The 576,716-nt window shown below is 42.4% G+C and overlaps 3 protein-coding genes across 24 annotated transcripts; 1 reads left to right on the plus strand and 2 right to left on the minus strand.

Moving 5' to 3' along the window:
- Positions 1-7,905: 7,905 nt before the first annotated feature.
- On the plus strand, positions 7,906-106,073 carry NEURL1 (neuralized E3 ubiquitin protein ligase 1). Of its 3 annotated transcripts, XM_072621452.1 has the most exons (7): positions 9,723-9,800; positions 75,156-75,364; positions 79,513-79,754; positions 80,281-80,602; positions 97,953-98,642; positions 102,236-102,382; positions 102,972-106,073. In XM_072621452.1, the coding sequence occupies exons 2-7, from the start codon at positions 75,256-75,258 to the stop codon at positions 103,226-103,228; spliced, it is 1,767 nt and encodes a 588-aa protein (XP_072477553.1). In that variant the 5' UTR covers positions 9,723-9,800; positions 75,156-75,255; the 3' UTR covers positions 103,229-106,073. The 3 variants fall into 3 exon arrangements, with proteins under 3 accessions (XP_072477554.1, XP_072477553.1, XP_072477555.1); XM_072621453.1 differs by lacking the exon at positions 75,156-75,364 and having other exon boundaries at positions 7,906-9,800; XM_072621454.1 differs by lacking the exons at positions 9,723-9,800; positions 75,156-75,364 and adding an exon at positions 66,237-66,510.
- Positions 106,074-114,853: 8,780 nt separating this feature from the next.
- Positions 114,854-466,457, minus strand: SH3PXD2A (SH3 and PX domains 2A). Of its 5 annotated transcripts, XM_072621441.1 has the most exons (15): positions 465,945-466,455; positions 402,402-402,482; positions 349,024-349,099; positions 317,490-317,566; positions 296,475-296,566; positions 243,061-243,089; positions 217,910-217,954; positions 209,593-209,724; positions 160,302-160,415; positions 154,546-154,629; positions 147,782-147,899; positions 138,728-139,062; positions 136,195-136,244; positions 129,604-129,723; positions 114,854-126,056 (listed from the first exon to the last, which is right to left on the minus strand). In XM_072621441.1, exons 1-15 carry the CDS (start codon positions 466,014-466,016, stop codon positions 124,080-124,082), a joined length of 3,402 nt encoding a protein of 1,133 aa, XP_072477542.1. In that variant the 5' UTR covers positions 466,017-466,455; the 3' UTR covers positions 114,854-124,079. The 5 variants fall into 5 exon arrangements, with proteins under 5 accessions (XP_072477542.1, XP_072477545.1, XP_072477543.1 ...); XM_072621444.1 differs by lacking the exon at positions 154,546-154,629 and having other exon boundaries at positions 465,945-466,457; XM_072621442.1 differs by lacking the exon at positions 217,910-217,954.
- Positions 466,458-503,938: 37,481 nt separating this feature from the next.
- Positions 503,939-559,958, minus strand: STN1 (STN1 subunit of CST complex). Of its 16 annotated transcripts, none has more exons than XM_072621474.1 (11): positions 559,738-559,958; positions 558,114-558,319; positions 554,995-555,090; positions 544,913-544,981; positions 528,351-528,518; positions 526,849-526,972; positions 525,634-525,805; positions 520,866-520,988; positions 519,774-519,896; positions 514,489-514,561; positions 503,939-504,391 (listed from the first exon to the last, which is right to left on the minus strand). In XM_072621474.1, exons 2-11 carry the CDS (start codon positions 558,244-558,246, stop codon positions 504,234-504,236), a joined length of 1,239 nt encoding a protein of 412 aa, XP_072477575.1. In that variant the 5' UTR covers positions 558,247-558,319; positions 559,738-559,958; the 3' UTR covers positions 503,939-504,233. The 16 variants fall into 16 exon arrangements, with proteins under 16 accessions (XP_072477575.1, XP_072477580.1, XP_072477561.1 ...); XM_072621479.1 differs by having other exon boundaries at positions 559,484-559,744; XM_072621460.1 differs by lacking the exon at positions 559,738-559,958 and adding an exon at positions 559,065-559,186.
- Positions 559,959-576,716: the final 16,758 nt, after the last annotated feature.

Consider the following 576,716-nt stretch of genomic DNA (forward strand, 5'->3'; position numbering starts at 1 on the left):
GTGTGTTTGTGTGTGTGTATGCAGCTTTGCTCAGTGGAAGGAACCCTGAATGTGTAGTCAGAGGACCAGAATCCAGATCTCCAGTTCTGTCCCTTACTTAAGTGGCCTCGGGTTCTTCATCTGTAAAACTGAGAGGGTTAGATATGACTTCTAAATTCTCTCCCAACCTTAGGATTAAAAATCGCTGGGTCTGTGGAGTAGTAGATGTGGGGTGTATGTTTTGAAGCTGTAAAATGTATGACAATGGGTTTTTCCATCTAAGTATAAAAGTGTATGTGTGTGTCTGTCTAGGTAAGTAGGATGTATGTATGTGAGGTTCGGTGAGAATGGGTAGGAATACTGATTCTCCTGTCTCCACTCATTCCCCTCTCCAATCTGTCATCTACACAGCTGCCAAACTGAACATCCATGAAGCATAGGTCTAGCAACCCATTCCCTAATGAAAAGGCTAGTGGCTCCCCATTGCCTCAAGGACAAGACATAAACTTTCCCATTCACAGTCTGGCTCTAAACTAACTTTCCCTATGGCATCCCCTGTCTAGAATGCTTTCCTTCCTCAATTCATTTAGCCTCTTGGCATATTGTTTCATCAAAGGCCCAGATAAAGTCTTTCCCCAGTTGACAGTATTCGAATGAGAATATTTATAGAGTACTAGCATAGTGCCTGGCACACAGTAAGTGCTTAATAATGCTTTTAAAAGGCACCAAACCTTCACTACCACTCTCATTTTTTTTTTAGCCTTTATATTTGGCATAGGGACTGGATCTGTAATTTTACTGACCTGGGGAGCTCTGAGGTGAAAAAACTCTACCAAGACTGGTAGACATCTTCTCCAGGGTCTATACTTCTATAGAATGGCTTGGATCACTGTGAGGGACCCAGGGTGATACTGCAAGTGTCAGAGGTGGGATTTAAATTTAGGTCTTTCTAGCTTCTAGGCCAGCTCTCTATCCATTTCCCACAATGCCTCTTTGTTCATATTTTACACTTATTTACCTTCATGCATGCTGCTTTTTTCAGAGAAGGAAAGTTCTTTAAAAAAAGATTTATTTTCATTTTTTGTTTTTATCTCCCCAGCAGTTTAGTACAGTGTTTGGCATGTACTAGGTGCTTAATAGATGTTTGTTGACTTGACTTGAGTATGTGAGTATAAGTAGTATGTGTGGGTGAGTGTCAGAGTGTTCCCATTCAGAGCTCACAGATTTCTGAGGGGATGAGTCATGGGTTGGGAGTCTCATTAAGATACAGCCAGCAGATAAGGCCTGGCTGCCTTCTAACTCACCTCCTGGAAGGCTTTGGGACTCATCATAAGCTCATGTCAGAGGGAGGTATCTTCCTCTAGCCCAGAACTGAAATGACTGTCAGAAGTAGTTCTGGAATGAGGGAAGCCTAGGAATTTAAGAGTGTCAGAGCCAAGAACAGAGGTAGGGATAGGTGGAGTGTATGTGGGTCCAGCTGCCAGAATCCTTTCCCCCTAGGGAATCAACTGAGGGAAAGGCAGTAAGGTCTGATAGAAAGTGTTCCTGGCCTAGGAGCTGGAAAACCTGGGTCCTAGTTCCAACTTCACCCCTAACTCACCTTGTGACCTTGAGAAAATAACTTCCCTCTTTGGGCTGCTCCAGTTTCCTCTTCTATGAAATGAGTTTAGATTAGTGACCATTTTTTGTGTTCATTACTTTGGAAGTCTGGTGAAACCTATGGACCTCTTCTAAGAAAAATAAAGTGTTCAATGAATAAAATAAAATACATTGAAGTAGGAATATGGAAATACAATTATCAAAATATTTTTGAAAAACCTCAACCTCATGAACCTTAGGATAAGAACCCCTGTTTAGGTGCTCCTTAAAACTACTTGCTTGATCTAGCATTTTATGGAGCATTGCGCCTAAGCCAGGCTTCCCTTAGCAGCATTTAAAGCTCTGTTTGGGCTTGAATAGTTAAAATTAAGACACAGTCTTTGGGTCATCCATACAGGTCCCAAAGCTGGTGGCTGTTTTCCTGGATTGCACTAAGGGGGAGGGAAGGAAAGTGATGTGTAGTGATAAAGAATTTGTTCTCATTAATACCACTCCCCTATAAAACATGGGGGGCAGGTGGGGTTCTTGGGATGACATGGCTCTTAGATAGAAAGAGGAAAGCAGGGAAGAGGGAGTAACCTAGAAACCTGAGCCTCTGGACTCTCAGCCCTATGGCCTAATCCCTTAGGATAATCTGGGGATGGGGAGACAGGGAGAGTTGACTAGGAATGCTCTGTGCCCAGTCCTTTCAGAGATCCTTCCTGAAGAGGGGCCCATGCTCCATGCCTGTCCCCTAAACCCAAGGCCCATTGCCCACAGGATTGGCTCATAAAGGAAGCAGGACCTTTGGTGATTACAGCGTTTAACTTGCCCACTCAACCAGAGAGGAAGAAACCTGCAAGACTAGCTTAATGTTGGAAGCAAACTGGACTATTTCTAACTGGAGGCAGGTTGGATTGTGGAATCGTGACTGGGTTCTTAGGTTGTCCTAAGATCTGGTGGGGCACAAAATATTTGTGGCAAATTTTTTTTGGGGGGAATGATGTTAATTATCATTGCCATGGACATGGAACTGGAGTATCACAGGAATGGGAAGAGGGAAACACAACTTTTCTGTCCTTATTCCCCAGCAGATCCCCTGGTTCATCCAGGCCAGGTTCCTCTCCATCCCCTGGGTTTAGCAGATGTATTATATCACCATCTTCATTCACACAGTGCCCCCACTGCTAGGATATGCTCCTTCCCTTCCCCCTCCCCCATGTCCTACTTATCTTTCTTCAAGGTCGATGCTGACTCTAATTCTCCTTCCTCTGAGCTTCTGCAGGGCTGTGTGTCTACCAATCATTTTGGGGTTTAATTATATGGGGACTGGTATGTTAACTGTTTCCTGAGTATGTCTCATCTGCCCAATTGGATTATAAACTCTATTACTTCAATTCAATTCAGCAGATAATAGTATATAGGTAATGTGGTAGACAGTGTCAGACTTGGAATCAGGATGATATGGTTTCAACTCTGTTTCAGACATATTAGCTGTATTATCCTGTGCAAGTCACTTAACCAGTTTCGCTTTCCCTATCCTTAAACTAGGGATAACAATAGTACCTGCCCCTTGTAGTAAGGATAACATAGGTAACATATACAAAGTACTTTGCAAATCTTAAAGCATTATAGAAATGTAACCCTTGTCCCAAACCAAAGCCCATTGGCACGGGCCTATCTCCTTACTGGTGGAGATGAAGGCCCTTCAAGGGCAGAGTTGGCAGAGACAGAGGGCTTCAGGTCTCAAGAGTCCTCCTTTGGGGACTGTTCAAGTAAGAGTTCTGTTTGGGGATACCTCAAGGAGCTTCAGGCTTCTAAGTTCGAGAAGGAAGATGGAAGAAGCCACCTCCACTACAGGTTTCCGAAGGAAAAGACTCTGGGAAGAACCCACATGAGAGGAGCTGACTGTCTCCACCATGTCACTGTTCCCAGCTTGCTACTGCAGAAACTTCAGGGAGCTTCTCTTGGCTGAGATCTAGGACTCATCCTCCTTCTTGAGCAGTTATCTCACTCCCAATGGGACAGTTCCTTCCCTTGGTATTGTCTGATACATATTCTCCTATATAGATCTCTCTGATTCAGATAAATAGATTTCTTGGCTAGTTGCTATGTATGTTCATTGTGGAACTGATAATAGATGAGAAAGGGGATGAGCCTTGAATATGGTACTTAGGGCTCTCTAAAAGTGATCAAAAGTTAGCTTGAATCCAATCAAGGCCAACAACATTCAAGTGAGCGGATATACTTCCAGTCTGTTGCCCTGTCTTTTTGAAGAGAGCAGAGTGGCCTTGACTCCTGACTTCCTGCTTCCCCACCTGGCAGGATGAAAGTTTCCCATAGAGAAGCGTGAGGAGAGGAGTGGTTAGAGATGTCTGTTCTGCCTCCCTCCTTACCACACACTGTGATGACAAGCTCCTGCCACTGCGCATTGGAGGCCTCCCTATACAAAGGAGGCTTCCTCTAATTCTGCTTCATCAGTATTAGCTATTGTAGTTGTATCCAGGGCACTAGGTTTGGTCCTGAGGGGACAAGAATAAAACAACATGAGGTCCTTGCCCTCAAGGAGCTTAAAATCTAGTAGCTGAGGGCAAGGAACACTTAGTCTCCTGGAAACACAAACTAAGCACAGTACTGGGAACACATACATCATAGGATTGTAATTTTAGGTCTGGGAGGGAACTTAGAGACCGACTAGACCAATCCCCTCATTTTACAGATAAGGAAACTTGAGGGTCAAACAATTGAAATGCCTCCCCCAAAGTTATACAAGCCCTAAGTGACAGGGAAAGGATTTGAACCCAAATCCTCTTACTCCCAATACAAGATCTTCAGGGACAGACTTGCTGAGCTAGATTTTGGGTAGAATATTGTTACAGAACTGGGTTATTTGGTACTCACAGAACAGACTATGCATGGGGGCTCCAGCCAGGTCCCTTCCTCCTTTGGCTGCTTGGTTACCTCCATAATGAGAATAAGTAGCTCTGAAGGGATTGATGCAATAGTCAGTGGGCAAGGCCTTGAATCTTGGGAAGAAGTTTCTGGAAGAAACTGTCTCCTCAATCTCCCAAGGTGATATATGGATAGCTTGGGTTTTCTGAGTATCAGGACACAAGTAGACAGATGCCCTGTATGTTCATACATCATGTCTTGGGTATAGCCATCCATCTGTCAAATAGTTCACAAAGAGAAAGTATAGGAAAGGAGAGTAATTAGCATGAATGAATCCAATCCAAGAACTTCTGATGCCATCTCGAACAGCCATGGACTGTTCACCTCTGGAGACTCTATCTAGCTTGATGGCCAACTAGCTTGGATCCTTGGTTTCTTTCTCTGGCCCAGTTTACTTCCTTTTCATCTTGAGAGGATGCTCCCATATGCAGTGGGTTAATAGTGACAACTCAAAGAACTCTGGCTTCTGCAAGAATGGGATCTTGCAAGTGGTCCTGGTTACCAGGAATCTCACAGATACTGTTAACAAGAATGTGCAGGTAGTAAATTATTACACTGCTTAGAGGTGAAAAGCAGACATACTGAATCATCCTTCAAGTATTCAGGGCCACCTCCCTGTATTCCCAACATGTAGTCCCTTGTCCTATATAGAGTACGTAGGCACTTAGTAAAAGTTTATTATTTCATTGCTACAGGGTCTCAGGCCCTAGTCTCCAGGTTGAATGAATTCTTAACTTCTTAGTATATTCTCAAAAATAGCATCTGGACCCTGAAGGGTTTCTCTGTGCTTTCCCCCCACCCTCTCCCTGTCCCCAGCTACAATATTATGTTTAGCTTCCTCACTTTGGACACTATCAGTGAAATTATTCCTTCCCTCCCTCTTTCCTCTCTTTCTTTCCCTTCCCTTTCTTATCTTCCCTTTCCTCTCATTTAGACTAACAGCTTCCTTAATATAGTTAAATTCATCCCCTTTTCTCCTTCCCCTCCTTTCTCTTCCCTTCCCAAAATTCACTTAAAGAGTACAAGATCGATGTTATTGGGGGATATAAAAATAAATAAGACGTCCTCTCTGCCCTATAATCTAATGGGGAAAAGGGTGTGTGTATGGATAGAACATGCACAGAAAGTAGTACACAGGCATATCCACATAAAGTTAACTCCAAATGAAGAATTTCTCAAATGCCATTGAGTATGTAGAGTAGACTGAGTATGGATATGAGAACCAGACCTTATCATAAAGCTGTATAACCCTCCTGTAACATCATTCAAATGATCCCCTGCTTATAATATTGCTCCTATGGAAATAACTCATCCCCTCTAACTACATAGTTCACCTGAAATAGCCTATGAGAATTCAAAGCCAATGAGCAGCGCTAGATGAAGCTGGCCTGTATTATAGCAAAAAAAAAAAAAAATTGAATCAATATAGAGGAATGGCACAAGGTAATATAAATTCTTTATGACTGAAGTGTAGGGGGATCAGGGAAGGTTTCCGGGAGCTGACATTTGATATAGGTCTTGTGTCATGAGTAGGGTTTCTACAGAGATGAAAGGGAATTGTGTGGGCAAAGATGTTAGGATCTGAAAGCATAGATCATGATGAGGGAATGGCAAGTAGTCTGCTTTGGCTGGAGCACACAGTACGTGTGGGGGGGGGGGGTAGTAAGTACAGTAAGGGTTGAAGTGCGAGACAAGGCTAGAAAGGTCTCCTGAAGAAAAAAAATTGTAGAAGATCTTGAAAAGCAATGAGTTTGGACTCCTGAAATAAGCAGTTTTCAGACCTTCTGGTTTCAGCTTCCCTTTACATTCTTAAAAATTACTGAGGACCACCTCCCCCAGAAGATTTTTTTTTTAATGCTGGTAACTGTTTAACAATCAATTCCAGCCTACCCCCCCCACACCTTTCCATGTACATGATATACTTTTAAGCTTAATTTTAATTATTAATATTTTCTGTATCACTTTATTAAGTCTAGACAATCATCAAAACAATAAATCAAACCCTAATTTGTATCATTTACCAAATTCTGAGGTATAAATGATTACACTGAAAATGTAACAGTTGGCTCTTCTGAGATGGTTTGAGCTGGCTCCAGCACACCCCTGGTTATATCTGTGTGATATTTATTGTATTAGAAATGAACACATTTTAGCATTACTATGGAAATAGTTTTGAGCTTGTGGATCCCCTGAAAAGGTCTTCACATTGCTACTAGAGGCAATGAGTAGCCATTGAAGGACTTCATTTAGGAGTATGTGTGGGTAGGTGGAGGGATGGGTGGAGGAGAGAGAGTCATTGATTTGCCACTCTTGGATAAAACATGACATGTTTCTTGGATTGGAAAATACAATTTCAATCAAACTCCAAACCATATTTCCAGATTTGTTTCATATTACTCCCCCTCATGTGAACTCTATAGCATATCCAGGCAAACTGGACTACTTGCTCTCCTCTACCTCTTGCCTTGGTGACTTTCCTCAGGCTGTTCCAAGGCATCTTCTGTTCCTTTACTCCTATCTTTTGGAATCCCTGCCCTTATTCAAGGCTTAGCCTAAATGTCATGAGACCTTTCCTAATCTCTTACACTTCTCCCCACCAAATTACTTTATATACTTTAAATTGCTATGTAAAATTTTGCACAATTTTACATGAACATTTTACATAAAATTTACATATTTTTACATAAGCCGTATATATGTCATTCTCTCCAAGTAGAATATCAACTCCTTGGAATGGTTTTCATTTTTGTCATTGTATTTTTAGCACCTAACAGTGCTTGGCACAAAGTAAATGCTTAATAAATGCTTGTTGCTTTGAATTGAATCGAAAGATGAGAATGAGGGCACAACTTTATCTCATCTGAGTACCCCAAAATAAATAAGAGGGATTTGGGGAAAAAAACTGTAAGCAGGAAGAACTTCATGCCAGGAACTCCTCAAAAACAGGCATCCACAGATGAAAAGACATTGGCATCTGCTCACCCAATTGCATCCAGGAGAGAGTGGGCATTTAGAAGCAGAATCACTGAAAATCCGACTATCTTCAATGAGTATTCTGTGACAAAAGACATCCTTTGCATATATATCTGTATATATGTAAGCATGGGTGTCTGAATACATAGTATATACATGTATGTGTCACATGCATACACACCCAACCTTGGTTGGTAACAGTTTCTAAGATACTGAAAGCCTTAATGTCTGAAAGAAAACCAAGAATCAGACAAGTTGCTCCTTATTATTCTTGAGATCCTTGTTACAGCTATGCCTCAGTTGTCCCTGCTGCTCCCTCCACCCCCATTTGCCTGCACAAAGACCTCTGTCTTCCTGGCCCTTGACACTAGCTCCTTGTCCTCAGCAAATAGAAGGCTCTCATCTGCTCTTTTCCCCATTTTTCCTCCTGGCTCCTCTTCCTCTTAGCCAAGAACTCCACAATCTCCAGCCCTAGACAAAGGGAAACTTTCTCTTCTCTATTATTATCTCCTCCCACTTTACATCTACCTACCTACCATTCCATTTAACAGCTCCCCATTTCTCCGTGCCCCTTGTCCATCCTTCATATTATTCCCTATCTCCTCCATATTACCATTCCCATCTCTGTAGCCCCATCTCATATCCTTTCTTCATACCTAATCGTTACATCTCCTTATGGATCTACTTCATCTCCCAATTCCCCATCTCTCTATACCCAGCTCTACACTTTCATTTCCTTCTAAGATCAAAGATTTAGAAGCCACCTTAAAGGCCGTTTAGTCCAAGTGTGTTATGGATCAGAAAACCTGCCAAAGAGGTTAAGTGGCTGTGTTCATAACACAGTTAGTAAGTTTCAGAGATCAGATCTGAACCCAGGTCTTCTTGACTCCATGTCCAGTACTGGATCCACTTTACCACTGCTTCCATCTTCTACATCTTTTGTCTTCATTCCCATCTCTTCATTGTCCACATCTCATCCCATTTTCCCCATCTCCCATCTCTCCAGCTCCATGTCGTATACATGACCCTGACAGCCTTGCTCCTCGCCGGCGTCATACCCAAAGGTCCATTCCTGCCTTATTTTCCACTGTCCTTAGGCCCACTGCCCCAAAAGTCGTTCCCGCGAGAAAGAAGCTGTCTTATCTCTTTTCCAGGAGGGGGCCTAGTCAGCCCTGTGCCCTTGACCACGCACCGCCAGAGTCGCCAGGGCTGAAGGGCAGGTAGTGTCTCCCCTGCACTCAGCGCTGCAACGGTGCCACATCTGGCCGAACGTTGGACCACTTGTCGCTAAGTAGCTCATTCACCGGCGCAGCTGTCACCATAACAACGCGAGTGAGGGAACTGGGGGCCCGGGGTGGGGGTGGGGGTGGAGAAGGGAGGAAGGAAGGAGGGAAGAAAGGAGGGAAGGAGGGAAGAAAGGAGGGAAGGAGGGCGGCGGCTGGCAGGGGGGAGAAGATCTGACTCGGGAGTGACCAACAGCCCCAGCCCCGCCCCGAGGACCCCCTAAGGCTCAACACCAGCCGCCCCCACTCCACGCAGACCCTGTGGCTGGAGGGGGTCAAGGTAGACACAGCAGAAGCGAGCCGGGAGGGTGGAAATCATGGCCCGAGAGTGGCAGAGAAGGGACGGTGGCGAAGCTGAGCACCCCAGGCGAGGCCGGCGGCCCTAGACTATGGAAGGGGGAGCGTGCCCGAGTCGCCGCGCCGCGCAGCCGGAGCAGGAGCCCAAGCAGGAGCACGAGCAAAAGCTGGGGCAGGACCAAGGGCAGACACAGGAGCAGGAGCAGAAGAAGGCGGGGGGCTCTGCCGGGCCCGGCCCAGGGACCCCCAGAGCCAGCTAGGCGGCCACCGAGAAGCCCAAGCCCTTGACCACTAGCTGCCCGGCCCAGCCCTGGGGAATGGGAGGTGGCTAGACTATCCGAGCGTGGAGAACTGGAGCGGAGCGGGCGCTGTCCCAGGGGCAGTCCCGCTTCATCTGGACAGAGAAGCGCCTGAGCAGGAGGCAGGCAGCGAAGGACAGCGGTCTGGGAGCCAGCGCAGTCCGCCGGCGGCGCAGCGCAGCGCAGCCCCCTCCCTCCGCGGGCGCGCACCCTCGTTCACACGGACACGGACACGGACACGGACACGGGCACTCTCCCTCACACACGCACACGCGCCGAGCCCCAGCTCCTTCCTTTCGGCTGCGCCTGCTCCCCGGTTAGAACACCGTCGTTAACCCTCCGGTTTTGGATGTCATGGGGAACAGCTTCTCCAGTATTCCCGCCCTGCCCAGGGGCAGCCCCAACAGGGGCCCCCGCGTCCATCGCCAGCACCTGCAAGGTAAGGCAGAGCCATGGCCGGGAGGTGGGGGCACTGTGCACTGGGGACGAGGCGAAGCTCCGGGAGGGAGGGAAGAGGGGCTATGGGCATCGCTGGGGTCCGGGCACAGCTGGGGGCGGGGAGCGGAAGGGGCAGGGGCTCATTGCTGAGGTCTGGGCACGGCTTGGGAAGGGAAGGAGAAGGGAAATAGTCTACTAGGGATGGAAGGCGGTGGAGAGAAAGCTGCCACCTGTTGTACCACTTGAAGAAGAGGCTTTTCTCTTAGAACTGAGCTTCTGCTCCTGGAATGCACTGAAGGGCCCGAGGTGGTAGATCCCAGTGGCCCATCTCTCTGCATCTTTCTAATTCTGGTATCGGGCATGTTATCTGCAGAACAGAGAGAATAATGGGCCGGCACTTAAATCATCTCTGTATTATCCGTGTAGTCTAAACTGCCCTTCTCATGAGCCCTACTCATATCTCCATCCCTGTGCAATTGCTAACAACAATTCCTCTGGAATGGAACCTACAGCCTAGAGCCCACACGTAGTCCTCTAGGTCCTCAAGTGTGACCCCTTGAATTTACAGAACAAATCCCTTTAATAAAAGGATTTGTTCTATAAAACTTGGACTCAGTCAAAGGGCTGCACTTGAGGACCTAGAGGGCCACATGTGGCCTCCAGGCTGTAGGTTCCCCACCCCTGGTAGACCTTCCTTGGATTAGGGTTAAAGATCAGACCTCTGAACCTCCTAAACAGCCAGTTTCCCTGTACTTCCACTAGGTCAAGAAGGTTTCTTGTTCATCCAGAGATGAACAAGTCCAGTCCAGATTCAGCCAGGTTTTGGAAGCTGGAACTTTCAAAGGAAAAAGATTTTTCTCTCCCTCCTGAAATGTCACTTCCACCTCCCCACCAGCTCAGGATCCTGTTTCTGGTGGCCCCTGAGTTGGACCCAAGTATAGATGGAAGGAGATATGGCCAGTTAGACAATCCGTGTGAGAAAGATCTGGGAGTTTTAGTGGATTGCAAGCTCAATATATTAACAGTGAGTCATGGCAGCCAAAAAGCTAATGCTGCATTAAGTTATGCTCTGCCCTGCTCAGGCCCCATCTGAAATACTTTGTTCAATCCTGGGCCCCACATTTTAAGAAATTCATAGAGAAGCTGATGAGTGTCAAGAAAAGCATGACCAGGATGTTAAAAGAGACTGTAAAGTGAGCATCAGTGGGAAGAACCAAGAATGTTTAGCCTGTTGAAAAGAAATTTAGAGGAGGCATAATCGCTGCCTTCAGTACTTGAAGGGCTGTCATGTTCTGATGCAGAGGCAGGTCTCTGCTCCGTGTCAGGAAAAACCTCTTCAAAACTGGAGTTGTCCAAAACCGGAATGAGCTGCCTCAAGAGGTGGAGAGTTTCCTCTGATTAGAAGCCTTAGCCAGTAACCATTCAGTGGGGTCGCTGGAGAAGGGCCCCTTGTTCAGGTCTGGGTTCCACTCCATGCCTGGAGGTCTGCTCCTGCTCTAAGTCTCTCCTTCTGACCTTGTGAAGAAACCTGGACTTTCCCAGTTCCCTGTGAGGAGCTCTTATGGACTCCACCTTGAAGCAATGTATTTATTTAAATCCTCTGGAACCTGTTTGTTTTTCTGGTCTGTGCCATCTGGGAAGGAGTTCCATAAATACTTTCCCTACAGCACACAAGTGGGACAGCTTTTATTTGCCCCTTGCAAGTTTCTGGGTGGTATCTGACTCCTAGTCCTAGGATTCTGAGAGTGGGTGATCAAGTGCCTGCTTATCTGTCTGCTGCCCTCTTCCCGATGTCAACAGTGATAGTAACCTATATATATGTATATATATATACATATACAGACATATATGCATATATGTCAGTTAAATACATATATATGCATATATGCGGTGTGATGTTAAATCATTTTCAGTCCTCTCTGACTCTTTGTGACCCCATTTGGGGTTTTCTTGGCAAAGATTACTGGAGTGGTTTGCCATTTCTTGGTCTAACTCATTTTATAGATGAAGAAACTGAGACAAACAGGGCTGAGTGACTTGCCTAGCTACATGTACACATAGGGCCGCTAGGTGTCACAAAATGGACAGAGTGCTGGAGTCTAGAGGACCTGAGTTCAAATTCAGACTCAGATACTGACTAGTTGTTCACCTGCATCTGCTCTAGTCTCAAAATGATCAATACCTTTCATTCCCAGGAAAAACAAGTGAGTCATGTACCAGTCTCAGTGGCCAAGGAGGGTATAGGGACAAAGGGAACAACTACTTTGGAAGAAAAATTCCAGCTACAATTGAATCCCATGGCATTGGAATTTACTTGGACCACAGATAAAGAATCAATGAACCTGTGTTTCAGCTGTAACAAGATTCCCCAGCTACTTTCTTGCCTTCAGGGGATTGAGATTTCTGAGACACGGTACTCGGCCCATGGGAGAGTTGGAGAGAGGAGATACCTTCATATAAAGATAACTAACAGTATCAAGGAGTGTGGCTCAGCACCCAAAGAGTGTTCCAGATAGTAACTGTAGGATCACTGATGCTTAGAGTGGTCAAGAAGGCTTTTTGAAAAAATTGGGGGTTGAGGAGAGGAGAAGGGATTCTAGGAGGAAGAAACTGCATAGATCCAGAGACAAGATTTTACATGGCATAGAATCAAGGCATCTGGAGTGGGAAGGGACCTCATTGGTCATCTAGTCCAATTCTTCACATTTTATAGATGAGAAAACTGAAGCCCAAAGAGGTGGTGACATCCAAAATCCCACAGATAGTAAATGGTGGAGGCAGGATTTCTCTGACACTGATTCAGATGATAATGGTCCTCTGGTGCTAATTCCGAAGCTCTTTTCGTTGCATCATGTATATTTGATGATAGTGAGAAGACTGGTCTGGATGTAGTTAAGGGTCCATGGCAGTTGAGAAATGAACCCAGAAAGCAGTGTGATCTTCTGGATTTATTAAGCAGAGGACCTGGGTTTGAATTTAATGTATGATCTTGGGCAAATCACTTCCTGCTTTCTGAGTTTCAGTTTCCCAATATGCACAATGAAAGTTTTGAACTTGATCTCTAAGGTTCATTCCTGCTTTTAATCCTAAAATCTATCAAAGGTATTTTGGGGCTAGATAATGGAGGGCTTTGAATTCCAGGGTGGGAAACTTAGACTTTATTTTGTAGTCAGTCTGTGTGATGCCCTGGAGTTTCACATGGCATGAAGGTTTTTTTTTCTCCCCCAAAATTATTTCTTTATTTTTAACATTCTATTTTAAAAATTTGAATTCCAATTTTTCTCTCTCCCTTTCACTCTTCCCCCACACATTGAGCAGACAAGCAGTATGATATCAGTTAAACATGTAAAATTATGCAAAACATTTCCATATTAGCCATGTTGTTAAAAAAAAAAGCAAGACAAATAAAGTTTAAAAATATACTTCAATGAACATTCAGGGTTCATCGATTCTTTCTCTGGAAATGGACAACATTTTTCATCATGAATCCTCTGGAATTGTCTTGGATCATTATATTGCTGAGAATATAATCACAGGTGATCATCATTGCAGTATTGTAACTGACTACGTACAATGATCTCTTAGGTCTGCTCACTTCACTTTGCATCAGTTTATTTAAGTCTTCCCATGTTTTTCTGAAACCATCATCCTTGTCATTTTTTTTATAGCACCATAATATATCTATCACAATCATATGCCAAAACTTCTTCAGCCATTCCCCAATTGATGGGCATCCCCTCAATTTCCAATTCTTTGCCACCACAAAAAGAGCTATTATAGACATTTTTGATATATGGCTCATTTTCTTTTTTCTTTGAGCTCTTTGGGATATAGACCTAATAGTGGCATTGCTGGGTCAAAGGGTATGTACAGTTTTATAGCCTGTTGGGTATAGTTCCAAATTGTTCTCCAGAATAATCAGACTGCTTCACAACTTCACCAAGAGTGCATTCCTGTCCCAACTTTTCCACATCCCTTCTAACATTTGTCATTTGCCTTTCTATCACAATAACAATCTGATAGGCATAAGATGATACCTCAAGAGTTGTTTTAATTTGCATTTTTCTAATCAATAGTGATTTAAAGCATTTTTCATATGACTGTAGAGAGCTTTGATTACCTTTTCTGAAAACTGGGCAGGCAGGTTTCTTGAGGCTTAGAGGCCTCTGTTTTGGTCCTGATTTTTTCCTATTTTCTTCACAGGCCAGAGACTGTGAACTGGACAATTGCTGCTACTTCTAAATTCCTCATAACCTCCTGAACTTTTCCGTATCCTCAATGCTCCTCTGATGATTTCTACTTTGCAAAATTATTCGCATCTGTTATTTCAGGATGCAGAAGTGAAGTCTGGGTTTTTATAGGGAAAGTATTCCATCCTACCACCCCTGGATGGCTGGCATCTAATTTTATAATGATCATAGAATAATGGCCATTGTCATTTGTACAGTGCTTAATAGTTTTTGAGGTATAGGGAATCTCTAGGTGAAGATACTCCTTCTGCCAGTTCAAGTCAACACTTTTTCAGCATCTTCTAGTCTTAGAACACTGACAGGCTAAGTTATCACACCACCAACTGTCATGGGCAGTGCTTGAGCCCAGGTCTTCCCGGCTTTAAGGCCAACTCGCTAGTCACATGCTTGTCTCTCTATACTTTACCAGCCATGTTCATATTCACTCTCCTTTGGTCCCTCACAAGAGTCTTGAGGGAAACAGAGCATATATTGTGATCCCATTTTAATGAATGAGGAAAGCAAGTCCTAGAAGCAGGATCAAGAATCTAAGGCTCTTGATTCTTTGATCAAGTGCATTGTATTGCCGATAATGGTAGTAAGATGACTGATTGATACCTGGTCTGAGACAAGACAACCTTGCCTCTCCTGTCCTCACAAGACCCTTTTCCTGCCATCATTCAAACCAGGGATTGTTCTGTACAGAAGGGAAATGTGCTGCCTGGGGTGGCCCTGGACTCTGACTTGGTAATGATTCATCAAGGCCTGTGTTCTGCCAAGTATGGAAGGGGCACAGATACCTTTCTCCAGCCCTTCATCCCCAAGACCACTGGGGCTGAATATCACAAGGTTTTCTTTTCTCTTTGTCCCATGCTATTTCAAGGAATTAAATTCACTCACTGTTTAGAATTGGGCTCATATGTGGACAGTGAGGTCATAAGATGGACACTTTTACTTGATATAGTGGGAAGAACACACTGGCTCTGGAGTTGGAGGATCTGAGTTCAAGTTCTGCCTGTGTCACTACCTGTGTGACCTTGGGCAAGTCTCTTAACCTCGATGGGCCTCAGTTTTCTTGTCTGTAAGTTAAGGATTTAACTAGATGATCTCAAGTTCTTTCTCACACTAGAACTATGATTCTGTTTCTCTGATTCAGAAAATCTTCTGTGGAAGAGCTGGGACCATGGGGTACATGCAGGGCCAGGAAGGGAAGAGAGCAGGACAAGATCTAGGAGGTGGCAATCCATTCTTGTCTCCACCATGACCTGTTTTAGAGCTCCAACTCTCGCCCTGCCCTGCTCAGGGAAACTGTTCACTTTTTTGCTTGATTTGCAGTGACTGGTCATATGTCAGACTATGCTTTAGAAATCTATGACAACCTCCCCCGCTTCTTTCTCCCAATTACTCCCCCCAACTCTCCTTTGCCGAATTCTCTTGCAATAGCTATTTAGATGGAGGAAGCCTGGGTACTTTCTGTTCCTCTGTTCTCCAGAGCTGAGATGTAGGTGAAGGAGGGAAAGGGGGCTGGCTGTCTATCGACACAACCTAGCAGTCTTCCCTTTCCCTCTTCCAGCCTGGCACTTTTTGGTGATCCCCAGATCCCACCTGGGCACTTTCATTTAATTCAGGCTGTAATTGGATCAGGGCTGGCCCAGAATTCTGCTGCTGAATGATCTGCCTCCAGTCTCTCCTTCCTTCTTCTGTAATGACCATCTCTGGATTTCTCACTATTTTAACAAAAGCAAAATGGTGTGAGGGTGAAAACAGTGGCAGAAGGTGCATGTAGGCTGTTGCCTGACTGTGGATAATCAATCAATCAGCAAGCTTTATTAATGATATACCATGGACCAGGCACTGTGCTAAGTGCTGGGGATACAAAGAAAGGCAAAAATACAGAAATAATGTCTGCCCTCAAAGAGCTTACACACTAATAGAGGGGACAAACTATATTCATAATATATAGAGAGAGTTGAAGTAAGGTAATCTTAGAGGGGAAGGCTCTAATGGCCTGGGGAGGGGTTTGAGAGGAAGAGAAGTGGAGGTTCAGACCAGAAATCTTTCCCCTGTGTCCTCTATATCTTTAGGAAATCAATTATAGGTTCCAACTCTCCCATTCAGGATAGCCATGGATAGTTCAAGAGTTGATTACCCTCCAAGTATAATATAAGTTTTCCCCTAAGTATATTATTTTATACTTGTTTCTACTCAAACTGCCATTTTCCTCACCCCTCATACAATCTTCAGAGGTCTTCCTGCTATTAAGCTTTTCTGTGTAATAAAAAAGTCGTGATTATCTGAAAATCATGTTATCTGAAAGCCTACTGATTTAACTGTAGATTTAAGATGAATCCTAGTACCACATTAGGAAGAGGGTGTGTGAAAACAGATGGGGCAGGAATGTAGTGTTGTCATAGATTTGGAATCAATCAATTAACCAACAGGCATTCACTGGCCTTCAGTTCAGGGATGTTGTTGTCTTTCATTGTCACAGAGGACCAGTGAAGGAATTGATTCTGAGTGAGGCAGAGCTGGGCAGTCATCAGCCTCAGTTTCTCCTCCAGAGTCTATGAAGTCCAGCGGCTAGACAAAAGTCAAGAGAACTGGAGATGGCCCAAATCAGGGATGTACTGTGGGGGAGATAGAAGGAAAAAACATGGATGTTTCCTGCCCTTGGGGGGCTCTTTCTGATTGGCTAAGCTAATCATATTATAATAATAACAGATGCTAAGTTGTGTAGTATAGATTGGAAAGGCAAATGAAGGTGAGAGAAGGTTTCTTGGAGAAGCGGGCTTGAACTGAAATCTGAAGGCATATAAAGAGTAGGTGAGATGGCATTCTCCAAGAAGGGGAAAGAGGAGGATTCAGTTAAGGATTAGAGATAGGAACCTTCCAAGTCAACTATATATGCAGGTAGTATCATAGAGGGTTGGAATTGGAGGGGGTGGTGGTAGGGAAGGTTGATCTGGGACCTCAGAAAGGATGGACAATGAAGAAACTGACTTAGCAGGAGTAAAGGATTCATATTGAGAAGTAGTGAGAAATAAGGCTCATTCATTCATTCATTTATTCATTTCTCATTTATTTTCATTCATTCATAGAACCAATTGATAAGCAATTATTAAACACCTGTGTGCTAGGCTCTGTGCTAGATCCCAGGGATACAAATACAGTAAATGAAATAATCTCTAATAGCAAGCAGCTACATTCTAATTAGGAAGACAAATATAAAAATATACATAATAAGTATAAAGAGAGTAAATACAAATAAATATAATGAAATGCCAAGTAATTTAGGAGGAAAGCCATTAGCATTTGGGGGGGAATTAGGGAAGGCTTTATACAGAAGATGATGCTTGATCTGTGTCTGGAAGGAAGAGAAGGATTCTGGGAGGTGAAGTTGAAGAGGAAGTGAATTCCAGGCATGTAGGATGGCCAGTGCAAAAGCATGGAGGTGGGAGATGGGAAATGCCATGTCCTGTGTGCTGGTTTGGCTGAATCAAAGAGTATGGGAGGGGGAACAACGTTCAGTGAAGTTGGAAGGAGAGATTGAGGCCAGTTTCTGAAGGGCTTGAAAAGGAAAACAGAGGATTTTATATTTTATTCTAAAGGTAATAAGGAACCATAGAGTCAATTAAGCAAATGACATGGACAGATCTGTCCTTAAGAAAAACAGTGTTGGTTGCCATGTGAAGGCCAGATTAGAGTGGTTAGACTGAAGGTTCAGACACCAATCAGGAGACTGTTGTAATAATCCATGTGAGAGGGGTTGAGGACCTAAACTAAGCAGGGAGCTGTATGAATAGAGAGAAGAGATTGGATGAGAGATGCACAGTCTCAGGAAGTAGAAATAGCAAGATTTGGCAACCAATTGGATGTGTGGAGTGAGGTAGAAAGAAAAGTCAAGGATAATGCCAAGGTGATGAATGGGGGACGCCAAAAGGATGGGAGTGCTTTGGACAGAAATAGGGACATCTCTGTGCTTCGCACAATGCTAGGTGCCAATATGTGGGTTTGGAATTGAATGCCAGGTGGAATAGTTTGTGAGGGGGTGTCATTGAATGTCCTTGAGCAGGGGACAGACTGGAAGAAGGGAAGATTGTAGGCACAGCCTGGATAACTACCTTTTCTGGTACCCTATTAGTGATAATAGATAGCTAACATTTATATAGAATTTTCTACATGCTAAGTGCTTTACAAAAGTTATCTCATTTGATCCTCACAATTATCCTGGTGCTATTATTATCAAAGTCATTTTACATTGAGAAAATTGAGGCAGACAGAAGTCAAGTGACTTGCCCAGGGTGATACAGCTAGTGTTTGAGGCCAAATTTGAACAGGGTTCTTCCTGCTTCTAAGTCCTGTGCTCTATTCCTTGTACCATCTTGCTGTCTACTAATATCAAATGGAAAGAAAAACCAGAGTGCCTCCCCCTCCATCATTCCCAGATGACTCACTGTTTGTCCAAAGGTCTCTCATTTGTGGACTCAGGTTGTTGCCATCCAGATTATCTGGCCTATCAAAGGTTGTATCCATCTGACACCTGTTGTTTTCAGAGTCTCTCCCCAAGACAGCCAAAGCTCCTGTTTGAAATTATCTGCAGTTATTTTGATCTTTCATTGTGACCAAAAGCTAACAAAACCAGCCTGTCTATAATGACATATCATCCTCTGGGCTCTCCTGTGGAAGGTAACCATGTGGCACAGGGCTCTGGGCTTTTCTCTTTCCATACTAGGTCCTCTACCAAATCTGTCCTGGCCTGTTTATCACCTCCCATCTGGTCTATTTCAGTGGCTTTTTAAACTGGTCTCTGGAATTTTCTTTAGACCAGGGTTTCTTGATCTAGAGTGTGGGAGAGATTTCAGGGGGTCCATGAGTTTGGATGGGAAAAAACCTACATCTTTATTTTTACTTTATTTCAACTTCTAACTATAATTTAGCATTTCCTTCAATTATTTGAAAACATGATTCTGAATGAAGGTCTATATAGCCTTTACCAGACCACCAAAGGGACCATGGCACAAAAAAAATTAAGAACTCCTGCTACAAACTCTTCCTATCTTGGACATCAGAGGTGGCCAGCTGGGTATCAGAGTAAAATGTAACTGGGAAATATTTAACAAAATAAATAAAAATATGATAGAACATAGATAATGCTAATATGTGGTTTTCTAACTGACTGCAAGGATCCTTATGCATGGTTTCATGGCCTCTGTTTCTATTTGAGTTTGACTCCAGTGCTATATATGATTCTATACAAGCCTATTTCTGACTTTTGTCTCTGCCTTGTTCAAAACCCATTGCCTGTAGAAGTCTGTGTTCCTTAGGTTTGCTTTCAGTAACCTCCAAACCAGGCCTTAATCTGTAGGCACCCTCTATTCTAGTAGGACTAATTTCCTCAGGAGTCCCTGAATAGTTCATGCTCATTTTTGTAGCTCTCCCCATTTGGAATGCCAATCACTGATCCAAATCCTCCTCATTCTTCAAGATCCAGCTCAGGGCCTGCTGCCTGTCAGGTGCCCTTCCTGACCACTCCAGCTCACATTGATTTCCTCTGAACTCTCACCACTCTGGAAGTCTGAAGTTCACACTCTTAATATCCATTTATATGTTCATGAAATCACTTGCCCCTGTATTGTGTGCAAGTTATAGCAACAGAGACGTAGAGCTGCTCAGAACCTCAGAGATCAGCCAGTCCAGCCCCCTCCTTTTACAGATAGGGAAACTGAGGACCAGAGAGAGGTGAAATCACTTGCCCAACATCACATAGGGGATAATGTAAGGTTGGGATTTGAACCCAGGTCCTTTGCCTCTGAATCCAGATCTCTTTCTGCTCTGCCAGCTACCTCCACCTGGTTTTCTTCTTCCTCTCCAAGTGCACAGGATTCAGAAGAGACAGTGAAAGAGGGAGCTTTGTGATCATGCTAGGAATCCTAATTTAACCTGAGGCTTGGGGCTTTGGTCTCTCCAGCCCAGAGCACAGGGTAGTGGTTCTCTCCAAGGTACTTGGCCCCTCCTGAACCACTCAGAGCTCTTTGGCAACTTTGTGGATGAGGCATTAACTGCTTAGTATTTGTGCGGGCCATGTGGTGTGTGTGTGTGTGTGTGTGTGTGTGTGTGTGTGTGTGTGTGTGTATGTGAAAATACATGGTCCTCATCTTTGCAATACTCACAACTTTGCTGGGGAGGCATGTAAAAATAACAAACAACTCAATCAGGGCAAGAGAAGAAATAAGCGGCACCGTCAGTACTGTGGGAGGTCAGAGGATTCAGAGGATAGGGAGATCTCTAGGGGTCAGGAAAGGCTCCCTGGAGAAACTCCATGACACTGGAGCAGGGCCTTGAAAAAAAGGCACAATGGGGACTCCAATATAGAAGGAGGCAGGAAAAATGTGGACATCCATAAAGTCATAAGCATTAATGCCACAGGGGACCTTAGAGATCCCTTTGTTCAACTCCCTCCATATGTTTTAGAGCTATGTAAACTGAGGCTCACAGCAAGCGAGAGAGGTGAATAACTGATGCCAGGCCACGCAGATGATGGCAAGGATTTAAACCTAGTTCCTAAGATTCCCTATTTGTGACCATTTCTGTCATCCTGCACTTCTTCCAAGCATGGGCGATAGAATTTGCAAAAAGGACCACAGAAAACTCCAGGTGTTTGAGAATGTGAAGTAATGATTTTGACTGCGGGAGACAAGGCTGGGAGAGTGGGTGGGGGTCTCAAGTGCCAGGTTGAGAAGTTTGGGCTTGATTGGGTAGGCCACAAGGGGGGACCCCTGAAGGTGTTTGAGCAGGATTTTAGAGCCATTCAATTTAAAGAAAAACATTGAATGAGGAAGGTGAATATGACAGAGACCAGAGGAGGAGAAACTGGTTTGGAAGCTGCTTTAATCATTCTGGGGCAAAGAAACATGGGCCAGAAAACCCTTTGAGTATCAGAGACACTAGATAGGTTTCCATGCAAGATCAAGTTGTGTTCTACCTTGTATGACCTCTAAGGTCTCCTCCAGCTCTAAATCTGGGATCCTTGGCTTTTTGTTGGCCCTGAATGGTCAGAAATGGGCTTCAGTAACAGCAGGACAGATGTGGGCTAGATACAGGCCTGAACTTCTCTGAGGTTAAGGTCTCCAGAGGATTTAAAGAGTGGAATATTCATCCATCTTGCCCAGAGATGGGAGGGTAGACAAGATAACCTATCTGTGAGTCCCAGGGTGTCTCAGATTCCATTGGGTTAAGCTGGGGCTGTCTGGCTTCATCCACCTGACCCATTCTGAGCAGGAAATTAGGAGTTAAGGAAGAGCTTCCCTATGTTCTGCAAGAAGTTGACATAGAAGGTGGGAGGGAGTTGCGCTATAAGGTTCTGCATTTTGCTCAATCCTCTTTGTAGGCCTAATCCAATCAAGACCTAGTGGAACTTCCTTTCAGACTGCCAATACTCTGTACTTCCCCAAGGCCTGGAAATAAGCAGGGAGTTGCTTGGAGTCCCCAGTGCCTGTGGGAATGGGGAAGGGAATCCTTTGTATCTCCTCTGATGGAATATAAGCTCCTTGAGGTCAGAGATTGTTTTATTTTGTGTTCTTATCCCCCAAAACTAGTACAACCCCCATCTTAGCTGGCATTTCATAAATTCTTGTTAATTAATTGACTCATAGAGCTACCTGTCCCAAGCAGAAGAAATGGGTTATCAGGGGCTGCTGTTGCTTGGGGAAGGGGGGAGCTGATGGCAGTCATGAATTCCCTTTGAGCTGAGCTGCAAGCCTTTCCAGAGAGGAAGGACATGAGGGGCGGGTATGAGAGAAGGTTCAGGAAATGCCAGAGAATTGTCCTCATTGAGAATCTAGGTGGTATAGCACATAGAGAACCAGCCTTAAAGCCAAGGTAACAGGGGTCTGAGTCCCAGCTCGGACACATCCTGGAAATCTCTCACTTATTTAGGCCACTTTCTAAGACAATAAGGTGCTAGCCTGTGATGGTAGAGGGAGTTTCTTCATCTGGGAGTTCCCTATGTCCAAGATATTATTAGGTTCAGTTTTCTTACCTTGGAGGAGAGGAATGGGGAATCCAAAGTAGTACAAATGCCAGATTAATCTCCCTAATGCAAACAGAGGCAGAGTAATATAGTGGAAGAACCAGTGACCTGGCTTCAAACTCTACCTCTTACACTTACTGCCTGTGTGACCTTGAGCAAGTCACTCTGAACCTCAGTTTTCTCATGTGTAAAACGAGGAGGTTGTGTCAGATAGCATCTGAGGTCTCCTCTAGTACTTGATCTAGGAAGTCAGCTCTCTGATCAGGGTTACTCCTCTGCTCAAAAACCTTTAATAGCTCCTTATTTTGTATGGAATCAAGTCCAAACTCCTGAGGCCCTCTCCAATCTGCCTCTAAGCAACATTTCTAGATTCACTTACTTCCTTCTGCTCCCCCTCATATATTCTTTGCCTAAGTCAGACTGGAACACTACCTTTTCCATCTTGGCTCACTCTGAATGTTACATCGAGAATATTCCTTCCCCAGCCCCACCATCTCTGCTTATCAGTTTTCAAAACTTAATTTAAATGTCTCCTCCTCTGTAAAGTCTCTGCTGATTTCCCCTACCTAGAAGTGATCCCTCTTTCATCTGTTCCCATAGAATTTTGTATTCCACGAATGCCTACTTTCCTAATTTGTATGTATGATGTTTAGCTATGTACAAGAATGATCATTCCTTTTCAATTAGAATCTCCTGGAGGATGGAAGGGCTGTGTTTTTTATCTCTCATTCACCTTTGTATCTCCTTCAGTGTCTAGTCTAGTTCTTTGCATATAGTAAGAGCTTACTAAATGTTGAATAGTACTTGAGGTTCTGTGGATGATACAGGATGAGAGAAGAGAAGATAGAAGAAAAAAAAGAAGAATGGAAGAGAAGGAGGAAGGAAGAAGGATGGAGGAAAGGAGTTTAAGGGGGTGGCCTGTGGACTTCCAGGAAGGCCTTTATCAGGTATTCTGGCTCACTGTGGTCTGTGGCCTTATCTTTCCCTCCATCAGCGATGCTTTCAGTACCAGAACCCTGCACACACACAGAGGAGTGAGAGGCTGGGTGCTATGTCTGGCTGAGCTGGTTGCTGTGGCAACTCCGTGTAGGATGCACATGGTTTCCTTGGTAACACTTAAGAGCTGGGTTGGTGGGTGGTAGGAAGTCTGGGGGATGGATGTGTGCCAGTCAGGCTGCATGTCACACCAGCTGGGAGTGACGCTGAGCAAGGACAGAGTGAGGGAACCATAGTTAGGTTGAGGCTGGTGTTTGTGAGTCTTTGTTGTTGTCAAAAGCAAAAAAAGAAAAAGTCAATTTCCCAGAGGACCGGAACTGTGGTTTGATGTATCACTAGGTCAGCCTTGGTCCTTTTTCTTCAACAATCCATCCTTTCCTTCCCCTGAGCCCCAGCTCCTGAATCCTGGAGATGGACCTTGCTGACCCCTTCCCAAAAAAGACTTAGGAAGTAGGAGGAAGATGGGAGATACTGGAAGGCAGGAAGGCACTCCAGGCCAGGATGGTGGCCAAACCTTGGATCAGAAACTTTATCACTTAGGGTTTATTAAAAGATACTTATCATCAGTCATTACCCATATCCTCTTGCTCTATCTAAATGAGCAGGTAGTGAGTTGTGATGGAATAGAAAGGGAGAGATAGAAAGAAAGAGAGAGAAGGGAGGGATGGAGGGAAAGAAAAAGAAAAGAGGATAAAATATGGAGAAATAAGACTAGGAACCCTGTAGCCAAGGGTGAAACAAGGCTGGTTTCTAGTCTGAGGACTGGATCAGTTGGGCCAAGGAGAGCTGCAGTGTGTATTAGATGGCAGGCAGGATTCCAGATCCTTGTCCCCAGTTCAGTGATGTGGAGGAGAGCTCTGTGGACCTTAGGGTCTCTACCAAAATTTGAGGCTCTGAACATGGCATTAAGGGGTATGAGCTCTAGGGACCTCAGAGTCTCCTCTGAAAGGTGAAACTCTGGCCATGGTATTTGAGAGAGGAAGGAAGGCTTTGTGGATCATAGTGTTGAGAGGCAGTTTCTGGGTCCAAAGCTGGGGGCTGGCTAGGTTTTGGGTTTCATGTTTAATGACCAACCTTAGCCAGCCCACTCCAGATGCCAACTGGGCATTCATATCCAAGAAGATTTCAGCACAAAATCATTATGAGCCCACTGCTTTTCCATGCCTGGTGCTTTCTCCAGGGTGATGTTAATTCCTTAAATACCCCCCCCCCCCATTTTCTATTCTCCTTTGTAGAGAAGATATGAAATTTCTGGTCACAAAGTCATTGATGAGGTCTGTATAGGGGCTGGGGGTGGGAGGTAGGAGAGAAGCAGAGATACAGCTTGGGGCAGCAGACCCTTTACCTCCTAACATCTGACTACAAATTCTTTTTATAAGCTCAGTCTCCCTCATTTGAACAAAGTCTCCCTGTGGGTGCAGCCCTTTCTTTTCATGCCTCTGTCTGTTACATTGAGACAGGTGCCTGCCACACTCTAAAGTGATGTGCCCCACCAAAGAGGAGCTACCTCTGGCTTTTGGTGAAGTTGGCACGGTGGTGGCAGATTTTCCATTTTGTGTGAGGGTTTCAGCTGTTTCCAGGTCTCTCTCATACATGCCTCCTTCCCATCCCTTCTGTTGTGTTCACCAAGGTCCATAACTAGTTCCTATTGTCTCTAGAGCTGCTCTGACCTCCTCCTAACCATCCTGCTATCCCCACTGCCCCCCCTTTTTAAAAAAAAGTGTTTTATTCTTAGTTTATGGAATAAAACAAGCATTTCTATAGCAGTATAATTTTAAAAAGATGATTGTACATGAAACTGCAAACCTATTATATACACCTTGCTATTCCTTTTAAATATATAATAGAATTATCATGTAAATTTCTTTTTTTTCCTTCCCCTCCTTTAAATTTTCAGACCTTCTCACTGTCCTGACCAAGGTGCATAGGAAATTCCCTCTATGAATGCACTGTTTCTGTTGCCTACAACCCTGAGACAGGTAAAGGAACTTGGCCAGGGTCCCACAGCCAGATGGTAGATACGAGACTCAAACCCAGTTCTTTCTGGCTGGTTCTCTGTCCCTACTATGCTATGCTAAAGAAAATACAGGCAGTTTTTGAAAGAAGCTACGGTTTCAAGGAAACTCTAAGAAAGATGACAAAAGCCAAAAGCCTAGGTGTGGTGCGTTTAGTGAGTCCAGATCTGCAGTCTTGCCTCCAATGGGTTTGGCTAGTCCAGTTCACAGTTTCTCAGTTCCAATTCCTCATCTCCATTCCTTTTGGGAGATCTGCCTCCCATTCCCCTGGGGTTCCCCTCTTCTCAAGGGATGTCATCCCCATCCCTTCTGCCTTTTCCTACAAGGGGAAAAACGGATTGTGACTTGCTTGATAGGCACTGTGAAGAAACACAAGCTTATCAACCATGGTGCAGTGAAAAGATCACTAGTTGTCCTGTCAGAGGACCTGGTTCAAGTGTCACCTCTGGTACTTAACTAGCTCTGGGTCTTTGGGTGTGTCACTTAATCTTTAAAGGTCTGGGTTTCCTTATATGTAAAATAGAGGGATGGGGCAGTGAGGTTGTATAATGGATACAGCATTTGCTGGGCCTGGAGTCAAAAGACCTTGAGTTCAAATCTGGCCTCAGATACTTACTAGCTGTGTGACCCTGGGCAAGTCACTTTACTCTGTTTGCCTCAGTTTCTTCATCTGTAAAATGATCAGGAGAAGGAAATGGAAAACCATTCCAGTATCTTTGCCAAGAAGACTCCAAAAGGGGTCACAGAGATTTGGATGTGACTGAAAAAAAACTAACAGCAGTGATATTCCTAGCACTTAGCATAGAACTGAAATGACTGGATAACAGCAAAGAGTGAAGGGGTTGGATCCTATGGACCCATTCTAGAGACACAGGTCATACGGTGAGGCTTCCTTCCCCACTATGAAGGGTCTTTCTCCAAGAGTCATTTCTTCATAAGCTCCAAGGGCTTTAAAAATTTGTCCTTTCACACCTGATCTCCTGCCACCCCCTTCAATAATCACAAGGTAGGTTACTCTCTTCCAGTCAGTCCTTAACTCTTCCTCTCCTAGTCCAGGCCAAGTGAGGATTCCAGCCTCTGCCCTTCTTGGAATCCTGGCAACCTTTTGAGCATTTGGGGCAGCGAGTGTTTTCTAGTCAATATCTCTGAGGCACCTGAGTTTTTCAGGATTTGTGAAAGTATTTCAGCCCTCCTCTGAACTCCAGTAGCACTTTATTAGTATGCTGTTATAGACTTTAACGAGCTGCAAGGAACCCTAGAGACCATGTCAGCCGACCCCCTCATTTTACAGATGAGAGGGGCTCTGCCATACTCGTAGAGACAGGAAAATATTTCCAATTTTTGAAGAGTGAAGAGGGTGCATTCTACAAATAAAGGGCCGTGAGCTTGGCCGTGATCGCCATCAAAATTCTAGAAAGCATTTTTACAGGAATGTTTTAAGAGCATTTAGGAGAAGCAGCAGTGACTGCTCAGAGCCACTGGATTCATAAAAGACGGGATACACAGAACTTGCCTCATTTCCTTTCTGACAGGGTTGTCAGGTGGGTAGATAGGGAGAATGTCTAGAATAACTACATTCCAGCAAAACATTTGAAAAAAATTTCTGGTGAGAAATTGGTGGACAAGATGGAGAGAGATGGCTTAGATCAGTGGCTCCTGATGGGGGTTCCATAGACCCCTGGGGGGCCCTGAAGGTATTATAAAGGGTCATGAAATTTAATGTTTGAGAAGAGACATTTCTATACACGGACTAAATCATGTCTTCTACATATATGCATTACTCTTTTAAAATGCATCTTGATAACCTTTAGATGAATAAAACATAAATTCATTTAAAAGCCCTCCTAAATCCTTGGTAACATTTCAAGGTAGCAATAGTACAGGTACCAACCCTGTAGTAGCTAGGTAGCACAGTGGCTAGAGTCCTAGGCCTGGCATCAGGAAGACCAGAGTTCACATCTGGTCTTAGACACTTACTAGCCAGTTGTATGACTTTCTGTATGTATGATTAGGCAAGTCACCTAACCTCTAATAGCACCTACCTCTCAGAGTGGTTGTAGGCAATACTTCTAAAGCACTTAGCACAGTGCCTGGTATACAGTAAGTGCTTAATGCATGCACATTTCCTTCCTGCCTGCCATCATATGAGAATTTATGAAAAATAATACTGTAGAAAGGAATCCTCATTAATTGAAAAGTTTGGGAACTAGTAGACTAGATGATGCAAAGGTGGTTGAATGACTGAGTGACATCAATGTCAACCCAAAGGGAGGCCTTGAGTGCAGTGCCCCAGTCCTGGTCCCCTTGTTGTGCAAGAGCTTTATTAATGTTTTGGATGAAAGCACTGATGGCATGTATCAGTTTTGCAAATGACTCAGAGCAAATATGGCGAATGACAGAGTTAGAATCCAAAGAAACCTTGAAAGGCTAGAACCATGACCAGAACCATATGTAAATAGATGAGTTGGTTTTTTTTTTTCTTTTGGTGTTGAGGCAATGGGGTTAAGTGACTTGCCCAGGGCCACTCACACAGCAATTAAGTGTCAAATGCTTGAGGCTGGATTTGAACTCGGGTCTTCCTGACTCTAGGGCCCGGCTCGGGCTCTATCCACTGTGCCACCTAGCAGTCCCATAAATAGATGGGTTTTTAAAGGGATAAATGTAAATTCCTACAATTGGGTTAAAACATCAGGTATATAAATATAGGATGGGGGAAACATGGGTGGACAATAACTCACTTGCACAATATTGGGGGATGTGCTTTAATGAGCGTCAACCTCAAGATGAGCCAACAACATGATCCAGCTCCCCTCCCCCCAAAAAAATCCCTACCTTGATCTAAGACTGCATTAATAGAAGACTAATATTAATATAGCGTTCAGGATGAGGGAGATGGTTGCCCTGCTACTTATTGCTCCCCTGTGATCCAATCACATGCTGAGTATGGTGGCCAATTCTAGGTTATGTATTTTGGGGGGGAAGCTAGGTAGTGCAGTACAGTGGCTAGAGCACCAGTGCAGGGGTCAGGAGGACCTGAGTTCAAATCTCACCTCAGACACTTGACTCTTACTAGCTGTGTGACCTTGGGCAAGTCACTTAACCCCAATTGCCTCATCCTGAGTCATCTCCAGTCATCCTGATGAATATCTGGTCACTGGATTCAGATGGCTCTGGAGGGGAAGTGAGGCTGGTGACCTGCACAGCCCTCCCTCACTCAGAACAAAGTCAAGTGCAAGTCATGTCATCATTTCTCTGATGGCATGGTCTTCGGCAGCAACAGAGGATGAACACACACACACATACATGTATTTTAGGAAGTAGATGAATAACCTGGAGTGTGACTAGAATGGTGAGACTATGGTGTAGGAGGATTGGTCAAAGGACCTGGGATAGTTAGTCTGGAAAAACAAAATTTAGGGGAAGGAAGGAAATACACACTCATTAAACGCTTAAATACCCTGCACTGTGCTAAGCGATTTACAAATATTATCTCTTTTGCTTGAACTCATAACCCTGTCTACCCCAGTTTACAGTTCCTCATTTCCATTCTCTTTGAGGGACCTGTCTCCCTCTCCTCTGTGTTGAGGGAGGTGTTAATTTTATCCCCATTTTATAGAGGATGAAGCTAAGGTAGACAGAAGCTAACTGACTTGTATATGGGGACATCTCCACGTGTCCTGATCTATAACTTGCCACTGGACCCAGATGGCTCAGGAGGAGAAAGTAAGGCTGGTGACTTTGCACAGCCTTCCCTCACTGTAATCCATTTAAGTTGCAAGTCATGGCATCACCTTCCTAATGTCATGGTTCTCTTTGAGAAGGAAGGACAGACCACACACACACACACACACACACACACACACACACACACACACTCACACACAGGTAGACGTTGAATGACCTTTTCAGCAGCACTTGTTCTGGTATAGATTAGATGATCTATAAAATCTCTTCCAACTCTGAGATTCCAGGAAACTGAGACCCTGGGAGGGGTCAGGACTTTCCCAGAGTTCCATACCTCCTGTTCTCCATTTTATTGTCTTTATCTGTGTATTTATCTTCACTTTCCTAGTAGACAGTAAACTCCTTAAGCCTGGGAGCCATGCCTTGTTCTTCATCATGGTCTGACCAGACTATAGTGGGGTCACCAGACCTTTGCCCTAGGGCAGGACATCTGGAGGATATCTATGGCACTGTTCAGTGTTCCTCTGTCTTCAACACTCCCCTCCTTTCCCCCCAACTCTCCTCAGGTTCCAGGTGCAAAAATGGCTAGCTGCTTCTCTCTTCTTACTCATCTCTGTCCCCACTTTGGTGCAGAACACAGCCTGAACAAAAGAGGTATTAGTGAACGTTCCTTTGAATTTGAATGAAAATTCTGTGCCAGGGAACTCCCATGTGGGAGGAAGGGCCTTGACTAGAGGGAGCTGGTCTGATGCAGTCAGGCCGTGGGGCAGGTGTGTGGAGGCGGGGTTAGGGCTGAGGCTGGTGGGGCTTTGCTAGAAAGTCACAGGAGCAGAACACAGATGAGCCCAGCATCCGGCCCCAACCTGATTATCTCACTGCTGGCCTTGAGTGATATACACAGTGATAGACACTCCCTGCAATGTGGGTACGATCTCCAGCAATAAATATTTCATGCCCCCATCTGTCTGGCTACAGGTAGTTACTGGGCCTCCCTGTGCTGAGCAGGAGCATTACAGCCCCGATTCCCTCAAAATCCCCACAGGCTTCTAGGGGAGGAGCCACCAGTCCCTGCCTAGGCACCAAGTAGCTTAGCTTCTCTGGATAGAAAGGGCAGATGCAAGGTTTTTACTTGTGTGTTTTTCCCTTTGTTGTAAAAGCCTGGTTGTACATCAGCAGAGACAGAGGGCGGGGGAACCATGGCAGGCAGCCACCCAGCTCCCACCCTGAGGCTTAGGACTTACTCAATTATTAAACTGTCCAATAGAAGCAGAAAGGGCAGGATTGATGACTGTACCATGGAGGGGGGAGGGAGAGAACGAGAAAGAGAGGGAGAAAAAGAAAGAAGGGGAGGGAGAGAAGGGGGAGGAGGAGTAATAGAGAGACAGGGAAACAGAGAGAGAGAGAGAGGAAGGAGGGGGTAGAGAGAGAAATGGAGGGAGGGGGAGAAAAAGAATTAGAGGAGGGAGAGAAACAAGAGACAGAGAGATGAAGAAGGGGGAGGGAGAGAGAGAAGGAGGAGAGCAAGAGCAAGAAAGGGGAAAAGAAGGAGAAAAATGGGAGAGAGAGAAACAGAAAGAAAAAGAGTGAAGGAGGAGGGAGAGGACAGAAAGGGAGATGGAGAGACAGAAACAGAGACAAAGAGGAGGAGAGAAAGAGACAGAGAGGGAAGAGAGGGAGGGAGGGATAGGGGGAAGAGACACAGAGAGGACAGACAGACAGACAGAGAATGGGAATAAGAAAGACCTTCCTATAGTTTCCTAGGAACTCAGTTAACTATTCGCAGACATTGATGCACACAGTTGGTACTCAATACTTTGTGAGTTGAAAGTAATCCCTTACGCTGGTTTATTTTTTTTCTTTGTTTTGAAGTGTAATGATTAGTTATTCTCCACCCAACCATCGGTCTCAGAACACAGCAACCAGTCCAATCCAATCCAATCTAACAAGCATTGTTAATGTTTAATGTGCTATGTTCTAGGCACTGCCCTGGGTAACGCAATGCAAGCTAAGTTCTGCCCTCAAGCTCCTTACATTCTACTGGCAGATGAAGGGGTTTTCTCATGCATTCATTAGCTCTCCATGAAAGCCCAGTGAGAGAGGCAAGATGTGGATTATGATCTCGAAGAACGAAACAAAGGTCCAGGGAGTGACTGATCCAAAGTCACACACTTTTAGTCACAGTCAGGGCTGGAACCAGGTCTCCAGTCTCTAGTGTTTTGGGTTTTTGTTGTTTTTTTTTTTTTTTTTAACGTTGTCATGAATGGATCAAAACTGGTGATAAACAGGTTCAGGGAAAGGGACTAAGCGACTGGCAATATTCCCCAATTCTGACTCCCAGGACAACCCTATCCTACAACCATAGGTATTGAAGGTAAGAAAAGGACCTTAGCTCTGCTCCTTTGGGTTCTTTCAGTCCCTATAGAGGGACAGGGGTCAGACGCTCTACTTATCTCCTGATCCCTCTCCCTCTTCCAGAGGTCTTGACTTTGACGAAGGAGAGTATATTCTCTCACCAGATGCCAGGGCGGACACTGATCCCAATTGTGTGCCTGCTGCTGTCTGTGACTAGGAGAATTTGCCTGAACACACCCTGCCAGTGTCTCATAGAGGAAATCCCCAGAGCTCTTTTCAGTAATGAGAAAACTAGCCAGACACAAAGGAGGTTTGGAGAACACAGAAGGACTCCTCTTCCTCTTCCCCTCCCCACTTGTCCCTGGCAGGTGCTCTAGGGCTGGAAACAAGGATGGGGGGGGGGGGAGGGACTTTGGCAGAAGGCCAGGTGATGGAAGCCATTGGAAGGTATGAATCTTACGATGCCATGCTGAAAGAAAGTCCAGGACAGTGAAATCAATCATGCTGGGAAACTGGGAATCAGGGAAACTGGGATGGATAGAATCATTGAGAATGTCTTTTGTCTTTGATGCCCCCAATCAAGAACCCTCAGAAGCTCAGAGCTTTTATGTAGGGGCCTAACCTGAACTGGAAGCTTACATTTAAAAAACAACTTTGTCACAAGCTGATGTAAATCTTGGACTTGTCTGGTGCCTGGATCTGTGTCTTCATTGTGCTAAGGAAATAGATGAAATAAAGGGTGACCTGTGCCTCCCAGCCAAGCAAAGACCATCTTTTCTAGGTGCTGAGACTGCATTCCCCGAGTCAGTCATGTGTGGTCCAAGTCTAGGTTTTATATGTATTTGGGACTGGGTTTCCATTTCCAGCCTCAGTGGCCCCAAGGCCCTGACATTGGAGGCTGCATGGTGAGAATTTTAGTCATGGGGCCAAGACTAAGTTTCTATTCCCAGTGGTCATAGAATGACTGAATCATAGGATTTGGAGCTGGAAGGTATCTTCGGGATCATCTAGTCCAACCCTTTCATTCTTACCTAAGAGGAAACCATCGAGGGACTTAGCCAAGGTCACACAGTGACCAATGAGATGGCATTCATACTTAAGTCCTCTGATTCCTTCCCCCAACTGTACCATGGCCAGTCTAGAATCAGCTGTGCCCTTTCTGCTTCTATGGAAAGCTGCCTCGGCCAGGAATTAGGAGGCCTGGAGGGCAGCCCTTGCTTTACTGAATGACCCGACATAAGCTGCTTACATTCTCCAGGTTTCCATTTCTTCTCCTGCGAAATGGGGAGGATTATTGCAGCTCAGCTTATCTCACATTGGGTTGTAAAGGTGAATGACAGATACTTAGAAATACAGGAAATTGAAAACAAATAGGTCAGGTCTCTAGCCTTGGCGTATAATGTCCATACTTTCCTGGTGGAGAAAACAGGAAGCCTTGCCTCTTCTCCCCTCCCCCAGGAGATCTGGCCACAGACTCAATATCTCTCCTTTCCCTCTGGGGTGTCTGCTTCTGTCTTCTAGCCCCAAGGGGAGATCACTCCTTAAGTAAATAGGGAATCTAACTCTGTTGCCGAGCTTACCACCTACTATCCCCACTAAGGCCAAAGAGGCCTGTATTTCTTCTGTCTAGAAATCCCAGATCCAGGTGATAGTCAGATTCCTCCTCCATACAAAAGGTGAGCAAAGTACAGTGTACTTCCTCCATGTCTGGTGCCTTCAAGACTAGGGCTGGGGTTGAGGCTACAGCCAAGTTGTGGAATTGACCATGGGTCCTTGGTGCTCTTTCCCTGGGCCTCTGGATACTCATGTTCAACTCTCCTTCTGCATCTGTTCTCTGACAGACAGCTTCCAAATCAGATCATAGCGTCCTCAAGGGATGAATGGTCCATAAGGACTTAAATCTCTCTCCTGAGGAAGCATTACCATGCTCATGGAGCAATGACTTTACCCAAACCAGTCTATATCTGATGGTGGAATTTCAGGCACTGTAAGTCTAGGGGCAGGGATATTATTTGGGAGAAGTGTGTATGTAGTAGGAAGGTCTTCCTGGACCTCTCAAATCACCACTTTAAAGGAGACAGCAGTACAAAGAAAATTAGGAGTAAGAGAGGGGCTTCACCTTGCTCTGCAACTTGCTGGATAGCCTTGGACAAGTCATTTCCCTTCATTTTATTATCTGCTAAATGAGTGAACTGGATAAGATATACTGAGTATACCTTGATATATTGTGGTGTCTTTCACTGATGGGGCTTTGCTCTTTAAATGCTGATACCCCCTTGATAAGGTGTGAATTTCTTACTTAATCAATTCAGTTCCAATTTTACAAGGGGAAGAGAGAAGGAAATAAGCATTTCTGTAGCCAGGTACTGTGCTGAGCACTTTTTATAAATAATATTTTGTTTGATCCTCACAAGAACCCGGGGAGGTAGGTGCTATTCTCATCTCTATTTTACAATTGAAGTTAAGTGACTTGCCCAGGGTCATACAACTAATAGGAAGTACCTGAGGCAAGATTTGAACCCAGGTCTGATTGCCTTTGGTATATTTATCAAGTTTTTGCTATGTGAAAGGCATTGTGTTAGGTGCTATAGATTTAAAAAAACCCTGAAAAATGCCCTCATGATACTGACAGTCTTTTGGGGTGTATGACCTGTTTCACAGAAATAAGTATCAAGATGTTTGAAACTGGAGTCTTGAAAGGGCATTAAGGAGACCAGGAAAGTCTTTGAGCTGTGCAGGAAGCCAAGGATTCTAAAAGGGGGGAGGTAAGGAGAGGAGGCAGGCACAGCCTGTGCAAAGTCATGGCAGCAAGAGAAGGAAAGAAAGGAGAATTTGGGTAACAGTAAGTAGATTGGTTTGACTGGAACAGAGAATGTATAAAAGGTAAGAGACATCTGGAAAGCCAGGCTGGAGCCAAAGAGGGAGGGTCTGTAGACTCTGAGCCAAGCCTTTGTAATTTTGTCCTGGAGCTGTTAGGGAGCCAAAGAAGACTCCAGAGTGAGGGTCTGTAGACTCTGAGCAAAGCCTTTGTAATTGTGTCCTGGAGCTGTTAGGGAGCCAAAGAAGACTCCAGAGTGAGGGTCTGTAGACTCTGAGCCAAGCCTTTGTAATTTTGTCCTGGAGCTGTGAGGGAGCCAAAGAAGACTCCAGAGTGATACGACTAGAGCCAGGCTTGAGGAAGATGATTTTGGCAGCTGTATGGAGGGGTGGATGGATAGGGAAATTGAAAGATAAAGCATTTATTATGTGCCAGGCTAGGCAGATTGCTGTTCTTTTGTCATTTTCAGTCACGTCAGACTCTTCATGACCCATTTTGGGGTTTTCTTGGCAATGATCCTGGAGTAGTTTGCCATTTCCTTCTCCAGCTCATCTTACAGATGAGGAAACTGAGGCAAACAGGGTGACATGACTTTTCCAGCCACATCGTTAGTATCTGAGGCAGGATTTGAACTCAGGTCTTTCTGACTCCAGGCCCTGCTCTCTATCCATTGTGCCAAAGAAAGATAATCCCTGCCCTTAAGAAGTTTACCTTAAATTGGAGGAAGATGACACATGAGGGAGAGCTGAAAAGAGGTTGGGGTTGGGAAGGTAATGATAATTAATATTTACATGGTTCTTGCTGTGCCAAGCACTGTGCTAAGAGCTTTACAATTTTTATTTCATTTGATCTTAACAGTAACCCTGGGAGGTAGGTACTACTATTATCCCCATTTTACAGATGAAGAAACTGAGGCAAACAGAGGTTGAATGATTTGTCCATGGTCATACAGCTGGTAAACATCTGAAGCTGGATTTGAATTCAAGTTTTCCTGACCTCAGGCCCAGCGCTCTATCCACTGCCTCCTAACTACTGACATGGGGCAGAAGGGAAGGTAGAAAGGAGGTCTAGAACATTATGGGTTGTTCCAGATTTGAAGAGAACATGATGACTGGCAAGGGTGCTTCCTCAAATGGAGAAGAACTCAAATCAGAGGAAAAGATCATGGGATGGAAGCATTGGCAGCTTGAGAAGGTACCACCAGGGCAAAGGTAGAGTCCGTGTTTGGTGAGGGAGGAGACCAGAAGCAAGGAAATGAATTAGGAGGCTGGTGAAATAGTTCGTCCTAAACTAGACCCAAAAGGCTATAAAACTGTGCATACCCTTTGACCCAGCAATACCGCTATTATGTCTGTATCCCAAAGAGCTCAAAGGAAAAGGAAAAGAACCCATATGTTAAAAGTATTTATAGCAGTTCTTTTTGTAGTGGCTAAAAATTGGAAAAGGAAGACATGCCCATCAATTGTGAAATGGCTAAGCAGGTTGTAGTATAGGATTGTGATGAAATAGTGTTGTGCTATAAGAAGTGACAAGAAGGATGATTTCAGAAAAATGTGGAAAAACTTATATGAATAAAGGTGAAGTGAGCAGAACCAGGAGAACACTGTACACAGTAATGGCAATATTGTTTGATGTGAAGAACTGTGAATGACTTAGCTATTCTCAGCAAGACAGTGACCCAAGACAATCCCAAAGGACTAATGATGAGGCATACTATCTGCCTTCAGAGAAAGAACTGATGGTGTTTGAATACAGATGGAACTATGCTGTTTTTTTCACCTTTTTCTTTAATTTTTTTTATTTGAGTCTTATACAAAATGACTAATATAGAAATGTTTTATTTAATTGCACATGTATAACCTATATCTGATTTCTTACCAACTCAGGGAGGGAGGAAGGTAGGGGAAAGGATAGAATTTGGAACTCAAAACTTTAAATAAAATTGTTAAAAAAATTGGGGGAAGAAGAATAAACTAGTGGTAGCTGGTTTGTGAAAGATAACTAACCTTGAAGTCAGTTCTGGATTCAAGTCTTCTCTCTTACATACACTGGTTGTGAGACCCTGGACAAGTCATTTAACTTTTTTGAGGTTCTATGCCTTATCTATAAAATAAGAAGATTGGACTAAATGTCATCTATGGTTCCTGCCAGTTCTAAATCTATGATCCCATCATCCTAGTCTGCTGGATCACCCATTTGGATTCAAGGATGGGGCAAGGACTTTATTTTCTCCACCTCAGAATGGGGGACATTAAGTCCCAGAAAAGGGACTACCATGATAGCAGGAGTGAAGTAATGAGAACTCCTCAGACTTTCAGCCCTCCTATAGGCTAGCACATTATGAACCACCATAAGCATAGACACTTCCAGCTAATCTGGAAGTCTTGGATGGGAGGGGGGACCTCACCATCTCCCATGGATTTAATTATCTCTATGCAGATAACTCCAAGATCATATTCAACCTTAGTTTTTCCCCCAAGCTCCAGGCCTGTGTCACCAACTACCAACTGGACATTTTCAAGTAGGTGTCCCATTGGCATCTCAAATTCAGCATGTTCAAAGCACAACCCATTATCTTACCCCTCACCAATCCCTCACCCCTTGCTCAAACTCTCCCTTCTTATGAATTTTGCAATTTCTGCCAAGGGGACTTCTGGTTGCATAGGTTCCCAAGCTTGGAGCCATCTTAGACCCCACATTCTCTGTCCACATAGCCAGTCAATTGTCAAGTCTTGATTCTACCCACCTCTGCACCATCTCTTGTGTCTGTACCCCTGTGTCCTCTAATATGGCCACCAGTTCCTTATAGATTTTCACCTAGACTGCTGCAGGTGACTCCTGACTGGACTCCCTTCCTCTCATCTCTCCCCTCTGCAAGCCATTGTTAATACAGGCATTCTTAAAGCAAACATCTAATCGTACTCAGTAAACTACAGTGGTTCTTTATTAACTCTAGGATCAAACACAGTCTCTTTTGTTTGACATTTAAAGACCTTTACAGCTCAGCTCAAACTCATCTTCCCAGGCTTATATGTATAGACTAATATGGGTACATATTATCTCCCCTTCTAGGAATATAAGCTCCCTGAGGGCAGGGACTATTTCAATTATAGCTTTATGTCTCCAGCACCTAGTACAGTACCTAGATGCTTGCTGATTTATTGATTGAGGAGGGGTTAATTCTCCAAATTTACTGTGTGAGCCAGGCAGCACTAGGACCAAACAGGAAGTTGACTTCTCATGGGAGATGAGGAGCACTGGGGAGAGAGCCCAGGAATGTACACATGAACATGGCCCCAAAGAAAGGGAACCCCTCCCCTCTGGACAGGCAGTGACTATCAGTCATTTACTCAATATTTCATGAGCTTCCACCATGTACAAACTCCTTGGCTAGACCTGGAGGGGAATAGGAGGAGGAAATTCTCTCAAAGATGGATGGAGAGATTTTACAGGAGTGAAATGATTAGAAAATAGTTGTTGTTCAATCATGTCTAACTCTTCGTGGCCCCATTTGGTGTTTTCTTGGCAGAGTTACTGGAGTAGTTTGCTATTTCCTTCTCCAGCTCATTTTACAGATGAGGAAACCAAGGCAAACAGGGTGAAGTGACTTGCCCAGGGTCACACAGCTAGTGAGTGTCTGAGGCTGGATTTGAACTCACAAAGATGAGTCTTCCTGAGTCCAGACTGAGAGCTCTATCCCCTGCACCACCTAGAGAACACATTATATAATCATGAGCCAAATTGCGTGCTAGACTCTAAATCCTGGAGGAGCTGTGTTTAAAGAAAGAAGGGCTGGCTGTGTATAAGCAGTCGTACATAAGCCCCTAGCACAAGGCTTCACCTAAAGGAATGACACTCATGGCCAATGGCTGGAGGCAGGTTGGTGCAGTGGTGAGGGTGCTGAACTTTAGAGTCACTGGACCTGAGTTCATCTCCCAACTCTAGGTCTTTCTCTTCCTCTGGGCTTCTGTTTCCTCATCTGTAAAATGAAGGGGTACATTAGATGACTCCTAAAGTCCCTTCCAAGTCTAGATCTGTGATCTCCGCTCTTTCGGTGCATCCCGTCACCCTGGGGTGTGGTGGTCCAAACCAGGCATTGAAGGTGGAATCTGCAGGCAGCTACCAGGATTGTTTCATGAACCAGATGAACAGTGACATCAGCCGGGCTTCCCTGGGCCCTGTCAGTTCCATCTGATTAGCACCAATCAGACCTTAATTTGCACTGAGAGGCCTCTGGGAACAGGAGCATAAACTGAATGTGTCTTGTCTTATGGAATGGAAAGGGCAAAGGGGGGGGGGGGGCAGCCCAAGTTGGCCAGATTGCCTAGGGACAGGCTAGGAGCTGGCTGCCTGACAGCTGTTTGGATGAATCTCACACAAACTAGGCGTGGGGAGATAAGACATTTTAAACCATCGTGTGAGAGGGCCCTGCTGGCTCTACTTTCCTTCTATAGTGGTTCTGGGATTTAAATCTTTGTTGCATTTCCCTCTTCCCCCCATCCCCAATCCCCTAGCTCTTATTTAGATTGGAGCTTGGCTAAGTAATGTCTACTTCAATCAGAGTTGTAACGAAGAGTCCTTGTACCTGGGGCACGCGGAGCCTCAGAGAGGCTGTTGGAACTCACATATGGTCATAGGGAGAGAAGGGGTGACTTGTTCCTCCCTTGATTTCTCCTGAAGAGAGGACTGAGGGGCATGAGGCAGGTAGGACAGTCTCTAGACTCCAGGAAGGAGGAAACACCCCACCACATATTGGAACCTGAGGCAAAGCCCCATTCCCCTAGTCCTACTTAAAGCCCTGGTTTTAGTTCATAGATAGAGCTCCTTAGCCCTCAGCTCCAGAAAATGCTTGTTCCCTTTGACAAGGTCCATCTCCTTGGGTCAATACTGAAAAAAAAATAACAGAGGCCCTCTTCCATTTATGTGACATTTTCATAGACTCATGGAATGTCAGATCTGGGAGGGATCTTAGGAACTATATTTAGCTCAGCCCCCTCATTTTCTTGAGGTAGAAGTAAAGATACAGGCAAGGGAAATGACTGAGCCAGGCCTACACTAGTAGTCAATGGAAGAGTTAGATTGGAGAACCCAGGTCCAATCACGATTCATCCTGCTCTTTCCATAGCACCAGACTTCCTCCATACCTTAAAACTCTTTTGTATCTGTTCCCTTGTTGGAATAGCTCTCTCTTTGGCAGACCTAGTGCTATTAAGCCCCTTTTATAGAGAGGACACAGAGGCCAATAAAAAGGAAGTTACTTGCCCTAGGGCACTGAGTGATTCCAAGGTACATCTAATACCAGAATCCACACAGCCGGGTTCTCAGTCTTAGAGTCTTTCCACTACCCCTTTGTCCTCTCCTCTCACCATCACCTCAGGGCATTTCCCTTTTTCCAGTGACCTTCCTGTTTTTCATCCAAATGAGAAGCAGGCAGTAGTAAAGGATAATTTGCATGATCTGGGGGTGGGGTGGGGGGCACCTCTGACTGAACTATTTCCCAAACTTTTGCTTTCAAGCCTTCCAATCCCACCCACCCCTCACCCCCCAGTTCAGTGGGAAACCTGCATCTCTAGGAAGACTGAGAAGGAGGAAGATTCTTTAGAAGAAGGAAAGAGAGTGTTTTATTTTTGTGACCTCATCCTGGGAGTAGAGAGGACAGAAAGCTCCTTAAGGGAGAGGGGGTGTCAGCGAAGTCTCCCAGGAAGACACTGGGCTTAAACTGGACCTCGGAAGTAGGATTTGGAGCCTCAAAGAGGAGAGGCATTCTAGGGGAGGAAGACAGAAGTGGAAGGGAGCCTGGGGGATGGGATTTGGTGCCTAGCCCCCTAAGCTATTATCCTGTTTCTCCTCTCTCCTCCTTTTTGCTGCCAAGCTCTTAGAAATAGTGGCCCGCTCTGGATGTCAGTATTTCCTTCCCACCCACTCACTTCCCAGCCCCTTATAATCAGGCTTCTGATACCACTACTCTGTTGAAACAAGGACTCTCTCCAAGGTTACCAATGGTTTCTTAGCTGCTAAATCCGGTGGCCTTTTCTCAGCTTTTCTTCTTGATCTGTAGTTTTCAACACTGTCATCCCTCTCCCAGTTTCCCCCTCATGTGCCCTCCCCCTCCCTGGCTTTAGTGACGTTGCTTTCTGCACATCCTCCTAACCATCTGACAACCCCTCGACACTCACCATTGCTGCTTCACCCTCTGTCCTCCCCATCCTTCCAAGCATGAGCGACCCTCAGAGCTTGGCCTGGCTTCTCTTCTCTTTCTTTCTACCCTACACCCTCTCTTGGTGATATCAACATTCCCCTTACTCTCAAATCTATATATCCAACCTTAATCTTTCACTAGAATTCCAGGTCCTCATCACCAACCGCCTACTGGATATTTCTACCTGGATGTCTCATTGGCTTCTCAAACTCAATACATCCAAAAAAATAATTTGTCTTTCCTCCAAAACCTGCCCCTCCTCCAAACTTCTCTATTTCTGTTGAGGATACCACCATCCTCCTGGGAATCCAATTTTTAAACTTTGGAGTCATCCCTGACTTGTGTCTTCCTTTACCCTCAATATTTAATAAGTTGCCAAATCCTGTCAATTTACCTCGGTAACATCTTTTACACATGTCCCCTTCTCTCCACTCACACAGCCATGACCCTAGTCTTACCTGGACTATTGTAATAGCCTCCTAATTGGTCTCTCTGTTTCTTTTCTCTTCTCCTCCTTCCAATCTGTCTTTCACATAGTTGCCAAAATGTTTCTAAGGAACAAGTCTGACCATGTGATTCCCCTGCTCAAAAACCTTTAGTGGCTCCCTATTACTTCTAGGATATTCTGGAATTTATAGTCCTCCACAATCTTAGCCCAGACCATCTTTTCAGCCTTACCCCAGACTAGTCAAAACCTAACTCCTTTACCTGTTCCATATTTCAATCAAATTCAACTAGTAGCTTGCCCCCCACCCCTCAAATTCACTGTTCCAGTTCCTTCTTTCTTGTGTTATACAAATTGTCCTTCATGTACTTCCTCCTCAGCTCTTTCTCTTCCCTCAAAGCTCAGCTTGGGCAGCCCCTCCTCTAAAAGCCTTCCTCCCTATTGTTCTTTTACCTCATTAAAAATGTTTTTGATGACTGTTGTTTTCATATAACCTACAGTGTCTAGTATGTCCCTCCTCCCTCCTCTTCCCAGAGAGCCATTGCTTATAACAAAGAAGAAAAAGAAAGAGGAAAAGAAAGTTCAGCAAAACTAACAAACTTATTGAAAAAGGTTGAAATTGGAGCAGAACTAGGTGGTGCATTGGATAGAGCATTGGCCCTAGAGTCAGGAGAACCTGAGCTCAAATCCAGCCTCAGACACTTCCTAGCTGTGTGACCCTGGACAAGTCACTGAACTCCACTGCCTCTTTTAAAAAAGCCTGAAATTATGTGTAGTGTTCTATAGGTGCTTGCTTGTACTTTATACTCTTGGGGGCTAAACTTAGTTGTCATCCTTTCACAGCAATCAGTTAATGCTTTCTCCCCCCTCAAATTCCCTTTCATACGTACATATATATGTGTATATATGTATATATATATATACACATATATAGTGTGTGTATGTATACACACACATATATACACACATATATGTATATATATGGGTATATACATGTGTGTGTGTATATGTATGTATGTGTGTATATATAAAATATCCAATTCTCCTTCAATCCCAGTAGAATGTAATCTTTTTGAAGGAAGGGACAACATTTTTTTTGTCTGTATCACCAGTACCTACCACAGTGCCATGCATATGGTCAGTTGGTCAATAAGCATTTATTGAGCACCTACTGTGTGGCAAGTGCTGTGCCAAGCACTGGTACGCACTAAATAAATACCTTTTGATGATGACTGAACCAAATGAAGAGACCAGCTGAAGTGTAGCTAGAGTTGCCCCTAAAGATAGTTATGAGTAGGCAGCATAGGAAGTAGCTTGTGGAGAGCCTCGAATGTCATAGTGAAGATACTAGGATTTAGAGCTAGAAGTGACTGCATGATCAGCTAGCTAGTCCAATCTACTCATTTTACAGATTAAGAGGCTGAGGCCCTGAGAGGTTAAAAGTCTGGACTCTGACAATTAGTGTAGAGTTTAGAACTTCCATTTCATGGAGGACAAGGGCTGTTTCTCTTGGTATCCCAGGCACCCAGCACAGTACCTGGCATTCAGTGGGTGCTTAATAAATGCTTGTTAATGATGAGTACATCTATCAGGAAGTAGACAACGCTTAGGTTCTTGAACAAAGAAGTACCACAAATGAGGAGTCCTACAGTACTGGCTGTAGGGGAAAGGGGGAGTGATGGTTAAGACAGCTCCATAATTAGCGCTCATTATCTGTCTGGAGGGAAGGGAAGAGTGCTTGGAAGGCAAGCAGGTGGTGAGCAAAGATAGAACTGAACCTCCCCTGGTCTCCAGGTAACCTGGGAGAAGTTGCCTGGGAGGACGGGAAGAGATCTGATAAAAACAGGCAGGCCCAGGGGCCATGGGGGAGCATGGTGGGAACTCTCCCTCATCTCTGGGTTCTGTAGACAAACAATCGCTTTTTCATTTTTAGTGGTTAATATTGGAAATGTGAAGGTCTGTTTAGTCTTGTCCTGCTAACATAAACCAGCCGGAACAGGGCTGCTCTGGGGGAGTTTGCAGCAAGTTTCCTTATTTGGAATGACATTCATCGTTTCTCTCAGGGATTCAGTGGGGCTTCAGGGGGCAAGGCTGGATCTATGGTACTTATGGTTTGTCTTAGCCTAGACCATCCAAACAGGAATTAAGGTATTAGGGCCAATCCAGGTGACACCAAGGGATGCCCCTGGCGCTGCTCTCCAGGCTGGGTGTTCAGTCCACAGACTAGACAGCAGGAACTCAAAGCCTCTCTTAAATGGATCAGACAATTTTAGGCCTTATTTTACCGATGAGGAAACTGAGGCAAGGAATGACTTGTCCAAAGTCACACAGGCAAGTCAGTGGTCAAGTGAGGACTCTGACTTAGTACTTGAATAATCTGTTAAGTATTCCTTGCCCTCACTACCCTCTGGGCTGTGGTTTCCAGCCAGGGAGTCGCTGCATTGGGGCCACATGGGGGGAGATAAGGATCAAAGCTGTAACTAGAGCAGGGTAACTGGGGATTTTCCTCAGGGTGCTCTACTAGCACTTTCAGTCCTTTAACAGAGTAGAAACCACAGGACTTAGCACCTAGTTAGCAAGAATAATTAAAGTAGAAAGCTACCAAATTATTTGGCCTCAGCTTCCCACTGATGGGTATTTGCTGTCTCTGTGACTTGCCTTGCCTCTGTGGAGAATTCACAGGCTACATGATCCAGATGAAGTGTGTGGCATTTGTTTGGGGGGCAGGGAAATCCTGGTCATGGCTCTGCTGATAGGAAAATGACCTTTAGTTCTGGTAGGATTGAAGGTTCTTGGAAGGGCTGACTTGGGGTTGGATGGCTCCTAGCTGGTCTGAGTGGTGATAGGTGGGCATGGGGAGTAGAGGGAAGAAATGAGGAGAGAGAAAGGAAAGAAAAGGAAGCCAAGATGAGACCAGGCTCTAGGTGGACATTCTGGCTGAGCGTCTCACTTGCTGTTTACCCTCTTTCCCTAGGACTCAGTTTCCTCTTCCATATAATAGAGTTGACTTAGCCCTGTCTACTCCTTCACAGTGTTATTGGGAAGGTCAAATGACATAACATCAGTGGAAATGATTTGGGAAGCGTAAAGCACTTTACAGAAGTGAGGGTTATATATTAGAGAGGGTCCCTAAAAATGACCCTTGACAATGGCTCCTCCTGGACCTTCTAGGGCAATAGGTGGCCTTGCTCTGATACCAATGACCTATGTGACTTCCCCTTTCTGGGCCTCAATTTTCTCATCTGTAAAATGTGAGAGTTAGATTAGGTGATGCTGGGGGTTCCTTCCAGTTCTGACGTCCTGTGGTTTTGTGCCCCTGAACCAGGCTGTGTTGTATGTGCTCCACTTGGGTGCTATCCACAAGTGCCACTCTTGTACATGTTTATACATATCAGGGCACTGAGGCAGACCTAGGAGCATCAGTGGGGAGAAATGGTGTCTATGAGGTTTTCCAGAAGAGATTAAAGCCCAAGGGAATGAGTGTGGTGCCTCTCCCACCCCTCAAATGAAGTCTTCCATTGTCTTGGTGACTAAATTCATGCTCCAAGTGTGGCTCCCATTTTTGTAAGGGGTGTTTTTATGCCTCTGTCTTTGGTTCCATTGCAGTGAGTGAGTTGGAAGACTTTTTTTTCGAGTAAAGAAAATCTATCTTCCATTTTTAAAAGGGTTGATATTTTCTTTTAAAATTTTAAAAAATGAAATAATAGACTTCTGTTACCTAAAGATATTTTAAGTGTATATTAAATTTAACACAGTCATAATAAAATTGCTGAAATTCTTTTTTTTCTCTTTTTAAAATTTAAACATTTTTTATTTTCTGTTCTAAATCCTCTTCCCCGCTCTGTTCCTTTTCTCTACTCATCAAGAAGGCAAAAAGTGATCAACCCTTTCCAAAGCCCTTTTCTACCTCCTTCATTCTCATAGCATTCACATGAAGTAGGTAGGACTGGTACTGTTATCCCCATTTTACAGATGGGAAAAACTAAACTGAGCTTCTAAGACAGGAAGTGACTTAGTGGGTAAGGTTAAACATTAAATGAAGGTCAGATCTAGGACCAAAACTTGAGTCTCCTAGTCTAGAGCTCACTCTCTTCTAGAGAGCTGTTGTAGTCAGCTTTGGCTTTAAGTTTCCTTGGAAATGTTCATCATACTGACCTCTGAATTGAGTGAAGAATGCTAGTGCTGCCACTGAGGAATAGGAGGCCAAGAATTCATCTCTAGTCAGTAGCTTTGGTTTGCGATGATATCACATTCTTCTCAGCCCCTCTCCCTTATGATCTACCCTGAAAAGAAACAGAATGGGGTTTTTTTTTCCCCTTCAGAAATCCTTTCATTTATAAACACATTTTGTAAAGTTAAACACTCTCTGTGGTATTCAGGCAGCAGATTAAAGGCCCTATGTAGAGGCATGGGGTACTGAAAATCTTGGATTACTAACCTTTAACTCTCAGGCTAGAGTCAGGGTCCTGGTATATCAATAGGTCTCCTCTACAATTGAGACCTTCCGGCTGTGTTTATAATAGGCTGGGCTGGGTTGGGTTATTTGCTCCTGATCAGGCTTGACCATTCTTAGAGTGTGGTGTTGGGTTTCTCTAAACTGCAGATTAAGAACCACTGGGGCTGAGCTGGGAGGGGGGGAAGTATGGACCTTCTCCACTGCCAGCTGTGCTGTGAGGGATGTAAAGCTCCCACCCTTTTTTCTCCCTCCTCTCTCCTGCTTTTCTTCTTCTTCTCTCTCTTTTCCCCTCCCCTCCCCTCTCCTTTTCTCTTCTCCTTCTTCTTCCCCTCTTTCTTCCTCCCTTTCTCCTCCTTCCTCTTTCCTCCATTCCTCCCCTTTTCTCTCCAAAACCTTTCCCTCCTCTTTCTCTCCTTCCCTTCCTCTTCCTCTCCTCACTTCTCTCCCTCTCCCCTACTCTCCCTCTCTTCCATCTTGGGCCTGTTTTTCAACTCCTTCAGAGTTTCTGATAAAGCCTCTGAGAAGTGTCCTCTCCTAAAGGGGTAATTTGCCTTTTAAAAGAGGAGCCTGGGGGAAAGAGTGAGAAGTCAATGCCCTATTCCTAAAGGGTGAAACTCAAATTATGGTATTGGTACTATAAATTCTTTCACCAAGCCAAAAAAAGTTATTTGTGTCTGTTTGGGGTGTGTGGGAAGGAGAGGTCCGAAACAGAAGAGTTCCTACAGGTTCTGACCTTTGACTTCAAGGGGATGTGGGGCAAGACTAGGGGATCTGGAAGGAGTGGTCTTGTGGAGATTGTTCCACAGGGCATCAAAGACTGGGAAAGGATCATGGGTCAGTGTACAGAAGACTCATTGTCACAGGGATACACACACTCTCTCTCTTTTAATTTCTATGATTTTAATTAAACAAACAAGATTCCTTTTTGTTATTTTTCTTGGAATATCCAACTTACATCAGGGAAGAATTCTTAATCTGGGGTCTATGAACTTTTAAAAAAATATTTTTTGAAAAATGACACAGCATATGTGTCTTAGCATTACAATGATTTAAAAATACAAATGGTATCCACTTTAAATCCTATGCACTAAACACATTTTTTTTCAACAAGTAATCTTTTTGGTACCAGTAAACCTTTATTTAATGACTTAGTGATTTTTGAGAAATGTGCTCGTCCTTCATTGCTGAAAAAGACCGTGCCATCAGAGAAATGATGACATGACTTGCACTTGACTTTGTTTTGAGTGTGGGAGGGCTGTGCAGGTCACCAGTCTCACTTCTCCTCCAGAGCCATCTGAATCCAGTGACCAGATATTCATCAGGATGACTGGAGATGACCCAGGATGAGGCAATTGAGGTTAAGTGACTTGTCCAAGATCACACAGCTAGTGAGTGTCAAGTGTCTGAGATGAGGTTTGAACTCAGGTCCTCCTGACTCCTGCACTGGTGCTCTGTCCACTGCACCACATAGCTGGCCCTTTTGAGAAATGACTTCCCTCCTGAAGGCCATCAATGACTTACTTATTTTTTTTTCTTTAGGAAGTTGTAATCTTTTTATTAATTAATTTATTTTTAGTTTTCAACATTCACTATCACAAGATTTTGAGTTCCAAATTTTCTCCCCATCTCTCCCCTCCCACACCCCAAGATGGCATGCATTCTGATTACCCCTTCCCCCAAATTGTCCTCCCTTCTATCACAGCCCCCACCTCTTATCCCTTTCCCTTCTATTCTCCTGTAGGACAAGCTAAATTTCTTTGTCCCATTGCCTGTATATCTTATTTCCCAGTTGCATGTAAAAACAATTATTAACATTCATTTTTAAAACTTTGAGTTCCAAATTCTCTCCCTTCCTCCTTCCTCACCCACGTACCCTTATTGATATAGGTTATACATGTGTAGTCATGCAAAACACTTCCATAATAGTCATGTTGTGAAAGACTAACTATATTTCCCTCCATCCTATCCTGCCCCCCATTTATTCTATATTTTCCTTTGACCCTGTCCCTCCTCAAAAGTGTTTGTTTCTGATTACCCTCTCCCCCAATTTGCCCTCTCTTCTATCATTCCCCCCTCTCTTATCCCCTTCCTCCTACTTTCCCTATGGTGTAAGATATATTTCCATACCCAGTTGAATGTGTTATTCCCTCCTTAAGCCAAATCTGATGAGAGTAAGGTTTGCTCATTCCCTCTCTCCTTCCCCTTCTTCCTCTCCACTTTAAAAGCTTTTTCTTGCCTCTTTTTTGTGAGATAATTTACCCCATTCTACCTCTCCCTTTCTCCTTCTCCCAGTACATTCACTCCTTAATTTTATTTTTTATATATCATCCCTTTATATTGAACTCACCCTGTGCCATTTGTGTGTGTGTGTGTGTGTGTGTGTGTGTATGTATGTATGTACGTATATGTATTCCTTCCAACTACCCTAATACTGAGAAAGGTCTCATGAGTTACAAATATCATCCTTCCATGTAGAAATGCAAACAATTCAACTTTAATAAGTCCCTTATGATTTCTCTTTCCTGTCAACCTTTTCATGCTTCTTTTGAGTCTTTGTATTTGAAAGTCAAAATTTCTATTCATCTCTGGTCTTTTCATCAAGAATTCTTGAAAGTCCTCTACTTTATTGAACGTCCATTTTTTTCCTCTGAAGGATTATACTCAGTTTTGCTGGGTAGGTGATTCTTGGTTTTAATCCTAGCTCCTTTGACCTCTGGAATATCAAATTCCAAGCACTCTAATTCCATAAAGTAGAAGGTATTAAATTTTGCACTATCCTGGTTATGTTTCCATAATACTGGAATTGTTTCTTTCTGGCTACTTGCAATATTCTTGACCTGGGAACTCTGGAATTTGACTACAATATTCCTAGGAGTTTTCCTTTTGGATCTCTTTCAGGAGATGATCAGTGAATTCTTTCCATTTCTATTGTACCCTCTGGTTCTAGAATATCAGGTGGTTTTCCTTGATAATTTCTCGGAAGATGATGTCTAGGCTCTTTTTTTTTTATCATGGCTTTCAGGTAGTTCAATCATTTTTAAATTATTTCTCCTGGATCTATTTTCCAGGTCAGTTCTTTTTCCAATGAGATATTTGAGTTATCTTCTATTTTTTCATTCTTTTCTTTTGTTTTGTAATTTCTTGATTTCTCATACAGCCATTACCTTCTATTTGCTCCATTCTAATTTTTAAGGAATTATTTTTTTCAGTGAGCTTTAGGACTTCCTTTTCCATTTGACCAATTCTGCTTCTTAAGGCATTCTTCTCTCCGTTGGACCTCTTTTGCCATTTGGGTTAGTCTATTTTTAAAGGTGTTACTTTCTTTAGTATTTTTTGTCTCCTTTAGACCACTGTTGACTTGTTTTTTATGATTTTCTTGCATCATTCTCATTTCTCTTCCCAATTTTTCCTTTACTTCTCTTACTTGATTTTCAAAATCCTTTTTGAGCTCTTCTGTGGCCTGAGACCAATTCATATTTTTCTTGGAGGCTTTGGATGTAGGAGTTTTGGCTTTGCTATTTTCTTCTGGTTGCATGTTTTGATCTTCTTTGTTACCAAAGTAAGATTCTATAGTCTGAGTTTTTTTCCACTGTTTGCTTATTTTCCCAACCCATTATATGATTTTTTAAAATCTTTGTTAAGGTAGGACTTTGCTTCCAGTGTGGAGGGTGTACTGTCCCAAGCTTCAGGGGTTTTGTGCTGTTTTCAGAGATACTTCTAAAGACCTATAAATTTTCAGTTCTTCCAAGGTGGTATGTTCAAAGGACAGATGTTTTGTCCTCTCCTGGCCTGTGCTCCTGAGTGATCACAAGCACTCTTTTGTGCCTTGGAACTGTGAAGAAGATTCCCTCTCCTCCACCACCATAAGCTCTGTCATGTCAATGCTACTGCTTGCCCCAGGACCACCACCCAGGACTGTGACCCAGACAGAAGCACAGGCAAAGTAAGAAAATCCAGCCTAGGTACCAGCAAAGAGATTCCTGCAATTTATGTCTGATCAGCTGCTGGATCCCCCCTTGGTCTGTGGGCCAAGAGCTTTGGAAGCAGCCACTGCTACCACCACCTCCACTGCCACCACTGCCACCACCCTGGACTGGAGTCTGACCATGTTCCTCTTTCACCCAGGTCTGACAGACCTTTTCCACTGACATTCTAAGTTGTCTTTGGTCTTTGTGGGTTGAGAAGTCTGGAAACCACCAGAGCTGTCAGTGATTCAGTCCCACTGAGGCCTGCTTCAGGTTTGCTGGGGTCCAGTCTATGCTGGTGTGTTTCGCACTGGAATGCATTCCTCTCTCTGACTGGTGCAACAGACCTTTCCTGTCAACCTTCCAGGTTGTCTTGGGTTGGAAATCTATTTCACTCTGTCATTTTGTGAGTTCTGCTGCTCTTTGTTTATAGTCATTTTTACAGGGGCTTGTGCGAGAGCTCAAGCAAGTCCCTGCTTTTACTCCACTACCTACATCCACTCTTAAGAGGATGCCTAGTGCTCCAATTCACCTAGGACTGCTTATAATTCCAATTGTGAATTCAGGCATTGGAGGGGCAGAACCTTTCTCTTGTTTCTTGAAGTGAAGTATCCTGCTGTCCCACCTGTCAGTGGGGAGAAAGAATTAGAAACATCTCTGCAACATGATCTGGATTAGCAGAGCAGACCCAGTTGTCCCTTAGATACTAGTTCTGCCAGTCTGCCTTGGCTAGGACTCTTGGAGATGATGGAAAGGGACTGGGTCTGGTTCTACTGATCTCAGTGCTGAGGGTAAGGAATTTAAATCAGCTATTGAGTCATCCCTCAACTAATGGGGTTTGTGGAAATAAGGTAGTTAAAATCATTGTCTCCCCAAAATGAGATAGACACACAGATACAGAGAGACAGAGAGAGACAGGGATGGAGAGAGACTGACAGACACAGACAGACAGATAGAGAGAGAGAGAGAGAGAGAGAGAGAGAGAGAGAGAGAGAGAGAGAGAACATGAGTAACAGGGAAATGAAGAGATAGTATGGGAGTGAGAAAGATAGTGAAAGAGCATCTGAGAAACAAAAATAAAGACAGGTATAGACAGAGATATAGAGAGGGGAAGAAAAGAGTCATGGGGAGATAGAATGAGAGAAAAAACAGAGACTCAGTACCTGAGCACATGCAAGGGTGGCATCATCCTGGAGACTGTGCAGGGAGAAGGGCAGAGGAGGCAGATAAGCAAGTAGCTATGGTCCTGTGCAGGTGCAAACCCCAGGTGCAACTTTGTTAATATTTAATTAGCAGGCCAACTTTATACAACTGTTCCTTTTTGGGTAGAGGCACCACTTGTTTACCAAGGGCCATTGGGTGGATTGGTCTCAGCCTCTGCAACCCATTCAACAAGATAGAGGAAAAATGGAAGACTGGGGTAGAGTTAAGGCAGATTTGTTTCAGATCTCTGTAGCTTTATCTTTCATCATCACTATTATTATTCAAACCCCTAATATTTGCATTTAAGGACCTCCACAGTCTGGCCCAATCTACCTTTCCAGTTTTACTTCCTTTCATATATATATATGTGAATGTAGATGTAGGTGTATGTATACATATGTGTGTGTGTATGGGTTGCAGAGGCTGCAAGCAATTCATACATTGGCCCTTGGGAAGTACTTCCAAGTGACAAGCTGGACAAAGTTCTATTGATGGAGTGTAGACACACACATATGGATGGATATATTGATATATGTATACATATACACATATGTATGTGTGTGTAAAATATATATGTATATACACACATCCCTACCCTTCATTCCAGCCAGGTTAATTTCTTCACTGTCCCATAGATGCATCGTGTACTTCCCTATTTCTGTAACCTTGCTTTTGCTGTTTGCTTGTCGAAATATGACCCATCCCGTTCTTCCCGGCCCAGCTCAAAGTGGTCCCCCTCCATGTGACTGATTCGCTGCTGGTCCATTCTAGCCCACACTGATGATGACTCCTTTCTCACAACTTGCAGCATTTCAATCTCCATTGCTCATTGGGCCCTTAGCAAATTTTGCCTGGAGTTTGTCCTCTTTTTCACCTGTCTTGTCTCCCCAGGTGACTCATACATTCCTGAATGGGAGGCCTGTATCTTTCCCTTTTGGACTGGGCATATGGCAGGTGCTCAGTAGATAATTCTTGAATTAACCATGGAAACGATCTGGGGGTTTCAGTAGACTGCAAGATCCATATGAACCAAATAGTGTGCCACGGCAACTGAAAAAAGAAAAGGTGATTGTAGATTGCATAATGAGGCAGGTGGGAGCCCTGCTACCCTGCCCTTGTAGCCTATAGAGTGTTGAGTTCAGTTCTGGACTTCACATTTCAGGAAAGACATTTGCAAACTGGAAAATATTCAGAGGAGGGTGGACATTTCAAACTAAATGTCCCATAGGCATCTCAAACACAATATGTCCCAAACTAAACTCATTATCTTTTCTCCAAAACCTATTCTTCTTTCATAAATTCCTTTTTACCATTGAGGGAGCCATCATCTTTTCACAATGAGGATCATACCATATGTGGATTGTTTGAATGAACTGGGGTTTAGCCTAAAAAAGAGAAGACTTGAGTTGGGATGGAAGATAGGGGTATGAAAGTATAATGCTAAAGATCTTCCCTTCTCATTAAGGGAAGTTTGGTTAAGGGAGATTTGTAGGAAGGCCCACACCTTTTGTTCATGAGACTTCTCAAGGGTTGTGAGGCCCTCTGGCTCTAAAAAGTGTATATATACTTGGAGGTGGGGTTTTACTTTGGGGCTTACTCTTTGGAAGTGTTTGTTTGGCCCGAAGAGGACTCTGGGAAGCTGCTAAGGCACCTCCCCTTTCTTTGAAAACCCAGATGCTGGTGCTTCTCTCTCTGTAACTATGTATATGTGGTCAGACAGTTATCTGTCTGTTGATCTGTGATATGTGCATGTATGTATTATGTCCACTGTCTGCTGATCTTTATTTCTCTGTATTTTCTCTGAAGTTCAAGGTGCTGACTTTTTCCCTGAACTAAGTGAATGATCAGTGCGCTTGATTAAAGTGATTGTTGACCCCTCAAAAGTTGCCTTTCCTTTGAGAAAAGCAGATCTAAGAACCTGTGACAGCAGCCCCTCCTCTGTAGGCAGAGTAGGTAGCTTGCTTTTACAGAAAACTCTCTTGAAATATTTGAAGATATATCAAGGATTACATCTGTTCTATTTGGCCTAAGAGGTCAAAACAAGGAGAAATGGGCGGAAGCTCTAGACAGGAAGTTTTGACTCAATATAAAGGAAAACTTTCTGACAATCAGAGATGTCTAGAAGTTGAATGTTTTTTCTTGAAAGGCAGTGAATTCCCCTCCCTAAGGCTTTTCAAATAGAGGCTGGATTAATAATTGTTGAGGATATTAAAGGTGAGATTCTGGGTTGCTATAGGTTGTAACTGGCTTCTGCGTTCCCTTCCAAATCTGATGGTGATTCTGTGAGTGCCCACTTGGTGCCCAGCCCTAGGTTGAATAGAGGTCTCATCATCAATTTAATTTGACTCAATTTCACAAAGGTTAAGTACATGCCATGTGTAGAACCTTCTGTCTAGGCATGGGGAGGGGGGAGAGATGAAGATGAATAAGATATGGCCCCTAATCTCATGAAATTTATAGTTTTTCTCAGAGATTCTTCATTTGGGGGCCAAAGACCCCGAAGAGGTTCATGGATAGTTTCCAAGGGGATCTGGAAACTTGGATGATAAAACAAAATTACATCTTTATTTTCACTAACCTCTAATCAAAATTTAGCACTTTCTTTCAAAATGAAGTAGGCAGCAAACCATTATATTGAGAAGGGGTTCACCAGACTGCCAGAGGGGCCTGTGACACAAGAAAGATTAAGAGTCCATAATCTTCAAGATGTCTCATGTGAAACTATTATATAATGAGGAAAACAAAAATTGAAAATTTACTTTGTTCACATGCATTTTGTAACCCATGAGCCATTGTTGAAGCTCTGACCTCCCATGGACTGAATTCAGGAGGTTTCTTCCATAAATTTCTGTGTTTCATGTCCCCAAAGAGAGTTTCCTGTGGGAATAGCAGAACCTGGTGTATACCTAGATCTACACACACACACACACACACACACACACACACACACACACACACACACAAATGAAAAAGTGTCCTCAGCTCTCTTGCAAGGATTTAGGCTACCATGGACTATAGGACACACACACACGCACACACACATATACACACACACACACACACAAAACCCCAAAGGACTCATATCTGAACCATAAAGTTTCAGTATAACTCTCTTACTGTCTTCAATGACTTGCCATCTTTCCCAGATCTTTGAGGTGTTATAGCACCACTCTGGGGGTGGGGGGAAGGGAAGGGGATCCAAAAGAGAAAGGAACTAGGGATTTATATAATCCTTCAAATTTCCAATGCTATTCTGGGTATCCCCCACTACAAGGAGAAAGTATTGATAGAGAATATAGCAACCTTCTCTTCTGCTAGGTCCCATCCCACCGTCCATGGGGATCTGTAGAGTTATACAGCATGATTCTTAGTATTCACAAAGGGATGGTTCTGAGTTGTTCCTCCAATTTGTGGTTCTCTATCATCCCAATCTTTCTTCTCCTTCCAGTTTGATGACTGTTCCTTCTTTCCTTTGATGTCTTTGATTCCACATCAGTCTTTGTCTCTTAGTTGATCTCCATCTGGCCCTTGATGAACTTGGTTTCCCTGGTACCATTCACTTTCTTTAGTGGAACCAAATGGATGCACAAGCCCTAATCTCCAGGGAACTACATCTTTGTGTGTAGCCTCCTCTACTCCCCATAGGTCTTCTCTCTCACCAAATTTCCCAAGTTGTCCCCTTTTGAAGGTCATGTCCAAGTTTTTGCCCATGTGAGTGCACTTGGTAAACCTGAGTCATTGTTAGGACAATGCCATCCTTTTGGTCGCTTCACATCTGGGCAAGTCATTTAACCTGTCTCCATCTTGGGTTCCTGTCCCAGGCCCTGGGATGAGAGAAAAAAAGGGAAGGATGGATGTGAGAAAAGCTGTGGAAGTGGAAAAGGATAAGAGTTAGCAACTGAGTGGATATGGAGTGGGAGAGTGAGGAGTCAAGGATGACAAGGACAGAGTTTTAAACCCAGTTGACTGCAAGGATGGTGCTGCCTTCAGTGGTAAAAGAGACGTACGGGAAAGGGGGAGAAAGACAACGGATTTTGTTTTGGATGTGTCGAGTTTAAGATACCTGATGTTGGTCATTTTTGTTTTTGTATATTTATGTTCTGGGAAAATTATGGTGAACCTTGCTTAAGATTAACCTTTAACTTTGAAATAAAAATATGTTATGTTATTCATTCCATATGGATCCCTTTATATGAAAATGCAGTGATATCAAGAGATCATAAAATTGCCTGGAGGCAGGGGTGCCAGTTTGGAGGCTGTGGCAATAGTCCAGGAAAAGAGAGAGAGAGAGCTTCAACCACAGTGGGAACTCTGAGAATGAAGAGCTCACACAGGGTGGACGAATATAGACGTAGGTAGACAGACAGATAGATAGACAGATAGATGATACATGTATGTTATTGTTCAGTCATATCTGAGTCTTCATGACCCATGGACCATAGCACACCAGTGCTACCCATGGGTTTTCCTGGTAAAGACACTGGAGTGGTTTGCCATTTCCTTCTTCCATGGAATTAAGGTAAACAGAGGTTAAGTGACTTGCCCAGGGTCCCATAGATACTAAGTGTCTTGAGGCTGGATGTGAACTCAGGTCTTCCTGACTCCAGTGCTCCATCTGCTGAGCTACCCAGCTGTCTCCTAGATATAGATAGATAGATAGACAGATAGACAGATAGATAGATAGATAGATAGATAGATAGATAGAGGGATAGATGGATGGATGAATGGATAGATAGATATAGGTATGGATATATCTAGTTATATCATCTAGATATAGGTAGATATATATGTATATATATAGTCTTCTATCTATACCTATATCTATATATTATATATTTATCTCTAGCTGTATTTATATAGTGTATATCTATTAAATCCTTTAATATTTATATATTTTATATCTATCTACAGATATAGATAAAGGCAGATATATTGATAAAGGCCTACATCTACCTATATATCTATAGATAAATAGATATAAGCTTATATCTATCTATCATCTATCTATCTATCTATCTATCTATCTATCTATCTATCTATCTATCTATCTATCTAATTAGAAAAGGCATTTTTCCAAAGAGACAAACTCAGGAGCACTATCCCAAGGATTAGTGAGTTTTCCTTGTCTATCAAACTATCTCCCCCATCAACTCGTGTACAGGTGGGGCTTTTAAGGGGATTACTACCTCAAATACAAGGTTCTCTGAGGGGCAAAACTCCAAAAATTATAGACTACAAGCCCCCACTGATACACATGCCTTTAATAGTAAGCCAGAGGACACGGTTCCAAAAAAAAGGCATTTGTTGTAATAGCACAGTAAGAATAAAAAAGGGACAAGGCATTTCTCCCATAAACCTGAAATGCAAGGTCATTGGGAAGAGTATTTACATAGGCGGAGGTCGTAGAGAATCACCCTCCTAGAGAATGTGCATTCCCAAAGCACTGATGGTCCTTGGTGTCCCTTCTAAACTCACAGTGCCCTCCTGTTGCTCCCCCTGCCTCTGCTGGGCCTACTTTTTGCTGGGAGTGAGGTCTGCCAAGGGAGGGAGGGCCAAGAGAGAAAACTCTCAGCTTTCACTGCCCTCTAGGAAAAGACAATCTTTATCAAGAGCCGAGATCTCCCTAATAGCCTGTTCTTTTCTCCTGAGGTCAGCTCCCCAAAGCTGTATGCCTTGCCTACCCTGACTCCTTAGAAACACACAGGTGAGTCTTGCTTTTTTAACAGTCACCTGGAAAGGCAGCTAGGTAGTACATTGGATAGAGCACCAGGTCTGGAATTAGGAGGACCTGAGTTCAAATCCAGCTTTAGATACTTACTAATTGTGTGATCCTGGGCAAGTCACTTAACCCTGTTTGGTTCCAAAAAAAAAAAAAAACAAAACCAAAAGGAAATATCAAATACTGTTTCTGATACTGGCTGAGTAACCTTGGGCAATTCATTTAACCTGTCTCCCTTTTAGGTTCCTCATTTGTAAAAAGAGGGATTAAAAATAACACTACGTTCTTTCAGACCATGAAGTTTACATCATTTCCAGCCACTCTACCTCATTTAGAAAACTTAGAGCTCATCAAAGGGACCTAAGGGGCGTCCTGATCAACTAAACAAATAAGCCCTGTCTAAAGACCTTAATGAGGTTACCAAGGACCCAAGATTAAAGACTTATAGCTGAGCTGTGGGTGAACTTTCCTGAGGACCTGGAGCGGGGAGGGGGGCGGGGTGCGGCGGCAAACAGAAAAAGAGTGACTGAGCTGTGAGCTGACAGAGATGGTGCCATGGGCTATTTCCCCTCAGGTCCCATTCCTCTTCTAAAAGCTTGTCGAAGCTCCGTGTTCTAAGGTACACATGGCTGCTCTCACTGGTGGTGGTGCTGGGGGAATGGAGGGAAGGTCAGGGAGCTTGTATGCCTCCCAACAGATCTTGGGGAAGTGTCAGAGTCCGAGAGTAGGTAAGTGGGCATGCATTCTCCACTTACATAGTCACCACCCTCCTTCAGGCACCTATTACCACTTGCCTGGATCATTACAATAGATTTGGTATTTTTGGGGGGGAGGCAGTGGGGTTAAGTGACTTGCCTAGGATCACACAGCTAGTCAATGTCAGGGTTTGGATTTGAACTTAGGTGCTCCTGACTCCAGGGCCCATGCTCTATCCACTGCACCATCTAGCTGATCCAATTTGGCATTTTTTGGTAATGGATTGGTCTTTGTTTTGTGCATTCTCCACTTGGTTTCCAAAGTGATTTTCTTAAAGCACAAATCTGACCTTGTCACCCTCTTACTCAATAAACTCCAATGATTTCTTATCCCCTTAAGATAAAAGATAAGCTTTTCTGCTTCACTGTTAAAGCCTTTCACAGCCTGACCCCAACATGTCTTTCTAACCTTATTATACATTATTCCTCTTCAGAAACATTATGGTCTGGGGAATCCGACTTTATTATTATTCTTCATACATATAGCACTTCATCTTCTATCTTTGGATTTTTGCTTTGGCTGTGCCCTCTACCTGGTTTGCCCTCCCAACTTGCTTCTACCATCAAGTTCAGCTCAAGTACCACCTTCTATAGGATGCCTTTCCTGATTCCTCCAATTTCCAGTGCCTCCCCTTTCCCCAAATTATCTTGGATATATTTGGTATAGGCTATTTCACTTGTCTAGATTTTTTCAAGGACAGATGCCATCCACTTTTGTCTTTGGATCCTTATGTCTTAGCACAGTGCTGGGTAAATATTTGGTGTTTAATAAATGCTTTTATTTATTGATTGGTAGAGAACTACTTAATATGTATCGCTGGCCACCCAAACTGATGGCTCCTAGGTTGTTAGAAGCTCAGGTATCCAGATTTCTAGAGTAATATGGGGATCTCTATGTTCTCTGTCCTTGTTCCTGGTCTAGATGGCCAGCCCTGGTTAGGTGACCAGAGGGAAAGATGCCAGAGATGAGTCCAGGCCTGGCATCTTGGAACAGGAAGCTTGCGCCAAGGAGGGAAAAGCCTAGGGAGGGAGGAAGGAGGGAGTGGGGAGGGAGAAGAGGAGGGGGCAGAGACCAAGGAGTGAATGACTGAATATGTAAATAGGGAGATTGGGACAGCTGCAGGAAGCCATTCTGGAGGAAAATGTCTGGGAGTGGGAGCTGAAGTTTTATTTAGTTATTCTGTTGCTGCATTAACCCTTGGGGTGCCAACTCTCCCTATTCATTTAGGACCAGTTTGGGGGCAGAGATGAATCAACCTCTATATTGACATGGCCCTCACTAATCCTGGGGGAGGGTTCCTATAGGTAGAGGGGAAGGGTGAAGGACCAGCACTCTAGGCAGGGAGGCAAACATGAGCAAAGGTGGGAGGCAGGAAATCTAGGCAGGACCATCTTGGTTATTACTCCAGTAGATGGTGGTTTAGTTACTTAGTAGTTAAGAGCTTGGATCCTCTGAGACTGAGATCACATGTTCAGTCCCCCACATGCTCTGGTGTTTGTTTCTACTCTGACCAGTGCAGGACAAATCTGACTTCTACCTAGGTAACTCCCCAGGTCCAGGTGAGAAAAAGTGGAACAGGTAATGAAGGCAGGTCCTTTCTCTTGGTTTCCTTCATACCCCCCTCCTCCCCAGTCTTTCCTAGGATCCTTGTTTGTTTGTTTTCCCATTTGTGCCTCAGCATCTCATGGATTGGAGTCACTCCCATCCGCCTTCCGAATTTCCTCTCGGGAGACTCAGCCCTGGTCCCAGGACCCTACGCTAACAGTTTTGGCATCAGAGAGTATCAGGTCCTGCTTCCCGCCTTTCTACTTTCTACCTTTGCTGCTCATCTCCCAGGATGTGGTAGATCTTGGGCCCTGAAGCTGGAATCAGAAAGACCCGGGATCCAGTCTAGCACTTAGTAGCATGGTTACGTTACATTTCGTGAATGCGCCATGATTTCTTTAGCCATTCACCATTTGGATGGGCATCAGCTACTTTGTTTCCAATTCTTTGCTAACATAAAGAGTGGCAAGGCCCTTTCTGTGCATGTCTCTTTTGATCCTTATGACAACTCTGGGGGGTAGATGCTCTCATTCCTCCCCATTTTACAGATGAAAACATCGAGACTCAGGGAGGCCTCCTTAATAATGCCTGTAACGCCCCTCCCCCAAGATACCTGAGAAGCTCCAATGACATGATGTGGGTCAAGTGACCTGAAAACTTTTAAGTGCTATATAAATGCCATTTATGATTATTTCCTGGCAGTGTTCCTTCTCTCAGTGACTCTCTGTGTCTTGGTCTCCCTCCCCCCTCTCCCCTCTCCTGTTCTCCCTTTGCCTTCCCTCCCCTTCTCTCTCTCTCTCTCTCTCTTTTCTCTCCTCCCCCTCTCCCCACCATCTCCATCTCCCTATAACTTGGCCAGGAACAGAGTTCAGGAAAAACTTATTAAATTGTTGGATAAATTGGAGTCCTTGAAGTAATGGAAGTTAGAGTCCCATCAGTGTGAGTCTTTTGTTGGGGAGACAGGCTACAGGGTAGATTAGAGAGCAAAGCTGTGACGGTGCTGAGGGAGGCCACAGGAAGGGGCTGGAATGAGCTGCCTGCTCTGGCCTCACTTGTCCTCAGTTGCATTTACTCTAGAGGAGAACCTAAACTCCCATTGGGAAAGGGGGCAGAAGGGGGATGGAGATGGGAAGGAGGGATAGTTTATTTGCATGTGATTGCTCTCTGCCCACAGACCTTGGAGACAGCTAAGGAGAAAGGTCCTTGCCCCTCTTGGGTCCACCCTTTTCCACCAGAGCTTTGGAAGCACAAGAGAGGCTAAATGGGTTGGTGTAACCTGTCAAGGCAGTTGGAATGTGGTTTGGCTGGCCTGAGGGGGCTGGACAAGGGGAGTTAGGAGAAAAGCTGAGGTTGGAACGAGGGGACCCCTGGCTGCTTGGAGCTGGGCTGCAAGCACAAAGTCCCAAGTCTCCAGCCAATTCTGAGATCTGTAGCATGTACAGCCGGAATCCGTCATGCCTATGTTTACACATTTCTGGTGTGTGTCTTCTGTCTTGTATCAGTGTTTGTGTCTGTCTCCCTCAGACTAAGGATGGAAGCCATGTCTCTCCAGAGCCCCTCCCTACCAGGGGCTCCCCAAGGAGAATATGGCTCTTATTCCCTCTTCTTCTCATAAAGATAAGGATTTTCTTCTTCTCACTTTCCCTTTCTACTCCATGGGCTTATGTTATAGGTTCAAAACAGTCAAATTTAATTTATTAAAGACTTCAGTAATTTGGCCATTATGGAAACTGGGACAAGTTTATGTTTGTACTGTGAAAAAGTTCACGTTTGCTGAGTAAGCTATAGTATAGACTGGATTATTGTAAAAGAACCATCGTCCAGCATTTTAGGAGTTACCATTTCCAGACAAACTATTCTACTTTTCATTAAAGCAGTCTCCCTAAGCGTCTCTTCTTGGTCCTGTAGTAGTATGTGCTGTATATATAAAATGTATATATGTATATAACGGATAATCGTAGAATTACATTAAAATACATACTCTCTGCTTTAGAATACAGACTGAGTAGGGGAACATATCTTTGCATATCTTCTTTTTGGGGCCAATGTCTCCTCTGACCCTGCCCCCCACCCCCTTTCAGCTCGGCTTGTGAGCAAGATTGAGCCAGACTTATCCACCCCCCCCAAGAAGCTCTTAGGTCCCATCCGTGTTGGTGTTGTCACAAACAAAAGTGTACTATTACTAGAGGCTCTGAAGATGCCAGGATCCAAAGAGGTAGAAATGAAAATGTACACTAATCGATCCTGGTTCTGTTTTTTCCCCTGAGCTCACAGAGAGTGTGGCTGGGGTAGAAATTTCTCTGGGTAGTCACACTGTTTGCACCACTGTTGGACCCCTCACGAAGTATCATAAGAAGGCCTTCAGAATTCAAGTTGCTTCTTGCATTTCCATAGCCATTGACCGCCCCCCGCCCCCCCCCCCCCCCCCCCGTCTCTGTTTACCTGGGGAGTGGGAGTGGGGGGGGGGTGTTCATTGAGCTGGGTGGTGGCGGCTCTCACTGATGGGACTCCTGTCCCCAGGAAGAGAACATCCTTGGGCTCTGTCATCTCTACTTTGTCCTTGTCAGAGAAGCCACACTATCTTTGTAGATCTGGGCATTGGCTCTCGGCCTGACCTTGGGAGAGGCAAAACAGGGGGTTAGTAGTACTGGGCTCCGGCCCAGCAGAGATGAGAGGAAAGGCCTCAGCCTTTTCAGACGTCACTCATAGACAAAAACCATTTTTCTTTTGTTGCAGATTTTGAAAAGGAATAAATAAACAATTAAATCCCGAGCCCTATTCTAGTCTCCAGCAATTAATGGCCGTATTCTTCAGGGGATAGTATTACTACCTAGGCCTTCCTCCACCACTAGCCAAAACCCCATGTGTCTCTCTGCATGTTCACTCTGGGTATATCTTCTGTCTTCCCCCACTACTCCCCATGTTTAAGCTCCCTTCCCCATTCTGCTCCAGATGCACTGACTCTAACTGGAAGGGAGGAGCCCTCCGTTATAGTTCATCTTTCATTACTAACTAGCTGGAAAGATCACTTAACCCTGTTGTCCTCAGTTGTCTCATCTGTAGAATGGGACAATAATGCCGCAGCCGCCTACCCTCCTGGGGTCATCTCTGCCTCTGCAGGTGGGCCTCAGTGCTCTAAGATTTCTCCTTTCAGTCTTTCTTAAAGAGAGGGGTCCCTGCCAGGTACATTTTAGTTTCATTTTTCAGGATGCCGTTTCAAAAACCTCACTCTTTGCTCTCTTAGTGAGTTGGGATAATATCTTTTCCTAGCCACTTATTCCCTTTTGTGGCCTGCTTACAGTGTGGTTAGACAGATCTTGCTTCTTTGAGTGAAAGAGAGAAGGGTTCAGGGTGATAGGAGAAGCAACCCAACCCTGAGTTTCTGTTTCTTCTGAAGAATGGGTAGAAGGGTCTGGATGAGGGCCTGAGGCAATTTGGGACTGTGAGAATGGCCAAGGAGAGGCAAGCTTGGAGGAGAGAAGAGTGAGAAAGTGTCTCTGGGGGAAACCAAAGGTTTTCATCTGCTAAGCCTCAGAGCCTCTGACTGGAAGGAGGGAAGAGGTAGGTGACTCAGAAGCAGCGAGCGATGCCATTGGTAATGATGGTGCTACTTCCTGTCTCAGCTGCAGCAGGGAGATGCATTGGAGAGGGGGCTAGGTTTGCAGTTGGGTGAGATATCATAAGGGAAAGCCCCTTAGAAAATGTATAGAACTGCAGAAATATAGTGCCATTTATAAGGCTAGGCTCTGGAGCTCTGATTTCGTTGATATAGGCAATTTCCCAGGTGAGGAAACTCATATCCAGTCAGTCAATCAACAAACATTTATTAAATGCCTTCCATGAGCTGGGCACCTTGTTAAGTACTAGGGATATGAGAACACAAGGATGAGTGCATACACACACAGACATATATCAGAAGTGTTACATGAATGAATGAATGTAAACATATTAGTTAAATACAGGGTGGTTTGGGAGGGAGGGCACTAGTGCTTGGGAGAAATCAGTAAAGGTTTCATACAGAAGATAGTGCTTGAGCTATGTCTTGAAGACAGGGAAGAACTGTATGAAGTGGAAGTAAGGAAAGAATGCAGTCCAGGCATATAGGACACAGCCTGTGCAAAGCCTTGGAGGTGGGAGACGGAGTGCTATATGTATGAGGACAGAGAGAAGGTCAATTTACCTGGATCACAGAGTCTGGGAGGAGGGGGAATAATGTCCAATTAAACTGGAAACTTAGGTTAGAGTCTAGAGAATGGAGAAGTTAAGTGATTTTATTACTCAGGGTCACAGCTACTGTGTGTCATAACAATAATAGTTTATTATTATCAATCATTATTATTAATAATAATGAATGATAATAATATAACAACCAGAATCTGTAGCAAGTTGGATAGAGAGCCAGTCTTGGATAGAGAAGCCCTGGGTTCAAGTCTTGCTTTAGAGACATACTTGCTACGTGACCCTGGGTGAATCTCTTAGCCCCTTAATATTCATATTGGTGCCAAAGTCAAATACTGACTTTGCATACTGACTCAGAAAACCACAAGTTAACATTAACTAAGTCATGTTGTATTTTTAAAATTTTGTTAAAATTTTCCAATTACATTTCAATCTGATTCTAGCCCTTCTTTGTGGGGAGTTTGACACTTTCTGACTATAAATTGCAGAGAGGGTATTGGCTTACATCAATAAGAGGAAGTTTCCTTCCTTGGTGTTCCTTGTACCAAAGAAATAATCAATACAATCCTTGTTGATGATGCTGATGGTGAGAGTGTGGTTTAGTGGGCAGAGAAATAAGAAGCCCTCAGTTTAAGCCTTGCCTCAGGCTCATACTGTGCTCATACTGAGTAAGGCACACAACTTCTCAGTGCCTAAGGCAGCCCTCTAAGACTGTAAGGGGTAGATATGTATTTGTAGGGAGAGTTTTCTCACCAGGAACCCCTTACACCAATGGAATCCCAAGTCCAGGCAAAATAATAACAATATTCAGCAAATCTAGATTATAAACTTCTCAAGGGTTGTTACTATATTATTTATGTAAAATTTTCATCTCTCCTAGCCCCCTAGCACAGTGCTCTGCATGCAGTAAATGCTTAATAAGTGTATGTACTCAGGACTGGGCCCTGATTGAGGGTAGATCCAGAAACATAAGACAGAGTTCAGCCCTTATCTAATTGAGATGGGGGCAGCTGGGTGACACAGTAGATAGTGTCAGAAAGACTCCTTTCTCTGAGTTCAAATCTGGCCTCAAACACCTACTAGATGTGGGACCCTGGGCAAGTCACATAACTCTGTTTGCCTCAGTTTCCAAATCTGTAAAATGAGCTGGAGAAGGAAATGACAAACCACTGCAGTATCACTGCCAACAAAACCCCAGATGGGGTCATGAAGCGGTCAGATACAACTGAAATGACTGAACAGCATTAGCAGCAAAACTTAGGTAGATAGGATGAAAACACTTGAAACCATTTAAGATAAAAAAATAGAAAAGAAAAGTATGCGTGTATGTACACATCAATCAGGCAGTAAATCAACAAGCATTTATTAAATACCTACTATGTGCCAAGCTCTGGGGATACAAAATAAAAAATGACACAGTCGGTTTCTGCCATCAAAGAGCTTATATTCCATATTTGTGGGCATGTGTTCATGTGCGCTAGGTGGCTCCATGGATAGAGTGCTAGACTGGAGTCGAGAAGATCTAAGTTCAAATCCAGCTTCAGACACATTACCTATGTGACTCTGGGCAAGTCACTTAACTCTGCCTCCCTCAGTTTTCTTATCTGTAAAATGGGGATAATAGTAAAGTTATTGTGAGGATAAAACGAGCTAATATTTGTAAAGTGCTTTATAAACCTTAAAATTCTATATAAATATTACTAATGATGATGATGAAGATGTGTGTATGTATCTCTATCTCTCTATATCTATCTATCCATCTCTATATCTATCTCTGTCTCTATCTCTCTATCTCTATCTCTCTATTTTTATCTGTATCAATATCTATATCTCTGTCTGGACACAGTTGGTTTCTACTCAGTACCAGAGGGAATTTTCTTTCTTGGGTGAGGTTGGTGGATGAGGGGTGTTTGGTGAATGAGAACAGTAGCCATCCAAACCTCAGACGTAACTTGTGGTATGCTAGTAAATGTTTAACAATCAACTCTCCAAATAGATATGTAGATATATATTACCCTTGTAAATGTAATCTGCAGTATTAATTTTCCATCACTTTCTTAAGTCTAGACCAATCACAAAACAATAAATTAAGCCCTGATTTGTAACTTTTGTGGATTTCTGAGGTGCAAATATGTTCCCATTGAGAATTTAACAATGGGTTTGTTAAGCTTGCTCCTGCATAGACCCGGTACTGATAGATCACGAGGCTGAGGGGTCAGCGAGTGAATCAGGATGATGAATGAACTGGCTTCTTCCTCTCCTGCCTATCTCGACTTGGCTTACAATCCCTTTCCCAGGGATGGGCATCCAGTCCCCGATGCTTCCTCTTCACTAGCTTCCCTGGAAAAGGGAGGAGAACGCAGCCACAGGGACCTCCTTTGTCTCCTGTGTGGTGGCTGATTGATTTCTCCTCATCCCTTGAGAATGTTGACTCAGTTCCTTACCTTTGTCCTGTCTTGTTGGGCTGAGAGACCTGGACCATCTATCTGATAACATAGTCCTGCCCTTTCTGGCCCTCTGTTCCCCAGAGGCTCCCCATTTGTCACCCACTCAGCCTCTCCCAGAAACATTCTGGCCTCAGAGTTTGTTCTGGGACTGGGGAGGAGGTTGGGGCTGGATGGGGCCAGACCAGGTGTATGTGTGTGGGAAGCGAGCCCCAAGACTCCTCAGTGCCATCTGCCTGGGTATCTGACAGCTACTGGTTAAAACTGAGCCCTCCGGGTTATGGGGCAGCAGAGGTCACAGCCGTCTTAGAGAGCAGAAGAAAGGGAAGGTACCTAGGGACCCTAGGGTGCAGGTATGCTATTGCCTCAAGAGAAGGATCCCTCTCTTTCTCTTTCTTTCAGTATTGCCAGTGGGCATGGGAGCTAGACTCTCAGTCTCTCAATCCCATTTTGTCCCTGATGTGTGTCACCTTCTGCCAAGGTCTAGGGGGCTCTGTACCACCCTAAATAGTTTTCCCTCAACTCTATTTCCCACCTTATGGAGGCTGTTGTTTTGGGATACCCTGCCTTGTTCCTGGGGTGATTCTGTTGAGAATATAGTAGTGAAGATTTGGAAGCCCATATGTATATTTGTGTGTGTGTGTGTGTGTATGTGTGTGTAAAGAATGCAAGAGAGGGAAAGGGAAGGGAGACAGAAGAGAGAGGGGAAAAGATGGAGAGAGGGAGATAAAAAGAGAGGGAGGGAGGAAGGGAAGGAAAAAGTGAAGGGGAGAGTGAGAGAGAAACTGAGACTCCTTGTAAATGCATGCAGCGTGATGTGTGTATACACATATGGATGCAATGAATGTGTGTGTGAGACTATGTTTGTGTGTCACAGTAACACTGGTCTCTGAGGTCACTCCCAACCTGAATATGCTGTCATTCGGGATATTTGACGGTACAGAGTGACATGTATGTGAATATACATGCACATAGGAGTATGTGTCACCGTGTATGTGTGTGTGTGTGTGTGTAATTGTGTGCTTGCACACCCGTGAGCCTTGGTGTGGGGCAGGTGTGGATGTGTGTGTGTAATTGTGTGCTTGCACACCCGTGAGCCTTGGCGTGGGGCAGGTGTGGATGTGTGTCACGGTAGGTAGCATGGGATGTCCTTGTGCGTGTGAGTCCATGTGGAGGGGATAGGTGTGCAAGCATCTCCCACACTGGGTTTGGTGTGTGCACAGGGGCCACTGCATCAACAGAAGGCTCTGCGCTCCCGGGCTATTTCAGGAAGACTCCAGTCTCCTCCTCCTTATGTAAATAAACATGACAGCGCCTAGTGCCTGTACCAGGGGAGGGAGGGGAGGAAGGAGGGAGGGTCTGAAAGTGGGTGGAAGCTGCTGGAGACGGTGAGCAGGGCATTAGCTAGCGGGGGTGTGTGTGTGTGTGTGTGTGTGTGTGTGTGTGTGTGTGTGTGTGTGTGTGTGTGTGTGTGTGTGTGTGTGTGTTTGTGAGCAGGCACTAAGCTGTTTAGGAGGTGAGTCTGCGTGTGCGCGCGAGAGAGATGCCAGCTGCTGGTCATGCCTGCCCCTAGGGAGGTCCCCACCAGCACCAACCCTCTGTGACAGAGGCCCCGAGGTGGCAGTGCCTGCACCCTACCGGCCATGGGGGGACAGATCACTCGGAGCACCCTCTATGGTAAGGAGCAGACACCCCCCACCCCCATTAGCCCTTGTCCCCTAGCCTAGCCTAGTCTCCTGTAGCAAAGCACGGGACTCTGGGAGGGAGGGTGGCCCAGGGCAGCGTGTACTGTGCCCAGGGTTTGCTGTCATTGTCATGCTTTTTCTGTGCCCCAGAGTTGGTTGACTGTGTGCTGGGTCTCAGGGTCTGAGGGCAAGGGGGCAGGACCAGGGGTCAGACGGCTGAGGCATGGGTGGTGAGTTTCTGGGAAGAGCCCTGATTGATCTAGGGGCAAGAGGAAAAGCAGGGGCAGAGAGGGAGAGTGAGGGAGAAGGCCAGGCTCCCCTGGCAGCCGCCAGCCCAGAGGCAGGCAGACAGATGGCCGACAAATCTCCTTATCATCTTACTTAACTCCCCCATGTTGGTATCCATGCCCTCTCCCAGCGGGGTGAAAGCTCCAGGATATTTTATATCTATGATAACAGAACCACAGGAACCTGAAACAAATGGATGTTGGGCCTGGTGCTGCACTGCCTGGATATCATACTGGGCTATGGCACAGAGGGACGTGAGGGGGCATGTATGTGTTCATGTATGTGTAGCTGTGGATTGTGTTTCTGAACATGTGCGATATGAATATGCCTCGGTATCTGCATGTTTGTATGCCATGTTCTGTGGGTGTGGTTGTATGTGATCTCATGTACATATGTATGTGTGTTCATACATACTGTAAGGGAAGGATGGGAAGTTTACTCTGAGGGTGAGCACATTGGGCAGTGAAGCCACACACACTTCAGGCCCTGTGTCTAAAGCCAGACACCAAGACAGAAGGATGGCTAGCTTGTGCCATGTCCTGCTCTCTCCAGTCTTACCCACCCAGCCTCTGAATCCCGGTTATGCTCTTCCTGGTTTTATTCTGTCTGAGTTGGGGAGAAGATCTAATTGTGGTTTCGAGGGAGGGCAGATGGCTCTGGGAGCCTTCTGAACAGGTTGATTCTGCCATCTCAGAGAGCAAGGAGAGCTCTGCTTGGCTGCCCTGGGCAGCTTCAAGCTCAGTTGCGCTGGACTAGACTGTGCCAGGATGTCCTAAAGCTTCCACAGTGCTTCCTGTAAGGCACTGGCTGTTTTGGTAGCAACATGGCTGATGTTGTATCATCAGTCACGGTATGTGGGGAGGATACCCTCCCCACTCCAGCTCTATGTTTTGTCATCAGATCCCTTTGGAACTGAGTTTTCTCCAGCCCTAAGGGGCTTAAGCTGGCCTTCCCTGTCCCCCATTTTGAACCAGACTTTGGGTAATGAGATGACTATTTTATTCCATCTCTCCATTGGGTCCTGGGCCAGATGGGATCAATGGCCTTGGACAGGGCATCCTAGGAGAGCTGGGGACTGAATCAGTGGGTAGCCAGAGTAGATGTAGGGGAGAGTTAGCTTCATAAACTTCCACTGGCTCCCTAGAAAAAGCCAAAGAACAGGGTTCAGGGGTGGTGAGGAGAAAAGGGATATGGCCAAGCACCAGTGGTTCTCTCTGGACTGGACATTCCTGCTCTCCAGCCCTGGTCTCTCTCTAGAAGTCTTAAGCTCCAGGGTGTTTAATTTCTAATAAGAAAAGGAAAAGCTGATTGGGGAGGTGGGGGGTGGGGGAGACAGGGAGGAGAAGAGAAAAACACAGATGATTGGCTCTCTTAAAAGGCAATGAATTTAATCTTGAGGGTTGGAAAGGAGAAAGTGACAGATGGATGGCCCTGGCAGACTCAGAATCCAGGAGCTAGTTAAGGGGACAGTACCAAAAGCCTCTGCCCAGACCCCTTCAGGCCTGGCCTGGCTTGGGATTGTCTCTTGGCTCTAGGAGAGGTGTTCACAGAGCCGGAGGAACAAGATAAACGAGATATAACACAGGTAGGTCTCCTCTCTGTAGTGACTGGTCCCAAAAGACTGGCAAAGGGAGAGTGGCCCTAGGGTCACTGCCTGGATTGAAGGCCTATTATGGATTGAGACTTCAGGCAAATCTCATAGGTCAGTTTGTGGCCAGCCCCCAGCAAAGAGGGGAGGAGAAGTAATTAGAGCCATAGGGCAGGCCTCCAGCGATATTAGCGTAAGGGCTTTAAGATGGGAAAGGGCTCTGTGAGAACAGCTGAGGACTGGAGGCCTGCTGAGGGCTAGAGAAAGAGGGAGACTGAGCTTCAGGGGCAGCATTGGGGGGGGGGGGGGGAGACAGGAAAAGGGGGAGCTCAGAGACCAGGCTGAGAGGCTGGGGATGGTCTCTCCAAATGCCTTCTCCCCCGAGAAGCCACAAGAGGCATCTTTAGGAGTTGCCAATAGCTTGGGGATTTGAGTCTCATGGGGTGGAGGCCATAAGGCGTCCTACAGTTCTTCCCCTTTATCCCTCTTCTGCCTTGGGCCTCGTCCCTCCCAGCCCCCCAGCCCCCAATATCTCTGTCTCTTGACACTTTAGCCCAGTTCAGATTATCAGAGACATTTGTAAAGCCATGAATACGTAGCTCACACATAGTGTGTACTTAATAGGTGCTTGTTTCCTTTCCCTTCCTCAATCCCTCACCACCAAGGCCCTGGGCCCCCTTAGCCATCCCCTCAGCTCTGGGCCCATTTTGCTTAGAAACACTCTGTGGTTGCTTGGCCAGAACTGAGGGAATTAGAGGAGAGAGAGAAAAAAGTAGAGAGGAAAGGAGGAGAGGGAGGGGAGGGACAGAGGAGGTAAAAAGAAAGGAGAGGCAAGGACAGAGTAGAGAAAGGAAGTACAGGTGTAGGGCTGGGAGGGAAAGGAGAGCTCTTAGTTTGTTAGCCACCCGCAGGGAGCCCAGCGTTAGACACTCAGAAGAAGAGGGCAGACAAAGGGGGTTCTGGGAACCAGGGAGGGGGCTGCATGGCTTATTCCTCTCCCTCTGCCTTTGCTCTCTTCCTCGCTGTGGATCTGGGGTAAAAAGATTGGAATTTCCTATGCCTTTAAGGCTTGTTCACTGAAGACATTTTCTTAATTGTATTTTCATAATGAGACTTGGGGTTGGAGGATTGAGGGTTTTGTTTATTTTGAGTCTTTGGGTTTTGGGTTGTTTTTTTGTTTTTTGAGGCCCATGAGGGTGAAATTGACTGCTTAGAAAGGGGTAATTGGTGAGAACATCTGAGTGTGTGTGTGTGTGTGTGTGTGTGTGTGTGTGTGTGTGATGTGGTCCTTTGTGTCTGTATATGTGTTTCTGTATGTTTATGTCTATATGTCCCTGTGTGTATGTATGTGTGTGTATTATGGACTTGATGCTGGGCATAAATGGGCAAAGCTGAACTGGAGAGAGAGGGAACATATGTTCGAACCCCTGTCTAAATGGCAGTATCGGCAGGTACATGCTGGACCTCTGCAGAATGGGGTGTTTGGAGACAGAAGGATGGAGACAGGCCCTTCCCTCCCATGGTCTCTGCTTTCCTTTCATGACCCCTCAGAGCAAACCCTGAGTCTGGGCTAGAATGTCCTCACCCAGGCTTTGGTGTGCACAGAGCCCTCTGAGCCAGATACATATGCTTATTTGCACACCCACATACACAGGCCTGGGCCTGCGATGGTGAGAATGGCACACATGTTGCCTATGATTTAGGATTTCCCCAGCTGGGAAACAGGCAACTGGTTGGATGTCAGATGGCTCTGGTGATGGGATCTGGTGAGTCACTCGTTTCTCAGCAACTAGTGACAGTGTGGGGGAAGGCAGCAGGTGCCCCCTTCCTTCTTCGTCAGACCTAACCGTTAAGAGACCCAGAGGCAACCGCCAGCCCTGCACCTATAAGCATCAGCTCTCAATGTCTGAGTGTACAGGGGTGTGTGCATGTGTCTGTGTCTGTATGTGCATGTGTCTGATGGTTCAGAGAGGACCCTTTGCTCACACTGGCTTCATGTCCGGAAAGAGGAATTGATTAGTTGGCAAATCTATCTGAAGTTCACCTCTGTGCCCACTCAACGTTTGTCCCTTATGGAGAGGCAGGAGATGCTGAGTCTGTTTGGGGAAGAGGGCTTATTTCTTGAATTGGACATTTTGGAATAAGCATTGGGTTTGGAGACAGACAACCTGGGTTCAAATCCTGCCTCAGCCATTTACTTCCTGTGTGACCTTTGGCAAGTGGTATGGCTTCTCTGGGCTGCACTTTCCTCATCTGTAAAAAGAAAAAGTTGGATCAGATGGTTTCCTAGGTTTCTGAATGTTATTCTCCTGATACCAGGTTTCATGTGCTAAGTGCCAGTTGGATGGTACTTAAGGAAAGTTCAGATCCTCTGCTTAGTATTCAAGGCCTTCCTGGGAGCCTATGCCACCCTGCCTTCTCAGATTTGTTATTTATATCACTCCTTTCGCCTAACTCTAATGTTATTCATTTGTTTCAGTTTGACTCCATTTGGGGTTTTCTTGGCGGAGAACACTGGAGTGGTTTGCCATTCCCTTCTGCAGCACATTTTACAAATGAGGAAACTGAGGCAAACAGGGTGAAGTGACTTGCCTGGGGTCACACAGCTACTAAGTGTCTGAGGTTGACTTTGAACTCAAGTGTTCCTGACTCCAGGCCCAGCACTGCAACCACTGTGCCACTTAGCTGCTTGCTTTCTTTTGTAACATATATTTACCATGTAAATACTTCATGTTACCTTGTGCCTATCAGCGCTGGTGTCTTGGACCAGTATTAAAGTGTATGCTCCTTGAGGGCAGGTACTATGCCTTAAATCAACTCCCTCAGTGCCTCGCACAGAGTGCTCTAGTAGATGTCTAACAAATGTTTGTTGATTTGACGGTGTCAGCTCAGAGAAAGACCAGTCTCTGTAGACCAGGGTGGTGCAGGGAGGCTTTGTGAAAGCAGCTTTGCTATGACTAATATGGAAATGTTATACATAATTGCATATGTATAACCTATATCTGATTGCCTACTGTCTCAAGGAGGGGGGAAGAGAAGGTGGTATAGAATTTGGAAATCAAAGCTTTAGATAAAATGTTTTTCAAAAGAAATAAAGGTAGGAAGGAAGAAAGAGAGGATGGAAGGGAGGAAGGAAGAGAAAGAGAGGAAGGAAGAAAGGAAGGAAGAAAGAAAAGAAAGAGAAGAAAGGAGGTAGTTTTCGTGTCAGAGTGCTTGGGTTTGAATTCCTTCTCAGCCAATTTCTATCCACGTGACCTAGGAGAATCTATTTTCCCCACTCTGCACCTCAGTTTTCTGTAAAATAAGGCAATTAAGCTGAGATGACTCTAGCTAGGATGCTCTAAAATTCTGATTTTAATATAAAGCAGTAGAACTTGAATGAGACCTTGAAAGATAGGTTTAGATTTGTGGATAAATTGAGGGAGGGCATTCAAGATGTGAAAAAAGGTATAAAGGTGATAACAATCAATCAATCAACTAGTGTTTAAAGTTCCTACCATGAGGCAAGCCCTGTGCTAGGTGCTAGAGACAAAGAGAAAAAAAATTAAATAGTCTCTGGATGCCAGGAATTACCAAGTGCTCACTTGGTCTAATGCTCTACTCATTGTATTACTTGTCCCTCTGTCCTGCCATCTCTTCATCCCTCCCTGTATCCCTTCATCTGGATGCCACCCTCACCCTGCATTTAATATTCAATGCTGGGAGTACATCCAGTCACATGTGTGGTGGTCATGGCAGGTAACATAAGCAGGCTCCTTAAATAAGTGTTATCTTGGACCACTCACTTTCCCCCCTCCTCCCCTTCTGGTATCAGTTTTCCCATCTGTAAAATGAGGAGGCTGGTTGGGATGATCTTTAAGGTCCCAGCCAGCTCTGATAGTCAATGTTCTGTGATTCTCAACAACTCCCTTCATCTCCATTGTGATAACTGGTAAGAATAGATGAGCTCTTCTGCCTTCCCACCCCAGACATACATGTTGAAACACAAAACCCAAGACAGAGATGTACATACACAGGCAGGCACAGACAGCATGAGGTGAGATGTCACATACAGAGACGTGTAGACTGCAGCACCTATAGATCCGGAGGCACATACACACACACACATACATACACAGCTGCAAGGAGAGAAGCCAAAATTCAGAACTACACACAAGCACTCACAAAACTGGTGCTTTGAAATTTCCCTTTGGGAGAATCTGGGAGGAGACTGCAGGACAGTCAGTGGCTTTTCTCAAGTAAATATCTGTGGGGGGAAGGAAGGGGGAGAAGGGTGTGGAGAGTGGGGGTAATTTTCAGCCTATGGATAAGCAGAGATGCTATGTTCTGTCTGTCAGCTTTTTTTCTGGGCAGCCAAATCTGATAAGATTATAGATTCACAGCCAGAAGGGTCCCTAGAAGGCATCAGGTTCAATGGCCTCATTTTACAGAGAAAGAAACTGAGGCCTAGAGTGACTTACTCAAAGTCATACAGGTAGTCCATGGCAGAGGCCTTCCCTGCCCTCATTCCCCACAACACTCACCCAACTTTCACTTCATATAGTGGTCCTGTCCTGAGCATGCTCCATCTAGATGGGGATAATAAACCTCTCCTCTAGGAAGGGAGATGGCAATTTCAGATCATATAGACATTCTGCAAATTTGATAAAAAGGAGGAGAGAGATAAGGAATAGTAGACCTGGAGTCAGAAAAACGAGAGTTCAAATGTCTCTTCAGATAGTTATGACTATGGGAGACTCATTAAACCTTTCTCAGACTCACTTTCCTCATCTGTAAAATGGATGTTTGAGTGTGTCTGTGTGTGTGTGTCTGTGTGTGTGTGTCTGTGTGTGTGAATAGCACCTCCTTCCTAGAGCTGAAACAAATGAAATAAGTGGATAAAGTATTGTCAGTTATTAGAACAAGCAAATGCTTCAACACCCTAGGCACCATGCAGAGTGGTGACTGCCTGCAGAAATTTCAGTTGAGAGTTGATTGAAGGAAGGTAATGCTCAGGGTATAGATGTTATGGAGATAGGACCCAGGGGTGGTGGCTGGGAGCAGCTGCACCCCATAACACTAGTCCAATCTCAAGGCAAGGCACCAGGTTAGTGATCCCTTAGGGAGGAAAAATACCACCCCCACCCCCACTCTCAGAATGTCAGTCCATTGTTTGCTGGTTATAGCTCTGGCTACAGGGCAGGCTACACACACACACACACACACACACACACACACACACACGTCTGTATATGTATGTATACATTATATATGTCTACGTATATCTTATACATAGATACACACAGACATATATTTGGGACTGAACCTGAACCTGTGATTTTATAAGGAACTCCCAGTGAGGAAAGCAGAGCAGCACCTTCTCTGAAACTTCTGTTCTTAGGGAGTTATCTGAGGCACTGAAAGGATAAGTGACTTGCCTAGGGCCACACCGCTAGGATGGGTCAGGGGAGGATTGGAACCCAGGTCAGCTCTCTATTATCTATACCACTCACAGTGCTGTTCAGTCATTTTTTCAGTTGTGTCCAACTCTTCATGACTCCACTTGGGGTTTTCTTGGCAAAGGCACTGGAGTGGTTTGCCATTTCCTTCTCCAGCTCATTTTACAGATGAGGAAACTGAAGCAAACAGGGGTTAAGTGACTTGCCCAGGGTCACACAGCTAGTAAGTGTCTATGGATAAGCTTATCTGGATTTGAGACTGGATTTGAACTCAGGAAGTTGAGTCTTTTGAACTGCAGGTCTGGTTCTCTATCTACTAAGCCACCTAACTGTCCATAATACTGTTTTAATTATGTGTATGTATGCATGAGTAAATGAATGAGTGAATGAATGAAGTACGTGCTTAAATGGCAGAGAATATGAAATCAGCTGTCAGAGGTCTTCTTTGATCTTCTGATTGCCCTCTCAAGGAAGCCAGATATGCAGGCAGACGTGCTACTCAATGGAAGCCTAGCAAACGTACTATGAAAGCGTGTTTGCTTCCTGGCCTCAGCTGAGCCTCCTTGGTGTGCTGCAGGACTTGTTACCTGTCTGTTAGCGACTATTCTTACCAAAATGTAGTCTGCTTTTCAAATCCCCAACCCAGTAGAGGACCCCATCTCACTTTATTCAAAAGACCGAAGCCATCTAAAGTGAGATCCCTCCAATTCACCCTACATACATTTTCAGATCAAGCCTTCTGAGACAAAGTTCTGATGTCTTCAGTGGTTCCTGGGGGCCCACAAAATAAAGTCCAAATTTGTTGGTCACAAGACAGCCTCAACCTACCTTTATAGATCCACTTACTCCCCACATGCTTCTTCCCTGGAGTTTTTCCCTTGATTTTTCATCTCTGCAACTTTGGTCATATCTGCCCTCAGTCTGAAATGATCTGTCCTCTCTTTCCTCCTCTCTATCCATCTATGAAAATCCTACCCATCTAACAGCTTAAGAAACTGAGGCTTAAGGACCTTAAGTGAGTGACCCATGATTATATAAAAGTAGCTGTTTACAGTATCAGAATTTGAACTTGTGACCTCAAATTCCCTCAAATTCTAAATCCAGGACTTTTTCCATTGCATTTCATGATAATGCAGCTTTGGGGTCAGAGGCTCTGGGTTCAAATTTTGAATGTCGTTTAATCTTCCTGAGTCTCATCTCTGGGCTAAGGGAGTTGGACTCCATGTCCTTTGAGGCAGAGTCTAGTTTTAAATCTGTGATTTAATGGCCATAATTTTGCAACAACCCTGTGACATAGGTAGTACAATATTATTATTTTTACAGATGAGAAAACGATTACTCCAGAAAGTCATTCCTAGGGTCCTGATTATAAAAGCTGGGACCTACGCCCTAGTTTTCTGGTTCAAAAAGCAGCATTCATACAATGGAACAACTGATCTGGGAATCCCAAGACCTGGACCCAAGTTTTGCTCTGTCACTGTGGGCAAGTCATTTACCTCCTGAGTTTCATTTTCCTCATTTGTATAATGAAGGTAATAATTCCTTCCTTTTTTCATAGGTTTGTTAAAAGGAAAGTACTTTGTATGCCTTAAAATGCTATAGAAAATGTGAAATATGAGCTATTTCAATTCCAATGAGAGCATGGCAGTGTGGTAGGCAGAGCATTGGAATGAGTCAGGAAGACCTGGCTTCATATCTTGGCCTCAGATTCTGTGTGACCCTAGGCAAGTCACTTGACCACTGCCTGACTGGTTTCCTCAACTGTAAAAAGGGAATAATGATAGCACCTACTTCTCAGGATTGGTCTGAAGAGTAAGTGTTTGCAAAGTGCTAACACAGTGCCTAGAACACAGTAGGTGCTTAATAAATGCTTGTTTCCTTTCTGGGAATTAGGGAGATGTGGGTTCACATTCTTTCTCTGAAATAAAACTGCTTGTGGGACCAAGGGCATGTCATTTAATCTTTCAGTGTCTCCCCACCCCCCAATAAATTGAGCAGGTGCTGATTCGAATTAAACCAAGGAAATTCCCTTATAGTGATGGCTCTTTGACTGAATCCAAACTTCACGGAACAAATCCCTGTAATAAAAGGATTTGTTCTGTGAAACTTGGACTCAGTCAAAAGGCTGCACCCAAGGACCTAGAAGGCCACATGTGGCCTAGAGGCTGCAGTTTCCCCACCCCTGATGGGCCATTATAAATGTACAGCAGAATGAAAAGAGTATTCAGTGGAAGGGTCAGAAGGCTTGAGTTTACTTCCCAGCCCTGCTACAGCATTAACTCCCAGGCCTCCACTCCGGAGCCCCCAATTTTCTCATCTGTGACAGTCATTGGAGAGAGCATCTCCCAGGCCTCTTCTAGCTCTGAAGGCCATGATCCTAGGTGGTCAGTAAACAGAGATGGAGCGTCTCTCAGACACATGACAATGAGCACCACAAGGCGGAAGAACACAGGATAAGGAATTACTTTGGTCGGGTGTTAAATGCTTGGCCAAGGGCAGTCACACCTACTTTGTCCAACAGCCCTGTGAGGTAGGCAGGGCAGGGTGGGGGGTTGGGAGAATCGAAGAGAGAGTTTTCCATTGTGTCAGCAGCAGCCTCTCCTGCTTCCCTTCTGGGTGACTCCATCCTCCCCCCTCCCCCCCAGCTGCCTCTGGAAGCTCCCAGAGGCTTGTAAAGCTGTCAGTGCTAGCGAGGCAGGGAAGGGTGGTCCTTTCCCTGTGGGACAAAGCAGCTTGAGGGAGTTCTCCAGGGAGCAGGAGGTGGGAGAACGTGGGGGAGATAGGGGGCAATGAGAGCCTCCCCAGGGCTCCTAGAATCAGCTTTAGAGCTGAGAGGGATCTTAGAAAGCAGGTGTAGCCCAGGACCTGGAGCCTTGGATAAGTGCGTGCTCCTGGTCAGGCCCCTTGGACTACTTAGAGCACTTCCCCAATCTGGCTTGGGAGGGCTTTTCTAATATTCCTGATCCCTGACCCAGAGGGTTATTTCCCTCTTCTTCTTACATCCCCATAGTCCCCATCCCCTGCCCTCTCCACCCAAGTACTTATCTTGGGAAGCTTTCCCACACTGCTCCAGCCTGTGTCCATATCTCCTACAGTATCCTATGGTTTAGCAATTTTCTCACTATCTTGTTCTGGTTGAGAGCATCAGTTTGGCATTGTAGAAAGGGCATTGGATCTGAAGGGAGAGGACCTGAGTTCAAATCTCAGCCTTGTCAGTTACAGTCTTTGTGCCTCTATTCTCACTTGATCTCACTTTCCTCAGGTATAAGGGGTTAGATTAGATGGTACTGAAGGTCCTTCCCAGTTATAAATCTATGATTTGTGTGTGAGTTCTACCAGTTTGGCATGACAGGGGCTTCTTGAGTGACTGTGTCTGTTCCTCCTCTTGTTTTCAGCACAAGGCCAGTTTTAGACACTGCTCCCTCTGTTACCCCTAGCTCCTGCAGGGAACCTGTGACCTTGAGGCTACCTGTGGCCTTCTAGATCCTTAAGTGTGGCCCAAGACCACAGGTAGCCTCAAGGCTGCAGGTTCCCCAGCCTGCCCTAGCTTATCCTAACCATCTGGGCTTCAGTTTCCTCATCTCTAAAACAAATGAGTTGGATTAGATCAGAGATTGTTAACCTGGGGTCTATAAACTTATTTTAAAAATATTTTGATGATAATATTTGTGAAAAAAAAATGTTTAGTGCAGCCTGGCACATAGTAGGTGCTTAACAAATGCTTATTCCCTTTTCCTTTCCTTCCCCTAATTGAATTTCAGCATAATTGGCTTTCGTTGGAGTCCTATGCATTTTATTTTATGCATTTAAAATGTTTTTCTGAGAAAGGAATACTCAGGCTTCACCAGCTGGCCAGTGAGGGCCCATGCCATAGAAAAGGTTAAGAATCCCTGGAACAAACGATCTCTATGGACCCTTTAGGTAGTGTGCAATGGTAGTTACAGTGCTGGACTTGGAGAATGTTATTCTTAGTGGGCCTGGGTATATTGCTGTCTAATAGGATGCTTACAAAGACTGCTTTAAAACTGGAAAGTATCAATATCATGAAGAAACTGAGCCCCCCTAAAAGGAAGTGACTTGTCCAAGGTGACCCAAAGACTTTGTAGAAGAATATGTATTAGAGCCTGGGGGGCCCCTGGTCAAATATGCTTTCCATTACACCTGTGCTATGAATGGGTTAGGTGGTGGAGTGGGTAGAGTGCTGAGCCTGGACTCAGCAAGACTCATTTTTCTGAGTTCAAATCTGGCCTCAGATACTCACTAGCTGTGGGACCTGGGCTAGTCACTTAACCCTGTTTGTCTCAGTTTCTTCATCTGCAAAATGAGCTGGATATGGAAATGGCAAACTACTCTAGTATCATTGCCAAGGAAACCCCAAATAGGGTCAGAAAGAGTTGGATAGGACTGAACCTCAACAAAGGGATGTGCTAGAACCAAGTCCAAACAGCTTTTGAGAGTTGATTGTTAAATTTTCAGCGTGAGCATTTATACCTCAGAAATTGACAAATGCTACGGATTAGGGCTTGGTTTATTGTTCTGTTGATTATCTAGACTTCAGGAGGTAATAGGGAAAATATTAATAATGCAGATTAAATTTAAAAGTGTGTTGTGGCTACACTTCCCCCCTTCAAAGAGCCAGTTTTTAAACATTAATTAGTACATCTCTAGTTACATCATACTGACTCTTTAACAAGAATGTCTATGCACCATAGATTTTACTATTTACAACATTAATTTTTTACTTTTCATAGAAACTTCATCTCATGTATGCTACTAGATAATAAAATGAAAATGAGAAGGATCTTGGAGATCATTTGACCTGATGCCCTCATTTTATAAATGAGGAAACTGAGGCCTAAGGAGATCAAGCTGATTTGCCCAAGGTCTACCAGACTCTTACATTTTTTTTTTTTAAAGACTGAGTCTCCCTATCTTGAGCAGGCTGGAAGGGAAAGGGCTATTCATGGAGCCGATCCCACTCAGATTGACCTAGGAGTTTTGGCCGCTCTGTTTTCACCCTGGGCCTGTGAGATACTTCTCAGGTAATCTGGTGGTTCCCTGCTCCTGAGGGTTCACCATCTTTAATGATAAATTTAATGTGGACATCTAATCGGTGTAGTCCACTGCAGTTCAGAAATCTGAACTCCAGAGATCTGCCATCCTTAGCCTCCTTGGCTACAGAGATTGCAAGTGTGTACCAAGGCTACCATAGACTTTCAAAAAGTGCTTTCAAATTCACTCTTTATGGGAGCTCCATCTATAAAATGGAAACTTGTCTTATAATACAAAGAATTCACCCTTAATAAGCTTTTGGTTTTTGTATTGTATGTGAATGGGGAGTATTTGCTCAGTAAAGGAGAGCTATGGCTTTTGTAGGTGTAAGAGAAAGATACTGGTCATGGTGTGGATAATGGTGCTGGGGTTGGTGGGGATGGTGATGATGAAGATGATGATGTCTACTGAATGAATGATAGCTGATGTTAGGTGGTGATGATGATAACGATGGTCGTGGTGATGCCAGTGACAGTGATGCCTGATTGATAGGGATGATAGTGGTGGTTGTCCCCATGGCATAGACTGTTCTTGGGTGGATGGGTGGCATCTTGGTGGCTTCTCCCTGTCTCAGGCCAAGCTGAACCTCCTGACAATATCCTTTCATAGATGACTCACTCCCTTGCAGATTCTGTTGGTGGCCCCTTCCCTGCCTCCTCTCACCGATGTCACCACAAACAGAAGCACTGTCTGCCAACGCCTCCAAGTGGGAGCCTCCCTGCCACACCGCTCCTCTTCCACCCACACACCAAGGGCTCCCAGATCCTGATGGACCTCAGTCACAAGGCTGTCAAGAGGCAGGCTAGCTTCTGTAACGCCATCACCTTCAGCAACCGGCCCGTCCTCATCTATGAACAAGTCAGGCTAAAGGTGGGCCCATTTCCTGGACCCTCAAACACTGTCTTCCCTGTTTCTAGTCCCTGCCTCCTCCCTGCCCTCATCGCCCCAGCCTCTACCTCCTCCTTACCCTTGTCCTCTCCAATTCCTTCCTTTCCTTCTTTCTCAGTCATTCCTTCCTGCTGTGCCTAAAGAATAGGGGAAGATGCCAGAGGTAGGAACAAATCTGGGAGGTCTCAATCCAGAACAGGGACAGGCTACGCTCCACCCTCTCTGGTAGGATTCATAAGGGAAGATTTCTTGGAGTTAGCGTATTGGAGGGAATCTCAAGTGGTTGTTAAAACAGTAGGAGTGAGATCAGGGTTTCCCCTCTCTTTTCCCAGTTCAGATGTGGAGCCATGGAAAGTCTGAGAAAAGGGTGAGCTATATTAAGGTCTCTTTCTTCACCTCCTCCTTCAGGAAGGCTACCTTGATTGATCAAGCTGGGGATTGGGGAAGGGAGGCCCTTATATGTGTCTGAATTGAATAATTGAGTCTTCTGTCCCCATGACTTCCACAGATCACCAAGAAGCAATGTTGCTGGAGTGGGGCCCTCCGACTGGGGTTCACATGCAAGGATCCATCCCGAATAAACCCAGACACACTCCCCAAGTATGCCTGTCCTGACCTTGTGTCCCAGAGTGGCTTCTGGGCCAAGGCATTACCTGAGGAGTATGCTAATGAGGGCAACATCATTGCCTTCTGGGTGGACAAGAAGGGCCGGGTGTTCTACCGGGTTAACGACTCCGCTGCCATGCTGTTCTTCAGTGGGGTCCGAACTGCCGATCCCCTGTGGGCCCTGGTTGACGTCTATGGCCTCACAAGGGGAGTCCAGCTGCTTGGTAAGTCCTTGTTCCTCCATCTTCCACCTTTACCTTTCTCCACCTCTGTAGGTACCCAGGGTCAAGATCTTCAGAGCAGACCTTGGATGTTCAGAAATCACGGTACTAATGATAATTGTGTGGCATTTCCTTCTCCTACCCACTTGGCATCATTAAGGGATTCCATGAAAACACAAGTTTAGGTGAAACAGAATTCACAGGGCTATTAGTTCCATGAAAATAATCTTACCAATGGATAATTGGCCAAATAACATTACCTCAGGTTTTTTGCCATTATGGAGTAGTTCAGTTATAATGTTGGAGACAGTTAGATGGCACAATGGATAGAACACCAGGTTTGGAGTCAGCAAGACCTGAGTTCAAATTCAGCCTCAGTCACTTAATAGCTGTGTAATCCTAGGCCTCATTTTCTTTTCCTTGGTTTCCTCATCTGTAAAATGGGGGTAATAGCACCAACCTCCCAGGGTGGTTGTGAGGATCAAAAGGAATAAGAATGGTAAACCACTTTAGCACAGTACCTAACACATAGCAAGCACTACATAAATGTTCATTATTATTTAGTATTATTAATATATCCATATTGTTATTTTAAAACAAAATGGCCTGGGCCTTGGCCAACACTACGGAAAGTAGGCCTGGAAAGTGCTCTACAGATTATAAAGAGCTTTTGCCAACATTATCTCACCAACCCCAACATCCACAAGGGAGGTAGACAGGAAAGGGATTAATCCTGCCATTTTAAAGATGAGGAAATTGACATTTCGATCAATGAAGTGACCTGCCTAACATCATTCAGCTACTCAGTGGTTGGAAGGAGGACTTGAACCTGAGTTTTCTAGCACCCACTCAAGCCTTTTTTTCCACTACGTCACAACTGCCATCTGTGGTCCCTGGATTCCTTCCCTGTTTCCTACCCCCTCTTTCCTGTAGCCAGCTGTCTGTATAAAGTATCTGGCAGGGGAGGAGAGGAATCAGGCGGCATGTGGTTGATTAGGCCAGGTAATTAGGGTGATAAAGGCAGGACACACAAGGCCATGGAAGGAGATGGGGGTGAAAGATCACTGGGCAGACTTTGGCAAAAGGGAATTTTCTCCCTTGGGAACAAATTCAGTGCCCAGATCTCCGGTGCCACACTATGGAAGACACAAGGTCACTAAGGCTATTTCAAAGATTTCCCATCTTATTCCCCTTCACCATTCCCCAGGCAAGGAAGGAAAAGATTCATAGACTCCCATAATCCCTAGAATAACTCAGCTATATGGAACATTCAATCTTGTAGGGACCCTTGGACATCTTCTAACTCTTTCATTTTACTGAAGAGGAAACTGAGGCCCAGAGAGGGGCAACAATCTTGCTTATGATCACCCAATAATGTCATGGCCAAGCCTTTTGACTCCCAATCCCTTGTTCTTTCCACTAGATCACAATGTGTATGAGCGTGTGGAGGGTATATGTGTATATATACATGACTTTGTCTAATTATACATAGGCACATACACTCATTCAGGCCCATGGGTAAGAACCTGCCCATTTATACACTGAAAGTCAGGACTTGGCTCCCTGCAGAAAAGAATTTGGTTTAGGCCTTAAAAAACACACTGAAGTCATCTTAAAAAACAAGAAATGTGTGCTTCATGGTCTCAAATCAGAGAGGTCAGAAGCACAGAAAACATATTTTTAAATGTCTTAATGGAATGAACAGACATAGGTAAAGATAATGAAATTAGTAACAATAAAAACCTCTTTTTTTGCAAGTCCTAGAGATAGTGAAGATATTCCATTAGCTTAGTAGCTGGGGACTGAGGTCGGCATTTCTTTTGCACAATGAATGTGTTTCTTAATTAATTTTAGTCTTTTCTGTTTTACGCAAGCCCCAACCTAAGGTCTACTTTGCATCAACAGTGTGCAGACAGGTTGAATGATGTAAACAGGCACCTAGCTACAGTGGAAAGAGACAATAGTGACTTTGAGTGCTGGTTTTGCTGCTTATGGGGCTGGGCATGTTATTTCTCCAAGCCTCAGTTTCCTCATCTGTGAAATGGGAATGAGAACACTCCTACTACCTACTTCACAGGGTTGTGAGAAAAGTGCTGTGTAAATTGTAATGTGTATTATAATTTTGTTCTCCAATATGGCATGTGATTCCCATTCTAGTATGTTACATGTGTGTGTCTAGTACATGTCAAGTATACTTTGTGTGTATACTTTCTGGAAGGTTCTGACTACTATGCTTTCTGTTACATGAAAACTGAGCATCTTATTCTTGCAAAGGCTTGAGCTAGTCCTAGTGGAGAGTATGGGATGAGGTTGGAGAAGCTAGGGAAGAGAGCCAGGCTTCCAGGTTATGGACCTCGGCTGGGCCAGAAGGCCCCACTTAGCTCTGATCCAAGACCATCCTGGTTATGCATCTCTGAGCCCTGGCATCATCTCTCTCTGAACGTGTACATTTCTCAGTTCTGTTTCCTATAGGCACCCACCAGAGTACGAGACTTTTTTCCATGACTTGTGACCTTCCCCATTTGCTCCACTCTGTGGGCATCCCTAGATATGTCCCTGAACTCTCTTGAAACTGGTCACAGCCATCCTCTTTCTCTTATGGCATAGAGATCAGACCAGTACTGAGGACGGGGCTTTAATGAGGGGCTCAGGTAGTGACCAGAATGGAGAGGGAGAGGTTCAGTTGAGACTCTGCAGCCCCTTAGTCTGAATATACTCCAAAGTCACTCAGCTGACTGAAGCTTAGACAGCCATTATTCTGGCTGTATTCTGAGATAATATTTGTAAAGCATTTAGCTCACTGGTTGGCACATTGTAGGTGCTTAATAAATGCTAATTTCCTTCCTTTCTTCCTCCTTTTCTCTTTCCCTCTTTCCCTCCTTCCTTCCTTCTTTCCTTCCCTCCTTCCTTTCTTTTTTTCTCCATCCCTCCTTCCCTCGCTCCCACCTTTATCTCCACTTTACTCCTTCTTTCCTTTCCTCCTTCCCTCCCTCCTTCTCTCTCTCCCTCTCTTTTTTCCTTTCATCTTTCCTTCCTTTTTTTCTATGTGCTGAGAGCCAGAAACAAAGGGAGCAACCTGCCTACCCTTTCATCCCATCAGGGGGAACTTAGGCTGCCTTAGCATCATTCATCCATAATTTCTTTTGGCAAGCATTTATTGAGTACCTGCTGTATACTCAGTCCTATTCTCAACTATGTAAGGGGAAGAATAACAGGAGAAAACCCAGCTTCTGCTCACAAGGGACTGACAGTTTAGCAGGGAAACAAGACACACACATGAAAATGCTTGTCACCAGGCAAGATGGCTTGTGATCAGGGGTCAGCCGAGCTCTCTGACTTCAGCACTGTGGGAGTTCAGAGGAGCTGGAACAGGCAAGGATTTTACCTTTGATGGAGTGAAGTGCGAGTCAGGAGACCCAAATTCTCGAGTTGGCTTGCCAGTGTGACTTCCCCTCTCTGGGTCTCAGTTTCCTTGTCAGTACAGTGAAGTAGTAAGAGTGCGCGATCTCTAAGGCCCCTGCCAACACAACATTTAGTGTTAGCAAGGAAGGCTCCTAGAGCCTTCTTGCAAATGAGGCTTGAGGAATGGGTAAGGTTTATATGGGGGAGGAGACGGGAGAAAGATACTTCAGGCACAATGAAAAGCACACGCAAAGGTGTGTGCAGAAATGAGGCAGGAATTCATTATAATAATAACTCGTACTTCCATATAAGACTTTCAGGCTTCCCAAGTTCTTTCCTTACATCCACCAAGTGAGGCAGATGTTGCAGGCACTCGTGTTCCTATTTTGCAGATAGCAAAGATGAGATTCAGGGAAGCTGTGATGCGTGCAGGATGACTCAGGTAGTAAACATCAGAGCAACAACTTTTCAAGATCAGTTTTCTTTCCCCTACGTCAGCTGACCTTTCACCAAGCTGGGCTGCCATGCTAGAGCGGAGGGAACTTGGTGGTTAAGGCTGGAGACAGCAGGAATCAGGCTGGGGAGGGTCTTGAATGAGAAGCTGAGGAGTTTAGACTTTATTCCAAGGGTGATGGAGAATCAGAGAAGATGAAGGCACTGAGTGTAAAATGCTTCCTTTACTGTGTATTGGATATTCTGTGCTTCTGTAGACAGAAGCTGATCACTGGGGACAGGGTTCAAACAAGTGTATTTCTAGGGTCTTTAAGTCTGACTTTCTTGGAATATGGGACTAGTCATGTTGGGGAAAGAAGGGCCTCTCTCTCTCTCTCTCTCTCTTTCTCTCTCTTCTCTCTCTCTCCTCCCTCTCCTTCTCTGTCTCTTTTTTTTGAGGCAATCAAGGTTAAGTGACAAAGGTTACCCAGCTAAGTGTCTGAAGCCAGATTTGAACTCAGGTCCTCCTGATGCCAGGGTCAATGAGCTCTATCCACTGTGTCATCTCCCTGCCTGATCTCTCCTTTTTTTTAAAGAGAAACAATGTTCTGGGGAAACTGGTTCCTCTCCTTATGTGGCTGTGAGGGATAGACTGGACCCTACATGGAATGCAATGTAAAGGCCGGGGCTGGTGCTTGCAAGGGGCTTTTTTAGTCACAAGATGTGGTGAGGTGATGTACCTGGAAACCATCTCCCCAGAAAACTCTATCCCAGTTCCTCCTCCTCCTCCTCCTCCTCTTCTTGTCTCTAGCCCAGTTCCTCAGCTGCAAGTGGGAGAAGGAATTTTAGCTCCTCATAAAGTTTTATTGGCCATAAGCGCTGGCCTCACAGTTCAGTTGAAGATTTCTAATATGGTACCCTTGTCTGTCCACTGGCAGGGGCAGGAGAGAACCAGAGGTGGAGATAGGGGAAGGGAGTCAGAATTCTTAATTCTGAGCAGAGGGTAAAGGACATGCTGATTATTGGTGGGAGAGGCTCTTGGGGCCAGCCTGGTCCCTTTACTCCATAAAGGCAGGGACCGGGGGAATGAGGGAGTATCCCATCCCACATCTCACAAGCATCTGAAATCTCATTCCATCTAGCTGACTTAGAATCATAGATTGTTAGAAATGGAAAGGTTCCTATAGATTAGGAGTTCTTAATTGGGGGGGGGGGGTCTGTGAATTTTTAAAATTGATAATTACATATTAAAATGATTGATCTTTATGGTGATACTGTCATTATATTTTATGAACTTAAACACTATTCTGAGAAAGGCGTCATCAGATTGTCAAAGGGGTCCCTGCCATTAACAAGGTTGAGAGCTCCTGCTATAGACCATTTAGCATTTTTAGAGCTCTTTATAGGCTGTCAGGGGCAGTTAGGTGGCTCAGTGGATAGACTCCTGGGTTTGGAATCAGGAAGACTCATCTTCATGAATTCAAATTCGGCCTCAGACACTTTCTAACTAAGTCATATTGGACAAGTCATTAATCCTGTTTGCCTCAGTTTCTTCATCTACAAAATGAACTGAAGAAGGAATTAGCAAACCACTCTAGTATCTTTGCCAAGAAAACCCCAAATGTCATGAAGAGTTGGACAGAACTGACCACCCACAACAAAAGGATGTGTAGTGCTTTATACATACAGCATGCTCCTTTGACAGATATAAAAACTGGATCAGAAAAGCCATGATATGATATGCTAGGAGGAAGCAACTGAACTTTTGTGATAAAACCCTTACATATCTGTCTGCTGGCACTGACTATGAGAAGTCAAGAAAGGCTACCTGGAGGAGGTGGGGCCTGAGTGGGTCCTGAAGATTGGATAGGATCCTGAAAAAACTATGAAGAGGACTGGGGGAGGGGGGAGGGGGAGATGGAAGAATCAAGATGGAAATGAGGTTTGGGTAGAAAAGGAAAATCTCTATCCCTTTTCCCTAAGGGTCCTCTAATGGCAGTCCAGGTATCAAACATCTCTGTTCTACATATCTAAGGGGTTGAGGAGGGGATGGAGTGTCTCTGATTTTTGCCCTAGGACACAAGCCAAAACTGCCTGGTCCCAGAATGCCCTATCCTTTCCTAGGGGAACACCCTTTCCCTCCCCTAGTAGTTTTTCCTTCCCCTCAGATCCTCCCCACCTCATGCTCCAGCCCCTGTTCAGCCGGGACTGTGTCTTTCCAGTGTGAGATTCTGTTCTAACCGTGGCCTGGGCTCTCCTCAGAATCCAGCTTTGTGTGGTTTTGTGGATCTGGGATATAGTCTGTCTGAGAGGCCTTGGCAGCTTAGTGGTCATGTAATGAGACTGAGTCATGAAAAGGGTCGGTCCAGAGGAGCTCCAGAACCTCAGTGACTCACCATCATCAGATCAGGAGCCCTACTGTGTGAGAGCTCAGCCCTTAGGGAACCACCACTGTGAGCAAGGAGAGATAGTTCTGGCCCTCAAAGAACCAGGAGGGTCAGAGGAGGAAGACTTGACCTCTGGCCTCAATCCCACCCCCATCCCCACCCTGAAGGGAAGCAGTGCCCCCCCCCCCCCCCCCCCCCCCAGGAACTGGCAGTCTAGTTAGGGCCATATGTACTCAGAACACTCATCAGTGGGGAGAGCACTAGACTTCAGGTTGGAAAGATCCGAGTTCAAATATGACCTTAGATGCTTACTAGCTGTTTGACCCTGAGACAGTCACTTTACCTCTCTCAGCTTCAGTTTCCTCATCTGTAAAGTGGAGGCAATACCAGTACTTACGTCAGAGGGTTGTTATGAGTATCAGACATGTAAAGTGCTTTGCAAACTTTCAAGTGTTACCTAAATGTTAGCTATTTTGAAAGGGATAGGAAATTAAACCTGTGATTTCATTGGGACGGGGAGCTCTTGGGTGAGGAAACATATTGGCTTCCAGTATTAGGGGATTGCCAGAGCCCTGAAGACTACGTGACTTATCCAGGTTCCCCTAGGGAGTATATATCAAAGGCAAGACTTGAATTCAAGTCTTGCCAGCTTTCTAGCAACTGCTGCATATGACGGATAGGGTTATCAAAGTCAAAAAATGTTTTAAAAGTGAACAAATCACCCATCTGGCTGTAACATGTATATGTGTATGTACATATATGTGTATATGTATACCTTAATAAGAATATATGTATACCTATTTATGTATACCTTAATATGACTAATACTTTAATAATAATAAAGTATTGATCATTTTAGTAAAATATTGCTGGTCATAGCCCCTAAGTCTTCTGGGAGTTCAGAAAAGAGAAAGCTCACTATGAGTGTTTGCTCTGGGAATCAGAGACGGCTTTTATGGAGGCATAGGGTTGGCATGGGAGAGGGGTAGAGGTGCATAGAGAAAGAATCCCAGGGGAGAATGATGTAGACAAAGGTAGGAATGAGGTATGAACAAGGGTGATAGGTGGGGGTGGTGATGAGCTGAAAGGTGTGTGTGTGTGTGTGTGTGTGTGTGTGTGTGTGTGTGTGTGTGTGTGTGTGTATTCGTGTGAATGGAGTACCAAGAATGTTATATAACCTACCTTACTGGGGTCTGGTCAGCCAGGGAACAGTTATTAAGCTCCTACTGTACACCAGGTACTATGTCTAGCACCAGGGATACAAATATGAAAAAGACAGCTCCTACCCTCAAGGATCCTACTTGAGGGGAAGATGGCATACAAAGGAAGCTAAAAAGTAGAGGGAGGAGACACCTGGCTTCTGGGCAGGCATGATGAAGAAACCCAAAGGAGAAGAACCAGGTGGGAATGGAGAGATGGCTGTCCATAAAGGCGGGTTGGGGTTGGGGCTAAGAGATCCTCAGAGCAGGGAGTCCTGACAAACGAGAATACTTAGGCAGACGTGATCCTACAGGATGATGAGGTTCCAATGGGCATGATGAAAAAGTCCTGAAGATTGCATGGGAGGGGTGGGAAGGAAGAGGAGGCTTACTAGTGTTTAGCACTAGCTAAACCTCTTAAACACCTCTTTCTCTTCTCAGTTCTCAAGGATAGCCCATGATGACCTCATTAGAAACAGTTTTATAGCAGTATACATTTTAGAAAATATTTTTTCTCTCCATCAGCTCTGGAGATAGGTGAGGTAGGCATTGTCATACCCATTTTACAGATGAGCAAACAGCTTTAGAGAGCTGATGTGCCTTGCACAACTAATAAGTGGTAGAATAGGATTCACCCCTATCTTCTGACTCCATCTACTGTGCTCTTTCCAAGCTGCTTCATGGCTGCTCACTGCTTCCCCAGGCATATTTGGAATGCTCCAGAGACCCAAACCCTGCCATAGTCTGGTCTGCAAGAGGTGGGGGGGGGGAGGGGGGGAGGTCAGCCTGGTTTGACTATACATGGGTTTCCAAAATGTATTTTCAGTTTCATTGGATCCATCACCATGTTCCCCACTGAAAGCTCAGATAAGGCCAGGCTGATTTAATTGAGCCTGCTATAAATCATTGTAATCCCAGCATTCTCCAAGGCTGTTTATGGCTCTGAAATTCAATTAGCAGATGAAAATTACTCTATTTTTTGTTTTCCCTAAAGTCATTGTTTTTCTTAATTAAAACAATTGCAAGCCCATTAAAGGGGTTTTTTCAAAGGCAGCCCTGTTTCTAAGGGGCTCTGGCCCCAGCCCCTTGAACTTGATCCTCTATACAGCTCAGGGCCTTTGGCCAGGACCTTTCCTTTTTTTCTCTTCCTATTTCTCTGTCTGCCCCTCTATGTATCTATGTCCCTCTGCTCATTTTTGGTTTTGTTTTTTCTTTTTTTGTTTTCTTTTTGTCTGCCTGTCTGTGTTTCTCTCCAGAATGGTCCTTCCTTCTCTGTTTCTCTATTTACTTCCTCTCTATGCATTTCTTACTTCCTTTTTCTATCTCTCCATTACCCCAATTCATCTTTTTTTGTCCTCTCCTCTCTTCTCCCTCTTTCTCCTCTTCTCCTTTTTCTTCATGTTCTCCTATCTTCCTTTTCCTTCTCTTCTCTTTTTTCTTCTCTTTCCTCCCCCTCTCCAGTGATACCTATGATCTTCAGTCTTCCCCAGTGGATTTTAAGCTTAGCTACCCAACTCCTTCATGAGTTTATGGGAGTCACTTCTTGGTTTTATCACTCACTCCACTGTCATGGCCTGTACTTCATCTAGGACCAATGTCCAAGTGTCATTAAGACCAGGATCCTTTGTGAGGCAGGGCCCTCACTAGGATGATGACTGTCAGATGGCCAACATACTGACTGATGAGAGATTTTTGGCTTCCTCATAGAACCTGGTTCAGGCAAGTAGTTATCTCTACTACCACACCTGAAAGCATGGAGCCATGCATGTGAGCTCATAGAGATAATAGAATTGAGACCTAGAAATGACCTTAATGACCAGGATCTAATTAAATCCATTCATTTTTTGAATGAGGAAATTGAGGCTTCCTCCGAGCTTGGATGTGACTTTGCTCATACTCCCACAGGGAATCTGTGGTACAATAGACACTAGGAACTGAGTCCTGGACTCTCTCCACTAGACACGCTGCCTTTTCCCAAATCTGAGGGATGCACAGAGAGAATGTCATGTCTTCCACCTCAGACCTGGGCTCACCAAAGATGGGGATCATATCTCCCCACCTCAGACTGGGTTGGGTGAAATATGCCGAGCATGTCACGTGGGCAGTTCTTAAGGATTGGCAGCTAAGAAAAGCATACAAGGCGTAGGTTCAAATCTAGCCTCAGAGGCTTACTTAAATATGGGCAAGTTACTTAACCTCTGTTGGCCTCAGCTTCCTTATTTGTAAAATAGGCATAATGATATTACCCACTTCTCAGGGTTGTTGTAGGGGTCAAGTTGTTATCATAATAATAATAGCTAACATTTATATAACACTCGCTGTGTGTCAGGCGGTGTGCACAGTACCTTATAACGATTATCTCATTTGATCGCCACAACTGCCCGAGGGGCTATTATTATCCCCATTTTACAAATGAGGAAACTTATTTATATATTTTATAAAATGAGCTTATTTATTTACAAAGTGCTTTGCGAACCTTAAAACACTATATATATACACGCACACACGTGTGTGCGTGTATATACACATAGGTACATATATACACATACGTGTGTATATACATACATATGTACACATATGTACTAACTGTGGTGATGATGATGATCTGATGACAGACAGAGAGCAGCATCTCTCCCCTCAGATTGGGGCCCGTTCCAAAGTGAGGCTCCTTTCTTCACCTCCATTTCATACCGTGGGGGAGATCAGAGCTTCCTCACGCCCATCCCCAGTAGCCTGTCAGGCTGGACTCCTGTTTTTCTCAGCATCTTGGGGCCACGTTAATATGTTGGGGATCATGCCAATAACATACTTTCCTTTGCCAGGACATGGGATTGCAGTCTCTAAGAATAACAGCCTTCTGCTTCCAGGAAGACAGACTGAACCAACAATGTAAATAAACATGAGCTTCACTGGGTGATTTATATCGGGTAGAGATAATCCTGGCTCCTGGTTTTCCAAAGATCTTAAGTCTTGCCTCAGAAATGTTCCCTTTGGGTGGAAGGCGACCTTCTATCTCTGAAGATCTGCAGGATAATGGCTCTCATCTGATTCTCACAACAATCCTGTGAAGTGGGTGCTATTCCTACACCCATTTGACAGTTCAGGAAACTGAGGTTAAGTGACTTGCCTAGGGTCACAAAACTAATATATATATGAGGCTGGATTTGAAATCGGGTCTTCTTGACTCCAGCTCCAGTGCTCTAACCATTGTGCTACCTGCCTGCCTCCTGAAAGGCCAGGAGATGGAGATAAAGACAGAAGAGAGTATTCCAGGGATATGGAGGGTAGCCAATGACAATGTTTGGAGTAGAGAAATAGAAGATCTTGTGCAAAGAACAGGAAGGAGGCCAGTGTTGCTGGACCACAATATATGGGGTAGGGGAAGTAAAGGGTAAGGAGATTAGAAAGTTAGGAGGGGGCCACATTAGGAAGGACTTTGAACATCAAACAGAGGATTATACATTTGATCCTGGAAGTCATAGGGAGCCACAGAAGTTTATCAACTAGGGGAATGACATGGTCAGACGTGCACATTGGGAAAACCAGTCTAATAGCTAAGTGGATGATGCCCTGAAATGAAGACACTATTGAGGCAGGTTATTGTAACAGTGCAGGTGTGAGGTGATTCGGGTGTGGCCCCGGTAGCAATATCCGAAGAGAAAAGGGAGCAGCATCTATGAAAGCTGTGACAAAAGTCAAATTGACAGGCAATGTTCAGATACAAGGGTAAAAGAGAGGGAAGGGGTGGAGATTCTAGTCACCTAGTACAAACCTCAGCTGAGCAGGAATCTCTTCTACAAGTGATCAGACAACCTGTACTTGAAGACTTCCCGTAACAGGGAACTTACTACCATAGAAGACTGTTCCTGTGTTGGACAGCTCTAAATATTAGGGGGAAAATATGCTGTCTACTTCCAGAGGGGAGTGGAAAAAAACTGGAGTCTGAATGCAAATTGAAGCATACTTTTTAAAAAAAACTTCATTATTCTTGGGTTTATTTTAGTCTGTATTTTCATTTGCAACATGGCTAATATGGAGATGTTTTGCATGACTTCACATGTATAATCTGTATCAAATTGCTTGCCGTGTCAAGGAAGGAGGGAATGAAGGAGGGAGGGATAGAGAGAATTTGGAAATCAGAATTTTAACAAAGGAATGTTAAAATTTTTTGGTTACATGTAATTAAGAAAAAATAAAAGAAAAATTATATATCAAAAAAAGAAATAAATGTTAGGAAAATCTTTCTTATATTGAACTAAAATCTGTCTCCCTGTAACTTCCACCCTTCTACCCTAGGGCCAGAAAGAACAAGTCAAATCCCTTCAAATGCTTGAAAGCATTTCCACCTAACTTTTCTTTTTTCTCCAGGTCAAAGTATACCTAGTTCCTTCAACAGATCTTTGTATGGTAGCTTCCAGTTCTTCCACCATATTGGTCTCTTGGACCTCCTCCAGATATGGTCCAGCTTTTCTATGTCCTTTCCCAAATATGATGACTGGGACTTGTCACCATTCTAGGTGTGATCTGCCCAAGGTGCAGACAGACTATAACCTCCCTACTCCTGGACACTATGCTAATATTAATTAAAGTCACATTAGCTTTGCTGGTTACCACGTGACTTCTTTTGACTCATTCTGAGCTTACATCCCATTCATATCCCAAAGTCTTTTTCACATAAAATGTTAGCTGTATCTCCTCCATCTTGTACTTGTCCAAATGGCCAAGCAAAGGACCATCAAGACCTGGTTGACCCTTTGCTATTTCTAGAAGCTATGTCTTGCTTCCTGGCATGTTCCCTATCTGTTCTGCCCTACCTCCCAACTTTCTCCCCCCTTCTTGAGTCCTTTGAACAGAGTAAAAAGTTGGTATTATTAACTTGAAAAGAACTCCCTTAAAATTTAAGAACAAAAACAAACCAGAAAAAACAGAGATAGTGCTCTAAATCAAAGCTCACCTGTTAAGGGTTCTGTAGAGGGAATTCCTGTACTGGAAGAATGGTTGGACTAGCTCTCCTCTATGATCTCTTCCAAACATCTTTCCAACTCTAAGATTCAAAGGTTCTATGATAATGAATGGTAAGATCCCACAATTGAAAGCTCTTCAAAAATTTAAGACCTCTAATCAGTGTCTCTCCACCCCCTCCTCCTGCCAAGGCTTTAACACACCACAGCCCTCCTTCCCCAATGCCAACCAATCAGCTCTTTTCAGAGTGACCCCAAGTCTTTGTCTATTTAGTTGGGAGAGTATACAGGGAAGGGCCAGAAAGGACTGGATTCCGGGTAAGGAGCCCTTACTTCTTCCTGCAAGGCCAGATGCTTGGTCTTCGGGGCGGATGTTTATGGACAGTAAATGGCCCATGAATGATACTTGCCACGCCAAGAGACGCCAAGCCCACCAGCTGCAGGCTAACCCCTAGTTAACAGTTGATCCAGCATTAGCTCCCGGATGTGAGAACCCAAACAAACAAGGTTCTTAGTCAGAGGGTAAGCATGTCTTCAGAGAAACCCTTTCCATAACTCTATCCTCCTTGTACAATCTTGCCTCTCTCTGTGTAGGGACAGCAAGAATGTTGAACTTTGAGTCACGGAGATCTGAGTTCAAATGTGACTGCAGATACTCATTAGCTGTGTGACCCAGGTCAAGTTATTTAACCTTCTGTGCCTCATTTTACTCCTTTGTAAAATGGGATGGCTAATAGTACTGATCTCCCAGAGGCCTTGTGAAGGTCAAATAAGATAACAAAGTACTTTGTAAACCTTAATGAGTTATTGTTATTATTATTTTATGTTGTTGTTATTAACCACTACAGAAAGAATCCTCATGGTCTCACCAACCCACATGTGTCAGATAGAAAAAGAAAATGCTGCAATGAGTGGAAAAGGCACTGGATTTGAACACCAAGGGTCCTCATTTAAATGTTGGCACTGTTATTTACTGAGATCTTGCGTATCTACTTAACCTCTCTGGGTCTCAGTTTTCTCAAATATATAATGAGGACATTAGACCAGACATTCTGTAAGGTTCTTTTTAGCTTAATGGCTCTCACCAATGCCTTGGCCTTCCCTGGAATTGCCTCCTCTTAGCTCATTTAAGCCCAGCTCAAGCTCTACCCCCTCTAGGAAGTCTTTCTTGATCTCCCCAACCTTTGGTGGGTCAGATCAAATCACAGTTTCATGTGACTTTGCCTTATGTCCCCAACCAGATTGGGAGTTTTCTGAGGGGGAGTGAGATCTTCCTTTTCTCATAGGATGGAGTCCATAGGTGACTCTGTATAAACTTGATTGATTACTAAGTTGCCAAGAAAATCCCCAAGCTTTCATTTTGCACTCAAAGACTTTATTCCCAGGTAAGGAAATACATGTAACAGGCCCCATTTGACTTGTCATGGGGGTTAAATGGTTACTTCTACTAAGTAAGCCAAAACAAGCCAGGGAAGCCAGGATGGTAGAATGAAAAGGACAGTGGAGACAGAGGCAGAGGACTTGGGTTCAGGTTCTGAATCTATGACACACTTGCTATGTGACCTTGAACAGGTTCCTTCTTTTCTCTGAGAGTTGTTGTCAAATCTATCGATTAAATCCTATGGGAAAATAGCAGCTGTTACTAAGTAGTCATGCTGCCTGGAAGAGGTGACTTTATCCTCAGAATCCCCAGCCCCACCCCCACTGAGGCCAGAGATATGAGCTCCCTGGCATCCCTCTGACATTTTCTCACAGCTTTGGCAGTAGGCAGGAGAGGGACTGCATTGAATTGAGAGGTGACCCTTTGCAGTCCCTTCCCTGCATGGCCATGCCAACTAGTGACCCCATCTCAAGTTTCCTTCTATTTTAGCCCCTGGGGAAGCTTGGATTATGCTTGGGATGGACTATTTTAGGGAAGGCTGCTCTTCTGCAGTTGCTCAGTGACCTTGGTGGGGGTGAGGATGGGGGTGGCGTGGGGGAGAGGGCAGACACATTTGTCTCCAGAGAGTCCAAGTTTAGATTTCTTCTGTCATCTGGACATCCTTACCCTTGGAAAGCTGCCTTGGGGCTCAGTTTAGAGGGTCTGGAGAGAAGGGTCTACGAATCATTCATAGATAATCCAACATGAGGCCCAGACCGTAGAGACCAACCAACCATGAGGGGGACCCTTATAGATGAAGAAATGGTTTTAGGAAAAGAAGATGACTTGCTCTCTTTCTTTTCCCTTCTCTCTCCTTTCCTCTCGTTGTCGTCATCTACATGCTTTCCCCCTTCTGTATCTTTACCCAAATTACTGATGAAAATCTTAATTAGAACAGGACTGAGATCAGGCTTGGTAGCCTTCCACTAGGGACCCTCCCTCACCTTAACCAATCCATTCATTAGTGCCTCGTGAACCCATTCAGTCAGTCAGTTACAAATCTTCATCAACGTGCAGATAGATAGTAAGATAAACTTGGTCAAATCTCTTTCTGAAATTGAAGTATGGCCACAGCATTCCCCTGATCTGTCTATCTCTTAACCCTGTCAACAAAAAATTAGTTTAGTTTGGCAAAACTGGTTGTTTTTTTTGCAATACCATGTTTAGTGATTGCTACTTTCCTTTCTCAATATTCACAAGCCATCCATTCAGTAATGTGCCCTACAATTGGTGGTCCAAGCTCATGGATCTATATTTTTCCTATTTCCCTTTTCATCCTTTTACAAATGGGGACACTTGCCTATCTTTATCACTCTACCATGCCTCCTGATTTCTACAATTTTTAAAAGAGATTCGGCAGAAGTTCAGTGATCAATTCTAAGTGATCGAGTTCTTTCCCTACTCAGGGACATGGTGACTCAGGCAACTTTAGGATGTCAGTCCTTCCTTCCTGTCCTACTCATCATCTTATACTTGAATTCCCTCTCAACCATGTTAGCTCTGACCTTTCCAGTCCAAGAATCACTATGGAAGAGAAAAGAAAATATAATAGCTGGTGCTGTAAAGATTACACCATCTCCCCTGTTATTTTTTTAAGTCTCTGAACATGGTAGGTTTTGGGTATGCAGAAATTAAAAAGTGATCCCTTTCTTCCAAAAGCTTGAATTCATGCCCCCGACATAGCCCCAGAGTTCCTTATGTACACTTTGCTTGACGATGGTGGTGGTGATGGGGCAATGGCATGGACACAGCTCCTAAAGTTCTCTTGCTACTTAGTTCCTTGTGGGTGATAGTTTTCCTAACAATGTACTTATAGGACCATGTCAATCTTTTATAGTCATCCTTTGTTATTATCCCCAGCCTCTTTCTTTTATCAGTCAAGTCAATCAGTCAGCAAACACCTGAGTTTTTTTTTAACGTTAGACCCTGTGCTAAGTGCTTTTGTTGAACTCACTGAAGAGTCCCTCTGCCATAACATCATTCTTTTTATAGACTTTAAACCATTCTTTCTGATCAGAGTCCTGAGTAACTGCATGGTGAGAATTTCATGTTTTCAGACCCAAATGGCTTTCCGGAGTAGACTTCCCTTTTTAGAGGATCAGGCCACACAGATCCTACTTGCCTTTTCCCCTAAAATCTAGAGTGCAGGTCTGACTGATCAGGCCCGAAGCTCCACTCCTTAGCTCTCACTGATTTCAGGATGACATGACCACCATTTCCCCACATTTTTACTTCCTTTTCCTTGTGGGATAGAATTAAAACTAGAAGAGCCACTTTACTCCTGGATTTCTCTCCTTCCCAGGAGATGAAATCGTCTGCGGGAAGGCATCGGGAATACACCTGAAGCTCCGTCTTCGGTTGAATGAGACTCCTGGCCCCAGAGCTTCTTGGAGTACTTACTGTGCTGTCCCTAAGTCAATTCCCCAGAATGATCAAGTTTTCCGGTTGAATCTCTTCTCCCATTCCCCCAACCCTTTCTTGCTAGACTACAGGGAAATAAATGAGTGATGTCTTTGAGAGCCGCTCTAGGAATTTTATCATAAGAGGCAGCCGTCTCAGGAGACAGAGGGCCAGACTGCTCCCTTCTTTGCCTATTCTGCCCCTAAGACAGCATGGTGGCCTGACCACTTCAGGGGGATGGTTGGTGAGGGCTGAGGGCGGAATAGACATGGGCAAGGAGTTCAGACTCATCTTTTGTCTCGTAGCACTTCTGGGACCTGAATCCTGGGCTTTCAGGCATAAAGCTGGGGTCCCCCACCTTCTCTCCCCCTCTCTAGTGTTTCCTTTAGCTCTCTGAAAATCTGAAAATATATTTTACCTTGGAAACAAATGCTCACCGGTATTCACAGGAAGAAATTAATTCAGGCTACTCATTGGAAGGACAAATGCAGGAACTGAAATTTAAATACTTTGGCCACAGGATGAGAAGATGGGACTCGTTGTACAAAACCCTGATGCTGGGAAAGGCTAAAGACAAAAGGAGAAGGGGATGGCGAGGGATGAGATGGATAGATGGTGTCATGGAAGCAATGAACATGGGCTTGGATAGACTTTGGGAGATAGTGGAGGAGAGAAGTATAGTCCAGGGAAAGAATCAGACAAGACTGAATAGATGAACAACCACTCATGGGGAGAAAAATAAGGCATGGGATATTTAGTTATGGGATGGGTTCTAAAGCTCGTTAGTCAGGGTCCAAGACGCTGGTTCTAGGGAAACAACAATCCCCATCTTCAGTGAACTTGTGTGTTTGTTACTGGGAGAAGGCAGCAGCCCCTGGCTCTAAGGCCCCTCACTTCTATCTTTCTAGTCTCAGAGCTAGGGCCTCCACCCCTGGCTCCATGGGCCTTTGCCTGCCCTCCTGGTCCCTTGGTTCAGCTTCCTCTAGCCCTCCACCATTGGCCAAGAAAGAGCCCCAACATGACCGCTTTTGGCCCTGACCTTCTGGAGTAGTTTGTGATGTGTATGAGCTTGTCTGATTTATCTCTTCTCTTCTCTCCTTTCCCTTCCTCTCTCCTTGTCTTTTATCTCCCCTCCTTCTCGGCTCCCTGAAGAGAGCGAGATTGTCCCCCCAGACTGCCTTCGTCCCCGTTCCTTCACTGCCATTCGAAGGCCCTCCCTGCGGAGAGACCCTGAGGATACCCGCCTGTCCGTCAGCCTCTGCGACCTCAACGTGCAGGACGGGGGCTTCCAGGCGGCGGCTGTAGCGGCGTCGGCCTGCTCCATTCCACAGAACTCCCTCAACTCTCAGAACTGCCACTTGTTGCCCCCACAGCTAGAGAGCGACCTTCGCTTCCACCAGCTGCGTGGCGCTCACATCAAGATCCTGGACGAGCAGACAGTGGCCCGGCTGGAGCATGCCCGCGAGGAGCGGACACTGGTCTTCACCAGTCGGCCGCTGCGTGTGGGTGAGACCATCTTCGTCAAGGTCAACAAATCCAACACCTCCCGCCCTGGAACCCTGTCCTACGGTGTCACCACCTGTGATCCTGGGACGCTGCGTCCCAGTGACCTCCCCTACAACCCAGAGGCCTTGGTGGACAGGAAGGAATTCTGGGCCGTGTGCCGGGTCCCAGGGCCCCTCCACAGTGGTGACATCCTGGGCTTCATGGTGACTGCTGAGGGGGAGCTGCACCTGAGTCACAATGGGGCAGCCGCTGGCATGCAGCTCTGCGTAGATGTTTCCCAGCCGCTCTGGATGCTCTTTAGCCTGCATGGGGCCATCACACAGATCCGCGTCCTTGGTAGGTCTTACCCTTTCCCCAAAAGGTTTTCCTGTTTGCAGATAATTTGTGACTTACTTTACTGTGCTTTGGGGAAGACTGGCCTTCTGGACCATGAGGCCATAGGACAGACCTGCCATGCGCACCTGTTGGCAGCTGTCCTGAGTTACAGGAATAGGAACAAATAGCCTCCTAACTTCTAATCTTGTAAACCCGTATATACCTAGAGTGATGACAGGTGTCTGTCGGCTGTGGGAAAATTACAAAGAGGTAAGAGCTTGTCTTGAATGCCTTACCCTTACCTGTCTCCCCTTCTATGCCTTGTTTTTAGCAAAAATATGACATAGCAGAAAGAGGGCTAGTCTTGAACTTGGAAGATCTGTATTCAGATCCTGGTTGTAATATCTAACTGACCAGTGTGACCACGGGCCTCAGTGACTCAGCCTTCCAGAGCCTGACTCTCTTGCTGTGGAAGAACAGGAATTAGCAATCCTTGTACCTCTTACTACTGCACAGGGTTGTTGCTAAGAAAAGCACTTTCTAAACCTTGGAAGTCTATTAAAAGGGAAGTTATTTGTTTGTGACCTGTCAGAGCAGGGAGGGACCATCGTGATGAGATAGGCCAACTTCCGGATTTTACAGATGAGGAAAAGGGAAACCTTGAATGGTTATGACTCATCCAAGGTCACGCACTCAGTTAGGGGCAGAGCCTCTGTGCAGGGCTATTTCCACTCTCCCCCACTGCCTCCCAGATAGCTTTGACTGTGTGTGTATGCACACAAGTATGTGTGGCCGGGTTTATGTGTGTATGAGAAAGTGGACCACCCAGTCTGAGTCTTCTGGGAATATCTTCTAAGAATACGTGGGAGTGTGTGTATGATGAGGGGTGTGTAATTCTGCGTGTGAGTGTGAGTAATATATGTTTGTGAGGGGTAGTTGGATGAGTTCACCTTGGAAAGATTAGGATGAATGGGAGCTCTTTGAGAGCAAGGTGCTTCTTTTTTGTCTATGTGCCCAGCAGCTGGGCCCAGTGCCTGGGGAATATGGTAGGCACCGAATAGATGCTTAATGAATTGAACTTGTAAGATTAAAGCTGAGGGAGGTCATATTTTTGTCTCATTTTTTTTTTTTTTTTGCATGAAGAAAGAAGTCTTTTCCAAGCATCTGCTCTGGGCCTGGCCTTCCTGCAGGAAAGGCAAGAATAGCAGGCCCAGGCCTTGTCTTGCGGAGTTCATGGTCTAGTAGAGGGACAGGACGTGTACCAATCATGGTGGATTGCATCATGAGCTTGAATGTGGTGACAGTGGGAGGGGCCAGAGGAGAGGAGGTCCAGGTGGGCCGTGGAATATCAGGGAAGGCTTCCCAGAGGAGAGGCTGAGGCTGAGCCTTAGAGTCTGTCCATGGAGTCCAAGCAGCAAATGTGTGTGTGTGTGTGTGTGTGTGTGTGTGAGTATGTGTTTGCATGTGTATGTGTGTATGTGTTTGTGTGTGTGTGCATGTGTTTGTGTGTGTGAGTGTGCGTGTGAGTATGTGTGTGAGTGTGTGTGTGTGTATGTTGAAGGATGGGGGAAGGAGGGGAAGGCTGGGGCACTAAGGGGGGAGGTCACCTCATCCAGTCACCCACCTCTGTGCAGGATTTTTGCCAAACCCCTGCCAAGAAGTCTTAACTCTGCTTTCCAATTCTTCAGCCAGCATTTAAGTATCTGCTGGATACAGTTCAAAGTGAAATGCTAGGGAGATACAAAATTTAGGGAAGTCGTGATCCCTGCCCTCCTAGATCTATAAGATAGAACACATGGGGCCTGTTCACAGGGGCTGCCTTTGTTGTTTAACCTTCGTGTTTCACATAGTGAGACTTGCAGGACAGAGAAGAACAGAGGGTGCCTCAGAACCTGGGGTGAATTTTAGACACAGAAGGGGTTCCCTCCTCCCTTCCCTGCTATGTAGTGCCAGTCTGGGAATTGTTTTCTTGTGAGGGGGAAGTCTCTGTAATCAGATTATTAAGGGACCTCAGTTTCTCCAAAGTGGGCAGTGGGCAGTAATGCCTGCTGTGACTACCCAAGCAGAGAATGAAATTGAAGGTGCCCTATTCCTCATTCCTGGGCTGGCGGCTGCAGGGCTAATCCTGGTCCAGGTATACTGTAGGCATCTGTCTGCCCTTTGTTCTCTGTGTAGAGAGAGTGATCAAGGGGACAGTGCAGGCAGTCATCTGCATGGGCTAAAGCAGCAGCTGTGCACATCAGAACTGGCCAAAAAGATCTTGAGAAAGAAATTCGGATGGAAGGAGATAAAAACAAATGGAGGAGTGAGCACTCGCTTTTCTAGCCCCAGTCCCCTACCAGGGACTCCCATGAAAAAGAGGTCTCCATGGCAGGATGGAAGAATACACATGGCACGGAGATGGATGGAGTGGTGGGGGAGACCAAGGCTCCCCACACAGGCCCCACAAGCACACCTCCCAACACTCACAATCATTGCTTTCCTAGCGTGTGGGAGAAATCCCTCCCCAAATCCATATGGCCCTGGTGTGGTTCTGTAATATTTCCATCCACTGGAAAGGGGTCCTTGCTGTCTGGCCTTGGACAAATCACTCAACCTCTCTGAGCCAAAATGTTTCTTTCCCTCGCTTCATACCTCCAAACCATCTACCTCCCTGGGAGGCTGTCAAAATAAATGAACTGGTTGTGCTGTCTCTTATGGGACCTTTAAGGAAGGCTATTATGTTACTACAGGATATCTTCTTTTCTGGCTATTAATAGCGCTTCCTAGGAGTCCGTACTGCTGTTCTAAGGAGTGACAGCCTGCCTAGTAGGGAAGAGTGGGGGTGGGGGATGGGGAAAGAGAAGGGAGGGTTTCTTTTAGATTGCAGAGGAGAGCTGGCTTCAGGTTGGTGTTGAAGAAGGGAAGGGGCTGCCTGAGCTGGACTCCAAGGCTCTGTGGCTTAGCCAGGGATTTCTGGGGCAGGAGATATATAGGGGCTGCTGCCGTCGGGACCTAGCAGAGAAAGAGCATCACCCGGAGATGCCAGGTAGCTGTTCACGCTATAGAAGAACGTTTGGCTCTACAACAGGCTGCCTTCTTCTTCTTCTTCTTCTTCTTCTTCTTCTTCTTCTTCTTCTTCTTCTTCTTCTTCTTCTTCTGTTTTTGCAAAGAAGCATCTGTTTACAGATCCTTAATTAGAGCCACAGGTAGCAGGCACAGAATGAAAGACATCCTACCCACTGAAAAGCCACCAGGGATAGAGATGGACCTGGATTGGGAGGTAGCCACCCACCACTCAGGAAACAGGGCTCGATTTACAATGATTGCTTTTATTCATGATTCCCTAGGAACACAATTATATAAGGGAAATCTATGCTGTGGGCTGAGATGTTTAGACTTCGTCTTGTAAGCCTTTGGGAACCATGGAAAGTTTCTGAGCAAGGGAGTGATGCTTTAGAACAGTTATTTCCAGCATTATGTGAGGGATGTTCCGAAAACCCTACTCAGGAGGGACCCAGGCTCCTATTTCCTCATCAGCCATAATCATCTCCAACAGGTGGGGATGGTGGCTGGGGCTGAGGAGGAGGTGACCAGATATGGCCCTCTCTTCCTTCCTTCTCACTGTCTTGTAGGCTCCACCATCCTGGCTGAGCGAGGTGTCCCATCTCTCCCGAGTTCCCCAGCATCTTCACCCACTTCTCCTACTGGTCTGTGCAGCCGGCTCTCTGACCCTCTGCTGAGTGCATGCAGCTCTGGCCCCCCAGGCAGTTCTCTCAGTGGTGAGTAGGAGCTTCCTTTTCATTCCCTACTCACCAATCATCCCTATTTCTCTCTCCATGCAGCCCCTTCTGGAGCAGAGGGAAAGGTGGGCCTGATGATATAGACCCAAAGATAGTCTTTATCACTCTGTGTTCTTAATCTGGACTCCCTTTTGGTGTCCTATGTTGTAAAGGGAACTGAATTTGGGATCTGGGGTCTGGGTTCGATATGGCCTCTGTGTGACCTTGGGCAAGGTCACCTCACCTCTGTAGGCCTCCATTTCCCCATCTGTAAGATGAGGGTCTTGGCTAACTGATTTCCAAGGTTCCTTCCAACTCCAAACCCTGAGGAATCCTATGTCACAGCATTTATTCAGCATTGCCTTCAGCCCCTTGTTAACAACAGGTCATCTGCTTGTGAAAACTTCCTGGACACCCTGTTTATTATTTCCTCTTATTTCACAAAGAGATAAACTAAAGTTCACAAAAGTTTAGTATTCCTCCCAAGGGCCCACAGTAGCTCATTAGTGGAGTTAGCTGATTGCCCAGACCCCTCCCATAACCCCTTCCTCTTACAGTTGCCTCCTTCTGCCTTCCACCTCCCCACCAGGCACAGCCCCCAACTCACCTGTAAGCCTGCCTGAGTCACCTCTATCACCGGGTCCCGGGCCAGGGTCAGGACCAGGGCCGTGGAGTGATGAGTGCACCATCTGTTATGAGAACACAGTGGACACGGTGATCTACACCTGCGGTCACATGTGCCTGTGCTACTCCTGTGGCCTCCGCCTGAAGAAGACTGTCCACGCCTGCTGCCCCATCTGCCGTCGAGTCATCAAGGACATCATTAAGACCTACCGGAGCACCTAGATCTGGTGGTGCCCCCACTGCCCCCCCACCCTGCCCATGGTGGGACTCTAGCCATCAGGAGACCAACTCCATCCCAAGCAGAGGGCTAGCAAACAGGGACCCCTTTCTCCCTCTTTATTGGAAATTTGTTTTCCCTTCCTTCATTAAAAAAAGCAAAGCAAAGGCTCTGGGCGCTTTAGGGCATATGGGATAGAAGGATAGCCCTTCCATGTGACCTCATTGGCTACTATCTCTGGAATCCATGAGAAAACAGACCTGTACTTTGGACCTTGATTTGTCTGGGGATGCCCTGACTCAGCGAAAGCCTGGGCTCCTGTCTGGTGATTTCTAGAGAAGAGGAGGGGCAGGGCAAATCCAGGGTTTGAAGAAACCAGGAATATCTCTCCTTGCTCCCACTCTCACAAGCCATGTCTGACCAGGGCTCTGGGGAGGAGTACAAGCTCCTTCCACTCCAGAGTGCACCTGACCAGTCTGACCCCTTCAAAAAAACCTCTCCTCTTTTCTCTCTCAGATCTCCTTTCCTCTTTTATCTCTGCACTGGCTGCTTCCTCTCTTGTCTTTTCTTTCTCTCTTTCTCTCTGTCTCATTCTGTCTCTCTCTTCCCTCTCACAGATCATCAGTGTTTGGCTGAAGGATTTGGAGCTCTTTGGAAAGCTTCACCATCAGCTAGAGGGCAACTAGGTGGAGTCAGGGAGACCTGAGTTCAAATCCTCCTTCACATTCCTTTGTATGGCCCGGGGGCATGTCATTTGGCAGTTTTTTGGGGCCTCAGTTTATTCATCTGTAAAATGAGGGAGTTGGCCTTCGGCGTTCCTTCCAGCTTTAGATTTCTGATCCTGTGACCTACAGGAAGAAAGGACATCTGCCTCCTGAACTTTCCCCTCCTCTTCCTTTATGATGAACCTCACATCTCAGGCAGCTCCTCAGGTACGTGTGGAATTATGAAGTGACCACTCTGAGGAATGAGGACAGAGGGACCCACCCAGATTGGAGACCATCTCCTTTTGACTTTTGAGAAGTGGATTTTAGTGCCTCCAGACTTATCCCAGGTCCCTGTGACCATGGGGAGAGGCCTCCTAAGACACAAATCATCTCACCCTGCCATCATCCAGCCCCCCAGCCAGGGGCAGGGGTAGGGAATGCTTCTTCCTATCTCCCCCACTTCCACTCCCATCATCTCAGTGCCAGGGGGCAGTTCATCATGGAAGCTATGGGAGTCCTATGAGGAGGGATGTGTTTGTGACCCAGACTCTCCCCCACATAGGCCCTTCCTGCCCAGCAGTCACTTCCATCCTGGCCTGTAACCCCTCTCTTGCCTTATTTATTGTTGATTAATTTATTGATTTCCACTAGGTGGAGTTGCTGTTCCCCAGAGTATCCCTTCCCTGCCTCATGACCTGGAGGACCTTAGGTGCCTATGACATGTGTCAGGAAGAAGGCAGTTGGGTGACAAAGACAACTTCAGCCCCCTCAGGCTCAGTCCACCTCTCTCCCATCAAAACCCAGTCTCTAGGAAAAGAGAATTGAAAGCTTAGACAATTCACTCCCATTTCCTAGAGGGGCTCTCAGGTATTCTAGAACCCACGAGGCAGTTTGGTGCTGGATTTTGAGTCAAAGGACCTGAGTTCAAGCCCCAATTCTGCTACTATCTGCGCAGCCTTGCTTACTTCACCTGAGTCTCAGTTTCCTCATGTGTAAAATGAGAGAGGTGGACAAGATGATCTCTGAGTTCTTTTTCAGTTCTTTATGATTCTGAGACTGATAGAGAACACCCAGAGGCAGAGAAGGAGGGTTTGTTTAGGAAAACTTTGTTTGTTGACCTCAAATCTGAGGTAGGAGTACCTGGGGTAAGAGATTTTCCCTCTTTATCCTCTTCTCCATGACCCAGTGGAAGGCCAGAAAAAGAGACCTGGACCTTGATGAAATAGGTTGCCAGTTGAGAGGAGGTGGAGATGCTTAAAGGCTTTTGATATCTGCCCAGCCTCAGTTTTTCCTCCCAGGGTTAGAGGTCCAGAGCTCTCTTTTGGGAGAATGCCTGTGATTTGGGGTGCATTGCCAAGGGGCCTAGGGAAAGTGGTGTCTTTAGCACTTGTCTCAAGCCACAATCATCTCACCCAAAGTCCATCCTTAACACTGACTGGGCTTTAGGATCTCAGGGATATTAAGGGGTATGGAGGTAGTGAGTAGGGCTGGGTCTTTTCTGGATTCACTGGGGTCAGTCTTTCCCACCCTTTAGGGTTAGCAACTGCTTTTGTTTTTCCCTTTGCTGCTACCCTATGTGCCCATATCCAATCATGATCAACCTCTGCTGCTGAGCACAGACAGAGCTTGAGGGGGAGCATCACCTTTCAGTGCAAAGAGCCCTGGGCCAGAAGACCTGGATTTTCTTTTCCCTGGCACTCATCCCTGTGTGAGCCTAAGCAAACCACTTTTTCTCTGTTGTATGTCAATTTTCTCTAAATCACGAAGATTGTACTAGATGGTTTCTAAAATTCCTTCCAGTTCTGAAGTTAGATTGAGTTTAATTCTAAGATTCTGATTGGTGGGGGTGGGGTAGGATTAGAGATGGGGAGGTGTGTGAGGGAAATCCTTTCTCCAGGCCTTCTGGAGGCAAGGACTCATTTGGGTGACCCCTTTAAGATTCTAAATTAGGGCAACTTTAGGGAGGTGGGGCAGGTTCAATTGACTCTGTTCTGGTCTGGGGTCCTATTCTCATGGGGTGCTGGGAATAAAGGAGGAAAAGAAGGCTCCTACTATGTTCTATTTCATTTCTTTCTGATGCTGTGCTCTGTTAGATGTCCTCTGGGTCACTCTGATTGTGAATAAAGGTGATTTAGCTATCCAACCTCTCAGCTGGCCAGTTCTGTTTCATCATTGTGGGGTAAGTGCTATCCATTAACAAGCATTTATTAAGCACTTATTGTGTGCCAGGCACTGTGTTTAGCTCTGGGTTGAAAAGATCCAATCCAGTAATTCAATTCATTAAACATTTAAGCACTTACTGTGTTCCGAGCACTGTGCTAAGCTCTGGGTTATCTGAAAATCCAATTCAACTAATATTTATTAAGCACATACTATGTGCCACCTAGCACAGTGCTGCTAGAAGTAGGGGTAGGGAACCTGCAGCCTTGAGGACCGAGAGGGCCACATGTGGCCTCCAGGCTGCAGGTTCCCCACCTCTGAATAGTGGATAGAGTGTTGGACTTGGAGTCTAGAAGACCTGAGTTCAAATCCTGCCTCAGACTGTATCAGCTGCATGACCCTCCAGAAATCACTTAACCTGTGAGCCTCAGCTTCCTCATTTGTAAGATGGAGATAATAGTATCTACACCATGGGATTGTTATAAGGGTCAAATGAGATAACATACATGAAGTCCTTTATGAGCCTTAAAATACTATATGCATGCTAGCTGTCTATTAGGGTGGATAGAAAGGACCTGGGCTCAAGTCTTGCCTCTGAATCCTACTAGGTTTGTGACCATGAGCAAGTCACTTAAACTCTCAGTGCGCCTAGGCAACTCTCTAAATAAGAGGGGAGTTGTTATCTGCATTAGTGGAGGGACTTTTCTCTGCCAGGGTTTCCTTATCTAGAGAAAATCACAGATCTAGACACCCCCTTCACATATCCCCTACCCACAATGTGCCAGACACAGAGAAAGACTCAAATAAAAAAAGTTCCTGTTCTCCAGGAGTTTAAATTCTACTACATGTGTGTTTGTATATATGCTTGCTTACTCAGAGAAGACGGTTGGCGTAGGGGCAAGAGCATCCTCTTTGGAGACAGGAAACCTGGACTCTAGCCCTGATGACGTCATCCTGGCTTTGTGATTATGGGGAGGCAGAGGTACAAGAGGGTAACTGCATTGCCGTGTGCCAAATAGGGATGACAATCCCTGTTCTGCCTAGGAAATAGCAGGACTGCGGGGGATGAAACAGGGATGGTGCCTGAGAAGGAGCGTCCAAAACTTTCGAAGATGGCTTTGTCTTATCATTGTGAAGCACTTAGCACTGTGCCTGGCACATAGTAAGTGCTGTGTAAATGTTAGTTGTTATTGTCATGTATCATATTAACATCCCTGAGCAGGACAGAAGAAAGGTGGGGAAGGGAGTCACAGAGTAGTCACGTGTTCTCAATCGTTTTACAAGAATTTACTGACCTCCTCTGCCTCAGTTCTGAGACATGCTGCTGTGAAAGAATCTGAGATAAGATGGCAGGAAGATAAAGCACCATTTCTGACCCGAGGAAGCCTGGGAGAAATGGATCAGTAGGGAGAAATGACTACCTCCTGGTGTGTATATGGTGGGGATTGGGTGGGGGGAGAAGACTACCCCCAAAAGTGGGCATTGAGGGACAGATTCCTGGAGGATTTGGCTCAAGGGGTCAGGGTTTCCAGGTGAGTTTTGGTGATTTGTTGAATTGGGGGAAGAGGCAGCTCATGTTCTGTAACTATTGGAGGGGTCTTGGAAGAGGATTTGCAGAGTTGGGGTCACTGAGAAATAGGACACATGCTCAAGGATGTGGTTTCTTTCAACTAGCAAACGGACAGGGTGGCTTCTGCAGTCTTCAATATTGTCTGTGTTTATGAGGTTAGATGCTGCCACCCAGAGGCCAATGGGAGAAATAGCAGGATGAAGAAATACCAAGTCCGCTCAAGGAGACGACCTCCTGGCTTCAATTAGAAGGTCTTGCTAAGTTCAAGACCATCCTTTCTGATTGACTAGCAGGTCACCTGATCCACCCTGGTTATCCCAAGTCACTCAATCATCCTTCCTAGGGCTTAGTCTCTGGCAGGCTTGGCCTACAGGACAGAGAGGCCCCTGGGATAGTAGGGAGGTGGGGGCAGGGGCAAGTAGAGGTCCTTTGATGCACCTGCTTTGTTTGGCCAGAGAGAGTTCTGGGCCAAAGGATCAGGGACCCAGGAGGGCTGCATTCAGATTTCTAAGGCCACTGCTTTTTTATGAGAAATAATACTGGTTTGGGAATTAAAGACCAGGGTTGAAATTCTATCTCTGATGATTGATTACTGTGTAACACTGGCCCTCAGTTTCCTTATATGTAAATTGGGGTGGTTATACCCTATGGTCTTTGGAGTCCCTTCCAGCCCTAGACCTATGATCTTATGTTTGGAGACAGTGGAGATTAGAATCATGAATTTCAGAGCTGGAAGAGACTTTCCAGACCACTTAGTCCAACAAGAATCCACCCTGTCCATGGCCAACAAGTATTCTTCAAGCCTTTATTGGAAGACCTCCCCTGAAAGGAAGCCTTAAATACCTCAGGCAGTCCATTCCACTTTGGAATATCTCTCAGAGTTAGTTTTTCCATAAATCAAGACTAAATTTGTCTCATCGTACCTATTCCTCCAGCTTGTTTCTTCTCCCTGGGGTCAAGCAGAGAACGTCTCTTCCTCTTTACAGGTGATAAGGTCGGGGGAAGGATAAGGCCCCATTTCGGACCTGAGGACGCCCATGAAAAATGTATTAGCAGGAAGAACATGACCATTTCTTTATGGGAGAAGATGATGACGGTGATAGGTAGCCTGTATTCATTCCTCCATAGGTCTTCTCTAGGCTAAACATCCACAGTTCTTCCAAAGATCCTCTTGTGGCACGAATTCAAAGCCCCTTCACCATCCTGGCAGCTCTTTTATAGACCCTCTCCAGCTTCTCCATATTCTTACTAAATATATCACTCAAAATGGAGCACAATATTCCCTCTAGGAGTGGTCTGACCAGGTACATAGAGTTCACATTTGACCTCAGACCCTCAGCAAGTAACCTGTTTGCCTCAGTTTCCTCAACTGTAAAATGGGGATGATAACAGCACCTGCCTCACAAGGTTGCTGGGAGGATCAAATGAATTATTTGTAAAAAGTGTTGAGCACAGTACCTGGCACATAAGTGAATTGTTATTACTATCCAAGTGCGTATCCCTGGGGCACTCCACTGGAGTTAGCATCCATCCAGTCACTAATGACTATTTTTTTAGCTAAAAGCAGCTAGGTGGTACAGTGAACAGAGCACTGAAATTGGAGTCAGGGAAGACCTGAATTCAAATGTGGCTTCAGATACTTACTAACTGTGTGATCTTGGGCAAGTCACAAATCTCTGTCTGCCTTAGTTTCCTCAACTGTAAAATGGAGAGACTCACCTCCCAGGGTGGTTGTGAGGATCAAATGAGATATTTGTAAAGTTCTTAGCAGAGCTCCCTGCACATAGTAGGTACTTAATAAGTGTTTATTCCCTTCTCTTTAGCTCTTGCCATTCAACAAGCTCTGAACCCATCTACCCCTATCACCTAGCCCACATCCCTCCACCTTGTTCATAAAAATAACATGAGACTTTGCCAGGTTATTTGGGAAAATGTAGAGGATCTACATCTGCAACATTCCCTTGATCTACTTTTCTAGTGACACCAATCAAGAAAGGAAACAAGGGATGACTTGGTCTGGCTCCTGATGACCGCTGTTTCTTTTTTCTACATGTTTGCTAATCATCCCTCTAATATTAAATTCTAAATTCCCCACCTACTCTCAAACCCTCCCCTGATGTCTCCAAATTAAAATCAAGCTATCTGACTATTTTCCCTTTGTTGAAGATTGGGACAATATCCTCCAATCCTTCTGTACCTGGTGACTTGACCTCAGCATTTGTTAAGTGCATATTAATGTTAGGTAGGGGGAGCTAGGTGGTGCAGTAGATTGAGCACAAGTGCAGGAGTTAGGAGGACCTGAGTTCAAATCTCACCTCAGACACTTGAGACTCACTAGCTGTGTGACCTTGGGCAAGTCACTTAACCCCAGTTGCCTCATCCTGGGTCATCTCCAGTGTTCCTGATGAATATCTGGTCACTGGATTCAGATGGCTCTGGAGGAGATGTGAGGCTGGTGACCTTGCACAGGCCCTCCCCCACTCAAAACAAAGTCAAGTACTGTCATGTCATTATTTCTCTGATGGCATGGTCTTCTTCAGCAACACTAGTGTTAGGTGGTGCAGTGGATAGAGTGCTGGGTCTGGAGTCAGGAAGACTCATCATCTTGAATTCAAATCTAGACTCAGACCTTATTAGATGTGTGACCCCAGGCAAGTCACTTAATCTTGTTTGCCTTGGTTTCCTCATCTGGAGAAGGAAATGGCAAACCAGCCAAGAAACCCCCAAAAAGGGTCACAAAGAGTCACACAGGACTGAATAACAACAGTGTGCCAGGCACGGTTTTAAGCACTACACACTTTCTTACTGGTTCCCAACTTGTCTTAAGGATCAACCCTATTAGTCATTTCTGTTCTTCCTTTTTCCAGTCCCTGGCTGGGTGGGGGGAGAAAAAAGCAAAACTATGAGCAAAATAGAAGGTTTGCCTTCCCACTCACCTCCGTTATTCTCATCCCACCCACACTGAGCAAGTGGTTCTAGTCTTCCAAAAAAGGATTTTTAACTGGACCTGTGATATCATGACTGCAGAAAGTTTTTGATGAGGAATTACCATTATCAGGGCAAGTTGTCAGATTTTCTGCAAGTCTTCGGAGAGTTGCCTGGGGTGTTGACTTGTCCCAGGGTCCCACAGCTGGTATGTGGCAGAAGTGGGGCTGGAATCGAGTTCTTCAGGACTCTTAAGCCAGTTATCTTATTGGTCAGTCATTTCAATCCTGACTCTCTATGACCCCATTTGGGGTTTTCTTGGCAAAGATACTGCCATTTCCTTCTCCCATTTATTTTACAGATGAGGAAACTGAGGCAAAGAGGGTTAAGTGACTTGCCCAAGGTCAATAGCTAGTAAGGTCTGAGGCTAGATTTGAACTTAGGATGATGAGTCTTTCTGACTCCAGGTCAGACATTCTATCCACTGTGATACATAGCTTCCCCCAGGCCAGCTATGTATCCATTATGTAACACTAGACTGGGAAACAGGAAGACATGTTTCAAATCTTGCCTCAGAGGCATATAAGCTGTGTGACCTTGGGCAAGTCATTTAACTGCTCTAAAGCCTTACCTTCCTCATTTGTAAAAAAGAGGTTGGATTAAATGATCTCTCAAACCCCATATGGTCCTAAATTGTACCATAGTCTTATGACTTCCTTCTCTGATACAGTCTTTAAAAAATCTCTCTCCTCCTCCTCACACACACACACTCCTACCTACCTACACCTACTTTTCCCCCACCCTCACCCTCCCTTACCTTTATTTGCTCAACTTAGGGTATGATAAGCCCAGGCACTTCTGACACTATTCTTACAGGACTGTATAGACTATGTCTGTATCATTTTCCATTGACTGTCTCTGCTTCGATCTCTCCAAACCCTTGAAAACAAATCTTTTGGTTAATGAGTTCCATCTGTATTCAACAGATCTATTTAGACAACTTTCCTCTTCAAGGTTCCGATCATTTCTGCCCAGCAGAATCAGATTCACAATTGAGGTTACCTTCGGTTTCTCCTCTTTTTGAAAGATGAAGTTATCATTAAGGCAAATCAAGAAGTCATTAGCTGTTTCTACTATGGACATAGAGAGCTCCCATGAAAATACTGTAATGAGGAGGTTGAACTCGATGGTCTCCAAAGTCCCTTTGAGATCTTGATCTGTGATCCTGTGTCCAGATAATTGAAATCGATGATCACTACTCAATGGAGGCCAGGCTGGTGTTCTATTTCGCAAACTCCACATTGATTTTCCTGTGCTCTGTAGAATTCTCTGAGGACAATGTCATTTCTGTTTCTGTCTCATTTGATCTCCACTTTAACGCTCCTTCCTCATATGACTCCTGGATTTTCTCACATAAGCATATGCCCTTAATATACAACGCTAGACAGCACTGGCCACTTTCCCTACCCTCCCACCTTTTTCCCCCTTTTAGCACAAACTATTCCTTTAGAATTAGAGCATACACACTCATCCAGAGCAGTCTAGGTATCAGTGAGGGCAAATTTCCATTCTCGTAATAGGTTTTCTACCTAACTTGTTACTTCGTGCATTTGTGTATTGACACCTGAAGCTGTGAGTTTTTGGCTTGTGCCTTTCTTGGACTGAGTCTCCTTTGAATTGAAGAGTTTCTGCAGCAACTTTTCCTCCACGGTAGCTGCTCTTTATGGTCATCTACTTTAGTGGATATAATTTTCTTCCTCCCCTTTCCTTTTCAGTTGGACATTGTTTTTTTTAATTAGATTTGAAAGATTCTAGGCATATACAGTCTTACTATTCTTTGTTAAATGCACCCTAGCACTAGTCAGAAGTCTGTCATATCTATATTTTTAGTTATGGTCCAGAAATTCAAATCTCATCCATTTTCTTAACCAATAGTTTACTTCTCTTCCCAAACCCTTGCATTCTATCAACAGCAGTGGTGAAAACCCCACCTATGTCCCCAAGGTCTTCAGTTTCTTGCCTGAGGCTTTGTAATTTTTAGCAATGCTTGTTTTTTGTTTTTTTTAAATTTCTTCCAGCCACATCTCTTGCACCTGTCAAGAGTTACTAACAGAAGGTAGTAGTCATTTTGTGTAAAAAGTCTTGGGAAGTTCTCAGTTCCTTTCTGGATACAGGTACAGAATCACCAGCAGACCTCTTTGCTATTTGAACGAATAGCTCCTCCAATACTTTTTAGTGTGGGTCCTCTCAACATCACTACCCATCTCTTCTTTCTCTGATCTTTACTAGATCATCTCTCAATTTGATGGCATCTATGGATTCCTCCTTAGATGGTCCAGCTCCCTACTCTTCAGGAAGAGTCGTGAACCTTTAACCTTCCCTCCAAGTGTTCAGTTGTCTTTCTTTCTCCCTTGCTCCTACTTTACCTTTCAACCTCCTGAAATAGGTCACGGTTCTCTATCCTTTTTAAAAATAATTTGAAGTCCTCTTTCCATTAAGAAAAAGGGGAACAATTTAATCCCCTTGAGGACCTGAAAACGGACTATATTCTTCAAATCTCGAATCCCTTGAAATTTGCTAGGAGGGAGATTAGTTTGTACTTTGAGCATAGTTAAGTTCCTTGGTCCTGGTAGAAAGACAAACATCTCACTCTATACTGGTGGCTACAAAAGTTTATCTTGCTTTCCACACTTGCTGTAAGTTGGATTCCCAGATTTTTACTATTTGGCTGTTCCTGCTAACAAAAAACCATGGCACATTGTAGGGATTTTTAGATCTGGAATTATCACTGTCTCAACCTTGGTAGCACCTTCTCCCTTTGTGGACTTTTCTTGCAATGTCTTACTAACTTCCTTGTCCTTAAGAGACTTTTTCCTAAGGTCCTTCTGCTTGCGTCCTCCTTCAGTTTAATATAACCTATTCATCTTCATCTCTATCTTTCAACTTCTGAGTTATCACTTTATAACTCTTCAAATTTTAATTTTCCCTCCTCAGATTCAATTTCTGATCTTCATAAATGCTAATCCCCCAATTTAATTCTCCTCATCTTCCCCCCACTAAAGTGAGGAACTGTCAAATCAGATTCTCAGAGTTGGAAGGGATTCAGGCTATCTTGGGCTCTGGCTTGACAAGAACCCCTCCTTGGATGTCCCCAATAAGTGGTCATCCAGCCTTTGCTTGAAGACCTTAAGTGATAGGAGACCCGAGACCTCCCAAGGTAGCCTTTCATTCTCCTTTCAAACAGGTTCTAATTGTGAGGAAGTGACTCTTACATATGGAGTGCGGGGCTCAGGTCACATTAACATTCTGTCCTTCCACTGTATTTCCATAACAAAGCTTGAGAATGAAGCACAGAACTGACTGCATGTTAGATCCTCACAGAATCTCAAAGTTGGAATAGATGCTAAGGTTGTCCAGTCCATTCTCCCACTCCACTTAGGAATGCCCTTTACAACAACCTGGACAAGGTGTCACTCAGTGTCTGTTCCAATAATTTCAGCAATGGGGAATTGACAGTTTATTGTTGAGAAGCAAGGGTACTTTGGAGAGTCTTAAACCAGGAGGCCTTTGCTTCAAAGATCCTTTGATCTTCACACACCAAAGAAAGCTTGAGTAATATGGTGTGATGGAAGAACATTGGACTTGGAAATCAGGAGACTTCGATTTGAATCCCTCTACCACTGCCACGTGTTTTGTTTTGATGGAGTCACTTCATTTCTTCATCTCCTTTGCAGATAAAATGAGATCTTTATACCCATACACTTCATTTGAGGTATTGGTGTTATTACCATCATAATCAATATTGAAACAGGGAAGAAGAAGTGTATACTTTGAGAGGCAGTATGTTCTACTGCCAGGCTACGATGCTAAACCTAGAATCATGAAGTCTTGCCCTGATATGTGACGTTGGGGCAAATTATTTCATCACCTTGAGCTTCAGTTCCCTCTTCTGTAAAATGGGAATAATAGCACTTATATCCCAGTAATTATGAGGCTCCAATGAAATAACCAACGTAAGTGCTTTGAATACGTTGACATACTAGTTCTATTAATGCCAATTGCTAATGGTGGGAGCTTAAGGGCTTCTCTGTTGATCTCTGTTACCCTCAACATTGCATTCCATTCCTGACTGGGCTGGTTGCTTTCCACAAAGATGGTGACTGGGGAGAGCATATTCATGGTTTGAGCAGCAGGCTCATAAAAGAAGCTCTTTCTGTTTCATTTTGCAGATAGCTGGAGGGGGAAATTAAGAGACGATTTGTGCTCAATTAAAAAGGTCAAAAACTTTATTTGGTTTTGAGGGCAGTATAAGATGCAATGTAAACAAAATACAAAAAAAAAATTAATCACAAACCAAACCTTACAGTTGACAAGCATCCCAAGATGAAACATCTTTTCTGCAGACCAATAAGCCCCATCAGAGTGAATATACACAAAGTATCTGGGAAGTGGGTAGCTGAGGGGATGGGGCAGGGGCCTTTGGAAAGGACAAAAATTCCTTTCCCAAAGGTGCTGCATCTTGAAGATAACATTTAAAAATATCTCAGCCACATTACAAACATGGGAGTCACATAGCACCACCATTGGTTGAAGAAATCACTAAAGCTCAGAGATGACACATGATAACTCCTATTTTCAAGTATCCTTTGCCGAGGTGGGAGACAATGCACTGGGGTTTCAACCCAGTAGTTTTTATCCTTGGAAACTGCTCTGAACTCAAAAGGAAGGGAGGAGGGAAACCAGATAGAATTCTGTAAGGTCCTGGATAGAATATTCAAGAAATACACCTAAAAAACTCATGGAATATTACTCCCTTTTCCCAGGACCAGAAATTTCTTTCTTCTTCAATACTCCATGGATAAAACTTTAAAGCAGATTTTTACTGAAACCAGTAATGAGACCAGGATTTCAATACCCCAAATGGACACAATGAAAAGATTTACTGCAGGGAAGAATGAGCAACATATTCATGAATTGTGTTTCTGTTGACATGTCTATTCCCAAAGCTAATTGTTCATTTAGTCAAGAGTGATGAGCCTTAGGAAATTAAAGTATAAGCGGTTTATGTTTGATATTCTGGGTCTTGCATTTCACAATGGGCAGCCAAGCCCATCAATTTCATTTCTTAACATCTCTGATCCAAGCAAAGGGCTTTAATTTTATAAGTATATCATAAGCTTTGAGAATAGGAGTGCCAGTGGAAGCACAGTGAGTCTATTATTTTTTTCTTCCCTGTAGTAATTAAGCATCCATATGGCTGATAGACCCAATGGTTGACATCTAGGTCAGGGTGTACAGGGGACACTCCAAAAGGCCCATGAATCCCCAAAACAATGATACAACTGTATTTGATCTGAAAGACTATGTTCTCCACCATGAATGCCAATCTTATATCCTTAGGGTCATTAAAGGGAAACTGGAGGTCATCATGGCTAGAACCATTAGGAGAAACCATTGAAGGACGAATGACCTCATAAGCAATGAGTTTAAGTTCTTAGCTTAGCTATGCCCTTATCTTCCATCTACTGGGTGGATTGTCTCTAGATTCTGAGGTCTTAAACTGAGGATGATAGACCTCTTGAACAATGCTTATCATGGTTACTGGTTAAGAAAAAAGTTGGGATACCTGGATCAGGTTGCCCAGGGAAGACAAATGATATGTCCTTGGGTCCTGGATAATAGACTGATTATTCTTAGCTACACATACTAAGATAAGGAGTTCACACAAGTGTCCAGGCTAAAGAAATAGTAGAGATGGGCATATGATACTACTCTTCGAGTCTGCTTGGGGGGACCAACCAAAAGCTCTGGACAACCACTGTGAAACACCTCCAAGGCTGACATTGGAGGAGCATGTGGCATAGTTTGGCCAAATCCCTGATACAGGTGGATGGGTATCTCTTAGGATTTCTTTATCTCAAACCTTTGGGTTTACTGCTTCTGATGTGGCACCTTGAACCATTTTCTTGCTAAGCTAGTCAAGGAGCATTCACTTAGTACTTGGCAGAGTTGGCATGTACTTTGTAAATGGTTCAAAGGCAATGCCCCTACAGAAAGCTGACAAGTTCCCAGGAGGAGGTCTCAGCACCAGAACTAAGCAGGGACCTGAAGTCGCTATAGATTGTTAAATCTCAGAATTGCAGTAAGGCCCAGGGAGGTCACTAAGTTCAATGACTCATCCCATGAAGGAATTCCCTCTACAATATCATTGATAAATACTTAGTCATGTTAAACTGGGCAATACTGAATAAAAAAAATCTGCTTCCCTATAAGAACTATCTAGTTCTATCCCCTTAATTTAGAAATCGCCTGTAGATGGCCAGTCATTAGAATTTTTCCAACCTATTTTGGTCCCCTCCATATCAAGTCACTTAACTACCTTCCCACCTACTTAAAAAAAAAAAAACCTTCCTGAAACACACAAAATTGACTCCTTCTTTCATCCTTTCTTGAAACCCATCCTGTTTTCTCCTCCTTCTCTTTCCTCCTCCTCCTCCTTTTTATCTTGTGCCTAAAGCACAACCCATCAAGGAAATTCCTTTCCCAGCAACAGGTAGGTGCTCTCAGCTACCTCAAACATGCACACCATCATCTCAGTCAGACATGACTCTCTCTTCCTACCAACATGCTCTTTTAGACCTTCTCTGGAATGGAAATACTCATCCTCTATCAAAGATATTGCCAGCATCATCCAAAAACCAGAACAGGGACTGGACCAACTGGAGGAAACAACACTTAGTTGCTCATTCCTAAGGGAAATGGGCCAGGGATGGGGATGAAACCAGATCACTAAGGTCATTGGCCCAGACCAAAAAGCTAAAAAAAAAGGTCCAAGGTCCAAATTTGAAAATCTTTTCACTAGGTGGGGATTTTGTGCTACATGGGCATTTGGAATTTGACCTGCAGGAGAAATTCACTACAGAAGAGGGATTCTGAAACAAACAGAAAAAGAGGCCATACATGGCACTGGGCAGATTAGGGGGTTATACTTTCCCTGTGATACCATGGTGGCAGGAACACCCCTCTCTACCACTCCCACTCTACACCTTCACTGAGCCCATAAAGAACAGCGGGCTCCATACAGATGGGGTGACTTGGGTTGCTCTAGGCAGGTCTGCTAACACCAGTGTGAAGTCTTCAACCAAATAATTAATAAAATAATTACAAAAAAAAAAAAAAAAGACACATTGCACTCTCCAGCCAGAATCACCTATGTGAATAGTGTATGGACTCAACACACAAGAGCCCTGTGGGACCTGCCCGACACTGTTGGCCTTACATGGAGACATCTTGGTAATGGGTTTCCCCCCCAACTCCATATTATTTAATTCAAGTGGGAAAATTACTGACCTAGAATAGACCTTCCCCCCAATATTCTCTTAGACTCAATGTATACAGACACATGTACACTCACATTCACTTACACATACATACCACACACACATACATATACATGTACACATGACCCTCCAAAAAATGAGGGAATCTAATTCTTTAGCATTGTGGACAACTCCCTCTCCAAAGATCCCTGTATTGAGTTTATCAAAGACTTTATATATATATACACACATATAATATATACACAAATATATTTTATACATATGTATATATGTATGCATATATATGTGTGTGTGTATGTGTATGTGTGTGTATCATCAAACAGAGAAGACTGAGGAGTTGGAGTACCAGTACAGTACTGAATATGAACGGGATTAACCAGCAACTCAAAACGGCCACTGTGATCCCGGATCACAAAGAACCAATCCATGGAACCTCAGAAGAACCTTCACTCTGTCCATCTCGCCCACCCCAGCGCCGCCCTCTAATTAAAAGAAGGAATCTTTGCTGCAGTGGTCTGGTTTGTACCTGTGGAATGCAAGTTATCCACACACAGAACACCCGAGGAGGTACACAGCCTCCTCTTCGTAGACTAGAATTCCAGGAAGACCCAGACTGATCCAGGGAGGGTCTCTAAGGTCTCTCAGAAACCCCCTATACACCAGCAGAACTCCAGGGCCACGCAGCAGGATTCCAGCTGAGATGAACACACGAAGGGTGGGCCAGCACTGGGTCATGCTGTGGGTGCTCTGGTGAACATCAATCAGTGTTTCATTCTGGCCTCACAGCCTCCTTGCAATGGCACTCAGGCTTATCGAAAGTACCAAGGAGAGGACTTTGTTGCTTTTACGGTTCCTGCCCATGAGCTGAACTGAGGTTACTTAGTTTAAAAAGGAAAATGGGGGCTGAGGTGGGGGGAATAAAGAAGTCCCTTCTATACTACTGCTGGTAGCCTAGGTATTAGAGGCTCCTGGGGTCTGAGAGAGGGCTGGAAGGTGATATTCTAGCTAACCTTTCAGGACACCCCATTTACTTAAAGCAAATAATTTTCCTGTTTAGTTAGGCCAAAGTGACCAAAATAGTACCCCATCAGCTGCCTATCTATCTATATCTGCTTTCCCCCCTCCAAAGGGCCTCTGTTCCTGAAGCCAGCATCTTGGGGGCATCCTAGCTGTTTCCTAGCCCTGTTCTACCCATTCTCAATTCGCTGACCTTGCAGCTGTTTTGGCCTGTAGTTTATTTCAAAATGGTGGACACCTTCCTTTTTCTTAACGAAGATGTAGGGTGGTGGGTGGGGAGAGGAGGAAAAGAGTATCCAAAACCAGCCAACAATACACCCATTTAGGACCTTAAGCCTGGTTCTTTTCAGCTCCATCTGCTCTCGAATGGCAGCATATGCCACCCCAAGGTCCCAGACAAGGCCTGATGCTTCTCACCTCAATATTGCACTTACCCTCTCTCTCCTCAGATTTTTTTTCTTTTCAATTGAGAATGCAAAGTATGGGGGAAGAGGGAAAGGGGTAGGAAGAGTAACCTAACAGGATAAAATATTAGTAAAATATAAACACAGGAAAGTAAGAATAATTTTATCTTTTCTTAAAAAAAAAGCTACCAACCAAAATCTAAATTTAAATAGCACTATGTCTACTTTGCAAATACTAGTAATATGAAAATAATGAAGGCTTTACCCAAATTCCCTTGTGTTTCTCCTTAGGTGATATAAGCAGTAACATGTTTTGCAGAGGAAAGCAAATGGATACAGATTACAGTAAAATACGCAGCACAAAAGTCTGAAAGTGATTAAACAATTATATAATGCCTTCGTCAGGACTGAAAGTTAGGAGAGGAAGAAATTCTTTGGGGCCAGATCTGGGCTATCGCCCTTCATGCTCTAGGGCTGTCTAAAACTGAGAAACCTGAACATGGAAGAGCCCTGGGTGAAAGCATCCCCTAAAGCTCACTCCCCAGAAGGAAAGTCATTCCCTGCTGCGGGTGCTTGGGGATGGGGGTGGGGTGTCCATTTTAAAATTCAAAGGGCCAGTTCATAAGAACCAGCTCTTCATTAGATCAGAACAGAGGATTCCAGAGACCTGGAAAACCTTTCCCCTGAAGCTGGACATAGTAGGAGAATCAGAGAGGAAGTTATTTTTGTTTCTTCTCTTAAAGAAAAAAATAGAAAATAACTTTAAAGTAAAAATAAAAACAAATGATCAAGTGAAGCTTTTCAGGCATTATATAGACGTCAATAACGACCTCAGAAGTGCTCATCATTATTAAAGTTGCAGTATACAGCAATACAACAGCCTTTCACATTTTCAATTGATCGAATGGAAAACTAGGGTTGGATTCTGATATGATTAAAAACATATTTTTTTTTAAAGTTAGGGGAAGGGAGGTGGTAGAATTTGACAGTGAGGGGCTATCACTTTCATCTGCCACCAGAGGGTGCCCTCTGCTCTCCCAGAACAGGTCATTCAATAATTGCGCTGGGGCCTGGGAGTGAAGGGACTCTGGCTGAGTCTGGCTGACCTGGCAAAGCTGGTATGGGCGTGCCCAAGAAAGACTGGGATCCTCATACCTACCTGTCTTCAACTTCAAGTAATGAAACCTCCAGCTCCTTCCTTCATTTTGGCTCCTCTCTAGGGACTAGGTGGTTGGTCCAACAGACAAGGGAAATAAGGGGAGTGGTAGAAAGGGGAGAACAGAACAGCATGGCGATTTCTGTTCACTCTCTAGACTTGCAGGGTGTCATCAAGTGGTGGCATTTGCCTACTTTTTTTTAAGCTACCATGGCTTACCACCAATGATTGACTTCCAATCTGCCCTGGTGTGTTCAAGTTGAAGGGGGAAGGATGCCACAATATAAGCAAGGTGGGACCCTGGCAAACTATCATTTATGGTCAAGTAGAAAGAGCATTGACAACCCTGGGTGTCAGTCCCAGCTCTTCATACCACCCTGCATAAGTCATATCTCTTCTTTGGGATTCAGTTTCCATACATATAAAAAGAGGAAGTCAGATCTGATCAATGCTTAAGTCCCTTCCAACTCTGGGATTCATGACTTAAGAGTGTCTGGGCTGGTAAGGGTTGGGGTTGGGGGTGGCGGGGAGGGTTGCGGCACTCAGTGATTGTCAAGACAAGTGCCCGTGGAAAATAAGAGACCAGAACAGAGACAGAGCTGAGCATGGTCCCAAAGCACACAAGTGAGGGCAGGAAGGAGTCAGACTTCCCGGTGGAAATTCTAGTCCAGCTCATCTGAGATGCTTTTGTTTGGTCAGAGATAGGCCACACTTTTCTGGAAAGGACCTGACCTGAATGAACGCCCTCGAGATTGTATTGGCTCAGTGCAGAAGTGGGGGGAGGGGGGGTATGCCCTGCCCTTGAGGGGCAAGGGAGGGGCAACTGTAGAGAAACTTCTTTAACCCAACGGTCATTATAATTTTTAAATTTTATTTTAAATAATCATAAATTACTTTTTTCTTTTAATAAATATGTGCTGTTTAAAAATGAGGAAAGCATATACTGCACCTTTAAGTAATGCACTCAGCTCTCTGCATGTTTCTTTCCTTTCCACTCTTAAAGTGCATTAATTAAAAAATAATGAACCACTTCTTCATCATTATTGTTCAAATAAATCATAACACCACCAGTAACTACCCCGCTACCATTAGTACTGCAATCTAGCAGATAACTCTCATGTATTGCTCTATTTAACACTGTCCAGCAGAAGACTATAGCATTTCTAATTTAAAAAAAAAAAACCTCACAAAAACAAAGAAATCTCACAACGGCCCTTTGACGAAATTTGGGCAGTTCTCAATAGCTGCCACACGTCAGTGTATGGAGATTAAGGGCCGGGCATGCGCAGTTCCCCAGGCAGTGCCCGTGGAGGGTGGGAATGGGGCCCTCTGGTTTCCAGAAGCATGGAGATGACTGGTGTATTCTCATTTAGGCTCCTGGGACGTAACATATTGTGTGTACAAGTTGTCTGGGGAAGAGAGGAATAGGACGTAGGTAAGGAAACATGGTAGGGGGAAGGAAATAGGGAAGTCGAAGGAGGGCCTTTCCTTCTTTGTGAAAAATACCAACTCTCCCCCAGGTACTCAGCAGCATGAAACTCCTTAACATGGAGTCTGAGCTACTGGAAGTCGAAGGCACATGTGGAAATCTGCGAAGACCACTCCTCTGCAAAGGGAGCCAGTGGCGGCCATGGGCTTCCTTTCCTCTAAGCCATCACAGCGAATTTAAAATGTACCCCAAAGTCAACTCACAACCAACATGTACTTGGCTCCTGTGTTTCTTCTTCCACTCTCTGCCTTTCACACATCCAACTGCAAGCTGTGTGGACAGAGTTCAGCTTCCAAGAAGTTAACTCTCAAGCTTCTGAAAGCACCAATATTATCAAAGGCCTGGAGAACGTTTGAGGCAACAGGCACGCCCTCCAGGGTGGGTTGGAAGGACTGAAGGTCCAGTGCCAAGCCTTCCTATCCATCAAAGAACACACACATAAACCACAGCCCTTAGTTTGTAAATGTGATTCATATCATTGACCCCTAATGTTCAGTGATAGAGGGGAGGAATCATCACTTTATACAGCTCAAAATGAGAGTTTTTAACAAAGCAGGAAGTTGTTCCTGGCCCCATTTTGGATCCGAGAATCCATGAGGGTCTAGCTGAGGTGCAGCCACCCCACTCTTGATTTCAGACTCTGGCTTCTTTACTTATCTTCAATTCTTGTGTGTCGTTGGGAACATAGGCAAAGATATGGGCACCTTTCCTGGTTAGTGCCACTCCAGAGCTGTGGGTTCTTTCAGTCCCAATATTCCCCAACCAGCCCTGGGCTGTCTTGCTGTCCACACTTTTCAGACTCAAGTGGAAACCAAATGGGAAATATTTTGGCTTGTCAGGGGAGGAAAAAAAAGGACAAAAATCCCAACCATATCCCCCCCAATCCCTTTTCAGAAAAACAATGACCCCCCCTTTCCTATCCCATCCCATCCCCAAAACAAATCCACCAAATATAATAAAAATCAAAGCCCTAAGCACAGAGCAAAACAGTGACCAGAGATGTGCACACGAACACACATACACAGAGTACCCTGTACTACTACTACAATACAAGTGACGCTAATGTAGATTTTGAACTGATGGTTTAGTCTTTTCTTTCTTTGTAAACACTGGTGCTGCTACGATATTGCCTTCGTCAGCAGAGAACCCAGAGCCCAGTGGAATGCAGGACTGGTTCTCTTCCTGGGGGCTGGGGAGAAGAGACAATGACCATAAAAAGAGAGTTCCTCCATGTCATTATGCAGGACCAAAGGCAATACTTCTGCCTAAACACAATAAGGAAGCAAGAAGTCCAGAAAACCCAACTCCAGAGCTGGCCAAGAAGAACAGACAGATACTAGGGTTTCTGTCCAGAGCTGGCCTTAGATGTCTCCAAAGCCTCTAGAGTCTAGACTCTACCCTGCCCTGGCCTATAATCGGTTGGTTTTTTTGTTCTCCTTAAACAAAGCTGCCTAGAAGGTTAAATTCATCCTTGGAAGCTCTTTTGCGAGGGATGAAAAGATAGAACCTGCACCCCCAAAACAAAATCATCTTTGACCAGGGGTGCTTTTGGTGGTGAGACGTCAGTGGTGTTCCATAACGAGGTGGTAGCTATGGTCAGAGTGCCAAATGGGTGTCAAGCTGGAAGAGGCCAGCATGGAGTTCCCCTCCACCTTATCCAAGTTATTGACCAAAGGCACAGGTCACGCTTTTTCTTCAAAGCCTTGCTTCCACCAGGGGGCTCCAACCACACATAGCCCATCAGTGACATCACACAAGTCCAAATTCCCTTTTCTTCTGTCCCTTCCTCACTCCAATCCAATGCCTTTGGACATCAATCAGTTTTACCCCTCCCCTCCATTCTCCCGCCTTCTTCCTTACTTCCTTCCCATTCACCCTCCACTTGGGTCCGCAAAAACCTTTCCATTCGGCCATGGTGCACAAATTTGAAGACTAGATTTCTGGTCACCCATCACCCTTGGTTTTGTTTCCCCATTTAAAAATGATTTCTTCCTCTTTTTTTTTGTTTTTTGGTTTCATCTTGGTTCTCTTACCAGGAGACAGCTGAAGCAAGCAAAATTACAGCCCGGAGAAGTTCCCTGCACGTGGTTAGTTCTTTTTTTCTAGATAGTTGGAAGGCACCCATCCTTTAAAGGGCTTCATACTGTCTAGGATTTGACAGTACCACCACCCATTCGGGTTCCTCTCCAGCACCTCCATGGACACCCCCTCCTGGAATCCTGCAGTCTCTTCATCCCCCTCATAGTCTGCGATGGAGACATATATGTCTTTGAGGTTATTGTGTATGAATTGAGACTTCTCAATGGGTTTTGGCCGGACGGTGGACACAGGAATCCCATTTCTTTGGGTGGGCAGCAATGATGTGTCAGAGCCCTCACTTCCTGCCCGTTCTACCAACCTGGTCTTGGTATCCCCAGCTCCTGTTCGAGCAGTGCTGAAGGACGAATTCCGCCGGACAGCACGGAGGCCATCTGTGGCAGTGAGGGACTCATTTCTCCGTAGGGCACAGGAGAGGTTGTTCTCCTTGGGGGGTGGGGACACAAACACCGACTGTGGTCTTACAGTTACCTGCCTCACACCGTTCCTCATCTTGACTGGCCCATTGCTTAGTCCAGAGGTCTTGGAGAAGCCACCAGGTGGCTTGGATGGGATGGGTGGTGTGACTCTTTTACTTTGGTTAACAGTGTTCAGAGCTTGAACCCTCTTTTCAATCTTTTCCAGGCTATCTGATTTACCTTCATTCCTCTTGGTCTTGGTAGAAGTAAAGTCCAAATCCTTTGTGGAAGATTCTAACTGTTCATTTTCTCCAAGGACTAGATAGTGAGAAGGGGCCCAGCCCTCTACTTCTCCAAACCTCACATACCACCAACCACTCTCCTGCTTTTCTAAGACTTCTACCTCCACACCAGCAGGGAAGCTGATCTCTGAGTCTTGGACCTTCTGGTAGGCATCAGAAGTTATATAGGAGGAGCCCTGAACTTCCTTTTCTTGATCTCTCTTGGTCCAGTTGTTGGGGGAAGGGTGAGTGTGGGTGGGAGGAGTGATGAAGTCGGCTGACCCTCTCCTGGACCCCTCCTCAGGTCCCTGGGATGCTGTCTGTGGAAGTGTTTCAGAGTCTTCACTCTTTGAACCCTTGAGACCACTCCGCAGCTGTCCTGTGGGCCTCAGTTGACGCCGGAGGCTGCTGATGTCCATTTTCTCTTGGCTCTGGGATTCTCCTTTACTTAGGAAGGGTTTGGGTCGGACTGATGGCTTAGTTCTGGAGCACAAGTTCTTCTCAGCTTTCAGATCAGTGATCTCTTTCACACTACCCTTGGGAGGGCTCCGTAACCCAGCATCTGAGGCTGACCTGGGTTTCATGTCTCCAGTCTTGGATAAGGAGGAGGAGGAAGAGGATGAAGAGGAGGAGCAGGTGGTATTGATGGTCACTGAAGACGAGAAAGAGGCAGTAGAGTGGTTTTTCCCCAGCTCTGGCTGAGCATTTTTTTCTGCCTTAAATTTTGTGAAGGATGATTTGGGGGAACTGGATTTGGGTGAGCTTCTCCTGTTGAGTGAAAGCAAGGAACCCCTTGGGGAGTCAGCCTCACCACTGGATTCCTTGGCCTCTTCCACATATGGCTGGAATCCCTCATTCTCATAGATGGTCTCCTCCTCCAGGGCCACATCCTCAGATGATTCACCCACCTTAAACTTGGCCCTCTGCAGGGAAGATGCTGGAGAAGATCGCCGAGGTTGGTAGGAACGTTTCTCCCCAGAGCTGTCTTCTCCAGGAGTTTCTCCCAACTCTGGCTCAGAGTCAAAGCCAAAGGCGGGAATATCATATTCTGGCTCCTCATATTTGGGCTTAAGCGGGGAATCCTGACTTTCTGTGGTGCCGGATGATCCCTCCTCAGCCTCCTTGGGTTTGCTGGGAGGGGCAGGGGGAGGAACCTTAGGCCGGGTCAGAGTACTGGTACGTCGGTTGAGATTCGGCTTTTTTCTTTTGTCAATGTATGATGCAGGGGCCCAGCCTTCCTTCTCTCCAATCTGCACATACCACCAGCCACCTGAGTTTTTATCAATGACCTAGAAGAACAGAGAAGAAAGAGACTGAGGAGCTATGAGGACAGTGGGGACAAGGAGAGATTATCTCGTATTTTCCTTTCACATCAGAACTTGGACTCCACATCTCAAGTCTTTACTATGCCTCATTTCTATGCCTTCAAGACTTAGCTTAGGTTCCATTTCTTCTATTTCTTTTTCAATGTATATTAAGTAATTACTATGTATGGAGTACTGTGCCTTTTATTGGGGATCAAAAGACAAAATGAAATTGTCCTAGTTGTGAAAAGATTTCTACTAAAGGGAAATTATGTGCACAGATAAGTAAAATACAAGGGAATGAATGATGAGGACAAAGGAAAAATCATAGAACCCAAAGTGCTCCAAGAAGAGAGAGAAGACTTTTAGTTGAAAAGAAGGGGAGATATTGGGGAAGGCTTCCTAGAAGAGTCAACTAGTCAGTCAACAAGCATTTATGCGGAAAGGCAAAAGCAGTCCCTACCCTCAGAGTGTGAATTCTAATGGGAGAGCCAAAATGTGCATCATTAGGTACATACAAGATGTCCACAGAGTGAATGGAAGGTTGTTGCAGAGGAAGAAGACACTAGTAGCTGGAGGAGGGTAAGTAAGCCTGTCTGCCTGGAAATAAAAGGATTTTGACAGCTGGACATGAGGAGAGAGTGCATTTCAGGGATGTGGGAGAGCCTGCGTGAATGCACAGAGGAGAAAGATAAAATGCCAAATATAGAGGATCTAATATTAAATTATTATTTTCACAACAGTGTGAAGGATGGATTGGAGACCAGAGTCAAGGAAGCTAGTTAGAAAGCTATTAAAATTTCACAGGCAAAATGTGATAAGGGATTGAGTGAGGGCAGTAGTGAGGTAAAGGGGGAAGAGATGGACACAAGAGATGTGATAATGTACAATCAATGAGACTTCGCCAGGGAGTTCATGTGGGAGGTGAGGGGAAGGAAAGGGTCAGAAAGGACTTGGTGGCTCCTAACCTGGGTCACTGAGAAGATGGGATTCATCCTCAAAAGAATTAGAGAAGCTGAGAGAAGGGGAACACGGAGGGGAGAAAATGATGACTTTTGTCTTGGAGATGTAGCATTCGAGGTGCTAGCATCCCACTTAGGCAGTTTGGAGTTATGGAACACAGCATCATGGGATATCCACACTTTACTGGGCTAGAGGATGAAGAACCAGAAAAGGAGATGGGAAGGAGAAATCAGCGAAGAGGAGAACCAGAAGAATGGTGTTACAGAAGCTAAGTAAGGAAAGTGTAATTAGGAGGAGAGCTGGCCAACGGTGTTCAACGCTAACGAGAGATCAAGTACTGAGAAAAATTTGCTGGATTCTAGGAAGCCTTCCCTGACTCCTCCAACCCCTTGAAATTTCTTCTACTTCAGATTTCCTTTTCAATTAATAATTCAACAAGCATTAAGTCCTTACCATGGGTCAGGCATGGCATTAAGCATTGGAAAGACGAATCCAAACAAAAACAAAAACAAAAAAACCCAGATCCTTCTTTCATGAAGCTTGCATTCTGATACAAGAGAGAACATGGAAATGAATAGGTTCATACAAGATACATACATACAGATGAAAGGCTACTATAAAGCAGAAGATTCTAGTAGCTAAGAAGACCCAGAAAATTCTCCTGTAGAAGGCGACATTTGAGCTGAGTCTTTAGGGCAGCCAGCTGAGAAGTGGTGGTAAGGAAGGAGATCATCCCAGGTGGGGCTGGGTGGGTCAGTCAGTACAAAGCACAGTGTTGGGCCAATGCTCTGTTCAAGGAACTACAAGTAGGTTTGTATATGGTACCATGGAGGAGAGTCGACTGCAAACAACACTAGGAAAGTAGGAAGAGGCTGGGTTACGAAGAGCTTTAAATGCCAAACAGAAGGTTTTCTTTTTGATTCTGGAGATAGCAAGGAACCCCTAGAGCTCACCAAGCAATGGAAATGACATTGTGTCACAAGATTTAGAAAAATTATTGTAGCAGCTTCTTGGAGAATGGATTGGATTTTGAATAGACTTAAGGCAGGGAGACCAGTGAGGAGGTGACTGATATAGTCCAGGTAAGAGGCCCTAAGGGCCTGAAGTAGGGTTGTGGCTGTGCATGTAGAGAGAAAGGGACATCTATAAAAGATGATGTGAAGGGAGAAATGGCAAGACTTAGATAGACTGGATATGTGAGGTGAGAGCGAAAGAGGAACTAAGAATGGTACCAAGGATGTGAACCTGAGTGAGGAGGAAGATGGAGGTGCTCTGGACCATCATGTGGAAGTTCACAAGAGGAAGAAAAGACAGACTTTTGTTTTGGACACGTTGAATGTGAGATGCCTAAGGGACACCTAATTAAAGATGTCCAAAAGGAAGTTTAGCCTCAGAAAGAAGTTAAGGCTAGACACATAATCTGAGAATTCTCTGCAAGAAGATGATGACTGAACCCAAGGGAGCTGATAAGATCCTCAAGTGAGGTAATAGAAGGGAGAAGACAAGAGAGCCTGAGGCAGAGCCAAGGCAACACTCATGGTTTGTGGGTATGACGTAGATAAAGCATTTCACAAGGCTTTCTGGCAGCTGTACAAATGCCAGCTGTTGTTGGTCATTCATTCATTCAATAAATATTCAGTATGTGCCTGCTATGTACCAGGTGCTGGGGGATACAAAATTGAATAGTCCTTGCCTCCAAGGAGTTTATATTCTTTTACAGGAAAAGAACATGCATGTAGATAATTAAGTACAAAATACATACAAGATAATTTCCAGGTTGGGGGGGGTTGTCACCGACTACCTTATTATTATAGTGGGTGCTAAGAAACTAATTTGCTGTGAGGAAAATAAGACAAAAGTTTACCCTTGATTTATTTTGCAAATAGGGAAAAATCCAGGACCAGGAAGAAAAAGTAACTTGAAATCACTCACTAAATCTATATATAATAGAGTTAGGATTAGAACCCAAGACTCGTAACTCCCAATTCAATGGCCTTTCTATTGTCTCATAACTGGGACACTGGTAGGACACAGAGGAAAGGACACTGGACTGGGAATTCGGAAATATCTAATCTGGGTTCAGTTTTGCTTCCCTTCTTCTTGGGCTAAGTCATCTCCCCTTCCAGGGCCTCGTAGTCTGAGGAGGAGTTCCCTAAGGGCCTAGAATGGGTCGAACAGCACCAGACTCCATGGGCCTGTGGCTAGGAACAAAGTGACTGTACCTCTCTGGGTCTCAGCTTGTTTCTTTATAAAATGATGGGAGGTTGGCAAACCAGAGCCCCAGGAACAAAAACTAAGTGTGTTTTTGTTTTTACAGTTTTAAACACAATAAAACAATTTAAAAATGTGGGGGTGGGGAACCATTCTTAGCTCACAGGCTATACAGAAGCAGGCAGTGGGCCCATTTGGGATAACAAAGGACCCATCTAGTTCTGAAATCCTATCCATGGGAGATCAAATAAGGGATGTCAGAAAACTCTGAAAAACAGTTTCTCTTGAAATCTCAAGAAAAAAACACATTAGGGAACCCAGATTTGCTGTGGGCCAAAGCCACACTGATGACCATTACCTCTGCCTTCTGTCCCCCCCGGAAACTGATGCCATCAGAAATGCAAGACTGGAACTCAGCGATGGTGTAGTACTCAACCTCTACGGAAGGGGGCTCTGGTGGCTTTGGCAGCTGGAAGCCCTGAAATCCAAAGAGAAAGAGGCTCAGTTAGTTATCTACCTACTTCTCAAGACTGGCATGGGGAAAGTACCTTGTAAACCGCAGAGGGCTAATGATGAACCATGAGTTACCTCTTCTACTCCTAGCAGAACCATAACTAGGGTGAAACAACTGGACCTTTACCTCTGGGTGCCTGATTTAGAGGGTGCTGATAGTACTTGTAGACCTCTGGTAGTAGAGAAACAACTGAAATGAGCACTTGGTTAGCTGGTTAATCCAGCACCTAGTTAAACCAGTACTTGGTTAATCAAACTATGGAAACTACCAGATGGTAGGCTGCTCCTCCCCCATCCTCCATTGAGGATTGGTTTGGGGACACCTGTCTCAGATGCAGTTTATGGTCCTCTCCCTAGAAGCATAAATTCTCAGTGACAACTATCCTTAATTGATTCTTCACTGAGCTCTGACAGTAATAAGGAAGATATAGAATATCAAAGTCAACTCAGCCTCTAAGGGTCAGGAGAAAGCAACGGTGGCAGAAATGACTGACATTGTACCAGAAAGGTGATCTAGCGTAAAAGAAAGAACATAGCACCTAGAATGGAAAGACGTAGACTCAAGTCCCCATCCTAACCTTGACGAGTCATTTGATCCCTGAGTCCTCATCTTCTAGACTGAAGAGTGTGTTTAAAAGCTTAAAACTGCACTGAGATTTTTGGGATATCTTATACACTATCTCATAAGACTATTAGGAAGGGGAAAAATGAAGCAGTGTGGGTACAGTCGTTTGCAAAGGATTAAGTGCCTGCCACACAGATTTCAGCTGTTGCTCTTCAGGGCACAACTAGATACAGGATGAGACGGGATGTTATTCTGGCTTCAATTCAGAAGGAAGGACTTCTAGACATGAGTCATATCACCTGGGGACTTCTGTCCCGGCAAAGGATTTTTAGAAGACAGACACACCTAGCATAATGCTGTGACGCGGTACCACAAAAAGGACAGGCATAGAAACATCATGAGAAGGGATATATAATCAGCAGAAAAAGACCTGCATACAGTAAGGAAGGTGCAGAGAGTCACTGGAGTGTTCAGAGCTGACCTGGGCAGAAGGTGGCCGTTAGCAATATTATGGAGGGAGACTGGGAGGCTTCTAATATCTTAATTTGACTGTAATATAGCACTGGTTAGGACAACATCGTGTGAGATATACCTGTTTACTAGGTCAAGGAGACCCCCACTGTTGAAATGGATTTACACCTGACTCATCTGGGCTATAGAAATAATTACTTACAATATAGTAATGCCCCAAGCACCTGAAAGTCAGACTTCCAGAAGCTTGAATAACCCAGGACACAGCAGGGAATCCAGAAAAAGAAAAACAGCCATCAGAAAGTTCATATACTTTGTTCCCTAGGACGGTCCAGGAAGCGACCTTGGGCCCTGACTCAGATAACCATGTATAAAATACAGCAGCCAAAGTGGCAGTGGATGGCACAAGAGGAAGACAAAATTGATTCAGTCTCCCCATCTCTGAAAGGAAGATTTTGGCCTAGAAGAGTTATAAGATTGCTTTTCTCTGGAATTCTGGATGAATCATTGAATAGCTCTGGCCTTAAATCTAAAATAAGAGCTTGGAATTAGGTGATCTAAGTCAATAGGGTCAAATTCAAATAAAAATGGGGGTAGGAGAGCACTAAACTGTATGTTTAGTGGACCACATATTAGCTTAGAAAATCACTTATTAACATTATCCATGTCCTGCTGCATTTTTATGTATTTTGTTAATCTGGTTTGGGCTTTGCTTCGAGTGCTGCGGGTGCCATTCGCAGTGTATTTGACATTTCTGAGCTAAGGGCCTCTCTGGATCCAATTCTGTAGGACATTTGATTTTTGTCCTATCCTATCCCAGGTTTTCAGCAGAGGCAAATAGCCCAACAGAACACAAGAGCTACTCTGAATTGTAACTGTGTAATAACCCAGTACGGTCATTATTGTTCATGATAACCTTGAGTCAGTCACTGTGAAAAAAACTGAATTTGTTTTCAATTTAAATGCGTATAATTTCCCTGAGAAAGATGTCTATGAAAAATAGTTCATTATTTTTTGAAAGAGCTTCAGTTCTTAAGGAGAGGAGCTCCAGTTACATAGTGAATTTCTTTACGTGGACAGCTCTTTGCCCAATGCCTAATGATTAAGGTGTCACTGGTCCTCCCCACACAGGAAGCATGTGACATCAGGGCCCTTAAGAGAGGTGAAAGCCACTCATTCTCCAGGTAAAGATAAGGCTGACATGCACAGCCCCAGAAAGGGAAAGATTCTCTCCATGACTGAAAGCAAAAAATAGGGTTAAGAAATGGGGAGAAAACCCATAGAGTTGAGGGGACTGGTCTGTTCAGGGCAATGCTCATTACAGATCAGATCCTGCTGTGGCAGTGGGGTGTTGTGTGTGTGCACACTTGCATATGACTGTGGTGGGGATGTGTCTCATAGCACGTGAGTGAAAGAACCAGGTGTACTGGAAAGAACACAATTTTCGGAGTCAAGAAGGTTTTGAACCCCAGCTCTGTGATTTATTAGCTGTGGGGTCAGGTAAGAAATTCATTTTTCTGGGCCTTGGTTTTCTCATTTGTAAAACTGGAGGGGGTTGAACTAGATGATCTCAAAGGTTTCTCCCAGCTCTAAATCTGTGATCCCAAGTTTCTTGATTCCCAGCCAGGACTCTTCCCCTCTCCACCCCCCCCCCCCCCCCCATTCTTCCTCTGCATCAATGAGAGGTGGAAGTGAGAGGATATGCCCCTGAGGGGGCAAACCATAGCTATGGGGAAACTGACTAAAACAGAGGAAGGAGAGCGAGCACAGACCCTCCAAAGGGGCACAACGGTGCTCCCAAGCATGTGCATGCTTTGTGGACAGATGCATTAGCCTGGCCTGCTCTGACCCCTTGGATAGGAGGGATTCTGTGGGGCTTAATTGGAACCAGCAAGTCTGCTGCCCTGGCATTCCATGTGTGCTTGGTGAGTATGGAATTAATTGCCACATTGCTGCCAAAATAAAGTCTAATCGAAAATAATTAGTCAGGGCTAAGCGATTCAGGAGGAAAAGTCAACATTCAGCAGAGCACCTCTCAGTGGGAACAGAAAGAAGTAAAGTCCATGCAGCCCAGAGAGTGCGCCAGATGGAAGGTGGGGAAAGGTACTCTGAATCTCATCTTTGCCAAAGGCCATCTGTGTGTGACCCTCGGTCAGTCATTTCACCTCTGTGGGCCTCAGTTTCCTCCTTTATAAACTGAATGGGTAATTAGATTGGATTTGCGCTAAAGGCCCTTTTTCCAGATCTAAATCTGGGGTCCTTTGGTTTTACCCATTGAGATCCCACTTGTAAAATGGGAGCCTGGCACACAGTAGGGGCTTAATAAGTGATTATTCCATTTTACTACAATGCCCTATAGTCCCATGTTTGAGCTGAACGTCGCTTTTTCCGCAAGCCCAGTAGAGTAAGAAAAGGCTTCCTAGATTCCTTGTGTCAGATCTACACACCTGCTTCGAATTGATCCTGCCTACACATCCTACCTGAGTCAACGAGAACTAGCTAATAATAATACGAACATTTATGAAGTGTTTTAGGTTTTACCAATTTTACAGATGAGGAATTAGAAGCTGAGAAAAGTTAAATAACTAGTCCAGAGTCACAACTGGTCAGCAGCTGAGGCTAGATTTGAATTCAGGTCTTCTGGACTCCAAGTCCTGCATTCTCTTCACTACTCCACCCATCTGCCTCCTTAGTGCTCCTCCTACCTCTTCCTATAGTCATGGCTTGGGCTGGTCACTCTAGAATGGGATGAAGGCTGGGCTGACCACAGAAATGTTGTACGAGGCAGCCAGGTGATGCAGTAGATAGAGTACTGGACCTGGAATCAGGAAGACCTGAGTTCACATTCAACTTCAGACACTAGCTGTGTGATTCTGGGGCAAGTCACGGAACCCTTTGTCTGCCTCAGTTTCCTCATCTGTAAAGTGGGGATAACGATAGTATATACCTTCTGGGTTGTTGTGAGAATAAAATGAGATGGACACTGCATCCTCTGAGATCCCCTCCAACTCTCAGATTCTGTGTATTGACTCTTTTCCTCAACAAGACTCATTAAAGAGGTTTGAAATGGAGGAGCTCCAGTTAGTGAAGTCCTTCTTGGAGTCTTGTAGCTGTGTGTTCCCTCCCTCTCAGCTTCTGCAGAGCTGCTCGTTCCTAATGGTTGTTGTGCTCTCTCAGCTTTCCCGATCTCTGTCCTACTGCTGTGTTTTGGCTTGGCGCTGCCCCTCATTCTTGGGGGTGACCTGATAATCTGGAACCTGTATCTCTCTTTCTAAAGATGGGCAGTAACTCCCCAGACTTGTGCATATAGTTTCCCTGCTTCCATCACCATCCATCCTTTACATTGAAGAGTTAGGGATCTCCAAGCAAATGCTTCAGTGAACCAGATGAGTTTCCTATTTAGCGTTAAGTGGCAAATCTTTCTCTAATATAATCCCTTAATTTTTATGTTTTGTAAGCATAACCATTATAAATTGTATTTTCCTGACTGGGGCTCACTTATACATTCACCATGGATAAATATATTAGGTCCTTTGAAATGAGCTGCCTTCTGCAAGGGCCTTTGGTATTTGAATACATTTCAATTTCAAATAGCCCACCTGGGTAGGAGAGTTATGCCACTGGTTTCTGAATGCTGTTTCAGACTCTTTCTTATTCTCAATATTCTTCTATTCTCACAACTTCCTCCCCTGAAGGAAAAGGCCCAGGGATAGTGTCTACCAGGATTCTTTATCCCAGAGTCCTGTTCTAGTGAGGGGAAGCATTTAGTTTGCTGCACTGAACTCTACTCAGTCAAGATTAAGATTCCAACCTCTGATGTTGTGTCACTTATGTGACCTTGGTTAAGTCACTTAACCTCCTTGGGCCTCAGTTTCCTCATCTGTAAAATGAGTAAATTAATACTAGATTGGCCTCTGAGGTTCCTTAAGATTCTTGATTTAGGATCCTAATGTCTTGCCTGCTCCCGTGGGCTGTCCCCGGAATCCATGGCCTGACTCAGCAGGGACAAAGGTCATCTGAAGAAGACTTATATGCTTATGTGTTGATAGAGAAGTTCATACCTTTCTGGGGGCAGAGTCCAACAGCTTACTTCCTGCTCCATATCACTTTCTCTGTATCCTAAGAGTCAGAGTGGCCAGATGAGGAAGGTGACCACTCATAAATGTGGGTCCCTAATTATTCCTCTGTGTCTGAGGAACCCTGGCCAGTAGGGCCTTTTCCTACAGTTCATTCTTAACAGTTAACTTTATTACTGGTATATATTTTTCTGGGTGAAATACAAAGGCCTTTGAACTAAGCCCATGTATGCACCATCCACATTTCTAGAGCCTAGTAAACACTCTGGCGGGACACTTGAGATGTCCAGTCTAAATGTTTATGTCTACCAGGCTTGGTGGCTACAGATGTCTTTATTTAGGTTGAGAATACAGTGGGCTTCTGAGTGATAAATCCTCCAGCCAGGGCCCCAGAGTTTCACAGCTAGAATTCTCTCTCCATGACCCAACCTTTTAAGAATATGTTAAGTTAGCAACTATGTCCAGCACCGTTGGCAATGCTTCCAGGAACATGGAGACCTCTAGCCTTTGACAGTTGTGAACTGACAGAACCAAAATCCATTCCCCACCTACAGTCTAGCTCCCCCCAGTCCTGTGAGTGGCAGATACACACAAATCCTATACCGTGCGAAGGAAAAGAGGAACAAAGAGCCAGCAAACTCAAGTCCTAGTCCTGACCCCATCACAAATGAGCTACGGCACTCTGGATAGTGATAAAATATGGGAGTTAAAGTCAAACATTCTGTTGTAGTTGTTTAGTCATTTTTCATTTGTGTCCAACTCTTCGTGACCCCGTTTGGGTTTTTTTGGCAAAGCTAGATCCTGGAGTGGTTTGCCATTTTCTTCTCCAGCTCATTTTATAGATAAGAAAACAAAGGCAAATAGAGTGAAGTGACTTGCCCAGGGTCACACAGCTAATGAATGAGGTCAGGCTTGAATTCAGGAAGATGAGTCTTCAGTCACAGAGTCAGAAATAACTGGCTTTAAATCTTGCTTTTTATACTTACTAGCTGTGTGATCCTGGAAAAGTCATTTAACTTCTCCATGCCTCAGTTTCCTCATTAGTAAAGTGAGAAAGTTGGACTACACAGTCTCATCCAACTCAGATAATCTGTGATTCTGACTGGCTAACTCTTTGAAAGGCAGAGACCTAGACTTTAGGCTCTCTCTGCTACTTCACTATTAACTAATTCTGAGACCTTGGAGAGTCAATTTCCTTCTCTGAGTCCCAAGTTCCATCTTTGATAAAATGAGAGGTTTGGACCAAATGATTTCTATGGTCCCTTCTGAATCTAATACACTATGATTCTTAAGTAAGAGGGGAAAAATAAAATAAAATACCAACCAGACTGGATTCTCTGCGTGGTGGGGGCCTTGTCCTTAGATTTGGGGAACCTGGAACAAGAAAGAAATCCTTAGAAATCTAAATAAGACAACGAGCATCTTCTGTACCCCAGCCTAACCTCTCCCCTTCCTCTCATCCTGAAATAGGGCAAGAAAAGAGGACACTGAGAAGCCCCTACTCTGGGCTGGGACTAAAGAAACTGACTTTTCTCCAAATTTCAAACACTAACTTGGACTGGGAGACAGAAGCAAATTAGCCTTTCCCTGGTCTCTGGTACCAATCCAATCCCTCAGCACAGAGACCCTGCTTGCTAAAAAGCTAGAAGAAGCCATGGGTGGAAGGAGTTAGATGTTTGTTCTGTGAAGTTTGTATTCAAAGGGCTGCACTTGAGGACCTAGAGGGGGCCACATGTGACCTTGAGGCTGCAGGTTCCCCACCCCTGGTTTAGATTATTCCTTAATTCCTACAAAGAACTGCAACAACGATAACAATTATGCCAATAATAATAATAAGCAATGCAGATGTGGCAAACGCTTTATGCTTTGTACATTTTATCTCACTGGAGCCCAGAAACCACAGGGATCATTATCCCCTTTTCATGGATGAGAAAATCTGAGCCCCAACCACATGAAGTGACCTTCCCAAAGCTACTCCCAGTAGAACTAGGACTCAAACCTAGGTTTTCTCATTGGAAAACCAAGGCTGTTTCCATTTTTTATGCAGTCAAGTGCTTGTGGAAGTGCTTTCTTCACATGACAGAAAAGGAAGGAGCCACAGGGTCCAGAAGCCTTCCGAGAATAAAATAAAGGTTTGCCATGAAGCTCTTGTGATCTCAGTGGGCAATTCTGATCAGGAATTAGGAGGCCAGGGTTTGGATACTGGTTCTTAACCTTGGAAAAGTCACTTAACTTTTCTGAGAATCAGTTTTCTCATCTATAAAATGGAGAGAATGATCCTGCCCAGATGTTCTCATAGGATGCGTGTTCATCCTTCATTGCCGAAGAAGACCATACCATCAGAGAAGTAATGACATGACTTGCACTTGACTTTGTTTTGAGCGAGGAAGGGCTGCGCAGGTGAGGTGTTATGTGGATTAAATATGATAGTCTATCCATCTATCTATCTAGATATGAGATATATCTACATCTATTGATGGATACCTCATCACATTTAATATACATAACATATATATATAGATAGATATAGATATAGTTCCTAATATTTAATTCCTATGACTATTAGAGCTTAAAATTGCAATAATATTTTTGGGACACAGTGTGTGTCTCCTTTGACAACTGCAGGTGCTGAAAAAGCATAGGGGCCCATTCTTTCTCTTTTCTTCTGTATGTTCTCTCCTTTTGTAGTTCAATAGGCCTAAAGAACGTGATACCAAGACCAAGGGTATTAGTAAGGACCGTTAGTAACTAGTAGTTAGTAACTATTATGTATTATGGGAAAACTGAAGCAGCAAAATGTGACTAAAGCTGTAGACCTCCGTTCCCTCCTTTGTAAAATGAGGAGGTCAGTCTAGGTGACTTCGAAGACCCCCCAGCACTATGATCTCCCTATCATCCTACTATTTCAACATCCACAAGGCAAGGAACAAAGGGTTTTGCTTTTTTCTGGGCCGTGTCTGCTTCCCAAATTTCCAGAATGAAGTCCTCCACACCTTACCCCAAACCCTTCCAAATCACTCCTTCATGACTTGACTGCTGTGAAGTCCTTTCCTGCCTCAAATATTGGGCAGCTTGGGCCTTCCTGACATTTATCCCTCTACTTGGGCTGTTCCTTGTTATGGGACTGTAGCCAGGGCTCCCCAGAGAAGATGGCAAGTGCTAAGGGAATGCACCTCCAATGTTTAGAACATGCGTCTTCATGGAAAACATGCTGCCTTCAGGAAGGAGCCTCTCATTGACGCCAGCATGCAAAACCCATGGCAGACCCTCACACAATCATGTGGCTTCAGTTGTAAGAGTTAGACATTCTCTCTCTCTCTCTCTCTCTCTCACACACACTCTCACACACACACACACACACACACACACACACACACACACACACACACACACACAGAGAAAGAGAAATAATACTCCTCTTTCTTTCTCTGTAGGGATGTAGTTATCTGTCGGCCACAAAAATAGGATGAGACAGAAGTGACCAGCTCACTGTCGACAGGCCATTCACTTGGAGCTACTGCTCTAGCAGGGGGTGGATTCATCTAGCCATCTACATTCTCTTGTTCAGACCCTTTTATGAACAAGGTCATATGGTTGGATAGGGTGAGAGGGCAGTCTGTTTCTAGGGTTAGGGGTTCTTCTGGGGTCAGGATTAGGGGTCGTTCTGTAGCTAAGATTAGGAGGTCAGTCTCTGATTGGGATTGGGGAGGGTCTGAGTGAAGTTAGGGAACAGAGTGAAGTTCAAAGTTCATTCAAAGATGAAACCAAAGGCCTTGGTTCCCCTAGGTGTATGTTCTTGCCTGAGAGTAATGACCATGGCAGAAGCAAAGGGAAAGGGAAGGGAGCAAGTGTCTTACTGATCTGTGCCCTTTGGGGTGCGATTCTGGCCACAGCTGGGGATCCCTGTGCCAGTTTTGAGCCTGGCTTCTCTGGAGTGCCCGCTGTGTTGCCATTGGCAGTGCTACAGAGGATGGGCAGGCTGATCTCTTTCTTGGTGACGGGGGCCTCAGGGCCCTCGCTGTCAGCGGGTGCCTCCTTGTCAGCAGATGCCTTCTTGTTCAACAGGTTGCTGATCTCCATGATGTTACCGATGATCTCCACTGGGCCTGTCAGGTTCTTCTTCCGAGCGGGGAGGTCATCCTTGGCTTTTTTCAGGTATGAGGCTGGTGCCCAGCCTTCTTTTCCCAGATACCTGTGGCAAGGAGAGCACTAAAGTTAACATACGTAAGGCTCGATGTCTTCAAATTGGGCCCCCATGCATCCCGCCTTCATGCCTCTGTCCCACCCCAGTTCCTATCTGGACAGCCTAAGTCCAAGGCTGATTTCCCCTAGCTCTGCCCCTTCCATCCTTCTGTCATTACCAGAGCAAAACTCCGTTCTCGTTCAGATCCAAGGAAACAGTTACAAATAACAACTGTGAAAACTTACAAAAAACAAACATAGTAGCCAAATCCCTCTTCTGATTCTTTCTTCATGTGCCTTTTATCCCCCAAACCAGAGAGATATGGGAGCTAAAAATGAGACCCCATGTTTTGTAAAGCTTGGTTGTCTGGAAGATAGCATTGGCGATGGCCATTTAAATGCAGCTTATGTAAAAATTCTCCACAATGGCCACATCCTCCTGCCTTACAGTGGTCCAGAGGATAGAGGATGGGTAAGATCTGAGTTCAAATCCCCCCTCTGACCTTTATTGGCTACATAACCAAGGGATCATAGAATCACAGTTTTAGAGTTAGAGGAAATCTTAGAGGTCATCAAGGTCAATACCCTCATTTTTCAGATAAGGAAACTGAAGTAGAGAGCAGTAAATGACTGGCTCAGGGTCACATAGCTAATAAGTATTTGAGGCAGGAACTGCACCTAGGTCTTCCAGACTACAAATCTAGGACTCTATTACAATGGTAAGTTAATAAAATTTCTTTGTGCTTCAGTTTCCTAGACAATGGCACATTTGACTGGTCTGTAAAATTTTACTACTGAAGATCTTTTTTTCTTAAAAAAATCTATAAACTTTCCAAAACCTCAATTTCTCCTCTTTGTGTTCTGTTCCAACCCCTCCCCCTGCCCTGCTGAAAGACAGTGGTTGCAAGGGGAAGAATGGTCACCAGTAGAAAACTGAAATATTTGACTGGTTCACAATACAGTTCAGCTTAGAAAACAAGGAGACTCTCCCAGTTCTAACTTTCCATGATTCCATGATTCTAGAGTGTTATGATTTTAAAATTTGAGCAACCTATTGAATGTGATTTTCCCTGTGAGTAAAAGTTGTGGTCAAAGGGAAGCTATAAAAAGACCCCCTTTTGGGCAGTCCCAGGGACCCCCCACCCCCACCCCCAAAGCTCTCCTAATCCATTGGCCCACTGCCACAGGAAGATGAGGCGAGAGCACTGACTTCACTAGGGGACCCAGACAACAACATATCAGCTGTCTAGACTGGCTGGGCCAAGTAATCAATCATTCATTCTTGCAGAGTGCATGAGAAGGCTCCTCAGCTTAGTGCAGTATGCACAGAGATTGAAGTCTGAGGACTTGAGTTCAAATGCCAACTCTGCTGGTTACTTGCTCTATCGCTTTGGGAAGTCACTCCTGGGCCAACTCTCCCCCCACCCCCACTTCAGTTTCCTGATTTATAAAATAAGGGAGTTGGACTTGATGATTTCTAAGGTTCCTTCTAACACCCTGAGAGCTAATGCTGTCCTTAAGACAGTGGGGAGGTGATGCTCTCAGGCCAGAAGCCCACCGCCTCCTGCCACCATTCTAAATCACAGAGAAAAAGACTAGAAAAAAGGGGAGTAACAGTGAAGGGAAAGAAGAAAGCAAACATTTATTAATCACCTACTATATGCTAGGCACGATGCTAAGCACTTTATGAATACTATCTGATCCTTATAACAATCCTGAGAGTTAGGTGCCATTATAATCTTATTTTAGAGTTGAGGAAAACAAGGCAGAGTAGCAGCAAGTGTCTGAGGCTAGATTCCTAATTCCAGTCCAGTGCTCTATCCAATATACCAGTCGACTTACTTCTAGGACAGAAACATGAAAGGCTGACAAGAAGGAGAGAGATTCTCTAGTTTCCCTCTTGTTCCATCTTGTTATTTTGGACTTTTTTGGGAGGGAATCTGTAGGGACTCAGGCGTCCTTCAGGACTCTATAAAAATACTTTTGCTCTAGTTTCCCCAGCATGAAGGATCCAGAGTCACATGATTCTCTCTAGGTTTCTGAGTCAAGGTAAAAGGTATGAGGCTAGGCTTTTAGTAGACAGCAAGGCATGCTGGGCATCTGTGCCTTCCTATATCACCAGAAGAGGTTTTCCCTCTGCAGACAGGGAGACTTCAGGGCATAGCCATGACATAGCACAACAAGAGCTCCTGGGTACAACAAACTATCTGGGACTGGAGATTTCTGAAGCCATGACCCATCTCCCATCTCTCACACATCTTCCTCAAGCACTATTCCTAACATGCTGCTCTCCTGCTCAAAAGCTTTCACAGGTTTCTCTTTTTAAAAATGCGCATGGTCCTGGGAAGTCTGAGCTCTCTGGTCATTCCTAATTGGGCTGACAGACTTGGGTTGATTGATATGATCGCTTCGGTCTTTTCTCATCACTGCTACCAAGCCCAGCTGTCATACTAAGGGAACTGGGGGCAAGGGGAGGGAGAAGGAGAGAGAGTAGGTAAGTGCTCATAGAAGGCATTAGGAATGATTGGGAGTGCACAGGGAATCATCCAGATCATTTTTTGTCTATGGAGAGAGGCTGGGGGAGTGGGTGGAGAGGGAAAGAAGAGCAAGTCTGGGTGGGGTCTTGAGTAAGTGACCTGGGGCCCAGAGGAACATGCAAGGGACATTGATAGAGAAGTACAGAAAGGGAGGTGGGAAGAGCCAAGAACCAACTGACCATTTTCAAAATGTTGCTTCCTACAAAGGTGGGGGTGGGGGTGGGGGTGGAATGTATTTCTTCTTTCTCCTCTCACCTGTACCACATATCCTTCTGCTTTTAGGTCCTAGAATTTGGGCCCATGTTAGGAGTAGTATTGCTTAGCTCCAGTAGGAGATTATAAACTTTGTGAATTGGCCCAGGGAACTGAACCACCAGCTGCCTCCAAGGAAGTCGATGCTCTGTCTCAATGGACGTCTTTGAATAGAGGGGAATTCTAGTATTGACAAGGAAGTTGGAAAAGAGAATATCAACTCTGGTATGCAATGAGAAAAGTTCCAAATAACAGACATACTTCTGAAGCACAGTCCATTCCTAAGTTGGAGAAGGCCTCTCTGGGACTATTTAATGGAAGGAAAGAAGCTGGTGTAAAGCAAGGGGAGGAGGGAGCCTTTCCACCTCTTCTAAAATATAGGCTAAATGAAAGTAGTAATGCTAAATTAATCTATGGCACAGGTACAGGATTTAATTGCCACCCAAATGCCTTTCCCATCCATGATCTCGCTCAGGCTCACAAGAGCCCTGGGATGACGTTCAGACAGACTGAAGGGCAGTACTATGGTTAGTCACAAGGTCCTCTGCCTGGGATGGGCCAGGCTGGAAGAGAGAGTGAAAAAGGGGGATGCCTCAAGACTGGGGGCCTTAGCTGTTGCTAGACAGCAGAATCAGTACATGAAGTAGAGATCAAAATACAGAGGAAGGCTAGGAAAGGAAACAAGCATTTATTAAGTACCTATTACAGGCACTGTGCTAAGTACTTTACAAATTTTGTCTCCTGTGATCTTTGAAACAACCCTGGGAGGTAAGCGCATTTTTATCCTCATTTTATAGGAGTAAGCCCCAGGGCAGTAGGGAAAGAGGGTAAGATCATCTTGGGAAATCTCAGAACAAAGCATGTTCAAACTCAACGGGATCTTAGAGATTATGCAGTTCAACCTTTTCACTTTATGTAGGAGGAAACTGAACGCCAGAGAAGGGGAAGTGATTGGTCCAAGGCTGTGCAGAGTGAGAAGCAGAACTGGAACCAGGAGTCAGGTCTCCTGAGGTCAAGGCTGGGCCTCTTCTCAACACAGCCTGAAGGTTCCAGGGAAAGAGAGACAGTCACAGGCACCCTGCAGAGGCATTTGCCCTCGTATATATGGCTTTGGCATTTAAAGCCTGAAATCTATAGGCCTCTAGAGACAGAAAGACACAGGCAGGGAAGGGAGAGGGCCAGTCTTTCCCAGGCTCCCTAATAGTCTGGTCTAAGCTGTTCAGGCCTGGGGACCCTTGTCCCACCTTGTGGAAGGCCATCTAAGAGACCACATTTATGTTCAACATGTTGGAATTCTGTAGTGGAACGCACCTTGAGTAAGGTTAAAGACATTTGAGTTTGAATCCTGTCTGTCTTTATATGCACTGGGGCAAATTATTTGGCTACTCTGAACCTCAATTTTCTCATATGTCAAATGGGAATAATTCCTGCTTTCCTATCTCATAGGAGTGTGGTAATGGAAAGTTATGGATATGAAGTAATGGAAATGAAAACTCTTGGAAAAATAAAGCATTATAAAAATGTCAGGTATTACTTTTCCTGTCAACTGTAATAATAATACTGTTGGAACAGGAAAGTTTTTGCTTCCCCAAAAAGCTTCCTGATCACTGGCATATAAGAACCTGGGACAGGAAAATATGAAAGGTTGTTATGGCCATTTATGTCGACACTCACTTCCATGTTTGAGCTCAGGGACCCTAAATTAATAGTATTAGTTTGAGCTTCTGACATCAGAGGTTCCATCACAAGCAGGCCTGGCTTGGTTTCTATGCCCATGGTCAAATGGTCAAACTACTTGGCATCAGTGACAGGTTACAGAAAGGAAGGATGGGCCACACCAGAGATGATCACAAGCATCCGTGGGAGGCCTTGGTTAACAGTCAGTCTGAGGCCAGGTTTAGGGTAAATCTGTGGCTGAGATTAGTGACTAGCCTGAGTTCAGGATTAAAAGTCAGCCTACAATCAGTTTAAGGGTTAGTCGGAAGCCAGTGGTAGGGGTTCAACCTATGGCAGAGATTAGGGGGTAAGTATGGTTATGAATTAGGGGTTAGTCCATGGCTGGAGTTAAAGTCTAGAGTAGGTACAAGATTTGGAAGTCAGTCTGTGACCACGTAAGGGTTGGCTGAGAAATTCAGCACATAACATAAAAACGCACAGGAGTTAACCCAAACAGACACAGGGAAACCTTGCTAAAGATTTCAGACCTGGATCCCTACTCACAGAAGTGTCCAGTTCTGTTCAAGCATCCCTATCTAAGGATCCTGAATAGAACTTGGACTGTTAAAACTGGAAGGTAATTTAGAGATCATAGAGTACAATATTCATTTTACCGTGGAGGAAACTGAGGTCCATCCACATGGCTGAATTAGAATGAGGACTGAGGTTTCCTTCTCTTGGCCCCAGGCCTTAAAACGTATTTTTGCCTCCAGTGACAAAGGTAAATACTGAGCAAAGACAGGCTGGAAATTCAGAAGCGCCTCTGTGCATCTGATCTGGACTCGGACTCCACATCTGCTTTCCAGCTCGAGAGCCCTGGAATCCCTCCAGAGATGGAGGAAACTGGGGGAAAAAGGAGTGAGATGGAGCAACAGACAGGAAATGAGGATGAACACAGAGCCTGGAATGTCGGGAAATCATATTTAAGGGGGCCCAAGTCAGCATTCTTAAGGTGGAACAGATCTTTGTAGGACAGACCTAGGGTACACAGGAGCTGCCAGGGAGATATTGTCCCATCTAGCTCCCTCATTTTATAGATGGGAAAACACGGCTGACACAGAGAAGAGGAAAAGGTCACACAGTAAGTCAAAGAGAATCTAGAAATGGAAATAGAATCTAGATAAGGACCCTGCTTCTGAATCCTTCAGATGGTATGAGGTTCCTTCTTAAGCTTGAGCCTGGTGCTGGAGGGAGAGGAGATTGGAATGTATCTACATCAGGGTCACAGGTGTGGTGATTGATATCTTAGAGAACAGGGGAATGGGAAAAAGTTTAGAGATAGCTGGCTGAGGAAAGAAAGTAACAGCAGCCAATATTGACAAAGTACCTACTATGTGCTACACACTGTAGTGTAAGCACTTCACCATTATTTTCTCATTTGATCCTCCCAACAACCCTGGAAGGTAGGTGTTGCTAATATCCTCATTTTACAAATGAAGACACTGAGGCAAACAGAGGGTAAGTGACTTGTCCAGGATCACACAGCCAGTAAGTCTCTGAGGTCACACTGGAACTCACATTAGATCAAAGGCTATCTATTCTGACTGTTTCTCAGTTTTACCAATGAGCAAACTAGGCCCAGGGTGGAGAAAAGACTTCCCCAAGGTCACACAGTAAGTACCAGAGCAGCTCTGGGGTCAGGTGACCTGGGTCCAAATCTGCCTCTGATATTAATGCCAGAGCCTGGAGAGCAGGGGTGGATAGCACATATCTTTGTGTTAAATTCGGATTCTACCAGGCCAGAGAAGCTAGGCCAGAGGTGGGGAACCTGTGGCCTTGAGGCCACATGTGGTCTTCTAGGTCCTAGGTCCTTTTAACTGAGTCCAAGTTTTACAAAATAAATCCTTTTATTAAGGGGATTTGTCCTGTGAAGTTTGGATTAGTCGAAGGGCTACACCTGAGGACCTAGAGGGCCACATGTGGGCTCAAGGCCACAGGTTCCCCAGTCCTGAACTAAGCTTCTTTTAGGTCAAGAGTTCTGGACCTTGTTTTTGTCACGGTCTTGTTGGACAGTCTGCTGATGCCCTGAGTCCCTTCTCAGAATAATGTTTTTAGTGCAGAAAATGAAATACAAAGGACTACAGAGGAGGCTGGAGACTAGTTGAAAATAAATATGTAATTGTTTTTCCCTTTCCAAATTTATGGACCCTTGAAATTGAACAGATCTTGGGTGAGGGGCAGGGGGCGGTTGTCCATGGCCTCAGGTTAAGAACCACTGTTTTAGGTTGAGTATTACTTCAGGTTCTAGGCCCACCGACCCACTGTTAGTTCTCACTATCTTGCGCTTGGTAAGCGTTCCACAAATATCTCTTGAGTTGTACTGAAGGCAGCTACAGCACAGTGGAAAGGACATGGACTGAGAAATCAGGAAACTTGGGTTCCAGGAGGAAGTTCTTCCTACCAGCTGCCTTCATAAATGCATGAATTCATACCAGTAGCTGAGCGAGAGTGCGCATGGCTCAGAACAAGCAGTCCCCACTGCCAGGAACACAATTCTAAGCACAATCAGACCTTAGCTGTGTAGGGAGAGGAGCATCATGTTTGTCTCTAATATGCAGGATGTTATGAGGAGGGAAAAGTAGATAGGGGCATGAAAACTAGGTGGAGCATACTCATTTACACATTTAAAGTAAGCTCTGAAACTGATTCCTGGGCCCAGAAATTTGCGGGGAACTTGTCTTGCCAAGCTAAGCAAAGTTTCATGAACGGCAGGCTAAGCAGAATTATTCATAGAGTCATGACTCCTTGTTCTCTTGGACTGTCAGTCTCCAAGGAAAGGATCCTTTCTAAGAGACAGCCCTCAAGGAAAGAAAAGACATGATCTGCAAAGACATGAATGAGTCCTTTGCTTGTCAATCGGTCAGTGAGTTAACCAGGAGGCTCAAAGAAGACTTTCCAGGGTTTTTGCCTCAGAGTCCCTGACGACTCTCACTCATGAGAGACGATGGTGTTAGATGGGGTCTAGATAGCAGTGTTAAGAGTGTGAAAAGAACAAGAGTTTTGGAATCAGAAGAACTGGGGCAAATCCTGATTTTGTCACTGCCACAGTATATAACCCAGGCAAGGAGTCATCTAACTTCTCGGGAGCCTCAGTTTCCCCAGCTGAAAAATAAGGAGACTAAGTTAGATGATCTCTGCGATCCTATGATTCTGTGGTCACTGGGTGGTATCACGGGGGTCCAGGGAGAAGTCCCTCATGATCATCTAAATTAAGAGTCTGGCTAGAACTAACTCACATTCCTGCCTCCATTCCTGTCTCCTAACAGTCAGAAGATCAGAGTGCTATCGTTAACTCATATGACTCTAGGCAAGTCACTCTCCCTGTCTCTGGATGACAGTTTCTTTGGAAAAAGGCCCCTTTCCAGCTCTGACAATCCAGAATCGATGTTGTTTGCCTTTGACCTCTACTTCAGCCACATGTCTCTAGCTCTCTGGCCACATCCCAGTGCCAGTCTTGGGATATCCTATTTCTCCTTGAGGGGCCCCACTTCACCAGGTGACTGATAGCTCAGGATTTCCTTAAGCAGCCTGACCTGGCTCCTTCTAAACTTAGGATGGGCTTAATCTCCCTCCACCAAGGTTCTAACCTAGCTTCTTCAAGGTGGACAAGGGGAGAGCCTCAGGCTAGACTCAGTTGTGACTGGCTGGTGTTTCAATTAACTGGTGGCTAGGCTATGTGCTTACTATAGCAGGGAGTACAGGAATTGGGGCTAAGTGTGTCATGGCCCTTGTGGCCTAGAGCCCTAGGCAGCTCTTGTCAGAGGGGACGCCAGATGGCCCCAATTTGGACATGGGAAACCAAACTCAGACACGTTGAAACCTTCTTGCAGATGTGAAGCCAAGGGAATTGCATCATAGCCTATATAAGCCTGGCCCAGCCCGCCAGAGGCTAAAACCACTGCCCCTTCTTGGCAGTGGTTGGGTCTCCATTTATTTTTTCCTCTCCAGGGAAGGAAATCTGCAAGATAAGCATGGTTTGGTCAAACCTTTCGGATCTCCAGGCTCCATCTGCCAACACCCCCACATCCAGGCCCCTATAACACGCTACAGTTAATAATTGATTACCATCTGACACCCATTCAGCAGTGAAGAAGGGGGAAGGGAAGGGAAAAAGGGAGAGTATGAGAAGCAGGCTGCTGCTCTGCCAGGAATAGTTCATCTTTAGAAACAGAGAGTAATAACATGCAGGGCACAGAGCCCTCTGGGCTAAAGGAAGCACATTACCTGATGTACCACCATCCTTCCAGGTTCTTCTGGATCACCTCCACAGTGACCCCCTTCTCAAACCCAATCTCATCTTTGCTCTGGCTGGTGTATGGCTGCACTGTGATGTACTTCTCTTCTGGGGTGAAAGGAAGGGATTTGAGAGGCACAGTCATTATTGGGTCCATGAATAACAGTCTCTTTCCAACCTCCTTTATTCCTTCCCCAAAACATTGCCTACCCCCTCCTCAAAACCAGAAACTTGAAGGTCAATCTCAGGACTCAGAATAGTGGAGTAGGTAAGACCCTTGGGGCTGAGATGAAGGACCATGGGGACCTAGTCACATAGACTGTTCCCACCTGAAGGATAGAGGGAATTGGTAGAACAAAGCTGGCTCCCCCAACCTCCCCGATCTGACAGCATTGGAGGGCAGCCGAAGGGACTGGGAGCCAATTGGCTCCTTAGGTAGCCAACAGGGAGTAGTGTTGCCAAGGGCTGCCTGGAACCTATTTGGTGAATCCTATTATAGACCTCCATCCCCCCTCTTCCCACCCTGCTCCCGCACAGCAGGAAAACACTTGGTAAGGTGGGGGTCCCCTTAATGCGCTGGGATAGCTCTAGCCTTATCTTCCCCTCCTTATCAACAGGTCATCTCCAATCCAGTAAACCATGTCTCCTTATCTTCCCCTGCACAAAATTACTCATTTCTGCCTCCCTAACTTTGCCTCATTCGCTCATCCTGGAATGTCCTCTGCCTCCTTCCGCTTATCCAAACTGTATCCATCCTTCAAGGCTCAATGTGACTTCATTGAGTTTATCCTCCCTATGAACCCCTACTGCTTTTACTGTCTGGGCCACACAGCCTGGCTTGTATACATATAAGCATAATCCATCTAATTTCATTAACAGGGTCCACAAAAACTCATTAGTTACAATAACATTACATGGGGGAATTAGTTCTACAGGAAGAGTATTACAAACATAAATTAGCAAGTGGGTGGGTGGCCTAATGACATCGTGACATTTCTCTTTGTTTGTTTTAGATTGAAATCCATCATAGTGGGCTTCAATCATTATGTGTTAACAATACACCTGCTACTCCAATGCCCTTCCTCCAAGTTCTAGTCTGCTAGCTCGCTGTGATGGAGTGATCACAGAGGTACTGGGAGTGAGGCCTGGGGATTCAGGAGAACTCAAGTGGGATGTGGAAATTAACCTAAACCAAGGGCATCATAAATAAGGAGACAGGTGGTTCTCATCTCTTAAACTCTTCTCAATCAATAAAGTATTTCAGGAATATTACGTCCTTTTCCTCTCCTATAAGCGGTATCCCAGGACAACTACGAAATGGAGGAAGACAAGCTAATCACCTCCTACAGACCCTTCCTGAGTTGGACAATCCTCAAATTTGGTCCTGTTCAGTCCACATCAGCCAACTGCAGAAAGCCTGGCTCAACTCCTCCCCAGTCTTGAGATCCTAGGAGTAATAGTCTAGGCCCTTCTGAAGGCTAGCATCAGAGTGGTGAGACTAGGCAAGGGTGCTGAGTCACTGTCCTTGGGAGAATAATTTGGAACAAAAAATCTATCAAGAAGGGCTCGCTCCCTGAGAAGCAGCAATTTTCCATTCCTCATGACCAGAGGGTAAGGAGTATGGGGAAGAGAAGACAGAGTGGGAGAAAGGGGCTAGAGGGTCATTTTTTAGATTTAGATCCCTCTTTGGCTGGTCCATCTGTAGGCAACTGGCCATGTCAAATGAGGCTTAAAGAACAAGTTGATAGTGGACAGGCCCAAGAAGAAAATACAACCTTCTTGAGCCTTCTTTACAGTTCCCAGGCCCAACAATCACCCTCTTGGGCTTCTTATCCTGACCAGCATGGAAAAAGCTGTCCAAAATTCTGCTGACTTGAATGAGAATTGCCACTCCTTCTCCCTGTTTGGGGCCTCTGTCTTCATCTTTGGCTGATTATCTGCTGGGGAAATGGGGTTAGGGATTGGAGCTGGTGGCCCTGTTTTTGGAGACAACTTCAATCATTGTGGCTGGGACAGCCACAGCCATGCTGGAGTAAATTGCTCTTGGTTAGCGTGTGCTGAGGACACCCTTTGGCTCTCCCATACTCCCATACTCTTTCTTTCTTTCTTTTTTTTTTTTTTGGAAGCAGATGCTCCTGTCTCCCTTTACCCCAATCACCAGTGTTTTTGGCTCTTCCCCTCCACTCAGAATAGGTGCTGTCTTTGGAGAAGCCTTGCTTCTGGAAAGTTTCTGGTCCAACCTGGCTAGGGAGAGAGGCCAAGGAAGCGTGAGAGAAGCCCACACATGCCAAATTCCAACTTGGATCTTTCAGAAGTTCAGTGTTCTATAGTTCAGATGCTCTTCATTTGATGACTTCTTGCCTGGAGTGTTCCATCTTTGCAACAGGACCTTCTTTTCCTTCTTTCTCCCAGTTGCTAAAGAGGGGGAGGGGTTGGTGAGGGCAAATGTTGGACAACGACAGTGCCCAGAGAGGCAGGGCTGGGTCCCATGATCCAAAGTTCCGAGGTTAGGGATGGGCGAGGTCCCCTCCACATGGTGCCTTTGTTTAGCCATGCTATTTTTAAAAGCCTGTGGTCCTGAACAGGAAGCCATCATTAAAGTTTCCCTCTGCAGAGTTGCTTTCACAGCAAAAAAAAAAAATAATGCTAATTTTTTAAACTCACAACCACTCCTCTTTTAGTGAGAAGGGTAGGGGAGGATGGCTAGGGGGCCAGGTTGGCAAAGTCATGGTATCTTATGTAGATATATGGCCTCCAAATTCAGCATCTACCCTAGTCCCCAAATGATAATGGCTCCCTTCTATAGAAGGCAAGCAGCTAGGTCAACTGCTACAGAAGAGTGAGCTTTCTCTTGACCCTCCATCATACAAGTCTTGGGGAATTAACCTTAGAAGCTTAGGGCACTTCAACTATGTCAAGCTGCTGTTTGTACTCTTAGCTCTAAGGACTGGAAAAGTGGTCAGGACTTCTTTGGGGAAGAAGCAGCAGCTCCACAACTTGATATGGGGTTCTAGGTTTGAGAAGAACCTACTCCCACATCAAGACTGGATGACTTCCCCAGCCGTAGCAACATGTCCAAATGACACTTATTGCTTTAATGTTTGCAAAACACCTACCTTACAGTCTCTCATTTGGCTCCTGCCTCCTCTTGTGAAGGGAAGAGGAAGGGAGGGATTCTATCTCCCCCTAGATGTTTGCCTGAGAGTCTGCAAAAGCTGTGGTTTCACATCCGTGCCTCCATATCTACCGAAAACCCCTATGGTCCCCAACTCACTGGTCCCGGTGGTGCGGAAGAGGAGAGGAGAGGAGCAGGGAGTCGAATACCCCAAAAGAGTATAACCACAAAACTCTTTTGTAGGCTTGCCTAAGAAACCTAGAGAAGCAAAGGACCCAATGACCCATGGAAATAATTTCACTGTATGGTCAAGGGTCACTTAAGCTTTTTCTCCTGAAAATAGGCCTTTGTTAGAAAGGTGACTCAAGCAGCTAGGCTCTCCAAAGCTCCTTCCTGGAGGCTCTATGAACATTGTCACACCTATACTCAGGCATGAGGTAACAGTCCCTCTGCTGCCGGCCACCCGGTTCACCAGGCATTGAGCTTGCCAAAGGTGGAGGGAGGGTGAGAGGGGGAGCATGGAATGGCCCCAGTTTAGGTTAGGGAGCCAAACATGGCTGGAGAGTTGTTCATTTTCCAAACCACAGAAGACTTCTCTTTCCAGACACTTTCCCCTCTGTCAGCAATCTCCCCCACTCCCTTCCCGGCCCCCACAACTTACTCAGCCTCTGCTGAAAAAAGAGGCCTCTTCATTCCAATTGCCCCTTAACAAAGGCCTGGTGGAGGCCCCTTGAGGAAAGTCCTGTTTCTCTCTTGCTCAGCTACTCACCAACCAGCTTCCCTGATGTATGCCAGCCTGCCTGCCTGCTTTCTTCCTTCCCACACCCTAGGGCTGTTCTCAGCAAACCGGTCCCCCAACATACTTAGCAGGATTTTCCATTCTGGTTAAATCAGTTTAACCTTGCGGATCTAATTCTTGGAGAGTGTTTGCTGTCTATCCATGTGTATATATGTCTCCATGTAAAATGCCTGCAAATGTGTCTATGTGCATGTGTAAAGTTACATAGGCCTTCATGGAACTGGAGGAAAGCCTAGATATGTACAGTTGCAGTATGTGTGCACATTTGTTTGGAGTAGTGGGTTCCTGAACATGCAGTTTCTTTGACTGTGCAGGGATGGGCCTGTGTAAAGAAGTGTCATCAGAACCTGGGATTCAGGAGGGAGGGGGAAGTCATGGCTTGTCACATCATAGGTAGTTTGTGGTAGGTGTTGTATAGCATGAATGAATGTGGATGTGTTTGTGTGTTATGTAAATACAGTTAAAGGTATGCGTCTGTGGAGTTGTGTAGATTTATTTGTATCTGTGTGTGTTGGGGGGGGCTGCTGTTATAATAATAATAGTAATTAATAATATTTCTGTTTAGATATTTATAGAGACATCCTCCCAAGTATGATTGTCTTTCCATGGTTATGTTGATACAGTTGGGTGTGCATGTACATTTTGAGGAGGGAACTCCTCTGCCTTTAACAGGCTGGAGAGAAAAGCAGTTTCATTTCTTCCCTCGGAATCCCCGGTGAGAAAGAAAAACAAGCAGAGGAGGCCAAGGTGCTGGAGTCCAACTGCGTGAAGCTGCTTTGTATCGAGTCCTGGAACCAAGACTAACGAAGCTGCCTTGGACAAGTTTGCTTTTACAAGCTCAGAAAGAAGAAGGGTCAGCTGTGGGCTGGGCCAGACTGGTCTCTTGGTGTCCTGTGGGAAGGGCTGTTTCCTCCTAGGCCGTTGTTGGGGTTCCTCTGCTTTGGGAAAGGGCCTTGGGTCATCCTGGGGCCCTCATTACTGGATTTCAGTCTCTTCTTCCACTACACCGCTTTTCATATGACACAGCTTCTCAGGAACACTGATTGGCCTGGTAACTGGATTTCCGTCCTTTCTCCCCAGTGTACTTTTCCATTGATGTCTTAACTTCACAGGCTCTTGTTATCAGATCTCAGTCCCTCCTCCTCCAATTCACGTGCACAAGACAAACTAAGTCCTAATAAACTGGGCAGTATCCCAGGGTACCATGCATTCAGGGGCATCCAAAATGATATACATTCATGGCAATATTTTTGTCTGGGGTACCAACAATCCCAGGGCTGGATCCTGAGGGCCCTGTCACTGGATAGCTTAGCTTCATGGAGAAGTCTTTGGCCCATGCCATTGGATCTTCTCTCCCAAAAAACTGACCTGGGTATAGTCTAGTTTTATGACTCCAAGCTCAAGCTGTGTCCACTGCAACAAGAGGTCAGTGGGATGCTCAACTCCAGCTAATGAAACCAAGAAACATCTCCAGTGTGGCCTAAATTCCAGTGCCCATCCCCGCCCCCCTGCATGTCACTTATCCCTGGAGCTCTAGGACTCCTCCAGCTCCTGAGGGGCCTTAGGTAGGAAGAACAGATGGTTGTTGGGCTGGGGGTATACATGGGAATGAACTCTTATGGCTTCCAGGTGAGCCAGCTCCAAGAAGACCCAGAGTAGCCACCCTCTCTCTTTTGGGGAGAGGGGCCATTATTTGAGACACCAAGGTTTCCCACTATCCAAAACAAGTCTTGGTGACTCTCCACAGGTAAGTTCTCCTGCTAAGCCTTTATAAAAGGGCATAAGTGAACTTCACAGGCACTATGCCATTCCTCTGGGTGTGTTCCATGAGTTGGCAAAAGTAGAGACTCTAGCACAGAAAGGTTGAGTACCAGGGATTGCAACCTAGAGATTGCACCCCTCTGAATGATTATTCCCCCAGACCCCAGCTTCCTGAGATACACCTATGAGAAAGGAAGCAACTACAGTTGATGGGCAGTGGGGTGCAGGAGTGGTGCCCACAGAAGGTACACATTTTGGCAGTTTTGCTCCTCGTGGTCCCTGGGCTCCATCTAAGGTGGTCAGAAGGATTCTGAACAGGCTCCTAGGAATGCAATTTAGGTCAAGCCTGTTTACAATAAACTTTAATGAGGGTGTTTCAATAATTACAGATGAAGTTTTGCTATACTCAATACTGGGAGAAATAGGCTCTGAATTGGACTTTTTTTTATAGCTTGTTCTGTAATAGAATTTGTAGCTGCTGTGACAGAAATCTGTTCTTTCCAGATCTGACCTGAAGGTTTGTACCCTTCATAATTTTCCTGGGGTTTGTTGGGACACAAATTGGGACTTATGACTGACATTGGTTCAAAGCATCCATGTGAGAAAATAGGATTTATTAGTAGGACTAACAGATGAGGACAGGGCTCTATCAGTAGGACCAGGAGACATGGCCAAAATGCCTCCAGAGGCTGAAACGTTCAGCTCCTTCAAGCTGCTGGGCCCCTGGGTGGTCTCCCCTTCCCACTGCAGGGCTCCCACAATTGCTTCTTGAGAGCTGTTCAGGCTGAACCAGATCAGGCATGGTCCACAGTAAACATTTCTTTCCCAAGAAGCAGTTGGGGCCAGCTCCACTTTTCATTCCCCAGATCTCTAGAAGCCCCGCTTCTTTCCCTCCAAGCCCCATTCCCTAGCCCCATGGCAGAAGAGACAGAAGAAGGTGAGCATGTGTTAGGGAGCACACCATTTGGGCTGGTACGAGAGGAAGCGAAGAGTTGCCATTGCCGATTATATCACTCTCAGCCCAACAGTTAGGTGAAGCAGTGACCAGACCCTCTGCAGCCACCCATGCCCCAATTCACCTCGACTTTGCTGCCTGTTGACTATCCCGCCCAGCGTCCACCGACGATCCAGACGCCGCAGGTGGGCCTTGCGTCTCTTAGACACTGATGGGGGAGGTGGTGATGGCGAGGCAGAGAAAACAAAAACCGGGGTGAGGGGTAGGGGAGGGTGGAGAAAATGAAAATGATAATGAGATGGGCAGGGAAGGAAGGAATGATCAGATGGGACACACAAGGAACAAACTCAGACAGCCATGTAGAATGGAAACACTTGACGACTTGGTTGGCATAATGAGAAAATCAAAACAAAATTGCAAAGCCAGAACGTGAGCCTTGGGATGGACTAGGGAAGAGTATTTTCCTCCCCAGAATGAAGAGAAATGCACCCATTGCAACACCTGTCTACCCTTCCCTTTTCTGACCAGGATTTTGGAAGCAGTGCCTGAACAAGATGGCCTTTGTTTGATTTTTGCAACTGTTTGTTTTTTTTTTTAACCACACCCTTCATCCCTTCACTCTCCCTGGAAGAAGATGCTCAAGGCCAATTACTCTTTGCCAGAGCCCAGTTTTCTAGATTGCTATCAGTGATTCTTCATGATGCTTGGAGGTGAGATTTTTCTCATGAAGAGTCAGGAACATTAGTACTGAAAGGAAACTTAGAAACGATCTAGTCCAATTACTCCCATGTCATGGAGGAGAAAACTGAGGCCCTGCAAGGTTAAGGGATTTGCCCAGGGTCACACAGTTTCTAATCAGAACCTGCTGTGCAGTTTTCTAATTGTTTCATGCCTCCAAGTCCTGTCCTCTCCACTACAGCCAGCTCCCCAAGACCAGGGACAACAAACATTAATTAATAGACTAATTAAAGACTAATTAATAGACTAATTAAGGTCTTCGAGATGCTATACTGGGTACTTGAGGATGGGGGAGGTATATGTACAAAGTTTTAGGTCATAGCCTTCCCTCTTGAGATTACCTTCCATCTATGTATTCTGTATGTACATATTTATTTACATGATGTCTCCCTCACTAGAATATGAATTTCTTGAAAACAGGAATCACGTATTTGTCTTTCTTCACATACAGAGCGTTTAGTACAGTGATTGCCACATATAAGTGCTTAATAAATGCACGTTGATTGATTGAATTATTGGTTAGATAAGTCCTGATCTTCTCATGAAAGTGCCCAGATTTTCTCCTCCACAGTGAGGCTAAAGGACAAGGCTAACACAAGGTAGGTGCACAATATAAAAGCCTTTCACATTGCATCAGATGGAGGGGTGGAAAGGCTAAGAAGTCATGGGGTGTGTGGTAGGGTTATGCTGAGATGCACTGAGGCTCCAGTTCCCCTATAGTCCAGGGGAGGATTTCACAGATGGGAGGATTAAGGGGCAGACTAATGAATAGGATTTTAGAGTGGGAAGGGACTTTGAGGTCATCTAGACCAACTTCTCTCTCTGAGTCTGGCTGAAGACCTTCAGTGATGAGAAAAAATGACTTCACATCAGGCAATCTACTCCATTATTGGACACACTGTTAAATAGTTCTTCCTGGCAGTAGTGATTAGAAGAGTTTCCTGGGAACCCAACCCCATTCATTGGTCACAGTTCTGGCCCCTGGGACCACACAGAATAAACTGGATCCCTATTGCATGAGACAGTCGTTCAGATACATAAAGGCAGTGATCAGACCCCTCCACACCCCAACTTCCCAAAGCACTCTCCTCCAGGCTAGTTGCTCTCCACTTCTTTCACCTGAAGCTCACCGGACATAGTTCAGAGTTTCTGCACCATCTTAGTTACAATTTCGTTGGGGCTCACACACCAGTGAATCAGATTTTCCAGTAGTAAAGTGAGAAACCTAACTCTGAAGTCCTGCTATTACCCCCGCCCCCCTCATGCCTTGTTCCTCAAGCACTCTGTTCTTTAGAAGGACTTGTTGTTCAGGTGCCCCTGGGTTTCTAGACCCCAGTTTTGTTTCACCTGGGCCTCGCCATAGGGCATGGACATTAAGCCCAAACTCAGAATGGAGTGGTATGGAGTGGTAGAAAGAGCACTGGCCCAGAAGTCAGGAGCTCTGGGTTCAACACTTACTATTGGGTGACAGTGGGCATGTTCCTCACACACAATATTCCATCTCCCATCTGCATACCTTTGCCTTGGCCTTCATGCCTGGAATGCACTATGGCCTCACCTCTGTCTCTCAGAATTCTTACCTTCCAACAAAATTCTGCACAAGTGCTACTTCTAATATGGGGCATGTCCTAACTTCCCCTCTCTACTGGCCACTAGTGTGTCTCCCCTTCATAATTACCTTTCATTTACTTTGATACATTTTGTATCTCTCTCTATGTGTACTATTGTTTTCCCTGATAGATGTCAGTTCCTTGAAGGAAGAGGTTGTTTCCATTGTGCCTCTGTAACCTCAGCACCCAGCACAATGCTAGGCACATAGTAGTTGCTTAATAAATGGCTTGCTTAAGAACTGATTAACATCTGGGCCTCAGTCTCCTCCACTTGAAAATGAAGATAATAATATCTGTAGCACCATCTTCACTATCCAGTTGTGAAGATCATATTTTATAAATCTTTAAATTAAAATGTGAGAATTACTGCTATTATTCCCAGGCATTGCTATAGGACTGCTTGTGGTCAATAAAAAACTTTGGCTTTACATGGAAAGCAAACAAAAACATTTGACTTCCTGGAAAACATCTGCCTTAGAAGGGCATATCTACCCTGGGCAAGATCTGCCTGGTCAGCCCTTTACTAGTGCAAGAAGCGTTAGACTCAAGAATCAGATGGCCTGAAATCTAGTCTTGACTTTACCGCAGACCAGTCCTGAGACCTTGGGTAAATTGCTTTCCTTCTCTGGGACTCAGTTTTCTTATCTATAAAATGGAGGGGTTGCTCAGATTTGGGCAGGGGGTGGGGGTCTTAACCAGGAATCTGTGAATTCTTCAGGCTTAGCTAGCAGATACAGAGAAAGGTTGATACCTATGGCGCAGCTACCATGTTCCTATGTCTCACTCAATGTGCTGTGATGATGGCTATTTTAGACTCATCTTACACACACACACACACACACACACACACATTGGACATTGGATCTACTTTCTACTCCCCTCACATTATATCAGACCCACAAATTCCATCAGATTCATCTTCCTTAGTCACTGCTTTCATCATGCTGCTTCCTTCTCAAGAATCTAGAATGTTTACCTATTCCTTTCCCCTATCAAGTCTAACTCTTCTCCTTGGTATACAAGGCCTGCCATAATTGGGCCCTATGTGACCTGTTTAACTTTCTCTCCCCAACTCATATCTAAAATAAAACTGCCACATTAGGACAGTTTCATCCTCTGACTATGCCATATGAGTGGCTTTATTTTACACCCTATGCTTAGAATGCTATCTTCCCTCCACTCTGCTGATGCAGCTCCTACTTTCCAATCCCTCAAGGCCCTACTGATGTCCCATTCCTTCTTGAAACCCTTTCTGATAAGTCCTGGACATTGATACTTTCTTTCCCCCAGACCTCTTACAATCTTTAATAGATGTACCATTCAACTGGCACTAAGCAAACGCTATCCTAATGTTTTCTAGCTGCTTTGTATATTAGTCATGTCTTCCCAAGTAGACCATTGGTTCTAAGGACAGAGGCTGAGTCCTTTCCTTCTCTCATCCATAGGGATGGACAGGTGGCAGCTGCTCATTAAAAATTGGTTTGACTGATAAGTTGGGTTTTTGTTTTGTAGGGTAGTACTAACAGCCAGGGATATTGTTCCAACCTATATAATAATGAGTGAGCTCTCCTGTATCTTTATGGAAAGGTTAGAGAAAAGTCCTTGAGGAACCCATCAGGAACAAGACACTGTTGCAAACAAATGGGAGACCATAGACAGCTCAGTGATTCATAACCACCAGCACTGGGAGCAGGAAAATATGGGCAGGGCTAGGAGCAAGAGAATGCCCTGGGGAAAAGATGCCATATAAGCCTGAGCATGCATGACCTTCCTGAGCCTGCCCCATTCCCGGAAGCTGAATCTCCAGGAGCCAGAGTTTGGGGAACTTAGGTCAGGAGAAAAAACAAAAGAGTTTTACGTTGGGAGGAAGGGCGAGAGAATGAAGGGCTGCAGGGGCCCACCCTATAACCGACATTTAGAGAAGGATGAATAAGAAATCTAAAAAAAAACCCAAAAGTTGGAGTTGAGGTTTATAGACCACTTTCATTGGTCCAGGAACTGGGCCACTCCCTAGTTCTGTAACTTTTGTTCTAGAAGAAACCGTTGGTACAGAACAGTCCTAGGAAGAGGCCCTCAATGGCAGCTCTCCATCTCCATCCCAGACTCTCTCATCTGGACTATGTCTTTGTCCGAAAAAGTTTTTCCCACTGTCAAGACATGGGCCATTTGGAAGGCATTAGGAGCAGGGGCCCAGCCAGGAGCTGAGAGTGGGGGAATGACCCCACTGTTACAAGCTCTCTCATTGGGTCCCACTAGGAATTCTCTGTGAAAGCTCCAAACTGGACTGAGAAGTTACTCAGGGTAGGACAGAATTGTATGGAAGAATCTCTTTGGAACTGAAGAAGAAAGGTCCAGAAAAAGCTTTCTCTAGGTCTAGATCTCAACCAGCCAAAGTTAAACCAAGAAGCTCTAATTTTACTAAACATGAAGCTCCCAGAGTAGACCAAGAAAAGCCTCATCTAGACTGGTTGGTTGTCTTTGGATCTGGCCTTTCCATGGTGGCTCATGCCAGAGGCTTCCGAGCAAAGCAAAACTAATTTGCAACAAAAAGCACATGTGTGCACGCACACATAAGACACACACACACACACACACGAACACATTCTTGCCCACATATCAAGCCGCTGCCCATGTGGCAGGCAGGCAGCACCGGGGTAAAAAGAACATTCTCTAGTTTTCCTTTCTCAGGATCTGCTGGTTCTAGCATTGGGGGAAACAAGGAAGCCATGCAAAGAGGGAGTGTCTGGCTCTGGTTTACAGCCACTGTGGAGTAATGTGAATTTCACAGGAATTCAGAGGGGAGGGCATAAGGTTCACCAGCTGGGAAGTTTGGGGAGAGCATAGTTTCCATCAAAGAGGAAGAAGAATGGAAGAAAAAAATACTGAAGGTAGACCAGACCAGGTAGGAAAGAATAAAGGGAGAAGATACTAAAAGGGATGGTTCAAGGTGTGTGGGGAGCGCAAGACCATGGGAAGACATTCTCAGGGTCATCTGTACATGTGGTAGTGACCATGGGATCTCAGAGGATCTCCACTCTGTCATTAAAGCCTGTCAGATGGCTCAGGGACATGTAAGAAGGAGATAGTACTGCGAGCATATGGAGGTTGGTCAGGAAAGACAGGAACTAGTAAAAGTTTGAAAGAAGAACAGGGGAACAGGAGTAGGAAAGGGGAAATGAAGACATGGGTCTGCAATTCCTCCTTGACCTGAGTGCTCAGTGACTTAAGGGCCAAAAGAAGGAGAGTGAAGGGACCTGGACAACTGTCTCATTGTAACAGTGGGTTAGTGGTGAGGAGGCACACAGAAATGGTTCATTTTCATTCAGTGGGGCTTTGGCCAACAGGTAAATTCAGACTGACTTCAATCAGTAGAGTTAGGTTGAAGTCTGGCTGCCTTCTATATTGGAGAATGGCACTGACCAGAGGTACCAAGTTCAGTTTCTTCTGATAAGGATGTCACCAATTCCTGAGGACCCAAACCCTCAAAAACAGGCCCATTCCTCACCCCTTCCTTCTCCCAGCCTTGCCTTACCTTCCCCAGCTTTGGAGGTGTTGATCTCTGAGTCATCCCGAGTACCATTCTGGGATTCCAGGTATGTGGCTGGGACCCAGCCTTGCTCCTCGGATGTGCTCACAAACCACCAACCTGCAGAAATGACAAGAGAAGCCAAAATTATGGGGGTGACAGCTCACACAATGGCAGCTGATGAGGAGACAGTGAGATAGGAGGGAATAGGGGTCAAGAAAACTGGGATTTAGCCAACGAACTATAGACAGGAGGGGCGCCACAGTGTAGCAGGCTGTGTTGGCTGTAGAGTCAGAAAGATAGAAGGAGTTTAAGCTACCTCTGGGCAGGTGGTGAATTTCTCTGGACCCCAGGCAACTCTCTAAGACCATCGAGTTAAAAAACGAAAGCCTATTTGCTTCCATAGAGACAGCTTCCACAGTCCAGTTTCCTAAACTATGAAATCAAAAGTCCAGACCAAAATCCAAACAAAAATCTATACCCTCTTCCACCTAGGTTCAGGGTATTTTCTGAGGCATTTCAGGATAATAATTTGCGTGTATATAGTGCCTTACAGTTTACAAAACATCATCCTTATAACAACCCTGTTGAATCCAAATTATCAGGAATTCTCAATGGAGAAAGCCTGAATTAAAGAGGTTTTTACTGTTTGATAGCTATGCAAGTGTGCTGAGGGAGCCAGCATTTGGTATATGCCTGGAGTGACTCTAGGAAGGTTTCTTGGAAGAGGTAGGGAGTGATAGAGAATGGCTAAGTTCCTTTAAACAAATGGGCTAGCCTGGATAAGGGCTTGGAAGTCATCTAGGATCACAGATTTAGAGCTGGAAGGAGCCTTGGAGTCCAATCTTCTTATTGGACAGTTGAGGAAACTGAGGCTCAGATATGCTCAGTGATTTGCTTATAGTCACTCAGTTACAGGAGTGTAAGAGTCAAGATATAAAATACACAATAGCATATAATCAAGTGCTTAACTATAAGTGCTGTAGGAGCTCAGAGGACAGAGACATTTATGTGGGCTTGGATGGTCAAGGAAGACTTCCTGGAAGAGATGGTCCTTGCCCTACAGCTTGAAGGATGGATGGGTTTTGATTGCAGTGGGGTGGGAAAAAGAGTAGATTATAGGCAAGTGAAATGGCATGGGTCTAACACTGAGAGAGTGATGGGCAGGGGGAACTTGGGAGAAGGAGGAAGAATGGGGGATCAATTCTAAAACTATCTGTAGAGATTTCCTTGTTTTCTACTCTTGACTGACACTAGTTTCTGGTGAACCATTCCTGTTTGGGCAGATGTTCTTTGGCCCAACAGAAATCTGGAACTAGCCCCTTCAGTCACTCACCACCCAGGAGTTTAAATTTAGTAAGAAAGTAATATCCCTCCCTTCTACACCAGAAGGCAGATTTTCCTGCTGTGACGTCCACTGATGGCAGCGGCCGCAGTAGGCTGGCCCTTAGCCAAGTGGCTGAGAACAGCTCCTCATTCACAGCTCCAATTTTTAAGAAGCAACATGGAGAACACATGGAAAGAGAGATAGTTGCAGAGAATGGCAGAAGCAGATTTGGGGAGAGCTGGAAATCAGATGATCTTGGAGTCATGATTGGGGACAGGGGAAAAGAGACCCACAATGATCTATTCAATGAGTGCTTTGTGCCTGCTCATGGTGAAGAACTCCTAATAGACCAGCTGGGGCTTTTTTTTTCTCCTTCAAATAGGATATTTGGAACTTGAACCTCTTCTTTGCTCCAAGGATGGGCCTCCCACACCTTACCAAAATATCTGAGTCTACTATGAGAGGCAGCATGATGCAACGTAACAGAGTCAGGAGATACCTGGTTACAACCAAAGCTCTGTGTTCATGGGCAAATCCCCCTCATCTCTAGAAGACTCGCTGTATAACTGGGTAGTACAATGCTGATACTACCTACCTTCCAAGTTATTGTGAGTAATGTGCTTAGTAAACTTTAAGGAACATTATAAATGGACGTTGTTCTTTAAAAACCAGAAATCAGGCCATGTGGCTTTCCCCAGAGCCTGGGCTGTGTTAGCACGAATATTGCTTTCACCACTTAGTTACTACTCCAACAAGGTCTTTGTAGGTTAAAAGCCAGAGTTCCCACCAGGAACACATTAAGTAGCATATATCTCTTATGCATTGGTCTCCCACTTGGAGCTGCAGGCTCCTGGGTCAGGACCGGTTCTTAAAGGGAGGGCTTTTGTCCTTATAATGGTGTCTTGGGACTCAGTTTCACAGTTATGCCAAGGAACCAACTGGGGGAGTTGGGGATTTTGAGGCTGTTTCAGCTATCTTGCTAACTTCCCACACTCCTTGAGGGGTGCTATCTGTCTTCTCTAGGCCTTGCCTTATCCAGAACCTTCTCCTTCCTCCCCAGTCCTTCCCCATATGATGCTTGTGAAAATAATGAAGATCACAGAACCAAAAGAAGCCAGTGAAGAACTTTAAGGAAAGACCTTATTTATATTTAGTTTTTGGTGTTATAGACCCCCTTTGGTAATCTGGTAGAGCCTATGGACCTTTCTCAAAATAATTTTTTTAAATGCATAAAACAAAATACATAAGATTACAAAGGAAACCAAAGGTTAGTGAAAATAGAGATTTTTTTTTCCCCCTAAGTTAATAAACCCCCTAAAATCTGTGTACAGATCCCTTGGGAGGGTTAAGGATTCCCAATATAGTTCTACCCTGTTATTTTCATGTGGAGTAACTGAGACCAAGACAAGAGAAGGAGTTCACTCAGGGTCACCTGAGTTGGCAGTGGAATCAGGACTAGGGCCCAGCGCTCCTAACTCCTAGCCAAAGGTTCTCTACATGATACCACATGCAGAATTTGGCTTTGGGGCTGTCCTACTAGGTAAGACACAATAAAATTCTAATCTAGTGGGGTGACTGGGTAGAGCCCCACCTCTCCCCTTTCTGTCATGGCTGTTCAATGGCAGATGGAGGGCTGAGATGTAAGCCACTAACAGGGCAACAGGAAACCTTGGTTTATTTCTTGGAAATTTCCAACTTCTAGGGAAGCTTCAGAGGCATCTGATCTCAACTGCAAAGGACTCACAACATGGTAGAAAAGGAATACTGGATTAGGAGTCAGGAGCCTTAGGTTCTAATCCCAACTCTGTTACTGACTGTGTGACCTTGGAAAAGCTAGGTCTCCCTCTCTGGAACTATTTTCTCATCTGTGTGATGTTCTCTCAGGTTCCTTCCAGTTCTGACATCCTATCATTGTATGAACTAAGGACTTTAATTATGAATTTCTTAGACCAGGCTTGACTAGGAGTTGGGTCCCAAAGACTACCCTCCCTGGGCTGGCTATCTTGCCTTGAATGGTTCCGTAGGTTCCACCAGCCAGTGGTTAGAGTTGGGAAAAGGGAACTGACTCTCCACTAGTCAACATTAGGCAGGGCCCTCTCTCTGTCTACTGACAAGCCTGTGAGGAGGGAACTCAGTGGGGGCCATTATCCTGCATCCTCCCTTCTTCACTCCTGGCTTATCTGTCACAGTGAGGTGTTGGGAAAATCACACATCTGAGCAAGAATATGAAAGACAAATACCGTCAAGAGTTGAAGTTGTCCTGGACCAGCATAAGGCTCAGTTTATTCCTCCCCCACCAGCCCGGCCTCCCGCCCACACAGACACAGACATGGACTCTCTCCCAACTCATTCCTGAAACCCTCCTCCACCAACATCTGCAGGGAATTATGCAGAGCTATCTGCCAAGACTGGATGAGGCTCCCACTGCCTTCAAACCAGCTGTAGCAATTCCATGGATTCCCATTTTTCACCCACCTTCCCAAGCCTCAGGTTAACCCTTTGGACTAGGCTTATTATGTCCCATGGGTGCCATCTTGGACCCCTCCCAGATTCAGAAAGCTGGTGCCTGGGGTCAGGCTTGGTTGGGCAGAGAAAGAATCCAAGAGTTTCTGGACAAGGACAATCCCCCTCGGGTTTTTAATTCTTTTGCCCATAGGCCAGAGGTCTGGAAGGGAGGGCTGCCCCTCAAAGGAGCATGGAACAAGTGATATCCTCACCCTCAATGACAGCATTAAGTTTAGTCTTACTTCCTTCAGAAAAAGGAATACCTAGAACATGCCTAAGGCTCTGTTGTGCCCAAATGGGTCCACAAGGACCCATCTCTATATGCCAGTGGCTAAGACTGTTGTTTCTCAGGTGAGCAGAGGGAGGCCAACAGGATATTCCTGGCATTGGAAATCACCAGACAAGGGCCAAAAGCTTTAGAAAAAGATATGGGCAGGCCTCATTTCCAGACAAAGGACAGAGCCATGCTAAGCCAGGGTTCAAATGCCCCTGGAAGGAGACCAGGGCTTTTCTCTTCCCTAAATGGCTTAGGTTGGTAAAGAGGGAAAGTGGAAGGAGTTCTGGGTTCTAGTTCTCTAATCCTGGCAAAGTCACTTTGACTTCTCTGGACCTTAGTTTTCTCATCTGTAAAATGTAAATAATTATTCTGGTCTTATCTAACCTCCAACTCCAAGGGGTGGAGTGAGAAGTAAATGAGAAAGCCTGTTGAAAATTGCTAAATGTTAACACCAATGTGAGGTATCGGCATTATTTGGCATCTATTAAGGCACACATACAGACACATTCAGACAAGTAAGATTCCCATATTGGTGGGTTTCTTCTCAGCCAGCTCCAACAGTCAGCATTTCCTTTCTTTCCATCCCCCACACAGCTGCTCCTGCATCCTGAAGCCTTGTTGCCTGACCTTTGATCCTCCTCATCCCAGCCTTGCTTGAGCAGTCAGGGCAGGAACCTTGTTAATGAGCAGGGCTGACAGCATCTCCAATCTTCAGGTCACTGCCTCTAGGCCTACAATATTGGCAGGAGAACCCCAGACCATACATATACATGACAGACTCAATCTTTATTATATTATGGACCTCTTTGTCAGCCTGATGAAGCCTATGAACCTCTTCTCAGAATAATATTTTAAAATGATTGAAGGAAATACTAAATTTTAATTAGGTTAGGGAAAATAAAGACATGACTTTTTTCCTATCCAACTTCACAGACTAGAGATCTAGAGAGATCCAGAACCCTAGGTCAAGAATCTTTGTTCTATATTCTTATCATTCCCACCTCAATGCTCCATGATCACACTCATTCCCAATCTAGAATGTCCTCCCTCTTCAGTCTAGCTAAATCCTGAAGAAAAGTCACTTAGCTCAGGGCCTATTCAGAGACCCTCTCCTTTGGGAAGCCTTTCCTAATCATGCCAGCCTACAAGGATCTATCTCCTGGCATTAGGCCTATAGTCTTTACTGACTATGCCTCTAATTTGGCACTTATCACATCCTACCTAATATTATTGTGCGTATGCGGAGGGTGAGGGGGCCTGTCTCTCCAACTAGGCTGTGGAATTCTGTTTTATCTTTCTAGCATAGTCTTAGAGGGCTGTAATAAAGACTTGCTGATTGATTAAATCACAAACTCTCAGAACTGAAAGAGACCCAAAAGGTCTCATCTTGTACAGCGCCTTCCTCAGTGAATGAATCCTCTCCTATAGTGAGGTGGCACAGGGATAGAGCCCTGGCCCGGAAGTGAGGAAGACCTGAGTTCAAATTTGACCTCAGACATTTAACTGGTTGTGTGACTGTGGCCAAGTTATTAGCCTTAATCTGCTTCAGTTTTCTCATCTGTAAGATGAGGATAATACTAACATCTATACCTCTCAACATTGTTCTGATGATAAAATGAGATAATATTTGCAAAGTGCTTTACAAACCTTAAAATGTTATATAAATACTAACAATAATTATCATTCTTATTATTCCTCACTAAATGGGTTCCATAAGTAGTTCCAGAGCACAAAATACTACAAGTAACTAAGGATGTGAAGGGACTCTCTAACTGGATCCTAAACGGTGCCTCCAAATTCTCCAGTAGCTGACAGCCCTGCTTCCATACCTGGGGTCCACAATCCAGACTCATCCTCAGATGCAGGTTCCATGTGCATCAGGAGGGAGATAGATGGGAGAGGAAGAACTTCTAGATAAAAGGGCTCTAAGTTAGACAGTGGAATAGGGGAGAGAATGAGCATGTTGGTGTCCTGAAGCTCTCGCTTTCATAATTCTAAGCTAGTCTGAATCCAGTTCAGTCTGGAAGCAGAAATGATGGTAATTTGCACTCCATGACTCCTTCGTGTACTTTTTCCACTTGGATCCCCCATTTTCTCCCCAGACCTTCTCCCCTCTCCTTGCCATCCACTTTTCCTTAGCATGGTCAGTCATCTTTCTAATAAATAGTGACCTCACTTCAACTAGACTAATTGTTTCTGATGTATCTCATATTCCCTCCTCAGGACCTCGCCTCCTCCTTCTTGGTCTAAAACACTGCTGACTCCACCCTCCCCCTCCACTTCCATAGGAATAAGAGAACCAGGACCAAGGATGGTTCTGGACTTGTCCCCTTGAAGGAATAAAGAGGGCTACACTGTGAACTCCTAGGGAGCTATGCCCCATCTTCTGCCTCCACCAAATGCCTTGTATGGGACTAGGCACACCAAAGGTGTTTAATAATGATATGTTCAGTGATTGCCTGAAATACAGAAGTCCCCTTAGGCAGGAAAGAGACCAAACACGTCTGCGTTTAGACGGAAACTTCTAGCAGGCCAGGCATTTCACATTCCAGTCCCTTGGATGCCAGCATTCTCTGTATTAATATTCCTTCACTTGTTAAGCTGTATGGCACAGAGAAAAGTGGACTGAGCTAAGAAGTCAGGGCACCTGGAGCCTGGTCCCAGCTCTGCCATTGTATTAGCTGTTATGATCTGGGATTTTTACTTAACTTGGGTCTTGTAGGATGGCAGAGCCAGAGGGGACCCTAAAGATGATCCAGGTCAAACAACTGCCCTCTGCATGAATCCCCTCTATCATAACCCTCACATGTGATCACCCAGCATCTACTTGGAGGCCTTAATAATGATACTGACATTAATATAGCACTTTAAAAGCTTACAAAGTGCCGTACAAACAATGTCTCATTGGAGATTCACAACAACCCCGTGTGAGTTAGGTGTTATAGGTATTATCATTCTCATTTTGTAGATGAATAAACTGATCCTCAGGCCAAATGATTTGCTGCTGTCACACAGCTATCACTGATAGAGTTGGGGTTTGAACCCAGGCTTTTCTGACTCCAAGGCCTATCCACTATGGAGTTGTTGTTCAATCATTTTTTAATCATGTCTTACTCTTGGTTAACTTATTTGGGGTTTTCTTGACAAAGTTACTGGAGTAGTTTCCCATTTCCTTCTCCAGCTCATTTTACAGATAAGGAAATTAAGGCAAGCACAGTTATGTGACTTGTCCAGGGTCACCTAGCTAGCAAGTTTCTTCAGTTAGATTTGAACTCAGGAAGAGGAGGCTTCCTGATTCTCCATCTGGTACTCTATCTACTGAACCACCTAGTGGCTCCAACGGCATTTCAATCTTAAGAGACAGGAAGCTTACTACCTCACCACATAGTGCATTCTATGTTGGATCTCTGACCATGGCACCCATTTGTCTGCCTTCTGCCTTCCGAAGTCACCCAAAACAAGTATAATCCCTCTTCCATATAACAACCCTTTAACTATGGGAAGATTGTGTTCATGTAACCTTCTTCTCCAGATCACATATGCCCAGTGATTCCCCTTTTATATGATTTTGGATCCCTCTCACCATTTTGGCTGATGTCTACTGGATGCATTCTAGTTTGTCTTTGTCCCTTTTAAGTAGTGATCCAGATGTGGTCTCACCAGTGCAGAGCACAGATAAACAAGTGTCCCTACTATGGAGATAAGGACAGCAGGATGGTATGAGAGCACTTAGAAATGAGAGGCGATTGATTCTTGGAACTTGCCTTAGGTTCACCAATAACAAGTCCTGCCAGAGTAACTTTATTTCCTTTTATGATAAAAATGACTAAACTGGTAAACTGAGGAAACGTTCACGGTACAGGTGAAATTCTGTGTAGCATTTGACAAAATATCTCATATTGTATTTGTAGATAAGATGCATCAATGTAGGCACCACTTTCGTCCTGGACATTAGACTTCTATTAATGTATACTAAGATGCCATCAAAGGTTCCTTCAAGCTCCAATGCTATCAGTGCCATTTAACTTTGTTGATAGTCACATCACCCAGGTCAATTAAAATCCCCAAATCTTTTCCCCCCAATATGAACTATTTTCTAGGCCTCTTTTCCACTCTGCATCTGTTATATCAAGTGTTGGACTTCACACTGATATCTGTTGAATTTCTTCTGGTTGGACTTTACCTCTTTTTTTCAACCTGTCAAGAACTAACATCCCATCCTAATTCTGGTAAATAAGAGCTCAGCTAACCATTCTATTTAGGTGTCACCTACAAATTCTATACACAATGTTCCCATCCAAGTCATTGATTACAATGTTGAACAAGGAAGAATCAAGGACAGACCTCTGTGGCATACAACTAGACGCCTTCCTTCAGGTTGCTATTATTTATTAATCAGGGCTCTTTGGGTCTGGGTATTTGACAATCTAAAAACTGGTCAATCAATAAACATTTATTAAGTGCCAACTATGTGTCAGGCATTGTGCTAAATGCTAGGAATACAGAGAAGAACAAAAGATAGTCCCTGCTCTCAAGGAACTCACAGTCTAAAGAGAGAGACAACTAAGCACAAATAAGCTAAGGAAATTATCACCAGAAACCATTAATAAGGATTGGGAAAGGTATTTGGTAGTGGATGAGATTTTAGTTGGAATTTTAAGGAAGCCAGGGAAGCCACTTAATTATATTCCCACCCTGCCCACATTTATCCATCTCATCTACAAACACAGTATGAGAGATTTTGTCAAACACCACATGGAATTCCAGCTGGACCATGAACATTTCCTCAATGTGCCAGTTTAGTCATTTGTATCATAAAAAGAAATGAAGTTAGTCTGGCAGGACTTGTTATGGGTAAACTCATGGCGAGTCCTGAGAATCAATCACCTTCCCTTTGCAAGTGCTCACATACCATCTTGATTTCCTTATCTGTAAAATGGGGACAGTTTTAAGGATTAAATAAAATGTCTATGAAAGAACTCGTAAAGAGCTCCTTGTGGATTGGGAAAATATGTTTACTATATATATTTTTTCTGCCCTAGGCTCTAACCAACAAGTTATCTATTCTTTAGTGATACACTCTTTCCCTATTTGGCACCTACCTTTCCTCCTCCCCACATCTGCTCTGTCCTTTCTCTAGAACCCCCCCCACATCTGGAAACTTCTCTCCTTGGAGCAGACCAGGCTAGAAAAGTCCAGTTTCCTAACTGACTGCCTGTGACCTATGGGGCAGGAAACCAGGCAATCCACCTTGGAAAAATCCTTCCCCTCTCCTCTCCACCTGCTCCCAATCCCTTTAAAACAAGTGAGCAGCTCTGATATAGAAGCTTCCCTGCCTCCAGAATTGCCTGAGCTCCTTTGGAGCAGGGACCCAGAAGTTCTAGACATCATTCCCAAGGCTCCCTGTTGACATCTTCGGTTGTATCCCTTTTCGTCCCCTTCCTCACCCTGTTTTGGAGATGTCAGTCTTGGCTCCTGTGTAAGATGGCTGAAGGATTACCTTGTACTTTTTTCTTATTGGCCTTACCTACCACTGTCATGAGTATGCCCACTTAAGCCATGAGGTTTCCCTTTTAGGCTTTTTCTTATATCAAATATAAATACCTATTACTTTCAGCATTGATTGGCTCATAAAATTTGATGTGTACAGAACTGTAACTATTGCAAGGTGCTCTGTGGACATTTCTAAGTGTTTATCACCTATATCACTTCTATCTTTCTAGTTAAACCGGAAACTTCCCCAACGCAGGCACTGTGTTACCCCTACAGGATTTAAGTCAGGCATCTCCACTCATTGGATGACAACGTCAGGCCCAATCTACCAGTATCATTTTTTGGTGTCATGTATAGTTAAATGGGCTTTTTGGACAGAAACTCCTAAAAATACAGGACATCCAGTAGGGAAAGGTGGCTAATATCTTGAATGAAAGAGTCTGAATCCAAAGAGATCTTGACAGGCTAGAACACTGGGCTGGACTGAATAAAATTAAATTAGATTCAACAGGGATAAATGTTAAGTCTTACTCTGGGTTCAAACAATTTGCTTTACAAATATAAGAGAGAAGAAGGAGGACGAAAAAAGGTGGAGGTATTAGTGGACCATAAGTGAACTTAATTTGTTGGCAAATAATTATGAGGTAGCAATCAAAAAAAAAAGTTAATTGGATAGTGGGCTGCACCGAGATCCACAGTATCCAGAAATAAGGAGGTGAGAAGGCTATTGCACTCTGTTCTAGTCAGACCATGTGTGAGGCATTATGTTTTATTCTGAAATACTGGTTTAAAAAGGGCCTGAGAACATCCCAAAGGAGGGCAACTAGGTTGACTGAATGGAAGATGGGCCTTGGGTAAATGTAACAAGGATCATTTAAAGGAACTGGGAGTGTTTAGATTGTAGAATAGACGGTTTGGGGTGACCTAATATCTGTGTTAAATTATGCAATCAAGAAGGAACAGCCTTGTTTCATTGGCTATAAAATCAAAAGCAATGGGTAGAAGACAGAGAAATAAATTTAGGTCTGACATCAGGAAAACTTTCTAAATAATCTGAAGTGTCCAAGGGGAAGCTGGGGTGGGATGTCCACTGGTTAGGAATGCTATGAGGGGGATTCTTTTTCATGTGTGAGTTGGACTACATAGTCACTGAGGTCCCTTCCAACTTGATAATCCTGTGATTTTGTGCCTATGGCCCTTCCGGATATGCCAGGAAGTGAAGGGGACCAGCTGTATATGACAGAGCTCTCCATTCATCCTGCATATTCCCCAGGGACTGAAAAGGAAATGAAGGAAGAGGAGGAGGAAAAGACGAAGGCAGCTGTAGAGAAAAGAACACCATTCAGCTTCACTGTAGTCATTGTCAGCTTTTCCAAAACTGACCTTAGCATCTTATCCCAAACCTGCTCCTCCTCCAGATTCCCCCTCTCTCAGTGGCCATGGATCCTTGTTAATTGGGCCTAAAAACTTGACTTCTCCCTTGCCCTCACAGCCAGAATCAAATCAGTGTCATCTATTTCAGCAAACAAAGGTGTGGGGGGCGGGGGGGGGCGGAGATAGAAAGTCACTCACAGCCATAAGCCAAGGGAGCTCCCATAGCAGGTATGGGGATCATTAGCTCAGGATCCCCACCCCAACTCTCACTCCCCAGCTAACTACATGCAGGTTCAGCTTTTCCTCAAGATGCTATGAGCTTATATGGGCAAGCACCTATCTGTAAGTTAACATGTATGTGATACATGTGGGTACATGTCTATCTGCATGTGAGCGCATGGATGCACATGCGTTTATGTGCATGTGTGTGACTTGGTACAAGGATGCATATGCATGTGTGTACATCCTTTCACGTGCAGAGTTTGGGGGCTGTTTCCAGGGGCTGAGGAAGGAACTGAAATGTACTATCGTTGCACAGCTCAGCTGTTGTAATTCAAGATGCCATCATCTAGGGGGAAAAGACAGAAAAGGGAAGGCGTCCCCTGAGGAGTTCATATTTGCACATACTTTGCCAAGAATGGTTTCAGTCTCTGTGTGACTATAAGGGAAAGGCAGGCTCAAACAAATTATTCTCAGAGTTGTAGATTAGACTGATATGTTAGAGACAAAGAGGCCTACTAAGGCAACCCATCCCCTCTCAAATCCAGACTCTGACCTGGCATTCAAGGCTCTCTGCCAGCTGACTGACTTACCTTTCTGGCTTGATCTCCTACAGTTCCTACACATACACCCTTGGCTCTAACCTCACCAGGCAGGGATTGTATGCACCATACATTCCCGCAGCTGCTCCTTTTGCCCCTGTGACCACCACTTAATAACCATAATCAGGATATGACTATTAATTATAACAATAAAAATCTGACATTTATATGACAGTAAGGTTTCCTTTACCCGCATTGTCTCATTTGATCTTTGAAATAATCCTGTGTGGTCCATGCAATCAGGCATTAACATCCTTATCCATTCTTTTTCAAAATATTATCTGTCCTTCAAAGCTCAGCTCAAAATTCACCTCCTCTGGGAAGTCTTTTCTAACCACCAAAGCCCACCCTGGTCTCTCATCTCTTCTAATTTCTATATTACTTCTAGTCTCAACACCATCTTTGTAGAGAATCACACATTACCAAGCCCTCAACGCCTCTTCCACATCTAAACAACTGCAATAGCTAAGTGATCTCCCTACCTCCATCTTCTTTCCTTTTCCTACCCATTTTCCACCCAGCCATCAAAGGAATACCCTTAAAGCATGTGGGTGACAATATCAATCCCCAGCTCATGAAACTCCCGCAGGTCCCTTTTGCCTCTCTGCTCCAATACAAATTCCTTCAATTGGCACCCTTTGCAATATGGCTCCAACCTATCCTTCCTATTACTCTTTAATGCACTTCACTTTCTGACTAATCTTGCTGCCCTCTATAGGAAGTACATGCATGCATGCATGCATGTATTATACATGTATGTGTATATATGTAATGCACGTATTATACACATACACACATATTCCCTCCATAGGGCATTTTATCTGCCCCTGAACAAACCTGTCCATCCCTCCTCTTGGAATTTCTTGCTCCTGTCAAGGCAAAGCTTCTTAATCTAAGGCCACAGATTCTATTTGGATTCAGTCAAAAGGCCACAGGTTCCCCACCTTGACCTAAGATCTGTGAATTTTTTTAAAAATGCGTGTGTGTGTGTGTGTGTGTGTGTGTGTGTGTATTTTGACAACTGTTATTTCATTAGAATAGGTCTCCTTTCCCATGTGTTTTATGATAATTCTGAGAAAGGGTCTGTAGACTTCACCAGATGGCCAAAAAAAAGGTTAAGAACCTCTGCTTTAAGACAATTTCATTGTCCCCTCCTCCAAGAAGCCTTTCCTGATTCCCCCAGCTATTAGCGTGGTTCCTTCTAACCTTACGATTACTTTTGTATTTTGTGTCCTTTTTTATTTATTCGGCTACATATCATCTCTCCCCGCCTCCCACCCAGTAGACTGGAAATTCTTAGAAAGCTGGGACGGTTTTATTGTTTCTCTGTCTCTCTATTGCCCAGCACAGTATCTGGCACATAGTAAATGCTTGCTGCACAGTGTCCTTCCTAAATGGGCATCCCTGTCTCCCTGGTTAGTCTGTGGGCCCCTGCTGGGCCACAATCACATCTCACACATCTAGCTCCCTTAGCCCAGCATAGGATGGTCTACACAGTGAGCGTGCTCACATTCCCAAATGAAAGGGCTAGGAGTAGGCTGGCTGTGAAAATCTTGGCAACACTTTCATCCCTGGAGGTTGCCAAGCCCCGATTAGCCTCAGTCAGCACTGACATCCTGTGGATACTTAAGACCCCACCCCAGAAAGGGTTTGTTTTTTGTTTTTTTTTTTCAGACATCCAATGGCCCCAGGAAGCTGGTTCAACATCACCAGTCCCTATAGCTGCCAAGAAGGCATTTCTCCATTCCCCCTAAAGGAACAATTCTTGGAAAAGGAAACTCTGCAAGGGATGAGTTATTAATGGGCTTTGCCTTGAGCTGCTTGCTTGATTAAGTGATCCTATTTTAGCTGTTGGCTGTGGGGCTGGGATGGCATCGTGGAAAGAACACTGGACTTGGAGGCAGAAGACCTGGCTTTCATTCCACCTCTGATATTTAACTAGCTGTGTGACCTTGAGTAAGTCAATGGGGAGAATTCCATTTACCTTCCTACCTTACAGGATTGGTGTGAGAAAAATGCTTTGTTCACCTCAAAGCTAGTCAGCAGCATTAGTCTTTGGAAAAACTAACCAGCTTTTGTGATTAACAATTCATCCTAGGGCATAGTCCTTTGGAGTTATGGGAGTTGGTGATATGGGTTCTCGAAAGATGGTCAGACTCTGAAAACCCACCAAAACCTAGCTTAAGTCAGATGATGCATAGATGCTGAGCTAGAAAGGACTTTAGAGGTCAGTAGGGCCAACCCAACATTTTACAGATGAGGAAACTGATTAATCCTGAGAGGTTAAATGAATTATCTGAGGCTACATAGTCCTAAATAGGATTTGAGCCCAGGTCTTCATGACTCCAAGTCCAGTTTACCTGCTATATCCTGATTTTTAACCACCTTGCACACACACGGAGCCACCCCCCCCACACACACACATCCCTTCACACAGTTCAGTTCACTAATACACTTCTCATTGGTTTCAGCATTCCTTTTCTTTTCTTCCTCTATGTCTTTCCTAGGCCGTCTCTCACACCTGCAATGCTCCACCTCCTTTAATTCTGTCTCTTGGAATCTTTAAACCCACTCAAGGTTCAGTTAAGCACCACCCCCTATGTGAATCATTTATTAATTTTCCCCTCCTCCCCCAGATGTTAGGAGTTACCTACCCCAAATTATTTCTTTACCATGTATATATTTTTTATTTGCTTTCCTATGTACATGTTACTTCCCTCATGAGAATGGAAGCCCTCTGACAGCAGGGACTAGTTTTTTTATTTGATATCCCCAGTATGATCCCCAATACACCACAGTTATTTAATAAATGCTGTTGAATAAGCTAGACAAAATGTCACGTCGGCCTCGATATCTTTGATTATATTATTTCCCCCTCCCCCAACAAAATGCCTTTCTAGTTCCTCTCTGCCTCCTCAAATGTTACATGTCTTCTGAGACCCCGCTCAACCTTATCTCCTTCAGAAAGCCTTTGAGGATTGTTGGAACCCACACTATCTCTGGCATTTTCAAAGCTCCTAGAGTACCAACCATTTGAACTACATGTTTTATGACAGGCACAGTCTTTTATATCTCCTGGGACTTTCATATGCTTTTAAAATGCTTCTATTCTAATTTTAAGATACATTAACAATATAGCATGTCTAGTTTATTTTCAGTTGATGGGCAGAGCTGGGTCAGGATTTTCTACACTACTTAAACCCATTGCTGGTTGATAGAAAGGTGCAATGAAGATAAAAGTGCTGATAAGAGATGACTTTTTGTGGATCTTTCAGTATCCTTGGGTCTAAGGAAGGCAGAAAGGGTCAAATTCTATACATACCAAAAAATCTACTTTAAAATCAATAAGATAATCATTTATGGAGGAAAGTCATAAACCTAAGTGAAAAGGACTAGTATGGTATCATGGAAGGAGCAGTGTTCTCGGAACACTCAGAACAGTGCCTAGTTCTGGTTGAGAAGTCAATCAGGTGTGTGAACTTAATAATTCTCCCCCCAACTCTCAGCCTGCCTCAGTTTCTTTATCTTCCTAATCATCCAAATGAGGGGAGCTGACCACATGATCTTTAAGACCTCTTCTAGCTCTAATATCCCATCAATGTATGTTTGTAAGGCTCCCCAAAAACATTCTCAAAGGCTTGGAGGTGGGAGATCAAGGGTCAAGGCCCAGAAATTCAGAGTGTGTGGCTCCCATCTGATCCTCTCAAAGACCCCAAGTAGAAATCCTGCCTGAAAGGAGAATTAATCTAGGGGTAGGTTTCCCAGAAAGAAGTTTTCATTAGAGTTTGATCTGGGATTTTAAGGTAAAGGGATATTCAAACTCAGTTGTTCTAAATGTGAGTTTCATTGATACCATACAAATCTATGTTATCGATATGGACCATCCCTGTTATCGGATTACTGTATTACCACCTAAATCTTAACATTGGTTATAAGAGACCAAAAGGACCATGGGCCCATAGATCAAAAATTTAGAGCTGAAAGTGCCTTAAAATCTATCCCCTCATTGTACTGATAAGGAAACCAGGCCAAAAGTTAAGTGACTTGACCAAGGTCAGCACGTGAAAGAATCTCAGGAAATCAGCCCTGCCCAGAACGTTGCAGGTTAATTCTGAGTGCTCCAGGGTTGTTAAGGCCTATGGGGTTTTATGTTGAAGTAGATAAGGGGAGGTGGGACTTTTTACAAATACACCCATATAAGATACCTTCCAATATATCAATCATAAGTATATTAGATAAGGATAAAACCCAGGAGTTGGTAGAACTGCTTTCATTAGTCATTCTAGCTGGTTTTGCTTGATGTCCCACCCCAACTCCTTTCCTCCTGGGCCCTGTCTGACCAGACTGCATCAAGTTCCTGTTGAAAGCTACCACCGATTCCCAGATGTTGCCTCTCTCCCCCAGTCCCCTAATCACAGTTCTCATCAAACAAAGGTGGAAAAAGAAGAGCATGGGATTCAGCTGATCTATTCTTCCAAGGCTGAACAGAGCTAATTGAAGTAAAAGCAGGGAAGGGGCCCAGTAGCATGTTGTCCATCTGTCTCTGCACTTGAAAATGAGGACACAGCAAAGCCCTCCCTCTTTTCCCCTCTAAGCACAAATCTAGGAATAGTGAGATTTCTGAAAGGCTGTACGAGGCCCAGAGTTCTGAGACACAAATTGGGGAAGGAAAAGAAAAAACATGTCCTAAAACTAAAGTGAAGGCATTGGGTCACAGAGGCCTTTGAACTCTCCCTCATCATCATGTTTCCAATAATCTGGTCAATGCCAATAATCAGATCTTCCAAGTTGTATGGTATCTGTGTCTTTTCAATATTCTTTTCTGTCTTTGAGTCTCCCAACAATTCTGTGAGCTGAGGATGATGGGGAGGGTGAGAAGGAATGGACAGATGAGGAAGATAAGTCCTAGACAGATGCAGTGATTTGCTCAAAAGTTCACACTGTCACTTACAGTAGCAGATCTGGAATTAGAACCCAGATTTCCTGATTTCTGGTCACACTATGTCTACTTCACTCAGTACAGCAAACACAAGCCTTTTCTTTTTCTTTAACAATTTAAAGTGGCCCTTCACCTTTCACCACAGCTGTGGTCCTGCAAGAAAGCTGTGGTTGGTTATATCTTATCTCTATAATAGAATCCTACTTTTTGACATGCAGTGATGTAGAACAAAGAAAGCTGGCCACAGATACTGACCACATCCACATAAGATGGTTCGCTAACAGCAGCACAATCAGATAAATAGACTGAGGAAAGAGACACAGGTCTCCAAAACAAATGAGATGCCAATGTTATTTTATTAAATAACAATCAAAAGTAGCAATTGGTTTAGAGTTGGGACACAATTTTACTTTTTGTTTGAGTGTTTCTGATGATGGTTATATTTATAACAGAAATTATCTTTAAAAAGAAGCCAGTTTCCAATGGTACTTTCCTCCCAGTGATTTCTTGAGAGGTTTCTACAGAAAGAGAGGAGATTTTTGCAGGAGGCAAGGAGAATTGGAGGACTTGGATGGGAGTAGTGGACAGAAATGGGGAGACTGCAGAAGACTGAGGCTGGGAAGTGCTAAAGACAGGACTGTAAAATAAGAATAGGTGCCAAGGAGTGGCCTCTACTTTGGGTTTTCCAGAGCCCATCCTTTACCCTGCCTAAACTACACCCTTTGTCTAGGGTGTGTATGTTGGGATTTGGAGTGAGGAGAGATGGGGAATGGGAGTGGCATCTCCCAAAACTAGATCCTAAGAAATGACGGTCAGTGGGACTCCCTGTGCTTTAAGAGAAGGGAGAGATTGTGTGATCACTGCTTGCCCTCCGGTGCATTTGCGGTAATTCTATTAGACAGGTTACTCCCTCAGTTCCCAGTTCAGGGCATCCTGGACCCAAATCAATTCAAATCATTTCCGCAGACATTTATTAAGTGCTCACCAGGCACCAAGCAAGCACTGCACTTGGTGCTGGAGGGGTAGAGACCCTGCTCTCAAGGAGCTTACTTTGCATTCAGGGAAGGTGCTCAGAAGTTTTATTGGAGAAGTAGAGGAGGATATAACACACAGGTAAATAAAGCACAAAGTCTATTAAAAAGTCATTTTAAGGAGGGAGTGCTAATTACTCAGGGGTCCAAAGGAAAAAGGCTTTCAATCAAGTTCTCGTGCATCCATCCATACGTAATACATACATACCACACACACACACACACACACACACACACACACACACACACACACACACACACACATATACACATTATTGCAATTATGGGCGGCCTTGCTTTTAGTATCAGCTCTGTGGCTTGGAGGAAACTGTGGCTAAATTGTTTTTGTAACAAAGTCCTGCTTCCCCGCCCCCCCTTTAATCTACACTATAAACAGAGGCTTATCATATCATCTTATTCATTCGGGCAACAGATATTTATCAAATACTTAATGTACTTCAGTGCCAGCACTAGGGGGTCATAAATAAGCATAAACAGGGGTACCTACTTGACCTCAGGGAGCTCATAGTCTAAAAAATGGAAATAAGATAAGCATGCATGAAGGATGACTGGTGTGCAAACACAGGAAAGGAACCAGTAAGTAGCTTTTGCAGAAAACATCTCCATAGTCATACACCTAACATGTAGAGAATGAGACTCAGTTGTGTCCATAAAAAAAAAAAATTTGCCTTGGTACACATGGGTTTCAAAGCTCTCTTTAAGTATAGTTCCTTATATGTTAAAGCCATATAAACCTCTAACTCAGGTGAACAAATACACTATGCTCAAAGATTTGCTAAGTACTGATGGAAATCAGGTGACTGAAATATAGTAAAAGTCCTTTGAGTTACAGTGTAGATATAAAATAACCCTGAGGTCCTCTGGGCCTTAGCATCTGCTCTGCCATTGTACCTGTCAGACGTTTGGACACTGTCATCTTGCCTGCTAGCACCTAAGGATCCCTGGGCCTCCCTGTTTGCCCTGCCGCTGATCTCTTTTGTATGCTGTCTTTCCCAATTAAAGTGTGAGTTCCTAGAAACCAGTGACTCTCCCCCCTTCTCTACCTGACTCCCTAGTGCTTAATACAGTGCATGGCATAGGAACACTTAAAATGTCTTTTTATAAAAAATTTTTTCATTTATTCTTCAAGTGAAGCAAAAAATAGGTAGGCATTGATTTACCTGGGGTGTTTGTCGGTGTCATGGACAACGTCTTTCACAGAATTTCAAATTCCTTTGCAGGATCACGATCTGATCCGTAGTCTACTCTCTAATTGTTAAGTGTCCCCCAAGGCTCTGTCCTATGTCCTTTTCTCTTTCTATACTCTCAGTGTTCTCTACTCTCTTACCAGTTCCCATGCATGAATTTATTTCTCTCAGATCTATATAAAGATTGTTTTCTGAACTAGTCTCCCATATAAACTCCAGTTTCTCATCACCAGATGCCAATTAGGCATTTCCAACCAAAAGTCTAATAACGATAAGAGCATTCATGTAGCATTTTTAAACATCTGCAAAGCACCATACAAAAATTATCTCATTTGATGCTCACACCAACCCTGCCAGGTAGGCAAACCAGGTATCAAACTGACAGATAAGGGAACTGAGACCTACAAAGTTGAAATGACAACCAATTAGTGTCTGAGGCTGGATCTGAACTCAGTATTCCACTATACCACCTAGCTGTCTCAAACCAACATGTCCAAAACAGAACTCATGAGTTCCCTCCTAAACTCATCCATCTGTCTAACTTCCTGACTTCTGCTGCAGGCACTAAAATCACCCAGATTCACGACCTTGGAGTCACCCTCAACATCTCACTCTCCCCCTCACTCAGCTGCCAAGACAGTTAGCATCCACTCTTTTCTCTCCACTCACAGAAGTACCTTCCTGTACGGTCTCTCATAACTTCATGCCTGGACCACTGCAATAACTTTCTAATTAGTCCCCCTGCCTTAGGTACCTCCCCCACGCCAAGGCATCCTCCGCACAGCTGCAATGTGATATGCTTAAGGTATCGGTTTGATCTCACTCAAAAAGTTCCTGTGGTTCCCACTTACTTCTAGAATATAATACAAACTCCAATGTTTGGTATTTAAAGCCCTTTACAATCTGGCTTCGGTCTTCCTTTCCAGGCTGCTGGCATATTACTTCCCCTCCCACACTCTTATGTTCCAGCCAGACTGGTCTGCTTGCAGTTTTCTGCACATGACATTCCTTCTCTTCCCTGGACAGACTCTTAGAATCCTAACTGCTTTCAAAATTCAGTCCAAGTACTGCCTCTAACATAAGACCTTTCCTGATCCACCAAGCTGCCAGGGGTTGTCCCCTAAAATGGCTTTGTAATTAGCTTTTCTGTGTGTACATGTTGTTTCCCCCAATAAGCTCCTTGGAGGCTTGTGTCTTCGTTATCAGTGCCTGGCACACAGCAGGCACTTAATACTACTAAAAGATAAACCGTCCAAAAATATGAAAAAACAGCTCTCAAAAGATGAAAATTATGAACAACCATATGAAAGAATGCTGCAAATCACTAAAAAGAGAAATGCAAATCAAAATAACCCCTAGGTTTTCACCTTAAATTAGCAAATTGGCAAAGAGGATAAAAGATTGGACTGGTAAATGCTGGAGGGGTGGTGGAAAGCCAGGCACACTAATATATTGTTGGTGGAGCAGTGAATTAGTACAACCATTCTGGAAAGCAATTTGGATTTATGCAAATAAAGTGACTAAAATCTCCATACCTTTTGGTCCAGAGATTACCCTTCTAGGCATGAAGCCACCATGGACAAAGAGAAAGCCTCCACAGACACCAAAGTATTTACAGCAGCACTTTGTGTGGTAGCAAAGAAATGGAAACAAAGTGGATGATCATGCACTAGGGAATGTCTAAACAAATTGTGGTATGTGCACATAATAGAATTTATTGTACAAAAGGAATGAGGAATATAAAGAAGCAAGGGAAAGATTTACATGAACTGATGCAATATGTAAGTAAGCAGTCAAGAAAACACTATACGTAATAACTACATCAATATATATTTGAAGAAAACAATCAAAAATGAATTATTAGACAATTAGAAAGAACAAGCATGGCCCCAAGAAGAGATATGAGAAGACATCTTCCCCCACTCCTTTGCAGAGATGGAACCTGGTCCACAGATGTGAAACACTGAATATATTTTCAGATATTTTTTGATATATTGTTTTTTCCTCTTTTCTCTTTTTGTTTAAAAAAATACTCTTTATTATATGAGACAGCTTTCTAGGAGGAGACAGTAAATATACAGGGTCAATTTAGGTGGCAAAAACTAAAGCTATCAATAAAAAATATTTTTCTAAAGAAAGGAAATAGATGTGTAAAATTCCAAAAACAAACTTTCCCCAAAGAAGAAATATGACACCCATTCCTTTCAGAGGTGAGGGACTCATAGGCGTGGAACACTGCAAATACTATCTGACTTTTCGGATCATTGTATTGATTGGTTTTGCTGATTGACTGTTCATTTTTTTTTAATTCTTTATTAGAAAGGATGACTTTCTGGGAGGTGAGGGGGGAAAGCATATAAGGGAAAATGTAGGCAATGCAAAAACAAAAGATACCAATAAAATCTATTTTTCCAAATGTATGGTTATAACTGACTAGTAATGTTCTCCAAGCACTCCTATTCAAAGATACCATTGTATTAATTGCAGGACAGCTAGCTGATGCAGTGGATAGGGTGTCAGGCCTGGAGGGCCCGAGTACAAATTTGGCCTCAGACACACTCGCTGTGCAAGTCACTTAACTCTCTTTGCCTTAGTTTCCCCATAGATAAAATGATCTGGAGGAAGAAATGGCAAACTACTCTGGTATCTTTCCCAAGAAAACCTCAAAGGGGACCACAAAGAGTCAGACATGACTAATTGACTAAATAACAAAATTGAATTAACTGCCTCTAGCCAGAAAAGACAACATTAAGAATCTCTGCTATGAAATCCAAAGCAGTTTTAAAGAGATAGGTCTAACTATCCACACCAGAAAAACAAAGTGAATTAAAGGGCTAAGAACAGATCATGCTGGATTGAATTCAGGAACTTGTGTAGTGCTTTCAAAAATCCCAAACTGCTTTGCAGCTGAAAAAGCTCCATCTTTTTAACACCAACATCCTCCCAGTGACACTCTGTGGAAATGAATCATAGAAAACCATGACTTGGGAGGAATCAAAATTCCAATTAAGTCAATTTGGATTTCCACTGCAAAAAAGCAACGGAAAGAGGCATGGTGTAAGGAGGCTGCCACACATTACTGGTAATGATTTTGCACAAGAAAGGGCATCATCAAGGACATGTAGGACCAGAAAAGGGGAAGGGCAATGATTAAATGGAAGAAAAAAAGGGACAAGTAATACTTTAGAGAGATGAAAAGAGCCAAAAAAAGACCTTCAGCATGTTGGGTGGATAGTCTATTGAAGATGTACAAAAAGGCATGGACAAAATAATCATGTGTAATGAGAAAGGGAAGTAATGATGATCAGTTCCTGCACCAAGCATAGGACACAGCAGGTCCTTAATAAATTCCTGTTGTTGACTTGGTATATCACTGATCCATCCAAGAGAAGTATACAAGTATATAACAATACAAGGAGGAAAGTGGTAAGCAAAATAGACAGATGAATAAATAAAACAGAGATGATGATGATAATTAACATTTATATAGAGTTTTAAGATTTATAAAGCAAACCTTTCTATGTTATCTCATTTGAACTTCACAACAATACTACAAGGTAGGTGCTATTAGTATCCCCATTTTACAGATGAGAAAACAGGCTCGGAGAGATAAAATGATTTACCCAGGGCCACATTGCTAATAAACGTCTGAGACAGATTCATTTCTTTCTGACTCCAACTCCAGGCCTCTCTATACACTGGCCACACTGCCAGAAAGTGGCGCAAACACACAGTAGCAGACGTGTAAAAATAGTTTGCAAAAATGGTCAGACACTTAGACACACAAAACACAAACAGATACAGACTCATATGAAACTGTCTCCTTTCAGCACACAAAAATGTAGTAAGGAAAGACCACTGTTTCCATTTCACCAGTGTCATCTTTGAGGATCAAGACTCCATCTTTGATTTTCCCTTTTAATTTCCCCATTGCCTAATCTATCTCCAGAATGGGATTATAGTAGGCTCTCCATAATAAATCATCAGATCATAGACTGACACCTGAAAGGAACCCTAGAGTTCACTTATTCCATTGCCTTCATTTTACAGACAAATGAACCTGTGACTGGTAGGGGTTACATGACTTAGGATCATGGATCCAAAGCTGGGAGGGACCTCAGACATTACCTAATCCCACTCACTCATTTTATAGTTGAGGCAGCTGAGGCTCTGAGGTGGAAAGTGACTTGCCCAAGGTTAGAGGGCTACTGTGCTTTAGGACTAGGAGTTAAACTAGGATGTCCTGCCTCCAGTCCTTCAGTAAACTAGTTCATGTCTATTTACTCTCAAGGGAAAGTAGGACTAAAAAAGATGACTATGGAACTGGGGAGCAGAGTTTGAAGTATATTTTTTAAAGCATTCAGATGTCTGGCATCTACATCAAAGAAAGATCACTGGGGACAAGTTCCTGGCCTCATGGAAGAGACTTTCTAAGTACAAACAGCTGGGGGTCCCAAAGAAGACAAAAACACCTCAAAGACTTTTTTGACCCCATATCCACTTCAGAGCTGTAGATAGGTGAGGATAGATATGTCAAGGGCTCATCAAGCACTGAATTTGAGCACTAGACCATATACCCTCTTCCATAGGATCATGGATTTAATGCTAGAAGGGACCTTAGAAGTCATCAAATCCAACTCCTTTATTTTTACAGATGAGGGACTTTTTTGACCCCATATCCACTTCAGAGCTGTAGATAGGTGAGGATAGATATGTCAAGGGCTCATCAAGCACTGAATTTGAGCACTAGACCATATACCCTCTTCCATAGGATCATGGATTTAATGCTAGAAGGGACCTTAGAAGTCATCAAATCCAACTCCTTTATTTTTACAGATGAGGAAACTGAGTGTTTAATTAATTTGCCCAGGGTCATACAGATAGCATATTTCTGAGATGAGATCTGAATCCAGGTCATCTGGATGTAAAAGTCCATCATTTTACACCATGCTGCCCCTCTACCAACATTCTCAATCACTGCATGATTTGGCCTTGTCCCCATTATCAGTCAACCAGGATTTACCATCTACTTATACTCCACACTGTGCTGGACACTACTGGGGATACAGGAGAGGTAAAAATACTTGGTCCTTGCTCTAAAGGAGCTGAAGCAACAGTCTAAAAGCTTAAAAATTCCAAATTTATGGTGAATGGCCAGGAAGTGTGCAGAGATAGGAGAAACCTTCATGGGAGAGAGTGATGAGAGATTTCCTGGAGATAATGGGACTTGGGATCATAGGATCTTCTCTCTAGAGCCAGAAGGAATCTCTGATCATCTAGTCCAATTCTCTTGTTTTACACAAGAGGAATTAAGGATTAATCCCCTCCTGCCTCCATCCTTCTAATGTCAGTGTACCTTTGCCTGACTGAAATGGGCCTTGAAGGATGAAAACTTTTCTAGGCACTCCAGGCACCAGTGATAACATGAGCAAGGGATGGCATCATCTTGCTATCTAGGGCTACTCATGGCAGAAGTGTTTTTTCTAGCTGGAAAGAAGAGGTGCTTGATGTTAGGGGAGGCATCTCCTCCTCAAAAACACTGTTTCCCCAGTCCCATTGCAGGGCAGGAGAAAGTGCCAGTGATTGGCAGTGAGTTTTCAACAAGGAGTAAACCCAGGTTTTAAATTCAATCTCTCTGAGATGACAGAATGGAAGGAGCTTTGGAGTCAAAGAGCTGGGTTCAACCAGAGAACTGGTCTAACTAGGGTTGGATTCCTGGTTCAGCCACTTATTATCTGTAAGACCCTGGACAAAGATTAAAGACTTAACCTTTCTGAATCTGTTTTACTGCCTCTGCGTCTCTCCTTTATGTCATTCCCTGTGCCTGAGATGCCTTTCCCTCCCCAGTGATTTTCTTAAAATTTTAATTTAGCATTTTATTTTTCCCCAATTACATGTAAAAACAATTTCCAAGATTCATTTTTAAAAGTGAGTTCCAAAATCTTTCCTTGCCTCCCCACTCCCCTCATTGAGAAGGCAAGCAATTTGATATGTTATACATGGCCTTTCCCTCTTCCATGTTAATTCTACATATCCACCCTTCAAGGTCCAATTCAAGTCAGAGGAAGGAGCACTGACAATAGTTTCACATTCTATCTCTGATGCTTACCTAAGAGCAAGTCATTTAGTCATTATTTAAGGTCCTTTGATCTGGCCTTTATCTATAAAAGGTTGGGGTTAGACTAGACCCTCAGGGTCCTGTCCAGATCTCAATCTATGATTATGTAACCATGTGACCACATTAACTATCACTTGAAGTCTTCACCCTAGGAAGAACTGAGATCTGCCACCTATAGCCCTGTCATATGGAATAATCTTGGAGACGGAATTTTTTTCCCCTCCCTTTTTGGAAAGAAAGAGCCAACCATCATCTGTTCTCATTTTTCCTGGTTTCCAGGATACCAAATATCTCTTTCTGCTGGAAATAGCAGAAGTTTCTCTCTCTTTTTTCTTCTCTGTTGCCAACTAGGGTCTAAAAAAGTAGTTCTGATAGCCCAGTAAAAAGTCACAGGCTTGCCTTCTACCCAAAGTGTTTTCCCAGGAACTGGACAGGCTGCAACAATGAGCATTTCAACTTTCCACCTGCCCCAGCTCTATACTTTCATAGTCTCCCAGAGCTCTAACGCTATGTCCCTTGAATAATTATTAAGAACAATAGTAACATTTAGAGTGATTTACAATTTACAAAACACTTTTCAAAAATTTTATCTTCAAAATTTATCTTCAAAATTTTATCCTCGCAAAAGGTCTGGGAGGTAGATTCTATTTTATTCCTATTTCACAGATGAGGAAACTTAAATAAGGATTATATGACTTGCCCAAAGTCACACAGTCTAAGGATGAATTTGAATTCAGGTCTTCTGGACTCCAGGTTCAGTGCTCCATCTACTACACTACTTATAGCTGCCTGTTTTGAGTTTTCTCTGCCTGGGGTATTGTTAGTAAACTTCTGAATTGCATATTCCTTTGGGCCAGAAGGGAATGGTAGATACACCTCCTTAGGTGGAGTCAGTTTTTTTGTCCCTCAGTTCCTGCATAGTCCCCTTGAGTCATCCATATCCCTCATCAGCTGTTAGGAAAAACCAAGGTGGCTAAAGAGACCTTTTTCCTCTTCCCAACTCCTGACAGGTCCCTCACCTGACCAGCGGATATAGCCAATCAACTGAAAAGCTATCCAGTGCAATACAGGAACAGCACAAAGTGATAGAGTAGTTATCAGACCAGGGTTTCATTCCCAGCTGTCTATATAACACATATCTGATCCTCCTATGTATAATTCAACTTCAGAGTCTCCGATTTCTCTAGAGGTTCCTTGGCAACAAGAGGATAGAAATGCAGGACGTGGAATCAGGAGGAGCTAAGTTCATATCCAGCTTCGGATACTTACTAGCTAAGTGGATCTGGGCAAGTCATTTAATCTCTGCCTCAATTTTCCCATCTGTAAGATGGGTGCAAAAATGGTGCCTATCTCCCAGGATTATTGTTGAGTATGAACTACTTGTAAAAATTGTAATTTACCTCATTTAAATCACGTCACCTAAAACTTGGTGAGGTAATATTTGTAAGGTACTCTGCAAGGTGTCAAACAGCTCCTGGGCCTGGAGTCTGGAAGACCTGAGTTCAAATACAACCACAAACACGAACTAGCTGTATGAACCAGGATAAATCACTTAACCCTGTCTGCCTCAGTTTCCTCATCTGTAAAAAACAGCTGGGAAAGAAAATGGCAAAGCACCCCAGTTTCTCTGCCCAAAAAACCCCAAACGGTATCACAAAGAGTCAGATATGACTTAACAACAACAAACCTTTAAGCCTTATTTATATAAATGGTCGCTATTTATCACTATTATTCTTATCTGTCAAATAGGGGCAACAGTTTGGACCCCTTTTCTCACTGTGTGTGTAAAGAGAAAGGAAAACACATACATGCCAGAGGTTATTGCTCCTTTATCAATCCCATGTAATGCCTTGGTCATGCTCAAATAGATTTCCTTTCTTCCCCTGGACAAAGAGAAAGCTATCTTGGACACCAGAGTGGAGGTATGTTCAGCTGAGAAAGTCACTGACAATGTTAGGAAACAGACCTGCCTCAGCCCTCTCTATTGGCATGCCCTGAATGAAGAAGAGGCTGACAGTGCTAGTTCATTCTTAACCGGGCTCAAATTTGAAAAGATAGGGCAGGGGTGGAGAGGAACAGGGGTTTGGGAATGGGTGGAAGACTCAATTTAAAGAACTTTAAAAAGCAAAGCAAAACAGAACCCAGACCACAGTTCTTCTGTAACATTCTTACCCAGACTCTGCTTATTTAATTCCTGGGGAATTTTAAATACAGGGCTTGCAAAAATATGCACCATCTAAAGGCAATTGCCTTTTCATGAGGCAGATTCTTCCAAACCGAGGTGAGGGGAAGCTACCAGGAATGCTGATGGATTTGGATCTCTCAAGTTCACTGATGGAAGAATCAGCAGAAATGGGGGTAGAAGGAAGAAGGCAAGGCCTAATTCTCATAGACATGTAAAGAGGACAAACGGAACAGGGTCCTTCTCCTCAAATCTCCACTTGCTGGGCTTGGTGTTAGGAAGGAAGGAGAAGAAAAGTCCCTTAAGAGCACAGAATCTCCCCTTCCCTAAATCTTCAGGATGCAGAAAGTTGGGTTCTAGCCACATTATTCTTTAAGACAACCCAGTCAGGATCTGTCTCAGCCCCTAATCCCCAATTCTGATGGGGAACTTAGGAACAAAGAGGTTCTACAATGTACTCAAGGTCAAACAGCAAACAGACACTAACCCTACTCAGATGCTCTACTAATTATTCTACATTATGGACCTTTCTCAAAACAAGAATTGAAAACCAAACCTCTGGGAGGATGAAGTAGAGAGGATCAGGAATACCCTACACTCATCAAAGGAGATCCACTAGGGCAGAAAGAAAAGAATCCTATATCAATATTTTCTCCGAAACAAACATGATTTGCCTTTCCCGGTCCCTTAGGACACAACCTCACTAGTGAGCTGCAGGATGGAGACAATGTATTTGAGACAGCACCTTATACGGTAAGCACAAACATAGCCTCTGCTCCTTGGGCCACAGAGCCTGCGACTCACAGCTTTGGAATGGGCAGGGGAAGACCTGCAGCCCCGACATGGCCTAGGGAGGGAAGAGTGGAGAGCCAAGCTGCCTGCTGTGCCTGGTGAGCTCTGGGTTTTCCCAGAGTCAGCTGGAACCCTAGCTATCTTCACTGGGCCTGAGACTAGGGCTTGAGAAAGCCAGATCTCAGAATGCTGGGGAAAGTCTGAATTCAGGCACAGGGGAAGAGAGATTAAATAATAAGTGACAAAGAAAAAGAAAAGGAATGGAGGAGTGTCTGAGTGTATGTCTGTGTGTGTGCGTGTGAGAAAGACAGAGACAGACACATGGGGTGGGGAGGGAGAGAGACGGGGGTAGACAGAAAGAGAAGGAAAAGGAGGAGGAGAGAGGAGAGAGGAGAAAAAGAGGGAAGAAGGAGGAAGAAGAGAGAGAGAGAAGGGAGAGAGGAAGAAAAGAAAGGAGAGAGAAGAGAAGGGGGAGGGAGAAAGAAAGGGATGGAGAAAGAGAGAAGGAAGGACAAAAAGAGAGAAGGAAAAAGAAAGGGAGAGAGGAGGAAAGAGAGAGGAGGAGGTGAGAGAGAAAGGAAAAAGAGATAGAGAAAGAAAGGAGGAGAAAAGAGAAAGCATATGAAGGCAAGAAAGTAATTAGATAATATTACAGCTTCAAAGGACCTTAGAGATCACCCAACCCAACGTTAGTCATTGAGAAAACTGAGGCCCAGGAAAGGAAGATGACTAGAAGGAGGGTGAGGATTAAAGGCTTTCTGCCCTTATACCTGTGTCTTCTATTTTACTGTTTTTAAATGTTTTATTGCTGCTTTTTTTTTATACCAGTCACTTCCCCATTGACTGCATCTCCTCCCTGACTCAACCCAGAAACTCCTCTTGTAACAAAGAAAAAGTTAGCAAAACCAAACTATAAAACAATAGCTCTGTGTTTGAAAACTTATGCAACATTCCATTCCCGTAGGCCTCCACCATTCTCCTGTGTTTTGGTCATTCTCTGTTCTCCAGGGCCAAGATTAGCTATTGTAATTAATCCAAGTCTGGCTGCCTTGTAGTGGTGTTTTCAGTGAGATGATTGAAGTCATTGTGTACAATGTTCTCTCGGGTCCGCTTACTTCACTCTGCATTAGTTCATACAAGTCGTGTTTCTCTGACTCCCTCAGATACACTGTTTCTTATGGTGCAATAATATTCCATTACATTCCTATGCCACAATTTGTTTTGCAATTTCCAAATCCACAGGCACCCATGCTGTTTCCAGTTCATTTGTTTCTACCACCAAAAGTACAGCTACAATTCTTTTTGGTTCCATATGGGAAACTGGATGATTATGGCGGCAAAAAGGAAGTGGGGTCCAGTGGAAAGTTGCAGTAAGAGGGACATTTTTGCTATCCTTACTATCTAGCCTCTGGCTGGATCTTTGTGGGATCTCTATGTAAGGCTAGTGGGGTTGCTGCTCTCCTGCCCATCCCACCCCCATCTCCCCAAGTCCCAAACCTTTACTCTTTTCAACCAAAACAGACCAGTCTAGAACACAGGAACCTACATTATAAGCCCCACAGAACTCAAATTCTACAGGTTGGAGGAGTGCAGGGATGACTAGACCAGCAAGATTCTAGGTAAGATGAACATACAGGAGTTAAGTTGTAAGCTGTGGTCAAGGGAGGAAGACATGTCTAGTTAGAGATAAACCATCCCATGCAGTTCAAAGAATTATAGATTTAGAGCTAGAAAGGACCTTAAAGATCAGTTCAACTTTTTCATTTTACAGATGAGGAAACTGAGGCACAGAAAGACTAAGTGATTTACACAAGGTCACAGAACTTGTAAGTATCTGAGGTAGAATCTGCACTTGGGTCTTCTTGGCTCTAAGTTCAGGGCCCTATCCACTATGCTGCCCATCTCCTTTCCACTGGAATGTTTTCTAAGACTGAGATTTCCTCAGTTCTGACCTCACTTTAGGAAATCTAACTTTTGTCCTAGGTTCCAAACTCATTCCTATCTCCATGCTCATTTTGCTCCCCCTTCTCTGGAATGCCTTCTGTGTCCATCCAAATCCTACCTTTCCTTCAATACCCAGATAAAGCAAGGTCTACCTCCTCTTTGAGGTCCTCCCTCATCATTCCACTCCGCAGTGATTTTTCTGACTCAGATACCTCCAGATGTACTTAAAGTCATGCTCCATAGCTTAGCACTTAATCATCCACTGCCTCGTATGAGGTGCTAATTACTTTGCTTATAGGATCTCCTCCATTAGACCAAGAGCTGCCCCCAAATGAGGGTTGGCTGTCTCCTCTTCGGCTTATCTCCTGCACAGAACAGCTAGTATAGCTGATCCCAAGAGCTGGCTGAGAACAGGCTTGGCTCATACTATACTTGCTGATATACTTGCTGAGTGGTTCTTGACCTCACTCCCTGGTTGCCATGTCAGATCGAGGCCATCATACTTCCAGGACCAAATGGGTAACACAACCCCAGTGCCTGTCTGTTTCTGTTCCTAGGCGATTTGGTTTCTCATTCATGTGGGAGATAACAGGGGATGAAAGTAGTGAGATAATATGGTAGTGAGGAAGGCTACTAGTGACTCCCAACACTCAGACTCCGGAAAGAGTAGCCCTAGTAGATCCTAACGTGTAATCGCTGGTCTGGACAATACCCCTTATTCTACAAGACACAATCTGAGCCATCTGAATAAAAGACAGTATTCCCTAATAACAGAATGCCCCAACTAGAAAGAGACCTTTGAATCCACTGAGTCAAATGCCCTCATGGATCTGCCAGGCATTATAGAGTGAGTTAGTATTATTTATTCTATGCTGTGGCCTCTTTAATAGAATTTTGATTAATAATCCACATTTGTATTGGCATTTTGTGGTTTATGTAACAAAATTCTACTCACAGACATCCTAATAAGGTAAGTAGTACAAATATTATCCCCATTTTATTGATATGGAAACTGAGAATCTTTGAAGTGCCCAAAGTCACAATTAGCAAATAATGGATTTGGGATTTTAAACAAGGTCAGCTGACACCTAGTCCAGTAGTCTCTGCATTCCACAACATTGCAAAGCTGAGTTTTATGCTTCTTCTACATCTCTACCACAGACTCATCTTCTACATAGTAATGATAGGAATGGATTTATTTGGTGATTTATAACTTACAAAGCACAAAGTACTTTATGTTTATCATCTCCCTCACATATTTATTATATTGATTATCTCACTTGAGCCTTGTAACAACAATCCTGTGGGGTAGGTATAAAGATTATTCCTATATTGCAGATGAGGAAACTGAGGTTCAAAGACAAGAAATTATTTAACTAAGGTCACATGGCTAGTAAGTCTGAGAGGAAGGATTTGAACGCTGGTTGCTCTGACTACATACCATGCTGCCTCTCATAACAAGTGCTGATTATTATTTATTGATTGGTATTCATTCACTTGTTTATTCAGCAAACATGGCAGGGGTGGTGTGGGAAAGGAGGGAAGAAAAGGGGATGTTGGAGAATATAGCAATGAAGAGGACACAATTCTTGCCCTCAAGAATTTGAAGTCTAATAGGGAAGACAAGATATGTACACATAACTGTGATGCACAATAGAAAGTAATAAGTATATGAGGGAAATAGAAAATATGAAGCAAGTTCACAGGATTGGGAGATTCCCAGCTAAGATACTGGTGCTAGGGAATGCTCAGGAAAGCTTTGGGAGTCATGAGGGTAAAAAGAGCCTAAGAAGGGAAGTGGAAGGTGCTGAAGACTTCACAATTTTATCTGGGACCAGATGGTCAGGCTCACGACTTCTTCTTCTTCTGTATCACCCCCTTCCCTCCTCCACTCTCTCTCTCAGGGCTGGGCATATACCAAAAACCCAATGCCAGCTTGCTGAGTAAAAGCAGCCATGGCTCTGCCTAGTCTGAGCTGCTGCTGAGCAGGGCAGAGACTCAGAGAATGCGGGATTCTTCCAGCCTCCTCCCAAGATTCTGGAATCCCCAACTCCTACATCCCCCAAGGGGAAGGAGGCAAAGCACATGAGACCCAAGAGGGGAAAAACTGACAAGCAGAAAGGGCTCAAACACCCGATACCAATGGGAACTTCGCAAACACTGGCTGGGATAACCAGCTCCGAGTGGGTCCCCTATTTCAGCATGAGCCCTATTGCATCTGCAGATCAGATTTAACTGAGCAAAGGTTTGGGCAAGCGCTGTGAGGGGAGAGGGGTACATTCTTCCCCATGGAAGCCAGCAGTCTAAAGTCATACTTCTGATTGTGACCAAAGCCAGTCTGTTTGTGATTACGGTCCCTTGCTTGTTGCCAAGTCATCTCTCAAGCTGCTTATTCACAGTCCGGTTCTGAGGGAACACATTCAAGTTAATAATCTTGTCCTCATCTGACACAAGCCCAACCACCCAACAGCACCCTTCTCCCTCCCCGCCCCTCTCAGCTCTTCCTCTATTGGGACCTTCCTTGTTGCTCAAGGCTAACTTTTGGAAATAGCATTTTTAAGAAAAAAAAGTCAGCAAAACAAACATCTCTCTGAAATACCTTTCAACACACTTCCATGAACTCTACTTACTTTCTCGCTTTCCTGCTAATCAGCCTGAAAAAATCCCAGCCTGGTCATCCAGGGCAAGGGCAAATGAGCTACAGAGATGAGCCTTAGCAGCTTTATGGGATCATAGGCTTTAGAGTCAGAGAGAACCTTGAAGATGATCAAGTCCAAGTTCCTGATTTTACAGATGAAGAAACAAAGCTCCAGACAGTGACTTGCTCAAGGTTACCCAGATGAATAAGTACCACAGCAAGGTTTGAGCTTATTCCCTCTGAGTGCATTGCTTTTATATTACGATGTGCTTTCTTCCTGCCTTTAAGAAGCAAACTTTGTTGAAATTCAACAGAAGCAGCCGGAGGAGCCTCCAGTCTATGCCTCAGCTGCCTTGTCTCCAGAAACATAATATTCAAAACATTTGGTCTGTATAAAGCTCGCTCCAAAGTGCATATGGTAACCCTTGACCTCTGCAGCTGCTGTTTCAAACCCAGTCATTTTTGCCACAAGAGACACTTTTTAGGGAGGGTAGTTGACTAGGAGTGACTTAGAATGGCTAGATTTTTGGTCATCTCCTTAGTCTCCCAAACTGGCTTCTCTCTGGAGCCTCCAAAGCTACTGAAAAGTGGGAGAAATCTTTTGGGGGCTAGGAAGGGTGTGTGGGGGGGGTGGGTGGGAAGTATTACCATGAGGACCAGGTAACAGAAGCCACAACTATCTTTCAGCATGCTTTGGTAGGACCCTGTCCAACAGCTTTGGGAATACAAATCGTTCCCCGACCAAATTAACACAGCCCACTCCCCTTCTAGTTTTCTTACACCTCACATCCCTCCCCCTACTCTTCAGTGCAGTGACAATGGCCTCCTTGCTGCTCTCCAAACAAGACCCTCCTTCTCTCAACTCTGGGCATTTCCACCCCATGCCTGGAATTGCTCTTCCCCCTCATCCTCACTTCCTGGCTTCCTCCAAGCTCCAACTAAAATCTCACCTTCTACAAGAAGCCTTTCCCAATGCATCTTTAATTCTAGTGCCTTCCCTCTGCTACCTATTTCCAATATATCCTATTTATAGCTTGTTTATATTCAATTGTTTGCTTGCTGACTCTCCCATTAGATTATGAGCTCCTTGAGGGCAGGAGACTGCCTTTTCCTTCCTTTGCATACCCTTAATACAGTGCCTGGAACATAGTAGGCACTTAATAAATGTTTATTGACTGAATGATAGTAGAAAAAATACTTCATGTATGAAGATAGAGACAGTTCATATCAAACCTTACTATATGAGTATATTCTGCCTTGAAATAACTGAGAGCATAAGAGGAGAGGCATTTCCCCTGTACTCACCTCTTGAGCCTGTCTAGGAAACCAATCTTGTTTACTCTCCATGCCTTTCTTCCTCAACTCTCCTTTGTCAAAATGATTGTATGGAACAAGAGGCAAATTAATTCACTGTCTTCCACAATCAAGCCTCTTCATTTGTTTGGTCAAAGATGCCTTGCCGGCAGGATAGATGCCCTATCTTTCAAGAGAAATAGAGCCTGAGTCACAGAACCAAAGACTCTCAGGCTTAGAGATTTCTATTACCTCACAAGATTGTTGTGAAGTTCAAATGAAATATGTAGGTGTATAGAGGTTTATGTGTGTGTGCATACATAAACATATAGACATGTACACACATATATATCTATATAGACATGTGAGTTTGTGTGTGTGTGTGTGTGTGTGTAAAACTTTCAATATATGACATAAGTACCAGCTATTATCTCACCCACAGCAAGAATTCCCTGTAGAGCTGGGATGGGTGGGAGGGTGTAGGGACAAATGTTTACTTAGTGCCTGTGCTAAATGCTTTACAAATATTATTTTATTTAATCTTCACAACAACCCCACGAAGTAGGTGTTACCATTGTCCTCATTTTAGAGGTGAGGAAATTGAGGCAAAGAGATGTTAAGTGACTTGCCAAGGGTCACCCAAATAGTAACTGTCTGAGTAAAAACTGGAACTCAAGTCTTGCTAACTCCAGGACAGGCATTCTATCCACTGCAGCACCTAGCTGACAGGGAATTCACTGCCTTGTGAGACAGTCAGTCGAATGTCCAATAGGACATTATTATCATTACCGATAATAAATAACCTTTATATAGTGCTTACTACAGGCCAGGCATCGTGCGAAGTGCCTTACAAATATTATCTCATTTGATCCTCATAATAATCCTAGAAAGTAAGTGCTATAATTATCTCCACTTTATAGATACTGAAGTAAACAAAGGTTAAGTGACTTGCCCAGGGTGAAATAACTAGGAAGTGTTTGAGCCCGGATTTGAACTCAGGTCTTCCTGACTCCAGACCCAATGCTCTATGCTCTAGCCGTGGCACCACCTAACTGTCAGTTATGAGAAAGTTACTCCTTACACCGAATTGAATCTGTTTCTGAGTTCTTTGTACCTCTACGGTCTAATTGTCTGTTCTGTATCCACACAATATAGCCCTTCTGATAGCCTAGTAGAAGGCTTGTCACATAGCAGGTCCTCAATAAATGCTTACTGACTGACTGATCATTTTGTCCTTACCTTCTGCAAGGTAGACATCATCATTTTTTTCAGCTGTTCCTGGCATGGTTTTTGGTTCATCGCTCTTCTTGTGACTCTTCTCTACAGCTGTTCCCTCCAGTTTGCCCAAGTCCCCTTTAAAACATGGATTCTAGCGCTCAACAGACAATGCAGCTAGAGCCTAGGGTCAGGAAGACCTAAGTCCAAATTCAGCCTAAGACACTTAGGAGCTGTGTGACTCTAGACAAGTCATTCATCTTTGTCAGTCTCAGTTTCCTCAACTGTAAAATGAGGATGATCATAGCACCTATCCCAAGGTTGTGATAATGAGATAATATTTATAAAGTACCTGGCACTTTAGAGGCATTTAAAAAAGTTTGTTTCCTTCTAATATAGATGTGGTCTGACCAAGGCAGTGTACAGTGTTCTTTGTTTTAACATTTAATAAAGAGACCTAAAAAGACGTTAGGTTTTTATGTTATTTAGGCCATACTGATGACTCGTACTGAATTGGTGGTCAACTAAAACCCCAGTCATTTTCACAGAAACTGCCATCTATCTCTCACTCTATTTTTATACCATAAATTTTTTTTGAATCTAAGTATAAGCCTTTATACTTAGCTCCCTTAAATTTCAACTTGTTAATTTCAACTCATTTTCCCAACCTATCAAGATAATTTTTGGATTCCAATTCCATCATCTGATATATTTAGCCATTCTTCATGTCCTCTATCAGTCATCTCCCACCTGGTTCTTGTTGAGTTGATTTTCTGAACCTAAATGTAGGCATTTACATTCATCACTATTAAATTCCAACTTGTTAGTTCCAACTAATCCTTCCAACCAAAAGCAATTTTGGACCTCAATTCTTCCAACATATTAGCCATTCTTGGTGTTATCTACAGCCTCTACGCCTTCATTCAAGTGATGGGTAATGATGTTGACCAGAGTGATTATACTAATTATTCTTCTTAGCAGCTGCTTCACATATACCTCAAGCACAGCCCCAACTGGCAATCCCTAGACCAAATGCTCTACGTCAGAAGGAGGTGACTTATGGCTAACTGAATGTCAACTTGGGTGCCACAAAGTGACCACTAGAGGTGTGGGATGAGCATTCAATAGTTTGTAGAGGTGCTAATCACTAGGGATGATCCTGACTTATATTTCCTCATATTTCTAAATTTTTCTAATAAATGAAAATCCTGTGCTCTATGAAAGAAAGACAAAAGACACAGGAAGGAAAAAACAACAACAGCCAGGACTGACTGAGACCTTTCATTATTATCATCTCCAGTACAGAAAACACATCTTTTAAAACAGTCTAGAAAGCTCCAGGATTGGGTGACCAGCCAACCACAACAGTAACCCCTACCACCTAGCTCTGAGACCATGTGGAGAACAAAATGGATGGAATAGGTTGGAGGAGGGGACATGGCCCTCCCAAATCTAATAGGGAGATCACAAACTGGCTCATAAAACCTCTTTGATTTATGCCTCACCATGGCATCTTGCCAAGAAGAACATCTCCTCCAGCTGCCTGTCTCCCTCTGGCTACATCCACCCTAGGTCCCCCCAGGAGCAGTGCCGCCACTAAGGGGAGTGTCTCTACTTTTCAGGCTGTGGAATGGAGGTTTCTCTGGTAGGGGGGAAGTTAACACCTTTGAAAAGTGAGTCTCTTTAAACATTCAGACATCAAGGTTAAAAAATATCAGAAGGGACGAGGCAAGAGGGGTTGGATGCTGGCCAACACAGAACCACAGGATGGAATCAAAGACACGATCATTAAATTCTTCCCAACTGTGTCTGCCACGTCTCTTCTCCTTCCTTGGTGGTAGGGATGATGTGTTATAGAATAGGGAAGTCAGCTTAAGTTTTTCCTCTGGGTACTGGATATAGAAGTATCTCAGAGGGAAAGTATCAACCTAGAATCAGAAAGTGAACTTGGTCATGGGCAGTATAATGATAAGAACACTGGGTATGGGATCAGAGGGCCTTGGTTCAAAAGTGTCCCCTGCCACCTGTACATGACCTTGAGCAAATAACTTAATCTGGATAGAAATTGGTTTCTTCAGTTGTAAAACAAGGGGGCTGATCTAGAAGTAGATGATTTTCAAGGTCCCTTCTAGTTCTAAGTCAACAATCCTGTGTATGAATGGTGACAAACAAGAAGACTGGTATTCAAAACTGTACTGTATCCACCAGTCCAGCTCACTTGGGATTTTTTTCGTTTTCTTTATTAGTATTCTTTCTGATCACAGAGTACAAAACAAGATGGCACCCGGGAAAGAAGTTCTGGACTTGGTGTCTAGAGGTTTGGGCTCAGATCCCTGCTCTATGGACTTACAAAATTATGTGTTCAAATCACTTATCCTGAAACTTACTCTTATCTGCTGAATGGACATAATAGTAATTGTACATCCTACCTCAAAGGGTTGCTTTAGAGAAAGAGTTTCTCAAGCTCCCATTCCAATCTCATCTTCCTCTGTTCCTTGACAAGAACGCTTTACTCCTATCAAACGGTTCTCTCCTTACTGTGCATCTTGGCTTACACTATGCCTCCTCTGTCCTTTGCCATTGTACCAAGTTGTCTTAGTTACTGGCAGGACTGGCAAATTTGTTCCTGAGGGCTGATGAAGAAGGATGTCCTGCTGGTAGAGAAATCTACATTTTAAAATCTCTAGCCAAAGCCCCTGGAGAAATGATAGTTACTGTGAAGCCTGCAGCAATACCATTCTTCTGGTCTTGTAAATGATCTCAAAAGCAGTATCCAGAAAGTCCCAGAGTTCAGTTGGCACAGGCCAGCCCTGGGGCTGCTCAGTTTACTCAGTTCAGTGTCCATCTCAGTTTGAGGCAAAAAGGAATACAATTGGAGGGTTGCTGACATCCCACCCCCTAAATGAGAGTGTAAGGACAACATAACCCAAGGGTTCTAGAATGGAATGTTTTGCACTGGGAGCAGCTGATTTGCTAGGCTGGATCCCCACGAGGAGATGGACTTTCACAATCACCCTTTGATTTCAGATAGTGGATTATTCACTTCAAAGGTCAACAAAATTTTCATCTGGCTTCCTTCCACCAGCCTCCATGTCCCTGAGCTACTTTCCCTAGCACCCAGAGAAGGCAGGGGCTTTTTAGGATCAGAGAGATAAGTAGTTAGGAAAGTAAAGCTGCAACTTTACCAAAGTAATGATGATAATTAAAATTCATAGAGTATGCTATTAAGAATAGAGGTTGTGCTTGTGATTTCATCAGAAAAGGGAACTCCTATCAGTGAAGACCAGCATCTTCTTTGAAACTTATCAAGACAGCTGGTGGTAGTGTGGGTAGAGCACTGAAACTGGAGTCAGTAACACCTGAGTTCAAATCCAGCCCCAGATTCTAGGTGTATGAATCTGAGCAAGTCTCTTAACTTTGTCTCAGTTTACTCAACTGGAAAATGAAGATAATAATAGCACCTGACTTACAGGATTGTTGTGAGAATCAAATGAGATAATGCTTGTAATGAGCACATTGCACAGTGCCAATCATTCAGTAAGCATTTATTAAGTGCCTACTATGTGCCATTTGTTTTTGTTTAGTCGCGTAAAACTGTCTATGACCCCATTTGGGGTTTTCTTGGCAAAGACACTGAAGTGGTTTATCATTTCCTTCTCCAGCTCATTTTACAAAGGAAGAAACTGAGGCAAACAGGATTGACTTAGCTAGAGTCACATAACTAGTAAGTGCCTGAGTCTGGATTTGAACTCAGGAAGATGAGTCTTCCTGACTCCAGGTCCAGCTCTACCCATTGCACCCCCAAGCTCTCCAATTATGTGCCAAAGTAGGTGCTAAATGAATATTTATTCCCTTCCCCACCCTTATTGTGTTAGAGTTGTCTAGAACACTGAGTGGTTCATGGCAAAGTCAGAGCTGAGCCTTGAACTCTGGTTTTCCTGGCTTCGAGGCTTGGCTCTTTATGTTCTGCGTACTACACAGCTTCTTAACTACAGTGTACTATTACCGTCTAAAATAGACTACACTTTCCCCCAAAATCTGGCTTGTATAAAACCTGGTTGTAACCTATAATCAGTGTTATTTTTCTGTGTATATTCTACATGTCTTTTTCTTCTTCTGAGATTTTATTCTAGAAATACAGCCTATACACTTGAGGGTGGTTTGTAAACAGGGCTATGCTGAAGCCTGCTCATATAAGCCAATTGTTAAATTTTCAGTGTGAGCATTTACATTTTGGAAATTGACAATCAGGACTTGATTTATTGTTTTGTTGATTATTTAGACTTAAGAAAGTAATGAAGAAAATGATAGTCATGCATATTAAATTTAAAAGTACGTCTTTTGAGAGACCAAAGAGATAAAGTTTGTAAAGCACTTTGTAAACCTGTGAAAGAGAGTTCTTCACCTGTTTTACATCATGGAAATGTCATTTCTTTGCAGTCTAGAGAAGCCTGATAACTCCGTCTCACAATAGTGTTCTTAAATGCATAAAATAAATTATACAGGATGACAAAGGAAATCAATAATATTGAATACAGGGATCAAAACTGTTAAATAATGTTTTAAATATACAAAATGAAACACAATGGATTACAAAGAAAATAAATCATATTAAAAACAAACAAACAAAAAAATAAAAGTACGTCTTTTGTTTTTGAAGGCTGGCTGTTAAACATTTGCCAGCATACTCTTTTATAAGGTACTTAAAAACTTGCTAGGTGTAACTTTTTTTAAAAAATTAGCTACTACTTTGAAATATCCATGTCATCAAGAACCTATGGTAAAAACCTATGGTACATTTTTAAGGAGGACTCTAGAGAGCTCTATGAGTCTATGCCCAGTAGTGTCCCAGCAAAACACTGGCCCCATGGAACACTTTTTATGATGTCTGACTTAAGTCACAGTCCTAGAATGGCAGTTCTTAAGGTAATTTTCCTCAGGAATGATGTGAGGAATTCTGCCAGCTGTGGTAACATGGCTATGGAACATGAGGTTATGGAATCCCAAAGACACTGATATCGGTGGAGAGAACAGTTGTGGCTGAGAATTTAGAGCAAAAAACCCCAAAGTATCTTGGAGCCCCAAAACAGTTACCATAAACCCAGCTGCTTAAGAGTGTAATATCACATTGCCACAAGATAATCTACGGAAAGGAAAAATAAAGGAACAATCTCTCAACCCCAACTCCCCTGGGGACAGCAAATTACACTCCCCAGAATGAGTTTGTTTTACACATTGCAGACAATTTCGTATTGGAAATCTGTTACACAATGAGGAAAGAAACAGGGCTGGGGTGTCATTTTTCCTATTCCTCAGCGTTAAGATCAGGCCAAAGACCTGCCAGGGTAAGGCTGCTGAGGGTGCTTCTCAGAAGGGTAATGGGTGAAGGAGGTAACCCTGGTGGCCCCAGGGCAATAGTGTAGGCCTTACAAGTTTGTCAGTCTTTCCATTACAAATGGCCCCTCAACAGCTCCTAACATGATTCTCTACCACATCCAGAGGCAACTTGGCACTCAGATGGTCTCTCCCTGACAATTATTTTCAGAGAACTGTGGAATTTGAAAACTATAAGGGACATCCAGCCCAATCCCCTCATTTTACAAATGAGCAAAACTGAGGTCCAAGGTTACACAGACCGTTGATGATAGAGCCAGTCCAGGAACCTGGGTCTTCTGCCTACCCATGTGGGATATGCTCTTGGACATCCTAGTGCTTGACTAGTTTGGCATAGAAAGTTGTTCTGGAGCTTTGTCATTATGTTTTAAGTTCAAACTGGACCTTTGACTCAGGATAGTCATGTTTCTGAAACTCCCTTGCCCCAAGAATGGAAACCTATTTGCTTTCAAAATGTCTACAATTGGATACTTCTTACATGCTAAAAATTCCATCCTGGAAGTGGAGTCTCATAGCCAATGCTGAAATGGAACATTAGAATCACTTTGCATCCTGCGTCCAGAGGCCCAAAGGTCATCACCACCCTAGGCCACCAAACTAAAATCCAATGTGAAACTGGCATGAGGTAGTTAGTGTACATTAGCTAGATCCCTGGTCTGGAGTCAGGAAGACCTGAGTTCAGGTACTTCTTAGTTGTATGTTCCTGGGCAAGTCCCATAACCTCTGTTTGTCTCAGTTTCCTCAACTGTAAAATGGGGATAACAAAAGAACCTATCTTGTAGGGTTGTTGTGAGAATCCTATGAGATAATGTTTATAAAATGTTTAATACTGTGCCTGGTATATAGTAGGCACTTAAAAAATGTTTATTTCCCTTCCCAATGGAATCAGGCCCTATCTTTCAAAGAGGGTAGGGGAGAAAATGTTATAAAGCACTAGGTATAGGAAGACTCATCTTTGTGAGTTCAAATCTGACCTCAGACACTTCCTAGTTGTGTGACCCTGGATAAGTTACTTCACCCTGTTTGCCTCCGTTTCCTCATCTGTAAAATGAGCTGGAGAAGGAAATGGCAAACCACTCCAGTATCTTTGCCAAGAAAACCCCAAATGTGGTCATGAAGACTTGGACAAGACTGAAAAATAACAACAAAAGAACAGGAAAAGAGGTCAGCTAGATAAGATCAGTTACCAGCTGTATCCTAGCTTCCCAACTCAACAGGATGGAGGGCAGGACAGATTGCAACATTTCTCCATTCTAATTACCTGATGTACTCTGTTGTTAAGGATCCCAGCCAGGAGACTACATCAGTGTGACTTCGGATACCTGACTATATGCCTTTGGTAAGTGACCTCATCTCTCTGGGCCTCAGTTTTCCATTCTGTAATATAAAGCTATCAAATCAGATAACTTTTCAGGGTCCTTTCAGTTGTAAGTCTATGATCATTATAACGATCTCTCTGGCAAGTCCTCTCATTCGCCCTGGGGACAGAGGGACTTCAAATCTGATAGTTTTCTCACTTGTCTTCCCACCTCCACTGTCTTTTTCTCCAGAATATTATCACTAGTTTAATAATCTCCCTTAAGCCTAAAGTTCCCTTTATCATGTCACTCACTTCCTTGCTTAGAGACCTTGAATGGCTCCCACTTTCCTACCATAAGCCCAACCTCCTCTGCCTGCCTTTCTAAGTCCCACATCATTTGGCCCTGTCCTAACAATCCAATCTAACTTCTGTTCTAATATCTAGCTCCATGATTATTTAATGAATATGCCAGGATCGTTCCTGGTTTTATTTCTTCACTCATCTTTCCCAACCCTTTTATACTCTCTCCTTAACCCACGATCTATCTATACTTTCAGACCCAGGCCAAGTCCCATTTCTACCAGAAAGTCTTTCCTAGTGAATCTTCACTGATTTACCTGACTCTTCTCAAAACTCTAGTACCTATCATTTGTGTAGATGATTAAACATTGTTTTGTTAATGAACATTGTTCATTAAACATTGTTTTGCATTGTTCAGCACTGTTCTGTGTGTGCACAGAAGTCTCCCAAGAGCTGGAACTGTGTTGCCTTCCCTATGTCCCTCCCTACAATGTTTAGCATTGAATGAGGTGCAAAACAGGAGTGTTTGCTAAAGCTGTTCCATCCCCTTAGGTTTTCTGGACCAGGATATCATATCCCACGGCTCTTCTTTCTTTTGAGGCCATGCCTCCATCCCATCGGTCCTTTGTGGCTGGAATATCCCCTAGGATGCTTTTGGCCCCCATGACAGATCTGTCGATTGTTTCTCATGCATTTCAAGTTCTCACTTCTCTGAGCTCCAGCAGGGCACAGCTTGAGTCTGACTCATCTTCGTGACTCCCCTGTACTGCACAATGCTCTGTACTTAGTAGGCACTTACACATTTGAAGTTCTTCCTATTCTTACCAGCATGACTAGGCTTAACCTTCCTCTGAGCCAGGCTCAAGAAGAGTGGCAGCTGACCACAGAGAAGATGACCCAGGGCAGGACTGGACATTTTAGGCAAGGTTTTCTGCCCCTAAAATTCTCCGTTTTGGGGATAGCTGATTTCAGAGCTGAATAGCGGGGGGCTAGAATCAAAGAATCACACCAAGAATCATCATCATCACCACAGTTGGAGGAGTCATCTATTTCCTACCTGAAATCTTTATTTCAAGTGCCTTCCCTCTATTGATTATCTCCAACTGATTTTGTCTATACCTTGTTTGTGCAATTGCCTTTGCTATCCCTCAAATGAGACCAGGCACTGCTTTTGCCTTTCTTTGTATCCCCAGGACTTAGCACAGTGCCTGACAAACAGGAGAGGCTTAATCAATGCTTGTTGACTATTAACCCACTGACAGGTGATCAGCCTCTGTTCTATCACCTCTATAATAACAGGGATCTCATTATATTTAATATCTGGCCTACCATAATGTGTTCTTTTCTTCTTTGGAAAATACATTTCTCTTCTTAAACTACTTTCCCCAAGACATTGCGAAGTGACCTAGGGATGTGGGTCAGTCAGTTATGACCTGACCTTGACCCATCAAGGAAGCAGGGGATATGTCTCAAGGAGTCTACAGCCTGGCTGTCAACCCACTCCAAGCCTGCAGTGAAGAGCTCAGGACAGAACAAGAAAGTCTTGGCTTCCATTCCAGGGAGTTACAAGAAGAGGCAAAGACTGCTGACTGAAGCATATGACATGTGAGTGTAAAACCCTGAGGGTGCCATTCAGAAAATGCACTAGGATAGTGCCACTGTAGAAGAGAGAAAGCAACTGGCTCATAGCTATGTGAAAAGTTACAATAGACATGGGAAGAGACTCTCTGTCTTTCTCTGTCTCTGTCTCTCCACTCATCCTAGGGACGGATCCAAACCAAGGCAGAAAAGGCGGATGTAGCCTCTGCAGGTTGGCAAAGCTACTGAGGCAGAATGTGGGGTTTTGCAGCTGGTTTTCCTACTAAGCATTAGACCCTTTGTCCCTGAAGAAGCATGTCCTTTTTCTGTCTGAGCCTCAAATACACCCTGTGATTTCAGGTCAAAACTGCTTTCTCTGTGGCTACCTGAAACCTTACTCAGCAGTATCCCTGGAATCTGAAAATAAAAATTCTCTAAATCAGCGCTTCCTCTGCTTGGGAAGGCTCCGTTTTAAAAAGCTAGTGGATAGTGCTGGACTACTCAGAAAGACTCGAGTTCAAACCTTGTCTCACATATTTACTAGCTGTGTGACCCTGGGTTAGTCGGTTAAACCTTTGTTTCAGTTTCACCATATGCAAATAGGAATAATAATACCTACCTTCCAAATGAAATTATGTATGTAAAGCATTTTGTAAAACTTAAAGTGCTATTATAAATGAATGTTAGCTATGATTAATATATCTAGGCATATGATACTCAACTCAGACCCCCTGAACTACTACTTTTCCAAACTCAATCCATCAACAAATATTTACTGAGCCTCCAATTGAAGTCACTCATTCAAGTGGATCTCCACGTAACATGATGCCACATAGTAGCTGACCTGGATTTCCCCCACACCCACATCATCACAATCTGAGGCTTTCCAAAAGTGCTATTTGGGACCCCAGGGCCTTCTCTGAATTACCTTGCGTTTCCTACATCAAGTCTCTTTTCAGACCAGCATCGGCACATCCCAAAACCCATTACCCTGTATACCCCAGAGTTCTTACTGCACACACAGGAAAGAATTTTTAGATTCAGGGAAACACCACCTGGAGAACTCTCATTAGCCAGAGCTCTTCAGAGATCTCTCTCTGAGTTTAACAATGGAGGCAAAGAGTGAGAAACTCTGATGTTGTCAGCGGGTAAAGAGAGGCAAAGAAAAGGCAGAGGTTCTACTCCTTTGCTCCACAATGGCTCAGAACACAGCTCCAACAATGTTAGTGGAAATGCTTCAACACGCCTACATCCCAAGGTCAAAGACACCACAGTCAGCCCATTGTTTCCGAGTTCAAACTTCACTCACTACGTGCTTAGAATCTAGTTTGTAGACAGTAACACACACACATGCACATATAAATACATAGACACGCAGGTTGCATAGGAAGGTGCCAACATAAGCCTATGCAAGCATATACATATGCCTGAAGCTACCTTCCTGATCAGAAGTGGTGAGAAGAAAGAAAACCTTGCCCCTCCGTGCATACACCCCTTTTTCTGGCTAAGCCTCAAGTTCCTTCTACACTTCCTAGTTTCCTATGTCAGCAAAAGAGGATTGGGGCAGCACAAAGAATCCAGGGCTCCCAGGATTCCAGTGAAAATACTCGTCCCACAGGGACATTTAAAGTCTACTTGGGGGGAGGTGGTGGTATGGGGATAGGGATAGTGAAACAACCCTGTCAAAACAAAGAAAAAGTTCAGAGAGGGCTCTTCCCATTCATTTTCATCAGAGAATACACAGTCTGCAGGGCAGTCAGAGATACCAAGGAGACCATCTGGTCCCACCCTCTACCTTCAGGAAGGTAAGACCTTATTATTATTCCCATTTCACAGACCAAATGACTTGAGGCTCATAGACTTTAAAAGTCTGACCCGCCCAGAGTCACATGGATAGTAAAAGGTAAGAACTGAGACTGCCTGTCACCCAAGGCAGAGAGACTCTAGAGAGTACCACATGGCTATTTCACCTCTACTGAGGCTCTATCTATGAGCTAGATGATTCTGGTCAAGGGTGGGTAACATTAAGGATGCTTAGGGCCCTGCAAAATGCCTCAAAGGAGCTTCTTACCACAGGGAGAATGGATGCTTTTCCTGTGTTTTTCTAACTATTCATTCCAGTCATTTATTCAAAGGGCTCCAAGAAACCCTTTCCCATCCATCCATTGTAGGACCCACTGGCCCTTTGAATGCTGAATCTTCTAAGGTTCTGGGGGTGTATGGTGGTAGACATTAGTATCTACACCATCTCACAGAACCACAGCATCTCAGAGACAGAAAGTAAATTAGAAGTCACCTGGTCCCCCAATACCAGAAACCTTTCCCTAAAGTATTCTGGGCAGCTGGTCATTCAAACTTTACTTAAGTATCTCCCAATGACACATGGGGCTCATTGCTTCATGAGGCTGCTTGCTTCACTGTTGGACAGCTCTAGTGATTCAGAAATTCTTCCCTATATAGAGCTGAAATCTGTCTCCCTACTATTGGTCCCACCTTTGCTCTTTGGTGCTACACAGAGAAGGTTTAATGCTTCTTCTATGTGGGAATCATGGGAATTATAGAATGCAGAATCATGATCTTTGAGCTGGAAGGGACCTTGGGTCAAATCTAGTCTAGTACCTCCATTTTACAGATAAGGGCACGAGTCAAGATTTGAATCCAGGTCCTTTGATTCCAAATCCAGCAATTTTTCCACTGTACCTTCATGTTGTTCCCAATCTCTCCCCTCCCCCCAATTCTTCTGTCCAAGCTAAAATAACTAGCTAGCTCTTTTAACTATTTCTCACACATAAGGGTTTTGAGTCTCTTCACGGTCCTGGGCATCCTTCTCTGAAGTACTTTCCTAAAATGATACTGCCCAGAACTGAACCCCATATCCTTGATGTGACATGAGCCAAGAAGAATCCATCAGGGCTGTCCCCACCCTCATTCTAGACCCTAATTCTGTTAGTAAGCAACCTGAGTTCACATTTTTGGCATCCAAGCTATCCCTCTATTATCCCATGATCAATCAATCATTCATTAAGCACCTATTATATGCTAGGCGTCAAGGGCCTTACAGTAGAATACTCTGAGGGTTGTATGTAGTGGAAAGAGCCTTGGAGCCCAAGTTGAGATGTCTGAGTTTTAGTCCCAGTTTCTGCCAACCTGGTGGCCAAGTGACTGGGGAACCAGCTTCTCTGTCCTAATCCCTAGCCCCCTTTAATAAAAGAAGGGGGTCAGACTAGATGACTATAAAGATCTTTTTCATGTCTGAGCTTCTATGGCTCTGTTTCTGTAACCCCATTTGTTTTTCCATGGATTTTTCTGTGATGCCTATTCTTTCCAAAACGGACAGAGAACATAGCAGTCAAAAGGGGTAACAACTAGGTGGTACAGTGGATAAAGTACCAGGCTTGGAGCCAAGTTCAAATTCAGCTTCAGATATAGTAGATGTTTAAAGCTGTTGTGACCATTTTAATCTCTGTAACCACTTTAACCTCTGCAAACCTCAGTTTCCCATTTTTCAAAATGGGTTGTTGTGAGAACCAAATGAGATAACATAAGTAAAGGGCTTAGCAAGCCGTAAAGTTCTTTATTATTGATTGGTTTAAAGAATAATAATGACAATTATCAATTTAGATAATAAGAATTATTTATATAAATAATGAGTTATTCGTATAAATAACAACGGTGAAGATTATTAATATAAATGATAATAATCACTATTAATATAAATGATGACTATTATTCCTATATTAGTAATTAGTTTTTATTATTATCATCCCTACCAGGATACCTGTGGACACACATGAGCACTGTCCTCAGAAATCAGGTCTGCGGAGTGCAGGCCTCAAACAATGGCCTCTGCCCTCACATTCCACTCTATAAAAGAGGTTCTGAGATGAGACAAGGCAAGACGAGTTTCTTCATTAGCAACCAGCTGATTTCCTTTCCTCTTTCATCATTCACAGACCCTCCCCATTGCAGGACATGGCAGGGGAAGGATACCGAGTCACATTCAACCTAACTGTGACTAATTCATGGTGTGATGAAATGACCATTCAGGCTGGGAATTGGGAGACCTGGCTTCTGGTCCAGGCACTGTGGCTCGGAGCATGTCACATTACATACCACCAGTGTGTAAAAGAGGAAACAACTCTGCCTTGCTAACTCATAGGAATACTAGCTCAAATGAGGGAATGAAAGGGAAAGATTTCGATAAAATAAAAAATGCTCTAAGAATATGAGAGATTGTTAGGGTAGCTCTCAGTACCAACTCATCCCTTGTGGGCAGAGGCCTGTACTGGTCATACAGACTGGGGAAGAGGTAGAATCTTCTCATCCCTAACCCCAGAGGGCAGTGGAGAGGGATGAATAGCTCCTGGACAGGGCTCTGAAAATGTCAGTGCTCTTGAGGAATTTTCCTCCAACAAATTTCCAGGAAAGTCAATCCACTGCCACCAGCCTGAGGGAAAGAGCCTTCATATCCAACCCAAATCCTGCCCCACAGCAGCATGGCCATTGTCAGCTGTGTGCCCACAGGGGAGACGGACCCCCAAATCCCAGCAAGTTTATTGACTCTTGGCCTCTCTTTTCACCACAGTGACTTTTGCTCCTGAGTCAATATGTACTTTGGCCTAGTCTGTGAAAACCTCTTAATGGCTCTCCCTTTTCTCCCGCCTCCACACTACCATTTCCTGGACATCCATGGAACTGACCTCCCCGCTTCCTCTAGTGATCCTGATCTTGGCCTTGTACAAAATGGGGAGGGGTTCTGACCCTAAAGTCTTAGAGGCTCACTCGTCCCATACTGTCCATGTAGGAATTGTGGGCTTGCTCTGGAAACCTTTCCTCCCTGAAGACTTAATGTGGGACAGAGACCTAGTAAACTGATGACTTGCCAACACTTGCAGTGGCTCCAACCCTCTGGGTGGCTGAGGGGTGTGGCGACCCCACCTTGTAAGAGAGCCTAGAAGCAACACTTTCACCGTCTCCTTGGTGGTTAACTGATCATGGATTGGCTTGGTCCATGTCCCTGCCTGGGCTCTGGCTAAGAATGTGGTCCCTGGAGGAGAGGTAACAACAGGGGAGTGGGTAGGAGAGGGAAGGGTCCAAAGATAATTAGGCACCTACATACAGGACACCATCCATCAAAGAACTTTTGAGCTCAACCTCTAACCCCACCCTGGGGCTAGGAGATGAAGGGTAGAGGGGGAATGTCGCCTGCTCTACTGGTCAGTCTTTGGAAGTGGGATCTCAGCCCAGGCGATGCTGCCTTGGCTTTCCATTAACGGGAGCCGGTTAATTACTCCATCAGCCCGGGAGACATTCTTACAGCACAAGACAACCTTCTGGCCTCTGGCCCAAACCAACAGGGTGAAACTTCAGCCCCCACAGCCAAGCACAGAACCAGATGGAGCTAATGTATAGCTTCAGTGAAGGAGGGAGAGAGGGAGGAGGGAGGGAGAGAGAAGACCGGCGATGAGGGGAGGGGTGGGGAAAAGAGGAAAGGGAACAAAAACAGTAAGTTTCAGATGAGAAATCAGAGGCAAACATCCCCAGGATGACTGGGAAGGAGGGTCTCACCGCTCTCATTCTTCTCGATGACATCTACCACCTCACCAGCCTGCAGGCTGAGCTCGGCGTTCTCCTGCTTCTTATAGTTGGATACCACCACATACTGCTCCAGGATCATGGGCTCCGAATTCACGTCGGCACCTGGTGAGGGCAGAAAGCATGCGGTGAGCCAGCGTCCAGCCATGGCTCCACGGGGTGGCCGACCTCTGTCCGTCCGACTCATGATAGGCCGATCTGTCGCCAGTACCAGACCAATCACCGGGCAGCTGGGGCTCACAGCATAATCCCAAAGGCCTGGCCATATAGAAATACCCCCCTCTGGCCCGCAGTGCAGCGGGGCCTGGGGACATTGGGGAGCAGGAGTGCAGGGAGAAGGGGTGGAGGGAGGAAGAAAAAGAAGCAGTAAGAGAAGAAAGGGAGAAGGGGGGGGGGAGCAAATCCCCAAGTTTGCCCCACAGAGAGTTAGCTGGTCTCAAAGTTTCCTAAAGGAGTCTGAAAATAAGTCTCTTCCGAATGTGAGCTCCACAGTCTCCCAGTCTGGCCTCATAGTGTCGAACATGAGATCCAGGGAGGGGTGGGGGGGAGGCATTCGGGTTTGTGTTGGAAAGGGGAACGAAAAGAAAAGAAAAGAAAGAGAAGGAAAGAAAGAAAGAAGGAAGAGTCCCCACCTCCCCCCACCCCTGCAAACTCCAGCAAAAATAAACAGCTCTCCCCTCAGAGACCGAGCTCCTTCGCTTGGAGCTGTCTGAAGCTTAGGCTGGAAGTTAAGAGGGGGCTGAGGACGCCAATCACTTGGGTTTACACTGCAGCCCTTAAATAGAAACACATGAGCCCCATCGAATGAGGAGCTGGGGGTGGAGGAAGGGAGGGAGGCAGGCAGGGAAGGAAGGAGGGGCAGGAGGGGCAGGAGGGAAGGGAGGGCTGGGAGGGCTGGGGGACTGTTTACTTGAAACTGAAGAACTAAGTTCCAGAGCCAGAGTCTTACTAACAGCCTGCCTTCCTCCCGCCCTCCCTAACTGAAGTTTCCAAAAGTTCGGTTGCATTCTTTCCCCACTGAAACCCAAGGCTCCTTCACTGCCCCATAGTCTACTGCTATGTGTACAATGACACTCCTCCACCTCCACTCCCACCGAAAGACCCAGCCCCCAAACCAGAGGTTTGCCCAACGGCCGGCCTGCTCCCCCTTCCCTCCCCAACTGCCCCTCTGCCGAAAGAGATTTCAAGCTGCGACTGACCATTGCAAAATGACTCCCACCCCCACCCCAGCACACTTGGAGAGCCCTTGGCCACAGCTCCTTCCCTCCTCAGGTCTCCTTTATGGGGGTCTGTTGCAACCTCCAGGATTTCAAGCCTGAGACTGGCAGTGGAAGGCGGTGGGGCGGGGAAATGCAGGTCAGAAGGTCCTCACTCAGAACTCGAGGCCCACCCCTATGGGGATAACTCCTCCTCGGTCAGAAGGTGGGTCCTACCTCTTCCAAGGAGGGGTTTCCAACCACTCCAATCCACAAAAATCCTCCCTCCCTCGCAACATTTACAGATATTAGATATATTTATAGAAGTTATCCTAGAGCATGACACCTAGCACACCCTGCCTGATACCATCACTTTGTCTTCATGTACGTCTTTTCTCCCAAACTAGACTCTAAGCTACCTGAACACAGGAACTATTTTTCTCTCAACAAATATGCTGCGATCTGTGCTGACTCTGGGAGAAGCAGTGATTTAGAAGTGCCTGCTCTGGTCTTTTTCTTCCTTGGGTTTATGAGACAGTGAAAAAAACACTGCCTGAGCCCTAGTCCTGGCCCTGCCAACCACTTGCTTTGCGATGTTAAACATCCCACTTCCTCTCTCAGTTTCCTCCTTTGTAAAATAAAAGGGTTGGACAAAACAATTTCTAAGGCCCTTTCAACTCCGGCAATCTATGACACTACAGTTTCAAGTCTTGCACTATTTTGTGTCTGGCCTGATACAAGAAGTAGGAATCAGTCTGTTCTCTGCACCAGGGTCTTAGAGAGTTGGGGAGCCCTGAGAGAGTTGGGGAGGTGGGACTTATGGGCAGGAAACAACAACAGACCCGCTGAAAAGGATGTAAAAACTGAGTGTTCGACGAATGGTGAGCTAGAGACATTACATGCTATGAGTTCATAGGAAAGAGACATTCATGAAGACTGGGGTGGTCAGAGAAGACTTCCTAGAAGACATGTAAACTGGACCTGCTCAACTGGGAGCACTCGGTTTGGAAGAGGTCCCATCTGTCTCTGTACTTCCCAAAGGGGGCACTCCTTCACTCTCCTGAGATCTAGGATCCTGCTAAATGGAATTCCCCCCTCTCCCATATGTAGCATGAGCTCCTATAGAAGTTCTGGAGGGGAGAGGCCCCTACAGAGAACTAGACATGCACAACCTGCACTGTTGATCACAGCGGACCTCCAGAACTAACATCACCCGTCTGGACCTTCTGGAGCACTGCTTGAACGTTTCTCCAAACTCTCTCAGTGGCCCAGCCACACTTGCCCTTGCTCCACTGCCTGCCTTCTTTCCCTTCCTCGCCTTCCCATGTGTTCCTTTGTTTTCTCTTTAACAGGCTCATTTTACTGGCAGGTGTTTGTTCCTTCAGGCAGACCCCAGAGCCCTTCTCCAATGGTGAGGCTGAGTCCCTTCCACAAAGGGCCAGAGAGTCGTGGCCAAAATCTGCAGTGCCAGAGCCACCATAAGCAGTCTTCTTTTGACCAGCAAGATCCCACAGATTGGGAGCCACCCAAAGAGGGGGTGAGGAAGAAAGGGACCTCCAGGAACATGCCACAATACCCCCAGCACACAGCTAAAAAGACCACACAACTGTAGAACTGTGGTTCCAGGAAAATGTGTGTGTGTGTGTGTGTGTGAGTGTGTGTGTGTGTGGAGTGTGTGTGTGGAGTGTGTGTGTGTACAGTGACTGTATTCCTGGAACAGTACCCAGGCCAAGTCACTCCAGGGTTGTGATTAAATGTCAAGAAGAAATGTAACCAACAGCTCTGGCAGCTTCCCCCCTCCACCAAGACAGGGCCTGGAGTCTCCCCTTTCTCCAGCTGGACAGCACTGCTTGAATGAGGAAGATATACCTTCCACTGAGGCAGGAGCATGGGGACCTTCATGAGAGTATTCCCTGCCTAAAGGGGTTAATGGTGAGCAAAAAGACACTCTTCTCCCCCATCCCTTCTATTTCCTAGGGAATGTCTTGGCCCAGATAGCCACAGAGATGGGACTTCCTTTTATAGCCTACACGATTTAAAAACAAAACAACCCTCAGTATACATGGGTCTGGAGCACCCATCTTTTTGAGGTATCTGGGAAAGGTGATTTAGGTCTGCCAAGTGATGACTTGATCATTAGGTAATAAGGAGAGATAATTCTGTGCATTAGCTACTTGGAAAGAGGACTGGTTGGAAGTTTGGGCCCCAGGACAGGAATGGGGTGGAGAGGGGAACAAGGGAAAAAAAGATAGGGAAAAGAAGGGAGGTTTGTGGCCAAAAGATGTTGGAGGGGTCAGGCCATGCGCAGAGTACGAGGGTAGGGGCTGGAGGAAAATCAGGAGGGTTTAAACCCAAGCCAAGAAAATCTGAGGCAAGATGACATAGGAGAGGAAAACAATGCCTTCCCCCACTCCCATCCTTTTCCCCATTCCCTCAATCTGAGATCCCTCTTTGGAAAGTTGGCTTCAGCTTTTCTAGGGGCTGAGCCTCCGTGGTACAGGTAGAAAAAGTTCACTTAGCCCACAGATGAGCACACCACTTGGAGGCTATTCAAGTAACTGCTAGACACCCTGTCACTGCTTTGCACCACCCCTTCCCCTTATCTCCTCTCTTTCTCTACGTACTCATGTACTCATACATATGCGTGAACAGTCACAAAAGGCACATATGTTCCCACATTCCCACTCACACTTGTCTGTTCATACACCGATTCACATATGCACAATCACTTCTAAAAGACCACATATACAGACTGGACGCATTTGCACATGCATACTCACATTTGCATACTTGTATAATTGTGCAACAAACACAAGCAACTCAGAAATGTTCATGCACACAAATGGAGTATCTGCGAACACATCTGCTTCCAAACTCATAAACACACGTACACACACGGGCATAAGCTAAAGTATGGAACTCCATTTGTACACACAACACATTCACTCACCCATGCATATATGTATTCATGGAGACACGCTTAAAATGAGTATGGTGTCTGGCACATAAGAAGTACTTAATAAATGTTTTTCATTTCCCCCTCCCTGCCTCCCTTTCTATCTCACTCTGTCTTACTGTTTCTTTCTCTCCCTGAGGCCTTGGTAAGTAAGTACTCTGGCATCTGCCCCAACACTCATACGACTGCACGGAGTGGGAGCTGCCCTGGATACTTGAGCTGGGAGCAGGTATCCAGATGAGAAACTACTCGGTCTGCAGTGACGTAATTCCACACACTGGCCACCTTGGATTCCCTCCCAGCCAGTAATGGGAAGACTAGAGATCTGCTTGGGCTGGAGCAGAAGAGAGGCCGTGGGTGGGATGGCTCTAGTTTTCAGATAAGTAGGGGATAGCCTGGTGTGGTGGCTGAAGCATTTCCCCTGGGGCCTTGGGAGGGTCAGCCTGATGAGCTCTGCCCTATGCTGGTGATGGATCCACTGACAGATCCCCTATGACTCAGTGGATCTATGACAGATCTATGACAGATCCACTGAGACCCTGGTCCAAAGATTTCATGGATGATCTTCCTAAGGGACAAGGTCATAGGACCTGTGTGGGTCACTATGCTTTCAGCAGCCCTGGAGGAAAGCCTGGTAAGTCAAACTGAACATGACATCCCACCGTCTTAGTGCAGATCTTCATCCCTGCACAGCCTGGCTTCCCACTCTAATTGCCTCCTTGCGGGGGTTCTCCCTGCCTCCATACTCTTCCCTTCCAATTCCTTCAGCATATACTAGTAGACTTGAAGAATAATACCCCATAGCATCAGAAGTGAAGGTCAGCCTCACCTAAGATCGGGTCAGGGACAAGAGCTTTGGGTCACTGGTTGGAGGGATCACAGGACTGTGGATTTCAGATATCACAGAGCTAGAATAGGAATGGACTTTAGAAGTCATCTGCTTCAACTCAACACATTTTACAGAGAAGGAAGCTGAGGTCCCTTGAGATTAAGTGAATTGTGCAAGATCACACAGCGCCAGGATTCAAACTCAGGGTCTATGACACTAAGTTCATTTTACAGATGAGGAAACGGGCCTAGAGAAAGCAAACGACTTGCCCTAGGATGAAGAGGCAGCAGGTCAGCGAACTAGAGCTTAAACCTAGGTGCTTGGACTCCATAGCCGGAATTCTTGCCAATGACTCATGCTGCTGCAGTGACCATGCTTTATAATTGGACCCGACATCCAGGTATCACTTTTCTCACCAAATGATGGTTTCAATATCCCTGTGAAGAAGGGCAGGTTAAGGGTCTTACCAACCATTCAGGTGGGGAAACGTAAGCTCAGGAAGGTTAACCAAAGCGATGCAGCTAGTTAGGAGCAAATCCAGGTTCCTTGACTCCTGGCCTGAGTCTCTTTCTAGGAGCCAGAATGACCCAGCATTCGCCTTTTACTCTTCAAAGACCTCTCCCCACGTAAAATCCCACTGTCTCCTGACCCCAGTGTCCACCCTCCTCCCCCAACCCCTGGACTCAACTCTTAGAAACTCCTTCCAGATTCCACTGAGAACCCATCTGCCCCTATAAATGTTGTGTGGTTGGGTTTTTTTCTTCCTAAGCTGGGCCAGGCCACTGCTGGCTGCCCCACAAACACACAGTTTGAAAAGCTATACGTCTCTTGAATAAAATGTATTGTTGTTGGCCGCAGCTTGAGGTCCCTCCACACTTGGCCTATGGAAGGGGGGAATAAAAAAAAAAAAAGGAAACAGCCCAAGTGATTAGCTCAGGACCCAACACTTCATTACAGACAACATCAGGACAGCCATTGTGTGGAGAACAGCCCAGCTGGAGTGAAACGTGGCACAGGACAGCGACTGAGCCCTCCTTCCCAGGGAGAAGAGTGAAGGTCCCTCTAGAGACCCAGTGCACTCTCTTCATTCCTGCAAGGTGCCTGGGCCAGGGTGGGGAGAGGGAGGAAAATTATTGACTGTCAGCTGAAGGGGATTTTGGAGGCCATCTACTCAAAACGTTGTAATTTACGGGGAAGGAAAGTGACTTTCCAGCAGACCAGTGAGAGAATAGCGCATCTGAACTAGAACCTATGTTCCAGGCCAAGGAGGCTTCCATTACAGGAATGAGACCTGGAGCTAGGTCCTTGGGTCCTCTGTGGGTGTGACTGGAGTGGGTCAGGGAAAGGGAGAAAGAGGAGATGGGCTTCTGCAGGCTCCCTATCTTTTCAAGAAGCATCATTCTCCAAAAGGCATCTGCCTATGCTCCAGAGATGACATTTCCTCCTGTCTGATACTCCCTACATTGAGGATATTCCTTACTAGAAGCTTCCAGCCCTCATGCAAACTCACAAAATTGTCATCCTCTCAACTGTGACATCAGTGGTAGGAAACCAATTGATCTGCCCCAGCGAGACCCTTCCTACTTCATAAGACACCTGGCCCTCTTCCAAACTCAAATGCAGCCTGGGTGTGTCACTCTAAGGAATTAGAAGAGAGACCAAAGAACTGGCATAAGCAGGTTGCCAGGGCCAGGAAGGTCTGGATCATTAATCCCCTTCCTCCACCTGCTGGGCCTGAACAGCATCACATCCAAAGGCATGACCAATCTGTATATCCTGGCCCTGGGAAACCCAATGGGGTCTTTATCTATTGGGCAGAAATGATCCTCTCTAGACCCTAAGGGGTCCTCATCTACTGGGTAGAAATGATCCTCTCTGGACCCAATGGGGTCCTCATCTACTGGGTAGAAATGATCCTCTCTGGACCCAATGGGGTCCTCATCTACTGGGTAGAAATGATCCTCTCTGGACCCAATGGGGTCCTCATCTGTCAGGTAACAATGATCCCAATGCATCCTTGTCTAATAATAATAATCATATGATAGCTATTATCTATAGCACTTTAAAACTGGTAAAGAATTTTACATCCATTATCTCATTTGATCTTCATAACAACCCTGCTATTGTTAATTCCCCTTATACAGATGAGGAAATTGAAGCTGAGGGAGATTAATCAATTTGTCCAAGATCACCCAGCTAAATAAATGTCCAGACTCCAGTCTTCCTGTCCTTAAATTCATCACTCCTTCCATTGTGTTACCTAGCTGCCTACTACTACCCTCATACCTCAAGGAGCTAAAGTTAAAAACCTTCCCTGGTGAGTGGTAAGATACTTCCCATATAAAAGATCTAATTGTGTGTTCCCATTGTTGCCTGGTTTTCTTCTCTGGAAATCTTGAAGTCCCCAACAAGTAGCTTTGACCAACTAGGATAATCTTCCACGACATTTTCACTGTCCTCTGTCCTTGTCATTTTCCTTTCTTATACCAGTGGATGGGAAGAAGGAGGGAAAAAAGGGAATAATTTCCTAAAGTACACCCCAGAGTGAGTTTGTACCCTGAAAAAGATAACCTAGACCCTTCCCTACAACTTCATAGGGACCCCCATGTCTCTTCCTCATCTTAAAAAATAGAACAGACTAATTTTGTCTCCCTCTTCCCCAAACAGTCCTGATGGGACCTCTCCTCACTTTTTTTCTCAGAAGGGAGAAAGGACTGACTGTAAACTTCCTTATTTTCTACTTAAGAATCTAGGGGAGACCAAGCCACTCAGAAAAAGGGGACTATGAACGAAAGTAACAGAAACGTTACTGAAGAAAAAACCTTGGGCTGGGAGTCAGGAGACCTAGGCTCCATTCTCAGTTCTGCCACTAAGGTGATCCTCACCAAGTCACTGTACACCTCTGTGGGCCTTATCTTTGCCTTCTATAAAATGGGGATAATTCATGTCCTGACTGGCTTTCAGGGCTGTTGCAAAAAAGAAAGGAGATAAAAATATGAGGGGCCAGAGGGGGTTTTCTAAGGTCCTTTTCAGTTCAAATAATCTATGAATATGTTATATTATTATCCTTGCTAACAAAGGTCTCTGAACTAGGAAAACATGCATTTTGAGTGGCTTCTAAAGGTGAACTGCAAAGCTAGGAAATAAGCAAGCAGCAGTGATAAAGGCAAGGAAAAGCCAGACTGGCTATACCACCACCTTCCTCCAATCTGACATGTAACCTTACTGGGGGCAGGCAGGTAGTCCATGCAGGACCCTGGAACAACATCCACCTACACAAGCACATACAGTTCATGCAGTGAGTGGTACCTGTGAGATCCCTCCTGGGAGACTCAGCCCAGCTGGACATCCATACTTCCAAATCCCCAAAAAGAAAGGCAGCAGAGAAATAGAATCAGAAAGAAAGAAAGCATGTTAGATAACCAGGTAAACCAGAACGGCCAGGAGCTCATTCATCAAGACAAAGAAAGGACATAACAGAAGAGTCACTACAGATAGAACTCCTGCTCAAGCCAAGGCACACTGGGTGGCTGTCTGGTCTGGGGCTGGCGTTATCTCTAGAAGGGCCACAGTCAGGGTAGGATGTGGGCTAATGAAGTGTCTGCTGAGACCCAGGAATCCCCAAAGTGCTCCAGAATACTGATTGATTTCCTGGTCATCATATTAGCATTGGCCTAAAAAAAAAAAAAAAAAGCAACTCTGACCCTTCCTTCCTTCCATCTTTCCACCACAACAAGCCCCTCAACTGAAACCCCCGAAAGGTTAAATAACTTAGACAAATAGTTACACAGCTAATAAGGGCCAGGAGTAAGATTTGAACCCAGTTTTTTCCCAAATGGCCTGGAGGTAGTAGTTGGAATAAGTAGGTGATATCAAGGGCTAGCATTGGGGAAAAGAAGTAGGAATTGTTTCATTTCAGTGTTTTTGTATACTGAGTGTTTGGCACAGAGTAGGTGCTTAATAAATATTGGGTTGATAACCAATCAGAGAGAATGCAGTGAGTGGTACAGTGGAAAAGGCACTGGGCCAGGAGTAAGGAGAACTGGGTTCTTGTCACAATTTTGTGACTGATTTGTTGACACTGGGAAAGTAATTTCCCCTCTCTGGGACTCATTTCCTTCTGTAAAATGAAGGAACTGGGCAATGCCTCGTGAATTCAAAGTTTTTGCTGAGTATGTATTGTTTGTCCAAACTTGTGTTGGGCAGGGACAGAGGAGGGACAGAGAAGGAAAAGAGAGACCCTGTCCGTCCACTCTGAATGGCATGAGAAGATTCTCATAAGCAACAGGAAACCATACATATGTATTACCAAGAGCTACATTGCATGGTACATACAGGAAGGGAAGGGAGACATCACTCCCACTTCCAGGAAAGGAATCCTGGAAGTATCAAGACTTTAGGTCTTGAAGGATGAGGGGAGAGCCAAATGAATGGGAAGGCTACTCCATGTAGGAACGCTATGCAAACTCCATTTCTGAAAGCAGTTTTCTGAAGAGGTTAGGTTAAGATTCCCTAAGTAGGAGTAAATAGGAGAGAAGGCCTTAGCAGATGGTGATAATGGATTATCACAGAACTATGATCTTGCCAGGCTAAAGGGTTCAATCTCCAGTGTTCAGGAAGGTCTGCTTTCCTCTAAACCAGGAGAGATAATAATCAAGAGCCACATTTCTATCGTGCTTTGAAGGTTTACAAATGGCTTTCCTCACAATAACCCTGTGAAGTAGGTAGTACAAGTATTCTCTCTCTCTCCTTCTCTCTCTCTCTCTCTCACACACTCTCACACACACACACACACACACACACACACACACACACTTTAAAGATGATAACAGGAGTTCAGAGAAGTTAACTGATTTTTCTCATGGTCACACAGCTAATGAGTATCAGTCAGGATTTGAACACACAGCATCTAACTTTCTAGGTTCAATACATTGTTCCTCAAGAAGAGGCACCTTTAAATTAAAATGTTTGGACAATAAGGAAAGTACAAGAAAATGCAGGGCCCCCTCACTCACTTGAAAAAGTAACATGGAAAATGAACTAGAAGTGATCCTGACTTTAAAAAATCATATAAATTCTTAGGATCATGGTTTTAGAGTTGGAAGAAATTCCCCCCTGCTACAACATGATATATTTCCCAGTTTCTCAAATGCATAAAATGAATCTGGTTGCTCTAGTCCCTTCCCCCATACAGCACAGTCTGCTCCCTAGTGGGAAGGACTCATCCTGCCTTCTTACAACATCCAGAGGGGAGAACTGGGATCCACACTTTGAGCCTTTGGCCCTCAAATGCCTGTCCTCCAGCCAGGAAGCAGACAAGCCTGTTGGCTCTGGGTTGAGAAGGGATGGAAGTTAGGGAGGGGAGGGAGGAGCGAGAGAGACAGACAGAGAACAAAGAGATGCCAAAAAAAAAAAGCAAGAGAGAGAGAGAGAGAGAGAGACATAAAGAATGACATACACAGAGACAGAAGCAAAAACAGTGGACAGAAAGAGAGTGATGGTGAAGACAGTAAGAGACAAAAAAAGAGACAAGAACAGAGACAATGAGATGAAATAATAGAGGGAATGTGAGACAGAATGACAGTTGGGGAGGAAACAGAGAGAGGTACAAAGAGACACAGGGGGAGAGATGGAAACAAAGAAACAAAAACAAATAAAACTAGAGACCAAGTGGGGAGGGAGGAAGGGATGAAGGAAGAAAAATAGAGAGAAGGGGAGGAAGAAAGAGATAGAGACAGAGACACAGAAAGAGAAACAGAGAGACAGAGAAGAAAGTAGGGGGAGGAGGAGAGACAAAAGAGAGAGAAGATGAGGAGATAGGGGGATCAGGAAAGAAGGGTTCCATTCAACTGAGCCACTATGATGTACACAGATCATCAGTTCCTATATTTCCATTGTCCTGTCCAGAGCAACCATCAGGTGTTGGGAAGGACAAACCTGAATGATGGCACTCACTTGATCAGCAGGTCTGTACAATCTTAATGCTAGCTAACCCACAGGCAAACACGAGGAGCATCAGATCTGTGACAAATCATAGCGTAGTGGAAAGTATTGGTTCAATTCAGAGGATACCTCTGCTCTTTACTAGATATTTGACAGATTACTCTATCCCCCTGAACCTCAGTTTCCCTGTCTGTAAAGTACCAGGGTTGGATTAGATCAGAAGTTCTTCACCTTTTCTTGTGTTGTAGTTCCCTTTCAGCAAAGCCCTTATAAGAACCATGTTTTTCTTTTAAAACAATTTTGGGGGGCAAACTGGAGGGTAAGTGACTTGCCCAGGGTCACACAACTAGTAAGTATCTGAAGCCACATTTGAACTCAGGTCCTCCTGACTCCTGGGCTGGTGCTCTACCTACTGCACCAACTATATTATATGCCCCCAGAATCATGTTTTTAGTAAATAAAATACATAGGATTATAGAGAAAACTGATTACATTGAAATAAAATTATCTAAATAAGAGCAAAACAAGTTCACAGACCCCAGGCTAAGTAAGAGATCTATAAGGTCACTTTCAGCTCTAAATTCTATGATCTAAAAGGCAAGGATTATTTTACAGAAACAATTCTCTCCTTCAGAAAAAGACTCACTTGAAATTGTGGAAACATACCTAAGAGATCATTAGTCTAAATCCATTCAGTTTAGAGAGGAGGGACCTCAGGTTCAAAGAGGGAGATGACTTGCTCAAGGTCTCACTATCAATTGATAACATAGTTAAGATTAGGACCCAGGTCCTCGGATTTCCAGTTCTGTACTCTTCTCTTAGACTAACATTATTCGTATTATTTCTTTAATACTGCTCTTTTTCTTGAGGTCTCTATAGCTGAGGGGAAGGTGGGGGTGGTGAACAAAACAAGCCCATCCTCTGCTCTTGGGCCAGGTCCCCTAGGAACTAGATTTCTCAGAAATCAAAGCATGTGTGTGGGAAGCCAAGCTCCAGGATGGAATGTGCAGCTGACCTTCAGGGTGGTATAGCCAGGCAACTAGAGATTGGTCAGTTTCCTAGTTCAGGTAGAAAGTACGGGGTGGGGTGCTGGAGGTAAGGCAAGGAGGGCCCTATGGGGCTGGGAATGGCCATCTCCGGACCCACAGTATATGGTTACTCAACAGTCGTACTTGGAAAATTTTTCTGCACTCGACAGTAAGCAGTATCAAAGCATTCAGAACCACCTCAGCTAGAAGCATGAGGAGAGCCCTTGGGACCAGCTCCACCTCCAGCTCAGCCTGGCTCCATTACAGCTATCCACAGATGGGAAGATGCATTGGGAGGCATGGAATGAGAGAAATGAGGGAAGAATGGGAGTCATTTCTCCACCCTGCTAAGCAAGCTTGCACAGGCCCCAGTCAAAGACAGGTGCTGGTGCTCCAAGGGGCCCTGGACAGGGTAGGGTTGGAATGGACAAAGTCTACTGTTTGCAGCTGCTGCTGCCTGATCCTGCATTAGCTTACAAACATAGGCCAGGGGAAACTGTACTAATTGAGAGTCAGGGGTTCTAATCCCTGCTCTGGCAATATATGGTCTTTAACCTGGAGTAAGTCACCTCTTTAAATTTCAGTTTCCTCATCTGTAAAATGAGGAAAGCAGTCATTCCAGCCTTGCCTATTTCATAGTATTATTGTGAGAAACTAATGGAAGCTCGTTGAAAATGGTAAAAACAGGTAAGTTGTTAATGATGTTGTAGAGAAAGATGGTGGCATAGTGAACAAAGAGCCAACCTCAGAGTTAGTCCTGACCTGACTGCGTGAACCTGGGCAAGTAATTTCACCTTACTGTGCCAAAAGCAACTTTCTAAGACTAGAAATTGCAGAAAAGTTGCTGATCTGCTTTGGTAGAAGGGATTTTCTCTCTAGGAGGTCCTCATACCAATAGATTCACATGTCTAGAGGCCCCTAAAATCACTGTGGAGCCAGTGGAGGAGGGAGAGAGAGGAGGGGTTACACATAGGACACATATCTGGCTTCCAAATTTCAAGTACTCTGCCTTCACTCCTCCTCAACGCAGATGGTCTAAATCTTGGTGGTCCCAGCACCGACAGTGACATCCCTCCCTCTTTCTATTGCTCATCATCAAATGCCTTCCTCAATTCCCACTAGCCCCTGGATAAGCCTATACATTCACATAGAGACATGGGCTTAGAAAAGATGGGTAGGGGCCAAGGAGAAAGATGAAGTCATCAGTCTTATAGTATCCCCCCCAATATCTCTCTATCCTAGGGCCTCCTCTCTGACTAGGGGAGAAGTTTGCAGTGAGGATAACATGAGGGTTTGAGATGCATTCATGGTAGACTCCTCATAAAGGTGAAAGATCAGGAAACAGGAGGGGAAAGGCAAGGCAATATGCTACAATGGGAATCTTGGAGTCAGGGAGAGTTCTTTTTAACTAACTAGCCTGTCTTACCTTGGACAGGTCAATATTACCTCTTTGGGCCTTAGTTATCTTAGCTGTAACAAGACAGGACTGGACTAATGATCTCTCAAGTCCCATATAATTGTCAAATTCTATCATATGTTAATTCTTCCTAGAGTCTGCATGCCCACAGGCTGTGAGCTACCTAAACTGGAACCCAGGTCTACTGACTAGCAAGCAGTCAAGTGCTTTTTCCTCTGAACTAGCATCTCTAAAAGCCAAAAAATGTCACCCACCCAGGAAAGGCTGTAGATTTCTAGCATCTGCTGCCTTTCAAACAGACATTGGTTTATGTATAAATAACCAAGTCTGATTCGAAAGCAAGATAGATGGTGCAGGAAATGAGCATCTGAACAGTACAATTCGATTATCTGTAATGTCTGATGGGAGCTGAGCAGAGCTCAGTCCTCAGCTACTCCTGCAGGGAGCCTTTCTGCCTCTCTCTCCCCCTCCACTCAGTGTCCGGACCAATCTCCACCCCCTCTCAGATGCCACGTAAACAGAGCTACACACACACACACACACACATACACATACACACACACACACACGCATATGCATACATGCACACAACCAGCCCTGCTGCATCACCACTCCTCACTCCTCCTCCTCCTCCTCTCTCCACCCCCGCCTCCTACTACTTGGAAAATTCTTCACATCTGGCTTTCACGTGATGGAACCGTGCCTTGCCTTAGAAGCTGGTCCTCCCGTGAGGCCAAATCGGATGGGATAGAATGACTGCAGGACCTAGAAAAAGGGAGTGGGCCAGAGAACTGACCCTCTACTTCTTGGAGAAAGGGGCCCAGGGAAGGGGAGACATGGCCCTGGCTCTGCCCTTTTGTGGGTTAGGAAACCAACCCTCTGGGACTATCACTTTGATTTGGTCTCCTGGGGTCCAGCAGTTTCCCCCCTGTGAGAGGCATCTTAGCTACTCATGGCAGAGTGGAAAGACCCCTGGGCTAGGCCAACTCCGCAGCTCATTCACTATCTGAATCTGGGTGAGTTAACTTCCACTCTTTAGACATCAGTCTCCTCCTCCACAAAATGGTGGCTGGAAGAGATCATCTCTAAACCCTCACGCTGACCCTAACATCTCTACCTGTCATGCATTTGCTCAGCATGGCAGGAAGGAAGGAGCAATGGACTGAAGTGAGAGCACTTGAGTCTGAATCCATTCTCTCATGTTTGTTACTTGTATTACCATCATCAAGTCACTTTACCTCTCTGAGACAAAGTTACCTCAACTGTAAAGTATGGTAGCTTAAATAACTTCTAAGCTCTAGCAGCTTTAAATCTACGATCCCACTTGCAGACTTGAGTGAAGGCTTAAGGCGCAGAGAATATATTTTCTCTCTTTCTCGGCAGCCCTCTGGCAGGGGTGCAACATGTCCCTGAGAGGGAAGGGTCACATCTGTGACCCTCTATGTCTAGGATTCCACCTGTGTCAGAGAACTTGAAGGCTAAGTAAGGATGGGGTAGGTGGAGGTCACAATCAGTCCTCATGGCACCAGATTCAGAGCTTAGGGTCATATCCCCCAAACCGTGAGCTTCTCTCAGGGATCTAATGTAGGTCTATTTCTTCACATTTATATCTTCTTAGGACCCTGAATTCTAAAAGGGACCATGCCAGCCTTCTTATTTTAATGATGAAGAAAATGGGGCCTAGAGAGGGAAGAGTAACTTGGCAGAGACACCTAACACAGTAAGTGATGGAAGTGGTACTACATCCCCTAGGGTCACTGCTCTAACTTATCTCATTGTCTTTTGAACTTATTTCTATTTCTTGGCCGTGCCATCTCTTAGGGGCAGCATGGTATAGTGGAAAGAGTGCTGGACTTGTAATCAGCAGAAACCTGGGTTCAAATCCCACCTCTGACATTCACTAGCTGAGTGACCATAGGCAAATCACTTAACTTCTCTGAGACTCAGTTTTTCCATCTGTTGAAATGGGGATAATAATAACCATAGTGCCTATCTTAAAAGGTCGCTGTGTAATTAACTCAAATTAAAGAATGGATATATAATAATGATAGTTGCATACTATACAAAGTAGGATCACCCTTTATATTCAGACTAAAGTTTCTTTTCCTGGGCAATATTTAATAGCTCCACAGAATCTCAGAGTCAGAAGGGACTTCTAAAATAATGTAAGCCACTACTCTTCATTGCAGGAATCTCTGCTACAGTATTCCTGACAAGCAGGTATCTAGCCTTTCCTTGAATACCTTCAATGATGGGGGAGCTCAGCACAAGGCATCCAGGTCCAGTGTTGGACAATTCCAATTACTAGATGATCTTTCTAATATTCGATCCAACAAATGGTCATGATGTAAAACCCTAGAGCAGCAGCTTTGTCTGTGAGACCAAAGTAAAGGGCTGTGTTCTATTAAAGGGGGAACATTTATGCAGAAGCACAAGACGGACCCTAAGGATCCAACTGGTTGCCAACTCTTATCAATCCTACCTTATCTCTTTCATGTATTCCCTTCCTGCCACTTACATAGCCTCTACGCTAAATCCTTATCACATCTTCTCTGAATCATTGTAATAACTCTTCAATTGGTCTCCCTATCTTTAGACTTTCTCCCCTCCAATCCACCTTCCACACAGCTAAGGAACTGATACTTCTAAAACATAGCTCTGACTATGTCTGTCCTCCTACACCCTTAGCTGAAAAATTTTTAATGGTACCCTACAGCCTCTAAGTAGAAAATCCTAAGCCAGGCATGTAAAGCCCTCTACAATCTGGCTCCTACTTATCTGACATTATACTCCTTCATGTCTTCTGTCTCTGTGTTTCTGTGTGTGTCTCTGTTTCCCCCTTTCCTCCCCCTCCTCCCACTCTCTCTCAGTGGAAGGACTACTCACTGCAGAGGTAGCCCCACCACTGACCTGCTCTGTTTCCAACCTGGGCCAGTTCAGCCCTCCTTAGGTCACCTGGTACACTGATTGGCTTTGCCCATTGCAGCTCAAAGCTGCTGAACTCTCCAGAGATCTGTCAGCCTCAGTATACCAGTTTAAGAGATCACTGGTAACTTTGGAGAGAACAGTATCAGTGGGATGATAAGGTAAAAGGAGTTAAATGGAGACATTGATTGTAGACGGCTGTAAGGACAAGCAAAGTAGTATCTTGTTTTTGTTTTAGTATAATCAAGAAGTATAATACCTCTGTTTGTTTCAGGATTCATGGCCATTTAGATTGTAAGGGCAAGGATCATGGAAGGGTGGAGTGTGATGGCAATCAAATTAGGATCTTTTGCTGTTTTGTTTTAGTAAAAGTGCCTCTGATTAAATAATGTGATTACAGAAGATCTTTCCCACCCATTGATGGACCTGCCCTTTGTGGAAAGCTTGATTAGGGGAGTTGTTTCCTGGGGGGGGGGGGGGGGGGGGGGAAGGCCAAGTACCTTTTGTTTTCTCTATTGAGGTACTAGGTCAGAGCTCTAAAAAGTGTATAAATACTCTAAGGGTGAGATTGTACTTTGGGCCTTAGTTTTGGTAAGAAGATTTGAGTGCCAGAGGAGGACTCTAGGAAGCCGCTTTAAGGAGCACCCTACCTTCCCCCCTTTGAAAACCCAGATGTCAGCGCTTCCTTTTCTGGTAACTATAGTCAGACAGTTGGGCTGTCTGTTGAATTCGAGCAGAGGAAGCCATGTCTGTTGACTTTTTTTATTTCTCTGTATTTTCTTTGAAGTTCAGGGTGCTGATATATGTGCCTGGTTAAAGGAGTGATACATGTGCTTGATTAAAGTGACTGTTAACCCCTTGAAAGCTGCTTTCCTTTTAGGAATGCAGATCTAAGAACCTGTGATAGCAGGTCCCCCCTGTGTATGTTGGGGTGCTTACTGTCACAACAGCCTTTTCAAGGAATTTAGCCCCAAAAGGCAAAAAAGATACAGGATGATGGATAGTTAGCTGAGATGGAAGGATCAAGGATGGGGATGGGGATTAAGGATGGGGGAGGCATGGGCATGTTTGTAAGTGGTAGGGAAGGAATCAGTAGACATGGAGGGATTGAAGATAAATTATAATTTATATATAGAGTAGGGATGACAGAGGAGGCAATCTTTTGGAGAAAACAGGATGAAATGGATTTTCTTGGGCAGGTGGAGGACTGAGCCTTGATAATGAGTATGGTCATCTCGATTTTTAGAGAGGAGAGGAGGAAATGCCTGGCACACAGCAGGTGCTTAATAAATACTTGCAGACTAACGGTACCATCTCTCTAAAGCCTCTAAGAACCTCAAAAGGAGATAATACTTGTACTATTTCACAGGATTATTTTAAGGAAAGTACTTTATATCTTGGGCTAAAATGCCCTCTTCTATGCAGTGCGCATATCTAATAGAACCTCAGCACTGGAAGAAGCCTCAGATGTCACCTAGACCAACTTCTTAGTATGCAATGGAGGAATCTCCAATATAATGAACAAACAGAAGTTTTTATTTGTTCTTCGCAAGATTTTTCAATGTTGTTTCATGGTGTTTATTTCAGAGGAACAAAAATAGAGAAACCAGTGATAACATAGCTCAGTATTGGCAAGGGCAAAGGCAGGTGGTAAGAGTAGGTTTGGGGTTGAGAAGGAAGTTCTGAATCAGGAAAACAGTTCTTTCATGGCCTCTCCCCAAACCGCCTGCCATGAATTCCATCTTTGACAGTACTTGGCCCTGCTCTTCTGAAACAAGGGGTAAGGTACAGCAGTTGCAGGACAGAGAGAGGAAAAGAAGACAGGGAATGGGAGGGCATGGGGGGGATAGGGAAGCAGGGAAATGGCTCCTTTAATTAAATCCTGATGATTAAGTGCAAACAGGGAAGTCTTGCCAGAGGAAGCATGGCAGTAGGATACTTGAGGGGACAGCTCTGAATTGGGGCATGGGTGGTAGCAAGGAGATGTACCTAACACTCCCAGAAAAACTGTAGCCAACCTTTGCCCCTCCCTGCCTGATGCAGAACAAAGGTATAGAAATCCTTTGTAGCCACTTGGACCAGGGGCTCACAAAGCTTCTTTAGGGACTATTGACAATTCACAACTGAGATCAGTGTTTGGGATCTTGTCACCAATTTCATCACTTCACATAGCCCTTACTCTCCCTCCCTTTGGGAATTGTGACAGACATACAGAGTGCCACATCCCTCAAAGTATCTAACATGGTTGGAGTGGAGTAAGACTTGGCAGGTTGGGGAAAGTCTTGGAGTTCAGAGATTCATTGAAGTGCCCCTTTACCACTTACCCCCATAGAGGGACCCTGGAAGACAGAACACTGAGGGGGAGGCAGGGTGATTATTTTCCTAAGTATAGGGAAAGTATAGGGAAGTGTGATAACTTGTCTAATGTCATTGCTAATAGCATCAAGGCAGGGAGCAGAACCCAGGTGTCCCTTCCCAGACCAGGATACTTTCTGCAAGATTCTGAGTCTTACAACAACTAGATGTAGCTCTATCTTAACTGCCTGGGCCCTATGAAGAGATGGGAAGCTTTGGAAAAAGGAAAAAAATTAGGGAAAGGAGAGAGAAGAAACAATAAATCTTTCTCCAAAGACTTTTTTATGTTCTCTTTTTAAAAATCTGTTGGGAAAATAGAAAAAAAACCCAAATATTTGTTTTTCCCAAATGTTTCCAGCCTTTTCCAACCTAAAATATACCCATGATACTTTAAAAAGTGAACAAAGATATAAATACTATACTGTGTTTTTATGCTAACAGCATGGCCTAAGGTCTGCAGAGGCAGCAAGAACAGTAAGGCCAATTTGCCCATACTTCTGTGTCCCCTGGGATGTATGGAAATTCTTCAAAAGAGCCACACATGAATAGACTGAGAAGGGTAGTGCTACCTTCAGGCTGATGGCTGGAGGCAGGTGAGTGCCTGCCACTGTAGCACTGTGCATAGAGTGGTAAGATCTGAAATTATGAAGACCTGAGTTCAAATCCGACCTAACAATAGCTATGCGACCTGGCAAGTCACTTCACCTCAGTCTGTCTTAGTTTTCTTATTGTAAAATGGGAATAATAATAGCACCCCCTCCCAAGGTTGTGGTGAGGTTTACATGAGAAAATGGTAAAGCTCTTTGCAAACCTTCAAGTGCTATATAAATGCTAGCTCTCATTCTCCTACTCCAGATTATTATCATTAGCAACTGCAAGACGTGCAGTTGTGAGTTTTGGGTTTTTTTTTTACAGTAATGGGCAGCTGGGTATCTGATAGATAAGGCACTGGTCTCAAATCAGGGAGACCTGAGTTCAAATCTGACCTCAGACACTCATAACTGTGTGACTCTGAGCAAGTCACTTAATCCTGTTTGCCTCAGTTTCCTCATCTGGAAATGAACTGGAGAAGGAAATGGCAAACCACTCTAGTACCTTTGCCAAGAAAATCCCAAATGGAGTCATGGAGAGTTAGACATGACTGAACAATAACCATGATCGTGAGTTGGACACACATGAACAACAACGATTGTAGTTCCAATTTCACAGAATCCCCAAACTCCAAAGTTGGAAGGGAACTGAGTAGTCCTCCAAGTCCAACTTCTACCCAAATAAGAATCCTTTGCAAAATACCCAACCAGCATTCATCCAGCCTTGGCTCCAAGACCTCCAGTGAGGGAAACCTCTCGGGACAGCCCATGCTACTTTGGGAAAGCTCTCATTGTTTGCAAGTTTTTGCTGACAGTGAGCCCACATCTCCTTATTTGTAACTTTAACCATTGCTCCTCATTCTGTGGGTTGGGACCCAGCACACTTGAAGACAATTATCACGTCCCCTCTGAGGCTTTTATTCTCCAGTTAAAACATCCCCAGTTCCTTTAAGACATCCTCCTTGGTAGCAGGAACTTGAGGCCCCTCACCATGCCGACTGCCTTCCTCTGGTTATCCTTCACTTAATAAAAGTCCTTTCTAAACTGAGTGCCCAGACCAAACAACATAGCAGAGGTAACCTGACCAGTCCTCTGACCCCCTCTCTCCCTGTGTCCTCTCTTTCACCCTCCCTCCCACTTTATGGTACCCTCAACCCCAACTTCTAGGGGCTCACCATATTAATGCCAACCTTAGAATAGATGCCCAATTGGCACAGCGTACTGCAGCTCAGAACTCACGAGTTCAAGACATCTGTCAGCCCCAGCCTCCCAAGTAGCTTTTGTTATAAGCATGTACAACCAAGCCAAGTATTATGCTTCTCTCAATGTAGCCCAAACTGCTGCCCAACTATTCTTTTTACATCTGATATTTGTGAGGCTGATTTCTGAAGCCCAAGGAAAATTTCACATTTATCCATATTAAACTGTACCCCCTTAGATTCAGCCTAGTGTTTTAGCCTATTGAGATCTTTCTGGATACTGACTCTGTCACCTAATTTGTTAGCTGTCCCTCCGGGTGCTGCCTTGGAATCAATGAAAGAAATGCATTCAAATTTCAGCTCTGGCAGTTATTAGCTATGTGACCTTGGGCAAAACACATAAATTCTCTGAGTCTCAGTTTACTCATCTGTTAAATGGGGATAATATTATCTGTGTTAACCTACCTGCTTTACAGGGTTGTTGGGGAAAAAGAATTTTGTAAACCTTAAAGCTCTATGGAAATTCTACCTATTATTATTTCCTCACCTATTATTATATCTCTGAAGGCAAATGGTATAAGTATCATTGTTCCCATTTTACAGGTGAAGGATGACTAAATGATGCAATAGGTATTGTACCTGAAGTTTAAGTCTAGGCTCAGACATTTACTAGTTGTATGACCTTGGGCAAGTTGTTTAACCTGTCTGCCTCTTTTTCCTCTACATAAAATGGGGATAACAATAGCACCTATGTTCCACGGTGTTTGAGGAAATAAAATGAGATCATATTTGTAAAGCAGTTTGTTACCTTAAAGCACTGTATAAATACAACTATTATTGTTATTATTTTTATTGTTACTTATGCGGTCACGTCCATTTCTCCATGATACCGTTTGGTGTTTTCTTGGTAAAGATACTAGAGTGAATTACCATTTCCTTCTCCAGTTCATTTTACAGATGAGGGAACTGAGGCAAACAGTGAAGTGACTTACCCAGGGTCACAGAGAGAGTAAGGGTCCAAGGACACATTTGAACTCAGATCTTCCTGACTCTAGAGTCAGCATTTTCTTCACTGAGCCACCTAGCTGCCCTCACTGTTATTATTAGTTATTAATGGTAGTAGTAGTAAGCATTTAAGACAAAGAGAAGAGAAAAAGGACTTGTTGAAGGCAGTCAGTCCCACAGCTAGTAAGAGTCAGAGCTTAGTCTTCTGGCTCTAAGCTAGAGGATTCAGATCTTGAAGAGGTCTTAGTGATTACCCAGGTCCAGACCAAACTTTTTGGTCTCAGGACCTCTTTACACTCTGAAAAATTACTGAGGAGTCCCCCCAAAAGCTTTTATTTATGTGGGTTATAACTATCTATCAATATTTACCATATTGAAAATTAAGTTCATTATTATTATGAACAGTTTCAACCTTGTGGATGCTCAGGAAGGGTCTTGGGAACCCTCTTGGGAACCCTTGGGAGTCCTTAGAACACACCCTGAGCACCGCTGATGTAATTTTACAGAAGAGGAAACTGAGACCCAGGTACTAAAGTACTTGAGGCCCCTCATCATTTTGACTGCCTTCCTCTGGCTATCTTCTACCAAAGGTACTAAGTACTGGAACTGACTTCCAGCCATGGAATCATGTTCTTCAGTCACAAACTCAAGGATGTAGCTCAGACATATGACCTAGTCATGAACTTCATCAGTAAGTAAGTACAGGCAAGGCTACAAGTACCCAAGACAAGGTATACCTCCAAAAAGAAAAGATTGCTCTTGTCCCATTGAAGGGAATTTTACAATATTTTCTGGGAGACAGAAGAGGAAGGAGGGCTTTCATTCTCCTGGGAGCATCAGAATCATAGGCTTAGGACTAGAAGAGGAGTCTAAGACCACCCCCTTCATTTTACAGATGAAATCCAGAAAGAGAAAGGATTTGTGGGTCACACAAATACTCCTATCAGCCCCATGCCTTTGTACCCCAGATCTTGTTGTTTTCACTGTACCACAGTGCTCTCTAGGGCTTCTCACAAAGACACTGGATAGAAAGGTTCTTTCTAGGACCCCTGGCTCACTCACTGAACATGAGAGCTCAGTTTCTCTCTGGGCCCCCCCCCCCCACACACACACATACCAGTCACGCCTCAGAGCTCCAGGAAGTTGGGCTAGTGGTCCAGGAAACATAATGGTCACAAAGTCCCATGCTCCTCTGCTGTCTCCCTTCCCTTGGCTGGACCACATCCATTTCAGTGATGGAGAATGGAATTAAGCTGAGTTTTGTGCATTAAAGGAATAATATCTTCTGGGCACAATGCCCATGGTGGATATGGGACTTGATTCATCTACCAGAAAGCTTCACGCTCTGTGTTCATGTCTCAGTGGCAGCTCAATTGAGAAGCCAGGTAGCTTCTGAAGGTCCCGGGTTCCTTCCTGGAACAGGAGTATTTTTGAAACACTTCCCCCAATAGTCTCCAATTTTTCTCCCATTCGATTGCTCTAAGGACCTTGTTTAATGCCAGTTTAGCAGATCCAAGCTTCTTTTCAAAAGAAATTTTTTTTTTGGCTCCTTGTCACAGTCCCCACCACTGCATACTAAAAATATTGTCTACACATAGCCCTCCAAACTATGAAGTGGCTGTGTTCCAAAAGCTTATAAGATGGGTATTTGGAACTCAGAGCACATTTTCCCACAGATATAATGTTATGTGTTTTGGTTAAGTTCCCAGGCTAGCCCACAAAAACCTATTTAGTTAGTAATGCAGCTGAAACTCTGGTAGTAATATTTTTAGCCTGAATCCTGGGATTATGGGAGGAAAAGAAAGAAAAACGTTGTCTCCCTTTCCTGGAGGCAAAAGCAGAGGGTCTCAACAAAACGTGAAGTCTGCCTTTAGCCTCTTCTACCTCCCTTTCTTTTATCTTCTCTACTTCTTAAGTCTTTTATTCCTCAGGTCTCTAAGGCAGCTAGGTGGCACAGTAGGCTTGGAGTAGACTCATATTTACTAGCTGTGTGACCCCGGACAAGTCTGTTAACCTCTGTTTGCTTCAGTTGCCTCAAATGTAAGATGGAAATAATAATAGTACAGGATTGTTGTGAGATTCAAATGAGATATTTGTAGAAGTGGCACATAGTATGCACTTTATAAATGCTTATTCCCTCCTTATCCCTTTCCTTCTCCATCTCTTACTTCTACCCACATCTGTCCTCACCACACTGCCCCATACTTCAAAATGACTGCTTCTGCAATCAAAACCACCCATTCCTTCAGTTCAGCTAATTTTGACTAGGAATAATTTGGACTGGGCTAAAGAGGAAAGACACCTAATTGGAATGATTCACACTTAGGTGTGAATGACTAATAATTCTCCAAGGGGGTAAGTGCATTTTAAAAATAGGCTCTTCTGAATGCAAAGGAATCTCTGAGGGTATTTCAGGGAAACTAAAAAAGAAACTGCCTCTTGGTTTGAGGAAGATATTTGGGAGCAGAAAAGTCCCCCATGTAAGCAGACATGATCAGCTCTCTTAAGCAAAGGAAGAAGGGGGAGTGGGAGAAGGGGGAGTAAAAAGCACCAGAGAGCAGATTTTTGTAACAAGGGATGTTGTAAATTGAAGAATGCTCTCTATTCTTTCTCATCTAACATCTCATATGAATCAATAACCTTATGTGATAGATAAAACATGTAGTATTATTCCCATTTTACAGATGAGAATCTACAGGGCCAAAGTTACACAGTTAACAAGTAAACTGGTCAGAGGACTCAGGTGTCCTGATTCTTGGGTCTAATGGCTTTTTTTTTAACCACAGTCATACTGTGTGAGTCATCTCAGGACTAGGATGTTCAAGAAGAGGATTTGGAGGACTTCCTTCTCTTCTTGGCATCCAAGTCAGTTAGAACAGGGCATAGTGCTAGCTCTCCAAAAGGGGAGAATTGTGTGCAGAAACATCCAGAAACAGATTCACTTTATCCATCACCTCACTGCCAAAAGGAGGTGGGTTCAAGTCCTTTCTAATTTCCAATTAGGCTTCTAATTTCCAACGTGGGTGGTGACACCATGACATCAGACTATAGGAGAGGTTTGTTTGAGTACAAATTTTGAAACACCAGCATGGGTGAGAAATGCCAAAAGCTGATGCCTCTAACAAGACACACTGACTTCTGGAACGGGTCACTAGGAGGTGCCAGGAATAGTCTTGAGTGCATTTACAAAGGAGATAGAGCTCAAGCCCAGAGAACTTTGCTCCAGATGAATGGCCAGGATAGGCCAAAACTACACCAAAACAGACATGTTCATATAATACAATCCTGTCTAGACAAATGCTACTTTTCTCCCACTGCCCCCTGCATGTATTTTCTACTCCATCAGAAGGTTTCCATGCATACAATCTCACTGTAGCCTCCAGCTCTGTGTCCATGCTACTCTGCCTGCTTGGGATACCATCCTTTCCTTTTCTTCCTCTCTAGCCAAGTTCTCTTCAGAAGCTACATGCTCAAGTCCCACCACTTCTAGGAAGCCTTTCCTTACCAGAACCTCTCACAGTGATCTCTGTCTCTGTCTCTTCCTCCCTCTCATTCAGCACTTAATATAACATATCATTTTGTTATTTCTTGGGTATCTCCTCTGCTGGACTAGAAGTTTCCCATAACCAGGTGCCATGTTTTATCTTTTTTTAACAACATGAGTTTAACTTGGTACATTAGGATCATTAGATTTAAGATTTGAAGGAAACTTAAAAGATTATCTAGTTCGATACCTTCATTTTACAGATGACCAGAGTGAGGCAAGAGAGACGAAATGGCTTTGCCCAGTATCACACACATAGCAACAGAGTACAGTAAAGAGAACAGTGACTCACAAGGCAGAGGGCCTTTGATGCATGCTACCTTTGCGACCTTGTGCAAGTCTCTAAACTTTTCTTGAGTCTCAGTTTCCTCATCTGTCAAATGAAAAGGTTGGATAAGACAGATGGCTTCTGAGATTCCTTCCAGCTCTGGACTGATGATCTTATATGTATCTGAGTGGCAGGGCAGTATTTCAAACTCAATTCATCTGACTCTAAATCTAATGCTTTAGCCACCACATTATATTCTTTTTTTTTAAATTCAGTCAATTGTTTTAATACTAATTGCTTTTACCTCACTTTGTAACATGTCCAATTTTTCTCCCCATCTCTCCCCTCCCCTCACTCCCTAATACCTTGCATTCTGATTACCCCTTCCATCAATGAGCCCTCCCTTCTATCACACCCCACCCTTCAAATATCCCCATCTTCTCTCATTTCTTGTAGGGCAAGATAAATTTCTATACCCCATTACCTGTGTTTCTTATTTCCCGGTTATATGCAATAATAATACTCAACATTCATTTCTAATACTTTGAATTCCACCTTCTTTCCCTCCCTCCCTCCCTCCCCATCCCCACTGAGAAGGCAAGCATTCAATATAGGCTATATGTGAGTTGTTTTGCAAAAGGCTTCCATAATAATCATGTTGTATAATATTAACTATATTGCCCTCTATCCTACTCTATCCCCCCTTATTTTTTTATTCCCTCATTTGACCTTGTCCCTTCCCAAAAGTATTTATTCCTAGTTACTCCCTTCTCCCATTTGCCTTTCCTTCTGTTGTTCCTCTCACCCCCCTTGTCACCTTCTCTCCTACTTTCCTATAGTATAAGATAGATTTTCATACCAAGTTTAGTGAGCATGTTATTTTGTCCTTAAGCCATAAGAGGAGAGAGTAGCTTCACTTTCCTCCTTTGTCCTTCTCCCTTTTCTCCTGCATTGAATAAGATTTTTCTTTATCTCTTTTATGAGTTATAGCCTGCCCCATTCCATTTCTCCCTTTCTCCTTCCAGTATTTTCCTCCCTCACCCCTTAATTTTTATTTTATTTCTTTTTTGTGTGTGGATATCATCTCTTCTGATTCAATACAACCTGTATTCTGTGTGTGTGTGTGTGTGTGTGTGTGTGTGTGTGTGTGTGTGTACAATCCCTCCACCTACCCAAATACTGAGAAAAGTCTCAAGAGTTATAAATATTTTCTTTCCATGTAGGAATGTAAAAAGTTCAGCTTTAGAAAGTCTTTTATGATTTCTCTTTCCTGTTTACCTTTTCAAGCTTCTCTTGATTCTTGTGTTGGAAAGTCAAATTTTCTATACAGTTCTGGTCTTTCAACATGAATGATTGAAAGTCCTCTATATCACTGAATGACCATTTATTCCCTTAAAGTATTATACTCAGTTTTGCTGGGTTGTTGATTCTTGGTTTTAATCCCAACTCCTTTGACTTCTGGAATATCCTATTCCAAGCCCTTTGATCCCTTAATGTTGAAGCTGCCAGATCCTGTGTTATCCTGATTGTATTTCCACAATACACGAATTGTTTCTTTCAAGCTACTTGCAGTATTTTCTCCTTGACCTTGGCCACAATATTCCTAGGAGTTTCTCTTTTTGGGTCTCTTTCAGGAGGTGATCAGTGAATTCTTTCAATATTTATTTTGCCCTCTGGTTCTAGAATATCAGGACAATTGTCCTCAATAATTTCATGGAAGATAATGTCTAGGCTCTTTTTTTGATCATGGCTTTCAGGTAGTCCCATAATTTTTAAATTGTCTTTCCTGGATCTATTTTCCAGGTCAGTTGTTTTTCCAATGAGATGTTTCACATTATCTTTTATTTTTTCAAACTTTTGGCTTTGTTTTCTAACTGCTTGGTTTATATCTCATAGTCATTAATTTCCCTGAACTCAGTTCTCTCCTTCAGAGAACTATTTTGTTCAGTGAGCTTTTGAACCTTCTCCTCCATTTGGCTAATTCTGATTTTTAAGGCCTCCTTTCTCCTCGTTGGCTTTTTGGACCTCTTTTTCCAATTGAGTTAGCCTCTTTTTAAAGGTGTTATTTTCCTCAGCATTTTTTTGGTTCTCCTTTGGCAAGCTGCTAACTCACTTTTCAAAGCTCTTCTATTGCCTGAGCCCAGTTTAAGTTCATTTTGGAGGTCCTGGAGTCAGGGGTCTTAACTTCCTGCGACAGTAAGCCTTGTTCTTCCTCATCAGAAAGGATGGGAGGAGACACCTGTTCACCATGAAGGTAACCTTCTATGGTCTTATTTTTTTCCCCTTTTTTGGGCATTTTCTCAGCCAGTTACTTGAATTCTGAATCCTTTGTCAAGAGATTAGACTTAGCTGCTAGGTTCCCATGGACTTTGGGTGGGGGTGGCTGTCACTCAGGGCTGGGGTTTAGATGATCTGCTCTCTACCACCAGAGGCTTTAAGCTGAGCTGCCTGAACAATGGAGCCAGGTTGCTTCCCAGCCTCCATAGCTGCCTACAGTCTGCTGTCACCTGGAGCTATTGCTGGAGAAACCCTGTTCCCTCTTGACTAGCTGGGAAAGCTCTCCCCCACTGACCTTTGGAGATTTCTTTGTCACTTGTTGGTTGAGGTATCTGGGATCTTCCCTGCTAGGAACTCTGCCCGGAGGTCTGTTCAGGTCCTGTTCCTCCCAGTGCTGCCTGGCCAGGGCTGTGCTCAGTTTAGCTCAGCATCAGGTGAGATAGATCTTTCCTGTTGGCCTTCCAGGTTACTTTTGGCTGGAAACCTCTTGCTTTTGTTCTGTGGCTTCTGCTGCTCTAGACTTTGTTGAGAGTCCTTTTTACAGGTATTTTGTGGGCTGTGGGGGAAGTGCTAGACTATATGTGTCTTTCTACTCTGCCATCTTGGCTCCACCCCCATCTTGGCTCCACCCCCCACCACACTATAGTCAATAAAAATTGGTTACATTCAATTGAGAACTCAGAGAACACTAGGTTCTGCTTAGAACCTCTAGTCCTGTGTGTATGTGTCTATATAGATAAAGATATATGCACATGTAACATGTTTATATGTACACATATAAAAATATAAACTATATTTCAATATGATTAGTTTCCATTTTATTTTATATATTTAAAAACATTATTCTGAAAAGGAATTCACAGATTTCACTAGACTTCCAAAGGGATCCATGACACAAAAACCAGTTAAGAATCCTTGCTCTATAATCCAACTCTTATTTTACAGGTGAAGGAAATGCGACCCTGAGGAGGGACATTTTACAGGGTCACAAAGCTAGTTAATGGCAGAGCTGGGACTAGTGTCCATGTCTCCTGATTCCTACACCTGGGGAAGGGGGAAGGAGGAGGCTCCTCTCCAATGCCCCATCAGGCGGCCCCTATTTTTAATTGAAGTAAAAGTCTCATATTATCTCCAGTCAGAAATCTAGGTGATATTTTTGATTCTTAAGGAGAAAACTTCTTTGGGCCTTTCTCTCTACACAATTAATAAAGCATCATAGTTGGCTTTCATGAATCCAAGTTTGGATCAGAAAGACAACTTGGCCTTCTTTGATGTCAGGCGGGGTCATTAACTATTAGGGAAACATGTGAAGATGGCTATAAACTCTGTGTTTTTGTTTTCCTGAATCATGTGGCCTCCCTTACACAAGGCCCGTGACTATCAAGCATTACTTGATGATGTCGGAGGGTGGAGGGGAGAAGAGAAAAACAAGATAAAGGACAAAGGCCTGGGAGCCAAGAAACTCAGTTCTAGTCCCAATTCTGCCACTAAGTTACTGTGTAACCTTAGATAAGTCATTCCTCTGAGCCTGCATTTCTTCATGTCATATGATGGAGCTGTTTTTCTATGCCCTCTAAAGGCCTTTGTAGCTCTCATATTCTATATTTCTGAGGGCCCTCTCCAAATCCTAATTTCTATCTGGCCACTGGACCCAGATGGCTCTGGAGGAGAAAGAGAGGCTGGTGACCTTGCCCAGCCCTCCCTCACTTAAATCCAACTCTCCAGCTAGTCAGTGATCATCTTCCTGATGTCATGGTTCTCTTTAAGAACAAAGGACAAACAACAAAAATATGGTATTTCTAGTCTCCCTCCACCTGACAATGAGAAAGGTAGTGGCTGGAAAGAGGTAGGAATATAAAATCAATCTCCTGCTGTTAAGAAGCTCATCAATGAAAAGTGAACTTTGAATCACTAGGCACAACGTCAAATATTCCAGCACCACAGACCATAATGAGTTAGACCCAGTAATTTAGAATTTCTGATCACTGGGATGGGAGCTGACCTAAAGGTTTCAGCCATCAATACAAATATTTCAGGTCCAAGAAGGGCTCATCTAAGTCCAAGAAGAAGTCTTCTTGTCCAACCTTCTCATTTTATAGATGAGGAAGATAGAGACAAGAAAGGGAGAGTGATTTGCCCCCAAAAGATCACTTGGACAAACAGGCTTATCCAACACAATGAGTTAAAAGCAGAGATGAGATCAGAACAAGGCCTGGAAGTCTCCTGGTTTTCAGCCCTGTTCTCTTTCCACCATGGTGCACAACTCAGTTCTCAAGAAGGGAATTATCAAGGAATATTTAACAAAATCTCAGGGAGAATGTCAAGTTTGCCTAAGAGAACAAATTTCCTTGAGCACTTTACAGCACCCATTTGCATACTGTACAAGGAATGTGACAATCACAGATGATTCATAGCTCTTCATTAAAGCAGGTCCAATAGAAATTTTACATAAGCAACATTTTGCTTATTCACATCCCAGCAAAGTCTCATGAAATTTCCCGATTCCATGAAGCTCTGGCCAGTCACCTGGCATCATGGGAATGTTCCCACTTGGAACTGGGCAGTTTTTTAAAAAAAGCATTAGATTTGGGATAAGAAGACATGCCTCTCCCAGCTCTCTTCAAACCCCTTGGGCAAACCACTTTACCTCATTTTTTTTCTCCATGAAATGAGGGGATTGGCCTGGCCTGGCCTCCAAGGTCCCTTCTGGCTCTGACATTCTGTGATTCTGTCCTCCTGTCTTTGATAAGGATGCTGGAGGAATGTTGTCTCCAGCAAAGCTTGTTCCTCCATGGAAGGCTTTTCTTGAGAGCACAGAAGCCACATTCACAAAAACTCTGGGGAAATTTTAAAGGAGGCTTCTGAAAAAAGCTGAATGGAAGGGTCAAATGCTGCCTCCTCCTCCATGAAATATTTTCTGCCGTGCCTTCTCCCTCAGCGAGAAGGGCTCTTTTCCTCCTCTGAACGCCTACAGTTCTTTGTTTTACCCCTCTTCTGACCCATTTTATTTCATAGTATAGTTATTTTTGGAATGTTGTCTTATCTCCCTTACTAGACTATGAGTGAATCTTCCTTTGAAGGCAGGGATAGTGTCTTCACTATCTCCCTCAGCATTCAGCAAAGGTAATTACATAGAAGAGTGCTCTAGGTCTTTTCAGTGGATTTAGTGGGTTACCCTATTTTACAGATGAGGAAACTAAGGTTTGCCCAGGTCACCTGGGTAGTTAATAACTTACTAGGCCTAGAACTTAGATCGGTACAGTCAAACACTCATGCTCACAGATCTAGAACTGGAAAGAAACTTGAAGACCATTGAGTCCTATTCCCTCATTTGACAGTTGAGGAAATTAAGGCCCAAAGAGGTTAAAATGACCTGCCCAAGGTCACATGAGTATTAAGCATCAGTGGAAGGATTTGAACCTATGTCCTCTGACTCTGGGTCCAATACCCTTTCTACTCTTCCATTCCTAGTTAATACCACACTTCCTCCCTATTCCAAAGTAAGTCTCATCCTATCAGATGTCATTCCAAGTACATGTCATCCAGTATTATTATGCTCAGCTCCTGATGCAACATGAAACTTCCTAGCCTAGAATGTACCCCATCAAAGACAGTCATCACTATAACAGGACCGCTCTTCTGGATGAACTGCAATGGCTCAGGCCTTAGCCAAAATGACTTCAAACAATCTCATATTGTGCTTTGAAATCAGAGAGGTGGCTCAATAGATAGAGCGCTGGGCTTAGAGTCAGGAAGACTCAACTTGCTAAGTTCAAATCTGGCCTCAGTCACTTACTAGCTGTGTCACCCTGGGCAAGTCACTTTATCTTGTTTGCCTTAGTTTCCTCATGTGTAAAATGAGCTGAAGAAGGAAATGACAAACCACTCTAGTATCTCTGCCAAGAAAACCCCAAATGGGGTCACAGGCAGTCAGATACAACTGAAAAATGTTTGAACAACAACAAAACCCAACCATATCCTAACATCCTGTGGTTCATAAAAATACACCCTTCCTCAACACTCCCCAAAACAGCTCAAACTAGATCAAAATATAACCGGAAAATGTTTAACAAAAATAAATAAAAATATAATAAAACACAGATAATATTACTATGTGGTTTTCCAAGTCAATATGTGTCCACAGGGATCCCTTCATATACTTTAGAAGCCTCCCCCATTTTTATTTGAGTTCATTCAAGAGAGAATTGGTTTGTGAGTGGATTGGGAGCAGGGGGCATGAAGAGATGGAAGGAGATGGATGTAACCATTCTACTGATCCCCCTCATTCCTCCAAGGGCACAAGGGGTGCTAAGAAGAGTGGATGACACTAAAAGGGACCCTGAATGGAGCTGACTCAGGCTCCTAGTGAGGTCTATTAAAGGTAGCCGTTTTAGTTCATGATGGAACCTGCTCCAAGAGGGAAAAGCTGCAACTGACACAGCGCACATGCACATGTGCGAGCACACATACACATGCACACACACACACAAGCAGCAAAGAATCATAGATTCCCACTGAGTACACACAGACATACAACACATACCTTAACAAGTACTTAATATGTGTAAACAGACACTCCATCCTACAAAACATCTTGCCACCCACCTATACACTCAACATACAAACAAGCCTGAATTCATACCACACCCCAAATACACAATTCCCAACACCCCTTGACATACACAACACCCAACACAGCCAATGCACAGAATATACACCCTAATATATGCAAGGCAACTCAACACATGTATAAACACTTTAGCCCCACAATGAAGAGTCCAGTGTTCATCTAAGTACAAACGTAGACATCTACCCCTCCCAGTGATGAAATCCTTTTACTGGTCATTTGTCCCAAGGCAGGAGATTTAGAAGGAGGGTCAGAGAAAGCCTGAGGAGTTGACTTGGTACTTTTACCCCCTTTCTTCCTCCCTTCCCATCTCCCTCCTTCTATTCTCCCCCAGTCCAGCTACTGGTCTAACTCATAACCCAGTTAACACCTCAGGCACTGTTATTCCTACCTCTCCTTTCTCAACTGGCCCCAAGGACCGGGTTTCCACCCTCTGAAGTCCTCATGAATCTTAGTGAACCTGCCCTTCCACCTTCCCAGCTTCAGGCAGAAGGAAGAGGCCCTAATGGTCTCCAGTGAAGGAGGGAGGGGCTGAGGTCAGGAGTAGCCAATCCATTAAAGCTCCATTTGGTACAAGTACAACCTGCCCAGCCCGATTAAAGTCCAGCTGATCAACAAATGCCCAATGCCAGAGGAGACGCAGTAACCCTTTATTATCCTCCTCAAAGAGGGACAGAAAAATAAACCTTCCCCAAATCTCTGGGAGTAGGAAGTTGGATTGAGGGCAGGGACTCAGGAGAAAAAGATTCATTTTCTAGAAGGCTGGACCCATCAGTAAACATTCATCAGTGACCTTCGCAATCCCCAATCCCTATCCCCACCCCCATCCCACCCACCCCCAAACACACAGAGAAGGGAGATCATGAGCTTTGGAGTCTGGCTGCTAGCATGCCTGGAAAAGAAGAGAAAAGAGGAAAAGGAAAGGAGAGGAGAGGAGGGGAAGAGAGGAGAGGAGGCAAAGAGAGGAGAGGAAGAGAGGAGAGGACTAGGTTTAGGCTTAGGTTTGGGGTTTTCTGTTGGACAGTTCTTCCTGGGAATGCTGAGGGGCTGGGTGTGCACCAAGAGGTAGGTGACCCCTGGATACAGCTTCTACCCAAATAAAACTGGATTTTGTACTATGGCAAACAGTTGAGAAACCTCAAGAAAAACATATCCCAAGTGCTTTGGAATGTAAGTCACTCTGCATGACCCCCAGGTGATCTGGACAGAACCTCCAGAGTACACGCAACAGGCAGAAGGAAGAGAAGGAAAAGCCAAACAGTCCAGAGGTCCCACGGCTTACCTGATTTTCTCTTTGAACTTCCATAGTCCCTGAAAAAGAAGCAACAGCAGATAGACATGGTTAGCTTCAGGGTGGCTGGCTCCTCTTCCGAGCCCTGGAGAGGAGCCCCAGGCTCCCACCCAGAGGCCCCAATCTCTCCCACTGGCTGCTGCTTGCAGGCAGAGGGCTAGAGGAATCCCCTGCGCAAGGGCTGGCCAGCCCAGCTCAGGCTCAGGCTCAGGCTCAGGCTCAGGCTCAGCTCTGAGAGCAGCTGGTGCTGCAGTCAGACTCTGGCAAAGCCATGTGATCCCCAAGGCAGGGAGAGCCTTCCGCAGAGCTGCGGTGCAGGCACGCATAGCTCTGGGCTCCTCCCGGGGCTTCCCCATCATGCCCAGTCTCCCTCCCTCTCCCTTTCTTTCCCCTTCATCACTTTGGATGGTCATAGAATTAACCACTTGGGAGCCCAACCACCAGAACTAGAGCAAGTGAATTCCCCCTTCCCTGACTGCATAGATACCAGAGTACAGAGAATGGAGAAGGACACGATCTGCCATGTCCCCTAAACCCTTGTTTAGGTTGCTCCCAGCCCCTAGACTACCCTCAATGCCCATCTCTCTGTTAATGTCCTAACTATCCTTCAATGACAGCTAAAAATGGCACCTTTCCAATGTACATACATACATTTATGGTTCTTGCCATAAATAATTGTTCCTTTAATTGATTTTATAGCATTTATATTCTTATGTATCTACATTATAATTTGCACTATATCTATCTGTGTGGCTTTATCACAAGAACTCGCTTACAAACTTCATGAAGGCAAAGGCACTACAACATTAGAATATTTCTCGTGCCTAATGCAATACAACTCAGTGAGGTAAACCTAAATATTTGTTGAATAAATTAGTGAATCTAATCTGATTAGCATTTAAGTTCCTGGGAGAAGAGACTTTTTCCTTTGTCTTTGTATCCCCAGCACCTAGTCTAGTGCCAAAGGGGAACAGGATACAAAGCAAGTTAAGAAGCCCTGCCCCTGCCTACAACAGAGGACTCCCAGCCATCACCCACATGGCCATCCCACTGCCAGACCCCTGCTCAATAATCTCCAGTGGCATCTTACTGCCTACTCTGGCTTTTAAAGCTTTTCTCAATCTTAATATGCATTACCTCCCACTGCCTTGGTTTCCCACCCCTGCATTCCCATCCCTCACTCTATAATCTAGCCAAAGTGGCCTGGCTTCTCTCTCTGATGTTCTTGCCTCTGCATTCTCACACTGTCTGTCTCCCACCTCCAGAATCCTTCCTCACATCTGCTTTATAAAATTCCTCTCTTCCTTATGATGCAGCACAATCACAATATTATACAATAATGGTTCTTTACTCTTTAAGGGGTCTACAGATAGAGTCAGAACTGTGTACTTAGGTGGGAAAAATTTACATCTTTATTACTTTCATTAACATTAGGTTTTCTTTTATAATCCTTTGTATTTCACTTTGTGCATTTAAAAATATTATTCTAAGAAAGGGCCCATTGGCTATACCAGAAAGCCAAAAGGGTCCATGACTCCTAAAAAGGTTAAATAAAACATATGATCTATAGGAAGTCTTCCCTTGATTCCCCACATTTACTACTACCCAACTCCCCAACTACTTGTATTTATTTGTTGTTATTTTTGAATTGTTTTAGTCCTGTTCAACTCTCCAAGGCACCAATTTTGGGGGTTTTCTTGGCAAAGATACTAGAATGGTTTGCCATTTCCTTCTCCAATTTGTTCTTTAAATACATGAGTGTATCCATATCTACATCTATCTATCTATCTATCTATCTATCTATCTATCTATCTATCTATCTATCTATCTATCCATCTAAGCTCTCCCACAAAATGTCAGCTCTTTCAGAATAGGGATTATTTCATTCTTTTTATTTGTACTACTTGTGTTTGTCCTTCGTTCTCGAAGAAGACCATGACATCAAGATGATGACATGACTTGCAGCTGACTTTGATTTGAGTGAGGGAGGGCTGTGCAAGGTCACCAACCTCACTTTCTTCTCCTGAGCCATCTGGGTCCAGTGGCCTGATATTCATCAGGATGACTGGACATGGCCCAGGATGCAATGGAAGACCCTGGCCCTTTCAAGCTAAGGTCTTATCACATTCTCACTTTGATTGAAATACACCCATTCAATGAATAGGCTTCTTTAAGTTACTCAAGGGATGGCCCCTTTAATGAAAAAAAAAATCAAGCTGGGAGGGGAAGACCCTCAGGGTTCCTGGGTAAAAGAGAAACAATTACTATTTAGTTATTACATCCATGCTGTGCTAGGTAGGTGAGGACTTGTTATCCAGTCTGTGAGCTCCAGAGTGAATTGGGTTTAAGGCTTGATCTTTGAGCAAGAAATGTAGCTAGTAAACCCAAAGGGAAAAAGGCAGCTTTTGGCCATGGAGTTTACCTTCCCTTGGGCAGAATACCTAGAGGCCAGAAGAGTGCCCAGTACATAATGGGCACTTCATCAAAGCTTTCTGAATGATTGGTTGATTGGTGTTTCTCTTTTCTCCTGGTTTGCAGAAATATCTTCATCTAACTCTAAACATTTAATACCCAGAATCTTAGACACTTAAGTTTAAAGGAGAGTCACATGTGCCATCTACTCCAACTTGCCAACCAGTGTAAGAATCTCTTCTAGACAGATCATGTTTGATAGGGGGTCATGCAGTCCCTGTTTCAATACCTCTCATGATGGGGAGCTCACCATTCCCCAAGGTAGCCCATTATGATTTTAGAATTAAGTCTTTGTTCAATTCTATTAGGTGGTCCCCTGAACCTAAGAAGAACAGGGTTGGTTCTTCTTCACTTCACATTGTGGACCAAGAAGGAAAAAAAATAATGAGGAAAAAAACCCCTAAAACTCCTGAGTTCCAGGCCAGTGATCTCTACTAACCTGAAACTATCCTCTGAGGAGAAAGGAAGATGGCATGACTCTGCTTTATCTATCCAGGAGAGGAAGCCCCTCAGATATCCCCCCAAGCTTCTAGAGAATGTCCCCTTAGGACTCTGTCCCCATTGTTGGTGACTGGTCCCTTAGTGCTGGATGGAAGGGTAGCCCTTGATGTGAGATTTATTGAGCAAGGCTTCAATCCCATATTTTCTCACCATCACCAGTTACAGTGTCTAAAATGCTATCATCAAAGACACATTCCTCAAAGACTTAAAAGTTTTGTAGTGACCATGAATCCTATTGAAAAGGAAACACTACTAGAAAGTGTCTCTCATTTACATCTCAGTATAAATTAGCTTCTCAGATGATTTCCTGTTTGAATTTGGAAGGGCCTACTACAGAAGAAAAATAGCACCACTCCCTAGCATTTTGACAGTGCTTTTACATTCCTTACCTCATTTAATCCTAACAAGAACCTTAGGAGGTGGTCTGGAAGTGCCTTTTCACTCTCACTCTACAGAGTAAGGAAACTGAGGTCCAGAGAGGTTGCTACATGGCTAGTAAGCTAGGACTCCAAACTGGGTCTTCCTGTCCACCATTCTTTCTGCTATTCCATGCTACCCGTGGACAAGGGACCCCTGGGAGAGAAGAAGTTGCTAGAATACAGTGAGGCATGGAGGGGGAATATCACAATTTTGATTCTGACCAATCTGGCAAACACCAGCAGGGGCCAATATGCAGGTAGAGGGTGCCCAAGCTTATTCATTTGTAGCATATGCAACTCTACAGCACCCTCCCCTTCTCCTAATCCTGGAACATGATCTAACAGAGAGGCACTGAAGGACAAGAAGTTAAGGATACCCAGGGTGCTCAACTCCGGTTAAGAGAGTTAATCAAGTGACTTGTCCCTTAGGTTGAAATTCACAGAGCTGAGACTACACCCTTATAAGCTTTCTGACTAAAAATTAGGTGTTTTTGTTTCACCATAGGAAAGCACAGGGAGTCTGCTGGTGCCGCACATGGGAGTGATAGTCAGCAACTCTCTAAAGCCAGACTAAGGATTTAGGAATTATATTAAGAAAAATCATACCCTCTCAGCCCCTAAAGAGTTTCAGTCTTTCATGGGGAAGAGGGTACATAAGACTTTGGTTCAATTTACAGGGGGAGCCACTTCTATCTGTGTGACCCTAGACAAGTTACTTAACTCTGGTCTCAGTTTCCTCATCTGGAAAACAACAGAGCTGGATAACCTGTGCATTTCTTTCTAGTTCTAAATCTATGATCAATCCTAAGTGTGTAATAATATAAATATATGGTAAAATGGAGAGACATCATGGTACAGTAGAAAGAGCAAAGGAACTGGAATCAGTAAAGAACCAGGTTCAGAATTTTCCTCTGATTCCTGCCAGCTGGGTGACCATGGGTCAAGTCACTTAACCTCTGAGTCTCAGTTTCCTCATTTGTAAACTAAATAACAGAAGTTCACTGAACTCACAGGGTTGTGGGAAGCAAACTAATGATAAATACAAGGTATCTATGTAAAGTATTATGTAAATTTTTGAACAAAATTATATCAAATTTTGGAAAACATTTTTATAGATATCTTTCATTTTTAGATCATCTCCATTTCCCCTTTTATCATCTACTTGTTAAAAATAGCAAATCACAAGAACTTCAGGGTGGTGGTACTGGGGTGTTGCCAGGGCTGGTGCTGGCCAGTTGACAAAGAGGTGAACTTAATCAGGGGAAGCTTCCTGGATGAGATGGTGACTTGAGATTAAGTAGTGGCTAATGGTGGGTAATTTGGAATTCTTCCCATGTTAACTGGCCTTCAGCCCAGGCCAATGTGGATGCCCCTAATAGGAAACCTCGGGGTCTTCCAGTTGAACACCTTTTAACAAATTTATTTTATATTTTTAGACGTTGAACGTGCTCAAAAGTAGCATAGGTATCCTATCCAATGGCTGGGATTTGCTGAACTAAAAAATACCAAATCTCTGCAGAAGAATGTGTGCACCAGCCAACTTCCTCCTCCCTCTCATCCACACCCAGTTCCCATTGACAATAGTGTAATACTCAACCAGGGAGGGGCCCCAGGGTTAGTGGGACTGTTTCCCTGGCTCTGGGTCCACGGCAATTCAAAAAATCTTAATAACTCCCCTCCCCACTCTGGCTTTTTTCATTCTCATCCACCCACACTCTTTCCAAGGCTTGGCCCAAAGTCAGTCTTGATAGAACCCCCAACATGTGCATGGCACAGTCTCTAGCCCGCTTCCTACTCACTGCTGAATCACATTCTCTGCAATTCCAGGGACATTGCAAGAAGAGGGGCAGAGCTCAGTGTTTCTTGGGACTGCCAACAGGTCAGCCGGGGAGGTAGGCTGTGCATGCCTTCTGTTCCTCCCATTACTGATGGGAGGGACAGCTCCTTTAGTGGGCAGGCTGGCACCCTCCTGGACTGGCTGCAGAGGAGAGGATGTTTCTTCTCCCTCCTATTCCCTTTCGAATTGCTCTACATGAAGGTAAGCCTCCCACTCCTCCCCTCCCTACGTTTTTCACTTGCTTCCCCCAAAGGCATACTCAGTCTTCCTCAACACCCACTCCAAGCAGCTAATTGCCTCAATCCAAGGATGTTAGAGCTGGCAGCTGAGAAACATATAAAGATCATTTAGTCTAGAGATTTTTAACCTTTTTCTGTGTTACGGAACCCTTCTGAGAATTTGGTAAACCTATGGATGAACCCTCTTTTCAGAATTATATTTTTAAAGGCATAAAATACATATGATTACAAAAGAAACCAATTATATTGAAATACAACCATCAAATATCTTAAAACACTTGCTGTAGCTATTTTTAGAGGTAGCAAGGTGGCATGATGGATATTATGTTGAATCTCAAGTCAGAAAGACCTGAATTCAAATCTAGCCTCAGACACTAGCTGTGTGACTCCGGGTAAGTCACTTAATCTCTGTTTGCCACAGTTTCTTTATCTCTAAAATGAAGTTAATAATAGTCCACACTTTCCCGGGTTGTTGTGAAGATAAAATTAGATAATATTAGTAAAATGCTTTGCAAGCTTTAAAGCTCTATATCAAAACTAATGACTGTTATTACTATATTAAAACACATTCACAGACTTCAGGTTAAGAACACTTAACCTAGACCAATCTCAGCATTTTACCCACTAGATGACTGAGATGCAGAGAAGGAAAACCAACCCCTTCTTTCTCTTACCCCAGCCCAAGTGACTTCAGTTCTAAGTGACTCGTCTTACCTACAACTCAGTATCTAAGGTATACCCTCTACCCCATCTATCCCTTAAGAGTCTAAGGTCAGAGTCACTTGCAATTACAAGCAATACTTGCAATTCAATTCATCTTTATTTAGTGCCTTCTTATGAGCCAAGGATACAGAGACAAAAATGAAACTGTTCCTGCACACAGGAACCTTATATTCTATTTGGGGAAGCAACAAGTACAAAGCTAAGTACAAATATAAACTATAAAGCAAGGACAAAGTAATGAGGGCAGAGGGAAGAATCAATTGTAAGAATCAGGAAAGACCTAGTATGTGAACTGACATATAAACTGAGCCCTAAGGGGGCCCCAGGTTATGAGAGACAGAGATGAGGAGGAATGGCATTCCAGGCACGGACCACAGAGATGGGGAAAGGCATCCCATTTGTGATAGGGAAGCAATGTGTCTTGAAAATACAGATTGGATCCTTACTACGAAGGGAAGTAAATGCCAAATAGAGAAGTAATAGAAGCAGGGAGAGCCAATGAAGCCCCTTGAGAGGGTAAGCAACATGGTCATTCCAGTGTTTTAAAAATAGCAGTTTTTCTGAGGTACCACCCCATACTTATCAGATTGGCTAATATGACAGAAAAGGAAAACAGTAAATGTTGGAGAGGATGTGGGAAAATCGGGACACTGATGCATTGTTGGTGGAGCTGAACTGATCCAACCTTTCTGGTGAGCAATCTGGAACTATGCCCAAAGGGCTACAAAAATGTACATACCCTTTGATTCAGTAATACCACTACTAGGTCTATAGACCAAAGAGATCATAAGAAAGAGATAAGGACCCACATGTACAAAAATATTTATGGTAGTTCTTTTTGTGGTGGCAAAGGATTGCAAATTGAAGGGATGCCCCTTAATTTGAGATTGGTTGAACAAGTGGTATATGAATGTAAAGGAATACTACTATGCTATAAGAAATGATGAGCAGGCAGATTTCAGAAAAATCTGGAAAGACTTACATGAACTGATGCTGAGCAAAATGAGTAGAACCAGGAGAACATTGTTCACAGTAACTGCAACATTGTGAAATGATTGACTTAGCTTTCTCAGCAATAAAATGATCCAAGACAATTCCAAAAGACTCATGATGGAAAATGCTATCCACATCCAGAGAAAGAACTACAGACTCTGAATAGAGATCAAAGCAGATTTTTTCACTTTTTTGTGGCATTTCCTTTTTGTTCTGTTTCTTCTTTCACAACATGACTAATGTGGAAATATGTTTACACGATTTTTACATAAACTAAATCAGATTGCTTGCTGCCTTGGGGAGGGGGGATGGGAAAGAGGGAAGGAGAAAAAATTTGAAACTCAAAATCTTATAAAAAATGAACACTGAAAACTATCTTTACATGTAATCATATAAAGAAAATACTATTTACAAAAAAATAACAGTTTTGCAACTTTGTGGAAGATGGAGGGAAAGGGTATAATACTGGGAAACTAAGAAAAGGCTATTGTAATAATCCAGGTGCTGAGGATCTGGATTAGGATGGTTGTGGCATGAGTAGAGAGAAAAGGTCAGATGTGAGAGATGTTCTAGGGCATAAACAACAAGGCTTGGCAACTAATTGGATAGAGGGGGTGAGTGAAGAATTCTAGATGACTGAAGGGGGCAACCAGAAGAGCAGCCTGAGCAAAATGGCATTCTTGATACACAGCCTCCCACAGCAGAGTCCTTGGCTAAGAGGTCAAAGATACTGGCTCTACTACTAGTTCTATCACTTTTTAGCTGGGTGACCATGGGTAAGAGCTGGACAAAGAATCTTCATTTCATGGAAGGGTAAAGCGAGGCCCAGAGAGATAATCTAACTTAGCCAAATTCACACAGTGAATAAATGTCAGAGCCCACATCAAACCCCTTCCCATTTCTCTATTAAGTCTGTTAATGGTACTATAATAACTACAATAATATCTAGATCTTGCAAAGCAGTTTTATTTAAATGTTTAAATGGTATTTAAATATTACATTGTAATATTTAAACATTTATTAAATAGAAAATATTAAATATTATTTAAATGATTAAATATTGTAAATATTTAAATATTGCATTTTATCTTCATAACAAAAATGAGGCAGATAGAGGTTAAGTGACTTGTCTAGAGTCACCCAGAGAGGTAAGTATCTGAGGCTGGATTTGAATTCAGGGCGTTCTGATTCTAAGTCCTGCTTGCTAATAGGTCACCTAACTTCTGTTGGGGAATGTTTTGAGTGGGTAGGATTTAGAGTAGCTAACAAGGGGTTAGCCTTTGATCTTGGAGATTTCATGGCCATGGAATAACTGATATAACCTGAGATCTATTAGTACCAGTAGGTAGCAATCATATAGAATCAAAGGAGAAAAAAATAAGACTTTGACTAGAGAAAGCTTGGCCACCCACTCACCAGGCCTGTCTCTTTCCCTCAATTGTGTCTGTTCCCATAACAAGAGAGCTGAGTCCAACGGGAGCAGGGAAAGAGAGGGGGTGAATAATACATGCATATCAGGTTTGACTGTCTGCCCAGGACAGCTTCTGTCTAAAGGGCTACTCTAGGTTCCCATTCTTATTCTGATGAGTGTATGGGGAGAGTGGGGGTGGTCTGATTTCTGAATTACTTCCTACCGCCTACTTAAGTGAACTGGCAGATGCAGAGACACAGGCTGCCAGCTCCAGCATGGTCTTGTCCTTGCTGTCTGCTGGCTGACATTGGGTAACTCTGGACTGAGCAACACAATGACAGATAATCAGAGCCACAGTGACAAAGGCTGAGCCTTGGAACCAGGAGTGAGTCTTTGACTTGCTGGGCTATCTTGGGAAATCTCTCAACTATTCTGGGGCCTTTGATGGAGGTTGTCACTGGTCTTTCCCTGACTAAAGTGGGGTCATATGCTGGAGCAAGAGATAAAGGAGACGAGAACTGGGGGCAACTTGGCCAGTGGTGGAACAGAATGTGGTAACAACAGCCATCATGATGCCAAGTAGTGGCATTAAGCATCAAGCAATCTGTCAGTGTTAGTGAGCACTGACTACATGTTGAGCCCTGGGCTTGGTAAATTGTAGTCCCTGCCCTAAGGGAGCTCATGCTCTAGTTGGGAAGACAAGAATGAGCCATACGAAAAGATAAATAATAAGACAAGGTTATGTAAAAAGAAATGCCAAAGAATGATGCAAACAGTAACTGATACTTTCAGAATTTGGAAGGAGGGAGGCGGGTGGATTAGATCACTACTTTACACTTTACACTTTACACACTTTAAAATCAATAATCCTTGTGAGCCTAGGTTTGGATAGACTTTGTGTGACCAGATTTTAGAGGGCTTTGAATGGTAGGCTAAATTGGTTGGAGTTGTCATGGAACTGGACTATTAGGGTAGATTGGAGGGGGCCACACTGATTGAGGAAAAAGAAGGGCCAAACCAGGGACCCTAAAATCCGATTTATCAAATTTCAGGAAAGCTGGGGTTTTCTTTTTCCATTTTTACTCTCTCACAAAGATGACATGCTAGTCATGTAATTGCATTACACACAATCATCTCAGGAGCAAGATGAGCTCAGCACATCCTTCACCCTCCCCTCCCAACAAGACAAATGCCTTTTGCCTTCTTTCCCCTGTGCTTCTATTCATCTCCTGATCTAAATTGTTGTATTGTGGGTCCTTGCCAGGAACATGAATCTGTCCTTTCTCCATGAGGACCATGTTTTCCAAGGCCCTGAGAAAGGCTCCCATTGTGAGCCTGTGGAGAAGGCTGGGGAGGCCAGAATTCCTTGCCCCAGGCAAAATGGAACTACATTCCTTGGGAGGGAAATTTGGAGATTTGGCTCCAGGCCCAGGAGGGTCTCAAGCACCCAAACTGCCCAAGATATACAAGTTCCTAACCTGGCCCCAGAATTCCCAAAGCACTTCCTTTATCTCAATCTCTATTATACCCCTTGTGAGGTTAAAAAAAATGAAACTGAGGCTTGGAGAGAGATAGTGACTTACCTTAGGTCCACAGCTAAGCAAGGGGAGAAACATGGTTCTGACTCCTAATTCAGGGCTTTTATGTACCTACTTTGGGCCTATCTATGTGGTAGGTACCAAGGGGCAATCAATAAAAGCTCACAGTCCACTGAGGCAGATGAGTCCTACAAGTAATGACAACAAAACCAGGCAAAGTGTTTTAAGTGCCTACAGAGGGGTGCAAATTCTAAGTGCTTTAGGCTTGCCGAGGATGTACCTTTTGTACTTTGAGCACTCAGGGAAGGCTTCCTGGAGAAGCTGGGCCTTGAACTGGAATTAGAGTAAGTGGGAAACACTGCAGGAGAAGGGGATCAAGACTTGGGGAGAGCAATGCATTGTGAAGTGGTGGAACTTGTCAGTGTAGGAGGGCAGGAGGAGATAAGGAAAGAATCAGATTCTACAAGCATCAAGCTTTATATACCCAGTTTAAAGAAATCTCTGGAAAGGACTGGGAGCAACTCTGGAAAGGACAGATCATTGTGCTTAGAGAAATCCAGCAGGGCACTTGGAATGACATTCTTTTCCCCTTCTTTGTTTCTCCCCTTGGAAAGTCATGACTAAGAATCACGTTTCCATCTGGTTCTGCTTTTCCTTGTTTGTGCCATCAGAATGGAGGTCTGTGTACAAGAGAGTTAGTTACCTACCTAGGAGGCTCCCCACCCATTCTGAAGGCCTCCAAATGGGCCATGCAGGGACTAAGGTTTGGGCGCGCGTGCACGCGCACGTGCACACACACACACACACACACACATACACACACACACACACCCCATAGTATGAGGGAGGGGATGGTTGGGGCTCATTCTTTGGCTGTGGATCCCCTACCAGTGCTGAGAAGCCTGAGCCCCTTCTTTCCCTCCCAGTCAGGTCAGGAGTTCACAAGTGGCTGAGAGTTCTCTGTTGGAGGGTGTTCACACAAGGTTCCTCTACTTCTCCTGCCAAATCAATCTCTTCCCATGGAGCTGTTCCAAGGAGGCCCAGCCAAGGATGGTGTTCCTGACCTGGCCTCCAAGGGGAAGGCCACACCTCCACCCCACCTTCCTGGAGGGAGAGAGACCACCCAGCATCTTCCAATCACCTATCCCACCAGCAGAGCAAACTGGGAGTGGGGTGGGAAAAGGGGGAGGCAACAGTAGTTCAGCCATGCTTAGACTGAGAATCTGCCTTCCAATCTCTCCAGTTCCTTAAAGGCAAATCCACCTCCGAGCTTTTGCTCACAATATCCCCCCAACTCCTGGAAGTCCCTTCCTCCTCCTCTCTACCCATCATTTTGTTTTTCTTTCTCGGATAAAAGGGGGGGAACAACTAAAGAAGAAAGGGAGAGAGAGAGACAGAGCGAGAGAGTGAAGAGAGAGAGAGAAAAGAGAGAAGCAATTTTTTAAAAAAATGCACACAGCAAGAAGATCAGAAAGGGCAGCCTTGAAAGTTATATGTTGAATATATTCTATTTTTTAAAAGAAAAGCAAGCAATGCACAATAGAGATTTACAGTTTCATGCACAATCCTCTTTCTCTCTTCTGCAATGATGATGATGGTGGAGATGATGATGATAGCTAGCATTTATCTAGCACCTACTATGTACCAGGCACCATGCTAAACAATTCATAAATATTAATCTCATTTGATGCTCACAACAAGGTAGAGGTGTTATTATTATCCCCATTTTACAGTTAAGAAAGTTGACTTGCCTAGAGTTACACAGCTAGTAAGTGTCTGAGGCTGGATTTGAACTCATCTTTCTGATACCAGACCCAGCGATCTATGAACTGTACCACTATAATGACTGTTAATAAACTATTTGTATGAAAATACTCATTTTTTTGGTTAAGATCAAAATTTTAAAAATAAAATGAAATTTAAACCTTACCCTTTAAGACCCAGTTCATGTCTTTCATCCTCTAGGTAGCATTCCCAATGTGTTCTAGCCAAGAGCCCTCTGCCTCCAGAACTCAAGATCTGATCTCTCTGTTCCTAAGCACTTTGACCCATGATGGTTCACATTTTATTGTTTTACATGTGTGAGCCATGACAACTCAAACTAGATATTGAACTCCTTTAAGAGTAAGCTATAGGACTCTAAGTAGTCAACTCCCTTTTGGGGGCATCAGATTCCTCTTCTATGAAATGTACCAGATTATTGCTGATGCTCTTGAGAATGGACATTTTAATTCTGATTCTAGAACTCTTTGGTGGAGCCAGAAACAGATCTGTCAAACTCCTCAGGCACTGAATGGGTACCCAGTTAGTTACCCCTTGAAATACCACAACCTAAAGTCTGTATAGATGTACTTAGCCCCAGAGGCACCTAAGACTCAATAACACCTATAAAAAGACAAGGGCTTTTTTTTTTTTAGTAGCAAAAAACTGGAAACAAAGTAGATACCCACTGCCAAGGGAATAACTAAATAATTTGTAATACGTGAATGCAATGAAATATTGCTGTTCCAAAACAATGAATGCAAAAAATGACAAATATAGGAAGACATATAAACTGATACAAAGTAAAGTACACAGAACCAGGAAAACAATATATACAATGATGACAACATGAATACAAACAACAAAACAACTGAAATTGAATGTTGGAAAAGAAGAGATTCAAGAAGATAACGGCCCCCCATAATCCCTTCCCCTGTTTTTTGCAAAGGAGGGAGACTATGAATGTAAAACAAAGCATAAATGTATATAAGTATATATAATATTTTTGTCAATATGTTGATTTGTTTTGCTCGACTCTTTCCTCCTCCCTTCCTTTTAAAGTCCTTGAGATGAGGGACTACTAGAGGGGCAGGGTACAGGAAAGGGGAAGGATATGTAGGTAAATGTAGGTGGCACTGATTTGAAAGACAGATTAAAATGCAGTTTTTAAAAATGGAAAAATCTGCCTGATATCTTCTCCTTCACAACAAAGCCATACCAAGGCTCTAGACAGGGGTGGGATAGGGAAAGGAGGTAAGGGGGAGGAGGGGTTGACTTTATTGATGGGATCCATGAATGTTGTGGCATGGAGATGAGACATATCAGAAGGTGTGTGGGAGACACAGATTATCAGCCAGTCTTGTATGAGTGAGTGCATATAGTGCCTCAGTAGTAAGCACTTTCATCCATCCAACATGTATGCATCGTGGCCTCCTCAATGTCCAGCTCTCTGCCACTCTACAAGCCAGGGAAGACCAGAAAAGGTTAAGATGTGCTCAGAGAGCACAATCTAGCAGGCGAAACAAGCCTTGTGGTAGAATGAGGGAATGATAAAGGTATAAAGTAAATTATCGACTGTACATTAACGCTATAGAAATTTGGAAAAGGGAGGGAATAGTTTGGTCTGGGGTGGGCCTCTAAGCACTCTTCCAGCTGTAAATCTATAATCCTTCAGTGAATTCATATTTGGAATGGTGGGGGAGGTCACACATGCCTAACTCTAACCCTAAACCTACCTGTGCAGATTGGGATTACTGATTAGAGTTAGAGGTTAGATGTTTGGCCCTTCCCACTGGGGTAGTCCACCAGGGCTTATCCCTCATAGGAGGGGGCAGCTAGGTGGTGCAGTGGATAGAGCACCAGTGCAGGAGTCAGGAGGACCTGAGTTCAAATCTCACCTCAGACACTTGACACTCACTAGCTGTGTGACCTTGGGCAAGTCACTTAACCCCAATTGCCTCATCCTGGGTCATCTCCAGTCATCCTGATGAATATCTTGTCACTGGATTCAGATGGCTTTGGAGGAGAAGTGAGGCTGGTGACCTGCACAGCCCTCCCTCACTCAAAAACAAAGTCAAGTGAAAGTCATGTCGTCATTTCTCTGATGGTATGGTCTTCTTTGGCAACGAAGGATGAACAGACATACCCTCACAGGAACATATCTCAAGGTAAGAATTATAATAATTTATTACAAGCTGTTTTGCTGTTCCATGAATATCAGGTACATATAGGGGCTTTGTCAGATATGCCTTATTACAAACAAGTGAAGAAACTTGGTGGCCTCTTCCAAATCCCTCCAAATATTGCTTTTCTGAGCAAGCCTATCATCTGAGCAATCAGAGATATCAGGAAAGGGGGCTTGAAGACCTGGAAGTCGGATAAGCTGGAAGAGGGATGAGGGCTTCTTTGGAAGGGCAGAATAGTGGGAGCAAAAGTCAGGGAGGAAATGAGCCAGGTGTGTGACAAGACCAGCCCTGGCTAAAGGAGGTTTCAGGTTAGTAACTGTGGGAGGAAAGGCTGGAAAAGAAGAAAAGACAGGCAGGAGGAATATGCCAGGCCTGGACAGTAAGGAGCCAGGCTGGAATGAAGCAGAGGTCTTTGGTGAGAAAGAGAAGATGATGAGGCTGTATGACTGTCGCTATTGTTTCACATTTGTGGGCAAGTTACACTGCCAGCTATCAAAGGGCCCTCCTGGGAACTATGATCTAGTTTAATTCCAACTAACAAGAAGGGCCAAACACGACATTGCCCCTCAGTGGCCCACACAAAGCAGGACCACTAAATGAGGCTGTGCCACAAAAGAGCAGCTTGCTGACACGCTCCAAGCTGGTGGGGCCTTGAGAGCAGGGACAAAGGAGCTTGTTGGCTCAGAGAATGGCTGAGTGCCTGCCTGCTCTTGGAAGCTGGCATCTGTTGCCTGTGGCAGCCTGTGCTCCATCACAAGCTGCTGAAAGGTCCTGAGCCTAATCCTAGTCCAGAGACTAATCTGGGGTGTCCCCTCTTTTCAGGGGGTCTAATGTAAATAGGAAGAGAAATTTATTGGAAGTAAGGAAGAGGAAAAGGAGGAATCTAGCCCTTTATCTGCATTGAAAGCTCCTTAAGTACATCAGCCAAGACTTGCAAGATATAAGATAAGTAGCAACATGGCATAAAAGAGGAGTGATAGCAGACATACAGTCAGAGAATGAATAGGTTTGCCAGAGTGGCAGTTAACAGAGGTTTCTGGTTCAAGATCACTGTCTTCTCCTTCAAAGAGGCAACAACCTTTAGGCCCCCTAGGAATCTCCTCTATCACTCCTTCCCAACCCTGAAAGGCCTTTGGGTCTCATGGAGAGGTGGGGGGAGGAAAAAGCAGGATCAGACTCAGAAAAGAAGTATTATGTTCAGCACTGTTCTATCCAATGACAGTTTCGAAGTAAAAATCATCACTGAGCAGTCCTATTTTCCAAGGTACCTCTCACACCTTTATTTGACCCCCTTCCCCCATCTTTCTGAATGTGGTTACTAAATGATCAGGGCAAGACACACATCTGTTAAAACTGTTATGGCCTGGAAAACTTCCCTCCTTCACTCTAACCATCCAATGCCTGTGTTCCTAAATGGCTTTGGGTGGTGGGATGGGGATGATGGACAGAAGGAAGGAGGCGGATCATTTTCTCAGAATGAAGTGATGTCACTCCAAATCACACAATTGCACTATTGACTCCCTAAACAGCTAACAGTAGAAATGATTTAAGTTAAACTTTGGAATGCCTTCCTTCCTCTTAGATGCCCATCAATGCCCAAGCTCAAGTCTTACTTCCTTTGTTCCTCTCATAATTCTCAAATAGCTTTCACAGCAAGTCACAGTCAAAGAAAAGAATGCTGTACAGGCCCAGATGTTGTTTGGTTGTCATTTGCCTTTCATTCTCAAAGAGGACTATAACATCAGAAGGAGATGTCTGTTCTGACTTGCAAGTGAATTGGATTCAAATGAGGGAGGGCTGTGCAAAGTCACCAGTCTCACTTTCTCCTCTGGAACCATCTGGGTCCAGTGGCAAGATATCTACATCAGGATGACTAGAGATGACCCAGGATACAGTGGGAGGCCTTGGTCTACAGGCCCAGATGTCTGTCCTACACATTTGGAAAGAAGATTCTGAAATGATAGGCTTGATCCTATGACCAAAACTATGACCAAAAAGAATGAGAGGCTCTCTAAAAAAAATTCTGATGATACATTTGGAATGATCTTAACAAAAAAGAAAAACGTAGCCAACTAAAGCAACTGATGTGACTGCATAGGGAGCTCTCTACCAAGATCAAGTTTTAAAAGGCTGGTATGCAGATGGACATAAGGGCACAAAACCAAGGACACATATGAAAAGGTAGTATAATCTTGTAACGGTTGTGTCAGAAGCACTAAAGTCTAGAATAAACTAACACTAGTAAGGCTGGCAAAATGGATAAGGACAATGTGTCATTAGAGGCTATATAGGTAGGATGAAGAAAAAGGAAAGGAAAGATGAGAACAGAGAGAAGGCACAATTACTCAAATTAAATAAGCACAATTTTCAGACTGAATATGGTAGGTAAAACAGAGTTAAGAGGAAAGGGTAATCCAGGATAGGGGAAGAATGAATGAGGGAACTTAATTGCTTTAAATGAAGTCAAGTGTCCTAACCTATAAAATTATATTCCAAGGTACTGACAGAACTCACAGATGTTATCACTGAAAAGCTATCAGAAATATGGAGAATCATAGAGAAATGGGAGATCTGTCACAGGACTGAATATGAGCAAACATCCTAAATTTTGAAAGGAGAAAAACCCCTAGCCAGCAGGAATTATCCAAGAGGCAAGATTTGCGAAAGTCTTTTACTTTCTTTTTTTAAAGTTATTTATTTAACTTTTAACATTAATTTTCACAAAATTTTGGGTTCCAAATTTTCTCCCCATTTCTCCCCTCCCCCCACCCCAAAACACCAAGCATTCTAATCACCACTATCACTGATCTGCCCTCTCTTCTAACAGCCCTCCCTTCCCTTGTCCCCATCTTCTCTTTTGTCCTGTAGGGCCAGATAACTTTCTATACCCCATTACCTCTATTTCTTATTTCCTAGTAGCAAGAACGGTACTCAACAGTTGTTCCTAAAACTTTGAGTTCCAACTTCCCTTCATCCCTCCCTCCCCACCCATCCCCTTTGGGAAGGCAAGCAATTCAGTATAGGCCATATCTGTGAAGTTTTGCAAATGACTTCCATAATAGTCATGTTGTGTAAGACTAACTATATTTCCCTCCATCCTATCCTGCCCCCCATTGCTTCTATTCTCTCTTTTGATCCTGTCCATCCCCAAGAGTGTTGACTTCAAATTGCTCCCTCCTCCCATTGCCCTCCCTTCCATCCTCCCCACTCACCCTGCTTATCCCCTTCTCCCCCACCTTCCTGTATTGTAAGACAGGTTTTCATACCAAAATGAGTGTGCATTTTATTCCTTCCTTTACTTGAATGTGATGAGAGTAAACTTCATATTTTTCTCTCACCTCCCCTCTTTTTCCCTCTACTAAAAAGTCTTTTGCCTGCCTCTTTTATGAGAGATAATTTGCCCCATTCAATTTCTCCCTTTCTCCTCCCAATATATTTCTCTCTCACCACTTAATTTCATTTTTTTAAGATATGATCCCATCCTATTCCATTCACTCTGTGCTCTCTGTCTCTGTGTGTGTGTGTGTATGATCCCACCAACTACCCGGATACTGAAAAGTTTCAAGAGTTACAAATATTCTCTTTCCATGTAGGAATATAAACAGTTCAACTTTAGTAAAGTCCCTTATGACTGCTCTTTCCTGTTTACCTTTTCATGTTTCTCTTCATTCTTGTGTTTGAAAGTCAAATTTTCTTTTCAGCTCTGGTCTTTTCATCAAGAATGCTTGAAAGTCCCCAATTTCATTGAAAGACCATTTTTTCCCCTGAAGTATTATACTCAGTTTTGCTGGGTAGGTGATTCTTGGTTTTAGTCCTAGTTCCTTTGACTTCTGGAATATGATATTCCACGCCCTTCAATCCCTTAATGTAGAAGCTGCTAGATCTTGTGTTATCCTGATTGTATTTCCACAATACTTGAATTGTTTCTTTCTAGCTGCTTGCAATATTTTCTCCTTGACCAGGGAACTCTGGAATTTGGCCACAATGTTCCTAGGAGTTTCTCTTTTTGGATCTCTTTCAGGTGGTGATCTGTGGATTTCTTGAATACTTATTTTGCCCTCTGGTTCTAGAATATCAGGGCAGTTTTCTTTGAAAATTTCATGAAAGATGATATCTAGGCTCTTTTTTTGATCATGGCTTTCAGGTAGTCCCATAATTTTTAAATTGTCTCTCCTTGATCTATTTTCCAGGTCAGTTGTTTTTCCAATGAGATAGTTCACATTATCTTCCATTTTTTCATTCTTTTGGTTTTGTTTTGTGATTTCTTGGTTTCTCATAAAGTCATTAGCCTCCATCTGTTCCATTCTAATTTTGAAAGAACTATTTTCTTCAGTGAGCTTTTGAACCTCCTTTTCCATTTGGCTAATTCTGCTTTTGAAAGCATTCTTCTCCTCATTGGCTTTTTGAACCTCTTTTGCCAATTGAGTTAGTCTATTTTTCAAGGTGTTATTTTCTTCAGCATTTTTTTGGGTCTCCTTTAGCAAGGTGTTGACCCACTTTTCATGTTTTTCTTGCATGTCTCTCATTTCTCTTCCCAGTTTTTCCTCCACCTCTCTAACTTGATTTTCAAAATCCTTTTTGAGCTCTTCCATGGCCTAAGCCCATATTTTGGATGTTTGGGATCCTTGAATTCTATGTCTTTCCCTTATGGTAAGCATTGTTCTTCCTCATCAGAAAGGATGGGAGGAGATATATGTTCACCAAGAAAGTAACCTTTTATGGTCTTATTTTTTTTCCCTTTTCTGGGCATTTTCCCAGCCAGTGACTTGACTTCTGAGTTTCCTTTCCACACCCACCTCCTCACCAGATCCACCCAGCTAGTGCTTGGGGGCTGAGATTCAAATGCTGCTCCCCAGCTTCAGGGCTTTCGGTGGGGGCGGGGCTGCTATTCAGTGTGAGATTAAGTTCAGGTTCTCAGGTGGGGGCAGGGCCACCACACGGGGCTTAGTTCCCTCAGGGAGTTTATGCAGAGACCTTCGACAATGGATCTGAGCCCCTGCCCGCTGCTGCCTCAGCTGCTTCCTCCCAAGGGGTCCTGAGTTAAGGAGACATCCCACTCCCCTCTCGGTGAGCTGAAAAGACCCTCTCACCAACCCTTGGCACCTGTGGGTGGAGGGACCTGTGCGGCATCTGGAGATTCCATCCCTGAAGCCTGCTTGGATCTGCTCCCCTGGTGCCGTGGCCAAGGCAGGGCTGGGCTCTGCTCTGGGTCTGGTGCACGACGGACCCTTGGTGTTGGTTTTTCAGGTTTCTCTGGAACAGAAATCTCCTCCCCTCCGTTGTTCTGTGGCTTCTGCTGCTCCAGAATTTGTTGGGAGTTCTTCTTTACAGGTGTTTTATGGGCTGTGGGTTCGGAGCTAGCATATGTGTCTCTTTTCACTCTGCCATCTTGGCTCCTCCTGAAAACCTTTTACTGCTAAGCTCCATCTTTCCCTAACACTCTCCCCTCTTCCACCAGTAGCCTTTAGTTTTTTCCCTGCTGTCAGTCAATCCAGTGGGAACCTCATAGAAAACAGGATGGAAAAAGGCCTATCTTCTTAACATTCTAATTAGAACTTTAGGGTTAATGAATTCTACAAGCTGTTCTCAGTTTTGTTTTTGGGATGCAAACATACCCATATTTATCATGTCTTTTCCTTGCCCACATTATGTTCAATAAAGAAGTGTTAAATCAAGTCAGGTCTAGTCTAATTCATGTTCTGCCTTCCTAGGAACCTTTTAATTGCTAAGGACATCAAAAGTAGTACCTTCTTTTCATGGAAAGAGAATCAAGTCTGAAAGAAGCTCTGAGTTTGAATCCTATATATCTGCCTGTGAGATTTAGAGAAGCATGGATCTCAGTCCCCATCTCCAAAATGGAATAGGAAAAAAAAACAACTCTCCACCCCTTTTTAATGATTTACAAAAATGAATATAAAAGCTCATATTGGCCACTTTTCATAGTTACAAAATGATGCACATTTGAGACAGATATCTTGAGTTTGAATCTCAACTTGGATGTTTACCAGCTTTGTGACCTTAGATACGTAATTTAACCTTGTACGGCATCTTGGTCTCCTCATCCTATGAGCTACCCTTCCCCAGAAGCCTCCACTGCCATTCTATTCAAAGTGGTTAATAGGTAACATTTGTACTCTCAGTCTCACAGGGTTGTAAGAAAAGCTCTTTGCAAACCTTCAAGTTCTTTAGAATGTGCCGTTATAATTAAGATGTTTCATCTTAATGACAAGCAGCATTATCCTCTCTGTACTCTCAGCCTCTCTTCTCAGATATTTGCTTCCCAGTCTCAATTCCTGGCCCTTCAATTCCTGGCCCTCTTTTTTGTCTTTCAGGACACTGTCTCACTTTCCTTGATGACTTTGATACAGTCAAGGCATAGAGCCTTCCTCACCACCTCAATTGTCACCATCCTTGGGGTCCATCCATGCTGATGCCCTTCAAACACTTTGGACTTTTCAGATGATCGTCAATTCCCATAACCTCAATTTGTACTCAACCACATCAACCACAGCTTAGAGCCAATTCACTATCCTCTATAATAGCCCCACCTCAAAGAGACTGAACCCTGAAATTTCCCTTTCTGGTCATTACTTCCTTGACTCTCATCATCCTTCTGATCTTACTTTTTTGTGGTCTTTATTGTGACCTCTAGCATCTCAAACCCTCATGTTCTCTCATCCTATTATAACTATTCCAAAATGATTTCTTTCGCTTCACAGTTTTGGCCCTATTTCCAAACACTGTCTTCCATCTTGGAAATGCCTGCCCTCTCTCCCTTATACTGGTCCAATTTCTGTTCATACCTGGGTCACCCCCATCATCCGTATTTTCCATTCTGAATTTGAGCCACTGAATGTGACTGGAGGAAGTCATAGAAACAGGCTGACTGGTTCTACTATAAATTTAGGATACTCTTTTGTGAAACTCTGGAATCAGAGGGCTTGAATTCAAATCTCACCCCTGGCACTCCCTGAGGGAATTCGGAAAACTCATTTCATTACCCTGGGCCTCAGTGTCTTCATCTGTAAAAACAGTTAATAAACATATTGAGTACCTACGGTATGTGTTTGTGTGTGTGTGTGTGTGTGTGTGTTTGTGTGTGTGTGAGAACACACATATACCACTACCAGGTATACAAAAAGAGGCAAAAGACAGTCCCTACCCTTGAGGAACTTAAAATCTAATGGATGACAGCCATGAGCTCTCAAGGCTCTCCCAGTTCTGGATCTGGGATCTTAACTTCAACTAGATCCTCACTGCTGTACAAAAATCCTTTTAACTCATTTAAGACAAACTCCCTATCATGCTCCTCACAGTGGCTTTTCCAAACCAAATCCTTTCTCTTCAAACATTCAACATTACTGCTGTGTTGTCTGCCCTCTCTTTTCCTGAGAAGACTGAAACTATCCATCATAAGTTCCCTCATCCCTTCTTCTCTAGAGGCAGCTAGTGGCACAGTGAATAGAGTGATGGGCCTGGAGTCAGGAAGATCTGAGTTCAAATCCTGTTTGAGACACATACTAGTTATGTGGTCCTAGGCAAATCATTTCAATGCTGCTTGCCTCAGTTTCCTCATCTGTAAAATGGGGATGATGATACTAGCACCTACTTCCCAGGGTTGTTATGAGGATCAAATGAGATATAATTGTGAAGGGCTTAACAGAATGCCAGTAAACGATATATGAATGTTTTATTGTTGTTGTCTCATTTTCCAATACCTCAAAACTTCCTATATCTATATTCATCCTCTCTTGACTCTCCCAACTTGTCTCTGTCTCCTTCACTGGTTCATCTTTCTCTTCTTGTCCCCTGGGTGTGGATACCCCACAAGGTGCTTTTCTTTATTCTCTTGTTTTCTTTCTCTGTAACTCCCCCTCTTTGTGATCTGACACACACACCCCCCCGCCCCGACCATGGTTTCCACAATCACCTCTGTGCAGATGACAAATATAAATAGCCAGTCCCAGTTTCACTCTAGATCTATATCACTAACTACCATTTGGACATCTGTCTAGCTCTGGCTCTCCCTTTAAACTCAGCATGTCCAAAATTGAACTTACCATCTTCCCCTAACAGCCTGCCCCTCCTCCCACATCTCTATTTCTGGAGAGCATCAGGATCCTTCAAGTCACTCCCTCTGGAGACCTCTGGGTCGTCTTTGACTTTTCCCTTCCTACATCCAATCAGGTGTCAGCTCTTCTGCCTCTGGACTTCATCAAATTCAACCCTTCTTTTTTTATTTATATGAATACCACCCCAGTATAGGCCTTTTGAACCTCCTTGTCCCCCACCCCTGCCTGGACCGTTAGCAAGACATACAACAAGGAGAGTTTACAACAAGGCTTCTGAAGTTTTTAACGTGTCACAGATCCCTTTGGCAGGCTGGTGAAGCCTATGGACCCATTTTTCAGAATAACGTTTATAAATGTATCAAATAAAACACACGGGGTTACAAAGAAAACCAATTATGTTACTGTTATCAAAATATTTCTAAAAACTGGTTCATACACTTGAGGTTAAGAACTTCTGATTCAGAATCCAAAGCGAGTAGAGAATATAAATTTTTCAGGGCAGGGACTTTTTCACTTTTGTCTTAGTAACCCCAGCATCTAACCACACCTTGAACCTTCTGCGGGTCCTTCTCAGGCCCTTCACTACTAGCCCCTTCCTTCTCAGATTACCATCCATTCATACTGTATATTTCTTGGATGTACAATTGTTTGTCAGTGAGAAGGGCAATGACTGGTCATTTGCCTCTTTGAATCCCCACCGATTAGCCTGACACATAGTAGGCACTTAATAACTGCTTGCTGACTGACTGACATAACAAAGGCTTGGGAAGAGTCCTTTCCACAAATCCCTGTTGCAGAGTCCTCCCCATAAATCCCTGTTGCAGAGTCCTCTCGAGTTCAGGAAGGAGTTGGGTAGTTCATAGGATCATAGGTTCCACAGGGGGACACTCTACTCTTTTAAGGCAAACTTTCCCCTTTCTGAGGTTCTAGCCTCTTTTGTAATAACCCTGTTCCTTCTTGAGCAACGGAATGCTAATCTGATGTTCCATTCAGACCAGGAACTTCATGGTTACTCCTCTCGTGGTCATCTTTATTTCTATTACAACTATCTCCTCAGCCCCCCCACCTTCCTTTCAATGCCTACCTCCTTCCCTCTCCTCCACCCCACAACTGAATCTTACCCATCCTTCAAAGCCTGCCTTAGGGTCTAATTTCTTAGGAAGCCTTTCTTGGCCAGTACTCGACCTCTCCAGATGTATCTTTTTGAGCTCCTATGTCACTAGAGTCTGAGTCACACAGTTTAACATAGTCAAGTATTTATTGTCTTGCATCATTTGCAAATTGTTTATATTTGTCTTTTCTCCCCAAGGAGATTACTGGTAGCGTGATGCAATGAATTCACCTCCTGATGGTCAGAGCCAGCACTGGCTTCTGCTTTTCATGACTGTCTATAGTAATTAATGTCTGTAACAGACATAAGGGTCTTGACTATATCCTCATGATATAAAGCCTGGTATTCTGTTTCTTCATCCCTGCCAATAGTCTAGTTACCCAGAGTGAAAATGCTAGGGTCATCTCTAACTCCTTCCTGACCATTCCTCCTCCCTCTAATCTTTCTCTAAATCCTATAGTTTTGATCTCCCCAACATCTCTTAAATCTACACCTTGTCCTCATTCCTTGGGTCTACTACAGTGGCCCTTTCAGCTTAAAAAATTTGTATACAAAAAGGAAACCTGAGGCACAAAACCTGAGTGTATCATCCTTGTAGCAACAATGCTGGCAAAAACCTGACTTGAGTCTCTCTCCCCTCAATCTATCCAGCACAGTCTGCCAGACTAATATCTCTGTTGTTAATGTAATTTAGTTATTTCAGTCATGGCTGACTCTTTGTGACCCCATTTGCGGTTTTCTTGACAAAAATACTGGAGTGGTTTGTCATTTCCTTCTCCAGGTCATTTTACAGACAAGGAAACTGAGACAAACAGGGTTAACTGACTTGCCTAGGATCACAGAGCTAATAAATGTCTGAGGATTTATATGAACTCTGGTCTTCTTGACTCCAGGGCCTAGTTGTCTTACCTACTGCGCCACCTAGTTACCACTATACCACCTAGCAGGGTTAATATCCGTAATATATCCCCAGTTCACATTAAAGAAGGGAACAGGATGCATTAAAAGAGCCTGGGTGTCTTCTGCCAAGTCTGTGATCCTATGATATACCCTACTCCCTCCTAAAGTGGAGATAGGACTCAGAAGCACCCATGAACTCAGAAACCTTCAAGGACTCCTCGCTGTTGACCAGATAAAGTTAATAGTCCTCAACCTAATCCACAGATAGGTTCTAACTTCTAAACTTTTTTCTTCCATTAGGCTGCAGTACTGACCTTAACCCTCCAGACCAACTAGATTTAAACCTTTCCCAGGATAGGTCAGTTCCACCTCTGTTTCTTTACCTGAGGAGCATCCCTAGACCTAGAATAGTCTTTCACCTTCCTCATTTTGGGAAAATCCTCCCCAGGTTAGTGGCTGTGTCCTCCATAAAGCCCACCCTGGCTTGCCCAAGTCAGAAGCTATTTTCTCTGAACTCCCAGAGAACTTTTTTAGCCTTCTTACAAACTTAAAACACTCTTATATATTAAGTATACCATATTTGTACTATGTGCAAACTTTGTACTATATCGTTTTCAATGATATATGATCCCTACTAGTCTATAAGCTAGTTAATTAATTGGCAGCTAGGTGGTGCAGTGGATAGAGCACCAGTACAGGAGTCAGGAGGCCCTGAGTTCAAATCTCACCTCAGACACTTGATACTCACTAGCTGTATGACTTTGGGCAAGTCACTTAATCCCAAATGCCTCATCCTGGGATATCTCCAGTCATCCTGAAGAATATCTGGTCACTGGATTCAGATGGCTCTGGAGGAGAAGTGAGGCTGGTGACATGCACAGTCCTCCCTCACTCAAAACAAAGTCAAGTGCAAGTCATGTCATCATTTCTCTGATGGCATGGTCTTCTTCATCAACGAAGGACAAACACACAGCTAATTAATTAATTTTTTAGCAATAAATTAAATGAGAGATTGAAAATCTACCCATAACAAAACCCTAAATTTATATATTGCTCCTAGAGGGCAAGGATCATATTTTACTCATTTAATTCAACATCTATTAAGTACCTAGTATGTGCACAATACTGTTTTAGTTATAATGATAGCTAACATTTACAGAATGATTTGTTTTATATACATTAAGTCATTTAAGCCTGATAATAACCCTCTGAGATGGCTACTATGGGTTTCACCACCCCCCATTTTATAGATGAGGAAAATGAGGTTCAAAGAGGGCAAATAATTTGTCCAGGGTCATATAGCTAGTCACTAAGGCTAGTAAGTGTCAGAGGTGGGGTTTGAACCCAGATCTCTTCTAACTCTAAATTCATTATGTTTCCCCCCTACACCACAATCACTGTATTAGGTGCTTGATATTCAGTGATGACATAAGCAAAGGCTATGAAGAAGGAATGGTGGTATGGTCAAATGACACAAGCTTCATTTCTGTCTTCCTCTTAGTGTTGGGCATATGGTCTTGTATGTAGAATCAGATCTAGAGTTGAAAGGGACTTTGGAGGCCATTTTTTCCAGCTCTCCTATCTTAAAGGTGAGTAAACTTAAGCCAGGGGAGGTTAAGTCCATGGTTACACTAGTAATTAATAACAGAGCTGGTATTTAACCCCACATAGTCCACTCTACTACGCTGCCTTCCCCAACACCTTGATATCTACTAGTATTCATCCTGGGCCACCTCCAGTCATCCTGATATTAGGTCACTGGACCCAGATGGCTCAGGGGAAGAAAGTAAGGCTGGTAACCTTGCACAGCCCTCCCTCACTCAAATCAAAGAAAACTGAAAGTCATGTCATCATCTTGATGTCATGGTCCTCTTCGAGAACACACAAACACAACAACTAGTATTCAATAGAGATACATCTAGATCCCTATTAGTATAAATAATTAGTACAAGTGACCCTGAAGCAGTCATAAATATTCTAATTAGCACTACTCAAAGTTAGAACTGTATAAAATATGGCGATTGATTCCTTCCTAATGGAGATATGCTGTGTGAATCTGAATAATATAACCACTTCAGGAAGGATTCATAATTTACACTAATGGGAATCTAGCTGCACAGCTGTACCCAATATAGCCTAGTTTTTGCATTGAGACCTACTCAGGACTAAAACCCATGCTTCCCAGCTCCCCAGAAAGGCCTCATCCCCTTTCCACCACCCTATCTTGGGACAAAGCTCAGTTCTGCTCTCTGCTGGCTGCCCAGTGTTTTGCAGTGATTCAAACTGCCTTCACCCCCTTACCTTTGAAACCTCTTCCCTCAGTTTTGTTACTGCTCTAGAAGTGGAGCTTGCATTTGCCTGATTTAATCAGTCAGAGGTTGCAACCTAGCTCTCATTTCCTTTCAGCCATTTTTAAGGGCACTCAGAAGCAGAGTTCATCCCAGCCCCCTGGGTTTCTCAGTAAGATCTCTGCCTACATCATCAACATGCTCCAGTCTCCTCTCACTGACACAAGGAAGACTTCCTGAAGGGCAGCATGGGAGAATGGGAAGAACATAGGGCACCTGGGTTTTGCTCCTCGTTCGCCTTGAGAAAATCACTTAATTTCTCTGGGCCTTAGTTTCCTCATATGAATAAGAGAATTAGTCTGTGTGACCAATACAGTTTTATCTAATCATATTAATTGTAATATTCTACCTCAGAGAACATCGTCCAATTTCTCTGCTTTACAGATGGATAAACTCAGCTTCCAGAGGAGCGAAGGGCATTGTCCCAAGGATTATGTAGATAGAATGAGATCCAGAGAACAGGACTTCTTATTTCCAAGTCTAGTACCCTTCATATGGCACTGCAGTTCTATAAAAAGCTCTCCTTTCCTCAAGTATTCATTAGTTTCTTTCTCCTCTCATGGATTCCCAGAGGAAATAAAAACAGAAAAAGTTACAACAAGCAGTTCCCTGAAAGGTTGGATTGGGAAGGCTTGAAGTGAAGCTACTCAGGGGTTATCACACTGAGGCAAAAGGGTGTGTGTGTGTGTGTGTGTGTGTGTGTGTGTGTGTGTGTGTGTGTGTGTGTGTGTGTGTAACTGTAATCAGTAATGCTAAGAAAATCTCTGGAGAGAGGAGAGGTGGGATTTGCAGTGACCTCAGTGACCCTTCACATTTCTGGGGAGATTATATGTCAGCAGCAGGCTCTCCTGAAAGTGTGGGTAACTTTATACTTCCCAAGGTCAGAAGACCAGGGACAAAATGTGCAACCTGGCCAGGAAGTGTTAATAAATCCCTCAATCATATGAGCGGAGCTAGAAAAGCAAGTGTGCTTTGTGATTTAGCCCCATGCCACCATGCACAATCAAGCTGAAATGCTACACTGAGATTCCAGAGAAAGAAATATATCTGGCTTATCCAATCTAACCAATTCAATTTAGTGGAGCAGAAACAGCTCTGGTTTGAGATTCCAATTTGTGTTCTATTATCTACAATTTATCCCAACTTGGACAACACAAATTGAAGCAACAACAATAAGCAGTGCTGTGGCCGCTGAGAAGGGATGTATGAATGTAGCTCTTTCCCTTCTTTGTACAGGTAAGGGGCTCTGGAAATGGAATACTGCACGTATTGCTGCAAAGGACCTTAACTGCCATCAAGGCCAAACTCCTAGTTTCATAAAGGAGGAATCTGAGCTACAGAGAAGTTAAGTGCTTGCCCAGGGTCATGCACTAGGAAGAATCTGATTAAATCTGTCAGTCAGTCAATCAACAAGCATTTTTTATGTGTCTAGCACTAGAATAAGTCAAGGGGCATAGAAAGAGAAGTAAAAACCATCCCCATCCTCAGACGACTGACATTTTAATGGAGGATAAAAACATGTAAACAATTATATATGTATGAGATATATACTGGGTAAATTGGAGACTGTCTCAGCTGGAAGGTACTGGCATTAAGGCAGGCATTGAGCTCAAGTATTCCTGACTTAGAGCCCAGCATTCTAACTGTACCATGCACCCAGGAAGATGGGAGAGGTGATTAGTCACGTAGTCAAACACAGTTCTGTAATGGTGTATGTGGAATGTATGCAATTACATTCTGCTCTGCTTTATATCATTCGTTGTTATGACTGAAATGTGTTTATTTTTTATAAAATGTTGATATGTATGTATACGTATGTTTTGTGCAATGTTCTTCATATGCTGAACATACATTGGGATAAAGCATATTACTGTTGTATGTGCATCACAGAATTTTACATGAGTTACACAATTATCCCTTACATATCATGTGCATTGGGGGGGCGGTGCCCCTGTGATCTGGAAAATCTATGTAAAATTTTTTGGCCCTCCCTTCCGATCTGAGAAGAAATTAGAATTTTTTTCTTTTTCTTTCACAGGGTGTTTACATGGTACTGCTTACAGTACCTTACTGTACAACTTGAATTAAGTATTTGGTCATAGGATATATTAAATAATACTATACATATATTTTATGCATTTCTGATTCTCTAAACTTTTTCTGTGTCATCTGCTGGCCTTTGCATATTTATCTGCAGATTCCACAAAACTCCCTCAAAATTCCCATTTAATTTCTTATACCAGCCTGGGATATACTGAAACCATGATAGGGAAAATCATGACATGGAAGGGATAATCATACACTTCGTTGCTATGTAAGTATCATGCATTAGAATGTTTACTTTTGTTAATACAATTGTGTACATATAGGGTTTGTAATGAATTAAGATGCTTACTTTTGTCTATATGTTATCTTAAATGAGAAAATTTTATTTTGAGTTGATCTAATATAAAATATGTTGACAATTTAAAATGTTTGACTGGGGTGGGGGGAGCCTAAACACTGTTTGCACATAGCCCTTCCTATCCTAAATTTTAATTTACAGAGGGCTACGAATGTTGACTGGGCAGTGGGAAGTGGTATAAGGTACTGCCCTTTTCACATATGGAAATTTTGGTTGCTAAAAAGATCAGAAAAAGGAATATTTGTGTAAGGAAAACTGATTAAATCAGCTTGAGAAGAAGCATAGCCTTTTGAATAAAATGGTAAGGAGAGACACACACCTCTGGGGATCCCCCTCTCTTCACATCAGTATACTGACAGGACCTGTTTAAAGTCAGAGCACCGACTGAAGTCATAACTGCAGGTCACTAATCCATCAGCTCATTTGCATGTGACTTTTCAGAGTTTTGAAGGTTATACCTGCTAAGTTATAAACCAACTAACTGTCAGGATCTATGGGGGAGATGCAGAAAGGCAAAATTTTTGAGTTGCACATTATAAGTCAGGGATGGGTCACTGCCTATGAGAAGGTCCTGACTTGAGATAGAAGCCAGAAGAAGAAAAGGAAGAGGGGAAGAAGAGAACCAGCTGAAGACAGAAGCAAGCAAGAAAGTTGAACAGCCACAGGACTGAAGGCAAAGGAGGCAAAAAGAGAAGCTTCTTTAAAAGGACAATGCAGGCACTGATCAAAGTTGACAGAAAGCATCTGTAGCTGTTTGACTGGAGGCTATTCTGACTGGAAGAAATTTATTGCGTTAGCAGACTAGATAAAACAGGATTCCCTGCCATTTGAAGTACTGGCCAGGAAAGGCTAAATGACCACTGCTTCCGGCTTAAGAGGGAGAAACTCCTCAAAGCTCCTGAGAAAAATCTGGGGAGCTTGAAAATTCTCTGGCTTAAGGAAACTTCTTGGCACTGAAAGAGTGTAACAGTTTCTTCACACCCTTTCAAGGGTGGCTGAGAATAGTGGAGAAGCAGCTTTGCCCAGTAGAAGAGCTGTGAGAACCAAAAGGACAACAGACAGTAAAGTTATGGCCAGCAGGTAACACATGGTGCAGACCATTTTCTAAAGCAGAGGTGTTAAACCTATGACCTGAGTGCTCCCCAACACTCCTGAGTGCAGCTCAAACCTCATTAAGATTAATTGGGAAATATTTAACCTATAAATAAAAATACAATACAATGAGGATATTACATTTTAAAACTAAGTCAATATGTGGCCTGCAGGTATCTTTATGTATGGATTAGTGGCCCCTGTTTATGTTTGAGTTTGACACCACTGCTCTAAGGTACCTCCTGTTGGGAGGCTGCCATGCTGAAGTTGCTCCTGGGTTTCCCTTGTGTCTCTCTGCCAGTTTTCTATGACTATCCACTCTTCCCTATGGAATTCTATGCATTAATGGAAGAATGTAACCATATTTACGGATGAACAATTACATTTTTATGATTTCTGCTCTTGATTCCTATGATGCAAATGTTAGGAACATTCTTTTATTATTTAGCAAATGTCTCATGCTTAGGAGTCAGTGGTATTATTGTAACTCATTGATTCGTGTAAACATAAAGGACAGCAGTACTCTACTTTAGAGCCTCTACTTTAGAGTAGGGGCTCAGGAGCTACAGCGTTTAGTAATAAAAGTGAATTCCCTCAACACTAGGGTTACCTTTAGGATGCCGACGGAAAAGAGACAGAGTTCGAGTTGTAGCTGGATGGTAGCCACCCTTGCAGGGAAACCATTCCTACCTGTCAGAAGTAATTGCAAATGGAATGAATGAGCTAACCTTAGCTCAGGAAGAGAGAAAGTCTGAAGAGAACTGAAGGCTGGTGTCATTTTAAGCCACAACTGTGGTTTTTTTGGTACCTAAGTGCAAACGTTTACATTTATCCCTATTGAATTTTACCTTATTAAAGCGCATGTAGCAGCCCAATGCTCTAGCCTGTCAAGACCCTTTTGGATTCTGACCTTGTAATCCAATGTATTAGTTTCACTTCCCACTCTGTGCCATCTGCAAATCTGTTAAATATGCCATCCATGCCTTTATTCAAAGGATTGATAAAAATGAGGACTACACACAAATCCCTGAGATATACCACTGGAGATGCCCTTCCACACCAGCGTTGTACCCTTAACAACAGTATAGCCATCCAACCAGTTCTGAATTTATTTGACTGTATTCTCATCTAATCCATATCTCTTGATCTTCTCTACAAGAACAGCATGAGAAAGTTCTGCTAAATCTAGGTAAACTATATCCACAGCATTCCCCTCCTCTAACAGTTTATGGTCTATAAAAAAGGAACTGAGATTAGTCTGGAATGGTTCAAAACATTCACCAAACATCTCTTTAATGATCCATTCTAGAATTTTTGGAGCTGCTGAAGTCTTGTAGTCTCTGTTCTCATCTCCTTTTTAAAAATTAGGCCAACATTTGCACTCCTCCAATCTTACGGTACCTAGCTTGTCTTCCATGATCTTTAAAATGTCACTAAAGGGGCTCAGTCATCACATCTGTTAGTTCAGTCTACACCATCGCATCTGCTGGTTCTTTTAGGACCTGAAGAGGCAATTCATCTGGTCCAGCTTGGGGTTCTCTTACTATCTCCTTATACATCTTGGGTACCAATTCCCTGTTATTTGATTTTGTTCCATCATTTCCAAGGTAAAGGTCATTTTCCTTAGCAGAAAAAGTAGAAACAAAATGAGTGCCATCTCTCTACTGTCAATTATCATTATCCCACTGACATCAAGCGAATTTATTATCCCTTCTTTCATTACAACATTTTCCCTAATTAAATAATTCCTTCTTCTACAAGACAATACACCATGTACTTGAAGACTAGATGATATAGATAAAAGGTGATGAGCCATATTCAGTGGAAAGGACAAGACTTTTGGGGTTCAGTTTTAGACACTGAATTTGAAGTATAAGTGGAGATGTCTAACAGACAAATGAACATGAAGCTTAAGAGATGGTTTAGGGTGAGATATATAGATTTGGGAGACATCCGAATGAAGATGATTTTTAAAGATGATTATTAAAGTCAATAAAAGAGGAAATATAGACAGAAGTAAAAGGCAAGAACAGAACACTGGGAGACATCCACATTAGGGGGCAACAGGAAAAAGAGTAACCAAAAAAATGCAATGAAAGATTTAAAAAAGAATAAATAAAGCCCAATGTCATGGATTCCATGGAAGGGGAGAACAGTGTAAAGCTGCAGGAATTACAAGAAGGAAGAGGAAGAAAAGACTGTTGGATTTGGCAATATAAAAGTCATTAGTGACCTTGGAAAGCATCAATGAGCAATGGCGATAGAGGTCAGACTGCAAGGGGTTAAAGAATGAGTTGATGATGAGGACATGAAGGCAGGAAGCATAAGCTATTCTTCGTAGAAGTTTGTTAGTGAAGGGAAGGAAAGAAACAGGATGACAGCTTGAGGATAGCAAAGTCAAGAAAAGATTTTTGGGTGGGGGGAGGGAGTGGGAAACAAATGTGTTTGTATGTAGTCTGGAATGAGTCAGAAGAGAAGGAAAATTTGAATATGAAAGACAGAAGAAATGTTTTAAGGAACAAGGGCCCATGGGAGAAGGAAAGGAAGACGGTCAAGGGCATGGGTGGTTGGGAATAAAAGTCAGACATGCAAAGGTCACATATATATTCAATCCAAGGAAATCTGGAACACACAACTGGCCAGGATTGGAGAAAAAACAGGCCCTGAGGAGTTTGCATGAATTTTCACAAGAAATGGCAGGTAGACGGAAGGTAACTGGCTTTGAACTTAGCCAGTAAAGTATTCTTTTATATGAAGATTAACAAGACATATCAATCTAGTTGTTGAGAATGAATTTAGACTAGATCATTAATTTGATTCAATATAATTAACATTTATTGAGAGCTTACTAAGCAGAATGCATATTACTACGTATTCCAAATACAAAGACAAAACTAAAACAATCTCTGCCCTCACAAGGATCACATTCTGTTGGAAGTAGAGGTGGAGATGCAATATGTAAACAGTTAAGTAAACACAAGGTAACTGAGGAGGCAGAGTATTAAGAACTAGGAAAGACTGGGAAAGACTTTGAGGACTTTGAAGAAATAGGAGTCAGAGGTAAAGATGAGGAGGCTGTACACGCCTGGCATGGGCAGTGAGTTCTGAAAACGTATGGCAGAAGGTAGAATATACAGAGAATGAAAAGACGAATCTGCCTAGAATTCATGAAGAGAAAAGACTGGAGATAAGATTAGAATGATAGGTTGGAGTTAGCCATAAATCTCAAGTGAAAAGACTGTATTTTATTCTAGAGGAAGTAAGGAGGAGTCCCTTTTGAGCAAGGGAATTGCATAGTCATACTTGGGAGAAATAATTTTTCAATTGTCTAGATTAGAAGCTGGAAGACCAATTAGGAGGTTAATGCAATAATCTCATTGGGAAGTGATAAGGATCTGAATTAGGGTAATGGCCCTGTGAAGGAAAAGATAAGAACACTCTGAAAGGATGATATTATAGAGGTAGAACCAATATAACCTGAGAACTGATTGTGCACAGGGCTATAGGAAAGCCAAGAGTCAGAGTCATGGGCAACTCCCAAGCCAAGGTGACCGAGAGGATGGTGGTACCCTTAAGAGAAACAGAAAAGGATGGAGAAGAGGTGGGTTTAGGGAAAAATATAAGTTCCATTTGGGGCATGCTGAGTTAGAGATGTTGATGGACCATACAGGTGAAAATGTCCAGCAGGTAACTGGCCTGTTGTTCTTTCCAGGAGTCTATGAGAAAGATGTGGGCTGGAAATAGAGATTAAGTAGTGATTTTTATATACGTGATAACCCAACTCATGGGAGATGATGAAACCAAAAGGAGAGAGAAAAGGGAAGAAAAGGACACAATGGTTTAAAGGACATCCACATTTAGGGGGTGGAAGTGGATAAGAAACCAACAAAAAATGGTGAGAAAAAGGAAGTTCAGATACAAGAGAGGAATGAAGGGAAAGAGAGAGAGGGAGAGGGAGAGGGAGAGAGAGAGAGGCACGAACAGAGACAGACAGAGAGAGAGGATTCCCAGAAGCAAGAGGGTACACAGGAGGTGGAGATGGTGAACAATGACAGAAGCTTCAGAGAGGTCAAAGATGATGGGGACTGAGAACAGCAGTTGAAGAGAGGAGCTTCAATAAAAATGTAAAGTTAGAAAGCTGGATGGAAAGTAGCTAAGGAGTCAAAGAAAAGGAAATGGAGGCAGTAAGAGCAGATAATTCATTCTAGGAACAAGGCAGTAAAAAATGAGGTGAGTTATAGGATGCTCACTTCAGAGGACATCAGAGTTGAATGAAGGGTTGGTAAGTTTACACCCAACAATAAATGAGGCCATAGAAAAGAAGAGACTGAAGGTAGGGCAGGGGGAGAATGATCACTAAGCTAAGCTCCTGGAGATGATGAGATTAAGGACGCAAGGAGAAGGTTTAGAGGGTCTCACTGAAGAACTTTGGAATTAATTGGGAGACATTGGCACAGAATTGCACAGCATGGCATACCCATATCAAAAAAGGCTCCATGTTCTATGAGCAAAGCACAATTGCAGTAGCTCAAAAGAAAAGTGAGATGCACAAATTTCGAGTCATGTCCACTCCAAATGTTCATGTGGACTATTTGTGCACAACCTGTGGTAGATCTTTCTGAGCTCACACTGGTCTGACCAGCCAATCAAACACACCATACCGTGATTCCAACAAAGTGATGTCACTTTGGTCCTCTTTGAGTACGAAGGATAACAACTAACCAGAAAGCTTAGACATGACGAGAATGATGTTGCCTCTTTCTCAGAGACTGGAACAAAAGGGGAAAGGACAGATAAAGATACAGAGGGGCTTTTAAGTGTGGAGTTGGGAAGATGAGGGAGTTTTAGTGGCTTAAATTTGCTCACTAAAGCATGAGGCAAGGTCATCTGTTGACACAAAGGGGCTTGAGGTGAGAGGTTTGCAACAACAGCTTTTAGGTGTATGACACCTGTTTGGGATTGAATATAACTGTGGTGCCACAATTACTCACGCTTTCTTGTATGATTATTGTTGTAAAGAATGAAAGTTTGTTGTTATTTTGTAAAATAACTGCTGTCCATCACTAAAACATGATAGGGGGTTCCACCATGCCTGGGGTTCAGCCTCAGTTTTGGGTCACAGCAGATATGTCTGTGGTCAGGGTCACGGATCAGTTCACGATCTATATTGGTCTATACATATATATGTATGTGTATGTATATATATATATATATATATATATGTGTATATATATATATTGGTCTGTATTCAGGGGCATGAGTCAGTATGGGTAAAAGAAAGAAACTCTGGATAGGCCAGGGGTTTAATTGGAGCTCAGGAACTCACTGGCCCATTCAGAGTAGTAAACTGCCACCTTGGTCTAATCAAGGATTTGCAAGGATATGTTTGGAGGAATGCCTGGATCCCACAGAAGAATATTTTTATTATAGAGATGTGAACTGGTATCACAGACTTGCTCTCGGAATCACGCCTGTCTTTTCCTAATTATATACCAAGTGGTAATATCCTATCTTATCCACAAGATGGAGCAAGATACCCACAGACTGAATAGCTCAGTAGGCATAGGGCCAGGGAAATCCTAATGAAAAGAATTTGATTCAATTCAATAAACATTAATTATGCTTGGAATCACAGAAAGGAAGGATTTATTGAGCACCTAGGATGTGCCAGATACTAGCTAAGTCATTTATAAATATCTTATTAGATCTTCAGTGACTTGCCCAGCGTCGCATGGCTAAATCAGTGTCTGGGGTCAAATTTGAACTCAGGTCTTCCTGATTCCTCTGTCTGTCTGTCTGTCTATCCATTGTGAGTCATTGGTGGCTTGCTTTTAACTTGGAAGGAGGTCTCTAGTGGAGCGGCCCAGGCATGGGCACTTAAATAATAACAATTTGAACTCAGACCTTCCTGACTCCAGGTCCAGTGATCCATTGTAACACCTTGCTGCCTCAGCAGAATAAATTCATCATGAATCGACAATTTAATCAATAAATTAAGCACCTACAAATACTCTGCTCTGGGCTGCATTGAGAGGCTGCGCAGTACCCAGGTGGGTGGAGACAGCCTTGCTCTCCTCTGCCCCCATCAGCTAAAACAGGGAACAGCATTCCTTTCTACAGCTTACTGTCTGGGAAGGAAATGGATGGGGGGGAAGCTTGCCCAGAGAAAGGCCTTAAGAGTACGTACCTTATAAGGATCTGTTGCAGGAACTGAAGAAGCAAAGACTTAGAGGGGAGACATAACTCACTTGGAGTACCTGAAGGGGCTGTCACGTAGAAGACTTGGTTTGTTGTGCTAGGCACTAGAATTAGGAGCAATGGGTAGAAAGGAAAACATCCCAGGAACAAGGACAATCTACACTAAAGCACAATGAAGGAAGCCGAATGACCATTTATATGGAACAAGTCATTTGGGAATTGGGTGGGAAGGTAGGCAAGGAGACTTCCACTAGCTGCCTTTTCTGGATAGCTAGGCGAGACAGCAGTGAATAGTGTGGGATTTAGAGCCAGGAAGACCTGAGTTTGAATCCTGCCTCACACACTAGCTGTGTGCCTCCTTGGCAACTCACTTAACTTTGATCAGTCTCGGTTTCGTCTTGTGTAAAATGGGAAGAATAATAGTGCCTACTTCACAGGTTTATTGTGAAGATCAAATGGGTCAACATATGCCGAGCGCTTTGCAAACTTTAAAGCCCTCCATATAGATGCTAGCCATTATTATGTCCTGGTAACTTGTCACCCAGCAGCCCCAGAGTTCAGAATCAGCTCTGAAACAGAATGAGAAGTTATTGGAAGCAGGCCCAACAGAGATAATAACAAATATATCTGGTAGAAAAATACCTCCTCACACCTATTCGGTGCTATAGATTATTTGTCATCTACTCCTCACCATGAGGCACTTTGGGCAGCCATCATTATCCCTATTTTATAGAAGTAGAAACCAAGTCCCAGAAAGTTTTGGTAATTTAGGATCATTAGGAAGGGACCTTAGAAGTCATAGAAACCTATATTTAGGACTACAAGGCCTTTAAAGATCATCTTAGTGCAATGTCCTCATTTCACAGATGGGGAAACTGAGACCTCTAAGGTCACTCGCATAGCTAGTTAATGGCACAGGCAGGTGGATATCATCCACACTGGTTGGGATGAGGATGAGAGGTTATCTATCAGAGGCACAGATGGTGCAGACAGGAAGGCCAGTCTTTCTCTGAGAGCTCTGTTTAAACAGAGAAAAAAACTTTATACTGGCAAGTCATGGTTCATCTTTCAGGTCAAGGTAACAGGAAAAAAAAAAGCTTATCAGTGGCAAAAACAAACTTGAGTCTGAATCTTGGCTTTGCCACTTATCATTTTATAAGACCTTGTACAAAGTACTCTACTTTCTCTCTGTACCTCAGTTTCCTCATCTGCAAAACAAGGGAGTTAGACCATACCCAAACTCTAGTGCCCTAAAAATGAACACAATATTCCAAACATAATCACATCTCTAAGCTCCCCCTCACCCCTAAATCTATGCTCAGATGATGCTTCTGTGACCTCAGAAGAGAGTTCTCAAATACTGTTTTATGTTATCCAGAAGCACAAATATTGGCTGGTACTTCCCATCCACCTGCTTCCAAGAGTCAGGCAAGGCTTTGTTGGGGGTAAAACATTCTATTCCTGGCTCTACAATAGAACAAACCACATGAGGCTGCAGGTTCCCCACTCCTGCAAAAAAGCATCAAAGAGGTGGCCCTCATACTCCATTTGGAAATTCTCACTCAGCCAGGCCTAAAATTCAGCTCTTTGCTTCTAAGTTTTAGCTAGATACAAGGTACAACCAGATGCTCGAGGCCTAAGGTTGACAGGACTCCTAAGATATGTGAGAATCTGGGGGGGAAATAGCCCCCAACAAAGTGTGTGGATATTTTTAAAGTGCCCTGGAGGAATCATTAATGCTCCCTATAAAATTCAGAACCAACCTCCCAGTGGGCTCTTTCCTTTCCTTCCTTCCCCCTTTTCTTCTAAAGGGAAAGAGTCCGGCTCAATGGCCTGAGGATCTAATCTTCCATGCCCCGTCCCATGTAGGCAGAACATCACAGGAAGGAACTTCAGTGAATTTTCCTTAGGGGCTTGGCATTTATACCCATTCTGGGGTTGGCATGCAAGGAAGGCAGCCAAGTCCAGAAGCTGGGTGGTATTACATGGCTCATACTCTCTGGCAAATGTCAGGGTGTCCGATTTGGCACCACCCCCTAGCTGGGATGGAGGAGAAGGCTCTCACTCTCTGTCCCCAGACCACAGGACAACAAACAGTTTGGGGAGGTCCAGGAAGAGAAGCAGAGAACTGCCTCTTGGCAAAAACTTCAGTCTATCAAATAAGTCATTACTGAATGTCTCCTATGTGTCTAGCCCTGTGCTCCATCCCCAGTGAGATTTATAAGGGTAGGGAGTCAGAATATTCCTAACTCTTTAGCATGTGGGTTTGGGTGCCAACCTCTGAAATTGTTTTGGAAGAGATAAGAAAAAGACTACCTTGCATTGAGAGAGGAACTCTAATTTTCCAAAGCCCTGTCATAGCCTATCTCCCAGGAATGTCTGGCCCTCTACCTCTCCAGCAGGAGAAGGAGATGAAGTTTCATGGGCCTCTATTTGGGTTCTTTACCCCAAATTTTATGCAAATCATGAAAACAAAGCACCACCCTCCATCTGATTAGAAAATTAAGCTTCCACCCCATTCCCCTCTCCCAGTAACTTCCAACAGCAACTAGAAAAATAGGCTTCAAATCAATTCAACAGACTTCTATTAAGTACCTACTGTCTACAACATACTGTGCTAGGCCCTAGAAAAGAAACAGAATTTACCCAAGACTGGCTTCTGCACTTCTGTGTATCTGTATGTATGCCATAACTTCCCACCAGACAAATGTTTATCCAAATGAATGGAACTCATGATCTATGCAAAGTTATACAAAGAGAATCACAATACAAAATAACACAATGTACAAAACTGTAAGTCTATTAGAGAGGCTTGGAAAAAATATTTTTGTGAAGTTAAAGGAGGAAAGAAGACTGCTGACTGGATGAAAGAGAAAAGGCTTCAAGGAAGAAGCAGCATTTGAGTTGCCTTTAAAAAGGGGGCCAGGAATTCAAAGGCAAATACAGTGGTGAGAGAGAGGAGAAAAAAAGGAGGGAGAACACTCCAGACAGGTAAGAAAGTACGGGCTGTGTTCAAGGGATCAATGGGTGTACAGTTTGCCTGCAGCACTGTGGGTGGTTGGGAAATAGTTGGAAATGAAATTGGAAAAGAAGAAGACCACCGTTTTATGAATGGCTCTGAGTGCCAGGTAGAGGAATTTAACCTACACTTGGTAATAGGGAGCCAATGAACATTTTTGAACAGGAGAGTGTCCATGAAGAGATCAATGCATAAGGATGATAAGTGTGAAGGATGGGTTAGAGAAGGAGAGAATGAATCCTCAAAACCTGGTAGTAAGGTACTGAATTAAGACCTAGATTTGGAGGTGAAACACACCTCGAGAGGTCATGTAGCCCAACCCCTCTCATTTCAGCATTTAGATGAGGAAACAGGCCCAGAGAGTGACTTGCCCAAGGTCACCCCAGGAATGAGGAGTAAAGGCAGCTTTCAAATCCAGGTCCTGTGAGTCCAAATCCATTGCCCTTCCTGCTCCACCCTACAGACTGGGCTGGTAACCGATGCCTAGACTACAGGGGCGGCAGCAGTGGGAAAGCACAAAGGGGCTGGCTGCCTCCACCAGCGTATCAGACTTATAGGCAAAGACACAAGCTCAGAGACATCAGCTACCAAAGCACAGTAATCATGAAATAGCCCGCAGGAGCCTCAGTGGGGCTCAACAGGGGCATTCACCAGGAGCAAAGGCTCCATTCACTTGCTTTTGGAGCAGCAGACAAAAAGTCAGGAACGCAAAATGAGAATCCTGCCTCTTTCTAGTTTTCCAGAATGTGCCTGCCCTCATTTACACGTTGCAGCCTGTTGTCAGCACCAGAGCAGCCCAGCTCCAGGGACTGAAGCACTGACCACTGAAGAGATTCATCTCTGCTTGACAACGGAGGTCCTAACCTCCTGGCATCATTTTTGCCAGGACAGTAACATGCAGAGTACTTGAACACCTGCTGTGTGACAACGGCCAAGCAACCTCTCGAAAGCCATAACTCCTTCACATACAGTATCTACCTCCCCATGGAGTAACTATCAATATCCTTCACCCTCTTGCTTCTGCCCAGGAGTCCTGAGAGTGTAGTTATTGTCCAAAAGAAACTGAAATCTTTGCTATAAAAGTGTCTTTTGTAGGCTTATATTCAATCTTTCTAGACTAAAGCTAACAGGGACTATAGAGTCACAAAGATGTGAGTTCAAATCCTGCCTTAGACCCTATGTGTGTTATCATTCAGTTGATTAATCTGGTCCAACTCTTCATAACCCCACTAGGAGTTTTTATTTTTTTGTTTGTTTTTTGGGGCAAAGATACTGGAGTGTTTTATCATTTCCTTCTCCAGCTCATTTTACAGATGAGGAAACTGAGGTAAAGAGAGTAAAGTGACTTGCCTAGGGTCACATAGCTAGTAAGTGTCTGAGGCCAGATTTCAACTCAAGTTCTTCTGACTCCTGTGCCATAAGCTGTCCAGCTTTGAGGAAGTCACTTAACTTTGCTGTACCTCAGTTTCTTTATCTGTAAAAGGAAAGGATTGGAATTTGATGGCCTCTAAGGTCACCTTCCATCTCTAAATCCATGTTTCTAGGAATAACTTTCAAAACAGTTTCTCTGAACTGCAAAGAAGTCTTCTCACCAACTGGTCTGATCAGAAAGTCTTGCTTCAAAGTCAAAGTTATGATTTGGGGGGTGGGGAAGGGCTGGGGTGACAGAGGGGGTGTTGTGGTATAAATATGTGGGTATGGGTATGTGGGAGGACAATGAGGTGTTGTGCAGTGGTCCACATAATAAAACAGACATGGCTTTTAAGAAACCTGCCTCCTCCTTTGAATAGATTGGTACTAAAAGCCCATTCAGAATTGAGTCCTTTTTAAAGTGGATTTACCATTTCCTATGGGTATTCCGATACCACCCACATACCCTCCAGACAGACCCTTCCAGGTGGAAGGAAAACCACTGGAGGAGAGTCATACAGGAGTGCAAGTCAAAAAGGGGATGTCTAACTTAAAGCTGAATGCCTGGACCACTCTCCTGGCAGTTATACCCAACACTCAGAAGAGTCCACTAGCTCTCCTCATTTAACACAAAGAATTTGTTTATGTGGCTGCCAGGCAGTGGCACAGGTTACCTGGGAGGACAGAGCCCCTAGGCATCCCAGGGAGCACATGATGGGAGGGGGATCCCCAAAAGAAAGAATCTGAGGAACAGAGTTCAGTGAAATTGATTGGAGCCACACAGTGAGTAAAAATGGGCCCCACACAGCCAAAGCCCAGTTCATATGAGACATAGAGTGATTTCTCCCCAACCTACCCTAACCCCCAAACTGCCTCTCCACCACTGGCCCACCCAAGGAGAGAGGTGAGCCACATGGCCAAACCTGGACATGTCCACTATACTCCCAGTGGAGAGGGGTAGAATGATTAGACTTCAGGGGCTAACTCACTCCAGAAAAAGGGAACCCCTACATTCTAATGCTACTCATTTTTAAAGGCAGGTCAGGAAGAACCCCTAATTCATACACTGGGCGACAGCCCTGAGGAGAGAGTGAAGGAATATATGGCACCGCATGGGAACACAGCAGGAGGATCCTGTTAATATCTTGTTACTTATAGCCCTAAACTCTCTTCTGAGCCCCAGACATGCATTCTGAACTAAGTGCTAGTCATCTCCCTCCAGGTAATCCCACCAATACCTCAAAAGCAATGCATCCAAGTAGGAACACACTTTCCTCTGGCCTCACAGAAACCCTAGTTTCTTTTTGAGACTAAATCAGGTACAGCCTTCTCCTATAGGAAGCCTTTCCTGATCCCTTCTCCCCTCCCCCATTTCTAGTACTCTCTTTCCCAAAGGTACTTTGAATATATTTTATATTAAATTTTCCATGTCTGTATTGTTATCCCCATATAGACTCCAAGCTCCTTGAGGGGCTATTTTCTTTGTCCAAGCACCCCCAACACTGGGCAAAGCACTTAATTGATACTGGTTAAATGAATGAATCCAAGCCCATCTTACTCACCCTCCCTTCCCCTTATTTCTGCTGCTGGCGCCATCATCCCCCCAATTATCCAGACCTGAAACTTGAGAGACCTAAGATGAGTCACCTTTGACTTTTTCTTCTTCCTCAATCAGTTGCCAAGTATCATATATTTTACCTCCACAGCCTCTCCAGATCAATCATTTTGAGGCGGAAGGCTATCAGGTCCAACATGCTCATTTTAAGGATGAGGAAACTCAGGTATAAAGTGATGAAATCATTTGTCCAAGGTAATAAGTATCAAAGCCAAGATTCAAACTCAGATCCTGTGACTCTGAAATCAGTGTTCTTTCTACTAGGCCACTTAGTCCTCCCTCTTCTATCTCCCAGCCAACTTTCTAGCTAAGACCCCCTTTCTCACCCACCTGGATGACCTTTTTGCTTGGTCTCCCTGACTGGTTTTTTCTCATCCAGGTCCCTCCTATACTTTCTGCCAAAGTAATCTTCCCCAAGTTCACTTTTCATTTTACTCCCCTACTCAAAAGCCTTTAATGGCTCTAACTTCTTAGAAAATAAAGTTTAAATTTCTTAGCTTAGTATTCAAGGCCTTCCACCAGCTTTATCTGCCACCATTCCCTTTCAGGAACTTATGTTTTAGGCAAACAAGAGTCAAAATGCCACCTTCTACCACCCACTGTGCTTCCTGGAGCCTCAGCTCTTTGACCGGACTTAGGTAGGATATTTTCAAGTGTCTTGGGTCAACCAATCCAACGACTTTTCAGCGTCCTACCCATAGGTGTCTCCCATGGCTACTGAACAGGTAACCTCCTTCTGAATTTCATAACTGCACAAATGATACCTAGACTAGCCTTGTTCCTTGGTCTCCAATCCTTCAGGTTGGATGACTGGCCCTAGTATCTCATCAGGCACTCTACACTTGACCCTGGATCTCACTGCCCTCCCAACACACATGCACACACACACACACACACACACACACACACACACACACGCACATGCCCCCTGCAGCACTGCTTCACGTGCACTGGTCGAAGCTACTTGGCCTAGGCACGTCACCAACAAAAGTGCTACAAAGATCAAATACACTAAGAGTTTCCCAGTGTGGAAAGGGGTCAGTGGCAACTTGCCCTTCCAGAGCCTCGGGGAGCTCAGTACCTTTTGGTTTGGTCCTGATCATCCCCATCCTCACCAAACCTGTTTTTTGTGACTTCTCAGAGCAACTATCAGCTCAAGACTTCCTCAAGGCTCATTCCTCCTTGTAGAATAAAAGACTGTAGTTGTTTGGGAAAGGGAACTTCAGGTATCAGCAGCAGATGAAGCCAGGGCCTTCACACTTGACTTAATGTGCCTAAATGTACTCCCAGTTCTGCTCTCCCTTACCAAGCCATAGAATATAGTTAAACCAAAGTAGTCACCCTTTCATCAACCTCAAAGTTTCTCACCATCTCCTACAGTCCAGGATTCCTGGGGAAACCTCCATGGGTATTATCTCTGTGAATTGGACTCAACCAAAGTTTCCTAACTTTTTTTGTGTTTCGGAGCCATTGGCAGTCTGGAGCCCATGGACCCTGTCTTAGAATAATATTTTTAAATAACTGAAAGAAAAGCTCAATTTAATTTAGAGGTAAGTGAAAATAAAGATGCAATTTTCCTCCTACCCAAGTCTAAATCTGATCAGGACTAGACCTTAGAGATTATTTTGTCTGACTGCTCCATTTTACAGACTGTGACACAGAGAAGGCCCAAAGTCACACAGCAAGCTCATGAAAAGCTACTACTAGAATTATTCAAGTTTGTTCAGTGCTGTTTTTCAGCTACACTCCGTGCCTAATACTACCTGAGCCCAGGCCCCATGTGGTGGGGCTGGAGGGGCCAACAGTCTCCTCCTAGAAATTGTGTTCCCCGTAGGCAGAGAAGACTATAGCCACATTCCTAGTTAGTTAGTGAGGAGGAAAATGAGTCTCTGCTCTCCCTGGTTGTAGAACTTGCCCCCTGACTGGGCAGAAGGGAAAGTCAGGGGGCATTCAGTGCAAAAATCAGCCGGAGTTCCCCTCTTAGTACATTAAACATTCTGGAGCAACCATAACAGGCAAGGAGTGAAGAGAAATTCTCCAGCCTAAGATTTGCTCTTTCCCTTTGGCCTCCAAAGTCTCCTCCTCCCAAAGTGTCCTGGTTTTTGTATTTTGGACATGACACAAAGCATCCTTCATCCAGCTGATGCTTTGGCCCCAGCTCCCCTCACCCCCTCTTGTTACACTTTTTCTCCAAAGCTTCAACTTTAAAAGTTCTCAGGGCTGAAAGCCTCCTTTTATCCTCCTCTCTGGATCCCTCTCATTTCTTTCCTGAGTCGGCATTCTCCCCTTCTGGTGCTGGGCTGAATAGACACACAGGCTTTCTGAGAACCCACCACTCCTAAGCTGGGAGGGAGGGGGAGTGAAGAAAGCATGGGCTTTTCCTTGGGGACAGGCCAGCCCAGACAGATATAGAACCAAGCCAGTTGAGGTTAAACAAGGCTGCCCAAGGTAGAGGGGGTAGAAACAATATCTTCCTGGCAAGCACTCCTGGGGTTTGCCCTCTTCAACCCCTTCCCCTTCTCCCAGATGGTACCAGGGGGCAGCTGGAGGAACATTCATGTCATTGTTCACAGGGCACAACAGAGGCGAGCTCTGTGCGCCCTCAAGGCCTGGGGAACAAAACCAGCTTTGCGGGCTAGGCAACTCTTAGGAAATGTGAGGAATTTAACCAGAATACTCAACTGGGCAGCCTTGACTTCAGCAAGAAGAAATGTGAACTGATGAGAAGGGACTGGCCTCTAAGGCAAGAGATGGGGGCCACAACTGAAAACAGTGAGGGAGATTCTGTTCTGTTCAAGGACCTTACCAGAAGCCCTCAGGGAGCATCTTCAGCATGGAAAGGCTGGGTTGTCCTCTGACACTGAGTATATATAGCCTTATGACAGTTGTTCTATAAATGTCTCTTTTTGAATTTTAGGTGTGAAGTGTGTGTGTGCATGTGTGTGCATGTGCGTGTGTGTGTATGTGTGTTCTATCTGGTGTCTATCCCAACTAGACCCTGAGCTCCTGAGAAGGATTCCACCTAATTCTTGTCTCTCCTGTACAAAGACCTTTTGAGTACCATAAGGCAAACAGCCTAGGGGTTTCTAAAGTCTACTGATTGTGCTCATTATCAGAGGCCATCAGATCACCCTCTGCTTAAGCACTCAGAAAGAACAGTAGAGTTGTCTGAATAAACCTATGAGTCTCCAGACTGGACTCTGCCTCTGATGGGGAAAGGGTGTGGAAGAGGAGAAGGGGTTCCATGAGAGACCAGAAGACACTCTCAAAGGATAGAAACAACTCCAGATATACTCATATAACTCTATCACAGTTCTGACATTAGCTTAAGTGACCCCTTTTAAGAAGATGTTTATATTTTAGACTGAATCTCTTCCAGGAGAGGGACCAAGAGTTCCACAAATTCACCCTGCCCTACATGAAGCAGGGCAGACTGATTTTTCTGAAGAGAGATGCCTTCTGGCAAGTACAAAAGATCTTATCATCATTGTCCCCCCCGGAGTCACAAAGGTCTCCTGAACCCCTACAATCAAACAAAGTAAACATTAAAAAAAAAGGTTAATGACCATGTAGGAGCATCATCAGGGTGGTGTCATATGAAAAAATACTGAATGGGAAATCAAGAGATCCAAATTCTAACTGACTCTGCCCCTAACCTGTTATGAGCTCTTAGCCAAGTCACTTCCCCTCTCTGGTCCTCAGTTTTCTCAACTATAAAACAAGACAGAAAAGATGATGTATATGGATTCTTCTAAATCTATGAATTAACAATTCAAAAGCATTTAGAAAGTGCTTCATGTGTGCAAAGCTCTGCAGATACAAAAACAGAACAAAAAACAGTCTTTGCCCTTAGGAGGATTTTAGTCTGATTCAATTTTCCTAATCTGAGGTTCCAAAGGTCCCTTTTAAAGCTAACATTCTTAGATCCCCTTTCTACTTAAGATGACGGAGTTGACTCAGCCCCCTCACTTCATCCTATTACACAAGGTTCCAAGGAGACCATGGGTTGGTCCCTATAGGTGATTTCATTCTAGCAACCCCTCCTCTCCCCCTCTTTCTATTTTCTGGGGCACAAAATAAATTGGGTTTTCCCAGTCTTATGGACAGGCAAGAGCTCAGGCCTCTCATGAGTGCGACTCAAACCAAATAGAATGTTCCAGATAGAAAATCATTGAGGTTGTTGAGATGCTGCTACTAAGCAGCTCCTGGGAAGCCCAAAGAGGCAACTTAAGAGGGAATGAGACAATCCTTTTTGGGTCTGAAGAGAAGTAACCTAAAACTACAAGGGGACTTGTGTGAGGATGGAACACATCAAAGGTTTCTATAAACGCACATCTTTTCTGCACTCCAGCCAAGTGGCTTTTTGTTTGGTTTTTTTTAACAACGATAGCTGAAACTCAAGAAGACACCTTCTACTTTCTAAGGAAGTAAATTGACCTTGGCTCAAGGGAACCCGTGCAAGCCCTAGTAGCACAAGCATGCCCCAGACGCAGTGTGGTCAGAGGGGGACCTCACCAGGTTGACCTGAAAAAGGAAACCTCCCTTCAAAATGAATTCTCAATGGCCCACTGGAGCTGGACACTTGAAAGAGGCTCTGGAGTTATCTGTGAAATTCCAATTAAATTGAAAGGCTTTGATAATTTGATAAGCAGCTCCTTTGACTCAAAACACACCGTTATTTGATCCAGTGCATGTATTTGAGAAGGTATCAGGAGAGGGAAAGACAGTGAAGGAGAGAAACTGAGAATGCCTAAAAACACAGTCTAAGGAAGGTGCAGAGACATAAAGGTTGTTGTGTAGCTACTATTATACAGAAAGGATAAAATCTGGAAGGAGTTGTGAAAATTGTGCCGATATTTCTCTGACCTCTCCAGTAGAGGATGGGGACGCAAGGGTCCTCATCTCTACACACACACATACACACACATACACACACACTCTCCTCCCAGTTCTAGAGAGGACCCTAACATAGCAGCAAATGCTGGATTACCAAATTGGAGAAGGCAGGGGCTGGTAGGAAAGTCGGTAGGAACCACCCTACCAGGGCTAAACACTGGCCCTAGGGCCAAGGTTATTGCTACTGTCCTCATTCTACTCTGTGGCCACTGAGACCCTAGAACCCTCAGGACCAATTCAGAATCAAAGTGAGAATCTAACCTGATCCAGTACACTCCTACCCCTCCTGGGAAGGTCAAGTCCATGCTGTTCAATCTGTTGAACATATATTAAGTCCCTAACGATCACGCGCAAGCCCTTGTGATTGGTGCTGGAATACACAACACAAAAAAGCTCCTGTCACATCTCTCCCCTTCTCTCCACTCATACCACAACCTCAGTAGTTCATGTCCTTACCACTTCTCTTGGGACTGTCAAAATAGCTTCCTATTTAGTTTTCCTCTAGCCAGACTTCTCCTTCTCCAATCCCTCCTTCAAACAGCTAATGCTATTTCTTTCTTCCAGCCTCTAAACACAGATCATATCACTCAAGAAACTTCAGTGGTTCTCCATTGGCTCTAATTAATATTTATATTCTTCCATTTGTCATTTAACTTCACAATCTGGCTATCTTGACCACTCTGTGACCTGTCTCTCTGTCAATCACTTTCTTCTGCTTGAAACATTCTTCTTTCTAGGTTTTCATGCACTGCTCTCTCCTGGTTCTCCTACCTGTCTAACAGCTCTTCTGTCTCCTTTCATGACCCTCATGTATCAGGTACATACCGGGTCATATCCACTAAGGCTCTGTCCTGGGCCTTCTTCTCCTTTGCCTTGGTGATCTCATCACCTCTCATAGATTCAATTAGGGTCTCTATCCAGATGATTGATTATCAGATCTACTTGTCCAGCCCTAATAGCTCTCCTGGCCTTCCATCTCACATATCCAACTTGCTATTAGACAAAACAAACTGGATATCTTGTAGGCACCTTGAACTCCACTTGTCCAAAGCTAACCTCATTATTTGCCCCCCAACTTCATCCCCTCCTCTTCTTAATTTTCCTGTTACACTCCCTCCTCCACACTGCCCCAGCCAAGCCCCTCCATCTGACCTCTGAGGCATTCCACCCTCCCTTCCGCCTTCTCTGTTAGGCTGCCTCTTGCTCAGAAACAAATGCAGCGCATCATCAAGAACACAGAAAAGATGATGGGCCAGAAATAAGAGATGAGCACTGCTCTTGAGGTCAAGATTTTAAGAAACAGAAGAAGGATCCAGTACATGGGATAAGTCCTCTACAGAGAATTCATGGAAAGATACAGGCAAGAGTTGTGCAGGAGGAGGGGGATCAACTGTAATTAGTAAGAGGAAAAGTAATACCCTCATCAATGAGATCACAGAGGTACAGGGAAAAGAACTCTGGCTTAAAAGAAAGAAAAGACCATCAACTAAATCATCAATTAATCATCGTTAAAAAATACAGAGATGAAAACAGAAAGAAGTTTAGAAGGGATAGTATCGTGCTAAATTTAATACATAGTTCTAAATCTAATACATAGTTTAATACATAGTACATGATAGAGACTCAGTTTCCTACACAATCCTCTTTTTCTTTGGATATTGATGTGTTCATATTTGCTGATGCTTGTTAAGTTCAAAATGATTTTTAAAAAAAGAAAGGAAGGAAGAAAGAACTCTAACTCCTTGAATCAGAGGACCTGGGTTTAAATCCCACCTACTATATGTTTGACCTTGGGCAAATAATTTAATTCCTTGAACCTCAGTTTCCTCATCTGTAAAAAGAAGGAGCTGGACTAAACAACAGCTTTAGATGTAAGATCCTTTCATCTAGTTTTCAAATAGAGAATAAGGACAACAGAGAATCTTTACTTAGAATTGCTATGCCATCACTTCGTCCTCTTTTAGACAAAGACCACCCAAATGCCCCCTCTCCATTAGTTTTTTAAGGCTACCTGCCTCTTTAGAGAAAACTGGCTTTCCTTCTTCCATCAGAGAAACTGGTGGGAACCCAAGCTACAGAGTGGCTAGAAGTACTTTTGCTGGGGGCAGAGAGAGGCTATGACTGCAATAGTTAGATTTGTTCAAGTGACATGTGAGTGCTGAGGTTTTGATGAGATTCTAGTTTAATTTATTTCAATATGTACTAATTTTAAAATATTTATTAATTATTTAATAAATAATCATTTAATATTTATTTTTTAAATTTCACTTCACTGAATGAGTTTTAGTGAGATCTGTGTTTTAATCCTCCTCTGCTAGCTGCTAACTAGCTATCTGACCTAAAGCACAAGGCTTTTATGCACCCCGTGAATTAAATGAATTGTGAGCCCTGAAACTCTATGATTAATATAAAAAATTAATGTTCTCTTCCTCTCTTGTGCCTGGAATTCATTCATTCATTCATTAAAGGTATGTTGTTTAATAAAATACCTACTCTGGGAAGATAAAGAAAACTTGATATAGACCATACTAGCAAGCTGTGATAAGATATGCATGCACATAAAAGGAGGTAAGATATGAGAAGTGAATCAAAAGATTATAAAGTGCTACGAAAGTAGATGAGGTAGAAATCTCTTCCAGCTGAGAGTACCAAGGAAGGCTTCGTGGAGGAGGTGACATTTGTTCTAGGACTTGACAGTAGTATGCAGAAATAGGAGACTGGAAAGAAACTGTAAGCTCCTTTAGAAGTTTCTATTTGGAGGGACCACCCTCTTCAATCACTCCCTCCCCCAAGTCTCATCGAGCACCCACTACAGAGCCTCTTGATCAATACACACTCAAAGTGCTAGGAGGAAATTCAAGAGTAGAAATTCCCAGCTCCATTGGACAGTACAAAGTTTAAGAGTGACAGAGTCAGGTTCAGGAGAAAACCCTGGCTCCCAAGCATCACAAATACTGATGGTCATGGAATAAGAGAGAAAGACTTATAACGATGTGAAAGCATCCTGAGGTTTCAAAATGTTTAACGACCTTAAAGGTCAAAGTGCCCCTGGCCCAGGAGATTTCAGCTGCTGGACTTTCTGGCTCTGAGTGTCACCTTCCCCCATGCTCTTTTTACCTTCCCTCCAGGGGATATGAATGTTTGTGTGCATGTGCTTGTGTGTACATGTGGGGATGGGAATGGTCAGATGAAGGAAGAAAAAGATAGACCATGAGGGTTGGTTACATAGGCATTGGTAGAGTAGGAGAAAGGGAGCAGAAATGGAACACATAAGCTTTGTCTCCCAGTCACATCTGGGGGCATCTAAATACATGATAATACAGAATAATTCTGATGTTAAGCAAGATTTATAGCAAAGGAGAGTAATGTCCATCAAATCCAGTGAGTCCAGTCTTCTTTTATATAGGTGGGCGCTTCCCTCTCTCTGCCTCTGTACCCTTTATTTATTATTCATTCATTCCTTTTTCCTTCTTTCTTTCTTTCCTTCCTTCCCTTCTACTCTCACCCCTCTTGAGGTATAAGATTAAAAAAAATTAATTGTGTTTTAATTAATTCACTTGTAACCACTAGATCAAGACAGGATATGTTATCGTCTTGAGATTACATTGCAGCAGGGGTCCCTGTCATCAACTTTTAATTGAAGAAAAAAATACCTGGCATTTTAATACCCTTTATAGTTTCCAAAGAACTTTCATATCTCATCTCATTTAACCAACAAAATGTCCCATAAGCAGTACTCAGAGATTATTATTCCCATTTTATGTATGTGGAAATTGAGGCTCATACATGAAACTATTTGCTCAAGGACATCAAATTCATTAGCAGTAGAAAAAAACTAGGACCCAGGCACCCATTGGTCCAGTGTTTTTCCTACTATCCCATATGCATCTCAGCTAACAGGGGATCCTCTGATTTGCCTGGAATCAGTTCATATCCACCATCCATCTCTACTGGAATTGATTTTCCCCATGGAAATTACCCTCTACCTGGTGAATGGTAGGATGGCAAAGACTAGCTCAGGACTAAAGAGAGAGAAAACTTGTGGGACTATTCCTGTTCTTTACAGCCAAGAACTTGTGGCCACCCCATAAAACTAAAATTCCCAAGCCAGAGACTATGTATTCTTAAGAGACAAGGAGACAAGCTTTTCCTTGTCTCCCTCATGGTTCCTGAAAGAAGGCCAGGCCCAGAGTAGCTACTTGATAAAGATTTGCTGGTTAGTTGATCAAATGTTTCCCAATTGAGGCCCTCATTGCCTCCTTCATAGGAAATCATAATACCAGACTTCTCCCATTTCCACTTTTTCAAGCTTTTTTTTTCTTAGTGGCTATCTTTTCCCAGTTACTACTCTCAATCCTCAGTGTATCCTTTTTTTGTGACAAAGTATAGGAAAGCAACAGAAATCAACACGTAGACCATTGTCTAACAGTGTACGTCTTATGACACACCTGTAGTCCACCACCTCTCTCCCCACCAGGACGTGTCTTCTGGAGTCAAGACTGGTGATTGCATTGACCTGAATTCTGAGGTCTTTTAGAGTTTCCCCACCCCACTTCTCTTAATATTACGGTGGTGATTGTGCTTCATCTTTTGGTTCTCTTACCTCACTCTGTCCATACATGTCTTTCTAAGTGTCTCTTAATTCTTTATCTTTGCATTTCTTATAATACAATAATATTTCATTATGTTTACATACTACAGTTTGTTCAGTCATATTCCAACTGATGGGTATCCATTGGTTTTTAGGGATTTCTTTGCTACCACAATGAGTTCTGCTATGAATAGTTCAGATATATAGGAACTTTCTTTATGTTACTGATCTTTCAGAGTAGGATTGCTAGATCAGAGGGCATCAACAGTTTTGTAACTTTTCTCATGTAGGTCCCAAACCCCTAAAATACTAATTCTTTTATCATCTTTTATAATTTGATAGACATGAAATTAACCTTAGAGTTACTTTAAGTTGAATTTCCCTTATTAATATTTGAAGCATTTTTTTCATATAGTTATTGATCATTTGCATTTCTTCTGACAACTGTGTTTGTCTTTTTGACCTCTTATCTACTGGCAAAATGCTCCTGATTTTATATATCTGTGTCAATTGCCCATACATGTCAATATCAGGCTTTTATCTAAGATATTTGATGCAAATATTTTTCCGAGCTCTTATCCTAGCTACATTGACTCTGTCCATGTAAAAGCTTTTTAATTCTAAGTATTGGAAATTCTCTATTTTATCTCTTTTTCTTATTTATATCTCCAGTGTTTAGTACAGCGCCTGAAATATATGTGTTTAATAAATGTTTACTGAATTATTGACTTGAATCTATTATGATCACTTTTGTCCTTTCTCTTCTACCCCTAGATTTGAAAATTACATACATATATACACCTATATGCATGTATATATACATATATACACACATACATGTGTATAATGTATATATATGTATGTGTATGTATGTGCATACATATATAAACACAGTTATATACGTGTATGTATTACAAATGTGTGTATGAATACACATCCCAAGGAGACAACAATCAAATACTATAAAGCAAAAGTGAACCCTATAATTACCATCTTTCTCCAGCCTTCTCTGCCCTAGACCTGTGGTATCTGGGACAGTCACGCCTTGACTGTGACTGGCATTTCTTTCTCAGCAAGATCCCTGAACTCCCAAAGGCTCAGATTTTCTAAAGATTTTCCACCCTTTCTCTGCAGTGCTTGGCACACATTAGGAACTTAATAAATGGCTGCTGATTGACTGAAATTAGAAGAAGCCTCCCAAACAAGCATTCCATTCAACTCCATCCCTTCTTTCCCAGAAGTCATCACAGACAGAACATTCAGAGCCCAAAGTAACTCAGTTGGCAGGGGGAGGCACCCATTAAGAACTGATAGCCATTTTTCAGGAACCCTATTTCCTCTCCTGCTGGGCCCACCACTCACTCCTAGAGGTTTAATGACCCCTGGCTGATAAGGAGGTAAGAGGAATAAACAGGACAAGCTCTCTAATTAGTTCTATCAGCAGGGAACCAGGAAGGAGTAGGCTGGGGTATGTCTGGATTTTCTTCCCCCTTTCCTTGTTTTGATCAAGAGCCACTCTCCCTTTGTTGTTACCTTCCCCAGTAACATCTGCAAACAACCAGACACACTGAGTGTCTTCCAACCCACAAACCAGGCTGCTCTGAATGGACGTTGGTATCTCTCTGAAGCCACAGGACTGATCAAAGGATGGGATGGTCATGGTACTCACTCTTTGGGGGGATTGACATCCTCTGGCCGGGCCTCAAAGAACCGGAAGACTTCATCGCACTGGGAGATGTGAGGGGGCAGGCGGACAAGTGCCTGGGGGAGTAAAAAAATCAAGAAAGGGCATGAAAGAAGAACCTGGTACCTGCAAGGGAAACAAAGCCAATCATGCCAGAGACCAAACACTGACAGGCCTATGGAGACCTCCAGCCACCAGCCACTAAGTACTTAGAGGACATCAACTCTGGGGCAAGGCTTGCTCTTGACTACATGATGGGGAAGATAAAGAAATGAGAGACGTTGTTCTCATTATCAGGAACCTCTCAGAACAGCTGGGGAAACCATTTACAAACCATTAAATAACTAGAATTTTTAAAATCCAGAATTTAGAGAAGAGTGGTAAACATAAATCTCATTCCATCCACAAAATAGCCTTGTGAAGTAGCCTGATCTGACATTGTTAGCCCTTTTATCCTGAGGCTCAGAGATGTAATGGGAGTTGCCTAGTCAACATGGCTTGTTAAGCAGCAGAACCAAGACTATATCTGAGCCTTTGAGACATTCAAAAGGCATTTATTAAGCCCCTATGTTGTGATGGGTGTGGAATATGGAGGTAAAATGGGGGGGGGGGGAAACCTTGCCTTCAAGGATCATGCACTTTATTAGGGAGGATAAAGAATTTGGATGGAATGTAAGGTCTGTCAGGGCAGGGACTGTGGTACTTTTTTTGTATTTGTATCCCCGGCCTTATCACAGAAGTGCTTAAAAATTGTTTTTTGTGGGGCGGAGCCAAGATGGCGGAGTAGAGAGACGCACATACACATAGCTCCGAGCCCACAACCCACAAAACGGCTAGAGGAGACCAGCTCGCCGTGAATTCTGCACCCAGAGGCCACGGAGTATTGGAGCGAGGGAGATTTCTGTTCTGGAGAGACCTGCAAACCTCTCGCAAAAGGTCCGTCGCGCTGCAGACACGGAGCCCAGCCCAGACCTGCTGCTGCTGCGGCTCCAGGAGGTACAGATCCGAGCAGGCTTCGGGGAGGGGACCTCCAGCGGCAGCACAAGCCCCCCGACCCACAGGTGGCGAGGGTCGGTGAGAGAGTCTCTTTGGCGGGTCGAGAGGGGAGTGGGGTGCCCCCATGGCTCGGGCCCCCCCTGGGAGATAGAAGCTGAGAGGCGGCTGCAGACAGGGGCTCCCCAAGCAGGCAGGAGCCTGGATCCATTGTGGAAGGTCTGTGCATAAACCCCCTGAGGGAACTGAGCCTGAGAGGCGACCCTGCCCCAACCTGACCACCTGAACTTAATTCTCACACTGAATAGCAGCCCTGCCCCCGCCAAAGTCCCTAAGGCGGGAAGCAGCATTTGAATCTCAGTCCCCAAACGCTGGCTGGGAGGACCAGGAGGTGAGGTGGGTGTGAGGAGAATATTCAGAGGTCAAGCCACTGGCTGGGGAGAATGCCCAGGAAAGGGAAAAAAAATAAAACTATTGAAGGGTACTTTCTCGGAGAAAAGACACCTCCTCCCTTCCTTTCTGACAAGGAAGAACAATGCTTACCATCAGGCAAAGACACAGAAATCAAGGATTCTGTGTCCCAGCCCACCCAATGGGCTCAGGCCATGGAAGAGCTCAAAAAGAATTTTGAAAATCAAGTTAGAGAGGTGGAGGAAAAACTGGGAAGAGAAATGAGAGACATGAAGTCAAAGCATGAACAGCAGATCAGCTCCCTGCTAAAGGAGAACCAAAAAAATGTTGAAGAAATTAACACCTTGAAAACTAGCCTAACTCAATTGGCAAAAGAGGTTCAAAAGGCCAATGAGGAGAAGAATGCTTTCAAAAGCAGAATTAGCCAAATGGAAAAGGAGATTCAAAAGCTCACTGAAGAAAATAGATCTTTCAAAACTGGAATGGTACAGATGGACGCTAGGGACTTTATGAGAAAGACAGATATCACAGAACATAGTGAGAAGATTCGAAAAATGGAAGACAATGTGAAATATCTTATTGGAAAAACAATGGACCTGGAAAACAGAATCAGGAGAGACAATGTAAAAATTCTGGGACTACCTGAAAACCATGATCAAAAGAAGAGCCTAGACATCATCTTCCATGAAATTATCAAGGAAAACTGCCTTGAGATTCTAGAACCAGAGGGCAAAATAAATATTCAAGGAATCCGCAGAACACCGCATGAAAGAGATCCAAAAAGAGAAACTCCTAGGAACATTGTGGCCAAATTCCAGAATTCCCAGGTGAAAGAGAAAATATTGCAAGCAGCTAGAAAGAAACAATTCAAGTATTGTGGAAATACAATCAGGATAACACAAGATCTAGCACCCTCTACATTAAGGGATCGAAGGGAATGGAATAGGATATTCCAGAAGTCAAAGGAACTAGGACTAAAACCAAGAATCACCTACCCAGCAAAACTGAGTATAATACTTCAGGAGAAAAAATGGTCTTTCAATGAAATAGAGGATTTTCAAATTTTCTTGATGAAAAGACCAGAGCTGAAAAGAAAATTTGACTTTCTAACACAAGAATGAAGAGAACCATGAAAAGGTGAACAGCAAAGAGAAGTCATAAGGGACTTACTAAAGTTGAACTGTTTACATTCCTACATGGAAAGACAATATTTGTAACTCTTGAAACATTTCAGTATCTGGGTACTGGGTGGGAGTACACACACACACACATGCACACATGCACACATACATAGAGACAGAGTGCACAGAGTGAATTGAAGAGGATGGGATCATATCTTAAAAAAAAAAAACGAAATCAAGCAGTGAGAGAGAAATATTGGGAGGAGAAAGGGAGAAGTTGAATGGGGCAAATTATCTCTCATAAAAGAGGCAAGCAAAAGACTTATTAGTGGAGGGATAAAGAGGGGAGGCAAGAGAAAAACATGAGGTCTACTCTCATCACATTCCACTAAAGGAAAGAATAAAATGCACACTCATTTTGATAGGAAAACCTATCTCATAATACAGGAGAGGGGGGGACAGGGGCACAAGCAGGGTGGGGGGGAGGATGGAGGGGAGGGCATGGGGAGGAGAATGCAATCAGAGGTCGACACTCATGGGGAGGGAAAGGATCATAAGAGAATAGAAGTAATGGGGGACAGGATATGATGAAGGGAAATATAGTTAGTCCTATACAACACAACTAGTATGGAAATCATTTGCAAAACTACACAGATTTGGCCTATTTTGAATTGCTTGTCTTCCAAGGGGAAGGGGTGGAGAGGGAGGGAGCTAAAGATGTTGGAACTCAAAGTGTTAGGATCAAATGTAATGTTCTTACCACTGGGAAATAAGAAATACAGGTTAAGGGGTCAAGAAAGCTATCTGGCCCTACAGGACAAAAGAGAGGACAGAGACAGGGGCAGGGAGAGAGGATAGAGGGGAGAGCAGATTGGTCACGGGGGCAGTTGGAAGGCTTGGGTTTGGGGGGGGAGGGGATAAAAGGGGAGAAAATTTGTAACCCAAAATTTTGTGAAAATAAATGTTAAAAAAAAAATTGTTTTTTGTTCATAAGTTCTAGATAGTATGAGGCAGGAAAGAATAACAACTAGACTCTAGTTATCAGGAAAATCAGGAAAGGGTCCATTTCTCATAGATGAAAGTTCTTCAAACATTTTTGTGTCCAAGGTCCCTTGGGCAATCTGGTGAAATCTATGGACCCCTTCACAGAATGATAATTTTAAATGCACACAATAAAATACATGAGATGACAAAGGAAACCAATTATATTTAAAAAGCTATTATATAAATATATTATATAGTATATAATATATTATATATTTAATTTAAATAATATATTAAGTATGTAGTAATATATTATATATTTACATGCATTATATAATAGTATGTTATATAGCATATCACATGTTGTATAAAATATAATATGTTAATATATATTTAAATTCAAGTCCCCCTGAATAGAAGGTAGTACCCAAATTGAGTCTAGAAGGAAAGAAAGGATTCTACCCAGAGGAAGGGAACAGGGTGTACATTGCATGCATGAGAGGGAGGCAGCTTATGTCAAAGTGGAAGATGGAGTGGGAGTCAATGTGTGCTACAATTCAGCATAAATGAGGGAATTCTTGTCTTGGAGGAAGCAGGAAAAAGTGCCAACCATCTGTTTGGCCACCACTAACCCCAGCAGGCAACAGGCTATTTTAAAATTAAAATCAAACTCGGGACAAAATGGAATCTGTCTTTGAGAAAACCAAAATGGCTTCTTTTCTAGGGGAAGGGGGCAAGAGGAGAACAATGATGAGTTTGGATCTCCAGCTGAGACAAAGAAGCCTTTTGGCTGAACAACCGTGGAGTTTTTATTAAATAGAGCACCCCATTACAGTAAAAGACAACTGAATCACTTCATTATTGCAGACAAAAGGAACTCTGATACCAGATAAAACCTATATAAATTAGCTTCCTAGGACCTGCTCCTAAAATCATTCCTTGTTGAAGGGAATTGGCCAAAGCTGGTGATTTCCATTGTTTAGGGGAAAATAGCTGCTTCCAGAGCATATCTGGGTATCAAGATTGGATGAGTCTTTTGAAATCATCTGGCTCAAAGTTTTTACAGACTAGTAAACTGAAGTCCAGAGAGAGGAAGGAACATGCCCAAGGTTATACCCAGTGGATTAGTCAGTGGTAGATCTGAAGTTAGAATTCAGATCTCCTGGCTCCCAACCCAGGGCTCCTTCTGCACATCTGGTTGGAGAAAATAAGCAACAGAGGGTATCCAAGGAGTCTCTCTTTCTTCCAGAAAGGAAAACATATGAAAAATGAAATGTCTTTTCACTAGCTTTAGGATCAACCTTCTTCAGAGTGGACACTTGTCAGATGCCAGAAGTTCTCTAATTATAGTATTATCTTTTACAAAAACGCAAATATTCTTGACTACAGTAACATATTAAACCATTATGAGTCAGTAATACTTAAGTATGAATTAGTTTAAAAAATTAACTAGCACATTTGATTTTTCTCAGTGGTTTTAAGAGGCCTGAAGTAATATGAAAAAATGTCCATGAGCTATATGCATCCTAAAGGGACTGAATAACTATAATGCTGATGCTATGATATAACATTTATATAGCACTTTGGGGTTTACAAAGCAATGTACACATATCTCACTTGATCTTCTTAACAAACCTGAGAGGCAGGTACTATTTCTATCTCCATTTTACAGATGAGAAAACTGAGGCTGAGAGAAGTTAAGCGACTTGCCCAGGGTCACACAGCTTGGAAATATAAGGAGGCAGGATTTGAACTCAGGTCTTCTTGACTGCAAAGTCATTAAGGGAAGGTAAAAAGATTACTCAACAACAAGAAAAAGTAGACCAGATGATTCTAAGGTTCTTCCCCATCCAGAGAGTTCTATGGCCAAAACTCACTGATGAGGCGATAGAGGGTTTGGATCATGATGTGTGAAAGAACGGGTGGGTTACTTCATAGCTTTGACATTGGACAACCCTGACCCAAGCTTCTCCTTTCCAAGCACCAAATTATTCTATGTCTAGTTTCTGCTGTGGGGCAACTAGGCGGCACAGTGGATAGAGCCTGGGCCTGGAGTCAGAAAGGCCTGAGTGCAATTCTGATCTCACATACTGGCTGTGTGACCCTAGGCAAATTACTTAACCCTGCTTGCCTCCATTTTTTCATCTGTAAAATGAGCTGGAGAAGGAAATGGCAGACTATGCCAGTATCTTTGCCAAGAAAACCCCAAATGGAGTCATAAAGAGCTTAATATGACTGAAAAATGACTGAACAAGTTTCTTCTGTACTTCCCTACAATCAAAAGGAGGAATAAACTATTTTCCTGTTCTTTGGAGATACTGAGATATGGGTCACCAACCTGAACATACTGTGTCCCTAATCCCAGGAGGAAATAAATCAAAAAGCAGGACGTAGGAGGTGGTATCTAAGTGTCCATTATTGGGTCTGCCCTGAATTCAGTCTCACTGGGAAAATCAGCACTTTCTGCTTTCAAAAGCTTGGGAAAGCTAGAAGACCTCAGTTCTAATTTTGACCCTGGACCAGCCAGAGATACCAGTTAGAATGTATCCACTTCAAAATTCACATACCCTTCACCTGAAACTAGTATCCTATCAAAGTGCTCCAGGCCAGAATGAGGGGCAGAGTCATTAAGTATCCCTAACTTTAGGCCGTAGTACTACATCTGAGTGGCAGTATGCAACATGAGCCACTAAAAGTCCAAAAATGTTTCAGAAATTTGTATTACATTGTTGCTGGTACACTGCAGCAAACGTGAATAAGACCAACAAACTCAACAAATTCACAGGTCTCTACACTAAAACTTCGGCACAAAAGAGAGGAAATTAAACCTTATTTCATACTAAAAAAATTACTGCAAATAATTCAACTTTAGCATATATTTATTGATCAATATGTACTGACCAATAAGCTAGACACTGGAGCAGAAATGAAGAAACACAGCCCCTGATTTCCTAGCTTTTAACAACCTTATAAAGAAGTCTGACGTGCACAAATGCACATTTGGTTTTTAATTTGGATTTTAGAAGGTCGGTTGAGAGGTAGAAGGAAGAGGATTCCTATTTTACAAAGAACACATGAATCAAAGAAAATAATTTCATCTGTCATTAAAAAATCTTCGCAGAGCTCCTGTTCCATAGAAGCATAGATTTAGGGTTGGCAGGGATCTCAGCAGTCACCTAGAAATCCATTCATTTTAGAAATGATGGGGGCGGAGCCAAGATGGCGGAGTAGAGAGACGCACATACACATAGCTCCGAACGCACAACCCATAGAACAACTACAAAGAAGTAACTCACGGCGAATTCTGCACCCAGAGGCCACAGAACATTGGAGCGAGGGAGATTTCTGTTCTGGAGAGACCTGCAAACCTCTTGCAAAAGGTCCTTCGCACTGCGGACTAGGCCCTGGGACTGGGAGCTGAGTACAGCCCTGCCGTGGCCATGGCACCGAGAGGAACAGATCTGAGTGGGCTTCAGGGACGGGATCTCGAGCGGCCCCACAAGTCCCTCCACCCACAGGTGACGGGGGTCGGTGAGAGAGTCTCTTTGGCGGGTCAAGGGGGGAGTGGGGTGCCCCCATGGCTCGGGCCCCCTCAGGAGACAGAAGCTGAGGGGCGATGGCAGACAGGGGCTCCCCAAGCAGGCAGGAGCCTGGATCCATTGTTGAAGGTCTGTGCATAAACTCCCTGAGGGAACTGAGCCTGAGAGGCGGCCCTGCCCCGACCTGAGCACCTGAACTTAATCTCACACTGAATAGCAGCCCTGCCCCCACCCAAAGCCCTGAGGCTGGAAGCAGCATTTGAATCTCAGACCCCAAACGCTGACTGGGAAGATCAGGAGGGGAGGTGGGTGTGAGGAAAATATTCAGAGGTCAAGTCACTGGCTGGGAAAATGCTCAAAAAAGGGAAAAGAAATAAAACTATTGAAGGGTACTTTCTTGGTGAACAGGCATTTCCTCCCTTCCTTTCTGATGAGGAAGAACAATGCTTACCATCAGGCAAAGACACAGAAATCAAGGCTTCTGTGCCCCAGCCCACCCAATGGGCTCAGGCCATGGAAGAGCTCAAAAAGAATTTTGAAAATCAAGTTAGAGAGGTGGAGGAAAAGCTGGGAAGAGAAATGAGAGACATGAAGTCAAAGCATGAACAGCAAATCAGCTCCCTGCTAAAGGAGACCCAAAAAAAATGTTGAAGAAAATAACACCTTGAAAACTAGCCTAACTCAATTGGCAAAAGAGGTTCAAAAAGCCAATGAGGAGAAGAATGCTTTCAAAAGCAGAATTAGTCAAATGGAAAAGGAGATTCAAAAGCTCACTGAAGAAAATCATTCTTTCAAAATTAGAATGGCACAGATGGAGGCTAAGGACTTTATGAGAAAGCAAGAAATCACAGAACAAAACCAGAAGAATGGAAAAATGGAAGATAATGTGAAATATCTTATTGGAAAAACAACTGACCTGGAAAATAGATCCAGGAGAGACAATTTAAAAATTATTGGACTACCTGAAAACCATGATCAAAAAAAGAGCCTAGACATCATCTTTCATGAAATTATCAAGGAAAACTGCCCTGAGATTCTAGAACCAGAGGGCAAAATAAATATTCAAGGAATCCACAGAAAGAGATCCTCCTGAAAGCACTGTTAGGAGTGCTTTCACTCCTGAAAGAGATCCAAAAAGAGAAACTCCTAGGAACATTGTGGCCAAATTCCAGAGTTCCCTGCTCAAGGAGAAAATATTACAAGCAGCTAGAAAGAAACAATTCAAGTATTGTGGAAATACAATCAGGATAACACAAGATCTAGCAGCTTCTACATTAAGGGATCGAAGGGCATGGAATAGGATATTCCAGAAGTCAAAGGAACTAGGACTAAAACCAAGAATCACCTACCCAGCAAAACTGAGTATAATACTTCAGGGGAAAAATTGGTCTTTCAATGAAATAGAGGATTTTCAAGCATTCTTGATGAAAAGACCAGAGCTGAAAAGAAAATTTGACTTTCAAACACAAGAATGAAGAGAACCATGAAAAGGTGAACAGCAAGGAGAAGTCATAAGGGATTTACTAAAGTTGAACTGTTTACATTCCTACATGGAAAGACAATATTTGTAACTCTTCAAACATTTCAGTATCTGGGTACTGGGTGGGATTACACACACACACATGCACACACGCACACATACATAGAGACAGAGTGCACAGAGTGAATTGAAGAGGATGGGATCATATCTTAAAAAAAAATGAAATCAAGCAGTGAGAGAGAAAGATATTGGGAGGAGAAAGGGAGAAATTGAATGGGGCAAATTATCTCTCATAAAAGAGGCAAGCAAAAGACTTATTAGTGGAGGGATAAAGAGGGGAGGTAAGAGAAAAACATGAAGTCTACTCTCATCACATTCCACTAAAGGAAAGAATAAAATGCACACTCATTTTGGTATGAAAAAAAAAAAAAAAGAAATGATGAATCTAAGGCCCAGAGAGTGGAAGTAACTTGTCCACGGTACATAGTGCCTATCACATAGTAGGTAGTTAATAAATGCTTTATTGATTGGCTGTCCAATATCAGTTAGCAAAATTAGGATTTACACCCAGATCTTCTAACTCCTAACAGTGCTTTTGTTACTACTACAAACTATGCTAGTTTGCCCGGTCCATCAGTTTCACAGGATGCTCTGATCTGTTGACTTTTTGACATGTCTGATTTCCCCAGCCTATGTGGTTTCAGTGCGGGGCCAAGTTAGGTGAGGTAAGCACTTGTATGATTTAGCTGGATGTGTATCGTATTGCATATGAAAGGGCCCATACAACATCCTGAAATTCTTTCAGCTGAACTGGACTGCTGAGATGGCAGACAGCTTCAGCGATACTGGTTCTTCCTAAGAAGTACTCATATGTCATCTCCTGTGGTCATACAAGTTGGGAGGTATGAATGAACTATATAAACAGAGGCAGTATTATGTAATGGAAAGAACACTGCATTTGGAGCTAGAAGATCTCAGTTCAGATTCTGCCCCTGCTACTTGCCACCTGTGTGTCAGAGAAAATCATTTATTGCCTCTTAGATTCCTCTTTTGTAAGATGAAGGGATTAAGCTACTTAATTTCTAAAGTTCCTTCCTTTTAGAGACCCCATGATCTTATGAACTGTCACAGTGGTCTCCCTCTGTCTGGCCCAATACAGATGCCATCAAGTAGGAATGAAAACCAGAGGTTTGTGGTTAATTGTAGAATCAAAGAGTATGAGAAGAAAGGGATGTGAGCAGTCATCTAATTCTAACTCATACAGAAAAGGAATTCCCACTGTAATGGATTGAACACATGGCAGTCTAGACTCCATCTGAGCCCTCGGGACCTCTCCAGGCAGCCTGTTCCTCTTTGGGGCAGTTCTAATGTTTAGGAGATGGTACCTGACATCAAGCTGAAAAACGGTTTCTTTGCAATTTCTTTTTTAATGCTAGCACCTTCCCTATAAGATTGCCCCCAATTTACCCTGCATTTACATACAATATCTTGTATGTATCAAATTGTTTGTATGTTATCTCCCTCATTAAAATGTGAGCTCCTTGTGCCCAGGGGCTGTTTTCACCCTTCTTTGTATCCCCAGTGCTTAGCATAACACCTGGAACATGGTAAGCACTTAAGAAAATACTTGTTGACTGACTTCTACCCATTACTGCTGGTATTTGGCCTCTCTGGGGTCAAAGAGAACAAATTTCCTCCCTCCTCTTCCATAGGGAAGCTCTTCCAATCCTAGAAGACAGTTAGCTACTGTGTCCTCCCCTAAGTTTACTCTTCTCCAGCTTAAATATGCCCAGTTGTTTTGACCCACCCCCACTTGACAAGGACTCAAGGCCCTCCTCTAGACACTCTCCATCTTACCACCTTCTTTAAACTATAGTGTCCAAAACTGATAACAATGGTCCAGATGAGGTCTGCATAGGGCAGAGTAGAGTAAGACACTATCTCCTTCTTCATAGAAACTGTGCCCCTCTTAATGCAAGCAGCCTAGGATGGTATTAACATTTTGACTGCTCTATCACCTTGCTAACTTGTATTGCATTTGTGTTCCACTAAAATCTACAGATTTTTTTCAGAACAATTCTCAGAAAACCATATCACCTCATATTTTACCTATGAAGGGAATTTTTTTAAACCTAAATATGAGACTTTATATTTCTCTCTTAATTTTATTAGATTTAGCTGATTCTGATTCTGTCACCTAGTGTGTTAACTAGCCATTTCCAGCTTTGTATCATCTGCAAATATTATGAGCATGTCATCTATGCCTTCAATAAAAATGTTATACAATATAAGGTCAGGTTTGGATCCCTGGAGTACTTCACTGGAGATCTCTTGCCACACTGACATCCACTTACACTACAAGCCCCTTTTTGACAACCTGAAAATAGGTCTTAAAGCAACTAATCCAGAAAAGGAGTCTTTTGTCTGGGCAGGGCTGGAGTTCTAGGCAAGGAGAGAGTTAACTCCCTAGCAATAGAAACATTTGTCTTAAGGCCACAGCCAAGGGGAAAGTTGGGGGATAGGAGAGAATAGAGGCAGAGGATAAGAGGTAACCACAGATACAAAGAACCTGGGAGATGGTATTTGGGAGATTCCCAAACTCAGGCTCAGGCAGGCAAGAACCAGTAAAATTTCCCTTCATCTGACTGCGTCTCTGAATCTTCCCCTGACACAGCCTCTCCCTCAATGAGAGCTTAAGCCACACCGAAAAGAGAAAAATAGCACTGGCTGCCATAGGAGATTAAAAAAGATCGTGGTTGAGAGAGCCAGGAAGTGTGACCATATAGGGAGGTTGGTCCCAAAAGGTAAATTCCCTGCTCAGGTTAAAGTCCCCGCTTCTGGCTTAAGTCTAGGGAGAATGGAGGTCTCTAAGCATCACATAGGTCCTGGTTCTTCTCTTGCCCCCTTTACCCACTTCTGAAGACACAGGCTCTCTGAATCCCTCTACAAAGAAAACCATTTGGGCCTATAATAGGTCTTTTACTGGAATAGGAACAATTAAAGTAGTTGGAAAAAAGAGGAAAAAATATATCTCTTGCCGCACTCTCCAGGAAAGGGTGGAACACATAAGCATCATTAGTCAGGTAAAAGGTGAGTGATTTCACTAAAAAACTCTCTCTGCCACCGGTGTATTTCCTAAATCACCTGGATAAACACGGAAAATCGTACAAGGAGGGAGTCAAGGCAGAGGGAGCAGCTTATAAAATTGCCAGCCCGAAGCCCTTCAGCACAAGCCTCTCCAGGCCTGCAATTTCCCGTCAGATGAAAGTTGTGACCTTGCTGCAACCACAGAACCATTAAATATTAACCGCATAACCATACTGCCCATTAAATTAATTTATGGAGTTAAAGAAATACTTTTGAAGCCCAATTTGATAGACATGCAGACCCCCAGTGCCATATAAAACAATCCTTCCTGCCCGTGCTCAGGATGTTTCCCCAACAACCTGCCAATCTGTTTCATACATGCTTCAAATGAATAGTAAAAGTTTGGGTTACAAAAAGAGTCTCATGAAGGAGAGAGAATGGTTAGCCAGAAAGAGGAGAGAGACTAAAGGTTGGGTTTTTCCAGTCAGACTTTCCATTTCTAAGTCCTCAGCGAATATAGCCAGTTGCCCTGTCCTTAGGGTCAGTTTCAACACTCATATAGGAGCCTGAACCATCATGAATTTTCTATGACCATATGGCCCATCCTACTCAGGAACTTGGTGAAAAGCATGGAGTGTGAGCTCTATAGTCAGGAAGACCTCAGTTCAAATCCTAATTCTGATCCATGAAACATGTTTATAGGTAAGTGCCTTCATTTCCTAATCTGTAAAATGTTGACAATAAAACCCGCTGAGAGGCTTAAATGAGATAATGTACATTATATAAAACACTTCGAAGGCCTCTATAAATGGCAGTTATTATTATTATCATTCTAGAGGGATGTGCAATCGTGGACTGACACAGGAAAAGATATGAATTTCTTCATCTCTAACAACCTAAGTTGGCTAATAAGAATGCAAACTTCACTATGTATGTTTCATTCATTCTGCAAACATTTATCAACAAGCCTCTTCTAAGAAAAGAACAGTGTACTGGGGAGACCAGTTAGGAAAGACGCCGTCCCTTCCCTCAGACCACTCATAATCTTGCCAGGAAATAAGATGCAAACACAAATAACTATAGTATACAATATAGCATGGTAAGCACATCATTATAGAGGCATAAAATAAAGTACTATGTTGCCCATGGGGGAATATTGTTACTGACCAAGGAAGTCTAGGAAGGATTCATGGGGGAAGACGCATTTGAGATGAGTTTTTATAGATGAGTAGGAATTCAACAGGCAAAGAGATGGAGAAAGACTATGCAAGGCACAGGAAACTGGAAACAAAAGCACAGAGACAGGCCGGGTCAAGGCACATTCAGGAAGAAAACAGTAGTACAGTTTGGCTGGAGTATAGAATGCGTGGAAGGCAGTCATATGTGTACTAAGAGATATGGCTGGGAAGGCAGGATGATATGAAAAGTAGGGAGGACTTTGTCTGACAAAGGAGTATGAACTTTGCTCACTGGGCAAGATTAATCACTAGACATTGATTAAGCATCTACTATGTTTTAGGCACTAGGGATAAAAAAAGAGGCAAAAAACATTCCCTGTCCTCAAGGAGTTCACAGTCGAATAGGAGAGACAATATGCAAACAAGTATACACAAAAGCAAGCTCTATACAAGATAAATAATTAACAGAGGGAAGGCACTAAAACTAAGAGGGGTTGAGGAGAAGGCTTCCGACAAAGCCAGGGAGGTCTGTAGGTAGAACAGAGGGTTTCCAAGTGTGGGGGACAACCAAAGAAAATGGCCAGAGGCTAGAGAGGGAATGTCGTGTCTGTGAAATGGCCAGGAAACCAGTGTCACTGGATCAAGAGTACATGTCAGGAAGTAAAGTGCAAGGTCTGTAAGAGAGAGTCACAGGTGACTGTTGAACAGAATTTACAAGATCAGATCTATGCATAAGAAAAATTCAACTGGCAGTAGTATGAAAGATTTGAGGGGTTAGACAGGTATAGGAAGACTTAATAGGTTATTACATCAATCCGGGGATGTGGTAATGAGGGCCTGCTAGGTGGCACAGTGAATAGAGGGCTGGGCTGGGAGTTAGGAAGACTTGAGTTCAAATCCAGCCTCAAACGCTACCTCTGTGAGCCCGGGCAAGTCATTTAACCTCTGACTACATCAGTTTCCTCAGCTATAAAATTGGGACAATAGTGCCTGAGCCTAGAATTAGGAAGACCTGAATTCAAATTCAGCCTCAGGCACGTACTTAGCTGTGTGACCCCAGGCAAGTCAACCTCTATTTGCCTTAATCCACTGGAGAAGGAAATGGCAAACCACTCCAGTATCTATGCCAAGAAAATTCCATTCCAGGTCAGAGAGAGTCAGACGGGACTAAATGACTAAACAAAAGCAATAATGGTACCTACCTCCCAGAGCTGTGAGGATTTAATGAGATAATATTTATAAAGCATTTGGCACAATGCCTGGCACATAGAAGGTACTTAATAAATGCTTGTTCCTTCCCCATCCTCCATCCCCTCCTTAATCCCTGTACTAGGGCATCAGTGATAGGAATATAGAGGAAGATACAGATGCAAGAAATGCAAGGGAGCAGTACTTAGTAACTAGACAAGAAAGGAAAAGAAGAGGAAGAAGTATAAAATAACAATAAAGCTTTAAAGATGGAAGATGGGGTGAATGGTGGTACCACAGACATAATGACCACTAAGTGCCTTTAAAATTTTGTCACCTTGCAAATCAAAACAACTCTGAGGTACCACATCACACCTATAAGATTGGCAAACATGACAGAACAAGAAAATGATAAATGCTGGAGAGGATGTGGGAGAGTTGGGACACTAATTCATTGTTGGTGGAGCTGTGAGCTCATCCAACCATTCTGGAGAGCCCAAAGGGCTATAAAAATGTGCATACCCTTTGACCCAGCAATATCGCTACTAGGACTGTATCCCCAAGAGATCATAAAAATGGGAAAGGGTTCCACATGTACAAAAATATTTATAGCAGCTCTCTTTGTAGTTGCCAAAAACTGGAAGTCAAGGGGATGCCCATCAATTGGGGAATGGCTGAATAAATTATGGTATGTGAATGTAATGGAGTACTATTGTGCCACAAGAAATGATGAACAAGAAGACTTCAGAGAGGCCTGGAAGGACTTATATGATCTGATGCTGAGTGAAAGGAGTAGAACCAGGAGAACTTTGTGCACAGCAACAACCACAGTGTGCGAGAGTTTTTTCTGGTAGACTTGGAATTTCGTAATAACGCAAGAACTTATTAAAAAAAAAAATCCCAATGGTGGTTTTCTAAGGCAAAATGCCTTCCACACTCAGAGAAAGAAATGTGGAAGTCATTCACAGAATGTAGCAGATCATGTTTGTGTGTGTGTGTTTTTGTGTATCATGTTTTGATTTGTTATATGATTTCTTCCATTTATTTTAGTTCGACTACATAGCATGACTATAGTGAAAATGTACTCAATAGGAAAGTACATGTAGAACCTATACAGAATTGCATGCTCTTGTGGGGAGGGAGGGGGGGTAGTGGGGGGTAGGTGTGGGGGGAGGGATAAAAATCTTAATTTTATGGCAGTGATTATAAAACATTAAAAATAATAATAATAAAAATAAACAAAAAAATTTTGTCGCCTTCAACCCTTACCTTTTCCACACTTATTTGTATGTTCAGATGTTTTTCCCAACTTTATTCTTATTGTGATCCATGTCCACTTCCTTATATTTGGATATTTAGAAATCAGCATATAAATACAGTAGCCATACTTTCATTGGTGATGGGAATAGATGATTTGAAATATGCTAGAAGAGCTGTTCCATTTTATGTCGTTTGTTATTTCTCTTCTAGTTTCAGTTAATTGGGTCATATGACAAGTTTTCTACAATCTTTTCTCCTGCCCTTTGCATTTCATTATTGTGTGAGATACTGTTCATAATAAGCCATTTTCTTCCTCCATAGTAATTTTTTTATTTTAATTTATTATTTCTTTTTAGCATTCTTTTTCTCCTTATATTTTGAATTCCAAATTCTCTCCCTTCTTCTCAGCTCCATTATATCATACCCACTGAGAAGGTAAGCAATATATCAATTGTACGTGAAATCATGCAAAACATATTTCTATATTAGCTATATTTTCCAAAAAAGCAAGAAAAATAAAGTAAGAAAATTATGCTTCAATTTGTACTAAGATGTCATCAATTCTCTCTCTGAAGGTGAATAGCATTTTTTCATCATGAGTTCTTTGATCATGGTATTGAACAGAGTAGCCAAGTCTTTCACAGTCAACCATCCTTACAACATTGTTGTTATTGTGTACAATCATCTTTTCATTTTGTATCAGTTTAGATACTTCTAGTCATGTTTTTCTGAAACCAACCCTCTCATCACTGTCTCTTTTAATCTATCCTCCCTTTCATGGTCCACCCTTTTCTCTAATCCCCTTTCCTTCCTATTTTCCTGTTAGTTAAGTTACATTTCTATACACAAATGAGTGTATATATTCTTACATCTTTTGGCCAATTCTGATGAGAGTAAGATTCAAGCACTGCTCATAGTCCCCCACTTTCTGCTCCATTGCAAAAGCTCTTCTTTGTGCACCTCTTTGATGTGAGAAAATTTTCCCCATTCTATTTCTCCCTTTTCTCTTCTCCCAGTACATCCCTCTTTCTCACCTCTTCATTTTTTTAAGGAAAAATTCCAACATAATTGACTCACAATCATGTTCTCTGTCTATGTAAACTCCTTTTAATTGTCTTAATAATGATAAAATTCTCAGGAGTTACATGTGTTATCTTCCAGTATAGGAATAAAGTTTAACTTTATTGAGTCCCTTATGATTACTTTCTGCTTCCCTTGAGTCTTCTGCTTGAAAGACAAATTTTCTATTCAGCTCTGGGCTTTTCATCAGAGCTTCAAAGTCCTCCATTTCATTAAATACCCATTTTCCCCCCTGAAAGATTAAACTCAGTTTTGCTGGGCAGTTTATTTTTGGTGGTAATCCTAGCTCCTTTGATTTCTGGAATATCATATGCCAAGCCCTCCATTCTTGCAACACAGGAGCCACTAAATCTTATGTGATTTTGACTGTAGCGCCATGATATTTGAATCATTTCACTCTGGTTATTTGCAGTAGTTTCTCCTTGACCTGGGAGAGTGGCAATTTGACTATAATATTCCTAAGAGTTTTCATTTTGGGATCTCTTTCAGGAGGTAATCAGTGGCTTCTTTCAATTTCTGTTTTACCCTCTGAATCTAAGATATTAGAACAGTTTCACTTGATAATTTCTTGAAATATAATATCCAGGTCATTTTTTGATCATGACTTTCTGGCAGTTCAAAAATTCTTAAATGATCTCTCTTTAATTTATTTTCTAGGTCAGTTGTTCTTCCAATGAAATATTTCACATTTTCTTCTATTTTTTTCATTCTTTGGATTTTCTTTTCATTACTTCTTGATGTCTCATAGAATAATTAGCTTTTACTCACCCAATTCTAATTTTTAAGGAATTATTTTCTTCAGTGAAATTTTGAACCTTTTTTTCCATTTGGCCAATTCTGCTTTTTAAAAGTTTTCTTAAGTGGATTTTTGTGCTTCTTTTAGAGTTCAGCCAGTTCTGGGTTTTTAGGTGTTATTTTCTTCAATATATTTTGTGCCACTTTTACCAAGTGGTTAATTCTCTTTTCATAATTTTTTTGCATCACTCATTTCTTTTCCCATTTTTTCCTCTTAGCCTTTAAGCTCTTTATTTAATTCTTCCCAGAATACTTGTTGGGTTTGGATCCAATTAGAATTTTTCTTTGAGCCTTTTTGTAGCTGTTTTCACTTTTGTATCTTCTTCTTAGTTTATGTGTTGGTCTTCTCTGCTACCTAGTAGCTTTTTTTTTTAACCTAGTAACTTTTTATGGTTAAATTCTTTTGTAGCTGTTGTTTGCTCATTTTTCAAGACTATTCCTTGACTATGAACTTGATGTTAAAATTGGGCTCTGCTCACCTGGGGATGGGAAGGCACTGTCCCAAGTTTCAGGCTTTTTCATGATGCCATTGTCAGAGATAGTTTTGGGGGTCAAGTTTTTGATGCTTCCAAGGTGGTGCGATCCTGGGATGATCACTGATTTCCTGATCTGGGCTCTGGTCTTTCCCTAGGAAGGGTCCCCTGGTCCCCTGCAAATCAATGCCAGCTATACCCAGTGCCAGCAAAGGGTCCCCTATAATCTCTTTCTGACCAGTTACCTGACCCCCTTACCATCTCTTGGCTCAAATCTCCTGAAGCTGCTGCTGCTGCAGCCACTGTTGCCAACACCATATGTGTAGGCTCCAATAGGCCTCTTCCCCAGCATCAACCTCCTAAGTTTTCTTAGTCCAGAAAAATGTCACACTCTAACTTTCTGTTGGCTCCGCTACTCTAAAATTTGACTTGAGGCATTATTTTAAAATGTTTGGAGTAAAATATTGGGAGAGTTCAACTGGGTGGCTGACTCTAATCCACCATCTTGGTTCCAACTCTCCATAATGTTTTGAGAGCTTTGACCCTAAACCAGCATTGCTCTTGGTTGCCATGTCCTTCTGTTTTCTGAGGAGATAAGAATATACTGGCTGAGGCAATATTGGGCTTTCTCTAATACCTCATCATTTGGGTTCTTGAAGACCATGCCCAAGAGGCACACAAGTTCTGGCAAATTTTACCAAGCTGGATAAAGTTCAAGTACAAGCAATAGACTATGTCTACTTCTATTATCCTAGACAAGTACAGAGAGACTCACTACCAGCAGACTGACCATTAACTGATAAATCCTTTGACCTTGGCAACCCTTGAAATGGACAAAAATGCAAAATGACTCGCTTTTAAAAAAAAAACACAACTTTTTTTTTTAATATCACCAATATACCTATATTCAAACTCCTATCTGGTAACACCTCTCCTACCTTCTATTTGCCCAAAGAGCTGGAGATAGGGACAGTGAGAACTGATGTTTAAAGTAGAGAAGTTGGGGTCCTGTGTTTTTCCCAACTTCAAATAATGAGGATTTCTTCTCCTGAATCCAAACCTTGCACTGGACTTTGAGTCTTAAGAATCTTTTTTTCAGTATCTTGAATTTCAGAGAAACATCCTGGGTTGGCCTAGGAAAAGGCCAAAGTGAGAGACCTCCATGGCAAGTGAGATCCTTCAACTTAGTTCTGCCATACAGGAGGGTTTGGGAGAGCAGAGGAAGTCAGGAGCTGGGGAGAAGGCAGGGCAGGCAAGGAAAAATGAAGTAATAATTGCAATTTTCTTATGCCTTCAGGAGGAAAAAAGGGGAGGCAGGGGAAAAAAATACCAATCTATCTCCCATCCAACAAATGACCATTACGCTAAGCAGGAATCTTGCACAATTAGGCATGTATGTATTGGGTATCATTTGCTTCACCTTAGCCTTCTGTCCTCTGAGATGGGCTGTTCCCCATTCTGGATAACAGGCTTAGGACTTATAAATATTGACTTATATAATCTCTGTTCTGTCACTACCTTGTTGTGGGACTGGTCAAGTCACGTCTGTTCCTTTGACTTCATTTTCCTCACACAAAGAACTTAAGGCATAAATGTCACCCCTCTCCTAGTAAATGGTAAAATCCCTATTCTCTGAGAGTCTGTACCTCCGACAACCTGATGGCAGTTTCCTACTTCCTCAAAGTCAGAAGTTAGGACTGAAAAGTCCTAGCTCTTGGAGTCATTACAGGAGATAGCAGTGACCTCAGGGCTTTCAGGTTTGATGTCTAAGTTCAAGAGGGTCTCTGTCTGTGCTAATTGGATTAGAAGGTTCTGGTTCTACCCAATCTAACCTTGCTGTGCCCCTTAGACTCTTAAGACTAACTTGGGACTCATGTTTAAAGTATGATTTCAGGAGATAAGATGTTTATCAGTTTCCTCTGCACAGGAGATGAGAGTTTCAGAGATGCCTGAGGCTAGACCATCTCAGGAAGGCTGAGCCTGATTTGGCCCTGTAAATACCAGATGAAAAAAATCTTTCCCTGAGTCTGCCCTGTCCTCCTCCCCTCCCCACCCCCATGTTTGCCCATTTAACCGCTTGGAAAAAGAAGAAAGAGAAATAAAAGCAGTGAGAGCAGCTGTCAATTTGTGCTCAAATGCCTGGTGTCATTTAAAAAACTGATATTGATCTGATCAAGAAGGAGCTTTTAAGAAGAAAGGACTCATCTTTCTGGCACCTCATTAGCTCAAGATGGGACACTCTGGGTCATGCACTCCTTGCCTTTACTAAAACCAGACTTTTTTTCTAATTGGCTTTGTGTGGACAAGTCTGTGTATTTGTAGCAGAAGGAAAAAACAATTAACAAAATCTGTAATTAGCCCTTTTTACAAACTTTCACAGTCAATCAGAATCATTTGTTTTAGGTAAGAATTTCTATTTTCTTTGAAAAAAATATGGGTGTCTATTCACAATATTTAAATTTCTACAAGTATATCTGAATTCTACAACCTTCACATTTCCACCACAGTCTCAGACAACAGCCAGAATCATAACATTTATAGAGTGCCTACTATGTGCCAGGCACCATGTTAAGCACTTTACAATTCTTATCTCATTTGATCCTTACAACACTCCTGAGAGGTAGATACTATTATTATCCACATTTAACAGTTAAGGAAACAAAGGTTAAGTGACTTGCCTGGTAACACAGCTAGTCAAATGTCTGAGGTCAGATTTGAATTAATGGTTCTGTGACCCCAAACGCAGTCCCCTATCATTGTGGCAGAAAGGAAGATCAGACAACAAAATGATTGTCTTTCCCAAGAGATTAAGAAACTAAACTCTGTTTTGTGAACTTGCTAATGATGCTCCCCACTGACTTTGTTTAACTATGTGCTGGCACACAGATAAAGAAGATTTCTATCTGTATGTCTAAGTAGTGTGTCATACAGTTCTGAAATGATCTGCCACCAAAGGACTGAAGGAACTCTCTCTCAACTTTCCAGTAAAGTTCCATACTCATGGAATTTCTACAGCTGGATTTCCCCTTTAACAACAGGTGACAAATAACACCATAGGGCTTCCAATGGAGCCCGTTTTCAACAGGACAGCCTTCATCGGGTGATAGAATTAAAAGGGCCAGGGCTGAGCTCCCACACACTAGCTAGCCCTCCTTCCCTAGGGGCCAGCCTTAGAGACACAGAATCTAGAGCAGGAAGAGAAGACCTCCTTAGAGGTTCTTTATTCCAGTCTTTCATTCCATGAAACAATCTCCCCTCTAATTGTCCAGGAAGCACTTCTGATAATCCTGGGACATTTACACCACCTGTGCAAATAGTTACATGCACACTCCCTACACCCTACACACACACACACACACACACACACACACACACACACACACACACACACACACACACACACACACTTACCCTACAATACTCATCAATGGGCTTCAGTCTTTTCACAGCAACATCTCGAATGTGACTCCTCCGGAACAGGATCTTACCTGAAAGAGAGTGATATTTGAGGAGAAGATGACTTACTCTTAACCTGCTCAGGGTTCCTCTCAGGAATATTTTGCCTCCCATCCCCTCCCTCATTACTCGGTGCCCTGACAGCTGTTTCTCTTTTGGTTCTTCTAGATAAACTCATCACTTGACTTTTTTTTTTCCAATTCAATTGTCATAGAGTTGACAAAACATAAGTCAACCTCCCCCTTCCAAGGATCAGGTAGCACCTAGCCTTGCTGGCCTTCAGGCTCAAGGGTCTAATGAATACTATCAATTGCTGTCTCTGAGCTGCCTGAGTGATATATGAAAAAGTCATGCTAAATGTTCTTACCACAGGGTAGGTGTTCTTAACTGTGAACTGTTTAAAAAAATATATTTTAATAACTGTATTTCAATATAATTGGTTTCCTTTGCAATCCCATGTATTTCATGTATTTCAAACATTGGTGTGAGAAGGAGTCCATAGGTTTCCCTAGCCTGTCAAAGGGGTCCATGACTTTCATTTTTCAAAGGAGGAGAATGAGATCTAGGAATTAAGTGGCTCACCCAAGTTTACAGAGGTAGTGAGTGGCAAAGTCAGGATTAAAACCCAGATAATTTGACTCCCAAATCATCATTCTTTCCATTGCACCTTACTGAAGCCTTACCTGATCTCAACATTAGAAGGGATCTTTCTGAAGCTTTGCTTTTCTCTCCCTTGTAGCAATTCTCTTAGAGTTGTCTTACCCCAAGCCTCCCTATCCTTACCGGACTGGATGAGCCTAGGAGTGCAGGCTACCCCCTGGTTTATCCATCTTTGTATCCCTGTTGCACTGAGTACCTATCAGGAGGTTTAGCTAAGTGTTTACTGAATGAACAAATGTCTAAGCTGTACTCAGTAGTCTGGGGACATCTGCAACTTTCTAGTTGAGAATGAGAAAAGAAATCATGAAATGCTTACTCCCAAAACTTCAAAGAAGTTTCTTCTTAAAAATTCATCCCATTAAACCCTAATGATGCTACAGAGATGTCAAAGTGGCCCAGTGGTCACTTTTTGATGGCCTCAGAGTGAGGAAAACCTTCTCTTCATGTTTTTTCTCTCTCTCACATGGAACATTTCTCATATGCAGCAAATCTCTAAGACTAAGTTCCAGGAAGAGATCCTTAATTGATAGAGAGAATTTTTTGACCCAGAATTCCTCTCCCTAATGAAATCACCAAGCCTTTCCTCCGATTCACTCCCTTTCCTGGTCCCCCACCAACCTATGACAAATAGTGTGTATGTGGGGAAGCAATAAATTAACCTACAGTCTAGGTGAAGTCCATCTAGTCACTAGCCTGCTGCCTGCCTGGTAGTGTGTTTATAAAAATCAACTCTCAAAGCCCAGCTTAAGTGTAAACTTTTTCCATGAAGCCTACATTACCTTTCCACAGCAACAGTCCTCTAGCCCTTAAAACTGCTCTAACAATCATATCTTAAACCACACAACTCAGCCCTGAATTAGAATCATACTTGTAGTCTGTGTTTTGTACTCTGCCCCTCTTTCCCATGTGTGTATGTGGCTCTTGTCTTCCTGACTAGACAAACAATGAGCTGCCAAAGGATAGAGGCCATTTCTTACACCTCTAAAATGCCACCTCCCCCCCCACCCCCTGGCCCCAACAGCCAGGATAAAGTTAAGCACCCTCTGGGTTCCCAGGGAGGCCTTTCTAATTTTGCTAATTGGTGGCATCATTAATTTTTCAGTGAGGATCTGTTCCAAGCTGTTCTTTTCCCTCCTCTTCAAAAAGGGAACATGCCCTATCAGAAGGAAGGCACAAATGCTGTTAAAAAGATAAACGAGCTCAGTCATTTTATAAAAAGAGATTACAATTTATGAAGATATTGGAAGTAAGTGGCTTCTTCTCGAGGAAGATGTCACAGATTAGGTATTTCTGGCCTTGGAAGCCTTTGATGTTCCTCTCCTTTTTTGGTCTGTTGTATGCTTCTCTCACAAGAAGTGTTAGTATGTGTGTGTTTGGGTGCACATCTTGTGTGAAGGTATGCATAGTTCTTTAAAACAACAACAAAACAAAAACAAAAAACAACCCTTGACACATATCTCAGCCCAGTCCTGAGGACTAGAACCCTTCCCCTCCCTTTTGCCAGAAATAGTCAATCATTACTGAAAGTAGAAGAGATTTCAAGCTGTCCCCTGAGTCACCCTCACTCCCAAAGAGACTCATGTCTATCTGGACAGTGTCAGGGAAAGTGAACAAACTGGAAAAAGAGGAATCTGTGGGGGCCACATTCTTATCATGGGTCATCTTTCACAATAACCCAACATGAGAATCATCAAGACCCATCTTATCTGAGTGGTAGAGGTAGGATTTGGAACAGAGGGATGAGGTAAGACAAATCTAACAGGTACTGGGGCATTTGGCCAAACTTATTGGTCTAATATGTTCCTTTCTAGGAGACTTTGGAAGATAAGTGGTTGCCTTTTGAAAATTCTAGGGAAGACTCATGTGTCATAGATGCATTATTCTTAATTTTTAAGTGATAAGAACACCATTCTATTTGCCCAGCTAGATGGAGAAGTGGATAGAGCACCTGGCCTACAGTCAGGAAAACCTAAGTTCAAATCCAGCCTTAGACATCTGCTAGCTGTGTGACCCTGGACAAGTCACTTAACTCTGTTTGCCTCAGTTTCTTCATCTGTAAAATGAGCTGGAGAAGGAAATGACAAACCACTCCAGTCTTCACCAAAAAACACACCAAATGGAGTCACAAAGACTCAGATACAACTGAAATGACTGAACAACAACAACAAAAACAAATTTCTTTAAGAAGGAAAGAATCCAGGGAAGGATCCTGAATCATGTCAGATGAGGATGGGGTGAAGGGAGTGGGAATGCTTAATATGGAGAAGACTTTGGGGAGAGTCTGTCTCCCTAATGCCATGCAAACTTGGATCCAGGAAACCTGAAAAATATAATAAGAAAGACTACACAGGGAATATGGAAAAGACCCCAGGATATAGACCATTAATGAGAAAGAGCTGAACAACCTCAGAAAGTAGAACCCTATGTTAAAGACAGAATAGGAGGTTACCCTCCTTAGAAGGCAGTGTGGCATAATGGAAATGGCACTGAAATTGGAGTCAGGAAAGCAATGACTGTGTCTTCAATTATTTGAAATGTCATAAAGTGAAAGGGATTGGGCTCATTCATTACTACTCATACCTTAGTAATCTAAGTGGGTACCAAGGCAGCATGAAAGCTATCTTTCTGTTATCCCTCTCATTCAACAACCAGTCCATCTCCTTTTTCCAGTCACTATAAGGAGGGAATAAATACATAGTAAATGCCTGTTAGGTGTCAGGCACTGCGCTAAGTGCATTACAAACATGATCTCATTTGATTCTCACAACAACCCAAGGAGTTCCATAACTACTAAGCATCTGAGGCTGGATTTGAATTGGGGTTATCCTGACTCCACTCACCGCATCCCCTGGCTGCCTCTAATAATATACCTAATAAAATAATACATTATTTCTGAAGTTGTATAATCTCTTTTCCTTATAACCTTATAAAATAGTACTCTTATGGGCTAGGTTATGTAGCAGCTGGAGAAAGAAGAAGAGAGAAGTCAAATAGTTACATGCCTAGGTGACAAGATATGGGAGGTGGAGAAGAAGGTGGGAAAGGTTTGGAAGCAGCAGATCTCTGAATTTAGGGAGCCAGAGAAAAAGACGGCAGTCTTGCTCTTGTGGAATTCAAGGTTACGGTTAGAAAAACAAGACTAATGCATGTGAAAAAAATTGGGGAACAATTAGGGCTACACTGTGAGGCTTCGGGAGTTCAAAGAAGACAAATCAGTGGTTCCAAAAGTCATCACACTAATTGAGGAGGGTTTCAGGGAGGAGGTCAGGCGGGTCTATATCCTGCTTGATATATCCTGCTCCAATCCTTCCTTTCCTAGTGTTGGCTCCTAAGAGAAATAACAACTTCTCTACCCCCTTCAAAAGGACCTTCAGAGGTCCCTTCATTAATATCATAGACTTCCCTGGTAACTATCTTGGATTTTATGTTATGATTTACGTAGATACATTGAAATGTCTTTTCCCATTTTATTTTAACTTTAAACATACAAAACACTAGTGCTTAATAAATGTTTGTTGAATTCAAGCAAATTTTCTTCCCAGTTGCAACTTTCTTTTCTTGGAGATGCTGGCAAAACTGCCCAGAAGAGAAAAGAGAATGAGGTCTTTGAAGCAATGCTATACTCTTGGCTTCTTTGTCCTAGCTCCAAACCACACATCAAGAGCCAAACCACCAACCATATTAAAGAGGAAAGAGAAAAAAGGAGGAGTAGCCCATAAAGGGAGCAAAGGCCTCAGTGTCTTAACATCCTCAGTCTTTTGCTGAGGTCCAGGATGGGGAAGCCTGGCTCCTGCTGGTCTCCCCAATGCCATGCAAACTTGGACCCAAGAAACCAGATAAATATAAGGAAGATTACATAGGGAAGATGAAAAAGACCTCAGGATATAGATCATTTTTGAAGGAGAGGTATATACCCTTAGAAGCTGGAAACCACCCGCCCCCTCACCCTATTAAAGATAGAATAGGAAGTCTCCTTGTCTCCTTGGAAGGCAGGGTGGTATCATAAAAAATGGCACTGACCTTGGTGTCTGAAAAGCAATGTTCAATTTTCAAAGAGAGTACCTCCTGTATGTGCCACCCTGGCCAAGGGCCCCTTAGTCTCTCTCAGCTTTAGTTTCCTCATTTGTGAAATGAGAACAAAAGAGGTTCTATGAAATATCTATATGAGGCCACAAGGCATGGTAGATAATGAGCCTCAAAATCAGGATGATTTGGGATCTTGAACAGATACATAACTGACTGAGTGACCCTGGATAAATCTGAACCTCTCAGTGCTCCCAGACAACTCTAAAACTGACCACATGAAGATCTGCCTTAATAGGGGGAGTTTTCTCAGTGTGGAGGACCTTATGCCAATGGTATCACATGAAGAGTGTTAAAAAACTTGATCACTTGCATTGCCTATATTCCCTCAGAGTAATGATGAGGAAAATGCTTACAAAAATATTAGTTATTGTTACAGACTGGTTCTAGCTAAAAGAATGTGAAAAGGAGGGCCAGGAAGAAAGAAAACAAAAACAATCAATCCAAGAGCTCTGGCCATGCCAGTCAATTAGCCCTTGTCTGAGGGCACTCAAAGTTAGCCCTACAAATCCTAGAGCAAAGACCTCAATGTTTATTAAATAAGCCTAGTCCCTTAGATTAATAATGGTCTTGTCACTGTCATACCACTTTCTTGCCTCTCTGAGGGGTGGGTAGTTAGCAATTTCCCTCCTACCTTCTGACCCTCCTTTTATTTAGGGTCCAATTCCAAACTCAACAGAAATGATGTCTACCCTTGCCAGGAGGAAGAATAAGTTATCTGAAGGATGTTCAAAGATCCTTCTTATCCCTCACTATCTCCTAACAGCCTGCCACACGTCTATCCTTCTCCTCTTAGCTGGCTCATCAGTTCCACCCATAAATAAATAAATAATGGTACCAGCCTTCACAGGCTTTGCTCAGTTCCTAGCTTAGTAGACAAAAGACAATTACTGTAATACCAGGTACGGCATGATATGACAGAGGTTCAAAGTCCCTAATCAGGAAGGCAGCAGTTCTGGTCAGGGGAAATCAGGGAAGACTTCACGGAGGGGTTAGCATTTGAGCTCAGACTTGAAAGATGGTTGGGATTTCAATAGGTGGGTATAACAAAAACAACGATTCACATTCAAATAGAGCTTGATATAGGGTCGGGATGTGAGGATGGAGATAGAGCATTCTAGGTATTGGGAACAGCTTATGAGGACGCATAATGACCAATTAGTATAGGGAGAATTCAGCAAATTAGAAATAAACAAGTTTTGATTGAAATGGAATGCTCATGTGAAGAAAGCAGTGAGAGGCAAGAGGTCAGAAAAATAGACTGGGGTCAGTTTGTGGAAGGCCTAGAATTCCAGGCTGAGGAAGTTTGCATTTTGTTCCTTAGGCCAACTGTACAGGCTCCAATGGGTTGTCTATGTAATCCAAGTATTCTTCAGCTGAAGTCCATTAGACTCGTTTTTTTATTATCATTTTAATAATTATTTCAACAAAATTTGTTTCCTTTGTATTCTATTTTATGCATTTAAAAACATTGTTCTAGGAAGAGATTCATAGGCTTCACCAGACTTTACAAGAGGTTCAAAAAAATTAAGAATTCTTATTCTAATGCAATTCACAGTAGAATGTGGTCATCCCAAGGACAGAGACTATTTCACTGTTATCTTTGTATTCATAGGACCTAGCACAGTGCTTTGGTTGAATGAATGGATCAATCTTCTAACCTTGCAGTGACAAGTATTCACTTCCCATTAGTGTGACCCATTAAGCAAAGGATGGTTGCAGTGACAAACTGGGACCAACACTTCACCATGCCTTTAGGTGCCAATAGAGACTTTCTGACAGGTTGGTAGTAAGCCCAGACGGCCTCTACCTGCTCTAGGAAAAAATACCGTTTTCCAAAGGCTAGGTCAGTGGGAGGTGGGGGAATGACTGGTTCCTTATGATAAAACAAAAAGGAAGAAGAGGGAGGGAAAAAACCATCTGTTGAAACACATCCTATGGCCAGGCTTGGACACCAGGGAAATGTGGCTGATAAGCATAATCACAGCTGGAATGCCTTCTGCTTGAGGGAAGGGGTAGGGGACAGCTAGGTTAAAGAGACATCCCTCGCCCCCTCCTCTAGCCACAGCTCTACTCATCAGAAGTCTCATGTGCCAGACATCCCAAGGATCCACCAGCAACAAAAAGTCTAAGAGCACCAGACTAGGAATCAAAGAACCTGAGTTCAAATCTTGATTCTATTACTACTGCCCATGTAAGCTTGGATTGGGTCATTTAACTCCTGTGGGCCTCAGTCCTCATTTTGTAAAAATGAAAAGATTAGACTGAATCAGGGTTTCTTAACTTGAGGTCCATGGACCCCCAAGGAGGTCTGTGGAAACAAAGCTTATTCCTTTCTTCTCCCTTCCCTTGTCTTGCTTTTCACCAGGAAATACAGGATCACAGCAAGAGAATGTCTCAGTGGGAAGACAGAATAACTAGAAAGGGGTGAACAGTGACTAGTGAATTGAAAGCAGCTCATTGGTGTACTCATGGTGTATAGGGGATAGAGCAACAGGTGTAAAGTCAGAAAGACCAGAGCTGAAATCCAGACTTTTTAGGGTGAATTACTTAATGTGTCTGCTTCAATTTTCTCAACCATAAGAAGAGACTAATAATTGTACCTACCTCCCAGGGTTGTTCTGAATCTCAAGGGACATAGTATTTTTAAAGTTCTCAGCACAGTTCCTGGCACACAGTAGGCATTTAATAAATACTTGTTACCTTCTTTCTCCTCTAAATTAAATTCTACTTGAGACCCTTTCATGAGCAATAGCTATGGGAAACTTCTGTTTGCACTGGATCTTTGGAAGGCTTCTTCTAATTACCAATCAAAACCAGCAAGTTCAGAATGAATGAGAAAAGAGAGGAAACCCATCACATATAGGCAAAGCCTATATAAGCACCGGAGGACAAATTCAGAGATCACCACTAGAGACCTCCTTACAAAGTGACATCACACCATTAATGGGGACACTGTGGGTCAAGTAATTCAACCAGTTCTAAATCCATCTAATAAAAATTTTACAAGGGAAAAAAATCCAATAAGGAAGGAAAGGGGGGGGCTGTCTCCAATGACTGGTTTGGATGTACATTTAAAACCCTAACTTGGTCAAAGCTCTCAGCAGAAGAAAGAAGGGAAGATAACAGAGGAAGAACACTAAAGAGTTGAATAGTCCTGAAAATACGTTGTTGGTATTGCTAAAACACATAATACGCTAAGGCTGGCAACAAAAACCAAAGGTTTTTGTTTTAAGCTATTTTGGAGATAAGAGGAAGATCCCACGTCTCTCCATCTTTTCCACAGGAGTGCATCAGACTTTGACAAATGCTTTATTACAATCAAGATAAACTACACCATTCCCCTGATCTATCTAAGTCTAACTTCTATCACAAAAGGAAATGAGATTAGTCTGGCATGACCAGTCCTTGATGAAGCCATGCTGGCTTTGTGATCATGTTCACTAAATGTCCTTTTAATAATACACTCAAGAAATTTGCCAGGAATTGAAGTCAAGCTCACCAATTTGCAGATTCCATTACTGGTAACAGTTAAAAACTAAAGGCTGGCTAATAACCACAAAAGAGAACTGTTGACTGTTTCAGTAATTATTATTTAGTTTGTATTTCCATTTCAAAGCTGATTATTTAAGGCCTTATGGCAGAATTCATGTTAGCAAAAAGTACCTGGTAGCTTTCTCGGCTGAGACTTGTAAAATACAAGCTTCCTTGTGTAGGCAAACATACTTTCATTCACTAATAACCACAGTAAAGGGGGGCTCTTATTCCAAACATTAACCAGAAGTATAAACAAAAACAAAGTTCATGATTTTGCTAATAATTCATGTTTATGTTGGAAAGTTTAGCCAAACTTAGCCAAGTTTGGGCCTTAGCTGTGGTATAAAGACTATTTATTTGATAGATATGACATAACACATTAGAAAATGAGAATTTGAAAGCATCTGGCTCATTAATATAGACTTAGAGGCACCTAGATCTAGAGTTAGAAGAGACCTCAGAGGTCATTAATTTCAACCCCCTCTTATTACAGATGAGGAAATTGAGGCCAAGGGAAATTAGGTGACTTGTCTAAAGTTGTGCAAGTAGTAATCTGAATTCAGGTTCCCTGATTCTAGGGTCAGCAAGGTGGCACCATAGTGTATAGTGTCAGATCTGAAGTCAGGAAGATTCATCTTCTGACTTCAAATCTGACCTCAGACACTTACTAGCTGTGAGCAAGCCACTTTATCCTGTTTGCCTCAGTTTTCTCATCTATACAATGAGCTGGAGAAGCAAATGGCAAACCACTCTAGTATCTTTCTCAAGAAAACCCCAAATTGCATCATAGACACATTTGAACAACAACCACTGATTCTAGAGCTAATGCTCTTTTTCATTGCCCCTTGACTTTACCAGAAGTTGTGATGGCCTCCCAAAAAAACATTTAATGAACTAGAGAAGTATCTCACTGAAGAGCTACCATGCATTGAAGGAAGACATGCATAATAACCAAAGTGATATACAAGATAGCAGGGACAGAACTGGTCTAGCTTACAACGGTAAAAATAACAACAGCTACTACTACTACTACTACTACTACTACTACTACTACCACTACTACTACCACTACTACTGCTACTGCTACTACCACTACTACTACCACTACTACTGCTACTACTACTACTACTACCACTACTACTGCTACTACTACTACTACTACCACTACTACTGCTACTACCACTACTACTACTACTACTGCTACTACCACTACTACTACCACTACTACTGCTACTACCACTACTACTACTACTACTACTACCACTACTACTACTACTACCACTACTACTACTACTACCACTACCACTACTACTACTACTACCACTACTACTACTACCACTACTACTGCTACTACCACTACTACTACTACTACTACTACTATTACCACTACTACTACTACTACCACTACCACTATCACTATCACTACTACTACTACTACTACTACTACTACTACCACTACCACTACTACCACTACTACTACCACTACCACTACTACCACTACTACTACTATTACCACTACTACTACTACTACCACTACCACTATCACTATCACTACTACTACTACCACTACTACTACTACTACCACTACCACTACTACTACTACTACCGCTACTACTACTACCACTACTACTGCTACTACCACTACCACTACTACTACTACTACCGCTACTACTACTACCACTACTACTGCTACTACCACTACCACTACTACTACTACTACTGCTACTACTACTACCACTACTACTGCTACTACCACTACTACTACTACTACTACTATTACCACTACTACTACTACTACCACTACCACTATCACTATCACTACTACTACTACTACTACCACTACCACTACTACCACTACTACTACTACTACCACTACTACTACTACTACTGCTACTACTACTACTACTACCACTACTACTACTACTACCACTACTACTGCTACTACCACTACCACTACTACTACTACTACTACTACTACCACTACTACTGCTACTACCACTACTACTACTACTACTACTACTACTACCACTACCACTACTACCACTACTACTACTACTACCACTACTACTACTACTACTGCTACTACTACTACTACTACCACTACTACTACTACTACCACTACTACTGCTACTACCACTACCACTACTACTACTACTACTACCACTACTACTGCTACTACCACTACTACTACTACTACTACTACCACTACCACTACCACTACTACCACTACTACTACTACCACTACCACTACTACTACTACTACTGCTACTACTACTACTGCTACTAACATTTCTTTAAACTTTTGCAAAGTGTTTTACATATATTATTTCATTTTATCCTTACAATAACTGTGTGAGGAAGGTCTTATTATTCACATTTTACAGGTGAGGAAACTGAGGCTGAGAAATTAAGTGACTTACCCAGGGTCATATAGGGGATAAGTGTGTGAGGTAGGATGTGAACTCAGGTCTTCCTGTGTCTAAATCTAGCTCTATCCACTACACCACCCACCTGCCTCAATTGTATGATAGGTCCTCTTCTACCAGTGAGGTAAAGGTTTGATCAGGGGGTATTACTGTTCTTATATAGACCAGAGTTCAGCAATAAGCAGTGCATTCTTCCAAAATTATAAAACCTAGAGTAGAAACGGACCTTATAAAGCACCCAATCTAATTTTTTCATTTGACAGAAAGGGAAATGGAGGCACAAAAAATCACAGAGTGAGCTAAAAGCAGCACCAGGACTAAAACCCTGGCTTCCTGATTCGCAGTCCAGTGCCCTTTCCACTCTGCAAAATGATCCCTGAGGTCCCTTCTAGATCTAAATATATCTCTCATCAAAGGACAACTGTACCTATCCATATGGATGCAGAAGGTGCTATGTTGCTAATGACTAATAGGCAGGGCAAAAGTATATGGCAAATCTTACTTCTCTTAACACAGAAGGAAAAGACATATAGAAAGAGAAATACACATATATACTGGCCTGAGGCCACTTTTCCAAAACTGACCACTGTCCGAGTATGAAAGGAGAGAAGCTCTCATTCATCCCTACTTAGCCCCTTAATGCTGAGGGTGGCTCACCCCAGCTCATTCCCCCAGCCTGGGGCTGCAGACAGAGTGGGGCCAGGAGAGTATGACTGACTGAGTGACCCTCATAAGGACACAAACAGATCTTACTACATACAATCCTGTGTGGCCGGCGCCCAGGCCCCTTGGCTCTAGGAGCCTGAGAATCAAAGCCTTCATTCAAGACCACAGTTTTTCAATGTCTCTTCCTCCAGAGAGAAACTTCTTTCAGAAAAAGGATGGGGGCACTTATAAGTGGGTCACAATTGCCAGAAGGGAGGGAAGACTCTGAATAGTCAATAGGATATAGCTTGCAGTGAGCTAAAATAGTAATGTAATAAAGCCCCATCAGAGAACCAGAACCAGAGATCATCCAATCCACATGAGAAATTGACACTGAGAGAAGGGAAGTTCTTGCCGAAAGTCTGTTAGTCAATAAGTATTTCTTAAGTACCACTATGTGTCAGAGGGCAGCTAGGTGGTGCAGTGGAACATCAGTGCAGGAGTCAGGAGGACCTGAGTTCAAATCTCACCTCAGACACTTGACACTCACTAGCTGTGTGACCTGGGGCAAGTCACTTAACCCCAACTGCCTCATCCTGGATCATCTCCAGTCATCCTGATGAATATCTGATTGCTGGATTCAGATGGCTCTGGAGGAGAAGTAAGGCTGGTGACCTGCACAGCCCTCCCTCATTCAAAACAAAGTCAAGTGCAAGTCATGTCATCATTTTTCTGATGGCATGGTCTTATTCAGCAATGAAGGACGAACACATACAACACACTATGTGTCAGGCATTGTGCTAAGGGTTAGGGATTAAAAAAAGAGGCAAAAGATCGTACCTGACTTCAAGGTGCTCAAAACACATTGGGGGAGATAATAAGCAAACAAATATATATGTACAAAAAAGCTATATATCGGAAAAATGGGAAATATTTAAAAGGACATTAAGGGCAGAGCTATGGACTAAATCATATACACTCCTGATTCTCGGTCAGAATCAGAACCAGAACCAGAAGGCTGCTCCTTGACTCAGGTTCAGAAATGGAGGGGAGTACTATCTGTGTGATCTTGGGCAAGTCTTAGTTAACTTTTCTGGACCTCAATTTTCTCATCTCTAAAATGAAATGGTTGGACTAGACAACCTCTTTGGTCCCTTCTCATGATGTAAATCTACAACCCTATGGCCCTATGAAAGTTCTTTGGAGCAGCATAAGTCAAAGCCTTCAAGCTGAAGAAACTGCTGTTAACTTTAGTATCTTTTCCAAGAAAACCCCAAATGGAGTCACAAAGAGCTGGACACAACTGAAAAAAGTGACCAAACAACTAAAAACATTTCAGCAAAGCTTTCAATGAAGCATCTTCTTGTGGAGAAGATAGGAGAGTTATGGATTAAATGGTAATATAACTGGATGAATTCAAAACTGGCTAGACTCAAAAAGAGAGCTGGCAAGAGGTGTACAGGGTAGTATATAGAGATCTGGGGATTGGCCTCATGCTCAACAAATCTGCAGATGACACCAGGGTAGAAGGGAAAGTTTACACCATGGATGAGAGTTAGGACCTAAAAGGGGCCTTGGGCTCAATCTAATAAGATGAAACACAGCAAGGATAATTAATGTAAAGCCTTACATGCAAAAAATCAGACTCACAAATATAAAACGGAAGAGGTACAAATAGTAGCTCTGAAAAAGAGCTGGAGGTCTTAGTGAACTGCAACAATGAGTCAACAATGTCATGTGGCAGCTTAAAAAGGTCATATGATTGTGGAGGGGTAGTCCCTACTGTACTCTAGACTCATCAGATCTGTCTTTGGTATTCAGTTCTGGGTACCACAGTTTAAGAGATACACTAATAAGGCAGAGAGTGTTCAGAGGAAGACAGCCAGGATGGTGAAGGATCTGGAGTCAATAGAAGAAACTGTTTAGTATGGAGAAGACAAGACTGGGAGGGGGGAGGGGGACAGGATATCTATTTAAAGGTGGGGTTGGACTTGTTCTATTTGGCCTCAGGAGCAAGAATGAAGTTGCAAAGAGCCTTATCATCAGGAAAAATTTCCTCAGAGCTGTGCCAAAGTGCAATAGGCAGCTGTGCCTTCCTGCAGAATTTGGGTGATCACTTATTAGGTATGTCACCATGGCTCCTTTCTTGTATAGGCTGGATTAGATGAGCTCTGAGGTCTCTTCCAACTCTCAAATTCAGTGATTCTCTGTCTTTAGTGTACTATTTAGTGTACTCCTATCACCCTGCATTATTCCATTCCTCTTAATTCTGTCTCCTTCTCCAGGAGATCCAGGGTCTCCCTTCTGCTTGCCCATCCATCACTGCTCACCTCTTTCTTCCCAGTGATCTAGACTCTAAATTGTTCTTTTTCCTCCTCTTCCATCTCTCCAATTGAAACTGGCATCTCTTCAGTGTTCTATTCTCTGTTAAATTAGGAGTCATCTAGTAAATTCCTTCAAATTAAGGGACGGACAAGGATTATAGTTTGTAGCATACTTCTCATGGGATTCAGTTGTGTCTAACTCTTTTTGACGCCCTGGACCATAGCATACCAGACCTTTCTATCTCTCGCTACCTCCCCAAATCTTTCCAAGCCCATTCGTTGCTTTCATGATACTATCCATCTCATCCTCTGCTGTCCCCTTCTCTTCTTGCCTTTAATCTTTCCCAACATTAGGGTCTTTTCCAATGAATCCTGTCTTTTCATTATGTGGCCACAGTATTTAAGCTTCAGTTTCAGCATCTGTCCTTCCAATGAGCTCATCTTTGACCTTCTTCTCTTCTCTCTCTACATCTCTCTCATGGCAATCTCATGTATTCCCATGGCTTCAATTACTATTTTGACACAAACAACTCAAATCTATTGCACCACCTCTGACTTATTTTCTGCATCCTGATGTCCGACCCACATATCTAACTGCCTATACATGACTCCTTGGATGATCCACTGGAACCTCACATTCAACCTGCATTCAGAATCAAGCTTTTCCCTGCTGATCTTCTGACTTCACTATTTTTATCTATGGCCTGACACTCAGGTTCTAGAAAGTCATAATGTTGGGATGATCTTTGACCATCTCATGCCTCATATCCAAACAACTACCAAATTCTATCAATTCTACCTCCCCAACATCTACTCTCTTATCCCTATTGCCACTACCCTACTCCTCTCATTTAGTGCCTCCTAACAGGTCTTCCTGCCTCTTCTCTTTCCTCATTCCAAAACATCTTTCAAATGGTTACCTTAATAATCTTTCCTAAATGGAAGTATGTTTAAGCTGTCACTCCACTACTCAAAAATCTTTATTAGCTCTCTTTTGTTTCCCAAATAAAGTTCAAACACTTTTACCTGACATTCAAGATTCTCGACAATCTGGCTTTCTACCTTTCCAGCCTTGTCTTGTTATCACTCCACTTCACCCCACCTACTTTCCAGGCATTAGACCATTCCCCAGGAACATGCCCTGGATTCTCCTGTCTCCATGACTTTGGTTAAGCTGTTCTCTAGGTTTGAAATGTCTTCCCTCTTGTTCTTCATTATTAAACCAACTTAGACTTAAGAAAGATTTATACAGAGAACATGGAAGCAGGATAGGTAATGCAGATGAATAGAAAATCCTAGCTTGGTACCACAAGAACAGTGTTAGGAACACTAAAGCTCAGAATAAGTTGAGGCTGATGAGTAAAGCTAAGGATAACCTGAAAGCGGAATCTCTGGAGTTCTGTTTGTTCGTTAGCTACACTGGAGAAAGGAGGATCCAAGAAGAAAGCACTCACTACTCAGAGTAGATAGGATAGTAATGATTGACGATGGAGAGAAGACAGAATTGCTTTCCTTCTCTTTTCTCTGCCAAGGAGAATGACATTTGGGCAGGAAAGAATAGAATAAAAATGGCTAATAAAAAACTGATACTTAAGGGAAGTAAGGAGGCAATAAGGGAACATCAATGAGGAGTCCTTGAGGAGCCCTGGTTACTTGGCCCAAATGACCTACATTCTTAGGTATTGAAAAAATAGGCAAGATGTCAATATTAAGTCATTTACTTTTAAAAGATCACAGAAGGGCAGCTAGGTGGTGAAATGGATAGAGCACTGGCCCTAAAGTCAGGGAGACCTGAGTTCAAATCTGGCTTCAGACACTTACTAACTACTTGACCCTGGGCAAGTTACTTAACCCTGAATGCCTCAAAACAAAAAAAAAAAGGAGAATTAGAGAGATGTGATCTCCAAATTTTTTTTTTAAAGGTGTAGTCTGCAAACTATAGGCCAGTGAGATTGATATAAACTCCTGAAAAGGATTCTAGAATTTATGATTAAAGTGATGATGAGTGAGTATCTAAGAAAGGTATCTCTGATCCTAAGGGGCCAACATGAAGAACAGGTCCTTCCAGACTGACCTAATTTCCTTTTCTGACAGGATCAATCAATCAACCAATAAGTATCTATTAAGCACAGACTGTGCTCTAGGCACTTAGCTCAGTGCTGGACATAAAAAAAAAATCTGCAACGAAAAAACTAGCAGGCTAGAAGACGGAAGGAATGCTGTGGACAGAATTTACCTAGATTTTAACAAAACATTTGACAAAGTCTCTCATGATATTTCTTTTGTATCTTGTTATTGTTCAGTCATTTCAACTGTGTCCTACTCTTTGTGACCCCATTTGGGGTTTTTTTGGCAGAGATACTGGAGTGGTTTGCCATTTCCTTCTCCATCTCATTTTACAGATGAGGAAACTGAGGGAAATAGGACAAGTAAGATAAGATACAGAGATGAGAGCTAGATGATAGTATAGTTAGTAGGTTCTGCTTCTGATTCTCAGGACTTGGCTACTGTGTCTCAACTACGCTTTCAACCCTGAGGCTTCCCTCAGCCCATTCCTTCAATGCCCCAGCCCTCTTCTTCCATTGGTGAATTCCTTCCAGGAGCTCCATTTTCAGTCACCTTTTCTGTGTTATCTTCCTGCAATGGAATTTAAGCTCTTTGAGGATAAGGACTATCTTTCTTTTGGCTTCTGTTTTCTCCAGCACTTAGCACAGTACTTAATAAATGTTTGCCTTGCCATTCAAACCTCAAATGTCCAGATATAAAAAAATAATCATTAACATTCATTAATACCATGTAATGTGCATTATAGCTATCTATATTTATTTAATCCCTTTCCTGGACTGAAAGCTTTATGGGAACAGATATTGCCTTAAGTAAATTTTAAGTTACCCAGGATCTAGCAGTGCTCTGCAAATGTTAAGTATTTAATCAATGTTCATTGAGGGTTTCTAACTGGTATGGTTGTTGTCCTTCGTTTTCGAAGAGGACCAAAATAAAGTGAAGTTTCAGTGTGTTCGACTGTGGCTGATCAGACCAATATGAGCTCGGAATGCTCTACCACAGGTTGGGCGCAGATAGTCCATGTGAATATTTGGGATGGATGCTCCAAATTTGTGCATCCTACATTTACTTTGTGCTGTCTCAATTCTGCTTTGCTCATAGAGCACAGCACCCTTTCTGATGTGGGCACACCATGCTGAGTGGGCTTTCTAACTATATAGGAATAAACTCCTGAAAGTAGAATTTCAGGCAGTGTGGCAGAAAGGTGAGGGGAATGATTTTGAGGGCAAGAAGGCTTCACAAGGCGCTCATCTTATACCAGGTAGGGAGACATGTAAGCTGCCCATGTGTCGGGCAGTCCTGTATACAGACTCTATGTCCAAAGTCTTAATAAGTAAGGAATTTTACTGAGGGCTCCAAGTTCATACCAAGAACTTGAAGTGAAAAGAAAACCTTTCTTAACCACTTCCTTTTTTTTTCCCTAAATTGGGTCTATACTTAGATTATACAGAATCTTTCTTGATTAGTTCTGTGTACAGTAGAGAGAAGGCTAGAGACCCACAGAGAATGTTAGACCTTAGATATTATATAATCCAACTCCCTCTGGAAAACTGAGACCCAGAGATGGGAAGAGAATTATCTAAAGTCACACAGTGAGCTAGCTGCAGAACTAAGACCAGAAACCTCTTCTCCTCACTCCCAATATGCTACTCTGTCCACTATACCAATAAAGGTCTTTTAAAGAAAAGTTTGGGGAGAAAGGAAGAAGGGAAGCAATCTAACATTTTTAAAAGTCAGGAGTAAAAAGGATTTCTTTAATTTCTCCTGGGGGTTCCTGGGAACTCCCACTAAAAAAGTCTATAATAGCCAGAAAAAGATAGTCAAAGAAGTGAATTATCTTGCTCAGGAAGTGAGACACCTCTGTGCACTGTGAGGCAGGCACTTCTGCTGATGGAATATTTTGTGGCTGTGTTATTTATAGACAACATCTCTATTTATACGTTCATTGAATTTTCTCTATGATTCCTTTTTTTCCAGTCCATGGCAGGGAAAGAAAATAACTTCCTCTCCCCAAGTTATTTGGGGCAAAGGTCAAGGTCAGGGTCTTAAATATGGGTAGAACTTTTTGGTAGGATGCCTTGGGCACTGGGGTAGGGATAGGGAGTTGGGAAACAACACTAGTCCTTCACTGCACACTGTCTAAAGGAAACAGCCTGGGGGTAAAGCATGTCTTAGGAAAAGGAAATGAATGAACCAATGATAAGAAGACTTAAGGAGGCAATGCCTACCTTCTCTATTATAAAAAAATTCAAGAGAAATTGGAAGGATGCCTACCATAACATTTTCCCCATCACCTGAAATTCTGCCTATAGACTTTGATTCCTTTGATACTTTTTAAAAAATAAGTTTTTAATTGATTTTTATATCACCATAATTTCCCTTAATACCCTTCCTCATTCCCCTCCTAGAAATTCATCTCATATAACAAATAATATTTTTCATTCCTTTGACAGAACCCAAGTGTCCTGATTCCCAGTCCAGTCTTCACTGTCAGAATCTCTTGTTAAAATGTGAACATCCCTGAAGAAGGTTTATTCCCTAGCTCATTACAACTAATAACAAAGGAAACTAATTGGTAGACAAGTCCCCATAGGAACAGGATATGGGAAAGGGGTGTAGGGTAAAAGGAGAGAAAGAGGGAAATTAAGAGGAAAGAGGAACACAGGGAAGAAAGTGAAATGGTTCCAAATGAAAACTGCCACCTTCAAAAATCTGTCCAAGATTGGTCCTTGTGAGATGTAAGGGAAAAGGAACTTCCAAGAGTTTTCTCCCTTTCTGCTCTCATGGAAACAAGCTCCAAGAGAGTCCAACTAGATATAGACATAGGCTTTTAGATCTTAGAGTTCTATACACACCTTTACTTTTCCTACAGAATGGGCCATGTTACTCTATTGGGGAGAGCAAGGGGATAGGCACTAGAAGGAAAAGGACTTATCTCAGGTCCCACAGGACCAGTCTGGGCAGTGACAGACTTACACTCCCACACATGCTAAGGACTGACACTCAATCCATAACAAAAATCAGAGCACAGGAATGTAATGTGATATTACTGAACCCTAAGAAATATAAGGCACATGAAGAGCTATATAGACTGATGCAGAAGAAAGCAGAACCAGGAGAACACACACACTATTATTCCAATAAAATAAAGGAAAATAACACTAAAAGGAAAATGTCTCCCACTGAGTAAAACACACTTCCCAAGGGGAATCCTTCTACACTCTCATGTCCATAGGATGTCCTGGGTTGGGGGAGGGCTCCACAAGACTTTGAGCATAGCCCTACCCTTGGTACAATGGGGATAACCTATTCTCAAATGGAATCCCTGATCCGACAGAGAAACAGAGTAGCCTCTGCCCTGGTCTGACTCATGGCTGATACGCTCAGGGCTTGACTAACAGCACCTGTTCAGCACTCCTGCAATGTTAAAATTTGGGATTAAACAAGTGAAGGAAATGCAATATTTCTTAAGGCTTCCACTGAACCTAAAAATTAAGTTACAGTCTTATTTATAAATATGAACCTATTGCTAAAAGAGCATGGAATTTCCTTTTGCTCATAATCCCTGCCCTCCCTCCACCCTACCCCAAAGCCCAGAATAATACTGCGCTGCTGAGTCAATGCAAAGACATGTCTGGGTCACAGAAACGATGTCTATGAAATTTAGTCATTTTAGAGGTCTGAGTTTTTCCAAGCCAACTTCTGGCTGGTTCCTGCTCCTCATCCCCAGGGCTCTACACCTTGTAATTAGAGTGGTTATCCCCAGTTATACTGCATGTCAAATGACCAAGTATTCCTAGTCATGAACGAGTAGAGAAACAATCTAGATAGAACCTATTACATTTCTCTATTTAAAAAAACTTAATTAAAATTACAGCACAATTATTGATTAGCTTCTATTTCTACATATAAGGAACAGGATCAAAGTTTAAAGAAAACACACCTAGGAATAAGTTCTATTTCACTGTTATCTGTGTTACTGTTAATCATAAAATAATTCAATCTTACTTTTCCTATTCCACTTTTAGAACAAATCCAAGGTTTTCTCATGAGGCACAAGCTTGATCCAATGAAATCCAATTTTAAAAAAATTCTTAAGTCAACTATGTCAGGCCCTGATATAACATATATATACAATATAATATATAATTAATATATTAATATTATATATAATGTAATTATGATATATATCTCTTAGGATATGTATATATCTTATATATATATAAGAACAGGCACTGATAATATGAAGGAAAAAAATCAAAATAACAGGCCCTGACCTTAAGGCACTTACATTCTGTTGAAGGAATACAAAATGTGAAGAGATAAGCACATAAATGATAACAGGAGGAATAGGAAATAGTCACTAAGGGCTTCCATTAGATACGTCATAGAAATCAGGAAACAAGCTGAGGCTTAAAGAGAAGTAGGGATTCCGAGAGAAAGAGAAGAGATGAGGAAGTGCATTGTTGGTAGGTGTAGCAGCAAGCACCCTGGCACATCCAGGATGGCCTGCTAAAACAGGTTCTTAGGTCTGCTTTTCTAAAAGGAAAGCAACTTTTGAGGGGTCAACATCTTCTTTAATCACATTCACCAGCAAAGAAAATACAAGCAGAGAAATAAAAACCAACAGACAGGGCTCCCAACTGTCTGACCAGATAGAAGCACCAACGTCTTTTTCAAAGCAGGGGTAGGGGTAGGGGTAGGAGGCGCCCCTCAACAGCTACCCAGAATTTCATCTGGCACATGGACCTTCTTCCAAAGAGTAAGCTCCCAAAGCAAAACCTCACTTGAGAGTATATATACACTTTTCAGAGCCAGAGGGCAGGACCCTCATGACCTAGTGCCTCATTAGTAATTAATAAAAGGTGTGGGCCTTCCTACAAAACAAGCCTCCCAGAATGGGCTCACCTAAGGCATATTAATAGGTGGGGAAGACCTAAATCTCATTAACATTACAGCAGGACAGCCTTGACAAAGGCTCCCCTAGAGATAAGAGTGGGAATGTCAAATCTGGGCCACAGGAAGCAGACAGACTTTACATCAATGTGGAGTATGTGAAGGGAAATCACATATAAAAAAGCCGGGAAAGGTAGGCTGGAGTCAAATTGTGAAGGGCATTACAAATGCCAAACAGAGGGGTTTGTGTTTTATCTTAGAGCTGAGGGGGAACTATTGACGTTTCTTGAGGAGGGGAATGACCTGGTGAGATTTCTGCTTTAGGATTATTATTCTGGCAGTTATGTGGAGGATGCACTGGAGAGGAAAGACTGGAAGCCAGAAGCCCAGTTAGGAAGCCAGTGCAACATTCCAGGCAAGAGGTGATGAAAGGCTGAAATAAGGCAGTGGGGTGGAGAGCAGGGGCCAAATAGATGGGAGATGGGGTAAAGGTAAAAGTGACAAAACTGAGCGAATGATTAGATGAGAGAGTAAGGAGTCAAGGATGACTTTGAGCTTATTAGCCTAGAGGACTGGAAGGATGGTGGTACCCTCAACAGACTCTGCCTACCACCTACCAACAAGACATAGTAGTGTGTGTGTGTGTGTGTGTGTGTGTGTGTGTGTGTGCGCACGCACGCGTGTGTGTGCTTTACTATAGTAACTACATTATTGATAGGACTTTGTATTACTAACCAGTCTTGACTCATCTAGCTAAACAGACCCCTTCTTAAGAAAGAATGGCCTGGTTAACTCAAGAAAGTCTTGATTTGTTTTCCTATTCCAGATCTAAAATTAAAAAAGGATACAATGAGCTATGCAATTTTACCTTCGATATGGACAAAACCCTATGACCATTTTTTTTCCAGTTAGGAGAGAGTTCTTCTGCCAACCAAATTACTGGTCATTTACCCCTCTCAATTTTGTTTTCCTTCCTTATCTTTGATATGTAAAACTGTCATAAAAGCAAGTCTACACAGAAAAAGGTATCCTTTGACTAGTCTCAAGACTGTCACAGGCAAGAAAGAGGTAAAGTTGCTTGTAGTCTTATCCACAGGGTCCATGTGGGGGAAGAAGCCAGATACAATCACATACCACAAGTCATTCACTGCTTATCTGCGTGTCCTCTATCAACGGCTACCAAAATCAGGAGGGCTGGACGTCAGCTCTATGTGTGTTTGCGAGTCTCTGTGTATAACCAATGTTCACAGAGTGCCTGGGCTGTATCATCTCCTTACTTCTCCTGTTCCCACACATCTGTGTTTTTGTTAAAAGAGGCCCCACCAGAATTCAGAATCACTAGAGAAAGGACAGTATGACTCAATTATAATAGAGCTTGTTTCTAATTACACAGATGTTGAAATACTTTCTTGCACTTCAAGTGTAATTCATCCTCCTCCCTTTCTTCTACTGAATCCAATTCTGGGTCCAGTACATTCCCTATCAGCAAGTCTGTACAAAATTAAGGGTATTGATGCAGCTCAATGGGCTATCCATTCAACTTCATGCCAAAGTTGTAACAGTAGACATTCTTCTTCCATTTGGCTTTGCTGTGTGAATTATTACACTAGACTCTTTTAAGTAGTTGGAAATATTATTTAGGAGGCTCTGTTTTGTTTCAGGGTTTGGTGTATTTAGGATTGTATAGCATCTATAAACAGGAGTATTGGAGGACCTCACCATCTATATTTAGCCAGTCATGTGGAATAGGAAATAGAGCATTGGCTTTGGAGTCAAGAAGACCTGAGTTCAAATCCTGCTTCAGATACTTCCTAGTTTCAGAACCAAAGCTAAAGACATTTAATGTCTCTGTATCTCAGTTCCTCATCTATAAAACAGGGAGAATAATAGCACCTCCTTACAGGGTTGTTGTCAGGATTAAATGAGATATGTGTAAAGGTCTTTGCAAATCTATCATAGCACTTTAGTGTTACCTAAAGGCTGGCTATGTTTTTAATTTTTATTTATTATTTTCTATTAGGAATTACTCTTCCATTTGGATTCTGTACTGAACAGCTGCCCAGCTCCCTGATTTATCTTTTGCTTCGTGTTAATAAGTAGAGGATTGCTGAATGAAATTATATATGTAGTTCATCCACCAAGGAACCTTATAGGTAGGGTCTTAATATATGTGGGTGGACAACAATTTGTTGGAATAGAACCTTTAAGATTATACACTGCTTTACCGAATCAGATGGTGCTGCATTTTTTTTTCAGTGGGCAACAAGAAATAAACACAGTGGAACAGTCAATTCTCTGGACTTTTTAGTCAGTTGTGTGATTATGATGATGTGGTCTGCTGTGGACCAAAATTTGCAAATGTCATATCCTTCTCATATTTTGATCGCTGATACATCTGTAGATCATTCTTATGAAGATTTATGTAGAAATGACAAAATTGATATATGGGGTGAGAGTCACTGATGTTCTCTCTCAATCACTCCCTCTTTTTTTGGTAGTAACTAACATTACCCATGATTTTTATTATCAGCTCTTAAGTATCTTTCCCTCTTCCAGATTATATTAAGAACTAATTCTTCAACTCTTTCCCAATTTACAAAAAAAAAAAAAGACTATCATTTCCCTTAGTGACTCTGCCCGAAGTCTTCTGATTTTAGAAATTCTTCCCAAGATTTACCCAACTTTCTTCTTGGTCCTTTGTGTGCTGACCTGCATCTGACACAAATCCTGAGGCCACTCTGTGTCCCTCCAGCCCTCCCATCTCTCCTCTAGATCCAGAGACATCGGAGAGGTTTTAATCCTCTGTCCAACTCTGTCCTAACCAGAGAGGCCTCCTTCATTTTCTGAATACACCATTCAAACGCACAGACATCACTTTTAAGCCGAGAGATGTTCTGGGCTGCTGCTGAGTATGGTGCCAGTCCACTTTGGCATCCTTTTGCATTTTAAAGGGAAACTAAATCCTTCACTATTCCTGGGGCAGTGAAGGTGGGAAAGAGTCTGAAATGGGTTATTTTCTGAACACAAGATTAATCTGTGATTGCCAGAAGCTGGCCATACCCTCCATGAATGGTGCTTCAGTTCAGTTTGGTTTGCAGGGCCTCAGATTAACCTACAGTGCCAACTCAGACCCTACTCCCAGGGAGATAAGAGTTAAGAGGCCACATCTGCTCACAGACAACTTTTTCCATCCCCCTGGGATGGTGGCCATGAACCCCATTTAGAAAGGGAGATGAGAAGTCTGGGGGAATGGCCATTTTTCTATATTCTAGGATACAGTACAGGACATTGACATGATATACAAAGCACCTCACAGGCTGTGGAAAGAGGAAGGTTGGGAATCTGGAACAGTGTTCCTTATTCATTAGTTCTCAGTCTCTTCTCACTCTTCCATACATTATATGTATATATATATATATATATATATACATATATATATATGCTTATGTATATATGTATATGTGTATATGTGTGTACACATAAGTATACACACATACACACCAGGCCCTTGGGTTAACAAGGCCACAGGACATCTTCTATATGCACTAACGGCTTGAGAGACCTGAAGAAGGAGAAAGAGGGAGGCTATCATCACTCACATCTTCATCTCTGGTATGGAGGCTAAAGGAGGACTGACTCTGTCTGCCTCTTTTAGGGCCAGAACAAGTAATAAAATTGTGAAATACAGACATCTTCCCTGTCTTGTGCCTCATGTCTTCTCCCTTCCCCCATCTAGGCATCCAAGGTTCTTTAGCTCTCTCCAAACCTGTTCTTAGGACAAGCATCTAGCATCTACCCTTACTTGCTGATAACTAAATGTGAAAATTCACCTTATCTCTCCCTGTGGGATGAGAGGTTTTAAATGGGTAATTGAAGGGATTTGGGCTTCAGTAAGCAACTGGGAGAGATATTTTTCAGGAAGGCCAAAAAGTCTCCCAGAACCACTTAGCACGCTACCATACTCCACCTGTTCAAGTTTACCCTCACTTTGTATCAAGAACTTGGAAGAAACCCCTATGATCCATTTTAAAGAAAAGAAAAATGATCCACTGAGGGGATCTGACTTTTCCAAGATCATACAGTCAGTTACAGAAACGAAGAAAGGTCTAGGACCCAAGTCTCCTGACCCCAGGTCTTAGTCTGGGAATAAAATTATGCAGACTGACCTAAATGAGACAAAATAAAATACTACTTGTTATGCATGGAGGGCTTCTCTAATTCCTACCCAGCTTAGTCCATGCTTAATTACAGGAGTCTGAATGACTCAAAAAGTCAGCCTCCAGTATTTTGACCCAACAAGATATGATCATATAATGCAATTTCTTCTAAGGAAAATAAGAAAGGATTTAGGAAGAATGGGAGCAGAGGTGGTATAGCATGAGTATGCATTAGAGGGATTAAACATTACCTTTAAAAATGAAAAAACGTCCTCTGACACAAGCAATCTGTTCCATGTGACTAACTTCCAGCTAAACTAAGCCTCATTATTTCCAAAGAGGCCTGACAGCTCTGAAGTTAAAAGTTTAGGAAGTGGGTGGACATGACATTGTTCAAAATTTTTTTTAAAAAGGTAAACATTTATGCAGTCAGGTCCAGCTTTAATCATCTCCCTCCCGGACTGCCCCTTTTTCCACCTCATCAGGTCTTTGGTAATTAATTGTTCAGGAAATGAGCTCCCCACTGGTTAGCAACTTAACTTATCACATTTCAAGGCTCACAATATCTCCCCTGAGCCTTTTCTCCTATGGCTTATTTCCAGGGCTGGGGTCCCAAACAGACCTGATTCTGGCATGGATTCTGTAAGTGTGGGAGGTTCAAGCTCAGAGGGCCAATAGGCCTAACAAGAGGGCCACTTGCCTATGTACAGGGTAACCCCTAAAGGTCCCTGGACATGCAGGAGAAAATCCACCCTGCCTGCCTTCCTCTGTTGGGGAAAAGGTCAATCTGGAGGCCAAGCAGGTCCATTTGATCAGCTGACCCTTTAACCAAGCAAGGCTTCCTCTTTCAAATCCTGTCCATTTGCTTCCCTATATCAATGCTTGGTTAGCAGCTCTGCAGTGACGAACCTCTCCTCCCCCACCCCTACACACATACCCTCTGCTTGCCCAGCCCGTCTCAGCAGACACATCGACCAAGCTCTGAGGCACTTTTTAGAATGCCAGCCAATGTTCTCCTGCCTGACATCATCAGAGAAACAAAGTGGGAAGTCATTGCCCACTGCTGTTGGCACACTCTGGGTACCACCTACCCCAGATTATAGACTGGGAGAATTATTCCGGGGGAAGAAGAAAAAAAAGGCCATAATTACAGTGATAGAAACCCCAACTTATATACCAAGGGGGCCAAGGGAGAGGGGTGGCTTGACCAGCACAGACTGCTCTTCTGGCCTCTAATCTTGCTCACTTCTTTTTAAATACAAGAATCACAAGATGACTGGGCTTCCCCTCCCCCTTCTCCTGTCATTCCAAGGAAACACTCCACCACTCTGCTGTTTTTACAGATCAGTAAGTCACAGACTCCAGCATCTCAAGGAGCTTTTCCCTTACCTGATGGAAGCACCTATTGTCTGGAAAACCCAGAGATCATGAGAAATGCCACCACCAAGCTACTACTATGCCCTATACTACACTCTGGATAAAGGCTATTTAAAGAAATCCCTTTAACTGGCCTTGGCTCAGGAGAAAACAAACGCCGGATCTGGTCCCAAGGAGGGTCAGGAGAGGAAGGCAATGGAAAGTGTGTTTACGTTTCACAAGTCACAGTTTCACTCATTATTTGAGAGCATGTCAAACTGGAAAGACGCTGATGAACACCTTCAACATGAGCTCTTTGTCAAAGGACACCTCTCCTTTCCACCTATGACCAACTTCACAGGCTTTGTGTCTGACAACACCTACCTGGACCAGGATTAAAAGTTGACTTTTCTCCTTAAAATAAATTTTTTTTTCCACTCCTCTTCAGCCAAGGCACATTTATAACTCTATTTCTCACTATCAGTCATATTATCTCTGCCTTTCTTTTGAGGCTGGTTAATGGAGAAGCAGCATGGGGGAGTGGCTGTTGCTACCCAGAGCAAATCAATACCCCCAGGTAATTCTCTAAAATAAGTTACAGAAAAGCAATTAATTGTAACTAGGATCAATAAGAAAGTGATACAGGATCAATCTTCATCTTTTCACTGAGCTTTTGCCAATCCGCATTGATAGAGGGAGTTTTCTCACCAGAAGTCCCCTGTACGGGGTCCTGTGAAAAATCAATAAACACATGGAAGCCTGGTCTCATTGACAGGCAGATGAGAATTAGCTGTGAGTCAGCCTCCTGCAAACAGCCAGGAGACCTCCCAAGGGCTTTGGGGAAGATAACTTGGTAATTATGACTGAAGTTCAGGTACTCTGTCTGTTCCCAGACAGTCATTTGTTTTTTACATTGGTGGTTCCATAGTCAGCTACACTCTGGAAGGACCATTTCCTCCTAGAGAGCCTCGTCTTGCCTTCAAACTCAGAGGAGACAGGAAATCCACTCTGGTCCTATTGCATGGAACAGGAGATGGATTTTCCACAATAGTCTTTGGAAACAAGGCAGAAAATTTCACATAAACAAAGAGAATGATAGCCACAGTTTACTGGCTGCTCAGCACCCCCTCACTCTTCAGTGCCTGCCTCAGAAAGCCCAGAAGCTTCTGGAGATCCTTTCAATTAACAATGGTTCTATTTCTTCCATAGGTAACCCTGGGATCACTCCACCTACAAAATTACAAAGCTCCTAAGACACATACCCTGGTATTGGTTAAGCACCAACTATGTGCCAAGCCATGTACTAAGCACTGGGAGAATTACAAAATGGGAGAATTATTAATATTTAATTGATAATAATAATTAATCAGTCAATAAGAGTTTATTATTCCAGGATACAAAGAACGAAAAAAATCCTTGCTGTCTAGGAATTTATATTCTAATGGGGGAAACAAGTATATATGAAAGTATATGCAGAATAAATCTAAAAAGAATAAATTTGAATAAATATGAGCAAACATAGTATAGGAAAATCTAAATAACAGACAAATTAGGGAGATATTTACTTTAGATATCAAAGTTATCAAAGCTTTCCTTTAAATAGTGAGCTGCTGTAGTACATTTAAAATATGGTATGATTTGCCCTGCAAAAAAAAAAAAAAGGATTCATATACAATTTTTCAGGCTCACATCTATTATTGTATGTAAAGCAAAGTTCATCCATGGACTGAACATAGGAAAAGATGATAGCTAGGAGAAATTCCTTGGGTCTTTCTTTCTGAATTATTAGATGCTGTTCAAACAAATAATATGCACAGCATTTCCCTTCAAAATAAAAACCAATTGCTCAGTATCATGGCACAGGGGAAATAATGATGAATCGGGGACCAGAGGACCTGGGTTGGAATATCAGATTTCCCTTTACTGTGTGACCTTGGGCAAGTTACTCAACTATTCTGGCCTTTGGTTTGCTTATCTGGATCGGATTGGATCTCAGTGTTCACCAAGGTCCTTTCCCTCTCTAAGTCCATGATACTTAGGAGAGAGATAACTCTTATCCAAATTAGAACTTCAGCTCCTTCCATGAGAAATTTCACTTAGTTAACCTGTGGAACTTATGTGCTGTTCATTATCTCTTCATCTAGTCTACAAAGAAGCCAAGGACAGTGTCTCATTCCAAGTGCTCTGTAAATCTTGGAGACAAGCTATACAGTGTTATCATCCTTGCTAACAGGGTTGTTGTAAGATCAAATGAGAAAACCAAAGAAAAGTACTTTGTAAACCTTAAAACACTAGGAGGACTGGCTGTTATTGTAGTATTACATATTATAATAATTATACTATTACATTTGTTGTATAGCCATTCATGTGACTTCACAATCTCACTTAGAGTTTTCTTGGCAAAGATACTGAAGATAGTCAATTATTAGACTGTTATAATAATACTATCAGGACATAATAATTCATTATAATTTCAAAGCCCTCGCATGGGTCTAGATATGTTAGGTACCCAGTAAACATTTCTTCAATAAATGAATAGAGTAGGGCATTTGTCTGTATCCATGGTTCAGATTCTGTGAGAGAACGTTCACTCATTCAAGAAATATTTATTAAAAACCTACCACATGCCAGGAATGGTGCTAAGCACTGGGGATACAAAAAGGGACAAAAACAGTCCCTTCCCTAAAAAAGCTTGGATTCTAATGGAAAAGACAACCTACAAACAAATGTATAGAGAGCATGCTATGTATAGGATAAATATGAACTAATTAAAAGAAGGAAAGCATTGGAATTGGGGAAGGCTGTAGAAGGTAGGATTTTAGTTGGGACTTAAAGGAAGTCAGGGATGTTAGTACCCATGCAGAGGAGAAGGGAGAGTGTTAAAGGTATAAGGGACAGATAGAGAAAATGCCTAGAGCCAAGAGAAGTTCTCGATAACCTGGCCCCTTCCTATCTTTCCAATCTTTGTGCACCATTCACCCTACCCCCTCCACTGGAGGAGAGAGTGAGGCTGACAACTTTGCCCAGCTCTGTCTCACTTACATCCAGTTCAGGAGCAAGTCAAGAAATCCCCCTCATGATGGCATCAATCCTCTTCAAGGGCAAAAGGAGAACAAACAACAATTCTGCAGTCCAGTGACACCGGCTTCCTTGTTGTTCCTCACACTAGACACACTATCTCCAGCTCTGGGCATTATCTCTGGCTGTCCATCATGCCTGGAATTCTCTGCTCCTTCACCTCTGCCTCTTAACTTCCTGGTTTCCTTCAGCTCTTAGTTAAAATTGCACCTTCTGTAAGAAGTATTTCCCAGTCATCCTCAATACTAGTGCCTTCCCTCTTTGGATTATTTCCATTTTATCCTGAATATATCTCACCTGTACACAGCTGTTGCCATGTTGCCTCCCCCATTTGACTGTAGGCACTGTGAGAGCAGGGACTGACTGCTTTTTATCTTCCTCTGTATTCCCAGTGCCTGGGCAAGTCAGTAATACTGACCTAAGTCAGGAGTCTGAAGATGAAAAAAATGAGGGAAGGAGAAAGAGAAGAAGAAAGGAATCCTGAGCACTTCATGCTAAACAATCCATATGAGAGTCTTCGTGAAGAGGAAGGAGCTGGACTTTCTAAAGGAATAATAACATGGTCCCCTAGGGGCTGTTAAGGAGGCAAGGCTCAAAGGAAGAAGAGGAAGGTAATAGTAGGTGGTAATTCCCTGATAACAGGTACTGAGTCAGCTATGATAAGTTTGCCAATCTGATAGATGATAAGATACCTGCCAATCTGATAAGAGGTTCAAAGAGGCTGGCTATCTTGCTGGGGCATGTATCCAAGCCTCCTAAGACTTGGCCTACCAGATGACTACCACCCCCTCCTGTTGATTCCCATGGGCACAAATGGTAGGTCAGAAAAAGTCTGGTAAGCATACTCAAGGTGACAAAGTTCTGGGCAATAAAATGAAGACCTTAAGGACATGTAAGGGAGGAGCATGGGTAAACATCCGTTTGTCTGAAAAAGATCTGAGGGGCTTAATGGATCACAAGCTGCCAAAAAAGCTAATGCAATCTTAGGTTGCATTAAAGGAGGAATAGTGTTCAGAACTAGGGAGCTGATAGTCCCCACTGTAATCTGTCCTGGTCGGACCACCTCTTTAGTACTGTATTTGGCTGTAGGTGCTACATTTTAGATAAGACATTGGTAAAATCCAGTGCATTGCACCTTTGATACACACTTAATAAATGTTTGTTGAAATTAAAAAATCCAGAAAGTATCCAGAGAAAGGCAACCAAGATGCTGAAGGGTCTTGAGATGATAGTACATGAGATCAGTCAAAGGAATCAGGTATGCTTAGTTTGGAGAAGAGAATACTTCATGGAGTCACGAGAGACATCTTCAAATATTTAAAGGGTTGTCTTGTGGAAAGAGGCAATAGACTTGTTCTTCTTGGCCCAAGTGGGAAGAAAGAATAGTGACTGGAAATTACAAAGTGGGGTGTTCAGGCTTAATTTGAGGAATAACTTCCTAACATGTGCAGCGGTCTAAAAGTGGAATGGCTGCCTGTGAAGATAATGGTTTCCCATTGACTCAAGGCCTTTGAGTAAATGTTTGATGACCACATGTAGGGAATGCAGGAGGGGGATATTCTTGTTCAGTCCTAGCTTGGGGGGGTGCCAAAGATCATGGATTCAGCTTTAGAGGTCCTGTGTGTATGAGTCACAGCTTTGCTATTTGTGACCTTTATAACCGTAGAAAAGTTACTCTGTTGCCCAATGCCTTGGTAGTATCTGTAAAACAATGAGCAACCTGAGATGCATGAACTTGACTTTTTCTTTTTTCTATGTTGATAACTGAATTCATTATAATTGGTTTTCTTGGTAATCTTATGTATTTTATTTTACACATCTAAAAAACCATTTTCCTGCCAGGCATAGTGGTGTATGTCTATAGTGCTTCTAGGTAGGCTAAGGTTGGTGGGTTGTTTGAGTTCAGAAAGTGGAGCTGTAATGGAGTTAAAGCCAGTTGATTAAATCATGCACCAATATGGTGAGCCCTGCAAGAAGAAGCCACCAGGCTGTATGAGAAGGAGTAAATTGGCCTAGGCTAGAAAAACAGAGCATGCAAAAGCTAATGTATAGAGAATTTTGTCATTTCTCCTCATAGATGGAGAAACAAAAGTCCACAGATAATCTGACCGAAGTCCCTTAATACTACACAGTAATTTTCAGGCAAAGTTAAGATTGAAACATGGTAGCCCCAAAACAGCATCCAGGTGCCTGAAAGCTGACAAAAGGGACTGTTCCTAAAAGTGCTTTTTGTTTCTGAGCACCCAGGAAAGTCCAATGTTACCTGGGAGGAAGGGGATGATTCTTTGCTTGGGATCCTTCTGACCACCTTCAATGGGGAACTTATCCAGAAGTTGCATCTATAAAGCAAAAGACAAGACGACAGAGTCTTAGGAGAAGGAACTTGGATGAGTTCTTACCTTTTTCTTCCTCCCCACTGATCCCAAACAGCCCTTATTAAACCTCTGGGCTGCAAAAGGATGAGCTATTTCTCAAATCCCTCATTTCACAGTGAATTAGCAAACCAAACACTACAGCTAAGAGGGCAGGAGGTTGGCTTGTGTGTGTGAATGGGGGTGGTTGAGGGGTGTCTGTGTGCATATTGGGGGGAGGGAGAGTTCCCAGAGAGTTCACACTGAAAGCTTCTGGAGAGAAGCCCCTCCATTGTCAGAGCTGGGATCAAGCAAGCCTCGTCATGCCACCATCTTTCGGACTTTGCAAAATTGAATGGCTAACTTGAAGGTGCCCTGGCAACACAAATTGGACCTCTTTGGGCTTGTTGTCTTTTCTAAGCCATATTGGGGCAAGGCATGCTGTATCTTCTGCAATCTGAGAAGAGAGGAACATCCCACCTGACACATCAGACAGACCACCCACCTAACAGAACCACTCTGCGGAAACAGGCCCACATGTTAGTTTAATCACAAAGCCAAATCCAATTCATTGCCACCGCTTCAGTGAGCCCTCCCTCCTCCCCTTTCCCAGCTTCCTACCCAAGAGCTTCACTGTTTTTCTGGGGAAAGACTCACCAAGGGGAAGAGTCTCCAGGATATGGGAAAACATTCTATCTTTTTGTTGGGTTTTTGTTTTTTTTAACAATGCAGTGCTATTTAAACTAAGAAAACACACATGAAATTTAACTTGAACAGAGTTTAATAAATCTTTCTTGAAACAAATTGGTTGAACCAGAAAGAAACGGAAGCCAGGAGAGCATGACCATGTGTATTCACACAAAATACCTTGTCAATCTCTTTTCAGCACAGGTGATTTCAAAAGCTACCTAAAAGAGAGAACCTTTGGAACTCCAGTAGGAATGGAGAGCAAGGTAGAATTTGCTTCATATAAGGCTGTTTGCCTAAATATGAGTTTCCTAAGGTTCCCTAAATATGAGCCATCCCATGACTTCTCAGATCTCAAGGTTTCCTATAGTTTTACAAGTCTTGTGTCTCGGATTCTCTGTTAGTAGTCAGAGTATGGCAGTGGACACTGAGATGTCCCATGCAAAGGGAAGCAGGTCTATGGTCTACCCCAGGGGCAGTTTCCCAACCCTGCCTGGGTTATAGGGTAGGAGAGGTGACTTGCTGAAGATCAGACTAGTCCAGGAACAGTTCCAACATGAAGCAATTCCTCGAATCGGAGCAATTTCTCTCCTCGAATGAGGGGCAGGGCTTCAGCCCACTCCCCAACCCCTTCCCAGCAAATAAAGAATAATAAAGACAGAAAAGACATAAGGAGAGTAAGGGAGAATTCTGATTTCTCTTTGTCTCAGTCATGCTCAGAAAAAGAATCACAGAGCTAGAGGAAAAGTGACCTCAAAGGCATCTAGTCTAACCCCACATTTCACAAATAAGAAAACTGAGGCTCAGAGGAGGTTGAGTGACCTGCCCATGATCCGCACAGGAAATAAAGTATTAGACCACTCAGTGCTATTAGACCTTAGGTCGAATCATTCCTTTAAAATTAAAGCATTTGTTAGAAGGAAGGAGTCTACCTGTCTTAACGAAAAAAAGGATGGATTCTGGGTTTTCCTCAGAAAAGAGGAAAGGGTGGTTTCTTGGTTACCCTGTTCTATTTCTTAACATTCCTTCTATGGCCTCTAAAAAAAGCCTGCCCTCTCTATCACCCAATACACCACAGATGAAGTCTAGACTACCATGAGGACAAGAAACATGCACCAGCCCACAGTTCTGGCTCCACCCCACCTTCCCTCCCTGGTTTATTGAAAACTGATCTTCACACACTGCTGGTGCCATCCTAGCCTAACTGGCTATTATCTGAACTCAACTCTCCATCTCCTACTGTCATGCCTAGAATGCACTACTTCCCTGTCTCCTCTTTGGATCCCTTAGCTTCTGTCAAGGCACAGCTCACATGCTATCTCTTATGGAAAGCCTTTCCCGAGGCCCCCAACCCACAGTGGTTAGGGCTCTCTCCTACCTCAATCAATCATGTACCTGTTTATCTTTTTACATGTTGTAAAAAGTAACCTATAAGATCCTTGAGGGCAAGGATCTTAGCTTTAGCACAGTACCCGTGCGGTGTGATATATGCTTAATCAGTATTTGTTAGTCTGGATTAGGTTGGAAGCACTCCTCTATATGGGGCTGAGTCAGACCCCTAGATGACCTACCCATCTCCCTCCTGCTCCAGCTTCATGGACAAAGTCTGGCTGAGCTTGAAAGTCATTGCCAAAAGCTAGCATCACCTAATCCCACTGACACTTCTAAAACAACAGAGATCCAAATGTTTGGGTCTGCTTTACCCTTCATCTCCACCAGCCAGCCAGCAGGGTTGGAAGAGGAAATATTTCTAACCAGCTGCTGGGGCAACATTTTCTCTGCACCAAGAGGTCATCTTTCAAAGAAATCAAATCTCTCAGGCCCCAGTGAACATGCAAACAAAATAAAGATTGCCCAGCTGGGTTTACTTTAGGAAACAGCGTGTCAGTCTGGTCAGAGTTGCCTGTTTCCAGAATCTCTGCCCCCACAAAATGGACAAAGGCAGAGAAGCAAAGGGCCAGGACATCTGGGGTAACATTTTCCCAATAGGGAGTCAGGTTGGTAGTTAACAGATCTCGGCTTCAAGGGACAGTTGACATTCAAGAAAAGCAGAATGTATTGTGGTGAAGAGTACTGAATTAAGAATTTGATGGTGAGGGGCTTACTATTGGCTCTGCTGTTAACCACTTCTGTGATTACGTTAGTCATTTCATTGGGCTAAGCCTCTGTTTCTTCATGGGTAAAACAGGGATAAGATTGAGGCAGTAGTGGCTAGAAGGCCTGCCTTGCCCAGGAAGACCTGGGTTTAAGTCAGGGGTTCTTAACCTAGGGCAGGGGTGGGAAACCTCTCTTGAGGACCTAGAGGGCCACATGTGGCCTCAAAGCTGCAGGTTCCCCTCCCCTGACCTAGGGCTTATGAACTTATTTGTTTGTTTTGGGGACAGCTAGGTGGTGCAGTGGATAGAGCACCAGTGCAGGAGTCAGGAGGACCTGAGTTCAAATTTCACCTCAGACACCTGACATCCACTAGCTGTGTGACCTTGGGCAAGTCACTTAAACCCAACTGCCTCATCCTGGGTCATCTCCAGTCATCCTGATGAATATCTGATTGCTGGATTCAGAGAGCTCTAAAGGAGAAGTGAGGCTGGTGACCTGCACAGCCCTCTCTCACTCAAAACAAAGTGAAGTGCAAGTCATGTCATTATTTCTCTGATGCCATGGTCTTCTTCTGCAACGAAGGACGAACACACATACCTTTAGTACAACCACTGTATTTCACAGTAATTGGTTTCCTAAATTCCTCTGTATTTCAGTTTATGATTTTAAAAAACATTATTGTAAGAAGAGTTCCATAGACATTAGCAAACTGCCAAACAGGTCCATGACACAAAAAAGGATTAAGTACGCCTCATATAAGTCTTCCTTCCCACATGTTCTATACCTATGTGACCATGGGGAAGTCAATTAACTTCTTTAGTGCCCCCCAGGAAACACTAAGATTTTAAGTTATATCCAAATTGCCAATCAGCAGAGACAGAGGGAGTTTCCATAGCAAGAATTCCCTAGACAAGGCACCCCTCCCCCAAATCCCGAAGTCAGATGAAATATTGTAAAAGCTAAGGGCTAACAAAGGTTGCAGCTAGGTGGTACAGTGGATAAAGCACTCAGCTTGGAATCAGAAAACTCAATCTTACCAGCTGTGTGACCCTGAGCCAGTTATTTAACCCTGTTTTCCTCAGTTTCCTCATCTGTAAAATGAATTGGAGAAGGAAACTGGCAAACCACTCCAGTACCCTTGTCAAGAAGGTGTCATGAAGAGTTGGACACAACTGAACAACAGTAAATGTTAGCTATAACACTAAGCTTTTGCAAAATACTCTATGACACACCATCTCATTTGATATCAAAATGGAAACATCATAAGATTTAGAGCTGGAAAGCAAATCAGAGGTCATGTGAGTCAGCCTTTGAGAGAGTAATCTGCCTAAGGTCACAAAGGAAGTAAGGAGTAAAGACAAGCTTTCGAATCCAGGTTTTCAAACTCCTAATCCAGTAGACTATCATCATCATAAATATAAATGATTAGAAGAGGTTTGGTTGTGAAAGGCCAGTAAAAAGTAATTTTCCTATCATTAATAACAGATTGGATGGGAATGGAGGGGGAGGGAAGGGTGGAGTCAGATCCAGGTTTGGCTCAGGAAGGAGGGGGTAGGTGAAAGCGGAAGCTATTGAATAATTTTACTACTCTATATTCCACCAGGAAGATAAATTCAGTCTCTCCTGAAAGACCCTGGCTCAAGCTGTACCCACGGCAGGCCGTGATCCAGATTCCCAGAGCTATTCTTGGAGAGAAAGGTGTTTGGCTAATACAGCCTTTTTCAACCACATCAAAAAGCTTACCATGTTTAACTTTGAACTATTTATCTAAAGGGTGGATATAAGCATGGGAGATAGAATAAACCACAGTGAGGAGAGCCTGGCTGGCAAAGGCTGGGGAAGCTGAGTGATTCCTTCCTCCTGACTCCCTTTCTCAGTAGCAAACAAAGTTGGGACATATCAGCTGGAAACCCAGCCTGAACACGTGTGTGGCCTAAAAGTCAGTAACCTTTTCTGTCCTCCAAGACAGAGAAGAGTCAATAAACATTTATTAAACACCTACTATGTGCTAAGCACTAGAGATCCAAAGTAAGTCAACAAGACTGTTCTTATTCTCTAGGAAACTCAGTCCCATGGAGGAAACAACATGAAAACAACTATACACAACAAGACATATACAGGGTAAAGTGCAGGTAGGTGATACAGTAAATAGAGCACTAGGTTAGGACCAGGGAGACTCATCTTCATGAGTTCAAATCTGACCTCCAACACTTACTAGCTGGGTGACCCTGAACAAGTCACTTAAATCTGCTTGCTTTCACTTTCCTCATCTGTAAATGAGGAGAAGAAAGAAAAGGCAAACCACTCCAGTGTCTTTGTGAGGCAAACACCAAAGGGGTCACAAAGAGTTGGACACAACTTAACAACTCAACAACAACAAATCGAAAACAATCAACTGAGAAAGGGCTCTAGAATTAAGGGAGATCTGGAAAGACTTTGGAGAGAAGGTGAGATTTTAACTGGGACTTGAAGGAAGCCAGGTGTCAACCTTCTCTTCTCAGTCTCTTGCCCCAAATTACTCTGTCCCAGCTCCTCAGGAAACCCAGGAATCTCCATCTCTATGACCATTCAAGGATCAAATGCTGAGGCCTTTACCATGGAGAGGGATGACTAAATAGTTGTAACCCCAATCATTCTTTCTAGGGGGATGAGGGAGGAGGACAGTGGAAAAAAACAACCCTACTTACCCCTCCCCCACCCTTCACACCCAACTCAGGGATACTCATCAGACACAAAGACTTCTAGGTTTTTCTTTTTCCTTCCTCTCTTAAAATTGGATTTTCTAAAAGGAATCCAAACTTTTAGCCCTGAAAAACTAATAATGGCTCCAGAGAACAGATGATAAAATAGACATTCTTCCTCTTGAAAGAGAGGCAAGGGACTACTAGAAAAGAATGTTTTATATATTGTGAGATGAGGTCACTGTATCAGCTGTTTTTGCTTAAAACCCTGTCTCTCCATTAAAAGGGAGGGTTCAATTTAGGTGGAAAGGGCATTATTTTCAGAAAGAACTTTGAGGTAAAAACAGAAGAGATTTGCTATTAAAACAAGAAAATTCAGTCATTTATTAAGAGGTTTTTTTTTTAATCAGATGCATTTCATAATATGGTAGCATCTTAAACTGATGGTAAAGCCCTCATTAGAAACAAGTTGTCATAAAACAAGAATCTGGAGGAGCAAGAGAACTAAAGTGGAAGAGATGGAATGGAAATATAAAACAAAAAGGAAAAGGACCTATGTGTACAAAAGTAATTATAACAGCTCTTTTAGTGCCAAAGCATTGGAAATTGAAAGGATGCCCATCAATTGGGGAATGGTTGAACAAGTTGTTTATAAACTGTATTGTAAGAAATGATGAACAAGATGCTCTCAGAAAAATATGAACTGATGCAAAATGAAATGAGCAGAACCAGAAGACCATTGTACATAGTAACAGCAATATTATATGATGATCTACTACAAATAACTTAGCTATTCTCAGCAATACAATGGTCCAAGACAATTCTGGAGGACTTAGAATGAAAGGTGTAGTCCATTTCCAGAGAAAGAACTGCTAGAGCCAAAATTCATATCAAAGATACTTTTTCCTTACTTACTTTATTTTTCTTGTTTTTTTATCTGTATTTTCTTTCACAGAATGACTTACAAGGAAATGTGTTTCACATGACTACACATATAACGTGTCAAATTGCTTGTCTTCTCAATGAGGGGGAAGGGAGAGAGAATTTGGAACTCAAAATTTGAAAAAAAAAGAATGTTAAAATTGTTTTTACATGTAATTGGGGGGAAATATCAAATAAAAGGGGGGGATAAAGTGGAAGAGATGAACCCTGATTGTCCCTTCTATCTCTAAGCTTGTGGTTCTGTCCTATGATCATAGATCAACCTCCTCATTTTACAAATGAAAATGAGACCAAAGGAAGTAGAATGATTTGTGCAAGATTTGCTTACAAATGGCACAGGAGGGATTCAAAGACAAGACTTTCAAGCTCCTGATGCCCACCCATACTTTCATTTCAATACTCCAAAACAAAAAATGAAAACAAAACAGACATACTTGCTCAGAAATGGCTCAGGTGACTTCCAGGAATAGGAGCGGGTTTCCAAAGGCTGTGCAAGGAGTAGGTTTGGCTTCATCCTTGCAGAGTCCCCAAGGCCTCTTTTGAGCTTTATTACCACTACTACTTCTAATAATAATATCAGCATATATATTATATACATATACACACATATATGCATGTATAAATACATATACATAGACACACATATATATGTATATACATGTGTGAGCATATACATATAAATACATATGTATATGTAAAATTTTCCTCCACTTAAATCCTACTCTGATGCCTCATCATGGGGTGAAGGTGCCTTTGGGCTTTCAAAGGCTGAACTCAAGCCCTTCTGAATCCAGCTCAGCTAGAAAGGTTTTGAGCATGGACCCATAAGAATAATGATAGCTAACATTTATATAGCATTTAGTATGTGTCAAAGACGATCTGAAGCCCTTCACAAATATTATCTTACTTGATCATCACAACAACCCTGGGAGGGAGGTATGTTATTATCCTTGTTTTACAGAAGAGGAAACTGAGGCAGGCAAAGGCATGCCCAGGGTCACACAACCAACAAATGTCTGAGGCTGGATTTGAATTCGGGTTTTCTTTTCTCTAGGCCCAGTGCTCCTACCTGCAATAGACTGTTGTCTGAGGACCAGGCCAGCTTAATTCTCATTACTGAGTCCAATATAGTGAGTCCAGGTAAACTACACTATGTAATGAGATAAGATGGAAGGCAGAAAGACCCTGTTCTCTACCAACCATCACTAGCTAAAAGTCTACCATTATAGTCAGACTTTTGGGTCTTAAAACTCCCAGATTCCACTTTCAAATGCACATAGTCTGAATAGGTAAAGCTATCAGCAGTCATTAAGAAAAGGATGTAAGAGTCAATTTATCAGGTCCATTATCACCTACAAAAGCTAGCTGAGAACAAGTCTAAAGATAACGGGCTGAGTGGACACTGGGAAGGAGCCAAGGTAAACTTTTCATCAACTTCGCATATCTGTTGAGGGCTGGTCATCCTACAGACTTCATCTTTAGGCTCCTCTACCTGGTCTTCAGAGGGATCACTCTTCTCTGCAGGGGAGGGTCAGAGCACGAACTATGTCCCCAAGGGAATGAAGAGTGATGAAGTTTCCTCTAAGCTACATTGGGGCATTCAGGGCCAGGGAGCAGGCAGGAAGGCAGCAAAGAACCAAGGCCAGGGCCCTTGGCAAGAGCTCTCAGCATGAGGGAACACTTAGGCACAAGCTGAGCAGGTCTGGTGCGCTCCTCCAAATCTGAAGCCAAAATTTGGAGTAAGAAATCCAGTTTTAACCCTTGCTGAGGTAAGCCTGCTCCCACTCAGGAAGGTTAATGAAAATATTAAGAATTTACATACGTTGTTCTTGTTCAGTTGTGTCCCAACTCTTTATGAGCATGTGGATGATAGCATGCCAATACTGACCATGGGGTTTTCTTGGCAAAGATACTGGGGTGATTTGCCATGTCCTTTTTTCAGTGGATTAAGGTGAACAAAGGTTAGATGACTTGCCCAGGGACTCACAGCTAGTAAGTGTCTGAGGCCACATTTGAACTCAGGTCTTCCTAACTCCAAGTAGCCCAGTGTTCTATGCACCAAGCCACTTAAATTCGTATTCACATAGTGCTTTAAGGCCTATAAAATACTTTCCTCATTATAACCCTGTGGAGCATCCTCATTCCATTTTACAGATACAGAAACAGTGGCCCAGAGAGTTTAAGGGACTTGCTCAAACTGGCACAACTAGTTCACTTGCAGAACTAGAACTCGAAGTGAAGTGTTCTGACTCCAAATCAAATGTTCTTTCTACTACAAAATGATGCTGGATCTGCCTCACTGGTTCACTTTGAGGATCAGATGAAAGAAGGTATACAAAGTGCATCTAAGTGTTAGTATTATTATTATTTTTGTTATAACTACATGACAAGTTAATTCACAATTCCAGGCAGTCTGTGGAAAGTTCCAAATTCATAACACAGACAATGAGTGAGGTATAGCATCTGGGATTAGTTTAGACACTAGGGATTAGGGAAGGCCCCATAGTAGGAACTTTAATAAACATAATTTAATTAATTAAAACAGAGGGAGATGAGTAGGAACCACAAAGCTGAAAAGGAGGGGAAGGCATTCCAAGAGAAGGGAATGGTTGAAGTATAGCACCCTCTTATAAATCATTAGCCTCATTTTAAACCTAGTTAGATCCATGTGGTTCCCTCTTCTGAGATTTTAAGTAGTTTACTTTAGATGAAAAAAATTATTATTTCAGTCACAACTGCTTCAAGCTCCCAGTTAGGAAAATTCCTAACATTTAGGCAGAGGTTAGGCTCTCTGCCTAAATTACATTTATATCTCCTTCTTTTATAGTTAACCCCTGACCTCTGTGGGTGAGGCAAAACATTTAGGTAGAAAAAGAGCAGATTATATTATGATGTCTTTGGCTAGAGAGGGACTGAGAGAGGAAGTTAAGGAAAGAGACCGTTTCTTGAGACTTCCTTCTGTCCTTGAGAAGAGGCCACACAGGTGGCATTAGCCAAGATCTTTGGCTCTGAGATGCCCATAGAGCTGAGATACCTGGAGAGGTGGAGCATGGCCCTACTCTATATCTCCCTCCTCTGCCCACCTGAGTCCTACCTTTTCTTTGTCCTTTGGCGGGTTGCCCTGGAGATTCTAGTCCCTGGTTTTGGCTCAGCTCCCTACGGCCCCACTCTTTCCTCTCTTCTACCAGATGCTGGCAATCTATCTGGCTTGGAGATAGTAGTGCCTTTCTTTTATATAAATTTCCCAAGACATGACCAATTCTCTCACACAATGGCTCTGATTAATTCAAGGTGGTTTGCAGGACTTATTCCCACTTAATTAGGATTTATTGATTCAGTCAAGAAGTATTCTTACCTAATAACTGGTAATTGCTATTTTTAGCAACACCTAAGTTGCTGAAAATAGAAAAGTGTTGGAATAGGATAAAGAACTTTCCTGTTCAAATATGATTTCAGACGCTTCACTAGCTGTGTGACTGACTCCAGGCAAATCATTTAGTCTCTCTGTCATCAGTTTTCTCATCTGTAAAATGTTGTAAGGATAAAATGCGTGCTAGGTGCTGAGAGTACAAAAATACATTGGACACATACCCCGTCCTCAAGGAACTTAAAATCTAATGAGTGATGGAAAATAAAATCAGAATGGTAGACTGAGGCTAAATTATGGAAGTCTTAAATACCATCAGGCTAAAAAGTGCTAACTCTTTAATCTTCTAATAAACAGGAAGGCAGTGAAATTATTTGAGTAGGGGAGTGAAAAGAACACAGCTCTTACTAGATTTATTATTATATGACTTTCGAGAGGTTTTTCGTCATCCACCTCACAAGAGGAACTCCCCAAAATATTCCTCACCCTTGCTGCTGGTACAGAAACTCCAAATTGAGGGCAAGCAAGCCCAGATAATTACCACATGGGATTACTTGATTTTTTCCCATTCTAGTCCTGGCTTATCCACATGTTCCACTCCTGGACACAGTTTTAAGCTCTTAATCAACGTTTGTTGAATTGAACTCAGCTGAACTACCAAACACAGCTGGAGGAAATCGCAGAACTTTGCTGACAGAGTTCACTACAAATTTATACTATCTAATCTTAACAGGCTCTCACTGCTGCAAGGTAATCCTTTCGTTTATTTCCTACTGCTTTTGGCACAGGAGATAGAATGCTAGATTTTGGTCAGAAGGATATGGGTTCAAGTCTTGACTCTGATTCTGCCACCCCTGAGTGACCATGGGCTAGTCACGTCAATTTTTGGTACTCTGGACAACTCTCTAAGACTATTAAATCCCACAGAAGTTTCTGATCTGCATCAGTACCAAGAATTTCCACAGATTGAGCCAAAAAGAAATTTGGTTTTCTATGTCATTCTGCATGTTAGTTGCTCTAAACCTCCCTTAAGCCCCAAAGTCCACACTTTCATTACTACTCTCAGCAGAAAACTTCATTTCTTGCTTTCATGATAAGATCAAGGCTCTCCTCTTAGACCTCTTCAAATCCTCATCCATCCTTTTCCTTCTTCTTCTGGATCTCAGAGAACAAAGTGACCTTCCTCTATGTCAAGTCTCTCTCATGTACCTTCACTCTCTCTCCACTGGCTCTTTCCCCCTTGCCTACAAACATGTTTGAGTTTCTAAGCAGGTGTCAGGTCCTTGTTGATTTAATTTTCAAAAAAAATCTTGCATGCCTCTCCTTTCCATTCCCAACTGCCAAAACCCTAGATGAGACTCTCCTTTGCATTATTCTAAAGGTCTCCTAAATCATCTTTCAACCTTCACCCTCTCTCTTTGGCAATCCATTCTTGATACCACTGTTGGCTTACTGCTACTAACATACTATTCTTACACATTGGTCCACTGCTCAAAAACTTTCAATAGTCTCTGGAATAAAGTATATTCAAGCATTCAACTTGCCCCTTCTACACTCCCAGCAATCTGGCTTCAATTTACTTTTCCAGTTTTGTTCAAACTACTTCCCTTGAGAAGTGGTAGTACAATAGATTGAGTAATGGGATTGGATTTAGAGAAACTTGTGTTCAAATCTGATCTCAGACATTTACTAGCAATGTGACCCTGAGCAAATCATTTGACCCCCGATTGCTTCAGTTTCCTCAACTGTGAAACTGGATTAACCATGGTACCTACTTCTCAGGGTTGTTGTGAGGATCAAATGAGATGATATTTATAAAACCCTTAGCATAGTGCCAGAAACCTAGTATGCACCATGTTGTTCACTCATGTCAGACTCTTCATGACCCCATGACCCCATGTGGGGTTTTCTTGAAAGACGTACTGGAGTGGTTTGCCATTTTCTTCTTCAGCTCATTTTACTGATGAAGAATTGAGGCAAACAAGGTCAAGTGACTTGCTCAAGGTCACATAGCTAGTAGGTATCTGAGATCAGATTAGAATTCATGAAGATGAGTCTTCCTGGCTCCAAGCCCCCCTAGCTGCCCCACAGTAGGCACTAGATACACTATTATAAATATAAGCTATATTTGAAGATATATAAATATAAACTCCATTATAAATGTTTATTCCTTCCCTTCATACACTCTAGATTCCTGCCAAATCAGCCCACTTATGGACCTTCATTCTCACCTACCCTCTTCTACATTCAATGTCTTGCTATGCTGGAATGAACTACCATACCCCTTCCCCATAAAGACTTCCAGAGATGAATGAATCCAGTCCCTTCTTAAAGTTCTGAAAGCCCTTTGTAAGGGACACTCTCAACACTTTCTTGTAGACATGCCTTACCCCCTTGTTATACTGTAAAACACTCAAAGGTGAGGACTGTATTGTTTTTCGACTTTGTAAAATTATCACTTAACAATGCCCTCCACAGAGTAGGTGCATAATGTCTGTTGAATGGAGTTAACCCCATAAGAATCCTTGCTTTTCAAACCCAGCACCCACAAAACATCCCAATCCCATTACTAAGTATCAGTTGGGGATAGGAGCACCCACAGATCACAATAAAGATATCCCCAACAGATCAGGGCCTCTGCTCCCACTCCTCACCTGTTCTTACAAATCCCCAGATTAGGAGCCAGAATGTGGAGGATTCCATGTAAAATAAACTCATAATTCTAGTGGATCTCTGCCCATAATCCCCATTGCTACAAAGTGACTCTGAATACCACAGAGCAAGAGGGAGCAAGGGGCTAGGAGAGAAGTTACACACCTTGGATACTGTCAAACTTAACAACCTGAACTGAAGAGCCCTAGCAAAGACAGCTGATGTGACAGGAAAGGCTGGGGTTGGGGAGGCTTTATTCAGTTTTAGCTTTTCAGAACAGCTGATAGGGTGGGGAAGCCCCTGGGATATATTGCAAATTAAACATGGCACAGTTCGTGACTGACAGTCCAATGTGATCAGCGAAAGAAAGGGAAGAAAACAGAAACTGAAAGGATGGTGTAATCCCCAAAGGAGAGACCTCCTCACAGCCTGAAAAAGTTTCCACCAGAAATCTTGGAAGTCTTACAAGTCACACAGCAAACGGAACTAAGGTCGCTGATTCCTGTAGCCTCCCTCTTAATGCATCCCAGCCAGCCTCATTACACACGCCTACTCTCCTAACACAACACTTGAGCCTCTCTCACTCTGAGGAGAGGTCATTTCTATCTGGTAGGATAAAAAGAGTCCCGCACAAGGAGTCCTAGTCCTGGGTCTGTCTGGCCTATGTGATGCTGTGTGACCTTGGGCAAATCAAGTCCCTTCTCTGAGCCTTGATCAATCTCATCTGTCAAATAAGGATAATCAGAATATTAAAAGGATCCAACAAGATGATGTGAGAGCCCTTTGAAAGCATAAAGAGTTGCACGAATGACAGGGGGAACTGTGATTTTCATGAAAGGGTATCACTCTTGAGACTTACGTAGAGACTGCTGCAGTTGGCACTGTCCCCACCACCTGTTGGAGTCACTCCCCATTGGTCAGTGAAGTAGTCTCAGTGATCCTCATCCAGTCTGCACTGTGCCCTCTCTGAATCTATTCACTTCCTAGGATACTTACACTACCCTTTATCATAGCAGGAAAAACATAATGATCATAATACTGAACACATATAGCATTTCAACATTTTCAAAGCATTTTGCATATGTCATCTCATTTGATCTTGATTACAACCCTGAGAGGTAGGTTCTATTGTTATCTCCATTTTATGGATGAGGAAACTGAGTCTGAGAGAAGTTAAGGGACTTTATCACAGTCAAACAGATATTAAGTGCCTACAGTGATATTGGAGCTGAAAGATCTTCCTGACACCAGGTCCAATAGTGACCCAAATTCCTCTTTCCCACAAAAGAAACCACAATGATGCTCCACTCATAGAGCCCAGTGATTCAGTGCTACAGGGCAGAGATGCAGGACCTGGTCCAGATCATGGTTCGAGTAGCCAATCAAAAGTTATGTCATTTCCTTCAGCTTTAAAAAGTATCCATCTATTTTTTCCATTCATTTTATTTATTTATTTATTCATTTTTTCTTTCATTTTGGAACAACTTAGAGAGTGCTAGCAATGTTCCCAGCCCTGTTCTAGTACATAGGGAGAGAGACAGAAGGCAAAGATCTGACCTCTGCCCTCAGGGAGGTCACAATCTAGTTGAGTTCAAACACTAGAAGAAAGGAGAACAAAGAATAAAACTGTGTCCAGTGAGTAACATAGACACTAAGAGCTGTAGGAGATCAGAAGACAGAGAAATCGCTGTGAACTGAGGTGGATGGGAGGCTCCTTGTAGAATTGGGGAGCAAGAGAATCCTTGGAAAAGGATTTTTTTCCCTAGCCTAGAGAATTCCCATTGAAAACACTGACTTCCTTCCATCAGTCAGCTCACTGGATCATAGAAATCCCCTAATTCAAACCCCTCATTTACAGGTGAGGAGCCCAGAGCGGTTAAGAGATCTGCTCAGTGTCATACAAGGTAGTCAAAGCTGCAGCCCCTCTGAGTTCAAATGTGGTGCTATTTTCACTATACCACAAAATGCTAGAGAATTTTTACTCCCACTCTTTTACAATGTCCTTTGTGGAATTTCCAAGTCTTTAGGCAATTAAAGGGAAGGAAAGATGATGATATTCCCTTTTTAGGGGACCCCTAGATTTGGACTTAAGCAGCAGCCACAAATACCAAGTATGAATAACCCCAGCTTTTCCTTCCTTCTCTTTCCCCACCATCTATTTGAATAGCACACTTTCAGTCTTAGTTAATGATCAGAAGGGAATGACCAGAGAGCCTCCTGTGTACTACTAGTTCCTAGCTACTGTGAGTTCCAATGCTACCCTCCCCACAAAGAAGTGGATCAATAAGGGAAAGTTACTGACTGAGAAGCCAGGATGGAGCCAGTTGGGCATAACATGATTGTTGATCCACACTGCAGGAATTTGGAATTATCTCCCCAATGGTTCACATTTCTGAGCCTATGACAGGATTCAGAACTAGAAGGGCATTAGAGATTATCAATCCAAATTCACTTCTGATCCGCCCAACCCCATTTTGCAGGTGATGAAAGTATATCACAAAGGTAGCAAAGATTCAAATGCAGGTCTTGACTCAAATCGAGTATTCCTGACAAGTCTGCCCCACTAGACAATGAGACAGGATTCTCCCCCACTCAAATTCTCACCTTTCCTAGTTTCATCCCAGTTCCAAACAGGTCAGGCCACTTTTGGCCCCACCCCAAAGCCAATGAGAGTGGAAGAATAATTGAGAGGAAGAATCCTGCTTCCCTAAAGAGTAATCTTTTTTAAAAAGGAGGGTGTGGAGAGGAAGAGTTAAGGAGGTCTCTCCAACTCCGGGTTGATTTTTGAGTCAATACTAAATGCTTCTATCCCAGAGAGCACTCTACTTCCCCTTAGAAATAGCCAAAAGTTCTGTTTAAACACCACCCACTCACCCCTTTCCCAGTAACTGATGACTGCCTCCTGGCCCAAGATCATCACAAGTTCTAGAAAAGTGAGGTTGAATAAATTTCCAACTAAGCCTAAAGCTGTTCCTCGGATGATTCTGCTGGGTTCAAGTACTTAGGTTCAATTTTACTGAGTTCAAATCCAGCCTCAGACGCTGTGTGACCTGGAACATGTCACTGAACCCTGTTTGCCTCAGTTTCCTCATCTGTCAAATGAGCTGGAGAGGGAAATGGCAAATCATTCCAGTATCTCTGCCAAGAAAACCCCAAATAGGGTCATGAAGAATCGAACACAACTGAAAATGACTGAATGACAATAACAACACTTACTGTTGTGTGACTTTGGACAAGAAGTCTTTGTAGACCTGCCTCCTTCCCCAAAGACTATTTACTTCTACAGGAAGGATAACATCACCACATTTCACAGAATAAGAAAAAGACAACAGAGCAAGAGATTGGTGAGCACTTTAGACATGGTATCTTCAAGGTAGGGCCTCTGTGCAAGTAAGAACTATTTAGTATAGAACCAACTCTTTGTATTGGGTGGTAGAAGCAAAAATAGTTTGAGGGTTTTTTTGGGGGGGAGGCGGGGAATGGTGGTCTTGGTTGACTCCCTGCTAGACTATTCTAAACTAAACAATAACTTCTTGAGACAGGAACCATATCTTAATTCTTTTTTAATCTGTTCCCTCTTCCCCCACTGTCTAGCAGAATACATTATGCATGGGTAATATTCAGCAAACATTTTTTAACGAATGAAGCATTTACATACTGACGTGTAAATACAGTATATGAGAAAAGAAAGGAAGTGAAGAAGGGAATATGAGGACCAAGGTGACTTTTGACATTTGGTGGGGGAGTCTTTATAAACTAGGGTTCAGAAAAGAAGGTAGGTGGCTAAACAAAGAGAAAAGACCTCAGATCTATTGTCCACAACCATCGCTACTGAGAGCACAAATAGAAAGAAACCTAGCATTTTTTCTAGAACTCAGAGTTAAGGAGATGTGCCATCTCTCACAGAACCACCAGTTTTCAGGGTATATGGTCATTAATAGTCAATAAACACTAAGTAACTGCTAAGTGCTGGGGAAAGTGGGGAAGAAGATGGTGGAGAAGTAAAAGAAACCCAGAATGAGCACAACCAGGTGGGAAAGAAGGAGATATCTGAGGAGGTGTCTGATCTGAAATGAAGGTGGAGTAGTCCAGGACTCTACCCTCCAGTCAGAGGGGCAGAGTACTCATGAGATATAAGTGCCAAGGCTAATTGGATCTTGCAAGATGATAAGGTTTCCTAATAGAGGCATGATGGACTGAGAACTACTTTGATGGCAAAGCAAAAAGAAGAGAGAGAAAAATAGTACTGGGTGGGGAGAGGGCAGTATTCACTTCTCAAAAAACTCAATGTTGTACTTATTTCAATTACTTTTCAATGCTGAAAGAAATAAAAACATACACAAGCTAAAGGAGGCAGACTAGGATGTCTTGGATCCCCTGACCATCCTCTGACAAGAACATTTTTTCCTTCCTCTGCCCCAAGAATCATGAGCCTACCCTTGTAGAGTCTTCACTTGGAGCTGCCAGTTGTAGGTATGAGCCCCACTACTAAACAATTAAATTGAATCCAACAAATGTTTAAGTGCGAAAGTTCTGGGCCAGTTCTGGCGTTCATAAAGATAAATAAGATTGTCTCTTTCTTCAGGGAAGAAACTACAATCTAGTATGGAAGGGAAGACATACACATAAATTCTTATACTTCATGTAGTGAGTGGACAGAAAAGATGGGGGGGAGTATTAGATCCAAGAAGAGACATTATTTTTAGCTGGAAGGGAAAGAGAGAGAGCTTCACAGACTCTGGGGGAGGGAGTGGAGTACAGCACCAAATCTATAAACAAAATGTAGTAATAAAATCTATTTTTGTAAAACAAAAGTTTCATGAAGAGGTGACATGATTATAATGAGACCTTGAAGGTTGGGGTAGGATTTCATGAGAAATGGCAAGAGACTCAGTTCCAGGGTATATAGTAGGAGAAAACACTGCAGACGTAGGGCACAGTTTGAGTAAATGTGGAAAGGTAGGAAAGGAAGAAGGGCAAGACAAGGTCAGGAATACGTCCTTTGTAACCAAAGGCATACCTCTGATATGACTGATCACCATTGGGGTGGCTTGTTTCAAGTACTGACTTCTTCAGAGTAATATATCTTATTGGATTAACTAATTAGCTCCAACATACTTGAATAGGTCCATAGGGTAGGGGCTAGCAATAAAGATCAACTTTTTGGTTGCTAATGACCAGGAACTTCTCCAGCACCTAAGTCAAAGGCAACAATGACTACTTCCCAAAGCTAGGAGTTGATGGGAAGTCACTGGGCTTCTGCTGTGATATATTCTTTCCAAGTCCATGTTCAGTCATGTATGTAAAGGGTGTCTCTTTATGCTGGGGGATGGGGGGGATAAAAGGGGAGGATCTCAGATGGAAAAGGCAAAGTTCATGAGGAAAAAATAAAATTGGGACAAGTTGCCAGCTGTGGCCTCGTAAAGCAGCCCACGCTAAGGGAACAGGCACACTCTGCTCAAACTGCCTGCCAGGCCCCCAGCTGCAGAGCTTGCTCAGTTTAATGAGTTTTTTTTTTCCCTTCTGGGCAAAGGTATCTCCTGCCAAAAAATAAAAACACTGGAGTGGAGGGAAAAAAACACCAGTTTCATCCTCTGAATCTTGGCTGCAGGATGTTTCTTAAAGATATGTACTCTACTCCCCTCCAAGCTGATGTGGTCTTCTCTTTATCCTGGCCCAGAAATAGAATTTGACCTACCTAGAACAAGGAAATCATGAGGCAAGAAGAGGGAGTTTATAGTTTAGGAAATGGGTGAGCTTAGAAAAGAAGGATTCCGTCTGTGGGTCTGCCTCCCTTCCCAACTTCAGGCCCTACTTCTCCTCCAATACACACTCTCTGCTTCAGGCAAGTTCTCACTATCCCCCAGGGCACACAAGGGCAATTCTCCCACACCTGGAATCCACCTTGCTAAAGATCCTCTGAGATTCAGATCAAGTCTTGCCTAACCTAGAAATCTTCCCTGACCAACCCAGCCCGCAATAATCCCTCCCCACCATTTAAGTCATGAAGCCTTATACTTTGTCCTGTTCATAAGGCACTGGGTCTGAGCAAATTTCTTCCACTCTCTAGGACTCAGTTTCTTCATCTGCAAAATGAAAGGATTAGCTTAAATGATTGCTTCCTCTCTGCTCTAAAAGTCTGTGATCAAATGACATCTATTGCCTTGGTTGGCTAGGGAGCTTCTTAAAGATAGGGACTCAAGTTCTATTTCCCATATCTTCTCTTACACAGCTGTTTCTATGTTGTCTCCCCCATTAGAAGGTGAGCTTCTTGAGGGGAAGGAGGGATGGTTTTTCCCTTTCTTTGCATCCCCAGTGCTTGGCACAATGCTTGACACATAACAGGCACTATATAAATGCTTGTTGACTTAATTATATTCCTTTACTATGTACCACACACCTGGTGGGGTAACAAATACAAAAACAAAGCAATACCTGGCCCCAGCGAGCTTACATTTGACTAGGGGAAAAGAATATATACACACACATGTAAATACATAGTAGATGCAAAATAAATGCAAAGCTATTTATTTTTGAGAGGAGATAGAGAACTAAGGACTGAGGGGATTAGTAAAGGCCTCTGAGAGGAGCGAGTACTTGAGTTGAACCAAGAAGGATGCTAAGTATTCCAAGAGGTAGAAGGTGAGAAAAGAAAGCATTCCAGCGAGATGGGTCAGCCTGTGCAAAGACAAAGAAATGGAGCAGATGGAATTTCATGCATGGGGAATGGCCAGTAGGCCAATCTGGCTGAATCATACATAGAATGCAGGAAGGGGAGTAATATGAAATTGATCTGGAAAGTGAGGCAGGAACCAGATGAAGAATTTTAAATGCCTAACAGAGGAGTTAAAAGTACTGCACTAATATAAAGTATTCTTATAAATGATGCTGTTAATAATAACATCATTGAAGCTACAGTGGGTTGGCCCCAACCATGGTCCTTCCAACCTAGGACTCTGACGGAGAGTGTTAGAGAACTTGGGGAGGGGGGAGGAATCTCAGTGTCCTCCCTGAAATCAGCCTCATACGTTAGAGGAGATGATCTTGAAAGCTTTCTTTTATACAGTCTACAGAGAAGTATCAACCCAATGGACCAAGTAGTACAAAGGTTACTATTCCCATTTTACAGATGGGGAAATTAAAGATCAAAGAGTCTAATATGACTTGCCTAAATTCATACAGCTAGTAATCCAGGGATCAGAGCCTGAATCCATATCATCTACCTCAAAGCCTATTTACTATCTTCTCTAAAATAGCAGGCTGACTGGCTGACTCCCACAATGAATTAGCTTTTTTACCAGTCTTCAAGACAGGTCTCCCAAATATTCTTAGTTTAACCTGAAAGCTCATTCTTCCCAAAATGAGCTTCTAACAAATACTTCATTCCCCTTGGGTTCCCTCTTGGGTCTGTTTCACCTCCACCAAGGCTGGCAAGCTAGCACCCTCCAGAGAATGACTACACTCCATGGGTGTCTTTCAACCAACTCACCACATTCCTACCACTCCTTCCTTCCCCACTTCCCCTCCAGTTTTCCTCTTTTGTCTTTCTATTAGAATGCAAGTTCCCTGAGAGTAGAGACCCAATCTATCCATCCTATCTATCTAACTATCTACCTCTACCCACCTACTGTGGACCGTTAACATTCTGAGTAGCAATGAAGCAGGGATGGATAACTACTGATGTTTCATATCCATGATGGGAAAAATTGGAGTTTTTAGGCTTTACAGAACTAGACAAGTAAGAACTTCAGGTAATACCAAAGTCTGGTTATCTTCATAGAGAGACATATTCTCACGCAGCCACAGATTGCTTCAATCAATTATTTAATCAGTAAACATTTATTAAGCAACTCCCCTGTTCCAAGCACAGTTCAAAACTATAGGGATATAAAGACAAAAATTACAATAGTTCCTGCCCTCAAGGACCTTACATTCTAGTAGGGAAGACAAGAAGCATGTAAAATATATGTAAAACCGATACAAGGTAAACTTGATGGGAAAACACTAGTAGCTGGGAGGACCAGGAAAGACCTCTGCCAGAAGACAGTACTTAAGCTAAACTGTAGTTCTGAGAGCAAAGGTGAAGAAGGAGAGCATTTTAGGACATTGTATGTGAGGAACAGCGACTAGGCCAGTATGCTCGGACCACCCTGGGGGAGTAATTTATAAGAAGAATGGAAAATCAGGAACAAGTCAGGATGTGAGGAACTTTGAATGCCAAATCCTTGCCCTCTTCAGTTTCCTCATCTGTAAAATGGGGGTAATAATAACATCGACATCCCAGGATTATTATAAGGATGAAATATGATGCCATTTGCAAAGCTCTTTACAAACTTTAAAGTGCTATATAAATTCCAGGTATTATTCGTGCTGCTGTTGTTATTATATCTGACCCTAGAACCATTTTGCAAATGTCACAAAGGGAGACCAGGCAAGAGAACATGAAGAGCTCAGTGCAAATCCCTCCCCATTGCCACAGACCAGGGTCAAAATGGGTGTTCTAATGGTAGAACAATCACATGACCACTGACGGACGATTTGTTCATCCTTCAGGCTGGTTGACTGCATGGACATCGAAGAGATAGCTCAAACATATGGCAGACTGGTGAACTGCTGTAACTTCCTGCTGGAGTGAAGGTCCTGAACTATGATATGAGCACTTCAATTAGTAGTACATTGGGAAAAGTGCTTAGGTTCATAATTTTGTAATCAGCCAGTTTCCAATCATTTAAAATTTATTCAGTAGGTACAGAGACATTCTTCAAGAGTGGGAGAAGAATAGAATGGTCACAGAAGATAGTATGATATAGTGGAAAGGGCATTAACTTGGGCATCAGGAGACCTCAGTTCTAGTTTGCTAGTAATTAACAATGTGATTAATCTTTGCTAAGGCATCTGGGTGATGCAGTGGATAGACTGCTGAGACTGCAGTCAGGAAGTTCAAATCCCGGTTCAGCCACTCTACTGTGCAATCCTGGGCAAGTCATTTAAACTCTGTCTCAGTTTCCTCATCTGTAAAATGTGGATGATAATAGTTGGAATTGTTGTAAAGATCAAATGCAATAATATTTGCAAACCTTAAAGTGCTATATAGATGTTAGCTAATATTAATATTAATTAATGGTAATTAATTAGTATTATTAAGTCACTTCATTTCTGTGCCTTAGTTTCCCCATATGCAAAATGAAGGAGGTTAGAGTAAATTTCAAAGGACTCTTCCAGCTCTAACATTCCATAATGCTATGTCTTTTCTCTGTTCTTTGAAAATAGTCACACTAATCTCCTCCTCCATAAAATATTTTTAAAAATTGTCTTAAAAGTGGATGTGACCATGTGTAAAAGGAAGAGCAGGAGAAGTCACTGCTAGGACTGACTCTTGGCAGAATTTCTAAGTAGCTGTTTAACTTCCATCCTCACACTTGCCCATTGAGCCTTTCTTTCCTGGCTGATGCCTAGCAACTGCGTCCTACCCTCTCTGATAAAATAATTCACTCTCAGAACTTTATTTAAAATGTCATCCAAGATGAGAAATATGAATTTTAAAAGAGGACAGAGGAAGAGAAGAGTGCTTATTCCAAATGAAGGACTCCCTAAATGGTGGAAGAGGGAGTTCTTTGGGGGAAAGGGGACCTTCTCAGGTCCCTCAGGAATTCACCTTCCATAAGCAACCGCCTATTGCACCTATTCCAAGCGCTACATGGCCCTACTGTTACTAATAAAGAATGCCTAGCTATCCTGAGGGACAAACTTGGAGACAGAAGACCTTCAAGAGTTCAAATCTTGCCTATGTAACCATGGAGAAGCTATTTAACTTCTTGAAGCCTCAGTTTCCTCATCTGTAAAATGGGAATTAGATTTGTAAGACCCATCTTGGAGGATTGTTGCAAAGAAATCACTTTGTAAACCTTAAAGCTCTCTGCAAATGTGAGTTATTGTTGACAACTCCCTAAGATCATAGGATTTTAGAGTTGGGACAGATCTTAAGCCAATCTTATTCAGCTTCTAACTTTTAATAGATGAAACAATGAAGTCACTTTGCTAGAATGAAGAAACAACATGCCTCAGGTCACAGAGGCATTAAGTATCAAGCATCCTCAGTATGTTTCAGAAAGCGCAGCAATGGGAAAACCTCTTCTGTAAAGAAATACCCAGGGTCTATCTGCATACATGTATAATATCAGTCCAACATTCCAAGCAAAGAAAACTAGCGTGAGCTATGGCCAGGAGCATCTTCCCCAGTGTCCTGGAAGCCCTATTATTCAGCCTAGAATTCATTTGCCCTTGAGGATTAAGTAGAAAGAGAGGTGAGAATAAGCAACAAGAGCCTAAGCTGGGAGGACTCATCCAATCTTATGGGTGAAATCACCTGTACATTCCACCCCGCTGTTACCGGAAGGGATGTACCCGCCTTTGAATACGCACGTACACACATGCACGCATGCATACTGCTTCTGTTTATGGAGGCATACAGGGAGGGTGAGGGTGTTAGAAGATCTAGTCCAAGTCTGAGAGGACCAAGGGGGCATGTGACAGGCACTTTGGCTGCGGTTGTAGAGCTGAAGACATACCTTCCCTCTCCCTCCTATTCTTCTCTGGCTTCTGTAATAATACTGTGTATCAGGGGCATAACAAAAAGAGGACAGGAGCAAGAACAGACCTAAGGCTACTTCTATAAAGATAGTATTCCTGCCTCCCATTTCCCATATCCTGTTGGCACAGCCTCCCCACTCTCCTCTTCCTAGTTAAATCATCCCCATCCTTCAAGACCCAGCTGTTGTACTATCTACTCCAGGAAGGCTTCCATGACAAGCCCAGCTCAGACACCATTCGCTCCTATGAGCTACAACAGCTCTCCATGTCTTCACCACTTAGCTCAGGGAGACAAAGATGACATCTGAGATTTCACTGGTAGAGTGATTCTCAGATGAAGAAATTCCCTCTGCTGTGCTAGTACAGGTGCAGGTTGGCACCTTCTCTGCAGCTTACACTCTTAGAGAACTAACCAGAGCATTGAGAAGTAAAGTCAAACAGCCAATAGGGGTGAGTGGTGGGACTTAAATTCAGGTCTTTGTGGCTTCAAGTTCAACTCTCTATCCACTCACTACATTGCCTCTCACCACTTACCTTAGCATTTATTTGGTATTGTTAATAACAGATAATTAAGCTGGAACTCTGGGTTGGTTACTTGTATTAAAATCCTACTCCAATGCTTCATCATAACTTGGAGATGACCCTGAGGTATCTAAGATTTTGCCAGGGGACCACAGGCTTTGACAGGTTCTAATGATTTAAACTTAGGACCCAGTGATGGACTATATGTCTGTTTCCAAAGGACTGGCCCAGCTCAGTTCAGAGAAGCTCATCATCAGACTGGCAGGATGATGAAATACTGGCCATAGCAACTCTCTAAGAGTACCTAGCTATCCTGAGGGACAAACTTCCCCCTCCATCTCATGCCCCCCACTTTTTACCACTTTCTTTAGACAAAGTACTCCAATAAATACCATTAGTTCTCAAAAGGGAATGTAATACAGACCAACTTGCCACCTCCAGTGATTCCCCAGACCAAAACTCCCTCCTCTGTCCACCATACCCCTCTACCATTAAAATGTAAATTCCTTGAGGGCAGTTATCTTTAGCACCAAACCTGGAACATAGTAAGTGGTTAATAAAGTGCTTTTTCATTTATTGCTTTCTCCTAAATTGTAGAGGAACTGTATGGGTAAAGATGGTATTCATGACAATGAAGTTACAGACCAATAAAACAATCTTTGCTATCAGAGGCAGCATGGTTCAAGGGAATCAGCTACCAATCCGAAGTCTAAGGATCAAGGTTAAAAATTTGGCTCTGTCATGTTGTACTCACGTGACCCTGGGTAAGTCATGTCACCTCTCTGGGCCTCAGTTTCTCTATCTAGAAAATAAATAGGATTGTACAAAATGACCTTTAAGGTCCCTTCCAGTTCTAGATCTCATTCTTTTCCTCTATGTGAGTCTTAATTTCTTCAATAAAGCAGTGAGCTCCTCAGTGGACAGGAAATCTGTCTTCTATTTCTTTTATATCCCCATTCTCACCCCAATGCCTAACCCAGCAGAATAGGACCCAAAGGATCATAGAACTTGAAACATGAAAAGTCATGATCTAGAGTAGAAAGTGACCTCAGAGGCACATCTGGTCTAATCCCTTCATTTTACAGATGAGTAAACTGGGGCTCAGGGAGGTTAATGTGACTTACACCAGGCTATACAGAGAGTATGAATTAAAAGCGGGATTCAAACCAAGGTCCTTTGACTTCAGAACCAATGAAAATACCATGCTGTACTCCAAAACCCTCATTTTACAAATGAGGAAACTGAGATCTACAAAAAGGAAGTCATTTCCCAAGCTATGTCCCACACAGCAAGCTTATGGAGGATCCAAGATTTGAACCTAGAATTCTGATGACAAATCCATTACACTATCAGGAGGCCTGGGGGATTTACTGAATACAGACATACTGGCCAATGTAAGTAGCTCAACCCTGATTCCCATGATAGCCCTGGGCATTTCCCCCTTGGTCAAGGAGAGAGGAAACAATCCCCCCCTTCATGTATTCCCAATGCCCAGACTGACACAGATCCCCAACAGCTGTTGGGCTATTTCTGGGCATGCCTGGCCAAACAGGCACCACTCCCTTTTTCTAGGCAAGTGCACACAACTCAACTATTTCAGGCAGGAAGAGCAGCCACATGAGGAGGGACCTCTAAGGAATGGCAATTGCTCACTCATTCTGTTGGGGTGAGGCAGTGGAACAGGACTCTGAAGCTGAGGCTGAAGATTTGTGACCTGCCACCCACGTACAGCCCAGACTCAGGGAACTCCTGCCTTCTACATGCCAGGGCTCACTCTTCCGGGGTGTCCTTGACTAGCTGCATTCTAGGGTGGGCACTTATCAATCAGGACCATAGACAGCCCTTAAGGTTTGTAGTGGTGTGACCACAGTCTTGGAGTAGGTATCAATTTGAAAAATTGGAGATGTCTTACTTTAAACAGAAGTCAAGAAATTAATAGTCATATATATAAAACATTCAAAAAAATCCTGCCTCAAAAAGGCTTTAAATTTCTTCTCCTTCCCTACGCAACCAGATGAAGATTTCCTTTCAAAACTATCATACAGTCTTAAAAGTGGTATCTGCAGCCAAGCTCTTTGGTGCTTAAGCCCATGGGATACGAGGAGTTAATTAAAAGCCCTTCAAGGGCATGGCTCCATCCCCAGAAAGGATGCGTGCTCATCTTCAGTTCTGCTCAAATTCTAACCAACCCTTGTCCCTCCTCCATCAGGGAGCTCAGAACCTTTGACCCTTTTATAGATTCAGGGAGTGAGGAGGAAGAAGAGAAATACATGAAGGCAGAAAAGCACAACTAAGAAAAACAGAGAGAGACAAGGAAATGGACACACTAAGGGAGTGACAGCAAACATTGGCAAGAAGACAGGTACATAACAGAATGGCAGACAGATTGCTACAAAGAGAGAATGACAGGGAGGGGCCACATTCTTCAGTCAGGCATTGGAGGAACTCTAAAATCTGGATCCTTACCTACCCCTGGAGCCCTTATCCACACCATTCATCGTTATATACCAATATTTCAATCAAACTGAACTATTTGTAGTCCACTGCATTTGCTCATGACATTTCCTATAGTGCCTGCCAATCTTTAGAGCTTTACTTTTTCCCCTCCCACCTATCCTTTAAGATCCATCTCAAATGATTGTAAGCTCCAAGAAGGCAGGGATTGCATCGTCTTTACACTTGGTATCTTCCCTAGCACTTGGCACAGTATTGTGTTCACTATGCTGATAAATTTTTGTTGAACTGAATGGAATTCCTTGTTCCTATCCTTCCCTCTCACGACCCCACCCCCTCCAATCAGACCTTACTTCTCTGTACCGTTAACCCTTCTACATCGAGACTTTGCCCATTGCTGTTTCAATATATTGCGGGGTTGGCATAAGAAATTAAATAAGAACTTGGGGAGAAGTTTGTGGAAGCTGCAGACAGCACACAAAGGCTAGCAGATGATATAGAAAAAGTTCAGAAACTCAGAAATGCATAAAATATAGGTATAGTATTGTATATCAACATGTTTTATTTTTAATACCATAAATACAATTTCTTTTCTAAAGTTAAAATAAGTAAAAAATCAAAGTTTGCAAAAAGAACATGAACGTCAAAAAACAACACACAAAGGCTAGTATTTTTATTCAACATTGACCTACGCATAGCCTATGACCAAATATTTAACCTAAATTTTAAAATAAGGTATTGTAAATACCCCAAAGAAGAAAAAGAAAAAATTCAGACTTCTTATCTAGTACAAAGGGAGGGCCAAAAAATTTTACACAGATTTTCTAGATCACAGGGGTACCATGTGGAAGGAATAACTGCACTCCTTTAACACCTGCTACCTCAAAAGATTTATCCCACTCTACCTAAAATTTTACTGATTTATCCACTTGTTGCATCACAGGATCAAAGATTCAGAAGTGGAAGAGACTTAAGAAGTCATTGAATCCAGTCTCCTCATCTTATAGATGAGGAAATAGCCCCAGAGAAATAGAATGACTTCATACAGGAAGTATCTGAAGTAGAATTCAAACCTAAATTTCCCCAATGCCATGTCTAGCACTCTAGGCATTAAGCCAGATTATTTATAATCATAATCTCTCTGAGGTGAAGGAATGAATCAGTCAATCAATGAAAAAGTATTTATTAATTACTTAATATGTACCAGACACTGTGCTAAGCAGTGGAATTTTTTTTTAAATGGCAAAGAAAGACAGCCTCTGCCCCCAAAGAGCTTAAAATTCTCATAAGGAAAAATGACACAGTTACGAGACAGATAGTTAGAGATCCCAAGAGGATGAGGATCAAGGAAGGGTGAAGCCAAAGGGAGGGTGAGTAGAGTCACTGGGTAGTTTAATGTCACCCTCTTTCTATTAGCAATGACAATATTGAATTGATTGTTCTTCACAGAGGAAAAGGCAGAAACAGAGTAAGGGAACACAATGACATGGAAGAAGCCAGCATAGCTGGGTGATTGTTGACCTTCACCAATCAACAGAGACTGTCTTCTACAGCTTCACAGACTCTAAGAATTGGTAGGAACTCCAGTTCAATTTAATTCAACTTAGACCTGACAAGATGAATTCTTTATAAAGCATCTTTAGAATCCCTTCTAAAGCCCAACCAACATTCACCCAGTCTCTCCTTGAAGATCTCCTGGGGCAATTCAGTCTACTTCTGGATAGCTCTAATCATTAGGAAGCTTTTCCTTACACCCAATAAAAATCTCTCTTTAAACTTCTAACTTTTTATCCTTGTTCTCCTCTCTGGGCTAGAACCTCTTTCACATGATAGACTTTCGAATATTTGAAAACAACTCTCAGATCCTCTGCTAAATCTCTTCTCCAGTCTAAATATTCCCAGTTCTTTCAACAGATTGTTTTCCTGTTTTTTCACCATCCTAGTCACCTTCATCACCTAGCACAGGATCTTCCACTTAGTAATTGCTCAGTAAATGTTTGCTAAATTGAATTTGAGCACATGCCCATTCTCTTTTCTCCATCCACAAAGAATAAAAAATGCTTGTCCTCCTAACCCCCTTCCTAATTGTGTTTCCTGGAGCCAAAGGGAAAGGTCTACAATGAGGAGAAACACCAGGCATCCTAAGTAGTCACTGTGGCATCCAAATGCCAACACTTACACTGGCAGAGCACCAGTTTCCTGACCCCTTTGGCTCCCCCTTTGGCTCCCAGGTAGGTACTGAGGAGATTAATTGAGACTGAAGCAACCAACCTATGGGAGCCTTCCAGAATCAGAAGAAAAGAGAACTCTACTTGGAGCTAATCAACAGGATCTCTGCCCTGGCTTCTAAATCCACCAACCTACACATTCTCCTTTCACCAGCCAGGTCTGACATTCCCTACTGTACTTTTCCCAACCCATGGCTTTTACACTGTCTTATAAGGCCCATGATGTCTCCTGTATCTGCTCTGCAAACATTTGTTTGACCCTCTCCTCCTTCTTCCTTCCCTACAGCAACTTCAAGCAAGAGACAGTTATGGTCCACAAGGTACAGATCTAGAATCCTGATCATCCTAAGGACCAGTCCTTGAACCCTCTATACCAGGGGTTATTAACCCTTTTCTGTATCATGGACTCCTTTGTTAAAGTCTATGATGAGCCGTTCTCAGAATAATGCTTTTAAATCTTTGAAGGAAATACCCATTTTTTAAGAAGTTAGTGAAAATCAAGATGTAATATTTTTCCTATTCAAGGTCATGGTTAAGAAGTCCTGTTCTGTACTCATCATCTAATTTGTGTAGATTCCCTTCTCCAGACCCCCAGTGTTCTTCATGAGAATCAATCAGGCCACCAAAACTGGGTCAGATTCTGGGGGGTGGGGACACGCACTCATTTGGGAGGGGAGAAATGTCATGGGGAAGACCTCACTTTCAGATGCCTGAACAAGATATCAGACTGGACCCTGCCTTGGAAGAATGAATGAACAGCTGAGATCAAAACCTGTGTCTCTCTAGGCATCTGAACCATAGGCTCCTACCACTAGACTGACTGCTTCCTGTTTTGAAGGAAAAAATATATATACCTGAATGTTACCTATTTAGGTCAAATGTCCCCACCTTTTTATGCCTCCCTCTTCCTACCCCCCTTCCTACTTTACTCCCCAGACAGGCCTTGACCTAAGCCCTCCAACTGAGTTGAACTGGCCACTTTGCTCTGTTCAGCAGCAGATAAATGGCCCCTAATTAGCAGACAGAAAGACAGAGCCAAACCCTGGTCAGCATTTCACACCAGCCACAGATTATTTACTGCTACCTCACAGGGGCCCCAAGGACCTTTCATAGCAGAGCTCCCTACAAGCATTCTCTATGGCCCAGTGGGACATTCACTGAGAGGGCCCAAAGGATAACTTTCCAGCCTATCTCTGTAGAAAAAGATGTCAGAACATTGGTAAGGGAAACCCTTCAGGGACCAAACTACTACAAGATACCCAGTAAATCCCATGTAAACCCATAGTTTTCCTTCTTCATGACTCAAAGCCAAGCTGGATGAGAAGGGGGGATTTACCATTTCCCCCTCACCATCCCCCCCATTTTCCCCACTCTCAACTGTTGACTGTTTTCTACCAACAAGCTAATATCTAGGTGTCCTGTTCCTCCTTCCCCCACACCACAACCATACAAGTAAGGCTAAAACACAGTATTATAAAATAGAAGCACCACAGGAGACAAGGAATTCAGTGTTCACTGGGTCTAAGCAAGACAGAATCAACAGAGCCAACATCTCCCAGTTCCAACAAGTTCACTCAAGAGTTTCTCCAAAGGGCAAAGAGACGCACCCGAGAGAAACACTGTAGTCTCCTATTAGGAAACCCTGGGACCAGACTCCCACTGTTTGCACTGCTGTCTGATGTGACTAATTCCATTAGCATAGAAGCCAAACAGAGACTGTTCCTATCAGCAGGAGGTGGGCAGGGATGCCAAAGCTTGGAGTCATTGGATTTGGGGAAGTACACTGGGGAAACCAGATAGGTTGGCCCAGCTAGAGGAGGGGTGGGGAAAGGGATGGGCTGAGAGCTGTGTTTGTTCAGCAGGAGCTACACCAATCGAATGCAGATCCCTAGCCTGTCTCTTCTACCAGCTGCTATCTCTGGATAAGAATAAAGCCTTCAGCCCTCCCCCTCCACTCTTTCAAAGTGGCAGCTCCTCAGGGAGATAATTTATGTAGAACACCAGGCTTATAAAGATGTCACTCACCCGTCTGCTCCCAAAGAACTTCTTCCCTTTCATCCTCTGGACTTGAAGGGGAGATTGTCCCCCTCCACACTTTCCAGCCACTATTTCCAGTTGGTTTTCAGGGGAGGGGGAAAAAAGAAAGAGGCAGGAAGCTGGTTCACCTAAGCTGGCTTCTTCTCCCTATGACAGTGCTGAGGCTGAGACTGAAGGCAGCCAAAGCAGCACTCAGAGGCCTCCCCAGCACGTCGTCATCACCTGATCACTATCCTAACCACCTCACACCAGGAAAACAAGGTGTGCAGTGGAGGGCAGCCCCAACACTGGGTGTTGGCTTGACTCAGATGGGACTACTGGAGGAGTTGGTGTTGATGATTCAACATGCAAGTAGGAGAGAGGGAGGGAAGCCAGTGGGTGCACAGGCATAACCTCAACAAGGAAAATGAATAAAGAGCCTACCCCATGAATCTTGAATTCCCCAGAGCCAGAATTTTGGTCTCCCATCCTTCTTGGAGAGAAAAAAAAAATCAGTTAATAAATTCTGCCCTTGCATGAATAACCACTCTTCAGGTTTCTGTTTCACATTTTGGGAGGAATGTTCCCAAAATGGATCATTTCCATGGAAGGGGACCCAAGATAGCAAAGGGACATTGCCATACAAGGATCATTTGAAACAACTGGAGTTGATGAACCTAAAGACTGAAGAAGAGATAAAAGGTATATAATAACTGTTTTCAAATATTTGAAGGACTGACATGTTGAAGGGTAGACTCATTCCATGTTCTACTATAGCGTAGGATTAATGAGTGGAATTTATAAATCTAAGCAGCTAGAGGACACAGTAGACATAGTATCAGCAAGTTGTGAATTCAAATCTATTCTCAGACACTTACTAGATATGTGACCCTGGGGTGTCCTCAGTTTCCTCATCTGTAAAATAAAGACAGTAGCACCAACTTCACAGGGCTGTTGAGAGGATTGAATGAGATAACATATGTAAAGTGCTTTGTTAACCTTAAGGTGCTATATGTTGTTACTACTACTACTACTACTACTGCTGCTGCTGCTGTTACTACTACTACTATTACTGTTACTATTACTACTACTACTACTACTACTACTTCTATTATACTGAAGCAGATCAACTCAATACAAGAAAGAATTTTTTGACACTGTGAACTACCCAGCAATGGAATGGGCTATCTTATGAGACAGTAAGCTCCTGGCTTCTGAAAGTGTTCTAGCTGAATGACCACTTATTAGGGATAATGCAGAAGGAATCTGATCTTTAGGTTAGGAAGGATGCATTAAATACCTTCCAAGGTGCTTTCCAACTCTAAGATCCTAGGAATCCAAGTTTTTCTATAAATTATACTTGGCTCCTCCCACATGAAACTTTCTCTCACGAGGGAAAGCAGGTTTTCCACTTTAATCATCCCTAATGTGGCTCAATCAATCATCCATGAAGCTATCTCAGTACTTCCTAGACTTTCTGCAGGCCCCTCCAATCGAGTACATCTAATAATGAACTTTTAGGTGATGCTCTTCTTCCTGAGTTCCTTATTTCTTCCATGAAATGACCATTTTTCTGGTTACTGGACTTGTAACCTTGAAGCTTCCTTTGACTCCTGCCTTGTCCTTCACATCGCTCCCCAAGTTTTGTCCCTTCCTTTGATATCTCTCTCACATTTCACCTGCCACCAGCCTAGATAACTGCTTTATTTCCCCTTAAACCTCTCCAACTCCAATCTATCCAGCACAAGTTGACAAAGTAATCTATTTTCAATGACTTCCCCAGTATCCCCATCATGTCAGTTTGGCATTCACAGCCCTCTACAATGCATTTCCAACGTACCTTTACAGACTTTACCCCAAAAATTCCCTTCCATATATCCTACACTAGTCAAATAAGAGACTCACACCATCATCCAAACAATGCAATACACTTTCTTGACTGTGTGACCTTTAATCACATCAATTATTCTACCTAAACTGTCTTCAAATGTTTCCTTATCATGAATAGTGTATTTATCAGATTTATGGAGAAGGGAAGAATTTTTGCCTAAACAAGAGATAGAAAGCATTATGAAGAGCAAAATGGATAATTTTGATTACATTAAAGTGAAAAGTTTTTGCACAACCAAACCCAATGAAACCAAGATTAGGAGGGAAATAGAAAACTGGGAAAGAATTTTTGCAACTAGTATCTGTGATAGAGGTCTCATTTCTAAAATATACAGAGAATTGAGTCAAATGTACAAGAATACAAGTCATTCCCCAATTGATAAATAGTCAAAAAAAGGATATGGACAGGCAGTTTTCAGAGGAAGAAATCAAAGCTATCTATAGCCATATGAAAAAATGCTCTAAATCACTATTGATTAGAGAGATGCAAATCAAAACAACTCTGAGATACCACATCACGCCTATCAGACTGGCCAACATACAAAATAGGAAGATGATAAATGTTGGAAAAAATGTGGGAGAGTTGGAACACTAATTCATTGCTGGTGGAGCTGTGAGCTGATACAAGCATTCTGGAGAGCAATTTGGAACTATGGCCAAAGGGCTACAAAAATGTGCATACCCCTTGACCCAGCAATACCTCTTCTAGGACTGTATCCCCAAGAGACCATAAAAATGGGAAAGGCTCCCACATGTACAAAATATTTATAGCAGCACTCTTTGTGGTGGGCAAAGACTGGAAATCAAGGGGATGCCCATCAATTGGGGAATGGCTGAATAAATTATGATATCTAATTGTAATGGAGTACTATTGCACTAAGAAATAATGAACAGGAAGACTTCAGAGAGGCCTGGAAAGACTTATATGATCTGATGCTGTGTGAAAGGAGCAGAACCAGGAGAACTTTATGCACAACAACGACCACAGAGGATTTTTTCTGGTAGACTTAGTACTTCATTGCAATGCAAGGACTTAAATAATTCCCAATGGTCTCTTAAAGCAAAATGCCTTCCACATCCAGGGAAAGAATTATGGAATTCGATCACAGAATGAAGCAGATTATTTTCCTTTGTATTATGTTTTGGTTTGTTTTATGATTTCTCCCATTCATTTTAATTCTTCTATGCAACATGACTAAGGTGAAATGTATTATATAGGAATGTATTGTAGAACCTATATAAAACTGTATGCTGTCTCAGGGAGGGGGGGAGGGAGACGTAAGGAGAATGGGGGGAGGGAGGAGAAAAATCTAAGATATATGGAAGTGATTGTAGAACACTGAAAACAAATATAAATAATTTAAAAAACTGAAATATTTCCTTATGAAAACCCTAATTATTCTGTGTCCTAAATCAAATGCCACCTGTTTGTTAAGGTTTCTCTGATTTCTGCCTTCCTAAGTCAGAAATGATCTCTGTCCCTCTCTCCTCTGAATTTTCACAGAACGTTGCACCTCTTTTAAGGAATGCATCTCATTCTTGTTGCCATACACTCTGACCCCTGAGTCAGAGATTGTCTTACTCTTCTCTGTATCCATCAATGTATGGAGTACATATCTTTGACAGCAGTAGGGATTCAATAAACATACCTCTTGTTGTGGAAATAAATGAAGAGATTCCCAAACTAGATACATTCTCCAAGGAGGCCTTTCCAAAAGGAAGGTCCCACATACAGCAACATTCTAGCACTTTTTATACCAAAAGAACTGGGAACAAAGTAGATACCTTTGGATTGGGGAATGGCTAAACAAATTTTGGTATATTAAACTAGTGAAATATTATTGAATCATAAAAAATGACGATTAAGAATACAGAGAAGAATTGAAAGACATATACGAATTAATTTAAAAATAAAGTCAGAAGTACCAGGAAAACAATATGCACAATGACAACAACAATGAAATGGAAAGAACAGTAACAAACAAATAACTGAAAATTAAAATGACTAAGCTTGACTTGGCTGGTATATTTATTAGTTTTGCTGAACTATTTTTTCTTTCCATTTTATTCATTGTTGTAAGGAATGACTTTATAGAATGTCTTTTCTGGAGGTAAAAGAAATTGGGAAATTAAAATATTTTAATATCAATAAAACATAAATAAATGTAGCACTCTTAGGTTGTAAGTTCCTTGAAAGCAGCAGAGTCTATGTCAGAACTTATTTTAAATGTTATTATATTATGTGCTATAATATTACATATTATTATATGTGTTAGAGAGAGACAGAGACAGAGAGACAGAGAGAGGCAGAGACTAACACTGTACCTTTTTCATAGGACAAATCTGTGATATCAGTAGTGTGGGCACTCCTATTACAATGATGAGTACCAGCACTTTCACTTTTTCTTTTTTCTTTTTTTTTTTAAAGCCAAAGAAAACAAAGTTTATTAAAGATTCGCCTAATTGGGTTGTCTCTTAAGGAGCCTAAGCATTTGTAACACACAAGCGGGCCAGACAGAATCTCAGCTAGACAGAGTCTGAGCCGGATTGAATCTGAGCGCCTTCATGGAGGCAAAATGGAACTTAAATACAGAAAAGAATATAGAAGGGGTCTGGAGGGGAGGGGGAGGCGGGTCTGGTAGTCCAGGGTGATGGGAGGAGGGGTTTAGGAAGGGTCTTGTAGAGAAGTCCAAGGAGGGTCAAAGGCTGGAAAAAGCTGGAGGCTATCAGGAGATATCAGACAATGGAGGGTTTGGGTGGGAAGCAGGTGGGGCAATCCAGAGATCTTGATAGGGGCAGTAGGGGAATGGATACAGATCTTGATGGGAGTGGTCGGCAGCCTGGGGAATGGGGTTTGGATGGGATCAAGGGTGGGGGGTGCAACAGAGACCTGAGTAGAATGATAATGAAAAACCCATGGGCTTCCTGAGACTGCCGGAACAAATGGGAAGATTAGATTTGAGTAAGAAAAACCAGATTAAGTAGGAAGATTCAAAGGGAGCTCAAGGAGGCTCCCAGAGTCTGAACCCCATCATTCCCCCTCAAACAGATTGAACCCAAATTCTTTGGGGTAAAGGGCGAAGGTCTCAGCTTCTGAAACTGCTTCCTGCTGGCAAGGGGCATAGAGCTGTTCCTGCCTTGATGGGTCCTGTTCAAGGGTTTAGAACCTGGGTGGTGTCAGGTCCAGTGGGCTGGAGTGGAGACATTGGATTCATATGGAGGTTGGTATATAGCCTAGGCTGTCATCTGGAAGTTGATGGCTTGCACTCTGGAAAAGACAAACCTGGCAAGGAAGTTAGGCAAAAACACACCAAACAGATACAAAAGGAGTATAAAGAAAAGACAATTTCCTTGGCATAAAAGATAATTTCTCTGGAGAGAATTAAAGATGACTATGGCAAGGCCAAAACATAGAAGGGCATGTCTGATAGGGGACTTTTTGCTGTCAGATATCCCCTTTCTTTCCAGATTGCTCCATGGGCATATAGAATATGAAAAGCATATTTTGAGTAAATAAAAACACCAACTGGCCTGGGGTCAGGTCCTAAGGAATGGGTTAAGATTCCCAAAGCCTGTCCTCTCCTTTCATCAATGTACAGAGTGAAAGGTTTTCCCAGATTCCCAGGTCTAGTGATGGGGTGGTGGTCAAATTAGTTTTCAGAGTCTCAAAAACTTTAGTCTGGTCTGAGTCAATGCCCTGAGTAGAGTCATAAAGGGGTTTAGCAATAAAATCAAAATTAGGAATCCAGAATCTACAAAATCCAATCATTTCTAAAAACACTTGAACTTGTTTCTTAGTAGCTGGAACAGGGATAGACAGGATTGTCCTTTTTCTCTCAGAGGTTAAGGAGAGAGAGGTGGGTGTGAGTTCATGGCCTGGCATGCTATCTGGACTTTGTTCCAAGAGACCCTATAGCCTCGAATGCCTAAGAAATTAAGGGCTTCTGAGGCAGCAGCCAAAAAAGTCTCCTGGGTGGCGCTACAAATAAGAATATCATGCACATACTGAATCAAGCTACTGCCTGCTAGTTTCAGGTGCCTTAAATCCCTTTCCAAAGCCTGGACAAATAAATGAGGGTTACCTCGAATCCCTTGGGGCAAGACTGTCCATGTTAGCTGATATGGACTTGATTCCCCAGGAAAAGTACATTCAAAAGCAAAAATAAATTGTGAGTATTCTCCATTAGGCCTTTTTGTGGGAAGGATTGCAGCGTTGCATGGACATAAACAAGGGACAAAGATTCTATACTTAAGGAATTTTTCAGTTAAAGGTTGTAGTCCTTCCCAGGTCTCAAGCTTAATCAGATACTGGCTGAGATGGGGGAATACTTTAGGGTCTGGGAGACTAACAATGGCTGGAGTGGCAGAAGTAGCTCTCTCTGGAATTCCAGTGTCCTGCATATTTGGCCTGACTGCCTCCCACACTCTCAAGCAAACCGGGGAAGATATAGCGAACAGAGGCAAAAGGGAGATGGGAGGTTTAACTAGAGAAAATTGGCTCCCCAATTTCACCATCAGGTCCTTTCCCAACAAGGGAGCAAGGTCAAAGGAGGGCATAAGGAAGGAGTGTTTAAACAACAGATTCTCAAGCAGTCTGGGGAGGGGATACGTCTGGAGACATTCCTTAGTTTCCCTTTCAATGCCTATTTCACTCTTTTTCTGTATGACTTACAGAAATTCATTCTCTTTCTTAGTTCTGTAAAACGACAGAGTTGGAGAAAAGTAGGAGTTTTAAAATTTTTTGTGTGTGTCATGGACCTCTTTGTCTATTGCTGAAAGTTCATGGACCCCTTCTCTGAAAAACATTTTAAAATAATTCTTAGAGATCCTAAATTTCAGTTGAAGATGAGTGAAAATAAAGATATAATTTTTTTTGCTCATTCAAGCTCATGGGCCCTCTGAAATCTATCCACAGACCCTAGGTTAAGACCCTTTGAATTGGATGATCTCTTCCATTTCTGACATTCTTTGGTTCTCTGAATTTACCACAGAACCACTGACATACATTGTCAGTGCTGATTTATTAGATGTCAGCTTTCCAGACAGTGCCATCTACAATCACAGCAATTACACCAAAGTGAGGGGTCTCCTGTTAAAGAAATATTACCCATCCTTCAGAGCAAAATCTGTATAGCCCTAAATAGCAAATACTGATCTGAATCCCCAGAGTGCCCCACACTCAGCTCAACACTCCACCCCAAAGCTTAAAACCAATAAACAGGTCCAAGATTTAACACTGGGATAACATTCCAGCTCCTCTTACAATCTCCCCAGTGTCCCTGCAAAGGCCCTCTCCCAGTAAGTTTATGAAAACACTCTCTCTCTCTCTCTCTCTCTCTCTTTCTCATCCACTGCTCCTCACACTCAAGAGGATGCTAGTTCATCCAATGGCTCCTTTGAGTCACAGCCCTTTCAGAGGCCTCAATGACCAATACTACTTTGAGTGCAATGCATGCCATGCCATGACATAATAAATATCTCCATGTCATGGAGACTGAAATTTTCTAGCATTAAAAAAGCATGCATTTCTTTTAAAAGGTGTCCCCATATCACACCTTCCTTACATAATGGCTACCTTGCCAACTTCTAGAGCTGAAGCTCAATCCTCAATGGTCTCTGACAGACCATACTGAGAATTCGAGGATTACAGAACCAGAACTGGAAGGGGATCTCAGACACCATTTTGTCCAACTCTTTCATTTGATAGGTAAAGAAGCCGCTAAGCAACTTGCCTAAGAACACAAAGGTAGAATGTGTAAGAGGAGGGATTTAAACCCAGTTAGAATTTCAAATTTCAGAATCAGTGTGCTTTCTTTCCAGGGTAGTACAAGAGGGCCTAAGATGTTAAATGACATGTCCAGGGTCACAGAGGCAGAAAAGTCACGATTGGTATTAATTTGGTGCCCTGACTTCTAAGTGAAGCTCACTTCCTATGAACCATGCTGATAATCAGTTGACCCCCGTTGTATGCCTTTGTTAAAATTTCTGTTGGAATCAGGAGACCTGTGTATGATTCTAGGCTCCAACACTGTCACCTTGGACAAATAAGCCCAATGGGTCCATTCTCTCTAGGACAGACAGCAATCATCTGAGATTATTGCCATCCCACTCCTGGACATGATCTAAGAAATAGATTCTGAGCCATTCCACTCATAGAGAGTATACATGATCAAAGGAATACTTGTCAAAGTCTTGGGGGTGGGGGCAGGATTGTTTATTTCAAAAAATAAAAAGCTGAAACTTGGAGTTTGTACCTTCTGAGGTCAAGCTATTGTTGATTCTGAGTGGAAGAGCTCTCCTCTTCCAAGTACAGTGACTAATTACAAATACACAGACAGCCCTCCTCCAAGAAATCAATGGTTTCCATTAAATAATAACATCTTCCTGTTCCTTTCCTTATGGTAATCGCATCTTAGCATACTCTATCCTTTCCATGAATAAATTCTACTTTCTCTATCAAAATCATTTGCAAGAGAAGGAACAGAAGAGGCAAGAAGTTTATTCTCAGGCCATAAGGATATCATGAAAGAGAAAGCAGAACATCAAAGCTTGAAAAAGAGAACTAGGCAGCCAAGGAATACTTATGGGAGTTAGTGCTCTCCTGGGGTCACTGGAAACCTCTAAACATTCTGTTGGGGTCATAGGAATTCCCAGAGTATTCTGCAGGGGTCATTGAGACTCTTCGTAGCATTTTACTGCAGTCACTGAAATCCCCACAGTGTTCTATCAGGGTATCAGGATCACACTATGTCCTGGTAGCATCAAATTCAGTCATAATTTAAAGAGCAAATGATATAAAGCTCAGAGAACAGATGAGTCTAATTAAAAGTTAGCGGCCTGGAATCTGGTACTTATAAACACAGCTGTAACAGTATCAATAGCACATCTCTCTCTCTCTCTCTCTCTCTCTCTCTCTCTCTCTCTCTCTCTCTCTCTCTCTCTCTCTCTCTCTCTCTCTCTCTCTCTCTCTTTTCTTCCCCCCCCCCACCCCCTCAAGGCTATTCTGTGCTATTTATAAGTAAATGGTCCAGCCTCACTTCATCTCCAGATTACTGGTGCAAATCAAAGGACTGTTATGAAAGCAAATGCTCTTTTGCAACAGAAACAATCAAACAATTAAATCAAGCAGTAAACATTTGTTAAGTTTATACTAAATGCTACACACTGTGCTAAGCCCCAGTTTGGGATGTTCAGTGGTAGGAGTAGGCATGGGGGAGGGGGAAACGGGAAAGGGGAAAGGAAGAAAGGGAGAGGGAAAGTCTAACAGACAATTGGTGATGCCAGTCTAGAGATCAGCAGAGAGACTATGAATGGGTAAGTAGCACTGGGAACCATCCGCACAGAAATGAGGTCTGAATCCATGAGAACTGATGAGGTCCCTGAATAGAAACAGGTGGAAGAGAAGAGGGCCCAGGACCATGTCCTAGAGAATACTCACAGTCAATAGATATGACCTGGATAAGATCTATCAAAGGAGACTGCAAATGAATGATGACATAGGTAAGGAGAGAACCAAGAAAGGATAGAGTCATGAAAGTCTAGAGGGAAGGGTAATTATAGTGTCAAATTCTACAGAGAGGTCAAGAAGGATGGGGACTTGGAAAAGAGCATTTAATGGAGCATTACAGTTGACTTGAGAGTTGGGGTGTTCTCCCATCACTTAATGGGCCCGGACGGCCAAAGAAACCCCTAGTAGATGGCTAATTTTTTTTAAGCAAAGCAACCAAAAAACCTCCAGTCCAACAAGACAAATTAGACAATTCTTTAGAAGTTGTCATAAGGGGATGTGACCATGTCAAATTCCATCATAATATTTAGACATGCCACAGAGTTAATTGAGTTAGAGTCTGATAGAATGCTGGAGCTGAAAGGTACCTTAGAAATCATCCAGCATGATACTATTTAATTCAATCCACCAATATTTAGTAAGAGCCAGTTCCAGTGTGAAGGTCTTTGTGCGTACCAAGACAAAACAGGTCCTGCTCTCAGGGAGCTTATATTCTCCTGAGAGAATAAAATGTGGCAACAATGTATACACAACAATTTGAAGAGGGAGGAAGAGAACTTTAATATGTAAGGGGATCAGGAGACATGAGCCTTGAATGAAGCTACACATTCTAAGGGTACAAAGGCACAGGGGCTGATTTCAGAGTACTGCAGGTAGGTTAGGTGAATAGGAAGGTAGAGTGCATGATAAAGGAGGACCATATCAGAGCCTGAAGAAAGACAGGCTGCAGCAGACTTTGAAGGGCTTGCGATGTCAAACTGAGGTGCCTGTATTTTATTCTGGAAGCAATGAAAAGCCACTAAGGGTTATAGAGTAGGAGAGTGACATTGGTCAGGTGTGTTGTTTGGTAGCTGTGTGGAAAGTGAGGCCATTGCCCATGAGAGAAGTGAGGCCCAGAGAAGGTAAGCAGGTTGATGAAGATCACCCAGAGTTAGCAGCAGAGATGGAAGAGAACCCAGGTTTTCTAACTTCTCAGTCCAACTTCTCAGTGATAGCCACACTTCACTGGGATTGGATGAATTTTAGCTGTAGGAACGTACACGCAGGCACACACACTCACATTCATACACTCACATTCACTCACACTCACACACACTGCCTATCCATCTAATAGCCCACAGAGAATTATCAAGAGCCATACCTGTTCCCTTCATCATTGCCAGCAGGTGTGACCTTATAGCCCCCCTGAACCCTGAGGGAAGAGTCACTCTTAAGCTAAATGCATTCTTTGCACAACACAAAGTTGTTTCAATATAAAGCCCCACAAACCTTTCCTTCCAGTAGATTTTGATTTCAAACACCTTAAGAACTTTGCAAAGCCACCTAGTAAAAAATGAAAGGAAATCTCTAACAAATGAGGGTCATTCCTTAAGAAAGAGATCATAAAGGTGAGAAAAGTGTTGAAGTGTAAAACGGATAATTTTGATTATTTTAAATTAAAAATTTCCTGTATAAATAAAACCTAGAATAGAGGTTTATTTATAAATAAAGCCAAGAATAGAGGAAATGCAGAAAATTGAGGGGAAAACTCTCATATGACAATCTCCCAGATAAAATGTGATTGGGTCGGAATATTGTTGTGGTATAGGAAAAGATGAGCTGGTGGATTTAGAAAAATATGGAAAGACTTGGACTTATAAAGAAAGACACTATCCACCTACAGAGAAAGAGATGACAGCTGAAAATAAACATAATACGATTTTACATATAAGCTTTTGAGGGTATATGTGTACATATGTGTAAGTTTATGTATATCTGTGTGTGTATATGTGTGTGTGTGTGTGTGTGTGTGTGAATCCATGCTTAATTGTAGCCTTCTTGAGGAAGGAAGAGGGGGGTTTAATATGACAAATCCTTATGAGCCCAAGAGTCTTCCATCTGTTATTCTATTAAAAAAAAAACAATAGTCAGTCCTCAATTGTCCACATGTAGTTTATCCACTGGGCACATCAACCTGACTTTTTTTTTAATATTCCAAGCTCACACTAGGAATAAATTGGTAGACTGACATCCACAGTCAAAGTCCAGGCATTGCAAAATTCCCCTCCTCCCTATCCATGCTGACACCAAGTACACTTCTGGGCTATCACACCCCCAGATTCACTGGGTATGTATTTATGCACTCAAATTCATTTTACTATTAGTTCAGTTGTCCAATTCCTAGATATGTTTTGGGGCCCCGATCAACTACCACCTCCTTCATAAAGCTTTCCCTGCCCTATTCTTGGCAATTCCCTAGCTGACTACTGCTTTGCCTACCAATGAGATATTTCCCTTCTCTGATCTCCCACATAATTTCACTTGCACCTTTCTGAAGACCCCATCCCCTTCTTCCTTTGTGATGCTTGTTTGTAATTATCTTTTCTTCCCTACTAAACCATTTTAAGCAGATCATCAAAAAAAAAGAGGTAAATTGGTTCATATTGGGAAAAAAATCCCATCATGCATTCCACATCCAAATACGAATAATTTTTTTAAAATTATGCACCTTTTTGAGAGGCCCATGACACTACTCCCCTTCCATCAAACTGTTTCACTTAAAGTTAACAACATTAAAAATTTGTGAGGAAGTTGAGGGTCAGCCGAGCAGGGGAGAAAGAAGAAACTACACTTCCTAACATGATCGGAGCCTGAGAGCCCTCTTGAACTTCTCCACTGGCTACAGCCTCCACATGCCCTGAGAAAAGAAAAAAAGAAGAAAAAAACCTTTTGCAACTCTGACCAAATATTTACCCTGCACATTAACTAGCTGGGGTTCAGCATGAAGGACCAACAGCACCTTCCTGGTGCCTGTTTGCTCTTGCATTTACTCCAGCCCAGCTCCTTGTAAGTCATGTTGTGAAACAACCCGCCAAAGCACCCGGCCTTCCTAAGGACTTCAGTTCCTTCCTCAGCAGAGACCAGGCCACTGCCTGGGACACTTAACAGTCAAGTAGGTTTGCAAAGAGGCTTTGCAGGAGCTGGAAATCTGGTTTGGAGTGGGCCCAAGAAGGTAAGTAACTTAAAAGCCTCCCCCTACTCCTTCCACACCTCATTTTTCCTAATCCCACCTCTAAATCCCCTGACAGATTAACAGCCAGACCATTCTCAACATTCAGTCCTGCTGTCTTTCGAACTTCATAGGTAAGTGGGTCCCTTCTTCAGTGAGATAGTATTGAGGGGGTGATGCTTCTAGGTGGAATCATAGTAGCTAACTTTTATGCAGCACTTTAAGATCTGCAAAGTGCTTTACACACATTATCTCATTTGACCCCCACAACAACCCTGTGAGGTTGGTGCTATTATTATGCCCATTTTACAGATAAGGAAACTGAGCCATACAGCAATTAAGTGACAGGGTCAAACAGACAGTAAGATTTGAGTTCTTGACTCAAAATCCAGCTCACCACCTCCTATTCCACCTAGCTGCCTCCTCCAGGGGTTCTAGCACTCTCCTCAGTTTCCTCATCCCCAGATCACTGTATGAAATGATCTTAGAAGCCCTCACTGGAAATGGCTCAGATTGTCAAAGATATTTTAATGGAGAGGAATCCTCTTTGGATGATGAAAATGAAGTCAGAACGCACTTCCTGTCTGCCAGCTGGTATCCCACCTCATTACTGCAGTGAGCAATGGAGAAGGGACATAGAGATCCAGAAGAACGTGAGCCACAAAGGCCAGTTAGCTTCTGTGGTCTTTGCTTGCCATAGACTGTGGAAAGTGAAAACTTCTGAGGAGCCCTGGCTTCTTGTCCCAATCCCTGACAATGACCCACTGTGTCTTCGACCTTCAAAGGGGCCTTCCAAGAGAAGACATCTGGACTTACCCTACCTAAAGCACACAAAGCCTTTGTAGCCTCTCAGCATATGGAAATATAGCCTCTGCTGAAAAATCTCCAATGGTCGGAAATTTACCACCACCTCAGGCAAAACCCATCTATCAGCCTCAGTTTTCTCATCCGTGCACTATGGCCATTTAGCTTAGATGCTCTCTGAGATATGTTTCAACTCTACACCTTAGGATTCCTAAAGGATTGATTAGAGTCTAGGGTTCCTGCAGTATAAGAGGCACTAGTTTTCTCTCCATTAACAGAAATCACAGAATTTCAGAGTTGGAAGGGGACCTCAGTGACCATCTAGTACTTTTTAAAAATTCCTTAAACAAAGCACATTACAAGCAGTCAGTGCTCATCTTCCACAAAAAAAAAAAAAAAACCCAAAAAACTGAAGATTCTTAACAAGTTCCAGGCCCAAATGACTTCAACATCTCCCCTCTTTTAAAAAGAGTCTTTGTATCACTAAAAATAAGATCTCATAGTTACACTCTTCTGAAAAGAGTCTTTGTTAAAATGACAAAAAAGATCTCAGAGCCACACACTCCAAAGGCTATTCAAACCTTTCTCTTCTATAGACAACAGAAAGAACACTGCCTTTGAAATCACTGGATTTTGGTTCAAATTCTTCCCCTGATATTATGATTGTGACTTTAGAAAAGTCAAAACTTCCCTCAGGCCCTGTTTTCTTCATCTATAAAGTGAAAGGCTTGGACTAGATGGTCTCTAACTTCCCTTCCACCTCTAGAACTAGGTTCCTAGGAGATGAATGGAGCAGATGAATGGTTCCATAGGAACCAAAGGTTAGTTGTAATAGATCAACTCCATCTCCTCACTATCCTAAAAAATAAGCCATGCTCCTTTACACCTGAATCTTCACTCATATCTGCACCACCATTCCCATCTTTTCCTTCTCCCTTATTCAAATCATACCCATCCTACAAAACCAAACCCTCCATGGAACCCAGACCGTGATAATTTCTCTCCCCCTCCTCTCAGTGTCATTTATGATACTAGATAACTTTGTTGTTAACTATTATCACATTGTTAATCCTCGAGCATATTAATTAGAATCTTATTTTGTATATCAGTATTTCATTTGTATATGCCTTTTCAGCCTAACTTCATTTTAAGCCCCTCTAAGAAAAAAAAAAAGAGAGATTATAATACACTTTTCCAGGCTTATTGCCCATTACTTCCCTTCGCACACTCACATTCCAGCCAAACCAGCCTACTTCCTTTTCCTGGTACATGACATTCCACCTCACATCTCCATGCTGGAATGCCCTTCTTTCTCATGGCTACCTCTAAGGATCTTTAGCTTCCTTCAAGGTTCAACTCAAGTAGTACACCCAACTAGAAGCCTGTTCTGATCCCCCATCATTGTTTGAGTCCTCTTTACCTCCCTTTGGATCTGCCTATCTTTCTTTGCTCCAAACATAACATAAGCTCTTTGAGGGCAGGACCTATTTCCTTTCTGTCTTTGAATTCCCAGTGCTCAGCACATAGTTGCTGTTCAGTTGTTTAGTCATGTTGAACTCTTCATGACCCCTTGGATTATACTGTCCATGGGGTTTTCTTGGCAAAGATACTGGAATGGTTTGTCATTGTCTTCTCCAATAGATTAAGGCAAAGAGAGGTTAAGTGACTTGGCCACACACTTGGTCACACAAGTAGTAAGTGACCGCAGCCAGATTTGAACTCAGGTCTTCCTGACTCCAGACCAGAGCTTTATCCACTGAGCACCAAAAAATGGTTGTGGAATGAATGAACTTATGGTAACCAACATCTCCATCCCTCATTCCTAAGTCTATCACAGAGTGAAATATATAGCAGGCACTCAATAGATAACTGAGCACAAAAGAGGCAAAAGAATACAGATAATACTGCTCTGCTAAAATTTAATCCCAGTGGATTGCCCTATTCCAAAAACTAACTGAACCAAATTGGTGACATTGGTTTCCCAACATTCTGTACTCTCACTTATACTAGAAGGTTCTCTCTTTTTTGATTATTCTAGAGCTTCTGAGAAGCTGCCAGTGGACAAGAGATCCTTCAGTGAGTCAATCAGAAAGCATTAATTCAGCACCTACTATTTTCCAAGCACTGTGCTAAGCTCTGGGCATACAAAGAGAAACATCAGGTAGGCTCCTGCTCTCAAGGAGCTCACAATCTCATGAGAGAAGCAACATGAAAATAACTATGAACAAAGAAGATGTGTGTGTGTGTGTGTGTGTGTGTGTGTGTATACGCATGATAAACTGGAGAGCCTCTTAAAGAGGAGGCATCTATAATATGGGGGATCAGAATCCCTGATCCCTTCCTGGAAAAGGTTGAGTTTTAGCTAAAACTTGAAGGAAGCCAGGGGGCAGAGATGAGGAAGGATAGCATGCCAAGAATGGGTAACAACAGTGAAAATGTCCAAAGTCTGGAGACTGAGCGTGAGAGGAACAGAGAGGAAGCCAGATCATAGTTTTAGTTTTCACAAAACTGATCACCCCAAAATCACAGTGGCCAGGCATGCTCCTAGTACCCAGTGAGCCTCTCCTCCAAATAATATCTATATAAACCTTAAAGAAATAAAAAGGATTTTACAGAAATTATCCCCTCTGATCATAATGATCCTTTGATATAAAAACTATGGAGATAAATTCCCCCCACTTTACAAATGAGGAAACTGAGACTCAGAGAGTTTAAACAAGTTACCCAGGGTCAAAGAGCTGGAAGGTGTCAGAAGCACCATTCAAATCCTGGTTCCTCCTAACTCTAAATTCAGTTCACTATATTACATTGCCTCTAAAACAGAATCCCTCGCTCAGAACCCCTAAACAATAAAACACTTTCCCACTGTCATTTCTATAGAGGTATGGTAATTATATAACAAAAACTTACATCTCTATACTTCTTGAAGGTTTTTATAAGCTGTCTTACATACACTCTCTCTTTTTGATCTTAACAATGACCCTGAGAAATAGGGAGTGTAAGTATTTTTAGCCCTGTTTTACAGATAGAGAAACAGGGTCAGAAGGTGAAGTGACTTGTCCAAGGTCACATGGTTAGGAAGAAGCGGAGCTAGATTTGAACCCTGATTCCTAATCCAGCTCTTCCTTGTACATCATGCTGCTTCCTTGTCAAGCCATCATCAGGTCCTTCTCAAGAAGCTTTTCCCACACCAAAGCCTACGCTGCTTCAGTTTTTGAGTAAACCATGGCATCCAGTGACTGCACTACTTCAACCTACAGGGAAAGTAAAGTCAGAACTTCAAAAAGGTATGTCTTATTTCAAGTGACATTTGATCTACTCTTTACCATCCCCACCAATCTACCATCTTCCTGGGAGAACAGTAGAAAAATTCAGAATCCTTTATCCTTGTTATCTGACTATCCCCTAGGACAAATAGCAATTTTTGGAGTAGCTAGAGGTGCCCTATGACACACTCTAGTGGCATGACAAAGAGATCAAAAGGATGAGACAGACTCAGTGCCAAAGTATTAGTTAGAAAAACACATGCACAGTGCTGCATTTTTGTGTTTTTAATCTAAACCCAGATTATCCTGGCAAAACCTGATCAGCAATGACCAATGTATCCCTTTAAACCCAACAATCCTGAAGATTTGTTCCACCTTGGCTAAGGTCACTGGGATGACGCTTATTCCAATTTATTCCAAGTATGCGCCCTCACCCTCTGTAAAATGGGGGCAGACATGTTGCATCCACATTCTTGCCATGTGAGCACTGACTTTAGGGGCTTAGAGGGAAGTCCTTAGTGAAGACCTCACCTAAGAAAGAGAGGATAAGGTAGAAAGACTTCAATGGGAAGTCAGAAAATAGTTCTGAGGGCAACAATCACATTCAGTTTTTCTATAACCTCCTTCCTCTAATGAGGAACTCAACCTGCCAAATCAACCACAGTGCTAACATCTTGTCTCTCCAACTAAGAAAGCCATGTGGTCCTGAACATCAAGGAAGGTGTTTCATCCATCTTGGTATCAGTCTCAGCACTAAACACGCAGTCTTGCATGGGGTGGATGCTCAATAAATACAGGGACCTGTATTAAATAGAATTGGACAGATTAATGCAAGGGAAAAAAATAGAAAACTATCATAGTTCTGAATCTGCCCTGTGAGTGAGGCAGACCACTTTTCTTGTGACCTGGCAACAACAAGGAAACTCAATCCTACAAAAGCTGATTCCCAGCAACTAATGTCTAGGGGGAGAGAGAGAGAGAAGGAAATCAATTTGTTCCTCCCTAAAAGAGCTGCCTGGTGCAAAACCAGTCGTTTAGATGCCTAGGAAAGGAATTCCACAATGTCCCACTCTTTACTTTTTAAATGGAGGTGAATGTAGAGAAGTCAATTTATTCTAAGCATGAGCTTTCACTCTCTGTGTAATGGGGACACACATGTTGCAGTGCTAAGATCAGAGGCTAAAACCCAAAGAAATTCTGAGAGAAGTTCAAAGGCTTCCAAGTCTGACAAAACCTTCCCCAGCTGCGTACGCCTGATAGCATCATCTCTCAAATGAACAGATCTTGCCCATTTCCAATGATCATCTCATAGACAGATCCTGAAGACACTTGGCAAGCTACTCTGCACACAGAGGTCCCCTTGGGAGCCCCAGGAAATGGTGGAAGCCAGGGGAAATGCATTCCTTTCTTATGATATTTTATAGTTGGGGAGGTAAGAGAAGGGACCAAAAAAGAGGGGGGGAAGGGAAGTTCTACATTGAGAGTTTTCCACTGGCCTTTGGACCCCCTTCTCTTATCAATGGGACCTTTCAGGGCTCCCTCTCCCCAAAGGAGACATCATTTCCTGTCCAGCAACACTAACCCCATTGATCAGTGCGGTTCTGCAATACTCCACCCACCCAAGTTAGAAGGACCTCTGGAGACGGGACAGGAGAAAGGGGGTAGGGTGGACAGGATGGTGCAAGAAGCTTGCAAATACCATGCTCTTTATTTTTTTAATGAGCTTTAAAAAAAAGAAAATAGGTTATTTATAATTGGCTCCTAAAATGCTGAAACAACCAAATCTCCAACAATTGCAAAATGGCTGACAATATAAATAAAATATAATAATAAAATAATAATAGCTGCCATTTATGTACAGTGCTTTAAAATTTATAAAGGACTTCATTTATGTTATCTCATATGATTCTCAAAATATCCTTGTGAAGTAGTTGGATGGATAAAAAGATGGACAAAGTATTTATCAAGCTCTTCCTATGTGCCGAGCACTGTGCTAAGATAGGAGCTATTAGACAGATAATTAAACCATTTACCACGCACTTTCTACGTACCCAGTGCTGTGCTAAATGCCAGTGATACAAATACAAGCATCCAAGCAGTACCTGTGCTCAAAAAACTTATATTCTAATGGGGAAAAGCATTATATAGGAAAACTGAAACGGTAGGGTCAGGGCAAGGCAACTAGAGAGGAGGTAGAGATGTCAGATTGCTGGGGCCTCTTTCTGACATGGTGGTCTGGACTAAGAACTCACCAATTAAGAGAGCAAGATCAGAAGATCTCCCAGTCTCAGTTTCTTCATCTATAAAATGGAGATAATATTACAGCGACAGTATTGAAGATATAAATAATAAATAATAAAATGGAGATAATGTTGATTTACCCAGGGTCACAGAGATGTATTTCTGGTCTTCTTGACTCCAAGTCTAGTGTTTTCTCCATTATGCCAATGCAATTAAGAAGTATAAACACAAGGAATAAAAGAAATACAGAAACAAGCTAAGTAATGTAAATTAAATAGACAATAGGAAATGAATGTAAAATCACCACTAGTCCAGCATAGTCGCCCAACTTGACCAGAGATGTTCAGGAAAACGTCTGGTCCATAAGGCTCTGTGTTTGGGGGCACCAGAGCAGAGGGCTCCCTTGAGAAAGCCCTGGGGTAATCAGCACCAAGCCCTTCAGATTAAGACAACTCAGGTACAGGGGCTCTATGGTTACACCACTACTTTCTTATGTCTCTGAGACACAAGAGAAGGCCCTGAAGATCCAGCAACCATCTGAACCTCAAAGACCCATAGGGGCACAAAAACTCAGGCAACTCAGAGCAAGAGACTACACACTGCTGACCACCCCACCTGAAAGTTCAGCAAGGGGCAGAACCCAGCCTTGGCACAAAGCCTCAATTCATGAACTAAAGTTGGAAAGGTGGATAAATCAAAGCAAATACCACCCAGTGTCAAAAATTATTGCAAATCTACAGATCCCCAGAAAGAAGAGTGACTCTGGAGTCACTCTTGAAAGGAGTGATTCGGAGGAAAATATAGATTTTCCACAAGGACTACATCTACAAAAAAAAAAATTTTTTAAATGAAATAAAACCTCTGGAGGAAAGAGCTAGAAGAAGAAGAATAGTTTAGAAGAGACAGTAGTAAATCTTAATTAACAGATTCCCTAAAAATTGGAATTGACCAAACAGAATCAATGACTCCATAAGACATCAAGAAATACTAGAACAAAACTAAAATATCAAAAGCACTGAAGAAAAGGTAGCATATGTGATATGCTTGGCACAATGCCTAGCACATAGTACTCATTAAGTAAATGTCTGTTGAATGATTTGGAAAACAACTCAAGAAAAAATAAGAATCACTAGACTTCCTGAAAACATATTCCTGAAAAAAAAATTAAAATAAAAAACACTGGACACTCTATTTTAAGAAATCATAAAAGGAAACTGATCTATTAGAACCAAAAGACAAAGTATAGATAGAAAGAATCCACTAATCACCTCATGAAAGAAACCCCAAAAGAAAAGTCTTAGGAATGTCACAGAACTCCCACATCAAAGAAAAAATTATGGCAAACCTCCAGAAATAAGCAGTTCAAGTACCCAGGAACTATAGTCAGGATCACAGAAGACCTGGCAGCTCTTGGAACCCAATATTCTAAAAGACAAAGGATATTGATTTACACGCAAGACTAATTTATGCTTCAAAGCTGAGAATAATGAGAGAGAGAGCAAGAGAGAGAGAGGGAGAGGGAGAGGGAGAGGGAGAGAAATGGATATCTAAGGGTATAGTGGCTTTCAAGCATTTCTGATGAAAACACCAGAGCTGAGCAGGAACTTTGAAATACCAATGCAGGAGTCCAGAAAAACCTGGAGAAATGAATGTATTTGAGCAACTGAATTGAATTGCATTTTACATAAGGTAACACTAATATTCTAGATGAGGTTAGAAGAAACAAGCACTCCTTCAGAATCCTAATGTCTTCAAAAGTTATGAAGTGAGTTAAATGAGAAAAGCAGAGATGGACTGGTTCTATTCTGAGGGTCTGAATGGGGGTCAGGGAAAGAAGGGTAAAGGGAGGAATCCACCAGGGTACAAAGGAAGAAGGGGAAGTAACTTGCTGTTTCTCATGATGATGGTGGATGAGAAGAGTATACAAAAATGGAGATGGGGGAGTGGGTATCTGATGAACCTCACTCTTATGTGAAATGGACCAAAGAGGGCAGAACACACCTACGCCTACACACACACACACACACACACACACACACACACACACACACAGTTTGATATAGAAATACATCAGTTCAATAGGGAAACAAAGAGAAAGGGGTAAGGGAGTAGGAAGTAACATTAAAAGATACATTAACATCAAAAGGATAAGCAAAAAATAACTTTCTGATCTTGAAGTGGGGAAGAGGAGGAAAAAAGAAAAGAGCTAGGATCTAAAGGGAATGTCTTATATTGCCTCTTATGCAATTGGGGAATGGGTGAACAAACTGGAATATATCAATGTAATGGAATATTCTTGCACTATAAGAAATTGCAAAATAAATTCTTTAGGAGAATCTCTGAGTAGTCCAAACTGACACAGAGTACAGTGGGAAAAACCAGGAGAACGAGTTATACGAGAACAGCAGTATCGTAAAGAAAAACAAGTTTGAAAGATTTCAGAACTCTGATCAATGCAATGATGAGAAGACCTATATCAAAGCATGCGACCCACCCCCCAGACAAAGATGTGATGGATACAAGGTGCACAAAGAGACATTCGTTTTTGGATGCGGCCACTGCATAGATTCATTTTCCTTGTCTATACTTCTATGTTACAAATGTTTTTTCTTTCTTTTCTCAGTTTTTAATGGACAGGTGAAATACAGGTGTGGGGAACTTGCAGCCTCAAGGCCCTTCATGTCTTCAAGTATGGCCCTTTGAATCCAAATTTGGCCATATTTGAGGACCTAGAGGGCCACATGTGGCCCCTGGTATGAGAGAGCAATAGTAATGCCAAAAAAAAGAGGGTGATTGAAATAGACATTTAATATAAAGAATAGAAATAAGTACAGACAATCAGGACAATTTTGAAAGTAACAGTAAGACTTAGTATATGCTTTTTTTTTCAACCAAGCAATACAAAATATAGATATCCAGAGTCACAGAGTGTGTGGGCTAGGTGGCTTCAGAGGTTACTTCCAGTTCTGTTTTCATGAGCCCATTTATGTCTCTTCTCTAAGGACCAGCCTCGGTCAGTCTGGAGAAAGTTATCACCAAAAAAACCAGCCAGCAGACGATTAATTTGGTTCAGAATCAGCAGTTCACAAACAGATTGCCGTCTGTATAACTCAGTCATTTACCCAATATTTTATAGCATCCAAATCAAAATGTGGCACTGGGTGCTAGAGGGCCTGGCAGAACACATGCCTACAGGGAATCTTTACCCCTAACCTTCCTGCCAAGGTCCCCTACCCCCACCTAACTAAATGCTGACTCTCCCTCCTTAACCCCTCTTAGAGAACCCAGAGTCCTCAGTATACTGTGACTCTCAGGCCTAGCACATGGGAAACATTTAATCAATGCCTGCTGACTTGACTTCTCTCCATCCTAACCCATCAGACATGCCCCTCATACCAAACTACAATCCTTCCAACAGTGACCTAAGCACCATCTTGCCACTGTACTCTTACCACCACAAAGCCTTTCTATCCCGCCTGCCACTCAACCCTCATTTTTGTGTTGTCTCTTCCAATTGGAATGTGAGTCCCCTAGGAGAAAGGACTTGCTTCGCCTTTCTATCTGTACACCCAGTACTTGGCACACAGTGCTGAATAAAAGTCTTTTTTCACTGATTCACTGTACAGTGACTTTTGCTTCACCCCACTTACTTACATACATACATATCTATACACAAACACACACATACACACCCACCATTACCAAGTAAAGCCGCCACCTTCACTCCACCTTGAAAAAACAATAGGAAAGAAGGGAAAGGAAAGTAGAACCAATGGCAGGAAGTTACAGGGAGGCTCAATATAAGGAAGAAATTTCTAACAATGGAATAGGCTGCCTGGACAGTCAGAGAACTTCCATACGCATCATTGCAAGTTTCCAAGCCAAACTTAGATGACCAATCTAGATGTCAGGAATGATAGAGTAAGCATGCCTACATTTGATGGGTGTCTTGACTAGAGAACCTTGGAGGCCCCTTTCAACTCTGAGATTCTATAGGAAACCCAAGACAGCAAAATTAGGTGACCATCAAAGTCCCTTCCCCCTCCAGAAGAGTTCTGAGGTTCTATGATATATATTAACACTGTTGAAAATACCCCAAAGCATTCCTGTTCCCTGGTGGAGAAACCTGCATTTTCCAGGAAACATTGCCCTCACAAATACAGCTCAATCCAAGAGGTCTGCATCATCTGTTATTGTTATCCTCCGACCTTTGGCTGAAAAGTACGGTCCATGTCAAGTGAAGGGAGGGAGGGAAGAAGAGAGGGAAGCAACAAGAGATGAGAAGAAGCCTGGTCAATGAAAAATCCAGATCTTTCCAAGTGAAACAAAACCACATCCCCACAGAGGAAAAACCTACCTGTAGGTCAAAGAACTTGCTATATCTCCGGTAGATAGTCTGGGAGGTGGAATCAGACCAAGTCACATTGATAATGTAGACCTATAAGAGGAAAAAGAAAAATGAATAAATTGGAATAAAAGTAAGGAACTATTTCAGAATACAACAACTCACATTCTTTTAGCATTTAAAGCTCAACAAAGTGTTTTCTTCACAGTAGCTCAGTAGTCAGGGAATCTAAGTGTTATTATCTGTATCAGAAAACCAAGTCTCAGAAAGGTTCAGTGATTCACCTGTGGTCACACTGCTTGAATTTGAATGAGTTGGAATTCAAATCCAGATTTTCTGATCCTAAGACCAAAGTGTTCAGTGAACATACAATCAATATGCAAATTTACAATATTCCAACTTGGCTGGAGTTAGAATATTGGATATAGGCTGCCACAAAGCAGGGGGTGGAGAAAAATGTTCTACTCGCACATCCTCTCCCATATCTAGCCACTTCTTTCCTACCTTCCTACTACTTTCATCCTTTCTAGCCGAACACCAAACTTGTCTACTTTGGGAAAACCCTAGGCTGAAGGTGGACAATTCCCACATTACAATCACATCAACTATTCTGAGATATCTTCAAGAATCACAGAAAACTAGACTGTCCTGGCAAATTGCCCCTATTATATTTCCTTAAGTAAGAGATGGATTCATATAATGGTTTCTTAATAATGACTGCTAGTTGATGAATTCTGGCATGCAGGTTAGGATAAATAACAGATGGGACAAGAAAAAAAGACAGGGAACTACTCTGTCTCACACACATACCTGCCTCCAAGGAATGGAGATGGTACTAGATCCAGAAAACATAAAGAAGAAAGAGAAAGCAAGTGTCCTGGCTGAAGGGTGAATGAAGACAGTTTGAATGAAGATATGGAGGAGGATTGACTTTTCCAAAAGCTCCAGGAAAAGATTTTCAAACTGTGTGGTAAACTGAGGTCCAAGAAGCTGGCTAGGGTTCCAGGGAAGTTTTGCAAGTAGATGAAGATGTTATTTGAAATGTGGTTACTTTCTCTCATTCTGTCTCCAAATTAAATTTTCAATGTCACCCTGCAGAAGCACATTTGTTACCAAGCAGGATCAGAGGACCAGAAACTGACCCCAGTAAGGGCTGCCCCAATAAAGGCTGCCACATGTGGGCAGAAAAATGAATAATGAAGAAAAGAAAATGGAAGAGAAAAACTTAATTACAATTCCCCTAACCTCCACTCTCAATCTTACTTCCCTAAACTTTATTAGGTGGCATGCCCTACCCAATATCTTTCATAGATATCATAACATTACCGAGGCAATTAATTCCACAGAAACCATTATGCAGACGGGCAATCAGCCAGATAATGTCAAGATAGGGCACGGCCACTTACAGTGGGGCTTGATTTTGAATTATTAACAAAACTATGTCTAAGTAACTGCATGAAAGAGTAACTTTATGAACAGTATGTCATTTTATTACTGTTTCAATATTATCATTACATTTCTGATTCTGTTGCCATTATGGATTGTTGGCTATATTTCGATGTGGCGTAGAAAGAAGGCTGGATCAGTATTCAGGAAACTTAGCTTCCTATTTTGGCTTTCCACTAATTAATTAGCCATATGATCTTTCCTTAGGTAAGTCACTCCCCCTATCTAGGTCTCAGTTTTCCAAATCTGTAAACTGAGGAGGCTAGAAACAATAATGGAATGGAAAGAGCCCTGGATTGCAAGTCTAGAAACCTGGGTTCTGGTTCAGGCTGTGTAAAACTGAGCTAGTCAATTAATCTTTAGAAACACCAGTGTCCTCATCTAAAAAATGAGAGGATTAAAGTAGATGACCTCTAGGATCCCTCCTAGTGCTAATCCTCTAAGGTTCCTTAGGCTGCCCTGTGATGACCTTCCAACTCTGGCATTTTATGGTTCCTATGAAAAATCAGTAAAAATTTGGTTTTATACTATTTGGCTCACAGAATAGTATGCAGCATGGTAATGAATTAATCAATAAGCATTTATTAAACATATACTAGATACCAGGCACTGTGCTAATGCTGGAGATACATGTTCAAAAAACAAAATAGTCCCTGTCCTTACTAGTATTTAGAGAAACAGTATCTATGTATAAATATATTGCATATATATACCCAAATATATATATAACATGTATATATATATATATACACACATTTATATACACACAAAAATACCTACAAGACAATTTGGAAGGCAGATCAAGAAAGGCTTCATGCAGAAGGACGCAAGGAATTTGAGGAGGCAAAGATGATGAGGGAGTGCATTCAGGTATGGAGGGCAAGTTGAATGAAGACAGAGACTGGAGGAGGAATGTGATACGTGAGGAATACATGAGAAGGCCAGTTTGGTTGGACCTTAGCATATATGGAGTAATGTAGGCTGGAAAGGTAGGTAGGATTCAGAGGTGTGCTGGGATCAGGTCAAGCCTGGCTAGAGCCAATTGTTCAGTTTTTAGTGTGAGCATTTACACCTTCGAAATTAGCAAATGGAATCTGGGCTCCCAGTATGAGGGCCTACCAGAAAGAATTCTGGAGAATGAGAGGAGACATGAGGGAATGACCCCAAGGTAGTAGCTCCCAGACAGAGCTCTGTAAACCCATGGCTGGAGGCAAGGAAGATAATCCCAAAGGTGGTAAGCAGGGATGCTTTGGTATATCCTCCATGGGCTTTCACTCCCACCCTCTACACCAAGCCCAGATAATGAAGCATCCTCCCTCCCTTCCCCTCTCTTCCCCTTCCTTCTCTTCCCCTCCCCTCCCCACTCTCTTAGCTTCCTCTCTCCTCTCCTCAATGCTCCCTCCACAATGCTAGTGTCTGTCTCCTGACCTCTGCTCTGGGTAGCTCCATTGTAAGGAAGCAAAAGTGGACTCCCTCCCCCTTCCCAGGCCCAAGGTGTACATCCTATTGCCTCCCCAGGGTCAATTAAGCAGAAGTCATGCTTTGAAGGGGCAGTTAGGTGGCACAGTGGATAAAACAACAACCTGGAGTCTAAAAGATTCATCTTCCTAAATCCAAATCTGGCCTCAGATACTTGCTAGTTGGGTGACTTTGGGCAAGTCACTTAACCCTGTTTGCCTCAATTTCTGCATCTGTAAAATGAGCTTGAGAAGGAAACAGCAAAGCACTCCATTACCATTGCTAAGAAAACCCCCAAATGGGGTCACAAAGAGTAAGATATGACTGAAAATGCCTGAACATTCTTTCAAACTGATCAACCAGATCCCGAATTAAGGGATTAACCTTAGCCTTCTTCTATTCCTTTAGCTGATATGGAGGGGGGAGCAGGGAAGAAAAGAAGCCTCTTACATTAAGCCTGAAATCATACACTGTTAGAGCTTAAAGAGAACCTTAGAAAACATCTGGTCCAAGAGTTCTTAATATTTTATGTGTGATGGACCTGTTTGGCAACGCATATAAACCCCTTCTCAGAATGTTTTTTAAACATATAAAATAAAATACACAGAATTATGAAGGAAACCAATTATACAGAAATGTAGTTATCAACATTAAAAAAAAATTTCGTGGACTCAGATTAAGAAACTCCTAGTATAAATGCTTCATTTTACAAACAGAAATAGAACCAGCAATGCTAATTGTCTTGAGCAATGAAAGTTCTATTGCTTATGACTGTAGGAACCAGGTATCAGGACTCAACGGGCAGGAAGGTATAGTAGCCTCAGGATCAGGAAGATCGTGTATACCCAGAAGTCAAAATCAACATGTTAGAAACTGAACCTTTCTGGCTATCATCATCCAGGGACGTATGTTTAAATTTCATGCCTCTTCACCACCCCCCAAAAAAAATGTTTTGAAGAGTCCCTCTCCCTACCACTCTGTAGGGGCTGCTGATGTAGCAGGTATGCCTCAGGGTCTTTTTCTACTCCTAGGGCCCAGGACTTAGCTCAAGCTGATGGCAACAAGGGGTATTCTGGGAAAACAGCAAACTTAATTATCTAGTAATAACGGACATTTTTATAGCTCTTTAGAGTTTGCAAAGGGCTTTGAATATATTAAATCATTTGATCTAAGTTCCCTGATGTGGTCTGGACACTCTGAAAAACTTGACTGACCACCCAGCACTCTTTCACACACACATGTTCTCTTTCAAAGGCAGCCATAAGAAAACTCTTCTTTTTTCCAAAACTTCTCAGGAGATAAGCCCAGAGATAACAGAAGGGTAGTTAGCAGGCCTTTCCCACTCAAATGCTGAACAAAAGAGACTTTTCTTTACTTCTAGACACCAGAAATTCAGGGTTATCTTCCCAGATGAGGGATAGATATACAAAGTCCCCAACTACTAACACACACACACACACACACACACACACACACACACACACACACACACACGGCTTCTCTGAACTCCTGGGCCTGGCCCTGCTGGCTCCAGAGGCTTTTTGGAGATAAACCACAGAGACAAAGCAGGTGAAGGGAAGAGGGGACTGGGGTCATATGAAAAAAGCCAGCTCTGTTTACCATCAGCTCCTTAGAGGCCCCATAAATCCTTCTGCAACAGGAGCCGAACCCAGAAGTAGCATTATAGAACAGCTGGTGTCTGACCTGACAGAGGTTTTGCAATGAAACATTCTGCCTCCAAAGGGAGCTATTTGGGTGATAGGTTTCTAGGGAAAGATCTTATCTACCTTTAGGGTTTTGCAGATTTTTCAGAAGACTTTTTCTCCCTTTCTCTTGACACTTTTCTCCAATGGAGGAAATTTTGGGACTCTCCCTTCAGAGAGACCCCACCATCCTATCTGAGGGAGCTGAGAACACTAACCGAAGAAGTACCCCTTTCATGATCAGTCTCTAAAAAGGGAGGTCCATACCTCTGCCAACAGCAGGGACACTGGAGAAATACTACCTCAAAGGCTGGGAGCCTCATCAGACTAATAATGCATTCTCACTAATCCCTGAGAGAGAAGTCAATGAACATTTATACAGGGCCTAATGTATGCCAGTACTTTTTTTTACAAATATTATCTCATTTAATCCTCACAACAATCTTGTGAGGTAGGTGCTATTATTCTCATTTTATAACTGAAGAAACTGAGGCAACCAGAAGTTAAGTGACTTGCCCAAGTTCACACAGTTAGCAGTTATCTGAGGCCAGATGAAGTCTGCCTGACTCCAGGTCCAGCCACTGCACCATCAGCTGCCTCTGAATTTTTCATATGTGCTGACCTGATCTCCTTACCTCTGGCCACCTTATTAGAACCAGACATGTAGTAGGCAGTGGAAAGAGTCTTGGGTCAGATGGGAGTCAGAATCCTGGATTCCAGTCCTTACTCTGCTATTAGGTGACCCTGAACAAGTCATATAACTTTCGACCCAGGAGACACCTTGGACATCATCTAATCCAGCTTCCTCATTTTACAAGTGGAGAACGAGAAGCTTAGGGAACTTGGTCCAAAGCTGGCACAGCTGGAAGTAGAACCCAGTCCTTTTTCTAGGGATCCTGATACTGATTCCCATCCTACTTTATTCTACCCTTTAAGTCTTAGCTTCATCCTCTGTAAAAGAGAAAGGCAAATTAAAACAAGCCTGATGTTTCACCCCACATCTATCAGAATGACCAAGATGAAAACGGCCAACACTGGAAGGACTGTTGAAATAGAGGCACACAAACATACTTCTGGTACTTCTGAATTGCTCTAACAATGCTGGAAAACAACTTGGGATTATATTAGAAAAGCTACTAAAGTGAACATACCCTCTGACCACGGGATATTACTACTGATGAATATCTCTGAAGAGGTCAGAAACAGAGGGAAAGATCTTTTTTTGTATATTAAAAAAATTGTTAACAGTATTATTTGAAAAGCAAAGTGGATGTAAAACAACTAGAGGAATGGATGCACAAATTGTAGCATATAAATAAAATGGAATATTATTGCACTGTAAAAAGTAACAAATAAGAAAAATTCAGGGATGTTTTAGAAGATTTGTATGAACCGATAAACAACAAAGCAGGCAGAACAAGAAGAACAATCTATATGACGACCACAGTATGTGAAAGAAAACAATCCCAAAAGACTTCAGAATGCTGATCAATGTAGTGAATAAGCTTGATTTTGCAGAACTGACTAATGGTGAAGCATGCCTCCTACCTTTGGACAGAAGACTAAGTCAAAGAATGAGACCTATGTTGTCAGACATGGCCAATACTTGATTTGATGTTTGGTTTAATAGTATTTTTACTCTTACATGGGAGGGTTAAATCAGTGGAAAATGATTGGTTTTTCTTTAAAGAGCATCAATAAAACATTTATATTAAATAACATTTATTTTTAAAATGAGGGGGTTGCACAACATGATTTCTAAGGTCCTTTCCAATTCTATATTCAAGTTTTAGAGTCTACTGTCAAGGTTCCAGGTCTATCCTCTTCTGTCAACTCCATTCTTTCTGTAATATCTCAAATTATATATGACCATATAATACTTAACTCATAGTGACATCTTAGAGCAGCAGTTCTCAAAGTGTAGTCCAGGGGTTCCCAAGACCCTTTCAGAGGTTCCATGAGGTTAAAATTATTTTTATAATACTAAGATATTTTCATTCCAAATTCAGTAAATATTGAAGGGGCAGCTAGGTGGTACAATGGATGGAACAGGAATCAGAACTTGCAATAAGGAAGACTCATCTACCTGAGTTCAAGTCCAGCAAGTCACTTAACCCTGCTTGCCTCAGTTTCCACATCTAAAATGAGCTAGAGAGGGAAATGGCAAAGCACTCCAGTATCTTTGCCAAGAAAACCAAAAAATGAAGTCATGAAGTGTTGGACAAAATTGAAATAACTCAACAACAAAATATTGATAAATATAACTGACATAAATAAACGCTCTTTGAAGGTGGAGTTCTCAATAATTTTGACCCAAATGCTTCAGAATTGTTTCTCAGAGCACTGAAAAGTGGTGTGCACACATGGTGAAGAGGTCTCAGAGTCAATAAGACCTAGTCTCAAATCCTGACTCTCACAAACTGGCTATGCAACCAGCAGTGAGTCACTTAACCTCCCAAGTTGTCCAGGTAACTCTCTAAGACTGGAAGTTATAGTTCAGGGGCAGATATGGTTTGGCAGATAGAGCCTCCAGACTAGGAGTTCCCCACTTGGATAAAATCACAGGCTCAAAGATAAATGTTAGTTATTGTTATTCAGAATATCTTAAACTCATCAAGGTAAGGGACATTCTCATTTTGTCTGTCTCCAGTACTGAGTGCCTTTCAAACAATAGATGCTTAATAAATGCTTGTTAGATTGGAAGGATTAGACTGTTGGATTTAAGGAAGACAGAAAAGTTAGGGGAAGTAAAAGTGGGGAAAAACTCAATAAAAAGGGGGCCAGTTGACCAAATCCTAATCAGCACAAAAGCAAATAGGCTCTAAAAGTCAAGGAAGATGTGGTCACTTCCTTGTTTCCCTGACCTCCTAATATAACACTTTGGAGTAAGGAAATTACCCTTCATGCAAATTAGTTTCAATTTAATTTCTAAGTTCCACTAATCAAACCTATCTCCATTACACCGCTGGCACTCCCGGAATCCTAGGCTGTCACTAATTACAGTTAATTTATGGCTCAGGCATCCAGAAGGGACCAAGACCTGCTACATATTTAATTATTAAGTGCTGGTGCTCTCTTTGCTGAAAACTGCAATTAAGGATGAGGAGTTACGGGCTTCGGAGCTGTGGTGTGCACCCATGGCCCTTTACTGTGGGCAACTTTATTTTTCCTGGACCCTCTCCAGCTTCCCCTGGCCTGAGGCCAGAGGGGAATCCAATAGCAAATCTCCTTTGCCTGCACCCACCACCAATGGATCTGGGTCAACTTGTTCAACAACTTCAACTTGTTACCCTAGTTGAGCAGCAGCTGTCTTTGAGGGCCTTGAAGGTCAGTGTGTATTGGGAACCACAGCATCCTTGGCATTTTCATGCATTCCTAATATCTGCACTGGTCAGTGAGGGCACTCATCACAGATGCTCAGTGTGAGAACTGTGGGAAGTCAGAATTAACAATATGTATAAAAATATCCGCTGACAAGAAGTATGATGCCTTGGCTACCCGATTAGAGAAACTAGATGTTCCAGAATGTCCCAACCATTAGGCTGGGACAAACTGTCCACTAATGCCCAAAATCTACGAGGTCACTAGGTAGAGATCTTACAACCAACAGAGAGCTTCACCCTCAGCAAGTAGAAGGACCACCAAGCAAAAGCCCCCACTGCCCTTTTCAGCTCTTTGAGCTCATTTAGACTAACGGAATTCAATTCTTTCTAGTAAGGAAGAAAATCTTCAACTCAAAGTCATTCCAACATAGGTACTCAGTAGCACATAGCAAGTAAGTTCAATAAATGAATGAATGAACTCTCCACCATCATTCCATGACCTCTGTGCATTCCAGCATTAATCCTTCATTTCTTCAGTTCCTGTTGTACTCATTGACTGTTCTGCACAATTAATAATGTGCACTTGGTCCACATTCTCTTATTCTCCAATTGTTTGCTCCAATCTAGCATTTGTCATGGGCTATCTTATTTTCTGATTCTTGATCTTGTCTCCCTAACCAAAAGGCAAACTCTTTGAGAGTAAGATCCCTTTCTCCCTTTTCTCTGGCTCCCTTACAGGATAGCAGGACATAAGACTGGATCTGCTAGAGGTACTCAAAGAATACTGACTGAATGAATGAACAGAAATCAAATGATGCACATCAGGTGTGACTTATGGGAGAGACTAGCAGGAGCTCTCAGCATCTCATGGTCCTATGTGGAAAGATGCCCATCATTTGAATCCATAAAACTAAGGGGCAGAAAACATCTGGCTCCAAGTGGGGATCATCACCAACAGTGAAACTCACCAGTTAGATCAAGTTTAATAGTCTGTGGCCTCTTGGTTAATGATTTTGAGTCCAGGCTTGAAAAGTAGGAAAGCCAAGACACCCCCTGGGTGCAATCCTATTAAAATTCCAGCTTACCTGCTGGGGGATGTGAATTTGGGGAATGGCAGCTACTTGAAAAACATTCAACTCAGAGAACAGGACACCTCTCCCTTCTGTTTATGCTACAGGGTTAACTGTCAGGTGACAAACTTTTTCAGGTTTCAGAGCAACTTCATCACTGCTTTTTGGTGCGGTTTGATGTTTAATGAGTAGTCCCAATGGGCAGTGGGGTCACTTAGAAGGGAAGAGTCATCCATATCCCTTCTCATTTCCACATCCCTTCTAATTCCCTCTAAAATCTGTTGACCAAGAACCAGCTGGCCAAGAGGGGCCTTCTCCTAGGGCTCACACAAGTTTTGTAGTATAGACAATAGTAGAGCTGTCAAGAGTCAGCAGCCTGGAATTCAAGGCTTCCTTCATCACATGATCTTCCTGGCTTCCCATTGGCTCCATCTGAAGACAAAGTATGGAAGTATAGAGCCTGACTGGCTGACTGACTGGGAAGCAGAAACTACTCAGACCTCCTTCATTCAGGAAGGTCCACTAGGATGATGAAGAGCCATGACTCCTACCCCTCTGGGTTAACACACCTCTGGGTGTCTAGTACATCAATGTTACCTCCCATGGCTTCCATCCCTATCCTACCCCCATTATCTATGGGGAGGTCATACAACATCACCCCCACCACGGATTGTTATACCTATCTGATCTTGAAGAATTCAGAAATTCTCCCTTGATCAATCTCTGGTCCTTCTATCTCTCCCACTGTCTCATTGTTTCTAAACTGGTTCTTCCACCTTACCCAAACCATCCCATTCTCAATAAGCATTTCAATCTGACAAGTTTTTTTTAAGCACCTACTCTACACAAGTTATAATGTTCAAAGTTGGAAATATAAAGACAAAAAAAAAAGAAATAGTCCCTGTCCTCAAGGAGCTTCCATCCATTCTACATAAACAAGTATAAGATAATTGAGAAGAAAGACAGTCCTAATAATTACCCCAGTTCTGGCTTCTCTTTATTGTTTTCATAGTCTTGGCCCAATTGTTAACCAGTTCAATAATGCACAGTCCTCCACCCCTTAATCCCGTGTTTTTTTTGTCCTCAGTCACATATGTGCCCAAACCTGGGTCACCTTCATTATCTGTACCTTCTGGGCAGCTAGCTGATCCAGTGGATGGAAGGCAGGGCCTGGAGTCAGGAAGATTCATCTTCCCAAGTTCATATTTGGCCTCAGACACTTACGAGTTGGTGTGACCCTGGACAAGTCATTAACCCTGTTTTCTTCGGTTTCCTCATCTGTAAAATGACCTGCAGAAGAAAATGGCAAACCACTCCAGTCCTTCTGCCAAGAAATGCCACATGGGGTCACAAAGAGTCAGACACCACTGAAACAATTCAACAACAAAATCTGCTTCTACTGCAAGGCAATTCTTTTATTTGTCACTAACTGCTCTGTTACACTCCTCACAGCTGCTGTTTCAAACTTTGTCAAGCCCAGCTTCTTTCAGATGACTTTAACATCCATTACTGAGAAATTTCAGAGAAAAATTGAAGCCATCCACCATAAATTTCCTCATCTTTCTATAAAACATCTGTATATAATGACCATCCTTTCTTCTTTTGCTTCAGTCTCAGAAAATAAGGTGGCCTTTGTTTTTGCCATGGCTAATCCTGCTGCTTATACACCTGGATCACATCTCATTCATATGTAGGTATGTGTAGGTACAGACAGACAGATAGGACAGACAGAAGCAAGAATATAAACTACACTAGAATGTAAGCTCCATCAAGAAGGCAGGCATTCCATCTTCTGTATCTTTGGCCCTTTACCCCGAGTGGCTAGCTTATGGCTTTGTATCCAGTTAGTGCTCAATAAATGTCTGTTGAACCAAATTAAAGTAAAAAGTGTAGGCTCATGTGGGGATATTAATCAGGAAACTGCAAAACCATCCAAAAAAACCTAAACCTAAACCTTTTATGGAGTAACAGAAGGGGGAGCCTCCCTTGCAGCAATCCTAGCCTGGGAAAAGCAGAAGATGAGCAGAAAGGAACTCATTCCTGGGCCTGGAGAACAATGATAAAACCCTTAGGACATTCCTCCTACAAAGAATAAGAGACTTCGAGACCCCACCCCAACTCCCCAGAGAGGAATTTTTTTTTAAGACTGTTGGCAGGAAATGAGTGTGAGTGTAAGTGTGTGTGTGTGTGTGTGTAAAACAAAAGAACCCAAGACTCACAAAACTTACATGGGAATTTGTTATTGTTATTGTTTTCTCTACTGTCAACAGAATATATGAGAATAATGCGAGCAAGGCAGCCTTCTTAAACTCTTTCTGATGTGCACAGACAATGGACCCCACTGCTTTTTTGGAGACAATGTCATCACCAGTGCCAACCCTTAGAAACCATTTGTGCCATTTTTACAGAGACCCAGTGTCTTGCCAAGGTCACATAGTGAGTGAGCTAGGGATTGTGGTCTACTACTCAGGTCTTCAGCCTTCTATTCAGAGTTCTTTCTACTATACCAGCTGATGTCAAAAAGGCTAACTGGAAGACAGAAATGATAGCCTACCTGAGCCTGGAGGAGTCTAAATCAATAGTAACAAATAGGGTTAAGAGTGTCATGAAAATGGGTTTGTCAAAAGGAAAAATTAAAAAACAAAAAACCTCCCAGGAATGGCTTTCAAGAACAGGAGACAAAAGATAGTCTGAACCAAGAGAAGTAATAGGGTTAAGTTTGAGATCCAAACAAAAAAAGTCAGCAGGATGATCTTCCCTTTAAAATAAATCTTCATTAAGGCCTAATATGTAAAGTGCCAAAAGAATCAGTCCTTTCTCATCTTTGCACTTACCATCCCTCGTACCTGGAATGCACTCCCTTTTCACTTCTGCCTAGCAGAGGCCCTCTTCTGAAACTCAGATAAGAGATGGAGACTCTGAAGAGATAGAGATGGAATGCACTGCATGAGGAACAGAGAGGTCAGTTTGGCTGGATTGAAGGCATTGAGAAGAGAAGTACTAGTCATTGAGGCTGGAAATGTAGTTTGGGGTGAGATTTTGAGGAGCTTTAAATGCCAAACCAGGGAAGAAACCAGTAGCATGGGAGAGGCTGAAGAGACAAAGTGTGGAGGTGGGGATGAGAGGGAGAAGTGACTGAGGATGTAATCTCCTGGAGAAGATGAGAGGAGCTGGAATCAAGCAAATATAGAGGGATTGGCCTTGGCAAGGAGACAGGTCACATCTTTGTCAGATGCTAGGGAAAAGGGAGAGTGGGAGATGATGTCAAAGGGTTTAAGGATGAAGAGAATGTCAAGTGTCTCAGTTTTCTCAGTAAAGTAAGAGGCAAGGTCCTCATCTGAGAGAGAGGTGGGAAAGGAAAATGTGGGAGGCTCCAAGAGGGAGGAGAAAGTTTGGAACCATTTCTGTGGGGAGTGAGACAGGAGATCCATTAAGGAAGAAAAAAAAGACTGCCTTGCTACAATGAGGGCCCAGCCGAGGTCAGCACTGTTGGGAGAATTCTTCCAGCTGCATGAAGCAGCTGGTGAGTAGACGTGAAGGAAGGTAGTGAGAATCACCCAGGCCTGAGGTTTAGCAAGAAGTGTGTGGCAAAAGAACACAGGAACAAGAACAGAGAACTACGTAGAGTGGAAACGGCTACCTGTTGGGGTGATGTCGAGAGGAAAAATGAAGTCAAGACAAAGGTAATGACCTAAGAGAGTACCATGGAGTGGAGGGAATGAAGATCTTAGTGAAGGAGGGATGAGGCATAGGGAGAGATGGAAGGATAGGTGGGATGGGGGAACATCAACATTGACAAGAAATTGGAACACCGGGTAATGGTGACATCTAGTGTGATCATCCCAATGGGTTGAGGTGAATAGATCATAAGGAAGTGAGATGTTCAGGCATTTGAAAGCATCTATGTCACCACTGAAGTCCCCTGGTATAAGAGCAGGAGTTGGGGAGGAGAGGACGATGCTGAACACCATGAGAAAGGAAGAATGACTCAAGGATTGGCATCCTATAGCCATCACAACATGGAACAAATGATGAGTTTTGAGTGAGTTAACTACAAAGGAGGAAGAGATAGAAGTAAAGGAAAAGTCTGGAAGTGACAGTGCAGGGCAAGAAGCAATTTCCCTCCACTCTCCAGGACCACTATGTCAGGAAGCCATTGAGATAACCTATGTAAAAGGTTTTGCAAACCTTAAATAAAGCAACATATAAAAGGTATTATCCTTGTTATCTGTGCTATTTTAATGTGTGTTCTGCCTCTCATAGGCAAGAGGTATGTCATATATCTATTTGTATTGAGGTCCCTATCTAGCACAAAAGTCAACATACTTAATAAATGTGACTTGGTTTGGATTGACCAAACTCTGATGGCTCTATATCCTGGGCACCAGCTATTGTTTCCATCTCAAAAGTAAATAATGAAGGAGAAGTGAATGGAAGCAAGTAAGAGACCTTCAAGGCTCATGAGAGAATTTTTCTTAGGTCCCCAGTGAAAAGCTGGAACTCTGGTTTAGGGTTGTCCTACCTCCAAAGACAGTACTTCTCTACAGAGCATCAAGTCTAAATTCCTCACCTAAGCCATCAATAGAGGCATTCCACCCTAACACTTTAATCTAATTTCCCAATGCAAACCCAAGTCAGCCAAGTCAGTGCTCCAATATCCAATCCAATCCAATATCCAAATCCAATAAAGATTGGATTTGGGCTCAAAGCACCTGGGTTTTAATCTTACCACCTCTGCTATTTATTATCAATATGATCTTGGTAAAATCACAATATTTCTGGGCCTTACCTCATCTACAAAATGAGGAAGTTAGGGTAAATATCCTCTAAGGCAAAGATTCTTTTTTTTTTTTTTTTTTTTTTATTTTGTAATGTTTAACAGTCACTGCCATACAATTGTGATTTTATCCCCCCCACCTACTCCCCACTCCCCCCTCCCTCCCCACGACTGCATACAATTCTGTATAGATTCTACATATACTTTCCTATTGAGTATATTTTCACTATAGTCATGCTATGTAGTCAGACTAAGATAAATGAAAGAAATCGTATAACAAATCAGAACATGACACACAAACACATACACATACACAAACATGATCTGCTACAATATGTGAGTGACTTCCATATTTCTCTCTCTGAGTGTGGCAGGCATTTTGCCTTGAGATCCTCCATTGGGATTTTTTTTTTTTTGGTAAGAAGTTCTTGTGTTATTACAAAAATCTAAGTCTACCAGAAAAAACTCTCACACACTGTGGTTGTTGCTGTGCATAAAGTTCTCCTGGTTCTGCTCCTTTCACTCAGCATCAGGTCATATAAGTCCTTCCAGGCCTCTCTGAAGTCTTCTTGTTCATCATTTCTTATGGTACAATAGTACTCCATTACATTCATATACCATAATTTATTCAGCCATTCCCCAATTGATGGATATCCCCTTGACTTCCAGTTTTTGGCAACTACATAGAGTGCTGCTATAAATATTTTTGTACATGTGGGACCCTTTCCCATTTTTATGATCTCTTGGGGATATAGTCCTAGTAGCGATATTGCTGGGTCAAAGGGTATGCACATTTTTGTAGCCCTTTGGGCATAGTTCCAAATTGCTCTCCAGAATGGTTGGATGCGCTCGCAGCTCCACCAACAATGAATTAGTGTTCCAACTTTCCCACATCCTCTCCAGCATTTATCATTTTCTTGTTCTGTCATGTTTGCCAATCTTATAGGTGTGATGTGGTACCTCAGAGTTGTTTTGATTTGCATCTCTCTAACCAATAGTGATTTAGAGCATTTTTTCATATGATTATAGATAGCTTTAATTTCTTCCTCTGAAAATTGCCTGTTCATATCCTTTGACCATTTATCAATTGGGGAATGACTTGTATGATTGTACATTTGGATCAGTTCTCTATATATTCTAGAAATGAGGCCTTTATCCCCGAGCTTAGCTGCAAAAATTCTTTCCCAATTTACTACATCCCTCCGGATTTTGGTTGCATTGGGTTTGGTTGTGCAAAAACTTCTCAGTTTAATGTAATCAAAGTTATCCATTTTGCATTTCATAATGCATTCTATCTCTCCTTTAGTAAAGAATTCTTCCCTTCTCCATAGATCTGATAAATACACTATTCCTTGCTTCTCCAGTTTATTCATGGTATCAATCTTTATACCTAAATCATGTACCCATTTGGACTTTATTCTTGTGTACGGTGTCAGGTATGGGTCTATGTAAGGCAAAGATTCTTAACCTGGAGTATGTGAACTAGTTTGTTTTTTAATATTTTGGTAACTGCATTCCAATACAATTGGTTTCTTTTTAATCTTGAAAATTTTACTTTATGGATTTAAAAAACTATTCTGAGGTTTCCAAAATGATAGCTAAGACTTATATAGCACTTACTATGTGCCAGACACTGTTAAGCTCTGTACAATTATTATTTCCTTTGAGCCTTACAACACCCCTGGGAGTTAGGTACTATTATTATCCCCATTCTATAGTTAAGGAGATCTACCCTCTCTGAGAGAGACTCTGTTTCCTCATCCTTAAAATAAGGCAGTTGGAAGAACTGATTCCCAAAGTCCCTTCCAGCTCTGACATTCAGGATACTGGGAGTTCTCCCTTTTCAGGATTTCTATCCTACTAATTAACGCTTGTTGAGTGACCTATCCATTTACATTCTGCATCACAGAGCTTTGTATTCCTTAAGGACAAGTGTGTGGGTCTGCTCACCCTCAGTATTTCTAGCAGTGCCAGGTACTAAGACAGGCACATGGAAGACACTCAGTAGATTCTTGGTGGTAAATTGCCTGACTGTCCTCTTCCTTGGATTTACCATCTTGGAAATCCTCTAAGCCAGGCAGTAAATCCTGGATATGTCCGAAGGGCATGCTTTTTTGCAGGGGATGTTTTGGGTTTTTTTTTTAAAAGGGGGTCTGAATAACACTGTTCTGACAACCAAAACCAAACCTCAAGGTCCCAACCCAGGAAACGGAGCTATAGTAACAGCTTCTGAAGATGCAGTGTTCTTTTTCCCTGTGGCTAACAAGAATTGTTCATACTTCAAAGCCTCAGAGGGGCTCCCCAATCTGACACAACCTCTCTAACCTTACAGCCATTACATTCCTCATCAATTTAGCCTTCTAATTAAATCTCAATGCTTTTGATTCCAAGATCCATATCTTTTTTTTTTTCTTAAATCAAAAGGTGATTTTATTGGATATTCCTTTGAGAGGGCAAGGGGAGAAAACCTATTGAAGCCACAGCAATTCTAGTTGTGAGCAAAGCAGGAGATGCAGAGTTTGAGGACCTGCATTCAAATCTTTCCTCTGCTACTTATCAATCAAGAAATCAACAAGCATTTATTAAGTATCTACTATGTAATCAGGGACACAAAGACAAAAATTAAACAATCTATGCTCTCAAGGAATTTACATTCTATTAAAAGTCATTTAACCTGTCTAATCCTCAGTTTCCTCATTTATAGATTGGACCAGATGACCTCTGAAGCTACAGATCTTAATCTCATGACTATTTGGAATACTATTTTGCTCTGTATATTAACACATCCCTTGTCAAAATGTTGTTGTATAAATAAATATCAATAAACATTTATTAGTACTCACTAAGATCCCAGACACTGTGCTGAGTGCTAGGGTATACAAAATAAAGCCAAACCAATCCCTGATCTCAAGGAATTAACATTCTAAGAGAAAAATGGAAGATTTATATGAACTGATTCACAAGACTATATACATGACTAAAATAATGTAAACAAAAAAACAATCTGCATAATGAATATAAAAATGTAAAAAGAAAAAACAACAAATTATCAAAACTGAATATTGTGAAATTATAATTACCAAACTTGACCCCAAAGAAGAGATATAAAAGAAGGTACCTGACCTCCCTTTGTTTCTTTGCAGAGGTGGGGATATGAGTGTGAACTCATGGGGAGAATGTGGCTGTATTATAATATCAGACTTTTTTCCATATTTGTTTTTTCTTATTTTTTGATTTGTTTGGTTTTTTTTATCCTTGGTTAAAGGGATGGGGAATGGGAGTGGACACAGATAACATGGCGAAATATAGGGAAAGTAAAAACAAAAGATGTCAGCAAAATTTTATTTAAACAAAAGGCATCTACATTTAGATTAAGGACAATAATCAGTCTTGGTTCCTGAGTACAAATGATACTTCATGGCCAAAAGGTGGGGAACCCTTGGGGTAGAATGTTGTGCCCAAAGTAGGTGTAGTTTCCTACACATGGTTTCACTCCCCTGACTTCTAGATCTCATCATCCTGCAAGATCACATCAGTCCTAAAATTCACATCTCCTCAGCACTCGCTGCTTATGGGATGCCTACCTCCCCCTGCCTGGAGAGGGTGGAAGAGAGATATGCAGCAGAGCTTCCTCCAGGACAGTGCCCAGGGCAACCATCTCAGCATTTCCCACCGAAAACACTCCCCTGGATTCATCAAGCCTTGCCCCTCTTTACAGCTTCTTTTTAATGTCTTGTCTTCTCATTAGATGGGGAGCTCCTTGAGAGGCAGGGACTACCTTTTGCTTTTCTTTGCATCCCCAGAATTTAGCATAATGCCTACCATACAGCAGTTGCTTAATAAATGTTTACTGACAGACTTGTCAGTTCAGCTTCATGAAGAGATGGAGGGAAAGGGTGTTATGTTGGGAAAGTATTAAGATATAAAAAACAAAAGACATCAATAAGATATTTTTTAAAAAGAAATGTGAGATGAGAAAAATGCCTTTTTCCTTTTCATTTTATGGCTCCCGATGGGGTGCTCTGCTTTTGCACATTGATGCTTAATAAGTGCTCACTACATTTTATGGAACTGAATTGATTATAGAACAGATAAATCTCCTCAAGATGGAAACAAGCCCAGGAAACCCTTCTGGAGACCAAGATGAGGAACAATGTGCCCAGGGAGAAAGTCGGCAACAAGAAGAAGAATAATCTGGAGAACTGAGATTCCCAAGGAATGCCTCTGAGCCCTTCCAGCTCAAACAAATGTAATCTTGCATCTCCCTTGGTTAAAGAGCACATCTAATCCCTTCTGACAATTCTGTGAGTGGTGAGGGGTCAGGACCCAGACCTCAGAGAGCTTAGGAAAGGACTGAAAGGAAGGCAGGTTCACACATAGCCTCTCCACCCCTGAAATCAGTGACTGACCTCAACTCAGCACTGTGGGTCACACCACACTAACACATCCTGTGAGCGTGCTCACTGCAGTCGTCATTAACTCTGATATCAACACAGAGGTTAACACACACACACACATACACACACACACACAACTTCCTCTTCCTGGGAAACACAGGCATGACTGGGGATGTCAGAGGCCACCGGCCTCCAGCAGGGGCCTCTTCCACAAAGACTCCACTGGAAATGACACCGTTGCTTCCTCTCCACCATCGGACCAATCTTTCCATTCTCTCCACTGACGCTAAACCTTTACCTGAGGCAGATACCTATTTTTAAGAATGGATCAAGTAGTAAAGGTGGACCAGAAGCTGAAAAGTTATATAGTATTCAATATCTGTCCACTTAAGGGGCTATAAGTTTAAAAAGTAAATTTCTAGTGAGTAGGGACAATGTGTGTAATAGCACAGTAATGACAGTAGAGAGGAGGAAAAAGGAAAGGGAATAAACATTTCTTAAGCAACTACTATGTGGCAGCCCTTTAACAAATACTATCTTATTTGATCCTCACAACAACCCTGTGAGGTAGATGTTATTGCTATCCCAATTTTACAGATGAAGAGTTAAGGCAGCAGAGGATCAGTGGCTTGCCTGGGGTCACATAGCTAGTGTTTGAGGCTGGATTTGAACTCAGGTCTTCCTGACTCCAGGTCCAGAGCTAGATCCACTATGTCACCAGCTCACATTCAATGTCAGCACCTTGAGATCAAGAATTGTTTCCCTTTTGTCTGGGCATCCCCAGTGTGTGGCACTGTGTCTGGGATGTATAAGTATTTTTCAAATGTATTTTTTAAAGTATTTTTAAAATGTTTGTTGATTGATCAACTAGCATCTTAGTGAGGAAATTTAGAATAGTGGAGAAAATGCTGGACTTAGAATCAGAAAGACCTATAATCAAATTCCACCTGTGACTTGCTAGCTGGCGCCTCTGGGTAACACTCAGACTCTCAAAGTATCAGTTTGCTCATCTATAACATGGGGATTCTATCTGCAATACCTACTTTACAAGATCATTGTAAGGAGTAAGTAACCTATTACTTGTAAAACATTCTGCAAAATGTAAAATCCTCTAAAATGAGATTTTGCATGATCTCATGTACATATCTAGTGGGTATCATCTCGTGCCTTCTCAATGGGCAGGGAAGGGAGAGAATTTAGAGCTCAAAATTTAAAAATGTTTAAAAATCCTATAATAGCCAATGTAGCACTGTAAAAAGTATTCAATAACATTTATAAGATTGTTGGGGAATTTATAAGATGATGAATTTAGAGCTGGAAGGGACCTTACAGGTCATCTTGTCCAACTCCTCGTTTTACATATGGAGAAACTGAGGCACAGAGAGTTGAAGTGATTTGCTCAAAGTCCTAATAAGCAGCAAATGGCAGCATTTCCAGGTCCAGTACTTTTTCCACATAAAGATGGAAGAGATCTTAGAGACTGTCTAATCTGAATTCTTCATATTAGAGGGAAGGGAAATTACAGCCAAGAAGAGGAGAGGGTGCTCATATTAAATCACACAGGGAGTAGCAAAGCAGGGTTGAAATGGAGATGGCCTGACCTCTGCAGCATTGGGCACAGAGTAGGTATGGAACCAAAGGGAAATGAGCAGTTATGCTCCCAACTGAACTAGAATGCCCCTGAGGATGGCCTAGGCTCCTTCCCCACCATCATACCTCATAACTCAACTACTCAGCAGTCTCCCTCTACCCCAGGCACTCTGAGAAGCAGCGAGAACCTGACTCTTTTACTATTTCCAGAAACCGTTAGATATCAGTACCAGGCATGCCACTGCCAGAGGGCAGTAGTATGTGGACCCCTTGTGAAGAGGGGACCATGGCCTGAGTATGTGATTTCCATGCTCGAGAAGGAGTACGCCAACTAGTTAGATGAAGAATCAACCATTGTTCAGGTTGTAGGACAAGGGACCAAAGTACTGTTCTCAGTCTTGTCAAGATCTAGGAGTTTGACTTGAGGCTCATTTGAGTAAGGAAACAAGTAATTCTAAGCTATTCCCATCTAGAAAGCCCACTTATTTCTTCTCAGACTACTTGGATCATTCCCATCTTTCAATTAAACAGCAAACATTTATTAAATGTTTGTTTACTATGTACCAAATAGTATGCCTGATGCTGGAGATACAAAGATAGAAAGTAAAAAGGCTCATTGTCCATAAGGAGCTTATAATCTTTCTCACCAAGGGACACACACACACACACACACACACACACACACACACACACACACACACCACACTTAATACAAATTGATTTAGAGGGAAGATACTAGTACCTGGGAGTACCAGGAAAAGTGTCATGTAGACAGTAGGTCTAGGACAGTAGAAAGAAGCCATTCTGAGAGATGGAGAAGGAGGAATACATTCCAAGAATGTGGAGACAGACAATGAAAAGGCACAAAGATGGAAGACTGAGTGGTAAGCAGACCAGTTTAGCCAGTTGGGTTGGAGAGGAATGTGTAAGAAGCCTAGAGAGATAGGAGGGATCTAGGTTGTGAAGGACTTTAAAAGCCAAACAGAGAAGGTCATATTTGATGCTGGAGATAATGGAGAACTGTGAGAGGTTATTAAGTAGGAGAATGACATGGTCAAATCTGCATATTAGGAAAATTGGTTTGGCAAGTGACTAAAGGATAGACTGGAGTGGGGAGAGACTTGAGGCAGCAGGGCCCATGTCAAACCCCACCACCCCTTCATTCATGAATCTTTGCCTGACCACCACCCCATCTCCAATAGCAATCTATCTCATCCTTTCATAAATGCTAGTATCGCTTGTCTAAACCATTCATTTGACACTTATCAGTGTCTAGCACGGGACCTTTTACATAGTAAGTATTCAAATATTTGCTGTGTGATCACCAAATCCCTTGTGCAGGACTAAAAGCCCCTGAGAGCAGGGTCCAGGACTTAACACTCATCCTGTATTCTCCAGAGCCAGTGAGAGAGCCTTATGTGTCAATCAAACTATTGCTCTGCCAGCATAGATGGTTAAAAAAAAAAAAATGGTCCCAACTGCCCAAGAGGTGCTCATTCCTGATGTTTGGTCTCTGTCTCAAGAGTTTGCTGGCCACCGCAGCCCTCAGAATACGTACATCTTAAAAGTTTTCCACTCAAGCAGCAAAATCAGGAAAGCCGATCAGCTTCTGGCTTGGCTTTTCAAGATAAATCACCCTTGAAAGAAGTTGCCCCAGCCTTGCAATCTAACAATCCCACAAAACCACAAATCATAGCTGAAGTCCACTCCCCTTCTCTAGACTGCCTGCCCCTTTTCTGACTCTTCTTACCCTACCTCATCCTTCAGGATTCAGCTCTAATGGCAGATGGCCCTCCTTTACTAATTCAACTCACGCTAGCCTTCCCCTCTTAAATCAATAATAACAATAGTAATGACAATAAATAATAACCACACAAATAACAGCGTTTACATAGCACCTTAAAGGTTGACACATATTATCTCATTGGATCCTTATCATATCTGTGAGGCAGATGCTATTATCTCCACTTTCAGAGGAGGAAACTGAGACTGAAAGAGATTATATGACTTGGCCAGGTCATGCAGCTAATCCATCCTTCAAATACCTTGCAAAATAATATTAATGCACATTAATACTGATAATGTTACTACCTTCACCAAAACCTCAGTGATGCCCTACTGCCTACAGTACAATGGACATCACCCCATTTCTGAATTCCTATATGATCCACCATTTTTATACCCAATTATATTTTCCTTTACTATTTTTTTAGCGGGGCAGCTAGGTGATGCAGTGGAGAGAATGAGGGGCCTGGAGTCAGGAAGATTCATCTTCCTGTGTTCAAATATGGCCTCAGATACTTCCTAGCTGTGAGACTCTGAGAAAGTCACTTAATTTTGCTTGCTTCAGTTTCTTCATCTGTAAAATGAGCTGGAGAAGAAAATGGCAAACCTCTTCAGTTTCTCTGTCAAGAAAACCCCAAATGGGGCCACGAAGAGTCAGACATGACTGAAACAAATAAACAACAAATTTGCTTATTTTCTTGTTTTCTCATGAATGGCTGTGACACTGACATAGTCTACTATGGCCTCCAACCTAGGACAGGCCTAGATATTCGGTAAACAGTCATTAAAAAAAAAAATGAAAACAAACAAAAAAGAATAAAAACCTAGCTGATTGGCCAACTGTGACTTTGAGTAAGAATGGTCAGGTATGAAAAAGAAGGCCCTGAGGAAAAATAAAGGATGAAGCTAAACTGTGAACGATCTTATAGTTGGTCTAGGATTTAAGTAGTCATGGATGGGAGTCTGTTGAAAACAAACACTGCCACAGAATCACCTCACCCATAAAATTAATTTTATGAGTAGAAGGTTAGAGTGGGATAAGGAGGACAGAGGCAGAAAAAAAGGGAAGACAGCCTAAGGAATTTTCAAGACAAAAGAAGGAAGAAACAAGGGCCAAGAAGAACAGAGGAACCAGAAAGAGAGGAAGATGAGTGAAGGAAAGGCAGGTTAATGAAAGAAACTGATGGGATGAGGGACCCGGTGATTAAAAAAAGGGAAGAGGGAATCAGAGAATGAAACAGTCATCAAGATATTTACCAGTCAGAGACTTCAGGAGCCCAAGAGAAATGGAGAAAATTCCTACTACATTTCCAACATTGGCTATCAAAGGGTGTCTGAATGCACAAGAGGGGAACTTTAAACTTTAGCAGGCTGAACTGGATGGACCCTCCAAATACCCCTCCCAGAGTCAGCTCCAATGAAAGCTGGGGTCCTAAGGAAGGATTGTAGAAAGAGAGAAAGGTTCAATAAATTTTTAAAAGGAGAAAGAGTTGTAAAAAGTGAAAAGGCTTTCTAAGCTATCTCAGCCAAGCTGTCCCTCCCTAATGAGGAAATCTTTGAACTTTCTCCTGAATCTTTCTCCTTCTGTACTCTGAGCTCATGAGAAGCCCCAGGTACTCCCTTCCCAGGACACTGAACTATTTTTCCCTCCCATTCCATGACCACTGGGAGACCCCCCTGTCCCTTCAAAGGCCGATTCTAGTACGTCATCGGCTTGCAGGTCTCCTCAGCAGGGGAAAAAGGCCAAGCGTGATTTAGAAGTGAGCTCTACATGGCGGCTAGAGGGAAGGCAGCCAAAGGCTTCATCTGGTCATAGCATCCAGCACCAATTCCCTAGTTAATCATCCTGCTGAAGCCACAGAGGTGAGATATGAAACACATACACGACTCCTCCTCACTAGCTCTCCCCTCCAAAATCATGTCAGCAAGGTTTCCCCCAGGGGGTTCCAACTACAGCCAACTGAGACCAGCCCCCTCACTCTGACCATGAGCCAATTTATCTTGGCCAAAGCATGCACCAGGGGCGTCCTCACCACTCCCTCCACTTCCCTGTCTCCAGCTCACACCCCATCCCACAAAGGGAACAGGCTACAGCTATAGATTTCTATCATCCCAGGCTTCAGTCCAAAGCACAACATATGGGCTCTTCCTTTCCACACCCACACAACCGTGACCACTGCCCTTTGTGCAGCTGCAGCGTTACAGAAGGGAGGGGTGGGTTTGCAGGCCAATCCCAGAGACACAGGGATAGAGTTTTTAGGGGGGAGAAATCTATTGACTCTTTTAAAGACTATAATCATTAAATTTTTTCATTTTAAATTTTCATTTAAGTAGGGCATCAGGGTTATCAAAGCATATACTTAGATAAAAAAGCAGTGAAGCTATGTGAATAGAGACTGGACCTTGGAAGAACTAGGTTGAAATCCTGCCTTGGACACACACACACTCGATAAAGTGGCTATTGGACAAGCCACTTAAACTGTCAATGCCCCTAGGAAACTACCGAAAAGGAAGCTCTACACTTGCATCTCCCAACTCTAAGGAAATTGCAGGTCAAATCCAAATATCTTATTTAATGCTTTTTTAGGGGCGGAGCCAAGATGGCGTAGTAGAAAGACGCACATACACATAGCTCCGAACCCACAACCCATAGAACAACTACAAAGAAGTAACTCACGGCAAATTCTGCACCCAGAGGCCACAGAACATTGGAGCGAGGGAGATTTCTGTTCCGGAGAGACCTGCAAACCTCTCGTAAAAGGTCCTTCGTGCTGCGGACTGGGCACCGGGACTGGGAGCTGAGTACAGCCCTGCCGTGGCCGCGGCACCGAGAGGAACAGATCCGAGCGGGCTTCAGGGACGGGATCTCCAGCGGCCGCACAAGTACCTCCACCCACAGGTGACGGGGGTCTGTGAGAGAGTCCCTTTGGCGGGTCGAGGGGGGAGTGGGGTGCCCCCATGGCTCGGGCCCCCTCGGGAGACAGAAGCTGAGGGGCAGCGGCAGACCAGGGCTCTCCAAGCAGGCAGGAGCCTGGATCCATTGTTGAAGGTCTGTGCATAAACTCCCTGAGGGAACTGAGCCTGAGAGGCAGCCCTGCCCTCACCTGAGCATCTGAATTTAATCTCACACTGAATAGCAGCCCTGCCCCCGCCCAAAGCCCTGAGGCTGGAAGCAGCATTTGAATCTCAGACCCCAAACACTGGCTGGGAGGATCAGGAGGTGAGGTGGGTGTGAGGAAAATATTCAGAGGTCAAGTCACTGGCTGGGAAAATGCCCAGAAAAGGGAAAAGAAATAAGACTATAGAAGGTTACTTTCTTGGTGAACAGGCATTTCCTCCCTTCCTTTCTGATGAGAAAGAACAATGCTTACCATCAGGCAAAGACACAGAAATCAAGGCTTCTGTGCCCCAGCCCACCCAATGGGCTCAGGCCATGGAAGAGCTCAAAAAGAATTTTGAAAATCAAGTTAGAGAGGTGGAGGAAAAACTGGGAAGAGAAATGAGAGACATGAAGTCAAAGCATGAACAGCAAATCAGCTCCCTGCTAAAGGAGACCCAAAAAAATGTTGAAGAAAATAACACCTTGAAAACTAGCCTAACTCAATTGGCAAAAGAGGTTCAAAAAGCCAATGAGGAGAAGAATGCTTTCAAAAGCAGAATTAGCCAAATGGAAAAGGAGATTCAAAAGCTCACTGAAGAAAATAGTTCTTTCAAAATTAGAATGGAACAGATGGAGGCTAATGACTTTATGAGAAACCAAGAAATCACAAAACAAAACCAAAAGAATGAAAAAATGGAAGATAATGTGAAATATCTCATTGGAAAAACAACTGACCTGGAAAATAGAGCCAGGAGAGACAATTTAAAAATTATGGGCCTACCTGAAAGCCATGATCAGAAAAAGAGCCTAGACATCATCTTTCATGAAATTATCAAGGAAAACTGCCCTGAGATTCTAGAACCAGAGGGCAAAATAAATATTCAAGGAATCCACAGAACACCGCCTGAAAGAGATCCAAAAAGAGAAACTCCTAGGAACATTGTGGCCAAATTCCAGAACTCCCAGGTGAAAGAGAAAATATTGCAAGCAGCTAGAAAGAAACAATTCAAGTATTGTGGAAATACAATCAGGATAACACAAGATCTAGCAGCTTCTACATTAAGGGATCGAAGGGCATGGAATAAGATATTCCAGAAGTCAAAGGAACTAGGACTAAAACCAAGAATCACCTACCCAGCAAAACTGAGTATAATACTTCAGGGGAAAAATTGGTCTTTCAATGAAATAGAGGATTTTCAAGCATTCTTGATGAAAAGACCAGAGCTGAAAAGAAAATTTGACTTCCAAACACAAGAATGAAGAGAACCATGAAAAGGTGAACAGCAAAGAGAAGTCATAAGGGACTTACTAAAGTTGAACTGTTTACATTCCTACATGGAAAGACAATATTTGTAACTCTTGAAACATTTCAGTATCTGGGTACTGGGTGGGATTACACACACACACATGCACACACGCACACACACATAGAGACAGAGTGCACAGAGTGAATTGAAGAGGATGGGATCATATCTTAAAAAAAAAATGAAATCAAGCAGTGAGAGAGAAAGATATTGGGAGGAGAAAGGGAGAATTGAATGGGGCAAATTATCTCTCATAAAAGAGGCAAGCAAAAGACTCATTAGTGGAGGGATAAAGAGGGGAGGTGAGAGAAAAACATGAAGTCTACTCTCATCACATTCCACTAAAGGAAAGAATAAAATGCCTACTCATTTTGGTATGAAAACCTATCTTACAATACAGGAAAGTGGAGGATAATGGGATAAGCAGAGTGGGGGGGGATGATAGAAGGGAGGGCATGGGGAGGAGAGTGCAATTTGAGGTCAACACTCATGGGGAGGGATAGGATCAAAAGAGAATAGAAGTAATGGGGGACAGGATAGGATGGAGGGAAATATAGTTAGTCCTATACAACACAACTATTATGGAAGTCATTTGCAAAACTACACAGATTTGGCCTATATTGAATTGCTTGCCTTCCAAAGGGAAGGGGTGGAGAGGGAGGGAGCTAAAGAAGTTGGAACTCAAAGTGTTAGGATCAACTGTAATGTTCTTACCACTAGGAAATAAGAAATACAGGTAAAGGGGTATAGAAAGCTATCTGGCCCTACAGGACAAAAGAGAAGACAGAGACAAGGGCAGAGAGGGATGATAGAAGAGAGAGCAGATTGGTCATAGGGGCAATTAGAATGCTTGGCGTTTGGGGGGGGAGGGGAGAAAAGGGGAAAAATTTGTAACCCAAAATTTTGTGAAAATGAATGTTAAAAGCTAAATAAAAAAAAAAAAAAAAAAAAAAAAAATTTAATGCTTTTTTAATCCTTCAAAAAAATCTAGTGACTTAAGGAGTAAGATACGCTACTGTCTATAGGGGAAATTAAAATTGAGAGGTTAAAAGTAACCTGCCAAAGGTCACAAAGCAAGTAAGTGGCAGAGACAGGACTTGAGATTTTTGTCTCCAAGTCTAGTGTCCATTGTCCCTGACTGCACTGACTTTACAACAAAAGGGTGGAAAGAATGGTGAAAGAATGAAGAGTAGGGCCATGATCTGCCTGCAGGCTGAATAACTAATGCACTGTTCCTTAGACATGCAGTCATCAACTGCCTGTCAATCCTACCCCCACCCCCAGAATGCATACACTGCTTTCCTTCAAGTCTCAGGTAGAATTCTATCTTATTTAAGAAAGGCTGAGTCCTTTCAATGCTAATGCCTTCACTCTGAGATTACCTTCAACTGACATGTTTTCTCCCCCTTGAAGATGAAAGCTCCTTTAGGGCAGAGACCATGTTTTGGGGATGAGCAAGACTGAGGAGAAAAGGATGACACTGAGAATGTGAACCCAGGTGACTAGAAGGATGGTGATGCCTTCAGTTGCAATAGAGAAACTCAAAAGATGAGAAAGTTGGGGGTGGGAGGGGAGAAGAAGGATAAGGAGTTCTGTTTTGGACATGTGAATCTGAAATGTCTATGGGAGAATTATTTTGAAATGTCCAATAGGAAGTTAGTGACAGAGGACCAAAGTTTAGGACAGAAACTAGGGCTGGATATAATAAATTAATTGTCAGCATAGAGATAAAAATTGAACCCTTGGGAACTGACAATATCCATAACTGAAGACCTAGGACAGAGCCTTGGGGACACTCAGTTAGTGGGCATGATGTAGATGAAGATCTATCAAAACAGACTGAAAAAGAATGGTCAGACAAGTAGGAGGAGAACCAAGAGAGAGCAGATTCATAAAAATCTAGAGACGAAAGGGTATCTAGGAGGAGACAGAGGTGATCAACAGGATCAACAGTGTCAAATGATGCAGAGGTCAAAAAGAATGAGTACACTACTGCCTATCCTTACATGGACCACCTCGACTCATCCTTACCTTCTCTGCTCCTATGTCCAAGTCATGATATTTTGCTGAATCCACCACAAAGCCATGCTACTTCTCATCAGGGCCATTATCACTGCATGGCAATGCTTTTAATTATCTTTGACTCTCAGTCACGTTCTCCACAATGACTATTATAAATCTCACTCTCCTTAAGTCCTCAGATATATAGATTTAGGTGGAGATGACCCCCCACTCTCTACAGCTGATAAGATCACCAAAAGGGAGGAAAAGTAGAAAGAGGAGAGAAAAGGCCTAGGACAGAGACTTATGGGACATATATGCTTAATGGACAAGTGGTAGATGAAAATTCAGCAAAAAAAGACTGAAAAGAAATAACCCAACAACTAGGAGAAGAAGTACTCTATAAGCCAAAGGAGTAGATATTGTCCAGGAAATGGGAGTGGTCAATAGTTCTAAAGGTCAGGGTTCAAGCAGAAGGTCAGAGTTCAACTCTCCTGAGAAGGATCATAATTTGCCTACTGGACTCATTGAACTGGATTGTGTCTAGCTTCCTCTGTCTCCAGAGGTCAACTTTCTCTCATTCATGCATTTCACTTCATCTTTAGACAATCCCTCCCTTGAAAGGATACATGATGCAATCTCATAGCCAAACAGGCTGGGGCCCCAACTACTGACCCACTCAGAGCCACAAACAAGCAACAGTGCTAAAAGCAGAGCAAAGAAAGGGAGAAAATACTTTGGACAGCAATCCAGCAGCAGCAGAAATGGTGGAGACCCTAGAGGCACGGTGATGGCACCCAGCATGGTGATGAGGATATAGAGCCAGGAATGAGATGTCACAGGCTTTAGAGAGAAGAGTGATCATGGCCAAGAGTGGGGGTGGTCCACAAAATTTAAAACACAAAGTAATTTCTACCACACAGCAGAGTTTCCATCCAACATTATTTCCTTGAAAATTGGTATTGCTAAAAAGGCAGCACAGCAGAACAAAGGGAGAATAGATTAATATTGACAAAGGCAACAACATAGAAATGAATTTGAAGACGAACCTCAAATCTGGTAATTCAGAAGCTTTAACCCCTTGCATGTCATAAAGATAACAAGAAACAAATTAAGCCCACAAAGCCAAAAGTAAAATTCAGAACAAAGCAAAGAAAAACTCCTAAAGAAAAGAAAATGCCGTAGAGAGGACAGCATGCTGGTATCATCTCTGGTTCCTTCTCATTAAGTGAAAACATAGCTTCCATTGATACCTGAGTAAACACCACCCATGCCCTGTCTGATATTCCCGAAGGAATACTACTTTTCAAAGCAAGTGCTGTCCTTTATGTGACAAGACATGGTTACTGGCATAAGCTCTGAATTGCCTCTCTAGCAATGGGAATGAGTTTCAATGGTTCATCCATTGTGCCTCCAGTAGAGACATTCAGGAAGTGGATGGCTGGGGTTAGGAATGCCATCTGTGGCCAAGGATAAGCTAACTGACAAGCTAACTGCTTCACAGGGGCAGTAAACACATGACATTAGCCTCAATAGCATCATTCCCTCACCCACTGAGCTATTAGGGCCAGATGGATGATGACAACCCCCAATGTCCCTGAACCCCATGGAGCTTGCTTCATGACCCAATATGCCCTATGGGAAGGAATGAGTGGGTAGTGAATGTCCCCTGTACTAAAAAGTTGGGGTAATTGCCACAGAAGAGAGGCCTCGGAACAGCTAAGGGGAAGAAACTCCCCATCAGTTCTGCTAGGACAGCTCAGAGCAAATCAGAATTTCTGCCAATGACTCTCTTGGACTCTGCTAAAGTTACCCAAAAAAGTACATTTCCATATAAAGCAAGTGTGTGTGCCATTCTCCAGTTTACCAGCTTCCCCTGCCAAGTGGCCACCATTTTCCTACTCAGTAGAAGAAGCACATGGATTTGCAGGACTATTTTGAAAGCATGAAACCTCAGTTCTGGCAAGTTTTCCAGGCAACCACTCACCCATTTACCCACCAAAACCCAGGATGTCAGGTTGCCTCTAGCTCAAATGGACAGAAGGATGCAAATGGGACTGGAACAGAAAGAGAACTAACTGGGCTTGGAGTCAGAAGACCTACTTCCAACAATTCTTGATTGAGACATAGACAATCCCTCAGATTCCTTATCTGTAAAATGGAGAGAATACTGGCATCAACTGCCTCAAATGATTATTGTGAGGAAAAATCTTTGTAAACCCTAAAGCACTGAACAAATTTGAGCTATTGTTATTATATTATAAACTATAAAGCGCTGTATAATGTAAGGGGTTATCCTTGTCAAGGCTGAGGATATATTATATGGAGGGAGTTTCAGATGCTAATGAAAAAGAGTATTTTTCAATTTGCAGCAGGAAGGGAGAAGCAGAAAGACATAAATGGGAACCAGGAATAAACACATTTTCTTCCAAATCAGGATGTCTCCTGGGTAGAGACAAGGGAGGTGCTAATTTGTCATTCTGACTGTCCACGCCCATTAGAGATGACTACATCTAATGAATTAACTAGTTATATCCACCTTAGCCAAAGAAATCCAGGCTCTGTGGGCAAACTTCACAACTCACTAAGTGTGATGACAAAGTAGAAGTATTTGTAATGGTATTATAGTGATGTAGATAGGGACTAGTCTGCTCATCTCCACCTCCTCCCCAACCCCCAAAGCAGACAGTAGTTCCCTCTCCTCTCTACTCTTCCAAAAACCCTACCCATTTTTTAAGACTCAATTCCAATCCCACCTCCTCTTCTCTGAAACTTTCTTTGACCACACAGAGCTACGGTGATTTCTCCCTTCTATGAACCGCTACCAATATTTATGATCTATATCCCTCAGTGGATATCAACACAAAGCTGTGGTATTTTCTCTTTTCAAGTGTGCATGTCTTGTCTTCCCAGTTAGACAATGCTCTCCTTAAGACATCTGATACTGCTTTGTATCCTCCATAGGTCTATATAACAAAACTGAGCACAGTAAAGGTAATCCATGAATTCCAGCTGAATGAATGAATGAGTGAGGGAATGAATGAAGTCTCAAGACTTTGGGCCTTGTTACATATATATAACATTCGGCATTCCTGTATAGCTGAAAAGATGAGGCCAATGTCAATGGCTTTGTGAAGGTAGAAAAAGAGACAGAAAGATTATAGTGGGTAGGGAAGGAAAGTTAAGATTGCAGTGGGAGGGGGCTGTGGTTGTGGTATCATGGTAGAACACTTGCTATCAATGTTCCTGGAGCTCTAAATCAAGAGCTCAGTTCGAATCCTGACATTTCTACTTGTGACCTATGTTAGGGCAAGTCTCTTGACTTCTCTGAGACTCAGTTTCCTAATCTGTAAAATGAAGAGGTTAAGACTAATAGACTTTTAAGGTTCCTTCTAATCCTAAGACTATGATCTATGTGTACTCTTTGGATCTAGCTAAGCCAAGGATCAAGAGTCCACTCTCTATATGTAGGATTCTTGCAGGAGGACACCCATGCCCAGGACCAGGAGACAACTCGAGATCTTAGAAGGAGCCTTCCTTTCCTAGGTGGTGTCTTCAAATTGTACCTCCATTTTATTACCACCCCATTATGTCTCATCAAGGGAGCTTTCTCAAAACTCATAAAAGACTCTACCCAGCACAGCTGAAAGCTGACAACTTTGAACAATTATCCTCCAAGATAACCCAGACTTTTCATAAAAGGCAGGATGGTTCCTGCATTTGCCTTCCAACAAATCAAACTGCTCAGCTCCATCAGTATGCTATTCAACACCCCTGACCTGAGGGCTAGGAAGTGAAATGGGAAGGAAGCTGGGGAGAAAAACTTATCACTCAGATCATACTGGGAGTGGTGTTACTGCCCCAGACCCCAAAGGAAGAACCTCTGCTGGGACCATCAGTTCAATCTTTTAACTCTGTCCATCTTTATTCCAGACTCTGGATGAGGCAGCCACTTCCTGCGAATCTGCCTGTCCATCCTCTGCGAACAAAGAGCATCACTGTTCAGCACTTCCTCTTCCTCACCCCAGTTCAGTACAGGCAGATGGAACTCTTGTCTGAATGATGAGATATGGTTTACATTGTGATTTGTTTCCCAGGTGAAAAGAGAGAGATTGCCCCTTTTGTAAGCCAGCATGCCAAAAGAGGGGTGATGGGAAGTGGGGGTGAAGGGGAGATTCGGTTCTCCTCCTTTGCTCTTAATAGCTTTGCTGTCTCCACTATATCTTTTTGCTCAATGGTGGGACATTTCATACTATGAAGACTTCTTATTTTCTTAATGGACTGGAAATATCTGACCCTTTCCGTGATGTTTAACTATCCTGATACAATGAAGAGCCAGGTTGTTTATGTTGTGTTTCCAAGCGAATGTTTATTTAAAGGAGGGCTGTAGTGTACCACACACTACCTATCAAAAGACAAATACTGTAATCACGGGGGTGGACAGGAGAGCCATCTAAAGTACAGCACTCTCACTCCACTTGGGGAGGGGGAGAAAGAACAGATGGAAAACATCCAACTTTCCCTTAAAGAACACTATTTATTTTATATCTTTTAAGTTTAAGAGGCTCTCTGAGTCACTTGCTTAGCTAAGGGGAAAAAAAGCAATCTGTTAAACAAAGAATGAGCGCTGAGCCAGTGATTTCATTGCTACAGAAAACTTCCAGATGAGGGATATACTTCTACCAATGCAGGTCAGAATCTTGGCAACGTACATTCTTAGAGAGCTGCCCAGAGCATTGAGAGGTTAAAGGACTTGCCCAGGGTCACACAGCCCATTCAGGTGGGACTTGAACCCTTAGCATTCATTGTCATCCCATCTGATAATCGTTGCAAAGTGCCTAGCACATAGTAAGCACTACATATATGTTAACAATTATGATTACTGTTGTTCCAGCATGGCCCACTGCCTCTCATAGACAAGGACGCTCATTTATTCCTAAAGGTCAGCAGAGAAAGTCACACCTGATGGTAAAGGTGTTTTCTTTTCTAAAAAATTATCTTCTGAGTCTGGTTTATCCTTTGATGAGGATGTATTGACATGTAGCAATATCAGTCAATCAACATTTAAGGAGCTAGTGAAGGGCACTGGATTTGGAACCAAAGGATCTCAGTCTAAGTCCTAAGCCTGGGGCTCTGTTCAAATCCTGCGTGGAGACAAAAGCACCTAACCAGTGTGGGCCTCAGGCTTCCTCATCTACAAGTAAAGGGGTTGGACTAAATGATGACGAAAGTTCCTTCTTGCCCTACAATCTTAATGGGTGAAGATGATCCAGTTCTAAGTCGTAGTGGAGAGAGGGAAGTCTAAAATATGGCCCTTTAGGGTGCTCTGAGAGCTCACAGTGCTGTATAAACAAGAAAAGTGAAACAACAATGAAATAGAAAGGGGGAAAGGAATTAGACAGAATACAAGAGATTAATCACATGATTAATCAACCAATAAATACCTCTAAAGTCCCTACACTTAACAACCCTCTTTGTAAATATGTATAACTATTTCCATTTGAATACAAGGCTACAGGTAAAGAAAGCCCCACCAAGGCCGAGCCCTAAACGTGGCTTCTCAAATGAAAACAAGAGGGACTGAAGAGGCAGTCCCATAAAAGGGCTGTATTCCAATGGATTAATACATCTTAGGTGCTGTTTCTGAGACAGTGGCTCAGAATGCCAAGTGAGACTGGGGGTTACTGAGCTAACCCAGGAAGGCAAGATAAGGACACATGACTTCTGCAGGAGCCCAAACAGACAAAGGAGGTTTAGTTTATAAAAGTTGGCTGCTTTGGTGAGGTAACAGAAGAGGGTTTTAGGTTACTTGTTGCCTTAGTGAGAAACTAATGGGGATTGAAAAGAGAAGCTTTATCATATGAGAGGGAGGAACACTAAAGGGAGTGATAAGAACAGAGGAAAATTTACCCTAAAATCTCAACCTAGGTTGGAGTTTCAAATGTAAAAAGACCTTTGAGTCACTCACCTAGGCAAGAAGAAGAAAAGCACTGTACTAGACAAATATGAAAATTTTCTGAGGGTCAGAAGGTTGGCTCCTTCCACCCAGTGGGAACCCAGTAAGGTGGAAAAAGTGACATGCTATCTCTTATGGGAAGAGTATTTGTAAAATGACATTTAACAGGCATTTCTGAATCCCTAGTATATGCCAAGCACAGTCAGGCACATACAAGTATGAGCTTACAGTGTAGCTGGAGACACGAGAAACCATACAAATAACCACAACAATTCACTGCACTTTAGGTTTCCAAAATGCACTTTAATCCCAAGAAGCCTTCAAAGTCTATATATAGTACGAGGATCATTCTTACCCTTCCTCCTACAAGAGGTCTTTCCTGACTCCCCTTCCAGCTGTTCCATATTCTATGTACTTACTTCTCTGCATACATGTTTTATCCCCTCCTAAAAAAAATTAATTCCTTCAGGGTAGGGATTTTTGATTTCTGTCTTCCCCTGCTATTTTTGTACCCTTTTACTACTCCCAGCAGTGTGGAATGATGATAATAATAAATAATAATGATAGCTTGCATTATATAGCACTTTAAGGCTTCCAAAGTGCTTTGCAAATCATGTTTTCATTTTCAAAATAGTACCAGGAGGTGGATGTTATTAATACCCCCATTTTGCAGAGGAGAAAACTGAGGTTGACCAAAGTAAGTGACCTGCCCAGGGTCACACAAGTAGGTCTTGAACTTCCTTACTCCAAGGCCAGCTGTCTATCCTTTGTGCTATCTGTTTGCGTTCGTCCTTCATTTTCAAAGAAGACCATGACAACAGAGAAATGATGACATGACTTGCACTTGACTTTGTTTTGAGTGATGGAGGGCTGTGCAAGGTCACCAGCCTCACTTTCTACTCCTGAATCATCTGGATCCAGTGACCAAATATTCATGGAGAAGGCCCAGGATTCAATGGGAGACCTCCACCTGTTCAGGTACTCAGAGTGAGGTAATGCCCATTAAGCTGTCTATCGGATAGAGCACTGGACTTACATCCCAGAAGACCTGAGTTCAAGACCCATCTCTGACACATACTAGCTGTATGACTCTGGGTAAGTCACCTAACTCAGTACTTTAGGCAGGTCTCTAAGGATATAAGTTGCTGAGAAGGTTTGGACCTGCATTGGTACAAGCAGTTTCCTCACCTAAAAGTTCCCTATACCAGTGAAATCACAAGTCCAGGCCCCATCCCTATCCCTATCCCAGATTCAGGGTCACAAAACTAGAATGTGGTGAAAGTTCAGATCCAGGTCTCTCCTGACCCCAAGTCCAGGGTTCTTTCTACTTCCCCATGCTACCTCCAAATAAACATAAAGCAGAAGATGGCAAGCATCCTAAGAGAAAGCAATAAAGTAGTATAGGAAGGGAAAGCCTACTTCTAGCTGTACTGATGGGGCAGGTTTCATGGAGGAGGCAGCGTTTAAACTGGGCCAGCAGCTCTGATGACTCTGACTGAAACTAGATAGCTCAGTGGATAGAGTGCTGCGCCTGGAGTCAAGAAGATCTAAACTCAAACTGGGCCTCAGACACTCACTAGCTGGGTGACCTTGGGAAAGTCAGTTAACCTCTGTTGGACTTAATCCACTGGAGGAGGAAATAGCAAACTACTCCAGTATCTTTGCCAAGAAAACCCCACAGACAGAGTGGTCCACAGGGTCATGAAGAATCAGAAATGACTGAACAACAACCAGCTCTGATAAGTAAGACTTGAATAGGTGGCAATGATACAGAGGGCATCTGAGGCCAAGATTCAGAAATGGCAAGAGCAGAATCCTGCCCAGACGTTCCCCTGGTAAGAAAACAAACAGTTGTTTGCTGCTATATTCCTCCTACTCTAAAGTTACCAGAAACATTAAACAAATAAAATGTTGGCTCAAACTGCCTTGGCCCTAGCCGATCCTTATCTAACTAGAAATATAGTCATTTGGGAATTCCCACCATCTGATTCTGGTCTCTAATCAAAAGCACCCAGAGGTCTTGGTTTATCTTGTTTCTTTAACTCATATAACATGTTGAAATGTAAGGCAGAATTTAGCATGGGTACAAATAAACTGATGTATGCTTAGATCAAAGTCCCTGATTTTGTGCTTTCTAAAAGGGAATCATGGCAGGGGAGGCGGGTTTGGGAATGAGGGTAAGGAAGATCTCAAACTATGATTCCAAACACTGTTGTGTCTTTTGAAATACCTGAAAGACCCAAAGAACCTCATCTCTGGGGGAAGAGAGGGACCCTACTCCACAGAAACCTCCCATTAGCAGAGAGTAGACCAGAAAACCCTTTTAGCTTCAGCTCCTGCTGTTATGAAAAACATTCTAAGACATCTGAGACTCTTTCTTCTACCTCAATAAATACAGTCAAGGGTGGGGGACCCCACCCATTTTGAGGAATGAGTCTGACAGCTTCAGGAGCTTATAGAGCATCCCACTATACATTGGATTTGGGTCTAGGACTTCAGGACCTTTTGAAGGTGAAGGGAACAGGATTTAATGTAACTTGACTTCAAGCCATTCCCATTCTCCTCCACCACCTCCAATTTTGGGGAATAAGTAAATCCCTGAAATTTTCTTGTTAGTAACCTCTTGCTCTTTAAACCGGAAAGCAAGTGGGCAAGGTGGGGAAAAATCTGGTTAATTCAGAGTTCTAGTTATTTGGGAGTAGGTTAACAGAAGTTTTGCCATACTTTAAAAATGAAATCTCTCTCAGTCTGCTGTCATCCATGGGGGTGTACTCTAGACTGGCTTTACAAAGTGATGTGGCATAATGGATAGAGTTGGGTTGGGTTGGGAGTGGAGGTTGGGGGTCTTGGATAGACTCCTGCCTCTTCTCCTTACTCCCTGGATTATCTTGATTCTTTGTGCCACTTAACATTCATGGGCCTCAGGTTTCCTCAACTATGAAATCCATTGGCTACACCAGAGAAAATCAAAGGTCACCTCTAGCTCTAAATCAATGACCTTCCTCTACCCCAGGTTCAAGAATCAGTTTTGAACACAACTGCCCATGGAACTATGGAACAACTTATATCTAAAAGGAAAAGTTCTTAAACTTTTTTGTGTAGTACATGCCTTTCACAGTTTGGTGAAGTCTGTGGAACCTCCTCAGAGTAAAGTTTTAAATAACTGAAGCTAAAATGAATAAATAATTTAAGGTAATACTAGCTTTCAGTTAGAGGTTAGTGAAAATAAAGATATACAGATAGAGACATATTTTTTCCCTTTACAAGTCACAGACCCCCTGAAATCTGTCCATGAAAATTTTGCAAGACCCTCAAAGGTTAAAAATGCCTGCTCTACGAAGACATCAGAGAGGCCTGGAAAGACTTATATGATCTGATGCTGAGTGAAAGGAGCAGAACCAGGAGAACTTTGTGCACAGTAACGACCACAGTGTGTGAGAATTTTTTCTGGTAGGATTGGAACTTCATTGCAATGCAAGGACTTAAAAAAAATTCCCAGTGGCATTTTAAGGCAAAATGACTTCCACATCCAGAAAAAAAACTATGGAATTCAATTGCAGATTGTAGTAGATCATTTTCTTTTGTATTATGTTTTGGTTTGTTATATGATTTCTCCCATTCATTTCAATTCTTCTATGCAGCGCAACTGTGGTGAAAATGTATTTAATAGGAATGTATGTGTAGAACCTATGTAAAATTGTATGCCATCTCAAGGAGGGAGAGGAGAGGAAGGGGAGAGGGAGGGAAAAATAATAATCTAAGTTATATGGTAGTGATTGTGGAACGCTAAAATAAATAAAATTAATTTTTAAAAAATGCCTGATCTAAAGTAAGCCAGTACAATATATGGGGAAACTCATAGGAAAAGATCTTAGGTCATGAAAGCTAACCCTTTCATTTACAGATAAGGAAACTTAAGGACAAGAGTTCAAATTAATTGGCTAAAGCAGCCACGGTCCCACAGAAGTAGAAGACCCAGACAGAATTCAAGTTAAGATCCTCTGATTCCAATGTCTTCTTCCCACCCCAACTCTTTCCACTGGACCATGAGAGTATAGGTTCATCCAGTTTTTAAAATACTCTGAGCACCAGAGAGAAATTATCCACAGGCCCCCAGGCTGTGGAGACCTTCAAGGTCAAATCTGACCCAATCCCCACCAATCCTCCTGTCTTTCTTCACTAGCTAATGTTTGAAATCCTAACACTACGGTTTCAGCCCTTGAACTGGAGCTTTTGGTCAAGATTAAAAGGCAAATCTACCAACACCTGTCATAAATGTCATAAATGTCAGTCACAAAAGAAAGTTCTAAAGGTTAGTTTTGATGGGGGAGGGAGGAGGGCACAAGGAACTTAACCACACTGGCAACTGAGGGAGAAAAAAAGATAAGGTAGGTTTTTTCTTAAGGTGGAATATTTGTCTAGGGATGGTTTCACTTGGGGTACACTCCCAAGCCACTGGTGACTTTTTCATCAGCTGCTTCCTAGGAGAGTCCCAAGATTTCTCAAGACTTTGGGTCCTAAAAGCAATACCTGGCCAGGATCCCCAACAACTTTCACTTGTGAGAGTGAGGATGGGGTGGAGTGGAGAGGAGCCAGTTTCAATATTTAAAAACAAGTCAAGATGTTCATAGTTTGTTTTGTTGAAAAGAATCCACTCAGCAATAGGTAAGTAAAGGCCACTTTTGTTCCCTTTCCTTTTCCCCCAAACTGGCCACAGGGAGAAATAGGAATAAATGGCACCAGGCACCAGAGTTTCGTATTTTCCTGGAGGGATTTAGACAAACTGCACAGCCAGAACCTGGGAACCCAGCAGGAAGGAAATCCACCCCTTTCTCCAAGATCACTGAAGGAAACCTCTTTCTGAATGTCTATGAACTTGTCCACAGAGTCCCATGCCAGTCTGCAGGGGTGAGATGGAATATGCTTGAACTTGGGAAGAAGTGAGTTTACTTAATGGAGGATTCTGAGAAAATCAAAAGCAGAAACATCAGCTTCTCCTCATTCCTGGTAATCCACTGTAAGCCCCCTCCCATAGTCCAAGCTATGTAGTCCATAACCCAAACGGGGCTTCTGTTTGTTCATCTGTAAAATTAACTAGATGGCCTCTGAAGTCCCTTCAACCTGATTCTATGATACCTGCTTTGCCAAAAGTAATCATCAGTACTATAGCTGACCTACCTTAAATAGAGGAGAACTGATTTAGAGAAAATCTCCAAAGGATTTCTATTTCATTTCAAATGAATTATTTAATCTCACAAATACTAATACTGAGAGAGCCAGAAGTGCCCTTAGAGACAAATCAAGCCCACACGGAACAGAAGCAGAAAAAAGGCAGACTTAACCTTTCTACAATGGAATAGCCCAGGCAGGCTATCATGAACAGTTTTGTCACTATAGGATCTGGGTTCAAAACTCTCCTCTGCCACTGATCACGGAATGTGAACCTATTAGCATGGGAGTGCCTTGAGAGTAGGGTTTGTCTTACTTTTCTTTTTGTATTCCCAACATTTTATATGTAGTAAGTGCTTCGTAAATGCTTTTTAGAATTCCTTCATTCATGGGAATGTCACTTCACATTTCTAAGTTTCAGACTCCTCATTTATAAAATTTAAGTTACAGACTAGATGACCACGAAGGTCCCTTTCATCTCTAAATTATATGAGCAATCTACATCCACAGAAAGCAGTATGGAGTCTGAATACAGATCAAAACATACATTTTCTCTCTTATTTTTTCTTTCTCATGGATATTCCCCTTTTGTTCCGATCCTTCTCTCACATCATGATTAATGTGGAAATATGTTTAATATGATTGTACAAGTATAGCCTATATCAGATTGCATGCCATCTAGGGGAGGGGAGTGGCGAAGGAGGGAGAAAAAAATTGGAACTCAAAATCTTATAAAAGTGAATGTTGAAAACTATCTTTACATGTAATTGAAAATTGAAAAAAACTATTAAGTGGGGAAAAATAAATCACATGAACAAGAGGTGATAGATTCAGGGTATAGATGAAGACATATTTTTGGTTATGGCCAATGCAGGAATTTGTTTGTTTGACTGTATATACTTGGGTTTTATTTTTCTCTCTCTTTTTTTTAAATCAGTGGCAGGTAGGGGAGGTGGGAGGGAGAGAAAATATTAGACTTTGTTGATAAGAAATAAATTTAATTAAAAAATAAAATGTGAGTCACAAAGAAAAAGGAAAAAAAAGAAATCCTATAACCCTTCCCAGAGCATACAGTAGAGATGTGAATGAACAAAAATGGGAGAAATAGTCTAAAAGATTCTGGGAACCAGGAGAAACTGTCCTTTTTTTTTCCTTCTCCTCTGACATCCAAAAGCCAGACTCTGTGTTTTGTAATGAAATTCTCAGGCTTTTTGAAGGTACCTCTTCCTAAGTTTAAATCATGTTAGGGCAGAGGTGTCAAACATGGGGCCCACCTTATTCCTTAAATTAGGTTAAGATGTAATAAGGAAATAAGCAGCAAAATAAGTACACAATACAACATAGATAATGTGAAAATATGGTTTCCTTATGCATGGTTTGGTGACCCCCATTTCTATTTGAGGTTGACATCAATGCTCGAGTGGCTTGGTGGACAGGATTACTTCTGAGATCTGGACCACTGGGACTTTCTGAACTCAAAGGACTTTCATGTCTACTAAACTGTCCCTAGAAACTCAAGTCACACTATACTGTAGAACCTAGTTCCAGTTCATTCTTTTAAGGATAGAAAGGGGATTTCCTTTACTCCTTCCTTAATGAAAACAAGGCAGCTGATACAACACTAACCTTTCAAGACATGCCTGGTATGAAACATCACTTCTCTCTCTTCAAAGAAGGAAGAGTGTGCTAAGCAAAAAACATCAGAATTATTCCTAACGTGATTAAAACAAGAAGATAAGCTTTATGGGTCAAACTAAAATTATCCTGAGTCTGCTTCCTTCCAATCTTCTCTCTCTAATTATATGGGTTACTTCCAACTTACCTTGCTGCAGACTTTGATATAACTCTCCCTATTATAAAAAGAGGGAGATAATCACCTGTCTAGGATGCACAGGGTGCAATAACACATAGGTTCCCAAAGTGGGTGATACCGCTCCCAGAGCTCTCTGGAACAAGCCAGTGAGATGGTAGCAGTGTTGGGTGCAATTAGAGGGGTGTTGAATAAAAATAAGAGGGCAGTGGAAGCATAAAGAAAGAAGACAAGAAAATTTTGAAAAACTATTCATACATGTTTCATCTGTTGTATAACAGAGTTAAAGTCATAGTGATTGCATTATTTTCCAAATAAACAGACAAAATGCAAGTTATAATCCATCAGTGGTCAAGTCTGCAGACAGGTCTTAACAAGCAAGTGTTGGCAGGTGAGCCTGTCACATGCTGTGAGAAAGTCCAGTATACATCAGAAGGAGTATGTGCATGCAATGACTTGTTTACAATGTGTCATCAAAATTTCAATGCAGGAAAACTCCCCACAAATTCACAATAAATTATTAAATTTATGATTTGTCATTTTTTAAAAATAATTTATATCTTTTCAAATGATGCAAATGTTTTTGTTTTTTTTTAGAACACTAAAGGGTAAAAGAAAGTAAACTTCCAAGAGGGTGCTGAATAAATTTTTTTAAAAGGGGGTGCTTGGCCAAATAAGTTTGGAAACCCCTGACTTACAGGCAAGAAAAAAGGTATTCCCTTCTTTTCCATAAGCCTATGGGAAGGCTCTCTTCTGAGCTGCTCAGTTCCTGGGAAGTTGCTGCATGCTCCCTTCTTGGAAACAGGCACTTGTCCAAACTATCACATATTGGACTCTGGTAATATCATCAAGTTCCATCTCCCTCCTCTTTCCTCTTGTGTGGTTCTTTAGAGGGAGTGCTGCGGTCTCTGAGGATAACTCGGTCAACATCACCACAATTATAGTAACTATCATCATTTTTTACTATTATTAATAATAATAAGCAAAGTTAGTACCCCGGTACCAGCTTGGAACAATGGGATTCAGTTGGTAGTAGTCCTTTTTCCAGGCTTCTTCATGAGAATCACTTTTATTTTCTCTAAGCTCCTCATTTGCCTTAAGGCAGCTAGGTAGCATGGTGAATCGAATCTTGAACTTGGAGTCACACAGATCTGATGTTGAATCCTGTCCTGGACACTCAATAGTTCTGTGACTCTGGAAAAGTCACTGAACCTCTTTTAGCCTCAGTTTCCTCATCTGTGAAATGAGGATAATAGTAGTATTTTTCTTACATGGTTGTTATGAGGCTCCAATGAGACAACAAGTATAAAACACTTTATAAATCTTAAGTAACCATATAAATCAGAGGTTCTTCACTTTTCTTGTGTTATGAACTCCTTTCGAAGTTTGATGAAACCTAGGAATATTCCCTCAGAATATGAACAAAATGAAATACATAGGATTACAAAGGAAACTATATTGAAATAAAAAGGTCATTTCTTCCTCCATCTAAGTTCATGGGTCCCTGAAATCAATTAGGTTAACATTCCCCAATATAAACGGTAGCTCTCATAATGTTTGTTATTTGTCTGCTATCTCTTCCCTAGGTAAGCAAGTGTTTATTGTAATAGTGAGAACATAACCCCGTCGTTGCTCAGTTTTCCATTTTCACTCTTACATTGTGTCATTCTGGACCAGCCCTAGGTGAGAATTCACTTTTTCCACCTGAAATGGGACATGAGTATCCACCACCTATGTGAGAAGGATGAGTTTAAGCTTCATATATTATCATCCAAGTTTTCTGAAATGGCACCATCCATTCAGATATCTGTACTCAAAGGATTTCTAGTATTGTCAGAAGAAACAATGTGATGGCATGATAATCCAGCACTATGTAATTTGACCCCAATTTGTAGATGGGTAAAATGAGCCAGAAATAGGTCAGGCAACTTGCCCACATAAGGGAACCTACAAACAGCTGCTTACAGAGTTTCAAAATCTTAAAAACTCTATTCTTTTCAAAGTCTAACTCACCCTTTCCCAGACTGCCTAGATGGAGGAGATATTAGATTTCTATTTATCTATGTTTCCTTGTTTATTTTTTTCTAAGATGACTCAAAAAAAGGCTTGATTCCCATGTTTACAAAGCTTAGCTTCCGTTCAGTGTTTTTGCATCAACACAAAGGCACTCCCCGTGAGAGTTTAGAAAACTCTAATTTCTCAATCTAGTCTTACTCAGGAGGTGGTATTCTACACTCTAATTTTCCCCTAACATTGTGTTCTTCTAAGAAAGATGATAATACTCAACTAGTCTCCCCTCCCTATAGTAAGACTCAGCAGACCTAGGTTCTAATAATGGCTTTCCTAGCTTTCTGGCTCTGGGCAAGTCATTTCAACTTTTTTGGCCTCAGTTTCCTTATCTGCAAAATGAGGAAGAAACAAAAAGAAATTCAGAAGGGAACACAAAGAAACAGGGAAACTTTGCTACTACCTTGCTAAATTTAATATTCATTTCCCTCTTTCTCTTAAACAAATTATATACAACAGGAGTTAATGATTTTATATGTGATCTTTTTTCTTCATTGTATATTAAAATATTTGAGTTAAGCCAATTTAAAAAACACAATTAAAAAAAAAGGAAATAAAGAATACAACTAGCCAGATTCCAGGATCTTTTCCAGCTTCAACATTATGGGATCTAGGATATAAGAAAACTCTCAATATTTGTACCAGCAGGGTTGCTGGCAACTTGCCATGGGATGTTCCATGGGAGAGAGCTTAAAGGGGATCATCAAGAACTGAATTTGAAGCCCCCAGGCATGAATCAGGACTCAGGTTTACATTCTCCTCTCTGAAATTAGCCCTGAGTCTCTTCCTTAGGAGCTCAGAATATGGCTGAAACAGAAGGTCTTGCCGAGGGTTCTAAATATACACTGCACAGGCTGCAGTGGCCCTGTCCAGGATGGGAACCAGACACCACCTGTTGTGACAGCTCAAGATTCATCATGGCAGCCACTTACTGCCATCACCACCATTCCCAAGATGGCAATTTCCTCTTATACCAAGAAGGCATCTGGGATGAGAAAAAGCAATAGGGGAGATGGAAGACAAGAAGATGGTCACACAATTTAGAGCCAGAAAGGACCCTAAAGATCATTTACTCCAGACCTTTCATTGTCCAGATGAGGAAATTGAAGTCATTTGTTCTAGGTCACACAGGTGCCAGCACTGGCACCCGGATCCTCCAGCTCCAATTCCAGTACTCTTTCCTCTACTCCCTCTTCTACTTCCTTCCTTAAATGTACTTATTTCTTATCCTGAATAATGGGGAAGTGCTTGTGTTTGTGAGCATAGCTAGCACCTCCATTCTGTCATCTGTCAAACTGCCTGGAAGGGTGATCCAAGCCTCGTTTTCATGGTTATTCAATGAAGATAACTGGTCTGGGTCTGGATGCTCAAGCAAGTATTCCCAACTCAGCCTTTGAAACAGAGAGAGGGAAAAAAAATGAAGCCAAAGCTAATACGAGTTTCCCAGGGTAGAGAATAGAGGAGAAAGGAAGCCAAAGTCATTCAGGACCTCAGCTGCTAGCCTACGAAGAGAGCGTGTGAATAACATGGATGAAAAGAGCTATCGTTACTAGTACAGTGGGAGAGATAACCCATCAGTCCCGAAGGGACAAACCACAGCACCGCTCACAGTGCCACTGCACACCCAGCAGCACAGTATCTGATATTCTAAGCTAGTTGTTCTTTGTAATTTCTTGCACCAGCAGAAATATTGAAAGATGGAGTTTTGTTTGTTTTTCTTTTCAAAGATGATTTTCCTTTGTCATGGACTTTATAGACTACCTCTTTGAAATGGAAGCCTGGGAGAAGCAAAATAGTATGGACCCAAACACCTGAAAGAAACCAGGTTATAAAAGCAAGAGGGACAGAGGAAATAGCACTGAATTTAGAGTCAAACCTAGATTCAAAATCTGCCTCTGTTACTAATAATGCCTCTGTGACTTTGAATAAGTCACATAATCTTCTGGGTCTCTGTTCTCCCCAGCAATAAAATGGAGAGTTTCATATGTCATAGGTTCAGAGACTTAGCTGGAAGGCACGTTGTAATTCATCAAGGCACATTGTAGTTCTTCAGGTCCAACCAGTTCATTTTACAGATGGGTAAACAAAAGCCCAGAGAGGATAGAGGACTTGCCCAAGGTCACACAGGTAGACCGTAGAATTGAAATTTGAGCCTCCCATTATGAGTCAAGAGCTCTTTCTGCTTTATCACTGGTTGGATTGAAAGATCTTTAGACTCCTTCCAGTTCTAAGTCCTATGATCTTATAACTCTAAGACATAATACCAGCCCCTCTTAGTTACTCGCACATGTGCATTATTTGTTTGTGGACAGTGCCAGGCTGGCTTACTTCTTCCATCTAACCCAAGGGAACACTTTGCCCCAGAATAAATTGCACAGTTAGAAGATAAAAGCCAGCTGTGCTAGTAAGATGGCAGGACCCACACAAACCAGCTGTCCTTCAGACCACACCAGGAGTGTGATTGGTGGAAAACCAAAGGGCCTACAAAAGCCCAGGCTATCAAACCCAAAAGGGGCAGACCAAGGAAGAACCAGGGCTGCTGACAGAAGCAGGAACAGCCCAGCCAGCCAGAGACCGAGGATTGCTAGCAGCTGCTGTTTATTTTGGGGAAGGAAAGAGAAGAGGAACTGGTAAGAATCCAAAGTAAACCCATTTATTTCCAACAATAAAGCTGACCAGGCTGGGGGACTGTCACTCTTACAGCAAAAGCCACCAACACCTGTTGATGTCAAGAGAGAGGATGACCTAGAACAGAAAGGGAAAGGGGGGAAAGACACAGTTGCCTTGGTGTTCTAGTCCAGCCCGGTCACTGCAGGCAGGATCTCATCTGTGACAAAGGAAGAAAAAAGTAGAGAACAAATCCTCCCCTGATATTCTAAGTTCAAGGGACACATGATTTGTCCTCTTTGGGCAAGGAGTGTGACTTCATATTTAGTATCCAATTGGCTTCATTCCTGACTTCCACACCCCCAAGAACATCCTAGTGATATAAAATGTGTGTCCCCTAAGAACCCAAAAAACCTCTCCCACCCTGTTTTCTTCTCATGGTTCACTACACTCCTCTCAGATACTGCAGCAGGGAAGAGGATAAGTGAAGAGGGATGTTTATGAAACTTCTGAATTCCTTTCTCACTGTTGAAGATATTTCTCCATAGAAATAATATAATAAAAGGTAGTCAGGTTCCTAGGCTAACCCACAGAGACCTGGATATAGCTAACACTATTAACAGTAACACTTCCACTACATTATTGGTTAATCACTTAATCATAACGTAGTGTTATCAAATTATTAGATCTAAGAGTACTCTTAAGGAGTAAGAAGGAGCTAACATGAGACAGTGGGAAAAGAGGAGGGGGCTTGTATTTGGCTTCAGACCTTGGCTTTGCCACCTGAGACCCATTTCCTTCATCTGTCAAAAGAGGAGATTGTACCATATAGTCTCTAAGATCTCTTCCAACTCTGTTTCTGCTACATCTCAGGTAAACCAGGCTTTTGTGGACTATCCTGGACTGTATTAACTAGGGGTACTTTGCAACTGTCTCCAAGAAGCAGAACACATTTTCAAGTTTAATTTGCATTACTGACATTTTCTTCATTACTTTCTTAAATTTAGAAAATCAATAAAATAATAAATCAAGCCTTGATTTGTAGAGTTTGCTGCTTTCTGAAGTATAAAAGCTCACACTGAAAAGTGAGCTGGTAGGAGCTACCTCCAGCACACCCCTGCTAAATGAATACATCTGCCATTCTAACCTTGTTCCTTGGCGAAAATCATCTCAAGTTCTAAATGTCTGATTTTTGAAAACACAACTGGGACCATCTGTACTTATAATTTTCTTTGGAGTAAGGAGAGAGACAATTTAATTAAATAAACCATCTGATCCTAGCCTCTTAAGACTGAGGTGCTATTCTCCCAAACTAAAACAATGTTCTCCCTTGAATTCAACCCCCCAAACAGTACTTAAAAAGAGCTCTAAGACCTTGGAGCCCTAGAAACACAATACTGACAACTTTGCACTGATAAAATTCCAGGTCCTTGAAGTATCAAAGTATACTACTACATTGTGTGTGTGTGTGTGTGTGTGTAATAGTGTGTGTGACAGAGAGAGAGAGAAATAGTCTCTCTCCTTCATGGAACAAACATCTCAAGAAACAAATCTAACAGGAGACAGTAGGAGGAAATCAGTCAGTCAATCAACAAACATTGATTAAATACCTACTATGCTCTAGGCACTGAACTAAGCAGAGAGGGAGGAAGGTAAATGATAGTTCCTATTCTAGAAGGGGTAAAGGGGTAGACAATTTACAAACAACTACATACAAACAAGGTATATACTGGATAAATTGGAGATAATCAAGATAGAGAAAACTCTAGAATTAAGAGGGATCAGGAAAGGCCTCCTATGGAAGGCAGAATTTTAGCCTAGATTAGTTTGGACAAAGAAAGTTTCATGGAAGAGACAGGAATTAAGCTGAGCCTGATAGTTAGGATCTTCCAGATCAATCAACACATTTATTAAATGCATCCTATTTGCCAGGCACTGGAGCTACAGAGACAGAAACAAAAGAATCCTTGCCTTCAAGAAACTCACATTCTCCAGGAAAAGGCAAGTACACATAAAGGTATATACCAAATAAACAAAAGGTCATTTTGGATGGAACTAGCAGCTGAGAGGAATCAGAACCTGGTACTCACATAGGCAGTGTTGGAGCTAGCTTTGAAGAAAACTAAGGATTCTTCCTTTATCATCCCCTCTCCAGCCCAAGGAAACTCAGAACCCATTCCGGCACCCTGGCTGCAGACAATGCTCAGGCAAGATGGGAGTCCCCAGCTCTATTCCTTCCAATGAGAAGGTAGACAACCTTACCATCAGCCCTGCCACTGGCCTCCAAGGTCTTCCAGACTTTGAGCCCTTCAGACCCCTCTGCATCCTCGGCTCACCCAGTGATGTAACCTCAGGATTCCTGGGCTTTGCCATGTGCCCCTCCACTGAGCCCTTAGGACTTCTGGAACTTTCCATCCTCCCTGAAGCTGAACTTTCTTTCATGTATCTTCCCCAGTGAAATTGTGTGAACTCCTTAAGAGACAAGAATCTCACTTTTTCTAGTTATATCCCCAGTGCTTAGCACAGTTCTTGGCACACAGTAAGTACTCAAATGTTTTTTCATTCATTTAATAATAACGATAAAAAAATAATTCCAAGTGTGAGAAATTCTACCTGTGCAGGTGAAGGAAAGCAAGGTAGAATTTGGAGAGGGAGAGAGGAAGACAGAAGGTACTCTACAAGGCATATTCAGGCGACACTGAAGAATCTGGTCTACTTGGAAATGACAGTTCATGTGAGGTGAGTGTTTAAGACATGGTTTGAAGAGAAAACTGGATCCAGATTATGCCATGAACCCACTGAAGGTTTCTGAGCAAAGGATAGCATGATCAGGGCTATAATTTAAAAAGATTGACAGGGCAGAACCATCAATAGAAGGAATAAGATGGATCAACTGCTCATCTGGTCGCAGCCCCCTCATTTTACAGAGAAGGAACCTGATGTCCAGAGGGACAACATGTCTGAAATGTGTCTGAAATGACATGGGTAAGAAGAGGCAGAAATTAGACACAGTGGGTCTTCTAACTCTAAATCCAATACTCTTTCCACTAAACTGTGGCAGCAACAAAAGACAGATTTGGAAATAAGAACATCAAACAGGAGGTTATTGTAATTAACTGGTGTGGACATGACAAGGGACCATGAAGACAGGGCTTTGTAACATATTACATGTGGAAGAAGATGGAGTCAAAGATGACTGAGCTTAGCCCAGGTACCAGAGAGAATAATGTGGCATCACCCTCAGTCTGGAGCCTGAAAATCACTGGCTATGGAAGGCATGCAGAAGTGGAAAAGGGGTTGTTTTATTTATTTCTTAGTTTAACAGAGCTGGGGAGATGTCATAAGATCTGTCCTGGTGGTCCAAGCTATAATGGGACAATAGCTTGGGCATCATTTGTAACTTCAGTACATTTTACTACAGGGAACCATAGTTTTCCTGCAAACTCTGCCAGATGAGGAGGGCTTGCCTAACCTGCTCTGGGAAGATCATTGTGTCTTGAAAGCCAAGGTTAGGATGCTAAAGAACAGTAATTTATAGCATTGCCACCACAGTGTAAGTCCTCCATGGTTCTGTAAGGTTCCATCCAAACTCTGGGGAGCCAGTTGACTTTTTTCCAGACTTTGCCCCAGACAGGCCACCAAGGGGAAAACAAAGTCTGCTCCCAGAATAGTGGCCCATCCTTTGCAGCTGGGTTCACCTCTAACATTGCTGTAGGTTGTTATCACATTTCAACTAAAAGCCTTCACCAGGTCCTCCAGGGCAGGAGTGCTGGGAATGTGTCTGGCAGTGACAGGGAATCAGGTGATCCCAAGGCTTAATCTCAACCCTCTAAATTTTATCAGAGTGGACTGGAGAAGGGGGAGGACACCTCACATGACAAGTTCTTTATCCCCCAAACTTGTGCCTAAGCTGAAGACTGAACCCATCCATTAGATTAGGGCAGTGCAAAACTTTGGGTCTGCTCTCCACAAGTAGGTCTCCTCTCATTTCAAGTGCCTGCTGACCACTTCCCTAACCCTGTTCTCACTAATGAACCATCAGTTTTCTCAGTCACAGGGGAGAATTCCCAGACACTGTATGGTAGGAGAGGGAGAAACACTGCATAGAAGTCAGGATTTGTTCAAAGTCTAGAGGGAGGAAGAAGACTGTGGTACCAGAGTGGTGGCTTTCAGGAAACCACTTAGGGAGCTCTGGTTTTAAAAACAAAGAATAAAAAATCCACTTGTTCAAATTGATCAAGCCTCTGTTTCTTCATTAATTCAAGAGACAGGGTAGAAATTCCAGTTCCCATTTCTGAACTTCACAAGCCTCTCACAAACAGACACATCTGGAATGCACTCCTTCCCTGATTTCCTTCAAAGCTCAGCTAAAATACTACCCCTACAAAAGGCCTTTCCTAATCTTCATACCCTCCAACTGCTAATGCTTCCTCCTACCCCACGCACAGACAAAATACCTGGTATGAGAGGTAGTAGCATGCCATGCTGGATACAGAGCTAGGCTTCAAGTCAGGAAGACTTGAGTTCAAGTACCACCTCTGGAATCAAGAAGATCTGAGTTCGAATCCAGCCTTAGACACTCACAGCTGTATGACCCTGGGCAAATTATTTGACTCCATTTCCCTCAGTTTCCTCATCTGTAAAATGACCTGGAGAAGGAAATGGCAAACCATCCCAGTATCTCTGCCAAGAAAACCCCAAATGGAGTCACAAAAAGTTAGATGAAACCTCAGTGCCTGAGGCACTTCTAAGACTATAAGCAACAGAGAACGTCTAGTTATCTTTAGTAGAGAAGTTCCTCATTGGGAAATCCCCACATTTATGAAATCACAAGTTTGATTAAAAAAACACACACATAAATATCTAATTTTTATTCTACTTACAGGTGCACGTCTCCCCATATATGTTCCTTGAGGGAGGGGGTTGTTTCTTCTTTGTCTTTGTAAGCCTCCCCCCGGTATTTAGCATTGTGCCGGGCATACAGCAGGCATTTATTAAATTCTTGGTTGCTTGATCATAACAGCTAGTATTTATAAAGGTTTACAAAATACTTTACAAATATTGTTCCATTTTATCCTCACAATAATTCTGGAATGTATTATTATTCCTATTATTAGGAATAAATTAGGAAATATATTATTAGGAATAAATAAATAAAATTAGGAATAATAATAGGAATATATTTCTATCTTACAAGGAGGGAACGGAGGCTGACAGAGGTTGTGACCTTGCCCAGGGTCCACAGAGCTGAATCTGAACTCAGGTCCTTCTGATTTCAGGTCCAACACTACACATTTTGCCACCTAGCAAATAATCTTTAGGTTTCTTCCATCTACAAAAATAATTAACAAACTGGGTTGCTCTCCCTCCCTCAGAGTCAATATGAGGCCTAAGGTTATTTTAAGGAGTCACCAATAAAAGATAGGTGAAGTAAATCATTAATCTGTACCAGGAATCAAACAAAGCACAGACATTATCATGTTATTGACATGAACGTGTAAGAGTCAGATGACAGATGGAGTACTTGGGAGCTGATTCTGACTATCCCATCCCTGGACCTTGGCTTTAGAAACCACTAGCTAAAGTCACTTAGAACAGAGGATGGTGATGTTCCCTCAGAGCCTTGCAGGATGCCAAACACACAAAGGCCACCTCCATCTAAAGACAGTGCAATTCTCCCACACCAACAAACCCCTTAAAATAGTCTCCAGGGCTTGATGCCAGCAAGCTAGGCATTAAGATTAAGTCAGACTTGAGCTAACTGTGAAGAGTGTTGTTAAAAAGCAGCCACTTCTAACTAACCACTTAGAAAATTTTTTTCCTACTGAAAAACACTGAGGTTTTGTTTTGTTTTTTTTTTTTAGATGGGTAGAGAAGGTTGGTCTGGCAAGCAGGTAGGCTTCCCTATCCAGGTGCACCACTCCAGAGTACCAGTGTGAGGTTCTATAGAACCTTGGTCCCTACCCTAAGACAGCCCTGGATGGGATGTGGAAGGAAGCCAAACTTTCTGCATGTAATATCCTCGTCATACAGGACATGGTCATGTTTAATAAAACTCAGGGCTTTCAAAGCTTCCCTGTTCTATTTAAAGCTATAACATTCCAACCCCAAATGAAAGGGGACTCTATATCTCAGGCCACCCTGTGCTTGCCAAATGTTCAGCTCCTCCCCTACTTACCAGAGTCTCCACCCCAGCTGAGATCCCAGGCAAGTTCACTATCAGCATGGGCCTGCACCACCACCACCACCACCCCTACCCTCTTCAGCCTCAGTCAATATGAGATCACAACTGATAAGAACTATCCATTTCCTCCCAGGGTATTAAAGCACCAGGAAAACAGGAAAGTCTCAAATTCACCCAATAGGAATCCATGAGGCAAAGAGGATTAGAGATTTAGAATTTAAAGGGACTTTTGAAATCAAGTTGGGCTAAATGAACACAGGCACTAGGGCCTCCATGTTGGAACTCCTAAGCACTACTTTGGTGGTCAGCCACCAAGGAGTCAGCTGGGCAACCAGCTCTAGAGTTCTCCACCCCATCATCTCTCCCAGTTCATTTTGCTCCCCCTGAGCTTGCCAAGCCTGTATCCTTACATCTAGCAAGGCCACTTCCTCCAGAGTCCAAGGAAAATGACAAAAAAATAATGCAGTCATGGGAAACGGAGAGACAGAAAGCATTGTTTTTTCCTCTTTGCTCAATTGCAATCCCCTTCTCTCAGGTTAAGAGGGAAGTTACACGCACAGAGAGACACTCTCTCTCTCTCTCTCTCTCTTTCTGTCTCTCTCTTCGTGTTTGATCCTTAAAAAAATAATAATAATCTGGACTTCCTACTCCAGGGCATAATCACAGAGAAGAGGTGACCCTGAGTTCTCTAGAGTTAAGCCAATGGACCCCAAGCTCTGTCAGGTTCTATCAAAATAAAAGGTTCTCAGTGTAGTATCCCTACCCCTAAGACTATGCCTGTTTTCAGAAAACCAGTTCCACTAAATACAATCATACTTAGAGTTTGAACAGTTTGTAATAAAATGCTTGGCCAAGGCAGCCCATGAACAGATTAAAATTTTAAAAATGATTCTAGATCTATCCATCCCCTTCCACTTCCAGGGCTGTCCATAGAATGGCAGGAAAGCAGGGAGAAAGTTTTCAGAATCACACAAGTCTTTTTTTAGTTTGATTATCAACATTAATTTGACAATCAACAGAGCTATTTCTTTATGCAAGGAAAGACCATTTTGTGAGCCATTTGACCACCTTACCTGGCAGGGCTCATGATGAGCCTAATGCAAAAGACCACCATGGAGATAACTGCAGTTTATCTGAGGAAGAGAAAGAAATGGCCAAGAAAGTCTATGAAGCATCTGACAATCTGAGGTAACATATACATTGATACTCAGCGTCTTCAAAGCCCGTGTGGGCATAAGGAAATAGAGCCAAAAATATGTTGAAATCTATAGCTCTGGATTCAATAACGAGAGAAGTCAAAAGCTTTTAGAGGCTCAGAAGCCTCATGCCTGTCATGAATGCTCACTTCAGTAGAGATGGAAAGGGTTTTTGCATGTGAATGCTAAACATCACACACACACACACACACACACACACACACACACACACATCCAAAAACCAAGAAAGCAAAAAACCTACATTGCTTATATCTTACAAGACAGGAAACAAGTAGTTAGGAACATAACTGAGAAGAGTAGAGAATATAGAATCCTGACATGTTTATGGATTTTAAAAAAGACTTTTTGACTCTAGAGCAAAACGTAGGCTTAAAGGCTCTCTTCTAAGGTATTACTCATGCATAGGTTAAGACCATAAAAGATTTTGGAAGCAATGAGACACTGAAAAGTCAACAAAGTACTCTGGAAAGAATAAGCTAGGCTGGAGCTGGGGCACTTGGCTTAAACCTTGGATAAACCACAATTTCCTCAGGCCTCAGTTTCCTCATCTGTAAAATGAGAAAATTGGACTAGATGATCTCTGAGGTCCCTAACAGTTCTAGATCTCTGATTTCATGGTCCATGATGGACACAACTCTAAAGATAACTCTGTTCAATAGTCCCTCAATTATGTTTTTAAAGTTTTGTTTACATGTAATTGAGAAAAAGTAAAATAAAAATTCAATGAAAAAAATAGTCCCCTAAGATTCTCCAGATGATACAGAATGTAGATGTTTGCTTCAAATACAGAGGCATCCTCCATGAGATCCACAGTCACTTAAAACAAATTGGCCTAGTAATGCATGAACCAAAAACGAAAGAGTTAAGAAATCATTTCCCAACAGATCATAACATGGGCTGAATGTATAGTCCGTTGAGTTAGTCCATCAGTAAATATCTTGGACAGGCACTGTTGATAGACATGTCCAAAACTGAATTCATTATCTTTCCCCTTACACCCTCCCCTCTTCCAAAATTTTCCATTTCTGCTGAAGGTATCATCATCCTTCTAGCTTCCCAGGTTTGTAAATTTTGCATTATCTTTGACTCCCTCAACCCACATATCCAATTAGCTATCAATTCTCACCATTCCTATATTTACAACATCTCCCACCTTGGATTCCTTCTGTCAATGGACCACCTTGCTTCAGATTCTCATTACCACTCATCTAGATTATTATAATAGCCAGATTCTCATTGGTGTACATGCCTCAAATCTCTCCCCACTCTGGTCCCTCCCATACACTGCTGCCAAAACAATTTTCCTTAAGTATAGATTTGATCATGTCACTCCCCTACTCTATCAATTCCAGGGATTCCCTATTGACTTCAGGATGAAATAGAAACTCTTCTGTTTAACTTTTAAAGCCCTACAAAACCAGTCCCCCATGCTTGGCTGGCATTCTGCCTCTATGTCTGCCTCATAAAGCCCCTCTGGTTTTTCAAGATGCGGCTCAAGCATCAGCATCTTCATAAATCCTTCCTGATCCCCTCAGTTACTAGTGCTTTTCCTGCCTTCTATTTAATTGTTCAATTAGCACATGGTAGCTGCTTAAAAATACGTATTGATTGATCATCTAACCTGAATCTTGGACTAAGCAGTAACAGAGCAAACTTGGAAACTATACTATACTTTCAATGACCATAAGCTGCCCCTGATGCAAAAGCCAATATTCAACACTAGTATTCTCCCAGAGTTGATATATGGCTATGAATTTACAACACTACAATCTTTGAAGAATCTAGTTTCTGGGCATACCCAAAAGACCATGGAGAGAAATATGGTGGTTGTAGATTGGCTGTAATAATGGATTACCTACAACAACTTGTTCATAAGAGATGGTATAATTTCACATATTTCAAGTAGTACATAAGCTCTCTGAAGTCAGAGATTATATCATTTTTCAATTTTTGGATCATAATTATCTAAAACGGTGCCTTACACATAATTTTGCTGTTGTTCACTCATTCCAGTTGTGTCTGACTCTTCATGACCCCATTTTCTTGGATTTTCTTGGCAAAGATACTGGAGTGGTTTGCCTATATGCAAATGTGTATATATACATACATATATATGCATTTATGTATGTATTGTATAGGCATATATACACATATACATTTCAAAATCTTGGTGCGTATGTATACAAATTCTGGTAAAGATACATACCCCATATATACATGCACATACATGTATATGAAAATGTATATTTATATGTACATGCATACCATGTATCTATGATTTGCATTTCAAATTTTGACATATGTCATATATAAAAATATGGATTCTGGTGCATATATACATGTATATCAAAATTCTGTTATGATTCTATATATATACACATATCACATATACATGAATAAAATATATGTATATATACATACACACACATAAAATTCCTGACCTTCACTCCTTTCTCACCCTGGATGCACACCATCAGCCTTCCTGAACAATGAAAGGGACGAACTCTACCATGACCAGTATGAACTCTGAACAGCTCAGGAAGCAAGAAATCAGCCCTGGGAACCAGGCTGTTGAAAGCTCATCATTCTACTTACAAGCTTCCATTATTTTTGGCAATTATCGTCCCAGAACAAACCACTGGCTCAAAGTCAGAATCTATTTCCAACACCCATCTTCTTGACCTTTCAACACACACACACACACACACACACACACACACACATGCACACACACACACACACACACACTTTTTCCTGCTCTTCCCAGGATCTCTTTATCCTGTCCCATAACCATCCTAGATCCATGGAACTGAAAGATCGGTAGACACATTTACAATAACTACTTCAGACTTCATTTTTATTTAATGAAACAACAGAAAACCACATAGAACCCTGCAACTTCTCAGATCCCTTTTTCTCCCCCGACACAAAAATCATTCTGGTCACAGTGACTCAGGCAGGGGAAATTAGAAGGAAATTTTCATGAGGTTACTGTTCAAATCCGCATGAAATGATACCGATTAACATCCACCACTGTCAATTAACTCATTGTTGGCAATCTTCCTCCTGGTGCTGGAACCCATCTGTGAGGACACCTAATGAGTAGCTCTCCTTTCCATTGTGTCCACTTCATCACGCACACACACACGTACACACTTATTAGAAATACGGTTCACCCACAAAAGGCCCTTAATCTCTTTACTTTCCTCCTTCCTCCAGGCAGGGTGGTTATTATTAATTGTTGGGAGAACTCTCTGTTCCAAGCCTGGAGAAGGATGTGGTTGCTTGTTCCATGAGCAGGCAGTGCTGTGAGGCCTGTGAATCACCTAGAAATCACTTCCCACCAGAGCTGAGGAAGAAACTACTGCTTTATGTGAAAGACAGGTCATGGATGGGAGGAGAGGAAGAAGGGAGGGGTGGCTAAGACGAGCTGGTCTGCTGACTCAACTAGCCCCTGTTCCATCCTGGGCATGACTCCCTCTGTCTTACTTCTCAAAAACCATTTCTTTTACCTGGAATACACTCAACTATCACAGATTTGAATCATAGACTAGAGCAAGAAGAGATCTTAGGCATCATTTAGTTCAATTAATTTTACAGATGAGGGAACTTAAAACACAGAGAGGAGACACAACTCCCTATTTCACTCTGCTAACCAATGTCTTTCTATACTCTTCAAAACTCAAAACTCCAAAAAGCCTGCTCTACCCAAACCCAACTAATTCCAAACCTTTGATATCAGTGATGATCTGAATTATAATTTTCTTGTGTGAATATATACATGTATCTGATAGCTCTCTGAGGATAGGGAGCTCTCTTCATCTCCCTCTGGATCCTTCTATTACCTATGATGGATGCTTAGTATGGCACAATATTATAGGAACAATTTGCTATATTTAGGAAATTATCCTCTGGATACCTAGTTTACAGAAACGTATAATTTTAGAATAGTTAGGAAGGATCATCTACGAACCATGATCCTTAAAAGAAAGCAGGATTTTCCAAAGAAGATGATATTGCATATTTTATGGTGCTCAGTGATATAAATGAATGGCTTGTCAGTATATTTGCAAGGTAATGGTAGCTAGATGGTGCAAAGGATAGAGCACCAGACTTGGAGTCAGGAAGATTTAAGTTCAGAACTACCCTCAGACACTGTGTGACCCCGAGCAAGTTGCTTAACCTTGTTTGTCTCAGTTTCCTCATCAGTAAAATGAATTAGAGAAGGAAATGGCAAATCATTCTAGTATCTTTGCCAAGAAAACCCCAAAAGCATCACAAAGAGTCCTACATGACTAAGTAGCAAACTGATTTATATGACCTACCCAAGATCACTCAGCTAGTAAGTGCCTGAGGACAGATTTGAACATATGAAGATGAGTTTTCCTGACTCCAAGCCCAGCACTCTATCCACAAGACACTATGCTAGATTCTAAAGAGACAATGACAAAAACAAAAGAATCCTTACCTTCAAGGTGTTTATATTCTACTGGATGAAAAATGTAAGACTTAAAAAAAAACTATACCGTAAGACCTTTAAATCATCTATTCTAATATTTATAGAAGGTCTGCTACATGTTGTCTTTGCCATTGACAAAGTCCCAATAGAGGAATGAAAAGTATTGAAAAAAATAAAATCCTCTACGTAGGGGAGAAAGTGCTGAGCAACAGTAAGTAAGGAAGCCAGAGTTCTAATCCCGGCACATGCTTAGATACTCCCAATTTTTCCACCAGTAAATGGGAAAAAAATTCCCCAACTGCCACATTCCTCAACAAAAAGAGATTCAAACTCCACCACCGAAGTGTGAGAAACTTCTTCACTCCCTTAGCACCACACAATTTTGTATCTAATTATGTACTCATTCCATATAGGTTGGTCTATAAAGACAAAAGGCAGTATGTAGAGAGTCAGTCTTAAAGTCAGATAGACCTGAGTGTAAAGGCTCCTTCTGACACACACTGCCTGTGTGGCCCTAGGCAAGTCACTCCACTTCTCATCTAGAGAACTCCAAGACTACAAGTTGCAGAACAGTTGCCATTTGGCATCAACAGGAGCTTCCTCAAAGTGAGTTCCCTAAAAAAATTAAATAATTTCTCCCCAAAAAAGAAAATCTTCCATAGCATACACTAGAAAAATAACAAAAATCTGCTGATTGGTATTGAAATGAAACAGACATTCTTAGTGAGGTAAATTATCATGGAAGTACTAAGTATTCCAAAACCAAACAGAACTGGGTTTTATTACACTTGAGTCTTCTTTCCTCACCTATATGCTTTTGGCAACATTAGAAGTGTTTAAATTAATACTGAATTATCACTTGTTAAAGATATTGAAGAGCACAGATATGGCAGTGGGATTGGGCTAGATAACCATTAGGTCTTTTCCAACTGTAATTTTATTTCATAAACACACACATTTACACATCAAGATCATGGGCAATGAGGGTTTTATAAGCTACTCTCAGTCAGAAAGGTATTTCCTAAGACATATCCTTATCATTAAACCCATTTTAGAGAGAGGTAGTCTTAAGGCCAAAACCAGTTTAGTCAAGGTGCCCTAGAGAAAAACAAAGAGCCAAAGTAAGGATCTTCCCTCAAAAACAGAAAGCAAGAAACAAGATCTTCCCTCTCCCCTCTTAGACTTAGAACTGGTGTGCACCAGGATATTCTACTGTTTAACTGATTGTCTCCCCCTGCCCAAGAACAGACCAACACCCACAGTTTCTGGGTCAGGCAAAAAAGAAAGAAGCCAATGACAAAATTCACCAAGAGATAGAAGCCAAGTCCTCCATTTTTAAATGACTGGCCTAAGTGAAATAATAATAATTAAAGCTGACATTTGTGTAGCACCTGAGGTTGGCAAAGTACTTTACCTATCTAATCTCTTTTGAGAGTCACCACATCCACTTAGTCCAACTCTTTGTGATGCCTTTTGGGGTACAAGGGTACTAGAGTGGTTTCCTTCTCCAGCTCATTTTACAGATGCACAAACTGAGGCAAACAGTGTTAAGTGTTAAGGGTCACACAGCTGGTAAATACTTGAGGCTGGATTTGAAATTAGGTCTTCCTAACTCCAGGCCCAGCACTGTATATACACTGCACCATCTATTATTCCTGTTTTATAGATTAGGAAACTGAGACTCCAAGAGCCTAACAAGCACCAGAGGTGGGATTCAAACCCAGTCTCCCTCCTGTCTCCAAGTCCAGGACTTAATCTATACCACACTGCCTCTCTTAGTACCCCACCCCACCATGAGCTAACCACTAGAATCAGCAGTCCTACTCTGATAACACATTGGTGCCTCAGCAGCAAAAGACCTTCCAAGTTCTAGAGCTAGGAGACAGTCTTTTGTATGGGGCCCAGGCCTTTCATCATCTTCCTTGGACTAACCCATAATCCCATAAATTGACTCTGCTCTGCAATTTAGCAAGCCACAGACTCAGAACTCTTCATTAGAGGGAAGACGAGCAAGAGAGAGAAAGGTATGTTCCTTAAATGCACATAGCCATTAGAACATATGTGATCTTAATGTGTCACTCCCTACACAACCACCCCACAGGAGGGCATAACTAGTTTGACTTGATATTAATAATAATTATTATTATAGCAATAGTAATAGCATTTATATCGTGCTTTGAGGTATACAAAGAACTTCACATATATTAATCCATTTGATCCTCACAATAACCCTAGACTTTATCCATATTGCCACCTAGTTGTCTCACCTTACCCTTGGTGGAAGGCTGGAGGGGGAGAAGGAGAGGAAGGATATCCACCCAAGCCAGAAATGGGGAACCTGCAGCCCTGAAGCCACATGTGGCCCTCTACGTCCTCAAGGCTGAAGTTTCCTATCCCTGACCCAAGCCCTGGGCTCCTTCTCCTCCCTATAGGATTAACCATTTCCACCTCCTTTCGTTGACTTCACCTTGAACACGTCAGTAACCATTTGCATATAACTTAGCAATACTTTTGCAAGCAATTGTTATAATGTTACATAGACAGTTATCCTTCATTCTCTGCCTAAGGACTGCTAGATAGAACATTGGCTAGAAGCCTGGGCCAGGAGGCAGAAAGACTTGAGTTCAAATTCAGCCTCAGACATTCCCTAGCTGTGTGACCCTGGGCAACTCACTTAACCTGTTTGTCTCAGTTTCCTCAACTGCAAAATGGAGATAATAAAAGCACCTATCTCTCAAGGTTGTTGTGAGGATCTTTTGAGATATTAATAAAATGCTTAGCAAAAAGACTGGCACGTAGTAGGCACTATATACATGCTTATTCCCTCACTCCAGATTCTAATCTCTGGGGAGATCCACCTGAGCTTGGAAATGTTGAAACAATCTAACCTGGGAAAATGACCAGTTGATATTCTTCATTCTGAGAGACAGACAGACAGACAGAGACAAGGGGAGAGAGAGAGAGAGAGAGGGAGGGAGGGAGGGAGAGAGAGAGGGAGGGAGACAAAGGGAGGGAGGAGGAGGGAGAGGGAGAGGGAGAGAGGGAGAGGGAAAGGGAGAGACAGAGAGAGACTACAGCTGAAGCGTGAGGAATAAAATTAAATTAAAATGGAGATGGAATCCCATGGGAAAAATTGATCAGAACAATTTACTAATTTCTACTACTTTCTTTTCTCCCTCTCTTCTCCCCCAAATAAGAGAGGAAAGGTTTCATTTCATGATAGATCCCCTTCCAGAAGCAGGGCTCCTTGTGGTTCAAGTCCTTGGATTAACCACTGAGTGTTCAGTCACTGTCTCTCCTTTCGGGATTTTGTTTTGTTCACTGTAAAATGATTGAAGTTGGCATGATCTCTGCGAAAATCCCTGCCAGAGCTTTATTTTCACAATGAAAAAAAAAAGTTTCTCCTTTAATTGTTCCTCAGAACTTAAGGTCAGGGCTCTATGTGGCCTCTCTCTTCCAGTGACATCACTGCCTGCTTTGCTTTCCCAGGATGTGACATCATCAGTTCCCATAGGGCGCTATTCCATCCCTGCCTCATAATGTGAGAGGAAATGGTAGTATCCATGAATGAGTATTATTAGGAAGAGCCTTTATTTTCCCCAAGTTTTCATATGGTGCAAGTAACTATTATCCTTTAGGAGCTGGTTCCTACCCCTCCCCCCTCACAAAAGCCCTGCTTTTTTAAACTAAAATGTTGACTTTTTTTAAAGAAACTTGGATTTCAAAATTTTCTCCTTTTTTATGCTCATATCTATGCCTGTCAATGAAAGTCAAAATAAATCCTTTTTTTTTTTTTTAATGAAGAGGCCAGACATGAGAATTATGGTATTTTTTTTATCTTTATTCACACCTTTCCATGAGTTTCTAAGAGCTCTGGCAACACTGTCCTGGCCTGAGGTCAGAAACTCCAGGTTCTGTAATCTTGGGTCCTCAAGAAGGAAACTGAATTGTGATAGGTCTAGGGATGAGATTTAGGATTTCACTGGTCTAGGGTATTGGTGAGGAAATTCCCTCTACTAATATAACTTGTCACTTTCCCTGAAATTTATAGTGTAATAAAGAATTGCCAAGAGCATTGATTGGTTAAGTAACTTGATCACATAGCCAATACAAGTGAGAGGTAAGACGTGAACTTAGGTCTTCCTTGGCCACCACACAAGAAAATAGTGCACTAGGCCAGTTTTGATGAACAGATGCAGGAGAATGCTGCATTTTTTAACAGGTTCCAAGGCAAGCCAGCTTGACTGTTGCACCCCAAAAGAGGACTATAATGTTATCAAGCTGCTTTGCAGATTTTGGACCCCCAACTTGACAATGGTATACAGATGTTGCTGTAAATTCATCTAGAAGCTAAAGTCACACAGTCTATCGGGAAAGTTTCAGATAGAACTTGCTCACGTCCCAGGGCAGAGACTGCCACCTGCTGAAAGGTAACTCCAACCTTACTGAAGGACTGGTTTAAAAAATAAAAAATAATCATTGATAGCTAAAGCAACTCGACTCCCTGACTTCACAAGTAGAAGCTAAGTGTCTCAAATACACCTGCTACATGGATACTGGTGACCAGTCTTAAAGAAAAGATAGCTTAAAAGTGAATACAACAAAAGATGAACTTATCGGCCATGAAGGGGTTAAGGAACACTAGAATAATACCCACCCCATCAGAAGACTGTGTCTTCTCCTCCTAGAGAACTTTGAGAATGGAACTGCTGCCCATCAATCTAAGGGGATTTAGGAACAGCCTTGCCAAAAAGCAGGATAAATGACCTTTAGGGTTGCTTCCAACCCAAGAATTCTGAGAGCTTCTGGAAAACCCCAGTAAAAACCCAAACCCAGCACAAGCCAACTTGTGACAGTTTTCAAAAAGACATAAAATTTTGGGTAGTTCCTGGATGGAGAACATAAGCAAAGCTCAAAGGTGCCCCATCTATAACAAAGAAATCAAGATACTACTAAGGTAAATCTGAGAAGCATCAGACTTTGTGAAGTAAGATTAACTTCTTTAAAAAAAAACAAAAAACTAATGCAGAGCCTTCTAAAAAAGATCTATTTGAAAAATATAGGCATTACCAAACCAGAAGCAACATTGTTGCTCCAAGTCTTCCGTCCTAGGGAGTTACAATCTTACTCTACTGGAATTTTCTCAAACTCAGGAGGACATTCTAGATGTCAGTAATACTCCATTTGCTCAGAGGTGTGAAGGCTGGGTAATGGAGATGAAAGGGTGAAGTATCAACCAGTCTCTTCCTTCTCACCTTCTCCCAAGAGTACTTTGTATCTCTCCTTTACCCCTCTATGGAGTTCTGCCTTATATCATATTTATATAGGCATCACATACACACTTTGAGATTGTAAGCTCTGAGGGGGTTTTGATCCTAGCAACATCTGCACCGTTAACTCAAATACACAACAGAAGCTTACATAGGAGAAAATCTCCTCAGTTTAAGAATCCGATCCACAGTAAGAAAGAGTAAAATGATAATGTCATTCAACATAATGGATATGGACTTCCAGGACAAAAGTAAGGAGGCAGAGAGTGGTAGGTTTCTTCCACCTAAGCCCAGAACTCAGTGGAGCAAAGAACCTGACAGGCTGGAAAGGAACCTGCAGAGATCTTACTGGCAAAAGTATCTCCCTTAGGACACGTTTAGAAGACTCCCCCGGATCCCTACAGGAAGTTGTTGCCGGGAAGATGCTCTCCCCACGCATGTTCTGAGCAAGAGTGGGTTTTCCAAAAGCTACTCGTATCCCCCTCCCCACCCCAGATACACACACACACACACACACACCCCACCCCCAGCCTCCGTCCCAGGTCTATCCATCAGCATCATCAGTTGGACAGATGACTTCACCACTCAAACAGACAAGGCCAGACACTTGCCAATTCCTAAGCCAAAAAAAGAAGTAAAGAAGTAGGGGGGAGGGGAATTTAGGGAAAGGGGGACGTGTTAGGATCTAGAGAAGGGATCTGAGTGTCCCCAGTGGATTCCAGCGCTCCTAAGAAACTCGCCAGCAACATTCTCCCCTAACGCTCCACTAGCCCACGAGACCGCAAGTAGCAAATGGGAACCTGGGCTAGTCCCCATTCCGTGCCCAGCCCCGACCTCGGACCCAGCCGGGGGCCCTACTCACATAATGCTTGGAGGGGTTTCTCCTCTTCTCCACATCCACCACGGTGGCATCCTGCACCGCGTAGGCAAGCATCTTCTCCCCGCTGCTGGCTGCACGCCCCGCCCGCTCCGACTCTTCCTTCCCTTCCCTCCCTTTCCCTCTCCTGGCCGGGAGACTTCAGCTCCTCATCCTGCCTGGGGCTGCCCAGGACAGGACTGCAGCCGCGGCTCTTCCTCCGGGGCTCCCGCGGCCCCTACTGCCCCCGGGGAAGATGGCCAGGAGAGCGGGGAGGCAGGCAGGGGGGCACTCCACGCGCACAGGTAGCTGCCCCGGGGAGGCGGAGGACGCGTCCCCGGCTGGAGCCTGGTCCTGGCCCGAGGGTGTGGGCGGGGCGGCCCAGGTCGGGGGTCTTCCTGCCTCCCCGGGCTGGCGGGCTCCTTCCTCCGCTCCAGCTCGCTCCCTAGCTCGCTCGCTGCCTCCCTCCCGCCGGAGCCGCAGCTGCAGCCTCCCACTCCGGCCGAGTCCCGCGGAAACTGGGGGAGGAGACGACGGGGGAGTGTCCTGCCTGCGGGGGAGGGGGCGGAGGCTGCAGGCCGAGCGCCCGCTGTCAGGGGGGTGGGCGGGGAGGGGGCGGCGGGCGAGGGCGAGGGCGACTGGGGCTGGAGGAGCTGCGGGCGGAGGGCCGGGGCCGGAGAAGGGGCGGGCTGGAGGCGAGAGGGGAAACGCGAGGGGAGGGGCTCCGGGGCCGGGGGCGGGGCTGGGGAGGACGAGGAAGGGGCTGCGACCGGGGACTGGGTAGGGAGCGACCTGTAAAGCAGTCCGCACCCACTCAGGAGCCGAGGTAGAGGGGGAGGGGGTGTGTGTGTGTGTGTGTGTGTGTGTGTGTGCGTGTGTGTGTGTCTGTCTGTCAGTGTCTGTGTCTGTCCGTGTCTGTGTCTGTGTCTGTGTGTCTGTGTGAAGTTACTAGGAAGGGAGAGGGACAATTATAGGAGGGAGGGGAGAGGGGTTCCAAACCATCAGGCCTGGGGTGGTAACCACGCCCTATTCCCACCATTGCCAGCTTCGGTGTTAGAGCAGAGACTATTTGTGGTAAGGGTCACCCTGTCGTAGTACCTAATGCCCTGGCTACACACCAGCTCTGCACTCCTTTAAAGGATCGTTTTCGTCTAAAATAAATAGTGTGTGCTGCCGGAGCAGCTCAGTGCAGTTCTAAGAGCCCTAGTCTGAGACCTGGGTCCTACTAGCTGCTCGACCCTTGCACCTCTGTACTGCTGCATCAATGGGAGGTGAACTAAATCAAGAAGTCTAAATCTAGGGTCAGTTAACTTTTTAAATGTGTGTATACATATTTCGATATAATTGGTTTCCTTTGTGATCCTATGTATTTCATGCATTTAAAAGTATTTAGAATAAGCTTCCAATAAGCTTCACCAGATCCCAAAGGGATCCATGATAAAAAAAAAAAGTTAACCCTTGGACTAAATGATGCTTAAAGATCCTTTTCAGCTGCAATTTAGTATGTTCTTATCTACAGAACCTGGGGAAGAGAAAGTCATGTGGTGAGAATGGAGGAGCCCATGCATGCCAATGAGCTTTGGTAAAGAGTTGCTCCCGCGGCTTGCTAATTCTTCTCTGACCGGATCGATTCACCGTCATTCATTCACTGGGCTTTTGCTAGTGTAGAGACCATGTTAACTTTTAATAAAATAAGAACACTACCAATTACAGTTAAAGGGGAAGGGCAGAGGGATACAGAACACAACCGTGAGGAAGGAAAACTATTCCAAACACCTTCAGGGTTCTAGATTTGAGGTGTGATATGTGATCCCTAAAGTGTAACCAGCAGTCATTCTGTAGTGAGAAGGGCCAGTCTTTTCTTAGCCCCTACAGCATAACTGCTGGGCTACCCCATACCCTACATTAATTTAATTCAACAAACATTTCCTGAGGACTATTGATGTCCAGTTCATTCTCTTTTAAAATATTCAAAAGGGCAGTGGTTTTCCATAATATTTTAGTAGTTTCACAATTTTAACATGAACTTATGAATTTGGACTGATGGAGGAAGGTCTGAATTGTGAAATGATGGGATTTTTTTTAAAGCATCATTATCATTGGGCTTGCTTAATATTTTGTACTTAACACTGTTAGGATCCAAGCTACTGCAGACCCCCAGCCCACCTTTGGAAACTCTTGTCACCAATCTCTTGGTCTTTGAGGAGAGACAACAAACACTCCTTATGCCAGTAAGCCTCTATACCAACTTCAGAAAGTCATGTAATATCCCTAGACCTCAGTTCCATTTTTAAAATGAAGTTGACCTAGATGATTTCTTAAGGTTTCATCCAGTACTGGTATTTTTTTTGATTCTAACCTTCTATGCATCTAACTGAAAGGCAGTGTGGTGTAATAGACAGAAAGCCTCTTGGCATAAGGAAGACCTGGGTTCAGATCTACCTCTGGAACATATTTGTTTTGCCTCAAAACAAGCCATCAAACCAATTACTACCTCAGGGAAAGCATAAATTACAAAGCAGTTGCCAATAGGTTTCAACAGAGAATTTCCTCACTAGGAATTCCTCACACCAGTGATATTGAGCTGAAAAAGAACCAGGGGTCACCAAACCCTACGTAAGGATCACTGTAGGCTACAAATTGAGTTAGAAAACCGTTTGTATTTGTTCATTTGTTTATTAATTTATTCCTTTGTTTTGCTGTATATTCCCCAATTACATATTAATCTGGTTCAGGCACCAACTGCCCTCATTGTGTTGTGGGCCATGTGTTTGATACCTCTGCCCTACACCAATGAAATCCCACTGCATCTCTCCTCCTAAAAAAGGCTCTAAATAAAATGCCCAGCCCCTTATTAGGGGCTACATGATCCCTTACTGGTTCCTATCCACACAGAACTTATAGTCTAATTGGGGAGATGAGATAGTGACAACTAAAGAATATAATTTAGTATAATACCTCCCATAGCTCACATTATATGATTTACAAAGCACTCTTCTTACAACACCCACCCTGGGAGGTAGAGAGAGCATTTAATAAATGAGTCAAGTAATGTTCAAAACTATTAAGTGAATTGCCTGCATGGTCTTATAGCTGGGAAAGGTCGAAGACAGTGCCCAGAAACTGATTTCAGACTCTAAGTCCAATGCCTCACTAACTCATGGAGAACAAGACAATAACTTGAAATTCAAAAACCAGCAATCAGCAAGAACTAGAATGGTTCAGACAAGACTTCACTCAGCTAGGACCTGAGCCTATGGTAAGTATTATGGTAAGTCTTGAGAATGGGTAAGTATTTTGGCTGGACTGGAAATGACATCTCCCTCCTCTTAGTTCCTTTATCACTTATTAACTACAGTATTCACATAGCATTTACTTTATTATAATTATTTACATATGCCATCCCCCCACTAATTGGTATTGCTAGAGGATAGCAGTAGTGTCTCATAATGATGTTAAAGTTGGAGAGACAGGGTTGGATCCAATTCTAGAAAGTCTGGATAACCAGACAAGAGGAATTTGAAATTGATGAGGTTGATCTTGTGAAAGCTAGGCTTTGGGGAGACAGTTCCAGCAGCAGGATGGATGATGGGCTGAAGGAAAGAGACAATCCTTTCTCCTCCTAGTGAGAAGAGTCTGTTCTTCAAAAGGGTGTTCCCCAATCCCAGAGAATTATTGTCCTCAGAAACTGGGATGTGGTGTGAGAAACTGGGAACTGAACCATCTCAGAGAACTTCATGACTTTTAAATAAAGAGTCTAGAGAACCCTTGATAAACACTGTATAATAATACTCTGATCTTCACCTATGGTTTTCAGAGCACTAATTAAGCCTCAAAAGTTTGTGGTGAGGTGAGAAAGAATCTGTGCCAATGGGAATAAAGTCAGCGAGGTGAGGTTAACTTACCCTGGATGTATCTTCTCATCCTCAGAAGATGTTTCCTTTCCCGTCTCTGGCCTTTGATCTAACTCATACTTAATTTTAATAAAATTTTCACTTCATACTATTTTGTTTTTTCTAATTACACATAAAAATAATTTTCATTTTGATAAGATTTAAAGTTCCAAATTTTTCTCCCTCCTTCCCTAAGACAACAAACAATCTGATATAGGTTATACATGTGCAATCTTGTTAAACATATTTCTGCATTAGTCAGGTTGTGAAAGAAGAATCAGAACAAAAGAGGAAAACCACGAGAAAGAAAAGGACAAAAACAAAAAAAGGGAAAATAGTCGGCTTCGATCTGCATTCAGGCTCCATAGTTCTTTCTCTGGATGTGGATGGCATTTTCCATCATGAGTCTTTTGGAATTGTCCTAGATCATTGTCTTCCTGAGGAGAGCTAAGTCTACCATAGCTGATCATCTTACAATGTTGCTGTTACTGTACAATGTTTTCCTGGTTCTGCTCACTTCACTCAGCATCAATTTATCTAAGTTTTTCCAGGCTTTTTCTGAAAAACTTCCCGCTCATCATTTCTTATGGCACAATAGTATTCCATTATATTCATATACTACAACTTGTTCAGCCATTCCCCAATTGCTAGACATCCCTTCAATTTCCAATTCTTTACCACCACAAAAAGAACTGCTATATTTTTGTACATGTGGGTCCCTTTCCCTTTTAATGATCTCTTTGGGATACAGACCTAGTAGTGGGGTGTGTGTGTGTCTGTGTGTCTGTGTGTGTGTCTGTGTGTCTGTGTGTGTATGTATCTGTGTGTCTGTCCTTCATTGCTGAATAAGACTATGCCATCAGAGAAATAATGATATGACTTGTACTTGACTCTGTTTTGAGTGAGGAAGGGCTGTCTAGGTCACCAGCCTCATTTCTCCTCCAGAGCCAGGTGAATCCAGTGACCAGATATTCATCAAGATGACTGGAGATGACCCAAGATGAGGCAGTTGGGGTTAAGTGACTTATCCAAGGTCACATAGTGAGTGTCAAGTGGCTGAGGTGAAATTTGAACTCAGGTCCTCCTGACTCCTGTACTGGTGCTCTATCCACTGTACCACCTAGCTGCCCACTAGTAGTGGTATTGCTGGATTATGCACAGTTTTATAGCCCTTTAAGCATAGTTCCAAATTATTCTCTGGAATGGTTGGATCAGTTCACAACTCCACCAACAATGCATAAGTATTCCAAATCTCCCACATCTTTGCCAACATTTATCATTTTCCTTTTCTGTACTATTAGTCAATCTTATAGGTATGAGATGGTACCTCAAAGTTGTTTTGATTTGCAGTTCTCTAATCAATAGTGATTTAGAACATTTTTCATATGACTGTAGATAGTTTTAATTTATCTGAAAACTGCCTGTTCATATTTTGACAATTTATCAATTGAGGAATAACTTGTATTCTTATACGTTTGTCTCAGTTCTCTATATATTGGAGAAAAGAGGCCTCTAACTCATACTTAAAGGTTATTTAAAGAAGGAGGGTTTGGAAATGATAGAACTTAGCTTAAAACAGAAGCATGGTAAAGGGAGTCATTTACAGTCTGTACTTGATAATACAGTTCATGTTTTGGCTCCATCCTGCATAAAGCATTGGCCTGAGCTGGTACAGTAACAGCAGTACTAGGCAGAAAATTGGGAGATGTTTTTATCCTGGCTCTGCCATTCAATAACCATGTGACTTTGAGTAAGTCACTCCCCACTCATGGTCTTTAGATTCCTCATGTGTCTAATGAAGCAGTTAAACTAATTGGTGGCTAAGGTCTCTTATTAACTTAATGATCTATAATAGTGAGCTCCAAGTTTTTTTGATTTTTTTTTTTACCACACCTGTAAAAATATTTTGACCATCCCCAATCCATGTATATGTACTTATTTATGTATTATCTATGTACACACATATATGTATATACACACATGCATATATAATTATATTATGAAACTTACACAAAAATAGACTTTTAAAAATATGAGATAAAGATGTAGTATTGTTTCATCCTATCATCAATAAGGAGTCAATGGGGGTTTACTGAGAAGGGTGACATAATCAAACCTGTACTCTAGGAAAATCACTTTGGCAGCTCAGTGGAGGATAGATTGAAGAGGGGAAAGACTTGAGTCAGGAAAGCCAATTTGAGGCCACTAGAGTAATCCTGGGAATGAGAGGAGATGATGTCCTGAACAAGGTGGCAATGTGGATAGAGAAACAAACGTGAGAGACACTATGATGGTAGAAATGACAAAATTTGGCAACTGATGGATCAATGGTGGTCCCTCAGCAGTAATAAGGAAGTTTGAAAGGGAGTGAGTTTCAGGGAAAGATCGTGGATGAGATTGGTAATGTGAATTGATGCCTCCTCATCCTGTGTTTCACCAAAAATGAAATTGGGACAGGATTTTTACTCATCAGCTTCTACAACCCACTCAAAGCCCAATGCCTCCCATAGACAAGAGGTTTGGGGACACTGAGGGGAAGTGTAATTTTCCTATGAAGCTTCTGGTGGAAGTGGGAAGGGTTACTGGGTCAAGTTAGGTTACAGCCATACTAAGGGTCTGGTGCCTTCCATGAGAAGGGGCTAAGTCAGAAAGGATTGAGATAATGGGTGAGGGGAGTGGTGCATTTGTCAGGTAGTCAACAAACATCAATATGTCAGGCACTGTGCTAATTGTTAAAGATGCAAAGAAAGACAAAATTAGTCCTTGACCTCAAGGAACTCACAATCAAATGGGAGAGACAACATGCAAACAGCTACGGACACATACACAAGATGTAAGTAGAATAAATTAGAGATAATCTCAGAGGAAAGACACTAGCATTAAGGGGGACCAGAAAAGGCTTTTTGCAGGGATTTTGACTGAGATTTGAAGAAAGCCAAAACTCTCTGGCATTGGGAGCAGGGGTAGGATGGGCAGAACACTACTTCTTACAGAAGTAGGATGTTTTTATTATAGATAGGTGCAAGATTGGCTATCTCCTTAAGGAGAGCCTGTGTGCCACCTTTCTAACTGTCTGATTTCCACTATGGGATTATTCCATGGTCCCCTAGGAATAATCAATATCACTCCACCACACTTTGGAAACCACTGATCTACAAATTAAAAATCCTAGTCATTTCTGCAAGGTGGAGTTTGGAGAAGTGTCCCACCCCAGAAATACTCTCAGCTCAGAATAAGATATCCTTTAAGCATTTCAGTGGGTGGCTTGTGTAGTCATTGAGCCTATTTCAGAAAGAGTTGACTCTTATATTTCATGTTGTATGTAAAAAGCAGAGAAGTGGCATTTAATAAGAAGAGTTTTAGGGAAAAGATTCTTCAAACTGTAAGGAAGATAGATTGAAGATCCTAGATCTTTCTCCTCTAGGCATATATATCCACCTTGAGTAAATCACTTTTCTGGGTCTCGGTATTTCTACTGTAAAATGGAGACAATCATTTCATTTTTGTCTTTGTCTCTCTGGCAAGATACTTTACCTCATCTTTACCTCAATTTGAAGGTATTTATCTTCAATTTACTCATTGAAGTAAATTTACCTCAATTTAGTCATTTGTAACCATACCAATGTTGTCTCTGTCTCACAGAATTATGGATGATCACATAAAACAAAGATGATGAAGTGCTTCTTCATAAATCTTAAAGTGTTTTAGAAATCTTGCTAATATTGTAGTGGGGAGCCCAGAGATGAATATATAAATTCAAAGGGATAGTTTTTTGCCACTGGACACATGGCGATGTGAAAGGACAAAATTAATAATTGGGTACTTAGAACTACAGAATGTTAGTGCTGAAAGAAATTTTAGGGATACTCATCTGGGGCAGCAATCATAAGGTCATAGATCCATGTAGAATGGACTTCAGAGGCTATTCAACCTCTTCATTTTACAGATGAGAAAACTGAGTCCTGGAGAATTCATATGAATCATGGATTAATTGTCCACAGATACTAAATATCAGAGCTGCAGATCCAGTGTTCTCTCCACTGAACCGCGCTGCCTCTCTAAAGTCCTTTGTGTTAAGTGATGATGATGAAGATAATGACAAGGGGGGAGGATGATAACAACAGACATTTATGTAACTTTAAGTTTTCCAGAATCTTTCTGTATATTATCTATCTTATCTGGCACTTACTGCACTCGTGAGCTAGGCACTATAGGTATTATTACCCACATATTACAGATAAGGAAAATTGAGTTTCAAAAAGATTAAGTGACTTGCCCATGGTTATACTGCTAGTTAGTCAGAAAGATGGAAATTCAAACCAGGCCTTGCTGATTCCCAGTCCAGCACTCTATGCAATACACCAGACTGCTTCTTTCAATTAAAAATAAACTGAATGATAAGGTATATATTTAAATTATTTACCTCTTCATTTCCCTCAGCACTTAATAAAGGACCATGAATGTAGTAGGCAATAAGTAAAAGCTTGTTGAGAGTCAAATGCAGCTGTTAATATTCCAAGGATCTGGAATTTTGTATTGGATTAATGTATAGAAGGAAGTTGAAGTCTAAAGAATGAAACTGGCTTCTCCAGGTAGTTAATTAGTCATGAGGACTCCCACCCAGGTCTCCTAACACAGCCCATCGCTCTTTCCGCCACTCTAGGCAGCAGATTAAGCTATTCACGTTTTTCAAAAAAGAGTTTAACTGTAAGATTTCTTTAAATAGCAAGTTCCTACTTTTGCAATTGTTTATAAAAATTTGGCTTACTCCTTTGAACTCACAAGTCATTTCTTATCTGTCTCATTCATATATAAGTAATATGATTCCATATACCTACCTAAAGTTATGTAATATAATCACTATGAGGGCTTGATGAAGTTTTAAATGTGTGGACAGGATAGTTTATGCCCTGTGATACCTTAGGAGGTATGAATCCCTTTGATTTGTGCAAAATCGGCTAACCAAATAAGCTGATCATGTTTCATGGTACTTGAAACAGGAATTTCAGCAGTTACTCAGTCCATTAGTGAAGCAATCAAGCTTTGGGACCTTCCAGTCTCACAAGCTCCTTAAGGATACTGATTCTTGCACCTGTACTAAAGATGTAGTAGCAAGGAGGGGTGGGGGAATGAGTTAAGGGGGAATTTACATTGTCCCTTCCACTGACCATGTCATTGCTGAGGTCTTACCCAAAGTAGCCCATATATACAATCAGGAACCAAAAGAGACATACATATAGGCACACAATAGGATGCAGCAAAATAGGAAGGAAGCAGCTTAAGGAGCGTGATCCTTTGAATCAGAGAAGAATAACTGGCTGTGGACTTAAAGAAAGGATTTCTAATAACTAGGGGCTAAGAGTTAGCCCTCTGCCACAACTGTAGCTTACGACTGGGCCTCACCATCATTGTACTCTACTTTTGAGATGACTTTTCCCATGAACCAGTATGTATTTGTGGGGGAGTATGCCCCAGGCTTTTTTTTTTAGTGGGGTATAAGTTTTGTGCCAGCTGTTCTCATTGTGTTATTGTTCAGTCATTTCAGTCATGTCTGACTCTTTATGACCCCATTTTGAGTTTTCTTGGCAGAGATATTGGAATGGTTTGCCATTTCCTTCTCCAGCTCAAAGATGAGCTATAAAAATATGTCTATAAAAATATAGACATATAGATATATATGTATATAGATATATAAAAATATACCTATAAAAATAGATGAGGAAACTGAGGCAAACAGGGTTAAGTGACTTGCTCAGGGTCAGCCAACTAATAAATGCCCAAGGACAGATTTGAACTCAAGAATATGAGTCTATCTGGCTTCAAGCCCATCACTCTATCCACTGCACCACAAAGTGATGCCATTCTCGCTGTATGAACTTAGTGAATGTCTTTTGCTAAAAAGCTAATTGTCTAATGGCTGATTAAAATGGAAAGCAGACTGATGAGGGCTCTTGAAAGACTAAAAACTCCAGTGACCCTCAGGGTTATCCCTAGAACCCTGAGAGTGGTAAGTAGCAACTACCCTTTGGGGACCCAGCTCCATATTGATGTGAAATTTTGGGAATTAGCCCTAAAGGGTATGCTATTCATATATAAATCTATATAGCCTTGATATTTAATCTGAGTTAAAAGTTTGAGTCTTATGTCCCCAAAGAGACTATTAGCCACTCAAGGGTAGCGACCACTAATGCAATTCTTTGTATTCACTATACCTAGTACCTTTGGGTTAGACTATTTAAATGGTTGTTGAGCTTTTTGCTGGTGGTGCCTCTCTCTCTAACTAGATAACAAATTCCCTGAGGGAAAAGGCCAAGTCCTAGAACATGGGTAAGAGGTCATCTAATCCAAACCCCTTAGTTTACAGATGAAGAAACTAAGACCTAGAGAAATGGCAGTCTTTGTATCCTCTGTAGCTACAAAGTTGTTCGATTAATGTTTCCCAATCCCATCAACTAAGTCTAGTACATAAACCAAGGTGTACCTGCAATAAGGGCAATTTTGATAACAGATTTAGTTAAATAAAAAACATTTCTGATTTTTTTCTGCAATGCTATATGAAAACTAGTTTGTTGTTGTTGTTGTTTTTTTCTGTTATAGCAGTGGTTTTAACAAGGGAATGTCTGAGTGACCTGTGACTTTTTTCCAGTACGGAGAACACCAGGTGTGGGAACTCCCCTTCACTAAGAGCAACCAGTCTTATGATTCAGTAGATGTCTTTAGGGAGTTGCCAAAACAGTCACACAGCTAGTTAAGTGCAGGTTACACAAAATTCATAAATTGCTGCATAGTTTAAAATGGGTCTCATGCAGAGTGAAAACCCTGCAGCTTAAAAAACAACAAAAATCATTGCTCAAAGAATCATCTGGTGGTGTTTTCATGAACTGTGGGAACTGTGAATAGTCTATAATCTTCTGTTTTGCTGCTAATTGAGTCTACTACAATGTGTGGAGTCCTGCTAAAACACAAACAAACAAAAACAAAACAGTCTGGAAAACAAAAATAAAAATGGGGTGTGGGGGGGGTGAAGAAAGGATTGTAAATACAGGAGAATAAAGGAACACGATATTTTTTAAAATATCTCTTCTGTATAACCACATTGTGCCAAAAATGCAACTATCTTTTTCATATGAGAAATATGCTTTCCATTGTTCATAACACTCTAATGCCCACTGGCACTCCTTGAAACAACTTCTAGCCTTCTGCTTAGAAAATGCCCTCATCCGAAGTGAAATCTGGGGCCCTCTTCTGGTCAAGATCATTTTAGCACATTGAACAAGGACACTAAAAGACAACTGAAAAATTGTCTAGTGCACTACTATTAGCCTTCCTTATTCATATACATGTGTGTATGTATATACACATACATGCATTATATACATATATGTATGTATATATAAAGAGAGGGAAAGAAATTGGTTGTTTTTTCTTCCCAAAATTCTCATGCCTCATGTTGCTTGCCTTCAATAGAAACAATATTACAGAATTAATTGTTTAAAAATATCTTTGGGAGGAGAATGATGATCTGTCTTGGACTGTAGAAAAAACAAAGCATATTTGCTGTTCTCTCAGGAGGGGGACTGAATTTGCAAGGGTCCCCTGTCTTCTCTGATGCTCTTTTGTTGGTGACTGGTGAGGGGTGCAATATGGAGGTAGAATACCCCACACATACATTACCCTCTCTATACCATGTGATTGACTTAAAGAAAGCCATCTACCATGTACGTATAGCACCAAGGGACCCCCAGAAAGCAACCTTAGGTTCAAAGTATTTTGTTGGCTAATACCTTCTCAAAATCATACCTTACTTTTACTAAGCCAACTAGAAAGGACGTATTAGTTCAAAGCAAAAGATATTTATTAAATAACATAGGAAATTAATTGCTAAGAACATGTAGCAAGCATGACCATGGGCCAGCATGTAAAATAATAACAATAAAATAACTCCTGGCAATTATAGAGTTTGTTAAAGTTTAAGAAGCATTTTACATTCTCATTTAATCCTCACCAGGATCCTGTAAGCTAGTTGCTAGTATTATGCCCATTTTACACTTAAGAAAACCGAGGTTAAGAAGTTCAGTGACTTGCCCAGGGTCACACAGCTAATAAAATCAGATCTGAGAAAGATCTGAATTCAGGTTTTCCTGACTCCAAACCCAGCACTCTGTCCATCATCCCACATCTTCCCCTTTAAAGTTCTAGGGGTACCCAGAGGGATGCTAATGTCCTTGGCTCAAGTCCCCACTGGCTATTTAAATATTTCCCTTCAACACCCTGGAGATACACTCTCCCTTATTGGACCTCAGAGTCTGCAGAAGGGGGAAAGGAATGGACTCAAAGTTTAGCTCAGTTTTTCCATCTCATTGGTCCCACCTTTGACACTACAGTGCTGCCGCTGCTGTTGTCTTTGTGTGACCCTCAGCAGCTCCTCGCTAGGCACCTGGTCACGTCTGGGCTCATCGTCATTGTGTGTTTATTGATTTGCTTTCTGCTACCATTAGTTAGTCTATGCCCATTCAGTCACTTTGGGCCTTCTGCTAATCTATGCTACCATCCAAATGGATACAAGAGCTCCTTCTAGAGGACCTTCTAAGGGAGACCTGTAGCTCTCAGTCAAAATTGATAACACCTAGTTTGGCAGTTAGCAAAGGCCTAACAATGGCTTCTTTTGGTGTTAATTATTAGGCCAAAATTAGAACAGGCAGCAGGAATTGATCCATACTTTGTTGCTTCTCAGCTTCAGAGGCTGCATTGAGTGCACAATCATCTGCAAACAGAAAATCATGCACCAACACTCCCTCCACTTTGGTCTTGGCTTGTAATCTTTTCAAATTGAAGAACTTACCACCAGTATGGTAGTTGACCTTGACGCCATGTTCATCCTCATTGAAAGCATTTGTCAACATGGCTGAAAACATCATGCTAAAAAGCATGGCAGCAAGCACACAGCCCTGTTTCACTCCATTGGTGACTGGGAAGGCATGAGAAGTATGGATCAATTCTCTGCTGCCTATGCTAATTTTGGCCTCATAATTAACACCAAAAAAACACAGCTGCTCCATCAGCCACCACTACACCATCCATACGTGGAACCATCAGTTACAACAAATGGAGAAGTTTTGCATGCTGTGGATAAGTTCGCTTACCTTGGCACTGTACTTTCCAGGGATGTACACGTTGACAATGAGGTTGATACATGCATTGCCAGAGCTAGCTCAGTGTTTGGGAGGCTCCGAAGAAAGGTTTGGGAGAGAAGAGGTATTAGAGTGACTACCAAATTGAAGGTCTACAAAGCCATTGTGCTGACCTCATTGTTATATGCTTGTGAAACATGGATAATCTACCAGCATCATGCCAGGAAACTGAATTGCTTCCATTTAAACTATCTTAGGAAGATTCCAAGGATCACCTGGCAGGATAAGGTACCAGACACTGAAGTCCTTGCTCAAGCTGAACTGCCAAGTATTCAAACCACGCTTCAGAGAGCGCAACTCCAATGAGCTGGCCACGTTGTTTGAACGTAAAATGTACGCTTGCCAAAAAGACTATTTTATGGAGAACTTGCATGGGGCAGGCCATCACATGGCAGCCAGAAGAAATGATACAAGGACACTCTCAAGGTCTCTCTCAAGAACTTTGGATTTGACTGTGCAACATGGGAGACACTGGCACGGGACTGCTCAGCATGGTGTGCACACAAGAAAAGGTGCTATGCTCTTTGAGCAAAGCAGAATTGAGACAGCACAAAGTAAACACAGGATGTGCAAATTTGGGATATCCACCCCAAATATTCATACGGACTATCTGTGCCCAACCTGTGGTAGAGCATTCTGAGCTCATATCGGTCTGATCAGTCAGACACACTGAAATTTCACTTTACAATGGTGATGTCATTTTAGTCCTCTTCAAAGATGAAGCACAACAGCCAACAATCAACAATGCCTTCACATTTAGAGCAAGTTCATCTTTGCTTCGTTTTGTTTTTAAGCTAACTATAACATTGATGTGCCACAGTTTCCTCATTTGCAACAAAAGGAAATTGAATTACATGGCCACTGAGATTCCTTCCAACTCTAGATCTATGATTTTATGATTCTAGTATTTCCATGTGAAAATTGCTTTCTGGCATTTATTGGGAAATTTTGAATCCTGAGAAAAATATCCACTGAGAAACTGACATAAAATACTGAAATTCTCCTGTAACAATTAAATGTTAACAATTGACATAGAGATGATATTGGTTCAAAGGAATCCATTGATGTCATGTTGAAATCAAGAGTGCCAATCTCCAATAAATAGAATTGGAGGTTAAAGTCAATATTTCTGGGAAACCAGGAGCACATAGGGGATTTACTAATGATCTATTAAATCAGTCTTACTTGTAACTATTCTAAGTGTGTATTCATGGGCCTGTCTGCTGAGTCACTTCTGCAAGTAAAATAAATATTAATAAGTTTATACACACAGTATACTTCATACAAATCTTATGAGTGGCATTCCAAGAAATAATACATTTTGGAAGCAAAAGAAGTCTCTAAACTGGCAATTCTGGCCCAAGATTCTGTGGAGAGTTTAGCCTTTCTACAAGATCTTGGGGCAGCTAAGTGGTACAGTGGATAAAACACCAGGCCTAGAGTCAGGAAGGCCTGAGTTCAAATTTGATCTCAGACATTTACTACTTGTATGACCTTGGCTAGTCACTTAATCTCTGTCCTCAACTACAGTTTCCTCCACTATAAAATGAAGATCATAATTGCTCCTACCTCCCAGGGTTATTGTGATGATTAAATGAAATAATGTTTGTAACATATAAATAACTTAACACAGTACCTGACACGTAGTAGATACAGTCCCTTTGCTAATGAGCAAAAAAAGGTTGGAAGTATTTTAAGAAAGAAAATAAGTTTTAAATCATTGTCACAGTATCCTCATTCATAATAATATTTAAAAGTGATAAACCATGCATTCCTTATGAAGTAAGGTTTGTTTTGTTGGGATTTGTCTTAATAACAGAAAACGTCAGAAGTTTTTAATATAACCCTATCACGGAAAAATGATTTACTATTTATTATTATGGTCACTCATTATTATTTAGAAACACAAATAAAATGTTATGGAGAATGTATAATAACATGATTTGGGGAATTCCAATTTCTAATTCCCAAATCCTGAAGATTAATATCCGTTAGGATTTTTGGAAACACTATGACCCTATGTCTTGACCCCAGTCAACTATCTGACCAAAGGTAGAAAATTATTCTTGTGGTACTGATTGTTGTTCCATCGTGTCCAGCTCTTCATGACCCCATTTGGGGCTTTCTTGGTAAAGATACTGGAGTGGCTTTTCATTTTCTTCTCCAGCTAATTTTACAGATGAGGAACCTGAGGCAAACAGGATTAAGTGACTTGGCCAAGGTCACACAGCTAGTGTGTGAGTTCAGATTTGAACTCAGGAAGATAAGTCTTCCTGACTCCAAGCCCAGCACTTGATCCAGTGGGTCATGTAGCTGCCCCAAAAATTATTTTTAACCAAGGTCAAATTTCAGGTCTCTATTCTTCATTTCCTTCAAACCACACACTTGCTCTTTTGACTAAACTGAAAATGAGCTGGGGGTGAGGATAAGGTGGGATGAGGTTGAAGTAAAGAGGCTCTCCACAGCCCCTTAATGTTTGTTGACATACAAATCATCCCCAGCAACATGAACAATGATCAAGTTACATTAATGGTATAGCAGCTGCTACCCTAGATCTTTTGTTCTATTGTCCTGCCTTTATTATGCACACCAAACAGCAGCAACAAATTCACTGATCTTTGTCTAGCAATACTACAAGTAACCCACCTGTCCCTACACTTGTCTGGTGGCCCAAGTGGCTGCTAAAGCCAGTTACAGTTTGACCAGTGTGAGATGGGTCAATGAAATTCCGATCTGCTATTAGACCCTGTAGGTAACCTCTATCTTACTTGCCTTGTAGATTAAGACACAGTCAGTCGACAAGTATCTAACATATATGATTTATATGTCAGCAACTATGCCAACTATGTAGCAGCCACTACATTAAGCAATGGGGATATAAAGAAAGGCAAATAGGAACAAACAAAAACAGACCCAGCTCTCTTGGAGCCCACCCTGGGTCAAAAGCAAGAGGTGACATGCAAGGAGTGATGTTCTAACAAAAGATATATATGATTAACTGGAGATAATCTCAGAGGAAAGGCACTAAGATTAAGAAGAATGGGGCAAGGCTGATGGCAGTAGGAAGGTTTTATGTGGGGTCTGAAGAAATTCAGGGAGGCTAGGGGGAGGGACAGGCAGAGAAAATGCAAGGAGATGAAAGATAGATGGAGTGTCTTCTGCAAAGAACAGCAAAGAGGCCAATGTGATTGGATACAGACTAAGTTTGGAGCAGTAAGATGTAAGAAGCCTGGAAAGGTCAAAGGGGGTCAGGTTATGAAAGGGTCTGAATGTCAGACAAAGGATTTTATATTTGATCCTGAGGGTGGCAAGAAACCAATGGAGTGGAGGAAGAACTGTGGTGGGGAGAGACCTGAGGCAAGAAAATCACGCAGCAGTCTATTCCAATAGTCCAAATCTCAGGATAAAGACCTACACCAGAATGGTAGCAGTGTCAGAGGAGAAAAGGGGACATTATTATGAGAGATTTGGGGATGATAAAATTGACATGACTTGGCAGGATTGGATATGGTGGTGTAAGAGAAAGCAAAAGGTAGAGGAAAACACCTGTGAGCCTGAGTAAATGGGAGAGTGGTGGGACACTTGGCAGTAACAGGGAGATTGAAGAATTTACTATCAAATAGTAGCTGACTTTGATGCTGCATTCGTCTTCACTGAAGGCATTTGACAACATGGCTGAAAGCATCATGTTGAAAGGCAAGGGAGCAAGCACTGGGCCTTGTTTCATTCTACTGGTGACTGAGAAAACACAAGAGCATCGTCTATTATCCCGAACCTGGGTAAGCATGCCGTCACAAAATTGATGCACAATGCTGATGAACTTCTCTGGGCAACCAAATTTCGACATAATTCTCCATAAGCCCTCATGACAGACAGTATCAAAGGCCTTGTTCACATTTACAAATGTTGTATACAGACATCTGTTCTGCTCCTGGCAATTATTGACCATTCTTCAGCCCTTTCTGAAGCCACACTGGCTCTCAGGTAGATGACCATCTTCCAGGTGAAGTATCAGCCTAGTATAAAGAGGACTCTGATAAGAATCTTGCCAACAATGACTAAGAGAGAGACCCCCCTGTGATTCTTCAACTTTAAAAGGCTACAAGCCAAAACCAAAGTCCAGGGAGTGTTGGTGCATGATTTTCCTTTTGCAGAGGATTGTGCACTCAATGCAGCCTCTGAAACTGAGGTGAAACAAAGTATGGATCAATTCTCTGCTGCCTGTGCTAATTTTGTGCTAATTTGCTAATAATTAACACCAAGAAAACACAGGTGCTCCATCAGCCACCATAACACCATTCATATGTGACACCACTGTTTATAACAAATGGAGAAGTTTTGAATGCTGTGGATAATAAGTTCACTTACCTTGGTAGTATACTATCCAAGGATGTAAACATCGATAATGAGAGGTTGACACATGCATTGCAACAGCTAAGCTCAGTGTTTGGGAGGCTTGGAAGGAAAGTGTTGGAGAGGAGAGGTATATTAGACTGAGTACCAAACTGAAGGTCTACAGAGCCATTGTACTCACATCCTTGTTGTATGCCTGCGAAACCTAGAGTGTAGCTCAGTGCCATGCCAGGAGACTGAATCACTTCTATTTCAACTATCTTAGGTAGATTCTGAAGATCACCTGACAAGATAAGATACCAGACACTGAGGTCCTTTCTTGAGCTAAACTGCCAAGCATTCAAACTACTTCAGAGAGCACAACTCTGATGGACTGGCCACGTTTGAATGTAAAATGTAAACTTGCCCCAAAACTATTTTATAGAGAACTCATATAGGGCAAGTATTCATATGGTGGGTAGAAGAAATGATACAAGGACATTCTCAAGGTCTCTCTTAAGAACTTTGGAATTGATTGTGTAACATGGGAGAAACTGGTATAGGACAGCTCAGCATGGTATGCCCTCATCAGAAAAGGTGCTGGACTCTATGAGCAAAGTAGAATTGAAGTAGCCCAAAAGAAATGTGAGATGCACAAATTTAGAGAATATATTCAAAATGTTCATATGGACTATTTATGCTCGACCTGTTGTAGAACATTCTAAGCTCATATTGGTCTATTTAGCCACATCTGAACACACCAAAACTCGTTGTCATTTTGTTCCTCTTCGAGAAAGAAGGACAACAACCATCCGGGAAGTTGGAAAGAGGGGACAATCTAGGAAAAAAGATGGTAAGTTTGGTTCTGGACATGTTGCCTTTAAGATATCTATTGGACATCTAGTTTATGATGATGTCCAATGGGCGTTGGAGATGTGAGACTGGAAGTTAGGAAAGATGTTGGAGCTAGACTAACAGATTTGGGAACTATCAGCTTAGAGATGACAGCAGAATCAATGAGAACTGCTGAGATAAACAAGTAAAATAGCAAAGGGAGAACAAAAGAGGGGTCAGGACAGAGCTTTAGAAGACACCCACAACTAGTGGACAGAAGGAACCTTAAAGGTAATCCTTTCTGCTGTCTCATTTTATAGAAGAGAAAACTGACATCCAGACTTGCCCAAATTCACACAAACAACAAGTGCTCAAACACAGATTTCAACCCAAGTCCTCTTATGCCAAATCTGAGCCATCAAACTATGCTACAAAGTCCTATTCCATCGCTTTTAGGTCACCTTCTAGGTTCTGGTGGAACAGAGGTTTTCTCACAATGGAACTAAAAATTGTAACCTCATCAAATGTCTGTTCTCCGAGCCCTTACCAGTTGGTTAAGGTACTAGACACTGCTAATGAGGTCATGGTCATTGCTCCCCAATGAGGTCTGATTCTTAAAGAAAAGAAGCTCTGTCCCATGCTAACAGACCAACCAGCTCACGTGATCTCACAAAGGTACATCATTTATTTCAAGGCAATTCAGGTAAGAGAATAGGAATAACGCAGCACAACCTCTTTCTGCTACTCAAGGCACAACTCAAAGTCCATGATCAAATGATGCCATTCCTCTATGATCATCTTGTCAGAAGCAGTAAAAAAGGAGCACGTTTTCATTTTCATCATCAGTAATTATTGATTCTTCACCCCCCCCCCCCCAATCCCTCAAATCCCTTACCCTTTCCTGTTACCATAAAACCTTGAAATAACCAATGGAAACAGACTACATTTTAAAAATTCTCCCCCCCTTCCCAGGAAGAATCCAAGATCAGTTCTCTAAAATATCCCTGCTTAAACTGTGGGTCATGTAACTGAATGTGGGGATCGCAAAAAAAAAATTTGTCAATAGTAAAAGGTTTCTGAATGTGCAACAACTAAAAATTAATTCAAAATCAAATGTATAATGACTCCAAGGTGTTTCTGGCAGTGCTTGTCTATGTTTCATCTCTCAACTTCACTGCAGCCTTGGTTTTGAACATACAACATACATACTTTGCACACACCCTCATGCCATGCAACACCCATGACTGCTACCAGAAATACCTCGGCTCAGATTTAAGACTATTGTATGTTATGAATTACAGTGTTTTTTACTGTACATACAAAGTTTTCTGCTCTTACAGAAATATAATAGTTTAATTATGGAAAATAAAGATGATTAATATTTTTCTACCTTCATTCCTTAGCAAGTATCAAATTAGCATATCTTTGGATTGTATTGTATTAGAATGTTTGATTTTAAAACCTGCTGTTATTTCCTCCTTTTACGGAAACCAAAGTGTTTAATAGCAGCAAGTAAAGACAAAAGCCCTTTAATAATATTTCCCCACCATCACTGCTATATGTGTATGTGTGAATACCAATTTTTAAAAATTAAGCACAAATGTAATTTTATAAACTAAAATTGGTATTTAGTTAAGAAATTATTAGCAATATTTATATTTCAGAACAAAAATATTTTTTAGTTATGAATAAGTGTCTAAATTTAGACAGAAGAGCTAAAAATACTGATGACAATGTGGCAGTGTCTTCACTACCAGATTGTAGTTCACCTAAATTGACAAGAAAAGGAAAATATGTTGAATCATTTTTGCAACATGAATTTAGTTCTAATGATGATGATGTGGAAAACCTCTTTGTTTAATTTGCAGTGAAGTTTTGGATACAGAAAGCATGAAAAGTAAATGACATCTTAATACCAAACATGCAGCATACTGCAATAAACCAAAGGAATATTTTGAATGACTATTAAAATTTTCAAATAAAGAAAAACAATCTTTTCAGAAATTTGTTACTGTCAATGAAAAGTATTTACACGCATCTTACAAAGCTTCTTATTTAATTACAACAACTAAAAAGCTCTACATAATAGGAGAAGATCTGGTGTTACCTGCTGCTATTAAAATGTCAGAAATAATTCATGGGAAAAAGTATGGGGATGAAATTCATAAAATTCCTTTATTGAATGATACTGTTTCCAAAAGAATTTCGGAAATTAGTAAAGACCAATTCTAGCAACTTATTACCAGACTTAGGGGCAGCCCAAAGTTTACAACTCAGTTAGATGAAACAACTGATATTTCTAACATGGCACAGCTGTTACTTTATGTAAGATATGTTTATGAAGGAAGCATACATAAAGAATTATTGTTTTGTCACTCTTGAGAAGGGCACACAAGAGGGAAGATACATATCTAAAAGTGGATGAATTTTTCACAAATGAAGGTTTATAGTGGAACAATTGCATTGAACTTTGAACAGACACTGCTGGAACAACAATGGACAAGAATGTTGGAATTGCAGCAAAAGTTAAAGCTGGTGGCAATGAATCCATCACTTTTACTCATTGCATAATCCATCAGGAGGCACTCATAGCCAAAAAAAATATTACCAGAGTTAGATGTTGTGCTTCAAGATATTACCAAAATCATTAACTTCATTAAAAGCCATGCCCTTAAGAGTTATTTGTTTTTAAATCTTTTCAAAGATGTAGACTCTGATTACAAAGCTTATTACTATATACAGAGGTAAAGTGGTTCTCAAGAGGGTGAAGTTTAAACAGATCATTGAAAATGAAAGATGAAGTTGTTATATTTTTGACAGAGCAGAAATCCAGTTTTGTTAATTATTTTCATCAACTCATGGTTTTCAAAAATGTGTTATTTGCCAGATATTTTCCAAAAACTCAATGATTTAAACAAGTCACTTCAAGGAAAAAAATTATAACATTTATGTTAAAAGAAAAAATTGAAAGTTTTTACTAAAAAATTTAACATACAGAATAGGAAGGGAAATGGTTCTTTAGAAACGTTTACATCTACAGATGATTTTATAATTGAAAATAACCTTCCCAAAGATTTAATTGTAAGGGTTATAACTGATCATCTGAAGTACCTGGAGACACAGTTTCAGAAGTACTTCCCTTAAAATTTTGATTCTAAAAGCCTAAGTTGGGCTCATAAACCATGCTCAAAATAAAAAACATCAGTCATCTCCATTAAAAGTTCAAGAAGAATTTGCTGAGTTATCAAGTGATATAAGTTTAAAACTTGAGTTTCCTAAAAAAAAATAAATAAATAAAATAAAAAAATTGTTAAATGGATTTTGGCTTGGGATTAGGACAGAATTTCCAACAATTTCTGAAATGTCCCCAAACATATTTCTGCATATTTATATGAAGTGGTATTCTCAGCATTGATGATGATAAAATCAAAATATTGATCAACTCTGAAAAATGCTGAAGATGCTCTACAGTGTCAAATATTCTGCCAAGATTTAATTCTTTATATAAAAATAAACAAGCACGTGCATCTCATTAATATACAAATTTGCTTTCATCTACAATAAATGGTAAAATTATATGCATATCAAGGGATTATTTTAAAATAAATTTCTTTATGATTTATTATCAATAAATGTTTGATTTGCATATATCTTTCTATACTTATCCAGGGTTGTATAAAAATTTCTCAGGTGAAAAGGATTCTCAAGTGGGAAAAACTTAAGAAGCCCAGCTTTAAATAGCATCCAATGCACCAAAGTCACACACATAAGCAAAGAACTCAGGCAACCTCCCCATCTGCTCTGCTTTTCTGTAGTTCTTCCTCCAGGAATGGCAGAGAAATACTTAAGAGATTATCTTTTCTTTCTAAGCCCCCATGTGCTTTCCAGGGTAAGGAAAAATTCAGGAGAACCAAAACAAGATAAAGCACTCATTCTCTCCAGAGAGTAAGATGGCACTGCTCCTTTTCCTCTCTTTGCATTACAGAAATGACCTCTCTGCCAGAAGGCAATGGGAAGCCCATTCCTTGTAATCACTTGACTGCCTGGTACAGGCAGGAAAAGATTCTCAGTCAAAGATTTCTTCCCTAGTAGCATCGTGGCAACTGTACTGAGACAGTCCTGACTGCCTGAAAACAAACTGTTCTGTCATTATAGAGCACTGAAACATGCTGAAAATTCTGATATTTTGCCCCCAAAAAGTAACTGAATGAATCATCCGTGAACATCACAATAGAAAGATAAACATGAGAGCCAGTAAGTCAGTAGTAAACATTTATAAAGCACATACTATATGCCAGGCACTCTGCTAAGCAGGGGGAATACAAAGGACAGTTCCAGCCTGCAAAGAGCTAGAAATAAACACATAAAAGGAAGATCAAAAGAGGGGGTGGAGAAGAAGGGAAGATACCAGGTAGGAGCATAATAAAGTCCCAAGAAGTACAGTCAGGCAGGAAATGATGAGATGGCTGCCTTGGGTGCCCTCCTTAAAGGGAGAATCTGAGAGGAGCTTTCAAAAGGTGGAGAGCCAGAAGCTGAAGGAAACATTAAGATTATGCAGCAAAGCATGCCCAAGCTAGCTCCCATGTATATAATACCCATGTGCATGGTAGGAGTGGCAAAGTACAAGACTGATTCCGACATTACCAGATGTAAAGCCTGAGAATGTCAGGCTAATGTGCTGCTACACACCTACACATGTTAATATAATTATGTGAGCCAATCCAGGCCAACTGACCACATGCCCTCAGTTTGGGTTTAGAAAATAGGATTACTAATCCAATAATGCCAGAGGGGACCAATCACTAACAATATCAAGTGACACAGCTACAGCAATCATTTTAATTGATCTATGTTTTTTATAATTTGGAAGCAGTTTTTACTTTCTGAGAGGGTTTCACCCATACAAGGTACCTCAAAAGTCCTACCAGCGTTCATGCAGCTAAAGGTTAAAACTGCACCAAGACTCCTGGACCTCTGTAGAATGACAGGATTACTAAACCCTTCAGGCTTTCCCATTCCATGATTCTAGGTTCTTTTTATAGTAGATAGAGGACTAGACTTGGGGTCAGGAAGACCTGGGTTTGAGTCCTGACTCAGACACTAGATAGCTGTGTGACCATGGGCAAATTGCTCTAACTTTTCTGAGGTTCATCTGTGAAACAGAGGGAATAATAGCACCTCCTTTACAGGGTTGTTGTGAAATGACAATGTCTGAAAAGCACTTTGAAAAATCTACATAAATGCCATCTGTTATTATTATAGTTTAACTCACCACCCTGTTCTCAAGGAGCTTACGTATTCAAAGATAAGGCCTCTGAAAATGATGAGGTAGGATTTCCAGGAAAACTTGGATTATTCTAAATTGCAGATACTCAGGCCAAATATAAAGCCCTAAACTATCTGGAGGATAATGTTGATTTGCTTCATCCATTAGCTGAGGCATCTCCATAGCAATTGTCACCATAGTGACAGAGACAGGCCTAGGGACAGAATTGCTAAATGAGCATGTGCACAACGGCCAAGAAAACAACATGGTTCCCTTCTAGCCTTCCTTCTGGGCAATCCCAGGAATCTTTTGGGTTATTCAACACAACTTTTTATATTCAGGGGAGGCCTTCAGATTATAAGATAAAGATGACAGTCAGCATTTGACTTCTGTTTGGCAGGGAATTTTTATTAAGAAGAGCTAAACCTTTAAAACTCTTCTCTTTTTTTACATTTTGTTGATTTTTTTTTTACATTACAGCTATTTCCCAAAATATTTCTCCCCTCTCCCATCCCTTATAACAAAGAATTTTTTAATCAAAGAATTTTTTAAAAGAGAGAAAAAGCCAGTTGAACAAAATTAATCCAAATATAGAAAATCCAACACCTTTTCAAAAAGGGGAAGTATATTCTCATATCTTTTCTTTAGGTGCCAAGTTTAGTCTCTATAGTTCTGTTTTGTTGTTCTTTCCATTTGTATTGGCATAGTCATCTTGTTTATTGTTTTTCTAATTTTGCTTACTTCCCTTTGTTCATATGTCTTCCTAAGCTTCTCTGTATTCAACATATTTATCATGTCCTTTAGCACTGTAATATTTTATTATATTCACAATTTTTTTAGCTATTCCCTAATAAATGAGGACAGATTTGTTTCCAGTTCTTTGCTGCTAACATGATGCTAAATATTCTGTTGCATATGGGACTTTTTCTCCCCCCATCATTGGCTTGTTTGGATTAGCTTTGTTTTTAAAAGAAGCAAGTTCCTTTCTTCTGAAATTCTTTTTGACTTAACAATACCATCATCAAAATCCACCAATTAACCAACCTAGTGAGACTAAGGCCCATAAATCAACAGTAATTTTTCAATCTAATTTGGAGTTGTCATTAGTTCACCCTTCCGCTGGTTTAGGACAACATTCCCCCAAAGGTAAAGTGAGGATTTTGCCCTCTCAATTACACAAGTGATGTACCAAGTTGGGCTCCTCTTCTACCAGACAATGACCAACTGTAACAGCAAGCACCCCAGCATACCCAGGATGACCTGCTAGGACAGGTTCTTGGATCTGCTTTTCTTAAAGGAAAGCAAGTTTTAAGGAGTCAACCATCTTACTTTAATCAAACATATATACCATTCACTTAGTTCAGGGGAAAGTCAGCACCCTGAACTTCAGAGAAAATACAAACAGAGAAATAAAAACCAACAGAAAGGGCTTCTGTCTGGCCATAAGCAATACATACATCACAGATCAACAGACATATCCAACTGTCTGACCGTTACATACATATATAGTCGCCAGAGAAAGAAGCACCAACATCTGAGTTTTCAAAGCCTTGAACAGGAGTTCCTTAATGGCTACCCAGAGTCTCACCTGGCCAGACCACACAAACTTGCCTCCAAAGAGCAAGCCCCAAAGCAAAACCTCACCACAGAGTATATATAGAGCCAGAACACATGCAACCCACGTGCTTCAGTGCCTAATTACCAAAAGATGTGAAAGCCTTCAAGCAAGCAAACCTACCCTAAGCAAGCTTCCCTTAATGGGCTTCACCTGAGTCCCATTAATGGGCATGGGAAGATCTTCATCCCATTAACATTACACCAACCTGTTCCTCCTTTGCTTCCAGTCTTAGCCTTGGGCTTCTGTGCACCAGCTAGAATCTATCTGTTTTCTTGTTCTAATTTGTCCCTTTCTTGCTTACACTTGGGGTAAAGGATTTTTATTTCATTCATTTGATCAGTGTTGTTGACTAAGTACTTAAATCTATCCTCAGTGCAATAGTGGTTGCAGTGGGGGGACTTAAGAAAGAGGTGTGAGACCTTGTCCATGTCTTCTAGGAATTTACCTGTGTTCTGCCAAGAGACTGAGCTTACAAGGCAACTGTCCCCTAATGGTCATTCAGCTTTGGGAAAAAAAATCCCTTTTGGACATTCTGGCTTCCTGTTGTTCTTCTGGCTCTCTTCCTGAAACAAGCAGATTCAAATCACTAAAATAGACCCTTAAAAGAACAGATGGGATAGGATCAAAGATTCTTAATAGATAAATTCATTAGTTACCATACTTCAGAAAACTAAAGGGATTTTCCTAAAATGGGAATCTGATCATGCTACCCCCTCTATCCTCCCACTCAATAAACCCCAGTGACTCCCTATTATCTTCAGGAGCAAATACAAAATGCTATTTGCATTCAAAGCCATTCGTATCCCAGCTTCCTCCTAACTTTCCAGTCTTCTTATTCCTTATTACCCAACAAGATCCAATGACACTGGCCTCCTGGCTATTCCTCAAACAAGAAACTCCCATCTTTTGACTGTGAGCATTTTCTCCGGCTGTCCCCCATGCCTGTAACCCTCTTCCTCCCCTACTCCAACTACTGACCTCCCTGACTTCCTTTAAGTCCCAACTAAAATCCTACCTTCTACTGGGAAGCTTTCCTTAACACCTCTTAATTCCAGTGTTTTCCCTCTTAATTATTTCCCATTTATTCTATATGTATCTTGTGGGTAGCTATGTGGAGCAAGCAGTGGATAGAGTGCTGGCCTGGAGTCTGGAAGACCTGATTTCAAAGATGATCTCAGATATTTACTAGCTGTGTGACCCTGGCTCAGTCACTTAACTGTTTGCCTCAGTTCATCATCTGTAAAATGAGTTGGAGAAGGAAATGGCAAACCACTCCAGCATCTTTGCCAAGAAAGCCCCAAATGGAGTCACAAAGAGTCGGACACAACTGAAACGACTCAACCACACATTTATCCTGTATAGAGCTTACTCTGTATGTATTTGTTGGCATGTTGTCTCCCCCCATTAGATTGTAAGATCCTTGAAGTTAAGGACTGTCTTTTGCCTCTTTTTGTACCCCTAGAATTTAGCACAGTGCTTGGTCATAGTAGGTTCTTAATAAAGGTTTATCAAACTGAACGCAGACTTTAAGTCCACAGTGGTGAAATGCCTACCTGTTCCTTTCATTCCCCTCCAAACTTTGCCTCTAAGTCTGCCCCTATTTGTTTATAGGCTAGTGTTGCTATTTAGAGCCAGCTGATCCCATAAATCCTGCAGGGAGCAGCTTCCTGCTTGCAGTTAGGTAAGACAAAACGACAGGCTTTAGCAGAGACTAACTAAAAGCTCTAAGCAAATCCTTTCCCTAGAGCCATATAGTTTCAAGTTCTTCTTATTTTGTGCCCTTTATCCTTTAAGCCACAATCATTCCTTTGACCAGGAATCCAGTTACCTTGGCTCCTGGTTTCTACCAGCGTAAATCACTGGGACACCCCCAATGTCTTGGAATGGGAAAATTTTCCCCACTCATCTTCAACTACAGTTAGAGATGGAATCATACAGATAGGGATAGTATGTTGTAATTCTGACTATTTCTAGGGACACAATAAAGAAAGTAACACCTTCAGAACTTCTGTCTCCTTCCTGCACTGTTCTTGGGTTTCCTATAGCCTCTGATAGCTCACTTAGGACCAATCTGTCTATCATGGTAAGGAACCTGACTACCTCTTCATTTTTTCCTCCTTACTCAGGCCTGCTCATATTACGAACTGCAGATGAACAGAAACAGCCTATCACTCATGCACTTTCCTGGCTCTCCCTAACCAGGTGTCTGCTCTTTTTGATCTCAGAAACCACTAACAGATTGCTTACACCAGCTTTCCCAAGCAGGTACACCCTATGGTAGTTTTCATTCCTAAGAGGGGAGTTTCCACTTCATCCTTTCCATCATGACAAAGCAAGCCCTAACTAGAGTTAGCAAACACAGGTCTAGGCATTATGTCTTGGCACATCCCAAAAGGATAAGTTAGGTTGAACTGGGCTGGGCAGAACCAGCTAAGTAGGTAAGGATTCCTCAAGCTTTTTCAGGTTGGGAGAAAAAAAATCATTCCTTAGGCTGTTTTTGAGTTTCTAGATAATTCCTGGATTAGAGACACTGCGGGCTAACTTCCTAAATTTCCCTCCCACAACCAGTGAATTGAAGAGATCCTGCTTGCAAAGGTCTTTTTACTTGTCAATACTGTGGTTAGTAAGGCAGGAGTCTATGTAAAGATTGAGATCCAAGGGAATGCGAAGGGTACAGACGTATTTAGGATTGTAGATTTGGAGCTGAAAAGGACCAGAGAGGTCATTTAGTCCAATTACCTCTTTTTTCTATTTTCGATTTCTCTATATTCTCTAGCATAGGTGCCCAAAGTGGGCAATACTGCCCCCTGGGAGGGCACTGGAATGATCCAAGGGAGCAACATTTTTTTTCTGAAATGATGAAAACTACCAAAAAACCAACCAAACAAAAAATCCAAAATGTTAAAGTAGACTGGGGGGAGGTGGCACTGAGTAGTTTTTTTTAAAGGGGCAGTAGGGGAAATAAGTATGGGAACCTCTGCATTTAGAGAATAGAAATGACTTGACCAAGGTCAAGACAATCTAGCCGTTGAGCCAAGATTTCAACCCAACTACTCTGACTCCAAATCCAGTATTCTTTCCACAATTCCACACTACCACATACAGTGCTTCTTTACTACTCTTTCTCTGTCTTTTAAGGTATGCACAGAAGATTTAGACTTAATCCCCACTCCTAACCACTCCTATTTATGTCACCTTATTCTTTATAATTTATTAGTTTTACCTCAGAATGAACAAGACCTTCTCTCCAAGAAGCAACTCCAAGCTGAACTCACCTAAAATGGTGGTGTCAAATGGCTCAGTGTGTTGTGCACAACACCATCAGGAATGAAAATGAAAGCTTACACTATTTAGGACCTAGATCCAAATGGAAGCAGAATCAAGACCATGTCTATTCCTCAACAATTTTCTCTCACTTAATTATAATTTACTCAAAAAATGTTCCTATCTTTTTCTCTCGTTACTATGACTCTGGGTAGTTTTACTGAATCAATGGTTTTTGGCATCTGGTCCCTTAGAGGTTCTAGCTAGTAACAGGACATGGTTGGCTTCTCTGTAATGGCTGCCATTACTGTACAATTACACAGACTACTTGGGCAGGAGGGTGGCCAAGCAATGGAAGTGGTAATTAGAGAATCTTGAGGTTTAGGCTCCTTGCTACATTTTCCATCAGTATTCCATACAAAGATTTCTTTTTTGACTAGGATTTCATAGTAGAAGTCCCTGGGTTAGTTAGTATCTCAAAGCTGGACTAGGTGAATATACTTTATGGACAGGCAGAATCCTAAGTGGTGAAGGGCTTATTCTCAGGATGCCAACATTGTGGAGAGGCGGGAGGGTGGGCAAGACATCCTACAATGATTTCCGTCTCCCCTTCTCTCCTCATGCCCTCTGGTAAACAAGTCATCCTCTCTCCCAGACCAACTGCACCTATGAAATATCCTCTGAAACCCACCCACCCACCCACACACACACACACACACTCCTTCCTCAGTCACAGTCTATTCTATGCCACCTCCTACTGTTTTTGCTGTAAGTTTAAAAATAAACCAAATCAACTTTTATGGTTTCACCAAGAGGATTAGTAAAAGTCCCTAGAAGGAATGCTTCTCTCATAGTTCACCAACTTGCTAACAGTGCTTGCTCATGGAACACACTCTAGCTGGATCCAAGTGACTGTACCTTCATTTAACAAACATTTATTAAGAGGTAGGTGGGGCAGTGGCAGAGTCAGTAAGATTCATCATGAGTTCAAAACTGCCCGCAGACACACTTACCAGCTATGTCACCCTGGGCAAATCACGTCACCCTGTCTGCCTCAGTTTCCTCATCTGTAAAACAAGCTGGAGAAGGAAATGGCAAACCACTCCAGTATCTTTGCCAAGAAAACCCCAAATGGGGTCGATAAGAGTTGAACACAACTGGCCAACAGCAATGTAATATGTGATGCTTTGGCTCAGGGCTTAGAATAGAAACAAAGAATGAAAAAAGTCCCTGTTCCCAAGAAGCTTAGATTCTACAGACAGAATATAACATGTACATAGAAAAGTAAGGAGAATCAAGAAAGACTTCTCAGAGGTGGTGAAGCCTCAGGTGAGCCTTGAAGGAAACTAAAGATTCTAAGAAGGGGAGGGAGAAAGGAGGGCATGCTATGACAAACAGAAAAGGGATCAAATGCTGAGCTCTGTGAACATCCTCAAATAGACCATTTGGACTGGAACATCAAGAACTTGAGGGGGTACACATGAGATTAGACTGGAAGCACTGGCAGGGGTCAAACAGTGAATGACTTTAAAGGTCAAGCTGAAGAGTTCGCATCTTATTCCAGAAGCAACAGGGAGCCATTGGAGATGCCAGCCTCTGAGGGAAGTGACATAGTCAGATGTGTTTTAGGAAGATTTGCATGGCAGCTGTATAGAAAATGGACTGAAAAAGGTAAGAGAGAATAGAAGGTAGGGAACTAATGAGCAGGCTATTGCAATAGTTCAGATCAGAGGTGATAAGGGAATGTGGCCATGTCACTGACAGACTGAAAAAAAAAGGCAATTTATTGGTTATGGGAAGTGAAGGCTTCAGTATGACTCCAAGGATGTGAATTTAGGTTCTGGAAGGATAGGGATGTCTTCAAGAGAAAAAAACTGGTACAACAATCCCATCCAATCTAATCCTATTATGTGCAAAGTACTGAACTAGATGCCAGGTTGTTATGTTTGTTTTTTGTTCCCGAAGAAGGCCATGCCATCAGAGAGATGACAGCATGACTTGCACTTGACTTTGTTTTGAGTGAGGGAGCGCTGTGCAGGGTCACCAGCCTCACTTCTCCTCCAGAGCCATATGAATCCCGTGACCAGATATTCATCAGGATGACTGGAGATGACCCAGGATGCACTGGGAGACCTTGGGCCCTTTGGGCCAAGGTTTATTCAGGTACTCACTTAGCGTGAGGCAATGGCCCAGTCACTGAATAGGCCTGTTTAAGAAGTAGCCAGGGGATGGCCCCTTTAATGAGGCAAAGAAAAAGAAAGTCATCAGGCTGGGAAGGAAACAGCAACAGTTACTATGCCAGGAATACAAAGACAAAATAGCAAACAGTCCCAGTCCTCAACTATATTAACTGGAGGGATACCACATGTAAACTCTACATAGGTGATCATTTAAGAAGGAGGCAGGGCATGAACAAACCTTGGAAATCTGGAAAGATTTCCCATAGAACATGGCATATGGGTGAAGTTTTGAGGAAATTAGGTGAGGAAGTAGGGCAGTCCAGAAATGATCATTTATTAAATTGACATATCCTTGCATGGGTTAGCAACATTTCTTTTTAGGTATGGTGGGAAAAGCCTTAGAATCAGGGAGGTCTGGTTTGAATCCTGGCTTCATCACTTAATACCCAAATATCATTAGGCAAGTCACTTAACCCTCTTAGACCTCAGCTTTCTCATCTAAAAAAATAAGGTTGGACAAGATGATATCAAAAGTAATGTAATGGGAATTTTTGGTTTTTTTAATTTCCTTTCATTCCTCCTGTAAATTTTGGTTAACTAAAAGTCTGTCTTCTGTTAATATTGACCTCACTTGAACAAAACCATGTGAAAATTTACTTAAAGCCTTACATATTGCTCAGGTAAGAAATTAGAAGAAGAATCTCAACTGTCCCTGACTCTTTGGTGACAAGTAAATCTTACCCCTGAATTAGCCTGTTTGTGAACCCCCTAAATGTTTGAGAGAGGAGATATTTCTCCCACAAGAGTCACTTTCTTCCCCAAAATTCTGAATCTGAATACTACTCAATGTAGCACCTTTGCATGTTCCTATTTTTTCTACCACAATAACTTAGTAATTTGTGCTGGGCACTGTGTTAAGGGCTGGAGATACAAAAAGAGGCAAAAGACAGTCCCTGCCCCCCAAGGAGTTTATGGTAACCTGATAATGACCCCACTAAGGAAATAATAAGAATTCATTTTAAGCCCTTATCATTTTCTACACTTTATTGATATATTTTATTATTTTTTTTTGCAATACTTACATTTCTTATTGTATCTGTTCTGTACCCCTCCCCAGGAGCTGAGGTCAACCCTTATAATAAAGAATAAAAAGGAAGAAGAGGGAAAAAATTCAAAGTTTAGTATACTAAACAATTTATCCAAAAAGCCTGATGTTGCATGCAATGTTTCACACCCATGTTCCCTCACTTCTGCTAAGAAGCAAAGGAAAGTGTCTTTTCATATTTTTTTCTTTGTGGTAGGGCAAGCTTGATCATTATAATATAACTTATTTTTTGTTTTGTGGTTGCTCTTGTTTTTCTGGCTTTGCTTACTTTACTTTGTATCAGTTCATGAAAGTCTTCCCATGGTTCTCTGTATTTGTCATATTCATTGTTTCTTACAGCATAATAATATTACATTTCATTCACATAACACAATTTTTTTGCCACTCTTTGGTCTATAGCCATCTCTTTTGTTTCTGGTTCTTTGCAATCACAAAAAGTTAAGCCTAAATGTCTTGGAGCAGAGTCATGTCTGAAGGCATGGAGGACTATGCTAGTTCAGACATCTAAAAATAGCTTAGATATAAAATAACATTACATTAAAATCCATGGGAACTGATGAGCTTAACAAGGCAGAAAACATAGTGGGAGAAAAGAAGAGGGCCCAGGACAGAAACTTGGGAAACACTCAGTGTTAGGAGACTTGATGTAGATGATGAAGCAACAGGGGAGACTGAGAAGAAGCCATCAGACATTTAGGAGGTGAAAGAGAGAGAGAACTGTCATGAAAACCTAGAAAGGTGAGTGTATCCAGGAGGAGAAGGTGGCCAAATGTCAACTGCGGCACATAAGTCTAAAAAGATTAGGATTGTCCAAAAAATATCGGATTTGGCAACTAAGAGATCCCACATAACTTTAGAGATTTTCAGTTGACTGATGAAGTCCAAAGTCAGATTATAAAGGGTTGAGGAGAGGAGAGGAAGTGGAGGCAGCTAATGTTGATCACTTTTTCAAGGAGTTTGGATGTGAAAGGGAGGAGAGACATAGGACTATAGTTTGAGGGGATAGCAGAGTCTAGGAAAAGCTTTTTAAAGATGAGGGAGATGGTCATGTTTGAAGGTAGTAGGAAGAGTATCAATAGATAAGGAGAGGTTGAATTTGAGGTGGAAGGGGATGACTAGGGATGTAAACTTGTAGAGAGGATGAGAAAGAATGGGATCAAGTACGCCCAGAGAGAAACTGACCTTGGCAAGAAAGGTCACCTCTTTGTCAGAGCTAAAGGAAATATGAGTAGAAGATGATGTCACAGGGTTTTGAGATGGAGCGAATGGGAGAAAGAACTCACATCAAATGGTCTCAGTGTCTTCAATAAAAAGGGAAGGCTCCCTGAGAGAGAAGACAAAGAAGTAGTAAGGTGGGGAAGGGAAGGAGTAAAAGGGAAGGAAGAGCAGAGGACAGTGTATAGTTGAAATGGTGACCCATTGGCATATGCAAATATGCATCATTATACTAACCAATAAAATAGTAATTCTTCAGGGTCATGACTAATTCACACAGGTTTCTCGTCAAATGCGGCTGTACAGATTAGGGTTTTTTAACCACAATATTAGAAGTCTGACAAGTTCAGACTCTGTCAGGAAAGATGGCTATTTCCATGGACATTAAAATTTCTTACTCTGTACTCTACAGCTAAGACCTAAGATTTACCATTTTAACTCAATAGAAAGTCCTTCCAGCCTCAGATTCAGATCTGTGCTCCTCTGGATCCTACAAATGAACCTGAGCTCATTTATTTAGGTTTTGATGTAAATATTTGAGGGGCAAAGTGTGGGAACCAGGTTGTGCTCTGAGTTACCTTTTCTGGCACATTTAATAAACATGGAATCGATATCCAGAGACTTAGAGATAACAAGTATCTCCATTTTGTTTTGTTTTGATTTTACTTTCTTTTTTTAACTTCTAAGAAAGATAAAATTAGATTTTTAAAAAATCATTAACTTATTGTGATTTGGGGTTCATATTTCAACCTTTACTATATTATATTTCCTTGTGATTAACAGAAATGATAATCAATAGTTTGGGGCAGCTAGGTGGTGCAGTGGATAGAGCACCAGTGCAGGAGTCAGGAGGACCTGAGTTCAAATCTCACCTCAGACACTACACCCACTAACTGTGTGACCTTGGGCAAGTCACTTAACCCCAATTGTCTCATCCTGCGTCATCTCAAGTCATCCTGATGAATATCTGATCACTGGATTCAGATGGCTCTGGAGGAGAAGTGAGGCTGGTGACCTGCACAGCCCTCCCTCACTCAAAACAAAGTCAAGTACAAGTCATCATTATTTCTTTGATGGCATGGTCTTATTCAGCAATGAAGGATGAACACACACACAATCAGTAGTTCAGTTGTGCAATGCCTTCATTTCTTCATTCTCCTCAAATAACTGGACCTCCCTATGTAGGCATTTTCTACTTACAGGCTGGGTTTGTCCCTATGCTTTATGTTTATTTGATAAATAATAAAAGTGCTTCTTTGGATCACCCTTTTAAAATGTCATTTCTAGCAAACAAGCTAATAAACATATGCAGAAGTATTATCCATTGTAAAAATATGTTTACTTGGTTTTTTTTTAATCCCTGGAACCAATTTGGCTTCTCATCACTGGCCTCTTTCTTTTCTTTTGGCTTCTTCCTGACCAGCATTCCAGCACACCAAAGGTAGACAGATAATTAAGTGTGTTATAGTGATGTACCATATGGATATAATTCAAGAACTTCAAACAAATTCTTGGACAAACAGCAAGTACTTTCTTTTGGTCTCAGCTACATAAGTTACTGCCTATTTCACACCTCCTGAAACGTGCTTATAGATTGCTAAAGCATGCTAAAGCATGAATGCTCCTCCTTACTCACCCTGATACTTTTTTGGAAAGGATTTAACCATGTCAATGCTTTCTAAGTGTTAAAGGACTAGAAAACATATTGGAGACTTGGATTTTAGACAAGTAGGTGGTCGTGTAGCTAGAGTGCTGAACTTAGGAAGGCATAAGTTCAAATTCTGCCTTACTTATTAGCTGTGACTCTGAGCAAGTCACTTAACCTTGGTCAATTTTGGTCTCCTCATCTATAAAAAAGAACAAATAAGAACATCTGCCTCATGTGGTTGTTGGAAGGTTCAAATGAAACACTATGTGTGAAACACTGTACAAATCTTCCAGTGCTATATAAATTCTTACTGCTATGAAGCTGAAAGCTAATGGTCACAAGAGAACCTTCTCTATTATGCCTCTTCTCAGGGTCTTCCTGTTAGGGGCAAGACAGATATTTGGTTCTCAATCCTTTTATGATATAACCTCTTTACTAAGGTGGTTCAAAAAATCAGAGTTGGGAGAAAATACCCCTCCTGATCATATTATTTGGAATACATATAATCCCCTTTCTGACCATATTATTTGGAAACCATTCCAAATACTTAAGGACCAATTCTATATGGCCCCTTTCTAACTACTGAACTACTTCTGCATTTTGAATTAGAACTCTAACTAGAGCAGGATGACAAGAGCTTTGTCATAGGGCACAGAAATTTATGAGGTGTTGGTTACTTGCAGTTTTCAGCATAAAACAAAAAACAAACCAATGAATAATTGAGCTTCATGCCTAGTTAACAAGAATAATTAGTTAAGATAGGAAACTGCCAGATCTTTCTACCTCATCAACACCTTGAAATGATCTGGAGTATACTTCTCCACTGGAAGTCATTTTCCAGGTAAGTTGCTCCTGATCCTCTCTTCCCAGATGAATACTATTATCCCTCACCATTGGGGCAAGTTGCTGCATCATTCAGATCTCGCCCCCCCCCCCTTCACATTTATCCTGAGTAATGCATGATTCTACTTGTTCTGAGCACATTAATGTCGTTAGTGTCCTGAAAACTATGTACCCCTTTCCTCCAACTTGTTTTATGCCATTTGCCCCAGTTGCAAAAATTGCTAGCTATGACTATGTTTGGAGAACTGCTTATTATGCATTGGGCAGAGACAAGTTAGTGGTGATAGCAGGTAGCTGTGGTACCAGCTTTCAAAATTTAGGCGCTTAAGTGAATCTGAAAGGCTGTTTTTCCCTTTCTCTGCTCTATTTCTGAGAATGAAAATCTTCCAGTTTTAACACAGAGCAGATGAGCTATTCTAGACAAATGTAATCTCTAGCAGAGACACTCAGAGCTTATTAGATCAAACTTGAAAGCCTACAACACATGAGACAAATGCACTGGTGCCTTTTGTGAACTCTTTTGTGAACTGTTCGATATTAACGGCAATTCTTCCTCCTAATTTTATTTTTTGCTTGGACTGCTACAAGGATCTCTTAATTCCCTGTTACGACAAGTTGGTACACACCTTGGATTTTTTTTTTAATTCCCCCATTCACATCCATGTGAATGCATGACTCCACCTGTCTGAGCACATATTGAGGACTTTGTCTAGTGTCTTGAATACTGACAAGTCTTAAAATATATTATCTATGGCTTTGTGAGTAACCAGCTAAAATACCCAGTGGTGTTCAATGACAAGAGTAGAATGAAATTAGTAAGTCAGACATGCAGGACGTGTGCAGTAGGGTCCACTTCAAAGAAATATTGATATATATTTAGCCACTACTCCCATCCCAGGTTTGAAAGGAGGAATCCATTAATACATTACAAATTCTGAGTACCCAGGACTGTGTGTTGCAGTGACCCTTATCTAAAATCCATTTTTCTTCTAGAGCTGATACTTGAGCATATCTTTGATATCTCAAGGGTCATCCACCCCAGGAGAATATATATCCTTCCCCTACAAGTGATCAGCTACAGAGTGGCCCAGTTGAGTGCAACCAGAATTGTGAAGTTCATGCCACTAGGAGGACTAGCTAAGGGAATAAGGATGTTTAGCCTGGAGAAAACTCAACTCAGGGATATATAACAGGTGTCACCAGATATATGAAGGTCTCTCTGTTAGGAGAGGGAGTAGCTTTTTTTCTGCTTGGTTCCAGAAGGCAGGCCTGTGAACAATGAATAGAAATTGCAAAGACAAATTTAGGTTTAATAACCAGAAAAACCTCAAACAATTAAAGCCATCCAAAGCCAGAATTGGCTGTTTCAGGAAGAGGCAGGCTGAAGACTCCTTGGAGATCTTGAGTCACTAGCTGGAGGACTACTTCATATTGTTGTGTTTGCTGTTTGTTCTTGAAGAGGACCATGACATCAAGATGATGACATGACTTGCAGCTGACTTTGATGTGAGGGAGGGAGGGCTGAGCAAGGTCACCAACCTCACTGTCTCCTCCTGAGCCATCTGGGTCCAGTGGCCTGATATTCATCAGGATGACTGGAGATGGCCCAGGATGCACTGGGGAGACCCTGGCCTTTTCAGGCTAAGATCTTATCACATTCTCATTTTGAGTGAGATACACCCATTCAATGAATAGACTTCTTTAAGTAGTTACTCAAGGGGTGGGCCCTTTAATCAGAAAAAAAAATCAAGCTGGGAGGGGAAGACCCTTAGGGTTCCTGGGTAAAAGAGAAACATTACTATTTAGTAATTACATTCACTCTGTGCTAGGTGGGTGAGGACTTGTTATCCAGTCTATGAGCTCCAGAGTGAATTTTGTTTAAGACTTGATCTTTGAGCAAGAAATATAGCCAGTAAACCCAAAGGAAAAAAAGGCAGCTTTTGGCCATGGAAAGGTATATGTTAGAGAGGAAATTCTTTTTCTGTTAGGGGTCAGTCAGTCATTAAAGGGCATTTATGTGCCAGGCACTTAAGCTAAATGCTGGGGATGCAAAGAAAGGTAAGAGAGAATCCCTTCTCTCAAGGAGCTTACAGCCTAATGGAGGAGTTGATGTACAAGGAACTATGTACAAATGATATATACAGGATAAATTGATAACCAACAGGGGGAATGAACTAGAATTGGAGAGACTTTTTTTAAATTTGAAACCAGGAGGCAGAGGCAAAATGGGGACAGTCAGTAAAAATGGAAGAAGTTGGAAAAGGAGCGTATTGTGTGAGAAGCAGCATTTTGCTGTTCTTGCCAACTTGGGATATTTTGTGAATTATACGTTGAAGAAAAGAATAGTACAAGTTTGCTGCTATATTTTTTTAGTTCCTGAATGAATTGATTACACTATAAAGTAACACATTAGCTGAGAATGTCTGTTGTTAAGCAAGGCAAAGGGATATTAGTTCAGCGTGACCACTTAGCAACCCACTGACTTTATTTCCTTCTAATACTCTGATCAGTGATGACTAAAATATATGGAATTATATGGACATTTATAAGGTCAATGTGGATTGCTGAAGGGTTTGTATATTCACAACCAAGAGAAAAGACTAAGACTGTATTTTTTAAAACATTTTTTCAATTTTATTTTTTTTACATTTTAAGTTCCAAGCTATCTCCCTCCTTCTCCATCCCAAACTAGAGAAGGCCACCATTTGACACAGGCTAAACTGGATTATCAAGAGTAATTGCTTTCATGTTTTATTGTAAAGTGAGCTTCTCCCAAAATTGTAGCCACTTAAATGAAGGAATATTGCCTTCTATGTCTTCCAAAAGCTGATTTCTTGCTGGGCACAAATCTAGCCCCTGCCCTCTGCTCTAAGGGGCTATCTTGCTTCAGAATGAATTCCTTCCTCTCAGAATGCTGTGTAGTATCTTTCCATTGTGCTGACTATTTCACTCTTGTCCTCCAGGAGATCCAAAACCCGCTGTAGCACCGCCTCACTCATGCTGGGGTCATGGTGCAGCCGAGCACAGGCCAAGATGTGAAGGAAATGGCAACCCTTCTCAGAATCTGTCGGAAGGAAAGAGACAGACTGCTAAGCCTGGCCATGCCTGCAAATCCTTCCACAAGAAAGGCTCTTCCCTCTCACACTGAATGGAAGCAAACTGTGTTTGTGGCAGCCCAGACTAGTGGACTAAACACTGGCTGTGGAGTCAGGAAGCCCTAGGGTCAGATCCTACCTCTGATTTACTAGCTCTTGTGGTCACAGACAAGTCACAACTTCACTGTGTCTCAGATTCCTTAAAACATGATAGAATTATCATTTATAATAACAGCCATAACTGGGCAGCCCATCACTGTAGACTGCACCAATTTAGCACCTACCAAACACTGAGCACGATATGAGCTGGTGATGGATGATATCATCCATCGGAGAGATGCTCACCATTCAGTGCTTACTCAGCACGGTGCCTGGCACGTGGTAAACAGTTACTAAATGATTATCAACTACCCTTCATGTACCAGACAATGGCAAACGCCCATACTACAAATACATATCCCAAATTATCCTGGAGAACTCTGGGGTTCTCAAGAGAATCCTGGAGAAAATGTATGAGAACTAGGTCAGATCACAGACCAAACTGCTGTCCACAGTCTCCTGGACGTAACGATCCATAAATACTTAAGAATGACATTTTAAATAGATGTCACCATACCAAATACCCTTCATCTCCAAGATACACTGAATGATTAAGTTTTCAAACCATAAAGACTTGGCAGAGATGAAAATCATATGGGAATAAGACGAAATGTAAATCGCCTCAGTGTTCTCACTGTGGTGGGAGGTGTGAGCCCAAGAAGTATATGCATATATCCTAAAAGTTTTATTCCACTCCTAAAGATGGTTATTTGATTCCTTGTGCAAGAGTTTCAGAACATGGATTATCAGAGAATAGTAACCACAAGATAGTGACTTGTCTTGGGACCATTTTTACTGAACCCCACTGAAAAAGATGAGAAGAATTAGACCATGCTCACCATTATCCTTAGTTTCTTACCCAAAGAACCTGTTCCTAGGACCTTATTGGAAAATTATGAAACAGAGAAGTGACTCAGCAATTCAAACCTCCCACTACTTGAGATTCTTCATTCTTTTTGATCTACAACTTAATGTTCCTTCTTCCTGTAATCTTCCTAGTATAATCCTAGAATTTTTAGAACTGGAAGGGACCTTAAATCCCCTGACTTTATAGAGGGGGGAAGTGAGGCTTAAAGAGACAAAGTGACCTGCCCAAACTCATGCAGCATGTTACAACAAAGCCAAGACTAGACACGTGTTGTAATATCCTCTAAGGGAAGTTCGGTGGCACAGTAGATAAAGCACCAGGCCTGGAATCAGGTCTCACTTCTCTGAGTTCAAATTCAACCTCAGATACTTATTAGCTGTGTGACCCAAGACAAGTCACTTAACTCTCTTTGCTTCAGTTTCTTCATCTGTAAAATGAATTGGAAACTGCAAACTACTTGCAACTCACAGTTGCAAACTACTCTAGTATTTTTGCCAAGAAAACCTCAAATGGGGTCATGAAGAGTCAGACACAACTGAACAGCAACAACAACTAATATTCCCTATTATCCTAAAAGTATGTTGTTTTTACATTAATGTAAACAAAAAACACTAAAAGGTAACATCTCAGATTTATTGCAATAACCAATCTTGGTCCTGGAGAACACACAGTTAAAACACTTTCCTCCTCTTAGAAAGAGTTGGGAAATTAACGGGAAAGCAAGAGGGTCTAAACTGTCAGAGGCCCCCATTTTGTTAGTTGATCTTAAGAGTTTTTCTTTGTTATAAAGGAGGATTTGAAATTGGAAAGGAACTTAAAGTTCATCCAATCTAATCCTCTACTTTTCCAGGTGATAAACAAGCATTAGAGAATTGAATTTTCTTGTCAAAAGTTGCACAGCAAGTCAAGTTAGGATCTGAATACATGTCCTCTGACTCCAAATCCAGTGTTCTTTGTACTAATGTTTTCAATCTGACATACTTCTGACCTCACCCCTTCTGCCCAAATCGAACTCTGATGACCTTCAGCTATCAATACATGTCACATCCCCAAGACAAGAGAACTGTCAGGAGCTAGGAGAATCAAGACTTACTGTCACCTCTCTCATTCTAGACATTTGTCCTCTCTCAATTCAGCCCGAGATGATGTTAGCTTTCTGTCACGCTCTCCCTAGGTCTTTTTTTCTGGACAAAATGATGTCTAGCCATAACCCCTCTACCTTGTGCTTTACATTTGCCTCCCCTACCTTGTACTTTACATTTCTCACTCTTATAATTTCACATGACGGGAGTGTCTGACTTGGAAACAGGAAGACCTGGTTGAAATCCTACCTCAGACACTTATTAGCCACGAGGCCTTAGGCAAGTCATTTCACTTATCTCAGCTTCTGTTTATCTCTAAAATGAAGATAATAACACTATCCACCTCAAAGGGTTCTCGCCAGGACAAAATGAGATAATCTATGTAAAAACTTCACAGAATCAACGCACTATATAAAATGTTAAGTATTATGATTAGCTACAGTCCAGTCGTCTAGGCCATCAAAAGCTGGCTTCTATCATCTACCAGGTTAGCTCTCTCCAGCTTTGTGCCATCTGCAAATCTGGTCAGCATGCCAAGTCATCTGGAAAGTGAAGGGGCTGGGTGAGATTACTTCATAGGGTCTCACTAAACTCTCAGAGCCATGATACTGAGTTTACTCCCACCAGCCAGAGCTTTAAAAACACAGGCCTGGACTAAGAAATACTTGCTAAATGCTGCCATCTGGTGGTCATTTTGTTTCACCATTTCCACTTTTTTTGGAGGACCTACTTAACAACGGAAACTAAACTTCTGGGTTGCTTCTACTGAGATTCGATCATTCATTCATTCCTTTATAGAGTGCCTTACAACGTGCTCAGAGCTTCGTCAGGTGTTGTGGGCAGAACAATACATAAAATATTTCATTTCTAGAATCTCACTTCTAGCTGGAAGGACATAATCTAGAGACAAACAGTTAATACAATTAAATATCCAAGTGTTGCAGAATTCAGAAGGAAAGATCATCACCATGGGCTAAAGCGGTCTTGGGAGGGCTTCCTTAAAAAGGTAGGAATGATCTGGGTTCTCAGAGGTTGGACAGGATATGGGTTGGTAGACTGGAAAGAAGGGAATTCTAGGGCAGTATAGCTTAAGCCAAGGCACAAAGGAAGGAAGGAATTTAGCACGAATGAAGATAGAAACAGAGATCAGGTCTTTTTGGAGATGAAGTTTCATTTAGTAAGATAGTGAGAAAGAGGTCTGGATTGTAGATCGGTTAGGGTCACATTGTTTAGGACCTACTGACTATACTAACTGTGCACTATGTGCCCATCTCTGTGCTAAATGCTACAGGGGATATAGACTAAGAAATCCCAAATTCCCCACAGGAAGATTCCCCTCAAAAAGGAAGCGCAGTGTAGAAAAGTCTAAAAAGCAAGTGCTTAAAACAAAGGGGAATGAATGGCAAAGGTGAACTAGCAAAGTATCATTGGCATCAACTAAAAGTATCATCTTTCCATCCAAAGCTTCGATCTCTAGCTCCAACATATACACAACTTGACAGCTGTGTACCTGTGTCATTGGGCTATTGTGTAAGAATTGTAACTTACAGAGGAAGACATGGAGAAGGGAGTACCTTGGAGGAATTCCCTGAGGAAAGCAATGTCAAGGAAACAGTTTCACTAGAATAACTTGAGAGGGGACTCTTTGAGTTAGATGGGGAAGTCCAGCTGTTGAAATTGTATTTGTATAATTGGATCTGTAGAATGGCTACAGCTGGGTAACAACAAGAATTACAGTATTTGAAGGTGGAATAGAACCTTCATGGTATCTTGTGTAGTGCCTCCCTACCCCGCTGATCCTCCATAAAAGGTCTCTACGGTTGCCAAAATATTTCTTCAGATGGGTCAGACGTTGCATTCCGCAGCTACATGTGAGTTAGGGACCCAGACTTGTTCTTCTGAAATCATTCTTATCATTCTCATAATCAGCAGCAGCAGATTATAATTATACAAATGTTTTGAGGTTTGAAAAAGCACTTTCCTTGCAATTACCCTGAGGGAAACATGGCAGGTATTAGCAAAATAATTTCCTTTAAGTTTGATGATGTCATGCCATTAAAGTAGATAGAGACTCATCAATTAGTCTTTGGAAAGCCAGTATGGCAAGACATTTTAATGACAGGGAAATGTGTGCCCTTCCCACATCCAAGGGACTAACCTGTGTAGAATGGGCCCTTCCCTAAAGGTCAAACTGAATTTCCCTGGAGGTTCACTTATGCCTGGCTTCTAGAGGAGGAGGCATGGTCTTCGGTACACACTCCTTGGCAATATGGCTTTAAAGCAGAGAAAATAATAATAGTAATCATAACATTTTACATTTTTCCAGGTACTTTCTAATGGAGTAGCTTATCTGAAGTTCACCCTTACACCGTGCTGATTTAATTTCTAAAATAGCTAATTCTGTTTGATGGCTCAAAACCAAGTTCAGATACATCCTAAGATACAGAGCACCAGCTCTACACTGTTAATGATCTGCTCCCGTACGTATTGTTCCTATGCACAGATCTGGCCACATCTGGTCACATCTCTTCCCAGCTCAAAGTCTTCAGGACTCCCTGCTGTATACAAAATAAAATGCAAATTCCTTATTGTGACATTTAAGGTCCTCCACAATCTAAGTCCAATCTACCTTTCCAGACATTTCACATTATTCTCTTTCGTGTATCCTACCATGACACACTTATTTTCCCCTGGCCCCTTCTTACTTATTCCTCATCATCTTCCTCTTCTGAAATCCTTTTCTCCTCTTCAAGGCCCAATTCAGTATCAGCTCCATCATGAAGCCTTTACAGATCCTCTCAGCCACAGCTGCTTATGCCCCTCTCAATTTTTCTTAAAGTACTTTATCTGGATCTCTCTTTAGCCCCTGTCATACTCTGTACTTTGTATTGTATTTGTTGTGTAGGAGGGGCATTCTCCATAGTAGATTGTAAGTCTTTATTTTTTTTGTTTTGATTATCATACCATGAAGAGTGCCGCAAACACAGCTGATGTTTAATGAATGTTAACTTGAATTGTTTCAAGATTAGTGACATGGGATGTAACAGCTGAATAAATTAGGGTATATGAATTTAATGGGATACTACTGAGCCACAACAAATGACAAAATGGGTGGTTTCAGAGAAACCTGGGGAGACTTTAATGAACTGATGCAAAATGAAGTTAAGAAGCACCGGGGGAACAATGTTTACAATAATAGACACGTTGTAAAGGAAAACAACTCTGAAAGTCTTGAGAACTCTGAGAAACACAATGACCAGCTGTGATTTCTGAGGGCAGATGATGAAGCATGTTACCCACTGCTTCTCAGAGAGGTGATGAACTCAGGGTGAAGTGTAAGACAACATTTTTTTGGACACAGCCAAGGCAGAAATTTATTTTGTTTGACTATGATTATTTGTTGTTAGAAGGGCTTTCATTTTTTTTTTTTTTAATTGGGCTAGGTAGACAAGGGTGGGAAGGAGGAAAAAATAGGTTTTTGTTAACTGAAAAAAATGAAATGAAATTTTTAAAAAATTTAGTGGCATGGTCTGTCTATTTCAGCACTTTATGAATCAAGTTTTGTTTGTTTAGGGAAAAAAGTAGAAATACTCTATACAAGAAAAGTAATGTTGAAAAAGGCTGCAATTCAATTCAAATTAATAAACATTTATTAAGCACCTACTATAAGCAACATACTATGCTACAGGTTTTTAATCTATTTGTAACCTATTATTTTAAAACATTCAATATACTAAACTTTTTAGACAGTTCATAATTTTGAGAACCAGCCCCAAAGTAACAGTCAAAATATTTTACTTGGAATACAAATCTTATTTAGTCTTCTCATAATCACATCTACTGAACTGTTTCTACTTAACCCTTTAGACACACTATACTCCGTCCATCTTCCCTAACCTTTAGTCTGCTTCCACCAGGAAAAAAGTACAAAATAAATTTTCCTAGAGATCTTATTCTAAATTATTTTCTTCAAAGAGTCTTGGACTAAGCAAAAAAAAGAAAAAAACCCATCCTCTTGATTCTCAATTAATATAGCTGGCATAGGAGACATAGTACTTGGCTTAGGAAAACCTGCGTTCAGATCCCGCTTTTAGACATTAGCAATGTCACCTTGTTCAAACCCTTTCTACACTGCACCTCAGTTTACTCGTCTGTCTGGCCCAGTTCATAGGGCTGTGGTGAGGCCCCAATAGGGTAACACACACATAAAACACTGCAAATTTTAAAGTATTATGTAAAGTCAGTTCTTCTCGCAGAAACCATTATTCATCAAACGTTGTGAGTGGTCTCTTCTGAGAACAAGAGCGGGGGTCCTACAACAACTCCAGCAGTAATTCTTTAAAAGCAAAACACTGTTAGTCAATCCACCCAAGCATTTAGCACTTACAAGCTACTGACTAACAAGGGATAATCCAGAACTCCAAAGAGCAAACAGTTAAGTAAGAGCAGTAAGATATGCACACCAGAGTATCCCAGGCTTCCTACAAGACTTTGGTCAAACACCTACAGCAGGAGCCTTTTCCTGGTCTTTCCCAAGCTGCGAGTAGCTTGCTGTATAGAGTTATCTTCCATCTGTGAGGCTCGTATCTTGGAGGTCTATGCGATCTCTCATTGGGCCTGACACACAGTAAGCACTTAATAAATGCTATTAAGACTGATGACATCACAATATCACAAAGTACTCCACGAATTCAAGGAAGGGAGAGATTATCTTCAGTTTATTAGTGAGATGACAAGTAAATTGTTGAGAAGACTCAAAGCTATATTATGTTCCACTGAAGGAACTGAAAAGAAGAGGATGAAAGGGGAACATGTCTCTGCCTTATTATATTCTTCTCCCCTTCCACACATGCTACAATACAGTGACATGGGCCTCTGCTGTGCCTCAAACAAGATTCTCCTTGTCACTGGCCACCCCCCATGTCTGGAATGCTCTTTCTTGTCAAGCATCTCCACTTCCTGGCTTCTCTGACTCCCATCCCATCTCTGCCACTCATTGCAAGAAGCCTTTCCTGGTCCTTTTAATGCTAATGCCATCCCTCTGAGATGATATCCAATTCTGCCCCTACATCTCATTTGTATATTGTTTCTTCTTTGTGGAAATGGGCACTCAATATATTATTGAGGAGACTGCAATATATTATTGAAGTACTGGCTGACAACATAAGAGCCCCAAACCAATTATAACCAGTCATCCCATTGCTGGATTATATCCTAAAGACAGAGTCTGGAATTCCTAGTGAAGAAATTCTTTCTACAATGTAGATCTCTGCCTGTTTTTCCATTGATAGTCCTAGAGAGCTACCAGGAACACTGAGAGGTTAGATGACTGGCCCAGGGTCATGCAATACAGCCACCATATATCTAGGATGGAACTTAAACCCAGGTTTAAACCCAGGTTTTCTTGACGTGGAAGCTGCCCTCTTATAGACATTACTCTGAAGTACCTCACATGTCTAGTAATGGTATAAAAATAATTCTAGGATTCTAGTGTTCTAAGCAAGCCCTTGCCAAGAGGCTCTTTGAAGAGCACTGTTTCAAATCCTTCTATAGGTGAGCCAGAGAAAATAAAACACAATGGAATCACTATTTCTTAAGCATAAGAGGAGGCAGCATCAGCTTCCAATATAGTCACTAAGAAGGTTTTTTATTTTTAGATTGGTGGGGGCAGGGAGAAGTTTATTATTGTTTTAATAGGTTGTATCAGTTAGCCACCCTACTGAATTCAGCTTCTGAAAAATTTATTAGTTTCTGTCAATTCAGTGATAGCTTAATAACAAGATTCCTATTTACCACATGATTGGCCAAGCCTGTTTTAGCACAACACAAATCTGCAGGAGCTGCCTTGCAGAGTGAGAAATGCCTAAAAAATGCTATCCTTCAGGTGACAAAAGGTTGTTGAGTTTTTGTAAGGAATGAAATGCAATTTTTTTTCATTTGCTTCCTGAGGCTCACAGCTAATTTCAATCAATTCTGGTCTTAATGCAGATACCAGCTAAGTGGCTAACGGGCATATATCAATTCCTTTAGAATGTACAACCTTACACCTCTTGGATCTCCGGTGAAATATATGTCACACTGATGCGCTGGCAGCAATTATTCTGGTACATGATTAAATTGTTCCATTCAAAATTCCAAAGATGACCCCAAAAGAAGGGCAAATATTTTCTTTTGAATTTAAACAAGCTTGATGCCTATGGCTCTGAATTCATAAGAGAATAAAATGTGAGGCAGGGAATGAAAACAAGACACCAGAAAGCCCTGCACTAATGCTCCCTTTGAGATCCCCTTTAAAGTACAACAACCCTGCCTGCCTGCACTGTGACTTCATCGGTTCTTCAACATTAAACAGGGCTTGGCACAGTAAAGACTAGTTTAAATCTCCATTCTCTGCTCCTGTCCTCTGAGTCAGGGTGGATATAAACCACCAGAGCTGAAATTTTCAAAGATGACAGAAAGTCATAAGGGAAATGAGCCTTGGTCACTAAGGAACCTCATACCAAGCCATTCTTTCAAGACAAGTCATTTCCTCCCCACCAACATTTTCAGTAGAATATGCACATAATAGGTACTCAAGGCTAAAGGAAGAATTATTCCTTTCTAAAACAGTGGCATGAAATGTCTCCCAAGTTGCTCTCCACAGGTCTGATTTAAGGGAGAGAGATTATATGTGAAATACATACATTCCCCACCGGAGAAATTGTACCCCAAAACTGAAGTATATACTGAGGATCATTCTGTGCTTTTCGTCTGTTTCATCGGTTGCCAGGGCCTATTTAGTGGCCAACAAACCTCTCTGTTCTGTCCTAGGCTGGTCCCTAGGTAAGAGTGTATCAAAAGCTTTCCTGTTTGGCAGAACTTGCATCCACTTGTGTCCAACAGTCTTCAGGAACACAAGGCCACCCCTACATTAGAGTCGTTTGTGAAACAACCATTTAAAGTGGCATGTTTTAGATAAGGATTTAAAAAGAAGTGACCAAAGTCTCTTGTAATCATGAGGCCTGTAGAGGCCTGCTCTACAGTTTGACACTTTAACCACTAGAGGCTGACCTAACTCCATTAAAGTAAATGACATTCCAGGTCAAGTCTTTTTCCAGCCTTTGATGGTAAGCAGTGTGGTATAGCAGAAGGAACACTGGACAGGGGACAGAGGATCAGGGTTCAAACCCTAGCTCTGCCAGTTATTACCTCTGCAACCTTGAGCAAACTGCTTAACCACTTAGGACCTCTGTTTCCTTATTGGTATGTAAAAGGGGATGGGGCTTGAGATTAGACTTAGATGACCCTAAGTTTCCAAGATGGCTGTTCCTTGCTAAATGTCATATTTAGTGTGTTAATGAGCTCTGGTGCTCAGTATAATTTCATTAACTTTGAAATTTATGCATGGAAACTTAGCCTTGGCTCCTGAGACAAAAGAAACAGGGAATGATGATAGAAGTGAGAATCAAAGAATCTTCGCAGTTGACAGAATCATAGATTAGCACTAGAAGAGACTTCAGGGGCACAGAAATCGAATCTCTACCCCAGGCACCACAACCCCTCTTTTTATGTAGTAGTGAGGAAAAGGAGGTTCTAAAAGGTGAAGCAATTTAGTCAAGGTTGTAAGTAATAAGTGGTCGAGACACGATGTGCATCCTCATCCTCTCTCTCCAAGTTCAGTCACTATACCACATTGCTTCCCATCAAATCTGATTTAGAGACAGAAGGGCCCTTGCAGGTCATCTACTCCAACTTCTCTTCCTGCTTCTCCTCAACAATTTACCAGTAACAATATAGGCCTCATAAGGTTACAGATGTCATCTAGTCTGTCCACCTCACTGCTGTCACAGAAATTAAAAATCTAAGGTACAGAGAAATCAAGGGAATTTCTCAAGATTATACAGACTGGTAGAAGCAGAGCTGAAACCAAAACACCGGTTCTTTTTGCTACGCCACATCGTCTTTCGTACCTTTATATATCCATTGGCAGGAAACATTCCCTTTTTATATCATCAAAGGATATATTTGCACAACTTACGCCTTGGTTTCTGGCAATCATCTTGAATGATACTGAGGATTTTTTTGTGCAGTTCCTTATCGTGACTTGTTACCTAAAAGGGAATGTAATGAAAGAGAAAGCTTTTGAATACTCAAGCTGTACTATCTAAATCTCTAAATCAATATTTAGAATAGATTCCAAAGGAATTCTTTTATCTTCCCAATGCTGATATTAGGCTTTGAACACTAACCATATTACCAAATCATTTCTAACCCTATGACTTGCTTGGACAATAAGGCCCACTGTTACGAGATGATTCATTTGAGCTACACAGGAAACAAAATAATTCTCTTATCTATATGACAACTTTCCTCTGAACAGCTAATGAAACTTTCACACCTGTGAGAGGAAATCATTCAAGGTCACATAACCAGTGATAGAGCTGGGATTAGAACCGACTTCTCTTGCCTAAATCTCAGAGATTTAGAGCTCAGAGGGGCCTCCGTTCACCTTTCACTCAGTTGTCAAGCCGATCTTCCTAAACTGCAAATATGACTTCCCCTTATTCAATAAATTCCTGTCACTCCCTATCAGGATCAAATCTATAATTCTCTGGGGTTCACAGCCCTAACCAGGTCCCCTCTGATCCTTTCTCCCCCTTCCAAATACTCTGCAGTCCAGTGACACTGGCCTCCTGGTTGTTTCTTGAATAAGACATTCCAATGATAGCCTCTCATGTCTGGAATCCTCTCTGTCCTCTTCTTTGGCTTTAGGCTTCTTTTAAGCTCCAGCTAAAATCCCACCTTCTACAGGAAACCTTTACCAATCCTCAGTAATGCTAGTCCCTTCCCTTTGTTGACTATCTTCACTTTATCCTGTGTGTCATGTCCTTTGTACACAGCTATCTGCATGTTGTCTCCCCATTATAATGACTGTGAGCTCCTCAAGGGCAGGGCCTGATTTTTGCTGTTCCTAGTCATCAATAGCACAGAGCCTAGCATAAGCATGGGCACTGTCTCCCAGGCTAGGACTATTTCTGCTAGACCACGCAATCTTTTACTTTGGGTAGGAAGAATAAAGAAAGCTAATAAAATTTTGATGAAACAGAAAAGTCACAATAGGAAAGACAACAAAGTAAGTATACAAATCAAGCCTGCCACAAAATTTTAAGTTAGAAAGGATTTTAGTGGCCTCCCCATCCTTGGATCTCTAAAAGGATTCTCTAGAATATGTGAGCATCAATTAAAGGGCTCTCATCTGTGCAGATGTGTTATTGTCTGCATCATCATCAGTCAGGAAAGCAGACATCACTTCGAATTTTTGCTTGGAGGCAAGCTAGTGTAGGGGAAAGAGCCCTGCAGAAGATCCAGGTCTTGGTCCCACCTTGCACACTTCCTGGCTATGCAACCCTGCTTGAGTCACTCACCTTCTTTGCCTTCTCATCCATTCAAGAGACTGCCCTATCTCTCTCACTAAGGATCTTTTTCAACTTCCATCATCTTGGTTTCCCATGGTCCAATCCCCATCAGACACCTGCAGGACAACCACTGTTGGCACAATGCTGAATCCCCACTTCCTTACCTCTGCTGGAGATATTCCAGAGCCCCACACCACTCTAACCCTCGAACCCACTTGCCCCTTGGTTGGGTACAATCTGACCTGTCATTACTCCCCAAGATCCTCAGGACCTTGCCAGCTGTCCTGCTACTTTTGTAGCTTAAGTACTACCTGGCCTTTCCATCTGCCATGAGGTGAACATGAACATGAACCTTTCTTTATTTGTTGTCCACCCCAATTAGAATGCTAGCTCCTTAAGAGCGAGGATACTAGACTTCATATGTAGTTAGAGCTTAATAAATGCTTTTCCAATTCATGAAGTTATTATTACTATGATTTAATTCAATTCAACAAACAATTTATTAAGTGCATCATTAATTGTATTAGCATAGAAAACACTAATTATTTATTGTTCAAACCTATACTTTCAACAGTACTGGGAACTCCTGGTATGTAAACTACCTCTACCAATAGAGAGAGGAAAACTCTTCAGTAACTTAAGTCTTGGAGGGTTCTCTGGACCATTAAGATTGCTCACCAAAACGAGTTGCCCACGGTCACAGAATATGTGTGACAGTGAATATAGGTAGTTTGTTTTGTTTTGTTTTTTAGAAGTTTGGCTGTGAAAGAAAAGAGAGGTGATTTTGTCTCCAATTTCAAGGGTCAATTAAAGGTGACTTTTAAGGATATGGATGACCCGGGCATGTTTGTAGGCAGTGGAGAAGCAGCTTAAGCTGTATATGTCAGAAGGAGAGCTCGAATTCAGCTTCTTCACTCCACGGCTGGCTCTGTAACCATTATTCTACAATGCCTCTAACAAGGCCACCTAATATCTGCCATGAATGAACAAGTTATCTCTCTGTTAGAATGTGAGATCCTGGAGTAAAGGGGTGGGTTTTGTTTTTTCTTTGTATTCCTAGAGTTTGGTCATAGTTCTTGGCACATACTTAGAAGCCTTTAATAAATTCCTGTTGGTTGATATATAATACAAATTATATGAAAATAATAGCAATATTAAATGACAGTAGGATGTAAACTCTTCCAGGACAAGGACCGTTTTCTTTTTGTCCTTGTAACCCTGGTGCCTAGCATGGTGCTCAGTATATAGCGGCCATTTAATAAAATACTGCTGAAATGAACTGGCAATCAAATAAGGTAGTCTGGTTTGAACCAAACTTACAGAATAGCCCAAAGACTTCTGGAATAAAATCACAAGCTAAAACCTTCAAACCTTATGTGGTGGGAGAGTCAGCGATGGGGGTGGCGCTGTGTCTAAGAAATGAGTTCCAACCCCATGGATGCAGATCCTAATGATTCATAGGAAGAACTGGCAGCACCCCAGCCACTCCCTGCCGCCACTGCCAATTACCCACTCTGCTACTTCTCACAAGGAAGAGCTGCTCCTTACAGGCAGGGAGGCATGCGGAGTTCAAAGGACAGCAACGGAGTATGACCACAGGAACCACTGTCTACTAAAGACTCCACAAGGGGCAGCTACAGATTATGTGCGTTACAAAAGAGGCAGGTTTCTTAATCATCATAAGGGAGAGTTCTGAGCCCATTATCAGTGTTTACTCCTAAAACCGGGAAAAGATCCTTTCATTCGGGAGGTTTCAATATGTTCTGTTACACAAGAGGTTAGGCAGCACAGTGTAGTGGACAGACTACTAGATTTTGGAGACAGCTTTAAATCCATGATTCCATGTTTAAATTATTAAATGAAGATACTAAATTTCTCTAAATTCAGGAATCACTGAAAGAAATTAGCACCTGCTAAATTTTCTATCAAAAAGAATGATCCTTACGAATTATTTCCCAGCAGAGGTCCTCGCCTCCTACTTTGAGAAAATGAAGGTCATCTTGTCATGAGCTACCACTTCCCCTGGACTTCAACACCATAAAACCCCTTCACAGAATTCCCTATTCTCTCCTTTGTTGCAAAAGGTTTTTCCAGCTGGTAAGACCCAGACTTCTATTTGTGTCTTTGATCCCATTCTCTCTGCCTCTTCTAGGAGTTTGCTCCTTTAATCATTCCCCGGGTCTCTCATCTTTAATTTCTTAGGTACTAACTGCTTCTCTGCTGCCTACAAACATGCCCAGGTCATCCACATCCTTCAAAGGCACCTTTATTTGACCCTTGAAATTGGACATAAAATCTCTTCTCCTTTCTTTCACAGCCAAATTTCCAGAAAACAAAACAAACCACCTATACTCAATGCCAGCATTCCCACTTAACTCTCTTGTCTAGCTTCCACCCCCATCACTCAACACTCTCTTCAATGTTAGCAGTGTTCCTTTAATTGCTAAATCCAACAGCCTTTCCCAAGTCCTTACTTCCTTAATCTCTGTACTTTTACACACTGTCAACTATTCCCTCTCCTCTTAGAACCTTTCCTCTCTTGACATTGCTCACTGCTGTTCTCTCAGGCTCCTTTCCTGGCCATCGTCAATATCACACCTGCTACCTCCAGGTGTTGCCCAAAGCTCTGTCCTGAGCCCTCTTCTCCTGGCAAGCTTATCAATTACCATGACTTCAATGATCTCCCCATAGATGACTCCCAAATCTACATAATTTAATCTCTTTCTTGAAGTCAAATTCTCCATTAGCAATTAGCTGCTAGACATCTCCACACAGATGTCCCATAGGCGTCTCAAACTTAATATGTCTAAGTAAAAGACTTCATTATCTTCCCCCCAAACCTATCCATTCCTTCACATTTTCTTATTTTTGTTTTTCCCTCCAGTTGCTCAGGTTCACAAAGCTAAATTAATCCAAGAGTCTACCTTTTTCCTTATCAAGCATTTATTAATCAGTTGCCAAGTTTTATCACATCCATAACATCTTTTAAATCCATTTCTTTCTTTCCATTCACATAACCACCACTTTTGTCACTTCTTATCTAAACTACTGTAATAGCCTTCTAATTGGTCTCCTGGCTTCTAGTCTCTCTCTTCATCAATCCATTTTCCAAGCAGCTGCTAAAATAATCCTCCCAAAGCACAGGTCTTACCATATCACTTCCCTGCTCAAAAATCTCCAGTATTATTTCTGGCATAAACAAAAACTCCTTGGCCTAGCATTTAAAGCCCATCGCAATCTGGTTCTTCTTTTCCTTAGAAGACTTAGCTTACATTCTTTTCCTTTACACATTCTCCATTCCAGTCAAATTGCCCTACATGTTGTTCTCTCAATACCATGCCCCAAAATGTGGAATGTCTTCCCTCCCTATGTATCCATCTTTTCAATGCTCAGATGGGGGGGGGGGGGGGGAAATACCTCTTACAGGAAGCCTTTACTACTCCCCTTAGGTGTCAATGTCCAATTACCCTAGGATCATAGATTCAGAGCTGGAAGGGACATTAGGAGTCACTCAATTTTACAGGTGAAGAAACTGAGGGGTAGAAAAAATTAAGCAAACTAGCCAAGGTCACGCCGGGAATAAGTGGCAGAGGCAGGAAGTAAGGTCTTCTGTCAGCAAATCCAGTGTTCTTTCCACTGCATCAAGTACTTCTCCCAGAGATAACAGCTCTTTGGGGACAGGGAATATCTCATGTTTGTATTTGTGTCTGCAGACCTCACCCAAACGGGATGCTTAACCTTGAATTCACTGCTTTACTGGCTAAGCTTTTACCTCAGACCGATCAAAGCATGAAGTCCTCTTTAGTAGGGCCCAATTCTGGATACTCTACAAGTTGAGACCCAGCTTTTGGCTAATAAGGCTGGGTCTTGAAGTATTAGAATAAGGATAGTATTGCAGCTCTCTTACATAGTACAGGTCAGTAAAGTCATGCGTTTTCTGGAAGACGATTCCCTTTTTCCGCAGTAATCGTATAGCTTCCTTAAATAGGTTGTGAATTGCTTTGGAAGTTGGACGGCTTTCTAAATTTGCCTGTGGAAAGAAAATAATCAGAAAAAAAAAACGAAACGAAACCTTGAAAGAAACTCCACTGTGGTATGCCTAGGAGCAATCTCCCAAACCAGCTGGCTTCTGAGTTGATCCGATGGGATTGTTCTACACTGAGTCAAAAAACAAAGGTGTCCACGAGAACCTGAACTGGGCAGGTTGGCAGGAGTGGTATGTGAGAAGGTTAGGGAGAACATTCTTCTACAGCTGTTGGACAAGGAAACTACTCTGAAACTTAGCTGTAGGGTTTTTGTTTTGAAACCACCATGCAAAAAACCTCAAGGCAATCCCACTGTCTTTAAATTCCTCTTTGCCAGTGACAAAGACTTGATGCTAGTTTCAACTGTAACACTTACTAGCTATGTTTCCCTGTTCTCATCACAGAATGAGAATTGTACAGTGGGAAGGGACCTTAGAGGTCATCTAGTCTGACCCCTCCTTGTTTCACAGAGAAAAGTGAGTACAGAGAAGTTAGGCAACTTGCCCAAAGTCCAAAGTGGCAGAGCCAAGATGAGTACCCAGATCCTCTGACTGACTGCAGAGTTCTTTCTGTTATACGAAAGTCTCCAAGGTTCACAAATTCTGAACTGAAAGGGACCTTAGAATTCACTTAGTCCGACTCCCTCATTTTAAAGATGAAGAAACTGGGTCCAGGGGTAAGTGTAGTAGAAGACAGAATCAAATCTAGGTCCCTTGATTACAAATCTAGTATTCTTTCCCCCTGCAGCAGACCTTCCTCGCTTCTCACTTCCTCTGAATTTCAGTTTCTTCATCTGTAAAATAAAGATAATATGTTACTATTTCTTAGGGTTGTTGTCAGGAAAGTACTTTGTGAACCTTAAAGAACTGTATCCACAATTCTCTGGTTCCCACACAGGACTCTAGTATCTTATAAACATGAGTTGTGGCCACTCATCATAAACTCCCAAGGATCTCAAAGAACTGGATACATACCGCAACAATCCTGGAAAGGTCATTCTCTAGAAAGGAATGGTTGGGTCCAGAGCTGTGAAGGAACCTGACAAAGACCATCTGGAGTGTTAAGGTCAGGAGGGTGGCCAGGGACAGGTCTGAATACTATATAGGAAACGGATGAAGAACAACATAAAAGAGAAACAGAAGAACTTAGAAAGAAGTATTTCCTATTTCCCCTCTGATATCCTGGTTCTCAACATCTTTTCAGTTAAGCTGAGTAGCGGTGTGGCAGAACAGAAAGGAAGTTACACCTGGAGTCAGGAGAGATATGGGTTCAAGTTCCACCTCAGACAACAGACTAGCTGTGTGATCAGGGGCAAACGCTTCACTTTTCAGAGCACAGTTTTGCATCTACTGTGGGGGGAAAGTTGTAGTAAGACAGTATCTGTAAAGTGTTTTCTAAATCTAACGTCAGTTATAATAGTTGTTCTTCTAGTGCAAAGAGGGACAGTCTGAAATCAGCAAGGTTTGGGTTCAAATCAAGCTTCTGATTTGCCATGGCTATGTGTATAACCAAGAAGCAAGTCATTTAGCCTCCTGGTGCACTGGACTGTACTCTAAGTGACAGAAGAAGGGCTACCATGCATCCTTGGAGGTAGTTTCTTCCTTGGGAGTTTCCCACAGCAATGAAATCACAGGTTCAGATTTTGTAGAAACCACCATTCTCTAAGAAAAGGCTTTATCTCAAGGGCCAGCCAAAGACACCATTTTACATTCCTAAAATAGCCTGGGTATTTCCTCTTGCTGCCCAGCTAGAGCTCTGGGCCCCTCCCATATTCCAATTAAAAGGGTTATTTCCTCCTTGTCATTCAGATGAAGATATCCAGTTTATTTCAACAACAGGAAAAGCTGCTGGCAAAGGAATTCTCTCTCAAGACTCCGACCAATTTTTAAGGTGAAAGAAATGAATCCAAAAAAGCAAAAAGGACAAAGTACTGAAGAAGTACCACCGTGAGCCAGTTCAATTTCATGCCAAAGCCCCTCCTGTAAAGGGAGTGAATTAAGAGAATTTTGTGTGTGCAGACCTGAGCTACGAAAGGAAAGGCCTCAAGAGGGGCAGGAAAGAAGACTTCTGAAGGGTCATCTAGCATGGCCTCAGGGACCTCACACCCACGGCTTTCTAAGAAAGGACTCCACCCAGCCAGGGATTTCTGTAGCTAATAAATATTATGGGTGGCCCAAAGTATCTTCTTATATTAAGGCTGACTTAGCATGTAACTCTTATGTGATCTAACTGATTCACTGGCATACTCAGTCTCCAGCCTGTTTTGAAACTAAAAATGTTCCAAATAAATGCCAGAGGGGGGTCCATTTTCCAGACAGGCAAGAGAATGATCTGGTGATATCCCACTGACATTGGCTAGGTGTAGGAGTACAATATTCCAGGGTCACAAATTCTGACATTTGGGGGTGGGAGTGGGAGGTGGCAACATTCTTCTTCATCTTCACGGATCCTCTTACTCATAATGATCATAATGAACCAAAAGAATCATCATTTTGTAGCAATCATCAAAATTCCGTGCAATCTTGATTCAGTAACACTTCATAAAAGCTCATTTTAAGAGTATGAATTCTACTGGCCAAGCATTTTAAATATTTTACTGAGGCTGAAATTTCCTGATCAGAATTGGTAATACAGTAACTGCTTTTAATGATGATTGCTGGGTACTGCCTAGTTAGCTAAATGATATACAGCAGACAATGTGGCCTACTAGATATAGTACGGGAGTCAGGAAATCCTGGGTTCAAATTCTGCTTTGGACATTTATTAGCTGAGTGACCCTGGGTGATCCAATTAACCTCTTTGAACCTCACTTTCCTCATCTGCCAAACAGAGATAATACTTAAATGTGACACTGGATAGTAAATGTTTTGTAGACTTTAAAGTACCATGTGAACGTCAGGTATTACTATTATTGTGATTACAGACAATATACAAGACATGGTTGCCACTTTTAGACACATAACAGAAAGATATTTTTAAAAAATCAGTTTGAATCATGCATACAAGTGAGCCCTAACAGAAAAAGCTTTTTGTAAACATTAACAGTGTGTGAAATGTCCGCTCCAACCTAGCCTCAGATGACCTAAATGCATATTTGCCTGTCCTGATTATAAACAGCCCAGGGTCCAAAGCATAGGCAGCTTTCCAATGAGTACAACAGCTGCATTCCTGTCTTGGACAAAAAGATAAAGGCCAATGGATGAGGTATGGGACATGGAAAACAATCCAACAATAAAAAGCAGCTGTTACACTACGTGGGGTAACCCTTGCCTTGTGCCCTTTAATGCAGCTCAGCAACTGGGTCCAGGATCCCCAAACACTTAAAAGTTCTCATTGTCAAACTTAATATTCATCATGTGGCAAAGAACGATTCTTGAAATTAATTAAAACGTGAAGTTATTAAGCAAATTCAGTTGATTATACTTGTACTCAGTGTTAAAACTTAAAAAAAAAATTTTTTTTTAATGAAAACAAACAACCGTTCTGTAAGCTGTGCTGTCCATAGTGAGGCCACTAGAAATGAGACTCTCCTTCCTCTGCTTCTAAACTCCAGGCTGTCATTAAGCCTTTGTGGAAAGCTCCCATTTGTGCCACAAAAGAAAAGAGCAGCAGATCTAGGGTTACATCAGATTTCACCACTGATCAGTGGCTTTATTTTTCAGGTACTCACTAAGCAGAATTTAATCACACTGATCTCCCTAACTGGAGTAATATGAGGGGAAGATTCATGAATGATTGAAAAACTTTTAAAAGACAACAAGAGGATCTACTTCGAATGCTAAATTTCCATTAGAACACATTACAATGGGCAGACAGAGTAGATGGTACAGTGCTTTAAAGACATCAACTCAGAGGTGCCTGAGGAAAAAAAAAAACCTCTTGAGGAGAAAAGAGTCATTTGAATTTCACAATATAAAAATTAAGTCTGATTGTAGCTCTTAGAAAAAAGCTCGTTTCATCTGGAGAACATGGTCTTCATATTTCTTTTTGGGCTACAAAAATTCACTTCCAAAGTACCCCATCTTCTGCTATAGTCACCAGATGTTCTGTGAAACCAATCTGGAAACAGCTTCTTTATAATGATTTAATTTGGAAAAGTTCAGTGGATGACAGAAGAGTGAGAAGGTACTAGGGAGTTAGCACCCCTTAATCTCTCCAAAACACCCCAGAGAAATGCTGAAAACAAAATCTCTACAAACAACAGAAGTGAAACTTTACTTTACAGACAGGGAGGAAATCAAAGAAATTCTGGTACAACTGAAAAATTCTACAGCAGATATGAGGTTCTATTTGAAGGCAGGAGATGGATATTTACAGTCTAATCATCCCTCATACGAAATTAGTTTATCAAGTACCTACTGTGTGTAAGGCACAAGAGGGTTTAGGGGAACAAAGGCAAAATGAAAAACAGGCTCTACAGTCAAAGAATTGATATTGTACTAGGAGGCTCCAGTTTGTAAAGAGGAAAACACCCCCCCCTACCTCTCCCACCCTCACCTCCACCCCCACCCCCACCCCCCCCAGATGATAAACTGAGAAGATGGAGGAGGGAGCACTAACCACTGGGGGAATTAAGAAAGGCTTCCTGTAGGGAGTAGCACATGAGACCAAACTTGACCAAAGGTACAGACCAGGTATGTATAAAAGTAGCAGTGAGGAGGGCATGTATCTCAGGCATTCAAGGCAGCCTGTACCAAGGCATGGAATCAGAAGACTGAATGTAGGGTTCAGGCAACAGCAAGTTATCTAGTTTGGCTGGAGTGTAGCTATAAAGAGGGAAGAAATATGTATTAAACCTGGAAGGATAGGCTGGAGAAAGATTGTGAAGAGCTTTAAGTGCTACGCAAGGAATACAAACTAACCTGATCCAAAGGGAAAGTGGAAAAATCCCATCAGAGGGAAAGAACAACTTCTTTCAGACCCAAGTAGTTTTCTATCAAAGACTTTTCAGAGGCTCAGTTTCCTCACCCATAAGATGAGGATAGCTTGCACTCCCTACCCCACAGGATTACAGTGAGGTAGGGAATGCAAACAGCTCAAGGTGGGCAGGCTGTAACATATCATGCAGAACTGAAGAGGAGAAGCTATGATAGGGTTATCAAGATGTATAACCAGAAAAACAGCACTGGGGATACAAATACACGCAGACAGAGAAATCCTGCGTTCAAGGAACTTCTATTCTAATGGGGAAAGATGACACAGAAAAGAGAGCAGAAAAGGGAAGAAGGGGTTTGGGGAGGATGGGATTTTAAAGTCTAGAAAGTCAGGACCAGGAGCAGGGCCAGGAAGGCAGAGTGAGTGTAGGAAGATTCACTGAAGCACCTTGTAGGTTTGAGATGAGGGAAGTAGTTTGTAAATTACAAAGTGCTACATAAAAACATGAGCTATTATTATTGTTGCTGGACTGATAACTATCCACTCTCTTCCATTCTGCCTTATCTGGAATCCACTGAGATTAAAAGCCCATTTCAATGGGCATCTAATTACTTTAATAGCAGGTAAATCCTTAGATTGTTTTTTTCCTACCCACACAGAATTGAATCAGGTGAAAAACTGGTTCATTGTCATCTCAGACTTCCCTGTGGCCAGGTATATGACTGAGATGGAAAGAAGGCCCCAAATAAACCACAGTTCTCCCTGCCTGCAGTTTGGCGATAGAGCACTCAATCCCAACAGGAACACCAGTACTTCATCTCCAGTTTGGGAGCATGGCTGTGATGGCATTCTTTAGAAAGTCCTCACCTGTTCAGAGCAGGATCTGTCAACAACAGGCTGATTGGCTGGAGCCATCAAAGAATCCACGGCTTCTAGCTCTTGTTGGTAAAAGCTTTGCACTTTGTTCTCAACAAGGAAGTCTTGGATTTTTTCACTCAGCAAACCTGTCTGACTAGAAAGGTCCAAGGTACCTGGATTGCTGTAGTAAGAGAACGAATTTTAGAAAATTTCAGGAAAACACCAAGAGCATCTTGCACATCTTTGTTATGCTTTTTCTAGAAAACATATGTGCATTCCAGAAATATGTGTGTGTATATAGAACATATATGTGTGCGTGTTTAAACATACACATGCACATATGGGTTTTTTTAAAAAAATCAACAAAAGCACAGTACTCTAAAATAAAATATAGTACCATTAACTTCATAAAACGTGCAACTGGAAATTAAGGGATTCAAACCAAGATCCGAGTATCAGGGGCAAGTTCTTGAAACAACCCTGAAGCTACCCTGACAAAAACATTTCCCTTCTTGAAAGCTCAAAACTGGCTCTTAAACTTGCAATTTAGTGATTCATGTGAAAAGTGCTACATCTTGATATTCATTACTTTACATATCAGGAGGCAGTGTGATACAGTAGGTAGAGAGCTGGTCTCAGAGTCTGGAAAAACTGAGTTTAAGTTTCACCTCTAACATCCTGGCCATAAAACCCTCAGCAAGTCACTTACCCTCTAAGTACCTGAGGTAACTGACTCTCTAAGACCTGACACTGCAGAGAAAGTGCTAATCTATACTGGGATCATGAAGAGTTAGGCATGACTGAAAAAAGACTGAACAACAACAAATTTTTATTTAACATGTACTACGTCACAGGGCCAAAAAACCCCCTTATGACCAATTTTCCTAAGTACTAACAAATACAGTTTTAAAAATTTTATTTTTATAATTAATATCTTTTGTTTTTATATATATCCCTTGCCTCCTGCCTACCCAGGAAGAGAGTCATTCCTTTATAAAAAGTTTTTAAAAATAAAGAGAAAAAAACAGGTCAGCAAAACCAATTTAATATACCTATCATGTCCACCAGCATATGTGCTATTATTCCATATGTCACAGTCCTCCACCTCTTAAAGGAGGCGAGTAAAGGACATTTTCTCAACTCTTCGCTGGTGTCAAGGCTATAGTTACACAAGTGAACTCATACTGCTGTGCACATTTTAAACGGTGATTAGCAACTGCTTACCTTACCGGCTCTTCTTTTACTACTGTGCCATTTGGAAACGGCTGGTCATAAACTTTTCTGTAGATATCTGGAAGCTCCAACATTCTTGTAATCTGAACATTCCACACTGGATCATCCACCTTATCTATCAGGAGATGGAAAAAATGCCACAGCAATTACACAGAAGTCTATTCTCCCCCATGGCAAAGGCACTGCTTGGAGTAACAATAAATGAGGCCCTCAGTGGCTCTCCTAGTGGATCACACTAGGGGATCATTAATGTTGAGGCATACTAAATGGCTCCCAAGTGATCTCCATGAGGGAATACAACTCCTCTATTACTTAAGTGACTACCAGGGGAATGCTCTGGGACAGGGAAGAAGATCACAACAGGCTATGACTGTCAGCAAACCCTTGTGAGCAGGGTTTGCTCTCTCTTCTCTTCCTTCTTTCCTTCCTTCCATCCTTTGGATCTCCCTATCTCACCTAGGCTGGAACTGCAGGGGCTGCCTACGAACAGGCTTAATCCCACTGACTGGCACAGGAGCTTCCTCTTGCTCTGTTTCCATCCTGGGCCAGTTTTGCCTCTCTTTACACAACCTGGTAATACCAGTCTTCTAAGAGGTCATCCTGTTAATGCAGGACTTAGTGAAGATACTTGATCACCTTAGCCCACTGCAGCTCAGAACTCCTGACCTTGAGAGAACTGTCAATCTCAGTCTTCTCAGCAGGAGAGATTACAGGCAGGCCCTATCATTCCCTTCAAAAAGTGATTTTCACCTTTGAGATTTCCAAAGGAACAACTACGGGAGTCATGCAAAAAGTGTCTCACATATAAATCTTAAGCTATCATGTTTCTGATTGACCCATTTCTTTCTAAATGACCAGAGTTAATAATATACAGCAAGACTTAATCTCAATACATTCTACAAATTAATAAATATAACAAATTATAAATTTATACTTTATAATTTTTATTATAAACATATACTATAAATTAATATGCTCTACAAATGCAAAGTGAATTATCTAAAAGCTATTCAAATCCAAATCTGGAAGCATTTTCAGAGTTATGTATATCAGACATGACCAAAGCCAGGCACTGTGACTTGAGGACTAATCAGGGGTCAGGAAGACCGGGGTTCAGGTCCAGCCTCTGACCCATATTAGCTAGGTAATCATGGGCAAAACCTCGCAGAGGCAATGCTGACTGGAAGTCACAATCCTACATTCATGGAGGGAATTTACACACTGAGAATTCTCTATGTGGCTGAGCTCCCAACATCAATATTATTACCAAAAACCAATGCCAGTCTATTATCATCCTTAAAAATAAAATGAAGAAATGATGTCCCTCTGTAGAAATTTTAAACTAAACTGAATTTTAATTTAATTTTTTATTTTAAATGAAACTAAACTAAACCAAAATTTTAAATTAAACTGTAGTCAATTTAAGTTGCAAGTATCTTTTTTCTGAAAGATTTTTAAAAACTCCAATTTTAGCCAAAATAACCACTGCTTACAGTAACTGGAGGCATGGATCTCTCGTTGCTCTCTGTAGACACGGATATATCCTCTCATTCGAACAACATCCCCAATTTCCAATTTAGTTTTCTTATCTATGGTTTCTTGCAATTTCCTAAACAGTGAGGTTAAACTCTGCCCACCAGTTACACTGGAACAAACTTTAGCTACAAGAAGAAAACAAAAAAGAGAGACACACAAAAAAATCTTCACATATTCAAGGTCAACCTCCCCCACCCAGACAAGTATATACAGGAGCAGGGAGGGGAGGAATAGAATTTGGAATTCAAAACTTTAAAAAAAAAGTCAAAAATTGTTTTGACATGTAATTGAGAAAAAAATAAAAAATATATTTTATATTTATATATATTTATAGGTAATATAATTATATATAAATATATATTTATATATGTATTCATATGTTATATATGTACAGAAGAATATTTATTTTAAATATTAAGGAATATGTATGTCTTTATAATAAATACAAATACAAAATATCACGCCATCCTTCTTATGAGACATTCTGTGGAGAGTTTGTATTTAGTCTACAGTAATCTTGTTATATGTTCTATTGTTTTATATGCTAAGTATTCCACTTACATATGTCCTCATGCCTGCTGTATAACATTCTAATGTTCCCATGAGCTATGTATTTAGATTATTGTCTGTGACCATTCTGGTTCAGGCACTTACCATCTCTCTCTCAGATGACTACAATGGCCTCCTAATTGCCTCAAGTCTCTCTCCACTGCTAGGCATCCTCCCCACAGATGCCAAAGTGATTTTGCTAGGATACAGATCTGATCATGTCAGATCCTAGTCAATAAGGTCCAGCAGCTCCTTATTACATGTGGATCAAATATAAGCCCCTTATTAAAGGAGAGTAGGAGCATAATCAATCAACTGGTCAATAAGTATTTATTACGCACAGATGCTGTGCCCAGGATGTGCCAGGTGCCGTGCTAGTGATAAAAAGACAAAAGTGAACCAGTTCCTGCCCTCAAGGTGCTTACAGTTCATCTAGTTGAGGGGTGGAGAATGACAGCAACATATGTATCTATAGGCATATACAGAATACTTAACAGGCACAAGACCAAAAAGTCACTAGAAATTGAGGGGATCAGGAAATAGTTCATATAGAAGACAATGTTTGACTTGATTCTTGAAGGAAATAATTAACTAAGAAACTGAGGTAAGAAAGGAGAGCATTCCAGTAATGGAGGGCAGACAATGCAAAGAAAGTGTATGCAAACAGAGAGAAGGCTAGGTTTTCTAGAGGTGACTGACTGCGCAGGAAGGGGAGCAACTTTAAGTGGGGCTAGAAAGCTAGCTTGGGACCAGTTGTGAAGGGCTTTAAATTCCAAACAGAGGAGTTTATAGGTTATGTTAGAAACAACAGGAAGCTACTGGAGTTGGTTGAGACAGATCTCTGCTTGAGACCAACCTGCCAGCAGTATGAAAGAAGAAATGAAAGAAGACGTCTGAGGCAGGAACACCCGATGGGAAGTCAAGGCTTCACTCTAGGCAAAAGGTGATAAGGGCCTGAATGAAGGTGATGGTACATAACAGAAGTGAGAAGAACTGGGGGAATGAGGGAGAGAAAAGAAATGGCTCTTTCTAGGTCACAGGCTTTTTCTCCAGAACTCAATCATTTCCTACATGGACTTATAACTGAGGAGGTGTTTACCTACCACTGTAACTAGCTCACTCCAGTACTAGGAGTAGTACTTCCCCCAAATGAAGGTACTGTAAGGCTTGGTAGGGAAAGGGAAGCCATGTGGAGCCAGGCATGGGAATGCAGCCAAGGTTCCCACGCTTGTCCTTAATGTTTTCTGAAAAGTTCAGCATTCCAAGGTCGATCCCTACCTCCTCCCACGAGTCACTGAGGTATCCCCTTCTCACTGTGTTGGAGAGAGAAAGGCAGGGAAACTGCTGGAAGGAAAATCTTCTTCTATTTTGCTTAAGATATAAGGGGAATGAAGAGGTATTGAACTCAAATTGAAACCTGTAGGCTAGGATAAAGGTTTTGAGGGTAGAATGAGAGTTTTCTGTTTTTATTTTTTTCTCATTGTTCACTTTGCATTTCTATTTTAAGTATATTGCTCTTTCGTTACATTACTACCATGCTGTGTGTAACTGGTTGGTGAGATTCAGGAGAGAATTGGCACTCTGGAATAACAGAACTGGGCAGTCAAAACCAGTTCCAGGGACCCATAACTTGTGAAATCTTATATGTGTAACACTGGGATGTTGTATATGAAAAAGAAGAGAGCCTAGTGCAGTAAATATTAAACTATAAACTGCTTAAACATATACAATTTTCCTCCTCTTGGCTAACATTCATAGAGTTGTGTTTAAATAGCTGTAATCAATTTTATTCATTTCAAACCAATGGTACTACAGCTTAACTCATGGGTAATTTGTATAGATTTGCTGATGACAAAGAAGGGGAAACTAAGAAGGGGCCCATCATTTGAGGGGCAGCTGAAGTAATTTTGGCATGTAAAAACTACTGTGCAGTAAAAAATGGCAAAAGGGGCAGTAGCTTCAGAAAACCTTGGGAAAACTTGTATGAACAGATGCAGAATGAATTGAACAGAATCCAGAGAACAATTTGACACTATTAAATAATAACAACTATTAATAATGATACTACTAAAAAAACTGAAAGATTTAAGGATTCTGATCAATGCAATGATCAACCATAATTTCAGATGACTAATAATAAAGCATGCTACCCACCCCCAAGAGAGACGATAGAGTCAGAGAGCAGAACGAAACATCTATATTTTTGATGTGGTCAATGTGAGAATTTTCTTGGTTTAACTAGAAATATTTGTTACATCTGCCTCCCCACTACCACCATGGGGTTGAGCAGGAGGGAGGAAAAAAAATCAATATTTCATCATTAAAAAATTAATTTAATTATAAAAATAAACTCTTACCATCTAATGGAATATCACGAAAAAGAACAGTGAGTTTAGGGTCAAAAGTTATGGGGTCTATAGTCCTGTTCTTTCAGTGTCTGTGTGTAAAATCTTGACAGGTCTGGCCAAGGTAGGAAGGGGAATGAATAGTTCATAGGAAACAACTGAATCCAAAGGCAGTGACTGTCCCAGAACTTCAGGCAGGGCAGTGAAGGGAGCAAGACAAGGGAGCAGGGAGCTGATGCATGCTGGATCAAAATGGACCCATTTGGTGGGGAGAATACATGCAATGAGAATCTGTGAGAAGCACAGTGCAGCTGCAACCCGCAGTGTTTGGTCTTGGCTCTCCTCCCCCTTGTGTCACCACTGTGCTCCAAGAGACTGTTCCTCATGTCTGCTGGTCCAGGGTCATGGCTCACACTCTAATGGTTAGCCCTCAGAAAACCTCTGAGACAGAAAGGAGGACTTAAATGATGAAGCTGGGGTGCTCTATGAATTATACTAGCTAAGCTACTCAGAGAAGGGTGAGCATTGAGCACAAGTGACAATTGCAATTGGGGTCCCCTGTCACTCTGAATGGTCTAGATGAGGGGTGGAGAGGGCAGGAAATTGCAGCCATTACCAACTCAGCTCAGCAGGGACACAGTGAATGCCCCTCCCATACCAGCTGCTCCAAGTGAGCATCTGATTATATCCCTGTCCATTTCCTGGTGACAGGATAAGACATTTGCCTTCCTTGGGTAATGTCAGAAAGTCTTCAAAACCAGCCTTTGCAACTGATAAAGCACAAACTGCTTTTGTTACTGGGAAATTAAGAGTCTGCACTTGACAGACTAGTGCCCTTGAGGGAGGAGGGAAGTCCTCTTTGCTCAGGACTATCAAACTCTTGAGGCTGAGTTCTGGACAACGTCTGAATTGGTGATACTGTAGTTTCCATGCTGATATATGGTGGGCAGTCGCTCTATTGTTCACACATATTAACAAGTTTCACCAACTTATAGCCACTTGAGGATAACAGACATTTTTAAGGAGGGATTAATCAAGTCAAAGCAAAAGCAGAATTGTAGAGGTAGATAAGCAGTAAGATACTTCTGAACCCTTTCTTCTCGGGCCCAAGTGGCAGGAGACCACAGCAGAATACTGCATACACTGTCAAATATGGTCACTGTATGGGGTGCTTTTGTTCAATTGTTTTTCTTTGTTACATGAGAAGATTAGACTTTGGCGGGTGGTTGAGAGTCCATATATTTCCAGAAATGGTTGGAATGTAAAAACAAAAGGCATCAGTACAAGTGTTTTTAATAAAGGCTTTTTTTTTTTTGAGGCAGGGCATCTCTCTCCAGAAAATCTGGTATGTCTGATGTGTCTAGCTGCTAGCTCCCTATTCAACATCCAGGTTGAAATATAAAATTCTGTTTGGCTTTTAAAACCTATAGTAGTAGCCAGGCCTTTCTATTTTTTCAGTCTTCTTATAGCTTACTCTCCTTCAAATACTGTGGGTCCAGAGGCTCTGGTCTCCTAGCTGTTCCATTCACAGGTTTCAACTCCATGCATTTTCACCGGCTATCAGTTGTGCCCATGTCTGAAACTCTCCCATCCTCACTTCCCTGGCTTCCTTCAAGTGTTGGCCAAGGTCCCGCCTTCTGCAAAGAGACGCTTTTTCTGATCTTCCTTAATCTTAGTACCTTCCTTCTGAGACTCCCAATATCTCACATTCTCTCTCTCTCTTTTTCTCCTTCCTGCACCCCCCTCCACATATATATAGGCCTATATAGGTATGTATCTATATAGGTACATGCATACATATGTATGTGTATATATAGAGATGAGAATACAGACATACATAAATGTCTATATATTATAGAGTTTATAGTTTATAGTTTTTGTGTCTTTTCTTCTCCATTACAACATGAGCTCCTTGAGAACAGATGATGGTTTTATCTTTCCTTATATTCTTAGCATGTAGCATATTGCCTGGTGCATGGTATTGCTGTCTGACTCTTCATGACCTTGTATCAAGTTTTCTAGGCAAAGATAGATACTGGAGTGATTTTCCATTTCCTTCTGCAGTGGTTTAAGCCAAACAGAGATTAAGTGACTTTCTCAGGAATAACAGCTAATAAGTGTCTGAGGCTAGATTTGAACTCAGGTCTACTTCAGGCCCAGAGCTCTATCCACTGAGCCACTTATGCCTCCACTAAGTAAGCACTATTTAATAAATGTTTCTTGACTTGATAAAAACAGAAACACCAGAAGAAGAGTTGAATTTAGGCCTAAGAAAAAATGAGAATATAGACAGTCAAAAAAGCACATATAGCAAAGGGCTGGATGATGTAAAGTTTGGCATTTATTTTTTAATTAATAAAATAAAAATCTTTCTTCCTCTCTCCCTGCTTGTCAAGATGTTATTTCTCAGATTCCTTTCCTCATACCAACCAAAAATAGCTCAATTTACATAGTCCTTTAGAAAGCAAGATTGTACACCCTCATTTGCTTGGTGGCCTGTGGTAATTTGAACTTCCTTGTGTGTTTATATATTTTACTTATTTTAAGTAGGCAAGGCAGCATGCCAAAGCGGTGAAAGAATTGGCCTCAATGCTGGGAAAACCTGTGTTCCTTACGGAACAATTTAATTTTACTATATACCTAGTCATCAAAAATAGATCTTCTTCCCTGGATCCCAAGAGAAAGAATCACAAGTGTCATGAAATAGTTTAATAAAATGTGGAGTCAAAATAGACATTAGAAAGAACATTCACATTAAGACCAATTTTAACAAAATATGGCATGAAGTATGGTTAGAAATTATTTCTTCCCAAAACTGTTATTCAAAGTTGTCCCAACATTATTTAATAAAATAATGATTCCTTAAACAGTATTATGGCAAATCCTTATCTGTTACCTACATAAGTCATAATAGTTTGAATTGATTCTATTCTAATCCATGAGTTGAGTTATCTGATTTTTAACCTAACAGAAAATAGTTTCAATAAATGTCACTTTCTAAGACGTTTATTGATCTAATGAGACACAGGTCCTCCAATTTCTTAGATGCTGACCAGGGTGTCCCAATCTGTGGACTCTGCGTATTTGGGCACCCACTGGGCTATTCCCAGGCATCTGCCAATCCGCAAATGGACATGACGGTCTCCACAGTCTGAATACTTTTGTTACATATCTATGGATTAGTATTCTTCAAAGCTATGTAAATACCGTTGAGTCATAAAATACAAGTCCATTTAAAAGCACTACTGAGTTTTTACTATCTTTTTCTCCAACCCTCTCCTCCCTTCTCTCCCTTCATACTTTCCTTCATTCCTTTATTTCTTTTTCTTTTCAGACATGAGAAACAACCAGTAGAGTGTTTTGTTCAGGAAACAACTGAAGCAATTCCAGCTAAACATATTTAAACAAGCTGCTGAAACAAAAAAAAAATAAGAAATAGATAAAAGAATGGACAGACTAACACCATTTCCCAAGGAAGTTTAACAGTTGTGAAAGAATCAATACACCAAGACCAAACAGTCCTAGTAACCATTTCTTTCAGGAAACACTTAACTTCTTGCTAATCAGAGACACACTGAAACTAAGGAAAATACCAATTCAAAACATAAACTCATCTGCAAAACCTATGAAAGAAGATGGTTGTAGAAGAGAAGCACTGCTTCCTAAAACCCCAAGAAAAAGTGGAGGTAGAGGAAAAAGCAAGTTTACAGAATGTTGAGAGACCTAAATTAACTAGACATTGGAGGCATTTGCTACTCAGTAGGGAAGAAGGTGTAGGATCCGAGTTCAAATACCAGCTCTACCATTATTATCTGTGTTATCTTAGAGAAAATGTCTTAAATTTTCTGGATTGAGTTTTTTCATCTATAAAATGAAAGGGCTGGATCAGATGACCTCACCAGGTCCCTTCTATCTCTAAATCTACGGTCCTATGATCCTGAAGGCATTTAAGGATAAAACTGGAAAATGGAATTAATTAGTAATATTCAAATTATTAATATTCAAATATACTCTTTTCTTCATTAGTTACAATGGAGGGAATACATTAGGACACTTAACATCACAGTCCCTGATGTGTTGTACGAAGAGGAGCATGTGGCACCACTGAGGACAAAGATGGGAAGTCAGACTACATCATCTATGATGAGGAAGTTGACACAATTTGGGGAATTGTTGAGACCAATTGTCAAGATATTTGATACAAGGGAAGTTACCATGTACCTAGGAAAAAGTACAGGTCTAACTTCAAAAATGGAAAGTAACCAAGAAAATATCAACAGCCATTCATCCATTCAATCTGTAAAAACCTGCCTTATCTTCTTCCCATCCCAAACTGAGAATAAAAAAAAATCCCTGTTACAAACGTATACTCAAGTGTAACAAATTCCCAACTGGCCATGTCTTAAAGGAAAAATATATATGTATGTATGTATGTATGTACGTATGTGTGTATACACATTCTGTAATCTAAGTCTCTCTACTTTCTATCAGGAGGTGGGCAGCATGTTTCATTATCAGTTCTCTGAAATCCACTGGTCATTACAGTGACTAGAGTCCTTTAAAGCTATTCATTTCTACAATATTGTTGCCAGTGTAAAAATTGTTCTCTTGGTTCTGCACATTTCACTCTGCACCAGTTTATACAAATCTTCCCAGGTTTCTCTGAAACTGAAATCTTTTCTTACTGCACACTAGCGTTTGGTCATGTCCATATATATACTCAGCCATTCCCTAACTGATGAACATCCCCTCAGATTCCAATTCTTTACCACCTCAAAAAGAGCTATAATTTTTGTACATCCTTAGAGTTTTTTGGGGTTTTTTTTGGCTTAGGGATAACTCCTCCCTTAGTCTACCCTTTCTCTAATTCCCCTTTCTCACTTCTCTTCTTTTTCAGCTTCTCTACTGAGGGAGATGTATTTCTGTATCCAACTGTCTGTGTATTTGTGTATTCTTTCCTTCTCTCGTCAGTTCAGATAAGGTATAGGTGTCAGCCACTCCTCCCACCCTTTCCTCCTTGTTTGTAGAAAGTTCTACTTGCACATCTTATTATGTGAAATAATTTTCCCTAACCTTCCTTTCCCTTCCCCTCCCAGGATATTTCTCCTCTCCTCCCTTTCCATTCTTCTTTCAAGATCATTAAGACATAATAGAATAAGTCCCAGAACTTCTGTCTAACTAGACTCTCTATGATCCCTAATGATGACAGACTTTAAAGGAGGAATACTACGTGCTTGCTTTTCCATCTCTACAAAATCTTTATTAGAATAATCAACATATTCATGAAGGGTGCCCTAGATGAGTGAATATGAAGGGAAAAGGCAGAATTTCATAAGAGACATTCTGTACCAAACCACATTTTACAATCACCCAACTGACTGAAAAGCAGAGAATAAAAGACTCCACTGTGCTTATTGTTTGTTGACTATAAAAAAGCATTTTCTTTGGCAGATCAAGATGCTTCCTTAAGACTCTCCTTCAACAAAGTTCTACTATAAATGTGCCAAGACTGTAAAGATTTCTTGAAAAAAATGTAACGACAGCCATAACTGAGAATCCTCTGATTATTAATATCAATTGAGGCATGGAACTTGCCCATCTGCTTAGCAAAAGTGTTTGTCACATCTTTCTTAGAAGACATGCAGCACATAACTGCTGTATGTAATGAAGTTCTCCAAATACTCTTCCTTACATATGTGTGTGTTCATCCTTCGTTGCTGAAGAAGACCATACCATCAGAAGTAATGACATGACTTGTACTTGTCTTTGTTTTGAGTAAGGGAGGGCTGTGCAGGTCACCAGCCTCACTTCTTCTCCAGAGCTATCTGAATCCAGTGATCAGATATTCATCAGAATGACTGGAGATGACCCAGGATGAGGCAACTGGGGTTAAGTGACTTGCCCAAGGTCACACAGCTAGTGAGTGTCAAGTATCTGAGGTGAGATTTGAACTCAGGTCCTCCTGACTCCTGCACTGGTGCTCTATGCACTGCACCACCCAGCTGCCCTCCTTACAAATGACTTTGGGCTGATTGCATCAAGCCGTGGAACACTGTGGAGGCACCTAAATGAGAGCCATAATCATTCAAAAGGGTTCAGCCTAACTACGACACAGGAAAAGCCTGTGAATGAAATGAATAAAGAATGCTGACTTTCCAGGAATTCTAATGCAGTTGGATGGACAGCCCATCAGTCCACATACACTGAACACTGCAGATGGACAAAGAATTCATCCTGTATTTGAATAGGAGTAAGAGCACAGGACTGGACTGCCAATGAGGAAGTGAACTCAAGTCTTCCTCCTGAAATGAAGGCTCATCTTCTTGACATCAATATTCTTCCAATGATACTACATCTCCAAATAGTTAAAGTGGGATGGTTACACAAAGGACACTGGAGAGGTACACGGAGACAATGAATTGGCTGCAACACGTACCATCAAATAATTTTTCAGTGAAGTGATGTCAATAGTCAATAAATATTCATTAAGCACCTACTATGGTACAGGTACTGTGCTAAGTGTTGGAGATAAAATGTGAAAAAAGAAAAGTCCTTGTCTTCCAAGGGCTTACATTCCAATAGGGGAAGACAATGCATTAAATGTTGAAAAACTAGAGGGAAAGGTACCTGACATGGGGTCACAGTGAAAAAAGTTAGAGAAGTCTCGGATCAGCACAGCCAAGTGAGAAATGAAAAGATGTCTAAGCTGAGCTCCCTCCTTAAATGGAAATTTTAAAGTTCAAGACTTCACCCTACAAAGCAGAGGATAGTGATGAGATGAAGTACCAAGGCTGTTCAACGATGAGGTTTTCTCAATAATGAGCTTCCTGGGGCATACTGGAAAAGTTAGAAATCCCAGAGTAGTGCATCGAGGTGAGAAATAAAAAATGATCAAAATAGTATCATCAGAGAGCTAACTGTAGGGCTAGAAAAGGAAGGGACAGTCAACTTGTTACCGAGTAAGAATGAGGATTAATTGATGACAATCTGTATACTCCATTGGGATCCAAACAGTATCAAGAAATCTAACATGCTCACTTGATCCACCCATACCTGCTGGTTACTGTTCTATGTATCTCCTACCTTTCCTGACTACACAGCTAGCGAAGGTTATCTATAATCCATGGAAGTTCTCACTCTCTTCTTAATCTTTGCAGCCAGTCTTCTGACTTTATCCTATCACTCATAGGGACTTCTCCTTGCTCTTCATGGTCACTTCCTGGTCCTCCAGCTACCATTATCACTCAGCAATCTCTTTTCCTTTGGGGGTCATTCAATTCATTTTTATCACCCAATTAATCAAGCTTCGGATGGCAGCCATCTAACCGGCTTTGGGTTACCATTCTTAAACAAGCTCAGTGTCTGGCTCACAGTCTTTATCTCCTTCCCAAGTACTGTCCTCATAGTAGGGGACTTCAAACACATACTGATACTCTCTCAGAAATGTCTCTTTATTTCTCAACTTATTTCCCATGACTTTACCTTACCTCGGCTATACACAGCCACAGTCATGTCCTTGATCTTGCTATCACTAACAAATATTCTACATCCATGTTCATGAACTCCAAAATTTCTTTATCTGATCATAATCTGTTGTCACTCTACCTCTCTCCCTTGCATTCACTAACACTGCTGTTCATCCTTGTTAGGACCTTCAGTCCCCCAACCACTCTGTTCTTCACAGGCTATTGCCCTTGCATTTTCCTCCCCTCCCCATCTGGACTCTTTGGTGAACCTGTCCAATTCCAAAGTTCCCTTTCCTCTCAAGTCTCTTACACCCCCTTATCCTGCTGTTTCCCTGGTCCTGCCAAGCTTCAGTTTTAGATTACTCCCACCATCTATTGCTTTCATTCAAGTGTTTCTGAACACTTCTGAACTGAAAATCATGGGACTAAGCTGACTGAATCCATGGCAAATTTGGGTTACATAATCTCAAATGGACTGTCACTGTATTGAGGCAAACCTTTACACCTCCGTAACTGTTTCACTATCCTACTCACCACAGCAGCTCTTCTCAAAGCTTTACATTCCTCTTTAAATCTTTCAATACTCTCCTTCCCCACACTCTCTTAGAAGAGAACCTTGCTTCATATTTCAGTGAAAAAACTGAGACCATTTGCAGAGAGCTCCTCCTTCTCATCTCACATCACTAACATGCTTTCTGCTATCATCTCTCCTCCTTCACCCAGATCTCATATGAAGACATGGCTCTTTTTCTGTCAAGGCAAATCCCTCTACATGCATGAGAGATCCCATTCCAACCTGTCTCCCCCAGTAGATTAGCAAATTCTCTACTATCTACAAAACTGACCATGTCTCCTCCATTCTCAAAAAACCCTCATTCATACCTGCTAGCTATTGTTCTGTCTCCTCCCTTTCATGGCTAAACTCTTTGGGCACATATATCTACAATCAATAGCTCAATTCTCTTTCCTCTCACTCTCTTAACGCTCTACAATCTGTCATCTGACCTCATCATTCAACTAAAACTGCTCTCTCCAGAGTTACCAATGATCTCTTAATTGCCAAACATCAATCTTTCCTTTTTCTTTAAAAATTTTTTGGGGGGCGGAGCCAAGATGGCGAAGTAGAAAGACACACATACATACAGCTCCGAACCCACAAATCACAGAACGGCTAGAGGGGACCAAGCCAGGGCGAATTCTGCACCCAGAGACCACGGAGTATTGGAGCAAGGGAGATTTCTGCTCCGGAGAGACCTGCAAACCTCTCGCGGGGGGTCTTCGCGTCGTGGACTGGGCGCAGGGACGGGGAGCAGAGTGCAGCCCTGCCGCGGCCGCGACACTGAGGGGAGGAGATCCGAGAGGGCTACGGGGACGGGATCTCCAGCGGCCACACGGGTCCCCCCACCCACAGAGGGACCTGCAAACCTCTCGCAAAAGGTCCGTCGCACTGCAGACGCAGTGCCCAGCCCGGACCTGCGGCCGTGGCTCCAAGAGGCACAGATCTGAGAGGGCTCCGGAGGCAGGATCTCCAGCAGCGGCACGGGCCCCCCACCAACAGGTGACTGACGGGGGTAGGTGAGAGAGTCTCATTGGCGGGTCAAGAGGGGAGTGGGGTGCCCCCATGGCTCGGGCCCCCCCAGGAGATAGAAGCTGAGAGGCGGCTGCAGACAGGGGCTCCCCAAATGGGTGGGAGCCTGGATCCATTGTGGAAGGTCTGTGCATAAACCCCCAGAGGGAACTATGCCTGAGAGGCGGCCCTGCCCCAACCTGACCACCTGAACTTAATTCTCACACTGAATAGCAGCCCTGCCCCCGCCAAAAGCCCTAAGGCGGGAAGCAGCATTTGAATCTCAGTCCCCAAACGCTGGCTGGGAGGACCAGGAGGCGAGGAGGGTGTGAGGAGAACATTCAGAGGTCAGGCCACTGGTTGGAGAAAATGCCAAGAAAAGGGAAAAGAAATAAAACTATTGAAGGGTACTTTATCGGAGAAAAGACACTTCCTCCCTTCCTTTCTGATGGGGAGGAACAATGCTTGCCATCAGGCAAAGACACAGAAATCGAGGATTCTGTGTCCCAGCCCACCCAATGGGCTCGGGCCATGGAAGAGCTCAAGAGGAATTTTGAAAATCAAGTTAGAGAGATGGAGGAAAGACTGGGAAGGGAAATGAGAGGGATGAGGGAGAAGCATGAAAAGCAGATCAGCTCCCTGTTAAAGGAGAACCAAAAAAATCTTGAAGAAATTGGCACCTTGAGAACTAGCCTAACTCAGCTGGCAAGGGAGGTGCAAGGGGCCAGTGAGGAGAAGAATGCTTTCAAAAGCAGAATTAACCAAATGGAAAAGGAGATTCAAAAGCTCAGTGAAGAAAATAGATCTTTCAAAACTGGAATGGTATGGATGGACGCTAAGGACTTTTCGAGAAAGACAGATATCACAGAACATAGTGAGAAGATTCAAAAAATGGAAGATAATGTGAAATATCTTATTGGAAAAACAATTGACCTGGAAAATAGAATCAGGAGAGACAATGTAAAAATTCTGGGACTACCTGAAAACCATGATCAAAAGAAGAGCCTAGACATCATCTTTCATGAAATTATCAAGGAAAACTGCCCTGAGATTCTAGAACCAGAAGGCAAAATAAATATTCAAGGAATCCGCAGAACACCGCATGAAAGAGATCCAAAAAGAGAAACTCCTAGGAGCATTGTGGCCAAATTCCAGAATTCCCAGGTGAAAGAGAAAATATTGCAAGCAGCTAGAAAGAAACAATTCAAGTATTGTGGAAATACAATCAGGATAGCACAAGATCTGGCACCCTCTACATTGAGGGATAGAAGGGAATGGAATAGGATATTCCAGAAGTCAAAGGAACTAGGACTGAAGCCAAGAATCACCTACCCAGCAAAACTGAGTATAATACTTCAGGAGAAAAAATGGTCTTTCAATGAAATAGAAGACTTTCAAATTTTCCTGATGAAAAGACCAGAGCTGGAAAGAAAATTTGACTTTCTAACACAAGAATGAAGAGAACCATGAAAAGGTGAACAGCAAAGAGAAATCATAAGGAACTTACTAAAGTTGAACTGTTTACATTCCTACATGGAAAGACAATATTTATAACTCTTGAAACATTTCAGTATCTGGGCACTGGGTGGGAGTACACACACACACACATGCACACACGTACACATACATAGAGACAGAGTGCACAGAGTGAATTGAAGAGGATGGGATCATATATTAAAAAAAAAAATGAAATCAAGCAGTGAGAGAGAAATATTGGGAGGAGAAAGGGAGAAGTTATATGGGGCAAATTATCTCTCATAAAAGAGGCAAGCAAAAGACTTATTAGTGGTGGGATAAAGAGGGGAGGCAAGAGAAAAACATGAGGTCTACTCTCATCACATTCCACTAAAGGAAAGAATATAATGCACACTCATTTTGATAGGAAAACCTATCTCATAATACAGGAGAGTGGGGGACAGGGGCACAAGCAGGGTCGGGGGGAGGATGGAGGGGAGGGCATGGGGAGGAGAATGCAATACGAGGTCGACACTCATGGGGAGGGAAAAGGACCATAAGAAAATAGAAGTAAAGGGGGACAGGATAGGATGGAGGGAAATATAATTAGTCCTATACAACACAACTAGTATGGAAATCATTTGCAAAACTAAACAGATTTGGCCTATATTGAATTGCCTGTCTTTCAAGGGGAAGGGGTGGAGAGGGAGGGAGCCAAAGAAGTTGGAAATCAAAGTGTTAGGACCAAATGTAATGTTCTTACCACTGGGTAACAAGAAATACAGGTTAAGGGGTCAAGAAAGCTATCTGGTCCTACATGACAAAAGAGAAGACAGAGACAAGGGCAGGGAGGGAGGATAGAGGAGAGAGCAGATAGGTCACAGGGGCAATTAGAAAGCTCGGGTTTGGGGGGGGGAGGGGATAAAAGGGGAGAAAATTTGTAACCCAAAATTGTGTGAAAATAAATGTAAAAAAATTAATTAAAAAAAATAAAAATTTTTTGTTTGTTTGAGACAGCTCTCTGGGATTGGATGAAATATAGACAATGCAAAAATAAAATATAAAAAATCTATTTTTAAAAATGTTATTTTCCAAGTTTTTGTACAGATAAACCCAATGCAACCAAGATTAGGAGGAAAGCAGAAAACTGGGAAAGAATTTTTGCAACTAGTGTCTGTGATAAAGGCCTCATCTCTAAAATATATAGAGAACTGACTCAAATGTACAATAATACAAGTCATTCCCCAACTGATAAATAGTGAAAAAGGATATGGACAGCCAGTTTTCAGCAGAAGAAATCAAAACTGTCTACAGCCATATGAAAAAATGCTCTAAATCACTATTGATTAGAGAGATGCAAATCAAAACAACTCTGAGATACCACATCACACCTATAAGATTGGCTAACATGACCAAATCGGATGATGATAAATGTTGGAAAAGATGTGGGAGAGTTGGAACACTAATTCATTGTTGGTGGAGCTGTGAGTTGATCTAGCCATTCTGGAGAGCAATTTGGAACTATGCCCAAAGGGCTACAAAAATGTGCATACCCTTTGACCCAGCAATATCACTTCTAGGACTGTATCCTTAAGAGATCACAAAAATGGGAAAGGGTCTCACATGTACAAAAATATTTGTAGCAGCACTCTTTGTGGTGGCCAAAAACTGGAAATCAAGGGGATGCCCATTAATTGGGGAATGCCTGAACAAGTTGTGGTATATGAATGTAATGGAATACTATTGTGCTATAAGAAATGATGAACAGGAAGACTTCAGGGAGGTCTGGAAAGACTTAATTGATCTGATGCTGAGTGAAAGGAGCAAAGCCAGGAGAATTTTGTGCACAGCAACAACCACAGTGTGTGAGGAATTTTTCTGGTAGACTTAGAAGTTCAGTGCAATGCAAGGACTTAAAAAGTTCCCAAAGGTCTTTTAAGGCAAAATGCCTTCCACATCCAGAGAAAGAACCATGGAATTTAATCATAGATTGTAGCAGATTATTTTATTTTATATTATGTTTTGGTTGGTTATATGATTTCTCCCATTCATTTTAATTCTTCTAAGAAACATGACTAAGGTGACAATGTTTGTATGTGTAGAACCTATATAAAATTGTATGCCAACTTGAGGAGGGAGGGAGAAAAATTCAAGTTATATGGAAGTGATTGTAGAACACTGGAAACAAATGAAATAATAACAAAAATTTTAAAAAATAACCAAAAAAAGATAAAAAAAAGTTATTTTCTAAACAATATTTTTAGATGTTCCCCAAAAGCTAATATTCTACCTGGGCAGTTAGGTGGTGCAATGGATAGAGCACCAATGCAGGAGTCAGAAGGACCTGAGTTCAAATCTCACCTCAGACACTTGACACTCACTAGCTGTGTGACCTTGGGCAAGTCACTTAACCCCAGTTACCTCATCCTGGGTTATCTCCAGTCATTCTGATGAATATCTGGTCACTGGATTCAGTTGGCTCTGGAGAAGAAGTGAGGCTGGTGACCTGCACAGCCCTCCCTTACTCAAAACAAAGTCAAGTGTAAGTCATGTCATTATTTCTCTGATGGCATGGTCTTCTTCAGCAACAAAGGACAAACACACACACAAATATTCTACCTAGTCACAGATCACAGAATATCTGGTATATTATATGGAACACATAATAGATCAGAGATGTTGGTGTCATGCCAACTCATGACTTTGTAGAGTCTGAATATTGCTACTGCGTAGATGAGTGATATTTCAAAACTTCTGGCCAAGCAACATGATTTCATGCTGAATTGGAATAGCTGTTCTGTCCCACTCAATAACTGTCATGAATAACAAAGATCCGGAACTGCTGGACTTTCACAGCATTCTGCTGGCATTCCCATTAGTGTTGATGGAAAGGAGCCCCAAATGGATGAAAATTAGACTCATGAGAATGTCAGTGAACAAATCTGATTGGTTACACTACACTCCGTTATCAGTTTCCAGAGCATCAGTAGAAGCTTTAAGTGTGTCACTGACAGCCTATAAAACCCAATAGACTCATCTGAAAATACACACTTAAATACTGTTTTGATTTGTTTATATAAATAAAATGTATTGGTTAAATCAAAAGTGACAAATACAGCAAATTAAAGTTATCTTACCTGAAGATGACTTAGTATCTTGTGAGTTTTTCCAGCAGATGCAGTTTATAACACCTGTACTGTCATCCACTACAAGAGAAACATAAATACAGAATGTCAGAGGTGGTGGCTTTTCTTACATGGCAAGCATGTTATCATAACACCTTTGTCAGTGAGAGTGAAAAAGTACACATTATTTATATTACTTTTTTCCCAAGAGACAAATATCTTAATCTAGTGTAAAACACATATTCAAACTCTTATATCTACAGATATCTCTCACGAGATCCCTAATAAAAACCACTTGTTTGCACATGTTAAAGTTTGTACACATTGTAAACATTCTTCTTTGAACTCTGCTAATATTTTGCATTCTAGAAAATCAGCTGCACAAATTGTACATTTCCTACACCTCACTAAACTTAGACATTCAATATTTTTGCCTCCCCAAAATAGCATCTTTAGAAAGTAACTGTCCATTTTAGTCTCAAGTGCTCATAGATAGATGAATTAGCTAAAACAAAATATAATGGGATAATTATTTATACCCTACAATGAAAAGACATCAGCCCAGAATCTAGGGTTTCGTGCTATCTTCTTATTATTATCATGGAAAGGGGCCTTGAGAAATCAACTAAAGCCCTTATGCCTCCATAGCTCTTTCTGAGATACTTTCCATTTACTTCTAGTTAATACAGAGAATTCGAGAATAAAAGTACTTTGAGCTCTTCAGGTGAAAGACTAAAGAACAAAGTTTTGTTTTCATAAGTAAATACATACATAATAAACACATTATTCTGCATTGTTACACATAAATGCATACACAAACATGCACATGGACCCACATACTCCCATTATACAAATTATAATAGTACTGGTCATGGAAATATTGTTTAGTTATAGGACCCTGTGGGTTCCACAAGAAGAGAAAAGGTGGCATGAGGGGAGTGGGCAAGGCCTTTTTGGAAAAGACAGAGGTCATCTGGGGTTCCTGACATATCAGAAGGGAACAGCTAAAGGAAAGCATACCTTTAGATACTAGCCCAGGTCTACGCCAGGGCAGAAATATTTCTGCCCTGAAGTTCTCTTAATCCTTGTAATTCCTGTCCAGTGAAGGAGGTTTAAGCATCCTCCCTGCCACTCCCCTAAGCTACACAGTCTGTCACGTATTGTTCTGGGAAGGGTCAAAAGAAGATGGAAGGTAACTCTTGGTCTACTGGTCTGGCTGCCTTACTTTTTTCTTTTTTATTACTTCCTTAAGAATAATCAAGTAACAAATATTTCAATATACAAAGAACAAAAAGAAGACTGTTTATGAAGCCATGAATATCTGGTACATGAATCTTGCTTTTTTAATTGATTTCAAAATCTTTTCAACTTTAAATTTAAGAATCATCAAAGAACAAAATATTTCAATACACAAAGAATAACAAAAGGGAGGATCCACCTATGATCTTACCAGTGTGGGGGAATTCAGTGTGGAAGGAAAGAAGGAAGAACACAAACTTATTTTGTGCCAGGCACTGTGCTTAAATACTTTACAAACATTATCTCATTTAATTCTCGCAATAACACTAGAAGGTAGGTATTATTATTATAATATCCATTTTATAGTTGAGGAAACTGAAGCAAACAGAGGTTAAGTGGCTTGCCCAGGCTACCACAGCTAGTAAGTATCTGAAGGTAGTGTGGAATGCAGGCTGAGAGCTACCTAGCTGACTTTTTTCCTCAGGCAAAAAAAAAAAAAAAAAGGCCTGATTTTAAAGGGCTAATGAGAAAGACAACATCCAAACAACTATACATATACAAGATAGACTGCAGATAATCAACAGAAGAAAGGGGCCACTAGCATCATGGAGGATGAGGAAAGGCTTCTTGTAGGTGTGATTTCAGCTAGGACTTGAAGGGACACAGGGAGGCCAAGAGACAGAAATGAGCATGGAAAGGATTCTAGGCATGATGGATAGCAGGGAAAATGCAAAGTCAGGAGACGGGAGTATCTTAATTAAGGAACAGTAAGAAGGCTAATGCAACTGGAATGCAGAGCACATGGGGGAAGGGAAGCATAAGGTATAAGATGGCTCAAATGGGAGGAGGTGGGCAGGTTATGAAGAGGTTTCAATGCCAGAAAGAAGATTCTATACTGAATCTCGGATGTGACAGGGAGCCTCTGAAGTTCACTGAATAGGAGGAGATTGTGGTCAGATTTGGGCTTTAGGAAGGTCAATTTGTCAGCTGAGTGGAGGATGGACTAGATTGCAAAGAGACCTAAGGCAGGGAGTCCACCCAGAGGCCACTGCAACAGTCTAGAGGAGGTGGTGGCAGTGTCAGAGGAAAGAAGGGAGCATAGAGAGACAGAATCAAAAGGTCAAATCAACATGACTTTTGCAACTGACTGGATATTGGGAGGGAAAGAGTAAAGACTAGAGGAAAAGGTCATCCTCTTTGTGAGCCTGCATAACTGGGAGGATGATAGTACCCTCAAAAATAATGGGAAAGTTGGAAAATGGGCAGGATTTCAGAGGGCAACTTTTGGGAGTTAGGAGTTCAGTTTTGGACCTCCTGAGAAATCAGCTTGGTGGTGTAGTGGATAGAGTGCTGGAGCTGGAGACAGGAAGACCTGGGTTCAAAGCTGATCTCAGATATTTACTAGCTGTGTGATCCTGGGCAAGTCACTTAATTTCTGCCAGCCTCAGTTGTAGAGGCTGTAAAATTAAGATAATAATGGCACCTACTTTTCAGGTTTGTTTTAAGAATAAAATGAGATAATGTGTAAAAAGCACTCTGCAAACTTCAAAGTACCATACAAATGCGAACTATTATTACTGTTATTACTACGGACATCTAGTCCCAGATGTCTAATAGGTAGTTAGGGACATGATAATACAGGTTAGGAGAAAGGTCAGGGCTAGGTAAGGAGATCTGGGAATGATCAGTATTATTTGTCATTCAGTCATTTTCAGTTGTGTCTGACTCTGTGACCCCATATGGAGTTTTTTTGGCAGAGATACCGGAGTGCTCTGCCATTTTCTTCTCCACATAATTTTACAGATAAGGAAACTGAGGCAAATACAGTTAAGGGATTTCACCAGTGTCTGAGATCAGATTTGAACTCAGGAAGGTGATTCTTCTTGGCTCCATGCCTGGTACTCTATCCACTGTGTTGACCTATCTGTCCTATCATCAATACAGAAGATATTGAATTTATGGTTGCTGGTGAGATTACCAAGCAAAATAGTATAAAGGGAAGAGAAAAGAGGGCCTAGGACAGAGCCTTGGGGACATCCATCACTGGCATAACTTGGATGAAGATCTTGCAAAGGAGCTGGAGGAGGAGTGTTCAGACAGGAAAAAGAACTAGGAGAGAGTAGTCTCACAAAAGCCTAGAGAGAAAAAAATTTCAGGGAAAAGAGGGTAACTAACAAAGGCTGCAGAGAGGTCAAGAAGGATGAGGACCAAGAGATGGTCATTAGGTTTAGCAATTTAGAGATCTCTGGTGTCTTTGGAATGAGCAGTTTTAATTGAATGATGAGGCCAGAAGCCAGAGTGCAGAATTAAGAAGAAGGTGAGAGAAAAGGAAGTGGAGACAAACGGATTATATACGTTTTAATAACACTCTTTGTTTTATGTTTTCTTTTGCATCTCCATCACTATCCACTAACTGCTTCACTCTCCCCTAATAGATGCCCACTTGAAACAAATAAATACGTACAAGAAAAGCAAATCAACTCAATGACCACTGAAAATGCACAGATCGTTCTGTGCGGCCTCATTGTTTTTAGAACTCTCTTACATGGCAACTGTAGGTGTTGGCTACAACACACTAGGCAGGTTATTTTGTTTCAGGAAAAACAGAAGAGTGTGTTCAAATTAATTTTTAAAAAAACCCTAAGCCCTCTCTTTTCTTTCCCTTTTATTCATGATTTTTGCATGAACTCATCTGCGGAAGGACACTTGAGTTGTTCTGCTCCTGTGACAAAGGAAACAACAGATTGGCATGGGGGTCTGCTTGGCAGGAGTTAATCTAGATAAAGCCAATCCAGACTGGGTAGGACAAATGTTTTAAAACGTTTCTCTACAAGGTGGCTAGAAAGTACAAAGATAATAACTAATAAACTAAGTTGAAGAAGCTGGGCCAGAACTGGAATATGAAAACAGGAGCACCTCTTTGTTGGTTAATAGATTACTTTGGCCCAAACAATGATCTAAAATTGATGCCATCCATACAGACGTTGTTATTAAGCATCTAGACAAGATCTACCTTGCGATTTTATCAGTTTAGGGGACTTCTGGTGGGGAAACTCCTTCATCAAAGCAGAGAAGCAACGCATTTGTAACTTTAGCCCTAGAGAGCTCCCTGGAGCACTGGGAGATGAATGGTCCTTGATAGTCACACAGCTAGCGTACTTTAAAGGCAGGACTTAAATTCCGGTCTTCCTAATTACAAGGTCAGTCCTCTAGCCATCATGCCACACCTCCAGCCACTTCATATCCCGTTCCTGCATCTTTGCAAACCCTATCCCTTTGCCTAGAATGGTCTCCTTCTTCATCTCCTCCTCTTAATTTCTCTGGCTTCCAAACCCCTTCTTTCTGCAAGAAATCTTACTTGGGGGAGGAGCCAAGATGGCGGAGTAGAAAGACACACATATGCTAGCTCCGAACCCATAGCCCATAAAATATCTGTAAAGAAGAACTCCCAACAAATTCTGGAGCAGCAGAAATCACAGAACAACGGAGTGGACGAGATTTCTGTTCCAGAGAGCCCTGAAAACCTGACGCGAAAGGTCTGTCACACGCTGGACCCGGAGGGGAACTCAGCCCTGCCTTGGCCGCGCGGCACCAAGAGAAGCAGATCCAAGCAGGCTTCAGGGACAGAATCTCCAGCAGGCCCTCCACCCACAGGTGACAAGGGTCGGTGAGAGAGTCTTTTTGGGTGGCTGACAGGGGAGTGGGGTGTCCCCATGGCTTGGGCCCCCTCGGGAGGCAGCAGTGCACATTGGCTCCCCAAGCACGCAGGAGCCCGGATCCATTGTTGAAAGTCTCTGCATAAACACCCTGAGGGAACTGAGTCCTGTGTGGCGGCCCTGCCCCCACCTGAGCACCTGAACTTATTCTCACACTGAATAGCACCCTTGCCCCTGCCCAAAGCCCTGAGGCTAGGAAGCAGCATTTGAATCTCAGACCCCAAGCTCTGGCTGGGTGGATCTGGAGGCGAGGTGGAGGTAGAAAAAAAACTCAGAAGTCAAGTCATTGGCTGGGAAAATGCCCAGAAAAGGGAAAAAAATAAGACTATAGAAGGTTACTTTCTTGGTGAACAGATATTTCCTCCCTTCCTTTCAGATGAGGAAGAACAATGCTTACCATCAGGGAAAGATACAGAAGTCAAGGCTTCTGTATCCCACACATCCAAAATAAATATACCATGGGCTCAGGCCATGGAAGAGCTCAAAAAGGATTTTGAAAATCAAGTTAGGGAGGTGGAGGAAAAACTGGGAAGAGAAATGAGAGAGATGAAAGAAAAGCATGAAAAGCAGGTGAACATCTTGCTAAAGGAGACCCAAAAAAATGCTGAAGAAAATAACACCTTGAAAAACAGGCTAACTCAATTGGCAAAAGAGGTTCAAAAAGCCAATGAAGAGAAGAATGCTTTCAAAAGCAGAATTAGCTAAATGGAAAAGGAGATTCAAAAGCTCACTGAAGAAAATAGTTCTTTCAAAATTAGAATGGAACAGATGGAGGCTAATGACTTTATGAGAAACCAAGAAATCACAAAACAAAACCAAAAGAATGAAAAAATGGAAGATAATGTGAACTATCTCATTGGAAAAACAACTGACCTGGAAAATAGATCCAGGAGAGACAATTTAAAAATTATGGGACTACCTGAAAGCCATGATCAAAAAAAGAGCCTAGACATCATCTTTCATGAAATTATCAAGGAAAACTGCCCTGAGATTCTAGAACCAGAGGGCAAAATAAGTATTCAAGGAATCCACTCATCACCTCCTGAAAGAGATCCAAAAAGAGAAACTCCTAGGAACATTGTGGCCAAATTCCAGAGTTCCCTGCTCAAGGAGAAAATATTGCAAGCAGCTAGAAAGAAACAATTCAAGTATTGTGGAAATACAATCAGGATAACACAAGATCTAGCAGCTTCTACATTAAGGGATCGAAGGGCGTGGAATATCATATTCTAGAAGTCAAAGGAACTAGGACTAAAACCAAGAATCACCTACCCAGCAAAACTGAGTATAATACTTCAGGGAAAAAAATGGTCTTTCAATGAAATTGGGGACTTTCAAGCATTCTTGATGAAAAGACCAGAGCTGAAAAGAAAATCTGACTTTCAAACACAAGAATGAAGAGAAGCATGAAAAGGTAAACAGTAAAGAGAAGTCATAAGGGACTTCCTAAAGTTGAACTGTTTACATTCCTACATGGAAAGACAATATTTGTAACTCTTGAAACTTTTCAGTATCTAGGTACTAGGTGGGATTACACACACACACACATGCACATGCACACGCACACACACATAGAGACAGAGTGCACAGAGTGAATTGAATAGAATGGGATCATATCTTAAAAAAATGAAATTAAGGGGTGAGAGAGAAATATATTGGGAGGAGAAAGGGAGAAATGGAATGGGGCAAATTATCTCTCATAAAAGAGGCAAGCAAAAGACTTTATAGTGGAGAGGAAAAGAAGGGAGGTGAGAGAAAAACATGAAGTTTACTCTCATCACATTCCACTAAAGGAAGGAATAAAATGCACACTCATTTTGGCATGAAAACCTATCTTACAATACAGGAAAGTGGGGGAAAAGGGGATAAGCAGGGTGGGGGGGATGATGGAAAGGAGGGCAATAGGAGGAGGGAGCAGTTTGAAGTCAACACTCTTGGGGAGGGACAGGATCAAAAGAGAGAAGAGAAGCAGTAGGGGGCAGGATAGGATGGAGGGAAACATAGTTAGTCTTACACAACTATTGTGGAAGTCATTTGCAAAACTACACAGATAAGGCCTATATTGAATTGCTTGCCTTCCAAAGGAATGGGTGGGGAGGGAGGGATGAAGAGAAGTTGGAACTCAAAGTATTAGGAACAACTGTCAAGTTCTGTTCTTGCCACTAGGAAGTAAGAAATACAGGTAAAGGGGTATAGAAAGTTACCTGGCCCTACAGGACAAAAGAGAAGATGAGGATAAGGGAAGGGAGGGATGACAGAAGAGAGGGCAGATTGGTGATAGGGGCAATTAGAATGCTCGGTGATTTGGGGTGGGGGGAGGGGACAAATGGGGAGAAAATTTGGAACCCAAAATTTTGTGAAAATGAATGTTAAAAGTTAAAAAAATTAATTTAAAAAAAATTAAAAAAAAAAAAAGAAAGAAATCTTACTTGGTCTCCCCAACTGCTAATATCTCCCCCTTGCACAGTCTAACAACTACTCGTGAATAGGTAAATCGGTACATGTATGTATATATGTATATATGTGTATATGTATCATGCATGTGTATATTATTTACAAGTTGTCTCTCCCATTAGAAGGTGAGCCTGAAGGGAAGAACTGGGTTTTTCTGCTTTTTTTGTATGTTCAGAGTTGAGCAAAGTACCAAGCACATAGCAAGGGCTTAGTCAATGTTTGTCAACTAATTTTTGTACCCAGAAAATACAGACTCTTATTATACAATCTGAAGCTCTCTCAAGCTTTCAACTAGGGAGAAGTTAAATTCTTGCAACAAGAGGACATCTGCCTCCCAGGTTTCTTGGCTCCAGCAGAAGATACTGTTTTAAGCTGTTTTGGCTATGGTATTCCAGTCCACTAATGACTGTGACAGAAGCCACAGCCTAATTCCCTCTAGACCCTTTCCAAAGCCCTCTAAATGGGTTAGAGGGGGACAGATCACCACAGTACACCACAGTACTGCTCTCTAGCTGATGCAATACCAGTTCCTTTCCAGAGCAGCCCTGGTCACCCTTTTGTTTTTAGCTGTGAGACAAGTCAAACAGTATGAACAGGAAACAGCCCAAGTATAGCTCCCAGTGAGTCAGGCTGACCAAAACTGAGGAAAGAACAGGGAGGGGCTGCCTGGCAGGTATTCATCCTAAAAACTGAAATAAGGTCTCTGGAGAGCAGAGACAGAAAGAGCTTTGACTCGGTCAGTGGGAGAGATTAGGCTTAGAAGCTATTTTCATTCTGAATTATTCTACTATTTCCAACACAGCCCTCAAAGGTTTCTTTCTCTTGGGGAACTCGCTCTCTGGGAAAGTTTATTCAAGCATAGTCAAATACCTCAAATCTTTCTTAGATCTTGATTTATTTTATGAGAGACATAATGTCTTTGTTTAGGTCGGTGTAATGATTCTTTTAAAAATCACTGCTGGCCTTCCAGCAGGCTGAATCTACAGAGACAGTATGGATTTGAAGTTTAAAGTCCCAGGTTCAAACTCTGGCTCTGTCCATGACTCACTGTATGACCTTAAACAAGTCCCTTAACTTCTCTGAGTCTCAAGTTTCATAGCTGAAAAATAGATATACCTCTACCACTGACCTTACAGGGCAGTTATAAAAACAAGAGAGAGAATGTCTGCAGCTTTAGCTCTTAGGAGCAGCAGCAAAGTCAGGATCAACTAGCAAGGCTAAGGACAGAACTGCTACCTTAGGGCCTTCAATCCACTGGTCTTAAAAAGATAGCTACCTTTCTTATGGACTGACAAAAGAGGGAGAAAATCAGATTAGAGAGAAAAATCACTTCAACGTGATCACAACTGCCAGAAAATGCCCACTACAGAGACACTGACATCCTCTTCTGTTGCTTCTAGGAGCTCCTAGAGGGGAAGGAATTGGCTCATACTTCCCTTATTTCCTATGGAATATATAACTCAGGGCTGGGCACAAAGGAGGGCCTTAATAAAAGTTTATCTAAATGAGCAAGCTGGTAAAAATGGGAGGGTCTAGCACCCTTTGATCCTATGGGAATAAAAGCATATAACACTAAAAAGAAAACTCTGAACAAGAAAAGCCTCAATAGGGAATACCTGACAAGACCATCTATTCTAGAGTACAAATAAAGACAATGAAAAAACACAAAGGAGCTTGGGAAAAATTCTCATTGCTCAAACCCTGTAAGTATATACAATCCTATAGCTAGTAAGTCTAATACATGGCAATGATACATGTGGTAATATTTTATATCTTTTTATAATTACTGCCAGTGAAAGATACTAAAAACTCTTAGGACCTGGCTCCTTCCATTTGTTCTCAAATAAAGCAAAATATGAACAGGATCACACACACACACACACACACACACACACACCACAAACAGTTAAAAGGTAAAAATGAAGTCACTTCTCCAACTTTCAGGGACCATTAAATAGAAAATCAAGTTTCTCACAGAAAACTCCCTGGCCTCTTCAATATATCAGCTGTAGTAGGCTCCTCTAGCCCTGTAAAATTGCCAAGTGATAACCATGTTTTGGTGTGATGCCTCATTTATTATCATCACAATAAAACAACTGTACAAACAACTTGCTCATATGGCACACTGTAACTCACAAGATACTCTTATAGTCACCTGTCTTACCCAGATAAGTTTCATTTATCTCTTTAAATATGCTGGAACTTTAAAAAAAAATCTGAAACCAGGAATTTTGTACGGAAAAATATTTCTATGATACATTGTCCCACCTACCCTGACTTCTTAGAAACATACTTAATATAAATTAACCTTTTGGGGTTTTCATTATGGTCAATTTTCATAAATGCTATAATACAATATTTTCAGTAGCCATGGAAGTGTTTAGGACTATCTGTCCTAATACCAAATAGTTCTTCTTTTCTACCTTCTTTTCAAATGTCCTTTCGCAGTTGTCACCTCTCATTGCTAATATCCATGTTTATTCTAATTTGATGCCTTACTTTCCCCACAGTTCAAATGCAATGGCTCCCAAGGGGTTTCTCTTATAGGGTATAACACATGGACTTTAAGAGAGCTTACTTTCCATTCCCCAATGCTCTCTGAGACAATGTGCCTTTAAAGTAATGTCTGGTCAAGTGGGGGTACAACTGTAACAAGAAAACTAAAGAAAAGAGAACTGATCTTACCTCCATAGCTGTAAAATGACTCTCTCTCTCTCACTCCAACTACTGTCCCCAAAACATCCACTTGTTTTATTGGGTGCCCATTATAAAAAAATACACCTGCAAAAGAAATCAATATGAAGCAGGGTCCACATTTTCCATCTATCATGTAGGAAACAAATTATAATGTTAATATATTATTAATGGCATTTTCTCCTATGCTATCAAGTAGTTAAATATTCAAGTGCCAGCCTTAAAGAGATCACAGGGTCATAGATTCAGAGTTGTAAGGGAACTCAGAGATCATTTAGTCCTATAACCTCATTTTAGAAAAGAGGACCAGAGGTCCGGAGAAATTAAATGATTTGTTAAATGCTTTGTCCAAGATCACACAATAATGAGTGGCAGAATTGGGATTTGAACCCAGGTCCTGAGTTCAAATACAGTATTCTTCCCACTGCCCTACACTGCTCAGTGGTCTACCTGGAATGCCAGACACCAAGAAAAAATAAAGCAATTCAGACAAGGATTTTTCCACAGGTATGAGAGCTAGAAATTAATTTAAAGTAGTTGGGGTTAGTGCCTAGAAGATAAATATATATGTCACTCTCCTGACTTTGATCAACTCATAGAAATCAAAATGTACAACTTTAATGTGTAAGAGTCCTAAAATATCAATATATACACTGTCCTATTACACAGACGTACGGTGTTTGGGGAAGTATGAAAAAATAGCCTGACAACAAAAAGGAACCAAGGGAAAGAGTTGGGTCAATCTGTATCTGGCAGGGTTTCTTCTGAGCATTAGTCATTGTTTCTCAGAATCCTTCCTCTCTTACAAAAAATAATATGAATTCTGTCATCCAGGCCAGCCTTCTGGGGCCAGAAGTGCTCACTCTAGGGCTCTTGAGCACTTCTCACATTCCCTGGGACTCAAAAGGGATCCTGGAAGAAGAAATTTCCTGGTACAGAGCCTTGATTATCTCTTTAAAGGAAATGTTTCTAGTCAGTAAAATATCAAATACTACCTTTCACAGTAGATCAGAATGCACTGTTGGTCTTAAGCAGTTTTTAGTCTTTTAAACCAATGGAAAAAGTTAAGCCTTAGCAACAGATTTATAATACTCCTGTTTACCCTGCCCCCATTCTTCACATCCCTCAGCCTTGTTCATCTACAACGGATCTTTCCATATGGGTGACATTTGGTATGATTTAGTTTCTTCCTAAGGAGATGAGCTATGAAAAATACAAGACTGTTCTGGAAAACAGATGCCTGTGGGGAAGGCTGGCTGGCTTTCAACAGGAAACAAGCAAAAAATCATACCATTTCCAACAATGATTAGAAAAGGTGTAGCAGAAATTAAAGAGTAAAAGGCTATCTCGGGTGTGTTTGTCCTTCGTTGCTGAAGAAGACCATGCCATCAGAGAAATTATGACATGACTGGCACTTGACTTTGTTTTGAGGGAGGGAGGGCTGTGCAGGTCACCAGCCTCACTTCTCCTCCAGAGCCATCTGAATCCAGTGACCAGATATTCATCAGGATGACTGGAGATGACCTAGGATGAGACAACTGAGGTTAAGTGACTTGCCCAAGGTCACACAGCTAGTGGGTGTCAAGTGTCTGAGGTGAGATCTGAGGAGTCCTGACTCCTGCATTGGTGCTCTATCCACTGCACCACCTAGCTGCCCCCAAAAGGCTATCTAAATGTCACCAGGATGTATAACTAAACAGTAAAGAAGCCTTTATCAGAAGCATTGGCCCATGTGCCACGCACTGTTGAAGACAATATGAAGGTGACACATGATAACAGATAACATCTGTCTAGTGCTTACTTCAGGCCAGGAGCTGTGCTGAGCACGAACAATTATCTCACTGGATCCTCACAACAACCCTGGGAGGTGAGTGAGCTGAGGGAAACCAAGGCTGACCTGCCCAGGGTCCCACAGCTACTACAGGCTGATTCTGCACCACCCTGCCCCAACACAATCTTTACCCTCAGGGAGCTTACAGTCTACTGAATGCCTAAAATTGGTCTAACGTAAGGGTAGGGAAGCTGCAGCAGAACCCTGGTCTAGCTGATAGATAAAGAGTACTGGAGTTAAGAATCAGGAAGGTCTGGATTCAGATTTAGCCTTAGATGTGACCATGGGCAGACAAATCACTTAAACTTCTCTGAGCCTCAGTTTTATCATCTATAAAATGGAGACTGTAATTCTTGTACTACCTATCTGGTGTAATTATCAGGAGGCTTAAATTAGATATATTATGTGAAGTGCTGTGCAGACATTAAATCACTATTACAAATGAATTATTTATAATATTACTATTATCTCACTAAAATGACAAAACTCTACCACCTAGGTTACCCCTGCCTAGGAAACCTTATGAGCTTTAAGTAAGCTTTCCCACTCAGGCCCCACATTTTAAAATAGAGCAGAAAAAATAGGTTAGGAAATTTTTTTTGTGAAACTCTGATATGGCAGAAATTTTCCCATGGAAGGGAAGTAGTTATTACATTAGTATATACTGATCAATCCTGTCCCTAAATACCTATTTATGCTTTTAGGCAGACATGAGGTAGTATGGGGATAAGCATAGACTCAGAAGTATAACAGCTGAGGCCCAGGACTAGTTCTGCTAATGGCTAATTATGCAGGTTGGGACAACCTACTTTCAACCCTTCTGGGCCCATTACCTCATCTACAAAACCTAGACAATCCCTAATCACAAGTTCACTGTGCGGTAGAAATGTGAGGTATTATCCCATCTTTGATAACTGATATGGAACCACAGGTGAAGGGGTAGGAGCAAACATTGAGACAGAAAAGGACAAGTACAAAGGAAGCCAAATGGACATTTAGGCAACTAAAAATCTGATCAGAGTAAGGCACAAAGTTCCTTCCTTACAAAAACAAACCCCTTATGTTATTTTTTAAAAGGCTCCTAAATAAACAAGTTTAATTTGATCCTGAGTAAAAAGTGCTACAGTCACCTTTACAGGCACCAAGGAAATCATTGCAACATTGTTGCCAAGAACCCAAATAAGGGCTCTGCAAACCTCATGTTGACAATAAGGCTTCTGATGGACCCTGCAGCGAGGTAAAAGGCTAGTTGGGCCAACTGTACTCCCCAACTACATACCTGGAGCTTGCTGGGATTCTTTGATGCTCAGTATATCCTTTACATACAACTTTGCAAATGCTAAAAACACAGGATCCAAGCCCCATAAAAGGGAAGGGGTCTCCTCTTCACATTCTTTGGGCTCCGGCTGCATTTGGAAACTGTATCATCTATTCCAATGAACCCTGAATGGTCCAGGATCACTGCAAATAATGTAACCTGGATACCTAAAACAAAAATAAGAATCTATGGTATTTAATTTGAGCTGGGAATTCAGTTAACTTAAAGGATCATAGATTCAACAGATCTCAGAGGTGAAGTCCAGTTCTCAGTCTACAGATGAGAAGACCGGGGGCCAGGGTTCTAATCTAAGTGATTTCTTAGGCTCACAGATCTGCAGCTGGAAGGCTCCTCCGGGGCCTGACAGCTGGGTCAGGCTCTGAGTGCAAATCCCCAGAACCGACCCTCTTTTGCGTTGTCACTGCTGAACCTGGTGCAACTTAGAATATTATCAATAAGATCATTTCTACGTGATTTATCCCAATATTATTTAAAAGCTCGGCTGTAGCCCACCGAGCCTTGCTCTTCTAAATCTTATCCACTGTAGATCTTTGGGGGGGGCACCCTCAAAGTACAACGCTGCTTCGTCCACCTCCAACCGCCTGCTGCCCTTCTAGGAACTTCCCCTGCCCACCGTGCCGCAATGAACCATTCCGAAGGCGCCTGGCACCTACTCTGGAGCGCTTAGAGCGGGCCGCGCCCTAGGCACGGAAACCAGCTTGGCTTGGGGGCCTGGGTACCAGGAGGTGACGGGCAAGAGCACGTGACCTCAAGCCCTCTCCCCTCCACCCCCCCACCCCCTCCCCGCCAGCAGCTAGGTGGGGCTCTGTCTCCCGCGAGCTCCTTTACTCCCCCTTCCCCTCAAAGAAAAAGAAGTCCCCGCCCTCTTTTCCCGCCTCCCCGCGCACGCACACTCTCGTTACCCGACGCGTCACTCGAAGGCGGGGAGTCCGGTGGGCCCGGCTCCTTCCCGGCCTGTTCCGCCCGGCCAGCCCCGGCCAGCCCGGGCCCGTCTCTTCCGTCCTCCCCTCCCCCTTCCACAATCATTGGCTGCTCTGGGTAGGCCCTGCCCCCGCCCCGCCAGACCCCGCCCCCAGGCCCAAAGCCCGGCCCAGCTGCGTGTCTCCTAGCCCGCAGCCTCCTCCGGCAGCCTCCTCCGGCGGCCTCCCGGAATGCTGCTGCTTGTGCGCGCCCGGGTCCCGCCCAGGCCCCTCTCTCCGCCCTCCTCCTGTCCCTGACTAGGCCCGGAGTCGTCTAGAAGCTCCGGCCCCAGGGCCTCGCGGTCACTCCCACGCTGCCTCGGAAAATAACTCCATTAAAGACTAACGAACCGGATGCGGCCTGTGCAGGCCGCGGCCTCGGGGCCCCTCGCTCCTCGGCCTCGGCCCCTCTTAGTCCTCGCGTGGCGCTTGTGCCGCCAGGATGCCCCTTCCTCCCCTCAGCCCCCTCCTCTGCTAGAAGAGGAGCTCCTCTCTGCAGAAGGGCAGTGTTGTTTGTAGCGTGTAACCGTCCGGTCCTTAATCCCGGGGGGCCCCAGGCCGAGTGGCCGGAGGGCCCTTCGGGCAGCAGTTTGCGAGGTGCTGACCTGTAGTGCCACGGGGTCACTGTTGGAAAATGTGTGCCAGGAGAACGACGGCCCCCGTTATTCCCCACCGCCGCGCGCGGGTTCCCGCAGTGCCTGCCTCCAGCCGCTGCCCGAGCGCTTTAGATCTAAGGCTCTTTCTTAGAACCCTCCAGAACACGGAGGCTTCTAAGGGACGTGAGCCCGAGGGAAGAGGTTCAGGACAGGCTGACCACGTGTATCCAAACCTGGGTGGGGCAGAAACAGAAATCCCTAGCTGTGCGAACTTAGAGGCTTTGGGTAATTAATGAATTATTGCACTAGAGATAAGACGTTATCTAGGGAGCTTCCTGGCCCCTCCCCACAACTTTAACCATCACTCCTAGTTTGCATAAAGGAAGCAATTTTTCACCTGACTTAAGCAAAAAAAAAAAAAATTATCAAGGGTTAAGGACCAGTGGAAAAAGTACTAGGATGAATTGGTCTGAGGGTAAAGAATATTATATTGAGAAAGGTGCTCAGATCGTGACCTTATTTTCATGGGGCTTGAAGTAAATATAGGATGTTTGAGGTCTGGTAAGATTTCATTCTGATTTCAGCATACTACCCGAGGGAAGTAACTGTAAGCTGAAGCACAAAGTTAAGGCACAAAAAAGAATTTCCTATTATCTCCCTAACGACAAGGATCTTACCTTAGCTAAACTTTTAGTTTTCTCTACCTCCTTAAAGTTCAATAAACTGGATAAATGTTATTGAATTGAATTTGACATCAAGGACTTTTTTATATTAGAATGGTTGATAAAGAAAATTTATAGACTCCTCCTCTTTGGAAAATTTTTCCAAAAAGATAAGTTTTGGAATGGATTTCCTTTTCCTTCCTCTGACCTGGTGTGACTCTGTGTAGCATTCCTTTGTACTCATGCCTATTCTAATTTGTGTTACCCAAATGACTATGTGTTGCCTAATTCCTACAGTATAAACTTCCAAAAATTCAGGAAATATGGTTTATTGATTTTTGTATCAGGCCTCTAGTCCAGACCTTTAACAACATTTTTATTGCATTTTAATTTGAAGAGGTTGTGTGGTACTGCCAGAAGGAAGTTTTAGTCGTTTGACAAGTATTTATAAGTACCTAGGTGATCCCTGAAAGTACTTTCAGTCTTGGAATTCTATAATTCTGCAAAGTAGCATTTGCAAGGCTCATATCACATGATAAGACCTAAACTCTTTAGTGGCTGTTCAAAATTAACTGAACGTCATGCTCTATGTGCCAGAAGGAATCTGGGGAATAATATGAGCAAGGAAGAGTCATGAGATAATGAGTTGATCAGCCCAGCTAGAGTGAGGGTTTGTTTTTGTTAGGAAGTTGTGAAGAATAAAGCTGGAGAAGGAGTTTGAGGTGGGTTAAGAGGCCTCCAATGCCTCGAATATCAAGCTGAGAAGAATAGACTTTATCCAGTAAAAATGTGGAGAGTCACTTGTGGTTACTGAGCAAGGAAACAATGTAAATAATTCAACAAATATTTAATCGTCACTTTCTGTGTTTAAGTAGGTAAAGACATTAATGTGGTGGTTCTAGCACCTTTAAGAGTTTACAATCTACAGGAAAAATTGGGGGCAGGAAAGCCTGTTGGGGGAATTTCTACAATGATTCAAGCATAAATCAGTTTGATAGGTAGAAATGGAATCAAGAAAAAATGGACATGGGGACACAAGGTAAAGGATTGGGAAGAATCAGAATTTCAAGCTGGGGATAATAGGAGAATTAATAGAAATAAGGAAGCATCCAGATTTGAAGGGTATAATAATTAGTTTGCCTTTATCCTGAGATATAATAGGTGCTCAATCAGCAGTTATTGAATTTTAAATGAATAGACATGTTGATTTTGAAGTGACAGAGACATCCAAGTGACAATGTCTAGTATGTAAGAAACCAGGGGTAGAAATATACAGATTGAGTACATAACAAATTGCATAGAGGAGACAGTTTAAATCATTCATGTCAACAACTTCAGTTCAAAGAAATACTGTCATTATGTTTTAATGACAATAATTTCCTTTAATATTAAACTGGAGAGCTGATGAAAGTAGATTCTTCAGTCTATTAAGAAAAGAAGATAATGTAGAAAAATAACCAGATGTAGGAAAAGCCTTTGACAAAATCCAACATTCATTTGTGTTAAAATCCTACAAAGTATAGGCATAGAGGGATTTTAAAAGCATGATAAAAAGCATCCATCTAAAGTTAAAAGCAAGAATTTTATAAAATAGGAAACACTGGACACTTTCCCAGGAAATACTGGTGAAAAATAAGTTCTTTCCCTATTAGTATTCCTCACACAACTTGTAGCTGCTATTCTGTTTGGTATCAGTTCCTTAAACCAAATGCCCCTTCCATTTTAAGTTCATTACTTCTAATCTCATCTTTTGTTGCTGTGGTGTCCAACTCTTCACAACACCATAAACCACACTTCAAGTAGTTTTTTTGACAAAGATAGTAGGGTGGTTGGCCATTTCCTTCTCCAGTAGACTAAGGCAAACAGAGGCTGGATTTTTGAACTAAGTTCTTCCTGACTCCTGGGTCCAGCACTTTATTCACTGAGCCATATAGCTGCATCCTTCTTATCACCATGCCACTAATTCAAACTTTGATTGACACCACTTCCCTCAGCCTCTTTTACCCTGGATGGCTGGAGCGTGGAGTACCAAACTCCTCCCTATGCTTCCCTTTACTGAGAGCAGAAACTGGACTTTGGTTCTCTCCATTTTGCATATGTGTCCCCCTCTCCCCCTTTTCTACCTCCTGTTTCATATTTTTTCTCCTTATAAGACTATAAGCCCCTTGAGGTCAGGGATTGTCTTTCCCTATATTACTTGTATTCTCAGTGTTTAACACAGTGCTTGGTGCATAGTAGGCACTTAAGAAATGTTTATTGGATTTATTTATGGTATTATTTAAGGTGTTCTGGAAATGCCAGGAATGGCAATAAGACAAGAGAAAAAACTAAAGGCAGAAAGAAAAAGAGTCAAAAATTATATGGTGGTAACATGATGGTTTTTAGAAAATCTGAGGGAATCCATGAGACAATAGTTTCAGCAGAGATGCAGTTTAAAAAAATTAATCCACAGAAATTAACATTTTGATATTATAATAATAATAAAAATAATTGAAAGCAAAGTCTCATTCAAAATAATTGTGAAATACATAAAATATTTGAAAGTTCATCTACCAAAACACAATATCTATATATATTTAATTACATGTGTTCTTTAAAGAAATAAAGAAAGATTAAATAACTGGAGCAACGTTCTGTGCTTATGACTGGCCCATGCCAGGATAATGAAAATGACAACACTACCAAAGTCAATTTACATGTTATACCAATTGAACTACTAAAGAGAAATTGTGTAAATCTAGACAAAATAACAAAATTCATTTGAAGGAACAAAAGACCTGGCATATCAAGGGACATAATGGAAAAAAGGTAAAAATGAAAGAAGAGTAGCACTTACAGTCCTCAAACTATAAATTAAAGCAATCATCAAAACCATTTGATACTGCTTAAAAGATAGAAAAGTAGATGAATGAAATAAACTGGACAGAGAAAGATCAGAAATAATTGAGCTCCATATCCCAGTGTTTGTTAAACCCCAAAGATATAAATTACCTTGGAAAGAATTCCCTTGTCAGAATAGGAACTATTGGGAAAACTAGAAAGCAGTTAAGCAGAAATTAGACTTAGACCAATGTCATACCACATTTTGAAACAAATTCAAGATGGATACATGACTTGAATACAAAAAGAATGGAAGGGAAGCAGATTGTACCTTTCCTAGTTAAGAGAAAGGATTGAATCCTTAACCAAACAAAGATTAGAAGACAATTATAAAAGATAAGATCAATCAAATTATATGAAATTAGTAAGCTTTTGAATAAAATTAATCCATCTAGGATTTAAAAAAAAGGGAAGCAGTCAACTGGGAAAAAGTTATCAAATATCTCCGATTAGGGTATGGTGTTCAAAATATACAAAAAACTAACAAATATATAAGACCCACAGCCATTGCCCAATAGATGAATAGTCAAAGAATGCAAGCAGTTCTCAAAAGAATTGCAAACTATTGATCACCATATGAAAGACTGCTCCAAATCACTAATAATAAGAGACTGATGGAAATTTGAACTGGTTTAATCATTTTGTAAAGCAGTTTGAAATTATGCAAATAAAATGACTAAAATGTCCATATCATTGACCCAGAGATTCCACCATAAACAATCTATCCAAAGGTCATTGACAAAAAGAAAGGCTCTATGTACATCAAAATATCCACAGTAGCACTTTTTGTGGCAGCAAAGAACGGAAAACAGTGTTGATGCCCATTGACTAGGTAGTGGCTAAACAAATTGTGGTACAAGAATGTAATGCAATATCACTGTGTTAAGAAACAATGAACACAAATACAGAGAAGCATGGAAAGGTTTATAAGAATTGATGCAAAGTGAAGTAAGCAGAGCCAAGAAAACAATATACCCAACGACTACAACAACGTAAATGGAAAGGACAACAACTAACAGCCAATATTAGTTGAATGTTGCATAATTACAAAGGTAAAGCTTGGCTCCAAAGAAGAGATAGAAGAAAACGCTTCTCTCTTCTTACCAGAGGTAGGTGTGCACAGGTAAGGAACACTGCATATATAATGTCAGAGTTTTTCAACGTGTTGATTGATTTTGCTGCATTTTTCTCTTCTTACTCTTAAAAAAATTTTGTTCTGAGTGATGGCTCTATGGGAGTGGTAGGGGAAGGTTTCTGAAGGAAATGTTAAAACAAAACATATCAATAAAAAACTTTTGTTTTTTGAAGAAGAATAACAAGAACATAGGACTGAACCTTAGTGCTTAGGGGATAAAAAGAAGGGGATCCAGTAAAGGAAATGTCCAGAAGGATCAGGAGATAATGTGATCCCATGTTTCCACTGATCTGATTTGACCTGAATTCAGATGCTTTGCCACTTAAAAAAGCAAGTTACTTCACCTCTCTTGGCCTCAGTTTCTTCATTTTAAAAAAATGAGATTGGATTTATAAATGACTTTTAAGGTACCTTCTAGTGCTAAATCTATGATCCTAAATTTAAGTAAAAAACTAGAAAAATTGAGTGCCCCAGAGGAAGCTCATGGGTGTCACTGTGACAGAATCTTTCTTTCATCATCATTCATTCAGCAGATATTTGTTAAGTACTTATCATGTGTAATACTTTGTGTTTGATGCTGGGGAGAAGACAGGAATATAAAGATAAGTAAAAGAATCATCCTTTGCGTCTTTGTTTAGGATTTTAGGAGACACTGTTTTATGTCCAGGTACTAGAGGTTTTATGTCTTTACATTTTATGTCCAGGTACCTTATGTCCAGGACCTTATCCCTCAGCTAGGTATAAGAAATTTTAGGATTAGTATAGAAGATAAGGAGTAGACCATAAATATAGACTATAGATGTAGATGTAGAATTTCTGAAGGCTAATTGGGAGGCTCAGTAGTACAGTGGGGGAAGAAAATGCAACTTAGAGCTAGAAGACTTAGTTTTGAGTCCTGGCTCAATCTCTGTTTCCTTGGCAGTGATCATGAGTAAGTCTTTTAATTTCTAAGCATTAATTTTCTCATATGTAAAATGGGGGGTGGTATTTGATAAAAAATATATTTTCTCTATTAACCTGACAGGTTGCTAATGAAGTACTAGTTCCTTTAGTACCCTGTCATCATGTCTGCCATGAACATTGGAAAGGGTACTAGTAAATTTGCTCATTATTCAGGAAACAGAAGATTATCTGAATTAAGTAAGGAATAATTCGAACTAAGATAAAATAATTTGGAGCACTTCTTGAACTGAGAAGACTCAAAAGGGATTGTAGTCAAGGCTGAGAGTGAGAGAATGGTGAAGTGTAATATTTTATCTGAATGATTCCCCCCAGACCAATAGACTAGTTTTGGCAAAAGGAGATCCAGAGGTTTGTTATATTGCAAAGATAAAAATTGCAGAATGTGAATGGGTTCTGGTTTATTTTGGAGATAAGGTATAAAAGGAACTATTTCCTGGCAGGGAAAGTGCACGATGTATGATGGGATTTGAATTTCACCTTTAAAGACAGAATTTCTGAGAATTGAATAGTTTGTGCTATTTCTGGCATATGATATACTATGTATTATTTACCTATACAATATACCTAATTTTTTATTCAGTTGTTTCAGTCATGTCTGACTCTTAGTGACCTCCATTTGGGGTTTTCTTGACAAAGAGCCTGGGGTGATTTGCTATTTCCTTCTTCAGCTCATTTTCCAGATGAGTAAACAGAAGCAAACAGGGTTAACTGACTTGCCCAGGGACCCATAGCTGGTAAGTGTCTGAGGCTGGATTGGAACTCAGATCTTCCTGACTCCAGGTCTGCTGTTCTATCCACTGTCCCATCTGCTAATATATACCTAATATTTCGTATATGTGTGTGTGTGTGTGTGTGTGTGTGTGTGTGTGTGTGATGTACCTAATATTTTATATATAATTAAATATACATAATATTTCATTAAAAAATTTATACTGAATAGCATTTTTACTGGGCTCAGCATATTATGTATGTTACAGTGGGCAGGTGGGGGGGAAGGAAAGAGGAGGTCTTATAGGGATGAATAGAAGTGACCCTATTTTGATTCTGCCTCAAAAAACTTGGACTTCTCCATCTGAAAAAGATCAGAAAAACTGCCAATTTGGCAAGGTTGGCAAATAAAGGAAATTGGTCATCAACAGTGAACCCTCAACACAACTGTCATGTTCCTGTCAACAATAATATACTGGCTAGAAACTAGACATGACTTTAGAAACTAAACTAGACACGACCTTATCTTTGCCTATTTTTATTTATAGAGCTCATAAAAAAGTAAAGATAGGAGCAATTTGGATATCTTCAAAAGATCATATTTCCAAGAATATGAATAAATGTTCAAGTAAAGGTAAAGGGGAGCAGTAAAAATTTGGGGGAAAGAAGAGAATGCAATTTTAAAAAAATCTGAATTTGTGGAAATCCTTCTGAAAGTATTGTCATTTGAGAGTGAAAAAAGATCAGTTTGATAAGAAGTCAACCAAGGGAGCATTAGTTAGGGAGAGTTTCTACTATAAAGGTATTTTTATGTCATAGAGCATCAACTTAGAATTGCAAGGGACCTTAAGAAAGCATCTAATTTAGTACCTTCATTTTTCAAATGAGAAAACAGGTTCAGCTAGGTGAAGTGACTATTATTCTCTGGCAATCTTTGTCTTTCCCTATTCTTCAGAATTCCAAAAAACTTTCTGTAACTATGCCCATTACTTAGCTCCAAATGCTTTAGCATCCTCAAACCTATTGTGAACAGATGCCAAAGGTCATAACTGTATTTATATATGAGATGTATTGTATCTTCTGTTTTCTCTGTTAGACTATGAACTTCTATTAGGTACCTTCCCCTATTTTTCTCTGCTGCTCACAGTGGGTGTTATATATAGTATAGTATCATTAACTTATATTTAGAAAATTATTCTCTAGATGCAAAATTTATAGAAACGTATCTTTAGAAAAGTCAGGATTGTGTATGATGCAATCTTGAGAACAGAATTTTTATAATAAGATGATATTTTGTGTCTTGTTATGCTTAATGATATGAATATATGGTTATTCAGCACTGATCTGACTGTGTTACTGAATTACTGGATGTCTATTTGGAAGAGTTCCGTGCACCATATTGGGAAAAACTGCTTCATACACAGAAATTGCTGGCCCTGAATAAGTTTCTCTTCACGGTGATGATGTATCTTAATGACTTTGGTGTTGGCATCAAACTCCACCAACATTTATTAGTTAAGGACAAACTATGTACAAGGTGAGAGGCAGCATAGTATGACCAACCAACTTCAGAGTCAGGAAAACTTGTTTTCAGATCCTGCCTCTGACATGTACTGATTGTGTAACCCTGGGTAAGCCATTTAACCTCTGAATACCCCAAATAACTACTGTAGCATACTTGCAGATTTACAATAGTAGAGGGAGTTTCCTTAAGAGAAGTTCCCTACCCTGTTAAAGCACAGGTTTATGCCTGTCCCTTCCCCCAAATATACAAGGAAATCGGTCTTACTTTTTAAAATCATACTGAAGTCAAAGAAAATGAAGGGCAAAAACTAGTTCAGTGTGCTGAAGAGGCTGTATTTTGTGTTATGGTCAAAGAAAAACCTAAGTTTTGTTAGGTGTACTTAGAGACATGAGGTATTACATCAGCCTGCATTTTCCTGTTGTTGTCAATGTTTCTTCATTACTTAACGTTCAGTTCTGGCTGCCACAGTTAAGAAAGGACATTGATAAGATAGAAAATGTTCAAAGTCAGGAACCAAGATGGTGAAGGGCCTTGAGTTTGTTTCATTTGAGGATCTATTGAAGGAGGTGGGGATATTTAGCCTGGAGAAGAGAAGGATATAAGAGTTCTCTTCAAATCTTTGAAGCGCTGGCATGTAGGAGAGGGAGTAGATGTGTCCTGTTTGGCCCCAGAAGTCAGAGACTCAGGAGCAATGAGACAGAGGTGCAGCTGGATCTTTCTCCTTACACTGAATGCCCTCTCTTATCTTCTCTGCATCGTCAAATGCTATTGATTTGTAAAGCTTCTGCTGAAGTTCTATTTTTCCAGGAAGCATTCCCATCTACCACACTTAGAGCCCAGTTGTATTTGTTTGCAGTTAGCATCACACAGTGTAGCACTGAATTGTGTTTTCATTGCTTCACATTGCTTAGCTCTGTTTCCCCAGTTAGATTAAGTAGATTGATTCCCTTTACTCTGCTGGATCTGGGATTTCAATTTATGTATCCTTGTCAGTAATGTAGATCTCAATTCATCTATGCTTCTTTATCCCCAGTGATTCTCATCCATGCTTTATCATAAAATTCCCCACATAGATTCTACCCCATTCTAAGAGCTTTCCTCTTGTTCTCTTGATTATATGCTAAATAATAAGAATGTCAACTCACATTTACATAGTGTATTTCCTTCACAATAACACTAAGAGCTAGGTTATGTAACATATGACTCCCCATTTTACAAGGAAGAAACTGAGGCTCTGAGTAGTTATGTGACTTGCTTCATAGAAAGTAATTATCTGAGATAGCATTCACACCCAGGGTTCCTGACTCTGATACCATCTCCATCATGCTATCCTCCATACTTTCATGTATTAGAATTCACTCACTCTTTACTTCCACCTCATGGAATCCCTTACTTCCCCCAAGACTCATTTCAAGCACCATTCTACATGAAATTTTTCCTGATCTACCAACTACTAGTGCTCTCCCTCTCAAAACTACCTTATATTTTTAAAAAATTCTGTATATACTTATATGTAGATATTATCTCCCCCATTAGAATGTGAATTCCTTGAGAGCAGGGAATATTTAATTTTTGTTCTTGTATCCTAAGAATCTATCATAGTGCCTAGGATATAGTAGATGCTTAATAAATATTTGATGATTAATTGAACATTTCTTCTGTATCCCCTTTGTTGGCAGGTCATGGTAAGCATTTAAGAAATAATGAGGAGTTGATTGTTTTAAAAGCTGTGGTAGAGATGAGCCATTCTGACATGACTGAACTGTACATTCTTTATCACCTCTAAAATAGGGCCCATCCATCACTCCTCCAGGGTTCTGGATTTAGTTCCATTTCTATAAAGGTAGCAGTATCACTAGTGATCCTGTTCTCTGTGATACTGTCTAGCTTTTCTGATGTGACATTTTATTTGCAGGTGAATTATTTGGACCTTTTCCCCAGTTTTCATGTCAGAGACCTTGCTGAGGAATGTGTACTGAGTGCCAATCCCACTATAATCACCAATATTTTATTATTTGTTTTTTAGTTAAGCTCACACTCTGTATATTAGATCATAATTCTTAGAGAAAAGTCTTATCCACTGGCCTGACCACCATTCCTCCTCGGATTAAAATGGGGTTTTTGACTCAACTGTTACCGAGCAAATAACATATACCAATTTTGTAGTAGTTTCTCTGTATTATCAGGTCAGGTCTACATAATCAAATCAGATTGGAGGGTTTAAGTAATTAATTAAATGAGTGAATGGTCCCCAGTCAGTAGATTACAATCTCCTGACACCTCTCAAAGACTTTTTTAGTCTATTTCCATGCAGATTGCCTCAAGAATTTCCCTCCTATTGCCAACCTCTCTTGCTCATGGAGATGGAGAGAAGGTGGAGAATAAATGAAGGAAATCACTGCCAATTGATTCACTTTAGGATTTCACGCTAATAATTCTTCCCTCATAGATCTCAAAGGGAAATGAAAAGTTTATTTTTCCCACAAAAGGTGGTGAGGTTTCTAACGTATTATACATTTAATTCATTACTGTCAGAATCAGTGCAAAATGTTACTGTCTACTGCTACTAGAAAATAGATTAATGTTCATATGTAGTCACATTAGTTAGTAAAGAGCAGGAAAAAAACAAAAAAAACTGGGTTAAGAACATATTGACCTGAAGAGAAAATGATGTAATGGTAAGTGTTGAATTATTATAACAGGGAAAAGGCAAGAAGAAATACAAATATTCAAGAATGGGAGTAACATTATCTATTTGGTTTGTTGATTTACAGAATTCCAGACTCCATACAACTATAACGATATTTTTAGTAATAAGGGCACAACTAGAATTCTAGTACTCCAATACATATCTGTGATCTCATTCATGTGTGATTGGTTGATGAAGGAATTTCCATCCAGTGATGTAGATACCTTACACTGGGACAGATTTGTGATATTTTGTCTCTAAAAACTGAGAAAATTTAGAAGGTTTTCCAGGTCATCCAGCATGATTAAGGGAAAATAAAGATGCATTCACTAGAGAAATAAATATAACTTATACAGTGACCCAGAATGGGGAAACAAACTAAAAATGTACTCTGAATGATATAAAGTAGTCATACCTACCTAAAAATTGTGCAGTTCTGAAGCAAAGGGTGCAAGAGGAGGAGTATTAGGGTGAGTTAGGTTAGGGAACATTTTCCAATGAACTCTGGAGAGGCACATGTATGTCCTTCTTGGGGACACTTTAAATGTAGATTGGATAGAAAATAAACCATTATAAGAAGCCATCTTTATTTTTAAAACTGAAGTAGAGGAAGATCTTTAGTATGCTGGGTGTGTGTTCTGTGGAGGGCCTGTAAGAATCACACAGGATAGGATAATGGGTTATGATTTGCAGGGATGGAGAGAATACCCGCACAGAAATATTGAGGTATTCTATGCTTGTACATGATAGGTGAGCTGAAAAAGGTACTAGATCTTTTCAAAGATTTAGTTCTATGAATGCGTTAGCTTTAATAGTTTTAGCCTTGACTTCACAAAAAAGATAGAACATTTCAGTACCATAGTTTTCTGTTTAGACTATCCAGTTCTGTTTCCACAAAACTCTCTTTTTCGTTCTGCCTTTAGCAAAGAGAAGCAAAGAATTAAGGGCTGTATCAAGAAAGATCAGCTTTTTTCTTAAGCACCTCCCAAACAAGTCTGTACAAGCTGAATGTGGATAGGGTGGAGTATTTAGTGGAGTTTTGCTCGGGGACGTTTCCTGAACTCACTGCCCAGATAGACAACAAAGATTTGGTTTCTTTGTTGAAGATTAAATTCTCTCCTGGTATAGCCACGACATGTTTTCAAGATCCTCCTGAATTAAATCTATCATGAAACACTAAGCCTGCCATCTCTGCAATCTATCATTCCATATCCTACCTCTTACGGCTTCTTTTTGTCTTCTTTGCCAGCTCCCTTCTCTTTTTCCCATTTCCCATACGTTAAGAATCTATGTTCTCCAAAACTTTGTCCTCTGTTTTTTTCTTCTCTTATGATCTCCATCTCTCCGCTCAATCTTTCTATCTAGATGTTGCGTTGGTATCTTAAAATCAGCAAACCCCAAACTGAGCTCATCTTACAGCAAACCTGCTCCTATTCTTAACTTTCTTGTTAATGGTGTGTGTGTTCGTCCTTCGCCGAAGAAGACCACGCCATCAGAGAAATGATGACATGACTTACTCTTGACTTTGTTTTGAGTGAGGGAGGGCTGTGCAGGTCACCAGCCTCACTTCTCCTCCAGAGCCATCTGAATCCAGAAACCAGATATTCATCAGAATGACTGGAGATGACCCAGAATGAGGCAATTGGGGTTAAGTGACTTGCCCAAGGTCACACAGCTAGTGAGTGTCGAGTGTCTGAGGTGAGATTTGAACTCAGGTCCTCCTGACTCCTGCATTGGTGCTCTATCCACTGCACCAGCTAGCTGACCCTGCTAATGGTACTGTTAATTGGTTAGAGCACAGCCAATTCAAGTTGTCAATTCTGTCTTCACAATAGCTCTCCCATCTGCCCCCTTCTCTATACTGACACTGGTACTGCTTTGATTCAGAATCTCAAAACCTCTCACCTAGACTACTAAGAGAGAAGCTCCTAATCAATCTCTCTGCCTCCTGTCTCTCTAATCTTGAATCACTCTTTCATACAGTCGCCAATACCATAAAATTACATATGTAGAGCAAATTGAGGCTGCGGTAATAGAAATGTAGAGTATGGAATCAAAATCTCTTGAGTTTTACATTTGGGCACAACACAGTCAAACCAACAAATATTTTTAGACATCTACTATGTGCCAGAAAGGATAATGACAGGCAAAATCACAGGGTCATAGATAAAGAGCTAGAAGGTATCTTGAAGGTAGTCTAGTCCAAGCCTCTTATTTGACAGATATAGAAACAGGATCCGTTAAATAGCTTACCTAACATCACACAGTGGCACTTAGGATTCAAAATTGTGTTTTTTACCTCAAGTTTAACGTTAAGTGATAGTCTTTCTACTACACTACTGTCTCCAGCTTCTACAATAGGGTGACCTGAGTGGTGAGGGGATCTCAAAACCATGCCATATGAGGATAAGTGTCAGGACTTGGGGATAGGTACCTTGGAAAAACTCATGAGAGTACATGAGAACTATCTTCAAATATTTTAATGTGAAAATAGAATTATATTTATTATGCTTGGTTCCAGAGGGAAGAACAAGATTAATGGGGTAAAGGTTATAGAGAGTTTTGGTTTAACATAAAGAAAAGCTTTCTTATTAATGTCTAAATGAGTTCCTTGTTGTAAGAGATTTTTCAGGCAGGGGCTGGATGATTTTCTATGGTTTCTGTAGAAAGGATATATGCCCAGTATAGATCAAAATAGATAATCCCTCAGGTCCCTTTCAAATCTGAGGGTATACGATTCTATGACCATGTCACTTTTGCTCAAGGACTACAGTTGCTACTTATTACTTATATGATAAAATATAAACTTTTCAACCTGACATTTAAGGACCCTCACAATCTGACTCAACTCTACCTTTCCAGACTTATTTCACAATGCACCCTTTCACACAATCTAGCTTCTAGTCAAATCAAATTACTAACACTTTCCTATCTTGTCTTACCCTCTCACCACTGAAGTCCTTGGCATGTTTCAATATCAGAAACAGATATTATTTTATCAATAAAAATGACATTAAATATATATTGCCATGAACAATGGGATCTTTCCGTGACTCAAAACTGAAACTTCAATAAGTGTTTTCTCCCAAATAGGATGTGAACTCTGAAAGCAGGAACTACATCTATTACTTTTCAGTTTGTCATTCCAACGTTCGGTATAATGTGTTTGCACATAATAAGTCCTTAAATGCCTTTTTACTTCATTTCTTCATGCATTTGTGTGAATAGTCTTCCATTCCAAGAATGCACACCCTCCCCATCTCTGCCCATTGAAATCCTTTCCTTTCTTTAAAATCTAGTTCAGTTGCCAACTCCTTCATAAAACTTTCCTGGCTGCCCCTAATTGAAAGCGATCTTTTTCTCTTCAAAACTTTCCAAGAGATCTTTACCCTTTGCCCCATCACATTCTGCCTCTTATCATACTTACTTTGTACCTTGTTTGACTACAGGCTCTACAAAGGCAGGGACTATGTCATTTTTTTAACTTTGTATCTCCAGAACCCAGTGTAGTGCTTTCCACATTGTACTACACTTAATGTTTGTTCACTTGAACTTAATGGAAGTACCGAAAATTGTAAATTTCACTAATTTGAATGTGGTGCCTGAATTCTATTTACTTCTGGAGGATGAGTGAAGAATGACTTAATGAATCCTGGACAAGGAAGGAATCTGAAGACTTGGGCTCTACAACCTGTTAGCAGTGTGACCTTGGACAAATCAAAACCTTTCTGAGACTGACTTTCCTCATAAATAAAATTGTGTTAATACTGCCATGGTTATCTCATAGGGTTATCATTAGAATCAAGTCCAATCAAATGGCATTTATTAAGCACCTGCCATGTGTTAAGCACTGGGAATACAAAGAAAAGCAAAAAATCCATCTTTAGGCTAAAGGAGCTCACAATCTAATTGGGGAAACTATGTACCAACTATGTACAAACAAGATATAGCCAGGATAAATTAAAAGAATCCCAGAGGGAAAACACTACAACCAAAGAATATAGTAATGACTTCTTGCAGGTGGTGTGATTTGAATTGAGACTTAAAGGAAGTCAGGAAGCAGAGGTAAGGAGTGGGGAAACGTAAGACCTGGGGTCATCATGGGAAAATGCTCAGTTTAGAACTGAAGTGTTGTAAGCAAAGAACACACAAGGAGGTCACTGTCACTGCATTATAAAGTATAGTGAAAGACGTAACATGAGAAGACTGGAAAAGCAGGAAGAGGCCAGGTCATAAAGGGCTTTAAAAGCCAAACAGAGGATTTTATATTTGTTCTCGGAGGTAAAAAATAGGGAGTTTATTAAATAGGGAAGTGATATAGTCAGCTCTGTGCTTTAAGAAGATTATTTTGATAGCTGAATGGAAGGTAGATTGAAATGGGGAAGGACTTGAGGCAGGCAGACCAGCCAGCAGACTATTACAATAGTCTAGGCATAAAGTGACTTTGAGGGTCTGTACTAGTGTGTGGGCAGTGTTAGGGGAGAGAAGGAGGCAGATAGATGTTGATATCATATGAGGTAAGGTATATGAAAGAGTCTGATAAGTATAAAAGTATATATATCATTAGCATTCTAAAAATAAATAACAATAAAATTGGTTATTTCTTAAAAGAAATCCCTTTTCCTTCAAATATAACTAAACTAATAGGACCCAATCTCTAGTTGCCCACAGTTCTCTGCTAGACAGTAGAGACAGTTGCTTGAGACAAAGTAGGTTCTTTTCTGAAATTAAGCATCTGCTAGAGGATTCATTGTGGTAAAACTGACATAGTCTATTCATGTGGGTTTTTTTTCAGAAGTTGAAAACCTCAAAGCTTCTTTTAAATCAAAAAGCATTAAGCCTTTGTTGATTTTTCTTTTCTTTTTCCTTGATAAAAATTCTGTCTATAAGATTACTTTTTTCTGTTATTTTTATATTACTGGTTAGAATTAACAACTGTTCATGGTGTTTCAGTAAATATATTAAAAGCCTTTGTTTTAAAAATCTTCATAGCATACACTGTTATGGTTCATGGTGAATTGCAATGCATCGTCTCTTCGCAAGGTAAAAATTTAAAAACCATTGGATTATTTTACTTTCTTTAAACTGATGTCCAAGAACAAATAAATGGTATGTTTTAAAAATTATTTTCATGTATATGTGAGTGATTCTGTATTTTTATATCTATTTTTATCTCATACATATATTTGTTATTTTCAATCCAACTTCATGTTAAAACATTCTTTTATTTATCTCCCTCTCCCATTTTTGTTCTATTAGGTATAAAGGCCAGAAATGAAATATGTAAATTAAGATTCATAACACTGATGCACCTGAGATATAACATCATATACTAAGATAATAAGTACCTGTACTTTATTTTCTTTTAAGGGATCTGATTAAAAGTTTGGTCTTGGTGTGAATTTTTCCCAGTTTTTTGTTTCTATTGAAGGATGGATGTACTCCAACTTTGCAATTACTCTGATGTACTTTTAGAAAATGTATCCGTAACATTTAAAAATGTTTCAGATGTTCTTTTTCTCTACCAGCAAAGTTGCCAAAATCAGGCTTGGGAATCTATCACAAAAGATCAAGTTTCAGTAGCTAGTACTGCATTGAAGTACATATATTATTAATTTTTTTGTAAATTACAGCTATCCAACAGGCCCAAGGAACAAATGTGGCCAACATCCAAAATACTATATGTTGCAAAGTCATTGTTGCTTTTGACTTAGCTCTTTTCTAAAATAATAAAATTGTTCTCATTTACTAGAGTATAAGAGAAGTTAGAAATGAATATTAAAAGAATGATGAGTAAAATGAGTATTAACATTCTGTTAAGGTGCTAAATATACTGTTCATGCAGCTTCTAAATTATAAGAGGTCCCAAGAAAGTAGGGGATCCTTTAATGGAAAGTCATTTACTATGCAATTAACAAAATTCAGAGATTTTTTTTCTACTTTTTAAAAAAATTTGGGCCCGGAAACTAAACTTACGCCTCTGTAATCACATCTCTTTGGTTTTTACCTGAAGAGATTAGAGTAGAAGGTTTTGGGGTGATCATATAACCGCTGTTTTCTAGACATCCAATAACTTAGAATGTGATGCAAGCAGTATTTTTCCTCAGGTTTGATTTCCACTTTCCTTTTGAATATTTCCTATTCTAAGAGATCTCTTTTTCCTGGGAAACCATTTGTCAAAGGTTCATTCATTCACTCACTCAACAAATATTTGTTAAGTAACTGCTATCTGCAAAGTATTGTGTAAGCACTATGGGAGATATAGGGAAACATAAGACAATTTCCTTTATAGTCTAGTAGGTGAGGTATGCACAGATCTACAAGAAGAGTGTCATATGAAATGTCATAAGAAGGATAAAGTAATAATATCTGGCACTGATACAGTGTTTTAAGGATTGCAAAGTACTTTGCATGTAGTATCTTATG

The sequence above is a fragment of the Notamacropus eugenii genome, chromosome 1 (assembly GCF_028372415.1).
Source record: "Notamacropus eugenii isolate mMacEug1 chromosome 1, mMacEug1.pri_v2, whole genome shotgun sequence".
In the NCBI taxonomy this organism is placed as follows: domain Eukaryota; kingdom Metazoa; phylum Chordata; class Mammalia; order Diprotodontia; family Macropodidae; genus Notamacropus; species Notamacropus eugenii.

What these genes read in the sequence shown, in the direction of transcription:
- STN1 (XM_072621474.1), bottom strand. Translation starts at nt 558,246, where the DNA reads ATGCAGCCGGAGCCCAAAGAATGTGAAGAGGAGACCCCTTCCCTTTTA. An exon ending in AGATACTAAGTCATCTTCAG is followed by an intron (nt 528,519 to 544,912) that starts GTAAGATAACTT and finishes TTCTTCTTGTAG; the next exon opens with CTAAAGTTTGTTCCAGTGTA. An exon ending in GATCCATGCCTCCAGTTACT is followed by an intron (nt 526,973 to 528,350) that starts GTAAGCAGTGGT and finishes ATCTCCTGATAG; the next exon opens with ATAAGGTGGATGATCCAGTG.
- NEURL1 (XM_072621452.1), top strand. Translation starts at nt 75,256, where the DNA reads ATGGAACAACTGATCTGGGAATCCCAAGACCTGGACCCAAGTTTTGCT. An exon ending in CACACAGATCCGCGTCCTTG is followed by an intron (nt 98,643 to 102,235) that starts GTAGGTCTTACC and finishes ACTGTCTTGTAG; the next exon opens with GCTCCACCATCCTGGCTGAG. An exon ending in CCCAGGCAGTTCTCTCAGTG is followed by an intron (nt 102,383 to 102,971) that starts GTGAGTAGGAGC and finishes CCTCCCCACCAG; the next exon opens with GCACAGCCCCCAACTCACCT.
- SH3PXD2A (XM_072621441.1), bottom strand. Translation starts at nt 466,016, where the DNA reads ATGCTTGCCTACGCGGTGCAGGATGCCACCGTGGTGGATGTGGAGAAG. An exon ending in GCAAGTTCTTTGACCTACAG is followed by an intron (nt 349,100 to 402,401) that starts GTAGGTTTTTCC and finishes TTTGCTTTATAG; the next exon opens with ATGCAACTTCTGGATAAGTT. An exon ending in CATCGAGAAGAATGAGAGCG is followed by an intron (nt 160,416 to 209,592) that starts GTGAGACCCTCC and finishes TCATTTCTGCAG; the next exon opens with GTTGGTGGTTTGTGAGCACA.